At 53.6% G+C, this 538,550-nt stretch overlaps 170 protein-coding genes across 170 annotated transcripts in view; 76 read left to right on the top strand and 94 right to left on the bottom strand.

Annotated features, from left to right (window-relative positions):
* The window catches only part of JN550_004982 (uncharacterized protein), a gene marked incomplete at both ends in the record, with an annotated part of 3,068 nt that extends 2,814 nt beyond the window's left edge, over positions 1-254 (bottom strand). The window contains 2 exons of the mRNA XM_049316559.1: positions 1-65; positions 179-254. The exon at positions 1-65 is cut by the window's left edge and continues 246 nt beyond it. Coding sequence (XP_049173180.1) covers positions 1-65; positions 179-254 — 141 coding nt within the window. The remainder of the gene's footprint in view (positions 66-178) is intronic.
* An 897-nt stretch (positions 255-1,151) lies between these two features.
* JN550_004981 (uncharacterized protein) lies at positions 1,152-2,630 on the bottom strand (the record flags this gene model as incomplete). Its single annotated transcript, XM_049316558.1, has 1 exon — positions 1,152-2,630. The coding sequence occupies one exon, from the start codon at positions 2,628-2,630 to the stop codon at positions 1,152-1,154; it is 1,479 nt and encodes a 492-aa protein (XP_049173179.1).
* Positions 2,631-3,971: 1,341 nt separating this feature from the next.
* On the top strand, positions 3,972-4,833 carry JN550_004980 (uncharacterized protein; the record flags this gene model as incomplete). Its single annotated transcript, XM_049316557.1, has 4 exons — positions 3,972-3,999; positions 4,257-4,331; positions 4,514-4,606; positions 4,685-4,833. 4 exons carry the CDS (start codon positions 3,972-3,974, stop codon positions 4,831-4,833), a joined length of 345 nt encoding a protein of 114 aa, XP_049173178.1.
* A 2,650-nt stretch (positions 4,834-7,483) lies between these two features.
* Positions 7,484-8,407, top strand: JN550_004979 (uncharacterized protein; the record flags this gene model as incomplete). Its single annotated transcript, XM_049316556.1, has 1 exon — positions 7,484-8,407. The coding sequence occupies one exon, from the start codon at positions 7,484-7,486 to the stop codon at positions 8,405-8,407; it is 924 nt and encodes a 307-aa protein (XP_049173177.1).
* Positions 8,408-9,272: 865 nt separating this feature from the next.
* Positions 9,273-10,750, bottom strand: JN550_004978 (uncharacterized protein; the record flags this gene model as incomplete). Its single annotated transcript, XM_049316555.1, has 2 exons — positions 9,273-10,348; positions 10,408-10,750. 2 exons carry the CDS (start codon positions 10,748-10,750, stop codon positions 9,273-9,275), a joined length of 1,419 nt encoding a protein of 472 aa, XP_049173176.1.
* Positions 10,751-11,216: 466 nt separating this feature from the next.
* Positions 11,217-11,610, bottom strand: JN550_004977 (uncharacterized protein; the record flags this gene model as incomplete). The annotated part of the gene is made up of 3 exons (XM_049316554.1): positions 11,217-11,281; positions 11,403-11,482; positions 11,549-11,610. 3 exons carry the CDS (start codon positions 11,608-11,610, stop codon positions 11,217-11,219), a joined length of 207 nt encoding a protein of 68 aa, XP_049173175.1.
* Positions 11,611-12,873: 1,263 nt separating this feature from the next.
* JN550_004976 (uncharacterized protein) lies at positions 12,874-13,877 on the top strand (the record flags this gene model as incomplete). Its single annotated transcript, XM_049316553.1, has 3 exons — positions 12,874-13,362; positions 13,418-13,517; positions 13,576-13,877. The coding sequence occupies 3 exons, from the start codon at positions 12,874-12,876 to the stop codon at positions 13,875-13,877; spliced, it is 891 nt and encodes a 296-aa protein (XP_049173174.1).
* Positions 13,878-14,960: 1,083 nt separating this feature from the next.
* Positions 14,961-16,558, bottom strand: JN550_004975 (uncharacterized protein; the record flags this gene model as incomplete). The annotated part of the gene is made up of 2 exons (XM_049316552.1): positions 14,961-16,029; positions 16,116-16,558. The coding sequence occupies 2 exons, from the start codon at positions 16,556-16,558 to the stop codon at positions 14,961-14,963; spliced, it is 1,512 nt and encodes a 503-aa protein (XP_049173173.1).
* Positions 16,559-19,744: 3,186 nt separating this feature from the next.
* JN550_004974 (uncharacterized protein) lies at positions 19,745-21,821 on the bottom strand (the record flags this gene model as incomplete). The annotated part of the gene is made up of 2 exons (XM_049316548.1): positions 19,745-20,960; positions 21,013-21,821. The coding sequence occupies 2 exons, from the start codon at positions 21,819-21,821 to the stop codon at positions 19,745-19,747; spliced, it is 2,025 nt and encodes a 674-aa protein (XP_049173172.1).
* A 4,198-nt stretch (positions 21,822-26,019) lies between these two features.
* Positions 26,020-28,212, top strand: JN550_004973 (uncharacterized protein; the record flags this gene model as incomplete). Its single annotated transcript, XM_049316547.1, has 3 exons — positions 26,020-26,209; positions 26,276-27,689; positions 27,744-28,212. The coding sequence occupies 3 exons, from the start codon at positions 26,020-26,022 to the stop codon at positions 28,210-28,212; spliced, it is 2,073 nt and encodes a 690-aa protein (XP_049173171.1).
* A 1,881-nt stretch (positions 28,213-30,093) lies between these two features.
* JN550_004972 (uncharacterized protein) lies at positions 30,094-30,525 on the top strand (the record flags this gene model as incomplete). The annotated part of the gene is made up of 1 exon (XM_049316546.1): positions 30,094-30,525. One exon carries the CDS (start codon positions 30,094-30,096, stop codon positions 30,523-30,525), a length of 432 nt encoding a protein of 143 aa, XP_049173170.1.
* Positions 30,526-31,098: 573 nt separating this feature from the next.
* JN550_004971 (uncharacterized protein) lies at positions 31,099-31,770 on the bottom strand (the record flags this gene model as incomplete). The annotated part of the gene is made up of 3 exons (XM_049316545.1): positions 31,099-31,477; positions 31,560-31,627; positions 31,735-31,770. The coding sequence occupies 3 exons, from the start codon at positions 31,768-31,770 to the stop codon at positions 31,099-31,101; spliced, it is 483 nt and encodes a 160-aa protein (XP_049173169.1).
* A 564-nt stretch (positions 31,771-32,334) lies between these two features.
* JN550_004970 (uncharacterized protein) lies at positions 32,335-33,080 on the top strand (the record flags this gene model as incomplete). Its single annotated transcript, XM_049316544.1, has 3 exons — positions 32,335-32,399; positions 32,488-32,586; positions 32,672-33,080. 3 exons carry the CDS (start codon positions 32,335-32,337, stop codon positions 33,078-33,080), a joined length of 573 nt encoding a protein of 190 aa, XP_049173168.1.
* A 306-nt stretch (positions 33,081-33,386) lies between these two features.
* On the bottom strand, positions 33,387-34,814 carry JN550_004969 (uncharacterized protein; the record flags this gene model as incomplete). Its single annotated transcript, XM_049316543.1, has 1 exon — positions 33,387-34,814. One exon carries the CDS (start codon positions 34,812-34,814, stop codon positions 33,387-33,389), a length of 1,428 nt encoding a protein of 475 aa, XP_049173167.1.
* A 492-nt stretch (positions 34,815-35,306) lies between these two features.
* JN550_004968 (uncharacterized protein) lies at positions 35,307-40,495 on the top strand (the record flags this gene model as incomplete). Its single annotated transcript, XM_049316542.1, has 2 exons — positions 35,307-35,541; positions 35,598-40,495. 2 exons carry the CDS (start codon positions 35,307-35,309, stop codon positions 40,493-40,495), a joined length of 5,133 nt encoding a protein of 1,710 aa, XP_049173166.1.
* A 923-nt stretch (positions 40,496-41,418) lies between these two features.
* Positions 41,419-44,386, top strand: JN550_004967 (uncharacterized protein; the record flags this gene model as incomplete). The annotated part of the gene is made up of 2 exons (XM_049316541.1): positions 41,419-41,888; positions 41,950-44,386. 2 exons carry the CDS (start codon positions 41,419-41,421, stop codon positions 44,384-44,386), a joined length of 2,907 nt encoding a protein of 968 aa, XP_049173165.1.
* Positions 44,387-45,004: 618 nt separating this feature from the next.
* Positions 45,005-45,679, bottom strand: JN550_004966 (uncharacterized protein; the record flags this gene model as incomplete). Its single annotated transcript, XM_049316540.1, has 3 exons — positions 45,005-45,218; positions 45,433-45,457; positions 45,532-45,679. 3 exons carry the CDS (start codon positions 45,677-45,679, stop codon positions 45,005-45,007), a joined length of 387 nt encoding a protein of 128 aa, XP_049173164.1.
* Positions 45,680-46,435: 756 nt separating this feature from the next.
* Positions 46,436-48,388, top strand: JN550_004965 (uncharacterized protein; the record flags this gene model as incomplete). The annotated part of the gene is made up of 2 exons (XM_049316539.1): positions 46,436-48,176; positions 48,261-48,388. The coding sequence occupies 2 exons, from the start codon at positions 46,436-46,438 to the stop codon at positions 48,386-48,388; spliced, it is 1,869 nt and encodes a 622-aa protein (XP_049173163.1).
* A 341-nt stretch (positions 48,389-48,729) lies between these two features.
* On the bottom strand, positions 48,730-49,727 carry JN550_004964 (uncharacterized protein; the record flags this gene model as incomplete). The annotated part of the gene is made up of 2 exons (XM_049316537.1): positions 48,730-49,186; positions 49,315-49,727. The coding sequence occupies 2 exons, from the start codon at positions 49,725-49,727 to the stop codon at positions 48,730-48,732; spliced, it is 870 nt and encodes a 289-aa protein (XP_049173162.1).
* A 746-nt stretch (positions 49,728-50,473) lies between these two features.
* On the bottom strand, positions 50,474-50,943 carry JN550_004963 (uncharacterized protein; the record flags this gene model as incomplete). The annotated part of the gene is made up of 2 exons (XM_049316536.1): positions 50,474-50,595; positions 50,697-50,943. 2 exons carry the CDS (start codon positions 50,941-50,943, stop codon positions 50,474-50,476), a joined length of 369 nt encoding a protein of 122 aa, XP_049173161.1.
* A 1,335-nt stretch (positions 50,944-52,278) lies between these two features.
* On the bottom strand, positions 52,279-55,132 carry JN550_004962 (uncharacterized protein; the record flags this gene model as incomplete). The annotated part of the gene is made up of 4 exons (XM_049316535.1): positions 52,279-53,164; positions 53,229-54,309; positions 54,374-54,638; positions 55,130-55,132. 4 exons carry the CDS (start codon positions 55,130-55,132, stop codon positions 52,279-52,281), a joined length of 2,235 nt encoding a protein of 744 aa, XP_049173160.1.
* Positions 55,133-56,367: 1,235 nt separating this feature from the next.
* JN550_004961 (uncharacterized protein) lies at positions 56,368-57,980 on the top strand (the record flags this gene model as incomplete). Its single annotated transcript, XM_049316534.1, has 2 exons — positions 56,368-57,856; positions 57,910-57,980. 2 exons carry the CDS (start codon positions 56,368-56,370, stop codon positions 57,978-57,980), a joined length of 1,560 nt encoding a protein of 519 aa, XP_049173159.1.
* A 1,528-nt stretch (positions 57,981-59,508) lies between these two features.
* JN550_004960 (uncharacterized protein) lies at positions 59,509-60,120 on the top strand (the record flags this gene model as incomplete). The annotated part of the gene is made up of 3 exons (XM_049316533.1): positions 59,509-59,734; positions 59,838-59,980; positions 60,037-60,120. 3 exons carry the CDS (start codon positions 59,509-59,511, stop codon positions 60,118-60,120), a joined length of 453 nt encoding a protein of 150 aa, XP_049173158.1.
* Positions 60,121-60,241: 121 nt separating this feature from the next.
* JN550_004959 (uncharacterized protein) lies at positions 60,242-60,879 on the bottom strand (the record flags this gene model as incomplete). The annotated part of the gene is made up of 2 exons (XM_049316532.1): positions 60,242-60,671; positions 60,758-60,879. 2 exons carry the CDS (start codon positions 60,877-60,879, stop codon positions 60,242-60,244), a joined length of 552 nt encoding a protein of 183 aa, XP_049173157.1.
* Positions 60,880-61,477: 598 nt separating this feature from the next.
* Positions 61,478-64,018, bottom strand: JN550_004958 (uncharacterized protein; the record flags this gene model as incomplete). The annotated part of the gene is made up of 5 exons (XM_049316531.1): positions 61,478-61,515; positions 61,593-62,992; positions 63,054-63,441; positions 63,494-63,796; positions 63,856-64,018. The coding sequence occupies 5 exons, from the start codon at positions 64,016-64,018 to the stop codon at positions 61,478-61,480; spliced, it is 2,292 nt and encodes a 763-aa protein (XP_049173156.1).
* Positions 64,019-65,864: 1,846 nt separating this feature from the next.
* JN550_004957 (uncharacterized protein) lies at positions 65,865-66,796 on the top strand (the record flags this gene model as incomplete). Its single annotated transcript, XM_049316530.1, has 2 exons — positions 65,865-66,422; positions 66,512-66,796. 2 exons carry the CDS (start codon positions 65,865-65,867, stop codon positions 66,794-66,796), a joined length of 843 nt encoding a protein of 280 aa, XP_049173155.1.
* Positions 66,797-67,173: 377 nt separating this feature from the next.
* Positions 67,174-67,749, bottom strand: JN550_004956 (uncharacterized protein; the record flags this gene model as incomplete). Its single annotated transcript, XM_049316529.1, has 4 exons — positions 67,174-67,319; positions 67,434-67,505; positions 67,585-67,647; positions 67,746-67,749. The coding sequence occupies 4 exons, from the start codon at positions 67,747-67,749 to the stop codon at positions 67,174-67,176; spliced, it is 285 nt and encodes a 94-aa protein (XP_049173154.1).
* Positions 67,750-69,079: 1,330 nt separating this feature from the next.
* Positions 69,080-70,241, top strand: JN550_004955 (uncharacterized protein; the record flags this gene model as incomplete). The annotated part of the gene is made up of 3 exons (XM_049316528.1): positions 69,080-69,600; positions 69,661-70,126; positions 70,188-70,241. The coding sequence occupies 3 exons, from the start codon at positions 69,080-69,082 to the stop codon at positions 70,239-70,241; spliced, it is 1,041 nt and encodes a 346-aa protein (XP_049173153.1).
* Positions 70,242-70,870: 629 nt separating this feature from the next.
* Positions 70,871-72,782, bottom strand: JN550_004954 (uncharacterized protein; the record flags this gene model as incomplete). Its single annotated transcript, XM_049316526.1, has 3 exons — positions 70,871-72,290; positions 72,345-72,613; positions 72,699-72,782. 3 exons carry the CDS (start codon positions 72,780-72,782, stop codon positions 70,871-70,873), a joined length of 1,773 nt encoding a protein of 590 aa, XP_049173152.1.
* A 3,021-nt stretch (positions 72,783-75,803) lies between these two features.
* JN550_004953 (uncharacterized protein) lies at positions 75,804-77,787 on the top strand (the record flags this gene model as incomplete). Its single annotated transcript, XM_049316525.1, has 6 exons — positions 75,804-75,895; positions 75,953-76,080; positions 76,135-76,418; positions 76,592-76,640; positions 76,720-77,462; positions 77,563-77,787. 6 exons carry the CDS (start codon positions 75,804-75,806, stop codon positions 77,785-77,787), a joined length of 1,521 nt encoding a protein of 506 aa, XP_049173151.1.
* Positions 77,788-77,990: 203 nt separating this feature from the next.
* On the bottom strand, positions 77,991-78,419 carry JN550_004952 (uncharacterized protein; the record flags this gene model as incomplete). The annotated part of the gene is made up of 3 exons (XM_049316524.1): positions 77,991-78,130; positions 78,191-78,354; positions 78,406-78,419. The coding sequence occupies 3 exons, from the start codon at positions 78,417-78,419 to the stop codon at positions 77,991-77,993; spliced, it is 318 nt and encodes a 105-aa protein (XP_049173150.1).
* Positions 78,420-79,148: 729 nt separating this feature from the next.
* On the top strand, positions 79,149-80,005 carry JN550_004951 (uncharacterized protein; the record flags this gene model as incomplete). Its single annotated transcript, XM_049316523.1, has 2 exons — positions 79,149-79,346; positions 79,436-80,005. 2 exons carry the CDS (start codon positions 79,149-79,151, stop codon positions 80,003-80,005), a joined length of 768 nt encoding a protein of 255 aa, XP_049173149.1.
* Positions 80,006-82,691: 2,686 nt separating this feature from the next.
* On the bottom strand, positions 82,692-83,311 carry JN550_004950 (uncharacterized protein; the record flags this gene model as incomplete). Its single annotated transcript, XM_049316522.1, has 2 exons — positions 82,692-82,703; positions 82,754-83,311. The coding sequence occupies 2 exons, from the start codon at positions 83,309-83,311 to the stop codon at positions 82,692-82,694; spliced, it is 570 nt and encodes a 189-aa protein (XP_049173148.1).
* Positions 83,312-84,276: 965 nt separating this feature from the next.
* JN550_004949 (uncharacterized protein) lies at positions 84,277-85,117 on the top strand (the record flags this gene model as incomplete). Its single annotated transcript, XM_049316521.1, has 2 exons — positions 84,277-84,466; positions 84,639-85,117. 2 exons carry the CDS (start codon positions 84,277-84,279, stop codon positions 85,115-85,117), a joined length of 669 nt encoding a protein of 222 aa, XP_049173147.1.
* A 610-nt stretch (positions 85,118-85,727) lies between these two features.
* Positions 85,728-87,497, bottom strand: JN550_004948 (uncharacterized protein; the record flags this gene model as incomplete). The annotated part of the gene is made up of 3 exons (XM_049316520.1): positions 85,728-86,633; positions 86,695-86,890; positions 86,935-87,497. The coding sequence occupies 3 exons, from the start codon at positions 87,495-87,497 to the stop codon at positions 85,728-85,730; spliced, it is 1,665 nt and encodes a 554-aa protein (XP_049173146.1).
* Positions 87,498-95,256: 7,759 nt separating this feature from the next.
* Positions 95,257-97,157, bottom strand: JN550_004947 (uncharacterized protein; the record flags this gene model as incomplete). Its single annotated transcript, XM_049316519.1, has 6 exons — positions 95,257-96,104; positions 96,183-96,344; positions 96,419-96,515; positions 96,576-96,689; positions 96,766-96,857; positions 96,932-97,157. 6 exons carry the CDS (start codon positions 97,155-97,157, stop codon positions 95,257-95,259), a joined length of 1,539 nt encoding a protein of 512 aa, XP_049173145.1.
* An 832-nt stretch (positions 97,158-97,989) lies between these two features.
* Positions 97,990-99,476, top strand: JN550_004946 (uncharacterized protein; the record flags this gene model as incomplete). Its single annotated transcript, XM_049316518.1, has 4 exons — positions 97,990-98,430; positions 98,494-98,809; positions 98,871-99,096; positions 99,164-99,476. The coding sequence occupies 4 exons, from the start codon at positions 97,990-97,992 to the stop codon at positions 99,474-99,476; spliced, it is 1,296 nt and encodes a 431-aa protein (XP_049173144.1).
* Positions 99,477-101,111: 1,635 nt separating this feature from the next.
* Positions 101,112-102,384, bottom strand: JN550_004945 (uncharacterized protein; the record flags this gene model as incomplete). Its single annotated transcript, XM_049316517.1, has 3 exons — positions 101,112-101,324; positions 101,387-102,131; positions 102,212-102,384. 3 exons carry the CDS (start codon positions 102,382-102,384, stop codon positions 101,112-101,114), a joined length of 1,131 nt encoding a protein of 376 aa, XP_049173143.1.
* A 1,145-nt stretch (positions 102,385-103,529) lies between these two features.
* Positions 103,530-104,148, bottom strand: JN550_004944 (uncharacterized protein; the record flags this gene model as incomplete). The annotated part of the gene is made up of 3 exons (XM_049316515.1): positions 103,530-103,558; positions 103,664-103,985; positions 104,071-104,148. 3 exons carry the CDS (start codon positions 104,146-104,148, stop codon positions 103,530-103,532), a joined length of 429 nt encoding a protein of 142 aa, XP_049173142.1.
* Positions 104,149-104,161: 13 nt separating this feature from the next.
* On the top strand, positions 104,162-104,467 carry JN550_004943 (uncharacterized protein; the record flags this gene model as incomplete). The annotated part of the gene is made up of 1 exon (XM_049316514.1): positions 104,162-104,467. One exon carries the CDS (start codon positions 104,162-104,164, stop codon positions 104,465-104,467), a length of 306 nt encoding a protein of 101 aa, XP_049173141.1.
* A 1,160-nt stretch (positions 104,468-105,627) lies between these two features.
* Positions 105,628-109,116, bottom strand: JN550_004942 (uncharacterized protein; the record flags this gene model as incomplete). The annotated part of the gene is made up of 5 exons (XM_049316513.1): positions 105,628-105,960; positions 106,031-106,432; positions 106,681-107,094; positions 107,409-108,539; positions 108,625-109,116. The coding sequence occupies 5 exons, from the start codon at positions 109,114-109,116 to the stop codon at positions 105,628-105,630; spliced, it is 2,772 nt and encodes a 923-aa protein (XP_049173140.1).
* Positions 109,117-112,060: 2,944 nt separating this feature from the next.
* JN550_004941 (uncharacterized protein) lies at positions 112,061-112,738 on the bottom strand (the record flags this gene model as incomplete). Its single annotated transcript, XM_049316512.1, has 1 exon — positions 112,061-112,738. One exon carries the CDS (start codon positions 112,736-112,738, stop codon positions 112,061-112,063), a length of 678 nt encoding a protein of 225 aa, XP_049173139.1.
* Positions 112,739-115,204: 2,466 nt separating this feature from the next.
* On the top strand, positions 115,205-116,276 carry JN550_004940 (uncharacterized protein; the record flags this gene model as incomplete). Its single annotated transcript, XM_049316511.1, has 3 exons — positions 115,205-115,567; positions 115,650-116,003; positions 116,103-116,276. The coding sequence occupies 3 exons, from the start codon at positions 115,205-115,207 to the stop codon at positions 116,274-116,276; spliced, it is 891 nt and encodes a 296-aa protein (XP_049173138.1).
* Positions 116,277-117,178: 902 nt separating this feature from the next.
* JN550_004939 (uncharacterized protein) lies at positions 117,179-117,921 on the bottom strand (the record flags this gene model as incomplete). Its single annotated transcript, XM_049316510.1, has 5 exons — positions 117,179-117,187; positions 117,242-117,286; positions 117,352-117,477; positions 117,602-117,856; positions 117,919-117,921. The coding sequence occupies 5 exons, from the start codon at positions 117,919-117,921 to the stop codon at positions 117,179-117,181; spliced, it is 438 nt and encodes a 145-aa protein (XP_049173137.1).
* A 676-nt stretch (positions 117,922-118,597) lies between these two features.
* JN550_004938 (uncharacterized protein) lies at positions 118,598-120,389 on the top strand (the record flags this gene model as incomplete). The annotated part of the gene is made up of 2 exons (XM_049316509.1): positions 118,598-118,613; positions 118,717-120,389. The coding sequence occupies 2 exons, from the start codon at positions 118,598-118,600 to the stop codon at positions 120,387-120,389; spliced, it is 1,689 nt and encodes a 562-aa protein (XP_049173136.1).
* Positions 120,390-121,337: 948 nt separating this feature from the next.
* JN550_004937 (uncharacterized protein) lies at positions 121,338-121,805 on the bottom strand (the record flags this gene model as incomplete). Its single annotated transcript, XM_049316508.1, has 2 exons — positions 121,338-121,526; positions 121,599-121,805. The coding sequence occupies 2 exons, from the start codon at positions 121,803-121,805 to the stop codon at positions 121,338-121,340; spliced, it is 396 nt and encodes a 131-aa protein (XP_049173135.1).
* Positions 121,806-121,833: 28 nt separating this feature from the next.
* Positions 121,834-122,313, bottom strand: JN550_004936 (uncharacterized protein; the record flags this gene model as incomplete). The annotated part of the gene is made up of 1 exon (XM_049316507.1): positions 121,834-122,313. One exon carries the CDS (start codon positions 122,311-122,313, stop codon positions 121,834-121,836), a length of 480 nt encoding a protein of 159 aa, XP_049173134.1.
* Positions 122,314-122,909: 596 nt separating this feature from the next.
* JN550_004935 (uncharacterized protein) lies at positions 122,910-124,292 on the top strand (the record flags this gene model as incomplete). The annotated part of the gene is made up of 5 exons (XM_049316506.1): positions 122,910-123,088; positions 123,406-123,569; positions 123,761-123,866; positions 123,946-124,170; positions 124,229-124,292. The coding sequence occupies 5 exons, from the start codon at positions 122,910-122,912 to the stop codon at positions 124,290-124,292; spliced, it is 738 nt and encodes a 245-aa protein (XP_049173133.1).
* A 1,768-nt stretch (positions 124,293-126,060) lies between these two features.
* On the bottom strand, positions 126,061-127,182 carry JN550_004934 (uncharacterized protein; the record flags this gene model as incomplete). The annotated part of the gene is made up of 5 exons (XM_049316504.1): positions 126,061-126,215; positions 126,287-126,590; positions 126,682-126,768; positions 126,826-127,015; positions 127,148-127,182. 5 exons carry the CDS (start codon positions 127,180-127,182, stop codon positions 126,061-126,063), a joined length of 771 nt encoding a protein of 256 aa, XP_049173132.1.
* A 7,953-nt stretch (positions 127,183-135,135) lies between these two features.
* JN550_004933 (uncharacterized protein) lies at positions 135,136-135,977 on the bottom strand (the record flags this gene model as incomplete). Its single annotated transcript, XM_049316503.1, has 2 exons — positions 135,136-135,778; positions 135,835-135,977. 2 exons carry the CDS (start codon positions 135,975-135,977, stop codon positions 135,136-135,138), a joined length of 786 nt encoding a protein of 261 aa, XP_049173131.1.
* A 4,326-nt stretch (positions 135,978-140,303) lies between these two features.
* JN550_004932 (uncharacterized protein) lies at positions 140,304-141,605 on the top strand (the record flags this gene model as incomplete). Its single annotated transcript, XM_049316502.1, has 2 exons — positions 140,304-140,915; positions 140,976-141,605. 2 exons carry the CDS (start codon positions 140,304-140,306, stop codon positions 141,603-141,605), a joined length of 1,242 nt encoding a protein of 413 aa, XP_049173130.1.
* Positions 141,606-146,143: 4,538 nt separating this feature from the next.
* Positions 146,144-147,854, bottom strand: JN550_004931 (uncharacterized protein; the record flags this gene model as incomplete). The annotated part of the gene is made up of 3 exons (XM_049316501.1): positions 146,144-147,299; positions 147,353-147,606; positions 147,675-147,854. 3 exons carry the CDS (start codon positions 147,852-147,854, stop codon positions 146,144-146,146), a joined length of 1,590 nt encoding a protein of 529 aa, XP_049173129.1.
* A 1,617-nt stretch (positions 147,855-149,471) lies between these two features.
* JN550_004930 (uncharacterized protein) lies at positions 149,472-149,981 on the top strand (the record flags this gene model as incomplete). Its single annotated transcript, XM_049316500.1, has 1 exon — positions 149,472-149,981. One exon carries the CDS (start codon positions 149,472-149,474, stop codon positions 149,979-149,981), a length of 510 nt encoding a protein of 169 aa, XP_049173128.1.
* A 1,589-nt stretch (positions 149,982-151,570) lies between these two features.
* JN550_004929 (uncharacterized protein) lies at positions 151,571-153,236 on the bottom strand (the record flags this gene model as incomplete). The annotated part of the gene is made up of 4 exons (XM_049316499.1): positions 151,571-152,506; positions 152,565-152,969; positions 153,069-153,124; positions 153,194-153,236. The coding sequence occupies 4 exons, from the start codon at positions 153,234-153,236 to the stop codon at positions 151,571-151,573; spliced, it is 1,440 nt and encodes a 479-aa protein (XP_049173127.1).
* A 3,224-nt stretch (positions 153,237-156,460) lies between these two features.
* Positions 156,461-156,835, top strand: JN550_004928 (uncharacterized protein; the record flags this gene model as incomplete). The annotated part of the gene is made up of 1 exon (XM_049316498.1): positions 156,461-156,835. One exon carries the CDS (start codon positions 156,461-156,463, stop codon positions 156,833-156,835), a length of 375 nt encoding a protein of 124 aa, XP_049173126.1.
* A 2,666-nt stretch (positions 156,836-159,501) lies between these two features.
* Positions 159,502-162,103, top strand: JN550_004927 (uncharacterized protein; the record flags this gene model as incomplete). Its single annotated transcript, XM_049316497.1, has 3 exons — positions 159,502-160,669; positions 160,722-161,104; positions 161,162-162,103. The coding sequence occupies 3 exons, from the start codon at positions 159,502-159,504 to the stop codon at positions 162,101-162,103; spliced, it is 2,493 nt and encodes an 830-aa protein (XP_049173125.1).
* A 469-nt stretch (positions 162,104-162,572) lies between these two features.
* On the bottom strand, positions 162,573-163,181 carry JN550_004926 (uncharacterized protein; the record flags this gene model as incomplete). Its single annotated transcript, XM_049316496.1, has 3 exons — positions 162,573-162,692; positions 162,777-162,869; positions 163,017-163,181. 3 exons carry the CDS (start codon positions 163,179-163,181, stop codon positions 162,573-162,575), a joined length of 378 nt encoding a protein of 125 aa, XP_049173124.1.
* A 1,509-nt stretch (positions 163,182-164,690) lies between these two features.
* Positions 164,691-166,756, bottom strand: JN550_004925 (uncharacterized protein; the record flags this gene model as incomplete). Its single annotated transcript, XM_049316495.1, has 3 exons — positions 164,691-164,878; positions 164,938-165,592; positions 165,707-166,756. The coding sequence occupies 3 exons, from the start codon at positions 166,754-166,756 to the stop codon at positions 164,691-164,693; spliced, it is 1,893 nt and encodes a 630-aa protein (XP_049173123.1).
* A 1,306-nt stretch (positions 166,757-168,062) lies between these two features.
* JN550_004924 (uncharacterized protein) lies at positions 168,063-170,789 on the bottom strand (the record flags this gene model as incomplete). The annotated part of the gene is made up of 2 exons (XM_049316493.1): positions 168,063-169,028; positions 169,080-170,789. The coding sequence occupies 2 exons, from the start codon at positions 170,787-170,789 to the stop codon at positions 168,063-168,065; spliced, it is 2,676 nt and encodes an 891-aa protein (XP_049173122.1).
* A 1,901-nt stretch (positions 170,790-172,690) lies between these two features.
* Positions 172,691-174,218, bottom strand: JN550_004923 (uncharacterized protein; the record flags this gene model as incomplete). Its single annotated transcript, XM_049316492.1, has 3 exons — positions 172,691-172,821; positions 173,028-174,012; positions 174,156-174,218. 3 exons carry the CDS (start codon positions 174,216-174,218, stop codon positions 172,691-172,693), a joined length of 1,179 nt encoding a protein of 392 aa, XP_049173121.1.
* A 1,299-nt stretch (positions 174,219-175,517) lies between these two features.
* JN550_004922 (uncharacterized protein) lies at positions 175,518-178,670 on the bottom strand (the record flags this gene model as incomplete). The annotated part of the gene is made up of 1 exon (XM_049316491.1): positions 175,518-178,670. One exon carries the CDS (start codon positions 178,668-178,670, stop codon positions 175,518-175,520), a length of 3,153 nt encoding a protein of 1,050 aa, XP_049173120.1.
* A 1,921-nt stretch (positions 178,671-180,591) lies between these two features.
* On the top strand, positions 180,592-182,154 carry JN550_004921 (uncharacterized protein; the record flags this gene model as incomplete). Its single annotated transcript, XM_049316490.1, has 3 exons — positions 180,592-180,705; positions 180,770-181,201; positions 181,258-182,154. 3 exons carry the CDS (start codon positions 180,592-180,594, stop codon positions 182,152-182,154), a joined length of 1,443 nt encoding a protein of 480 aa, XP_049173119.1.
* Positions 182,155-183,281: 1,127 nt separating this feature from the next.
* JN550_004920 (uncharacterized protein) lies at positions 183,282-184,419 on the bottom strand (the record flags this gene model as incomplete). Its single annotated transcript, XM_049316489.1, has 2 exons — positions 183,282-184,110; positions 184,241-184,419. 2 exons carry the CDS (start codon positions 184,417-184,419, stop codon positions 183,282-183,284), a joined length of 1,008 nt encoding a protein of 335 aa, XP_049173118.1.
* Positions 184,420-185,372: 953 nt separating this feature from the next.
* Positions 185,373-185,689, top strand: JN550_004919 (uncharacterized protein; the record flags this gene model as incomplete). Its single annotated transcript, XM_049316488.1, has 2 exons — positions 185,373-185,543; positions 185,615-185,689. The coding sequence occupies 2 exons, from the start codon at positions 185,373-185,375 to the stop codon at positions 185,687-185,689; spliced, it is 246 nt and encodes an 81-aa protein (XP_049173117.1).
* A 2,978-nt stretch (positions 185,690-188,667) lies between these two features.
* Positions 188,668-189,289, bottom strand: JN550_004918 (uncharacterized protein; the record flags this gene model as incomplete). Its single annotated transcript, XM_049316487.1, has 2 exons — positions 188,668-189,024; positions 189,143-189,289. 2 exons carry the CDS (start codon positions 189,287-189,289, stop codon positions 188,668-188,670), a joined length of 504 nt encoding a protein of 167 aa, XP_049173116.1.
* Positions 189,290-190,215: 926 nt separating this feature from the next.
* Positions 190,216-191,034, bottom strand: JN550_004917 (uncharacterized protein; the record flags this gene model as incomplete). The annotated part of the gene is made up of 1 exon (XM_049316486.1): positions 190,216-191,034. The coding sequence occupies one exon, from the start codon at positions 191,032-191,034 to the stop codon at positions 190,216-190,218; it is 819 nt and encodes a 272-aa protein (XP_049173115.1).
* An 881-nt stretch (positions 191,035-191,915) lies between these two features.
* JN550_004916 (uncharacterized protein) lies at positions 191,916-194,608 on the bottom strand (the record flags this gene model as incomplete). Its single annotated transcript, XM_049316485.1, has 2 exons — positions 191,916-192,116; positions 192,176-194,608. The coding sequence occupies 2 exons, from the start codon at positions 194,606-194,608 to the stop codon at positions 191,916-191,918; spliced, it is 2,634 nt and encodes an 877-aa protein (XP_049173114.1).
* A 1,529-nt stretch (positions 194,609-196,137) lies between these two features.
* Positions 196,138-197,384, top strand: JN550_004915 (uncharacterized protein; the record flags this gene model as incomplete). Its single annotated transcript, XM_049316484.1, has 2 exons — positions 196,138-196,623; positions 196,842-197,384. 2 exons carry the CDS (start codon positions 196,138-196,140, stop codon positions 197,382-197,384), a joined length of 1,029 nt encoding a protein of 342 aa, XP_049173113.1.
* Positions 197,385-197,869: 485 nt separating this feature from the next.
* JN550_004914 (uncharacterized protein) lies at positions 197,870-199,120 on the bottom strand (the record flags this gene model as incomplete). Its single annotated transcript, XM_049316482.1, has 2 exons — positions 197,870-198,457; positions 198,749-199,120. The coding sequence occupies 2 exons, from the start codon at positions 199,118-199,120 to the stop codon at positions 197,870-197,872; spliced, it is 960 nt and encodes a 319-aa protein (XP_049173112.1).
* A 6,089-nt stretch (positions 199,121-205,209) lies between these two features.
* On the bottom strand, positions 205,210-205,723 carry JN550_004913 (uncharacterized protein; the record flags this gene model as incomplete). The annotated part of the gene is made up of 2 exons (XM_049316481.1): positions 205,210-205,340; positions 205,432-205,723. 2 exons carry the CDS (start codon positions 205,721-205,723, stop codon positions 205,210-205,212), a joined length of 423 nt encoding a protein of 140 aa, XP_049173111.1.
* Positions 205,724-209,097: 3,374 nt separating this feature from the next.
* JN550_004912 (uncharacterized protein) lies at positions 209,098-211,029 on the top strand (the record flags this gene model as incomplete). Its single annotated transcript, XM_049316480.1, has 3 exons — positions 209,098-209,206; positions 209,466-209,579; positions 209,633-211,029. 3 exons carry the CDS (start codon positions 209,098-209,100, stop codon positions 211,027-211,029), a joined length of 1,620 nt encoding a protein of 539 aa, XP_049173110.1.
* A 960-nt stretch (positions 211,030-211,989) lies between these two features.
* On the bottom strand, positions 211,990-214,883 carry JN550_004911 (uncharacterized protein; the record flags this gene model as incomplete). The annotated part of the gene is made up of 2 exons (XM_049316479.1): positions 211,990-213,635; positions 213,704-214,883. The coding sequence occupies 2 exons, from the start codon at positions 214,881-214,883 to the stop codon at positions 211,990-211,992; spliced, it is 2,826 nt and encodes a 941-aa protein (XP_049173109.1).
* Positions 214,884-216,914: 2,031 nt separating this feature from the next.
* JN550_004910 (uncharacterized protein) lies at positions 216,915-218,543 on the top strand (the record flags this gene model as incomplete). Its single annotated transcript, XM_049316478.1, has 2 exons — positions 216,915-217,052; positions 217,116-218,543. The coding sequence occupies 2 exons, from the start codon at positions 216,915-216,917 to the stop codon at positions 218,541-218,543; spliced, it is 1,566 nt and encodes a 521-aa protein (XP_049173108.1).
* Positions 218,544-219,196: 653 nt separating this feature from the next.
* JN550_004909 (uncharacterized protein) lies at positions 219,197-220,837 on the bottom strand (the record flags this gene model as incomplete). The annotated part of the gene is made up of 1 exon (XM_049316477.1): positions 219,197-220,837. The coding sequence occupies one exon, from the start codon at positions 220,835-220,837 to the stop codon at positions 219,197-219,199; it is 1,641 nt and encodes a 546-aa protein (XP_049173107.1).
* Positions 220,838-222,367: 1,530 nt separating this feature from the next.
* On the top strand, positions 222,368-225,539 carry JN550_004908 (uncharacterized protein; the record flags this gene model as incomplete). Its single annotated transcript, XM_049316476.1, has 3 exons — positions 222,368-222,609; positions 222,682-224,728; positions 224,982-225,539. The coding sequence occupies 3 exons, from the start codon at positions 222,368-222,370 to the stop codon at positions 225,537-225,539; spliced, it is 2,847 nt and encodes a 948-aa protein (XP_049173106.1).
* Positions 225,540-227,561: 2,022 nt separating this feature from the next.
* Positions 227,562-228,864, top strand: JN550_004907 (uncharacterized protein; the record flags this gene model as incomplete). Its single annotated transcript, XM_049316475.1, has 4 exons — positions 227,562-228,042; positions 228,118-228,148; positions 228,206-228,398; positions 228,454-228,864. The coding sequence occupies 4 exons, from the start codon at positions 227,562-227,564 to the stop codon at positions 228,862-228,864; spliced, it is 1,116 nt and encodes a 371-aa protein (XP_049173105.1).
* Positions 228,865-232,034: 3,170 nt separating this feature from the next.
* Positions 232,035-234,458, bottom strand: JN550_004906 (uncharacterized protein; the record flags this gene model as incomplete). Its single annotated transcript, XM_049316474.1, has 1 exon — positions 232,035-234,458. The coding sequence occupies one exon, from the start codon at positions 234,456-234,458 to the stop codon at positions 232,035-232,037; it is 2,424 nt and encodes an 807-aa protein (XP_049173104.1).
* A 7,139-nt stretch (positions 234,459-241,597) lies between these two features.
* On the top strand, positions 241,598-244,280 carry JN550_004905 (uncharacterized protein; the record flags this gene model as incomplete). The annotated part of the gene is made up of 3 exons (XM_049316473.1): positions 241,598-243,426; positions 243,480-243,745; positions 243,802-244,280. The coding sequence occupies 3 exons, from the start codon at positions 241,598-241,600 to the stop codon at positions 244,278-244,280; spliced, it is 2,574 nt and encodes an 857-aa protein (XP_049173103.1).
* A 1,073-nt stretch (positions 244,281-245,353) lies between these two features.
* Positions 245,354-246,979, bottom strand: JN550_004904 (uncharacterized protein; the record flags this gene model as incomplete). The annotated part of the gene is made up of 1 exon (XM_049316471.1): positions 245,354-246,979. The coding sequence occupies one exon, from the start codon at positions 246,977-246,979 to the stop codon at positions 245,354-245,356; it is 1,626 nt and encodes a 541-aa protein (XP_049173102.1).
* A 4,870-nt stretch (positions 246,980-251,849) lies between these two features.
* JN550_004903 (uncharacterized protein) lies at positions 251,850-253,475 on the bottom strand (the record flags this gene model as incomplete). Its single annotated transcript, XM_049316470.1, has 3 exons — positions 251,850-253,072; positions 253,354-253,389; positions 253,451-253,475. 3 exons carry the CDS (start codon positions 253,473-253,475, stop codon positions 251,850-251,852), a joined length of 1,284 nt encoding a protein of 427 aa, XP_049173101.1.
* Positions 253,476-256,207: 2,732 nt separating this feature from the next.
* Positions 256,208-256,568, bottom strand: JN550_004902 (uncharacterized protein; the record flags this gene model as incomplete). The annotated part of the gene is made up of 2 exons (XM_049316469.1): positions 256,208-256,254; positions 256,340-256,568. 2 exons carry the CDS (start codon positions 256,566-256,568, stop codon positions 256,208-256,210), a joined length of 276 nt encoding a protein of 91 aa, XP_049173100.1.
* A 446-nt stretch (positions 256,569-257,014) lies between these two features.
* JN550_004901 (uncharacterized protein) lies at positions 257,015-257,272 on the bottom strand (the record flags this gene model as incomplete). Its single annotated transcript, XM_049316468.1, has 1 exon — positions 257,015-257,272. One exon carries the CDS (start codon positions 257,270-257,272, stop codon positions 257,015-257,017), a length of 258 nt encoding a protein of 85 aa, XP_049173099.1.
* A 2,070-nt stretch (positions 257,273-259,342) lies between these two features.
* JN550_004900 (uncharacterized protein) lies at positions 259,343-260,696 on the bottom strand (the record flags this gene model as incomplete). Its single annotated transcript, XM_049316467.1, has 5 exons — positions 259,343-259,411; positions 259,467-259,696; positions 260,041-260,102; positions 260,225-260,239; positions 260,323-260,696. 5 exons carry the CDS (start codon positions 260,694-260,696, stop codon positions 259,343-259,345), a joined length of 750 nt encoding a protein of 249 aa, XP_049173098.1.
* Positions 260,697-261,535: 839 nt separating this feature from the next.
* Positions 261,536-263,515, top strand: JN550_004899 (uncharacterized protein; the record flags this gene model as incomplete). The annotated part of the gene is made up of 4 exons (XM_049316466.1): positions 261,536-261,578; positions 261,695-262,147; positions 262,262-262,397; positions 262,741-263,515. The coding sequence occupies 4 exons, from the start codon at positions 261,536-261,538 to the stop codon at positions 263,513-263,515; spliced, it is 1,407 nt and encodes a 468-aa protein (XP_049173097.1).
* A 750-nt stretch (positions 263,516-264,265) lies between these two features.
* On the top strand, positions 264,266-265,796 carry JN550_004898 (uncharacterized protein; the record flags this gene model as incomplete). Its single annotated transcript, XM_049316465.1, has 2 exons — positions 264,266-265,150; positions 265,209-265,796. 2 exons carry the CDS (start codon positions 264,266-264,268, stop codon positions 265,794-265,796), a joined length of 1,473 nt encoding a protein of 490 aa, XP_049173096.1.
* Positions 265,797-266,232: 436 nt separating this feature from the next.
* Positions 266,233-267,886, bottom strand: JN550_004897 (uncharacterized protein; the record flags this gene model as incomplete). Its single annotated transcript, XM_049316464.1, has 3 exons — positions 266,233-267,101; positions 267,164-267,446; positions 267,533-267,886. The coding sequence occupies 3 exons, from the start codon at positions 267,884-267,886 to the stop codon at positions 266,233-266,235; spliced, it is 1,506 nt and encodes a 501-aa protein (XP_049173095.1).
* A 1,085-nt stretch (positions 267,887-268,971) lies between these two features.
* On the bottom strand, positions 268,972-270,407 carry JN550_004896 (uncharacterized protein; the record flags this gene model as incomplete). The annotated part of the gene is made up of 3 exons (XM_049316463.1): positions 268,972-269,687; positions 269,747-270,161; positions 270,219-270,407. 3 exons carry the CDS (start codon positions 270,405-270,407, stop codon positions 268,972-268,974), a joined length of 1,320 nt encoding a protein of 439 aa, XP_049173094.1.
* A 2,130-nt stretch (positions 270,408-272,537) lies between these two features.
* On the bottom strand, positions 272,538-273,146 carry JN550_004895 (uncharacterized protein; the record flags this gene model as incomplete). Its single annotated transcript, XM_049316462.1, has 2 exons — positions 272,538-272,742; positions 272,884-273,146. 2 exons carry the CDS (start codon positions 273,144-273,146, stop codon positions 272,538-272,540), a joined length of 468 nt encoding a protein of 155 aa, XP_049173093.1.
* Positions 273,147-274,022: 876 nt separating this feature from the next.
* Positions 274,023-274,636, bottom strand: JN550_004894 (uncharacterized protein; the record flags this gene model as incomplete). The annotated part of the gene is made up of 2 exons (XM_049316460.1): positions 274,023-274,202; positions 274,310-274,636. 2 exons carry the CDS (start codon positions 274,634-274,636, stop codon positions 274,023-274,025), a joined length of 507 nt encoding a protein of 168 aa, XP_049173092.1.
* Positions 274,637-276,086: 1,450 nt separating this feature from the next.
* Positions 276,087-276,950, bottom strand: JN550_004893 (uncharacterized protein; the record flags this gene model as incomplete). Its single annotated transcript, XM_049316459.1, has 3 exons — positions 276,087-276,374; positions 276,501-276,644; positions 276,900-276,950. The coding sequence occupies 3 exons, from the start codon at positions 276,948-276,950 to the stop codon at positions 276,087-276,089; spliced, it is 483 nt and encodes a 160-aa protein (XP_049173091.1).
* Positions 276,951-277,499: 549 nt separating this feature from the next.
* Positions 277,500-278,914, top strand: JN550_004892 (uncharacterized protein; the record flags this gene model as incomplete). Its single annotated transcript, XM_049316458.1, has 2 exons — positions 277,500-277,632; positions 277,707-278,914. The coding sequence occupies 2 exons, from the start codon at positions 277,500-277,502 to the stop codon at positions 278,912-278,914; spliced, it is 1,341 nt and encodes a 446-aa protein (XP_049173090.1).
* A 476-nt stretch (positions 278,915-279,390) lies between these two features.
* Positions 279,391-280,128, bottom strand: JN550_004891 (uncharacterized protein; the record flags this gene model as incomplete). The annotated part of the gene is made up of 3 exons (XM_049316457.1): positions 279,391-279,626; positions 279,793-279,966; positions 280,068-280,128. The coding sequence occupies 3 exons, from the start codon at positions 280,126-280,128 to the stop codon at positions 279,391-279,393; spliced, it is 471 nt and encodes a 156-aa protein (XP_049173089.1).
* A 1,270-nt stretch (positions 280,129-281,398) lies between these two features.
* Positions 281,399-285,712, bottom strand: JN550_004890 (uncharacterized protein; the record flags this gene model as incomplete). Its single annotated transcript, XM_049316456.1, has 1 exon — positions 281,399-285,712. One exon carries the CDS (start codon positions 285,710-285,712, stop codon positions 281,399-281,401), a length of 4,314 nt encoding a protein of 1,437 aa, XP_049173088.1.
* Positions 285,713-286,958: 1,246 nt separating this feature from the next.
* JN550_004889 (uncharacterized protein) lies at positions 286,959-288,744 on the bottom strand (the record flags this gene model as incomplete). Its single annotated transcript, XM_049316455.1, has 5 exons — positions 286,959-287,332; positions 287,384-287,782; positions 287,942-288,055; positions 288,147-288,552; positions 288,604-288,744. 5 exons carry the CDS (start codon positions 288,742-288,744, stop codon positions 286,959-286,961), a joined length of 1,434 nt encoding a protein of 477 aa, XP_049173087.1.
* A 3,592-nt stretch (positions 288,745-292,336) lies between these two features.
* On the bottom strand, positions 292,337-293,425 carry JN550_004888 (uncharacterized protein; the record flags this gene model as incomplete). The annotated part of the gene is made up of 3 exons (XM_049316454.1): positions 292,337-292,688; positions 292,857-293,279; positions 293,412-293,425. The coding sequence occupies 3 exons, from the start codon at positions 293,423-293,425 to the stop codon at positions 292,337-292,339; spliced, it is 789 nt and encodes a 262-aa protein (XP_049173086.1).
* Positions 293,426-294,432: 1,007 nt separating this feature from the next.
* On the bottom strand, positions 294,433-296,966 carry JN550_004887 (uncharacterized protein; the record flags this gene model as incomplete). The annotated part of the gene is made up of 3 exons (XM_049316453.1): positions 294,433-296,187; positions 296,290-296,432; positions 296,642-296,966. The coding sequence occupies 3 exons, from the start codon at positions 296,964-296,966 to the stop codon at positions 294,433-294,435; spliced, it is 2,223 nt and encodes a 740-aa protein (XP_049173085.1).
* A 199-nt stretch (positions 296,967-297,165) lies between these two features.
* JN550_004886 (uncharacterized protein) lies at positions 297,166-297,989 on the top strand (the record flags this gene model as incomplete). The annotated part of the gene is made up of 4 exons (XM_049316452.1): positions 297,166-297,174; positions 297,355-297,456; positions 297,519-297,848; positions 297,900-297,989. The coding sequence occupies 4 exons, from the start codon at positions 297,166-297,168 to the stop codon at positions 297,987-297,989; spliced, it is 531 nt and encodes a 176-aa protein (XP_049173084.1).
* A 2,345-nt stretch (positions 297,990-300,334) lies between these two features.
* On the top strand, positions 300,335-301,322 carry JN550_004885 (uncharacterized protein; the record flags this gene model as incomplete). The annotated part of the gene is made up of 2 exons (XM_049316451.1): positions 300,335-300,581; positions 300,805-301,322. 2 exons carry the CDS (start codon positions 300,335-300,337, stop codon positions 301,320-301,322), a joined length of 765 nt encoding a protein of 254 aa, XP_049173083.1.
* Positions 301,323-301,990: 668 nt separating this feature from the next.
* Positions 301,991-302,966, bottom strand: JN550_004884 (uncharacterized protein; the record flags this gene model as incomplete). Its single annotated transcript, XM_049316449.1, has 2 exons — positions 301,991-302,746; positions 302,802-302,966. The coding sequence occupies 2 exons, from the start codon at positions 302,964-302,966 to the stop codon at positions 301,991-301,993; spliced, it is 921 nt and encodes a 306-aa protein (XP_049173082.1).
* Positions 302,967-304,174: 1,208 nt separating this feature from the next.
* Positions 304,175-305,073, bottom strand: JN550_004883 (uncharacterized protein; the record flags this gene model as incomplete). Its single annotated transcript, XM_049316448.1, has 2 exons — positions 304,175-304,827; positions 304,962-305,073. The coding sequence occupies 2 exons, from the start codon at positions 305,071-305,073 to the stop codon at positions 304,175-304,177; spliced, it is 765 nt and encodes a 254-aa protein (XP_049173081.1).
* A 654-nt stretch (positions 305,074-305,727) lies between these two features.
* On the bottom strand, positions 305,728-307,035 carry JN550_004882 (uncharacterized protein; the record flags this gene model as incomplete). Its single annotated transcript, XM_049316447.1, has 1 exon — positions 305,728-307,035. The coding sequence occupies one exon, from the start codon at positions 307,033-307,035 to the stop codon at positions 305,728-305,730; it is 1,308 nt and encodes a 435-aa protein (XP_049173080.1).
* Positions 307,036-308,304: 1,269 nt separating this feature from the next.
* Positions 308,305-309,792, top strand: JN550_004881 (uncharacterized protein; the record flags this gene model as incomplete). Its single annotated transcript, XM_049316446.1, has 3 exons — positions 308,305-309,049; positions 309,118-309,244; positions 309,384-309,792. The coding sequence occupies 3 exons, from the start codon at positions 308,305-308,307 to the stop codon at positions 309,790-309,792; spliced, it is 1,281 nt and encodes a 426-aa protein (XP_049173079.1).
* A 381-nt stretch (positions 309,793-310,173) lies between these two features.
* On the bottom strand, positions 310,174-311,078 carry JN550_004880 (uncharacterized protein; the record flags this gene model as incomplete). Its single annotated transcript, XM_049316445.1, has 2 exons — positions 310,174-310,718; positions 311,036-311,078. 2 exons carry the CDS (start codon positions 311,076-311,078, stop codon positions 310,174-310,176), a joined length of 588 nt encoding a protein of 195 aa, XP_049173078.1.
* A 778-nt stretch (positions 311,079-311,856) lies between these two features.
* On the bottom strand, positions 311,857-313,611 carry JN550_004879 (uncharacterized protein; the record flags this gene model as incomplete). Its single annotated transcript, XM_049316444.1, has 4 exons — positions 311,857-312,281; positions 312,339-313,016; positions 313,065-313,255; positions 313,400-313,611. The coding sequence occupies 4 exons, from the start codon at positions 313,609-313,611 to the stop codon at positions 311,857-311,859; spliced, it is 1,506 nt and encodes a 501-aa protein (XP_049173077.1).
* A 2,080-nt stretch (positions 313,612-315,691) lies between these two features.
* JN550_004878 (uncharacterized protein) lies at positions 315,692-316,216 on the top strand (the record flags this gene model as incomplete). Its single annotated transcript, XM_049316443.1, has 3 exons — positions 315,692-315,752; positions 315,810-315,979; positions 316,031-316,216. The coding sequence occupies 3 exons, from the start codon at positions 315,692-315,694 to the stop codon at positions 316,214-316,216; spliced, it is 417 nt and encodes a 138-aa protein (XP_049173076.1).
* Positions 316,217-316,837: 621 nt separating this feature from the next.
* JN550_004877 (uncharacterized protein) lies at positions 316,838-317,672 on the bottom strand (the record flags this gene model as incomplete). The annotated part of the gene is made up of 2 exons (XM_049316442.1): positions 316,838-317,515; positions 317,583-317,672. 2 exons carry the CDS (start codon positions 317,670-317,672, stop codon positions 316,838-316,840), a joined length of 768 nt encoding a protein of 255 aa, XP_049173075.1.
* Positions 317,673-318,569: 897 nt separating this feature from the next.
* Positions 318,570-319,959, bottom strand: JN550_004876 (uncharacterized protein; the record flags this gene model as incomplete). Its single annotated transcript, XM_049316441.1, has 2 exons — positions 318,570-319,829; positions 319,888-319,959. 2 exons carry the CDS (start codon positions 319,957-319,959, stop codon positions 318,570-318,572), a joined length of 1,332 nt encoding a protein of 443 aa, XP_049173074.1.
* Positions 319,960-321,260: 1,301 nt separating this feature from the next.
* On the top strand, positions 321,261-322,010 carry JN550_004875 (uncharacterized protein; the record flags this gene model as incomplete). Its single annotated transcript, XM_049316440.1, has 2 exons — positions 321,261-321,499; positions 321,569-322,010. The coding sequence occupies 2 exons, from the start codon at positions 321,261-321,263 to the stop codon at positions 322,008-322,010; spliced, it is 681 nt and encodes a 226-aa protein (XP_049173073.1).
* Positions 322,011-322,896: 886 nt separating this feature from the next.
* JN550_004874 (uncharacterized protein) lies at positions 322,897-325,306 on the top strand (the record flags this gene model as incomplete). Its single annotated transcript, XM_049316437.1, has 11 exons — positions 322,897-323,355; positions 323,407-323,566; positions 323,620-323,678; positions 323,730-323,837; positions 323,891-323,960; positions 324,012-324,153; positions 324,213-324,295; positions 324,382-324,575; positions 324,632-324,727; positions 324,782-325,031; positions 325,089-325,306. 11 exons carry the CDS (start codon positions 322,897-322,899, stop codon positions 325,304-325,306), a joined length of 1,839 nt encoding a protein of 612 aa, XP_049173072.1.
* Positions 325,307-325,859: 553 nt separating this feature from the next.
* JN550_004873 (uncharacterized protein) lies at positions 325,860-327,356 on the top strand (the record flags this gene model as incomplete). The annotated part of the gene is made up of 1 exon (XM_049316436.1): positions 325,860-327,356. The coding sequence occupies one exon, from the start codon at positions 325,860-325,862 to the stop codon at positions 327,354-327,356; it is 1,497 nt and encodes a 498-aa protein (XP_049173071.1).
* Positions 327,357-328,500: 1,144 nt separating this feature from the next.
* On the bottom strand, positions 328,501-330,026 carry JN550_004872 (uncharacterized protein; the record flags this gene model as incomplete). The annotated part of the gene is made up of 6 exons (XM_049316435.1): positions 328,501-328,990; positions 329,055-329,274; positions 329,429-329,511; positions 329,577-329,604; positions 329,655-329,843; positions 329,900-330,026. 6 exons carry the CDS (start codon positions 330,024-330,026, stop codon positions 328,501-328,503), a joined length of 1,137 nt encoding a protein of 378 aa, XP_049173070.1.
* Positions 330,027-333,218: 3,192 nt separating this feature from the next.
* On the top strand, positions 333,219-333,745 carry JN550_004871 (uncharacterized protein; the record flags this gene model as incomplete). Its single annotated transcript, XM_049316434.1, has 2 exons — positions 333,219-333,400; positions 333,496-333,745. 2 exons carry the CDS (start codon positions 333,219-333,221, stop codon positions 333,743-333,745), a joined length of 432 nt encoding a protein of 143 aa, XP_049173069.1.
* Positions 333,746-334,424: 679 nt separating this feature from the next.
* JN550_004870 (uncharacterized protein) lies at positions 334,425-336,775 on the top strand (the record flags this gene model as incomplete). Its single annotated transcript, XM_049316433.1, has 5 exons — positions 334,425-334,620; positions 334,694-336,009; positions 336,062-336,187; positions 336,244-336,592; positions 336,648-336,775. The coding sequence occupies 5 exons, from the start codon at positions 334,425-334,427 to the stop codon at positions 336,773-336,775; spliced, it is 2,115 nt and encodes a 704-aa protein (XP_049173068.1).
* Positions 336,776-336,970: 195 nt separating this feature from the next.
* On the bottom strand, positions 336,971-338,639 carry JN550_004869 (uncharacterized protein; the record flags this gene model as incomplete). Its single annotated transcript, XM_049316432.1, has 2 exons — positions 336,971-337,598; positions 337,651-338,639. 2 exons carry the CDS (start codon positions 338,637-338,639, stop codon positions 336,971-336,973), a joined length of 1,617 nt encoding a protein of 538 aa, XP_049173067.1.
* A 1,457-nt stretch (positions 338,640-340,096) lies between these two features.
* On the top strand, positions 340,097-341,386 carry JN550_004868 (uncharacterized protein; the record flags this gene model as incomplete). The annotated part of the gene is made up of 1 exon (XM_049316431.1): positions 340,097-341,386. The coding sequence occupies one exon, from the start codon at positions 340,097-340,099 to the stop codon at positions 341,384-341,386; it is 1,290 nt and encodes a 429-aa protein (XP_049173066.1).
* Positions 341,387-342,341: 955 nt separating this feature from the next.
* Positions 342,342-343,169, bottom strand: JN550_004867 (uncharacterized protein; the record flags this gene model as incomplete). The annotated part of the gene is made up of 1 exon (XM_049316430.1): positions 342,342-343,169. One exon carries the CDS (start codon positions 343,167-343,169, stop codon positions 342,342-342,344), a length of 828 nt encoding a protein of 275 aa, XP_049173065.1.
* A 2,978-nt stretch (positions 343,170-346,147) lies between these two features.
* JN550_004866 (uncharacterized protein) lies at positions 346,148-347,950 on the bottom strand (the record flags this gene model as incomplete). The annotated part of the gene is made up of 2 exons (XM_049316429.1): positions 346,148-347,537; positions 347,625-347,950. 2 exons carry the CDS (start codon positions 347,948-347,950, stop codon positions 346,148-346,150), a joined length of 1,716 nt encoding a protein of 571 aa, XP_049173064.1.
* A 7,418-nt stretch (positions 347,951-355,368) lies between these two features.
* On the top strand, positions 355,369-358,441 carry JN550_004865 (uncharacterized protein; the record flags this gene model as incomplete). The annotated part of the gene is made up of 3 exons (XM_049316428.1): positions 355,369-355,838; positions 355,890-356,262; positions 356,384-358,441. The coding sequence occupies 3 exons, from the start codon at positions 355,369-355,371 to the stop codon at positions 358,439-358,441; spliced, it is 2,901 nt and encodes a 966-aa protein (XP_049173063.1).
* Positions 358,442-361,706: 3,265 nt separating this feature from the next.
* On the top strand, positions 361,707-363,092 carry JN550_004864 (uncharacterized protein; the record flags this gene model as incomplete). The annotated part of the gene is made up of 7 exons (XM_049316426.1): positions 361,707-362,055; positions 362,130-362,153; positions 362,200-362,301; positions 362,365-362,490; positions 362,551-362,656; positions 362,707-362,758; positions 362,814-363,092. The coding sequence occupies 7 exons, from the start codon at positions 361,707-361,709 to the stop codon at positions 363,090-363,092; spliced, it is 1,038 nt and encodes a 345-aa protein (XP_049173062.1).
* Positions 363,093-364,160: 1,068 nt separating this feature from the next.
* Positions 364,161-368,243, top strand: JN550_004863 (uncharacterized protein; the record flags this gene model as incomplete). The annotated part of the gene is made up of 1 exon (XM_049316425.1): positions 364,161-368,243. The coding sequence occupies one exon, from the start codon at positions 364,161-364,163 to the stop codon at positions 368,241-368,243; it is 4,083 nt and encodes a 1,360-aa protein (XP_049173061.1).
* Positions 368,244-368,936: 693 nt separating this feature from the next.
* Positions 368,937-370,316, top strand: JN550_004862 (uncharacterized protein; the record flags this gene model as incomplete). Its single annotated transcript, XM_049316424.1, has 1 exon — positions 368,937-370,316. The coding sequence occupies one exon, from the start codon at positions 368,937-368,939 to the stop codon at positions 370,314-370,316; it is 1,380 nt and encodes a 459-aa protein (XP_049173060.1).
* Positions 370,317-370,922: 606 nt separating this feature from the next.
* On the top strand, positions 370,923-371,407 carry JN550_004861 (uncharacterized protein; the record flags this gene model as incomplete). Its single annotated transcript, XM_049316423.1, has 2 exons — positions 370,923-371,027; positions 371,174-371,407. 2 exons carry the CDS (start codon positions 370,923-370,925, stop codon positions 371,405-371,407), a joined length of 339 nt encoding a protein of 112 aa, XP_049173059.1.
* A 728-nt stretch (positions 371,408-372,135) lies between these two features.
* On the top strand, positions 372,136-374,635 carry JN550_004860 (uncharacterized protein; the record flags this gene model as incomplete). Its single annotated transcript, XM_049316422.1, has 3 exons — positions 372,136-372,885; positions 372,947-373,247; positions 373,416-374,635. The coding sequence occupies 3 exons, from the start codon at positions 372,136-372,138 to the stop codon at positions 374,633-374,635; spliced, it is 2,271 nt and encodes a 756-aa protein (XP_049173058.1).
* Positions 374,636-374,809: 174 nt separating this feature from the next.
* Positions 374,810-375,602, bottom strand: JN550_004859 (uncharacterized protein; the record flags this gene model as incomplete). The annotated part of the gene is made up of 3 exons (XM_049316421.1): positions 374,810-375,259; positions 375,313-375,487; positions 375,550-375,602. The coding sequence occupies 3 exons, from the start codon at positions 375,600-375,602 to the stop codon at positions 374,810-374,812; spliced, it is 678 nt and encodes a 225-aa protein (XP_049173057.1).
* Positions 375,603-376,377: 775 nt separating this feature from the next.
* Positions 376,378-377,997, bottom strand: JN550_004858 (uncharacterized protein; the record flags this gene model as incomplete). The annotated part of the gene is made up of 5 exons (XM_049316420.1): positions 376,378-376,840; positions 376,962-377,348; positions 377,399-377,765; positions 377,819-377,915; positions 377,971-377,997. The coding sequence occupies 5 exons, from the start codon at positions 377,995-377,997 to the stop codon at positions 376,378-376,380; spliced, it is 1,341 nt and encodes a 446-aa protein (XP_049173056.1).
* Positions 377,998-379,476: 1,479 nt separating this feature from the next.
* JN550_004857 (uncharacterized protein) lies at positions 379,477-380,106 on the bottom strand (the record flags this gene model as incomplete). Its single annotated transcript, XM_049316419.1, has 1 exon — positions 379,477-380,106. One exon carries the CDS (start codon positions 380,104-380,106, stop codon positions 379,477-379,479), a length of 630 nt encoding a protein of 209 aa, XP_049173055.1.
* Positions 380,107-380,365: 259 nt separating this feature from the next.
* Positions 380,366-381,328, bottom strand: JN550_004856 (uncharacterized protein; the record flags this gene model as incomplete). Its single annotated transcript, XM_049316418.1, has 1 exon — positions 380,366-381,328. One exon carries the CDS (start codon positions 381,326-381,328, stop codon positions 380,366-380,368), a length of 963 nt encoding a protein of 320 aa, XP_049173054.1.
* A 478-nt stretch (positions 381,329-381,806) lies between these two features.
* JN550_004855 (uncharacterized protein) lies at positions 381,807-383,555 on the bottom strand (the record flags this gene model as incomplete). The annotated part of the gene is made up of 4 exons (XM_049316417.1): positions 381,807-382,446; positions 382,793-383,018; positions 383,067-383,405; positions 383,462-383,555. 4 exons carry the CDS (start codon positions 383,553-383,555, stop codon positions 381,807-381,809), a joined length of 1,299 nt encoding a protein of 432 aa, XP_049173053.1.
* A 2,303-nt stretch (positions 383,556-385,858) lies between these two features.
* JN550_004854 (uncharacterized protein) lies at positions 385,859-387,235 on the top strand (the record flags this gene model as incomplete). The annotated part of the gene is made up of 7 exons (XM_049316415.1): positions 385,859-385,984; positions 386,040-386,098; positions 386,179-386,276; positions 386,330-386,431; positions 386,486-386,506; positions 386,562-386,622; positions 386,674-387,235. The coding sequence occupies 7 exons, from the start codon at positions 385,859-385,861 to the stop codon at positions 387,233-387,235; spliced, it is 1,029 nt and encodes a 342-aa protein (XP_049173052.1).
* Positions 387,236-387,861: 626 nt separating this feature from the next.
* JN550_004853 (uncharacterized protein) lies at positions 387,862-390,120 on the bottom strand (the record flags this gene model as incomplete). Its single annotated transcript, XM_049316414.1, has 8 exons — positions 387,862-388,244; positions 388,306-388,736; positions 388,792-389,133; positions 389,188-389,273; positions 389,341-389,461; positions 389,515-389,638; positions 389,692-389,825; positions 389,960-390,120. The coding sequence occupies 8 exons, from the start codon at positions 390,118-390,120 to the stop codon at positions 387,862-387,864; spliced, it is 1,782 nt and encodes a 593-aa protein (XP_049173051.1).
* A 4,259-nt stretch (positions 390,121-394,379) lies between these two features.
* JN550_004852 (uncharacterized protein) lies at positions 394,380-401,773 on the top strand (the record flags this gene model as incomplete). The annotated part of the gene is made up of 10 exons (XM_049316413.1): positions 394,380-394,493; positions 394,625-394,681; positions 394,743-394,830; positions 394,885-394,950; positions 395,005-395,207; positions 395,268-395,512; positions 395,574-395,754; positions 395,808-395,960; positions 396,017-400,241; positions 400,296-401,773. The coding sequence occupies 10 exons, from the start codon at positions 394,380-394,382 to the stop codon at positions 401,771-401,773; spliced, it is 6,810 nt and encodes a 2,269-aa protein (XP_049173050.1).
* Positions 401,774-403,338: 1,565 nt separating this feature from the next.
* On the top strand, positions 403,339-405,067 carry JN550_004851 (uncharacterized protein; the record flags this gene model as incomplete). Its single annotated transcript, XM_049316412.1, has 3 exons — positions 403,339-403,654; positions 403,747-404,033; positions 404,123-405,067. 3 exons carry the CDS (start codon positions 403,339-403,341, stop codon positions 405,065-405,067), a joined length of 1,548 nt encoding a protein of 515 aa, XP_049173049.1.
* A 324-nt stretch (positions 405,068-405,391) lies between these two features.
* On the bottom strand, positions 405,392-407,856 carry JN550_004850 (uncharacterized protein; the record flags this gene model as incomplete). Its single annotated transcript, XM_049316411.1, has 6 exons — positions 405,392-406,794; positions 406,850-406,910; positions 406,965-407,146; positions 407,196-407,268; positions 407,341-407,687; positions 407,763-407,856. The coding sequence occupies 6 exons, from the start codon at positions 407,854-407,856 to the stop codon at positions 405,392-405,394; spliced, it is 2,160 nt and encodes a 719-aa protein (XP_049173048.1).
* A 502-nt stretch (positions 407,857-408,358) lies between these two features.
* On the top strand, positions 408,359-408,934 carry JN550_004849 (uncharacterized protein; the record flags this gene model as incomplete). The annotated part of the gene is made up of 2 exons (XM_049316410.1): positions 408,359-408,488; positions 408,546-408,934. The coding sequence occupies 2 exons, from the start codon at positions 408,359-408,361 to the stop codon at positions 408,932-408,934; spliced, it is 519 nt and encodes a 172-aa protein (XP_049173047.1).
* A 1,374-nt stretch (positions 408,935-410,308) lies between these two features.
* Positions 410,309-413,115, top strand: JN550_004848 (uncharacterized protein; the record flags this gene model as incomplete). Its single annotated transcript, XM_049316409.1, has 3 exons — positions 410,309-410,648; positions 410,932-411,998; positions 412,132-413,115. The coding sequence occupies 3 exons, from the start codon at positions 410,309-410,311 to the stop codon at positions 413,113-413,115; spliced, it is 2,391 nt and encodes a 796-aa protein (XP_049173046.1).
* A 702-nt stretch (positions 413,116-413,817) lies between these two features.
* On the bottom strand, positions 413,818-415,490 carry JN550_004847 (uncharacterized protein; the record flags this gene model as incomplete). The annotated part of the gene is made up of 4 exons (XM_049316408.1): positions 413,818-414,240; positions 414,301-415,013; positions 415,144-415,254; positions 415,349-415,490. The coding sequence occupies 4 exons, from the start codon at positions 415,488-415,490 to the stop codon at positions 413,818-413,820; spliced, it is 1,389 nt and encodes a 462-aa protein (XP_049173045.1).
* An 863-nt stretch (positions 415,491-416,353) lies between these two features.
* JN550_004846 (uncharacterized protein) lies at positions 416,354-416,854 on the top strand (the record flags this gene model as incomplete). The annotated part of the gene is made up of 2 exons (XM_049316407.1): positions 416,354-416,543; positions 416,811-416,854. 2 exons carry the CDS (start codon positions 416,354-416,356, stop codon positions 416,852-416,854), a joined length of 234 nt encoding a protein of 77 aa, XP_049173044.1.
* A 554-nt stretch (positions 416,855-417,408) lies between these two features.
* Positions 417,409-425,425, bottom strand: JN550_004845 (uncharacterized protein; the record flags this gene model as incomplete). Its single annotated transcript, XM_049316406.1, has 5 exons — positions 417,409-417,441; positions 417,500-421,794; positions 421,847-422,324; positions 422,376-422,764; positions 422,818-425,425. The coding sequence occupies 5 exons, from the start codon at positions 425,423-425,425 to the stop codon at positions 417,409-417,411; spliced, it is 7,803 nt and encodes a 2,600-aa protein (XP_049173043.1).
* Positions 425,426-428,882: 3,457 nt separating this feature from the next.
* On the top strand, positions 428,883-430,333 carry JN550_004844 (uncharacterized protein; the record flags this gene model as incomplete). Its single annotated transcript, XM_049316404.1, has 2 exons — positions 428,883-429,254; positions 429,326-430,333. The coding sequence occupies 2 exons, from the start codon at positions 428,883-428,885 to the stop codon at positions 430,331-430,333; spliced, it is 1,380 nt and encodes a 459-aa protein (XP_049173042.1).
* Positions 430,334-431,098: 765 nt separating this feature from the next.
* On the top strand, positions 431,099-434,296 carry JN550_004843 (uncharacterized protein; the record flags this gene model as incomplete). The annotated part of the gene is made up of 1 exon (XM_049316403.1): positions 431,099-434,296. The coding sequence occupies one exon, from the start codon at positions 431,099-431,101 to the stop codon at positions 434,294-434,296; it is 3,198 nt and encodes a 1,065-aa protein (XP_049173041.1).
* A 452-nt stretch (positions 434,297-434,748) lies between these two features.
* JN550_004842 (uncharacterized protein) lies at positions 434,749-437,192 on the bottom strand (the record flags this gene model as incomplete). The annotated part of the gene is made up of 3 exons (XM_049316402.1): positions 434,749-435,253; positions 435,306-437,044; positions 437,106-437,192. 3 exons carry the CDS (start codon positions 437,190-437,192, stop codon positions 434,749-434,751), a joined length of 2,331 nt encoding a protein of 776 aa, XP_049173040.1.
* Positions 437,193-437,640: 448 nt separating this feature from the next.
* Positions 437,641-439,413, bottom strand: JN550_004841 (uncharacterized protein; the record flags this gene model as incomplete). The annotated part of the gene is made up of 1 exon (XM_049316401.1): positions 437,641-439,413. The coding sequence occupies one exon, from the start codon at positions 439,411-439,413 to the stop codon at positions 437,641-437,643; it is 1,773 nt and encodes a 590-aa protein (XP_049173039.1).
* A 686-nt stretch (positions 439,414-440,099) lies between these two features.
* On the top strand, positions 440,100-441,260 carry JN550_004840 (uncharacterized protein; the record flags this gene model as incomplete). The annotated part of the gene is made up of 2 exons (XM_049316400.1): positions 440,100-440,353; positions 440,426-441,260. 2 exons carry the CDS (start codon positions 440,100-440,102, stop codon positions 441,258-441,260), a joined length of 1,089 nt encoding a protein of 362 aa, XP_049173038.1.
* A 386-nt stretch (positions 441,261-441,646) lies between these two features.
* JN550_004839 (uncharacterized protein) lies at positions 441,647-444,124 on the bottom strand (the record flags this gene model as incomplete). The annotated part of the gene is made up of 4 exons (XM_049316399.1): positions 441,647-442,093; positions 442,152-442,434; positions 442,492-442,566; positions 442,614-444,124. The coding sequence occupies 4 exons, from the start codon at positions 444,122-444,124 to the stop codon at positions 441,647-441,649; spliced, it is 2,316 nt and encodes a 771-aa protein (XP_049173037.1).
* Positions 444,125-444,772: 648 nt separating this feature from the next.
* JN550_004838 (uncharacterized protein) lies at positions 444,773-446,546 on the top strand (the record flags this gene model as incomplete). The annotated part of the gene is made up of 3 exons (XM_049316398.1): positions 444,773-444,944; positions 445,008-445,604; positions 445,669-446,546. 3 exons carry the CDS (start codon positions 444,773-444,775, stop codon positions 446,544-446,546), a joined length of 1,647 nt encoding a protein of 548 aa, XP_049173036.1.
* A 4,053-nt stretch (positions 446,547-450,599) lies between these two features.
* On the top strand, positions 450,600-450,942 carry JN550_004837 (uncharacterized protein; the record flags this gene model as incomplete). The annotated part of the gene is made up of 2 exons (XM_049316397.1): positions 450,600-450,643; positions 450,696-450,942. The coding sequence occupies 2 exons, from the start codon at positions 450,600-450,602 to the stop codon at positions 450,940-450,942; spliced, it is 291 nt and encodes a 96-aa protein (XP_049173035.1).
* A 3,813-nt stretch (positions 450,943-454,755) lies between these two features.
* JN550_004836 (uncharacterized protein) lies at positions 454,756-456,012 on the top strand (the record flags this gene model as incomplete). Its single annotated transcript, XM_049316396.1, has 3 exons — positions 454,756-455,005; positions 455,079-455,690; positions 455,753-456,012. The coding sequence occupies 3 exons, from the start codon at positions 454,756-454,758 to the stop codon at positions 456,010-456,012; spliced, it is 1,122 nt and encodes a 373-aa protein (XP_049173034.1).
* An 819-nt stretch (positions 456,013-456,831) lies between these two features.
* Positions 456,832-457,462, bottom strand: JN550_004835 (uncharacterized protein; the record flags this gene model as incomplete). Its single annotated transcript, XM_049316395.1, has 2 exons — positions 456,832-457,175; positions 457,306-457,462. The coding sequence occupies 2 exons, from the start codon at positions 457,460-457,462 to the stop codon at positions 456,832-456,834; spliced, it is 501 nt and encodes a 166-aa protein (XP_049173033.1).
* Positions 457,463-458,107: 645 nt separating this feature from the next.
* On the bottom strand, positions 458,108-461,753 carry JN550_004834 (uncharacterized protein; the record flags this gene model as incomplete). The annotated part of the gene is made up of 3 exons (XM_049316393.1): positions 458,108-461,130; positions 461,193-461,386; positions 461,479-461,753. The coding sequence occupies 3 exons, from the start codon at positions 461,751-461,753 to the stop codon at positions 458,108-458,110; spliced, it is 3,492 nt and encodes a 1,163-aa protein (XP_049173032.1).
* A 3,488-nt stretch (positions 461,754-465,241) lies between these two features.
* JN550_004833 (uncharacterized protein) lies at positions 465,242-467,635 on the top strand (the record flags this gene model as incomplete). Its single annotated transcript, XM_049316392.1, has 1 exon — positions 465,242-467,635. One exon carries the CDS (start codon positions 465,242-465,244, stop codon positions 467,633-467,635), a length of 2,394 nt encoding a protein of 797 aa, XP_049173031.1.
* A 590-nt stretch (positions 467,636-468,225) lies between these two features.
* Positions 468,226-469,053, bottom strand: JN550_004832 (uncharacterized protein; the record flags this gene model as incomplete). The annotated part of the gene is made up of 1 exon (XM_049316391.1): positions 468,226-469,053. The coding sequence occupies one exon, from the start codon at positions 469,051-469,053 to the stop codon at positions 468,226-468,228; it is 828 nt and encodes a 275-aa protein (XP_049173030.1).
* Positions 469,054-469,370: 317 nt separating this feature from the next.
* Positions 469,371-472,682, top strand: JN550_004831 (uncharacterized protein; the record flags this gene model as incomplete). The annotated part of the gene is made up of 3 exons (XM_049316390.1): positions 469,371-469,574; positions 469,935-472,395; positions 472,492-472,682. The coding sequence occupies 3 exons, from the start codon at positions 469,371-469,373 to the stop codon at positions 472,680-472,682; spliced, it is 2,856 nt and encodes a 951-aa protein (XP_049173029.1).
* Positions 472,683-473,240: 558 nt separating this feature from the next.
* Positions 473,241-474,894, bottom strand: JN550_004830 (uncharacterized protein; the record flags this gene model as incomplete). The annotated part of the gene is made up of 2 exons (XM_049316389.1): positions 473,241-474,781; positions 474,840-474,894. 2 exons carry the CDS (start codon positions 474,892-474,894, stop codon positions 473,241-473,243), a joined length of 1,596 nt encoding a protein of 531 aa, XP_049173028.1.
* Positions 474,895-476,063: 1,169 nt separating this feature from the next.
* On the top strand, positions 476,064-479,781 carry JN550_004829 (uncharacterized protein; the record flags this gene model as incomplete). The annotated part of the gene is made up of 3 exons (XM_049316388.1): positions 476,064-476,552; positions 476,617-478,773; positions 478,828-479,781. 3 exons carry the CDS (start codon positions 476,064-476,066, stop codon positions 479,779-479,781), a joined length of 3,600 nt encoding a protein of 1,199 aa, XP_049173027.1.
* A 1,066-nt stretch (positions 479,782-480,847) lies between these two features.
* JN550_004828 (uncharacterized protein) lies at positions 480,848-481,751 on the top strand (the record flags this gene model as incomplete). Its single annotated transcript, XM_049316387.1, has 2 exons — positions 480,848-481,295; positions 481,378-481,751. 2 exons carry the CDS (start codon positions 480,848-480,850, stop codon positions 481,749-481,751), a joined length of 822 nt encoding a protein of 273 aa, XP_049173026.1.
* An 883-nt stretch (positions 481,752-482,634) lies between these two features.
* JN550_004827 (uncharacterized protein) lies at positions 482,635-484,881 on the bottom strand (the record flags this gene model as incomplete). Its single annotated transcript, XM_049316386.1, has 1 exon — positions 482,635-484,881. One exon carries the CDS (start codon positions 484,879-484,881, stop codon positions 482,635-482,637), a length of 2,247 nt encoding a protein of 748 aa, XP_049173025.1.
* A 5,300-nt stretch (positions 484,882-490,181) lies between these two features.
* JN550_004826 (uncharacterized protein) lies at positions 490,182-491,216 on the top strand (the record flags this gene model as incomplete). Its single annotated transcript, XM_049316385.1, has 2 exons — positions 490,182-490,292; positions 490,461-491,216. 2 exons carry the CDS (start codon positions 490,182-490,184, stop codon positions 491,214-491,216), a joined length of 867 nt encoding a protein of 288 aa, XP_049173024.1.
* Positions 491,217-491,821: 605 nt separating this feature from the next.
* JN550_004825 (uncharacterized protein) lies at positions 491,822-493,954 on the bottom strand (the record flags this gene model as incomplete). The annotated part of the gene is made up of 5 exons (XM_049316384.1): positions 491,822-491,928; positions 492,001-492,862; positions 492,920-493,498; positions 493,564-493,631; positions 493,696-493,954. 5 exons carry the CDS (start codon positions 493,952-493,954, stop codon positions 491,822-491,824), a joined length of 1,875 nt encoding a protein of 624 aa, XP_049173023.1.
* Positions 493,955-495,300: 1,346 nt separating this feature from the next.
* Positions 495,301-496,949, top strand: JN550_004824 (uncharacterized protein; the record flags this gene model as incomplete). The annotated part of the gene is made up of 2 exons (XM_049316382.1): positions 495,301-495,489; positions 495,573-496,949. 2 exons carry the CDS (start codon positions 495,301-495,303, stop codon positions 496,947-496,949), a joined length of 1,566 nt encoding a protein of 521 aa, XP_049173022.1.
* A 162-nt stretch (positions 496,950-497,111) lies between these two features.
* Positions 497,112-498,188, bottom strand: JN550_004823 (uncharacterized protein; the record flags this gene model as incomplete). The annotated part of the gene is made up of 2 exons (XM_049316381.1): positions 497,112-498,006; positions 498,076-498,188. The coding sequence occupies 2 exons, from the start codon at positions 498,186-498,188 to the stop codon at positions 497,112-497,114; spliced, it is 1,008 nt and encodes a 335-aa protein (XP_049173021.1).
* Positions 498,189-499,708: 1,520 nt separating this feature from the next.
* Positions 499,709-503,443, top strand: JN550_004822 (uncharacterized protein; the record flags this gene model as incomplete). The annotated part of the gene is made up of 1 exon (XM_049316380.1): positions 499,709-503,443. The coding sequence occupies one exon, from the start codon at positions 499,709-499,711 to the stop codon at positions 503,441-503,443; it is 3,735 nt and encodes a 1,244-aa protein (XP_049173020.1).
* An 864-nt stretch (positions 503,444-504,307) lies between these two features.
* On the bottom strand, positions 504,308-506,473 carry JN550_004821 (uncharacterized protein; the record flags this gene model as incomplete). The annotated part of the gene is made up of 2 exons (XM_049316379.1): positions 504,308-504,478; positions 504,539-506,473. The coding sequence occupies 2 exons, from the start codon at positions 506,471-506,473 to the stop codon at positions 504,308-504,310; spliced, it is 2,106 nt and encodes a 701-aa protein (XP_049173019.1).
* Positions 506,474-508,084: 1,611 nt separating this feature from the next.
* Positions 508,085-509,023, top strand: JN550_004820 (uncharacterized protein; the record flags this gene model as incomplete). Its single annotated transcript, XM_049316378.1, has 3 exons — positions 508,085-508,236; positions 508,296-508,587; positions 508,673-509,023. 3 exons carry the CDS (start codon positions 508,085-508,087, stop codon positions 509,021-509,023), a joined length of 795 nt encoding a protein of 264 aa, XP_049173018.1.
* A 995-nt stretch (positions 509,024-510,018) lies between these two features.
* On the top strand, positions 510,019-512,232 carry JN550_004819 (uncharacterized protein; the record flags this gene model as incomplete). Its single annotated transcript, XM_049316377.1, has 3 exons — positions 510,019-510,135; positions 510,250-512,109; positions 512,185-512,232. 3 exons carry the CDS (start codon positions 510,019-510,021, stop codon positions 512,230-512,232), a joined length of 2,025 nt encoding a protein of 674 aa, XP_049173017.1.
* A 349-nt stretch (positions 512,233-512,581) lies between these two features.
* JN550_004818 (uncharacterized protein) lies at positions 512,582-513,388 on the bottom strand (the record flags this gene model as incomplete). The annotated part of the gene is made up of 1 exon (XM_049316376.1): positions 512,582-513,388. The coding sequence occupies one exon, from the start codon at positions 513,386-513,388 to the stop codon at positions 512,582-512,584; it is 807 nt and encodes a 268-aa protein (XP_049173016.1).
* Positions 513,389-514,129: 741 nt separating this feature from the next.
* JN550_004817 (uncharacterized protein) lies at positions 514,130-515,642 on the top strand (the record flags this gene model as incomplete). The annotated part of the gene is made up of 2 exons (XM_049316375.1): positions 514,130-514,184; positions 514,255-515,642. 2 exons carry the CDS (start codon positions 514,130-514,132, stop codon positions 515,640-515,642), a joined length of 1,443 nt encoding a protein of 480 aa, XP_049173015.1.
* Positions 515,643-520,525: 4,883 nt separating this feature from the next.
* JN550_004816 (uncharacterized protein) lies at positions 520,526-523,890 on the top strand (the record flags this gene model as incomplete). The annotated part of the gene is made up of 5 exons (XM_049316374.1): positions 520,526-520,724; positions 520,822-520,967; positions 521,021-521,343; positions 521,403-523,735; positions 523,784-523,890. 5 exons carry the CDS (start codon positions 520,526-520,528, stop codon positions 523,888-523,890), a joined length of 3,108 nt encoding a protein of 1,035 aa, XP_049173014.1.
* Positions 523,891-525,318: 1,428 nt separating this feature from the next.
* JN550_004815 (uncharacterized protein) lies at positions 525,319-527,417 on the bottom strand (the record flags this gene model as incomplete). The annotated part of the gene is made up of 6 exons (XM_049316373.1): positions 525,319-525,747; positions 525,821-526,204; positions 526,265-526,468; positions 526,528-526,703; positions 526,757-527,112; positions 527,173-527,417. 6 exons carry the CDS (start codon positions 527,415-527,417, stop codon positions 525,319-525,321), a joined length of 1,794 nt encoding a protein of 597 aa, XP_049173013.1.
* A 768-nt stretch (positions 527,418-528,185) lies between these two features.
* On the top strand, positions 528,186-530,206 carry JN550_004814 (uncharacterized protein; the record flags this gene model as incomplete). The annotated part of the gene is made up of 2 exons (XM_049316371.1): positions 528,186-528,383; positions 528,440-530,206. The coding sequence occupies 2 exons, from the start codon at positions 528,186-528,188 to the stop codon at positions 530,204-530,206; spliced, it is 1,965 nt and encodes a 654-aa protein (XP_049173012.1).
* Positions 530,207-532,280: 2,074 nt separating this feature from the next.
* JN550_004813 (uncharacterized protein) lies at positions 532,281-534,299 on the bottom strand (the record flags this gene model as incomplete). The annotated part of the gene is made up of 3 exons (XM_049316370.1): positions 532,281-533,912; positions 533,987-534,143; positions 534,244-534,299. 3 exons carry the CDS (start codon positions 534,297-534,299, stop codon positions 532,281-532,283), a joined length of 1,845 nt encoding a protein of 614 aa, XP_049173011.1.
* Positions 534,300-538,550: the final 4,251 nt, after the last annotated feature.

The raw sequence follows: 538,550 nt of genomic DNA, 5'->3' as shown, positions 1-538,550 counted from the left end.
GGCAATCTTGGTCAGGAGGATGCGACATCTCCGGGGCTGGATGGGGGAGCTGTTGAATAGGCGAGCTGCATCGCTCATCAGCCATCGTGACCTCGACTCGAGTTGCGGTGGGGGGAGGGTCTGCCCACGGGGCGAGGACGGGGAGATGGGGAGGGAGAGCAGCGCTGCGGCCACGCACCTTCTTGGAATACCTGCACTCGGTCGACCTTGACCAAGCCGAGGTCGGCATCTTCGTCTTTCTTGCCGTAACTCATGGTGGGCGGATCGCTGGTTACGGTCGTGGTGGCGGACGAGGATGCTGGTGACCGTGGTGAGCTTTGGCTCTTACAGGCAGCTTTGGGGGGGATTTCGTTGTCGCGACGTTGTCCAAATGTCGATTCCAGCCTGGCACTTCCAGACCGTGGGTCCTGGCGCCCCACTTAATCCGCCCAATCGCATGCCAAGGTCAACCCCCTATTCCGCCCACTTGCATGTTACAACTGGCAGGACTGGGCTGAGCCGCTTCTTCGTCACCTTTTCTCACCGTACTGCGATGTACCTGTGTATTTTATTCATACGCGACCGGGCGATTGATGATGAATGCAGCTCACTACCATATGGCACCAGCCCTGTTTTCTAGAATCACGGTAGACACCGTTCTGGGCGAAGAAAATCATGTGAGAGTTTGGCAACCCTTGTACGATGATTTGGGACTTTTCGCAATATCGCCCTGTGCCTTCTATAGACGAATCCGTCACGAAGAGGCGGCAGCAGCGCACTCGATTATAAAATGGAAAGGGCGAGCCCTAATGTTGAGATGGGATATTGTCATTCCATCACTCTCTCAGCCCCAAAAGCGTGAAATTCATGTCAAGCAAGACAGGACCCGTGAGAAGAATATCTATCGGTATTTGACCGGTAGTACTTTGACTTTCCCATACAAAGACGGAGTATGGAATGAGTAGTTGAAAAGGCTCGCTACAGTGATTTCCTATAAACCCCCTGGCGCCGTATGATAGCAAACCGATTATATGAGCATTGTCTCAGCTCAGTAGGGGCGGTAGCTAGCAATGAGACCTGCTCTCTCTGCTAGGTTCATATTCAATGCTGATCTCGCAGTTCAAAGGTGCAAGCCGAGCAGGTCCATGATCTATTTGATTCATCTTCCGTGCTCAGTGGCCTCGCGGAGTCTGCTTCACTAACTTCATGACGTTCTCCGCATACCCTGCTGTCCCTCCATACCTGGCCATGATGTCCTCTAGGTTGATCGAAGAGAAATCCTTTGTCCTCCGTCTTCCCAGCAAGCCCGTGTTCCTCGTACTGGGTATCCGAAGCATCTCCGTCTCCACCTCCCATCCGCAGTCTGCAGCGATTTGTGATACCCACGAGACCAGGGACGAGTATGCTGAGACGGACTTATCTTGCTTCTTTGGTGCGGGTGCCCGGAACTTGGCCCCGGAGAGCGCATGACTGCAACAGGGGATCATGATGAACGGACAAACTGACGCGGTGGCGAGCAAGGGTGTCCACGGGGTAAGCTCATCCGCGTGGTTGGAGATGATGAAGGTGCCCTGGGGAAACACTCCGTCGTGAATGAGACCCTCAGTACCTTCACCGCCAGCTTGCGGCTCCTCTCCAGATGTGGCGACGGACGGCAAGAGGACATGCTGCCGCAGGCTCGGGTGGCCTGCGAGGCTCGATGTTGCATCTGCATCAGAGTTATAGTTCTCCCACGACTTGCGCGTCCTCGCGTCGAATCCCCAGCCGGCGTAGCCCTCCTGCCGAAGCAGATGGACCAGAAGCCCGTTGCCACAACCGATATCGACGAAACCCGGAAACGGCTTCTCATGGTACATCTCGCGCCATAGTTCGATGAGGAAGGCAGCAATGCCGAGATCTTCAAAGACGTGCTTCGAAGGATCCGTCTGTTCAGCCCAGCTGTGGATGATTTTCCGGGCATACTTCTGCTTCAGTCTGGCAAACGTGTTCTGCACCGTCGCCTGAGGTATGATGGTGTCGTGGTTTACGCGCTTGACGTAGCCAGCGTCCGAGCCCTGGCCGTGCTTGTGAAGAACCATCAACAAGTTGATGGCGGTCCTGATCAACTTCTGCTCGCGGACCTTTTCATCAAAGAAGCAATAGTGAATAGAGACAACGCCTGAGCCTGCATTGGCGTCCCACTCGTGCAGAAAGATGAGGCCTCGAACCCTGGGGTGGTAGAAGGGCACCTCGGATTCTGAGGAGTAATGCGGGTTGTAGACAACCATGGTCTTCTCGGCTACACCTGGCTGGCCGCCATGGTAGACCAGGCACGTCTGATCCAAGGGATTATCTCGTAGAGCATTACGGGGAATAAGCTTCCTGACCAGGCACTTGTCTAGGTGAAAATCCTGGAAATGCACGTATCTTGGCTGCACTCCCCCGGCTTTGGGGGCGCCGATTGCCTCGCCGTCTTCTTCCAACAGTATGTCTGCACGAAAAAGCCAGGACGAGTTGAGGTTGGGGTTGCGAATCATATTCAGCATGACCTGCACAAAGATGGCCGGGCTGAAGCTGCAGTCATGGTGGAACAAGGGTACCCATTCGGCCCCCGAGAGGTCCTCAACGATGTGGGGAGAGCCAGGGGCATACTCAGTCGGTGTGAAGCCCATGGTGAAGTTTTGGGGCGACTTGACAATACCGACGGGCCTGGAAACTTGGATAACACGGACCTCACGCCAGGGTTCAGGCGTCCTACAGTGGTACTGGTAGTGGTACCTAGGTAGGAGGCACAGGCAGGCAGGTACCACGGCAAAAGTGACGGCTGTGGGCGAGGAAGAGAGAGGAGAATTCAAGTCATGGTGCTCTGTATAAGGTTGTATAGGCAAACAAGATGGAAATTGAAGAGGGCGTTGGATCGCCGTAGGAACGGCCTATCAGACGACACAGAGAGAGTATAGAATTTGTGTGGTGGATCCAGAATCTCGTTTTCTGCGGAAGGTCTCGTTAGATGCATAGCGGATGTGCAACACGACCTTCGCCTCCAGGTAGGTACTTAGTTGGGCCTACGAAGCGTAGGTACCTTGGGAAGCAGGAGGCCTGACTCTGAACCGCGTGGGCAGCTGTGTGGCAGGGGCCTGGTGTGCGTTACAGTGCCCAGGTGTGTGTGACAGGCCAGGCCCAGGGCCCGAGATCTGGGGGCCAGACCAGCCGGGCAGACAGCCAGGCGACTGGTCAAGTGCCAGCGCCGGGTGTCGATGGTGCACTTGCACGACAAAGAGACAGGGTCCATGTTACCTAGTTATGCATCAAGGTATCGACGGGGGAAGGAGCTGGCTGCTTCCTTTCTGTCTGTCAGTGACGGGGGCTGTCCAGAGAGTCATAACCCAAGGTTTTCCGTTGCCCTTTAGCTCAGCACGGCCCCGCCTGAAGACAGTCGGGACTCGGGACCTCAGGCGCATGTGCCTGCCAGGCCTGCCTACCCTGCCCTGCCAGCCTGCCTGCCTAGCCTGATCAAGATAACCTGGAGGAAACCGAAGAGAACGTCCAGGACGCGGCTGGCGTGTGGGCAGTTGCGTGGGGAGTCACACCTGCGCGTCACCTGGCAAAAAGCTTTTGGGGCCTTGCCTCTTTCGCCCTTTGCCTTTGGCCTCTGGACCTTTGCCCCCCCTCCACCCGCCCAACCGCTGGAAATCCCGAGCCCATGCCACCCATCCAGCAAACCCACCCCCCTTGGCCCCAATCCCATTCACCCACACCACACCCAAAAGGCCACCCCGTCATCCCACCAACACCGCCTGAGCCAAAGTCTACTTAAGTCCATCACAGCAACTTTCCATCGTCCTCGTTGCACTTCACACACCGCACGCTTCTCAGCCTCACCCCCTCACCCGACCGCAAACCCGCCCATCGTCAATCCAGAGAACCACTGCGAGACCCAGCCGTCCGTCGCACCCATCCGAGCCACATTCCATAAACCCTTTTCCCCCGGTTACCCAGGAAAACTCGAGTTTATGTCCATCGAAAACCTCAAGACCTACGGTACGTTGTGTCGCCCACCGCCATCGTCACGCCCGCCTGGCCATTTGCATTCCCCCTCTCCTCTCTGCCCGCGCCGGCTTCGAGGTCGATGCCTTTGTGCTGCCAAACATTTCTCGTGCCAGCCCTGCTCTGCTGTTGAATTCGACTCACCACACACCTGACCTACCCCTCCACCGCCCCCGCCCCTCCCCCCTGGCTCGCACCCCGACGCCGGCTGTAGTGAGGCTGAATAAGAAGCTGACTTTGCCATGACGCAGACCCCTTCGCCGAAGCCGACGAGGATACAGGCGAATCCAAGCAGGCTCAGAATTACATCCATATTCGTATCCAGCGTATGTATCCCCACTCTCCTCGCACGACGCGACCGACCTCGACTCGACGCGAGCTCTGTTTGTGGCCTCACGTGCTCCTTTCCTCGTGGGCCACGCCGCGGTTCGCGCACCGTCGATCGGGTCCCCGTCACGTCTAGACGTCCTTCTGAACTTGACCCCGCTGACCGTGTTGATGACGACAGAGCGAAATGGACGTAAGACCCTAACTACCGTTCAGGGACTTCCCAAGAAATTCGACCAGAAGAAGATCTTGAAGGTCATCAAGAAGAAGTTCGGTAAGTTGATGCTCGCCCCTTGCTCTGCGCGCGCGCGCGACATACCAGAGTGAACACGGCTGACCCTGCTCCGGCTAGCCTGCAATGGCACCATTGTCAACGACACCGAGATGGGTGAGGTGATCCAGCTCCAGGGAGACCAGCGCAAGGATGTGCAGGAATTCCTCGTCGACAAGAAGGAAGGCCTAGAGCTTGACCCCAAGACCATCAAGGTCCACGGTTTCTAAGCTGGCAGGGAGCGCCTCGTCGCCTTGGCCACACGTAGCCTCATCCCGATCACGACCCGGCCCTCCTCGATGCTTGCCAGGCAGTCGCATCCCGCTCTAGCCCGACGGCGGCGGATGCCTCTGGCTGGCTGAGCATGCAGCAAGGTCTTTTTGGGTCACGGTTTGAGGCGTTTACGGACAGGCACGATCATAGGCAGATACCCCTTCATTGGCACTCGGCGACTTTGGCATGGATTTTATGGGGCTGTCGGCACCTACTGCTGCTGCCCCGGAATGTTACTTTCTTGCCCACCATTGGCAACTCACAGGTTTTTGTGATTTGATACTGGGCCGTTGTCTTGCAAGACTCTCGTTCCAGGTTCTGCAGGCATGGCTCTAGGTAGACAATGGAGAAGAATGAATCAAGAAACTGACGGATCCCATAATGTCGTAGCTACAAATATTCGGTGACTACACAAACTAACATGGGCGCTGAAGAAGACAAGGAAGGAAGATCAAGGTAAATGCTGCTTGTATGTAACGGAACGCAAGAATGCTACTTGTCATCATGCTGGGGTATACTCGACCAGATCCCACACAGATACACGCACAAACGCCGGACTCCCCTGACCCCAGGACTGAAAGTGCTCCAACGCCAAAAGAAAACAACTTCCGCGACAACAAAGAGTAGTAGCGGACATCCACGACCAGAGGACAAGCATGCCCCACCAAAATCGAAGCCCCTGACTCTGAACGTTTTCAGAGACCATCCCTCTCGCGGTTCACCCCCAGCACCGTGACCACGATCTTGCCGCCAATCTCGGCGGCTCTGCGCAGGATGGCGGCGAGCGGTATGTCGGGGTACTCGCGGCGGACGCCGAGGGTGCCGAAGTGCAGGTTGGCGAGCAGGGCGACCATGCTGATGAAGCTGGCGATGGAGAAGACGGAGATGCTGGCGCTGGTCTCCTTGCGGATGTTGATCTGGCGCTGCGAGACGTGGTAGCAGGCCGTCAGGGTGGTGGCGATGCCGATCCAGGCGGGCAGCAGCAGCGAGGGCGAGCGGTCGCCGCCCAGCAGGTGGATCAGCTGCGACGACACGGTGCCGAAGATGCAGCACAGCGTCAGCAGCCGCACCATGGTCGCCTGCGGCGTGTAGTTGAGCAGCCAGCGCGACATCAGGCTGTCGGTGAAGATGAAGGACAGGTTGGCCGCGGCGCCGCACTATAAGATGGGAGGACACCAAGAGTCAGCAGCTCATCTGGGTTATATGTGTTTACGTCCATGGATGTGTGTCGTGTCTGTCATGTCATGTCACGCAAGGGTTCACTGAGGTCGGAGCGGTCGAATGCAACAGCAACACTACCGTCCTCCGGATCGAGACATACCCAGACAATGGAGAGCGCCGTCTCGGTCAGCCGTAGCATCCACTCCCCTCTATCGACCACGAGCTTGCTGGCGGCGGCGGCCTCCTCGGGGCGCAACCCGCCCACGCGGCTGTAGCTGTACCCATAGGCCTTGAGCAGGTCGGTGATGACGAAGCGCAGGGCGCAGCGCACCCCCCACCAGATGGCGGGGGCGATGGAGAGCAGGCGGCAGGCGAACAGGAAGGGGTGCCAGAACTTGGGGACGCCGAGCAGGACGGCGACACGGGGCTGCAGCAGCGACGAGGTCACGACGGGCGGCTTCCTCCTCGGGGCCCTGTGCTGGTGGTGGTACTGGTGCTCCTTCTCGTCGGCGGCGTCATCGTCGCTGGTAGTGGAGGGGCCGCCCATCAATCAGAAGCTCGGCTGCGGTATAGGGGGGTGTTGCAAGGCCCCTGTCGCTGTCGCTGTCGCTGTCGCTGTCGAGTGTCCAGAGAGCACACGACGATGCATCAACCGTGGCAGTTCGGCGGGGGAGGAGAAGTTGCGTGCACTCGTGGGTCGCCTGTCGGTCGTGGGGGAGGCGTGCGGCACAGCACGGCGCGAGGAGGACGAGCAGAGAGAGGGGGCAAGGCGAGAAGGGCAGGCAATCGATTGACTCTTCCCGGAGTATCTATCATCAGGTGGAAGAGAAGGTTCCGTTGCTGTCAAAAGTGGGATGCCACCGTCCAGTACTGCCCAGCTGCAGGTGGTTTCTGGGTTCGTCCGATCAGTGCAGCGTGTTCAGTCCCAGTGACAGGCTGTCCTACAGTACAGTGAGGTCATTGGGCGACCCCTGCATGGTCCAATAGGGGGGGCTACAGGCCACGAGGGGCCTACAACGGGGGCCTGCCGGGGCCCAGCCCAAGGCCGTTCCAGAGCTTAGCGCAACGCTGTGCACGCGAGCACCGCTAATTGGCCCCTGTCATTGGCCAGCCTTGCCCCAGATCCCCGGCTGCCGGGCTGCTGGCCTTGTCGTCCCGTCCGCGGCTCTGGAAATTTTTCTGGGAGCGTGGGAGCTCTCGGATGAGGCTGCGACTGGCCGCGATAGTTCGATCCCTGATATCAGGCCGGGAAACCCAACGACCATAGCTCCGAGTCGAGCCGCCGAGTACCTACTTCGACCGCCCGGCCCACCCCGCAGTGGACGGCCTCGTATCGGCACCCGTCTCACGCTGCTAGCCAGAGCCGTCGTGCTTTCGGACTGAGCCTCCTGAAAGCTCATCCCGGACGACCAGCCGGCAGACGTACAGCAGCACTCCGTATCCATCATGGCCGAGAGGCAAGCTGCCCGGCTCCTGCGCCCGTGGCTTCTGTCGTCGACGGCCTCCCTGCGACCACTCATGACGCCTGCGCGCATTCTCTCACAGAAGACCCAGCCGGCCGCCTCGGTCTGCCGCCACTTCAGCGTCCAGACCCCTGCCAGGAGGAAATACGACACGACGGTCAAGCGCCGCGGTGCCGGCGGCGGCGACAAGCCACTACCCATCGACCTGGACAACGTGTCGATCCTGATCCCCATGACCTTCGTCGCCCCGCCGCTGCGCCGCTGGCCGCGCGACTCGCCCGTCAAGTTCGCCCAGATGGCCTACGCCGTCGCCAAGAACAAGCTCATGAACTGGCTCTACATGAAGCTGCACAAGATCTACAGCAAGCCCTCGTGGCGGACGCGCGCCCTGTTCAAGCCCAAGAAGGCCGCCATCGTGCCCACCGCCCGCGACCTGCACGCCCGCATGAACGCCGCCATCGCTCGCGGAGACAAGGACGAGCTACGCCGCGTCTGCACCCAGGAGCTGTACCAGAAGCTGGCCGGCGTCGTCGACGCCCGCCCCCGCGGCCAGAGCATGCGCTGGGAGCTGGTCAGCCCGCCCCGCGCCCGCCTGACCGACGACAAGATCGCCATGATGCCCCTGACCCAGGCCGAGAGCCGCACCATCCGCCAGGCCATCGTCACCATCTCCAGCACCCAGCGCGTCTCCAAGGTCGACAACGCCCACGGCGGCCTCGAGGTCCCCGGCTCCGTCAAGACCAAGGACATGGTTGAACACCTGGTCCTGACCGCCTTCCTGGATGACAAGACCTGGCAGTCGGCCCCCTGGAAGATCTGGGGTACCCTGCCCGAGACCACGCTGGAGGGCTACCAAGAGGAGGTGCAGGCCTATGAAGCCATGTCGACCGAGCAAAATTCGAAATAGAGATGAGGAGGGGAGAGATGCGCGACAGCCCAAGGAATGAGATGGGCAGTGAGGCTGTCCAGTTGTAAACATAGTGTACTTCATGTGTATATTCGAACATGTAGAGTTCACCGTCTCCGGATAAAGACGTGGCCATATTGTTAATACACTCGGCTCTAGGAAGTCTCGGCAGGCTACAAATCGAATCAGTGATTATGCGACTCTGTAATGAAGGTATGTTAGCTGGCAGAGGCACAGGTGGCAGCAGAACCCGATCTTAAATTGTGACTGGAACCATATTGATGCTCATTAATGGAGCTCATTAATGGAAGTGGCGTGCACAGGGAAGCTACCTATTGCCGGTTTTCTGGACGGGCTGTCCTTATGTACCCGGACATACTACATGCTCTGTGATATGGTACCACTTATAAGCAAAATCAGAGCAGTGCAGCTCCTGTCATATACTTGATTAATAGACTTAATCAAATTCCTGACATGAGCCGGAACGGTCTCAGTAGCAAGCATCATACTCTATAGTTGACAACAGGCGCAGTACAGTGAAACAAACAGGTTGAATTGTTGCTTGATCTTGAAGAAAGTCTCTGGTGCCTCCCACGCTCATGTAGTGGTGCGCCCATAGACGTTGAAGTATGGAGGCGCTGGAACTAGGTTGGCTTTGTTCTGTTACTGAGCTATACAAGCCTCGGAGTATAGAACACGCCGCAAGGTCGGGTTGGAAATCTCTCTTCCCCTCCTCGTATCACCCACAGCCCACTCTCCCATCTCCTAACTGAACTCCTACGTGTCAGGGGTGCAAAGTCCTGAGACACACGCGTGGTATCCTTCGGATTGCAACCCCCCTTCCCCTCCGTCTTTACTTAGTCGACTAGAAGAACTTGCCGGATATCTTCGAGTTGATGCCGACATCTCCTCGCCCGGCGCCAACCGGTACGGTGTCCTCTTCGTACTCCTCCTCGCGGGCAGTGGCAGTGGGCCAGGGGCGATCCAATGCGTCAAAGCGCTGGCCCGTCATCTTGGCCCGCGCAAACTGGAACCCGAGTCGCAGGGTCAGGGCCCCGAAGCCCCAGAGGATACCGCCGACGGGGGCAGCAACAAACGCACCAAACGCACCCCAGTCGCCGCTGTACAGGCCCTGCTCAAGCAGGATCAGGTTGCCACCCTGCTGGGCGTCGCCGTAGTAGATGGTGCCGAAGATGAAGACGGTCAGGATGCCACCGAGGCCGCCGACCAGGACCTCGAAGCCGCGCCACCAGTAGATGCGGTCACTGAGGCCGAGGACGAGGACGGGGAGGGTGGCAGCCGAGAGCAGGTCCGAGATGAGGTAGATCTGCAGGATGCTGGGGGCCTTGAGCGCGAGCACGACGACGGGCACGATGATGAGCACGACGCCGGCGCGGATCCACCAGACGTTGAGCCGGTTGCGGAACAGGTCGTTGCTGGCGCTCGACACCATGGCGCTCTGCAGCGAGTCGAACGACGCCGTGCTGAGCGAGATGGCCATGACCAGCACGATGCCCACGACCCAGTTGGGCAGCTGCTCCAGCAGCAGGAAGAAGGCGACCGACCCGTCCTGCGCCGGGTCGCCGGGCCAGACGCCCGACCATGCGGCGATCAGCCCCGTACATCCCACCAGCGTCAGCGTGATCAGGATGACCACCATGGCGGTCGAAACCCCAATCCAGAGGTCCTTGTCCGTCTTGGAGGCGAAGGTGCGCAGCCAGAAGTTGGACAAGAAGAAATCGTTGGTCAATATGGCCACCGGCAGGATATAGATCAGCTGCCATCCGATGAGGTTGGGTTCGAGGAGCCCCGACTCGGCGATCAGCTCGGGTTTGATCTCGGTCTTGGCACCGATCGTGATGGTGGCAATAATGATGAGACCGACGATCATGGCTCCTTGGACATTGTCCGTGAGGAAGGAGATCTGGAAGCCTCCGAGTGCTGGATCAGGCACCTGTCAGTATTTGAGAGCTTCGATGGCCGCTTCGCAATCAACTCACAGGTATATACGGTTGTGATCACACATTCCACAATCACCACGGGCAGGCCGTCCAGGCCAGTAAGGGCCGTCACGACCTGGCCGATGGCCGACAGCTCAGCCACCATGTACAAGAAGAGCGTCAGGAGCGTCAAGGCACTCAGGTACAGAGAAGTGACCGCCCCGTATCGCTGTCTGGTCCACTCAGTAAGGACAAAGCCCTCGGGACACTTCTTGCGGATGATGGGGCCGAGGGCGGCGAAAATCAGCAACGGCAGAGCCGAGGAGAGCGCATAGACAAGCACTCCCTGGAGACCAGCAAGTGTGGCCAGTTGGGGGTATGAGAACAGGATACCCGATCCCATGGCTGGAAAGTTTGAATATTCATGTCAGTATGACTGCACACAAGGGGGGAAGGGGTTTGATCGGAGCGGCAGCACGTTTCCCACGCAAGCATTAACTTGATCGAGTAATTACGGTACAATCTCAGCTTCATTTCCACAAGCCCTTGCCCGATCTCCCCGTAGACGGGGTGGGATCGTAGGACAAGGCTGCTTCAAATCGGCGCCCGTAGTGAGCCGCAGTCCCGCCCCTCCCCCGAGTTTGGCACAAAATGTAGTGAGCTACATCGGGGGAGAGACGACACTTCGTTGATCTTGGGTACGAACCTAGGTGTCAGTTGCGAACTCATACTCTAATCTCATACCACGCTGCTCACTGTCCTGAGCTCGTATCCGGAGGACAAGACAGGCAGACGCTTTCCTCGTCGAAAGTTGAATCGTTTCTCGCAAGATAGTGCTACCGCTCGGGATCTCGAAAAGAGACATGCTTTCAGGTAAGCACAATGGCCGTCGGAAACTCACCAGCGGCGATGAAGTTCAGGGCCAGCGGGAAAGCTATATCAACAAATCAGTAAATATCCCGCCAGTGGAGGTTGTGGAACCATGATTGGATGTATGGTAGCTCGGGCAAGAAAGATTGCCCGAGCTTCCCTGGTTCCGCTGTGTGCTTTCTGACCCGACTGTGTTCTGTTTCCAGCAAGGAAGTCGGCCTTGGGCTGATTCCTCATTCTCCAAGCGAGCGCTGTTCCCAGGATTCTGTAAAGCGTTAGATGAGCGGCTAGAGACTATATCTCGGCAAGCCCAGTGTCAGAGGGGACGTACAGGAACGCGCCATAAGTGACGTAGATGATGGCATTAGATGCCTCAAAGGATGGTTGGCCCATGTTTGCGGTGTTCCCCAGCTGCAAGGCAGGGTTTGCGGCGTTATGATTGTATCCTTGGACTAAATATGTTTGTCGCTGCGGGCTTTTGGCGTGGAAAGGAAGTTTTTGAGAAACATAAAATTTTCCTACAACTATTTGGCGACTAGATGGCGCGTTTATATTGGAACTAGCTAACTACGCCGATAGCGCGGGGAACTGGTGATACCCATGTCCTCGGGGCGCTACTCCGTTCGTGCAAGTAAGTGTGGGGACCTCCATCTCTCAGTCCAGACTTCGTAGAAACTTCGGAGACGAGATGCGCTGGGCGCACCAGAATACCTTATCTGCCATTCGTGTCAGTCTTCCAAATAGTAAATACTAATAATGGGAATGGGCTTGAGGCTAGTAAAAATTTCTACCCCCCATACAAATGACAAGGAGCGGGAAGGGCTGGTTAGGTGAAGTGTAGAATAACCTGGCGTGGGTGGTTTCGATATAATCTTGAGGATAGGAATGCTTTTCAGACACGAACCAACAAGCAACATGCTCGTTTCGATTCAATGGACTTTGAAAGATAATTTTCAAGAAGCTATCGATACTGGAGTGTTGCTATGCTTTGCTGTGATACATCTAAAGACGTTCTCAGAGGGGTATCTCCTAGGGAAGTAATTGGATTCGTGAGATCAGGTCGCTATGGTCGACCAATGAATAATCATAAGACTTGCTTCGACCCTTGCAAAAACCTTATTGTAGTTAGTAATTGTTGAAAAACTCACATCGTTTGATTTGAGGAGAATGTATCAGGTTGTGCAAAGTCTGGCAAGCGTCAACCGCTGCGGAAGCAGCATCTGGCTACTGGAGTAGTGTTCCGCCCATTATGTTATCTCAAGGAGTACACAGTCTTGCATTCAGCTCCATGCCGACTGACATTGCGTCCTCGACGTGCCATTCCGACGACCTCCTCAAGAACAGCCTTCAAGTTCAGTATTACGTACGCTGCAAGGACCTGGCCGCGGACCTGCATGGTTATTGCAAACCGGGCCACTGCAGTCGATATGCTTGACCCAGCCTCACCTGCAGTCAAGTGTAAATTCTCATTACTTTTTCCTTGTTACACAAACAGCACCCCGTCACCCCGCTTCGAACATGATATCTATGCAGCTACGTTCCCGACGCCAATCCAAAAGCCTCCTCATCTCGTAAGACTGGCGCAGAGCGTGGCTATCCAAGCTGCGGGGATCCACGGTAGCAACATTTCGCGGCCTGGATGGTACTTGACTCAAAATGCGCAATGGAAGACGAGTATATATACGCTCGAGGATCATAGCTGGCTTGAAAAAGCTGGTCCTTATGATTCCACGCAGAAACCGAAAACGCGGAAGGGACAGCGTCTCGACCGCGGCCTCGACCACCCCCCCGAGAGAGAATGACATAGAAACCAAACAAATAGGACGAGAAGACTCGCCGCCAACGGCACCATCCTCCTACACAAATACAATCTCCCAGGATTTCAACCACATCTTGACCCAAACCCCTCAGCGTTTCGAGCCGACCATACTGGCACGCAGAAACCGAAAACACGGAAGGGACAGCGTCTCGACCGCGGCCTCAACCACCGCCCCGAGAGAGAATAATATGGAAGCCAAACAAATAGGACGAAAAGACTCGCCGCCAACGGCACCATCCTCCTACACAAATACAATCTCCCAGGATTTCAACCACAATTTAACCCAAACCCCTCAGCGTTTCGAGCCGACCATACTAGAGCACCCGGTGTGTAACTCTTCACCGTGGCTTTACAAGCAATCAAACTGATACAACACTGTAGACAAACTCCTACTCTGACTCCGACAATACAGACGACCTTTTCTTTGAAAGCAAATTGTGGGATCGGCCAGATATGTGCAAATTGGAAGATCTTGATCACGGTTTGTAGCCTACTCTCATGACCAGTTACCATAATTTACTAATAACCATAATGATAAGGCGAGTTGGTAGTGGACGAAGATGAATTCCATTCTATCTCATATACTACCGCCAGGCATCCAGGACTCGATGTCTTGCGACTGACTGAGCGACTAGCTGGTGGTGGTTCTCGTGACCCTAGCATGCCTTTCGTGCAGGTGAGGTCATGGCGAGACAGCCTACCTCCTGAGATGCGTCTACCCATTGCGCAACGCAAAGCAGCGTCGCACACCGCAGATTCTGAACCGGTACTGCGTTATCCACAACCACCAACAGTGTCATCGAAGACACCGACTGCTCCGCCCATACTTGAATTTGACTAAAAGATCAAGTCGTAAACGAGGCACTTCACTTGGTCCAGGGCGGTTACGAGACACATAGCAGCTACGGACGCAACATAACACCTATGAGTCAGGGGATGGGCTATCCGGCCGTGCTCCCTGTTTATTTGTAGATATCCAAGCAGGATTCATCTTTCTATGATCTGTATAGCCGGAAGCAACGGCCAGAATGACGTTTTTCATCGTTGTCTTATAAGCTGTTCACGACAAGCGTTATTCTGGTACTCGTCTAGATGGTTTATTCAACCAGACAACAAGGTCGTTACATTAACATGGGCTGAAAGCACTTCCTACACCTCACAATATTGTAACATGCATCAAGCGAAATGGGAATAAGATTCCGAAAATGGAAAGAAAAGTCTCTCTGATGTTACATACAAGGTGGTGGATATTCATTGCTCATAGCAAGACTTAGTTTAGTCATCTGCCACTGGCTCATTCCTGGTTTTTCACACCGACCGACTCTTAAAAAAAGACAGTGATCCAGTCTGTCCAAAGATACACCCCAAGAATGGCAATTTCCATCTACCTATGACTGCGCTTCTGTCGAAATAGGGGGTTGAGTATGCTGGCAGCCTGGGAGCCACTACCGGGTCCAGTGGCCTATGGAATATTCGACAGAATCCTGGCATCCATGTTGAATGCAAAGGTGACAGTGTCCTTTTGAACGAACTGGGGCAAGCCTTGGTCAATTGAGTTCCTGCCCCTGGAGACTTTGTGGCTCCTTTGCGTCGTCCATAGCGATGGCAAGATGAAACTATTAAAATGCCGTAGGGCCACATACCGATGTGATCACCCTGGCCGAATTTTGAGAATGAAAATGGATCTGAAATCCGAAGGAAAATCGTCATGCCTGCGTCCATTGACGTTGAGCCTCCAATTTTGACTGCCGGGGAGAATACATGGAACATGGGGAAAAAAAAACAATCGGGGTATGCTGCGTAGACTAGAAACAACGACCAAGAAAATCGCTAGGCATGCGGTGTGGTGGTGTACGTCCAGCCGGGGAGCGGCTGAAACGGTATGTTGCAATCACAGGAACAGTCAGAACTCCTCCAGGCGTCTCTAACGGCGTCGACCTGTCGGCTCCCGGTGCTTGAGACGGCTGGTTCTCCAGCCTTCGTACCACTGTTCTCTGCTTGCTTCGCGGAGGTCACCGCGCCACTCGCTGAAGACCGCGTCCTTAAGCCTAGTAAAGTCGCAGTGCGTTTCGTCGAGAGGGTTGGCGAAGCCCCAAGGGAACTGGCGGCCGATGATTTCGGGCTCATACAGGTCAGGGCTGATGATCGACATGGGAAGCAAGGGAAGCTCGTCACCGTCCTCCTCCCCTGGCTGCTTGACTCGTCGGGCCGAGTTGGTCGAACGTCTCTTGGACTGAGGTGAACTCTGTCCCTGGATTGGCAAGTTGTCACCATCGGCACTATCTTCAGCCGCATCCTCATCGCCCTGATCCGAGGCATCCTCATCGTCCTCGTCGATTCTGGAATCGTCGTCTTCGTCTAGGCCAAGCGGCTCAAGAGGATCAAAATTGGCCTTCTTCAACGTAGCCCATACGGTCTTCTTCAACGCAGTCATGTGCTTGGTGGTAATAGTGTCTGCTTTGGAGATGACAGGGATCACGGTGGTTTTCCCCTGGAGCGTACGCATGACCTGTAAGTCGAGGTCATCATCCAGACCCCCAATGAAGTGTGGCGTGCTTTGGTGCTTCCCGTTGTAGCTAGTCGTAGCGGCTCGCTTTGCAGCAGCGATGTTGCGGTCCAGACGCGCTGGATCAAGAATGAGGAGTACTGCATGGATGTGCGTGTCCTGAACACCCGGTGATCTTATCACTTTCATCTCTTCGGCAAATGTCTCCTCAAACTTGCTCTCCAGGAAAGCCGACATCTCCCTCAGCTGGAGATCAACGACGTTCTTCTCAAGACCTTCGGAGTCCCACAGAGTCAGGCCGACGCGCTCGCCGTCGATCTCGCTTTCTAGGTAGTGAGGAATGAAGTTTCCAGAAGGCTTCATGGTAACCTCCTCGCCGATCTCGTTTGCCCGCTGGGAGCGCTTTTTCTCGGGGAGTGCCAGAGCCTTTTTCAGAAACTCGAGGAAAGATGTCTTTCCAGAGCCGCTGGTGCCCATGATCAAGATGCTAATTGATAACTTGTCAGTACCCGAACCAACCACGATACAAAGCCCGACGCAAATCTACGAAACGAGAGGAATACGGGAACGTACTTGAAGGGGGTGGGGTCCTTGCGTCTGCGGACTCTCCTGGGACTGTTGATGGTGCTGATTGCACTGCTGGCATAACTGTATCGGCCACGATGGGTCATGCTCTCGGTGCGGGCGTAGGGGTCGGCCCACGCACCGTTGGGAATGGGCGGCATCGGAGGATTGGAGGAGACCGAGGGATGGCCCGGGTCCATAGACTGTCTGGAAGCAGATGGAGGGTTCGGGGGTTGGTATTGCTGGTGGTGTGCCTGGCCGGATACTATTGCGAGAGAATCTGGGCGGACGTCTCCTCCGAAAGACTGGAGCTCGGGAGGCTGCGCACCATTGTAGAGGGCGGGCAGGCGTGGAGGAGATTTGGGAACTGCTTCCCGCTGGCGTTGGAGTTCTTGTTCTCTCTGCTTCCTTCCCCCCTTGCCAAGATCGCCGGATTTGCGTCGAAGTAACATCCCGAAGCTGGAGCGACGCGTGGGTTCTTGACTCATATTATAATAGTCGATTAGGCGTAAATTGATTGTTTCAGCCAGCAGTTACGCACGGTACTGTCTGACTGGCGCTTGCGACTGCTGCAACCCAAATTTTGGAGAACAGAGACACGGCTCGAAAGAGGTGGTGGTGGGGGGTAAAGGTCCTTCGGTGGCCGATGACGACAGAGGACTGACTTGGTCGCAGACGGGGCTTGACTCTTGCCCTGAATCCTGATGATCCGGCCGACAATGCGCAAGCTTTAGAACAGGTGCGGGAGCAGCAGGTGCGAACGGATCGTCCGATGCGCTTCTGGGGATCCTCGTTTGCCGAGACCCTGGAAAGGGGAGCCAAGGGTGAGAATTCGCGGAAGGTCTGATATGCGGTCCCAACTGCGAGCATGCGCAACTGTCGATTGCCGATGCGTAGCTCAAGGTCGGTCCTTGCGCTTTCGAAGTAAACTACGTCTGGGTGACGGAGAAGGGTAGCAAGCTATCCGGTCTTGCTTTCAACGTGTGGGGAGAACAAAGGGTCGCAGACAACCGAGAAGTGACTGTCTGTCGAAGAGCGCGAATCTAGATGACACAAAGACACTCAGAGTCAGCCTCCTGCAACGTGCAAGCGTTCACTTCCGCAACAGCAACAGCAACAGAATGTCTAAGCGGCGGCCATCCGCACCGACAGATCAGTGCTGGCGGCCTCAATGGTGATGAAGGCTGGAGTTGTAGTCTCCTGGGCCTCGTTACAAGAACGAGAGTTTCCTGCGCGCACAGGAGGGAAGGGACTTCTGCAAGAAGACTCCAACGGGAACAGTGGCTGCAGCAGACGCAGTGCCGGCACAGCGCCAAGGGGACTCTCAGGGACTCTCAGGGACTCTCCTCTCCAACCGGTGCGCTCTTGAACCGCTCCTGGTTGGGGGCTTCCTCCAGACCCGGAGCACGTAGCGAAAGCTGGAGGCGCCGGCTGCCACTGGACCAATGGGCTTCTCTAGCAGGCTGCGGCTAACGCGATCGTTGCGCGTAGCTCCCTCCTTTCTTTCTGTCAAGTTGGCCCTGGAAGGCCGCTACCCGAGATGCAGAATTCCCCTAGACGACTAGATCTATCGCTAGATGTGACTGAGCACCCGGGTATATGCCAGTTGTGCTAGCTTCACAGAACCGACACGAAGACCGGCGCCAGGTAGGAGGCTAGGGTCCAGATAGTGAAATGCAGAGTACGTACCGGAACTTCAGCGAAAGGATCGACTCTAATATAACCCGGCCTCGGGGTCGGTCTGGGTCTGGCGTCGCGGATTGAGCGGCTCGTTTATTCGTTTGCGACTGCGCAGTGTGTCTCAGAGAGATCTCTCTTGGGGGAAGAATGGGAGACGGGTGAGAGCTGCTGCAGGCGATATGCAGATTTCAGTCGCCTGAGAGACGCGGCGTGTTGCCCAATGAGACGTAAGCCCGGGGGGTCGGTTTGATTGCGAAGGAGATGGAGTCGAAGGCTCGACTGGAGGGAAAACACGAATAGAGAAGGATCAAAGGATTGGGATATGCCTTATGCCTCCAGTGCGGGCAACTTGGACATTCCTTCAAAGTAGAAAAAGGCACCACAGGTGGTTGTGAGGGTGAACCAAGAGAGGGACGACAGACTGGCGGCTTGACGTGCCCTCCAAGTTTCTTCTGATGGGCAATCGGCATTCGCAACACACAACCAACCAACCAGGCCCGAAAAGGGGACGCACTCCCAACCTGGTCTGGTCACTTGGCGCTCATCCGAGCTGAGAGTGGGAAGGTCGCATGCATTCAATTGGTGCAGAAGACTGAAATCTCCCGACGAACCACGGCCAGGGTCTCACGCAGGTACAGAGTCCCAGAGGAAAATGTGTGCCGCAGACCAGCATCGCCTGGAGATATGCTAACCTTACCAGTTGACTCGCCCGCTGACTGGCGTTCGGTCTCTCCATGATGCAATTCCTAGCCTGCGCAATGTACTCTTCCAGCGCCGGCCTCACAGATCATCTTCCAACGGTGCCGCCTCAGCTGCAGAGCCTGGACGTTCCAACAGGCTACAAACTGGTATGCATGTAGAGTGTACGGAAGCGCATGCAGCCGATCCCCACGCAGAGCTGATCAGTCCCACGTGTGAAAAGCGGCCTTGATGTGGGACAGAAACGATAAAGTGGCTGCCATGCCCCATGCTAACGTCGACCCGCGCAAGCTGCGATACTCCGATCAGATCAAATAGTATACTCGCCATAATCTAGTCACTATCGCAGCCTCTTGTCCAGTCTCACACACCGCTGCAAGTGGTCCCCTATTTGTACTGCTTCATGCCATGCATTTTTGGGACGTCCTGCATCCTGCTGCAGCTGCAAGAGACAACCATCATCCCCTTTTTAATTGCAGTCAAGGTGGAATCCACCCGGACCCTGGATAGCCACATCCGAACGCGGCCAATCAACGTCAGGGTCACCCAACGCGCTGCAGACACAGGGGCTCCAGTCCCGGGACCGTTGCCAGACCTTGCTTCCATGCCATGTAACAGCAAACCCTAAGTTTCGCGCTTCGTCCGTACTCATGGGCAGATCTTGGTGACACAAAGACCATCCAATCTTGGAAGTTTCCGACGAGCTGGTGGGCTGCCAACCAGAAATAGATGAGCCTGCTCCCTTGCTCCCCTTCTGCTCGCGGTTATTGAGAGCCCTGGAGGCAGATCACGCTGCCCTCGCATCCCTCAAAGAATCCTTACGGAGATGCTAGGCTTGAATTAGTCTTCAAAACAAAATGCTTCCTTGAATGCTTGAAACATATATCAGATCAAGGCTTGTTAATAAGCAAGACGTGGACCGGCTGTCCGCGACAGGGAATGGCCCACGGGGAACCCAGAGCCGCACTGTTTCAAGTGAGATTGCTCGCATATGCGCCCAGCATTCTTCTCCAGGGCATGTGCAGCATTCAGCCTTGCTTATACAGCCCGGTAACTGAACGGTGAACTCCCGCTCTGGATGTAGGGCGTTGTTCGAAATCTTTCAGTAACTGACGCAAATGGTAATTTTTGAGATTATGCTGAGTGGTATCTCTCTAATGGTGGGGATATCTCCAGGTGTCGTCTACACGACCACCGCACAAACACTGCGCTCTATGCGGGATCATTACCTATTCTGACTGAATCGTGATCCGTCTACTCTAACCCTCAAAGATCTCATGTTGAAGCTCTACGCCAAAGTCTTTCGCCATAGCTCGCATCCTCGCTTCGACCTCGTCTTCCATGCCTCCTCCCAGACCGAGCCACTGTCTGAGCTTGAATGTGTAGAATGCAACATCCGACGCCAGCAGTACCGTCTTGAACAGGAGGTGCCGCCAGAGGTATGCTACACGCTCCGTCAATGGTAGGTTCGGGTCCTGGAACAGGCTGCGACTCGCCCAATTGCCCATTATCTTGATACGGTTGACCGGCGAGCCCATGAACTGGTTGTTGCCTTGAACAATGCGCATGTTGCGTCCTATAAAGACGAGTTCCTTCGGCCATTTGTCCTCGTCGGCAAGGACATCGCGAATTCCCTGCTTCATGCGCTGCTGCGCCTCGAAGCTGCGCTCAGCCTGCGTCTTGCCCTCCATCTCCCGGAGAATTTCGCTCTTGGTGCGGCCGTCGCCTCCCTCATAGGGGCGCATCAGTGTTGCGCTGGCAAAGATATCAGGCGCCTTGATGCCCCACTCCTCCGAGATCTCACCGATCGTCTTATTATCGAATGTCATGAGCGACTTCCAGAACAGACTGTACTGATGTCGGAACTTGGGCGTCATATAGACATAGAGACCGTGGTCGATGAGGACAACTTCTGCTTTGCCCGAGGGCAAACGGCGAATGAAGATGTTGCCAGGGTGGGGATCGCAGTGTACAATGCCCCATTTGAAGATCTGAGCCGAGAAGAGGTCGACGATGGTTGTCATGACCTCCTTACTCGACAAGCCTAGGCCACCTTTCCCGTTGCGGCCCTTCCAAGTTTCGCGGTTAGGCTTCAACCTCTCCATCCTAGGATTCTCTCGCAGCTGTCTCCTGACCTCGCTCATGTCGGGCTGACTGAGTTTCGCGCCATGTACACCAGGTGAGCCGGCGCCATATCCTCCTATCCAGCGCCCTGTCGTTGCGGACTTGTCCCACAGCCGCACGCCTTCGATCCACTCTGTGACCAAGATCCGCTTCGTTGTGAATTCAGGGTATATAGTCGGAATGTACACTCGTCCCTTTAAGCTCGGCTCGGAGTTGACTAGCTTCCTCATCGTCTCCGAGTTATGCGCTTCAGACTCAAAGTCTGTTTCAAGAAACAAACGCTCTGTGATGAAAGGCACTATAGAATACAACGGCAGATCAAACCAGTACGTGTAGACCTTCATGACCACCCTGAAGCGTACGTTAGCGCAAAATTTTGGCCCATTACAGTGCTTTAACTCACTTGAAAGCCCACAGATCCCACCCGACCTGCTTGGCAATCTCGGGCTTTTGGATCTTGATGGCCACCTCTCTGCCGTCCGGCAGCCTCGCCCAGTGAACCTGAGCCACGCTTGCGCTCGCCCTTGCCGTCCGTTCCATGAGCCCTTTGCCCTCCTCGCCAGAAAAACTGACACCGAAGACCTCCTCGGGGCTCTTGCCGCCGAAATCCTGCCTTATGACCTTCTCGATGTCCTTCCACTCATCCTGTGGCGCATCGTCGAACATTCTTGCAAACATCTTCTGGAACTCGGGCGGCAAGACAGCGCTCTGCATAGCGATGGCTTGGCCGATCTTGAGATACAGACCGCCGTTCGAACGGAGGATATCGAAGAGACGCTCGGCGCTGCGTCGGTGGAGATCGCCCACGGTGCCACCTAGTAGCGGCTTTTCTCGGAAGTTCAACTTGTAGTCCACCGCGACGTAGAGGCCGTTACCGAAGGTGCGCAGAGAGCGCCCGACCCCGGACGCGAAGACCTGCCGGTCGACCAGGTAAAGCGTGCCGCCCACGACCGAGAGGACAAGAATGCGCCGAATCCATTTGCGGCTGCGCTTGAAGTCGCGGGCCGCCTTGGGCTGGCCCAGGGAGTCTGGAGACGGTGGTCGGAGTGGTTGAAACTGGCTTGATGTCTGGACGAGACGGCGCTGGGTCCGTGACGGCGGTGACGGTGTCGCGTGCGAGGGGATCGGCGCATCACGAGACAGTTTGCGCCATGCTGACGATGGGCGCTGTAGCGAGCTCCTGCAGAGGCCGGCTACGCGAGGACGAAACATGGCCACCCGCTTGGCGTGAGAACAAGCGAAAATCAATCGCGAGGAGAAGACAAAAACTCTACCCTCATTATGGCTCGTAGAAGGGAGCAGAATGAACTGAGGCTGCGGAAAGAAAAAAAGCCTGGTCGATGACGATGTCATGTACGTGTGGATAAGAGACGCTAGCTATCGCCGACAGACACCGGGGCCCCCGGACTCGGCGTGGCTTTGGGCCGATCTCATTCTTCTATGAATTGCCGATGTCTCCGAGTCCGAACGGGATATATCCATCAGCCGCTACTCAATGCTACTGGCTTGCTGTTGAGCTCATTGTCCATTGTATAAGTGCCCTTGCTCCTGGTTTTGATTGGCCATTCAAGAGTGCTTGGGTGCAATATCAGTCTTGACGTTATGGCAATGGTTTCTGCTGGGCTACTGGTGTAGGTAGACTTGAAAGCAATACATGGAGTCCACCGGTACCTATGCGATGCACGTGACCATCTTGGTTCTCGCATTTTGTTTTGGGACTTGAAGTTGTTTCTTGGTAGGAGAGAGAAGTTCTCTTCTGCGTTACATCCTTGTAGCTTTGGCCAGTTGCTGGTCCGTAGCACTGGGTACTGTTAATGACCAGGCTCCAAAGACCGAGAAGGCCCAGTCGTCTGATACTCAATAGGCCAGGTTCTGGAACTCGCAGTCGCAGATCATGCTTAATATATCATTGCCCCTCTGGTTGCTGGCAAAACTTGAGACAAACCGCTATATTATTACTGACAATGTAATAGTACTCGAGATTAAATACTTGATACATCGGGGTCATGTTAGCTGTTACTTACTGGCTTCTACGATTGCCAGACCAATACAGCGTGCCAGCTGGTGAAGGCGCTTCGAAGACCTCATGAGACGACATGACATCAGAATTAATTGCTTCTTCTGTCGCGGTCTTGTGATGGTCTGATGCAGATATGAGTTCTGCCCGGGCATCGAATGCTCATTCGTCATAAAACCGAGGCGCAGAGTTTCAGTTTTACTCATGATCGCCGGGCGGCGCTAATCACAGATCGTATGCCGCTCCCGCTTTCGACTACTTGATGACGACGATACCTTCTTGAACGCCTAGTCCGTCGAACCATCAGACGAGGGGATACGGTTGTGTGCTTTGGACAAGTTGAGGTCAAGTTCAAAACGACCTAGCATCAGTCCAAGTGGATTGGTCGATTATTAGCTCCACAATACTCACTTCTGGAGGACTGCAACGGATCTCAAAAAGGGACGGTGTTGACCCAGCTCCCAAACCATGTAGTCCGTGACGAGTTTGTCATATTGTTCGAAACCTACGGGCCGAGTCAATGCGGGATAAGTTAATGAACACGTTGTGACTGCTGTGATACATAGATGCTGGCTAGCCAAGGCTTGTCACCAAACTTCCACAGAGCGCTCTGGCGCAGCATCCTGAAATCATCACCCAGGCTTGAGACAAAAGCACAAAACAAGCAGCCAGTAGTGAACGCGATGCAATTCTTTTTTAATGTGAGATGGATGTAAAACCAAACTGCATGTGGAAGCGCCTCAACTTTCGGCCACTCTGGGAAATAATCCAGGTGCGCAATACTGGGCACCCTTGTCTGCCGTGTGCAATGATAAGCAGCGGACTGGTCCACCTTAGTCTCAATCTCAAACGCACTCTGATTTGGCTTGTTATAAAACATGTGAGGTCACAGGACATTTGCACAGCCATACTCTCCAAGACGTTGTCAGTCAGCAAAACAGCATCGAAGTTCAAATGTCACATCAGTTGGGCAGGGAATTGACAAACACACGTCTGACCTGGCACTGGTAAGCGGCCCCCTTTGCTTGTATGTAGGTATATGGCGCAGAGGGGCCAGTGACTCCAGCCAATGCAGGCGTGAGATTGGATAGATGGAAGACGCATGAAATCAGTTAGTGAGCCGAGGGGAGCCAGCATCTTGATTGGCGGGTTCGTGGATCTTTGATGAACTACACCACATCCGACTTGCGTCCCGTTCTCGATTCTGCAGCCGCACTTGGACCTACTGTATTGAGTGTGTGGAGGATTACTAGCCCACCGCCTTTGAAGACAGCTTCTTGTGCCACAATTGCAGTCCGCCGGACAGGAGGGTTGCATATTGCCAGAGCCCTAACAAGAACAAGCCGAGCTGGGGGAGGCGGAGGGATAGGGGACTCGGGCATCTGATAGAGGGATGTCGGTGCTTTAAATTACCTCCGCATGTTTGTCACGGACGGATGACCCCGACGGTCGTAATGGTGGCTTGCGCTATAGGAAATGTTGGAGTTGAGTGAAGGCAATGGGCCACTTACAGCACGATAGGTATCCGACCTGCCGTGACGCAATACAAAAAAGGTTGGGGGCTCTTGTCTGTATTACGCGACGACGAGCAGACTATAAGACGACCGTGAGCGCACTAGGCGTGTCCGGAGACGGTAGTCCGGGTGGATGCGAAGAGTTGGGTGAGTACTAGGAATGCCCGATCTTGTGCTCAACTGCATAGGTAGAGGCTGTACTGAACAGCTAAGCACTGTTTGAAGTCTGATTGAGGGTTGCTTTGCTCAAGACACGAGCTCAGCGATAAAGGGAAATGTTACTTTCATCTTTATCAAGACCGTTGGTGCACTGGCGCAAGGTTGGGTGACGGAGAGTGGCTGCCGTGTAACTGGGTGTGATGCAGCAGCCGGTCGTCTGTCAGCCACATGACTTAGGTAGACGAAAACCAGTTTAAAGGAGAGCGCCTGCAGCATCCTTGACGCCGCAACTTGGGAGCCAGCCAATCTCGTCGGGTGTGCCTATGTAGGAAGCATGTACAAGTTACAGTAGTAACAGTAGTCTGCACTTAACAGCGCACAACAAGCTCCTCCTAGGTTGAGCGAGTCACGATGATTCTCAGCATGCGCGATCCCCAAGTGCAGTCAGGACTCGCTAGCACAGCGGGCAGACGAACCTGTAGCAGCGGTACAAATTAGCTGTGTTCCAAGGTTCTTAGTCGGTGGTTGCGCTGTCGTAGGCTGGTGGGCTGTGCAATGCTGGGACGCGTAGCGCCTGTCGAAGCTCAGGTCGCGGTGCATGGTGGTGCGAGTTACGAAGGTTACGATGGTACCATAGTACAAGCTGGCTGGCTGAGGTCCTGTCCTGGACGGCGGCTTCTCGCAGGCAAAGCAGGGCTCCTTGGGAACCCCTTCCCCCAATCCCTATCAGTGGGCCCCGTTGGAATTGGCAATGCTTGAAACCCACCCCGACGGCAGGGAAGGCCGCAACGCTTGCAACGCATTTGCATCCGCTGGGATTAGAAACTGTGGGGCTCTGGCCAGGCCCTGCGCTGCGGGCTCCACCACCCAGACGGTCGCCCGTCTCCCAAGGTCCGCCGTCGCCCAAGGTCCCCCAGGCCCCAGGTCCTCGAGCTGGTGCTGCTGCAGGTCATGGGCAGGTCGACGCTTCGACGCTTCGACACTCAGGTGTCCGTCTGTCTGGCTGTCTGTCTCCAGGTCTATCTGGCTGGCCCTCGCTATCCACCCGCTTGCCCGCTTACGTTCTATTCCAACCATCCAACCATCCACCATCCGTCCTCTGCTTGGGGTGTGACTGCGCATCCGGCGATTTCTCCTCCCTTCTCCTTCTTCTCACCTTGGAGTAGTCGCCGCCGCCCTTGGACAAGTTCTGGCACTGCCACCAGCCAAACGTCACGAGCGCGCCACCCCATACACCATCGATCGATTGATTTCGCATCGCACCTCGCTCGTTACCTACTCTCGACACACATACACACAGACACAGGCCCTCACCACCACCAACCCGCTCCATTCCAAGATACGCGAGCCGCGACTGTTCTGGACGTGCAGGATCACACCAACTTTTCTCTCCCGCAGAGCGTAGCCGGCCGGTTGCATCTGATATCCGCTCCGATTATTTGGCCCTGAAGGCGAAGGAGCAGAAGGCATTGACGAAATCAACACTTGGCTTTGGAAGGCGGTTCGACATCAATTTGACCGACGATCCAACTGGTTATCATATTGCCTCATATGCCGCGACTGCCAGAAGACGATCGCCTCGCTCACTTTCTTTGTCTCAAAACTCATTATTGAGACAAAACTGGCCCCCGAACGCTTTATTCTTCGACTTCTAAAGTGCTGTCTCATCCGCCCCGCGACGCGACTCTATTGAGTCGGCGCGCACTTGATTGTCGCCATCATGTTGCGCCCGGCGACCCCCCTGGCGATATTGCTGTTCGCAGCCTTCGCCTTGCTTCTGCTCTCCGTGCTATCTACGCCCATCATCAAGGCCATACCCCTGGGCTCTTTCGAGGGTGTCACCTTTGGTGTTTTTGGTCTATGCCGACGTAACGGAGAATGCTCTCCGATAGAGATAGGCTACGATACGAGTAGGTTCATTAACTGCCATTGGCACCCGTTCTACCGTGCACTATCTGCTCACATTTCGATTATAGGCGATGTCTTGTCCAGCTCATTTGACCTGCCCGCCGCGGCACGGACTACTCTGTCAGCCATCTTGGTTATCCACCCGGTAGCATGTCTGTTCACCTTGATTATGCTGGTCATGGCGATTGCTGCCCATTTCCATGGACCTTCGCATTCCTCACGGTATCTGCTGGTTCTTTTCATTTTCGGCATACTCACCTTCATAGTCTGCCTCCTCTCCTTCTTGATTGATGTTCTACTCTTCGTACCTCACATGGCCTGGGGATCGTACATTGTCTGTGCCGCCACCATCCTCGTTGCCTTGAGTGGTCTGGTCTCGTGCGCAATGCGACGTACCGTCGTCAGCAGGAAGGCGAGGAAGAAGCGGATCGCCGAGAACGCCGAGATGAGCGGTGAAAACTACTTCAACCGCAACGCTGTTCAAGATGTCAACGTTGCTTCCTCCACTACCATGCAGCCTACGGTGCCTATCGTTAGCGGAGGCAGTGGGCCCGCTGACAACAAACTCCCCAGCTTTGCCACCTATGAGAAACAGGAAGACCGCAGCAGCGATGAGCGGGTGCCCCTAACTGCCGTGAGCCCTTCGCAGAGGTCCGCCAACGCCGACATGAGTTCTGCCGAGGCCACATATGTCAACCGGAACAACTCAGCCCACTCGTTGCCGAGGGACCAGTATGGAAACCCTATCCAGCCACCACAAGACGCGTACGGCGTCCGCCGGGGGCCTTCGACAGAGCGCATGAACTCTCGAGGGAGGGGAGGTCTACCGCCCGGTGGTTACCGCGGACGCGGAGGATACGGGCGAGGAGGTTACGGTTCGGATTACGGCCCCCCTGTCAATGGGAGAGGTGGGTACGGCGCCCCGGGCCGAGGCGGATATGGTCCTCCTCCAAATAGAGGAAGAGGAGGCTACGGCCCTCCGAGGGGTGCGTATGGCCAAGCTGGAATGAGAGGTGGTCGGCCACCGCCCCCCGGCTATGGCAACAATGGCTATGACCGCCGGCCCCCGCCGCCGGACATGCAAGGAAACTACGGCCCCCCCAGAAATGGGTCTCCCGCTCCAGCGGTGCCGTATGGCGCGAACCCCTCGATGCCTGGCATGGCAACTGGAGCAGCGGCCACTGGTGGTTATGAGGCGTACAACCCTGACCGTGTCAGTGACCTACCGAGAGCTGAATCTCCTCCACCGTTATCCGCCACTGATGTTATACAACCAGCAGCAGTGGGACAGGCTGTAGAGATGAATGCCGCAACTGGCAGCCCGGCTCACCCGCCTCAAGGCTTCGGCCAATTCCCCAATCAGCAGCTGAGGGACAGTGATGCTGATGTGGCAGGAATGCTCGCCCTGCAACAAGCCAGAGTGGGCTCACCTCGACGCCATGATACTTATATGAGCGAGGCGAGCAAGTATAGTCAGGACGAGTAAGTGTGTTCCTGGAGGAGAGCAGAGGAGCAATCAAGCTAATCAAATATCAGAAGCTCGTATGTTCCACCCCGGCAAGCATGGAATCAAGGACCTGGCCGCAACTCGCCAAGGATGCCATCACCGTTACAGCTTCCGTCTCGCGGCGCTGAAGCCTCATCAAGCACACCGTCGCCACAACCAGCTCCTGCCCCCACCGGCAACTACTACGAAGATGTCGATCCCCGATTCACCGAGTCAGCCACGCGGCTTCCACTACCAGGTGTAGATCCTGCAAATTTTGAGGAACCCCATCAAGCAGGAGCTAGGAGCCCTGCCGTCTCAGAGAAATCAACTTTCACCTCGGTGTCACAGAGGCCCGTAAATCCTCGATGGAACCCGCCGGGGGGCCCGGTCCCTCGGAGGCCAGTTAACCGGAATGAAGTGAATGTTCTTAATAGCAACCCCGACTTTCAGTTACCGACCGGCCGCAACGGAAACAGTCCACCAGGCAGAGGCCCAGGGCCCTATCCCGGCGTGTAGAGAGTCTTTGCTTTTTCTTTGGCGCATTTGACACTTCTCCATCTCTGTGGTCCATACCAGTTCCATTGCGACCTTATTATTCTCTATTCTTGATATAGACAGAGGGAGGTAGGACATCTCCGGGCTCTGACCACTGTCATTGCACACGACGAAATCTTCCAGCATCCTTTCATTCTCCACACCAAATCTGTTCTCGACACTTTCCTTCACCTTTGACAACGACAAACCATTTCACCATTGATTTCGATACCCCCGTCACACGACTTCCTCATACCTTGACATATCCTGTCACCACACAACTATTCCCGATCATTCGATCTTCCTCGGGAACAGCATTTGTTTCTTAACGACTTTGAATATATTCTCAGGTACATCACGCCTGTGCAACCAGGGCTCGCTTGGCTTACTGGATGGCTTTTGCATAATGCATTGGCCAAGGAAGTGGTAAAGGGCCCGGCGTCTACTTGCTTCCTCTATTTTTGGACTTAATGAGTGGAAAAATTCGGCCCTCCCTTCGAGATGGGTAGAGGCGAAGGGACCTGGCTAGTCCACAGCCACTCGGCGTGCTGTACGTGTATATATGAATGGGGACTGGTACATATTTCCAGCAGCGGTGAGCCGGCGTGTGGATGGTAGCCTAGATGGACACAGGACAATGTCCTCAACACACAAAAAGAGTTCATCAAGTATTTTTCTGTCCGTCTGTTGGTTCCAATTCAATACATGCACACCGTGATCTTGGCGATGAAAGGCTTCCGGGCAGAGCGAAACCAACCGATCCATCACCTCTCAGAACGCAGCTCTCTACATTCTTTGGCCCCGATGAAACTTGCGCAAGCATGAGACACAAGGACTGACTCACCTCATCGACGTTCCGAAGCCGCCTAGCTTGCTGATCGCAAGATGGTTGTGTTTATACATACACAATCTTGGCTCCGACTTTTAGCCCTCTATTGCTCAAAAATCCCAAGACTGAGAACTGGGGATCTGTCTTCAGCACTTTCGCCCATAAAGGCAAGACCGGGGTAGTTGACGCGGCAATTTCTATCGAAAAGGCCGCCATCTGCCATATGACATTTCGAAGGCGCGCGTGGTTGCTCCCACCTCGCACCGTAACTTCTTTCACCCTTTCCTTGGCCATACATAGAAGGTAACCCCAAGTATGAGATGCCTCCAAGTATCACGGAAACGAAAAAGCCAGCATAGAGCAACAAAGAGATAGCCGCTGGAGCTGTGTACAGCTTGCCTACATGTGATCGAAAACGCTGACACAGGTGGCAGACCTGCGGCATACAACTGCGCAAGCAGCTGCTCAAGAGCCATGCTCAGCCATGCTTCTCGAACAGATGCGGCACAGAGTTGCCAACAGTGAAAAGCGATTGCGAATAAAACAAATGCGAGCCCAGCAGCTTAGTTAGCTGGACGCCATGTCCCCAGATGTCATTGGCCGATCCGTCTGTGGCGGCGTGTATGTGCGCTAGCTAGACGAATGCGAGCCGGAAGCTGGCACATATCTCTGGAAGAGAGATCTGCACGAACCGCTGGCCGGCCAGACTTCATGCCGCGCCCATTCCAATCCGAGGAAACTCTCACTGCGCATTCGCATTTCGGGTTTTTGCTGTGTTAGGTGTGTACGTATGACGACAATGATGCAAATGATGATCGCGCCGTCTGTGTATATAAATATATATGTAAATGAATGAAGATGAGTACACTGAGGCGTTGAGAAACTGTAAGAGTTCATTCTCATCACCCGCATAGTCAAGCAATAATCACTTTGCAGACGTTCAACATACAGCACCCAGAGCCTCCCAACGACTCTTGAATCCAAGTACCCTGAATCTGTTGGCGATTGCCCCCAGACCAGACAACAACAATAAAATGTGCTGCCGCAAGAAGCGCAACGCCGCTTATTACACCGCCCCGGCAGCGACTTATTCACCCACAGCGCTCCCGGGTCCGTATGGAACCGTCTGCGGTCAGTCTCCCCCCTCGCATCGCCGGGGCTGCCGCCGGGGCTGCAGACGTCGCCGGGGCGGTCCTATCACAATGCTATTCCGAGCAATCAAGGAACACCTCGAAGCCAGACAGAGCCAAGTGATTGCGAGCGGCCCGGCGGCCAACGTAGACCCGAGATCCCCGTTTCAATACGTGAGAAATGACCATGGATCTGATTTTGATGAGAACAAGGAGAAGTTTGTGGAAGAAGATGCGCGCAGGGGATCATTGAATGGCGCTGAGGAGGATGGGCTCCCGATCAGTGAGCCTCCGCCCAGTTATGATATGGTTCAACAGAGCGAGAAGGGACAGTAGATAGGGATCTGGCCCAGATTGTTTGGTTGGACAGTCGAGGGGAGTCGGAGTGGTAACGGACGGGGAGAGACATGGATGCCCAGTGCTTAGATGCTTCTGGTTAGGGGGATTGAGACGCTCGCTCTGGGATGTGTGTACACGCATCCGCAGAACTATTGCAAATTATCATTTTACACTTATGGATATCGAATGGGTTCTGAATCTGCAGCAATGTTTCTCAGCGCCTGGGTCTAACACGGTATGGACATGCCTGGCTTCGCTCAGCTTCGGATCTGGACTCCTGGTTCCTGCAACGGCCGCCACTCGGATGTAGCATTCCATTTTCAAATCACCTTTGGGGACCTCACGATAACCCATGCTCATCACCGGAAAAGAGGAAGTGCGTTTTTGTTTGGCATCACAATCATTTTTCCTTAATGATCCTACTGGCATCGGCTATGTCCATCGCCCTGCCGTGCTCAAAGAGGATTTTCAAGTCCTGACCAGACCACACATGAACCCCATGCAATGATGAAAAACAACCGAGACCCAGGGAAAGACGCACGCAACACCACCTGCCGGGACCGCTCTCGTTTAGATGGTAGTCTCGTAGGCAATCGGAACCACCGTCTCGGGCTTGTTGTCCTTCATGGAGACGACGTGTGCCTCGCGGGGCTGGGTGGCTAATCTCTTGACCTGGACGGTGGTGCCGTCGGCCTTGGCCTGCTTCTTGAGCTCGGCGTTCTTCTTGACGCGCTTGATGAAGTCCTCGCGGGATCTCGACAGGCGGACGTGCTCGAGGCGGAGGTTGATGCGCTTCTCGATGTACCGGTGCTTGACCTTCTTGTAGATGATGACACCGACGGCGCTCTTGGTGACGTTGTAGATGACACCGGTCTTGCCGTGGTAGACCTTGTGAGGCATACCCTTCTGGACGGCACCGTTGGCCTTGATGTCCACAATGTCGCCGACCCTGTTAGAAATCGTCAGAACCGCCCGTCTCTCGCTCTGGCGCGCCTCGGTTCTCGAGCCGGTTGACTGCGCAACAAACGTACTTGTACTGTCTAAGGTAGGTGGACAGGGCGATCATGCCCTTCTTGCGGAAATCCCGAGAGAAGGCATACTACAACACGCAGAAATCTCGTTAGCCCTCCCATTCGCATCGATGCAGCAGCAGCAGCCTCAGGTCCCGGGTGGGATTGAGGATCTGGGATCTGGAGGTTGACGTACTCTCGTTCCGGCGCGGAGACCTGCAGCGTGACCCATCTTGACGGTGTTGTGGTGTCGTGACTGAAGGGGGAGTTGGGTGTTGTCGGTGGTGCTGGGTTCAAGATCGTAACTTTTTCGCTTCCCTCACCAGAGGACGGAATTTTGCCTAGGGATGGTGGGAATTTTGTGTGGCAGCCAGCAAACCCGGGCAGCCCGCCAAGTCCCGCTTGCCCAGCACGGGCCAACCAACCAGAAAGAGCTGGGTCTCTTCTGCGGGTACAGCGTCCAGCAGCAGCACGGCAGCAGCGCGGCAGCAGCCCACAGCGCGCTGCAGCAGGCGGCCAGCGGGCAACTGGCAGCCCGGCAGCCCCCCCAAAGACGCAGCCAATCAAAAATTCGGCTGGCCTGCTTTGCCCTAGCCCCCCACTTTTCCCGAACTTCACGCAGCCCACCAGAACCAGAACCCCAGCGCCCAAGCCCCAGCCAGGCCACTCATGCCCATTTTTGCGGGCTGGCATTCGAACGTTGGTGATCTTTTTTTCCCGAACTTCCTCTCCTCAGCCAATTCCCCATCACCACCCACCAACCCAACGAGCAGGACCGAGTTCTTGAGTCGCGATCATGGCTCCTCTGTCTTACTCCAAGACCGCCAAGGTCCCCCGTCGCCCCTTCGAGGCTGCCCGACTGTCAGTATTCACCGGCCACTGAGCACGAGCTTGTTCTCTGCTCACGTCGTATGTGATCCCCGAAAACTGACAATGCTGGATTCTGTAGTGACTCCGAGTTGAAGCTCGTCGGAGAGTACGGTCTGCGCAACAAGCGTGAGGTCTGGCGTGTCCAGCTCACCCTGTCCAAGATCCGTCGTGCTGCCCGGTAAATTCTCACCCGCCCGCTCCCACCGTCTGGTCTTTCGGATATCATGAACCCGAGTACTGACAAGCCTCCCCCCCGAATACAGTCAGCTTCTTACCCTCGACGAGAAGGACCCCAAGCGTCTCTTCGAAGGCAATGCCCTCATTCGCCGTCTCGTGCGTGTCGGTGTCCTCGACGAGTCCCGCATGAAGCTCGATTACGTCCTGGCCCTCAAGGTCGAGGATTTCTTGGAGCGCCGCCTGCAGACCTGTGTCTACAAGCTCGGTCTCGCCAAGTCCATCCACCACGCCCGTGTCCTGATCCGCCAGCGCCACATCCGCGTCGGCAAGCAGATCGTCAACGTCCCCTCCTTCATCGTCCGTCTCGACTCCCAGAAGCACATCGACTTCGCCCTGACCTCGCCCTTCGGTGGTGGCCGCCCCGGCCGTGTCCGAAGAAAGAAGGCCAAGGCCGCCGAGAAGGGTGACGGCGACGAGGAGGAAGAGGAGGAGTAAATTCTTCGCTCTATGTGATATCATCATGTGGTGGACCACGATCCGCCGGTTGAGGGATCTGATTACACTATGGGCATATGGAGTCAAAATCATTTCATAGCTCACGGCGTTAGGCCAAGGGAAATCAGGAATGCATGAAAAAGAATTTACGTCACCAATCATGATCATCAATATGCCTCGTTCTTATGCACAGTTTCAATGCTCCATCGTGCCACGCCAGACAGGCGTGAGGGACCGCTTGCCACCCATTTGTAGTCCAACATAAGATACGATCATTTCGCTGGTTATTATTAAAGTGAACTCGCGCTACGTAACAAGATCGTCCTTCCCTAGGAACTTGGCCATGGGATCGTCTGCTGCTGTCCGTTTCCTCCTGTACTCTTCAAGCTCTTCCTCCATCATCTCCTCTGCCGTCCGCTTTTTGGCGGCCGGTTTCGGCGGCTCAGCGTTTTCTACAGGGACTTGTCTGGGCTCTTCCTCATGTGCTCCTTCTGTTATCAAATTCGCGCCAGTCCTCTGCTTCTCAGCCTCTTCCCATGCTTGTTTGCCTTCATCACCGGTACAGTAGCTGTTCTTGATAGAAGAATGACAGCACGCGTATCCCCACTTGAAGTTGGACCACCAACTGCCCCAGACCGAGGTATGGTTGTTGATGAAGACGTCTTCGGCGTATTTCGACTTGGCCACGGCCCGCGGAGCCCCCTTGATCAGCCCGGCCTCGTCGTACTCGACGAAGGACTCGGATTCCGTGACAGCCATGTCCCTCAGGCCGGCGGGCAGCGCATGCTCGCCGCCGCCGTACTTGTCCTGCAGGGCCTTCAGACGCTCTGCCCGCTTCTTCTCGCTCTCCTCCTGCTCCTTCTTGCGGTAGAACTCTCCGGCCGTCGGGTTGGCCTGTAGATGCTGCCGCGTATCGCCCGTCTTCTCCTGTGCCTCCCATGCATATTTCGTGGCCTTCTCGAACTCGGCGGCGTCTCCCGAGCCCCTCAGGAACCCTTCCTCTGCGTAGAGCTGTGCGGCCTTGTCTGCCGTCGCGCCGGCGTCCACCATCGTTCGGGTCTTGGGATCGTATTTGGCCGACTCGAGGTCCAGGTTGAGGAGGTACTTGGCTGTGTCCTCTCGTATCCTGAGTTGCCTCGTCGCCGTGCTTTGATGCTTGCCCATGTCGATCTCCTCGGCATACCGCTCGCCGTCGTCCTTGCCCGCGCCGTCCTCGCCCTCGCCGTCCTTGTCCTGGTCGCCCGCCTGCAGCTGGCTGCGCAGCTCCTCCATCTGGTTGTAGCGCTCCATGACGTGCTTGTACTCGCGCGGGTCGTAGCCGTTCCAGCGGTCGCGCTTGGCGTCCCAGCCCATCTGCACGTCCTGGATGACCTCGTCGGCCTGGATGTCCTTGCCGGTCCAGCGGGCGCCCTTGGCCCGCGGCCGCGACAGGCAGTCCTTGGCCTTGTGGGTCATGGCGCCGCAGTTCTCGCAGGCGCCCTTGCGGTACTTGGTGGCGGCGGGGCCCAGCTTCTTGCCGCGGTCGTACCATTTGGACTGCGCGAGGTCGTCCTTGGCCTTTTGTGACAGGCGCTGATGCTCGAGGTAGTCCTGCGACGAGTCGTCACCCTCGCCGGCGTAGAAGGGCCGCTTGCTGATGAAGGATGGGATGTAGACGTTCTCTTCCTTGGAGGCGGCCGAGACCTTGCCCGACGCATCATGCCTCCGCGAGGGGGGTGGAGGCGGCGGAGGCATTTTGGGTGTTGTGCTGAGGGGTCCGAGAAGGGGCCTATGGGTGTTCTCGAGATCGGAAACTGCCTGGATGCTGGGTATCAGGTAAGGTCGTCTGTTCAGATGTCGGCGTCGCGAAAAGTTACCGTCGATAGGCGCAGTGGCTGGTGCTATCGGAGGTTTACTTAAGCTTGAAAGGTGTGGCGGCGCCCAATCCCTGCCCCAGGCGGGTTCCAGCACCTGATAGCGCGCGATCACGCCAATCGGCAGGGGTCGACCACCAGCTCTAACATGCCCCAGATCGCGTCTCTGCCTAATAGCACAAGGCACACGAGACGCGGTGCGTGTGTGCATGATATGTAAACCGTCTCTCGCCCCCTGCACCATCGTCGAGTTTTGCTTTTGACGACTTCTCTTTTCTCTCATTTGCCAGCTCCTTGATTCCCCCCTCGACTCAATGTTGCCTCTATTCCCCATTCGCACATGACATATCCATGTCATGATGCATAGCACGTCATGGATGTCTTCCGGGTGCGGTTGAATTGTATCGACCACTATCAGGCTGCCCAGACGAGATATGACCCCCAACTTCGCAACGATGTCCGTCCTTCGCAGCTCCGAAAGGAGCCTAGAGTCCCGGTCGTGCGCGTCTTTGGGTCGACCGAGACTGGCCAGAAGGTCTGCGCTCACATACATGGCGCTTTCCCGTACCTGTACATCGAGTACAAGGGCAGCTTGGAGCCCGATGATGGTAATTAATGCTGAGTCGAACGTCCCCAATTCCACCTGGCTAATGCCATCGATTAGTTGGTGCCTACATATACCGGCTGCATCTGTCCATTGATCACGCCCTCGCAGTGAGCTACCGCCGCAACGCCTACACAGAGAATCCCAAATTCGTGGCGCGCATCACACTCTGCAAGGGTGTTCCGTTCTATGGATATTATGTCGGATACCGTTTCTATCTCAAGATCTACATGCTCAACCCCCTGGTCATGACCCGCTTGGCCGAGCTTCTGCAACAAGGGGTTATCATGAAGCGGGCATTTCAGCCCTACGAAGCCCATTTGCAATATCTACTGCAGTTCATGACCGACTACAACCTCTACGGGTGCGATTACATCTCCGTCCGCCACGCTCATTTCCGAGCTCCCGTTCCTCGTCATGGTGATGGGGAGGTGAGCTCTCACCATTGGCATAGCCAGTCAGTTCCGCATGATTTGATCACCGATGACGCCGAACTCCCCCGTGTTAGCCATTGCTCTATTGAGGTAGACATTTGTGTTCAAGACATCCTCAATAGGCACGAGATCAGAGAACGCCCGCTGCACCAAGACTTTACCGACATGCACGACCCGCTTCCTGCGGATATGAAGCTTGTTGCCAGTATGGCCGGGTTGTGGAAAGATGAGACCAAACGTCGGAAAAGACGCATGGTCAACCCGGCCTCAGGGAGCAGCCCTTTCCCGCCAGAGGTCCTGGTATCGATGTCTGCAGACCCACGCAACTCCTCCATGCCGGGCTGGATCCATGAAGACGAACACCGTGAACAGATTGATGAGCTCGTTCAGGAAGAGAATCGGCAAAGCGATGGGAAGGAGTTGAGCTTCGATAATTTTGTCACGCCGATCTCTCTGGAATCCGGGGTGAACACCATGTTACAGGCTGTAGAAGACCTCTACCCCGAGAATTTGGGTCTTGTATTAGATCCAGCGGACAGTTTATCTGAAGAAGAGGTACACCCAACAAGCAGCATCGAGGTCGACGAACAACGAATTCTTGATATCAATGCGGACAACGATGGGATGTTCCCTGACGACTCGGATGAGGAGGGCCTTAGGCAACCAGAACCAGGTAAATCTACTTCGACGCGAGTCGATCTGTCGCCAAACAAGGTCGGCCAAAAGGGATCTGACAATCAGATTGCGAGCAAAGAAGCCATGCCTGTGGGTGAGCCTTCTAAGGGATCAACCGAGTCGACGGAGTCAAGCACGAAAACGGGGGACAACAGTTTGTCGGCCTCATCGGCAGACGGCCTTTACGCCAGCTCCTTGCGCAGTGGGAAGATTCCGCACATCCCTATCGCTGATGAGCTGAGATCTGCAGCGCTGACACGCGGCCTGGTGACCAAGGTTGCTCGGGACTCCAATGTCCACGAATATGAGGAGTCCATCGCGAAGCGTCCTGGAACACCTACTGACGAGGACCATGAGATCAAGCGACGACGAGTTGAATTTGCCTTCGATGTCTTCGACGCCAACCACAGCAATTCCAGTCCCACAACCCCTGTGGCACCAGACAAAGTCGATGACAATATATCGACTGAGTCTCTACCCTCCTCTCAAGGAACAAAGACGAAGACGAAGGGCGATAATGTCAAAGGCTCCGGTAATCAGATGCTCAAGTTCCCGGTGGTCAAGAATCCAAATGATCCAAATACGCAATTACGGTTGAGTCAGCAGGGAAGCTCTCAGCCAAGCCAGGAGAGCACTGTCAAGAAGCATGTCTCTTTCGAGCCTGTAATTACGGAAACCGACAGCCCGGAGACTACGAGGTCTGGTTCTACTAAGAGAGACTCCGTCGGCTCCTCTTCTAGCTCCATCAAAGGCACAATAATCCGTAGACTTCTCGATGTAGGCTGCGCGCCAAGGCCAAATGCTCATTTTTTCGTATTCGCACAACCACCACCTGCGGCGACAGAGGTGTTCTCTACCATAGGTGTTGATGGCCGCCCAGAGGTCATTTACCAAGATGCATACTACAGCAACGACAAGGACGTACCACCCCGGCTACGGGAATATGCAGGCCAGGATTTCCGGCTCACAAGTAATACACTTCCATACCTGCCCGACTTTGACGGCACTGGATCATCGCCAGCATCCTTTGGTATAAAGCCCGATAACCCGACACCTAGGCCCTCTGATGAACAGCTCTATTCCAAAATGCGGCGCGAATGCACCTTCCAAAGCTGGGAATTTGCCGAGCCACCTCCCTCGTTGGAGGAAGTTGAGACGTGGTGGAATGAGACCCAGAGAAATAATGTTGATGAGACGGTGCCCGCAATGAATATTCAGGACCCAGAGATGAAGCCCTACCTTTCCCAAATTGAAGGTGCTACACCGAAGAAGTTCAAGTACTCACAGAAGAAGAAGTCAACCAGCGTGCAGTTTGAGGCCCAGTACATGAGCACAATGAGCCTGGAAATACACATCAACAGCAGAGGAAAACTAGTTCCAAATCCAGAGGAGGATGAAGTTCAATGCATCTTCTGGTGCTCCAAATCCGATGAGAACTTTACTACCGGCGACAACGCCTCCTTGGAAGTGCAATCTGGCATCATTGTCCTCTCAGAGGACGGACTGATGACGAAAAGACTGCAACGTCAAACTTCAGTCGAGGTGATCGAGGAGAACTCCGAGCTGGACCTCATGGTTAGGATGGTGGAGATTGTTCGTACACATGATCCAGATATACTTACAGGTTACGAAGTTCATGGGAGCTCCTGGGGCTATCTCATCGAACGAGCCAGATTCAAGTACGACTACAATTTGTGTGACGAGTTTTCGCGAATGAAGTCCCAGTCATTTGGACGATTTGGGAAAGAAGCTGATCGCTGGGGTTTCAACACAACGTCGACTATCCGTGTCACTGGTCGTCATATGATCAACATCTGGAGAGCGATGCGCAGCGAGCTCAACCTCCTTCAGTATACCATGGAAAATGTTACGTGGCATCTGTTACACCAGCGTGTCCCCCATTACTCATGGCAAACACTGAGCGACTGGTATTTGAGTGGGAAGTCGAGAGACTTGGGCAAGATTCTTCGCTACTATTTGAGGCGGACCAAGCTTGACATTGATATTCTTGAAGTCAATGAGCTAATACCTCGAACCAGCGAGCAAGCGCGATTGCTTGGTGTTGACTTCTTCTCGGTCTTCTCCCGAGGTTCTCAGTTCAAGGTCGAGTCGATCATGTTTCGGATCGCCAAGCCCGAGAATTTTGTCTTGGTCTCGCCGAATCGGAAGCAAGTTGGTGGTCAGAACGCCCTTGAGTGCCTGCCTCTGGTCATGGAGCCACAGAGCTCGTTCTACAGTAGTCCGGTACTAGTCCTGGACTTCCAAAGTCTGTATCCGAGTGTCATGATAGCGTACAATTACTGCTATTCGACGTTTCTGGGGCGGATTGTTAACTGGAGAGGTGCCAACAAGATGGGCTTCACGGATTACAAGAGACAGGAACGACTCTTGGAGCTTTTGAAGAACTATATCAACATCGCCCCCAACGGAATGATGTACTGCAAGACTGAGGTGCGAAAGTCATTGTTGGCAAAGATGCTCACAGAAATCTTGGAGACTCGAGTCATGGTCAAGAGTGGCATGAAACAAGACAGAGATGATAAAACGCTCCAGCAACTGCTGAACAACAGACAGCTGGCTCTGAAGCTACTTGCCAACGTAACCTACGGTTACACCTCGGCCTCTTTCTCTGGCCGTATGCCGTGCTCAGAGATAGCGGACAGCATTGTTCAGACGGGACGGGAGACACTTGAGAGGGCTATTGCACTCATCCATTCGGTTCAGAAATGGAAAGCGGAGGTCGTGTACGGAGACACGGACAGTTTGTTTGTCCACCTACCAGGCCGAACGAGAGATCAAGCATTCGACATTGGTAACGACATCGTTAAGACGATCACGGATATGAATCCCCGGCCAGTGAAGCTCAAGTTTGAGAAAGTATATCACCCCTGTGTCCTCCTCGCAAAGAAGCGCTACGTGGGTTACAAATACGAGTCTCGAGAGCAAGCCAAACCCGAATTCGAAGCCAAGGGCATTGAGACTGTCCGAAGGGATGGCACACCTGCCGAGCAGATGATCGAGGAGAAGGCCTTGAAGATCCTCTTCGAGACCGCCGACCTCAGCCAGGTCAAGTCGTACTTCCAGAAGCAATGCGAGAAGATCATGCGTGGGGCTATTTCGATCCAGGACTTCTGTTACGCGAGAGAGGTCAAACTAGGCACCTACAGCGACAAGGGCCCTCCTCCGCCAGGTGCCCTGATCAGTACCAAGAGAATGCTCGAAGACGCGCGGGCCGAGCCTCAATACGGCGAGCGTGTGCCTTACGTCGTGGTGACGGGCGCTCCTGGGGCTCGCCTCATCGACCGCTGCGTCGCCCCGGAGGACCTTCTGGCGAACCCGCACCTCCAGCTCGACGCCGAGTACTACATCTCCAAGAACCTGATCCCGCCGCTCGAACGCATCTTCAACCTGGTTGGCGCCAACGTCCGCCAGTGGTACGACGAGATGCCCAAAGTGCAACGCATTCACCGCGTCGAGCAAGGCGGTGTGCTCACGAAGAAAACGCTAGAGTCGTACATGAAGGCGGCGGCGTGTCTCGTCTGCAACGGCAAAACCGGCACCGAGGGCGGGGCCATCTGCGAGCGGTGTCTGACGAACGCGCCCGCCAGCCTGCTGAAGCTTCGCGCCCAGCTGGGCAGGGAGGAGAAGAAACTGCTGGATGTGAACAAGGTATGCCAGAGCTGCGCGGGGCTGGCACCCCTGGATGATGTACCATGTGATAGCAAGGACTGCCCTGTGTTCTACACGCGGATGAAGCAGTTGTCCAGGTATAGGACTGAGAAGGGGTTGGTGGAGCCAGCTGTCACGCAGCTGGTCGAAGAGGTTGATCGAAGGGACTTGGAATGGTGATCATGAGAGCATCGTTGGAGTTTCGGACTGTCTACAGAGGTATGCACGGCGAGTGCGGTACGTTTTGGAGTAGGGGTTTGACTGAGTGCAAAGAGAGCACACCAGGACGTGGTTGCATAGCATCAGCGAGGCGTTGTTTTGAACATCGAGAGGCCCCGCGTTGGATAAAACAGCACAACGGCCGGGGGAGGTTTGACTCATTTACATAGAAATTCAGCATCGAAATTCGCAAATGCTCCAGTACAGCACTCCCTTTTGGGTCATTTGGAGGTCCGGCAGTTCAGAACCCCAATTGTGGATATCTTCCATGGTGTGGAATAAGTGCCAGGGTCCCTGCAACGAACACACATCCCAGAGGCATGCGCAATGGTTCTGATGTGAACTTCGCCCAGTTGCACCAGCATACGTTATAGGCCGATCACAAGTTCGCAAAACCACCATTCCAGTCGTCGAATCCTACTATAACGGACGATTGACTGAGACAGGTAGCATGCGAACCTAGTAACCTAGCTGGCGAGATGCTGGCTGGGCTTTATACCCCACAATACAGACCACTAACCCTGGCACGTGGAGACGCCGGCAGCCGGCTTAGTGCTTGGTGCTTGGTGCTTGCTCTGACGTGGGACGTGGGACATGGGACGGGGGACACCACCAGCTGTAACTCTCAACTCGACTCGACACGACACGGCCGTTTTTCGCGAGGCCGACCTTCTCAGCAATTCAGCCGGGACACTTGTTCGAACCCGCCTTGCAGCGCCGCTCAGAGATGCTTCAAGCCGGATGCTGGAGAACAATGTAATATCTGTAATTCCTGCCTCACCGATAAGACCGAGACTTTGCTATCCGACATCGATGACCTCCCGAACTCTATCCATCTCCAGCTTAGCAGTCTCGCATCCTGCTAGCTGTCTCACGCCGCAGCTATGGGCAGCTGGACCGCTTTCCTCCTGACCTACCTGCTCGGTGGCGTCACCTTCATACCCATCGTCCTTGTCACCGCCTGGTTCGCCCTGCCCCAGGTCCGCGAGCTGCTCGCCGAGAAGGAGGTCGACGGCGGCAGCATCGTCCGCCCCGGCGATCTCACCAAGGACCTCGAGGCGGCGCAGAAGGCTGAGAAGGGCGAGTCAAAACCCCAGTATGTCCAGGCCGCCGACGTGGCCGCCGGCTACTTCGCCGTATGTCGAGACTACACCCCCATGGGGATCAACGCCAAGCCCATCGAACGATCGACCCCCGTCGGATCGGCCACCGTGGCCGCCCCGAGCCAGAGCGTATACCAGGCCATGTACCGGACCATATTCGACAGAAAACAAGGCCCAAATCCCCTGGAAAACACTAGCGGCAACAGTGTTCGACCCAAGAGGGCGGGTAACGTGTTCTACGTTGTGCTCCGGTTCGTGCCAGCGTCGCCCTGTTCTACCACAATAGGGTATAACTGACTGTTGGTGTTATAGACATGGGCATCTCATGCTCTTCGACGACGACGAACAACTCGAGGTGCGCCACGTCATCTCTTTGGCACACCATGATGTCAGCATATACTCGGGGGGAGACAGCACGCCAGAGGGTGAGCTGTTTATAAAAAGGAACGCTTTGTGTTTATCCAGAAAGCTGGACTCAAACGAGCTGGCACCGGATAGCCAGATATCGAGACCTTTTTACCTGTTCTGTGAAAACTGCTCGGCAAAGGAGGACTTCTATTTCGCCTTGATTCGGAATCAAGAGCAGGTGTTTGGGGCAACCAACCGGGCGCCGCAGCCCTTGCAATTCGAAGTCAAGAATATCATCTCGCTTGTCCAGAGACTTCATTCGAGCGAGGAGCACATGCAGACGAGGTGGCTCAACGCCATGATCGGGCGCATCTTCTTGGGTATCCATAGGACCAAGGATATAGAGAATCTCATACGGGAAAAGATCACCAAGAAGATATCGCGTGTCAAAAGACCGACGATTCTCTCGCGGATCGCAATACAGAACATCGACACCGGAGATTCTGCCCCCTACATCACGAACCCGCGGCTTAAGGATCTGACGGTGGAGGGTGAGTTCGGTATGGAGGCCGATGTTAAGTACACAGGAAACTTCAGATTGGAGGTCGCCGCAACGGCCAGGATCGACCTCGGTACTCGCTTCAAGGTGAGAGAGGTGAACCTTGTCCTTGCGGTGGTGCTCAAGAAGCTTGAGGGCCACGTCTTCTTCAAGATCAAGCCGCCTCCGAGCAATCGTATATGGTTCTCCTTTCAAACCATGCCCAAGATGGAAATGACAATAGAGCCAATTGTCAGCACAAGACAAATCACTTATACGGTCATCCTTCGCCAGATCGAGAATCGAATCAAGGAGGTGGTTGCGGAAACCCTGGTGCAGCCATTCTGGGACGATATGCCCTTCTTCAAAACGGAGCACAAGGAGTGGCGTGGAGGTATCTTTGAAGGGGATGATGCCGTGGAGCACTCTGAGGACCATGAGGAGATTGCGGCCATGCTTGGTGACGTGGATGAGGTCTCCCACATCGAGGAGACGGGCATTCCGACATCCCCTGGTTCGCCCGAACTGCGACCAATCGAGAAGAGCCACAGTGTCCCAGCCTTGGAGAACGCCAATCCATCGGGATTCTGGGCCCGCAAGATGAATGCAAAGAAGACAGCACTGCAAAACCAGACGAGTTCGAGCGCCTCAGCGTCCACAACCGCACTCGATACGAAGAACTCTCCATCGCCTATTCCCATCGAGACGCCCCGTCCGATTCGCAGTGGCTCGTATTCCGCCTCCAGCCCGACCATCAGTGCCGATGCGGCACACGCAGAATTGTTCAAGCCTTCGTCCTCTCCTCCTGACAAGGACGATGCAGCGAGCGTCATGGCCAGCGTGGCGGCTAGAAGCCGGAAAGGATCTAATGCCCCGACTCCCGTAGGCACACCCACACGTCCGACGTCAGTCAAGCAGGTTTCCAACGAGTCTTCTTCTTCTGAGTCCTTGGAACCTGTGATCCACGAGGACCAGACACCAACCGCTCCAGGACGTCGGGATACAACATCGTCTGTTGATAGCGGTGCAAGCGAGAGCGACCGAACTGACTCACCCGCACCATCAACTAGGGCATCAGTCAGAAGTGCGACAGGATCCATCGGAAGAGGCCTTTTTTCCAGGAAAGACACCTCGGGTTCGACGACGCCCAACGGTACGCCAGATCAGAAGCGAAACACCCTGGCGGCGGTATCGAATGCGGCAGCTACGGCAAAGCGCTGGGGTTGGAATGCCATGCAGCGCCGTTCTGAGCAGGGTCCGGATGGACGGAAGCTGTCCGACCCTCCGGCAGTTGATCTGAATCAACCAATGGGCCGAGGTCAACCGTTGCCGCCCCCAGGCATGCCGCTCCCGGGGCCAGATAGGAGGTCTAAGGTCACTCCCATACCGATGCCAAAACGGAAGCCGATTCCTCCACCAGAACTGGCGGGTCGGAACAGCACGACAAGCGTGAACGATCCAAAGCCTGAGCGGCGGGCGGTGCCGCCCCCTCCTTTGCCGAGAAGGAGACGTGTGTCTGAGGTGCATCAAGACGAGGGGGACGAGGAGAACTTGTTGGTGGTCGAGGCGCCAGCTGATTCGGAGCCCACGTCGCCCTTGTACGAGGACCACGAGCACGAAAACAGCCCCGCGTACGTCCAGCCGTCGGTAGAAGACCTAGCGGAAGGGGAGAGCGGCGGCCCCTCCACGCCGAGCGAAAGCATCACGGAGCAAATGGACACGCAAGACGTACCTCAGTCTACTGTGCAGCACGAGGACGGCAGCAACGATATGAAAGACGAGGACGAGGATGACTATGCGAACTGGCTAGATAACAACCCAGAGTTCGCAGGAGAGGAACACGAGCCCATAGCTGCTCGCTAGGTGGTTGAAGGGGTGGTTCGTAGAAGGGAATCAATGCATATACGGAGTTGGCAAGGGCAAGGGCATGGGTATACCAGCAAACACTACTCTAGCGCCTAGGGAATTTTTATAGGAGTCAGGGGTTGACACCAAGGTCAGGAAGAACCCATTATTGGGGGTTACTAGGGCCTTGCACATCCAGGCACAGCGGAGTACATTTGATAACAGCTGGCACAAGGTAGTCCAAGCCAGGATTTAGTGAGGAACATAATACAAAGTCACATACAAGCAGCAATTGTGCTTACGACACACTGGGTCGAACGTGCTGGACAAGCTTAACATAGGGTCAAGAGACCGACGCACAGCCATATTTGATGTTTTAAGGCTTGATTGATGTCTGAAACAAAGGGAAGGTATTTACAGCTCACGCAGAGACGTCGGGTCTCGTCCTCCGTCCCCCATGCCACGGGCATCCAACGCTCTATTGGTGTTTTCTCCCTGTACGTACGTCTTGACGCAATTCCCCTTTGCCAAGAACGCTGCTGGCACGTCGTCTACTACACACAAAGAACCTCTCTATTCCCGCCTATCGAAGTTGGAAGGGGGGGGAAGAAGAAGAAGCGAGGGGCAGGATAAGACTTAGGTGGTCTTGTCCTTGTTGTGGTAGTTGACCGACTCGTTCCAGAACAGGGTCTGGTCGCCGTTGCCCCAGGGGAAGTTCTTGGTGCGGATGTTCTGGTAGGGGTACTCGACGCGCTCCTCCAACGGGGGCATGTGCGACCAGTGCTCCCAGTGCTCGTTCCAGAGGTTGTAGGCGTTGACGCCGGCCAGGATGAGGAAGGGGGCGACGCCGCTGTTACGTGGGGCCGTCTCGTTAGCAAGAACAAAGAAGCACATATCTCCGTCACCCAACCAAAACAGCGAAGGAATTGATCCGGGCCAGCGGTCAGCGGCGAGTCTCGAGCAGGTGTGCGGGCGGGTGTGGTCGGGGGGTCGTGTCGTCGAAATCGCTCAAGCTCAGGGCCGCGGACCGGGGCGGAGGAAGAAGTCAAGAGGGGTGGGCTTACTAGATGGAGATCTTGCGCCAGAGCTCTGTCGACGGATAGATGAGTTAGCAACTCTTCCAATTGGGCACCCCTCTCCCACAAAGTAGGGTCATCTCTCACCAGTGGTGGCCTGGGCGTGCTCCTTGACGGCCTGGCGCTCCTTGATGAAGGCGTTCTCGGTCGAGGCGAAGCGGCGCTGGACGGCGGAGCGGACGGCCGGGTTGCGCAGCTGGGCGGCGGCGCGCAGCATCTGGCGCTGGGGGAACATGATGGGCGTTTCGGGGTCGCTGTCGCGGGCTTCAATTGAGTGGAGAGTGTGTCGGGTTGCTTGGAGGTTCGAGGAGGTCGAAGTGGTGCGATGTCGAATCGGATGAGGTCAGTTTGGGAGCTTCGGCTAGTGCGCTTTTTGCCCGTCTGGCGGCCTGAGGCATGAAAACTGCCGGGCCCACGGCTAGGACCTGGAGGTGCTGTGGGAGGTGCTGTGCTTGCCCACTGCTTGCCCACTGCTTGCCCCTGCTTGCTTCTTCTGGTCAGCTGGTTTCGTGGGGAAGCCGTGTCGTGAAAAGTGGGGCCCCATCGCTGGTTCGAGGACCTCAGACGCTCAGTGGCGTCAAAGACCAAGAGAAGGCGAGGAGCGAGAGCGTGACACCCGCGACCCGTTGACTTTTCTCATTTCAAGAATTACCCAGATTAGAAGTCTGCATCGGTTTGCAGTGTCTGGGCTGTCTGGGCTCTCTGGGCTGTCTGAGTTCCTGCCCATCGCTCGTAGAAGGGTGATCCCGTCCTGGTACCGGGCCATGATTCCGGAACATCGACAATTCGATTTTACGGACAGCCACACATCTCTTGCTGATGCAACCCGAACTCTCCACTCGCCATTGTCTCTAGAAGCCCTGAGTTGACGTCGGGGCACGTTGGGGGACACATTACATGAGCGGCACCTGCCTGTGATACCGATGACCCGTCAAAGCACCAACACTCAACCATAAAGCCACGCGCAGCCGGGTTCGAGAAATTCAGCAACATGGTTGTCCGTATTACTTCCTGGAACGTCAACGGGATCAGGAACCCCTTCAGCTACCAGCCGTGGAACGAAAACCGCACCTTCAAGGCCATGTTTGACATCCTCGAGGCAGACATAGTTGTGCTCCAAGAGGCCAAAATCCAGCGGAAGGACCTGAGGGACGATATGGTGCTTGTGCCCGGCTGGGACGTCTACTTCAGCTTGCCGAAACACAAGAAAGGCTATTCCGGCGTTGCCATATACACCCGCAACTCTGTCTGCGCACCTATCCGAGCTGAGGAGGGCATCACGGGGGCCCTGTGTCCTCCGAATACGACCACGCCGTTTTGCGAGCTGCCAGAGGACCAGCAGATTGGAGGCTACCCACAGCCGAGCCAGCTCTCGGGCGTCGTTGATGTCACCACACTTGACTCTGAGGGCCGCTGCGTCATCCTGGAGTTCCCTGCCTTCGTCCTCATCGGAACATACAGTCCGGCAACACGTGACGAGTCTCGAGACGATTTTCGACTCGGCTACCTAGAAGCCTTGGATATTCGTGTGCGAAACCTCGTCCGCATGGGTAAGCGCGTGATACTGACCGGCGATCTGAATGTCATACGCGCCGGCATCGACACAGCCAATCTTGCCGAGCGACTGAAGAAGGAGGCCATGACCACGGAAGATTTCTTTTCGGCTCCTTCTCGCCGGCTGTTCAATCAGCTGGTCTACGGCGGGAACGTCTATGGACAGCGAGATGACGGCCGAGAGGAGCCAGCACTATGGGACCTGGGAAGACTCTTCAATCCTGCCCGTGAGGGCATGTTCACCTGCTGGGAAACCAAGAAGAACGCCCGGCCTGGCAACTTTGGCAGCCGCATTGATTATGTTCTATGCAGCGACAACATGAAAGAATGGGTCATCGACTCTAATATACAGGAAGGCCTCATGGGTTCGGACCATTGCCCGGTCTTTGCTACTTTAAGTGACCAGGTCACCTTGGATGGGGCAGCTGTACACCTCCGTGACCTATTAAATCCAACAGGCGTCTTTCAGGACGGCGACCGAATAAGGGAGTGGACCGTGAAAGATCTGTTGCCCATGTCAGCAAAGTTGATACCGGAATTTGATCGACGCCAAAACATTAAGGACATGTTTTTCAAAAAACCGAGCACCACCCCAAAAGTACCTTCAACGCCAGCGAGTGAGCCGTGCTCAGAACCAGCAGCAGAAGCAATAGAAAATCTACAAACTGTAGAACCTCAGACTCTACAACAATTCGAAGCGATTAATCCTCTCCCCTCTCAGGAAAATGGCAGTCCCTCGATATCGGCTCCATCGCCTTCAAAGTCACCTCGGGCAGGTCTGAAGCGAACGCCATCTGCCTCGGCATCTACTAAGCCACAGAAAAAGCAGAAGGCCATGTCGAATAAGGAGTCTTCACTGGGAAAGGGACAGAGCAGTCTGATGGGCTTCTTCAAACCAAAGACCACAGCGACTCCGAAGAAGGTCCCCGAAGCAGAAGAAGGTTTAGGGCCCAAACTCGGCTTCGACGGAACTGCGGATCCTGATGACCTCAGAGGGACGACGCCAGCCCATATTACGCCGGAAAAGAGTGCGGTGCCTGCGACTTCCGAAAAGGTCTTTGATCCTATTGAAAACAAAGAATCATGGTCAAAGCTGTTAGGGAAGAGGATCCTTCCAAAGTGTGAGCATGGCGAGGAGTGCGTCAGCATGCTTACCAAGAAACCAGGCATCAACTGCGGTATGTATTGGCATGTGCGCTATGTCGTTATTTCAATCTTGAGAATACCCAGAGTTCCACCCAGACTGCTAATGCCATTCGCAGGAAGGTCGTTTTACATGTGCCGTCGGCCGCTTGGCCCGTCAGGAGACAAGGAAAGGAACACTGAGTGGCGTTGCAAGACGTTCATATGGAGTAGCGATTGGAATGGATCACAATCTCAGCCACCATGATTCAAATTTACTTGGACAAGCCGAGAGGCCCGTAAAGATATCGTTGCTCACCGCTCGAAGGTTTAGCGTACGAATTTGCTAGCCACATATACCCAATGCCATAAAGCCGTTTGTGTCTACATCACCGTACGATGCCGTCCACGATTTGAACATGTAACATTTGTGATACAGGAATTGCGTTTATTTTCAAACCGAAAGCTGCCCAGCCGACGCTGAATGAATTATTGTTCCAAACACGAACGGCTGTATCGCTCATGCTCCTTGAGTCAAGCCACGCCGACTGCATTAAAACAGAAAGACCATGGTCCGTAACAGGTACCATTTCAGGGTTTGGATATACGTCACAGATCATCGTGGTCGATATCTCCTGACCACTCTAAGATTTTGACCCCTATGTCAATGTCTCTTTCGTTTCTAGAACCCTCCCAGCCGGAACATCGCCAAGGTGTCAAATATTCTTCAAAGTCGACGCAGCCGAAGGAGGGCAAAAGTTCGTGCACGATATCGGCCATATCCAACAGCTCATTATGTTTTGCGCTTGACACCGGGAGTGCCTGCAGAAACTCTGATGGCACATCTGGGGTCGGCGTGCGGCCCTTGGTGAACAAACCTCCACCCCAGTTGAGGTAGCTGCAGCCTTCCACCCTCTGCGCTGACTCGCCGTAGATATGCTCCATCCGCATCCCATCCTCGTAAAGGTATAGCTCTCCAGACTGGTGCATTGAATCCGGGTTCAGCGTAGTGCGCCACCTGCCCAGTATGTAGGCCGCCGGACATTGCTGTACTAGCATGCGTCTCCTTCATTATTCACAAGTCAGTCAATCCTCTCTGTCAGGGCGTTTTGGTCTACCGCTCAGCCGTAAGATACAATTGCACCGCGTCCCATATGTGTCTGAATGCGTGAGGAATGTCCTGATCGTGCTTACCACGAAGCGTTGGGGCGCGTGAAGATATCAACCTTTGAGGCAGATGGCAAGTTCCCCGAGTCTTCGGGCGCTGGCGCTGTTATGCCATCCTCCTCCCGTAGAGACGGGAACAAGTCGACTAGGAAAGGGTTCCGGGTCGGCCGGCTGCCCAACCCCGGGCGGTCATCGCGCCGGAGGAACAGCGCCGTCTGCAGCGCCGGCGACCTGGTGATCAAATCATGCCACGAGCGGCTGACCCGCTGCGCAGAGGTGAGGATTGTCCGCAAGTCCACGAGGAGAAGGATGGACTCGAGCAGCTCCGAGATATGGAGCACTGCCCTCATCGAGTCGCACTTGGCGGCCGAGCGCCTTAGGTACCTCAGCTCCCGCTGTGAGAGGCCGCGTGCGGTCCTTGTCGACGCGACTGGCGCCATCGAGTCTTCCAAAACTAGGGTGGCCCGGCAACGCTAAGGGTGTCGCAGGATCCTGCAATTCGTCCGATTCTTTCGTGGAATCCCAGGAAGAAGATGTTTGTCGTACTTAGAATCGGATCTGGTAAGTTATTGCTTCAACGCAGTCGCATATAAGTATAGTGCGATTCCCTTGTTAATGGATCCTCGAACGCGACAGGCATCCGCAACTGCCCCAAGGGCAGCGTTCTGATTGGCCGAGAACAAATCCAAGTACTTGCCTGGGTCCCGCTCTAAGACGCTGATTGGTGGACGTGTAGCTAAGAAGAGTTGAGTGAGTATAAGCTTTGGTTTTGCCGTCCAGTAGCCATTAACTTATTCCCTTCGGTGTGTCACGAGGGCACTGTTTTGCCCCGATATCTTCACACCTATGGGAGCAGAACTGTACCGCCATTTAGAACGTTCAACACTGACCGGCTCAAGTATGTAACCATAGAGATTGTCCTGCACTGAGTACAACTGGTCACAATTTACACGTTTACTTCCTTACAGCCTAGATAATTTCCTAGTTTATCAGTGTAAGGGTGAAATCATTGAAAGCAAGGCTTGGGATTGTTCGGCTCAAAAGGTCGCCCGCTACAGCTTAATACTCAATGATTCGTATTATATACAGATAGAAATCTAATGACACGCTTAGGATCTGCACAAGCTAATGTTGGTTTTTCTCCCCGGGTAGCACTGGATCACGTCCTCTCATCCTATGACCTGGCTTAGAAGGTGGTAACCTTGGCCGAGAGCCAAGGCCCAATGGCATTGTTCTGGCAGGCTCCCGGCACGTTGGCAGTGGTGCCACGCTTGAGGTCGGCACAACCACTGTCGGTGTAGAACGAGACTATGAAGCGGACCATGTCGTCAGCATATGCGCAACTCATCCGCGTCCATTTGACACAATAGCCTCAAATATAGCAGAGGGAGAAGGCGGGATAAACTCACCCTGGTATGGGCCGTCCACGATGGCGCCCAGCTGAACCGTGGAGACGGCGTACGGGAACGTAATGCAGTGGTCCACGGTGCCGTTGCCGACGTTGAAGTCCAGGTCGCTCTGGGTGCTGCAGTCGGACGGCGCGGCCCAGCCCTTGATGTTGGCAAGGAACGGGGCCTGGCGGGGCTGGACCGCGGCAGCAGAGGCAACGGCTGCGCAGCCGGATGCAGCGATGGCGGCGAGGGTTGAGAAGCGCATCTTGTAAGTTTGTGCGGCAAAGTGCTAAGGGGCGTGGCCTAAACGAGTGGATGTGCCTTGTGTGTACTATTATACAAAACGAGAGACTGGAAAGGCGGCTGATGCAAGCTAGGTGAGGGATTGCGAATTATAGAAAACTGAGAGGACTTCTCTCTCTTATATGACGATGAGTCCTCCTAAGTCGGGACCGACGCTCATCTTGCAGGCACCAACGAGACCATGAAGATCTGCCGCAATGAGGTCTCCATGGTCATGCTATGGAAGGATACGAAGAGATCGGCCTCTGTAAAATAAAATGCAGCTCAGGTTTGAGGCGACGACTGATGTATTACGCACGCTATTTGGTGTGAGTGAGTACCTTCTTCTTTACCGTCCACCCAGCGCCCCTGACTTGGTGACCATCAGGGAACCCGATCCCTCGCGGCGCGGGAACCCCACAAACGGGAACTTCGGCGCTGCCGGTTTGCTTTGTCCAATATGAACGCCTCCTGCGGAGGTTTGGGAGACTAGCTCGGCGCGGATCATCACGGTAGAAGCGACGGGAAGGATCCGAGGCGGTGCTTCTTGGTGTTGAACAAGGTTCAAGCAGTGGGTTTTCTGACTGCATACTCGCCTGAAACTGGTCTTCTTGGATTACATCTTCAAGCCCTTGTTAGGCGGCTTGCTGGCATGTTTAGGGGTAAGCAAGGGTCGGAGGGATACAGTTACCTGATGCCTCGCAGTTCAGTATAGCTCAGCCACGGGCTAGCATTTGCTGGACCCACGTCGCGAAACAAGGATCGACAGAGGTGGAGAGTTGTCAACCACAGAAGAACTGCTTGGCGAACAGTGACGCGAGTAGGGTGTAGCAAAGTAGTATTGGTTATTTACTCATCTGGCATGGCTCACGCTGAACTTCAGTGTGCTGTGTTCCTGTGAGGGGAGTAGCGTAAATAGTAAATGATATAGGAGGCTCAATCACGCTGTACCGCAGAATCCGATTACCCAAGCACCAGGATCAGTATGAACCCGTCGTACAGGGCCCAATGCTTGCCACGACGCTTTGCCAGTCTGGCATTGTAAATTATAATATATGTGTAGTTCAATCGTAAGTGAAACCACAAAGATGTAGCGGACTGGCGGATTATCAACGCTCTCGATAGAAAGGACGTACATGACTCTAGAATGAACCTTTCCTCATGGCAATCAACCTGTTCAATAACGCTCTGGGTATCTGGGCAATCTAACCTTGTAACAACATGCAAAACCAACGTGCAAAACCGATAATAGACTTTGAATACCCCCCTAGACGCCTTTGTAGCAACAAACTCAGGCAAGGTGTTAGAAGTCTGACCACTAATCTTCATCTTCCTGGCGGTGCGCCTGGTTGTACTCCATCTCCGGAAACCATTGGTTGTTGACCACATTTCCGTCATCATCAATATCTTGCTCCATACGGTCAGGATTCTTTCCAGCCTTCTTGACGGCATCCCTTTCCTTTTTGCCCAGCGCCACTGCGTCAAACCCCGCCAAAAGCGGCACATCGGTTTTGAGAAGATCAACCTTCAGATTGCGTGCCTTGTCTCGGATAGCCTGTTGACTACGAAAGGTGGAGAAGAGAGCTTGTTCCTCGAGGAAACTCCACTGACAACCATATTTTCGAATGGCGTCTATGAGCGTTGCCGTGTCATCGTCGGACCAGAAAACTCGCCTTTGAGGCGCACTCGGCTGGCGCGCGTGACGAGCGGCTGCCCTGGCCTGGGTTGAGAGCAGACTAATATCACTCGCTCGTACATTTTCGGTCCTGTCGCGATCGAATTCCCTGGAAGAGTTGGCCAAGGAGGCAGAGCGTCGGCCATCGCCCGTAGCACGTGTATCAGAAATACGAACTCTTTTTGACGACGAGGGACCGGTAATTGGTCGCTCCTTCACTATTCTCCTACTTTCGTCCAAAGGTCTTGTGTTTGTCTCATACTCGTCTTCGTCGCCGTCTTCCTCTTCGTCGGCTTCCAACGGTCTCTTTCGCCCGTCTGGCAGACCACTGCCAGATTTCGCTGCAGCGGGACTGCGAAATGGATTCGAGGATGCCTGCTCTCGAGAGCTATTCACCACATCCTCGGCATTCAGGGCTGCCAATGGGTTTCGGACTTGCTGTTGATTAGAAGGCGGTGTGGCACGGGATCTTCGTCTCGCCACCCTATCGTCTCGTTCAATATTGGCACTGCCGTCCAGATAGCTACCACTGAATAGTGTCAGTCAATGATGCTTGCCTCTCCTTCTATAGAGAATGGAGCTTGTCCACTTACGTCCGCGCTCCAGTTCGAACTATAGGCTCATCTGGTTCAAAATCGGACTCATCATCGTGCTCGCTCATGCCAGCGTCATCATCTGCCACGAACAGGCTTTCTTCTTCGTCTACTGCAGATCTGTCTCGTCGTTGCTCTGCCGTGGATGTTTTACGGGCAGGTCCCTTGGTAGGCTCCAAAGGTGCCGGCTCTGGGGGATCTCTTGGGGGTTGAGCGTCCTGCGCGGAACGGGCAGGTGCTTTGCCCTTCTCAATCTTTGGCTGTTGTTTCAGAGCCTTGTAAGTCTTGAGGGCCCAAGTTCCTAGTTCGGTGAGAAGCTCTCCCATAGGATATGCTTCTTCCAGGATTTTCAGAATTTCGCCACGCTCCCTCTGAGATAACCGATCGCAGAGGTCCTGCATGCGGCGCGAATGCTCTTCTGAGACGTCATCATCTTGGTTGACGGGAACCGCACCTACAGGTTCGTAAGGACCATTCAAGAGCATATCCCTGGCTTGCTTGACAAGTCTCGGAGGTTCATCGCTGCAGAATGATTGCACTGCCAAGATCGCAGGGCTTTGGCTACTTTGAGGCTGCCTGATCTGCTCAGTCAACAAGCAACACCGGATACGGAAAGCCATGTCGTAGAGATCATTGTTTTCATAGGGAGCCTGAGGCATTGCGAACAACATTGGAAAGCTCTCGTTGAGTTCTTCCAAGACAGGTTCTGCTTGGGTCTTGCGGTCTCCAATCTGCGCCGCATACATGGCAAGAAGGATGAGATTGGTCGACAACATCGCCTGGCTCGCATTGTCGAACTCTTCCTCATGATCGATGCCCGGAAATGACCCTATGATATCTGATGGGTCGATGAACGGCTTGGCTGGGCCGAGCCTGTTATGCTGTTCCTTGAAGAGGTTTTCGAGGAACCGGAGTCTGTTCCACCAGCTCCTGTCTCTGGATGGTGCGGCCTCCTTCTGAAGATGATCATAGAGCCTGGCAGAATAGTTTTCTATGCTTGGAATTACTATTTCCAATATGTCTTGCCACGAAACAGCCTCGGCTTCATCCTCATCCTCAGGTTCAGGGACAGCCGACAGGCCTAGGAGAAAGTCAGCAAGGATGCCGGTTGATAGGATGAATAGCAGAGAGTTCGCGGGACAGACCTCGTTCCTGAGGAGAAGGAGGACTACTCCCGCCGTCGGGCACATTCTGGGAACTTTCGGGGAAATCAAAACTTTCTACACTCTGCCCGCGGGTTCGCTCGGGGGCAAAGCGGCGTGGAAAGGTCGACTGTTGTAGCTTGCCTTCAGGTTTCTCTTCTCCGTCGCCGTGAGGAGTCTCGCCCTCGACGGCTGCTGTGGAGCGCGTCTGTCTGGTCTCTCTTGTTGGCCGGGAAGCTGCTGAAGACGCCGGGTCCTTTGCTGAGGCCTGGCCTCGTTTTCGGGGCATCTTGGAATTACGCGCCAGGAACACAACGGGGACCTGCAGAAAAGTTGATGGGCTCGCGCCTGCTAGGCTCTTGTTCAAATGATGGGAGACAAACAGTACGGCCAGAGAATGCGCGTGATGTTTGCTGGCTGTCTCGTCAATGGGGACGATGGCGTTCTCACGGGTTTAGGGTTTGAGGGTAGGGTAAGTTGAAGTTTGTTTATTTGCTGCCGTTTGACCGCACACGATTGGCCAGGAGCGACGCGCACGGCCACTGCATCCTTCTGTGCCAGCGCTTCTGAAGAAGGCAACAGCACTCAAGTCATAAGAGAGCATAAAACCAGGCTTTCATTTCCCCGAGGGGGAAAAGGAAGATAAGAAAAAAAAGACATCACAAAAGAGATTCGAATGAACTTGTCGGCTAAGCTATTCGGACGGATACCAGTCATTGATACAGCCCGTCTGTTATATTCTGTGGTTAGTTTCGTTACCATGTGTAATCTTTTCTTTTCTCCCCTCTGAGGAAAACTCGAGCGGATGAAAGCTCTTGAAATTGTGCTTGAAATGAGCCTTTCTCCTCTGTAAAGTTGAAAGCTCTAGTTATCCGATGAATCATTTCATTTTCCACAAGTTGCAAAGATAGGCAAGGCATCTATTTAGGTATTTCGTGGCGGGGATCAGGTTCTAGAAGCAGTAGCCTTGGCCAACATCAGGCCTGGGAACCGCGGGACTGGGACGCTGTCCAGGGGTAGAGAGCGGGCGCTCTAGCGTCTAGTTCCCTGATGTGCCGCGTCTAAAGAGCCCGGGGCGCGGCCTCCACCAAGGGCACGACATGGGTACCGGCAGCCGGACCCGGCCAGGCTTCCAGCCAGAGCCACTTGCCACCGACTCGACATGCTGAAAAGAGCATAGCTGACTGCCAGTAGCCTGCTTGAGTGCATTGCTCCTCCTTTTCAGTGCATTAAAGGGCGAATCTTGCTTTCGGCCTGGTAAGCCATAGAGTCCAGTAGGTGCCTAGCTGTAGAAGGCCCAACACGCGCCTAGAAACAGCCCAGCGGAATCCGGACCAAGTTCTTCGGTCTGCACATATTCACGCCAAGCAGATTCCATTGGGTGCAGAGTGAGCAGATGAGCGAGGAAGGACTTTGCTGTCGATAATTGTACTGGGATGGCCATAAGCCAATGCAGGTGGGCCGTCACGCTTGCTACCTAGGTAGTACTGCAACTGGTTGCGTGTGCTATTCTAAGAACAGCTGGTAGGTGCACCACATTGATTAACCAAAGGCGTTCAGTACCTTTTACTTTCTGTTAGTCGTGTGACGACAGCGACACGTCCTCGCCTCGCCTGACTTTTCCTCTGAACCCCTTAACTGAACCACGCCCAAGCCCGGATCAGAGTGCAGCGCTCTGTCTTGTTTTCTATTACCTGCTGTACCTTTTTTTGTGTTCTAGCTACTTAGCGACGGCTTCACAGTTGTTGGTGTTTGCACACGCCCCTCGAGCTTCGCCTAGCACGTTTGAAAGTCCGTCTCGTTTTAGGGGGGGAGGCTCTACCGCATTTGTCTGCAGCATTGTCATCATTTCCTCTGCCATTCGTGACACGTTCTGAACCACAGCCGGGTTCGCAAATCTTTTCTTCTCGAGCAACGACCTCTTATCCAGCCGAACCGTACCGAATCCCTCTCTTTGCCAACCCCAGTCTTCGCCGCGAATCCGACAATTTTTCGCAATGAGGCTGCGACAGGGACATGCGCCGCTTCTCCTCCTGCTCCTTCCGGCGCTCGCCCTTGCCTCTTCCGCCCCTGACGTCGACACGAGGTCGCTGGACGATTCCATCTCTGGCTCGACAAAGGCAAAGTCAGATGTCGGCACGAAAGATGCCCCGGTAGATGGCAAAGATGGCAAACCGCATAGCGGGCCCTTCGTCGACACCAGCAAATCGTCCGACTCTACAGCCTCCAGGAAGGAAAAGTCCATCATCGAGGATATAGTGCCCGACAAGGCCGGCTTGACTTCGGCCCACGGCAAGAGCAAGGACAACCCCGATGCCGACAGTGTCATGGACGATCCTCACCACCAGCCTCCCAAGAAGGGCACCACCGGTACCGAGGGGGGTGTGAGCGAGAAGGACAAGGCACGCAAAGAACAGGAGGTCAAGACCGGTGAGAAGGCCGAAAAGGTACCAGACTCGCCCAAGGAGGCGCCGCCTCTGCCCCAGAGCGAGCAGCAGAAGATCGCCGGCGACAAGAGCAGCAACAAAGACAAAGTCAAGGGCACCAAGAACACCAAAGGTGACAAGCTCTCGGACGATTTTACCGGCCTCGAGAAACCAGAGGACCTGCCCGACAAGCTTCGAGACAGCCCCAACCCCCTCCCCAACTCGGCCGCCAAAGATCATCTCGAGGTCACCAAGCCCAAGCCCAAGAAGGACTGGAAGGAAGACGCCGACGATGGCGGTGATGGCATAGTTCAGCCCTTTCACTCGTTCGTCTTGTCTCTGACCATGATCTTGGTCTCCGAGATTGGTGACAAGACCTTCCTGGTCGCTGCTCTGATGGCTATGAAGCACGATCGGATGCTGGTCTTCTCGGCTGCATTTGGGGCTCTGCTCGTCATGACAGTCCTCTCCGCTGTTCTGGGCCACACGGTGCCTACGCTCATTCCCAAGAAGTTCACTGCGTTCCTAGCTGCCGGCCTCTTCCTGGTCTTCGGACTCAAGATGCTGCGCGAGGGCATGGCCATGGACCCGAACGAGGGCGTATCAGCCGAGATGCAGGAGGTTGAGATGGAGATTCAGGAGAAGGAGCATGAAGCCCGGAAGCTGGGTCGCCGCCGATCCTCGGTCACCCCCTACGCGATGGAGTCGGGCTTCGGACGCAGCCGTAAGTCGAGGTCGCAGTCCCGCTTCCCGACGCCTCCAAGAAGTCCCTCTACATCCCCGGCTCGGAGCCCGTCTCCTCGCGGCGGGTTTATTGGCGGTGTCAGCCAAGGCGTCTCGAACCTGGCTTCTCTGCTACTGAGCCCGGCGTGGGTGCAGACATTCGTCATGACGTTCTTGGGCGAATGGGGCGACCGCAGTCAGATTGCCACAATTGCGATGGCCGCCGGTCAGGACTACTGGTGGGTTACTCTGGGTGCCATGGTAGGCCATGCTTGCTGTACCAGTGTCGCCGTCCTTGGCGGTAAAGCCATTGCCGGAAAGGTCAGCTTGAAAGTTGGTAAGTATTCATGGTCCACCCCGTCGTGCTGCTTAAACTAACCATCCTTACAGTCACTGTTGGTGGCGCCGTGGCATTCTTGGTCTTTGCTTTTATCTACTTCATCGAGGCATTCTATGCATAATCAGTCACGACGACATTTGTATTCGATTTCGACACGACTAGCTGTTGCATCCAATCCTGGACGGCCATATCCTTTGTAGGTTTCATTTCAGTGGGTCTTGGGCAATAAGGGTCTCTATAATGCTCAAATGACAATGGGCTTTCCTATGTAATATACTACGCAAAAGGGGATCCGGAACCGGCAACAACAGGGAAGGAAAGCGGAAGCGTCCTATCGATTTGCATGGGAGGAGTTCGGAAATAAACAGGCTTAGAGCAAGAGGGCGTCACCATATGCTCACATTTTGTACGAGTAGCCAGCAAAAATAATCAGGCCCAGAGGGGTCCAGGGCATGTCCTAAATGTCGATAGAGAGAAGAAAGGGTCAATTCAGTCATACTACGACATCGCAGATAAAGCTGCAACGATCAGGGTCTAATCACACAATCGCCAAAGGCTCAGAGCAAGACTCAGTGTCTAGGTGCTAAGTCGTGGCTATGCTTACCTCCGGAGCGAATTGCCCGAAGTTATTCGGAGAACCATGAGGTGAACACGCAAAGACGGCCCGATAGATCTCAAAGCACCAAAACCTACCGTTTGCCTAGCACCACGCGCGGGCCGTGCCACCCGCAGTTGCAGTCTCAAGTCTGACGACCAGGCCAAAAGGAGAACTAGCACAACGTTGCGGTCTGGAAGACACGGCTTGGCTGCCCGTAATAAGAAGCAAAAAACCGGATGCGTTGGGGATGTGCGTGGTGTAAGGCGAAAGCAGCGACGCGTGCTGTTTTGCCGTCTTCCTGATATCGTGGGTGTGTCCATCTTCCACTTATTCTCCCTGCCAAGTGGACTCCGCTACTGAGCTAATGGGTACGTTTGCGGGCCGTGGGATGGCCTCGAGGTGCAGTTTCCCTATTGCATTCAGGCCCAGTAAGCACCAAGCCAGCAGAGATGCATGGCGGACCTCCTGTGCCCTGGACTCCTTTTCAATCGTCTGAGCTGATCTGATGTTCGGAGTCCGGACACGCTAACTTGGGAGGAGGCACCAAGGGACCTGGCGGACCATGCTGCCAGACCTGCATAAGCTTTTTTTGCTCAGCGTGGTATTGACCATGGACAGCCTCGAAGGTTTGGAAGTGCTGCATTAGATGTAGCATTCCCGTAAACGTCAAAACTACACACAGGCGGTCCTTCGTCCTTGTATCTGGTCTGTAGTCCTCGCATGTCCGTACGGACGTAAAACGTATATCAGCCGGTCTCAAGGACTTTCAAGCGGGGGCTAATAGTTGGATCGTCTATACATGTACTGTATGTATGTACCCCGCTCCTCCGTCCTCGCGTCCGACTATCCCGAGCAGGCCCACCAAACTGTTCTCGGGACCCTGACGTGTACATCATGTCTGACGGAGCTTCTCCATAGTTATTGAAAACCGGAGGAAGAAAAAGGCCAATATTCATAAATTGCTTCGTGGCATCGTCCTAGCTCCGTGCGACCTTGATACTCACCTCCGTTGTATCTATAAGTCCAGGATATTCACCACACAGTCGGCACCATGTCACAGCTCTGGACCAAACCAACATCCCCCATCACGGAGACTGGACCCCCGAGTCCACCGCGGGCAGAGTCCCCCAAGGACTCGGGGCGACAAAAGAACCCAGGCCGGCGTATCGCACAGATCGTCAAGTTAAAGCCGGAGCACGTCGCCGAGTACAAGAAGTGCCATGCGAAGGTATGGCCGGAGGTATTACAGCAAATCAAGGCCTGTAACATAGCCGATTGTACGTCTAAATGCTATCGCAACTGCCTTCCCTCCCCCTTGTTTCTCTGGGTCGCCCGGACAGCCAGGAGCTCGTGTCGCTAACCGGCTTCCGAGGAACATAGACAGTATCTTCTGGGACGATGCCAGCGGCATCCTCTTCGCAACTTTCAAGTATGTCGGATACGACTATGCGGGCGATATGGAGCGCATGAAAGAGAACCCCAAGGTGCGAGAATGGTGGGCCATGACGGACGCCTACCAGGAGGTAAGAATATCCATCAGACATTGTATGCCGACTAGCCAGGCTAATGGTGTTTCCAGAGCTTGGTGCCAGGCGCGAAAAGCAGCGAATCCGGGGAACCGAGCTGGTGGAAGGGCCTGGAAGAGGTGTTCTACTTGCCATGACGAACGTCACGTCGGACTGACGATGGAGCCGGCCGCAGCTTGCCCATAGCTAGACGAGCCACGAACAATATTTGGCCCCGCCCCTGTGTCCCTCCGTGATTTAATTCATTCGTTTTGTGTATCATTTGAAGCTTCCAAACAAGCCGCCGAAGAGACCTTTCCCGCCGCCACCGCCTCCGCGTCCGCCGTGTCTCTTTGCCTCGTTGCGCACCCACTCCTCCAGGAACCGGCGGTCGGCGAGCTTGCGTGCGTCCATGACCTTGGTCTCGACCTGTGCCTCCTGCGCGTCAAAGCTCAGCAGCGTCGGGATCGAGGTGATCATGTAGGTCATGCCGAGGCCGTCGGCCATGATGTCCGGGGAGTCGAACTCGACGGTGCAGTAGCCGACGCCGCCCTCGGCCTCGCCGGTGCCCGACTCGATGACATCCTTCAGCAGCGGGGCGACGACGCGGCAGGTCGAGCACCAGTTGGTCGTCCACAGCGTGATGAGCGGCGTGCGGCTCGAGGACGAGAGCAGGAGGTACGTGTGTAGGTCTTCGGGGCGGCGGACACTGGATCGCCAGGGTGCCATTAGCAATCGGTAATCCACAGTAACAGAATAGATTTCTCTGGACTTGGAGCCAGAGCTTGGACTCACGTGTTGTAGATCTGATTGCTGGCCTTCCAGGGTCGCGACGATGCAAAAGTCCTCCTGCTGGTAGCTACGCCTGCACCCTTCAGAAAGGGCCGCAGCGTTGTCTGGACCTGAATTGATCGCATGCTGGAATAAAAATTGAAAATGAATGGGGCGAGAAGAGTGTGTGCTGGGAGCGCTGGTTTCTTCAATCGCAACTTGTGATCCTTTGATTATCGATCGGATCACTCAGGTCGAGCTCTGAAGCTTGGAAGACCGGAATGACGTCTCTTCGAGCTTGCTTCCCGAGACCCGCTGTTTTGACAGGGGTGGCCCCTTATACCGATTACTCTGCCCGTGGCTAAGTTGAGCACCCCGCGGGTGATAACGCATACTTCACATACTGTTGCCTTTCCTCTACTTATAGTTCTAATTCGGTTCATTCTTGTCTTGATTTCCTATGAGATGGTCTGAATTTCACCATGCAAGACTATGTGGTTCGTCGTGAGTGTATCCTGTACTTTGCTAAGTATTCAACTAGACGTAATGCTGAAACCTGAGACAAAATGTATCGTTGTATGCAATTCGCTGTGTCCAAAGTCCAATGCCCGAACCCCAATGTTCGTATCTACTGCGTCTTCCCGAGAGAACATTGATAAACCTAAAGATCCTCCGACGCCAATCTAATGCAGCGATCCAATGCAGTGCTAGTTACAGCGCTCAAAGCCGGAAGAACCAGCCGTCTTAGAACTTCTCCATCAAATTCTTCCTCACCGTCCACACTAGATGATTCACAAGTCAGCAATCGAGACTCTACTGGGGGTCTAATGGATAAGCAGCAGGCTGCGGCGTTACTTACTGCGAGCTCGCTTCCCGTAAATGTACATGGGAATCGAGAAAAGACAGAGGATCAGCTGTATGATACCGATCCAGATGAAGACCGACTTCGATCCCTCGTGTGTCAGCCACTCCGTTACGAAGAGACTAAACACCAAACCGTGGAAGATATTCTTGCTGAAGTTCAGCGTCACCAGGGCCTCACCAGCGTACTGGCGGTAGCTGTCCACACAGAACGTGATCGACGTGGTGGATCCGAGTGAGCAGCCGAACGAGGTGACTCCGAAGAAGACGGTCGGGACTATCCAGTGGTCGTTCTCGTGCGCCGACCAGCCGAATCCCATGAGCCCTATCACCGTGGTGATCGCGACCGGGCCGGCCATGACGAGCCGGAATTCGGGCTCGTACAAGCCGCCGTTTCTGCGTGCCATCGCCTTCACAATGACGTCGCTGACTTTGCCTGCGACCGCCGTGCCGAGGACACCTCCGATAAAAGGGGAAAGATACACGAGACCTGTGGCCAGGGCGCCGAAATGATAGCTGCCCTCGCGGTAGATGATCGCCACCGACTCCGAAATGACAATGAGCCAGCCGATCGAGCAAGAGTAGATTGCAGCCGACCAGAGGACTGACGGATACGCAAACAAGATGAAGGGCCGGATCGCCGCCTTCCACCATTTATCATTGTTGAGTCGGCCATGGTAAATCTTAAGCTGTTGGCTGAACGACTTTGGAGGCGCCTCGCGCAGGGCATGAGTATACTGCTGACCCCTGGATGCGGCTTGAGAGATGGAAAATTTCTCGCTCTCAGTGTCGGGGCTGACGGGACCGGCAGCTGGCCGTATATCGTAAGCATGCTGTCCCTCGATGTCCCGCTGTTCTCGGAAATGGTCCTGGGTTGTAGCCAACGGGGAAGCGGGGGGCATAGAAGCATGCGGAGATACAGCGCTGCTAGCGGACTGTCTGGACATTAGAATGGGACGCCCAGGCGACCTGGGCGTGCTAGCACCCGAAGGAACACCTTCCGGTTTCACAACCTCGACAGCCGGGGCCGCGTTGTCACTGACAGCTCCCGAACCGCCGATAGCAGGCCCAGCCGCAACATCTGCGCTATGTTCGTGTTCAACACTGGGTGCGAATCCCACATGAGCGCCCCTATGGCGATGGTGATGCGTTGATGAAGTTGGGTCTTCAGGTGCAGCTTCCGGTCCATGGGCGAGCTCAGCTCCTTCGGTTGTTGGGTGGTGGCTGTCTGGATGCTTGATCATGGTGGGGATAACGTTCCTTGAAGATCTCCGGCTGAAGAAGCTAGGTCTCTTGGTAGGTTTCCGAGATTTTGGGAGGGGAGTCCTGTCCCAAAATGTCTCTGGAACAAGCAGGTACAGCAGGATACCCGAGAATCCAACGATGATGGCAACGATCCTATTTGCAAACTATATTAGAAATCGGAGGGAAAATTAGAGGTGACTCCATGCTTTCTTACCAAAAGACCCATCGCCACCCAAGACTGGAGATAACTACCGCACTGACGAGCGGAACAAGGTTCTTGCCGCCCAAAAGCAACAGTGTATATATTCCAATTCTGAAGGCCCTTTCGTGCAAAAAGAAAATCTCGGCTATGGTAGCGGACGGTAAACACTCAACAGGACTGACAGCGATGCCCTGGAAAACTCGAGCCACGAGCAGGGACGTAAAATTTGGTGATAGCGCACACCAAACATCCGTCAAGATCCATAGGATAGCACTGGCCAAGTACACTGGACGTTTACCGTAAAGGATGGCAGTGGGACTGAATATCACTGAGCCAATTCCCAATCCCATCATGTATAGGCCTGTTGTCAAGGACACCTGAGAGACTGGGATATCGTAGTCTGTGAACGGTCAGATATTGGTTTGAATTCCACATTGAAAGGCAAGACCGACCTTCGGCAACGTCTGTGAACCCTGCTGCGATCAAGGGCGTAATGCCACCTCCAATCATACAGTAGAGGCCAAGGGATAGCAATGCCATATCTCTACGCCATGCCGCCCAATTCAAAGGGTCGTTGTGCGAGTCATCAGGCTGGGGATCGAGAATGATTTGGCGATCCTTGGTCATCTTCTTCTCAAGGTCAGGAGGTGGCGGTTCTGGCATGCCTGTCGGCAGCGATGAATGGGAAGTCCTGGCCGGAGCATTCCGGAGTCCCAAAGGCTCATTGCGTCCCTGGGCGAGTAACAAGACAGAACCTGGTGCATCTTTTAGCATACAGAGTGACAAACCATAAGACCACAGTGACGGCGCATACCTGGAACTTCAATGGTCTCCTTATCGTTAAGCATCCCCATATTCCATGTTGCCCTGCTCTGCTTCTCGTTTACGTTCTCAGTCGAAGAATCCCCATGGTTAGTACTTTTCTTGGCGAAAAGTCCCTTCCACCCGCGCCGAGGCTGCGATGCTTCTTCCGCCATCTTGCCGTACAATTCCTCTGAGTCAGAAGACTGGGCTTTATGACGGGCGCACTGGACGATCGGACAACTTGATTGCAACCAATTTAATAACAAACCGCTCAGTGAAAGCAGAAGCTATAGGGGGAAGAATAGGCACATAGGGGTGAGGTACTGAAAGGGATCGTTAGATCGTAAATCGTCCTTTTGGATCTTTGTGTTGTCGTCAAATCCAAGGACTAAGTCAGTGGCCAATGGCGAGTCAGGCTAGTGCACGCTGCCAACCGGTATCTTGGGTTGCAGGTTCCCAGCAGATTCCAACGTCCAGAGCCTTCCCAGCCGTGCCTGCAGAACCGATGACTTTGAAACTGAGCGAGTCTCTTGACAGTCGTGTTGGCAAAACAAAAGATAGTGGCAGAGTCACCAAATTGTGGTGGAGTCGACGGGCACTAGAAGAAGCTCGGGCTCCAACAGCGAACGATGAACCTTGCGTGATCAATCTCGCTGTTGGCTCAGACGATAGTCTAGATCGTAGAAGTGTCCCGAATACTCGTCAGAATCAACAACAGCGCCAGGGAGGAATAAATGGCAGAAATAGGCGATAGGTGATCGAAAAGGTCTGCGTCTCAGTCGGCAACTGTTGGCACAGCAAGATAGAGAAAGTTGACCACACCAGCTTGGACTGTGCCTTGACTCCGCCTCAAGGGAAGCAGGATCGAAGAAGAGGGATGAACCTTAAGATATACAACGAAACAGAAAAGCCACCATGCCCCATGTTCGAGCTGACTACTCTACTGCACACTTGTATGTCTGATAAAGGGACCTGGGGAAGCCTAGTTGCCCAGCCAGATCGACGTGGAGAATGGGTTGGCCATCACCCTGATAGACCGCCGCGCTCCAGAAATTCTCCACATGGGATGGGTTCAACGCAAGATAATCAGCACGTCCATCGTATCCAGGCCAGGATTCCCGTTAGACTCAGGCCAATAGGCATGCATGATACATGGGGATGTGTGGGTGCCAACATGAACGACACAATGCAGTCGTGGTCAGGCGGCCCTGTTCACATGATGGATGACCTCCGCGTTGAAGTGATGGCGGCTGGGTTGCTTCTAGTCACCCGCCAGTGGGCATCGTGAAACGCGCAGGCCTGCCTATGCTGTGGCACTAAGAAGTGGCAGGAGGGAGAGAGCCCAGGTGCACACCTTGGAACTGCTCGCCTTGGCAGTAGAAACATGTCATGGCCGTACATGATGCGTGAAGGCCAACGGTCGGCTCATCACAGTATCCCGCCATCCAGCGCTGTCCAGGGGGGTCCCGAGGCCTAAGATCTGACTTGCGACAGCATGCCACCCTGACCCCGAGCGATGCACTATGACGCTGAGCTCCACCCGCCTTAGCAGTCGCACACACAGAATTAGGCGGCTGATTCGCTAAAGTAATGCGCCAGGGTCCCGCTGCTGGGCGAGCTGGCTGGGCGCTGCAACGTCCAAAATAACTATCACCCGAACAAAAGGCAGCGTGCATTAACGCTCCGCCACTGGACTCCATGCTATTGAGTATCGATCGATTGTGTGTTTCGCGCGCCAATCCCGCCATATACACATCGCGAACCGCTAATTAAAAAAAACCCCCAGGCCCTCGGGTGGAGACTTGAGCATACATGCGTCGGTGAGAAGGAAGAGCAGAGGGGACTCGCGGATACCTACCTAGGTAGATGGGCAAGCTAGTTGGGCACAAAAGGGCAATACCCTCGTCGTCGTGCAGGGAGGGACTTGACTAGCCGTTGGGTTGATCACCAACGCTCCGCAACGAGGGGGACTCTCGAGTCAAGCAACTTTGACCGCCGCATTAGCCAAGGAGAGCCACCATGGCCATGCGCATACCGCCCCTGTTGGAGCCTTACTTGCGCCTCCCTCCGGAATCGTCCCTCATTGTCCTCACACACGTGCTAGGGGCCAGCACGAACTGGCTCGTCCAGCGCTACCTATGCTCGCTACTAGGCAATCCTGGACGTGGTGTGGCTAATGAGAACGACCAACATGCCACCGCCGACAAGGAATGCAGCGTGGTCCTGGTGAGCTTCATGCGGGACTATGCCTTCTGGAAGGAGGGTGCCGGGCGGCTCGGGCTGGATCTGGATGCGCTGTCACAGAAGCGCAGATTCTCTTTCGTCGATGGGCTGAGCCAACTCTTTACTGGCGCCTCAGGCGATGGATCCAGGGCAAAGTCGAGAGACGCTTCAGGTCAAAGGGTTCTGCAAAGCAGTACATTACAGGACCTGCGCAGCGTTGTGAGTCAGGCCTTGGCAGAACGAACAACACGAGATGTTGTCTTGATCTTGGATAATCCAGACTTGCTTCTATCCGCCGCTGGGAGCGAGATGACTGCACAGGCTGTGAGAGAGACCCTTTTGGATCTAAGAGAGGTAAGGACCATAGTGGGCATTTCGTCCGGGGAGTTCATTCTGACAGTCTATTCAACGGGCTCGAAAAGGGCTAATGCATGACTTTATAGACCGTTTCTTCGACAATAGTAACATTAGCTGTTGATGAACCACTGGTTTCTGCGCAAACAACATCACTGGAAAAAGAGCAGGCGTCGTTGGTATTATCACTGGCCCACGAGGCTGAGCTGCTCCTCAGTTTGAGGCTACTGGACACTGGCACCGCAAGGGACGTGAGCGGCGTGCTGAGGGTGACGCACGGAGGGGCTTCTACTGGGCTTGCGTCAGAAGAACGCGAGTTACTGTACTTCGTAGGCGGCGATGGAGGGACTCGTGTATTCGAAAGAGGGCAATGAACTGCAGCAGATACAGCAGCCGCGAACCAACAGAACACAACGAATAGCCCCATCCAACACTCGTCCGCTCGACCGCGGGATAGGTCATCGATAGGGGCAACATGTGATGAAGATGAACGCCGCAGATCCAGTGTACCATATCGTGATTCATCACCCTGCATTCCATTGATTCGTAACGAGGTAGAAAACCGCGTGGTCTCGTCGTGTGAGAAAAGCAACCTTGATCGAATTGCTACAGTAACATTCCCGTAAACGGTCGAGATGCCATTTCATTCCCTGGACCAGTACCGAAAGATGCAATCCATTTTCACGCCGAACCGCCAATTTATTTGGCCATGCCTATCGTCTCGCAAAATGCCACGTCACGTTCCAACCCCTTATGCCTTCAGCGAGCCAGGGCCTCGCGAGTCCTTGGGCACACCAGTCTGGAATCCGTTCTTGAAGCGGCGGGAGACGTCCTTGAGGTATCGCATGCGGCCAGTACCGACGGTCTTTCTGCGCTTGGCCTTCTCGCCCCAGTTGTCTGTTAGGAAACAGCACCGTCAGCATCATGATCTGTGTGGGCGTATCCTGTTTCACTTTTCTCATGCCGCCAGTATCGGGAACCGGGCAGGTCGAGAGCATGGGGCGAACGTACACTTTCGGGTCTTAGCAGCGGGGTATCCGCAAGAAGCGCAGGTGTGCTTCTGGATGTGAAGAGAGCGGCGGCCTGTAGTTCAAGTCCAAGTCAGCCCACCATTGTCCTTGCCCCAACACGTCCTCGGCGAGGATCGGGTGTCGCTACTGACCACATCGTCGGCACAGGGTGTGCGTCTTGTTGTGGCGCTTGCCGAAGCTGGAAGTTCCCTTGGCTGTTCCTCGCGGTCAGTTGATTGTTCCTCAAGTCGGCCGACTCAGATCGAGCGTGTCGTGTATCGTCGTCTTCGTCGGCGGGTAGCAGGGTACGAACTCATCTTGAGACTGCGGGCACACGGTTAGGTCAGCTGGGAACAAGTGGTTTCGACAGAGGGCAAAAAATCGCGGGAGCAACAGTTGCGCAGGGTCGGGGGCGGATGAGGCGACTCACCTTCAATTGGGGACTCGGTACTGGGCGTTGGGCGTTGGGTGGTGATGTTGCGAAATTGGTCCGGGTCTGGCTTCACTTCAAAATCCGACGTCGAATAATTTTCCTCGCACACAGAAACTTTGGGGAGGTTGCGCTTTGGGGTTTGTGGATCAGCTGACGAGTGGGGCGTTGCGAAGTTTTGCCGTCTGCCACGCTCGGCTTAGTCCGCCTCGGCCGCCGAACTGCATAAGAGCTGGTAGCTGGGCGGGGGGATGCACCTCGGACGGGGCTATTTATCAAACCGGGGGCGGGCTGATCAATCGGACATAAGATAAGATAAGGCTCCAGGCTCCCCATCTCCCATCCATTCCTCTGGTTATCGGCTTCACTGTGCAGCGAGCGAGGCACGGTCTCGTTGTACTGTGCAGTCGGCTGGTAGGGGGAGTACTGTCCAGTACCTACAGCAGGTCGTTGATTGCCCCTCCTCTCTACCTATGTACTGTAGTTACACGCTTGCCATGGCGTCACGGCGACGAGAGCAATCGATTGATAGTGAGAAATGAGGGATCACATCGTATCTAATATATTCAAACATATCTCGCACACTCTGCAGGATTGGATGCAATGAGTTGTCATCATTCACTTTGAGCAGTCATCCGTTTTCTGGACTGGGCAAACATCCATCGAAACCCGTCCCACCACCCCCCTTGCCTCTCTCTCTGTCTCTCTCCCCAGGTCTTCCGAGAGCTACTAATGAGTTGAGCTAAGAAGCTCATGGGAGAGAGCTGCCCCGCTGACCTGCTGCCCCCCCCGTGCCGTCACCCGTCCATTGTCTGAGAGCTGCCTCGCCCATGTGACGAAACCGTTGACTGGGAGCCTTGGTCCAACGCATCAGCTTTAGTCAGGGCGAAGCTCGCAACGACTTACAGCTTGTCACTATTGCCAAGGCATCCGTCAGTAGGATAGCCTTTTATCCACCGTAGCCATATGATACAGCTTGCCTGAGTATCTTCCGTCCAACGCCGGCCTAGCCCATCTTCATCTTCATCTTCATCTTCATCTTCAGTGAACCACATCCTACTTATCTACGTGCGCTGCCTGTCTTGTTCTGCACGGCAACCAACAAGCAGCACCCTTTGATATTCCTTTGTGTATCGACACTCAGCGCACGGCTCGAGTCTCAAACACCTCCCCCGACACACGCATAACAACGCGCCCACCGTCAGCCGTCGCCCACGATGAACTACCTCTACTCGACCGTCAACACGATACGGGATAAGTACACGCCTGTAACCCACACGTCGACCTTTCGCAAGACGGGTCAGATCACGCCCGAGGAGTTTGTTGCTGCGGGTGACTACCTCGTCTTCAAGTTCCCGACGTGGCAATGGGCTGCTGCCGACAATGAATCCAAGCGCTACCCCCACCTCCCCGCCGACAAGCAGTATCTGGTTACACGGAACGTCCCGTGCCATCGCAGACTCGACGATGACTTTGCCGGCGATGCCGGCCACGAGGAAGCTGTCGTAGGGGATGGCGACGACTTCAAGCAGAAGGGTCAGGGTGACGACGATGACGGCTGGTTGCGCACCGGCGGCCTCAGCAGTTCGCAGCCGCTGAAGGCCAGGGAGGTTCGCACCGTCGACGATGCGGGAAACGTTGGCGACATAGAGGACGAGGACGAGATCCCAGACATGGAGGATGAGGATGACGACGACGAGGCTATCATCAGAGATACCGACGCGCACAAGAGGACCGGGTGAGTATTCCCTGCCAACAACATCGCATCGCAGCGCGCAGCTGATACTCATTCTCGCAGGGCTCGCCGGACGTACAACCTTTACATCATGTATTCGCCTTACTACCGCACTCCGCGACTCTATCTGTCAGGTTACTCGGAAGGTCTGCCACTGGCCCCGCAAGCTATGATGGAGGACATTGTTGGCGATTACAAGGACAAGACCGTCACTCTAGAGGACTTTCCCTTCTTCGCTCAGAACGTTAAGATGGCCAGTGTCCACCCTTGCAAGCACGCTTCCGTCATGAAGACGCTGCTGGATCGCGCTGATGCTGCGCTAAAGATCAGGAGGGACAAGCTCAAGGCGGGCAAGAACGTCGGGCATGATTCTGGTATGGAAGGTTTGGTCGACGAAATCAACAAGCTGGACGTGAAGAGCGCAGAAGCTGCGGCAGACTCCCAAAGCAACGACGAGTGGGAGGAGGTCGAGGCAGAGGACCAAGACGTCGCTATCCGGGTTGATCAATACCTGGTCGTCTTTCTCAAGGTTGGTGTCTCACAACACGTCTTGCTGCAGTCCAAGCGCCCATCCACTAACACATCTGCAGTTCATGGCCAGCGTCACCCCTGGCATCGAGCACGATTTCACAATGGGCGTATGAACAATTCTGTCTTTCTGCTCGACGGACTGCGTATAAAGGTATTGAGTGCCAGGAAGCGGATCGATCTTCTGCAAGCACGGTAGCGGCGTTTGGGGATTTGGATGCACGGAGTTCTTGTCAGGTATAGAGTAGTGATTACAGTCTTCTAGAGTGCACAATTGCAGAGTGTCCAGACAAAGCCCAGTAATACGTAACGCATATTGGCTTTTCATGTTTTCGCTACGCCTGCTTTAGATGGGAGAATCTTGAAGAGGCAAGAACGTGAGACAAGCGAAGACTCGCGGGCGCGCATCAGCTGAGACCTGTTGCCATTGGATAACCGGGCACAACTTCGTTCTTGACAGACTTAAAGACTGCCACGATGACGAAGTACAGCTTAGCTACTAATTGTGATCACTTGTGTCACCTTTGTTTTCGCGGGTGGTCAAAATAAGCTTAGATGGATAATGGTTGTTTGAACGAGGGTAAATTATTTTTTCCAAAAACGGCTATTCAAGAGTTCTTTTGGGTATCTCACAGACTTTCCCCCACGTTGTACAATATGCAACAAACAGATGTCTATAAATGCGAGTCTCGTATACAGACATGGACATCATCATATCAAACCGGAAAAAAATCCAACTGCTCTTCTACAACGACGATCCTTGGACCTTCTCAGGGTTGCCTTCCGATGAGTCGGCCTTCGTCTTCGGGGTCTCGGACACGTCGAGGGTCTTGGCGCCGTCCTCGCCGTCACGGCTGCGTCGCTCCGACACGGACTCGGCGACAGGCAGGTCGTCCTCGCGCCAGAAGTCCTTCTTGCCCTTCGACAGGCGCACGACCCAGCCCGGCAGGAATCCGCCAGGGATCCTCCAGGTCCAGGGGTCCTTCTCGGCCTTGTTGGCCGGCACGATGCGGCCGCCCGAGGCCTTCTCGATGATCCAGACGACCGTGTTGATCAGGATGTACGAGCACACACCGGCGATCAGGCCGTCGGCGATCGAGTATGAGAAGGGCATCAGAGCGATGGTGAGGAAGGCCGGAATGGCGTCGCCCATGTACGTCCAGTTGATTTCGGTGACGTGCTTCATCATCATCGAGCCCACCAGGATCAGGACGCAGCCGGTGGCCCAGGGAGGAATCGAGGCGAAGATCGGCGCGAAGAAGATGGAAATGAAGAAGCAGATACCGGTCACCATGGCGGTCAGACCAGTCTTGCCTCCTTCCGAGATACCGGCACCGGACTCGATGAAGGCAGTAATTGGGGGCGTGCCCAGGATGGCACCAATCGAGATACCGATGGCATCAACCATGTAAGCGACGGAGGAGCCCTCAAAGTCCTGGGTAACGGGGTCCATGAGGTCGGCAAAGCGGGCCATCGAGTACAGAGTACCAGTACAGTCGAGAATATCGACGTAGAGGAAGGTGATCAGAGCAAGACCAAACTGGCCGCCGTAGCCTGAGATATCCCACTGCTGGACGTTCAGTGTCCTGGAGATCTGGTGGAAATCCACAACCTTTCTGAAGAAATCGAACGAATCGTCACCCACGGTGGTGTACGGGAAGTAGGTGAACGAGGTGGTTCGGGGCCACGAGATGATGCTGACAAGAATGATACCAGCGATGATAGCACCCTTGACACGGTACATCATGAGCATGACGGTGAAGATACCACCACAGAAAATACCAATCCACATGGCAGGGTTACGCATCTTGCCGCCGTCGGGGCAAAGGCCAGTATCCGGGTCGCGCAGGGCTGATTCACAGCCTGCAAGCTCGAGGGGAGTCGAGGTAGCGCCAACGATCAGGCCGAGACCCTCGCTGTAGGTCAGACCAATAAGGGTCAAGAACAGACCGATACCGACACTGGTGGCCAGCTTGATCGACCTCGGGATAGCACGGGCGAGCCACTGACGCATGCCGAAGAGGGCCAGCGCGAAGAAAATCCATCCCTCAACGAAGATGGCAGTGAGTGCCACCGAGTAGGGGACAGTGCCAGTGCCGTGGAAACCGACGACGGTATAGGCGAAGTATGCGTTCAAGCCCATGCCGGGCGCTAGGGAAACGGGCCTATCCAGTATGAGTCGAGAATTGGAACCTCGGTCAGAGCGCATCGAGACTTACAGGTTGGCGAAGAGTCCCATGCAGAAAGAGGACAAAGCCGAGATAGCAGCAGTAGCCGTGACCAGGTCGCGCTTGATTTCAGCAGAGCAAAGGGCATATTCGACGTTGTTGTTGCAAATCGGGTCATCGGCGCCTCCATTGCAGACACATGTGCCACCGGTATCAGCGACGATCGAAGAGTTGACAGCGAGGATATAGGCCATGGCGAAGAAGGCAGCTATACCAGCACGGATTTCAGTAAAGAAATACGAGCCCTTGCGCTCTTTTTTCTATAAGTTGCATGCCATGGTCAGCCTCTTGATTCCCATTGGGCTTCTGTATAATAGGGGCGCTCCCTCCGCTTCGACAACTTACATGGCCTGAACCCTCCAGCCGGAACCATCGTCCGACTGGACTGGCCGCAACCTTGGCATTGGCCTTGTGCACCCACGCCGGCATGATGTGGATTCCTGGTGATGAGTATTCTGGGGTGTCGTGGGGATAGTAATACCCAGTCCAGACGAGGGCACAGGGTCTCGAAATCCAAAGGACTCAGTAAGGTTTTGATGGGCAAGTGGCGACAGCCACAGTCGGATTGAGTTTCGTTACCGAGGAGTAAAGGTCGAGTGTTCACGCGAGCACATGTTTTCACATAAAAGTTTCTCGAGGGTGTGCCAACTTTTAAGTACGTACAAGGGCATTCCGAGCTCAACCATGTCAAGCCCTGCAGTGACCAGCCCCAGGGTCCAGGCCAGTGTCTTGGCCGCAGCTATTCCCCATCCTGGTGAAGGGCGAGGCTACTGCGGCAGGCAAGGTTCGGAGGACTCGCTGGAAGGCCAGCAGATAACCATGTCGTAAATGGATTGGTGACAGACAAATCGGATGTGATAATAATAGATAGGGCACCTCCTTATCTGCCCGGGCCTTGGCAAAGACGCAAGTCAAGCAACCGTTCCCGCAAGCCGAGTCGCGCTTGAGGACACGCAGTGGGAACTTTTGGATTACACGGGAGAACGCCTCAATTCAGCCAAGCACCGAGATATCTGCAGCCTACCGTTCAAGCTGCTGTACGTCGCAGCCTGACCGCAGAAGTCATACATGACTGTTCTGAGCAGAAGTCTGCGGCATCCCAGTACCTAAGGACTGTGGCCGTTGAGCAGCTCTTGAGATCGTCGAAGAGGGAGAAATTTCTGCTCCGGTCTTGAGCCAGTGGCTTGGCAATGTGGGAGCGAAGTTGCCTCCGCCGCACCATTTCCCCCGACTAGCCGTGACTCTGAATCTGAAATTTCGCCGAATGGCCGTCTTGCGGCGAGATTGGTTCTAGCTGCCAGGCTGACGCACTCAGTGTGTGCTTCAAAGACTATGGGCTTGGCGAGTCGCTGCCGGCGACACACATACATGCGAGACGGTCCGCGCAGGCAGGCCTCGATCCCCCGAATTTCCAGAACTTTGGACTAAAACTCTTATTCGCGGGGGATTAACCAATCTACCCCACCCCCTGTACCGTTGTATGCGCCCCTTGACCCCCTTGTGAGCCAGGTCGCGCGATGACGGTTTTCTATGTGTCTCGTCCCATTGATCTTGAGCGTGTATCAAGCGCCTGAGATCAACACTACCGTGGTGTCCTATGACCTGTGCGGCACTGAGAAGCCACTAGAGCCGAAGAGGTATGTTCGCCTATCTCGCCAAGAGCTCACACCCTGCCTTGCCGACCCAATCCCACGAGGGCGCGGCGACTTCCTGGCTTACGACTGTCAGTTCAACCCGCCGATGACCGATGACTAGGCCGGCTGCTTGCGAGCATGAATTGGGGTGCTTTTCTGTCCATCACATCGGCCAAATGCTATCAGCTGAGGGAAGAAACGCCTCCAGGTATGCAAGGAGGGCAGTCCATCTTCAGCTGGATGATGATGTTGCTTTAAAGCCTCGGAGAGTGGAGCTGGACGGTACCACGGATGGTCGGACCAGCTTAGGGCTACTCCACCAGCCGGCCGCCATCCGTATCCGGTCAGAGACATCAGCAACTTTGTCCAACATCAGAAATTTGTAGGTAACACAAACTGAACCGATTGGACCGAGGACGACATGGGCAGAATTGCTTGTTTTCCTCAGCAGTATGGATATGGGGTTGACCCAAAACCATGGCACTTGCCTAATATGTGAGTATCGCATCCGGGGTATATACGGGGCTTGAAAGGGGCCACTAGGACAAGCCAGCAAAAGGCCAACGCTATATATAATAAGCTGGCAGGCCTGGTAGGAAAGAGGCAGGAAAATGTCACGGGTCTACAGACGGCTGTGCACAGAACGGACGAGTGCATTGTTAATGGCGGGGGATATTAAATTGAAACTGAAATTGAAAATGACTTACCCATCTAAGAGGAGAGAGTTTTAGAAGCCCGATACTCAGCTAGCAAATCCGCTCTTTGACGCTGAATTGGTAAGTAATAAGTACCGAAGCTCAAGGTTTCATGAAGCGATATATGCCCATGCCTCTGCGTTGTCTGTCCTGTGCTATTGGAGGTCTGCCGATAATGCCATATGGATTGCCGTTGTGTTGACTTGATTTGACTTCAGCTCTATATTGAAGCTTGGCAGTATTTCGCACCGCTGCTCCGCACTGACTTCCGGCGACTGGCAATAGCGGCCACCATGTCGGGCTTCTTCGTGTGTAGTGGTCTGGCAGTTGGTAGGCTGGTGAATACTTTTGCACTCGTGGTCGATGTATCTGATTTTCGAAATGATTTTGTAAACATGATGCGGCTCTTGTTGACCTAATCTACCAGGGATTGCCTGATCCTCCTGGCTCAGCATTGCATCCTATAAACAAATGCTCTTAACTTCAATTAACTACACTGACAGCGGCAGCAAATGCATACAGTTCTCCTTTGAGTGATGTTCCTGCAACTCATATGTTGTGCAATCCGACATTTTGCCATGTTTCCGTTGTCGTATTGCATGATGCAGCACGAGGAACCGTGTCATGTATCACCACATCTCTGGTGGACTTCAAACCAGCCTCAGCAAACCTGCCAGTCCAAGTCAGAGCCAAGAGATATGCACGTTACAGTCCCCTCATTTAGCTTGCACGCGCTTGCAGTGGAAAAGGGTTGATGCTGACGCCAGCAACTGCCGAAGGCAATGCTGACTTGGTGAAGAACTAGGCCAAGGACTGAGTCTATCTTGGCATGAAACCGTGGCATAACTGTATGCGCAGTCATCAGAGAATTAGGGCATAGTAAGTTTTTGAACGCGCTGTCGGTCAAGAGGCGGCCGCGCGCACCGCATGCTGTAGACTTGGGTAAAGAAAGTCGGAGTATCCCTTGCGGGACGTCACAACGCTTGCATGCTGGGTATGCGGTCGGAACTCCGCACCTAAATATCTCATTCTCGAGCCTACTATAATCTATATACCTCTGTCACACTCTTGTTTCTTCCACTTGCGTACTCTAACTCTTGCCTTCAGTCAAAATCGAGACTATGGAAGAAAAGACTAGGCCTCGCGAAGATGTCGAGACTTCGAGGTTAGATGCTATAAATGTGGCTCAAGATGGCTTGGCTGCTACGGACAAGTGGGTGACGAGCTCCTAAGCTACTACATATTTTTCTTTCTACTTACCTGATCTCAGATACGGCTCAGCGCTCGTGGAATTCGATTCTCATGCCGAAGCACGCCTCAGAACAAAGATCGACTTCGCAGTAGTGCCTCTAGCCGCGCTCATGTTCCTGTTCTGCTCCATTGATCGGGCTAACATAGGTTTGTCCGAATCATGACGTAGAAAACTGCACATTCAATGGCTGATCTTCCTAGGCAATGCCAGGCTAGCTGGGCTGGAGAAGGATCTGGGTATGAGGGGCAATGACTATAACGCTGTCAACAGTATCTTATTCGTGGCCTATCTTCTCTTTGAGTTTCCACATAATTTTCTGTGCAAGCTCATAGGACCCGGATGGTATCTACCTGGACTTACGATGGGTTTCGGATTAGCCTCTATTGGTACCGCGTATGTCCACAACTTCTCTGAGTTAGCCGGTGTACGGTTTGTGCTGGGCATGTTTGAGGCTGGCGTCATGCCTGGGACAGCATATTATGTGGTGAGTGTATGGCCATTTGCAACTGCCACCTAATCCTTGCCCCGAAATCTATTTCTCGTGTTAGCACAAATAAGACCCAGCTGACCTTCGTCTAGAGAACCCCCAAGTATTTACAACAATATGAAGTCTTTGGAAGTTGGCCACTAGATAGACATAGCTGCTGACCCTCATAGTTGTCTCGATGGTACCGGCGTTCAGAATTAACTTTCCGGCTTTCGCTATGTGAGTAATGATGTTGCTGCAGTGCACACTATAAGCTACGCAGTCTATATAAGGCGACTAACATTGATCGATAATGCAGATATTGTAATGGCACCCTTAGCTGGGGCTTTCGGCGGCCTGTTGGCGTCGGGCATCCTCAACGTAAAAGGCTTCGGGGGGTTTGCCGATGGGTCGTGGCGCATGATTTTTATTATCGAAGGCGTCCTCACAGTCTTTGTCGCTATACTGTCGTTCCTGTTCCTCACAGACCGACCGGAAACAGCGCGTTGGCTTTCAAATGAGGAGAAGGATCTTGCGATTGCTCGCGTAAAGTCCGAACGCGTGGCCGTCACATCTGTGTTGGACAGGCCTGATTGGAGAAAGCTTTGGAAAGGCCTGGCCAACCCTGTCACGATCGTGACTGGGCTTTGCTTCCTACTGGAAACAGTGACTGTTCAAGGACTATCTTTTTTTGCACCCACAATCGTCAGGTCGATCTACCCCCGGGCATCAGTTACTTCGCAACAACTGTATACAGTACCCCCTTATGTCGTCGGAGCAGTCTGTCTACTCGTGATGAGTCTCTTCAGCTGGAAGACAGACAGGAGATGCATATATATTGTTCTCTGCGCACCCACCGTGATGATCGGCTATATCATGTTCCTGTCGACCGTGGACTCGACAGCTCGATATGTGGCTTTATTCCTCATAGCCAGCACGGTGTTTACACCAGGAGCGTTGACCCACGCACAAGTAAGTGCCAACGTCGTAAGTGATTCGGCGCGCACTATGTCGATTGCCTCGAACATGTTCTTCGCCAATATTGGAAGCCTCATCTCAACGGTATGTAACATTTACGAAAGTAAATCACTCCGAGCATTTTGAGCCACCTTACACCGTGGAAACACGTTTAACCCTAGACACTTGCTAACCCAAGGTCTAGTGGTCATTCCTCAGTTGGGACGGCCCGGACTATCGTATCGGAAATGGTCTCAATCTTGCAACCTCTGGGGCGATGCTGATATTGGCAAGTGGATTACTTTATTGGATGAAAAAGGACAACGAGAGAAGAGCGCGCAAAGACATCGACGAGGAGCTTTCAGGTTTAGACCAGCATCATATTGAGGATCTCGACTGGAAGCACCCTGCATTCAGATGGAAACCATGAGCACGGCAATGGGAGAAGTGGGAGATGAATTGCGCGGGGTGAACATCTTGTATTGGGATTGATGCATTGGGTATAGATCTGCCAGCAGATGGGTAGACATCAGTTCCCTCTATCGCCTAAACAAGGCGGCGTTCCCGCTCATCAGATGGGATCCACCAAAGGACCACCGAGTCATCATCACACCAGATCGTCTCCTCTCGGGTCTAGTACAATCCGATACAGATATCTCCACGGACCCTTGCAGTCAAGTGTACCTCGGCCTCGAGATCCAGCTTGATTCCGACGAGCAAAGCCGCAGCCTTCTGCTTTCCTTCGTCATCTACAGCACCACGGAGCAATTGACCTAGCACAGTATCGTTAGATGCTGACACAATATCAATTACACCTAAGTGAAATAACTTACCAGCAGGCTGGGAAAGACCCGAGGATGTCGGAAGTTGAGGTAGAGGTAGAACTTGTTGGTTCTGCTGGTTAACCTGAGCCAGGGCTCGACGTCCGCCCCGGGCTTGTCCGTCTGAATCGGAGTCGCTGTTGAAAGCGGCATCGTTTCTCAAGGGATTGCTGGAGCTATGACGTTATGAGCTTCATGCGTTGCTACTCGCTGGGGACTTGACTTACACTGTGGTCGACATCTTGTCAAAAGGGTTTGGTTTTTGCTCAAGGAGTGTTGTTTTGTCGGTTATTGCTGCTTTCCTAGTCTGGAGTGGAAATGGCGAGTTGTGATGTTGATGATGAGTGTTCGTTTGTGAGGACTAGACAGTTGGATTGATCACTTCCTTTATACTAGATGATTGTCATCTTGAAGCCCATGGCGAGCCATCCACTGGTCCATGTCTCCATATCTCCGGAGTTTCAGACTGGAACCGCTCGTAGTATCATCAATTGTCCCTTCGCGAGAAAGTATCTGCCGATTTTCCGTGCCTCCAAGATATGGTACAGGATCCTTTGCCCATGGCAATGTTTCAACGTTGCAGTCTTTGGTATAAGCGCAGATGGAGAATTTGGGTTAGCGCATGAACGCTAGGACTTGTGACGGTGGTGCCACGGCCCGAGTTGAAACACCCACCAGTCTCGCGCCGCAATTCGCCCAGGGTCAGATCTGAAGTGTAAAGTCAACATGGTTCGATGGATCCTCGACTTATCGCATGACTGTGGCCCCATTCAAAATGCCCAGGCTCTAGACCCTACGTAGAACATTTGATCGACGCTCATAGGCCCATTCCCCAGTATACATTCTGACAACTAACCCTTGCAAATAGGGAACAACAGTATTGCTTCTAGAACTAACTGCAAAACCTTACGTTCCTGAAGCTTGCAGAGGTCCCCATCATCTGATAGTTGGGATCATCTAAGAGTCGAAGATGGCGCTGTCCCTGTTACTGGCGCTCAACACAGCTCCCGCACTCTTGGGAACGCAAGAAGGCATACGGCAGAGTCAATCCAAGAATCGTCGAGAAGAACATCGTGCTCGACGATGTAATCTGGTAGTCACATGCTCGGCTCTGTCAACTCGGAGCCTCGAACTCAATAATCGTCTGGTAATCCTCCGGAACTCCAAGGTAAGTTGTCTACCTATCTATGGACACAGACGCACATTTATTAGCCGCCCTATGAATGACAGAGAATAACCCGGGCCTTCTTTAAACAGTTATATATCGGAACTGGTACTGCACCACAAGATTTCCCTGATACGATACCATCCGTTATAGGGCATCCATTCTGTGGGTATTTCTTGCCTTATCCGGACTCCAATTATGAAGGAGTAGTCAGCACGATCACGGACGTCGCGCCAATATTGAACTGGATCTATGTCGATAAAAACACGTATGAAGTCAAGTATGGTGTCCGAGACTTCGCTCAGCCAAATCTCACCGGACCTTTCGACTGCACGCGGGAGGACAGGCGAATGACCTTCGAAGGCTGGGAAGGCTTCGTGGTTGTTGAAGAGGCCCCCTACGTATGGGCACTATACTTCGATCGAGACGACGATGGCTTGAAGAGCAAATTACCTCCAAGGACTAGGATCCTAGAGGTTGAGCTGTCGAGGAGAGAGCAGAGGGTTGGCAAGCCAGTTGGACACGAACCTCAAACATTAGACGAGAAGATGCAACAGCAAAAACAGCAGGACGAAGAGACTCCACAACAGCCTCCAGATGCAACACAAACTGCCGATAAGATGGAACAACAGAAGCAGGATGAAGAGGGAAAACCATCGTAACCGGGACCAGGACAGTTGCGTAACGATAACGCTAGCAACAAATAGCTTGTTACCCAATAACCGGGCTTATTGAAATCTCAGCATAGACTTAATGGGCAACCTTTACTGAAGCACATCCTGCAATAGTAACCCTTAGCATGTATTAGGTGTGATTGAAAATGATAGCGGATTTGTGAGGCATGAAGTACCTATCTTCAGTGCTGAAGTCTCAACGATGTTCTAACATTTGGATTACACGGAGCGACGAATTGAGGATTGCCAAGCTAACATCTGAGCCTAAAACCCTGTCTTTGAAGTAAGCTTTACCTTGGATACTTACTTACTGAACTGTTCTATTGCATGTGTTCCAATCGGTGTAGCCTCCGTGGAGCCAGGTGGAGCCAGAATCAGCCTCAGTGGGAGATGCTGAAACCATCCCACCTACCCCTGTCCGCGATGCATCAGTCAGTTCCGACACTGCCTACGCGTTTCGGTCTCGTACGAGAACAACTCAGATCAGATGAGAATATCCCGCCCTCGAACACAGGAGCTCCTGGGGCCAACGACACCTCAGCTCATTCATCCAACAGGGCTTATCCTCGTCCCACTTCTAGGAACTGCGTCTCAGCGCGGTGCGAGTACCGCCAGTCCTACTATTATGCAAGCTCAGACTTATTATCCATCCGGAGCCATCCCGGAAGGAGACGGATCTAGCAATAATCTTCCTCCTCTTTGCTCGTTCTAGAATGCTACACTTTTACAGAAGATAGTGTTTTATTTCGAAAGTCCCAAGAATTGGGCAGGCAGTGCTGGACTAGACATCGCAATGACGTTCTCATTCGACACTTAGAATGATTTTTAAACGGCTCGAGGAACTAAGCAAAGACCCAAACGATCCGAATGGCATCGCTGAGCTGGTCGTTACGGCGCTGGGTTCGCACGGTAGCTACTATATATGCTGGAAGACTCCTCTAGGGCGCTTTGCACAAGGTACGCCCGCTCGGGAGAACCCATTCGTTAATGACGAGCCCCTACTAATAAACACGATTTCAGATAGCCATGGAATTCCAACAGAATTACATCAATGGCTGTTCCCGGGTGATGGTTCAATGAGAGATTGTGCAACCCTGCAGGTCATCCTTGGGCCTGGCGACGGTGATTTCCTAGCTTCGGACTGCAATGGGCGAGTCGAACGAAAGCCAGTCGAAAGGCATGAGCCTGCTATACGGCCTCTTGAAAGAGCTCGAACTTTTAGGTCATATGATGGCTCGTCCAGCACAAGGCCATTGTCGATGATGGTGGATTCTGAAGAGGCACCCAATCGAATGAGATCACGCCGGTCAGCTACCATCAGCACCTTGGGTTGGTCTGCTAGGAGAGCAAGTTCCATTTCCGATCGTTCGTCTATCGCATCAGACTCCCAAGGGGAGCAGCCACGCCAAAGCGTACCATACATACCGATCGGCATCCGACCAAATAGACCTAGAAGGCGACCGATGAGCGTGTATCATGTAGATGTTTTCGAGGAAACCAAACCTACACCGCCGCAGGAGAACGATCAGAATCACGAACAGCGCTTGGATTCTCAGGAAGATAACCAGGGTAGTCTGCGTCGGGCTGGTTCATACCGAACGTCAGGGACTCTTCCCCTTCAAGTGTCTAGACGCAAGCTGCCCAGCGCCTACGTCGATGCATGTGTACAGACAGAGGCTCCGCCGACACCTCCGCCAGAGGAAATACCAGAATACCACTCCTTCCAACGAAGGCATACACGTGATTCTTCGGCTTCGACAGCCTCCTCTATATTCTCATCCTATTCGTCCGGCTTCTCTACCAGAAGGTCAAGCGTGGGAGAGGACACCAGCATGCAGCCAGAATGTTATCCATCATACAGCCAATTCTCCAATCCGATCCTAATGGGAAGGATGCAGGACTATTTCAGAGCCTCTGGGTATCGTCTAGGTGACGCATTGCAACCTGGAGCAATTGCGCTGTGAAGTACTAAACTATGAAGCCGCAATTGTATTGTAAATACTAAGGACATGGAGTCTGGAGTTCTAGATATTGGGTTTACGTGCTATCTTCAATTACGGGAAAGGGTGGGCCCAAGGCAAATGCGACCTCATATCGCGCTTCATTTGTATTTGTATAACTTTTTGAAGGGGAGTCTAGCATAGATGAGGCCATGGGTACCTAAGATCCGTTGGCCGAACTATGTAAGGCGTGATGGTGTCCTAATGGTCTACCATTCAATAAGATATCAACATATTGACACCAGAATTTGTCAACCATATCGGCGCCATTGGGTCTCCGAAGTGCTCGACGCCGGCTCGGGGGGCCCGGGCCATATTTCTCTCAGCAAGTCATTGATATCCATGCCCCGTGTCCTGGCCGATTCCCACTGCCTGGGATATCCGAGAGAGCATTCTTCGAATCGAACACCGTCTTTCCAGTCTGTGCGTGGAACATGCAGGTGCCCGCTAACAACCACTTTCGTATTCTCAAATTTCGTATGCCATAACTCTGTCTTTTTCGTGCCACACCATAGAATGAAGCGGGGAACCCGGGGAATATAAACGAGATCTTCCCGTAAAGGCCAGTGGTTTACCTATTGCGAAATCATGGTTAGGAACCGTATATATGTAATTTCCGGAGTGGCCCTTCTCCATGTGCGGTCAACGGAGATAGAGCCTTGAAGAAAAATCCGCTAGCCGCAAAGCTGTAACTTGTAGCCTAGCATCAACAACAACGAAGTGAATGAGAACTTACAATGATCATTGGCAGGTCCTTGTTGTTAGCTTCTCCTAGCTTCTGTTCTGCTTTGGCGACCAGGGCGTGACACCATTCCTCACGGGATGGGAAGGGATCTGGATGCAAGAGAAACTCATCTGTAGCAACGGTGTCGGCTTCCTGAGCCCACGCGAGGGCGCCCTCTTTGCTCACGTGAGGAGGACGGAAGCTGTAGTCATAGAGCGTGAAGATAGGGGCAACAATAACCGCTTCACCATCACCCTCCCACAAGGTAAACTCGTCTTCGGGCGTCGTTACACCGTACTTGCGTGCGATTCTGACACACTCGGCATACTTCGCCTCGCCCCTCAACTCGGTGTGTAATGTCATCGTGTACAACTCGTGGTTTCCCGGACACCACCAAACATCTTTGAAGTTCTTGGTAGCAGCGTCAAAAGCTAACTCAAGGTGCGCATTGGTCTCCCCAATGTCGCCGCATAAGATGAGCCCGTCATCAGGATGTGGTCTGAGTTGCTTCAGGGCCTCGGCATTGAACGAGTGGCCCACATGAAGGTCACCAATGGCGTAGAGTTTCATGGTGTCGCAAGGTATCGTATTTGCCAGCGGAAAGCGGTTCCGAGCGGATGTCCATGGAGCAGTTTTCCTGTAACCCAAAGCGTGCCTGCCCTTGACTGCGCGCACAGTTGTGATGCCAGTCTGAATCAACTTGAGTGAATGAGACTGCGAACTTCGAAAGACTGGAAGCCAGGTGCCCTGATAATCAAGCTGCGTCACCTTTCGGCTATTGACACAAGCTGTGACTCAAGCGATTCCCATGTAGGCACACCTATCCATATCAGAATAGACAACTCAATTGGGAAAGGCCCGTCCGGCGTGACGTGAGGTATATACCAGTTATAGTGTACAGTGAGGGGTCCTGGTTAGGTTTTGCGTATATGAGCATATAGGTAGGCTTTCTCAACGCTGCAAGAGGGAAGAACGGCCGGATTTTCTTCTCATAAAATACGGTCGTCAACGGCTGCTCTCGGGTGCTCGGTGCTGATTACACACGTAACGTTGAGAAGAGGCAATCCTGCACGAGATCCCATTGCTTGCTTATGCATGACGTGCAGGGAAGCCCGTACGCCAGCTGCCGCGTGGAGACCCAGCTGTCAGCCCAAAGCACCTTAACATTTCATGCCCAAAGTTCTTGCAGCTATCCCTTTCAGTTCATAATATGCACACCTGGATATGAAAGAGAGTCAAATACCGAACCGTCATCAGCCCAAAAATGGACTTCCTACTTCCCTTTCATAGTCAACCTACGTGGGGGCCTAGATCCAATCCCCCCACTTCACCGACTGACGTAGTAGGCGCCAGGAAAACAACTAATAAGCTCTAGATATTGCAGGGCTCTTCGATAGTTGTCTCGCTCCAGAGTGCGCGCCAACTGGTGCCAGGCGGCCGAGACGGGCAGCTGTCGACCTCTCTGACTTGCCCCACGGCCTCGGCTCAACCCCATGACAGCTACACGCCAACACATGCGGTCAACATCACGAAGAATGGAACCGTCTCAACTTGATCTCCGCTCGGCCTCTCCAATACCAAGTTCGATGGACGCTTTCTCAAAGCCAAGGCCTAGAGTACCCAGAGGCCCGGCTCAGGCTGCTCAAGTCCGAAAGCAGAATCGACGGCAGGCGTATTTGGAACGCCATCCCACGTACTTCAAATCCATGGAACACGAGCTTGCGGGTATGTGATCGCCAACTATCATTAATTGCACATATGATATAGGTTATGTGAGAGCCTTTGGCCGCGTTTTGGCAACGGGAAGCCTGCTGGGCGTGATTATTATCCGGCTCGTTTCCTTCAGCCACCACCTACGTTCATCATGCGCAGTAGTATCCTTTACTCATTCTTCCAGATCCGCTACTTTATGATAGTCTGGTCCGTCGCTTCCAAACACCGGAGGAACGAGAGAAGGAAGGGAGAAGGAAGGGATATTCGCGAGTCCTAGAAGTAGACCTACTTCGTGGTGAAGCTAAGCTCTCGCAGCTTGCCGAATCTTCTTCGACCGCAGACAGTGCTGTCAATATTCCAGCCCTAGAGAAGCCTACCAGTGTGCCTTTGCGAAGTTCAGGTCAAACACCCAATACGAAGGAAGAGGGACAGGAGATGTGGGATAACTTTCTCAAAGATAGGTTTATCCTCGGCCAGGACGAGGATTTCGACTACGGCCCTGTCGATGCTGATGACTCTCTGGACACACTGGAGTTACGAGACGAGGAGGAAGCTTGGTTCAACGACGAACAGCCTGGATGGGCCAGTGACACTGGCGCAAGCAATGTTGGCAACGGCAGTGGTACGCAACTCAAAGGGGAGACAGGCGTTCAAGATTTCTAATGTCTTCATGCTCTCGAAAACAAAAGCAACGGACACCGGTTGTGCACCCAAAGACCGGGATCAGACTGATCTGTATGGTCAAGGAAATCTAGGTGCAATTGCACTGTTCCGAAGCACATTTCGTATCCGAATGTCGCGCTCTCTGCGAATCCCCGACTTCCCCAGAACGACCCGCTTCTATGTTTTGAAATATTCCTAATTTTCTCGAGTGGTTAGGATATTTTCATTCAATACCATTCACAAGTTTAGCTGCGATATTGGGTCGAAAGAAATCGGCCAATATTTTGGAAGCGTCGTTCTTGGGATTACATCCCAAGTCAGTCGCTATGCCCAATGAGGGATGCTCCTCACTACTTTCCAGTCGTGGACATGTGGAAAATGGACCTGCTGCATGGGATTCGCGGGGCCATGGTAAGCAATGAACTTGTTATGAGTTCTGGCCTGCGCTTCTTGCTCACAGGGTCTCAAACCCAGCATGCATCTCTCATCGCAATCCCGTGATCGAGGGTGTACAAGCTGATTCGTCTGGTCCTTACGAAGCTGGACATCCAGACCGTCGTCCTCTCGAAGGTATCTAGACAATGGTTTAGCACGTAAGCGCCATCGCCCATCATGGCTGATGCCAATCCTTCGCTTCTTTGAAGGGCTGTGTCTGTGGAGACTGCTGGTACAGATCCAGCATAGCCTCTGCCAATTTAATACCCTTTTCGTCCGCGATATATCTGAGTGTTGATGCAAGGTAACTCCGCTCGCGCTCATTTGAAAAGGGTGATTCAAGAGCACTGAAGAGGGGAACGACGATATGTGGCCACATAAACTCCCTGGTATCTTCGATTTCTGCTTCGTGGCTGTCGAGAGCTCCCGCCGCTTCTCTGCCCCATCCGCACAGGTATGAAACACTTCCCACGATAGTTGACAATGCATTTCGGGCCTGCTCTTCCATTCCCTGATATTCAATCGTCTTCTTGAAATCGAAAAGTCCTTCCAACTTTGCCGCAAACTTTGCAGCGACGTTGCAGCCGTGCAGTTGCGAGGTGCACATCGACAAACTCAGACTTGCGTGTTCCATACTCTTCCATGTATACTGTGGAATGCCGTCACTCGGGATGGTGTAGAGAGAGGCTTCAGATTTGCACAGTCTCGGCTTGAAATCTTGCACCGAGTGACCGGGAATGTGGATGTTCGACGAGAAAGCATCTCTTGCTTCCCGCAGATATTCTTTAAATGGTTCAACCACATCGACACCCCTGGTGGTCATAGTATCCATGACTCCATCGGTTGTGAACGCACTCGGAAGTCCCAAGGGTGCCAATGGTCCGCCTTCGTACGGGTTGTCAGCCAGCAAGTTGTCGATACTGGAGTGGATGACTGCGTCGAGCCGACCACGTCTGCTAGGCTCAAGCATTCGATGTGCCATCGGGAGACATGGGTCATCCACCAATTTCATGATCGACATCACCCAGTCATACGGATACTTGTCTGGAGGTTCGACGAATCGCATGATTGCTGTTTTGAACTGTCGAAGCAGTGTTAGCTAAGCACGCATTGTACCACGGACGACAACACAGAGAACTCACCAACTCAAAGCGCAATAGCATGAACAGCTCTGCTCCGAGTTCATCATGGAATTTCTTCTTCCCTCTAGACTGTATTATTGCTACAGCCCCGGAAAGATGGTTGCGGAAGCCGGCAATATTGTTCGAGATGAGATTCTCGGATGAGTAAGCGCTCGTGCCCTTCCTTACCGGCGGGGTTTGCTTACCTCCACCATAGCTAGCACAAGTATGGATGACAGTAGCTCATCATCGAATACTGACCCAGAAGCTCCAATGGATTCATTCACTGCCTTTAACGCGGTGGAATACAATGCCTGTGCCTTCACCGTAGCTGCTCGAGAGTTGGGGCGCCGCGAGAAGGTTGCCATAGCCAGCGTCGCCATGCATGTTTCCAGGCAGCTCCCCATATCCTGCCGCCGGATAAGAAGTCGCAGAACATTGAGGTATCCCGGATCCAAGGATTGGGGCTGGATAGCAAGGTACTGATTGCGGAAGTACGCAAATGCGAGGGCTTCTGTCGACGTCGTTGGAGACACTCGTAGTCTTGGCGTTTGCATCGACCTTGTCACAGTGAAGCCATTCCAAGTCTTTTCCTGTTCCTCAACGGATCTTTCACGAATTGGGTGATTGGGTAGGTGGTGATTCGACTGCCAGTCGCCGCTATGAAAATATCTCTGATCCTCCAATGCTGGTCGAGCATCAAGAGTCAAAGGAATCGAAGTAGACTGTCCCTCGACGACCGGTATAAGACTATCATGGAAAATTCCGAGTGCTTCGGGCGACACTTTGTCTGTCTCAAAGCGGTTAATTGTTGTCGCTGTCATATCTCTGATTTTTATTTTCGATGGATCTCGATAGCCAGGGCAATCTCGACCGGCTTTCGTGCACCTGTGACATTTTGGCTTCCCTTCGTCACACTTCTCACTGCAGTGAGCAATCCACGTTCACGACTAGGCACTGGGGCGTACAGAGAACACACCTTGACGCGGCGCTTCAAACATGCGAGACACCCCTTGGAAGGACCGGTATAAACCATGTTGGGTATGGGGGGACCAAAAGAAGAAGAAAAGCGCGTCAGTGTTGCGAGGTCATGATCAAAGCGGTGCCTAGGCAAAGGCAAAGCTTAGAAGATACCGTCTGACAACCAAGTTGAGGGGATACGCAATGAAAAAGCCACGATTGTAATCGCGTCTTACTGGGTCTTCAGATGATAGGTGTCATTGTGGCCTCTCAATGCTGTGACTATACCGGGAATGCTGAGGCCAACCCGAACGGTGAAACGAAAGCCCACAATGAAACCATTATCTTGAAAAAGGTCCAAGGGGACGAACGACTCTTGCACGCCAGGAATCAGGATGGATTATCTTCAAGATCCAGTCATCATAGCTCCGGAGGAAGTGGCGCACAGCCGCCAGCCCGCGTGGCCAACCCCTAGAAGAGCATTTAGACTGCCGCTAGGCACCTCATAGGGCGCCAGTCTTTGGACAAGGGATTTACCACAATATGAGCCGGCTAAGGCCGACTTTCCAGACTAGCACTCGTGATTAAATCAGCTGCGAACCGAGGCATATTTAGCTGTGCTGTGGGCTCCCTATGTTCTGGCCCACTTGGACCCTTCATGCCCAGGGTCAGAGGCGTTGAAAGTGCAGGTGGCCCATGGGCAGTGGAGTTCAGGTATATACAACCTTGGTAGATCATCAGTGGGATCATCGAGGCCGCAAGGCCGGCGTAGCAGGGTCAGCCCTGGCGACGATCACTGCATGGGTTTCCGGCTATGCGAGATCGGTAGACATCACCGCATGCACGAGGTTGGGCTACGTTGGTTCGTCGGCCGAGTGTTTTGGCCCTATCTAGACTAACTTTAAAGTGAATCTGACTGGTTATGTGGAACAAGACCAAGCTAGTACGAGTCGTACTCTGCATGAATACGGCGCCTCATCAGGCCATGTTAGCGAGGCCGATGTTGGTACTATGGTGGTCCCCCCACGGGCCACGAACGATCGGATTGACAAGTTCAGTTGAACGTTGCCAATCCCACTTCGGCTTCTGGAATACTTCCTAATGCGGTCATCTAGTGGAGTGGATCAGTTCACATGACTCGTCACAGTCAACAGTGGGCAACTCGTTCGGCATCTGTGTAAAGCTGAGATCGGAGTAGCAGCCATCCTCGGGGTGTCTAGCTTCGGTTACTATCCGCAGCGCTGCTAGACAGGGAAAGCAATATCGATGACATCCCTAGCGCTCCAAATTACTGGTCTAGACCAAAAAGGAAAAAGATATACCCGCTAACATTTCAGCGTTATGTACTGATTTACTTGGGGTGCCTTAAATTGTACGCTCAAGACTTTTTGCAATCCTCGAGGATGAGTCCTTTCCTGGAAAATATCCTCGAGCTACTCGTAAGCAATTAGACTTCCATGTTTACGAAAATCTCTTAAGTTATTGTCAAGGAGTTGCGATTTCGTGCATCTCGGATTTACCATGATGGACCTTAAGTATGCTGGAGCGGCATCCACCTCCGCTCCGTTGAATCTAAATTGGACAGACCCCGTTGACAACTTTCGACGCCAATCTCGGGATATGTTACATAAAGGTTTACGACTTGTGTCTACAGGAGCTCTGGGTCCGGTCACGGATCTATTGGTGTCCTATGGCGCAAGGGTTTGTGTGTCCGCTCCATATCCTGGTCACGTTAGAACGTGGGCCTTCGGTAGCCCAACCGAACAAGGGTCTTTGGGACCAAGCACCATCTTAATTCAGAGAAAAGGCTTGACACTGGCGTTCAGGAAGAGCCACAATTTCGAGTGATTTGTGAACCATCTTCTACGATTTTAAAGGTGCTGCCACCTAAGTCCTGTGCTATTGATCTCCATCCTTCGGCCTACACAAGCTGAAGAGGGTCAAGGCAGAGTCGAGGCTGTCATAGCGCGGAAGCTGTCTATTGCTTGAAAAGGTTCAAGGGTTTGCAGTTCATGGTGTACACGACATCTGATAAATCTACAAATATATCCACCAGTGTCTATTGGGGGCCGCTCAGGCGTAGCTTCACCATATCGCCTAAAACCTAAGACCCAGTCTCGACTCTCCTTGTCCACACCGTATAGAGTCTCAAGCCGACGCCTGTTGAACTTCAAACTTGGACAATGATAGTATATTTCTCTGTATGAGATATACTCAGCCTCTTGGCTTGACGCTCTAAACGTGAATCATCCGAGCTCTAATTACCAATGACTCGTCGGCGACCAGGTCACGATTGAGACTATTTTGGCGTTGTGATCGTACTTCAGGGCAAATAATGATACCCCTGTTCTTTTGACGTATCAACGCCCTACGATAGGAGTCTCGGGCAATTTAGAACGAAGTATCACATGCATCTGCTGTGAAAGAAGTACCGAAACGCACTTGCAATGCCCCAAGCCTTACATGAATCTCCATCCACAGACCGGGGAAAGTCTTGTTTTCCCTCTACACACAGACCTTGAGGACCCTACTGCGTTTAAGACAGGTGGGGACCTGTCAATCTCGCATGGATGACTTCTACAGGTTTAACGCAAGCAGATGTACTGCCTACTGCCGCCAAAATGCCAGCCACCTGCGAAAGCCTTGCTGATCTTTGCGTTGTGCAGAATGACAAGCTTCCCGTAGTCACTACTGCAGGCCCGCCTTATTTCCTTTCCACATGAACGTGTCTAAGCTGAGCTCCATAGACTACAGAGCAGTCGCATACAAGATGGCGATGAACCAGTGGAGTTGCTTCCGGTCAGTGTATTAACGACCACCTACGAATCTGTATCTGGTGCTGGCTCGTGAGATCGAGAAGTCCGTATTAGGTGCTGCAACAAAAGCATGTCAGGAACGGTTCTCGGCAAGGGCCACCGGAAAAGCTCTGCGACATGCTCCTTCTTGGAGGCGCGATGAGGTCAGTCGGGTGAGACTAGTTAGACCCATCATGTCTTCAGAGCATCCGTCGTGATCCCGGTAGGTCCTGTGGTTATTGTTATTCAGCAACCGGACTCCGCCCCGCACCCAGCATGGCTCGTGAACCCTTGCTTCAGGCCAGGCGACGATCGTCCACGAAAGAGGCCCAAACGCAAATCTGCAGCGATCAAGCCGAGGCGACTGCCGGAGCAGGGCGGTAACCGGCCCCCACCAACATTCCATCACCAGTTGGTCCTCCGACACTGGTGGGCTATGCAGTCATGGGCCCAAACACATGCATCACTTCAATGTTAACGAAGGGATTGGCTGAGATAAGAGGCAGTATCAGACATGTTACGTGGAGAAAACAAGCGTAGAGATACCCTCTCGCGACTCTTACCGATAATGCCTACAGTAGCGATGATCTTTTTTTTCTTTATAATACGGTAGCCACTGGGATAGTTTTAGGTCTTGGTGCTGCCGGATCTAGTCCCTGGTCTGGAACACTGTTGACATTGCGGCCTTGGTACGCCTGAATTGGGGTGCTCCACACGGAAGATTTAGGTTGGACATAGATATATATATACGAAAACAGGGACATGTCAAGCACATGGATTTTCAGCCTTGAAATTCGACAGATCGCCAGTCAAACAGATCTCAGGATTGACTTGAATCTAGGCCCAGTGCAGACAGCAGTGGCATGTCACGTAGCCTGTGAAGCCTTCCAACCCCATTCCCTGGCAACTCAAATCCATGGGGTTTGGTGCTGGGTATTGGCTCATGCTGGTGTCAACGATATCATTGAGCTGTGCCATCGCGCTAGGGGCGAGCGGCCTGGCCTCATCTGCATTGCTTTAGTCCGTATATCTGACACAACGCGCGGCATATCCACGGGCTCGCTTTGTTGTGCTACTGAATGTTCGCGTGCTTGCCAGGTCTGCATGACGAATCGAGAGCAGATAATGACGAAAGCATCCGCTGATTATCGTGTCGTGAGGTGGGCCTTATAATTTTCGCTTAGAGCAGCCCACGCTGCCAGAGGCAAATCCCTTTCAGGGTTTTCTCGTAGATATAGACGAACATGATCTTATGCCAACATTGGGCTGTGCAACTGAATGAACTACAGATATCCTTTGTTGAGAGGAATTCCGGAACTTGATATCACACTCAAGCATGCTTAGTGCAGACGCAAAAGCGGCTTCGCGTTGCGCGTCTGTCTCCTGCATGTCCGAAGAAGCGTGTATCGAGTAGTGCTCCAACAGTCGGCTCCTGGCAAGAAATCCACGGGCGGACTGCAAAGTCATAAAGTGCAGCGGGTTCGCTGGATTGGAAGACATGAGATACTTGTCCTCCACTGTCCTCTCTGGAGCGACTAAGTCTCCATGATTTGGCTGGGCAATGAGGGTAAGACATGAATTAACAAAATTGAGGTGGAAGATGCTACGGCGAGGGCGTCGGCAGGTTCCTTACACAGAAGTATGTCGCGCAAATATATATGTCAATCGATCTATAACTGAGCACATACGACCACAGACGCTAGAAAACTCGGGATCCCGTCCGCTCTCCCATAGATAAACTGGCGATCGCTGGACTAGTAGCCAGGTGGGTGACCACTGGCGAATCCCCGGTGTTGTATGTTTTTGCATTTAGTTTTTGCTCATATTCACCGCCTCCTGGGTCAATCTTTTTGGTCTATTTTCCTTCTTACTCCTCTGGTTGTGCACCATACTGCCCCTGACTGCGACGCTGCCCTGGTAGGGGAGGTAGTCAAAGGTAGGCATGGAACAAAAGTCTTTAGTGGAAGCCCTGCATCTTGCCACAAAACGTAGTATTAGGTTGGAAAGATATCTCTAATACTGATGTGAAAGTTTCCGGGCATCTTTTCCAACTGATGATAATCCTTCAAGTTAGATCAAACAAGTACTGATCGTTTATAGTCGTGAACGAATCAAACCCTAAATTCCACAAGGCATTGGTCCCTTGGAGTTCGGGCATGCTCATCGTAGCGAAATTGCCAGTCAAGGATTCAATATCTGTTAGCATGTTATCAAAGTCTTTCGCAGCCGGGTTCCCAGAAGTTGCCATATCTAGTAAAATTGATCTTGCTTTGTTGTACATCTCAAGGTCGTGCTCATAATTGTTGTAATGTGGACATTCGGTCGCGGCAAAGTCACCTTGCCATTGCGCTATGATCTTTGCTAGGCAAAGCACAGCCAGGCTGGAAAACAGGTGAAGGGATTCCCAGAATCCATATTTCGCTTCACGGTTATTAGTGAACGTGTATTATAGTAAGAATTCGGACGAGTGGGTGGCAATGACGAACCTAATCTTCCACACCACGACAAGCCGATGAGGATCTTCGCGTTACAATTTGCCGTCTTAACACATTCGATCTTTATTTGCTCCATATCATTACAGACACCTGGTGGGCTGCCCACACCCGCATTTGTTGAGCAGTGTTGCGGCGTTTCTCGCTCTCGTATGACTTTCGACAGATCTCGCAGAAATATGGGCCTTATTAATATGATCAAGCGCTTCTGGTGTTAGCTCGATAGTGTAGTCATGCGATCGATTTACATTACCTGATGGTACCGGAGGTACATTGACGCAAGGCTCCTCAGTAAGGGTGACTCTGCCATCGCGACTGGAATCCCTTGTTCAAACGTATACGAGAGTTCTGGCGGCAGCGTGGACCTCCAGTACTGGATTTTCTCTAAACATGGTCCAAAAAGGTCGTACGGCCGTTCAAGTTCATTGCTCTGAAGCCGATGCGTTACCGTTTCAACTACGTAGTTGCGTATCAGACATAACTCGGCCTGTGCTTTCAGCAACCGAGCGTCAAAGAACTGGTCGCGCGCTGTTTGAACTGTTTGATCAGAGGGGTAATCCCGGCCGTTCATATCCGATTTAAGGCTCGGAGGAAGACCAATCTCTGTGCTAACCATAAGATCTATACAGTATGTGGTCCACAATACCCTTTTCTTGTGCTCATTGATGACTTGATCCTCGGCTGTGTTCCCGCGGGCACTCTGTGTAGACGAGATACCGAGTCGGAGTAGACTCAACAGTCTCAGGCTCTGCCCAACATAGATGTACGCTGTATTGCGACGGTTCAGACTAAAGCAGTAAAATGCCTGAAATACTATGTCAGAGTTCGCTCCAGGCCAGCACAAGTTAACAGGTAAGAAGATATCTCACAATCAAGTTGAGTGCCTCCACTTGCTCAATGCATGGTTCCTCGTACGAAACTTTCAGCAACTGGAGACCCTGTTCGAATAGTTCTGCACCTGGCGGAGAGCAGGATGACACGGTTTGAATTAGTCGTTGATTGACTCCCTGTGCACCGAATAAAACTTGACTTTCCGTAGAGTAATGGCCGTTCAGTTGTAAAGCATCTCCGTAGCTGCTACTGAGCGACTCTGCTAAGGCCAAGACTACCGAAAATTGGCAAAGCCAATTGCGGTCGTGAGTTACTGCCGTTGGGCAGTTGTACATCATCTCGATTCGATCGCGGAAAGATCGCCGCAGAAACCATTGGTATTCCTCGAAGCTAGAGCAGAAAGTCTCAAATAAGTGCATCGCACATGGCAACGGAGGGAAGCTGATCGTAACCGACGGCGCTAAGGCGAAGCTTTCAGTGATACGTCGTTGTAAATAGTGAACGGCAGCTTACAGGCGGAGTCAAGTTTGAGAGGGGTGTAAGTATGACTCGATTGCTTTGTGTCGTTGAGGTCTTGCGTGGTGTACGTATCGGCTCGAAATACAGGAGAGAGGGCATTGGTAGACCTGGCGCCAGATAGTGACTTTACTTTCGATACGAAATGCTCGGCTGTGCAGTCTTCTACGAGCTGTTCATATTTAGCAGTATGCCCATCCCTAGTTTGTTGCGGAGGCGTCGTGTCCCTGGGCTGCGACAATGCGGTCCTCAACAACACTATCTCATCATGGAGCCGCCGGAGATGACTCTCTGTTACTGTGACAAGTGGGTCTCGCACGGGATAAACACATGCTTGCCCTCGGGCTGAACATCTTCTGCATGGTGATTCTATGTATCATCAGCATCTGCCCAGCGAATGGACCGCCGATCCGTAGCGATCGTGAGGTTGACCCACCACCGGAGCATTTAACCTTGAGTGAGTGACAACGACTACAGGCCACGAATGGATGCCTTCTTTGTCCATCCATCGTTCGAAGGGTGGCTAAACTGTGTGGAAGGTTGAGGGGAAATTATTTCCGCCGATAACGCTGAACTTTGGGCCAGGAGTTACATGGTCGTGTGCCAAGCGCCTCTTGTCCTGGCTTTACGGGGCTAGCCCAATACAGGCCAACTTAGATGGAGCCACCAAAACCAACGGCATGAACTCTCCCATTCCTTGAGAAGCATTACTAGACTTGACCGTAAGGTAAAATGGAAGATACTGAAACACAAGGGTGCAGAAAAGTACTCCGCCTTCAAATTACAATGCTTGATGATTAACGAGGACCGCTGGATTGTAGGGTATTTGAAATGCATCATCAGAGGAGCTAGTTCGCCAACGCACATCATCGTACACAGCGGGGGGGCCATTTGGTTCGACGTATTACTATGAGGATCGTGGTCGTTAATTACTCTCTTCTGTTTGCCTATTACAACCATAAAAAGTGAGAATTTGTAGTTGTTGTGCCTCACACGAGGTACCTGAACCCGTTTCCTGAGCCACGGTGTTGACCGGCTGTTTCCAACTCCTGCTCTCTTAGTTCGAGCTTCCGATTCTCGCGCTTCAAGACAATCTTAAGTACTATGCTAGCACAGATAGCGAGAACAGCCATGGCGCCATTCACACAGAACGCAAGAATGAACCTTGGCGCTGAATTGTTGGGATAAAGGTAAGAGCCATAGATGCTGCATATTGTCCCAATGGAGTTGTTGAATGCAACTGCAGCAGCGCGCTTGGCAGCAGGTCGGTGGATTGTGTTAGCTGTCCATAACATGCTCATATTGAACCCAGTATAGATGCCTGGCAGCATGATCATGGCGCCGAAGTACCGGGGGCCAATGCCTTCGGCAGCACATGAGATAATAAAACCTGCCAGTGAACAGAGAAGGGGTCCTACAGTATGCCAGAAACGCTCGCCGGTCCTGTCCGCGTTCCAAGATACTGCCAAGCAGACAATGCATGCTAAAAGATAGGGAGGGGATGTTAGGAGGAGAGTTGTGTTCCTATCTTTGCCGAAGCTGGCGACAACAGTGGGGAAGAAACTGTTGATTGCGATGGCCGAGGCGGCGCCAAAGACGACGACGGTTAGAATCCAGTTCTTCGGGTCCCGGACCAACATTTTGAACCCTTCAAACATGGATTGATCAGAAGAAGAAGTCCAGTCATCTTCGCCAGCAGCATCAATTTGCAGACGCCATACAGCAAGTGCCCGCTCCTGGTCGCTCAGCCACTTGGTATTTGCTGGGAAGTCCGGTAGAATGAAGCAAGTGAACATAGCGACAACAACAGTTATGCTGCCTTCAATTATGAATAGCCCTACATCGAAGAAGTTCAATCAGAATTCATTTGACTGGCATCTTTACCAATAATAGGGACGCATGTCTTTAGACTTACATCTCCAGGAGAGTAACCCTCCCACACCATCCATGTTCTGTGTGATTCCAGCTGCTATCAGGCCGGAAAATGCGCCTGACAACATCGAGCCGCTATAGAACAAGCCAGTACGCACTCCGAGTTCCTTACGTGGATACCAAGCGCTTAACATTGCCAAGCAGCCTAACAATCATCAGCTCAAGAAGGATGACACTCGCAGCTAGACCGCCAAGGGACAGAGAGGACTAATAACGTACCTGGATAAAATGCTGCTTCCACAAATCCTAGGAGGAATCTCGTCGTCAAGAGGCCGCCGAAATTGTGAGTTGCACCGCTGCAAGCACATAAAACTCCCTGAACACGCCAGTATCTTAGTCAAGTCAACATTACACCATACAGGGACGTCAAACCTACCCAGACCATCATACAGACCGACAAGTAAATGCCGGGACGTCCGATTTTATTCAAAAGCATGTTTGAGGGTACCTGCATCAGGATGTATCCAACAAACAAGACTGACACGCAAGTCTAAATATGGTCAGTAATATTCGGGATCAGAACAAGAGACAGCCTCCGGATAACTGTCGGTCTGGAATTGATATACCTGGAATTCATTTGCCTTCAATTTCAGATCTGCTTCTAACCCACCCAGTCTGGCAGACCCTATTGCGTTCCTGTCAAGATAGTTCAGGATATCTATTCTCAACATTAATATTGGCTTCCGGAGGTTTTCTTCTCGGCCACATCTTGAGAACAAGTGGCAGACTTACAGACTAAGATGAGAGTTGGCAACATGCGTGCATCAACTTTTCGAACAAGCTTTTTCTCCATGAGCTTGAGCTCCTCTTCGGAAAGGCCGTTCAGGATTTCTGGACGGACAGCTCCGTTGCGCAGGGTCTCAGTGGCACACTCTCCTACCGAAGGAGTAAGAGTCACCATCTCATTGGACTTTTTCGCATCCAATGGCAGATGTGCCTCTTCCTTAGGAGAATGCATTTGGAAGACAAGTCAGAAGGGATGATCCAAATTCTTCACGGGCAATATGCAGGTGCGAGGAAGGGGGGCGGGCTGCTATGTCGACCGTGGGCTGTCGGTCATCGCAGCACCCTCTACTATAAATATACACAGGCAACAACCGAGTGGTTGCAAGACGATGCCCAGAGAAGGACTAAATTCGGCATCTTTTATCGATGGGTACTTGGTTAATCGGATGGTTCTCCGAGAAGGAAGCCTTATCTTGGTCTCGACCAAGTTTGACTCGTGGACATCCGCCCCCTCGGTAGAGCCCCAAGCATCGCGGTTGGTCTGGGGTAAAGGGGAACCGTGCGGTCATCGGCTTTGTCCACCCCTCCCATGGTTTCTAGCGTGGCTGGAGTCGAGCGACTAGTCAGTACAATCTAGTATGAAGAACGCAGTCAGGATGCACTATCTCTACTGTACAATGCTCACTTTGTTCTGGAATGTTGACAGGGGCCCAAGGAGAACCGCCGGCGACTAGTCTCTAGCGCCCGACCTCCTCCTGACAGAGGGGTGCGTTGCGCTAATGCAGCAACGGTCACTAGACGTTAGCGGCCGATGATGTGCAACTCATGGCTTGCTCACGGTTGTCGATAACCTCCTAGTACTTGCATGAAGGTATTATATCCGATGCCGACTTCGCTGAGCGTGCGTCGCTTCTGCAGCTTGCCTGGGTATTATAAAAAACCGCCAGGTCAACAGAGCAGAGTGCGCCGAAACAAACAAAAGACAAGGCATCTGTGCTTCATTTTGTGCTGTTCGGGCCTGTGCCAACTACACTATTTTCAACCCGCACTTACAGGCTTTCACAATGTCAAAACCTTCTGTTCTGATAGTTGGCGGTGGTGCTTTTGGTACATCCACTGCTTTCCATCTCTCTCATCGTGGGTATGCGTCAGTCACGGTTTTGGACCGCTTCAATGCACCATCAACAGACGCCGCTGCTACCGATCTCAACAAAGTCATCCGGTTTGACTATCCCAATCCCTTGTATACAAAACTGGGGCGAGAGGCAATGGAAGCGTGGGTTTCGCCAACTTCCATCTTCACTGGACTGTTCCGGAAGACAGGTTGGATCATGTCTGGGCATGAAATGACAACGGGTTGGCTGAGCAAAGCCTATGACTTGGCGAAGAAGGAGAAGCGGGAAGGCGTTCGTTACCTGACTGCAGCTGATATTAAGCAGCAGTGGCCAGCGTTCACTGGTGAGTTTCCGGGCTGGACCAACCTGTGGAGTCCGAACGCCGGATGGGTATGTTTTATCGAAACCCTGGTGCAAACCCTACGGGAATTCGAAACTAATTGTCATTACCAGGCTGCATCAGGCCAGGCCCTATTGCGCATGGCTAAAGCAGCGGAAAATAATGGCGTCAAGTACATTTGCGGTACAGCTGGGCAGGTCATTAAGCTCGTGTACGAAGAGGGTGGGAAATGCATCGGCGCGATAACAGCCGATGGCAGCTTGCACCGAGCTGATATTGTCATACTGTCTGCTGGCGCACAAACAGCTGCGCTGGTGGAAGCAAAGGACGAGGTAGAAGCATCGGCTTCGGCTGTGACAGTAATTGCACTTACCCCACAGGAGGCTGAGAAGTACAAAGACATTCCGATCATTGATGACTTCGAGCAAGGTGAGTTCCAATGGGTGGTTCGCTTTGATTGCCGTCAGAATGGCCTTCTAACGCCTGCTAGGAATTATTTTCCCACCAGATGAGAACGGACTGTTGAAGTTGTGCAGCTGTCGATTTGTTACCAACTATAAAAACAAGCGATCGCCGGGGGCATCAATTGGCCAGTCACACGCAGACTATCCCCATGATGGAATTCCAATGGAGATTGACCAGGAGTTACGGGTCTTCCTGCGTGAAATGATCCCAGAACTAGCAGACAAACCTTGGTTAACGACGCGGATGTGTTGGTAAGTGCTCTATTTCATAAACCTTTGATCCAGTCCTTCTCGCTAATAAATTGACTCTGAAATTCAGGGACGGAATGTCGAAAGACCTGAACTTCCGCATTTGCCCCTATCCACGCACGAAAAACCTGTACCTAGCTTCGGTCGGTGCGAACCATGGATTCAAATTTCTGCCAGTGATTGGCAAATACGTCGTTGATATGCTGGAGGGAAAGTTGTCTCCCGAGTACTCTGAGCTATGGAGCTGGAAGAATGGTGAAACGCCTGAGCAGGCCAACAACCCTCATCCATATCCGGTGAGGGAGCTATCAGATCTCCAAGGCTGGTCCCAGAGACATCTTGCAGGAAGTGGCAAACTGCCATGGACTTGGAGCAAGCTTTAGACAACTCTAACTGAGATAAGTTCTCATCTTACTTCATTACTTCTTTGAAGATAATCGATTCTTTTTCAGATGTATCCTAATCTGATATATGAAGTAAAATCAGCAAAAGCTTGGATTATACTGAAAATAGACTGTTTGAAATTCTCAAAGTAAAATCATGGTTAGATCACGACCTCAATACATACATCAGTACTTACACTGACAGCGCACCAGTGGCCAAGCTGATAAAGAAGAACGCTCTCGCAGCCCAGTATGACATCCCAGTAGTCTAGCGAAAGAGCTGACAGCGCAACTTGAGTGAGATAGCAGACTTCCAAAGCGTCAATATAAGCAAGTGTTTAGAGTAGCGTCTAGTAGCCTAGACCTACTACGATGGCCAGCATGTTACAGTCTTCGGTGAGAGCCCCTTTTCATCGCTACCACTTTATCGAATGTAGGAAGAAGTACATAGTCTTTGATTCCTTGAAGTACGGCCAGCTCACCGGGAACGAGAAAGGAAGGCAGTACTACGCGAATCAGCCCATAAACCACATAAAGTCCACAGAAACTGAATCTCCATTCGTAAAAGGTAATGACGTCAAATAAATTTCGCCAAGACTGAGATTTGAAGATAAGCCCCAACGGGTCGGAAACGAGAGGCGCTACTTCCAAAATGTTTGCCATTTTAAGTAGTATGCAGTACATCAGCGCGGCATGTGACCACTTTATAAAAACGTCGCGTCATTTGATTTTGGTAGGTTGTGAGACTGCTGCTCAGAAACTGAAGAATTTGACGGCCTAGTTTTTGAGGTTGGCAAAACAATTGCGGCATGCAAGCTGCCCCAGCAGCAGTAAGCCATTGAGAGAGGATGAGGAACCATCGAGGATGACCCTTCAGGCCTTCGCGGACTAATACGTCGGGCCAGGTCTCCGCTTTGGGAACACCATCTAAATGTTGAAGTACGCGTCATAGGAAGCTTCTTGTTCACTTTTGACTGCCATTCATCTCAAGGATAACGTCCTGGAACGCTGGATTAGTAATTGGATGAGTGAACGATGTCCCATGTTCTTACTCGACGGATTTATTGAGTTCCTTTTCATTATTCTGCCCACTCTAGTCACTGTGTGACTAAGAGCTGTCTTCCATCTCGGTGCGCATCGCTAGCTTGTTAGGCTGGATATGAATCTCGAGGAGAAACACGTAGATCCTGAGCGCTTCCATCGCTGTCACTTCAGGGGCAGGCGCGCAATGACTGGGTTGTATGGTTTCTCTTGATTCTCGGAGATGTATCGCCATCGTACAAAGTCTGGCTACCTCTGTGCCAGATGCCCAACGCATTCTGGCCGAACGCGATGTATTGAATGCTTTTCCCACCTGCTCCCCTGAACGCCGCCGACGTATGCCAGATCAATATAGGAGATCAGAACCATCGACCTCCGTCCCCAAGTCTATCCTAGATTCTATGCTACATTTTGTACATGAGATGGGTATGTATACGTCCAACGTCAAAACTGGAGAAATGGGACTTTCTGCCGCCGAGATTCTTGTCACCATGCTTCCTTGCCTTCGGATGGTCATTAGTAGTATTACAAGCGTTATGTTCGCTGATGCTGATTGTGGTGGGCCGCTGCTGCTGCTACTGCTGCTGCCATCATCTAACTCTTGCTGCCAAAGAGCTTGAGGATGCCTTCGTACATGCCAAACATGATGGCGGCCGAGGGAATAGTTCTCAGCAAATGCGGCGTCAGACCTCCGTAGAGGCCAATGAAGCCCTCTTCCTTCCAGACGAGTTTAAAGCAGTGCACGAGGCCGGTGTATTTCGGTCTGCCGTCTGCCATTGGCGCCTGTCGTAATCTTGTTCTCGCCACCTGGAAGCAATCTATGTTAGTATTGCGAAAACCTTGGGCTCGGATTCTCCGTCGTATCTTACCTCATGGGGATACGTCAAGACGGATGCCAGACCCTTTGCGGCACCAGCGCCCATGAAATTCCCGGTCCAGTCAACAGTGTGGTCCCACCAGGTTCTCGGCCGACCACTCTGCACAAGCTTCTCCTCCCTCACCCTGAGACGGCGCTTGATCTCCTCGTACATCATCCACTGCAAGGTGCTCTCCGAGACACCCAGGTAGCTGGCGCTTAGGCCCTTGAAGAAGCCAGCAGGACCTTCGTTCCGCATAACCTGTCGGATGCAGTCCCAGCTGTTCCGGTATCGTCTGGCGGCCACGTCACCCTTGCGCGCGGCGTTGTTCTTGTCCAACTGCAGCCTGGTCTTGATCAGCCAGATGGGGTTGGTGACGGTGCCGGTGGCAATTCCGGCGGTCACGGCACTGGCGAGGTGCACGAACGGGCTCGAGGCATCGAGGCCGGTCCAATTCGAGTAGACGCGCTTGCTGGTCGGGTAGACGTAGAAGTTGATACTCCGGGCGGGGACGACGCCGACGAGGTTAGGCCCGAGGCCCTTGAAAAGCGCGCGCGAGCCCTCGAGGCGGTGGACGTCGCGCAGGATCTGGACGGTCTCGGCGACGTGGTACGAGACGGATCGCAGGGGGCCCAATCTCGCCTGGCCGGCGGCCTCTCGGGCGGCGCGCAGCTGGGCTTGGTAGAAGTCGGACTGGAGGCGGGTTTTCAGGACGTCGAGGGGCGCCGTGAGGATGGCTGCTGTCATGCCTCCGATACTAGATGCGTCACACGTTAGGCCGGGGGCTCGGAGCAGGTCTGGGGATGCGCAACGGCGGCGCTGGGGATGGGCGCATACCCTCCGGCCACCAAATGATGCCATGACTTCGAGAATGGCGACGCCTTCTCTGTTTTCTCGGGCAGGACAACTCCTAGCTCCCGCGACTGCGACAAGGGCGACTGCTTGGGTATCGGCACACCCTCGCGGTGTTCTTTCGAAGAGGAGGCCATGCTCGAGTAGGGCTGGGCCATGGTAACCGGCTCGGCCGGTGGGAGCAGTCTCACAACGGGTGGCGCTTCTGGGTATATGCTACCTATGTTCCATGGGCTGCACTAGAGATTCGAGAGCCTCTGGGTGTTTGGGGCCGTGGAGGCAGGGTTTGCGAAGTGTCAGGCGCTGGTGAATATGTAGTAGGAAAAAGGGTGATGACATTGGTATGTTCCCTTCATAGAGACTAGGGGTCCCGATAAGAGCTTCCAGCTTTTTTTTTTCCTGCTGCGATTCGTAGGCGCGCTAATCCGCCTCGCGTCCACGCATGTGCTTTCCGCTCCCGCCCCTAGACCGTTTTGATCACGTTAAGTGGATGCCAGTGGGGCGGATTGCTGCATACCGCATCTGCTGCACGGAGTATGTCATATGTCATAGATGTGCATAGACAGTCGAGTTCACCGTGACGGTGCGCGGTAGGCCAGGCCAGCTGTTTCTTTTCTGTTGTGCTCAAGACTACATACATTGGTAGGCGGGCACTCAAGTACTCAAGCTGCAGTTGCTACGCACAGGGCAAGACGACCACCGATTCAATGCCAACGTTGTATGGTGTCTGTCTCGAAGGACCGGGTTTAACACCCTCATGCCTGATCACATGTCCGCTTCTGGAAATCCATCTACAGTCATTTTCAGTCACTCATCAACATGAAGGGACGACGGCCTACTTCGGGAGGTATAGCAGGGCCTTGTGGCACGCGCATTGACAGCATTGATGTGCAGTTCTGAGCACGCGCACAAATTGTTTGGGAAGATAGTTGCATGCATTGGGAACGCAAAAAGACGGAACCCCTGCCTAACGCCCCCAGGCCGTGAGTATACTGCCCTATGGGTCCGGAATCTCCAAGTCGGTGAAAAAAAATGAAAGACAAGAAACAAGTCTGGAAACATGGCGAGTGCCGATGTGACCGAATTATTGTGTCCGGGAATCAACCATTCGCTATAGCCCTAGAGCCTTTCCCGACAGACACGCGTATGCTTAGGCACTTGCTACGCTCTCCCAGTCTGCCTTGACCGCCGAGACCTTGCCCAACCGTGTTTCCGTAAGAAGTTGGGTTGGTGGTCGTTTCCGTAATTTCCTTGGCGTGCGTCCGGAGTCTGATACTCCGGCCCATGAGTCGAAAAGACGCAGTCACCAAGCATTGCGGTCCCAGTTCGGATCTGCGAAATTACATGTTAGCCCTCTGCTGCAAGTCTCTGGGTGCGCCCGAACCAGGCACGTCTTGCCGAGGCACGGCCTCCTACCGCTCCAGGACAGACACTCACCCTGCACAAAAGCTGCCAGCACCTTGCTGCCCGTCTGTAGAAGCGGGTGGCCCACCACGATCTTCATGAACTTCTCCAGGCCCTCGCGTCGCTTCTCGATAATCTCGTCGTTGAAGCGGTTCGTAAAGACCTTCCCTGGCAGGGGCGGGATGGTGACGCGGGCGCTCTCGCGCTCGAGAATGTCGCGGAAGTACTCAAAGTCGCTGTAGCGGCGGCGCACCGTCGACTGGCGCAGCTTGAAGGCCGGGATGTTGGTCTTGCAGATGATCTCGTAGTCCGTGTACATGCTGCGGCCCATGCCATGTGTGCGCGGGTGCTTGACCTGCGACGGGGTTCACCAACACGTTAGCGATCATGATGGAGCGCGCATGCCACTGGGGTGGGAACTCGTCACCAGGGAGACGCACCTCGATCTCCAGGAAGTTCTCGGGCGGGCCGTAGATCTCCTCGAACGACTGCTGCCGCGTGTCGGGCATCGACTGCATGATGGGGCGCGACATGCTGGCCATGCCACGGGGCGATGCCGGCGAGGTTGGCGAGGTCGAGGTGGGCTTCGCTGCCGGCTGCGGCGCCGCGCCGCTGGCGGGGTCGGGGCCGGAGGACGCCGTTTTGACGGATGTTGCTGAAGCTCCTGGGGGTGTTCGAGCGCTTCTTCTGCACGTCGGCCCGCTGCAGACCGGAACGTTGAATCGTCGCTCGCCGGGGGCTTTGGCACGGCTGTTTGCTCGTGAACGTGAGGGAGGTTTATGGGCCGTTGAGCACGGGGAGAGGCTGGTCGGGCCCAGACTCGCTGGCTTGGGGTGAGCGATAACCAGGCGGCGGTGGAGCTGAGGGGAAGTGGGTGGGTGGGACAGATGATGCAGGGCGGGATGCATTTATTCGCATGGCCAGCCTGCTACTCTTGTATCGGGGCCTCTTCCTCGTTTTCGAGATCCGCCAATCATACACGGTTCATTCATTTACCACAGTCATAGAGCGCCTTACGGGCACTTGACTTCGTCGTCAACTGGATCAAGTTCCTGCTGGCACTGATTTGGCCATCTGGTTGCCTTACAAGGGGTCTACCCTTATATCTTGTACGCCTCTCAGCTGCCTCTAGACGCAGACGGCAAAGCGTATGATCACGGACTGGCCGACCAGCACAGCTACTGCCAAGCCCCACCGGCTTTCCCCGTTAGATGTGACATCTGATGCATTCATCAAGGAGCACGTGCTATGCCTATAGCACGAACCATCACTGCACAATTATGACTAGGAAATCTATTAGTGCTATCTGTTTTCTGTCTGGCCTAAGTTGACGGAGGCTTCTGCCCGGCCTAAGTTGACGGAGGCTTCTGCCCGAAGGGTGGCCTGACGAAATGGTATCCGTGTCCGTCGTTGGCAGGTCTGCCAAAGCCCAAGTCAAAAACCACCTTGCACGATGAAAGACCTAAGACCTCCAGGATGTCAACACCGTCACGAGCTGCCATCTCTGCAGGGAAATAGCAGAGCCTCTGTCCTTGGTCAAATTCCCGGTGCAAACAAGCCCCAGGTTCTTCCTTGCCCATCAAGGAAGACCAGGGGAAACCATACCACGATGTACAAAGTTTCCGGATCAAGACACACCTCCGGTTCGTCAAACCGGCATCCCATTTTCCTACGCCAGTTTTGCCGAATTGCCGTCTTCATGTCCACAGAGACACCGATTTGGTGTCGTAATGTCCTCGTCAAGGACACATGTGCTTGTCTTTGTGCCCATAACAAGGGAAATCGCCCAGTTGGCCAACCGCAGGCGTGGCTTCCCGTGAACACAGGTTAACCGTGCAATACAGTCGATACATGAGCAACTGTCATGATCAACGAAGCCTGCGTGAGCCTCCTTTCCGTAGAGGCGAAAATAGGAAATAGCAAAGGAAATAAGTGTACAGCTGCCCATGTCCTTGATGTGGTGGACTAGGCAGAGCCGAGCAATCATGGGAGAGCTCTCAGTTAGCGAGCAAACCGGCGGGTATGCAGCCAGCGAGCTGGCGAGGCTGGTCCTCATAGCCATCCTCGTCGGTACCGTCGTCAGAGCTGTCGTTCGCGCCCTTGCGAAGGGCACGGCGGAGAATTCGATCCATGGTAGTCCACTCGATCTCAGCAGCTTGCGCAAGAGTGAGGTCGTCGAAGTCGTGTCCCTCAGGGTAGTTCAGCTCGTACCAGAAGTAGCCCCAGTAGCCATCAGTCTCACCGGCGAGGGCTGCGAGTCGAGCCTTCTGGTGGATCGGGAGCTCGGCCACGGTGCGGTTGGTCTCTTCACGAATGATGGCAATGTAGTACTGGAGGCACGTCAGGATTAGTCTTGTCTCTTCGCGTCGTTTGTCGCGGAAATTCAGAGCTATCGCTTACCTCAAGGAAATCAATTCGCACGCCTGGCTTGGGACCTAGTGTGAGCTGATGAACCCACGACTGGCTAAAGCGAGGCATGTTGAACTTGTTCATGTCGTCTGGGAGCATTCCCACAAGGTCAGCAATGCCGTCTTTCTGGCACACAGTGAAACCGGGGCAGAGCATCACAGCGTTGGTGAATCGGCGGAGGAGCTGCACCGTCAGTCGCTCCCTGCCAGCCCGGCTACTCTTGTCACCAAGAGCAAGCGCCTCGAGAAGAAGGTTGATCAACTTAACGCAGGCTTCATAGATGTAGTGGCGCTGCTTGATGGTGATGTACTGGGTCATGTACCACGGCAGCTTCTTGAGAGTGGAGATCATGCTCTCGAACGCTCGCTCGGGGCAGTCGCGGGAGAAAGGAGACTGTGAATAGACGTGGTCAGCTTCGTGAATACTCGAAGAAGGTCTTGATGGCGGTTTCATTTAGTACTTCTGGGCTATGAGAAACCGCGTCGCCGACATTTCTTAGCAGCAGCAAGTCAATTAAGACAAAGGGCCAATATGCTGTCGCCGACCAGGAAATAAACGACAGAAACCAGCTGAAGGAGTGTGAAAAGTCCTCTTGAAACACGTCGAGGAACGGGCGGCGGATGGGGATTTGGTTGACTTACGCGCATGGGGAACTCAACATGCTTGACCAGCATGGCCATTTCCTCCTCAGTGACGAAAGCCTTAAAGTTCTCAAAACTGTAAGGGCTGTCCGACTGGATCATAGGGTGTGTGCCATGCCAGACGACCCCAGTGGCAATTGGGAACAGTTGTTTCATCAGCTCCGTCTGGCTGGAAACCTCGACCTCGACGGGCCGATCGCCAAGGCGGGTCACACGACCCGCATCAGAGTGGCGCTTGAACCGCTCGTAAGCGTTGGCGGCGTCGTCGTAGCTGCGGAACTCGACAAATGCATCATGCGTCTTGGACGTGACCTTACACATGATGATGTGCACAGGCTCCTCGACGTCCCTAATGAGCTTGGCGTTGCTACCGAACAGGGCGAAGATGTGAGCTCGCGGGACACTGAACGGGATCTGTATACATGTAAACCATGTTAGTGAGAATACTTGACAGTGATTCAAAGGGGGGGAAGGGGGGAGACGAGAATATAGCACGCCACCAATTGCAACCCAGAATTGATGATAGTCGATCTGATGTAAGCGCGAGAACAATACAGGAGAACAAGGCGACGGGACAAGATTCACCTGGCTGGAAGTGCACAGGAGATGTACCATCACGGATCAATCATTGTGAGATAGGTACGAAAGAAAGGAGTCAGGCGGGTACACCCGGAAAGTCATACTGGAGCTTTGAGGGCCGGAAGACAAGGACCAAGTTGGGTACTTACGTTCTTGATGTGAAGAACACCGTTCTGCGGCAACGGGCCGTCGGAGGTCGCCATCTCAACGAAAGGGAAGACGTTAGGATGCATCATATGAGAGGCATCAGGGAGGCCATCGCCTACAAGCTGGTTCAATGCATCAGATCGGCGGGCGCGGATCAAACCAGTCGGAGGCTGGAACATTGCAGGCGGCTGAGCGATGCTCGTGAGACTGAGTGCCGGTGCTTCCTCGGTACGCAGATACTCAGGGTTCAACCGGACGACCGCATTCCCACCCGGGCCGCTGGCATTGGAGTTGCGGCCTTGGGCAGTGCCCTGGTGGTGGCCAGGGTTGCCGTAGGCCAGACCAGTCTGCATTGGAACATTGTGGGGTGTCGGGAAGACGATGGGAGTCTGACCTTGGAGCTGTGAAGGGTTGACGCCAGTGCAGTGCGAAGTGCTGTAGGCGGTGCGGCTCTTGCTATAAACAGGACGACCAGGGTTCGGGGTTGGAGCACCTGTGGTAGTGGTATAGGCAGCGCTGCCCGTCATGTAATTGGTGGGCTGGGCTGCGTAGTTTCCGGGGCCAACCTTGTGGTTGGTGGGGCCAGTCGCATAGTCCATTTGGCCAACCTGACGGCCAGCTCCAGTACTGTCGAGCGATGAGATCATGGCGTAGTATGCTTTGAGCACCTCCTCGGGACTCATGTCTGGGGTGATCTCCTGAGTAGCGACATCATTTCGATGATGATTCAATACGCCCGTGACTGTGTAACGGTTGCCAGCACTATTCTGCTCGTTGGCATGCTGGGCCGCGCGAGAATTGATTTGGGTCTGTTCAAGGGCAATTTTGGCTTTGTGATGAGCCTCCTCGACGTCGTCTGTACTGCGGCTGCCGGGAGCCACAGTCGAAGCCGTCCTGGCCTGTCGCGAGACGTTCCCCGTCTGGTTGCTGCCATTGACGCCAGAAGCACCAAGAGCGCTATACATAGTCTGGCTGCGAGGAATTCCGACACCCTTCATGCTGCTGCTGACTTCATTCTGTGTTGGAGTTGGGGTTGTCTTGGGGTAGCGCGCGTTGACAAGGTCCATGATGTTCACCTGGCCAGACGCAATGTCATTGTCGGGCTTGGGCATCATGTTGGAAGCAGTGAAATGCTACGACAGGCAAGAAGTTAGTGACTTGTGAATGGAATTCAGAATGGAAATATGGAAAGTTCAAGGCATGTGAAGATAGTATTACCTTGGGTGTACTCTGCTCGACGGACTGAGGGCTAAAAGGCGTGGTGCTGGGATCGAGCTGGCCGGTTGTGCTTGCGCGCGGAAGCGCAGCTCTGTGCTGAGCAGCAGCAATTGTCTTGAAATCACCAGTAATGCTAGCTGTGGTGTTCTGCTTTTGCTCAAGCCCGTCGTAAGCATCGCCGCGAATGCGAGCCTTATGGCCAGCGTCCTCAGCGACAGTGTTAGCGGTGAGTAGCACATCGCCGGCACTTTGGGCAGTGCCAGGATCAGGCAGCTTGTCGTCATTGCGACCAGCGGCCTTGGTATCACTTAAGGCAGGAGCGTCAACGTTCTTGCTGACGGGACTGTAGAGAGGCGCGCCGCCCTCGGGATTGTCGGACACAGGGCTGAGGGCTGGGGGAGGAACACGTCCCTTCAGGGAGGGGCCATTGGCACGTCCTCTGGTGCGCCAGTTAGGTTGACTGGTTCGCTTCGAAAAGCCGGAGAAAGCCATCATTGATGTACTACTTGACTCTGTCGGCGAGAGAAGACAGCGAGTACTCTGGTCGCGAGAAGGGTTAGCTCAGGAACGGAGGTGCGGGACAAATGAGGTGTGATCAAGCTGAATGAGGCGACGTGGGAGAGTGAAGATGGGATCGGCTGGCAGTAGCGTGAAGTGAACGGGATAGCATACCACAGTAATCAAGATGAGAGTGAAGATGGTGAGGAGGATGAGGAGGGGAGGAGGAGGACTGAGGATTAAATACCTGAATGTGATATCAATGTAGAATGCGTTCCGGCCGTCAAGTAATATCAATCACGGAAATGATGATATTGACAGGTAGCGTGGGTGGTCAGGATGTTTGCCAAAAACAAAGAACTGAGAAGGATTGTGAAGGACTTGTTGATACGCAACTCGTGTGTGCACCTGGAAGATTGGTAAGGTGACAAGAATAGAATGAAGCCCGTCCGTTGTCCGGGTGAAATTCAACGCAGAAACGCATCCACGGACATGCGAAAGTGAGAGGCGTTCTAGGGACTGGATTGTCAAATGTGCAATCTCGATGAAATGGATTTGATTTTTATGTCAAAGCAGGAATCGATTTGGGCAGCTTTCAAACAAAACGAACCTGACTGGTTGCTGCGGTGAATTTTCCTTAGATGACGAAGTGAATAAGTTGATGAGAAACAGGCAGTCGCTGAAGAATGACAATAAGAATAATCAAATGGATATCACCCAGCAACGGATAGGCGGCTTATCAATGACAAAACCATTTGGTCCCAGTATGTGCCAGCAAGGTCAAGGTAGTAATCGCCAAAATTACTTGGTAATACACACACATTGAAAAGGGGTAGATGGCTACAGTGAACGGTGGAAATAGGGGTCCAGAAGCTCCCGACGATTTGACAAACGCAACCCAGTCCGCTTCTATCTCTTCATAGTAGCAAACTTTTGACGTCTGCATAATATTTACGCTATCGCTAGGTATGTACTTGAAGCGGTTTACCTGGCCTCTTTGTTGGATTACTTGACGAAGGAAACAACTGGACAGCATAGGTGTGGGTATTCAGAAATGTAAATGAATCAAACAACCTGCAACGAGTGATACAGCGATCTCTATATTGAACTTGGGCATTTGGATCCTCCATGGACAAACTCGAAATGCAAAGCATAGCTCTAGAAGACTCGTCAGAGGCAGTGGATGTTCTTGACGTTGCCTAGTACAAACATGGCTGCGAAGAAATTACTGTTGCAACGGTTGAGATTTTCATCAATTCAAGACCAGCTCTAGATTAGATTAATAAGATAATTAGCGTGAGAAATGGGATAAACATAGGTCCAGAGCGAAGTTCGCGAGGACTGACGCAGCTACCAGTGATCCGACTCTCTGAGGCAGCTCAAGTCCACTGACTAGAGCGTGAATCAAGTGAATGGCCGACTCCATACGGAAGTGCGGATCCCCGAAACAATTAAGAACTGCTTGGTGCCCAGAGAGTTGAGGTCGAAATGATAGCCCATCCGAAGATTGTGGGTATGGAAGCCCAGTCTACCTTGAGAGGATACTACGTAGAATACGAAACATTAAGCTGTCCGGATTTGATCGTCCAGTTAGGTCGTCAGATTGACCAAGTTCAGGCGAACGTGCTCATCTAACAAAGCAGGCTTAGACGGCGTCCGTCGTCAACCCGAGTCAGAAATGAATCCGAATATGATATTTTCAAAGATTGATTCTCACACAGTCGGAAGGAGGAGTTAGTGTATGGTCGAACGGCGATAGGCGTGAAGACGTGCCTACATGGAGTTGTCACATCTGCCCGCATCAAGGTTTGGATCGCGGACTCGCAACAGCCAAACAACATGCAACTGCAGCAATTAAATGATGTTCTTGGGCGGTCGGGTACTTCGACAACCTAGTCATGGGTGTTGGGCTCCATATACGACTTACAGATATAAAGCGTGAGTGTTGCGTGATGGAACTTATTGCATGGAGGTCACTACGCAATACCAACCCAGAATTTTTCTCACATAGCTACCAGCGACTTCGATATAGAGGTTATGGATAATGAAGGTTTGCTACTTCGTAGGCGCGCAGCAATCAAGGGTAATTGCGGTGTATGATCCATTCATATCTGAAAGTGGTGTCTGTAGCCGCCTTGGAGCAATTACAATCTAGACGGGGAGATACCGGGTCATAATACGTCATTATCAAGAGCTATCTCTACGTGTGCGTGTCTTGAGAGTCTCCAGGATATGTAGAGATCAAGGCGTGCGCTTCCGGGTCATTAAGTGGTCATATTTATACACCACGCATCAAGGTGCAGGTAGGGATGAACGAGCCGTGTCATTCTGGCGTAATATTAATCCGTATCAGTACTCGTAAGACAGCAAAGGAATCCTAATGATTTTCATATTGCACACGAGAGAGGACATGTGGACTCGGTGGAGTCTGCTGGCCGGAGGGTTGTGCTACAAAGTTATCTATTCAATCGTCTCTTGGTACAAATCCCGAAGTGTGCAAGACTCACATTACCGAGTTGGAAAATTTCCTACCGAGTCATCGTTCACAGGCCTTCTGGTTTGAGGAGTAAGTGACCCCTTGAATCCTGCCAGCCTCGACTCCAGGGGTAAGTATGCAGGATTCACTCCTCGAGAACACCGGACCTGCAATGAATCAATCAAAGCCAACTGTTTATGTCACTGTGATGAAGGGCAAATTATGGCAAATATTGGAGGCCTTATTAGCAGAACGATCCAAAGGTCACATCGAGGTGGTTTCTGAAGACTTCAGGGTGTATGTGAAATAAACTGTATCCGACTTGATTCGGGCTCTATTATGTATGTACTATTTACATTTAATATTTACAGGTGTAATCTAACCAACTTAGCACCCCAATCTGACAATTCTTGTGGGATGCTAGACCGGATCGAAGGTGGCGATATTCTCCGCTTCCTCAACTTAGTTGGGGAGGTGGCCGGTGCAGGAGGAGTAGGTAGCAACGCAGGTAGAGAGATTGGCGCCAGGGGCAACGCGGCAGCTATCGTAAGCTGCCTGGCAGCTGCTGTCGCAAGTGGCCTGGTTGGAGACGCAGGTAGAGATGTTGGCGTCAGGGGCAGTGACACACTGGCCGTACTGCTTCTCGCAAGAGTCAGGGACGTTGCGCTTGGTGGGCATGTGGCCACTGCAGGTCGAGTAGTTGGAGACGCAGGTGGACAGGTTGGCGCCAGGAGCAGCACGGCAGCTGTCGTAGGAAGCCTGGCAAGCGCTGTCGCAAGTGTCCTGGCGGGAGACGCAAGTAGAGATGTTGGCGTCAGGGGCGGTGACACACTGGCCGTACTGGACCTCGCAAGAGTCGGGGACGTTGCGCTTGGTGGGGAGGTGGCCAGTGCAAGAAGCGAAGGTGGCAACGCAGGTAGACAGGTTGGCGTTGTCACCACCGCGGCAGCTATCGTAGCCAGCCTGGCAGGCGCTGTCGCAGGTAGCCTGGCGGGAGACGCAGGTGGAGATGTTGGCGTCAGGAGCAGTGACACATTGCTCGTACTGCTTCTCGCAAGAGTCCGAGACGTTGCGAGTCAGAGGGCTGGCAACAGCAGTGTAGGAGAGGATGGCGACAACGGCGGCGTAAGAGAGCTGCATTTTGACGGTATTGTTGATGTGAGTTAGGTATGAAAGTGAACGAGAGTGACTTAAGGTGAGATGAAGAAGAAAAGATGGAGTTGTTTGGTTGGTTAGATTGAATGATGTTGTGATAGTTGATTGATATTACGACAACCCAGAGGACAAAAGGAACTGTATATATAGTTGTTAAGACATATGGGATCGCTACGGAGTACGGAGTACGTAGGATTTAGTTGCACTTCGCAAGGATCTCGAGGCTTGGTGTGTCGTCATTGGACGAGCCGCGGGCGCCGCGACTTTCTCCACATTGTTGAATTCCCCTAGCCGTCTTTCGTGTTGTCGGGTCGGGCTGTCAGAGCTTTCTCGTATTGAAAGTGGGTATACGCAGATCACTACTAATTATAAGTTGTCGACCTGGCAGCCGTTGTGTGACGTATGCTGATCGCTAATAATACTATGGTGGTATGTTACGTGACATAACTCAACCAACGCCTTTAGTGGGCTCTTTCACACCCAGCGAGGCTGTGACAGGTCTGTCGCCCAAGTCAGTCGTATTATACTCAGCCCTGCCCGGGAAAGGTGCGAAAACCAGAGCGGGTAACTACGTCATGGTGCCGGCAGCGATGCAAGCACGGTGTGGCATTCGTATTCAATTACACCGGCCTGCTGAGACTGCGCTTTGTACTCAGGTTTGCGAATCTCTATCCAGGCGGCGGCACCAACGTGTTCACCATAGACGTTGGTGATAGCTACATGTCTCCATAAAGTTCAAAGGGTCTGCTCTCTGAGCTGCACCAACAGTGTTTGAGTGTGATCTGCGTCGGTCTGCTGGACACCCAGTGGATCCAAGGCTGTCGGGAGGCGTAAATAACGCCCTGCCCACCCGCAACCCCACGCACCCCAATCAGTTCTTCTCAATGCGAGCCAGCCCGGGGTCGACTTCAGATGAACGAACATGAAACAGTACCACAGTACAAAGCATACGGGGTTTGCATGATAGAAAAGGGACTGCAAGGACTGCACATGTGAGTTTCATTTGACATAGCCCCGGTCCACCTCTCAATCACCCACGTCCACATCTGAAAATTGCACTCCGAAATTGGACTTGCCCTCCAGGCCCTGGCATACTGAGTTCAATCATCCAAAAGTGCCAGATGAATTCTGTGGAGAAATGGATTTAGCAAGAGTTTTCGCCGTCCACTTTGCCAATGGCGATACTCCTGATACAAGTCTTCATGCACGGTTCGAGTTGTCAGCACACCGATCCGTTGCTTGTTAAGAAGGGCGGCCTCCACGTGTGGCCGAATCTAACTCGTAATGCTTCCCGACTTGGTGACCCGGTTTGCCAGGTGGGCCAGGGACCTCAAGTGCCGGACCAGATTACATGGCTACGCGGCACCGGAGCATCCCCTTCACCCTTGTGGATTTCTCCTTGCCCCGTAGCGGCCGGCCCTTCGGTGAACTGTGCACAACCCCATCACGGAAACTTACGTGGCTTTTATAGGTAGCTTGGGTTCGGAAGTATCGATCGCCAACAGCAGGTTGGCAGGGTTCATGAAAGAAGCGACATCTGGAAATGCCATTATGGAATCGCAATGGTTGACAAGCTTTTGGATAGTTATAATTAGAGTGTTTTGCAAACACCCTACCAACATGCATAAATTCAAGGGCCTATTCACAGCACGCGGCTGTGCAATCACCAGCCCGGACATGAACCTGGCAAAGTCAGGGTTCACCACAGGCAGGACAGGCTCAAAACATGGCGATATTGTTGGCCAGCGAAATCATTTCAACCTGGGGGTCGCTTCTTCTCTTGATACGGGCAGATATGTCGCTACAGCTGGTTTCAATGGTTGATAATGCAGATCCATCCCAAAGCCTTTCGCCTTAGGCAAGCAATCCGTCTTTTGAGTGTCGTATACTCTTCTTAGTAATCATGCATAGTCCGCCGTGCTTTCATTTGTACAGTCCATTCGAGCACGCCAAGACTGATAACCACTCATTATTCGCTGCGGAGCCAACTTGTACAGATCCCTGTCGGCCGACTCCCGCCAGGTCGCCTCCGCAAGTCCGCCATGCTGTTCTCTATACGTAATTGCCATTTGCCAGCAGAACACAGTAGAGGGAGGCCCACTAACTGCTTAACCCGCCTTGGTGGAGGGGCATACTGATGATTGGATACTATGCCTCTTGTCCCCACTAGCTGAGAGTGTTTGCGGAGAACATCGTTGACAGCTTCGTCCACGGGTTCAGCCCTGTTGCCCTGTTGCCCTGTTGCCCTGTTGCCCTGTTGCCCTGTTGCCCTGTTGCCCTGTTGCCCTGTTGCCCTGTTGCCCTGTTGCCCTGTTGCCCTGTTGCCCTGTTGTCCTGCTGTCTGACTGCGGCTCGAGCTTGTAGAGCTTGTTGAGACTTCGTCTTCGGGAACAGATTCGAGTATCCCCTGCTAAGAAGCCTTGGGCCACAGCAACGCTCCATCCACTGATTATGGCTAATACCAAGACCATCAAGGTCCCGCACCTTGGCACAACTGCCGGCTACGCGTTCGCCAACGACAGCTACGATGCATCCAAGCCAACGTGCGTGCTCATCAACTCGATGTGTATGACGGCAGCATTGTTCAAGCATCAGTTCGACGATGTTGAACTGTCCGATGCCGTAAATCTCCTCGCCATCGAGCCCCTTGGCCATGGCGCAACTATCTGTACTTCAGAGCACTTCACGTATTGGGATAGTGCCATCATGGCGGTTCAGGTCCTGGATGCTCTCAATATCGACAAGTTCTTTGCTCTCGGCACGAGCCAGGGAGGATGGGTTGTAGCTCGCCTAGGGTTGCTTGCTCCCTCTCGAGTGAGTCCTAATTACAAGAAGCTCCATCTACAACTGGGTCTTGGGGTACGCGGTATGGGGCATAGCTGACGATCTTCTTTAGGTTCAAGGGTTGATTCTGCTCGGTACTTCCATGGACTGCGAGTCGGCCGGCTCGCGCGGCCAGGGCAGCTGGGATCCCGTCCCCTTCTTCAAGCCCTTTCTGCAGAAGTGGACAAGCGAGGGGGCGACTCCCGACTTCGTTCCCGACGAAGACTGGCGGGGAGCGTGCACTGGCCTAGGATTCGGGGCTGCCGGTTCCGCTGAGAACACCGCCTTTTGGAACGGGGTTATCGGGGACGTGTACAAGGGAGATGAAGGGCGGAGAAAGCTGAAGATGGCTACAATATGCCTGTCCGAGAGGGACGGCCTACTGCTCAGGTTGGAGTACATCAAGTGTCCCGTCCACTGGCTGCAGGTAAGTCGTTTTTGCTACTCACGGGACTTGCCCCTGAGCGACATTACTTCTCCCGGTACGAAGATTACATCCGGCTCCCGTTACTAATACTCAAATCAGGGTACCGACGACGCCGTTTTCCCGGTCAAGCTTGCTGAGGAACAAATCAAGCTCTTCACCGCCTCAAAAGACGCCAAATTTGATGCTGTTGAAGGTGGTGCGCACTACTTGAGTGCGTCGAACCCAAAGCAAGTCAATACAGCCCTGTTGGCCATGGTCAAAACTTATGCTTGAGAATATTCTGAGAACGGTCGAAGGTGCATCTAGAAAGCGGAAGTACAGTACGTTCTGTGTTCGTAGGTTAAAGGCAAGTATCAACTCAGTATGCACTCGAGCAGCACAACCGATTTTCCCATGCATGATCAGAACAGCGACGTGGTCGGTGAGATCGTACTTCAGCCTGAGTAGCCAGAGTGCGTTAGATACGTGGTAATGAAGTAGATACAGAACTCACAGTCTGGCCCGACAAGTGACAACCGCGTCCTGAATGCAACAGGCGTAGCTGTGAGGAGGGTATGGTGCCCCTCTCTCGCAAAGACTGGCTCCCGAACACACCGTAGATGCCCTCAAACTATTTACGCTGCGGCTTGGCAGCGTCAGGCAACTTGTTCGCTAACAACGAAGTACTCAATGCACGTCTTGCAACCTGTCATGTGCTTCCATGAACCCAAGCGCAACTCAAGGGCACAATAAAACAGTGTAGAGCCCTTAAGTGAGGAAGAGAAACAGGCTAGCAAGTCCAGCTCGAGTAGATACGACTGACCTAGACCTGTTCTGCCATAAAAGTCATACAAGGCATCAAGCACTCGGCAGTTTTGGTCGCCGATTGCTGCAGGAAAGGAAGAAACAGACCGCTACATTGATCCGCCATATACACATGGGACAGCAAGCCTTGCACGAGTGGCACTTCTTGTATGATGAGCTTGTTAATTCTAGATTTTCCTTCATCCCACTCGCCTCTCGTCTGACACGTGCTTGAGTTCCGAGCCCCCGACTGTTGACCCGATCTTATGGCGACCGAGAATCTACGCCATAAGCGATGTTTTCTATCGCTCCCAACGCCGAAGGAATATAAGCCCCTTCCTGGTTCCATGACCAACGAAATGTTTCGACCCAGCTGAGCTCCAGCTGCGCCCTTAATCAAACTGGTACTGCTGTGAGCGACAGAACCGAGGTGGGTTATATCATAATTCACTTACCGGTGTGAGGAAGGACTCGGCCACGAAACGTGCTCTCGCATTCAACTAAAGACGGGGGAGAGTCAGGAGCTGTTGGCGCCCATTGGGGTAAACGTAACAGGGGAACCTACAAATAGCTTCATCTCGGAGATCTCCTTGTCGACCTCTTCCATAAACTGGATGATGAAGTCTACTAGCTTGTGCTTCAACATCTCCTCGGTGTGGAAGTTGGTGATGAGGAACGAAATGTCGTAGCCCTGGGAACAGTTAGCACCAATGACTGAGGGGTGGCGCTGGGGCAAGACGTGCCTTGATGGGCTTCCTCCTGAGGATGAAGAAGGCCTCGGCTCTCTGGGTCAGGAAACGGGTGAACTTGTGGACGAGGATGTTCTCGATCTCGTCTGCCTGCTTGATCTTGATGCTTATGCGCACGCTGTTGACGCTGGGCTCGATGAGGACACGCTCGTTCTCGTTTCGCGAGACGACCAGGGGGTTCAGCAGGACCTCCGGGGAGGTCTGGGCCTCGATCTCGGGGACATTGTGACGTTCGGAGGTCTGGGATGCGAAGTTGTTCAAGCAGAGGGCGGCCGTCAGACTACTCCGCACGCATTGCAGGTAGGGGCGGAGGGATTGGGACTGTAGGCAGGCGGCATTAGCAGATTGGCCGGGGCGGGTTGCCGGACAGAGAGAGGGCGCACCATGATGGAGGATCTTGGTCGTCAAGACCCGGGTCTATGCTACCATGTAGGTCGTCGTCGTCGTCGAGGTCGTCTGGCTGGCAGAGTAGATGTGGGGTGAAGCCGTCCCGCGATGTCGCCTGCGCCGCTGCATGCAATACAGTGGACAGCAGTACTGCGCCTACGACGTCGTTGGTGGGGCGGGTCGATGGCTCGTCCTTCGCTGCAGGTGCGCTTCCAGTGTGGCACAAGCTGAGCTACAGCTGTAGTTGGTGCCGACGGGGGGGCCGCCTCGGCTGCTGGTCTGGCTGGAACTCCTTTGATCGTGGCGCAAGATTAGGGAGCGCAGTGAGCAACCAGGGCACCCAGGGGCAATGACGGACAATGATGGGCGGGCACCCCGATAGCTGCATCGACCCAAGCTTCAGGCTGGTGGCTTCAGGCTCCAGGACCCCAAATTCCCCCACCACCGCCCGGCCAATCAGGTGCCCCGCCCCGCCACTACATCATGGCCGTGTGTCCATATGGATGGAATCTGGTAGATTTCGGACTTTGGAGTTGACGTACCCTTGAGTTTGCCTGGCCTCACGACCTCCTCTTGACCTGCAGTCTGCCATCACGGCTGTCTCTTCTGCCCACCTCTCCCCCTGTTCTTCTGATTACTGCTCGCGTTGCTGGAGGAGCATCATCAACAAGCAATATGGCGTCGATACCCGGTAAGCTACCACAACAGATCCACTCCATCCATCCATCCCTCCGGGCGGCTTGTCGCCTTCTCCAGCCATTCGTCATTGCCTTAGTTTCTGACCCCTCCCGCAGTTGTGGTGAAGCACCAGGGCAAGAAGTACGATGTCGAGGTTGATCCCGAGTCGACCGGCGAGACCTTCAAGTTTCAGCTCTACAGCTTGACCGGCGTCGAGCCAGAGCGCCAGAAGGTGCTCATGAAGGGCGGGCCCTTGAAGGACGATGCAGACATGGGCAAGTTTGGCCTGAAGCCCGGCCAGGCCATCATGATGATGGGCACACCTGGTGACAGCGGCGCTGTCCTGGAGCGTCCCAAGGATGCCGTCAAGTTTGTCGAAGATATGACCGAGGCCGAGGCCGCCCGGCTGGAGGGCGCCACCCCGGCCGGCCTTCAGAACCTGGGCAACACTTGCTACATGAACTCGACACTGCAGACCCTCAGGGCCATCCCCGAGCTGCAGAACGCCCTGACCAAGTACGAGCCGGCCCCCGCAAACTCCATCACCGGCACGCTGCCCCAGCTCGACCTGACCAGACAGCTGCGCGATCTCTGGAAATACATGTCCGAAACCCAAGAGCCCGTCGTCCCCCACGCCTTTCTGAGCGCCCTTCGCACCGCATACCCCCAGTTCGCCGAACGCTCACGAAGCGGTCCCGGCTTTGCTCAACAAGACGCCGAGGAGGCTTGGTCGCAGATCATCAGCCAGATTCGACAGAAGGTCAAGACGCAGGACTCTCCCGAGGCTGCCGAGGCTTCTTTCATCGACCGCTACATGGGGGGAGAGTTCTCGAGCGTCTTGGAGTGTGATGATCCCGCTGCCAAGGAGGCCGGAGAACAGCCAGTGAGCACCAAGGACGCTTTCCTGAAGCTGAACTGCCACATCGACACCTCTACAAACCACCTGACCGACGGCATTAAGAATGGCCTAGTTGAGAAGATTGAGAAGAAGTCAGATGCTCTTGGCAGAGAATCTACTTACACCAGAACCTCCCGCATCTCGCGGTTACCCAAGTATCTGACCGTCCACTTCGTTCGTTTCTTCTGGAAAAGGGACACCCAGAAGAAGGCCAAGATCATGCGCAAGGTTACCTTCCCTCACGAGTTGGACGTTGTCGAGTTTTGTGATGACAACCTGAAGAAGATGCTCGTTCCGGTTCGGGACAAGGTTCGCGAGATCCGCAAAGACGAGGAGGACATTGAGCGTGCCCGTAAGCGCCGCAAGCGCAACAACGAAGGAGGCGACTTGGGCGACATTCCCGGCGGCATGGGTGCCAAATTGGACAAGAAGGATGCCGAGCCGGACAAGAAGGACAAGAAGACGACTGCCGACGGCGATGTTGAGATGACTGAGACCTTCAAGACGGACGCCGAGATCGACGCCGAGAAGGATGCTGCGCTTCTCGCTGCAAAGAAGGAGCTCAACGGGCTCATCGACCCGGGCTTGGCGAAGGATGACGGTGCCAACCAGTCAGGTCTGTATGAGCTGCGCGGTGTTGTCACGCACCAGGGCGCCAGTGCAGACAGCGGTCACTACACTGCATACGTCAAGAAGCAGGCCCCCATAGACCCCAAGACCGGGAAGAAGAAGGATGAGGACGACAAGTGGTGGTGGTTCAACGATGACAAGGTCTCAGAGGTCACTGCCGACAAGATTGAGGCCCTGGCTGGCGGTGGTGAGTCCCATTCGGCTCTGATCCTGCTCTACAAGGCCATCCCGCTGCCGTCGGCCGAGGGCGTCGTTGAGTAAGGGAGCAGCAAAAGCTTGAGCTTCAGCATCGCAGGCGTTGTGTGCATGGAGAACCATGGCGTGCGTAAACGATAGACTCACTCATTGGGGTTTGGAGGACAAAGACAAGCAGAATAGATCGGATTGCATGCCACGGATGTTTTGTCTTCCCCAGGTGCTCGTCCACCCCTTCCTTGTTCAAGGGCTTGCCATGGAAAAATTTCTATCATCATGATAATGAACAAATAACTCTATTCTCAACCATTTTGAGTACATCTTAACTTGATACCGCGAATGATTAATTTTCGAAAAGCGCATGTGACATCTTCAAGCAAATGATCTCTGAAGCATTGACGACCTTTTGCCTCAAAGGCGCGACAGACTGGGTAGGCCACAGCTAGTACGAGCATAATCTTTACGTGGATGCTAATGGGGAATAGCGAAGACTTCGTTCTTGGGGGTTAGCGATTCCACAGAGGAAATTTGCGACCTGAGATAGGGCCGGTGAGTTTTGCAAATTCACACAAAATCCAGACCCAATGACACTAGACTTGCTGTAGAAGATGTGATGTACTTTTATTATATGTTTCAAGACGATCATGTTGGATGCCGGTACTACCGCGTTCATGCCATGTAGTGGTACACGCGAGATATCCTGGCAGGTCCTATCCTAGGTGCACATGGTATCCTCGGTCCGGGTAGAATATTTCTGGCGGTATAACCCCCGTCAAGTTGCGAACGCTGTTCGCCAACCCTCTGAAAGGGCCTGCGTCACCCATGTGCCAGTGCTCTGCGGGTCCCAATTGCAATCCCCTTGTCACTAAGAGCATTGTCTTTTTGGACAGAGGCGAATCTGAGCGGCCGAGTGATCGGGATTAGCAGCCAACGTGCCTCTCGCCTCTGAGGCTGCGACGGCGTCTGTGAGAGCGTGCTGAACGCGCATTGATCTCGTATGAACGTGAAAAGTATTCATTTGGGCTTGTTGTCAGAAGAAGCTGTGGCTTTCAGCTGTTCCTCGGCCTCCTTCGCTCTCATTCTAGCCTGCAGGTCATGCAGCTTCCTGTCCAGGGGGATCTTCTGCGCCATGAGCGCGCCCCGTCGCTTTTCCAAGTCCTTTATTCTCTGCTCCGGGGTAGCTTCCACAATCTGCTGCCTCTCCTGTGACACGAATAATCCTTGTTCAGCGATAGTTCTTCAGAGTGCACGCGGTTCAGGGGTTTTGGCACTTACGGCTTTGTACTCCTGCTGCGTCTTCAGGCCGGCACCGTACAAGGCACCTACAATGGTGACGGCGGCGAAAGCGCCGGTCCAGATGACGCGCTTCAGTGTTGATCCAGACTTGGGCGGCGTTGCCAGCGGCGCCCGAGCTGCCGCTGCGGCTGCCGGGGATCCCCTCGGTCTAGACCCTCTCGGGGGCCTTGGTGATTGTGATGCCATGGTGACGATGATATATATATTCACAGACTCAATCCCAGTAGTCTCTCCAGCAGGTTTCGCTCTGGCGCTGCAGACTAATGGACTCCTTCCTCGCTACCTCATCACATCGAACGCGTCTGTTGGCAAAACGGTTTCGGCTGCTACTCTGGCTGCGCGTGCTGGACACGCTGCTCTCCGTGGTAGTGCTGTCGAACGAATCGGTGCGCTTGACGGATCGCGTTCGGCGCTCGCGGGATCGAAAGAGGTCGCCCAAGTCCGTCAATTGGCCACCGTATCGAGTGCCAAAATCCGGCGCCGTCGTGATTGTCGGTGAGACTGGGCGTGAGGAGGCCGGGGTGGTGGCGGCGGTGGTGGTGATGGATGAAGCCGACGGCCAAGGTTGAAGCTCGAGGTCGACGGTAAATTCGGTGCCAAGGTCCCCGGAATTAGTTCCGGGGTTGGCGGGGCGGGCCATGGATAGCGTCCTTATTAAGCGAAGTGCAGTATGCACCGGCGGCATTACGACCATCGTGGAATCGCTGACGTAGGAATGCGGCGTGCGCCTTTTCTCTTGACGTGTTCAGATTTCTTGGTATTTCTAGTCGACGACAGGACACCGCCTACGTTGGCCGCCAACTTGTTCTTATTCCCAAAGATCTCGGGAGGATCTGCAGCAACTGGCTCCTTCTTTGCAGCGCCTTCTGAAACGGCCCTGTTTGCGACGGTTTCGTGTGAGGGGTTCTAGCTTCATCTTGCCAAGGTTGCGCATCTGCGTGTAAGTCAGATACTGGAATCACAACAACTCTTATTCGCAACCCAGCAGCTGATCATTATGCGCAGCCAAGGTCTACGCATCGAGCTGCTGTATCGCCTTCATTACGAAAAACTACCGTGGAGATCGAGAAGCACTTGCTGTGCGAAATTAGTTTCCGTACGTCCCGGCAAAAGGTGCCACCCTTGATTCTTGCGACTGGGGTGCTGAAGGTGTCAGCGCAGGGGCTGTTACACCCCACGCCGTCTCGCGTCTCACAACGAGCTTCCAACCTACCCTTTTTTTGGAACTGATCGTAGGAGAAGTCCAGGGCAAAATCAGTATCAGCGGAAACAGGACGCTGAAAGCCAGCCATGACTACGCCCAGGGTCTTTATCGTCCGCCACGGTGAGACGGAATGGTCCCTAGACGGCAGGCATACAGGTTCAACCGACATTCCGCTGACTTCCAATGGCGAGAAGAGAGTCAAAGCCACGGGCAAGGCACTTGTCGGCGACGACCGTTTAATTGTGCCTAAGCAACTCGCACATATGTGAGTAGGCCCATCTCCTCTAGCTGCTTCACTTTGTCGCCATATCCTTTCGCGTTCTCATGAGAGCACGACGGGATGAGATTCATACGCAGCTGCGCTCCGATGTATGAGCACGAGGGCTCAGTTGTCTGTTCTGTCCCAATCGGTGACCCCCAATGCGCAAGGTTGTCATCGGCTCGAGCTTCCCCTGATTATTCTTATGAGCTTAACCCTCCTCAGATCAGCGGAGCCTGATCATTGGATGGCATGAGTGAAACGACATGCGTTATCGATATCTATGGTGTTACGGCAACGGGAAGCTTACTATAACCGGACAGATACGTTTCACCGCGCAAACGCGCTCAGCGAACTTTCGAGTTGCTCAACCTTGGCATCAAAGACCCCTTGCCGTGGAAGGCACATGGGCTTCGACCTGAAGAACTATCACCAAATGATTGCACAGCTCGGGTTGAAGTCGCGGAAGATATTCGTGAATGGGACTGTAAGTCAATGTTGCAATCCACGCACCTCCCGATACCAGAGCCGAACACACTCCCGTTCCTCCATCACCGATCTTACGGCCCCCGACTCTTGCTCCTTGGCCTTTCTTGGCTTTCCTTAACTGTGCTTGGAATTAGATCAAGACTTACGTTACTACGTACATACTGGTTACTAATTAAGTTGGGTTTGTAGATGGCAACTATGAGGGTATCACCAGCGCTCAGATTAGAGACGAGCGGGAGAATCAGGGGCTGAACCGTGACTGGGATATCTGGCGCGACGGTTGCGTCGGCGGAGAGTGAGTAAAGCGGTGTCGCGTGGAGCATCGGGTCTGCTGGTTTCTTTGCAGAATGCCTAGCACTAACGGTATTCAACAGGAGTCCTGAAGATGTTACCGAAAGAGTTGATAGGCTGATCAAGGAGATTCGGGATCGCTGGCAGGCGCCTGTGATAGGAAAGCCAAAGGGCAACGCGCCCCAGGGCGATGTTCTAGTCGTTGCCCACGGGCACATCCTCCGGGCTTTTGCGATGAGATGGGTCGGTAAGGAGTTGCCGGATGGACCTGCATTCTTGCTGGAGGCTGGTGGCGTCGGTACCCTGAGGTAAGCTTCCTTCGAGTCCATGGCGCATTGGGGGAAGTGCTAACGTTCTTCATGGTAGCTACGAGCACCACAGCATTGACGAGCCGGCTATCTTACTGGGTGGCGCTTTCATCGTGTCCTAGTCATACGAAGTAATGCGTCTTGTAACTACTAGGCACTGGCTCTATTGGGTCAACATATATTCCGGTGACATGAACCATTTTGAACCTGGCCGCAGTACCGACACGTCTCAAACAACCAACACATATTGTTGGTGAATGGTTCTGCGGTCGACGGACAGATATAATTGCGATTGATACGTCATTTACCATTCAAGTCTCTTGTCAACCGGATCCGCCTGCTACTCAGTAGTATCATGTGAAGTTAATAGTTAAGGCTGTGGGTTTCAATTCAAAGAACCAAAGCTGCGCTATATCTGCTGTACTGTTTGCGAGATCTCAACTTCCTACACTTTACACCTTTGACCGATAATAATAACAATAATACATGTTGCATTGAATTCATCTAACGTTTTGGTACTCGCAAAGCCAACTCCGACTTCACTTAGGATTCGATCAGCAGTACATAGAATTCCAGGAATACGGTGTTGACGTCGCTCGTCTATCCAACACAATATTACCCGTTTCAGCAGGTGAACCGTCAAAAACGTTATGTAATAGTTGGAGGAAATTGGCGAATTCGTTTACAGCCGGGTGACTGTACATTGAGTCCGCCTTCAGGGAGGCGATAGATACACTGCCACTTGAGCTGGCAACGGCATATAATGCAAGGTACTTTGCCCGGTCATAAGACCTAACAAGTGGAAGACTGTTTGGCTTATAAAGGCTTCACCGCTCTCTCCGATAATCACATGGCTTTAGAAGGGGCTGACACTGTTCCTGCTTTGGCGATTGGCCAGCTAGCTTGCCGTTTCACCAGAGCACACAGAACCTGACGATTGTTTAGTGATCCACGCCACGGGCGGGTGTCGATACATGTATATCACTCTCCCCGGGTTTCGCGTCTCCATCCCGACATATTACCTATCATTACCTCTGGAGGCAGTTCCGGCGGTCCTTCGGGCGTACTTGAGGCCCGAGCCAGGTACCGTGTGTCTATGCCGGGGCACCTCCTGGGCCTTAAACGTAGGATTTGCCCTCGATGCCATGTCAGACCGATGCACATTCCGTAAGGTTTATTAGGATTTTCGGGTGCAAGCGCTGCTGTCTGTGGTCAGAAGTTGGGGCGAGCCAGTCTGCCGGGTCAGACCACAGCAGCTGAGGGTCTTCTTAGTTGTAATGGAGAGAAGTTTCAGGATTATTAAGGGTGGATTTGTTGATTCCAAGGCTTCACAAAGAACCAATGTGGATGGAATAGACCGCTTAGAGGCCGCATACCGAAATCCTGAATCACGGTATCGTCCCACGCAAGACCGCAGTAAGCAGAAAGCGTCTGATTGTCGGCAAGGTCATCAGACCGAACCACAGACGCACGTTATTATTCTACGATGCAGAGATAGTGCTGACCACATTGAACAGGCGACAGCAATTCCACTACAGCATCCCACTGTTGTCATTATTGCGTGTCGTATCACTACGTGCTTGACCTGATGAGTCCAACGAATTGCCCCGAGTATCAAAATTTCTTACAGCTCACTCCGAGTACAGATCCTCCGAGTAGCATTAGAGCTCATGTTAAGAACAAGAGATTCTCTTCCAGTACGCCTGCCTCATTTAACGTCTTGGGTAATACCGCGTCGCATGTAAAGTAGGATTGCGCTTTCCCATTACTTGCTCAGCAAATGTGAATATGAAAAATTCCTGTTCGGAAGATTACTTCAACTACCGATGCGGTATGTCGTTGACAATGAAGGCAAGTTGTGGCAACAGCAACAAGTACACCAGGTATATCTCAAAGTTTCTCCCCCCGAGCGAGGAACACCTGACGCTTCCTGGGCTGTGTTCCTTCGCCATGATGGCCGTGGCTGTGGCTATTCCCACCATGATGGTGACCCCCAACAATGATACCGCTACCGAGGTCTTCTAACGCAAAGTTCTTGCCGGCACCTATGAATATCACGGTCAGCGGAACCTGCACGTATGGATGGCATCCACCAGGAAGAATCTTGGCTTCTTACCAGCTGACTCAAACATTTCCCGAACCTGAGCTTCAGAAAACCCATGGTGCGTGACCGTGTGAGAGGCCTGGTGGTTGTCGGGCTCATGGGTGAGGAAATCCCAGATGAAGAGGACACCGCCAGGACGCAGGCGCTCAACCAAGCGTGTCGCTGTAAGCTTGGGGTTTTCAAAATGGTGAAAGCCGCCGCCCACTGCAGCCAAGTCAAAATTGAATAGCTCAGGGCTAGATAGCGACGTCGGCTCTGGGTCGTTGGGGTCGGCAATGTCGCCAACAACAGCAAACATATCCTCCTTCGCCAAGCCCTGATCCATCGTCAGTAAATCCCTTTTTCTACATATTGGGCAGAATCACGGAGAAAATGATGTCTGAATTACATAAGGGGGGAATGCTCACCTGATTTTCAGCTCGGGCGTTGTAAGTCGCTACCATATTCTCTGATATGTCGATCCCAACGCATTGTGTGGTATATGGTGCCAAGGCCTGCAGTTCAGTCAGCTCCTTAAGCTAGCAAAACACCATTGGCGAGGCTGAACGAACCCTGGAGACCATTCCGGTACCACAGGCATAGTCCAACAGTCTTAGTTGCCGTCCGTCGCCGCCTGCTGCGTCGTCGTCCTCATCGTCGTCTACCCAGTCTGCACCGATGAAATCTAGCCTTGCCTGAATGGCTTGCGTAAGCTGCTGAAGGCCCTTCTCATTCTTGCTGTCGTATTTTGCTGCTTCATCACTTGAATTCGGTTAGCCGTACTATCGCCGCGAAGGGGCATGTGGGAGTATCATAGCCGCGACTACGCATCAAGCGCGCTGTAGACCTTGCAAGGGTCACGCAGCAGCGAGGCTGGGCGAGCTGCCAACTTACTTGAAGTAGGATTTGTTTAGCTGCGCTGTAGCCATGCTGCTTAGTCCCTTTCCGGGGTAAGATGTGATTGACAGCAGGCTTGATCTCCTTGTGATGTCAAGACTGCACGGGTACCAGTGTGGTTACGGCGATCCGCTCGGACTATTTGAGCAAGGACCGTACACTTCTCGTACACTTTCCGTACACTTCACCTACAACCCCTCTACGCGGTGACTTCTCGGTGACTTGTTGGGGTTACCGCTACGCCTACCCCGGCGTGCGTATGTTGATCATGTGATTGTTGTTCATGGATTAAGTCAATTGTTCACCGCCTCGAACTTCGAAGATCCGGGATAGTAAGATTGATGGATGGATGTGTAAGGATGCGACCAGACTGCATCATTATCAACAAGCTGGCCGCTTGCAATAGGCTGATCTACTGTTGTAGTCGGGAGCGTCTTGCCGCAAGTGCATCTTCGGGTCTTGTTCTAGTGTTAACAACGGGGGCAGGGTACTATGGCAGAGCACTACTGGTAGATCGAGCCTGCAGACTCGCGTCGGACCGTAATCACAGGAGACAGCAGACCTGCAGCTGGGACGGGTAGGCAAGCCTGCCTAGACCCAGTGGCTAGAACTAGTCGATCCCTAGGGCTCATGCAAGAAGCCAAAAGCAATCATACAGATGCAATGGCCCTTTGGCAACGCCGGTGGGACCATGCGCGCGCATCGTCAGAGTTTGTAGGCGTCTGCAGGGCGAAGAAAGCGGAAGTCGACTCGTCATGATGGTGGAGAGGGAGAGCGACAGTCACAATGCGATGCGACGACACTTGTGCAAGCAGGGGAGACGGCAAGGCAAGATGCTGCAGACGGAAGCTGGTATGGCCCGTCATCGACGGCGATCACAGCCGGTGCGTTGGGCATCCAAGAACATTTGCCGGGCATTTACTATAACTCATGTATGCAGTATCCCCAAATGCACCCTTGCCAGGACCCGTCGCCCGGGCTTGGAAGGGGTCGAGGGACGGAAGGGCAATGCGAGTTTCGCGCCAAGTTACGCGGAGGAGCCAGTAGAAGGATTGCAATAGTGAGGTGATCTGATGTTTTGGACAAGTAACGGCTGGGCTATCGGGCCAAGACTCCCAGCGCTACTGCAAGAAGCCCTGTAAATAGCGAGGAAAACATGGCGGCAGGCAGCTTCGAAGGAGGACGACGAGGATGACAAAAATGACAGCTCACCGCTGGTCGGCGGCTGAGGGGCCAACCATCCATCTTGGTCGTCCTTGTCTCGTGTCGTCTCCAGAATCTCAGCCCGGAGGGTTGATCAGGTCTGAGCGCTTCCTATGCACATGGAGCCAGCCGATCGTTACGGAACGCCCAGGTACGCCCAGGCGTCTTCGAACGAGTCGCCCAAAATCGACATACGCCCGAGGGGTGCCAACTCACGCCCGCAAGCCCAGCGTATCCTTCTTATCATTCCTCCTCAACCGTACGACTTCTGCAGTCGTATCCATGACCCCAAGCCAGGCCCGGAGCAAGGGAAAGCGCCACAATATCGGTGCTGATTTGCAGCGGACTCGAAGAGCCGGCTTGCAGTCTGGAGAGCCGGATTTGGGAACGGGAAGCCCGTTGGAAAGTGGGGAAGTCAGCACCCGAGAAACCAGGAATTCGAGCCGAAGTTGGTGAAACCAGAAGCACCCTCGTGCAGGATTCTCTTGAAATGCGAAACGTGCCTTGGGGTCTGTTCTACGGGGCCGCAAGGAGGTGATTGGTGACGCAATGCCCAATAGCCCGGTCAAAATGGTCAGCTGTGTGTGATCTTGGGGAGTGAGACCACTTGTCGCTGGTGGATTGATGGACTGAACGCGGGCGGCGTCGTGCGCCACGTACCAACGGGCGCAAGTTGCGTTGCGCTTGTCACTGGGAGGACCAAGGGGGCCGAGGATCAGTGGGTGCTTCTTCTGAACAAGGTGCGCGACTCGTACACCACCGCCGCGACCGGGACCAGCTCCGAATCAACTCCACGAACGGGTGGATATGGCCAATGTCCAAAGGTACCTAACAGGAGGCGGGCGGGCGGGCAGGCGGGCAGGCAAGATTCGCTTGGACGAACAACCTGGCGCTATAGGAGATGACATGCATCGTTAGGCTGAACGGGCAACGGAACGGAGCGCGGTGGTCTGCACACAGTGGACAAAGCAGCCCACGGACCGTTTTTTGCAACCACTGGACGAAGGTTTGTGACCGCACCGCAGCGTTGCCTGATGCACGTTGATGAAAGCGGAATCCTGCTGTAGGGCTGTGGCCTGGACCGGCCTCACGAACTGGCTGGCCATGGCCTGGATGCATACGCTCAATATAACTCTTGCGCACGATTCGTCTGGTAGTAGATCGCAGAGAAAGCTGAGGGTGTCTTCGTCTTCGACTGGTCACAAGGATCTCACGATGCACACACACACACACACGCGCGCGCACACATGGGGGGAGGGGGGGGGAGATCCGAGTCACTTTTTCATTTCTTTTGGTTTTCGCGTGTCGCCGGCTTTCGAGCAACAGCCACTAGGGACGCCCATCCATCAGCTGCGTACTGCGTAGCGACCCCGCCAGCCCGTCTTGGAGACTCCGACTCCCCCGAACCCCAAATTCAACACATTGCAGGCTACAACACGTTTTCCTGCCACTTTGCCCTGTCCCATGGCGGTACTTCAGTGCGGAGGGCTGGCCCCCTAAATCAACATCCACGCCCCCTCGGGCCCCTCCCCTCCCCTGTGCCACCCTCGCTCCATTGGCCCTCGACGCCAGGAAAATCGCTGGAGAAGCAACTGGGGTCAATCGTGGGCGGGAGCGGCTACGGCCCTCCTGCATGCATATTCGGTCACGTGATTGAAGATCCACCGCTGCTCCCGGGTCTGATTGGCGTTCCAGAACTACAGATCTTGGGTCGCCCAATTATAGGGCCCGTCTTAGATAGTTGCCCGCGATGGTCGAGCCCCAAGAAGCCGGCTTCCTTCTCATCGTGGTCTGATATTCTCCACACACACACACTCTCTCTCTCCCCAAAGCAATAGTCGGTGTGCCCAAGACTGGCGAGACTGGGTGATGTTGGCCCAATACCGCTGCTGGCAGCTTCTCAGGAGCACACTCCTCACCCCTTTCGCAGTTCTTGGGGGTTCAGAGATGAATAGTGAGTGGCGCGCGCAGATCGCCGACTGCGTATGATTTAGGGAGGAGCGTCCTTGAAACACTGCTTGAAGATCTTGGGGTCCGGGAGGGATGTCGTAGGTCTACAGGGTTCTGCTTCCCGAAGCTGTCCCAAAGTCACGTCACCCTGTCCACCCCCAAGAGGCACTTCACAACCAACCCCATCAATGCCGGACACCATCACATCAGCGAGAGCCGGCCCCGAGCCATACCACACCAACTGTCCAAATGAGTCGCTAATGCTATCGTAAGACGGTATGCTGGGCCACGCTGGTTGGGAGGCTGCACATTCGATTGATGGTATGTCAACTCCCTTTCCTGGAAAGATGTCAGTTGAGAGTTTTGGCGCCGACATGACCTACGCTCGCCAAGCTTATGCCTGCTAACATCGCGACTGGGAGTCCATCACAGGCATCATAGGATTATCAACAAATCCAGACTCCTATGCCAGGACGCTACATTCGCATAAGTCACGCGCATCCTGCTGGCCCAATCGTGGCCTGCCTTCCCCCAATCATGCCCAATGTGCTGGCTATCATGATGCCTATGCTGCGCCGTGACAAGGTTGTTTGCTTATGGCGAGTTATGATTGATTGCCTAGGCGCGTTCATGAGGGTAAGTTATCAGAAATGGCGACATCGATTGGCTCCCGGCCTGCCAGCACAGAATACTGTTCCCTCTCATCAGGGTAGCTTATTGAAACCTGCTTGAGCGGATAGGGGAGCAGGCATGGCTAGATCTGTTTCTATGCCACGCATCTTTAGACCTTAGTAAAGAGCTGGTATAATGCAACCCATCATGCAACCCATCATGCAACGGGCTTCCAGCACTATCCAATCTTGCCAGTTCAGGCTTTATTTTGGCGTCTGACTAATCTCTAGTTGCGCGTGAGCTACGGTAGGTGCATATCTAGCGCCACTACCACAGTAGGTTCCAAGGGGGCGGGAGCTGGGGTACCAAGACCCTGAACCCAGAATGAAGACGGAATGGCCTCAAATTCTCCGTATAGATTCAGTAAAGAGGAAAGTCTACTTGGTCCATGATAAACAAAGTTTCGAATATAGCATCTTAGAATGTTCTTGTAAGCCGGTTACTTAAGAACGAGGACTATTCTGCTCAGATGGTACGGAAACTCTGTGATGTAATCTCAAGTTGATTGGTGATTTCTAGACCACACGATAAGTCCGGGGTTGGGGAAATAGATTGGCGGAAGACATCCCGGATGGAGCCCGGCGGGCCTCGCTACCAACCTCATATCCTGCCGATCATGAACCTCGATCGATAGTATTGCAATATGAAACCTTTGGATTGAATATCGTGAAATGTTGGTTGGTCATTGGATTATTGTCTCAGGTTCCCAACGAGCTGAATATGGTACTAGCAGTCAATAGCGGGGGTCACTACATAAGTCACTTGCTTCCCAGCGCAGCTGACTTTAGCGGGCAACACTAAAGTAGCGGGCGTGATCACGAATGTGGAAGGATACAATGATTGCCGCAACATCTCAACGGATCAGTGCGAAGCATGGCTTTTGCGAATAGAATGAGTTAGTGGGAGACGTGGTGCTGTTGAGCCGGGAAAACCAATCTTGAAATGACTGGACGATGTAACGTGAGGCAGTAAGACAGCTTTGTTAAAGTTTCACCCAGGTGATCTTGTTATATCAAAGCTACGTTGACAACGTATGGGGTTACATCAACAACAAACTTCACCTTATCCCAGGCCAAGGACTCTTAGCTGGATTCGTCACCGCAGTGAGCTCACTTCTCAAGTGATAAATGAACCTTTGTCATTGCATCATTGCAACGAAAGGCAAAATTGCAACCTGGAAATGCAAAGCTGCGGTGAATTTGGCACTTTGGGTGAGTTTGGATGGAAGGTGGGATCGTAGAAAATGGATCTGGTATAGTACCTGTTGAGTATTCGTGGTTTGGGGTCGGTTGCGATTTAAGAGCTACTTCTCAATGTGGACAATTGATATATACAAATATTCACTCGAGTGTTCCTTGCTATAAGTGCAGTCGACTTCGTTGATAGCAGCTGAAGGAGCTTGTTTTCGATATACTGGCTTAACGTGACTGCGTGTGTGAAAGTAGGTGGAGCGCTCTTGGCAAACACGAAAACTAGCTCACCACATTAGGTGTGGGGATTGAAACCTCTGAGGATTCACCCCCTGTATGTGCAGCAGCCACGTCAGTTATACCCTAGCCGAAAGGGCGGTACAAAGGGGCGGTATACAAGTTTGCTCGTAATAGAAGCGCGATTAACCTTCCTAAGCACTTGGCCCAGACAAGTATACGACTGACGCGAATGTGACTTGTCAGCACAATATACTGCGACATGGCCGAAAAGAGACAGAGCTGCAGATACGCGAGATACCCTAACCTACCCGAGGCAGGTGACCATTTGTTCTCCCAACCAATGAATCCCAGTACATAACTACACGTCTTTGTTTACGGTGCGATTGTAGAAGACGGCCGGGTTGTCTCCTCCAAAATGCATGTTGGACTGCAAATGCGCCGAAGGCTTGCACAGGAGCTCGACGGCGCAATCCTCAACCCGGACATCTTTGGGTGCCTGCCCTTACTATCGCACGGTTGGAGCTTCGTAGGCGTTGAGCCATCAGGCAGAAAAGCGGGCAAACATAGAGTTCTAATACCAGTCCAGGCGCAAAATTGTCTACTTGCCAAGGCGACGTGAGACGACGCATATTGGCTGGGGGATGGCCATATCAATCAAGGGCTTGCCGCAAGTTGCACCTCCTAGACTGGTTGGATGAGAACTCGATATCGCCGGTCTCGAGCAACTGCCCGTGAGCAAGTAAAAAGGAAGGTCTGCGCGACATCTGTTGTGTTGGAGGTCGTATGGCCCCAGGCCGACGAGTCCCAGAAATGCTTCGAGGTGTAGCATTGCATGAGCAATTCTCCGTCGCAGCTCCAATCATGTGGCCAGCATCCCGGCGTGGAAGGATCTGTCGCGCAGTAGCGGTGCGGATATGCAAGTTGCGCCGAGATGCTGTACCACGTCTCCGGCTCTATGGGCCAGGATGAGCAACAAAGGGTGGGTTTGAAAGAGGGGTGGATGGCCAACACCCAACGATAAGAGGTACACAGGCTGAAAACGCATCATGGCTATGACCAAGGTTTGTCTGCAAAGCTGACACTTTCCACGACAAAGCCCGGACGTTCATCATCCATTACCTACTGTAGCCTAGCGAGTTAATAACTAGTTCAAGGGGTGTACTAGGATCAACGTGCAAGGGGCTTTGGTGACTGCTATGTACACACTATGGTAGTACTGTAGTGACGTGCTGGCTGCATCGTCAGATAACGAATACATTGAGATACGAGCCAGAGACACGGCATCGCGTGAGCACCTTCTTCTACTTGTTCTTCTTCTTCCTCACCGTAGTCCCCATGATCTGAAGACCTCTCGGATCCCCGGTGATGGATGGAAATCCGGTGGCTGCTGAGAAGGGGTATTCCTGGCCTTGCGACTTGCAAATAGGCGGCAGCACCGCAGATCAAGTCGGCCCTGGATACCCATCCTGGCCATGCTGACACGCTGGGCTGGGGTTCCCAGACTTCCCACGCCTGCCACGCTTCCGCCCTTGCGCGCGTTGCCGTCAGTCCTCCTGACGCCCTAAACTAGATCCGAGGGGCTAGGGATTTTGATGGGACCAATGATATGACTCAATGCCCGTCAACCTCTCCAGGCGAAGTGGGCGGATGGAGAAGTTCATTGCCCCAGGCTGCTAGACTGGTAAGACTGGCAGCTTGGAACGAGAATTGGGGCGGAGTCCAAGGCAAGTAGCACGATGCATAGTACGATCTGTCCTCCGAGCCCACTTGTCGTTGAGACTAAGAGCCCCCTGATGACTCGGTTCGTGCCAAGGTCGGGCTTGAGCAAAGACGATGAAATTTCAGTAGGACGGGAATGGTCACGTCGGTCGGCTTGTCCCGACTCATACTATCTGTCTAGCATCCCCTGTCATCGCATGGCAATTGGAGTTTACCAGGGATACCACTACCTGATTCGCACGAAGGCAGGTGACACACTTTCAAGTTGCCGAACTCATGAGGTTAGAGTTCTAGACTCGAAGTCCGATGTAACCCAAAGGCCCTGCAATTACTTCCGTCATAGCACTCAATTACGGGTGGCTCAAAGCAAACGTGCAATCTCACGGATAGAGAGAGCCGATGTCAATTGCAGCAGATACATGCACTTGGATACAGACTGAAGGCCGGGCACCTCTGGCAAGGGGGGTGTGTGTATCCTCGCACATTGCTGCCCTAGACAGTTGAACCGTGTTGCGGGTACTAACGTGGTGTGCCGGGGCACAGCTGCATGAGCGCATCTCCTAACCCTGCAAACCCGCTCGAAACTCTTCGAGAAGGGTGGCTGTGGGTAAGATGGGCGATGAAATGAGAGGGGGGTAGCCGGGTGGTTTTTACCTTAATCCCACGTGAGAAATTGTAACACCGCCGGCCACACCGCGACCCGCTGTGCAACGGCGTGTGGGAAACAACAGATGAAAGTAGTGGGCGCTGTACCCGGACATAGGGCCTTGTACCACCTCTGCGGAGTATAGTCCGAACCCACACGACAGACGTTCGATGCTGTTTCCAACGACGCACGTTTGAGAATACGCATTCAGCCCAACTGCGCAGTAGAAGAACCGTGGGCAGGACCTTCCACTTCAGATAATGGGGAAATGGGGTGTCCGCCTGCCTGCACCGCATGTTGTAAAAGTGTGGCGCACTGCCAAATGACGGGAACTACGTTCACCACATGCCTGTATAGCAGCTGCGTTATACTCCTGTAGTCAGCCAGACTCGTCCGATAAAGGCAGCAGCGTCAACAGGGACCGACGGAAACTTTTTCGGCAATCCGAAAAGGCTCACAGAGCCAGGTTGCTGCATGGCTGCGTCACACGACTCCCACGCACGCTCTCGTTCCTTCTTCCCTGGCCGTTCTTCACTGCAATTGGACTTGGGGTGGGCGGCGGCGATAGTGCTCACGGCCGGCTTGCTGAATCGGGCCAACGCATCACCTTCGTCTTGGTGAGGAGGCCAAATCAACGGGCACACACGCCATCTGAGCAGAAAGCCAGGACCCGAACGCCCGTCGGGCCCTGCATAGCCCTGGCTAGCGTCTGCGGGCCATCCCTCGGAGGAGCCTAACGTCTTGAAAACCAGCCAATCCAAAGTCATACTTCCAGGGCCACAGCTATCGACACCCTCGCACTCCCTGGCGCCATCCAGGCCTGCACCCCACAGAAGGACCAGGCCGAGGCTGACGTGCGTCCTGGGTACCCTACCGTAGCGGTTGCGGCAGCAGCCTCCCTTCCCTTCGCTGGAACACAAGACGGGAGACAGTGTGCGACGGGTGGTGGGGTCTCCAGGGTTGCCATTTGTGCTACCCATGTTGTCGAACGGCACGTTGATGCGCGCACTATAGCAATCAGCACCAAGCGACAGGCCGAGTTACATCTATATTCCCCAGTTCACACGGAGCCAGCCCATCTCGCGACGTTCCGCCCGTAGTTGCAGTCATGCCCGGGGGCTCCCGTGCCCTTTTCTGCGACCACTGGCCCAATCTGAGAACGAGAGGCATTATCGTAGCCAGGAGATCCCGTCCGCCTGCCCGCCATGGATTCGAAGTCGTGCCCTCCGCTGTGCTCAGCTGACAGCTCTCGAATTGCTGTCGTATTGTCGGCGACCTCGGAGATCGATGGTTATGGATTAGTCACAAAAGTACCTCTACGCCAACGCTTCTCTCTGGGGCAGGGGTCTTATAGAGCCTGTAGCAGCCAGCCACTGCCCTGACTGCACCCGTCGAAATCCCTTGATCCCAGCAAGATGAAATCTTCAAGGTAACTTCGCCTTCCGAAACAAAGCTTCTGTTCGGCGAGGAGGCAGTGAGCCACCACCGAGATAAGATTCAGCACCGCAGTTGAGCTTCCCAAGTGGTCACCGCCATGATCCCCTTCCATGCTGCGTTGCGACTCTGATTGCCTTGGTCAGGCGCACAGTACATTGCCTGATTGCAAGTGACTGATTGTCACCGCGGCTGCGTCGGAAGCACCGAACTGGGGAACGCTCTTCGCCGTGGACACGGCCCATCGCCGAAGTGTCTTTTGTGATGAGATTGATCTTGGGCATAACTCGCGGGACCGCGATAGCATGCCCTCTACTCTTGCCGGCGGGATTCTGGATATAATCAGGCATTATTATGGTGGTGCATCCTGGTTACCTTTGCCCATCCGTTTCACGTAGTACCTAACCCCCCAACACAGTGGTTGGTTTTTCTTACTGGTAGGGGTCTGTTGCCCTGGTAGGCCGTATTTAGCCTCTTGCTGAACCGTGGACTGGACCCCATCCCATCCAACCTAACGGCCCCCTCATCAGCTGCCAAGGGGGACTGCAGCAGTTCATCACAGGTTGCAAGGCTCGGCCACGGGAACCCCCGTCCAGTGCGAGCCATCCCCCTGGGATTTGCGCCTTTGGTTGCCTAACCCAATCCGTCAGCTGCCGCTACGCGAGGTTGTTCGATCGAAGGGAATGTAGGTCGACGGCGTTTGAAGGTTGAAAATTGAATACGTATCCAGACAGATAGGGTTGGCATCCAAATAAAACAAAAGTACCGAGCTGCCAACAAGCCGCCCAACCAACACAGCCATTGGGTGACTCGAGGCGGGGAGACAGGCCAGACCAGCGGTGTGGGTGAGCGACGAATGCGCACGGGGTGTGGTGCGGCAAGGAAAAAGAAAGCTGGGTGCCAGAGCACTGGGACCGGCTCGAACAAGCCACCTGCACTCTCTAAACTGATCCGTCATCTGAGCCCGAAGTTGCACGCGCAGCCGAATGTGGGTTGCAGCCCCTGTGTTGCGTACTTGCTACCTCATCCGTCACCACCGCCCACAGCGGCCGTAGCCAGTCTAACCTAGGGAGGCGCGTACCTCGCGATACCCCTTCTACTGAGAGTACTACAGTACTGTGTCTGCAGGTGGGCTGCCCCTTGCACGGCAAGCAAGCACTCTGACACACTCACTCACTCACACACACATACACACACACACACCACACGGCCAAGATTCAGTTCGCGCGGTAGTTCGGGTCAAGCCTCCTCACAGTCGCACGCAGGTTGTCGATGGCGATCTTGTGGTGGAAAGCCGTGGCTTTCGTCATGCAATCGAATACGGCAGATAGCCTAGAATAGAGAGAAGCGAGGCACCATTCCAAAGCGCATGTTGGACGAGCATTTTCTTGATCCCTCTCGACGTAGCTAGCTACTTAATACTGTATGACAGCGAAGCAACGCAGCTGGCAGCAATAGAGCAGCTCGCCCCGCGCCAACGGGTCCCTTGTCAGACGTCGACCAAAAAGCACTACGTCTGCCACCCCATTCGAAACGCCGACTCTCACCAGCAAATTCTCACATTTACACGATCACATTCATGGGCAGAGCTGTCACGGTACACAGCCGACGACGACCTTGACCCGATATTCGTCCGACGTTGGTCAGCATAACGGCGACTAAAGCAAGGCATTCCTCCTGCGGTCACTCGTGCTCTAGCGCCCGTGGAAATAAGATATTAGCTACACCTTGATCGCTGCAACCCCGTGGGCGAATTGCCACTTTTAAGGCCTGGCAGCAAGAGGCACGCATCACCTAAATCAGCAGGGCCGTAACTACGCGCCCCATCACTCGGACGGACCTCTGGGAGATTACCACCCTCTTCCGGGGTAACTGACAGAACGGCAAGGTCTCAGTACGTCGAGTCTAGATCCGCCCTCTGCTCAGCCCTGCAGCCGAGGAACTGGATTTCCGACCTGGGCCGACTCAGTACGTACGTACGTCACGTCGGCATCCTGCCTGTGCAGAACACCAACACATCGAGACGCAGTGCATCCTGACCTGTGCCTCTTCGTTCAGTGGACGCACGTCTGGCGTGGCCTGAACCAGCGACAGGAAGAAGATCGGTGTGGCAGAAGGTGTCGAATCGACGAGCGCCCGACTGCCTGGCCAGGATTGATAGCTGCAAGGTTGCGGACGGAGCTGCTTTCTTGGATCAAATCATCTTGGGTCATTCAGCTGCGGCCCGTCCTGCGGCCTCAAAGGCCCGTTCTGACGGGTTCCGGGATTAGACGCGAGAGCCCAAAGCTAAAGCTTGACTTGATTGGAACAAGATCCGCCCAGCAGCCCGCCCTCGCGAAATTCCCTGGGCGTCCCGCATTTCTGGGGCCACATGCTGCAACTGCACCAACCCCTACAACCGCTTGTACGACACACCCCTTCTGACATCTCCCATCTTTCCCTTCTCGTTTCAACCGAGTTCTCGCATTGGCCCTCGTCGGCCTCGAGAGAGAGAGAGTGTGTGTGTGTGTGAGAAGTGAGAGACTGCTCACTGCACCGCTGGCTTGGGCGAATCACCCAGCCGCCCATTGCGGCCCTGTCCAGAACCTACCCAACTGCCTTAAGGTGGTCGTCTATTTCCACTCTTACCCGCACCGCCCGAGGTTCCAGTATCCAATCTCTCTGCTCCCCCTCTACCCTTCTGAAATCCCACGACTCCGGGACCAAAAGGGGAAAGACACGAGAAACGACTGCTCGAAGCATCTGCTAGTAACCTGAAGTCCAAAAGATTGGCGACTGGCTAGCCGATCTAGCGGTCCCAGACAGACGTCTTAGTCCATAGGCCTCCGCCGTCGGATCAGCCATCGGCCAGTCCATCGCGGCCCATAGACGCGAACCTGAGCGCCAACTCCACTCGGCAACGCTGCTGCTAGTCAGTTCCAAAGGTGCGTACTATTTGACTAACGAACACCATTAGCCCCCCGACTCATAGGTGCGGATTCAGGAACCTGAGAGGTCCGTTACATCCCCAGAAATCGGCCGTGGCAAGTGCCATTCTCGGGATACGGCCCACACAGCCTCAGTAGCCGTTCTCTTTTCCTGACCAACGTCCTCGCCCTCGTCCTTACAACGGACCAATCCTGCTCCCTCCTGTACCACCTCGTATCATTCCGCACCTGAAACCCATATTCCTCGTCTCTTTTTGCCTTCACTGTACGCCAAGCTTGGCGACGGCATAGTATCGCCGTTGCTGTTGTTCTGAGACGGTTCAGTATGTATACCCACTCTTCCGCCCCCTCAGGCTGGCTTGCTTGTGGTCCTTGGCTGGCGCCTTGACACTCGACCTGCGCGCGCAATAGTATCTCTCGTTTCCTTGTTTGCAGCAACAGCTGGTCTGGTTTCGGTCTACTGCTTTTATGCCCGGCACAAATCGCATCACGTCACATTTGCCTCTCCCCAAATCTGCTCGACCTAAATCCCACTCAGACGCAACGCACTAACTTTGGCTCTCTAGAGGCTCCTGCAGCAGGGCTCCCCCCAAGGGACCTCCCGCACATTATAGACTCAAGGCCCTCCCCGGCACTTCAGTCTCCGCCCGTGTGTCCTTGTACGGTTGGCCCCGCTAGTCCAACCAAAATTCTCGTTCCACAGCCGGGACCCTCTCCACCACTACTTGACACCCTCCTTTCCTTACTCTCTGGGCATTTAATTACTGCGCATCCCCCTTCCACCCCTTCCCCCGAGATCTTGGGCTTGCTCGACCGGACGTTGGGCGCGCCGTTCCATTGGTCTAAGATCGGCGGCCATCCCAAGACATTCCACGCTGCGTCCTCCTGACTATCTTGCTTGTTCATCTGGAGTTGCGACTTCTGGTTTGCGAAAAGTGCATATGTCTGGTATCAGACTTGACCAGCCCTGGGATTTCGTGGAAAATTAACTTTTGCTTGAGCCAAAGAGAGAGCTCTCGCAAGGCGCCTGGGACGGCCCGAAGCCATACGAGTCGTTCTAAATTCCGAGTTGTTCGTCTTTGGACAAATCTGGGACTACTATTACTTTTGATCTACCGTGGGTTGGAAAACCTGCATCAGTCATACTGGCGCCCCTCAGCGTTCATCGTATTATGGCAGAAGACCATCGGGATCGGGGACCGCCAAGACACGACCAATCCAGCGAGTCCCAGTACCCGCCGCCTCCAGGAGAAGAAGACGATCGTTCAAGAGGGATACCGTATCATCCTCGACCCCAGATGGCATCCGGTACAGTGACTTTGCCGTCCATCCAGGACCCGCAAGGTCCGTATGGGCCTCCCGCAGGCAGAGCGTGGGACCCGCGCGCCAGCAGTTATGGACATTCACCAAATTCTTCAAATGGGTATGCATCGCCTCCTGGCAATGCGCCAAGCCATCAGAGTAGCTACTCTCCTTCGAGTGGCGGGAGCGCCTATCCTCCTCCTGCGGGACATCCGTATCTACCCCCAGTCCAGCCTCATCCGAATGACGCTAGGGCACCTTATCCTCCTCCAGATCCTCGGGGTGCGCCTTACTATTCTTCCCAGAGGCAGCCGCCACCTTACAACCCAAACGGGTATGACTACGCTTACAGACCAGAGCGTGGCCCGCCGGGCAGCTATCCACCAGATTATGCAAGAGCTGGTCCTGGGCAGGCTGTGATGCAACAGACCGCTCCCAGACAGAGAACTTCGATAGCCTGCAGGTATTGCAGAAGACGGAAGGTAAGCTTGCCCGGAAATGAAGGATCTGTCGATTGCAAATCTTATACTAACGATCTACAGATAAGATGTAGCGGCTATCAAAATTCACCGGGAGGCAAATGCACGAACTGCATCAAGATGAACCAGGATTGCATTTTCCAGCCAGTCTCTTCTTCCGCATCTACAGCATTCGTCCCAGTATCTGCATTACAGAACGGCATTCCCCCTGGAACCCCCCTTTATGGAGCCTACGGACAGCCACTGAGTGGTCCTTCGAATGTTCCACCGGGAGGTCCGTATCAGGCGAGCCCGCCTCAGTATGATCAACCATTGCCGTCTCCTACTGGATCATTTGGTGGTTATCCGGACGAAAGGGCAGAAGCTGGCAGGAGAAGGCAAAGACCGCCTGAGGAGGATCATGCGATGCGTTTGCCGCCACCAAATTCTTTTCCTGAAGATGGTTCAAGGCGGCGTTCTCCTTCCTCGAGCAACAGTCCAAACCATCTTCCGCCGTATCAGACTCTTCCAAACCAACCTGGACAGCAGCAATCTGGACAACAACCTGGGTTTGACAACAGAACACCGCCGCCTCGAGGCAGTCCGTCGGGCCCTTCTAGTGGAGGCACCTCGGTTATGAGTTTGGGCAACATCATGGATTCTAACGACATCGATCGCGGCATGTTGGGGAGGTTAAATCGACAGAACAAGTAGGCGTACTGTCTTCTCGCTGACGGTATTAACAAACTTTTCCCTTTGGACAAGGATCGTCGAGAGGACAGAAAGATACTGCCGGACAGTCGCCTTCTGCAATCACGATGTGTAGCCGGCGAGGCTTTTCGACATCGCCTAATGATTTTCCTAATTTTGCGACTCGACCGGTCGGGGTCTGCAAACTGTTATCGCAAAGATTTTTCTGCCACGGATAGGGAGGAAAAAGAGACAGCCAAGGCGCACAATCGGTTTCTAGAAGACTGGTGCGAACGCTTTAGATCATTCTAGTTTGGCAACGAACAACAGTCAGCGCGATATCCCTTTTTGGTTTCTGGCAGTATGGGTTGGGTTTCTCCTTTCCGACAGTGCTTTTATGGAATGGAGAATAGGAAAGATGGGCTTGCCTCGCGGCACAATTCGAAAAACGTCATTTATTTTTGGTGTTCCCCAGCATGTTTGCTTGTTGGTAGGCTGGCTGGTTTGATTCCACATGCGTTGCATTGATCAAAAGTTCGATCGGCCATGTACAATGAGACTGCGGGAATTTGATTATTTCCGGAGCAAGGGACAAAAGGCACCCAAGCGCGATCGAAGAGCCATTTGATTTTGGTAATAAGGTACAAAACATGCTCAAATTGTTCAATTCAGTAGCAACGAAGCTCGTGGGGATTGTACCTGCCGCAAAATGCAGAAAGTGTACCGATTCCATGGACAACAAAAATCTAGGTTGGCTGTTTCGGTGTGCTACCCAGGGTAGCTGACCACCGCGCGCCTTCGGGTGTGTGTGGTAACGCGAATTGCATCAACAGTGGGCCCGGTAACTAGCGGGTGTCAATATTCGATAAGCTCGAGAAATTATGTTGATGATGTGCAGACTTTACGGTCCTGATCTCGGATGTTCTGTCATTAATCTGGCAATGACCACGGTATCCCGGTCGCCAGTGCGCTGTTGGGCCTCATGACGCGCAAAGTGAGCAGAACTCGTGGCGTCGTGACAATGTCCCTGTGCTCCCGCGACCCCCTTTCCAGGATAGCTTGCGTGGAGAAGGGGGTGTGGTTCTGACTGTGTCCCAAGTTCTGCGCGCCGATGAGCCACAGCCATCATCTCATTCCGCTGCCCACGGTCCTGTCAACCCACGCTGGAGGCAGGGCACCTGGGAACGGCCCCCCTCTTGACATCGGCTAATGCCCGCAACTTCGAATCTCACTCGATACAAGCGCAGCCAGTGGGAGCCGCGGGATTGCATATGAATTGGATGGGAAGACTTCGAGGACCCAGGCTACTGCTACTAGCCCTTCCTTCATAGTTGGTGAGCTGAATCACGGCCAGGCCCGAGGAACATTGAGGATCGTAAGGGATCCTGGGTGCACTATGTGATAGGCTCTGTTAGTATGGCACTGGTGGCAGCTGCCTCTGTCCAACCAGACACGCGTATCGATCTAGAGCAGTTCAGATCATTGCCACAAGCTGCACTTCCGATAGTTTACGTAGACCGGCCGGATCAATGCAAAGCATCCAGGGATATTGGAGCCAGCTTCCTTGGCCACCCGTGCGCCAGAAACCTCGATCGAAGCGAGGGAACCGTACACCTTGGTTCTAGGTTGGGTGGCTAAAACCTAGAGACACCGGCGCACACTGATGCTTACGGCCAATTCTGACACCTACCTGCGTAGCCCCTGTTTCGTTTGAGCATGCCTCTACTTGACACTCGCTGCGTAGTTTGACTACTGAAAGAATTATGGTGCAAAAACTTCTGTCCAATCCGTTTTACCAGCAGTCGGTATCTTTGAATGCCATGTCTTTCCGGCTTCTAATCGTGCACCGAACAAGGTCGGAGGTATTTTCTTTATCACGGAGCATGAGGGCCGCTTGGTTGGTGTTGTTTGTGCATTGAATTCTACCAGTGGGCCAAACCAATGGGCGGGAGCTGACCCATCGATCAGGTTGTGTGTACCTCGGCATGCTTGCTTACGGAGAGACTATCAAGTGCTTGGAAGCTTTTAAAAGCACAGCGTTCCATTTACTCCTTTGCTTCCGACGTGGACCTTCAGCTCTCGCTGTGCTGTTCTTTCGTCCACCTGTCAAGCGACGTTTCCATCATCGATATCAACTAACAGCTCAGACTCTATCGGCCTTCCTGTTCCTTACCACCGGGTCAATTGTGTTGACATCGGCTTCCGGCTCCGGACAATCTATAACTTGACAATCCAGGTGTTTCAAAACGTTTTGTCCAGAAGCCAGAATGCGACTTTCAATCCACGCGACGACCGCACCCTCCCAAGACAAAAGCAACCCCCGGCCGAGACGACGGTTCTCCCACGTCTGCACCGAATCTCGAGGCCGAACCGGTTCCGAATCTCCGTCATACTCTCTGGCAATGATGGCTAGCTGCGCGGACATAATGCCCAATTGTTCTATAGGACAGTTCGCTGCCGGTACCTGTCGGTAGTTTCAATTATCAATCACTTGACGCAATCCGGGATATCAAACGAAGTCATCGATTGACGGACCGAGCGATGTTCTTTGCGGGCAAGTCATGGTTTACTCACCCAAATCCTTCCAGGAATGTTGGCTTTTGAAGTCTTGGCCTACACTCGAGCAATATGAGGAAGGATTATTAAGAAGCAATACTTCTTTCAAAAATCGCACGAACCAATCGAACCCAGATCTACTAAATACCCTGCGTCAACTCTGCGGTGGATGGTGTCACCAGTATAGTTCCTCCAAGTTCTTCCGTGTTTCTGCCTCGGCGGATAAAGCCTCACAGTACTTTTGTCCACACATGATAAACCATGTTGGCCAGGTCTTGTACATAATCGAGGACCACACACAATTCATTTTCGTCAATACTTTGGCTGGACAGCCATTGGAGACAGCAGTTGACCACTGAGCAGAATTCTCGACAGATTGAATGGCACAGTCCATGTGTCGACGGCGATAGGTCTGTACGTTATTTTCATACGTCCCTACATGACTTCTCGTTTGTATGCGGGTTTGGATTTCTTTCCACTTGAAAGACGTTTTCCCTCCGTCCTTGTGAGGAATACTGAATTCTGGACAAGTTAGCATGGCCAACAGGGAGTGGTGACGTTCCAACAAGAGACCCCCGACGACAGCTGTTGACCTATTCGTCCCCCAAAGTTAGTGCTTTGTCTCCGTTGATTCTCTCGTTAAACCCATCTCTACAAGCCATATATCTAGCCTACTGAACACCGTGTGTGCGAACCCTGTCAAGCATACTGAAAGAGTGAATGGCACAGACCGTCTACATGGGAGAGACACGTCTCGTACGTCTCACTGCACACCGGTCATCTTTTTGTAACCTCCAACCCGACTTATCCACGTAACTTCACATTTAGCCTTCCACCTTCCATAGAAGAGCTGGGGCAATTATGTGGGAAGAGGGCAATTTCTAACCCCGAACCGGCGGGACGGATACCTTGAGTGGGGATGCGGGCGCTACTGACCCAGACCTACTACATATACGGAATATAGCCTCCAGAGAACAAATTTCCTGCCGCACTCGGTCACTTCAGCGCAGAGATATCAATGCTATAGTATTGTTGCGTTCGCGAGTATAGAATTTGGGGGCTCCACCAAGACAACCAATCAGAGCACCGAACGCAAGACACCGCCCCATCGATCAGCCCCAGCCCAATTGGGCCTATACTGCACTTGTACGCACGACAAGGCTGGAACACATCCTGCAACCAGCACACAACGCATCGTTGGCAACAGACTGGATGGGGCCTCCTTGTCCTCCGCTTCACCTGCACAGTATCGCACGCGGCGAAGTCGGTCCCTGCACGACTTCCAGCAAATTTGCCGTGTTTTGAAGAAGGATAAAAATACAAGTGTGTAGGTAGGGGTATAGCCCTGTGTTTCTGTGGCGGCCTTCAATTCGGTACGCAATCGCACGGTACTTACGAACAGCATTGACTGCCATATCGCGATATCTCTCCGGACGCTGCACCTGTCATGGAGATGTTGGGTTGACCGGATGTGCGCCGGACCATTCTGAACGTTACAGGGTCAGCTGGTTTCACGAGGAAGCGCTCTTGCGTCGAACAAACAAAGTTTGTAATACAAATACGTTATTATTTCATTCGATGCATCGCTCAAGCACGCCAGAGAACACAGGCTTTGACAGTGCTAGGGATTTACCAGGGCAAACAATTGTTTGGAACCCTGATGAGACATGTGGCTGTATCCTCCTGTTGACTGAGACCATACCTTCTAGCAGCAGTGGAGCTAGTGAATGGCTATTGGTGGTATCTGGCTATCAGGTACATCATCTCACTCATGGTTCTCGAGCAGTTTGTACAGTAGAGAGAGTCAAGGCGGTATGAGCCCATGAGCGACTGTTTTTCCTTCGAAAGAAGCCTCTGCGTCGCTGGCCTGATGGTGTCGTGGGTGTCGTTGCTCCTTTCTTTTAAGACTGTGAGGAATCTTTCTTCCATTTATATTCCTGAATTCCAGTATAACAACACCTGAAAATGCGAACTCTGCCAAATATGCGCCCTGTCGAATGCGTTTATTATCTTTCCCCTCCCATCTCTTCTCGGACCGTCATACCTCCGGTCGGATTCCGTTCCAACACGAAGCATCTCTCGGCGTAGACGCCTCGCTCGTTCTGCGCCCTCCAGGCCTCACCCAGTCTTCGTACCATGTGCCGTCTCCAGCCGCCGACGTTGATCGTTATGCACCGCCAGGGTGAGCCCGCCTTCCCCCGAACCAAGGTGCCAAATGTCCTCATCGCCGCCTCGTAATCACGATCTACCTCGGGATGCACGACCTCGAAGGCGCGCAGGACCGTCTGGACGTGGAGAGTCAAGGTGTGCAGCCGGGGGAACTGGCAGAGCGCGCGCAAGAAGAGGGACGGGTCACAGAGTGCCACGTCCATGTCCATCTCCAGCGTGTGCAGATTGACCAGACCCTGCGCGAGCGCAACGAGGTCGTCAATCCATATAGTTGGACAACGGCGGTCGTCTTCAGAGAACCCGACATAATCACAGAACTTGAGGACCTGGAGCGTCTTCGAGTGGCGAAGCAAGCCGTCCATCGGGAAGAGTTGTGTATGGCACGTGATTTTCAGGGTGGTGAGTGCCTTGATCTGCTTTATCAACGCATACAGGCCGTACGTGGCCTCCCGGCGTCGATCGGGCAGGTGGGCGCTGAAGTCTTCGCAATGGAGAGTGTGGAGGTCGACGAGGTCCCCGAACGGCACTGATGTGAGGAATTCAAAGATGGGCACATCTATGAGCTTCAGCGATGCAATAAGCGAGAAATCCCAGTGTGCCTCCACGTCGGCCGCTGTATGATTCCAGTCGTACGATCGTAAGGTTAGCTCTTTGAAGGCGGGTAGCTCTTCGCCTTCCGAGAAGGTGAACCGAGTACCTTGGCCCCTATCCTGGTAGTGGAACGTTTCCAGATGCCTGGACCTCAGAATAAGTTGCTTCAGTGATTCGAGTCTATTCGTCAGGGGAGGCGTCGGGCTGGCCAGTTTCAGTGAAGCAAGTAGGTCTGATGGAATGGTCCTGAGGTAGAGATCTTGCTGATCTGCAGTGAAGTCTCTGAGAGGTAGATCTTCGATATAAATCTTTGTGTTGTTCACGTTGGCTTGTTGGGGATTTAGAACATCTGACGGAATCCAAAACTCCCCCGAGCGGAAGTGTGCCCCTTTATATTTCCACCTGAATACAGTCAGTTAAATGGGCCGTTTGGGTTCCTGGTAGCCTATACTGACCTCACGGTCAACAGCCTCCGTATACGACTCAACAGTCGCTGAATGCCTTGGGGGTCTAGATCACTCCTGATCTCAACGTGTCGTGTTAAGGTATGTATCCTTCCCAAAGCTTCAGGAAAGTATGTCGCCGCCTCTGGGGCGATAATCTGCTCGGTGAGCGTCAAGTGTTCGTATCTGATAGGTGTGATAATAGCATTGAACCTCTTTGATAGAAGACGTGCAGAGGCTAGCGACCTAGTGTTGATTTCCCGTAGCTAGAGGGTTGATAAGCAAAGTTACGAGAGAAATGATCGCCATATTAGTTATCCTTTGGAAAGCTTACCTGTTCAAATATCAACGCGAGTAACTCTGAACTGAGGTCATTCAAGGACCAAGGAGATCTTGTCGGCTCGGAAGTTGCCACAAGTGCCATCCGTCCACCGCCCTCAACCTTGAGCTTGCCAATGGTGTGGGGAGGTGAAGAATATACAGGTGCTGGACGCACTACCTGGGTTGAGATCATGTCGACTTAACACCCAGTAGTGGCCATATGGAAAAGAAGATAAAGCCAGGAGTTTAGAACTTCTCGATGGAAAGGAGGACTTGGTCAGAACTTCAAGACTGTCATCAGAAGCACTTTGAAACATTCATCGGATGATGGGGGATGACAGCGGCAGTGTGAACAGGGTAGACGGGCAGGCGGCGCACCGCGGCGTCTAAGACAACCCGAGAAGTGTATGCCCTATTGAAAGATTGTCTGCAGCTAAGCCTCTTGGGGTTAAAGTCACGAAGGCCCATTCAAGAACGCTCTGCATATGTCGGTCAAGAAGTACAATCATAGGTGATTCGCAGCACAGGAGCTGCGGCCCTGTCGATGAGGGGTTTGGAATATCAGAAGAGTACGCGGCTTCGTGGAGAGGATGCAGCAGAGACGAGTGGGACGAACGTATGAGCAGATCGGGAAGCTAGGGCGCCACGAGCCTAAGTTAGAGCACATGCAAGAACTAGAAGCGGGTGAAGGGTATGGGAAAAAGAGAAAACCTTTCCGGTTTGCTGGATAGCTGTAACCTGGCGAGTAGGGACCTGCGCCGTGGTATTCTAGAAGCCAAGGCAACCCTGGGCCCAACGCACTAGGACACCGCTAGTATCCAGGTAACGGACCAGTCGCAACACTGCGACTTGCTATGTGAAAAAACTATCTATTCAGGGCTGGCGGCGGCCATGTGCACATTCTTTTTCCTGTTCATGCCAAGAGCGCAGTGGGTATGAAGGTGTGCGCCGTGGGTAGAACGCCCTTAGACACAATAGCGCAACTGAGGCTTTCTCGATGGAGGATGCCTTCTCGTCCTGCCGTGAGTCCCGTTGGGACGTTTTCGGGGGCGGACGACTCGTTCAAACTCACCGTGGCCTTGGCCCCCTCTCCATGTTTCGACACGGCGCAGAAGGGGGCCGAAGACGTTCTGGTGGCTTGTTTGAGGAAAAGTCCCGACGGGAGCAGAGCAGTTCGCAAAGTTCGCCCAAAAGGGTCTGAGGTTGCCCGCGCTGCCGAGCGGCCGGGTGCCCAGGGGACTAGCCCACCACCACACTACGCATTGCTGCAGAGGGGTCCCAGTCGATTGCAGGGGCATTCAGCAGCGATCGAACTATCACGGTCTGGACTGAACGACGCTAACACATCAAACCTGACAGGGAGGAATCGTTTGTTGGGACGAGTCCAGCGCTATTTTTGTCAACCACAGAAGATGGTAGTTTGGATCAGACCATACACAGTGACGACAATATACGCAGCCCTCATTGCAGGAACTGGTGGCCGTAGCGCGCCCAGCCGAACGCACACCAACGCGGGCAGTCGTCTCGCTGAGCCGCCAACGGTCCCCGCAAGGTTTACCGTAGACGGCAAGTGGACGCCGTCTGCAAGAGCGCTCATTGGTTAGGGCACAAATGCCAGCTCACGTAGTGCCGACGACTGTCAAACGTTAGTAAACAGCAGAGCAGAAATGTTTTCCTGCCCTTGGCTGGGCCTGTCGCAGAGAGTGAAAGAAGCAACCCCAAGATGAGTGTCATATGCAGGTTTTCTACTTCCAAGCATTCCGTCCATACCGCTGGATGGAGGCTGAAGTTACATCCGTCGCATGTCAAGATGCAGTCGGCCTTGACACGATGTGCAGGGTCTGGTCCGCCCAATCGCAACTTGCTGTTCGAGAGGCTCAGCAAGGATCCCGCAAACGTGGCTCTGGGGTCTGCTTTTGCAGACGACAACCTCAAGACGGCTGAAAATCCCATCCCAGCCTATCTGCTCCTACTTGGCGATATCGCTGGCGCAGATCCAGTGCGGATCTCGACCTCATACAGGACCCCTGTATCATGGGCTGCGGGCAGACCCATCAGACCATATCTTTTCGAGCCAAGGTCCCGGCTTGGTTTCTTTGGCATCGACACTTGCGTCCTGTCCGGATCTGAGCATCAAGAAGCCGGTTACACGCTTCTAGCATCCATACAAAAGCTTAATAGACCATCGTCCGATCGATACTACGTAGCTCACTTGGCCGTCATATATCGGGTTTCAGCTTCAGAAACAAGCGACCTAGCGACCTGCCATCCCATCGCAGTCCTAGGAGCTGGGATTCCAAGACGATGCGAACCGATCTAGAAAAGCCCCACCAATGCAGACATAAAGCCGTACGCCATATGTACGTACAAGACGCCCTTGAATGCGAGCAACCACTGTTTTCCTTAGTCGACATGTAGGCCCAGGCCGCCGCCAAGACGAGCAGCCCACTATACGAAACAACACGTCACCCATACATACATATACACACTTCAGTATCCGAGAACCCGAGATCTGCATCGAGTGGCGGCAATTTCGGCTCGATGTTGCGTTAAACAAATGAGACAATACTACTCCCGCCTCGGACTATCAGTAAAACATCACGCTCTAACAGTGTCATGAGTATACAGTTCTCAAGTCCGGCGCCTAACACCTAACTCTCAGCTTGGATCGGTATCCGTCGACGCTCCTTGTTATCACGCTGGTTTACGAACTGAAAGAAAGACGCTCTCGTTGCTTCGGCACATCTCCCTCTTCCTCTTATGCAGCAGGGTTCCCCAGTCACCATCGCAAGTTCGGCCTACACATTACTAAATTACTACTCGATGATAAGCGTGGATCCCTTTCAGCTTTTCTCCAGGATGATGAACACAGTTACATCCTTGCCTGCGTTAGCCCAAATAGCTTTTGCATGGTCCAATCGCAACGTTATTGTCGAAATACATATACGATATGAACAGACTAGCTGACCGCGCGAACCAATCGCATTGTACGCCCACAGGATTTGTTTTTTTTCTTTTCTTCTTCCTTTCGATCAACTATAGCGAGCTTGGTAGCCCAGATCCATCGCCTCGGGATACTTGACATGCACAGCAGTAATGGTCCTGCCAAGTCGCAATTGCTTTCCCCCAACTGATGTCAGATTTCCTGTAACAAGTGCTCCAGGCCACTTGTTGACCACCTTGTCCCAACGAGGCGAAATTCGACTCGGCCGATACAGCACCCTGAAGATAACAGCCACCGAGGGATTGCAACCCAACCTGCACGCAAGCAGAGATCAGATTTCTACCTGCAGCTCGCTTAGATCTCTCCCGCCCCCCTATTCTTGGCCGGGCGAGGGTCCCACCTGCGGGCCATCCCGGATGCTACCAGAGCTGTGCTGCAATGGCAATCTGGCTGCTCGTCTGATTCATGGAAGTGGACGTGGTGTAGACAAGAGGCAGCCGTTCGCATGAGAACTCTCGCTTATCTAGCTGACTGTTCCAGTGAAAATTGCTCTCGAGGCCAACTCGGCCTGGCCCTTGGTAATACTTGATACCACCCACGGAAGATCAATCTCGCTTCAGTTACCGAAGGTGTATATCCCTCATCATTCGATTCAGAAGGTAACGATCAATACCCCCACTTGATGTACCCATTACGAAGATCACCGTGTCCAAGAAGACTAACATCGCTAGGAGCTCGAGTACAATGTGATCGCAGGAACCAATGCGCAGGTATTATCATATTTGGGATATAAGGGTAATCTAGAAATCAAGAAAACGAATCCCAGCAGTTCCGACGATGAGTTTTCCAAAATTCCATCGAGTATCGGCAGAGTAATCCTGCCAGAGCTGACCCGCTATAGAGACGCTGAAAAGACGACGTAGAAACAGATGGGGCCAGGCCGAAGCGAGTAACGCACAGGGCGTCTAGTACCGATACATCGGTTCCTTGCTCTTCTGGGGGGTGGCGTCGTAGAGCTCGTTATCGTCGTCGTCCTTGGTGTGTGGCTGTTTCGACGCAGAAGCGGTGCCCGCGCCCCCGTGCATGGTCTCCTTGCCAAGAGAACTTTCCTGCCGCCCTAGATAACTCGGGGTGGCATTGAAGCCCGGGTGGAAGGGCTCATACGCAAGTCTCGGTGCCTCGCCCAGGTAATTTGTACCACTCGCGCCCGAGGAAGGACCCTGATGAGAACCGGAGCCCGACGGCTCAGGGACAGGGTCTCGGAATGGATCCTCTTCCGGTGTAATCGATCTCGAGGGGCCCGCCGTTGCGCCTTCGTACATCTTCTCCTTTCCTTTCCCATTGGTCTTACGTGGAGGCATTGGCGGGGGCTCATAGTCCTCATCGTCATCGTCACGCCTCGCGGGGCTGGGCGATGGCCGTCGGGAAGAACCAGCACCGTTTGATACCGGCGCCAAGCCTGCTTCGGGAGCGGTCTCACCAGGGGTATTGAGTCCCGCGTGTTTTCTTGCATTGAGCATGGCTCTCTGATGTAGGCTCAAGGCAGACTGCAGTTGCTCGTTGGTGTCGATCAAGTTCTCCATGGTGTCATTGTCGGGAGATGGATTCTCTGCCGTCATGTAACCCTGAATGCTCCGGCTTGCACTTGTGCATCGATCCGCGAACTCCCTCATGAACTCGTTGTCCAAGACCTCGCCAGGCGGTGTGTTGGTGACGGCCTCCTGGAGCAACTTTGCCGATGTTCGTGCTTCTTCCAGTCGGCTGGCCAGCTCAACCGGGTCTGGCAACCGCCGATTCGTGTGGTGACGCGAGAAGTAGTTCTGAGAGTGGTAGCTCTGCGAGTTGGGGAAGACGGGCGGCGAGTTCACCATTTGGGGTGGCGCGTACTGGGGGGCACGTCCCTTGGGGAGGTTAGTTAGCAGAGCAAAGAGATCACGCAGAGAGAGCAATGAGACTTACCCCTGCCTTCTGCGCCTTCTCTTTCTCCTTGGTCCACATGCTGATGAGCAGAGTTAAGCCCTCATCATCCGACTTGTTATGCTCGAACGCATTCATGGTCTCCATGATCATCTGCTGTACACTTGGGTCGCGACCGTTCCTGAGCAGTTCCTTGATGGTGTCCACGGCCTTCTGGTCCATATTCCGTGTAAAGGTGGGCCCGGGGTTGTCGGCAAGAATGCGCATTAGCATGATTGCGTTGTACTGGTAGGAGGGCCTCGTCCAGTAGTCTTTCTTCAGGTATTTGCGAATGAGGCGCGCGCACTCGGCAGCGGCCTGGGGTGAGGACTCGGCAGCCTCGACGATCGGGGGGAGGTAGAGCACCTCATCGCCAGAGTTGGTGCCGCTCGACTCGCAGAATGATTTCTATGCGCAGCTCTCGTTAGCAAGAGGAGCTCAAACTCTTGGCGGACTATATGGCTTGGGGGCCCAGGTCGCGTGCGACAGGAAAGGTCTTGCACCTACCACACTCTGAGCCACGACAGCCTCGGGGCTTTGGTTCTGGGGGTCGACATCGGCAGCTGGAGTAACAGGACGCAGTCAGTAGGCGTTCAGCCCTATAAGCAAGCCATGTGTCAAACACTTCTTACCGCTGGTATTCTTGCGCCGAATGTTGCCCAGCATCTTCCCCATCTTGAGCGACTTCATCGCGCCCGTGCCTTCGCTCGAGTCGACGTCACGGCCGACTCGCGAACGGATCTAGTGTTTTGCTGCGCTTCCGCTGGGGGAAGCAGGGTCCGTTGATACTTTGGGGACTTAGCGCCAACCAACTGCAGCTGCGCGACACGGCAAGGCCAAGATGGACTGAACTCAACGCAGGCTTATAAGGTTGGGTTTGGTGGAGGAAGAGGCTCGGCGGCTGTCTGGAGCGTCCACGAGCGACTTGCTGGGCGGTGTGGTCGAGGTGCCTGTCTCAGAGATTGGTCTGATGTTTGACAATGGGTTCGCGCGACGTTGAGTGAAGCTCTGGCGCGCTACCTGGTCCGTTTTATGAGGGGCCAGGGTCCTGTGATCGACGTTGGATGGGCTCTAGTGAGTCCCGGTGGCGGCTTGCGACCTCTTGTTGCTTGCCAAGGACGAGGACCGCGTGGCTCCCGACGGAGGACGATCTCGACAGCAGTTATCGGAAGAGAGGCTGAGCTCTCTGCCCTGGTGTGTAAGTCGCAGATGACGCTCAGAGCGGGTTGAGATATGCAGAATGGGACCGTCCACCAGGCACCTATATTTAACTAATCATTCAAGAGGGTGACAGGTCCAGAGGGCCAAGCGGCGTGGGCGGGTGCCTAGTAGAATGCTCATAGGGCAATCTGTTTGCTGCGCCGCAATCCGCAGAGTAGCACGCCTCGCTTCCCAAAATGAGTTCGTGGGTTTGTCATATCATTCACTGCATCGTCCGTCTTCTTCCACCGTTCTCTGAGTCCTTGGATCCTGGCAATTTCCAACTGCGAGCCGCCGCGGCACGGCTTCCAGATGTGGGCTGTTGGCGATCGTCGTGTCTATGTATACCTAGGTGCGCCAAGGCGTGGTTCCGCCAGCCAACCTGTACGAGCAAGCACCGCCATACTGGAGCAATGCAGCTTTTCTCCCGTCGAAAACTCTTTCAGGTAGACATGGACAAAGCCGTCATGAGTTGCGGCTTCAACGATTGCTGTAGAAAGCCCAAGGGTTGTTCCAGGTACGCGACATGCCTAACGTGAGCAACGAGCCACAACACGCACCCAAGCTTGCACAGCCTCGCAGCTCTACGCAAGCTCCCGCGCCCAGTGACTGATGGGTGTGACATGCATTGGAGGAAGCAACTTATTAGTCTAGTCTAATAAGGTATCCAGTTAGCAAGCCTAGCTACAGTGCTGGAATCCTCCATCGAACGCCAGGCTCATGGCACCAATCATTGTGGCGAGCAAGGCAGATCTAAAGCCCAGGCATAGGTCTAGCGGGACTCCTCCCCACCCTTAGCTTTGGCCACGACCCCACGACTGACGACGGTGAAATGCTCCACGAGCGCCCCTCTCATGTGAGTATGTAAGCGTACCTAGGTAGCCAATAAGTCGGTGTGTGGGAACTCTTCGCATGCCGCTCTCTCCTACAGCTGCGTAATTATGTGCTGAAATGCCAGGGATGCGATTGCGCGTCCGCTGCTGGCGGCTGCGGATGGCAGTCGTAAAGCTAGCCCGCGCAGCTTGTGACCGCTTCCTAACACTGTAGCGTGAGTCTTGCTAGACTGGTACGGCCCTCTTGAATTCGAGCCAACTTCAGAAAGCACAATTCCAGCTCGGTAAGTATATGTAGTAGGTATATCTGCTGTCCCGTATTGCCGATGTTTCTTTTCGCCTGGTACTGTGTATGCAATGGCTAATGAGTCGTTCATCTGCCCTCGTAGCCACCGATTGCTCACTTCCTGCGCAATAAGGTGCCTGAATATATCAGTTAGAATTAAGGTGAAATGTGGTCTAGCAGACTAAAACTGCATTCAGGGAGCTATATCAGTTTGGCATTGACTGTCTATCGCCCGTGACTCTTATGCCCTATCCAAGCACCACGCGTAGCAATGTATACTACATTGCCTCCGGGTCACACCAGAATACACAGTCCAGCAAAGATACTGTTTCACCCACGTTCCAGACAGGCAAAGTTTCACTTGTACATAGGAGCAGATATACTCCTTACTTCCACAACCGGGAATCACAGTGCAACTGGTCATATTATAACTCTCTAGAATATTTCACCAGTAGCCTCCGCACCGTTTCTCCCATTCAAGTCTGCGAAGGTGTTTGGCTTTTCTTCCCTCTTGGTTCTCTCTTGCAACATACCAAGGCGGCAGCCAAGCGATGTACTTAACAGTGTCTTTTCCAGAGGCAGTATCTATAACCATCTCGTCGTCTGTCCAGATTGCGACTCGGTGATGTGAGCATATAGGACGACGTGTGGCACATTTCAGAGCCCAAGCACGAGAAAGGCGATCGAGTGTATAGTCGATATAAGTCTATAACTGCAGCGATGGAGCGGATTCACTCGGATTCAACCGTTCGACTTCAGCGCCGTGCGGTTGGGACCTAGATGGCGTCCTAAAAGTGGTGATGTTGGCTTTTGATTCTTTCTGGCCTCCCTAGAGTAGTTCCGTTAGCCTTTAGGTCATAGTTAGATGTCTTCAAGTGGACCGATATTCTGGTGAGCTCTATGATCTGTGTAGCCTTTCATACTCGCGCCTTTCACGCGATGTGTGTGAGTATGTATACCCCACCAGGGAGTACTGCGCATACTCGGAAGTGTTATGGATAACGTACACAAGGACCTGGCGGGTTCCCATCATCACCATCATCCATCGGCGTGCTGAAGCCAACTCTCGGGGAGAGAGATAGCCGAGTCTCGGGAATTTTCGGGCTTGGAAACCTCATGGAGCACGTTTGGTCTGAATTATTCTAGAACCGGACCCTGTTTCCGAAGCACTGGCACTGGTACTGTACAGGTACCAAGAGAGTGCAGTCTAGTAGTGTATTAGAGTCAAATTTTGCGTATGGATACAGGATCAACTCTCTGATGAGCAGCGACCTCTTTCGAGCTTCTGTTGAATTCTTGTGTAGCGAGATCCCAAGCGTCCCAGGCCTCGTGAAACCACGCGGAGATGAGTATTGCTGTAAGATGCCCCTTGTATAAAGTTACTGACCAAGTTTAGCTCACAGCTTCTGCATGTGGGAGCAAGAGAAGACAATTCACGGAGGCGCGGAGATGGAACCAAGGGCCACATGTCGAGCGTGCAAAGGCACCAGCGAGGCGTGGCGTTGCAAGGGATTAGAGGGGCCAGGCGCTACATGGGAACCACAGGTGGTGGTGAACAACTACATCGGGGCTGACACAGTATGGCTCTCAAGCGCAGCAATTGGCAGCTTGAGGTCGCAAAAGGCCTCACGCCGACATTTGCCGCGCTTATGGACGCCTTCATCGTGTTTGCAAACCGCGTTCACCGCTGCCGTAGCATCGCTGCTGCCTCGTCCGAGATTCCGACCCTCACCTTCAGAATTCCACAACCCCCGAGTCCGTCGGGGTCCTCAATAGCAACGTCTCCGTCCTACGGCAATTGCACAACACCACCGTCACCGTATAGGATATCCAAAGCTAACAGTTCGTCTCTAGACAATTTTGAGTCCCTCCTCTGCGTGAATGGGAACAGTTGGGCTTGGGGCTTCATGATTGACCCATCCGCGACGCCTCTAGATTTACTTGTAACCCTCTAGGTCGCTGAGCGACAAAAAGAATTATACATGCTACGCACACCTGGCATTCACATAGATCATTGCACAGTGCTTTAGACCAAAGTTTCTCGGTGAAGGCATCTCTTGCGGGCTTGAGATCTCCGGCAGGTTCCGTCACTCACAGGCGAAAGTCGCATCATCTGACAGTTCACGTAGCCTCGACCACTCGGAATAGTCCAAAATGTATTGCCTCCCGATATTTCATGCTATCATCTGGTAAAATTTTGGGATGGACTTGCTTTTGTAAGCGAACACGCGCGCATGGGAGCTTCGGAAGGTCTCATGCCAATCAAGAAGCCTTCCAAGAGAAGCTCAGTACCACTATTGCTCCCCATAAGGAATGGATGGGAATTAAAAAGGTTAGATATAAATATAGTTGAAGAAACACCTAGTGCTCTGAAATTTGGTTATGCAGATGCTGGACAGGAAAAGGAGTCCAGCCTCAGACCTCCTGCTCACTGCTTTCTTCACTCATGAGAATCAATGGAGGACATATAATTGCACCGTCCTTGGTACTGGAATGCTATAATTTCATCAGAGCACCGAGTCAAGCTATATTTGTGTTTCAGGGTCGTACCGGGGAAGGCCCTGCTCGAAATGGTATATCGCATAACGAGTGCCCACCATGCTTGATCCTGGCCTTGCCCACTATCTCACTGGCGCGGCCATATTGTAGGCGCGAGTAACTGTCCATATTTTGGCCCCAAATCACTTCAGGAGACATCCGCTACTCGCCAAAATTTGCAATCGGTTCCGGTAAACTACTCCCATAACAGTTCTGAACTGGTGGCCTCGAGAGGCACGGGTTCGGCTGGTCGCACGCCGGTGAAGGCATGCTGTCTACTCGCTCTACGTGAAGGGCGCCCAAGATATTTGATATCCGAAGGCAGAGGAAATACATAACTCCAAAGTACATACAAATAAATACTAGACAGTTCTTGTCATCATGACATGGTTTTACGTGGGTTGAACAAGTAGTCGGGCAATTATCGCCGAGTGTCACGCTACCATGCTGATCGTGAGGTACGGCGCACACATCACTTCGGGCATCCGGTCCTGTATGGGTCGTTCTCAACCCCCGGGTTGGTTCGCTATCTTGACCAAAAGAAGTCGGTCATGTTTCGCAACAGAGCTGTCATTGTCGTTGAAAACAAACAAAAGGCCAAGGATTACTTGTAGTATCGTTCTCCGCTATTCGATCACATAGTTCTCGGGCTGTACGGAGTCGCCATCTTGTCCCCACGTCTACGCTCCACCGGAATCCTACACCGGTCGTGATGGCTGGGTCAGCCAGGAGGAGCCGGAAAAAGACTCAAGGGCATTGCCACAGTAGCAGCTGGCGACCGTGAAGACAAGTTCATGCGGAGTCTCCTAATACTCAAGGTCTCTTGAGGATCTCGTCTGACCCCGCGAGGTCAAGGGGCTTATCTGCCTGCCTGCCTCCGTTAGTCTCGAGGTGGGCGAGAAATGTTCGGGGTCGAGGATGCAACGAGGAGGCCAGGTGGGCAAGGAGGTGTTCTACGTTCACAGCACTTGGTGGCACGAAGCAGCTGTCTCAGTCAAGAGCAAGCCGGTTGAGCCGGAATCAAGGGCTGACATCGGCGTCTGGAGATCGCTCTCGGGGGCCAGGCGGCGAGGTTGAAGTCGGAGGACCTCAGCCCTGCCGGACTAACCTATCATTCATGGGCAAGAGTCGAGTGGATGGCGTTTGCTGGTAGGAAGGCAATACCCCAGCCGCGTGCTGATTGGCGCAACGCAAAGCGTGATTAGCCCCAAGGCATGACCACTTTGACTTTCAATTGAATCCCCTTCTCAACTCTCTCCTCACTCTCACCTGGACTTGACAATCCTCCAGCAGCCAGGACAAGAACAGGAGGCCGCACTGCCAACGCGTCCTCTCGATTGTCTGTCGCCAAAGGTCTTGTGCTGCTCCGCACTCACGTGTATACCATCAATTCTATTGTCTCTTTGATCGATTCTCTCTCTGCTTGCATCTCACCTGAAGTCCTGCAGTAGGAGCAGAGCCGGACAACTCCTACGTCTCAGCACTCGCCTAACGCGAGGCCAGGCCGTTCCACTCTGCCAAGACATTTTCGGACAGCTTTACTATCACGCACCCGTCTGCCGATTTTCACACTACCATCTGCCACCCTTTCTGCCTTCTTTTGCCCAGGTCTTTGGACTTACACCTCCGCCGCTCATTGCCGACTTATACCATAAGTTCTGATACAGTCTCTTGGTCCTGTCTACTGTAAGTATTTCTTTTTACTTTTCTCCCTTGCGGCCCAGGGTTCTCCAGCACGGTGACCAATGACGCTCTGGCACGTTGGGCGTTGAGTTGTGTACACATTATTTCTCACGGCCCCCCTAGCTGCACACACCACTCACCACACACGCTCACACACACACACCCCCCATCCCACTTATTGTCGGCTATTCGCTCCCCAGACCTTCCGTGCCGACCAGGGGCGGTCGCGTTTGTGTTAGCCAACCCTTTGCCCCCCCCTACATACCCACTCACGCCAACCAACGTCCAGGAAAACAACATCTTGCAGCGCGTCACTAGTTAACCACTTTATTTAGTCCTCATCAATTCAGTCATTCAAAGGCACCGCCGCCATTGATCGCGCTGCCGCTCTCTACTCACGATGGAGACCACAGCAGCCATGGGATCTCTATCACCGGCGCGTGCCATCTTCTCCGAGACCAGCACCGACGCTGCTGACACCTTCTCACACGTCGCGTCTCTCAGCTCCACGCCCCCTACCACACTGACAGACGGCCTAAGCACAACCTCCGAGTCGCCCAAGCAAGAGAATGCTATTGTGTCGGACTCGATTGATCTCGCCGTTCACGACCATGCCGAAAGCACCGCCACGCCTCCACTTGCACAGCTTATCGAGTCCATGGACGCGGAGCGTGTCGCCGAAGCCATCGAGGCTGTCATTGATGCGCCCGAGGCTCCGCTGGCTGAGCAGACGCCAGAGCCGGCCGCGACGCCGTCCGCGCGCGCGCGCCGGAGTCGGCAAAGCATGCCCGTGTACAACTTGTCCCAGCTTAGCGGCACTGCTGGCCACGGCAAGCGACGAGCGAATGGTGACGATGTCTCTGACAAGAAGCGCCGCACAATCTCAGGCGACACCCTCGTGGCAACTGGGGATTCCCCTAAAGCTACCAAAAACCAAGCGAAGAAGCTTGGCAAGTCACCCGAACCACCGAAGCGCGCAACGCGATCATCCGGCGCCGAGGTAGAAACCCTGGCGACCAAAATATCCTCGTTAGGGAAGCGAAGCAGGAAGACATTTGAGCAGGGGCTCAGCAAGATGTCTCGCGAGATTCGGCGCCTCCAGGACACCAATGAGTTTGCCAAAATTGATACCAAGCCCGTCCTCTACACGACATGGGCCAAGGGCAAATATGTCGACCCAAAGGCTAAGGAACAACGTGCGAGCAAGAAAGCAAAGCTTGCTGAGTCGCCCAAGAAAGGTGCCCCGGAGAAGGAAGCAGCTGCAGCGGCACCAGAGGCTCCGGCGCCAACGCAACGCAGGGTCAAGAAGTGGCTAAACCATGGCTTATACTCAGGCCAGAGTGCCCCGCTTGACATCATGAAGCAGCTCACGCCCAATGAGAAGAAGATTGCAGCCGAACACCCGGAACTTATGCCGAGCGCAACTGTCAACAAAGTGCTGCCTATGCCCGTGTTCAACGGCATTCGACTCCTAGTCCAAGGACGGGACTTCAAGCTGCCCTACGACATCTGCAATCCTCTGCCTTCCGGCCAGCCCAAGCCGGCGTCGTGGCGTTTGATGACTCGGAGTAAGCTATATAGCCCGCGGCCACCACGCTGGTAAATGCTGACCTTGTTTAGACCGTTTTGTGGGTGAAGCTGGTGCAAACTGGAAAAAGAACCCACATTTCAAGGATTACCAATCCAAGTGTGTCTGCACTCCTGAAGATGGCTGCGCTGAAAGCTGCCAGAACCGCATCATGCTTTACGAGTGCGATAACACCAACTGTAATGCCGGTGCGGCCTACTGCCAAAACCGCGCTTTTGCTAGGCTACAGGAGCGCGTCAAGGCTGGAGGCAAGTATCGCGTCGGTGTTGAAGTGCTCAAGACCCAGGACCGAGGGTTTGGCATCCGTACCAACCGATGCTTCAGGCCTAACCAGATCATCATGGAGTACACGGGTGAGATCATCACTGAAGAAGAATGTGAGCGACGCATGGAAGAAAAGTACAAGGATAACGAGGTATGTCCTGACAACAGCTCCCTTCCCTCGAGGTCACGTGGCTGACAACATCGACAGTGCTATTACTTGATGTCTTTTGACCAGAACATGATTATCGATGCCACGACTGGTAGCATCGCGCGTTTCGTCAATCACTCCTGCCAGCCCAATTGCCGTATGATTAAATGGATCGTATCAGGCCAACCCCGCATGGCGCTGTTCGCTGGTGACAGACCCATCATGACTGGCGAAGAACTGACTTACGACTACAACTTCGACCCCTTCTCCGCTAAAAACGTGCAGGCGTGTCTTTGTGGCGCTCCCAACTGTCGAGGCGTCCTTGGCCCCAAGCCTAAGGAGATCAAGCCGCCAAAGCCTTCCAAGGAAGAGCTAAAGAAGGCCGTCAAGAAGGGAGTCAACGCTGGAAAGCGGAAGCTTCAGGAACTCCTGGGTGGGAAGGAGGATGCAGAGGGCAATGATGCCAAGAAGCGCAAGATCAAAACTGCGACAGGCACTAAGGCCAAGGGTTTGAAGCGCACTCTGTCCAACGCGAGTTTGAAAGCGGCCCGAAGTGCTGCCAAGGTTGTAAAGAAGAGCGTGTCGTCAATTTCGGTCAAGACCCCTGCTTCTGGACGAAAGATTGCCACCATCAAGCGGACGTCCAGTGTAGTCAAGGCCTACAGCAAGACCAAAGCTAGCAGGCTCTCTGTCACGCCCAAGAAGTCTGCTTCGCGCAAGTCTAGCATGACCGTCGTCACTGCTGGTAACAAGAAAACTACACCGAGCACCCGCACTCCTGCCTCAGCTAAGAGCGCAAAGAGCACGAAGAGCGCGAAGAGCGCAAAAAGCGCAAAGAGTGCCAAGGCTCTTGCCTCTCAGTCTGCAGACACTCCGCGTCGAGGTCCAGGAAGACCCAGGAAGCACCCCATTGGTTCGGTGACCCCCCGCAAGGGCGTGGATTTGGCTCGCACGAATAACCAAATTCGTCTTGTTCAGTCACCTACTCTGGAGACAGCATGAGAGGACCTAAAGCGTCTTTGGCGCACTCACGGGCAACTACGAGCGGGCTGGTTTTGAGGCGGACGGCGGCGTCACGAGGGGTATCTGATTTGTGCAGGATCAAAATGGTCGGCAAACTTTCAACAGCTAACTTTCCTCGCTCAACGATGTGGAGGAGTTCTGTACGAAGTGAGGACCATTGAAATAGGGGCGACGGTTTAATTATCTCATAACTGTACACTAGCTTAAGTAAAGGACCACATGAGGAAGGCATTAGGAGGGGGCGGTCCAGGGCGTCCGGCGTATGACTGCCAGTTGCTATTATCACACAAGCAGACGGCAATGATTTTAGCATCAAAGGACCTGGAGTTTTGCGTTGCAGTCTGTGCTGCTACAGTAGCTGATGAATCAACACGGTGACTGATTCTTGTATTGCCAGGTTGCAGGAGCCTGTTGGGCTTGAGGTGTACGATCTGTGAAATTACTATAGCTACGGTAACTTCACTGCCGTATCCGGGTTATACTTCACCGCGTCAATGTTGGCGGCAGGAATAATTCTGGCATGCGTGCCTGAATGAATGCCCTTGCTAACACGCGCGGTCAACGAAGCCTAGAATTGCGCGAGCATCTAACGCTAGAAACACCTCAAGCGACACCCCCAGGCCCAGCCCCTGTCACTCTTCATTTAACACACCGCGTTGCAGTCTGCGTCATAATGGCACGTGTAATCGCCCTCGGGCGTTTGGCACATCTCGTTCCAGATCATGCTCTGGCCCTGGCATACAACCTATATTGGGAGGAAGAAAACGTTGAATTAGCCATCGCCGTGACAGACAGCTGATGCGCTTGGGAGGGGAGGAAGGGGCTTGTCGGCGGCATTTGGAGTTGGACTTGGAATGTACACGAGATGGTGGACACATCCCGCCCGACTTACCTTCATGCCGTCCGGCGTGCAGCCTGACGTGAAGCCCTCGCACGCGCTGTGGATCCCGGCGCCCGCCCAGCACTGCTGTCCTGACGACGGGCTGGCGGCGGCAGCCGCTGCTGCGGCGAGGGACGCGAGCATGGGTAGTACGACGAGGTAGCTTGTGAGTTGCATCGTAGTTGTGACTGTCGTGGGGACGCTTACGCCGTAGATAGGGCAAGACAGGGGAACAGAGAGCAGAGCACGTCCTGCAGCACGGGTTCTTGACTTGTAGTGGCTTGTCTCAGTGGGGAAGGCAAGTGGAAGGGGGTTTGTGAACAAAATGTTCCCACCACCGTACTTATAAATGTACCATATCTTATATTTATAGATTTATACATAAACACGCATGAGCCTGATGGACTCTCCTAGGTCCCAGTCCTGGTTCCGTGACTTCCACTCATTTTTGAGCTTTAAGCCCCTTACGGCCCTGGCCTCAAAGTCCTCGATCCCTTGTGGCTCATATGAACGCATCCTCGACATATCACAACTCTTTCGGAGCTAGTCAGTCGCCACAACTCAACCAGGAGTTACGACGAAGGAAAATTTGTCCTCTGGTTACACTTGAGAACTCAGCCGGGGGGCGGTCTAGTACGGGGAAAGCCCTCCACAAGTGCTACGGTGTCCCATGTCACCGTATGACGTTTCCGTTTCAACGCAGAACGCCGGAGGACTCGAGTGTCCGGCACGGGCGGGTCGCTTCGTGGCTGGTGCCATCCAAGTCAGCTTGACAGAATCGCCGTTGGAAAGATCGGGCGGAGATGGTGTGCCATGGATATCGCCCGTTCGCATTCTCGACCTGCGGTGCTCTTGGGGGCTCTAGGGCATCGATTCAGCGATACGTTCCTAGCCATTTCCAGCTCGCATAATGATAGGCTTACATCCTTCCCGTCTTGGACATATAAGACACATAGACCAGGAGATCCTGATTCCTGCATCCCGCAGCAAACAAGTGAAAGGAATTACGTCAGCCTTGAAGGATTTCATCCTGATCAAAGTCAACCCCTACAGCACTAGAGATTGAAGAAGATCGCCAATCTGTGGTTGATAGGAAATCCTCCATATGGTAATCTAACACTCGGATGATGCAAAGTGGATATATTTTGATTACGCTGATGCTTGCACATGGAACCAGGTTCGTACGAGCTCTTTATGGGCTTCACATGTTCTTATAGGTTTCATATGACTAGGCGTAGCCCTCTACAAGGACCCTCCACCTAATCAGTGGCCTAATTAGTGCTGCTTACAACGGACCAAGGCCGTCAGTAACCATTCGTGGGAAGCATCGACAAGATGCCCCGTTTTAGGCAACAGACACAGATACATCACCGCCCTTTGTCAGCGGAAGATTGCGGTGACAATAGCTCTGTTCATGAGCAAGCGTGAAATCTGAACTAATGTGAATACAAGTTCCTTCCCTCATTCATACAGATGAGCTATGAGCCAATCTGTGAAAGACTATGTAAGTCAAGCCGTAAAGTAGTATTTCAACCTGAACTCAGTAACGCCGATTGCTACCATTACTTCCTCGTCGCAATGGCTGCATGCAAGTCTAATGCTGAGTGTTGGTACACGAGAAAGGGAGAAAGAGTCATGAGAAGGCAGGCAAATAGCTGTCTTGAGTGTGCTGCTCAAACGTGCTGCTCAGGAGACGGGAGCGGCCTCTTTGGGCAGCTCAATGAACTTCCCGCTGCCGGCCGGGGGAGCTTCGGCATCCACTGGGGTATCTGGAAGAGCCGGTCCATCAGTGTCCGACAGATTCCCGCTATTTGCTGCGTTCTCCATTGCATAGAGGCGGGCAGCTCTTCCCTCCTTCTTGCGTGGTTGGGGAGCTGCGTAATTCGGTTAATAGCCAATTTCTACAGCTGAATAGAGACTTCTGGTTGCTTACCTCTGCCATTCTCTTGGACATAGAATCGTCTCAGCAGCGAAACGGCCTCGTCGCGCAAGAAACCACCGTCAGCAGGATAGCCAGGTTCAACGTTGCCTCCATCACCGTCGTCTTCGTCACGGAGTGAGGGGGTAACTCGTCCCTTTGAGATCTGGTCTGCATCTTGTGGGCCGTAGCCATTCTGATAAGGTCTGTCCGTGGTTGGCTTCGGGACTGCTCGTGAGTTGACATGAATACGGAAGACGCCGCCCGTGCCGCCAAACTTGTCATTGACAGCGCCAAAGTAGACTCTCTTGATACCAAGCTGTCGAAGAAGCGATGCGCACATGACGCATGGCTCCACGGTAACATAGAGTACACACTCCGAGATGATGGAGCGGTCGACTTTGGGCGAGGGGTGAAGCTTCTGTCCATAGGGAAAGATGTGGCCATCTGAGGGGTCTACATCACCCCAAAGAGACTCATCCATTGACGATTCGTCCTTGACGTCGGCGTCTGATTGGTGAGATAGCAAGGCTGATAGGGCCATGAACTCGGCGTGACGGGTACCATTGCGGGTTACATTGGTGGCGTTCATGCCTTTTGCAATGACTCGATTCTTGTAGACTAACACACAGCCAACTGGGGTCTCGTTGATTCCCAAGGCTGACTCTCCCTAGATGGTGTTAATGATTGCCCATAAAGAGTTCTAGGCGTTGTGTGGCCATGGCTCAGGCAGCGAAAGGAGGCAATTCGGGATTGTGACAGAGATGCAAGAAAAATTGCTCACCATGTTGAGAGCTTCTCTCATGAACTTGAGATGGATCTCTCGCTCCCTCTTGCCCTCTTCGGTATCTGGCTCGATCAGGCCAGGCAACACCTGACTAGGGGGCGTCACCAAAGGAGCAAGAGGCTTCAGTGCAAACGACTGCTGGGGCAGTCCAGTGGCTACAACCAGAGGGACGGCAGCCGCCTCCACGGCGGCAGTGTCCTTGTTGAGCTCCTTCACGGGCACCGCCTTGTCGGTAGGGTCAAATTGACTGATCGAACTGGACTCGTCAGCTTGACCATTCATCGGCCGAGTAGCCTCCTTGGCTGCCGGCTTGACGGCAGGGTCGGGCTTTTGTGCGCCGGCTTGGATGTGGCTACCCGTGTCTCGAACCGCAGGTTGATGCCCAGCTGGTACGACAGCTGGTAGGGGTGGCGTCTGAGAAACGGCGGCGCTCGCAGTCTCCCGATCAGCAGTAACGAGATCGTCCTTGGTGCCTTCGACGAGCTGCTTGGTAGGCGATACGCGGCCACGATTCTTTCCAGACGGTTTCGTGCCAGTGGGACTCTGGCCGTCCGTCTGTTTGCCACTGACCGTGACATGACTGTTACCGGCTTGGGCGGATGTGCCGAGGGGAGCGACCTTGTCGTGGGTAGGATCTGAAGGTGTGAGGGCAGTCTGGCTGGGCTGCTTTCCGGGGCCCAAGTTCTCCTTGTCAGGTCGCTGGGATGTAGACGCGGCAGGTTGAGCGGCGTGAGGCTTGAAGCCTGAGCGCCTCTGACCTCCGCGTTTCTTAGACGCAGCCATGCTTTCGTCCTCTGATGATGGCAGTCCCTTCTCGAGGTCCAGATCGGCAGGGTGCTGCGCTCGAGACGTGTCGGGCGTGGAGCTGGGGTTGGTTGCCGATGGCTCTGATGCAGCTTGCTCTCCGCCCGATGCTGGCGGTTGCTCTGGCGAGGTGGTGTTGCTGCTCGGGGCGAGGTGAAAGATGCGGTTGAACAGGTGAATGAATGAAGCAAACAGCGCCTGCCAAAGGCCTGAGATGTAACCTGAGAATTTGTGACCCGCCATTTTCCCGTTCTTTCCTTGGGCAGCAATTCGAAACGCTTTTGGGGATAATCGATTATACAGCGTCGGCAATGACGACAGCCACCAGTCACCTGGAATCACTCATCAACCGCACGCGATTCACTGCCAGTGCGAGTGCGACAGCCTCAGCTGCCGGCGCCTTTGTGACTGGACGCAACGCCGGCAAAGTCTGCCCCAGAGAGTGAGACTGCTCGCCCGCTGCTGGCCAGTTTGGATGAGCTGAGGTCTACTGCCCTCTGACTCAGATCAGAGCAGACTCGAAACGGGCGGTCTAATACAGCACAACGAAACAACGCAGGAGGAAAAGGACTGAAGGGGATGGGGCCTTCATCCAATCAACCCCTTGCAACTCGGCCAGCGGCTTATTTCGAAACTTTGATCTCGTAAATCAAGTCTCCAAGAGGGCCAGGCCACGCTCAATACCAGAGCAAAAACCGGCCGCTGGGGGTCCGAGTATCTGAGATATCTGGTATACGAGCGAGCGTATGTAGCATGGTGTTAGTCGCGGCTGAGAAATCTCTGCGGCTAGTGAACCACCTCGCTTAACCCCACAAATGCGCGAGACACCCCCTGTCGCCCACTAAGTTGAACAGCACCTAAGTTAACTTACCCAAAGCGATAAACTCGGTAGCTGCATCATAGTTATCTGACTTCAACCTGTCAGCAAGTACAACTACAAGTTATGTAACATGGTGGTAGCAATCCTAGCTTCAAGCTTCCCGTTCACACACAGGATCCTAATTAGGCGTTACTTCCGTCGACCCAGTAGGTATTTCAACGCTTGTGCGGTCCAATAAATCCTTCAATAGGTCATCATGTCGGTAAACTTCCCAGCGGAGCTTAGTCGAACAGGGTATTAACTTGGTAAGGGCCCGAAACTGGGGTACGCTATCGGTGCTACAAAGCACCATGCCTGCGAGGCAAGCTGGGTGTATAACGACGACGGGCCACACAATAGCAATCACTAGATAGCCAGCAAGTACAAACTACCATAGGTCGTGATTGCAGGGAGAGAGAACGTTTTTAAATTCAATGGCTGGAGTTGTATTGTTTCTACGTAGGTCGGTTTGGTATCAACCACTGTATAGACTTCAATGAGCTGGACCAACTTCAGACCATCTTGCTTTCCCCCATCCCCTGTATCTTCATTCCCTCTACCACCGAAAGTTATCAAGGGTATCTAACAGTAAATGCAACACGCTATTAACAGCACCGAGAGGGTGCGGATACACTGTCTATGGATAAGGTCTAAATATACATCCTTCTTCCGGCGAAGCCAGCCGAAGGCTTAGTTTCGCACGCGATGCCGCGCAGTGAAACCAAGTTTGACGTTGCCTTCTGCAGATAGATATCTGCTTTGAAGGGTAAAGGTTCCTTCCCGGAACCCAGAAATCTTCGACTTGACGCTAGTGGCAAAGTTGCCAGACAGCTGCTTCACGGAGTGAAGTGCTTGCGTGAACGGGCCCAGCTTGTTCTCGCAAAGGATGGGTTCTTGTCGCGAGGCAACAAGAGACAGGGCAACAAACGCTGCGCTGACGAATACTTGGTTGAGGTCCAACGCACGAGTAACGACAGTACATACTGTGATCACACCGACCGCAGAAATGAAGCCGAGCAAGCGAATTGTCGAGGAAGTCCTCGAGTTTCGTCCTTCGCTTCGTGACATGGACCACGACGAGTGAGGTGGTGAATCCTCTTGATGACTCTCGAAGATCGCCGAGTGAAATACGGCAACCGCTCGAGTGTTTGACCGCGAGAAAGCTGACGGTGCCGCCAAAGCCAACATGCCAACAACGCTCAGAATAGCCATGCCAAAGTGTGCAAGTACACCTGGCGCGGCAGCATCAACACCACTTGCGCTGACAGCCGTGAAAGGTTGACCCATGGCAACCCCAGCTGGTACTCCATCCTTGGGAAGGGCGGAACGAAATACAGTGCTTGCCGGTTCGGATAGGTCTTGGCCAGCGGGCACAGTGGTGCTGGGCGAGGGGTAATACCTTTCTCGCGATATAATGCTTCCATCTTGTACTAATCGTCCTGCTACCGTATTCTCCACTCTAGCGGAGGAGACAGGCAGGCCATCGCCGTCACCAGTGAAAGCCCCACTTCGGGGTAGTCGTTGGTGGTTGAAGCTCTCGTGGTCGACCAGTGAGAAGATACGTTCTCTGAGTGGCTCTTCTACCGTGGATACCATGGCAGTTCGGGTAGTTACCGCAGTTGCCGCGGCGCTGGACGGTACATATGTGGATAGCGTCTGCAATACAATTAGCCGGTGAATCAACACGTAAATCCAATGAAGCCATACCCTTGATAGCTCATCGGTAGTTACCGTAGATGTCTGTGCCGATCTCCTCGGTTTAACATTCTCCGTGACCACCGGTGCCAGGGCGGCCTCGTCGACCGCGCTTGACTGCGAAGGTCGAGACTGGAGTGGTCGTTGTGGAGCGAGAAGTTGACTACTGTCGCTGGGTGACACTATTGTCACCCTAGGAACTCGCGACTCGGTTGGGTCGGCTGGGCCCTCAATATATGAGCCCGCAGCTGCCTCGTGGAGGCTTACGCCATAGGATGAGCGCTGATCTCGTTCATTGTAGTAACCGTGGTCTGATCCATCGTTCGCTACTACTACCTCTGCCCGTGAGGAGCAGTTGTTCGCGCCGTCCAGTGCTGGGCACTGGTTGCTTGACGGGACACTCGGTAGGCCATGAGACTGTACATCAACCGACGAGACTACCTCGCGGAGTGCTGGCGCTAGTTCGCTGTCCGCTGAAGAGCGTGAAATTGGTCTCTGGCTCCTAGAGAGCTGCTGCTGGCGTGGAGATCCAGGAACAAGTGGAGCCGCCACCTCCTTGAGGAAGGCAGGGTCTTCATCTAGGCATGTAGAACCAGGCGAGTAAAGAGCGAAGTCGACGTAGTTGTTGCCAACCTCTGCACCACCCGGGTGTAGGTATGGGAGGATTGGCTGCTGGTCGTCGCCGAGGCCTGCCAGGGCATTGTCCGCATAGTGTACGGCATTGCCCAGTTCCAAGCCGCTCGTTGGGGTAATTGGTTGGCTCTGAGCAGGAGTCAGTACCTGGCTAGGCGATACCGACACCGAGTTGGAGTCGCTCGTGGTTGGCGAGAAGTAGCCGGCAGGGTCGAAGAAGAAGTCATAGTCGTTGGGAACGGCATTGCTAACCTCCTCATCGTACGTGATGAACTGGTCCCATTCGTCCACGGCAGGTGCTGCGGCCACGTCGAAGCTGTCGTCAAAAGAGAAAGATTCTGATACGGACGGTTCGAAAGCTGGAGCTATATGTGTTGTTGCTTGTGAGGCAGCCATTCTTCGTGTTGATTGAGAAGAGGCGGTCTTTTTAACCTTCTTGGCTGACTTTGGCTCGGGAGAGCTGGAAGCGGACGAAGTTCGCTTCTTATGGCTGGGGTCACAGCGAGTCTTCTTCTTTTTGCAAGCGTCGCAGGCCTTGATGATCCTCATGAGGTGGGCATGGTCTCGCTGCTCCTTGGTCTTGCAGCCTCGGGAGGCCGAGTTTGTCACGTCCCGTCCGTCCTTGGTCATGATCTTCATGCCAGGAATGTGAGAGAAATCGCCGGCCTTGGAAGACGAAGCTGCTGTCCTCTGAGTGACTACCTTCTGATTAGAGGCGCTGAAAGAGGAGTTGCTGGCCTGGGTCCACTGGCTCTCGGACATGACAGGCGAAGTGTTGAAGCTGGAGCCATACCCCGAGTCGACAATTCCGGAGCTGGCAGGAGAGGCGGTAGAAGAGCCCATGGCTGGGTAAACCAGGAAGAACTTGAAAAGCTCACCAGTCTGGATGGTGTGCCCGAAGAACTCCATAGATACAGCCGTCCGCTTGTCCAAAATGGAGGCGGATCCAGGGACGTAGGCGTCGATCATGTCGTCCAACTGCTTGGACCCCATGGCAGGGAAAAACTGCAGAGGGGCGCCGATAGCAGGCTGGTGCACCGAAAAGCCCATCAAGGACTGAGTAGAGCTGTTGCGAGACATGAAAGCCATTGGGATGTTATTTCCGGGGGGAGTGGTATACTTGGTGGAATACACTTTGTTGGAGTGTGCTGGACCGGGGCGGGAGTCAATGCACGGAAATTCCGGCAGAGGGGTCGGAGAGGGGAAGAAACCGGTTCCGCCAACTCGAAAGACCCAAATCTGGTGATTCAAGAGTATAGATGATACAATACTAATATCTACCACGGTGGTCTTGGGGAGCTGCACCAAATTTGGTTGGTAGGCAGACAAGAGCGGCAGGGGGGAAGTCAGTGTGAGAGATGCTGACAGTGCCGAGGAGGAAGACGGTGTCGAGGGCGAGGCAACGATTGCTGACGGTGCCTGGCTCGAGATGGGGAATGTCTTCCGAATCTCTAGGATACAAAGATGGAGAGTAAAGTGATAGAAAGAGGGAACGGAACTATTGTCCTTCGCCGGGAGGGAGTCACCAGGAGATATTTCACTTCGTCACGGCGGCCGGGCCTGCAAAGCCTCAATGTCCAGCAGGGCGGAGCGTGGGGAGCACGAGGAATGAGACATTCGGCGAACTGAAAAAGGCTTAGCCTTGGCTGGTAGTCGAGCCAATGAGCGACATGCTTTCCCGAGGTGGTCAGATCCAGAATCTGACAAAGTCTCCTTCCGTATTTGTTGCTAGTAGCTTGGGTGTAATTGGTGTTGCAGCACTAACAGAGCATATTCAAAGAAACCTGGGGCATGGGGCCGGCCGCCATTGACCTGCAGGAAGCAAAGGTGCCTCAGGCCATACTTCGGCGAGAGTCTCATTGGTCAATTCCCTAGGCTCTTGAGGATGAGTCAAAGGCCGGACCCACATCTCATCTACGAAGTGAGACGGTTCGATCGTCATTTGTTGGAAGCATCCACCTGCTGCGCACACATGCACGGCGGAGTCACCTAGCTCGTTCCATTGCCGTGGTGTGCTTTTGTAGGCATGTCATAGTCGAGTAGTTTTCGTTGTTTTCTAGTAGACGTCGTATTTACTGCATGACGGGGGCAGGGAGTCGTTACATTCATCGAGTCTTGGGCTCAGAACCTTCACCCGCCAAAGTCTAACTGACATCCGTGGTAAGGGAGCAGTGTTGCAGCAGGCTGGCTACCACCCAATCGAGCCAAACATGAAGACGGGATATCAAGATTGAAGACCAATTGATTATCTGGCGTGGCATACAAATTTGTCTATTCCTTGATAGTTTCTAGTATAACTCAGAAGCAGGGGGAAAACTTTCACCACAATACAGTATCACATACAAAGAGCTTGGCGTAATATAGTTCCTGAGTCCCTCGCAATTCTCTCTGCACAACCTCGTCCCCACCACCTTCTAGGGAGACTGGGGCATGTTCCCAGAGCGGGGGTTGTGGAGTTGGGTACAAGCTCCCAGGCTGTTACAGGATCGCCTCGGTGCCGATTGGCTATATATACATTTTGATCAAAGCCGCCTAAGACGCTTCCACTCCGGATGGACTATCTTCAACGCTATATAACAATCATGCTGCTTCACATCGTAACATTGAACAAGGCAGACACTGTCGCCTTCACCGACTCAGCCAGAAGGTAAAGAAAAAAGAAAGGCCAAGGAATCTAACTAGCTGAGAAGGTGCGTGCTGTCTACCGCAAATACTGTACTGAGAGGGGCGGATAAGGCTCCCAACACCACATAATCGAGAAATCATGATCAACGACGCCCGAGTCTCGTCATCGCCAAGCCATCTGCTGAGAACAACATGTGTTCGTCCACACTCGTCTTCACCCAACCATACACATCATCATCATGATATCAATCGTCATATCGTGAGCACCATGCTCCAGCGCCGAGTCGTCCTTGTGCCGAATACAAGGCGTATCTCCAAGGCAGCACTGAGGCAGATGAGCTTCGGTCAACGGGGGATGCCCTCTACTATTCGCGGGGATGATTCTGAGCGGATAGGCGGGCCTTCTCCCATGGTGAGGGCCGTGACCTTCTGAGGATACTAGGTATCTCAACAGCCGAGTAGCTAGAAACCCACACACCGCGGCCAATAACGACAGCTGTGGCATAGTCGTCTCACCTGTGCTATACTGAGGAGCCCCTGTCGACTCAGGTGTAAGGTCCGACCCGACAGTCAGCCCAGCAAGGACGAATAAGGCAAATATCCAAAATAATCGAAGCCTTCTCCAATGGTGACGGTGCAAGCCCAAGTCGTACTTTCCCATCGAGCAGAGTTTTGCGAGAGGCTGTCGACAAGGCGTTTTACCAAAGCTCAAGCCCAGACACCTAGCCTTATCAAGAAGCGAACGAGAGAGTATTGTTGGCGCCCTTTCGGTGTAGAGTTGCGACTCATCCACGCCATCTGTGCCATCGCTGGTTCCGCCCCGTTTGAACTGCTGACTGTGGAAGCCTGAGCTACTGCCTCCACCGCCGGGGTAGGAACCCCAGAACCCCATCGAATTGTTCCCCGCGAAGGGTGGCTGGTCTCCCGAGCCTCGTGCGTCATAGGAATATCCGCTTTCCGACTCGCCAGACTGTGTCAATGCTGGCGTAGACACAATGGTCGATTCGGCGATGTTTTCACCGTAGAACCATCTTCTCCATTGACCACCAAAACAATTTTCTTGAATACATTGGGGCGGCGGTTCCCACCCAGCAGTCAAAGTGGAGCACGGCATGCATTCGCACCAGTACATCTCATCCTGAAAGCCATGGTGTTGTGCTGTGAAGTGCACTTGGAGGTCTTGCAGCGGGCCCGTCCATGCACAACGGCTTGGTGGAAAGTCTGATCCTGGCTGCCTAGGAGCAGTATATTCACATCGCCATTGAGACCGGTCGCTGGGCACCTCGCTTCCGATTGGAAATGGTTCAGAGGGGGTTTGGAGAGGACCCGAAGACCCAAGGCCTGGATTATAGGACCGACCAAACGGTATTGGCATCGTGCCGAGACCAAGGGTCACTGAGGTCACATCAAAGCTGTCGACTAGGTTGCGCACATCTTGTCGCGCGCTGGGGTTCTGAGTCTGGCCAGCGAAGTCTCCAAAATCATCTTCGTCAACTGGTACTGGAGATGGGAAGCCGTTGTTGTTTCCGTTAATACCGACGAACAAATCTGTGCTAACGGCACTCAGACTATTATCGGACGCCTGTGGGTTGCTTGTAGGCAGATCAATGTCATCAGCATGAGCATGGGATGTCCGCCGCGTGGCTCGATATCCTAGTTCTAATTTGGACAGATCATAGTGTATGCACTAATATGTTGTGAGCTGACGTGTAACAGGAGCAACGACCCAGCTTTTAATTACCGTGACTTTCTTTGATTTGCATCTTTCGCAGACCAGTCCAAGCTTTCTCTTTATAGCAGTCATAAGCCTTATCTCCGGTTTTAACGGACCGCCCCTGCGGCCTCGCAGGCGTCTTCCTGATATGGAGGCGGCGTCTGGATCATGGGCGTCATTCTGTTCGGCAGGTTGATCTGTCGTCGAGGAAGGAGATGATATGCTTCTGGCGCAGCTCTCACTTTTGCTGCGCCGCCGCACCAGCGATTGGGTTCCAACCTCCGGTGGGCGTAGCAGATCTTGCGAGTTGGGGCTGCGGTATGAAGAGCATGGTCGAGTGCCTAGTTCCTGTTGTGTTGTGTCCTGGTGTGGGGACAGTCGTTGGAGACGTCGTGCCTCATCCTCTCGTATTCGATTATAGCTGTCTTGGGTTTCGGGTGTAGGTTCTACGACTTTGATTTCGATGTCCTGACGATTTGCCCTCGGCTTCCGGACCCTGCTGCCGGGAGGTTGAGGCATGGCCACAGGAGGGACACAATCAATCTGCGGCAGATGACTGCAGCCAAAAACAGACTTATCGGCGGCTCAGGAGAATTAAGGAAGGGTAGGTGGCAGCCCGGCAAGGATGCCCTAGAAATCTGGACGCAAGGGAAGAACTGCGGGTAACAGAGGTGGGCAAGAGGAAATTGTAACGGAGCGGTAGGACTCGAAGGAGACATTTTGACCCTTGGGTGAGGCTCAAGGCTGACAATAAGGCAGACTGTGTAAATACACACACACAATTGCCTTGTTCTTAGCCACCGAGGCCACCACAATGGTTCGCCAGCGGGCGGCCCCCACAACTTTTGGCAAGGTCATCAATGGAGAGGGAATGTGTCAGTCCACTGGCGCACGTAATGCGGTGACCGCGCAGGAGGCTGATTGCAGCCGCTTCACAGTGCCTTTTGCGAATATGCGCAGAACGGTGTTCATCACGACGGTGCTACGTCGAGTTCGTGGCATTTCGGTGAGTAGGTCCGTCAATAATGTCGGGCGGGAAGTAACTTGAGAAAATGAGGGGCGCTGCTGGGTAGGTGACTTTGGCATCCTGACCGCAACTTCTCTACTGCGAGGAACGCGGGCGAAGGCCAGCCCTGACGTTTCGCCTTTTACTTGGTATGCAAGCCTCACGGGGGTTCTTCTTTGCATCATTTGACATTTTAAAAACGTGATAACTCTTTTGTTCATTTTGGCGAATTATCGGTGCGTACCGGTCAGGCTCTCGACAAGGCAACCGGTCGATCGCCTCGGTGCACTTTGCCGAGATCAAGACGCCTCCGCCAAAGTAGCCAGAGACAGCCACCCCAACTGGCACCGCCTAGAGCAACACAATTGCGGTGTCCAAACAGTGCCTGGACACTTGTGTCCTTCCCCAAATCCATTCATGCAGAACTGACATCAGGTATACTAACAGTAGATTGATGCCCGATCGCGGGGTATCATCTTGGCCGCTTATACTCGAATAAATCAAACGCTTCCCTGCTCCATGGCCCCCCGTTTGCTCTCGAGAAACCTGGCAAGCTCGTTGTCGATTGCTTGGCAGCCTTGTCGGTCGGACATACCGATGATCTATTGGGTTGTCTTGCAGCGCCCACGCCTGCATCTACCGGTATTATACTTTCCAGCAGCTGACCAGCTGCGTCTGATGGTTTTGCAGCTTTCTTCCCTCTTGTGGCAGGATTTGCTAGTCTCGGTACTGGCCACTGACTTGTGTTTTGTTTGCCTACAACATCCTCATGCACGTCATTCTGCATGTGGCTGTGGTGCAATTGCTCAGAATTCAGTAGAGATACATTTGACTGAGCACGAGGCTTGCTGCCTGACTCCGTATCCCTTCCGGACGTAGAATTTCTGTTGGCTGAGTCAAATGTACTTCCGTTACTGATTGACTCGCTTGAGTCCTTGGCAACCGGCAATGAGGCTGTACGACGTAGCCCAGATTTCTCGAGGGTCGGTTCAGTTTGCCGGACAGAACCAGTTGGAGTCTGGACTTCAGGAGTACCTGAATCCGTGCCGATTCCTTGAGATTCTCTGGGATCAGCTTGAATAGAGTCATTCTCTCTTGTAGACGTGAATTTAGCAGTGCTCTTGAACTTGACTTGAGAGACACTGTGCCTTTTCGGAAACATTGTATCGAGCTGCGCAGCTTGTGCTGCAAAACTGTGTGCACTATTCAGGAGCTCTGGTTTGTTTCGCGGTTGGGACTCGGTATCCACATAACGTCCGGTCCCTGGTGTCTGGAGGCAGGCTTCGTCTCTTGGTGCTGATGCAACCGCAGGAAGGTCAGGTTGAGTGTGTGTTGAATGCGCAACTCTTCCGATTACGGGAGCCTTTCGAGACTCTGAGTCGTATACTTGTCCGAACTCCGGCCGCTGCATCCCCAACCGGCTTGATTCGGTAGTCAGCTCTTCGGCAAGCTGCACATTCGTCCCAGTGTCCTCTCTATTATCAATGGCTTTCTGTTTCTGCTGCTGCTGTCTTGATTCTTGGTGATCAAGAACTATCTCTTTTTGATGGCGATGGTGAAGAGCAGGCTGGTCGTCGTCATCGAAGAACAACCCAATGACCTCCTTGCTCCGTATACCCTTGCGAGAAAGCTGCGCAAGACGTGGAGGAGGTCTCTCGGATCTGTGGCCGATCATCTCACCTGCACCCTTTTGATGCTCTTTATTCCTCTCCGAAGAGTCATCTGAGATAAGTCCGTCGTGATGCCGGCCCGTATGCCGAGTAGACGATATTATCTCGCCCTCGACTTGTGACCTTGCCTGTGGCCCTTCAGCATCACCTTGAACGGGCCCGTGAATGGGCATATCAGGGAAACCATGCCGTTCCTCGCTATCCTCATTTGTCCTCCAAGCTTCTACCACTGCCTTGCGAGACTTGCTTGTTTCGCTCCTTGTTACTTGCATACAAGCTAATACAGAGTCTGTTGGTTCTTCTTCATTCGCCCCCACATCAGATTCACTATAGAATTCAGTGTTTCGCGAGGCATGCTTAGCCCCGTCCCGACGAGCCATAATGTCTGAGTCTAGCACTTGGCCTGCGCTGCGGGCGGCGATATCTTCTTCAAGAACCGTCATTTCGCTGCTCTCGCTGTGTGCTGTCTGATGAGTGACGGGAGATAGACTGTCATCAGTACGAGACCTCTTAGGCTTCCGTGCTTTCTTTACGTCTTGTTTCTCGGATAATACGAGCAGCCCCCTTTTCTTGCTAGGCTTCATACGCAACTCTATTCGGGGCTGCGGAGGCTTTACACTCAGTGCCGCCGTACGATGCACCGAAGTGGCCATCACCTCGTCTGAAAGACTAGATTCGATGGAGCCAGGACGAGCTGTAGCCTGATTCTTATTGTTTACTCTTCCTAAGTCCTCGGGGATTGGCTTGTGCTGATTTCTTTTAGACTTCTTCAGGGGCTTTTCGCTCGGCTGATGACTCGAAGCGGTTGGTGAAGCTCTTGTTACCACAGAATGTAGTGGGTCGGACTTTCTCCTACATTTGTCCCCTACAGAGGTACGTTGAAGCGGGAGTTGAGAATCCTTTCGTCGATGACTTGCTACATCGGGTTTGATACTACTCGTCTCGGGACTTTCATTGGGCGGGCCAGCTTCTCTGCGATTCGTGGCATTCCTTTGGAGCAACAATGATGGAACGTTTGCCTTCGATCGAGCATCCCTTCCTATCAAGACGTCGGACTGAGTTCGAGAAATGTTGACGGCCGTAGAACCCTTGTCAGACAACGGGCCCGTCTTCTTTGAACTCATGGTGTCTACCGGCTGCGCTATTTCAAGCACATCACGATCGCCTTCGTTCTGGTTGCTGATGCCTGACGAGGATGGCAGCTCACGATCACGCGGTTGAAGTTGTGAGGGGTTCAATCTATGCCGCACTGGGGCACTGCTCATAGGGCGTCCAGACAAAGTCAAGGTGGCACCGAAGAGGTTCTGCGCATACCCAGTCTTGCTTGGAGGAGATATATCCCTTTTGCGTCTTTTGGCCGGTTGGGGACTCTCCTCGGATTGGCCATGTGACTGCAATGGATTCGACCTTTGTCGCCCCTCGAACGGGGATTCCTTGGGCACCAAAGCGCGGCCGTGATGGCCACTTGGAGTGCCTAATAGGTTGTTCAGATGAGTGTGCCGAGTCTGAAACGTCGATGCTGCGGCTCGAGGTACACTGGGCGAGTTTCCTTGCGCCGAAAGGCCTGCGTGGCGAGCAATAGCTGCAGACTGCCTCTGCGCCTTCTCCTGCACTCGTTTGTCGATAAGCTCCGAGAGATCCTGGCTCCGGGTGCCGACGCACTCAGCGGCCTGGACCATGATGCCGCCGCGTTCCAGCGTGACCTCCTCGCCTTCGCCAAAATCGTAGTCCTCGCGCCAGTGCGTGTCTCCGATATAGTTGCCTCTCTCGTCGTGGACCATGATCCGCTTATTGAAAGCATGAAACTTGAGGCGGCCATCTTGCCAGCGTTTCTGCTTCCTGCGAAGGTCATGAGTATAAAGACACATGAACTCGAAGACCGTGGCGGTGCTAGATGGCCCATTGGGAGAGCTTGACGGCACAGAGCTCTGCATATTTCGGGAGACTGCTGCCATGACGGTGGCAGGTCATCGGCCAATCCTGCATCGAGGGGAGCAAGGCACGATATGACACGGACTTCACGAGTCTTCTTGCCCAGATTGCTTGCGCCTTTTCGTCGACGGCTGTATCTTTGCGTTGTGGCCTTGGCGGCAAAGACGCGCTTCCGAAAGAGGTGGTTTGGAGGCAGGCGCGCTTGAATCGCGGTGGCACGTGTTGGCAACACAATTAGTTAGCCACTGCCAATTAGAGTGTTGAGCTTAGCTTCAGGTACCTTAGATAGGTACCTAAGGCCCCTGCATTTTTGGGGGGCCTGGCCCGCTGTGAGGAAGGAAGATGCTGCTGCCGGTATCTTGGCGGGGGCTCCAGTCGCCCAAGTGCAGAACATTGTCGTCAATTTGAGAGTAGACTAGCGTACGAGATGTAATGAATATAGAAAGCTACTTCCCAAATACAGTTGAATACCTATGTCCTGTGTATTGGTGTTGACCATCGATACGTTATACCGTCTGGAAACGCGAGGTTGTAACCCCCTAAATCTTTGCACCAAATCAGTATACTCAAGCTCAACACGGCAAACTTCGACATGCAGTACATAAAAATGTTGGTTGAATCATAACCATAAGCATATATAGATGGAGAAGCGCAGTCAGCGCAGAGCAAAAAGGTACTGTTCCCGTGCTATGTGAGAGCTTGAGTGCTTGGTGTTGTCCTGGTCTAAGGATTATCGTTCTGGAAGTATTTTTTCGGAAGAAATCGTCAAATTGGGATAGCTGGACTATGCTAATATTTGAACCAAGTTGGACTCGGTTCAAGTTCTACAAGATGCCGTGGATCCTTACTCTTTGCTCGACCAGAGACTCCAGTAGGTCCCTACAGAAAGGGGTACTCAGAACTTCTTTTTACATTGACGAGAGACTAACGACAGCACCCGAAAGTCATGATAATTCACTTCGCGTGTACTTACATAGTACACTCACTACCTATGAGCGGGCCGACGTACCATGTCATTAACGCTGGCAGTGCACTGCCAGCCAACCAAAGGATTCTGGCTCAGCCATCCTTCAAACCTAATGTTGGGGAGGTCAGGCGAGGCCATCCACTTTAGTGGTCAACAGTGTTCTCAAGGCGTGATCCCCCGTCCAGGCCAATCTCTGTCCACACATGTCCCTATCATTGAATATATGGATGGGCAAAGTGTCCGAAGCACAGCAACTGACAGGGGGGAGAGCATTGAACAGGGCGATGAAGCACCGGGTTGTTTGTGCCGAAAATACCAATGAAGAGCTAACATAGGCCTACAACATTAGACCGGTTACAACGGCTACACCTGCCACAATCCTTGTGCTCCTGCACGTAATTAACACGATAGGGAACCCACCTTTTGCGCTGCTAGCCAAAACATCCCCCGAACAGGGCTGGAAATGATCTAACCTGGAACTTATGGGGGGGGCACCGTCAAGGTCCTGTCCACTTTTAGTACTCACCCAGGCCCAACCCATGTGGACTCGCCCCCGGCGGACGCGCCATAGTTACCTCTGTGTCTTAAAAATAAAAAAAAGAACATACGGGTTACCTAGCAGCCTCCTGTGCTAGTAAATCGTGCTGCGTGCTAGGATCCGTCGTCGCGGGGCTTGCTGTGACGCAGAGCAGCGGTGCCATTCGACTGCAGTCTGCTTCGCCGCAACCTCACCACCTTCTTTGCCTCCCCGTGCCGTCTATTCTGCTGACCAGATGCCCATCTGATCGGATAGCGATCGTTCACGGCTTGAAGCGCTCACGGAAAGCCTTCGTTCTCTCGTTAATTGCGCTGTCGACCTCGTCGTCGTTGTCCTAAGCTCCGGATAGGTAGCTTCACCTTTCTGTCCATATTCTCGGAACTCGCGCCTCTACCCCGCAAGACCAGGCCCGACCGACAGCTAGGCTGCTACCGCGAAGATGCAGTCGATGCAGAGGCAGTTCGGCAAGCTTATGCGCAAAGCTCCTGGAGACAATGCGAAAGTCTCTGTCGTGCTGAATGACTACGAGGACGCAGACAAGGTGCTTGCTAAGGTAGTGGCCCACCGTTCCGGCGCGCATCCAGACAGCTGTCGTACTGACCAGCGCCCCATTGCAGCTTATAGAGAATGCGAAGTCTTGGCACGAGTCCTGGGTGGCCCTCACCAACTCGCAGCTGGGCATCGTGACCGAGTACGAAGGCCTCTACGACCCGATCGAGGGCACCGGCCGGACCAATGCGAGAACGGCAGCCACGACCCCCGAGCTGCAGCTCAATCGAACATTCGCCTTGAAGGCGGCCTACACAGACTTCCGGACCGATCTTTTTGAGGAGATCGGCCAGATAGAATCCAACATTATCAAGCCCGCATCGGACGCCAGGGATTGTCTTGCGCCGCTGCGAAAGACTATCAAGAAAAGAGAGAACCGGAGGCTGGACTACGATAAGGCGCAGGAAAAGGCCGTGAAGCTACAAAGGAAACCCGGAAAATCGCCAAAGGAAGAAGCTGCACTAGCCAAGGCGGAAGAGGAAGTGGCCAGAGCTGCAGATGTTTGTCTTGACTCCCTTTACCGCTCCACCGACGAATCTGCTAATACGCGGCCCAGGAATTCCAAGTTGTGGACGACCATGTCAGGGAGACACTCCCCCCTATCGTCAATGCTGCCTTCAGCATGGTGCCTCCTCTGGTGGCCGCCATTGTACTAATACAGAATCGCCTGTTGGGCCTATATTATACTGTCTTGCACGGCTACTGTGAGGCGCACAATTTCCAGTCACCGCCACCTCCGATGGAGGATGTCATTGCAGCATGGCAAGCGAACTTTGGCCCCGCCAGGAGGGACGTGGAATCTATCAGCTGCGTGGCCCATGGAAGGGCCGCGCGTCAGCCGATGCACGTCAACGTAGAGGCACAGATCAACGAGGCAAACGCCAGGAAGCCCTCCAACAGCTCCATGAGCAGCTTCCGTCGCACCTCGTCAATGGGTGTTACCAACGGGGAGGAGCAGCCCCCCGGTCCCATGCCTCCGCGCCCGAACAGAATCCCATCGGCTCCTATCGGGACCCCGGGCCCGCGCCCGACATTCAACAACACGAACCTCGGTGTGCCTACCGAGTTCACCACCGCCTCGGGTTATGGCCAGTCTCCTGGGACGTCACCAAGATCTCTGGCGCCTCGTTCCGATTACTTCGGGCCAGGGCCCAATCGCCCGCCAAGCGCTGCGTCGACCGCCGCATCGAGCGTGTCCACAGCCAGTGCCAACCCCGCGGCGTTCAAGAAGAAACCGCCGCCGCCGCCCCCGAAGCGCATCAACTCCGGCAAGCCAGACGAGTTCGTCGTGGCGTTGTATGCGTTCGCGGGCCAGAGCGCTGGCGACCTGTCATTCCAGGAGGGCGACCGCATCAAGGTGGTCAAGAAGACGGGCACAGATCAGGACTGGTGGGTTGGCGAGGTGAGAGGTGTCAAGGGGAACTTCCCGGCCAACTATTGCAGGGCCGCGTGATGAATTACGAATTTGGGATTGGGACCTAGGTATCGGCGTTGGTGATTGTGATCAATTCTACAAAAGGGGGAGGCGTCCGAGTTTCTGGGCACTTCCCCGTACACTAGTTTCTGGCTGTTTAGATCGGTTGACAACTAATACAGATGGGAATAAAGTGTCAGTAGCTTTCCCTGACTCGAAAAGCATTTCTCCACTGCGGACTAGTTCCATTCACCCGTATTTGTGGGCGTGAATTCCTAGCAAATTGTGTTGCGGAGAGTCGCGGAGAGTCGCGGCTCCGTCTCATCCGACTCAACTGGCGACCGAGAATCGCGATACATAGTCTTCATATCCGGCCCTACCGCAAGGTTCAGCGGCAGTCTACATCATATCACGACACAGTAGTGTGAACCACTCTACCGGGCTAGCCGACTAATTTACCCTACTAAGGCCAAGAAGCATAGTGCCTGGCGTACGGCGTCATTATCGATCTAGTCACTTGGTTGAATCAACCATGACGATGCAGAAGAACGGCGGTTTATCGTCTGCTCATCAGTGTGATGTATTTAGATCCAGGCTGACTATCTCGACCTGAATTCGTTACTGAGTCCATACTTCTCCGAGCCTGGTCCTCAGAGCATTTTTTTCTCGTCTCCATGTCTTCAACCATAAGAAATTCGTGCAAGCGATCGTAAAAGCGCCTGGGTGAGAACCTGGCGGTTGGCGCATGAACGCCGTCAACTCCGTCATCCAAGTCTATAGCAATAAAACGTGAATACTTGTCTAAATTCAGGGTCCGTCTCAAATCCTCCTCCAGAGATTGATACAGGATGAGAAAAGGATATTGGGTATCTTGAGGAGGAGATGCGTGGTACACGGCGGTCGTGTGTAGTGTGTATAGCGACCGCTGCTCCGAAGATGAGCAGTATCGAGTGTTACACAGTTCTTACAGTGGAAAACTGGGCTCCACACTGAACTCAAAATATGGTACAGAGCAGCAGCGCTTGGTAAGGTAGGTTCGTCTGACCGTACAATGATGACACAGGTGGTGATGTGAAGAGCAATCAGCTCGACGCTGGGGGATGCAGTCCCGGATTGAGTACCGTAGACTCGAGGGGAATTCCATGTGTGAGAAACGGTCCAAGCCCTCAAAATATCGGCCCAAGCTCGAGGGCTGGAGAACTCCCCCCTTCACGCCGCCGTCTCTCTTCGTCAGCGCGGATGGCACGGGCAACTTCCTCGACTTGGGAACTATCCTCCGAAGCTCGTACGCGGACTCCGAAGAAGTCATCGCCGCCGGCCTCCAGCTCCATGGGGGTGACGGGTCCGGGGCTACCGAGGGGTGCGAGCTTGGGTTTGCTCGGCTTGCTAGAGACGCTGGTGAAGCCCATGTTCCTGAGTGATATGGCGTTCAGAGCGGCCGCGCTCACATTGCCACCGTTGATTGCGAGAGTGGCCTGCGCGATCATATCTCTCTGGTACTGTTGCAGTCGGCGCTTGGCCTCGGACTCGTTCCGTACGTGTCCTCCGGAAGATTCTCCGCGGTAGGTAGGCACCTGAGAGTCGGACTTGATGGCTGTAGAGGGCGACCCAGACATAGACGGCCGGAGAGTCTGATGCTGCGCTGGCTGCCGGCTCTCGTAATTGGAAGGATAATACTTCCCCATAGGAAGCGGGTTTGCGTGAACTCCACTGGGAATGTAGGATGCGACGGGTGTGTTCGATCTGCCGGGGACATTTGCGCTGGTGACCGCAGACGGCGGTGCAGGTGCTGGAGACGGCATAGTTGGCATTTCTACCTTTCCAGGCGGCGTCGCTCGTCCTGTGATGGTCGGGGCGGAGACCGGAGGGAGCGAGTCTGGCGAGTTGGTGTCTGACGCCCTCTGAATCGACCTCTGGCGGGCTTTGGAGGCATCCAGGTGGAAAGGATGACTGCGGTAGACACGGGTCTGGTCTTCGTGCAAGGGGAAATAACCACTGTTGTAAGGGTTCGGGTGTTAGCTGACGGACGTACGGCCTCGAGTGCTGTGGGTAATTTGTTTGATTCTTTGTCGTATTTTTCTTCGGGGGGAACTTGGTTAAAATGGAAGGCCGTGAATAAACATACCCAGGTAGATCCCCACGTGCTGATAGTGGCGCCGGTGGAGTATAAACAGAAGCGCTGCTGGAGACCGACTTCTTGGTGGTCGGCGGTAGATCAATTGCGATTGGGCGGCTGCTAGAGGACGGGGATCCTCGTGGGGAGTCTGGTGGTGACGAGTCAGCGGACAGGCCGGACAGGGACATTGTGATTTGGATTGGCGGGCGCTTCGTGAGATTCGCATTGTGACGTGACTAGTTACAGAGCACCGGGCTGGGGATGACGGCGCCGGGGACGACGCCAGCGGTTTCGAGAGAGTCGTGTGCTGTGTGGAACTTGAAGAGGCAAGCCGCTCGCGCTGCGATGAGACCGGGAGCAGCAAGAATCCCATGGTGCTGCCCCACGGTACGAGATGGGAAAACCGGAGGGGGGAACAGGGCCCCATCCAAAAACCGAAAACCCACGCCACTTTTGCAGGGCAGACAGGGGGAGGAGACGCTTGGCTTCTGCTTATCCTGCCCGCCGGCTCCCACTAGGAACGGTGCACTGGGACAGGGGCCTGAGGGGTTCCAGGGACCCCAAATGGGACCCCAATTAGGGATTAGGGGACCGACCGCCGACGACAAGCGCTGCACCCCGCTTGCCCGCTTGCCCGCCAGCCCGCCAGCCCATTTCTCGCTTGGCTCTCAGCCCAACCACAATCCCAGCAGTAGCGTCGTAGTGGCGGGGGGGCATTAGCGGGCTTCCTTCAACCGACTAGTTCACAGGGCCACCCAATGAACTGTGGTCGCGACGGAGTCTCGGGCTCAGGCTGAGGCGACATATTTGCCCGTGTCATCTTGCGGCTTCGGCAAACCGGCAAGTGCGCCACCGCCGTCTGCGACGTCCGTCGGTTGGCATGTCAGATACGGCTCGGAAGCCTTCGCGGCCGCAACTCGAAGCGCGATGGGTGGTGTATGGTGAACCTCGCTCAGAGCATACAGAATACTCGGGGAGAGCAACTGAGAGACAGAGGGGGAAATGTAGACAATGTGGGAAAGGAGGGGTGGAGAAAATAAACTAAAGCTCACCAGGTATCTTCAGATGCATGTCCCCTGCCTTCCTCACAGGGCACGACCGCGGACTGGCTTGGGGCGTTGGTGAGGGTCGAGTCGAGAAGATGATGTCCGTAGGGTCGACATCGCCAGGAGAGGACGGCGCTGACGACACATCTGATGCGTTGGACATGTTGGACAGTGATCTGCCAGGCATGCCTGGGCGACGTGCGGCCATGGACGACAAGTACGACGACGGCTTCAACGTACGACCGAAGCTCGCCATTTCCCCTGGCGTACGTGGCACGTCGGTTGACTGGACTGACCGCGCGAATGATGGTGAATGTCCTGATGTTGGGCACTGCAGTTAGCACCTTGGAACGGAAAGACTGAAGCCGCGCGGTGTCTGCCAAGAGCCGCCAGATACGATCCAGGGGTGTAGATTCGCAGAGTGTGTATATCAACCACTCTCACTCAATCGCTGGTTCATGCGGTGTCTTTCAGCGAAAAATTCTCTCAAAACCAGCTCATCAGTCTGCTGGGGAGGGTTGGACGTGGCTTCCAGTCTTGACACGGTACGTGCGTCTTGGTGGCCTCCCGATAGTCGATCACAGTCCGCTCCTCATCTAGCTTAGGCAAAGCAATTATGAGAACGCAGATACGTTTGTTGATCGCTCTGAGCAGGGTGCAACCGGAGTAGAGAAATCAGAACATGGAAGTCTCACCTTATCGCGCAGGTTACGAGATATGCTGGAGACTAGAGGAGAAAGACCGGGCGCTAGTCGAGGAAAACACACCGCAACACGGACTCTGCCCTCTCTTTGGGGACGACTGAACCAGATCGTCGTCGTCGGGCGCGGTGATGACTCCACTGTCAATTTTGTCGAACGACACCGAGTTGAGCAGGACCCGCATGGAGAAGCAGTTGTTAGGTCGACCCGCTCAGGAGAACGCTCTCCGGATCGACTTGTCACGCCTCTACCCCGGAGAGAACAGGGTGGCGGGCATGTGGGTGGAAGTCGGACAACGTCGGTAGGAGCCGAAAAGTCGAGGAAGCCAAGCCGAAGAGCGTGGGAATAATTATGCCGCCGAGGGAAGAAAGTAATCAGCACTGAGAGTCCACGTTCTGAAACACCAGACCGCTGAAGATCGTCTTGGTCGACGCGGGTATCGAGGTCAGGTAACTAATTGCCAACAAAGTCCGAATGCTAAAGCTTCCAGTTCCTCGAGTTTGTTTCCTTTGGAGAGTCCACTGTCTCAGACAGCAATGGAAATTAATACCCAAAAGCCAAGTTCAAATGAACCTGGAATAACAAGTTTATCTACATCTTTTATTTATCTTCTCGGTGGCAGCGCCCGGCGGACCTATCACATAGAAGACCCTGAAGAAAGACCCTTAAGGAACGGGCTTAAGCTAAAGGATGTCGGTCGGCTGGGATCCATATTCCCAAAGATGTGCCATCCATGGATCTCTCTCCCGGGCCGGGCTGCGATGTTGCCTCTGTGCCACATCAGTTCGCAGTACTTGCGCTCGCGTATGGTTTCCCCGCCGTCTGCGGTAGCAGTACTACGGCCCATGTGGAGGTGTGGTCCACTATCTTCTGCAGTGTAGACATCTGATGGTGTTGTATTAGTCAAAGCTGCACAGCCTGAATGGATGGAAGCCTCGCACCTGCGATTTTCAGTGCGATCTTATGTCATTTGTTGTCTGGGGGCTATTCCCGGACCAAGTATATTCGCAGATGACGAGACCCCGGCGTGTGACCCGACATGCAGAAGATCTACGCCGTGCCCCGGCCCTCTTCGAATCAGGCCCATGCTGATGGAGCGGTGCCGCCCTCAAACACGCGGCTTTCAGTAGATGGTAGGCAACGCCTGCCAGTCCCACAGGATCTGCGCGGGTAGTGAATGAGTTTCAGATTTCGCTGGTAGGACCTGGGACCCATCTCCCTGTTGACGACCTGTCAGGAGGGTAAGCCAGATTTCTGCAGCGATCTGCCATCGGTTATCGCAACGACGACTCGCGCATGCATATAGTCAACCTGTCACGCCAGTATTGCGGTTCAGCAGGTGGCCGATCGCGTCTGATAGCGGTTTGGGCTTCATCTGGTTCCGTCCTGTCTTCCCGTGCGTACATAGCAAGTGCTGATAAGCCGAAAGACAAGACTCTTTCCACTCTGCCTTACAAGTTGCCACCAAACCATGCAGCCAAGGCACCGTCTCAACAGTGGATGCGTGGATGTGGCAACTACTGCAACTTTTCTGCATTGATGTTTAGAGTCTGCAATGCTGCATGGAGTGAGAGGTTGAGAGGGGCACAGGGCATCAACAGGCAGCTGCAGGCTCCAAAACAGCTTTGGGTTTTCTGCTGCCTCAGACATAAGAGCGTCGATCTGGTTGATCTATGCTGCAACGGGGGGCCCTGGGGGCCTGTTATGTGTGATATCCTTGGAACCTCAGCCATGCCTAGCTAGCAAACGTTGATCGTTTTATTTTACTTTTCTTCCTTCCTCCTCCTTCGCCAGATTCTCTAACTCGGGTCATCATTGCAGGTCATATCTATAGCAGTGGCAAAAATATCCTCGGGCTGCTCCCCGACCCCGAGACACTCTGTAGGTTTCATTAGAAGAGAGCGCGTGTCTGTCCCTAAAGCCTTCGAAGGTGGAAGTGCTTGCATGTGGACAAAAAATGAACTCAGACGCAGCCAATGGGCTACCAGAGACAGCACCCCATGCCTCCGAAAAGCAATGGCCAATAACCTCGGGGCCGCAATGACGTCGATCTACAGCGTCAACCCTGCCTCAGACTTGGCGAAACCCGGCCGACTCCCCAAATCAAGGTAGCGTTCCCGCTTCAACCGCCGGTGCTTGAGCTGGTGGGCCTCTAAATCGACTCTAATGCACTTAAGATTGTGTCGTTGAGTTGTAGTCAGGAGCCCAAAAACTCTCTCTGACTGAATACGGTCCTCCACTTGGGCCGGCTCATAAGCTATGGCTCCGTGTCTATACTTTTGCGCTTCGCGAAGTGGCACTAAGAAGCAACTCGGAACGTCACACGAGACAAGGCTCTTGCCACAATGCAGACCACGAATAATACGCCCCCCAGAAGTTCCTGCATTTCTTAGCGATATACATTTTGCTGCAAGTCCGAGCGAGTCAAAAGCAGAAGATTATTATATTACGGTGTAGATAGTGTTGTTGCCGAGACTCCTTGTACTCCTCGCCGTCGTGATTGTAATCAAGGGGTATCCCAAGAGGCCAGAAAGGAACTTTGCCGTGAGTTAGGAAAATTGCCCCAAATGGCAACATGTACTCCTTGCGGTCATAATCGTTTATGGGACACAAATCGAATGAACCCGACTACGGTTCCGTGTGTTTTCCCCCTGCCCATTCCTCAAGGCGGCAGATAGACCTAGAAGATCTATGCCCTCCAGCCGGAGGAACGAACCGAAGCATTTCTGCCAAGGTTGGCACGACCGGTGAAGCGGCTGTGTCTCTCGCGGTGAGCCCACCAGTAAGCAGCCCCAGCGACGGTGCCGATGAACCAAAGGATCAGGTTCGCCAGATCGACCCAAACAGCATTCTTCATCCGCTGGATGCCGGCGTTGCCTTCGGGGTTCTCGTGGATGTACATTTTACCAAACAGGCCGAAGACGGCGCACCAGAGCACGAAGATGATGAAGCTCCATGCTGGGACGGCGGCAAAGCGCAGGATGAAGGGGATGGAATAAAGCAGAGAGGTGAGAGCAGACAGCGCTCCGACCACGACCGCAAAGACCTGTGCGTTTTGAGTCAGCAACTGCACCCGGACTGATGGTATAGCGCATTTCTACAAATTCCAGATTCTCGGCATAGAGGTTCAAGGCATCGTTGTTCAACACCAGAGGATCACTTACCCATTTGCCGTCCGCATATTTGCCAGCCTTGCGCGCGGCGTCCAGGTCTGTCCCGTAAAGACCGATGACAACAAGTCCCATAATAAATTGGAAGAAGTGCAATATCGAGAAGAGCAGATAGCTCAGTGCCATGCCGAAGAACCCCATTGTTATTAGATTTCCTCGTTCGTGCGCGTCGTCGCGGATGTGTGGATGTGTTCGTTTGGATGAAGTCGTACTGATGTGAGGAGCCGATTACGAGGTGGTTCTGGCACTTGAGTCCACCGAAGAGTCTGTCACAGCGGTCGGAGGTCTCTCGCTTGGAATGCTGTAACTGGGTGAGGGGTGCAGAGGACGACGAGGAAATTGCGTCGAAAGAGTGAGGCCCTAAGGGGTGAAAAGCCGACGATATTAGCGCATTCATTTCCAAGGTTGTGATGCGCGAGCGCGCCCGCGCTTGGATGCCGTTATGACGCAATGCGACCCTTGCCAAGCCAGATTCGCTCACAATTGAGTCGGCGCTAGTCAGACCGCGAGATGAACCACTCGCCTGGAGAGTTCCCACAAACAGGGGCCTTGCGAACTCTGCCGTCCTATCACACGGGTGATGGACGATGCTAAAAGGGCCTCTGGTGTGAAATGTCGAGCCCAGAACGATCTTCCAAGGGGCAGAAAGATACCGGGCCATCCACGCACGTGGCACACCCGTTGTACTCCACGACTTCTGCCAAATAAGTTACAGGCCGGTCCTTCGTGAAGGAAATGCGGTTGTTAGACTGTATATGAGTTAGATAGTAGGGAGATAGACAGATATGACAAAAGGTGGACCATGACTATGTAAATCTATTAGCATCCCTTGATAATAGTAGACGCGATATCAAGAATCGGCCATTGTAGGAGACGGCACTTGAATCTCAATGCCATATCACTATACTCGAGTTGAAAAACTATACCCCACCAGGAGGGTCCATGTTCCACCCTTATAGTAACCAACTCCAACCACACTGCGAGCAATGGAATCTAGTGGCACAGAGAGATTGCCTCCCAGCACATATCACCGCCAATCATGGTTCTGTCTATAATACAAGTAATTCTCACAGTTTGGAAAACTTGTCGCCCCAGTCGTCCTTAAACACAGGGCCCATGGCTACCCTTCTCACGTGGTCCGGGTCGAGGAACCCAACCAGCAATACCTCGTCGCCCTTGTTCTTACGGAAGAGCCTGCGGTAGAACCTCGACGTCTCGCGGTCTCGGTGCCAGTAGGCCGGGTCGTCGACGTCCTTCATGAATGGCCGGCCCTCGGCAAAGTCGTTCGAGCCCCGAAAGACGAACGTCGCCTCGTCGAACTCGGCCGCGGGCGAGATGGCCATGGCGCCGCGGTGAACCCGGCTGATCTCCCGCGCAATTGCGACGTGTGTGCCGCGCGGGCGGTCCAGGCGGCCGTGCTCCGCCTCCCACCGCGGCGAGGGGAAGACGTCGACGGCATACTTGGATATGTGCACGAGGGAGCTGATGACCTCGGCCAGGGTGGTGAACCACACGCCGCGGGGGAACTCGCCCAGGACGGCGAGGAAGATGTTGCCGAACAGCAGCTGTGTCAGGCCGCTGGACCGCCGGTGGTCCGGGTGCACCACCGTCAGCCCGCTGTGGACGACCGGGTCCGCCCGGCCTGTGATCGGGAGCACGACGGCCGCGGCGAAGGCCACGACCTCGTCGCCCTGCCGCGCGATTGCTAGGACCTTGTCGTCAAAGGCCGAGGAGAGGTCGGTGCTGAAGACCTGGTAGTTCGGCACGGGATTCAGGCATCGCGCCCCGAGGTCGCGGAGGCTCGCCTGCAGGGCTTGAAGATCTGTGGTAGGGAGATGCAAACCGGGACGATTTAGCATCTGGATTCCATAATCTTCCGAGGGCATCCTGCTTGCAACTAAAGATAGTAAAGTAGTGCAATACTGGCTAAAGGGCTCGCTCTGCATTCGGTTTCTCTGACACAGATATAGTAGTAATATATGCTGCACCTAGCTTCCACACGGGACCCGCGGTTTGGCTTACCAATTTCTGCTGCGCTGACATGTGGTTTGCCTGTTTCGGTATCGCCATAAGCAGCAGCCATAGCAGCCGCATGCTGTCGTCGCCGAATTCGCCCATTATTGTTGTCTGTCGGATACACTCACTGTCCTCTAGCTTGGTGATATCCTTCCTAGCTGTTTCGGAAACCCCACAGCTCTAGGAAACACATGAATTTGCAACGGCCACATCAGATTACTGCAAACCGTTGAGTCTAGCTCCGGTATTCTTTCTTCCCACGCCCAAGGTGTGCTTTGGCCGAAGTGATATTGATTTCTAGTTCCTGGCAGTAGCAAGTGCTTGGACAAACGACAAGGCGACATAGGTCTTTCACGAACACGGTGGTCTTCAGCATGAAATTGGAAATGTGGTATCATTCGACTTTGAATGTGTTGTCGTATTTTATCGTCTCGCCAATTATAAATCAACCCATCCCGTCGCTATGATTACAATTTTATGCCAACAAATCCCTGTCTCTCAGGGACCAGAACCTGCATTATACTCTGTCTGCCTGACAAAGTGTCATCGTACGCCGTGTCGTAATACATAGTGAAAGTAGGGTCATCCTTCTGCTTCTTCTCTCGGATTTAATAGGATCCGGATCCATTAAATATCGCCTGTCGCGACGCTCTTGATACACTTGATCCTCTCGGGGTATTCGAACGAGACCGCCTGTAGCAGCAGAGAGACAGCGTGTTCAGCTCTGCTGGCTGGCTCCTCATCGTCCTCGCTACGCAGCAGCGGCGGCTGTGGTCATTGACAGTCGGTTTTTCTTGGCCTTGGCCTTAGCTGCAGCTGCCTTCTTGGCTGCGTCCTCTTCCCCTGCCTTCTGTGAGTAGTCCTTCCATTTCCTCCAGCCATCAAAGTCGATGAGGGCTTGCATACAACCCCATTCCATGACCTTCCTTTCGAGCCATACGAAGTTCACCGGCTGCACAGTAGACGATCAGTATACCTAGAATGTGAGAAATGTTACAGAGGACTGCCTACCTTGGTAAGGAAATCATTACAACCAGCGGCCAAAGCCTCGTGCCTGTCGCTTTGGAGCGAGCTAGCCGTCAGAGCAACGATGATGACAGGGCTCTTGAACATTTCTGTATTTGGAAGCTTATCCTGTTCGTCTGGTTCGCCCTGAACCTCATCGGGAGCACTGTTGGCGGACGAGGAGAAGACGCCGATGGAGTTGACCTTTTCTATCCTTCGAATTTCCCTAGTCGCTTCGAGACCGTTCATGATTGGAAGTTGAATGTCCATCAGTACCAAGTGAAAGCCGCCAGTTCTCCATTTATTGACGGCATCCCTGCCGTTCATGGCTGTCTGCCACCTTACCTTGAGTCTCTTCACAAATGCTTCAAGCAGCTTCAAATTGATGATGTTGTCTTCCACGATAAGCACATTGATGGGTGGGACACTGCCGTTGAGCATTCCAGGCGGCAGAGTAGGGGTCTCGACGGTCCTCTTCTTCTTGGGCCGGGCAGTCGGGCGGGGTGAAGCCACACGGGGTGGAGGAGTGGCGACACGCTCTGGGGCTGGCGGCGTAGGGATGGGGGGAGCCGATGGGGGCGGGTGCGAATGCTGAGAAAGCTGAGAAAGTTGAGAGTGCTGAGTATGTTGAGGGTGGTTGGATTGATCTGAAGATGCAGCTGAATGAGTCCTTGAGCGTTGTGGCCTTGTAGAGTAGACATGCGTACCGATGCTGATTGGAGCGGGCACTGGCGCATGCTGCGCGTGTGTGGTGACGGTAGACGCTGGGGAAGCCGTGTGCATCCGCCCGATCTTGGGCCGCGATGGCCCTAGACGCCTCGTGCTGCCGGGAGACGGCAAGGGAGGCAGTTGGCCGTTGCCCAGAATCGCCATGGATGGGGGGAATTGGAGGCTAGCTGGTGCCGCTGCGACGAGGTTGCCATGGTGTGTGTGAGGAGCCGGTGGATACGGAGGGAAGTAATCAGTTCCAGACTCATGAGGCCTGTGGTCATCATAGAACCTAGGGTTTGGGGACGCCTTGGGGGTGGTTCGGCGATTGGGGACGTCGATCAAGAGGGCATCGTCTACAGTCTGGCCGCCGGGAAAGTAGGCATCCAGCGTCCTGCCCATGGGTTCGTCGGGCTGCAGCTGGCGTGAGTTCTGGTCCTTGGGAACGATGCGCAAGGTGAGATCCGGAGCATCGAACTGTCGTCCGAGAGAGTTTGTGTATTTGCGCAGAATCATGTCCCGCACATCGTCGACCAGGTCCTCCTCGTTGATGGTGATCATGGTGGCAGAAGCGCCGGGTCGTTTGACCCATATCTTCCGGGTTACCATGTTGCCGCTGATGGGTACGAACTGCTCTGGATCGTTCAGCTCATGGGGATGCGCCGAATTGAGCAGCGTCGTGATCAGCGTTCTCTGCTGGTTCGGGAGGATGCTCTGCCGCCGTGAGATGCTCGGTCGCAGGGCGTTCGGGGAGGAGCGCAGATGGGCGGGGACAAGAGTCGGCGAGATGGGTGTCGCCAAAAGACTGGCAGAGTCGCCGAGGGCCTCGTCGTGGGTGGTATGGCTCGGTCGAAGGACCAGAGATGCCGACGACGGTGCAGGAGGAGCAGGGGCGGCAGCGTCGAGCGGAGTGGCTGGGGCCGTGCAAGATTGGGCCGGTGCAAGATCAGGCGCGGCGGGCTCTGCAGACGACAAGTCTGGCGATGCAATGGGGTTGCTGGTCGTGGGGTTCTCGTTGATGCTGGGGAGGGCAGCGTTGATCGCGGGAACCGTTGATGGATTGGCATTTGCTAGGCCGGAAGGGTGCAGATCGTTGCCCGAAGCTAGGCTAGCCCCGGCTGCGCTGCTGGTGGTGCTGGTGGTGCTGCTGCTGTTGCGGTGCTGGCTGTCGCTGTTGGAGCCCGCTAGCGTCTCGTCACCTGCGACGCCGTCGCTGCCGCCGCCGCCGCCGCCGACCTCTGCTGCTGCAGGTGGACCGTCAGGCGCGCCGTCGACTGCGACTGCGACTCCGGCACCGCTGGCCGCCGGGTCGTCAGCAGGACTGGCCTGGCTGAACCTCGTGGGCGAGCGGGAGATGGAGGCGAGCCGTTCTGTGTCTGCGTCTGTGTATGGGTCGTCTTTGCCCCTCAGGCCTGCACTTGCAGCTGCGCGGGAGCCCGAGGACGCGCTCGCCGACTCGGCCGACGCTCTTGTAGATGGCCTGATCTTGACTGCATGGTTTGCCGTGGCCTGACGGGGGCTTTTGCGACCGTGGCCCTCGTCCGGCCGGACGTTTTCCTTGTTGTTGTCGGCCTCGTCCCCGGCCTCGTTTATCGAGGATGCGGCATAGCGAGAGGTGCTGCGCGAGCGCGGGCGACCGGACTTGAGGCTGTTCTTGCTCGAGGCCACCGACGGCGCTGCGCTGTTGCGCCTCAGCAGCTTCGCCTTGATAAGGGCCTTGAGGTCGCCCATCGAAGGTAATGTCGAGACATGGGCTTCGAGTATTTTGGACATTCAAGCACAGGTCAAGCAAAGTCGCAGGGTGCGGATATACCAACGAGGCCTGGGGAAGAAATATTTCCGGCGGATTCCAGTGCCGGAGCTGCAGGCTTGTATGTAATGTATTTCCAATCGGCCTTGCCCTCATGCGTAACCTGGAGCGGGCAATGTCGTTTGTTCTACTTGCCAGGGGAGGTCCAGTAGGTACAGGACAGGACAGAAGCGCACCAGAGGGAAGTAAATAGCACCCGGCAACAGCCACGTCCGCAATGTTTCGCTTGTTTCCCGTTCCAGTCAAGGGAAAATCCAGTCAAGGGAAAGTATGGCAGCATCAATGGTCCGGGCCTGCTCTTGGGGAGTCGCTAAATTACTGGCCCAAATTGGAGTGCGATCGTGCTGGAAGGCGTGCACGACAAACATCAGCAAGGATTGGCATGGCATCGTGATCGTGCCGACGCGTTCTGGCGCTCTGGTCCGCTTCTCCACCCAGGTGACGGGTCGACTCACAAGCGGCCACGGCACCCATGCAAGCAGGCATTGAATGGGAAAAAAATTCAAGAGAAAATCAGGATCCGGCTGGCTGGGACCAGGCTCTGTTCTTCCGCCAACGTCCATCTGCATAGCACGTTACATACAATACCTGCCGAGGTGCGTAGCTAGATTGTTAGGTTCTTACTTAGTTGCAGCACGAGCAGAGACAGGACTCTGGACCATAGGCGGGCCAAGAGCTGCAGAAATCAGGCCATCTTGATGATCGAACTGGCCTAACTGCATCATGGTCAGTAGGAAGTCACAGAGCCTCGTCACGGCATTGGTTGTCTCATTAACTAGTTGCCCAAGCTAACTTAGATGACCAACATAGTACATACTGTAGGTCCCTTAGGCCACAAAGCGACCCTGCAGGCAAAGGGGCAACGGGACAACTCACAATAGCCAACGGCGCAGAGATATGTTCTTGGCTTCGCAAGCTCCCATCCTCTGCAGCCCCAGGGGCCATGCTGGATTCGCGCATGTGCAAGCATGAGGCTTTGGCTGTGTTAGAGACCTACCCCATGGAAGTCTGTTATTGCTCACCAAGGTGTTTTGAGATGAGATGCCGTTAATACACATAGGTACCTACTCAGGGAATCACTACTGACTCCCTACTGTAGATACGCAGTGCCTGGTAGATAACTCGGCTGGCTCCACTGAAGGTAGAACCATCCATGCACCTGACCAGGCAAGAACAGGCTGTGACAAGTGATCGGGCTGATGACTGACAGCGCCCGCGGGCCATAGCTCGAGCTCTAGCTGACCTGCATCGGATACTATCCAATGCTGTGCTGGAACTTTACCTAGAGCTCCCAGATCCACTGCGGACATCGGCCAACGATAATCCGCCCCTAACACGAACAATTTTCTCCTAACCCAAGGCCCCAATCCCACACGAACCCTTCACTTCGGATGCTCGAACGTCCCGAGTCCTGCATTGCAGCTGCTCTGGAAATCCAACAGACGGCGCAATGCCGCCACGAATAGCAAGTGCGTCGGTCGCCCCGTCGACTTCGGCTCTGCTTCAGATCAGCGCAGGCGCACGTGTTATGAGAGCACCAGCCCAGCAACAGGCATGTGCCGGCTTCTCGACCACAGCGTCTCGCGCCTACAACCCAAAGGCGCGGCGAGCCTTCTGGAAATGGCTGTCAGGTCCAGGCAATGCCTACAGAAAGGCGCCGGCGGAGAGTAAAACCCTCTACCTGGGCAAGAATCGCAACCCATTCCGTCCCGAAGGCAAGGACGAGGGCGCAATCGGCAGCAAAGTTCCTTTCCCCTTGAACCCCAACTTCCGCAGCACACCCATCCTGAGCAATCAATCTCGCGAGTTGATCTGGAACAAGGTCATGCGCAAGGGGGAGACCATCAAGGCTGTTTCCGCCGAGCTTGGTGTCGACATCACAAGGGTGGCCGCCGTTGTGCGGTTAAAGGAAGTCGAAAAAGACTGGATAGCCAAGGTAAAGCTTCCTCCCTCCCATCTCCAGACCCGTCCGCCCTCTACAGCCACTCTTTCTATGATGATTATCAACATACCAAATTCGATTAGTCTTGAAGACATCTACATGGTTACAAACTTTGTTGCGAGCCTCTCTGAGCCCATTCCTGGCACACATCCGTTTCATCTGCACTTGCCATCTCTGACCACCGGTACTGACGAACTGTGCCTCACATATAGGGCATCAAACTTGCATGGCCGTATGCCAGGGCTATCCGCCATATGCTGCCTGTAAAGTCTTACAATCCGGAAGTGCTGAACAAGCCTCTCGAAGATATCAACGAACTTCATGTCCACCCCCACACCATGAAGCAGCTGTACTGGCCCACTTCCGAGTCCCGACAGTTTACTAGAGAGGATGCGGCAAAGGCTTTCCATCGAAACATGCTGTCAGCAGACAAACGAGTTCCCCACCCTGAACTGATCCGGATGGAGAGAGACTTGTTCAAGGGGGTAAACCCTTCAAAAGCGAAGAAAAATTTCCTCAGAGCAGTTGAGCTTTCGGAGAGCAAGGCGGCCCAGGCCAAGATTCGGATAGCCCAAGCCGAGGAACAAGACACCACCAGAATCAACACAAAACGATTCGAGTTCAGGTTCAAAGAGATCAACTCGGAGGATGTTGGTCCAGATGGTCGTAAGATCACGGCGGTTGGTGCTAGATACGGCCGGCCCTCGTATGACAGAGTCAAGGGTGCTGTCAAGATCCCGACCAGTGTTCCTTAAAGAAGGACACGCTGCACCATTCTCCCTGTGTATACCATGTATCATAAGTAAGCTCAGACTGTGGGCCTACAGCTCTAACAGCGTTCTTACATAAAGCTTCATCAGGGAAGGCATCAACTTGCCTGATGAAGCATTTCAGCTGCGGGCCAAGGCATTTGAAGGCTATGTACGCCACCTGTGCCATGTACAACAAGCGCCATGTATGATTAGATCATTGAGTAGCGGGTGTTGGTCATTTGAGATACCACCGCAAGGTCTTGGCTTAGGATGATGGACACCTAAGTCGGTTGATCACAAAGAGTGGTCATTATAAATAGGAACAAACGAACCTGTTCCCATATCAATACAACATTATAAAGTCTATGAAGCGTCTTGGCTGTATGTTTCAGGTGACTCTGGTAGCTGTATTATACGGATCGTTGGGGGCCTCGAGCGAACCCTTCGAACATGGCAGTACGGACGGAACAAAACTCCAAAGGGGCCGATTACATCTGGGATGAGGCTGCGATTCTCTCGGCCTCGGCATCTGCTTCCACCTGCGCCTTTACCACAAGCTTGGCATGGCTTTGCCAATCGTTGGTGCCGCGGGCTTCGGCCTCTTCTATAATTAGGTTTCGCCGCAACTGCTCGATGCCAGCCTCGTCGAGGAGATTCAAGTCTATAACGCACTGCTCTACCGAGCCCCAGATCTCCCGGATCTTGTTGAGCGTGCCGGTCATATTCTCCTTCCTCGACCCGACCATGCGCCTCGCGCCGGCCGGGTTGCCCTTCAGGGCCGGCTCCTTGATGAGATGCCTCGTGAACTCGGCATGGCGAGACTTGAGCCCGAGTTCCGTGAGGCTGTACTCATGGGCGACTACATCATCGTCCACCCCACACAGCGAGAGAATGAGGGCACAGATCACACCCGTTCTGTCCTTGCCCGCGGTGCAGTGAAGAAGTATCGGGGCGGGTGCACTGCCGCTGCCGCTGCTAGGGGTGGCGAGGTGCTTCAGAATAGACCGGTAGGGTTGTGCCTCGTTCTCTTGAGAGGAGGCAGATTTGAGGATGTCCTGATACGCTTGCACGAAGCCCTGTCACATGCTACGTTAGTATGCCTGTCTCTTTGGGAACATTCTATTTCTTTGGAACATTGGGGGTCACACGATTGCCAAGCCCAAGGCAAATACAAGCACAAGAAACAGTAGAACGTAGAACCACAGCCACTCTCGGGTCAGCTCGTAGGCTTTTTTCACCCAGCATGGTTCAAGACAGGAGAGTAGGCCGAACGGCAGTGGCCAGCCCCCCAAAGCCTCTGCTTCGTAGGGCGTACCGGTATACCGCCCGCAGTAGCGTAAAGCCCCCAAGTCACATGTTCTGCTTACCTTTGAGCTCTCATCGGCGTAATTCTTGAACCTCAGGGCGATAGCCTCGGGCGAGTAATCCTCGTCCAGGAAGACGGGTGCAAAGATGCGCCGGGCCCCTGCCCACTCTTTGGCCTGGCGCCCGTGGCCCTGGGCCGCATCGCGCTCGATCTCCTGCCGCGACCGCAGGTCGTACACGTCAGCGATGCTGAGCGCCTGCAGCTGGGCCACCCCGTCGTCCGTCACCTTGGACGGCTCCGAGGAACGGAAGACCACGCCGTGGCGCACGATCTTGCCCGGTTGCGAGGCGACTGGGTAGCCGCCTATATCCCGGAAGTTGGGCAGCCCCTGGACGTAGACAAAGGGTGGAGAGGGGAGATTGGGGTCCGCCATTTCCTGAGACAATCCAAAAAGATAAGTACTCGGTGTAATAATGTATATTGTGTAAAGTTTGTATGGCGGCGTTTAGGGGCTAAGAATCAGGCTCTGGGGGTTGGTCGGCTGTGGGAGTATATCGACCCGAGGTAACAGCGGAAATGACGATCACTTGCCGAATTGGTTGCAAGTTGGGGGCTGCAACAACGTACGTCGATCCGGCCAGGAATAGCAAAAGCCAATGCAGTCCAGACACCGTTGTTAGAAGGGCAGATCTTCGCTATTCCAAGAACCAGCGAGTAAAGGTTGTAAGTGTGATTTTGTGCCGTAGGTGATTTCTGCCCCCGGTGGAGTGGAACAGGTTCCCGGTTCTGGAGTTGCGGCAGGCCGGATGCGCTACCCCGTAACAAGCGTGGACATGAGAAGAATGGGACACAAGTTCTGAGTATGCGAGGGTCTACGGCTTGCAGAGGTATCATTGGATGGCCATAGAGCTTACGAATGACTGATCGTAAGAGGTAGTTGAGGGGTATTCCTGAACGAAAGAGATTGGACAATGGGTTGCTACAAACCCCCGCGCAGAGCCTCGTTGAAATGGCACCATCCCACTCTTCGCACCCGTCTCGCACCCAACGATCGTCATCTTCATTCTTATCCTCTCCGTCTCGCGCGAAGCGAACTTGCTTGCCAGTTTACCGCCGAACTTTAGTTGTTCGAGTTACTGAACAGCCTTTGAGTCGCAGATGTTGCTAGAGAGAGTTGATCTCTCGCGTCACGTCACACGAGGCTCGGCAGCGTCTGTGAGGGCGAGGCACAGCTCCCCTGTCCGGCAGGATCAATTGACGTCGCCTTGTGCTGCGTGATCGTCAAAGACGGAAATACACTCCAGCCCCAACCCACAGTCTGCCGCGTTCAAGCCAGCCAACAAAGTCGAATATCTCAAGGCAAGATCCCTCATCAGTGTAGTGGAGTTGATGCCTGATCTCGTGCTAGACGCCTCGTCGGTCGCCTTGCATAAGCTGAGACTATGCCGGCCCGCAAAAGCTGCATGGTATCTTTGACACCTGCACAACAGAATGCTTAGCTCGGCTAGTTTTGATCTAGCCTGCTGCTCAGTTGTGCTGGGGGCAGTTGGGACTCGTGCCAGCTCTCTTTACTGGCCCTGGGTGGGCTGGGGAGAACTGGAATAAGTCCAACTGCAGAAGAAGCCCAGTTCGCGGACTACCGTAGCCCAAAGACTGGGCGGCTGAGATTCACCCGCAAGGCTTTCGAAGCTCTCTTGTTGTGCCATGGCTTTTCTCCCCTTTCCCCTTCTGTACGAGTACAGCTCCCTGTCCCCGGCGTTGGGGCTATCAAGTGAGGCTTGGCGACCTTCAAGTGAAGCAGGCTGTCTATGCTTAATCATCCTCGTCCACCAAAAGGACCAAAGCACCGCAACCGCCCCCTACCTTTTGGCTCGTATCTTCTGCCGAGCACATTTTCCACTTCGCTGAGAGTTGTACTGCAGACGGGCACAACATAGCGGGCACAAGCACCCTGCAGTTGGTGGTGGTTCGTCACGTTCGGTCAAGACAAGGTCTTTCGTTCCTCAAACGATGAAATACGAGAAGTCTATAAGTATTCGTCTGGTTGCCCTAAACCTCTATCTTGGTCACGTTCCTAGCTTTTGGAGCTCCTGCCTCTAAATTCCCATGCTTCGCCACGCTGACATGAATTCAATCCCTATGTCCCCTGCCCCTACCTCTGATCCCCCAGAGCCCGTGGTAAGTGGAATTGTCTCCTCGGTCGGCCCCAAGAAAGATTACAGCGACATGACTAGTGTCAGATGAGCTGGGACTGCTAATCAGGGAGGCCCGAGACTTTGGACTAGACTGTCGCTTGTCGCTTGTTGGCGCTGCTCACTGCCAGCTCAAGATTGCTGGAAGTATGTCACCCAGCTCGGGCGTTTTCGATAGCAAAGCGGGCAGTACTCGTCGTACCTCCATGAGTTATTCGAGCCAGGGCAGTCGGGCTTTGGCTATGTTAGACCGACTTCTCACTACATCATTACTTCTCAAACAACTTACGCAAACCCATCGATAATCACCGCCCCTCAGCCCCTGTCGGGCAGTCGCAGCACGACTTGACACCTGAGATGTAAAATCCCCGTGGTCGAGGTGCCTGCTGGATCCATTGGTGTCTTTCTTGCTTCGATGTTCCTGGCGACTTTTTCTAGTTTGGTGGTCTCCCAAGGTTGACCCTCGAGAAGAGTATTCTCCGGATGGGGAGACCGCGTAAGAGGAGGACCCAGAAGAGCGTTCTGCCGAGCGGTGGGCACTTGAATATTGTCGTTCGGAATGGTGCCCTTCGGTTGGGTACTTGCCAGTGTGGTGCCCTGTGGAGTGTTGCCCTCCTGAATGGTGTTCTCCAGAGTAGGACCTGGTTGAGTACTCGCCACTGGAACTGGTTCCATAACCACGTGCGTCGTAAGGGTGGTGGCCGTGGCGACTCATTGTTGACAGGTGTACGTTCACCTTGTTTGTCAATAAGTGATGTTGAATACTCTGTGAAAAAGGTTGGTTGAAAACTGACGGGGTTCTGGATTTACCCTTTGAGCACGCAATAGGGCATATTTATACCGAAATGCAAGAAATCGATGGAAATGGCGTCCCTGACCGAATATCAGAAGCTGCCCACGAGAACGGCTGCGCCCATAAGGCAGCTTGAAACTACAGGCCAGGAGAGAGTTGGATTCAGGTAGGCATTCTCATTCTGCCCCTTGGCAGTGTAAGCCCCTTGTACGCTACTGTCCATCCCAGGGCACTGCCATGGTGTCAAAATCCAATTAAGTAGACTTGAGCTTGGCCGAGGTCATTTTCCAGCCCCCAATTGGCTGAGTATTCCTCGTAGCATGTCTCGGTAAGTCCTAATTTGGCGGTTCAAAGACAGGAACTGGCCCATAAATCATATGGCACAGTTGTGCCATCATGGATCCGTCTCTTTTCTTAGGTTAGAGCTCCAGTGGGATCTCAGCCCTATGGCAAAATGCAACGGCACGACATCTGCACAATCGGTAACATGACAAGGCAGGGCCTGTACCAAATCCAGGGAAAACGAGGCCAGATCTGGTACCAGCAGCGTGGGTGAAGGCTTCGATCTTGGTACCGGACGTATCCTGATTTGCCTAGATTCGAAACCGCCTGAAGATCGCCAGTGTGCCTGCCATGGCTGAGTAAACCTTTCATTACTTTTCTCCATCAGCTTCGCCGTGCTGTGGGTCGCCTTGCTTGACTTGAATATGGCCTCGCAGTGTGCCCTGACTGCGCTGCCCCATGGGCTTTCCCCAAGGCGAAGAGCACCGCCCGCCGGAAAGCTAAAACACAATCTCCTTGGCTTGTACCAATAACCATGGGACCCGGCGGTTTCTTTGCTAGTGGCTCACGATGCCTCATAATCTCGAGTGATCGAGGATTGTATACGCGTCCAGCACGATACAATCAGGTTTCCCTTCCAGCACATTGCTTCATCTCCCCGAGAAGCCCAACGGGCCTCAAGTCAAGGCTGCTGTCGGTGGTTATCCTGGCCGTCATTTGGGGTCGTCTCAGGCAGCAGGCCGCCAGTCACCTTCCCACTCGTCAGCATGGCTGCTGGTTGGTCTCCTCAAAGTAAGGCAAACACACCTCGGTCAAGAGTTCGGGCGTTCTCTGACAAATGCCATGGTCGTTTCCAGCTCCTAGGGTCCTGTCCAAGGTGACGGCTCTTACCAACCCAGAGAGTACTCCTCGTTTCCTCCGATTCGCTTTCTCTTCATCGTTCACTTTTCCAAGGTACCTAAGGAACAGAGTGAAGTCACAGTGTGACATGCGTGGAGAAAATATCAGGCGACCAGACCCCACCTTCACTGCAATACAAGCCTGTTTTGAGGATTTCGAGGGCACCGGCGAAACGCATGATACATCAGTAGCCAGATCATGGACTCGTGGATGAATATATATATTTACGACTTCACTTCATGCGGCTGAAAGATCTTCGAGCGACGACCTCGGCCCGCTGACTCGTCTCAGCTTATGTGAGGCTCTTTCAGCCCGAGTATACAATAGAAGGCCGCGTTGAAGATCTAGGTTATTACCCTTGCGGCTGCGGCTGGATCCCAGTGATAGGCTAGCGTATCACTCAAGGAGGGAACACGCCAGTCACGCCCAACGTCAGTCAGATGGTAAGGCCGTCTTATCTATCTTATGATAAGTTGACGTATATCAAAACTAGTCGGAGCAATGCCATCGAGTAAGCAGGAGGGGAGGCTCTTACCTGGGCTTGGAACCACTTCTCGCCATGCCCAGCGCGTGAGCTTACATGGGATCAAATTCGTTTCACCTCATGAGGCAGCCGCCGTCACCGACGAGAGACAGCCCTGTGCCCCTGGCAAAGGCAGGCTTCCTCCCTGTCATTTCTAGATGAACGAACCGGCTACAATTGCTTACGACCTTGTCTCAGCATGGTTGAGTTGTAGAAGTGCAAATGAGCTCGACGCAATGGACAGTTGGTGCAAGGCTTGCGTCTCGGAGAGTGAACGCATGGAGGATCAGCATACTGCAAACTGCAAACCGGCAGGCAATCTGAACTTTCTCGCCGTCCCGAGCATAAAATGTGCCGAGCCGTCCCGGAGAAATATCACCTACTGTGAACTATCATGTGTACCCGCTGGACGAGTGCGGAGGCTTTGCGGGTGCCGGTGAGGATACGACAGTAGGTATCGGTAGCAGCTAAGAATGGATGGCAGGTATACACCGTCCCGTGAACACTTGACGTCCCATTGTGATGGATCGGCCCACTCCGCTTCACAAACAGCGACCGAGTGGTATCCACGGTATAAAGACATGTCATTCTAAATAGGAAGTCAGCTCGTACATCACTAGTTCCAGGCCTTCCAAGCCTTCCAAGCTGCATATGTATCTCGCCAACGGTACGCTATACTCCCGCGGAACTCCGCGGTGCCCAACGAATGTACCATAGACCGCCATGGTCTATGTCTCGGGTTCGTGGGGTGGGAAAGGTCGAGGGAAGTAGCCGAATACCCACATACGCCCACATACCCTTGCCATGCACGGCTCTGACGTGCGTCCGGAACCGAAACCCGGGCCGCTCTCCCTCGCAGTCGTAACACGAGTGACGATGGGGCGCGGGGAATTATCCGCCAAATCAAGGGCCGGCAGGGTAAAAGCTCATCCTCGCGATGTTTCTGTTGTTTGTTTTTTTGAAACCTACTTCCGCATGGCCTGAGAGAAAACGGGTGCCCGGCTACGCAAGCGGGATGCATGATTGCTCACTTCCGGGGACCTCAGCTTTCAGCTGCCGCCGGCCACGTACGTCTACTAATCGTGGCAAAAGTGCGGTATGTTTTTCCGCGCATGCGTGAAGAATGGGAAGGGCCAAGCCTCCGTGTTGCCGATCCTACGGGATCGTTGTGTATAGGGGACCGCGTGACAGAATAGGGTTCAGGCCGGGCTAGCGTTGTTTTCTTTTTCTCTGTGGAATATAATGCACCTGTCTGAATTGGTTGGGCTGAGTGAAAAGACTCATTTCTGCAGCGTCACTTCATTTCTGCAAAGTCTAGCAGTAGATCTTAAACTGTCTGCCGGCAGTTGAAGGTACGCAGTTCCAATGAGTCTCAATTGTTGCGGGAGGCTTCCTAGTGGATGAAAGGGGGGTTGACTAGAGACCTGGGGAGAGATGCGCGGATAGATCCGGGCCTGGTGAACAGACAGCAAAAAATACAGGGTTACGCAACAGATATTGCATTGTCGCTTGAGACTGAAGTTCCTCGACTGGCAGAGCTGCCTGAGAGCTAGCTGAGAGCTTCCCTCTTTGACCAACTGCAACTGACGGCAATCTCTCGGCCTCGGAAGACTACCGGAGAGGGACTGTAATCTCCCATGGGGCAATACTTTGTAGTGCGCCTCGCCTTGATGTCTTTTATCAGGGAGCACCATACTCCCCTGCAGCCAATTCCCACCCATGGGTATAATGCCAATACCTGGCTTCCTTTTTTGTTTCTCCTGCCTTGCCCACGACCTTGTCTGTGCATATGTCCCCCTGGATATTGTGCTGCCAGCTTCCAACTGGGCACCTCAGTCGTCCTCTGTCTGGGCGAAGGGGTTTTCAATAACCTCGCTGCCATCTACCGGGCTGATCACAACTAGCAGGGTGCCGCGTACCACAACGAGCCCGAGGGGTCGGGTCGTCTCGTTGCCCTCGTCATCTGTCGCGCAACGATGTCTCGTTAGTAAGTCGGCTTCTCGAGGCCGGTAAAGCCATGTGGCCTGCCGGAACATCGGGGAGTGGAAGCATACCTCGGACAGCCTCCTGCACGTCATCCAGCACCAGGTTCATCAGGGCGTCGTAGCCCTTGAGTGTGCCGGTGCACTCGCGGCCGCCGTTGAACTTGACAGTGATCTGCTTGTCCATGTACTTGGCTAGGTCGAGGATGTTCTCCTTCTTGGGGCGCTCGCGCTCGTGGCCGTCGCCGCCGGGGCCAGCGTTGGCGCCGCCTCGACCGCCGCCGCGCCCCCCTCCGCCACGGCCTCCGCGGTAATGCCCGCTGCCGCCCCCGCGGCCGCCGCGCTGGTGGGGTCTGTCGGCCATGATATTTTGTGGTTGGTGTGCGTGTGAGGTGGTGGTGTGGGCAGGGCTGGGGGAAGAGATTCGCAGAGAGGTATGGACGGTATCGGTCCCCAGGTAGCGTAGCGTTGCGTTGGAGTAGGTTGCAGGGCCTGTCCGTGCTGGGCTGGGCTGGGCGTGGGTGGGCTAGGCTGAGCTGGGCGTGGGGTTGGCGGCCGGGAGGCTGCTTATCGCGGACCGATAGACGAGAAACAGACCTGACGCGGTGAGTTCACAAAGCTTCAAACCCAGCAGCCGAAAATGCGCCTCAGGTGCTGGTTACAGCACGCAGAGCTGTACTTGGCCCAACCAATGCAATATGAGCTTGGTCAAGTCGTCCTGCAGCTCTGTGATTGCTACATACAAACTAGCTTCCATATGATCGATCTGCAGAGTTGGGTGTTATCCGGGTCACGCGGCGGACGACTTCGTATATTGGTGTGAGTTTGGTTGAAGCGGGAATAACACAGCGGGGACTGCCGCTGTACACCGCAGGCCACTGGAGCTTCAGCAATCCTACCTAAGCGACAGCAACTGAACGTGGTTGGCGCGTTTACAGAACAAGTAGTGACCCCCTTACCTACACAGGTACCTACTGAAGGTGATAGCCCTGATATTGGATGTAGGCCCGCTGTGAAACCCCCCCAGAGGCCTTGGCACTCCTCACCATTTGCTGCTGTGACGCAATGGCATTGGCCGAGCTGCCTCCGTCACAATCACTTGCTGTGGTAGACAAAAAGCAAACCCGGCCTGCAGCGGCATCCTCGTCACAGAATGCCGTGTTGGAACCCGTGGTCCTCAGGATGGGATTCTTGAAATCTCGCGTCCCGGAGTGTGGCTTTTCCGTGTTCGCGTTGGCTGCCCAGGCAGAGGAAAAAATGGATGAACCATCGTTTCGGTGGACGCAGGCTGTGGACGGGTTGGTTCCCAAACGGTATTCTGCCGTGCGACATCACACCTGGATAAATGGCCCAAACATCTTGCCTCCTACTGCATCTCTGAGAGACTACCTAGGTAGGGCCTAATCTCGCTATGTTGCTTGATTCTCGCCATGATGACGCCCCCTTCCGATCCCTAGGTCTGATCCGCTGTGGTGACCATCTGATTTCCAGATGCGAGATTCTATCTTCGGCGACCCCCTGCCCCCAAGTCAGTGCAGGTTGCAGCTTCGATTGCTTTTTGATGAGAGATCTGATCTCCCTGTCGTCCCTACCAAGTCTACTATAGTGGGACAGTGGGGATCGGCACAAGGCTACCAAGCCTGCCGCCACGATGGATGTATGGCTGCATACCAGGACGTTCTGGAACGCTTTCTAGACTCGCACGCGCATACATATGTTTACGCTAACATCAAGCCTGGTGGTCATGATTCCCGAGCAGGCAAGCAGGGTTCAGACAGTGCTACGCCCGCACGCTCCGCGCTGGGACAACGATACATCTTACCCTGGCGCCGCGCACTTCAATGTTGGTCTTCTAGCGTGGACCGCGGGTAGGTATAGCTTGCCGAGCATGGCTGGCTTGTCGGATTTGTTGGCTTGTCAACCTGCAAGAACTGCTTTCTATTACCAGGAAAAGAACCCCCTCGCTTCGTGCTGAAGGCTCTCGACCACTCAGGTGCAAGCATCACAGCGGGCAGCGCTCCGGGTCCGCTCACTCCGCTCCATTGGACGGGCACACGGCAGGCAGCGCGGGCGGAGTCTCCCCCGACATTGCACAGGGCGAGGGTACTGGTAGACGACATGATAGTAGAACCCCCAGACAGGTTGACCGCAGGAGCTTGGAGTGACAAAGAAGAAAGGAACTCAGTCGGTTAACCGCCGTCTCTGGCCTACAGTCATCCGCAAGATAGCCGTAGCGAATTCATGTAGGTATGTCAGGTACGGTCTAAGGTCCATAGGGTGGAGGATAGATGTACCCTCGATGTGCCTATCCGGGTACTCATGACTGCTATGCATGGTATGGCTGCAGGACTGAGCTCCGCGATCGATGGCCTCTCTGCTCTTCTCTCCGCCCATCGAGCGTAACTTGACCTCGTAGCAGGCAGGCATTCGCTCGGTTCCACTGTCCGCATTTGTCTTATCACTTTGCACCAAATACGTAGTTATTCCCCCCGCCTTGCCCGCCGCCGTCGCGCCGCACAGGAACTGGGCAGGTCAGGGGCCGCATCCGCGATCGTGATGGTGATCTTGATGCGCCGTCAAGCCGCCCTACTTGGCGCCCCGGTAGATACACGTTGCAGAGGATGACCCCAATCCATGGACATCGAAGTTGAGGTGTCGATCTTCAAATCCCGACATGCTTGTCGCATTGGATCCTGGGGTTCGTAAATGCGCCCCCAATGCAGGAGAATTGGCTGCCAAGATGATTAAGCCGTCGATCGTTCCCCTGTTGACGACCTGCTCCCCAAGCTTCCCAGTCACAGCGAATGGGGCGATTGCGGCAACGATGCCAGCGGTCCTGCGGTACTTTGGGAATTGACTTACTTCACTGAGAGCCCTGCCCTGGCGGAAAGGTGGAGGAGGATTTGCCTGCCGACTCTCAGACCGGTTAATGAGCAGCTGGAGGAACAATTGGGAATCACGAGCTACACACATTGGCATGTACTGTACCTTAGTCCCAGGTGGCAGGCACACGAAGCGAACCTCAGTTCGAATACTCACATTTCCGCGTTGGCTCGTGCTTACACCCTTTTTTACTCCGCAACCCTCTTGGGCCTCTTCGTGTTCGTCTATCTGCTTCGTCAACGACCCTCAGCGTTCACTATTTATTGTTATTCGCTGCCCCCTCCACGCCAACCCTCGACCCGGAGTAGTTGTTCTCTGGTGCTGATATGCCGCCTTCCCTTCCTGACCTCTCGGCTCTGGTTCCATCTTGCAATAGTCTCCGCTCCGTGCCTGTCGATGCGATCTCTCTCGGTTTGAGTGTTTTTTTACTTCGCCCGTCTCTTGGTTTTGTCTTGGCAACGAGTGGTGCTGGCCCTGTAACACCACGGAGCGTCTTTGCGCCCCCCCGGCGCCTCCAGTAGCTCGGTCCCCAAGCTCCCGTAGTCGGTTCTCCATCTCTCGGCACTCGCACAGGCACCGCACACCTCCTCTGCAAACAATATTCGCCATACTACTGTCTCTTCCTCTCGCTGCCAGGAGCGGCCGCGCGCACAGTACCCGTCATCGCCTTGTCCGAGCCCTGCTCCCGCCCCAGTTATCCGCATGCCATCTCTTGTCCGAACGTCTGGGTGCCAACTGGGCCGGATCATTGGGACCTGGTCGGAGCCGTGCGTGCCGGAAGATCGGCGAGCCTGACATCGTGGCACCACCACACCAAGTCGCAACATTTCTCCTCCGGCATCCAGGATTTGTAGAATGGCACACAACCCGGAGCCCGATTACCACAAGCGAAAACGCCACGACGAAGACAGCCTCGGTAGCTTGCAATCCGATCGCATCCCGCACCCACCCGCATCTCAATTAGGTATGTCGTGCTGTTGTAGCCGAAACCCTTTGGCTGCATAGTTTTAAGGTGACCTATATACCAAACCATCCATTGTTTATATAATTGGCTCATCTCAATATACAATCCATGAAGAGAAAACCATCCTTACCATAATGCCCACAACATAACTTGCGCGCCCTGGGCTGCACAGCTGGACACCCCACAGTCTGCCCTCGACCAAGCTGTCTTGTTCTGCTAGAGCCCATGAAATTTCACGCCTTGCTAACCACCATCAAAGTTGAACAGACGCCCATCAAGTATCTAGCAAAGCACCCCCTTGGGAAGCTCAAGATTCTACACGGCGACAGGGAAACATTCGCGGAAGCCTTGCATTTCCTGAGCGAGTATGATGGTAAACACGGCTGCCAACCGCACTTCACCCTCAATCACTGACATCGCCCTCAGATGTCCTCAACCGACATGAGAGTCTGGCCTCCGGTCTGGGAGCAAAGCTCATGGGGCCGCGTTTGTTGAAAGGAATGGAGAGCGTTTTCATAGGCCCCATCATTACGACGCCTGCTCAAAATGCCTCCTCCAACGACCCGGTCACCTGGCTTGATATTATCGAATTCGCGAGAGCGAAGCCCGGCGAACTGACAGTAACTCAGTCACCCCACGGGATCCGATGCTGCCAGTTTATGCTCAAGGGTGTCCAGGTCGAGATCACCGAGGATGACTGGCGCTTGATAGTCTCTGGCGCACTGGATCGAACCAGCTTCATCCGCAGTCAACCTGTGGAGGAAGACGAGATAGCTGAGCTAGCAACCATCACCCTACTAGAGCCGCACTTTAATGCGCTGATCAAGAAGGTAGATGAAATTGCTTACAAGGCTCGGCAGGTCAATTATAGCATGGGCAAACGGAAAGTCGCCATCATGAGTCGGTATCCACATAAACAGAAAATGTTCGGAAGCTCTGGCTTCCGAGCAGTGAACCAGCCTGGCCAGGGGCCGGGGCCGCAGCATGGGTATGACATATTTGCCGACTTGAACCAACAGATCGCCGCGGCAGAGGTAGCAGCAGCGTCAGCGGCTGCAGCGAATAATCCCCCTCGGCTGCCATCAATCAGTTCCGTACCTCCTACACCCGGCACTCTTGCTACTGCGGCATCTACTCCTAAGAACCCACCGCCACAGCAAGTCTACACATCGCAGAGCGGTCACCCATCTCCAAATCAACACTCTGAATCTGGTTCGAAAGAAGCCGACGAGGAACACAGGAGTTTAGTTACGGCCAGGATAGATAAAGTTTTACGAGGACACGAGATCAAACCGCCGTGCGACAGATGCCGGAGGCTCAAGACCACGTGCGTAAAGCATCTGACCGCCTGCCAAGGGTGCACAAAGAAGCATGCAAGATGCGCATGGAAGAATCTCACAGACGAAGATATCAGGTGGCTGATCAGGGAAAGCGGTGGTGGTGAAGATGATATTGATGAGCAGCGGGAGCGTCGGCCTGGCAGTCACTCGGCGCCGGGTTCGCAGCACGAGTCCGCGGAACCCCGGCGAGACTCGGAGCAGAGCGAAGATGCAATGCCCAGCAGACCCGGGTCGAGGATAGCCATTGGCAGACACTCGGGTGATATATGGAGGAAAGGCACGAGCGCGAGTGTCCGGCACGATACCATGGAGATCGAGGTCGATCCGAGAGACCCGCGAAACATTCGGCACCTCACGGAACATCCCAACGCCCACGACTTTAGGACGAGGGATCCCAATCCCATGTTGCTGAGCAGGGTCGCCACGGCAGCATCCGCGGCAGCCGATGCTGCTGCGGCTTCAAGGAACGGCCGGCTTTCCTAGCTCGGGACGCGCTCGATCTCTTCTCCAAGACACAACACGGGCATTGGCCCATCTGAACGCGCAGAGAGCAAGGTGGTTGATGTACCAGGCTGGACCAGAAAGGGAGAAGGAGGACCCGGGGAACAATCTTTACGCCTAGTGTCGGTGTATGTCTAGAAAACTCGATAGCTCGTATAAGCGAGCACGGATGTACATTATCTAGACAGTGTAGTAGAGCGCTAATTATCGAGGAGTACCTGCCATGCGAAAAACGATTCCTGCAGTTACACGCCAGTCGTTTTCCAAGTCCTCTGTTTCTTTTGAGGGAAACTGGCAGCCATGGGGAGGCTGCATTAGAAAACCTAAACGAGGTGAACACAAGGCCCCTAGACAGGTGAGACTAAAATGAAGAGGGGATTGTGGCTGATCACGACTACAAATATGCAAAGTGAGCTCAGGTGGACCACAAAAAACAATGTAACTCAAAGCAAAGGTGTAAGAAGTATGTACGTTCGTAGCATATGAGAGGCTTCCATCTATCCTACCGACGCATGCAGAAGGCTTTTACCCCCTTTATAAGCGGTAGGCCTTGCCCAAAGCACTTACTGCGTCGTCACGGAATAGCTGAGGTGGTATAGAGTTATTCCAACAAGGCCGCCAGAAAGACGAGGTGGTGTAAGGGGCACGAGTTCCCCCAGCACTGGGATTCTTCCGCGGGCTATGTCACAATGCACGCCGGCAGAGAGCTTCAAAACATGTGACCTGGACATTTTACTAAGAGAGAGATTTTGTAGCGCGCGTGACTTGTGCATCAGTGGCTATCTTCTGGATTTGCTGCTCTGCTTTATACTATCAACTTCGCACTCGCCCGCGATCCGAACAAACTGTTCCTTCGTCCTACTACCATATGCAGCATCTGCCAGCCTGCAAGTCGAGTCATATCCAATAGAGGCGGTACCCGCTCGCGTGGGAGCGAGCGCTTCAATATCCGGCGCGCGAGGTGGCAGACTTTGTCTGGCCTGCCTTCTGCAATTCATTGAAGGCGTTGTTTACTTGTTTCTTGAGCTCCTTGTAGGAGATGATGAAGGATGTCTGATGATCACGGCTCGTCAAGTAGACCTTTTCGTCAATGCCAGCATCGAGCTTGTTCAGGCATGAGAGCATATGGCCCAGATCCAACACAGGGTTTCCGTTACTGTCAACTTGGTGGAAGACGTAGTCTCGGAAAAGCTTGAGCGAATAGCGCTCACCGGTTTCGGACCAGTTAAGCTCATTGTCAAAGTCAGGGCGTTCATTGATGACGCCAAGCTTGAGCATGAGCCGAGCAATCCTGCCGTTTTCGAGTTCCTGATGGAGGTTTGAGTTGATTCCGTCATATGCTTGGAGCGATGAATCGAACGAATCGAGTATGTGATGTGTAATACGAGGCGTCAGCTCGGTGATTGTCTTCTGGATAGGTTGTTCTGGATACGGAGGGGTAACCAGCCAGAAGACCAGCTCCTTGAGCTCTGGGGAGTACATCGTCCTCTGAAATTGCTCTAGGGCACTTTGTACGGGGCTTATCGTCATTGTGCCCAGGCCAAGAATCAAGATGAGCTTGCCGAGGTCAACGAGGTCTTCTTGCTGGAGCTCCGCAATCGGTCGCGAAGTCTCGTACTCCAGCACGTCCAGTATCATGCAGGCGCTCAATCGAATCCTGTTCTTCTCTGTCATGATCACCTTCGTCGGGTGAATGCAGCGGGCTGCCAACCCCTCGCCGTGGACGGTCCTCAATGCATTGCATAGCTGAGAGATGTAGCTCCACAGAACGTTCTCTTGAATAGGCGGCTGCTGCTGTCCGAACCGCCTCTGGCTTATGTGATGCTCTGCCAGTGTCTTCGAGTTGGGGTGGTAGTTATGGATAAAGATCAGAGATGTATCGTTGAAATCCCTTGATGTGAACACCTCATGAACCGTTACGATATTGCCGTTACTGATCCGTTTCCATTTAGCGAGGGGTTCATTGGTGCTATTTTTACTGGCAACTCGGGCGCCCTGAAGTCTTCTCAGGCAGTACACATTCCCATTCTTCTTGGAAGTTGCCTTGTACACCCAGCAGACCGAGCTGCCAAAGATACTAGTATGGCTACTTTTGGCAGTGTCTAGGGGTACCAAGGAATGGTACTGAGAAACGTCGGGTAATTGCGAGTTTGGTAGGACCTGTCGAGTTGCTGCAGACTTTTTCTGAAGGTCCTCCCTGATGTCATTTGGGAGGAAGAAGTCATAGGCTTGTTTCTGATAGGGGTGGTGCATGTCCGCCTTGTGCGGACCCACTGGAGCGTAGAGGTGATATTGCAATGGTTGTATGGCGGCTGCATATGCGCCCTGCGCCTGATAGAACGGTGTCGCCACCCCAGCCATGGAGGTGTGGTCTTCTGCATACGGATTGTATTGTGTTGTAGGGAGCGCCTGGCCCATGGTTGCCATGGTGAAAGCATCATAGATACCCGCACTGGAATCTGAAGCCACGCCATTTGTGGCAGATGTCGTGTTCAGGTCATAGTTCTGGGCCTGCGGAGTGAAATCCCGTACACCAGCGGCAGTGACGAAAGAGCTCTCGGAGTCTTGAGCAAGTGCGGGAGTGGCAGCTACTCGACGATTAGTGATTTGGGTCTCGTGCAGTGCAAGGTAGAGTAAGAGACTGGATCCCACTCACAGTTTGTACTCCCCTTCGGAGTGAACACTGCTGCATTGGCCGTCTGTGAAGAGAAAGTGTGCTTCTTCGAGCCTGATTGAAGCTGCGCTGGGGTGAACGACGGGGAGTCGACATTGAATGATTTCTTGGTACTGCTCGAGCGGTTAGCGGATTCACATTCGCCTCTGCTTGTCGTCCAAGCACTGGGTGTAGGATTTTCAGGCGTTCTGGTTGCTCTAGCTCGCTCCACGGTCGATCCACATGTGCCGGCCGAAGTACGAAGCTCTCTAGACACGCGCTCTAACAACTGTAGACTAGCCGGTGTTGTGATTGGTAAGGCTACTCGTCGGTCCAGCACTGGGTTTCTCGAGAGTCTGAAGGGGACTGGGCTCATTTTTGGAACTGGGCGACCACGAATGGGCAGAGGCGCAGTTGATTCCACTGGTATGGTGAGGAGTTGCTCGCCAACGTTCTCCCCACAGGGTGGTGCTGAAGATGTAGTTCTGTCGTAAGATTCCACAGACGAGCTAGGGAGATGCTGCTGCTGCCCTGGCCAAGTTGGTGTTGGGGAAGTAATCTCACTGCGGCTTAACGCCCTATAGCCCGCAGCGGCCTTCTTGAAGCTCCGTGGCAGTGTATCGGCTTTTGTGAGGGCAGTCAGGGACGGGAATTCTTCTGAGCTGGTCAAGTCTAGGCGTGGGCTGCCTGAGGCAGCACGGGGACATTCATCTTGACTGATCCGATCCGTAATCTGCTCCTGGTCTTCTGACTTGGTAACAGTGCCGAGAACTCGTGTCATCTGAAGACGCTGAGCCCAACTCCCAACGGGACGTGCTGGATCCCCGTTCGTGTCAAGGCCCTGGTGTGGAGGAATGCCACTTCGACCAAGCTCCAAGTGTTGCCGCGAGTCCATCCCATTTGCCGGCGACGAAGTGGGAGGGTCCCAAACCATGGCCTCAAGGCGCCTGGCGTCTCCTGATTCGATTTCGTTTCCAAGGAAAACAAGCAGTCGTAGATTTACGACCAGAGATGCCAATTCACAGCAAGCCAGCGCGCTTTGAGGTGGTCCAGTGTGCTGGCGTTCCCCAAAGTCCTTTAATTGACGTGCATTGAGCGAGCGTTGAAAGTCGAATACCGCCAGAGATTTCGTCGGGCGCACAGAGGACTTGTTCTTCGCAGAAGGGAGACGGTGCGATCCCATAGCTGTAGATTCCACAATGAAGTATCCTCTCGGTGCCCAGGGGTGGAGTAGGAGCCAGACCAGAGCAGGAGCCAGAGTAGGAGCAGGGCAGCGCGGCAGCATGCAACAACCAGCCATGGTAGGAGGGCAATGAAGGGAAAGTGCACTTACGAATCTATAGAGCTAGAAGCGCCCTTGTTCTGGTCATGATTGAAAGCGCACCCCTGATCCTCGTAGCGGCAGTGGCCATATATAAGGACGTTCCGACAGAGAGTATTATTAGTATCTGCCGAGAGAGAGAGACGGGTTAGCCAAGGTGGTCCACGTCCACGGGATGTGTTCACGAGGCATCTTCGGACACGAATGCTATCGCTAGTCGGTCGCGTCCATGACCGGCGGGGCATGCGCTCACCTCGCGTCTTGGGTCTGGGGGAGGCCATCTGCCTCCCTCGGTCGGCGGTGGTGTAGCGGGAGGTCGCCATTTGTGTATCTATACCGAGGAGGAGCGGGTTTTGCGGTCGTCGGGGTTGGGATGGGTCGCAAAGACTCCAATGAGTCGTGAGGCAGGGCTACCGGAGCGGCGCGTCGGCGTCGGCGTCGTCGCTGCTCCTCTCGAATCTGCAACCCCTGCAACATGAACACCGGATCAGCCTAGTATGAGCAGAATGCAGAACGGACGAGCAAGAGGCATGAACATGGGAATGGAATGGAATGGGCATGGGCCGAAGGAAGTGGCCGCTGAGAGCTTTTCCCTCTGCTTGGGTGCCAATCTACAATTCACTCGCGAGGCGGTGCCGATGGAGGGGCTGCAGGGCTGCATGAGAGCCGCGCCGCCAAAAAAAAAGACAAAGGACTCGGGGCAAGAAGGGCCCATTGCACGGGCGGAGGGCACGTACTCAAACCACTTAAATTGCTTCCATCTTCTCACATCTAAGAGGCGCCTCCTCGCCCATGCACGGCGACGGTCAATGGTGTGTGGGCCGGCAGCTACGCGGCGGCGACGCGGTGGGCGATGGGCGACGGGCACGAAGCGTGTTCGGGGTGGATGAGGTTGACGATAAGGGCGCAGGACTGCAGTCCAGCACAGGCACAGGATACCTTGGGATACGAACGGCAACCCAGTTTCCAACCAAGGCCTAAAGGTGGGATGTGAAGCGCCGGACGACTTGCCAAGACTTTTGGGGAGTTGCGCAGTTAGCCTCTCAGCCTCGACCAGGGTTCCGGCTCGAGAAAGGCTCTCAATGGGCCTCCTCCTCCTCCTCCTCCTCCTCCTCCTCCTCCTCCTCCATCATAGTGGACAGGATTCCCAGTTGGCCTCGAGGATTGGGGTGCTGCCGTCTTTGGTAGCGAGGGGCTAGTCCTCTTGTAGTAGTTTATGACACTTGATGAGATCTCCAGGGCTATTGTATTTTGGTGGTCTAAATTAGCACATAGTAGGCATTGGACAAGAGCCTCTCGTTGACGGGATAAGAACGACGACTCCCAACGAAACAGACATCCTCCCTTCCCCAGTGACCCCAGTGACCCCAGGGACCCCAGGGCACCCAGGACATTTTGAGAACTTATCAGAAGAACATGAAGATGAAGCCGGAAGTGAACTGAGAGGAGACCCTGTGAGGAAGGAAGAGCCCGTCCACTGTGTAGAGGGTGCCATACCTCGGTGCTTAGCCCCTGTGCCGTCTATGCCCCTTGGGGTAATATCTATACCGTCATTCGCTAATGCCACGCAGCTCTCCCCGGATCCTCCCACTTCGGCGCGCAACGCTACGTGTGAGCTGGCATCAAGGGTCACTCTGTTCCGGTCCCTTGTATTCTGTGCTGTCGCAATCCCACGGCGTCGTTTCTCAGCTCTGCCAGAGTCAATCTGTAGAGTCTCGACCAACCTGGTGACCCTACCACAGAAGCCTTGCATAGCTCCAGCCGCCTCGGAGGCTGCGCCGCCAACCATCAACCGTCCACGTTCCTCGTCCGAGAACCCTCTCCCTCGCCCGTTGTTACATGGATCGCATCTCTCTCCTTCGGTAATCCAGGCCGGGAGGCGTCGCTCTCAACATGTCAGACGATACGGGCGTTGATGTCGGCCAGCTGTCTGCGGACCAGCAGGCAGCGCTCGAGCAGTATACAGCAGTTACAGCACAAGACATCAAGGACGCAGTGCCGTTGCTGCAGAGGTCACAATGGAATGTTCAAGTAAGTATCCTGCTGTTATGCCTCCCGGTCTACCTACTGGCGTCAAGTCTGACTGTTTTCTAGATCGCCATAGCCAAGTTCTTCGACGGCGAAGGGCCCGACCCCGTCGCCGAGGCCATGGCCGCGCAAGACGCCATACCGGCCCCTACGGCAGCACGACACGAGAACCTCCAAGAGTCACTTCTCGCCGACTCCTCGCCCTTCGGCCAGCCTATCCGTCGCGACCGGCCTAATCCTGCACCCCGAGTCGTGCCCTCGCCCATTACGACCCATCGCCCGCCCTTCCTTCTCTCCATAATCTTCACCCCACTCAACTTCGGCTACCGCGCCGTGTCCACCCTCTTCCGCACCTTTCTCTACATACTCTCGTTTCTGCCTGCGCCGATCCGCCCGCGGGCCATCACCACCAGCGTGACCTCGGGATGGAGGGGCACCTCGGGCCGCCGCATGCTGCTGCCACGCGACACGGCCGCCCGCTTCAAGCGAGAGTTCGAGGAGGAGTACGGCCCCGAGACGGGACTCCCTTTCGCTGAGAGCGGCTTTGCGCAGGCTCTCGACGCCGCCAAGAAGGATCTCAAGTTCCTGCTCATCGTGCTGATGTCACCGGAGCACGACGACACCGAGTCCTTTACGCGGGAGACCTTGCTCTCCCCCGAAGTTAAGGCCTTCATTGCAGACCCGGCCAACAACATCATCCTGTGGGGCGGTAATGTGCTCGACTCGGAGGCGTACCAGGTGGCCGCCGAGTACAACGCGACGAAGTTCCCCATGTCGTGCCTCGTGTGCTTGACGCCCAAGGAAGGGTCCACCCGCATGAGCATCGTCAAGCGCCTCGTGGGGCCCGTCTCCAGCTCGACCTACCTGGCCGAGATCCAGACGGCTATCAACAAGTACAGCCCCGACCTCGCGGCCGTGCGCGCCGAGCGGACGGTGCAGGAGGCCTCGCGGAACATGCGCGCCGAGCAGGACGACGCCTACGAGCGGAGCCTGGCCCGCGACCGGGAGCGGGCCCGGCAGCGGCGCGAGGCCGAGGCCGCCGCCCAGGCGGCCGAGAAGCGCGCGGCGGAGGAGGCGGCCGCTGCGGAGCGCCGCGCCGAGCTGAGGCAGCAGTGGCGGAGGTGGCGCGCAACCACGATCGCGACCGAGCCCGAGGCCAGCGTCAAGGACGCCGTGCGCCTCGCGCTCAAGATGCCCGAGGGGTCCGGGGCCGGGCGCGTCGTGCGGCGGTTCGCCGGCTCAACCACCCTCGAGGACCTGTACGCCTTCGTGGAGTGCTACGACCTGGCCGGGCTCGTGGACGAGAAGGCGCTCGAGCCCGAGGGCTACGAGCACGAGTACGCCTTCCGCATCGCGGGCCTGATGCCCCGGGTCGTGTACGAGCCGGACGGCGGTGTCACGTTGGGGGAGAAGATTGGCCGGGGCGGCAATCTGATTGTGGAAGAGATGGCGCTGGACGAGGAAGAGGCCGAAGAGGCGGACGAGGAGGCATGAGTGGACGTGCATACTGGAAGCATGATATACTCCTTAGACAGCTCACAACCAAATATTATTGAAACATTCAAGTCACTGCTGACGGCTTCATTGTCCCGACGTGTGATATTATATTGCTATTATTATCCCTCACTCGGCGGCACAAAGCGCCTACGTGCCATGGCTGAGAGGTGTCCCCCCAACATGCCATTGAGCTAGTCTGTCTTTACAGCTTCGAGGCTACACTGAGGCCTTGGTACTTTTACATGATAATCCTTACATGGACTGTTTTCATATCTCCAATCATTGGGTATACAGTCACTAATACAAGGTTATGGCATATTGCTACAAGTATACATCTGGTCGAAGTGCAATACTTTCACGGCGGGAGATTTGGCCACGATATGGGCTGTGTGTGGTGGATTGGCAACATAAGCTATTTTGAGTATGAGCATAGGAACAATGATTCTAATCTTGCGGGTGAGGTTACCTGTTGCCCCAATGCACCTTTTGACGGTGAACTCCTGAACGCCATTTGGAAGCTCCATCCAATGCTATGCGCTTCCCTAGAGCCGCCTTTTCATGCGTCCTTTAGAATTGGCCCTGAAGACCCTTTGGACCCTTACAGCCTTCGAGCTGATTCAAGCCCGTAGTCAACCGTCTACGACACCACATCAACCTTGTTGGTTTTGCTGCGCGAACTTTTGGTGGATAGCGCGAATCTGTTCGTCTACGTTGACGTTCTGGACATGGGCGGCTTGGTTTGGATTCCGGTTGTCCAAGTTGCCATCAAAGCTGTTCAAGGCAGCCCTCTTCCGCCGGGCCTGCTCTTCTTCCGAGATGATGGGTTGGCCTGTTACGCCATCGAAGAGATCGCTCCGCTGGCTGGCGAAGCGCTTCAGGTTGTTCGCCGCATCTGCCTGTACCAAGTTGCTGGTCGCGAACCTCGACTCGGCCTTGGCCTTCTGCTCCTTCCACCGGGGATCCAACATCTCGATGCGCATATGGTCCTCCAGCTCGTTCATGGGGATCTGCTGTTTGCAGTTGGGACACAGGGCCATCTGGCCGGACTGCTTGCTCGCCGTGCGTGCCAATGCCCTGGGAACATAGTTCTCTCGGATCTTCATTGGCGCAGCACCGCCCTTGGCTTCGGCTTGGGCTTGTTGTACCCGAGCACGCGCCTCCTCCCTCTCGCGTATCCGTTGGGACTCCTCGTCTTCCTGCATACCGTTCGGTCGCGGGGGCGGCGCCATTCCATAGCCAGCCTGAGGAGGGGTGGGTATCTGTTGTGGCTGGTAGGGCTGTACACCTGGCATAGCTTGAGCGGGATACGCCGGGTGGTGAGGGATGTTATAGCTTGGTTGGGCAGGCGCGGCGTAGCCGTTGTATGCGCTGTCTTCCTCCGAAGGGAAACCCTCCTCGATGCGGAAATTGGCGTTGACGGAGACCTTGGCCTTCTGCTCCAGAGAAGCATATTGCAGATCGTTGAGCGACGTTGGTGGCGGTAGGTTGGCTTGGTCGTCGGTCTCGGTGAAAACAACCGTCTCGACGACAACGAAATCGTGCCAGTCGATCTGCGCATACGATTGCCGCTCCTTCTCTTCCTCTTCCTCTTTCTGCTGCTTGGACTCTTCTTGGTACGCAAGCCACTCTGCCCTCTGGCGGGCCCGCGCCAGAATGTGGAACCTGTCGTCGACGTTTCTTTGCAGCTCGGCGACACGCTCTTGCTGTTGGCGGCCGCCCTCTCCGTCAATGCCGCCGGCCCGCAAGAGCATCGAGTACTGATCTATCAGGTGTTGAAAGAAGTTGTGCAAGCTGTGGTTGGGGCGGAGGAAGTCGAACTGGTAGTTGCCGGTCTCGCGCTGGGTGAGGGCCATCATGAACTGGCGGCCGTTCTTGGCGACGAACAGCGCCGTCAAGCGTACGACCTCGAGGTCGGAGGCGCTGATGTTGGGCATGCGTGCGGAGAACTTGAAGGCCGGGGGCTCGGGAGGGCCGGTGGGCTTCTCCTCAACGGGTGCAGCAGCCTCGCCGACGCGGCCAGCGGCGACAGCTGTGCCACGGCCCTCCTTGATCTCGCTGAGGCGCCATAGGTAAAAAGGGTTGTAGGGATCGGCGTTGCTCAGGAAGCTGAACTTTGGGTTGTTCTTCTCCTTCTCCCGGATACGCTCCTCGAAGACGTTGCCGTTCCTAGCGACGAAGCCGGCCGTCTTCTCGAGGATGGTGCGGAACTCCCTGGGGGGCAGGACGACGCCCTGGGGAGGCTTGATGTCGTCGAGCACGGCAGCTGCATCACCGTTAGTCGTGGCGGCCATCGTGATGCTGGTGTTGAAGCCCTGCCTCGAGTGACGGTTCAATCAGTGCTGCGATCGGTCGAGGCTGAGGCTGGATGGAGTGCAAGCTGGAGGTGTGGACCGCGACAGGGCGCCTTTGCTTGTCGCACCTCGCTACGAGTTAACTGCAATTCCAGACCAGCGACCAGAGAGCCCTGCGCAGGTAAATTTTCCGGCCTAAGCTGCCAACGGTACGTACCACAGTCATCAAAGTCAACGAGCAAACTGGATCCATACTGACCTCCAAGCCAACCTTGGAAGTTATCCCTGGTACGGCGTATCGATAATCCGAGCGGAGCGGGAGATCGCCGCGTGTCCAGTCCAGGTGTCAATGCTCGTGTAGGCGGGTGGGTCGGGGGTGTCCAGAAAAAGAGAGCAGCAAGCAACCTGTGCAGAGTGTTCGAGGGACGTTCAAGGTTGCCAAATTATCTGTTCGTATCGAATCCTGTTCCCATGGGCCCAGACTACCGTGGACTTTGCTCCTCTCAAGGGACGCATTGCATGTGAATGAACACGGTATCGGACGTGTCTTTGTCGTCGAGGTATTTCGAGACACCTATACTGCACGGCTAATTGAAGCAAGACATATCCTGCAGCCAGAATAACATCGAGGCGACAGCTGTCATGTCTCATCTGATATAGACCCGAGTTGGTGTATAATGCCTGCTGGTGACTTCATACTGTAAGTGTGTGTGCATCGCAATCAAGACTCCAAAAGCACCTACATGCGATAGGACATGGTACACAGTAGAGGCCTGTGGGAGAGCGGAGGAATTGACAACCTACATACAGTATAGACATGTATCACGGTTATCTACAGTCTTTCCTGTTCAATTGTATTCTCCTCACAAAGTAGAATGCAGCAATCCAGTGACGCCGACACCAACCCCAAAGTCACCTAGGCGCACTGGCGAGATGCGAGAGCTATCCTGGACCGTGTACAACAGAGCCAACTGTAGCCGGAGCTGATGGATCCCTGCTTGTCTTGGACGCGCCCTGAACCCCCCCCCCTGCAGACCCTTGTGTCCCGAACGCTCCTGAGCAAATGGGGGGCGCTTTTTTGGGATGAGGCCACTTGTTGCAAGCTGCTGGCGCTGCGCTAACTCGGAAGACGTGAAGCTGAGATGCTGACCCCCTGAGCCGCCGTCGTCCCTTCTCGACTTTACCAGTCAACCACGACCAAACGGGACTTTCTTCTCTCTTGGTCCCTCGAGGCATTCTTTCGGGGGTTCTTCTTCGCCTTATGATCTTCTTGTAATGCACCGCTCTTCTTCTTGACCTTCGTTTGCATCCTTGACCTTTTCCCCCCTTCAACCCTCCAGATCGCCCACCCAATTACGCGTGGTCCCGAGGTAGCGCAAGCTCCTTCCCTAGCTTGCACCACCACGACCAGACCCGAGCCGTGGTGAAGAGAGGCCACGCAAACATCTGCAGCCCTCTTTTCTCTCCATCCCCTTCGAAAATCCCAGACTGCCATCGTCGCCCCCGGTCTGAGGGAAAAGACTACGCACCATGGCGAAAGCCACCGCAGTGAAGCCCAAGGGCGCCACCTTCATCACGCCCTCCGCCCCGGCTACCCAGAAGGCGGTAGTCCGAAAGAACGATGACTACACGAGCGATGGCGTCGAGGATAACGATGTCTTCCTGCTCCCCGTCTCCGATTACAATGTCATGGCCGTAGTGACCATTGTGGGAGCTATCGTGCGGCTCTACCGTATCTACCAGCCCACCAGCGTCGTCTTCGATGAGGTGCAGTAAGTGCTCCCCCGCCCGCAATCCCAACAAGTTACCACGATTCGGGCGTCGCTGACACGATCTTTCTGCAGCTTTGGTGGATTCGCCTCCAAGTACATCAAGGGTCGCTTTTTCATGGACGTACACCCCCCGCTTGCCAAGATGCTGATTGCTCTGGTCGGCTGGCTCGCTGGTTTCAACGGAGACTTCGACTTCAAGGACATTGGCAAGGACTACCTGGAGCCAGGTGTCCCTTACGTTGCCATGAGACTGTTCCCTGCCGTCTGTGGTATCCTGCTGGTCCCGATCATGTTCTTGACCCTCAAGGCTGCCGGTTGCCGCACCGCTACCGCTGCTCTTGGGTCTTCGCTGATCATCTTCGAGAACGGCCTCCTCACCCAGGCCCGCTTGATTCTGCTCGACTCGCCCCTTGTCCTCGCCACCGCCTTCACTGCCCTTGCCTTTACGTCCTTCACGAACCAGCACGAGCAGGGACCTACAAAGGCATTCCAGGCAAGCTGGTGGTTCTGGCTGGTCATGACTGGCTTGGGTTTGGGTACCACCTTCAGCATCAAGTGGGTTGGTTTGTTCACCATCGCCTGGGTTGGGTCCTTGACACTGGTCCAGCTTTGGGTGCTGCTGGGTGACACCAGAACGGTGACGATGCGCATCTTCGCCAAGCACTTTCTTGCTCGTATTTTCTGCCTCATCATCATCCCCGCCACCTTTTACATGGCCATGTTTGGCATCCACTTCCTCTGCCTCTCGAACCCCGGCGAGGGCGATGGTTTCATGAGCTCCGAATTCCAGGCCACCTTGAACAACAAGGGCATGCAGGACGTCCCGGCGGATGTTGCCTTTGGAAGCCGTGTTAGCATCCGACATGTGAACACTCAGGGTGGTTACCTTCACTCTCACCCCCTCATGTATCCCGGCGGCAGTCAGCAACAGCAGATCACCCTCTATCCCCACAAGGACGAGAACAACCTCTGGCTCCTCGAAAACCAGACCCAGCCCCTGGACATCAATGGTGAACCAATCAACGGAACCAACGCCTGGGATACTGTATCCAACATCACCGAGAACTACATCAAGGATGGTGATGTGTTGCGCTTGTACCACCAGCCTACCCACCGCCGCCTTCATTCCCACGACGTCCGGCCCCCAGTCACTGAGGCTGAGTGGCAAAACGAGGTCTCTGCATATGGCTACGAGGGATTTGCTGGCGATGCCAATGACTTGTTCCGTGTTGAGATTATCAAGAAGCAGTCGATTGGCTCCCTTGCCAAGGAGAGGCTTCGGACCATCGAGACCAAGTTCAGGCTGGTTCACATCATGACTGGTTGCGTCCTCTTCTCACACAAGGTCAAGCTTCCCGACTGGGCTTCTGAGCAGCAGGAGGTCACGTGTGCCAAGGGTGGCACCCTTCCCAACAGCGTGTGGTATGTCGAGTTCAACGAGCACCCGCAGTTTGGTCCCGATGCCGAGAAGGTCAACTATGTTCGTCCCGGCTTCTTCGCCAAGTTCTGGGAGTTGCAACAGGTCATGTGGCGGACCAACGCTGGTCTGGTCGAGTCTCATGCCTGGGACTCGAGACCTGACTCGTGGCCTATTCTTCGACGAGGCATCAACTTCTGGGGCAAGGAGAACCGCCAGATCTACCTGATCGGTAACCCCGTCGTTTGGTGGTCTTCCACCTTGGCAGTTGTCCTCTACGTACTCTTCAAGGGCGTTGCGGTGCTCCGATGGCAACGCAGCTGCAAAGACTACGACAACGCCAACTTCAAGCGATTCGACTACGAGATCGGAACGTCTGTTCTTGGATGGGCCCTCCACTACTTCCCATTCTACCTGATGCAGCGTCAGCTATTCTTGCATCACTATTTCCCAGCTCTGTACTTTGCTGTCATCGCCTTCTGTCAGATCTATGACTTTGTCACTGCCAGGTTCCCTATCCCCGGCATTCGTGGCAACCCTATCATCAACAAAGCCGGAGCAGTTGCCTTGTTGGCGGTGTCTGCTGCTGTGTTTGCGCTGCTGTCTCCCCTTGCCTACGGCAATGCGTGGACCAAGACGGAGTGCAGTCGCGTGAAGCTGTTCAACACTTGGGACTGGGACTGCAACACCTTCCTCGATAGCGTGAGTGGTCCTTCCATCGGAATTTCTTCCCAGAGCATCCCGAGCGTTCCTTCCTAGAGCGCCCCTTCCCGCAGTGTTCTTTCTCGCAGCGTTCCTTCCCACAGTACTCCTTTCCGCAGTGTTCCTTCCTATAGTCCTTTTCCCTCCATCGTCCCTTCTTATAATCCTTTTCCCTCCATCGTCCCTTCCCACAGCATACTATACGAGGAGGCACTATAGGAACCCGATTAGCTAATTCCTACGTGTTCATTAGTACGAGGCATATGACCAGCAGACTTCAATCAACGCCAAGATCGCGCAGACTTCACAGCCTGTTATCGACAACAAAGCAGCGCCCCCTCCCCCTGTCCAGGAACCACCCCAGCAAGCTCAAAACCCTCAAGTTCCCCCAAACGGGGCCGAGGGCGCCGCGGGAATCTCCGGGGCGCCCCAGCTCCAGCAGGATGGCCAAAAAGTAATCGGCAGAGAAGAGCGGGTGGAATATCGGGACCAGGATGGCAACCTGCTCAACGAAGAGCAGGTGCGGGCGCTCGAAGGCAAGGTCGAGTTCAAAACTCGATACGAGACGAGGACGCGCGTAGTCGACGCCGCTGGGAACGAAGTCCCAGGCGCCGAGGTGCCCGTCGCCCCGCCGCACCCTGATGTCGAAGGAGTCGACTCCAGCACCAAGCAAATTCCTAAGGTTGATGATCCTATTGCAGACGCCGAGAAGCAGAACGTCATCAAGTCGAAGGACGGAGAAAAGGAAAAGGAGCAGGAGAAGCCCAAGCCGGCAAGCGAAGGCAATGAGGCCACAGCTCAAAATGCTTAATATGGCTCTTGCCACGACTTAAGGCTGGTTGCGTGTTTTCTAAGCAATGCAAACATACCCAGGGAGGGAAGACGAGGTGTCTGTGTACCATCATATCTCACTAAAACGTAACGAGGACAAGGGGAAAAAATTTCATGGTTTGGAGGAGAGACCAAAGACAGTACAGGAGGTTACGGGACATGTCTCTTGTAACTATCCCCAGCTGCAGTTGCTGAACAGCCACACGCTTCACTTTCCTATAATCTATCACGTTTCACGTTTTCGAAGAAAACAAAAACGCGTCGCAAATCCCTACTAACATGAGTGAAACGCAATTTCTAAACGCGAGCTCGGCGGGTGCATTATCAAAATTTTGCAATTGTAATTGGCTAATATAATATCTGACGATATAGGCAACTATATTGCTGGTATTGGTATGTTGACTTTCAAAAATGCCTTTCATAAACCATGATTAAATGCCGTCAAGAAAAGCACCTAGTTGAAATCAACTCCGAGGGGTCCTTCACCCAATTGCTTGCTAAGTTTCCTGTATATCGATTCCTACATATACAAGACACAACTCATTTGTATGTATGGCAGTTTGCACTTGTCCTCGTGTGACCGTTGTGTGTTAGTTATGGGTGGTAACATATTGGCTAAGCTCATATGCCAGCTGATCCTTGTCAACCAATTTCTTCCATACTGTATCATCGTGGTGCCATGGATCGAGTATGTGAGGGTTCGCAGTCCGCTCAGACGTCGTTGCCGGGGCCCTTAGATACATACTGAGAGTATACGATGGGTCTCGTGTGACGCAGCACCTTTTGGCATCGGCAAACAGCACACAGCTTCATGGCTTACGAGCCCTTGACTTACGATACAGTCTCAGCCTTCGAGGGGTGCTGCTGCCCAGCGATGGGGCCTCTGCCTCCGATAGGGCCTTGGCGGGTACGAAGAGAAGACATCGGAGATAAGACGTACTTTCGATGATGCGCCAGCTCGGTTTGAGAGGTTAAGGATGAAAGGACGTCAGAATTTCATGATGTCTGGATGGATGCGGTATATTCAATGAGAGAAATTTCAAGAGACTAGAATGTGCGCACACGTGTGTTTTCACAGGGAAAGATAAGTTCACCGGTTGACCTCATCTAACCAATCGTGCCGTTATGGTATTGGCAATTCACATTCTCATTCCCCTTCACTGCAAGAACTGGGTTCTTGACCGCCGCTCCGCGTGCACCGCGCTATCGAATTGGCGAAGTTGCTTTTCTTTCCCCAAGAGGACATCCGCTTGATCAGATCGCGCAACCAACACGGTTGCTGGCTTTGTGGCATTCGCTTCCGGAAAGCGCAACAGTAAACTGTAGCCGCTGGCTTGCCAGCGCCAAATGCAAGAAACTTAATAATTTCGTCTTGAAGTATTGTCAATTGGCAGGCGAACACAGACGAGCTTTGCTGACTGCGTTGCCCAAGCCATAGGCGTGATCGCTGGTCAAACACCTGATTGGAGCGCATACTCAACTCCAACCCTAGGCCAACAAACCGGCTTTGGCACCCCTGAACTCGGCTTAGTTATACTCCAAGGATTCCCCGCATCCCCAGAGCTCGCCGAACCCCACACAGACATCCCCCTAGTCTATAGAAGAAGACCCATCATCGTGGAGAGCTGACCGGGACCTGCTTGATTCCGCGAATCTGGCACGATGCCGTCCCTGCGCTTGACTAGGATTGCTCTCCATGACGTGTCTGTTCCCACTATGGTGCCCTCGTTCTCCGAATCCCCTCATCCCCAAGCCGGAGAAACTGCTTGATGAATAGAGTGAATTGCGCGTAATGTAACATTGCTTAGGCCATTGGCCAATGAGCAAGGAACGACTCTTCGAATATGGGAGGAATTTGGCCGAAAGGGAGCACGTGTTTGGGGAAACGGGTAGTATACTTGCCTACGGCTTGGCGTGATATTAATATTACTTGGGGGTACTCCTCTGGCTCATGATCACGTCCTAGCTGAAGATTGTTGCAGATCAACTCGATCCTTAGACAATGCGCTCAGTCTACTCCTTTGCTTTGGCGGCTCTGACCGGCCTCTCGGCCGCTCTAAGCACATTCGAGCACAACTTGCTCTTCCAGCCGCCAGAGAACTACACAGACCCGCGAACATTATATGCCCGCACTGTTCAACTGAGCGATGGTAGTCTCCTGGCGACGTGGGAGAACTACTCTCCCGAACCACCGCCGGTCTGGTTCCCTATTTATCAGTCTCTCGACGATGGTGTCACTTGGGCCGAGATCTCCAGAGTAGAGGACCAAGTCTATGGCTTCGGTCTCCGTTACCAGCCGTTCTTGTACGAGCTCCCACAGGCGTTTGGTGATTACGAGGCGGGAACTATCCTCGCGTCTGGAAGTGCCATCCCCACCGACCTGAACCAGACCAACATCGAGGTCTATGCCTCGCGGGACAAGGGAGTCACTTGGGAGTTTGTATCGCACATCGCCCATGGAGGTGTTGCACTACCGAACAACGGTAAGTCATTACGAGACCTCCGGGGTTTCAGACTTCTTCATCCTGTGGACTTGACTGACGAGCAATCATGAACAGGCGAAACTCCAGTTTGGGAACCTTTCATCCTGTGAGTATACTGCTTCAGAGCGCGGGATAGAACTTTCAAGGCTCACCTCTGCTCTAGCACTTACGACAACACTCTCATCGTATACTATTCAGATCAGAGAGACGAAAGATATGGGCAGAAGCTGGTGCACCAGACAACAACTGACCTCGTGAACTGGTCTGACGTCGTTGACGACGTGGCATACCCGACCTACACCGACCGTCCTGGTATGCCGATCCTCACACTACTTCCCAATGGGTCGTACTTCTATGTAGGTGGAACTTCTTTCCAATGATGAGCGAGCAATCCTTAACATTGCAACCCAGGTCTTCGAGTACGGTGGTGGCCCGGCCATTGCCGACTATACCTTCCCCATCTACTACCGCATTGTCGACGACCCCCGCGAGATCGCCGGCGCGGCCGATCACTACATCAGCGTCGGTGGCAACATCCCTGTCAGCAGCCCGTACGTCGTTTGGTCGTCAGTCGGCGGTGATGACGGCAGCATCATCGTAAGCTCCGGCCGACAGCCCCTGTACATCAACCGAGCCCTCGGCGACCCAAATGCTTGGGAGGAGTACCAGATTTCACAACCGGCCGCTTACACCCGGCACTTGAGAGTCTTTGAGCAGGACGACGATTACCTGTTGGTCATGGGTGCGGGTGTATTACCGCCAAGCACCACAAACAATGTCACAGCCAGTGTCTACCGGGTTTCGGAGATTCTGGGGCTATAAGGTTCGACGCCGGAAATTGTAGTCCACAGTATATAAGGTTTAGACGTTGTAGACTATGACTATCACAAATAAAGTGTATCAAAACTTACAAGTTCATCGCTGTGGTGGAAGTGGTATTGTCCACAGAAGTTCAATGGGAATTTCGTCAAAACTAGTCAAGAACCAAAGACGAGTACACAATGCTGCTTGGTTGACTTACAAATATCACCCGAGTAGGTTGGGTTGAATGACGGGGCCAGCTTCTTGGAAGTCTGATAGACTACTAATATACTGGAGACATCATGCTCCACCGAGGCCTTGTGGCTCCAGCATGAAGAAGAGTGAGCTATAGGACTGAATTACGAGAAAACCCTTCCATACATCCTTCGCATAGTATAAATAACTACAGCACCCACAGGAGGATTAGAAGGTGGTCTGGCGACTTGCATTGTGTCCTCCTCTAGAACACCTCTGCATTGAAATTTTTATCTATATGAGCTCGGGCGCAAGACGGAAGCCACGGATGCTGCACAGAGGTGAAATCCGCGAAGCCTTGTGAACCGTGACATATGCTAGATATCTACAATACACATGGTGAGCCGTCCCATGAGTCTCACTGAAGTACCCTTGACTTGAAGCGGTTGACTCCATGACCGGTGAAGACTGCCACGTTGCTTTGCTTCAATGGAGCGCCACGATGGTAGTGACTGCACTTCGCTCACCGAGACTCCAGGGCATGGCGCTATCCTCGCTCTCAAACACACGATTACCAATACTGAATGAAGATATGGCCGCTCACCTCAACCCATAAAGACGCATGCTCGAATAACGATCACAGAACGCACTCATCACTTTGATTTAAAACAGAAAAGAAAAGATCTCTCCTCGATATACCTAGCACATACAGATCTCGGAACCCGGGAGCGCAAGTGCGAGCTGGCGAATAGTGTCGTGTGGACCTGGAAGTCACGAAGCCAAAATATAGGGAAGTCTGGCACAGCTGCAAGCCACAGAGGCTTGCTGGGCAACCAAGGGAAACCAAAGCTCAATTCCAATCAAGGGCACTTATTGCAACTCTTGGTCCGATCCCGGATGCAGTCATCATGCCCTCTACGAGCCATTGATTATTTCCTTCAGACTACCTCTGAGAAAAGCCAGCTTGGCGACTTAACGGCGACACTGACTTTGTCTAGCAAGGTGAGCCACTTGAGTGGTCATGTGAGTACATGTTGCGCTTGTGTTGTGGCTCTGAAGCCCCATGTGTCTCACTCATATTTCAACATTTCATCGTCTGCAGGAGCGGAGTCCAAGTCGGCGTCTGCAGTAGCAGCCATAGAAGGCAATTGATAGGCCATCCTTTCAAACGTAGCCGTAGACCGCGCATTCACCCCCACGGCAACAACCCCCCTGTGGTGCAGGTGACGGTATTTCCCAGCTCGACGGGTCTGTGCCGTTTATGCAACTCTGAGAGCGATGACCGTACGATTGCCGGTCTAGGGAAGGATCTTCGAACATATTCTCCCATTCTGACCACTGCTTACCTTGTACGCCGCACAACGGGCGAAGGGATGGCAAAGTGCCGGCTTAACACTGAGTCTGAGAAGTCCGAAGGGCGACCCGACGTTTCAGCATAATGGCCGGGAAGCATGCGCCAGCCGCAAGTGTGGGCACGAATCAGCGGGCTCGGCTTCCGTGTCTCCTTGGTACATGCCATAAACTGCATATCCCGGGCCATCGTAGCGAGGGCGTGAGTGCTGCCCTCCGCCCAAAAATACCGGTCCGCATATGAAACTGTGCCGATATGCAGGCTGGGTAGGCTGCGGAGCGGGGAAACCGCCCCGGTCTCGTTCCCAACCTCCGTTGGCGTATCAAAGCCGTGATTCAGGCTGCCGATGCAGAACCATGGGGACAAGCCCTCGATGAATGCTGTGTAAAGCGGCCCATCCTGCAGTCGAGGCACACGACACCTTGCCTATGGGAAAAGACGGTGAGTGATGGGGAGCAAAGCCTCCCTCCCCCGCAGCCGCCTGAGAGGGGGACGCCACCACGGCTTTGCTGGTTCTCAAAACTGCCCCCACGGAAAGGATGCGATCAGTGAGAAATATAGCGAGGAAGTGCTAGTAAGCTGCGCGTCCAATGCAGCCGTCTCACCATGCAAGTCGTTCTGGGCAAAGGCTTATTTTCCTGGCCGGGCCACTGGCTGGGCGATCGTTCAAGGGCAGGGTGGTTGTCGATCGGGACTAAAGCAAGCGCAGCTACACTAAGGATGTAGGCGAGAGAAGGAAATGCTTACCGGTTTTGTCGATCCGGCTGCTTGGGGTGAAAGCGACGTCCTGAAGGATCATGTCTTTGGAAGTCAGCACCCGATAGAACATGCGAGTCGGCGGGAGATATTCAAACCAGGACCAATGTATCCTAGTTTCTCGTCTACAATGCGCGCTCGACCAACGCAAACTGTCTTTTCAGTCTTGGATATCTAGACAGGTTGCACGTGCTTTGATCCTCCCACATGTGGCTGCATTACCTGGGCCAGCGACTGTACGAGGAGGCATGACCTGCTGATGCTTACACGTGAGCTTGATTCTGAGTATAGCTACAGGGAGGAGAATAGCGTTGAATGCAACAGTCACTGGTGGGCTTCCCGGGTTGGTTGATCAAATTCTGTATTGGTGGTGGCGACTGTACTGGCAAGCGTTTGAGCTCCTTTGCGACCCAAAAAAGCTACCATCGGTACGTCGTGTAGACGTTTGTATGTCTAATCCATCCTAACCGGTGTTTTCACCATAGTTAATGACAGTATCCATCACTATACAACCCCTCATTAATAGCTCGTCTTCTCCATTCTTGATCCGCTAGAATGCGATCCAGGTATATATATGTACGAGTCTTGCTCATCGTACAACTCGAAAGGGGCAAAATGCATTAGACGTAGGGAATCGTGCAAATAGGAAAGAAGCGGATTGGGTATGTACGGTATTGACTTGAGCCTTTTGTACGACTTCCAACCATCTATCTCCCGTGGCAACGAGAAAAACAAAACGGGGAACACAAAATTGCCGTCCGTATGCAGTGTATAGCTCCTGAACGCCGCTTATGACCGCAGTCACAAGTCTGATGAGACCTTGAACAAAGGAAACATTCGTACTTTCATAGCCGTGGGTTGGTCTCAAGACTCTTTCGGGTCTAGTATTCTAATAACCGGCTTTACCAGGCATCGGCGGTAAACCGTGACCAGTGCTTTGTAACGGAAGATGGTTGTGGCAATAGATCTTTCCAGCCATGGTCTTCAAACAGTCCTTCTTGGACACGTCGATGAATTTGACGGGATCATCGTAGCTCTCCAGTTGGCAGCATTCGACGTTTCTCATCCAACGGCTGTTAATCACCTCGGAGATAGTGATGCGCTTGGCGGGGTCGGGATGGAGCATATTGAATATGAGGCGCCGAAGGGCTGCCGTTTTGAATCCGAACTCGAAAGCATCCAGACGAGGCATAGCTTCCTTGGGCAGATCCGGGCGGCTGGCCTTCTTGGCTTCGAATTTCTCCCAGGCCTTGACCAGCTTGAGGTAGTTGTCGTTGCCTTTGCGTGACGGGTCTTCGCTAGCTCTCTCCCACAGGTTGGCGCTGAATACCAGGTAGATCATGACAACAGCAGAGCTCCACACGTCCAAGGCACGGGGGTCGTATTCTCCTTGCTTGCGAAGCACTTCGGGTGCGATATAGGGTTCACTCCCACAAATGCCAGGTTTGCAGAGCCGAATCTCCCCGTTCATTCGCTGGCCACATTGACCACCAGCCTCTCTGAGGCCAGGGTGTATGCCTGAAAACACCTCCGAGACACCGAAGTCGGTGATCTTGAGCTTGCTATCCTTGGTAATGAGGAGATTTTCCAGTTTGATATCTCGATGAGCAATGCCGTTGGAGTGCAGGTAGTTGATCCCCTGCAGCAGTTGTTTGAACAGGCATAGTCGATCCGTCTCTCGATCAGATTCTCGAAGGTACTTCTTGGAGACCAGGCTGAACAAGTCGCCCTCGGAACAGTACTCCATGACATGGTTCCAGCGGCCATGATCGGAACAGAGCCTGATGGTTTCGACAATGTTGGGGTGGTGCAGGCTCTTGGCAATGCTGTACTCGGATTTGATCTTCTGTTCGTAGTCGTCCTTGGATTCATCTGATTTCTTGCCACGGAATTCTTTGACGGCATAGAGCTCGGTGGGGACACCTTTTCGGGCCATCAAGGTGACCTTGGAGGTTGCACCCTTGCCCAAATGCTTACCGTGACGGCCAAAGAGCTTGTGCTGATACTCAAACTCTTTTGTGAGCTCTGCCACGTCAACAGTGAAATCATCCGGAAGACTGAGACTAAGGCGGCGCGCCTTCATACCAGTACCGTAGTCTGGTGCCATGGCGAATGGGTGGGACACGAGCTCCTCATGGTGCTTCTTCTTGCGCTCGACGCTCTTGACACGTCGAACGGTCTTGTGGTTATTGTTGCTAAAGTTCACTCGATCACGAAATGAGAAACCAGTGCTGACTCTGCTCTTCTTCGTGTTGTCGAGAAAATCCGTCGACGATGGCAGCATTGGCCTAGCTGCGTTGTCTTTCGAGGCTGGCGCCATCTCGAGCGGCGAACTGGGCGAGGGCGGCGTGTGCGAGATCGAGGTCGCCGCCGATCGCCGCCAGGAAAAGCGGCTTTGGCTGCCATTGGGGGTTATTTTGATTGGCGTCGAGGCGTTGGTGTCGTTGTTGGCGCCGCTCTGGTAGGTGGGGTTTCTAAACTCGACCGTGGAGCTCTCCGTGACATTGGAGTTGGTACGCCGAAAGAAGTTGGCCATTTTGAGGCTGAGTGCGGAGGACCGTCTTCGGAGGATCGAAGGGGCAGCGGAGCCACGCGTGGAGGGCCGCCTGAGGGTCGGGGTGCTCTCTGACGGCGGTGCTGGTGATGCCACAGAGTCGGGCGTGAGGGATTTAGCAGCAGCCGGGTCCTGGGGCGTCCTGGGAGGGGTAGCGGCAGTCTCGACGAGCAGCGGCGTCTTTGAGAAGCCGTGAGACGCAAATTGGTGTTCAGGAGGCACCTCGGTGGACGAAGCGAGCGAATTTGTGTAGTGGCGGTGGTGGGCGTCGTGCTGGTCTACCGTGTGAAAGTCGCGCGACTGACGGCCGCTTACTGGGGTGACGGGCTCATTGGGGGACTCGCTGGCCGTCTCGTCGCATTCTTCGGGTATGGGAAGCGTGAGGTCTGTAGGGTAGCGACGGGGTGAGGAGGAAAGAGGCTGGGCCTGGCTTTGTTCTCGCGCGTTCGGGTACGCAGTCGAGTTCGGGGGTGTATAGGTGAACTGAGACTGCGAAGGCGAGGACGTCGGCGAGACTTCTGTCTGAGGTATTACTAAACCAGACGCGGAAGCAGGCGGCGGACAATGCAAAGGGGTGGAAATACCTGTGTCTGCTGGGCCCAGGGCCGACGATGCTGCAGTCTGGATTACTAAAGGTGACGACTGACCGTACGAGACAGACGGCGGCGGCGGCGGGGGATGCGAGGGCGGCGGCAGGAATATGGAGGATGATGATGTAGTGGCACCACCAGGCGCTGGCCGGGTCTGAGGGGCAGCCATTATTGCCGCGTAAAGCCCCTGCTGGGTGCCCTGGGTGCTGCTGCGGCGGCGGTGCCGGGGGGTCCCAAGGGTGGTGGTGGTGGTGGTAGCGACCGCGGCCGTAGTGGTGGGCACCGTGGGTGTGCTGCTTGTGGGAATCGCACGCCAGAGCCTGCAATCGGTAGCGCGGCCCAGCTGCTGACCATGTCCCAGTCCCAGTCTAGACTTGCTGTGCAGAGTGCCAGAGAAGGTTGGCACGCGGAATTCCTCGTCGGAAAATCAGGATTTCATGCGCAATCCGGCACGTCCGATCGTCCGCCCTGGCCTGGCTCCGATTATGTTATAGCTTTTAGGTTCAGAAACGCCCGCTCGCTGGGGAGAAGCCTGAGGACGACGTCCAATCCCAATGAGCACGCCTATCAGCTCTCTTCTCTCTTTCGTCCTGCGGGAGAGGAGGATCGGTCGCGCGTATCGCAGACCTGGAGACCTCGGGACCTGGGGGGGAAAACCAGTGGGTAGCGTAAGGTGTTTTGGGTGGGTGGGCGTGTGGGTGGCGGATGATGGATGTTATAAGAACCAGGTAGCACAGGGTGGCCAAGGTTGACGTTCAGCAAGCCCCTTTCTTGGCCCCTTCTTTCGAATGTTCGGTGCAGCGACGATACTGGACGGATGGGGTTGGATGGGTGCAGTGTCTTCAGCAAGTACCCAGGTGGTGCGTTGGTCGTGACGACGCCTTGCTCTTACATACAGCGCCCAGAAGAGTGGACAGCCTTACGATCTTCACGCCAAGGCAGAAGAAAAGGCGATGTAGGGAGGGGGACTCCAGGGGGCGAGGGTCGAAGCAAGTTATAAGAAAAGAACAAGCATGCTTCCAGCAAGTAAGAGTAGTTTGCCAAACACCTGTAGATCTTTCTGCCGCGTGTGTGTTCAGTAGAGCGAGTCCCGGCTGCAGGAATATGTGCCTTCAGGACGGACTCTCGAGATGGAGGGTGAGGATACTACTAGTGACTGATATGTGGAATTGGGGGAAGGGCAAATACGTGGGATGCAACGGGAATAAAGGCATCCGACTCCAGAGGGCCGCCCGTAGAGGATTAGCGAGAAGAGGGAATATAGTAGTAATATTGAGCGAGTCCCAAAGACCTCCTACATACCCAGGTCGGTACGTACAGCAAGGGGTTTCTCCAGAGCGTCTTCTCGTGGTGGGTAGTGTAATGTGAGAAGGAGAGCGAATTTACGGTTGACCGTGGTGGTCGTGGCTGGCTGTGGAGTGTGTGTCTCGCGAGGTATCGAATACTTCTCAGTTTCAACATGGTCAAGGAGAGTGTGGAGGTCGCTTATGTACGGGCGTAACCAATCATCCGTGGCCGCACAGTCTGGAGTCCCCAGTGCTCGGTGCCCCGACGTGGGCAGGAATATTGCAATTGGTATTACCTGTATGGATTACACATGGAGCAGCGGAGCGTAATGCGCGGGAACATGGACAAGATGCGGACAGTACATGCAGCCTTGGCAGGCTGGCTCGCCGTCTGATTATTTCCCGCATATGTTGAGCGGCCTCGGTGCTAAATTGATGGCCCAGAAGGCCCCAACCAAATAGCACGAACATCCAATTACAGTACAAAGTACCACAAGGAGAGCAGCGCACCTCCAGTCATCGAGTCAGGACTCCGGGGGGGTTCTTGGGATAGACTGGCTTAGCCGCGTTTGGCAGTTACAACCCCAGAGTCCGCTTGGAAGTCAACTCTCGCATCGTTTCCAAAATTGTGTGTTTAGTGGGGCTCTGTGCTGGCTCTGTCTAACTTGTGTACAGTAAGTATGAACGCGAGTAAAGATTACCCCATTTTGACCAATTAAAGAGAGTCCAATGCGCGAGGTAGGGCGCTGGTCAAGGCGGCCAGCGACAGGTCTTTGAACGGCTACAGACCGCACAACACAGTGCTCGTTTGATCCATGATAGATCCTATCGGAATCGATTGCTTCGGGAGCTGGACTCACATCGAAAGGGCGGCATTCCTCGGGTGTGTCACGAGAATTGCGAGCCCTTCGTCCGTTCAATATACGGATGGTGAGCGCTTATTGCAATCGTCAGTCCAAGAGACGCCATGAATGAAACATGGGTAATACCAAGCATTGGCACATATGTGACGGAAGACGAGATGGGCGCTTGGCAAGCGCTTTGGCGACAATCCTTCGATAGTGTACGGCGACAGTCGTCTCTCACCTGTAACGATATCAATTTCACTCTATGGCACGTTGCGGCAGGCAGTCTCTGGGGGTATTTTCAACTCGAGATTCTACACAACCCCTACAGTCGCCCTGGCTTGGTGATCTGTTTAACCTAGTTACTGCCCCAGGGCACAGGGGCCTACGGTTTCGCTCCACGGCGTACCGAGTACATCAGACGAATGCGGAAGGAATCTGCTGCTAACCTTACCCAGTAAGCTTCAAGTTACCGACTCCAGCAAATGCAACACCCTGCGTCATATGCTGGGTCTGTGGTGGGGTATCACCGGCCATTCGGCCAATTTTCCCCATCGCGAGACGCTCATGTGCAAAGCACAAACGTGAGCCATCGCCAACGAATTCCAACTGCGTGGGGAGCCTGTGAGGTCTGCTGAGCTGCCACGAAGTCAGGGCTCTATTCATAGCCAAGGCATTACATCATTGCCCCAGGCCGAGGTGAGAGACGAACCAGTATCGTCAACGCACGCAGATGGTTCTAGGTTTGAACCTGAAAGGGCCCCAGAGAATTGCCGCTATTATCGCAGTTATTGGGGCGGTTGGAGAGATAACCGAAACTCTACTGAAGTAGTTAGCTTTGGGCCTGCAACCGTTCAACACGCTATCGGGGGGATTCGGTGCCTGGAGGTCAGATGCTATCCTATTGTTTGTGCACACAGCAATTGGTTCGCACGCGGATGCCAATGAAGGCGCCGCCTCAGCATCAGAACTCGTCATCCTGCGAATACGGCTGTGGGATCGCGGAGCGTGAGCGTGAGCACGCCGAGCAGCGAGGCACGCGAGGGCATGAGCAGTCATGGTGGGGTAGGCTGCAAGCTAGGAGACCCTGAAGGAATTGCAGATGCAAGACATAGGCCGGGGTACCACAGACCGTCTACTCACTTGGCAGGACAATGAAAACTAACCCACGAGTCGCTTGTGTGAGTATAGTTGTTTGCTGTCTCGGTTGTGCTATCGCGACTACCACCTCTCGCATGTCTACGTGTGTCTATACTTAGGTGTCTAATCGCGGTGCGCCTAGCCAAGCATCGTACATAATGTGCCAAAAGGGAAACCAATCTGATTAAACTGACAGCAGACGGGTAATCGTTGATCGAGATCCACAAACCGCGTCACGGCGACTTGGAGAGTTACAAATCCGCGCGCTATGCACGACTGACCAACTACAGGGTTCATCGTTCTGTCACACCATAGTTCGCATTCTGCAGTAGTTTCGATATGGCGGACGGCTCCAATTCGAGAACACTATTCGTGGTCCTGTGCAAAGATCAGGAGCTGTCGCAAGGATGTCACCTCAGCGACGCAACTTGGGAGGGTTCCCCAAGCAGAGCTGGCGATGCTTGAAAGGGTAATCCGACGATCGAGTCCCTCCAATCAACAGGGCTCTTAGGACTTCACGTTTCACAGGCTTTGGACCTAGCCACGATAACCCCACGATGGATTGGCACACCGAGACTGGTTCGCTTCGTTCCTGCAGGTGGACGAAACGATTCAAGTCATGCAGTCATTCAAGCAGAATCGCCAAGTCTCTCACCTTGTGATCTCCGACCACTGACACCGCCCGCTCCTGCAGTAGCTCTCTCGATGTGTGTTGGAAGTTACCTTTGTCCCAGGCCCATCGATGCGCGTCAACCCGTCTTGGCTACCTAGATGTGAATATTCGCCTTTTTTGCCAGAACTCAGGTATAAACGAGGCAGATGCCACGCATGCTACGGCATATCACCAGAGTCGAACAGACGGTGGAAGTAACAGCTTGGCGGAGCAATCAGCCTTTTGCGGCTCTTGGCTGAGCACGAAATCGGCAAGTGTCTCACTGCATTTCCCGTACCGAGTACACAGACACGGTCCTGAAGTCCTCTGCAAGTCTCAATGACACGGTGAAGCGGTTGCAGCCTACTGTCCATCGGCAGTACGTACTTCGGCGGATGGGAACCAATCTCGGTGCCACTGCTCCCAAACGCCAGCAACCAGGAGAACATTTCGCTCAGAACATGTACCGTTGCGCATTGGGGCACACGATCGATACAGGGGTATTGGTGCCTTTCATTCTCTGACACTGTTGCATTTCAGCATGCCTTACACCCACCAGCGCTGAGCAGTCGGTAAAGTGGCGGTGAACATGGATTTGCTATGCTCATACTGTCTGCTCGAAGAGGACCCAGTTACTACCTGAAAAAATGGCGCAGTGAATATCGTAGCATTCGTGTCAGCGTCCGAAAGGAAGAAGCTGTGTTGGCGGGCCTTGAATGTAATAAACTACATAGGTACTTACAACGAATCTCGACGTGGCTCTCCTGGATGTGATCGTTGTGCGGGTTCACACCCAGGGTTTCCCCACTGTAGCACCGACCCTCGAGGGACCTCTAAGAGTCTACTTCAGTCTTCGATCAACCCCGTCATGTGCCTTTCTACTACCTGAAGGTCCCACGTCACTCAGTCTGCCGTCGCACAAACCGGAACCTGAGACTTGTCAGGATTGCCAAGGCTGAGATGCAATTACTGTGCAGCCGTGCCAGCCGCCTAAGTTCTGGCGAATCCCGGTGCCAAGGAAGATCGTCACTTGGATATTGATCGAGCTCGCCTCATTCGAGCTGTGAGGCTCGTGTGTGTTGAGACTAATTGACAAGGGTCATCTTCCGGTGATTCAATAGTGACCGTGTGTTGGTATTGCCCAGAAGCAGAACGAAGCTTATTCTGATGGCGACTTCAAGAGAGCCCCTTTACATCTCCTTCTCGAAGCGGTACGCATCGTTTGGCTTCCTCGTGCGAATGAAGTTGGAGGTCCAGTGGTCTTCTCTTTCTGAGTAACTCTTGGAAGGGCCGTTTCACACTTCCAACCGCTTCCTCTCTGCGCAGATATCTTGATCGACTTGCCGCTGTTGCCAAGGAAGACGCGCGCGTGAAGATCGGATCTCCCTTGGTATCTTGGTATTGCCAAGATGCGTGTGTTTAATCCTGGTCGGTCCGACGGCGCTTGGCATACTCAGTTCAGAGACATGCAGATGAACACTTATCGTCTGGCGTGGGGGATTCCATCATGGGCTGTGTCACAGTCTATGATGGCTGTCGCGTTGAAGTGACATAGGCCTCGCGGAGCGTCGTTCTCCTGAGAATTTGATACCAATGCATGGTCATGTTACTTCATGAGACGGGCTTGGAACTGCCGTGATCAGCATCTACATAGTAGATCTCTCGATGCCAAGTGTGCACGAACACTTTGACGTGGCAAGTACGATGTAAGAGAATTTTTCACAGCTCTAAGACGTTTGCAGATGTTGTAGAGTCTACTTCGGTTCGCATAGCTGATGACCCAACAGACGGTCTAGTCTGCTGCATGTTTGAGATTGCGCACTCAAGGACTGGCAATCTGCACTCTAGCATTACGACTTGGCCCTGAATTACCCAGACGATGTTGTTACTGCGGAACCTCAAACACGACCTCGTGGTCAGATGGATCTCTGTCCCACAGGATCTCCTCGTCAGCGTTGCTATCATTGCAACGTCCCACGGTTTCAAGCATGAGTGATTTATATGCTCTCAGGCCCGACGTATGTCAGAACACTGCTAGCCTGTAGTATGGACATCAGTAAGACTGCAAACAGATGGAGGTGCTGATCTTCTATCGTCTTCTTCGTTGCTGTTCTTCTTAGTTACATGCTGACATGAGACTTGCCTGTGCGCTGAGTTAAGGGTAATTCTACAAAAGGGCCAGACTTAGAGCGGTAGCAAAGCTCGAGCCATGCCAAGACTCAACAGTATGCGATTGTCGACTATTGAGTTGGATCGGCAGTGCTCGAGCTTATCTGGTTGTAATAGAACTGCAATCCTTTAAAGTCTGTGTGATCGTTGAAGTCTAGACCGCAAGGAGGGTAGGAACGTTACATCAACAAATTGAGGCACGAGCTTGATTCACGAGGTCTTTGCGTAAAAAAGAAATTGGCTCATCATATCGCTTTCGTTATCATACCTGCAATCGATCCTATCGTAACTCAAGCTAGGCTTCATGCCGGTGGCCTCATCAAACACCAAACCTCCTGGAGCTGTAGAGACTGATCTTTTAGCCATAAATTCCCTCTTCCGGGGCACGAATAATTTTGTTCACCATGATTGTGGCAGTCATTCAAGCTGCTTAAACAGATAATTCCGACAGTGTAGTGAACCGATTCGGGATTTCTAGAGTTGGAGACAAAGGTATCGAGATACCACTGGAGGAAGGGAACACGGAGTCTTACCGCTGAGCAACGACATATATACTTCAAGAAGACCGTCGTCGAGAGTGTTTGTGCCTCAACGCCCTCTGGTGATACTATGAAGATATGAAAGAAACGATTGATAAGAAACGGAGATCCGTTGCAGTAGTATTGTATTTCTGATGTCACCCGCTTATGAACACTCCAATTCTTTGGTCTAAACGGCGAGAATTCTTTGAAAGTTAGTTGATTGGATATATGCTTACTGTAGACCAGCGGGCTGACAGAAATGAAATAAGCATCGTCATAGTGCATCAGTCGGAGAACTAGGTATAGCGTTTTCTTATCCAACAGAAATCCTCAGCGACTACAATACTGGAGGATGTCTCAGATCAATTCGGTCCTCTAAAGACAACGACAACTGTTGCAACTGTTTAGTGTCAATGTCTGGCGGATGTGAACAGTCAGCATCTCGTAACCAGGACCCAGAATCTCTTTCATTGGACAAAACGCTTTCGATGGTTTAAATTGGTGCCCCCCGCTTGTCGATAAGACGCAAATGCGCAGAAACCACAAGGTATAGGAAAGACTCGGCTGCCTGACGAGGCGTGTTGTTTGCATGAAAACATCTTCCCCCAAACCATGTAAACCGTTTTATTTCACAGATATTTTCGGTCATAGTAGTCATTGGCAGAGCTAATTTCTCGATAAGCACATCGCCAATCATGGATCACTCGAAGGACTCCAATAGACTAGACTCTGGAGACCAGGCTGAGGTACCCCGCGCCGCCTTACAGGAGCTCACTAGAGACCATATTCTCCCAACTTGGGAGCAGCATCGCAAAGCTGGCTTGCCAAACACTTGGGAGGTGAAAATCATCCTTCTCCCATCGGCATTGTGGACGACGCGGCCGGAGAAGGGGTCAGACCAGTATCTGCGACTCAAGTCAAGGAAACTAATCGTCACCAAAATCATCGGCGGGCGTGACGCTGCAACCATCGAGCATGCAATCTCGACCCAGTTTGCCGAGGTTCTCCGTAGTGAACAATGGATGCCTCTGCAAACGTTATGGGATCCTATCAACTGTGAGGTCCGCTTGTCATCATCAGCGGCCCTGAGCGGCTCCCATAACATCGACTTCGACTTCCTTGCAGACCATTGTCTCATGCGGACCGAGAAGGAGAAACTGTACCTATTCATAGCCCCCAAAACTAGTAAGCTCTCTTGGCAGTTCATCCGGCGCCTACCAAGAGCGCGCTTGCCTATCTCCAGCTCGGTAAAAGAGGATTTCTGGAACTCAGACTTGGATGAAGCTGGAAGTTCCGAAGACGATGGCGATGACTATATTCGTTCTCAATCAGAATCTCCAAAGTCCCGCTCGAATAATGGCCTTGGAATTCAGCTCAGAGTCATACCACAAGAGGTTCGGACAAGCCTGGCAACTCTACTGACAGCCCCTGAGAGTACCTCCTTGGAGCGTTCTACAACCTCCGCCGAAGGGGAGAATCCTCAAGAACGTAAAGCAACCTCTCAGGATAGAACAATTCGCAGCCCCAAAGGAAAGTATCCTTGTCCGTACTCGGATTGCGCTCGCTCAAGGATACCATTTTCGTACGAGGAATACGTTATCGAACATGTCAGAGGTCGGCATAAGGACCCGAATTACGGCATTCGTGCTGTGAGTGGTCTTTCTTCAGTGGAGAGCGCTGGTTCTGAGGCAACACAGGTTGGAAAATTTACAGATTCAGACTTGGGACGTGATACAGAGCATATCGTGTCGGAAGAATCAGTGGCAACAATTACCAGGACGGAGTCTACAGGATGCACCTATCCAGAGCCGACGTCTACAAGAGACCGAACACGGGAGTTCTCAACTTATGACCGTTGTGAGAATAGTACGCCACGATCAACAGGGGCTGACGAGATCGCGCAGGCTATCGGCGCGATATACTCTACTTATCCCAAACCCGCTTCATTAGCTAATGTACATAGTAAAATGGATGACAGCTCACGAGCGAGTCAACCGGAACACGACCCTCCTGTACATACAGCATCAAAAGATGCGACGATCTCCCTCGAAGACACTAGCGTAGAGCCGCTTCAAAGCTCGCCTTCAAGGAATGGTTATCCTGAATCTTTGTCAGACAAGATCGATGATACATCCGTGGATGCAATTACCGGCAAAGGCACAGATGGAACATCAACCGAATCGCAACAAACAAATCAAATACTCCATGGCAATCTCGCGATTCGTACCCGGACCAGTACGCATGCTGCGTCAGGATGCCAAGCGAATCGTCCGTCTAACGGCAACGCGGCGACTTCAAATAAGAAGCACCCTGCCAACAAGCGACGCCGTACTGAATCAGGAAGAGACCACCCCAATGACAACGGCGATGAGGAGAGCGAGAGCGACCCTCCCAAAGAGCCGAAGGGCCTGGACAGTTCTGATGCGAATGAACCCAGAATTTTTGCCTGCCCATTCTACAAGCGTGACCCGAGGACATATCGGTTATGTGTCAGTAAAGCCTGGACAAAAGTGCACCGGGTAAAGTAAGTTGTCCGCAGCACAAGACTCGCCAGTCTGTATACTAAACAGCCTGCAGAGAGCATCTTAAACGAAAGCATATGCTGCCTCCGCATCAGTGCCGGAGATGCTTCCAAAGATTCGAGCAGCAGTCGCAACTTGATGAGCACGTTCAGGGAACGCCATGCGCGAGAGCAGTCGAGCCAGACGCCTCTGTAGGCGTTACAGTGGAGCAAATGACGGAGCTCCTCAAAAAGAAGAAGAACTTGAAAGAGGTTGACAGGTGGAATGAGATGTACCAAATCTTGTTCCCGGCGGACAGCGCTGACGAAATTCCATCCCCGTGTAAGTCGCGGTGCATTCCCTTGCTCAACTGAGACTAAGATCTCCGCCGACCAAAGGGCAGTCAACCAGCCACCTTCTTGATGTTGAGGAATACCGCACGTACCTCAGACAAGCCTCGCCAATGAGCCATCAAGAATGTATGCGGCGGAGTTTTTCGGATATCATCGCCACTTGCCGCGACAACGCAGCCATCAGTCAGGAAGAGCTTGTAGCCAAGCTTGTGGATAGTGCCCGGCAGCAGCAACTGCAGTCGTTGGAACGGTTCCTGGAACTGAAGTTGGCTAAGAGAAAGTCAGTGGACCTTGAACAAGGTTCCTGCGGCCAAGCTGAGAGCTCAGCTGTACAGACGGACTCCTGCCTCAGTCCCGATCCTCCGGCGCAGTGGTGGTCGCAGTTATTCGGCTCTGAGCTGGATCTTGGTTATGAGGAAGATCCTTTTGATTTTCATCAGTACACCTACTCGGAAACCCCCGTGGATCATTCAGGTGTCCCCGCTGGCTCCACTCTGACGGATCATCTCTTGCCACCTTTCTGAGGATGGTCCCAAGTTGGGTATACGACGGTTGGGCCCTGCTGCTGTCACAATGTTGCAGTTACCAAATGGTATCTTTGGTGTATAAGAAGAGGATAAGATCTCGAAGGAATGTAGTGAACGTCAAGAGCTGTCTAACGGTCTGGTAGAGAGGACAGGCAGGCATACTTCGAATCGACTTAGACAGTGGGGTGATTATGTTGTATTGGCAATACTGGGGCATAGCAATCTCTTGTAACTAACATCCTCGCACCTGGGGTCCTTGCGTCTCCATGGAAAACCCCCGTTCACTTGAGGCATCCATCTTTATGATATGCTCTCTTACTAGCCCGCTGCCCAACATATGCTGCTTGTCACATGACCTTGAGTTTGTATCCCAAGATGTTCCTCTGCGCCGTGCGCATTTCCACCCCCTCCAATGTGTACCTGATATGAGAAGTCGACGTGTGCCGGTGAGTGTATGTCTGTGCTTAACACAAACAGTCTATAGGCCACCCAGCAATTTTCCCATAGCCTTTTTCGCAAGTGTCCTCGTCTTTCTGTCTAAACAGAGTGCGCCATCCATGTCGTTTAATCTCCATAATCCAAAAACAAAAAAGTAGAGGCCAGACATTGCCATGCCCTGAAATATATCGGGGTAGCCTCGGAGCAAAAGGTATCAAAAGGGGTATGGGGTATTCAAAGTGGTGCTGTACTGAACGAAAGCAATGCAATCCGCCGCATATGGTTTTCTCCCCTGAAACCAACCGTCGTGCAAGAACGACGGCCCATCCAGGGGGTAAATAGAAGGGACAAAGGAAAAATATTGTTGTGTAGACAGATTCCATCTGAATCTTACGTCAAGAGGATGTAGTCGGCGGAAACGATGTCGCGAACCCCACTGCTTCTTCAGATGGGGACCCAAATGGCAGACCGAAATTGTCGGTTCTTCTGATTTTCATCGGCTGCTCGGCTGGATCATTAAAGGCGCCCGGCATATCATCAGTGGTTCCATCAAGGCTGATAACTTGAGTTCCTCCCGATGGTGATGTGGTGACAGGAACTCCTTCGCTTGCTTCAACGAAACCAGGCTTGCCCTAGAAGCCATTCAGAGTTCCCAATGGAGCGCCAAAGTTGCTGTTGTTCTTGAATTTGAGCGGGATCTCGCCAGCCTCGTCTGGTTGACTCGGCTGGTCATTTTCCGCCGAATCGTCATCGCCCACCACGGCTTTCGGTTGTGGAAAGTACGAAGAGCCATCCTCAGGCTCAGAGAGGCCAGTCTTGAGAACAGTTGGGGTCGCATTATCACTCTGAATCGAGTCCTGCAGTTTATCTGCAACCTTGCCCAGAAAGATCTCATCAAATGCCTGCTGGTTTCTCAGTGACAAGGGCCCGCTAAGTTCGCGATCGTCGTCACTAGGTCTCAACAATGCATCGGGGTGCCCTTCAACCGTATCCTGCTGCCCATCTTTGCCCGTAATTCCCGCCTCGGCAATAGACTTGCCTTTGATGTCCGTGTCTCTCTGACTGTGCGTAGGCGTCGAGGCGCCCGAACTACCGGCAGTGTTCGACGCGTCTGTGGCAACAGCGGATTGGAATGTGGATAGCGAATGGTTGGGCGTGTGCCCGGCGTGCATTGTGAGTCGAGAGGCTTCGGGTGCTTGTAGCGCTTCCATGACGAGTTCCGCTGGAGAGGTCTTGGAACGGCTGCTTGGTGATCCTTGGTTCGAGTTTGGGCCGGTGGCATTGGAGCCAGATAGAGGGGGCGACGGCGGCTTTCCGTCCATGAAGGTCGACTTCTTGACTGCCGTGGTCTTCAGAGGAATGCCCTCGAGGTCAGGGTGCACCTCCTGCACGTCAATCGAGGGGATCTTTTCCTGGCTGCTGCTCGGTGCCTCGTTGGGGGAGTTCTGCGGAGAAGTGCCCTGCATTCGAGGGTCCAAAGGCTCAAAAGGATGGGACTCGGGCATTGTGTGGCCCAACCCAGGAATCGGTGTGGTGCCCGGCGACACGCTATCGGATGTGAGCCGGAATTTGACGGCAGACACATCTGACATGTCTGAACTCCCGGCTCCCATGCCGGCGACAGCGGAGTCGCGGCTGCCACGGTTTGTGTGTCGGGCCAGGGACTCGCGCAGCTCGGCGTTCTCGCGCTCCAATTCACTGATGGTTGTGAGGTATTGTGCCTCCTTCTCGGCCCAAATCAGGCGATCCTCGTCCATGATGGCGCGCTCTTCCTTGTAGATCTCTTCGGCGCGGGAGCGGTTGGCCTCGAGGTGAGCTCGCTCAGCCTCCCAGTTCTCGAGCAGTCGGCGGTTCTGGAGGAGGACGCGCTGGAGGTGGTGGCTGGCCTGCTCGGGCGACTCATTTAAGGGTGCCAACGTCGGCGAGATGACTCGGCTGTGGTATTGGTTCTGCTGGCTGTGGCGCGTGGGCGACAGGCTGGTGGACCGCTGGACTCGGCCCGTTGGCGCACTGCGGCCCTGTGGCGACAGGTACCGGCGTTGCTGTGACTGAGGGAGCGCGGCGCTAGCGGACGAGTGTCGGGAGAGCTGGCGTTCGTCAAAGTACGAGAGCTGGTTTGCATTTCTGGGCAGGGCTAGCGGTGAGATAACCGAGCTGGAGCTGGGCTGGCTGGACACAAGCCCGGACAGGGAGAGCGGATACTCGTTCGGGTCCTGAAAGGCGCCCGACGGCAGAAAAGAATCCGGCAACCTCGACATGGTGAGCGTCATCTGAGGCAGCTGCGATGAGATCTGGGTACCGCGGGGAGCAGGGAAGTTCCGGGTCGCTGCGCCGGGGGTCTTCAGCCCGCAGCCCAGGGAAAAAGTTGCACCCGGCGAAAGTTACGGTTTGGCGGATGCACCTTAGGCTCAGGTACCAGGGCAGGGTTTGTCGACGACTTGGTTGACGCAATGGTGACAAGCCAAGGCAGAACTTGTCTTTCACGTGTTCCGAGAGCCAACCCGCTCAGGCCCGACGTTGAATTGAATTGGTCTTGTGATTGTTGAGGTGGTGGTACAGTATGCCGTACTATACCTATCAGTATCGGGGCGGACGAGGAGCATAGTTGTGCAGTCTAAGTGGACTGCGCGGAGGATATGCTCACGTTATAAGAACGACGACGATGCTCCAGTGTAGGAAGCCCGTTTCAGCGGGGTTCCGTCCAGGATTGTCTGCTCCAACGGTTGCTGGATGAGAAAAAAACAAGAGTGATGACGGTCGTCGGCCAATCTCTCGGCAGTGAACGGGCAAGTTCGCTATATCGCGGTCGGGTCAGCCTGTGACGCGCGACCACCTGGCCAGCTGTAATGCGATCTCACTCCCCACCTGCAGGAAGCTTGGGCAGCACTTTTCGGACTCGTTCGTCTCAAGTCGTGATCTGGTTTCAAGTGCGAAAGGCAAACGACACCGCTGTGCGCGTCTTGCCGTGACAAGATAGCAGCCGAGGGCGAATCGTGGGCGGTCAAGCCCGTGAAGGGGCCGGATGGAGTATGTATGCGCTGTCTGCGCTATTGTACGCTACGCTGCGTGTAATTGCCAGGAGGCCCACATGTCAAGCACAGAGTCGCCCAAGGGTAGTAGTGGCAGAAAGAGTCGTCTTCTGGTTTGCTTGGAGCACATGCGAGTGAATCCCGTTCTGGTCACTGCGGACGGCAGTAGGTATATCACAGTCGGGGAGCAAAGTTGACGAAAGGATGGTAAGCCAGTGGACAGCCGGCCAGCAGAGGGAAACGGGATGCACGGGGGGCACCACGATTTGATGGCAACGATGGACCAATATGAGTTTGACGTGCGCAATAAGAAAAAGGGCACATCCAGCTCCCGGTAGGGCCAGCAGCAGCAGCATCATCATTTGCCATCCTCATCCTGCCTGCGGAACTACCTCGCGGGTACTCGTCTCGCGGGCGGGATTCTGCGCCGGCCCAAAGTACTACTGCTGGTCTCACTTGTCGCTCTATTTTAACCGGTACCTAATAAGAAAAAACGCGTCGGCCATGGATCATCTCCTTCTTGGGCCCTGCGAGATCCCCGACGGACTGGCCCCTGCAAGGATGGCAAGGCCCTGGACCATCCCAGCTGACTGCCTGATCCGCGGTGGAGGGCCGCCTCGCTCTTGGAGTCGTCGCCCAACTTCAGTCCCACACATCAATAGCTCTGCTACTACCGAATACTATCCTCGCCAACCGGCGGGAGCATGCAGACCTGCACAGTCTGTTGTCTCTGACATGCCCCCTTTCGGCGCCTTCAGCTCTGTCGCAGCATGGCCAGATCACCTGTGGCGGTCTGCAGAAGGCAGAACTCGGACCAAGACGGCGCCCCTGGCTGTGCTCACCGTCGTAGCCAAGTGAGGTACCTACCCATCCACTGAGCTCTGCCAACGTGGCCCGTCTTGCATCTTCGACTTCCTGGGAAGGAAATGCTGGGGGACGCAGGGGACGGCCCGCGGGGCGAGTGAGCAGACCTCCGGGCCACGCGAAGCTGGTTTGAAGCAGCACCTGGGCCACCAATCAGACGCAGCCCAAGTGGCTTATGGAACGCCTGTCTTACCCCCTTTCCTTTTCTCCACAGGTTGTCTTTGGATCCAGACTGCAGCGCAGCCCAATGCACTCTTGACCAGCCGGCCCTAAATGCCGGCAAGAGCAGGACCCTTGATGCTACGAATTTCCTATTCTGTCACGAGCAAAGTCACGTTGGCTGCAATGAGCCAACCAACCCTTTCCCGAAAGGAAAGAAATCATGATTCTTCTGGCGGAAACTGAGGTAGAGAGATCTGACTCACGGAATAGTGAGCTTGTTCGCTTATCAAGACCTGAGGCATGAGACCTGAGCGTCCTTCGCTCGTGTCGGCCTTGCAAACCCCAGAGTGGCCTGGCTCTCACGATAACGTCCTAATAAGTATGCCACGACCCAAGGAAACCATAACTGGGAACTGCATGCACTACCAACCACGTTGCCCTCATGACCACCGGAACAAAATTATACGTAGCGCCAATTCACCCCTCCCCACTTGATCATGTGAACTGCGTGGAGCGCCAACCAAGGGCCCTATGTTCTGAAGAGGTCTGGGCTGTCACACATCTGGCCTGGGGATCTACAGGGTCCTTCTCCGAGTGCAGTCTGTCAAGGCGGGACTGGGAACACAGTGCAGCCATTCCGGAAGAATTGTTTTTTGCTTTCTAGTTACTTCGCAACCTAGGAAATATACACCGTATCCAGCCGCCCTGATGCTTTGGCTGCCCTGGGTTGCCAAAATGTATTATGTATGGGCCCCGACCAGAACCTTATATGACCTTCTACTGGAATCTGCCTAGCCAGGGTAGTTCATGATAGTGTGATCTCTGGTGAAGACAAGGCTCGGTCTTTCCAGACTCAGGCAGTCACATCGCGGTCCTTGTGTCGACCGACGGAAATACGGCACGATCTAGCTTTCAAGATGTGAGTGAAAGTGTAGACGTACAGTACTCTCACCCCATTCGAGCCAAGAGTCGGCGCTTCCTCGCCTTCACTCTCTTCAAACACAACGCTTGGCTGACTCGTGCATGCGATGCCGCTAGGTCGTGAGTTGTCGCTGGAGTTGCCAGGAAAGCTCCGCACAGCGTATCTATTTCTGCTCCTGTAACACCAGTAATGCCAAAACTTGCTAAGTTAGAATGTTGAGGTGATCCGCTTGCTGCCCTACAACGGGTAGCTACATCCACTACAGCTACAGTAGGCTTTCGTCGCACTCGAGCCACATGGCATTGCATTCCAGTGGCCATGGAGATGTAGATTGCCACTGTGTTGGCGGCATTGGATGGACCCTGCATAAACACCCCTGTAGAAGATGCTTGCTGGCAACCATTCCTCAGGAACGAACCGAATGCTCAAGGCTCGCTTCCCTGGCCCTCGGCTTATTCGTTGAGAGAGCAATGAACGTGTATAGCTTCAACAGCGTAGGGCTGGCAGATCTCTAGTCGGTTATCCTATATTAAACTAAAAGGCCCTTAGATCTGAAGGCTTCAATTTGAAATTTTTTCACGAGTCATCCCGGTAGCATTAAGTCCAGGCTATGCACTGGATTTTTCTAGAAGCCCAACCGGACCAACTGGTCCCTGTGCGGACTGTGCCGTTGACAGGTCCAGGGCTACACCGCTTCACCTAGCCTCCTGGTCATCCCATGAAGCGAACGATCATAGGCGGAAATCTGCATGTTATTGAAGCTCGCCACTGTATTGCCGAGTTCACCGAGCGCCTTGTGGGGTTCCCTAGGATATTCGTTCTTGACGTCCTGCCTTACGCGAGGTCGCTTGTAGTGTCAGCATTACTTACTAGATGGCCGACGCTATTGCGCGGTTCGAGGTCACGATGGCTTGAACTCCCAGGACTTGATCAGACTCAACCCCAGAGCTTCGTTCCAACATGCAAGTGGTTAGATGGATTATAGCGAAAAAATGATACACAACCAAGTCTAAACTCTTTGCGAAGTACGAGGAAGTCAATGCCAAAGAATGCCCAGGCCGGAGCCGCTCCAGCCTTGCAGCGTAGTGGTCGCGTGACATGTCAAGCCCTGAATTGACCTTCCGTCTCAGGCGAAGTGCATGTCAACCAGGCAAGCCGGGGAAGCAAAGGGCTAGACGTGGGCGCTTAACAGCCAATATACGCAGTACTCACTGCATTTCCTCGATTACCTTGGAGCCGCGCATGCTCGAAACGAGTTGCCCGCAGCAGTACGATTTCGCGGGGCCCCGCATCGTGGTATACGGAACCCCGGGACGGAGATGTTATATTTCTGGGGTGCCAAGAGTCATGGATTACGAGTCAACGGTGGCCAAGAAACAAGTTCAACCCCAACGGAACCATGCCCGGCTGCCGAAATCTAATATGTCAAGGCGTCTGTACTAGGCGGCTTCTTGGTATGATACCCAAGAGGAGTTGATTGTACGAGACTGTGATCTCTGAGTGGAACGCGAATCGCGGCTCTCAGTATCGATTCTCCAGTCAGCGACCGCTTTCGATGGTGCAAGACCCTCCCGGTGACAAGGGTGAAGTTCTCTACGTCCACTTTGGATATACATTGCTCTAAAGTCTTCGCCGTGGACTTCCCGGAACTAGGCACGGTCTTGCAAGCCTCATCATATTTTTGCAGAATTATACCTTGGGCCACGTGACCCGTTCTTTCTTCCATGCTGTCTTCATACATGTGGTGGGCTTGCAAGAATAATATGCTGAGCGACTAGGCTCAGACTTTTGATGGTAAACTCAGCCAATGAGCAAGTATACATATGTATATGGTATATTTAGAAAGTCCCCCCCCCCTGGTAGGTCGTCCATCCAAGTGTTGCGTCGTATTGGGGAAATAAGTATCGCGATAAAAGCAGAGCATTGATGTATGAGGAACACAACACAACCGCGCGGAAAGGGTCAAGTTGACTGGTTGGTATACCCTCATTCATAACATTGCAAATACTAGCCCTTCGCCTGCTCTTCTTGGTATTCGCGCGACGTGTCAAAAACGCGCCAAATAAAGTATGAAACGAAGGCTAGATGCTTGCTATAAACTCATCTACAAATCCAAGATCGATACGAGCAATGGGTAACTCCTGTAGTTTCCTAGCTCAATTTCTTCTCCATCAAGTCGGCCAACTCATCCAGTAGTTCCACGGTTTCTGCCGGACTGGCGATCCATGCCGTAGTTCCCACACTTCTTGCCTTGAAGTCATTTGACCCAGCACTTAGGAACTGATCACCCACATGGAGTGTGTTCTCGCCTTTGATTGGAACGCCATTACTGCCAAACCAGTTTTGACAGACATTGACGCCCCAGCTCTTGTCACCAATGTCAACAAACACATCGCGGCCGCCATTGAAGGCACAGAATGGCACGATCCTGTTATCAACGTCCCGGCCACCAACGCTCAGCTCGAGGATCTTCTGAACAACAAGCACAGTTTCCTCGAGGGACTCGCGAGGGATGCGGATAGACGGTGACGTTGGGATGATACCCACGGCGCGGTCCTTTCGCATCAGCGTTGCAGGCAGGTTCATGGTCTTTATACAGTCGCGCAGAGCTGCTTCAGCCACATCTAGAAGACGCTCAATGCTCGTATCGGACCAGGCTGCCATTTCGGGAGTGAGCCACCGCTCTCTTGGAACTGGAGCCAGAAGGTACTCTGATGTGGCGTCAAATTCAAAAAGATAGTTTGCCTCTCCGCCCATAATGACTATATTCTGTCTTTGCTGCGGCGTCAAGACTGTCGACTGGGAAATTGCGTCGAGCAGGCCGTGCAAGCGGCCGTAGTACTTATCGACAGTCGTGTATCCTGCAGCTGTGACGATGCCAATTTTGACATTCTTACGCATGAGATCGATCATCCTCGGTATCACGGGGCTCGTGGGAACCAAGCTCTCTCCATCATCGTAGAGCGTGACATCACCATCAAATGTAGCTAGCTGAAGCGTCCCGTATGTTGTCACTGCCATGATCTGTGCCGAGTTGAGGATAAGGCGCACATCGTTGAAAGACGGCGACACAAAGCGCCTTGAAGATATGAACCTCTTCCGATCCTGATATTTGAAGGCGGCCTCGATTGGCAGCCGCGTGAAGAATAGACCAATAGTTGGTACAAGCAGCTTCAGCTTTGAAGGGAGAAGATTTCCATCCCGTTGATGTTCAATGTGATCATCGAGCATGTTTTCGACATCCCTCATGATCTCTGCATATCGTCTGTGTGCCTCTTCTGACATCTGCGTGAAGCTCACGCTGTTTGTTTCGAATACGCCTGTCGGCTGGGAGTAGAGCACAAACGGAACTGCGAGAAGCCCCTTGATCCATTCTGGTCTCGGTCAGTATCTGATTGTCTGTCGGGAAAGTCACAGTCTCGTGATCTGGCCGGGCTTGACATCAGGGCCTCCGGTGCGCTTGCTGCACGTATATTGATAGTTCTAGTAAACGCGGATTGGTTGGGAACGACCATCTACCTGGGCTAGCGCTGGCTTGCGAGTGCGCGCCCCCTGCCAACGACGTCCTGGTGCGCATCAAGGGCAGCCCACAAGCTCCCGTGCCACGAGCTGGAGATGCCCCATCAAGACGATTTGCATATCAATGTCTCCTTACCTATGAATTGATCTCTTCTGTGAGTCTTGAGTGCATCTGAAGGATGTCCAAGGGTTAGTCATGCTTGCTGCTGGCGTATCCTACTGTGGAGACTCACACTCAACGCGGTAGCGGGACGTCATCTTCTGGAATTTGTCAAGGCTTTGTGGCTGTTTTCAATTGGGTGCAGAATTCTGCGTTTCAGTTTTCGTGGGAGGATTGAGATGAGAAGAAGTGCAGTTCCTACGATGTTGATGCGAGGTTTGTGTTCTGAAGTTGAGACAGGAGCAAGCTGTCGCCTGAAGGCCATCAGCGACAACGGCAGCCGCCGACCGCCACCTTGCTAGCTTCCAGGTTAGGGTGTTTTGTGTCTGGCCAGCCCCCTGTCGGTACCAGATCACCTGCACCAAGGAGGCACGGGGACAGCTTCATAACTCTGCTGTCCTGGGATAGCCACCGTTTGATGCCTCACGAGTGCTACTGGTTGATTTACTCAGCGGATAGGGACAGCACGGTTGATTTAGGCTCTTAACAACGTGGATGCACTTCTTCAACCAGACATGCTGAAGTTTGTGCGGGACGCCAAGTGTCATTTACATAAGTCGAGACCAGGCATAAGATAAGGGGCAGAAGATGAGAAGATTCAACCTCCAATGAATATCCCACACCTCTGAATCTGCTAATTACATACCGCCCCTCTGTGGCGCACCACCCATCATCAACAACGTTTTCTGCTCGCGCGAAACTATGCCGTCGGACATACTTGACTGACGGTGTTTGTTCTTGTGATGCAACCCGTCGGACAAGCGGTCGGGCAGCCCTGCACATAGAGGAGCGTCTTTGGCGCTGCACAACCACAAGGGATCACCAAGTTCTCCTGCTGCGAGCAACCGGGGATGGGACACCGGATAGGGTCACAATCGGCCGGTTGAGTCGTCTTGGTCACTGTTGGGCAAGGCGGCGAAGGAGGTGTTGGCCTCGGAGGCAAAGTGATGATGGTAGTGATCACCTCAGTCTGACTGCTGGTACTGCTCGTGCTCGTTGTTCGAGTACGTGTCCGAGTTCGCCGCGTCGTGGTGGTTGGGCAGGCCTCACTGCTTGATCGGAATGTCACCCGGCACCCGCCATAGGGGCATTCACCACCGCAAGGTGCGAGCAGTGTCGCTGTCGGGATGGCCGACGGGCAACCGCACGGATTTGCCACCGTCGTCACATATCGACAGTCGCTGTCGCATGTCTGGGAACAGACAGGATTGATGACTGATCGAGTGATGGTCGGGCAAGTTACGTCATTAGGTGCATCAGCTGCTACGGGAACCTCGTCAGCAGCTACAGTGCTTCAACAGCGTTAACGATAGCTTCGGTCCGCGATGGAAGTATGACATACCATGCGAGCACAGCGAACAATCCAGCGAAGAGGAACTGCATTGTGCAAGGAGTATGGCGGTCCCGGAAACAAGAAATCAGCCTCTGTTATCCTATTAGCGGTGCTGTCTGAATATTCGAGACACATCCATTCATCTTCATATCAAAAAATTAGGTTCCAAGGCAAGGCTTTTATACTGATTCCACTACCATCTTTGGATCTCGGAGAGCGGAACCAAGACATTTTTGGTGACATTCTGCCTCAACAGAGACGTTGAAGGGCGTACATCAACCCTCGAACCCCATGAGACTCTGGGCTCGGGCTTGCCGTCAGTGACTGTCCACAATCCGCCAGCCCGAATCAACGTCACTTGATCAGTATATTGTGACACCCTAAGAACTCTAGCTTCTCCCGCATACTGCAAGGTATTTTTAGAAGACATTAACCTTAAATCACTATTCGGTTCGTTAGGAACCCATATCCATATAAATTAATACGATTCCTGTTATCACAGGCGGGTTCTCTATCCATGCACGGGCAATCTCCGCCCAAGGAGACGATGCTACCGTCGTCTTTGATCGTCCATTCATCTCCGACACTGAGTAGTCCCTTCCAAGCCGACTGCTGCTACTTTGGCAGGCAGAAGACACTGAGAACTGCGTACGTAAGAGCTCTCCCATACGCTAGCCCTGCTCCTTGATGTGATGAACCAAAGCATGCTTTGGTTCCTGCTGTTGTGTTTGGGATAAGTGTCTTTTATCGAAATGGGAATAATCGTTACGAAGTCTGTCTAAGATGAAGCACGTGCGAAAAGTAGAGCAGCTCAAGAAGCAGTCACCCCAGATTGATTCCGCTCTGACCAGAACACCGCTAAGTGTTACGAGACGTCGCATATCCTGAGCGACCAATAATGGCTCTGCTAATGTACGAAACGGGGATAAATTCATGTTTAGGCCTGTGGATAACCCAGGTCACGCGGTATTGCAACAGGGTCCATTCAGCCTCGCTTTAGCCTGAGCCCGAAGCCACTCGACTCAAAGAGTTTCATATAACTTCATATCGATCGGTTCACACAACTAGGAAGAATTCCTGGCGAGCGAGCGAGCCGAAGTGTAAGAGTTGTGACAATTCTCTTCGGACACTTTATGAGAGCGGCCTTCCAAGCAATTCACGCAGGGGATGAAACCCAGGAACATGTGGTACTCCCGCTCACACACCTGACGGCATAGCATATGCAGGGGATCCAGAAGTCATGGAAGGGGTAAACTGCTCATCGTGGGTTTACTGCCAATAATTAGACTCCAGAAAGGACAAGACGTAAAAATAGCTACGCTTGCATGCTACGGAGGATGCAGTCATTATCCAAGGTGCCGGATTCCGATGCCTCATCCGTTCCATAACCAGTCTCTCACTCCATAGCCCTGCACTCGTCCGTGTGGTCTTGCTGGTAATATGTAGACAGAGGGAAATGCCGCAAGCACCACCCATTCTGGCTCACCGATAGCCGAATCAGATTTTCCAGGGACCCGGGTCGCCGCCGTGGCAATACTCGTCACCTTGGCGTTGGAAAGGAGTTAGTCGTGGATATGCAAGGCAACTATCTTTAAGAAGCTACACAAAATCGTAGGTACTAGCACTTACGGCAGCCAGCATCGCACTTCTTGACGCACTCCGAATTCTTGATACAGAACTTATACAGACAGTCCGAGATGCAAATCCAGTAGTCTGTCTCGTGATCATCGGTGCCATTACACCACTGGTTGCGCTGCAAAAGGTCGACCTTGGGAGCGCGCAGGGACAGCCACGCTGGCCACGCAGATGCCATGCCAACCAGGGAGAAGGTCAATATCGCGCGGGTGAAAAGGCGCATGTTTGGAATATTTCGTGTACGACTTGGTGCTACAATCAAAACTTGGAGGTGGAATGGAAATCAGAAGTAAGAGATTAGCTATGGAAGCAAGACAGAGAATAAAAGCCCTTGAGGTGCTCCCGAGTAGCGCAAACTCTCATGTAAATTGAATGAGACAGGAAATACCACGAATGGAAATCATGAAGCTGATCATTCCGACTTGTCAGTCAACGCAGCCTGAGACCTGTTTCGTCCAGTTCTATCATCGAGTCTACCTAGACTTGAGACATACTGGCCAATTGGAAGTCACGTAAACCCACTATTTTCTCTAATCACATAGGTACGAGCAGCTGGTATGGTGGGCAGTGTTCATTGCTTCCCTTTTATTTCACTATGATGAAAGTTGCATCCTCGAATCGCTTGCCTTGCCCATCCTACGCCGGCTAGATTCTAACAATGAAAGCGAGTTAGTGTTTGCTCTTATGCTTGCTTGAAGAGCCCTTGGTGGAGCTTTCTTTGTGCTTCTTGTCTTTGCTTGAGGAGCTTTTGCTCGAGCTCCCATGGCTGGCTTCTGGAGCGTAAGACCATTGCTTGACATCGGCGTATTTGTATGGTTCAGGCTTGGCGTAGGATGACTTGTGCTCCTCCGTCTCCTTCGATGATGCGTACATCTTGACCTTGGTAGGGTTACCGTTCTTGTCGTACTTCGTGGGGTAGGCTGACATTGTTGATGTGGTGTTTCCAGGAACCTAAGGGATATTGGTAAGGATTTTGTTGTTTACTGTCCAGGGCAGGTCACAAAAGCTGGTCTGGTTAGATGGTCCTCTATCTTTCTTTGGAGAAGATGGCTATTTATATACATTCATGGTTTACAGTCACTTAGACCAGCGTGATTCGAGTTGTTACAGTAGTATTGTGCCTCAGATGCTGTCCATTGTAGTGAGGTCATAGGTTGGGAAGATTCATTGCCAGAGGTCCACCAGGTCATTGACCTAAGATACAATCAGACGATGAGTTCGGTGCAATCCCAAGAATCGCAATTTCTTTGTAGTAACTCGAATAGAACAGGGTGAAATACTTGTTTGATGCGAGTGGTCTCTGCACATGTTATTGTGGTTAAAGCAGTTCTCTAGAAAGGAATCACTGCAAATCCAGATTGACTGCCAAATGGCAATGCTCATTGTGTAATTCAAAGTCATATCACCAACCAGGCTACTATCCATTCCAAGTGGTTTACCGATTTTGAAGTGAATATTGTGTGGAGTTTATACTCCTCCAGAGTCTTGATGGGTGAAGCAGATAGGAGCAACGCGGTAAGTAAAGAAACACCAGCCGATTAAATATATAATCAGTTGGCATCGTGATCTCTTGGGCGTTTACCACTTTAGTGATTGTAGCTCATGGGTTTCGGCTGCCAAAAGCTGTCCAAATAGCGTACGACTTCAATTATCTAGAAGTTATACAGTATATCATCTTGTAAATAAATTATTGGCTGTTTGGCTCTTCGTCAAGATTACTTGTGCGAGACTAATGTTCAAGCAGGCATAAAAAGGTGCATAGCATAGTCCGGAGTGCCAGCACCCATATGAAGATGTGTCTGGGGCCATACGAGGGCAACCATGGTTGTTTTTGGCTGCAAGTCAGCGATTGCGTTTTGAAAATCACAATATGCCTTAGGAAAAACAACTCAAAATTCCTCTGGGCGGGTGGAGGGCGCATAACTATGGCAGCGGGTTGTGAAGCAATCACATAGCAAAAGCCCTGACGAGGCAACGTTGCCCGAGTTCAGTTGCAGTAGATATCTCCAGCAGCAAACTCCCGACAATGGGGAAATATATTAGCCCTTTGATTACCAAGTCATTCAAAAGTGACCGCAAAGAGTGTCATTGGGAAATTGATTGTCCGACCCCACTGGGCCGTCCTGAGATGGCGCCATTGAATTCCCTCTGGTTTTGATCATTTGGGTGGTAAGCTTGCAGGCATCCTGGTCCCATTTGCGTGGACGAGGCTCCGATTGGACGTACATATCTGGAGAATGTCCGCCAGGAGAATCTAGGTGAAAAATCGACACTTCGTCACTTATCCGACTATTTGTACGGGCTGGAGTACTGGTTCGTAGTGAAGCTCCCATCGAGAGCTCGAGTGATTTCGGCTGAAGTGTACTCCTGTATATGTCTATCTATTGCGTATGACATACATTCTGGATATATCTTGAGTACTCAATGCCAGTGGCAGCCGACAATTAGACTTGGTTGGCTTTGGCAATTGCCCGAATGAGAGCCATATGCAGCATCCCATCATAAGAACTCAGATCGTAGCTTTGAGGCATCTTAGTCTGCTTAGTCCCATAAATTACTAAAATGTATGCGGCATGCCAAGAAATCTTGAATGGGAATTTCCATTGGTTCAATAGACATGTGTGTGTGTAGGTCTGTGAAGGTTGACATATGTACAACATGTGAGGTCTGTCTTCTACATTACTGCGCTGCTGGACTTGGAGGTCGGAATCTCGGTTTCCCCATTTCGCTGCTCCGAGCCGCCAAGCGTACGGAGGCGAGTTCCGAAACATCTCTGCCGCCGACTCTTGGGCGGAATATAGCAGGGGTATTGCTTTTTACTTGACAACCCTACTGCAGTCCAAATATGCGTGCTTGCGCCGTCCACACTGAGCCCACCAAGGGGTGAATTGGTGCTCCAGGTCGGACCAGTCAACGAACCATACAGTGACTTCTGCCCCATAAATGGTATATAGCCAAGAAAGGGTATGCAGCACTGAATAGTGCATAATCTTGCAGCTACCGTCTCACACATAGATCAGTTCGCAAGATCCATTTGTGGCCACCAAAGACCTCACGGCCTTCGTGCTATACGTATCATGATCAGCATGATGCATGACCCCCATATGTTGGTGCCACTTACTAATAGACAGTCATCGCCGTGCTTGTGAAGAAGGAGCATCCCCGTTTCTGGGGCTACCGAGATTTCTTCCTTTGTGACTTTGCGATCATGAGGATAAAAGACTGTTTCGCCGCCCTTACAGCCATCCGTAGCTGACGTGAGGTAAAGCAAGAGCGTCCATGTGGTTTTGGTCACAATGCTCCCTGAGGGCTCAGTCGAAGAAGGGAGTATCACCTGGTTTAAATCGTCATCTGGAAGTATGTTAGCTCCGAATCACAAGACTTCCAGAGTTCCTATGGTTGAGAAGGCGGGGGCACCGCAGAATTGTCTAATCGAAGAGGAGCACATGACAGGGGCAGATGAGGGCCAATCTCAAGTCTCTGATAAGACGGGCTACGAAATCGGCCTCATTGGCAGGTGGTCCTTGCCAACCTGTTGCGAAAATGGACTACATGAGGAGATACCAGCGCATTGTCAAGGAGACACAGTCCGATTTTGTCTGACTCTCAAGAGCTATCAGGCGGTGACCGCCGGTTTGGCCCCAGAATTCTGAATATTCAAAAGCAAAGCAAATTTGACAAAAAACTTGGCTTACAATGTGCGTCAAAGAACTGCCCTGCAGAGTACCTATACACACGGATATTTGGATTGAGACCCCTGCAAACATGGTTGAAGTCAGTAACTTCGGGATCAGTACCCATACGAGCCCCTATACGGGGCGTGTAGGTTTTGGAACTCGGTTCTTTCTTGAGAGTTCCTGCTGGTCAGATGTTACTCACACTACTTTGCCACCCCTGAATTTGATCAGTAAACATTTCACCCTAGCAGTAAGCCTCGCTCGGAAACGCAGGACACAAGTAGTTTGAGATGGACCTACCAGAGATGCTCCGCCGAATCTTGAAGAATGAGGTCTTTTAAACCAGTCTCCAGCCACAGTCGCTGTGCAAACTGAAAGTCATCAACCTGGAACCGGTCATTCACTCTGACCGCTTCTCCGCGTTTGGGTTGGCCAGGCGTCGTCGTCAACGGCAGACCCTGCAAGAAAGTGACATAGTCACGACAGAGCGACCTGGGAAAGAATGCTCGCACGACCTGTATCTTGTCCTCGAAAGCTGAGACGGGTGGTTCGAGACTCAGATTGGTCACGGGCAAGGGCGGCTTGAAGGGCGGCCAATCTGGCCGTTGTGTGGCAGCAATTGGCGGTGCATTTGCTTTGCTTGATTTCGACTTGGACGCTTTTGGCTTTGGCATGATGCCGAGTGTCTCTATTTCTTAGAAATACGTCCGGGGTCGCGTGGACTTCGGTCAGTTCTCAAGGGTTCTGAATGGAAATAAAAGTCGGATTGGACCATCCCCTGTCACTGAATGTCTCGGCAAAGTGGACCCGATTTTAGACCCCTCCCCGCCCGTCCGCCCAGGGATTATCTCCGCCCAAGCCCGCTGGGTCTATACCTTTTGATTTGGAGTGGCATAGGTATAACGGTCTAATTTGTGACGTCCTCGCCAATGCCGCGTGACAATCAGCTCGCACATAGGTTTTCATGTGGGTGTCAGAAACCGTTGGGTGAGCCACGTGCTTAACGATGATCAAGGCACCTCCAACATAGTATCGTTCCACGTGTATGCTCTTCTGGTGGCCAGCCTCGACTGCCTTCATGACAGGTTTGGACTCGCCCTGAGGATAGTTACATGAGTGACACCGTGCTTTCTTGCTCAACATGGCTTAGAGATTACTTCATTCACAGGTGCCCAAGTAACCAGAGGGTCGGGACGGACTTCTCGGTTCGGGAAGAGTACCCCTTAGTAAAATATTTCAAGTCTGCCTGTCAAACCAAGCCCACTCAACGGCTAGCTCGATCGTAAAAGCGTCAGTTATCGTTTCTTTTGCACACCATCCAGAGTGGACCATAGGGGTAATCTACGCGGATAAGAAATGCTTGATTCTTGACGATGCCTAGTCAGATGTGTAGGAGAAAGCGTCATGGTACTTTCTGTGAGAATACTTAAGTCAGTCAAAAGCCTACGAAGTATATTGCAAGTTACCGTACCAATTCTCATTCCACCCCCAGTGATCGCTATCGTCGTTCAAGATGAGCACTCTGAAATCCTGGATCGATATTAGCGAACAAGCCTGTAAGTACAATTATAATCTTAGTCCTGCTTTCACAACACGTACGCTGCATGGGCTAGCAGAGTGTCTGAGGACTAGCCCGAGAAGCCTTCTGATCAGCCAAACCTAACTCGAGCAGTAAGAGAGGTACGCGATCCTGGGAACCAGGGTCGATTGTCGTTTCCTTTGGCAGGTGCGCCACCACTGAAAGATGTGGATGGCCATCATCGGCGTTGGCGCTACATGCTGCAGGATGTAGCCCCTGAACGCCAGAACTTTCGCCGCAATTTCAGTAAGAATGTGGTTCAGGCTTCTCGTGCTGTAGGTGAACGACGGGGCAATGGCACAATTTCAGACCTTCAACCTCCTTTGAAGCACCTTCGAGCTGCCCTAGACGAATTGGCTATGGTTAAAGATTACGATGACCAGCACCCGGTCTCCCGGTCAGAGTTTCCCCAGGAAGTGCTTCGAGGCAACGAGCCTGGTAGTGTCTGGTTGAATCTGAAGCTGGAGTTTACGAATGCTTGTCTCTCCCTGATGTTAGGGATATTGCGCCATGTTATGCCCGATCATACTGATCTGTGGGAAGAAAGTGAGTAGCATCAAGCATGGTTTCACCCCTCCTGGCACCAGGTGGAAGTATGTCACTCGCCAAATCTCACACAACCGGCCTTGTCCAGAATATGGTTGACTTACACCTTTGCAGTGGAAGAAGCGCTGAAGTCCAGAGAATGGCGCTCTCTGTTCGTGTTTGATACAGGCCTGACTCAGGAAGCATCGACAGTCTGGAACCAACCAAGGCCAGAACGTGTATTGGGGCCACAGATCGGACTTCGGGAGCAGTATGTGCATCGAAGATTTACCGAGGAGTGCCAGGCCGGTGAAGTTAGCCCTATCGACCAGGGAGGCTGGGCTGGGTGTCACGGCCATAGATAGCATTAGAATGCGCAACGCTGGGCTAGCAGCTGATGGTTCTGTGGTGCAGAGAGGCCAGATGAGGTGGCTTCTGCAGTGGTTCTATGAGGGTCCAAGGCCCAGATCACTGAATTGAATGACGGCTTGACAGTGCTTGAGTAGAGTAGGTCAATATATGATTACTGGTTTCGGGGTTATGCAAGTATTGGTTTCGCTTGGCGGAGCGACGTGCTAACTTGACTTACCCCGGATTTCTCGGGCGCGGGACAGTTCCACTCGAGACGGCGTCATTTCTAGCCCAGTTCCTGATTTTCTAAGCCCCGTCCACCGTGCCAGACACTTCCAGCAGGAGAGACTTCAGCACCCGTCTATTGCTTTGGGGTACCTCACACCCACGAAAGCATTCCGGCAACCGCCAGCCCTCGCAGCCGACGCCATGTGGTCCTTTGGCACGACGATGACCATCGCTAGCGACGAAAAGGATGGTGTGCAGCAGTCTCAGGCGCCCGCTGCCCCATCAGCAACAGCAGTGTCGCCCCAGAGCACCTCTCAGCCCACAGCGCTGCTGCCCGTGAGCAGTCGCCCCGACACAAGATCACCTATCCTATCAGACCGCTCCCTGAGGCAAATGGGCTTCTTTTTCGCTGGCGCCGGCTTCCTCGGATTGTCGACCCTCATCACGCGACGCGCCGTAGCAAGGAAGATCGTCGCCACAATCCCCCGATTCTACGAGCCAAGTAACAGGCCAGTCGGCAAGATCGATGGGGATGGCGGCTTTGTCGCTGTCGAAGCGCTTGGCCTGGCCACCCTCAACGTATTTGGCTTTGCCATCATGTCGACTGGCGGCCTGTCGTGGGCTTTCGACATCTCCAGCGTCGACGAATTGCGGTCCTTGGCTAGGAGACACACCAGAGGAGGAGTTGGCGAGACCGACGAGGCGGCGGAACAACAGATTGCTGAGTGGGCTATGGACATACTCCAGAAAACCGGACATGCACCGAAAGGGTTGGAGGATGCCAAAGCATCGGACCAGAAAGACCAATGACGAGATGTAGCCACGACATATCTTCTGAACGTTCCTACGATCAGCTTCTTGCAACATACTGCGACACAAGTGCTGCATTGCCTGGTACAACTGTAAGGCTTGCCAAATCTACATTTCGATCTCGTATGTTGACTTGTACAGCATCCAGCCGGCATGTAGGCGGGTTTGTGATGAACGGCCAGACTTCCTTCCGTTGGAATGCCTTGACTTATCCTACAAAGTCTAGAGTTGTAATTTTTTCACTATGGCTTTTCTTTCAGAGGCAGATATTTGTAACTTGCAGACGATACCCCACTCTTCTCGGCGGTTCTTGCCTAATACTGCACGACTTCTACACACGAGGAATTCCCGCTTTGCGGCCTTGTTTTTCTGAGAATTTGCTTCGGCAGGGGTCATTCCATGGCCTGCTACCTTTCGCCGCCTGGATCAGACGTGGGTTTGTGGCCACTTGGTGCCAAGCTTGGAGGGGTGAAATAGGATAGAAAAGCAAAGAGAACTCCGAGTTCTTGGGTCTATGGTGGCGTTCAGTATCATACAGGAATCGAATGATTCGCAGAAATAATTCAGGCCTGCTGGAAACATCCATCCGATGGGCTATCCGGACCGAGTCCGTAATGTTTCTGTCAAACCCTTCAAGAGTGTTTCTTTTTCGTTACATCATCGGCGAAATAGAGGTATGAATTACAGGATATTCACCATGGCGGACTTCAAAATCGGAGAAGCCAGATATCCTCGAAACTTGCCGACGCCATGCCTGAGTTCCATGTTGTCGTTCGAGACTACCAAATTACCTGCGGCTCCTCTAGGAATGATGATATAAGTCCAATTCGAATTCAATCTCCACACCTTGATCTTACAGGCGTGAAGCCTCCATTCCTTGCCCGCGACAGTTCGTCAAAGGTCATATCTATCCAAGACGTTTCGACCGTCCACGACACTATTTGGGAACTGCCGTATCGCATCGAGGCCCATGGCGTCATAGTCAGGCCAGGAGAAGACATTGTCCGACCTATATGGGCTTACTTGGACGAACTTGAGCTGGGACCATCGCGTATAGAGGTGGCTGACCTGATCACTTTTGAGAAGTCGAAACCTTCGTGCACTGACGTGTGCTGGGTTCCACAGCTAGAGTCTGCTGACGGCCTCTTACTCACCCTTTTAGAAAGCGATCTCGGTGGCGAAGATGGAACTCTTCATGCGGGTTCTCGAGAGCTCCGACAACATGCCTCGGGAAAGTCGCGAATAGGGGTCGTCATCCAAGTCCGAGGGGATCCTCAGCAAACCAGAATATCGCATCGTTCTTCAGCAGAGATACTTTCTCTTAGAAGGATTGATAAGACACAAAAGCTGACGCTTTTCGAAGACCAACTACAAGCTCTGAAGGGTTCAAAACGCGAGTCGCCTGCATTCACGCCCTCGCCACCGCGATACGCTCTCTCAGACCTAGCAAGATTAGCTCACGGCAATGTGGACCGAATAAGGAACTTCGATATGCGTCCCAAGTTGGATTGGTCGTTCCTAGATGTCCCCGACAGTGACCTGGAGTCTTTAACGGACACGGGTGGCGATGACGAGGCTACCTTACCTGGAGATGACGACCAGCACGATGTCAGTTTGACTTTAGAAAGGCCGTGTGTAAGTTCTTGGTGATTTCAGGCCCCATCCTCTAAACCTCTACTGACCGCATCGAAAGTGCACTTACGCAGCTCTCGCACCGACTCGGTTCAACTTGAGACCGCTGCACCGGCACAATAGGGACGACGATTGCCCCCTAGGGTTCAACCACCCCAGCCATTGTATCTTTGCCGACGAATTCCCACAGGACTGCATTATACCCCAGGAAGGACATGAGCACTGTTCAAACTTTAAGCCTGGCTCCAGCATTCTGACCCCTGAGACCGGCGGTTCCGATAGGCGACATCTCGCGGATTGCGCGGAGGTCACTGAAAAATTGACTCTAGACCCCTGCAATACCGACCAAGGCAGTGATGCCGACAATAATCTCGAAGTGTTGGAGTGGGAGGATAGCGGTTTTGGGCTGGAGGAATGGAAGCTGATCATGGCGGGCTCATCAGATTATCCCATGCTCTCCCCTCCGCCACCACCTTTATCTGAGGCCGATGACACCCCCGAGGCCGCGTTCTTCACAGCGAACTCGACGGTAATAGACAGCGTGGAGACACAAGAGCATGGGATGGCTGGCACCGATGACCTCTGTGAGCCGGTCGTGCATCTGGACGCCTTCCGATCCACCCCTGCACTTCAAGACATGGTTTTCTAAACATTGTTCGGTTTATAGGCCTCTAATTGCTCTCTGATGCCCGGTGTATCAAGATAGTCTCGGTATGTCCCGCTGGGTGTACTCTAATAGGGATGACGTGGTAAGGTCTTATGGCGCTGGAGGGTAATGCTAGGGGAGGGATGAGTCTCAAAGCGATCATATTCGACAGGGAGAAGACAAATCTTTGCCGGCTTTGACGTCCATCATTGTCTCTTCATAATGACAACGTGGTGACAATCCCACGGGCAAGAATTGACCAGCCGTATATAGAAAAACGAATGCACCTAGGGCCACAGCCATGAACGGGATGTTAAATTCTTTGTTTCTTACATCGTAGGCTGTAGCTCACAATCAGGTCATAAGCCTAATTGGATGGCCATATTTGAAGCTAGCCAAAGCAACGCCTGGTGCCCTTCACCCGAGCCGGCAAGTTGTTCTATAACACAGCCTCATCTACTGTTTCCTGGGAAGCGCTTTCGGCGCGCACACGTTCTCTCATCCTGGTCTCGAGACCCTCCTCTTCAAAGCTCCCTCTGCGGCCCCAATTCCGCGGTTGTCTCTTCAAAAACGCGCCGACGCTGCCCAAGTAGCCCTCATGCCGCAGGAAGTAGGCCTGCTTCTCCCCTTTACTCCAGAATTTTATGGCGTAGCTCAATGTGTTCATGGTTTGCGGGTGGCCGCGGATGAAGGACCCGCCGAAGTAGATGTGCGAAAGGCCGTGTATCTGGGACTGCAGATATGCGATCTGGCCTATGTTATTACTGACCGCGTACAGCAGCGAGCGCGATACGTCCGAGGCCGAAAAGCGCGACTTGATGGCCTCAGTGACAGCAGATTCGCCGCTTTTGGAGGACAAGTGGTGGTGGTCGCTGTCCCCATTTGACAGCCCGCCGCTGTCCTCGGCCTCCCTCTCGGCCTCCCGCTTCATGCGGAAGACCTTGCCGAAGGAACTAGCGATGGCAGTGCCCTTGAGCCCGATCTTCCCGTAATCCATACCGTAGATGTCACCAACGAGCATATCAACCTTGGCGTTGTCACCCTGGGCAGCCATGTCGAGCATCTCGTCGAAGGATTCGGCAGGCGTCAGTAGGGAGAGCAAACCCCAGAGCGTGCCGCCCCCAAGGGATGTGCCACCTACGCGCTCATAAGTCCTGGGACCTGAGACCTTGAGCATGCTCACGCCGGAGCCAATGTTGACAAGCATGTACGGGTAGATGTTCTCCTCGGGTTCAACAAAGTGCATCGGATCCGTCTCGCTGTAGGTAAAAACTTCTCGGGGTATCTCGGTGATGAAGAAGTCAAGGCCTGTCAAAGTACTTGGTTAGGACTGGGCATCGCAGAAGGGGTGCTGGCGGTATGGGACCCACCAATGATGAGACACTCCATCTCATCCTCCCTCATGACATCTACACCTAGTCTCTCTCGTATCCTGTCGTAGAACTTGTATGCACCGCCTCCTGTGGCCATGACGGACAGTTCACTAGACCTGGACCCGTTGAGAGCCAACTGCTTGTCCTTGAGATGCTTCATGAACTCGAAACAATCCTCTATCCGATCCGTCTCGAAGCTGAGGAAGTTAAGCCGGCCGCCTGGTTCGGTAGAATGCGCTTCTCGGGAGAAATACACAAGCTTGGCTAATGAGCCTCCGATCTGTGAGTCGGCGCACTTGCAATCAGCTTCCATTTCCTGCAGGGACCCAAGACCGGCCCACGGTTTTCTTTGCGGCGGTTACTTACATCAACGGCGATGTGGCTAACCACGGCCGTGTGATTCGGTAGCCTGATGTCCTTGGTCTCGTAATAGCTGCTCCCCTGCGGCGACGGCGACATGCCATTCGGCGTCCCGGACTCGGGGGTGTCGACAATGAAGGCGCCCTTGACGTTGATGCGCACCGAGCCGGGGTGGATGATGGTGCTGTCTATCTCGGCCGTGTTGGTCGCGGTCCGTGGCCTGCGCGGCACCTTGGTCTGTTCCAGAGTCGAGTCGTCATGTTGTGCGCCGGTTGCAATCGACAATGGAGTGGCCGTGGTCGGTGTCGCCGCTGTCGAGGTGACCTCGGGGTGGTCTGCTTGGTAGGTCTCGTCTGGCATCGCGGGGTCCTTGATCTCGGCCGTTTTTTCTTGGAGGGGTATCTTGGGATGCGAATGCGACAGGGAGGTGGCCGAGTGAGGCACGTGCAAACCCGATAGAGCTTCTGGCTGTCGAAGCCAGGTTCTCTCGTGCTTAAGCCCACATGAATGGAGTTGATGCGACTTGACTTGAGAGCAGCCTGTTGAATGAATCCGACGGGGGTTCTTGCTACAGGAGGACTCGCGAGAAGCGCACGCCGGTCGCAATCCGATCGGACAAGGTCCAGTCGAGTCGAGTTGAGTCGCGGTGGATAACTCGCCAAAGTGCCGCCCTGAAGGGTTTATCGATAACGGTGGTTCCCCCCAGTCTCAGGGTTCTCTCCGTCTGACCGAGGCTTTTCCCAGTGGAGTGGTGAGACTTTGGCGCCGGCTTGTCTGTGTCTTCCCGGCTGTTGAGTTGCTGGGTTGCTGGGTTGCTGGGTGCGCGAGCCCACTAATAAGTCCGAGTCGGGTGGTCAGATCCGCCCACCATCCACCAGACAAGCTGGGTAACGTTAACATGAACTTCCTCCGGCGTAATGGGGTCCCCGAGGTGTGCTGCCCCGATACCACTGCGGCTTGCTTAATTGCAGACGAGGTGGGCTGAGCATCCACGTCTGAATTGACGATAGCTGCAAGTCGGCAACACGTGCCGAAAGCAAAGTTTCCCCATTTTGCATTACCTACTAACCACCAGTTTGCTCGCAGGCTTCACTTCTGAATCAGGGGTAAGGGACCGGACTTGAGATCTCACATGAAATCAGACAACTTCATTTCAGTTCCTTCTATTAATCTCAGAAGAAAAGCAGCGTCTCAGCCGCAGACATGGATTATTGTACAACAGAATAAGTCCTCGTAACTAAACCCTTGCCTTGGGAGCGAATAACTCCGCCATACCTCCGATCGCACGCACCATGTAGCCGTGCAGGTATCATAATCACAATGGGAGACGTCCCACTAATTTACAGAGAATCGTCATGACAAAAGAGAAGTCTTTCCAGACGCATCAGATGATGCTTGTCCCAGTCGCGCGAGCTCCTTTTTCTTCAAAGATGGCTCGGTCTGGTCTAGAAGAAATGTCCACCAGGGACAGCAACGAAAACAGCTGTCAGAACCCCTGATAGGAGAAGCGCAGAGAGCATGGACTGCACGAAGATCGTGTCCTGGATCTGCCGGAGGGCGGGCTCCTGGATCCAGACCTCGCGGTCGAACACCTTGCGCACGACGTTGCGCTTCTTGTACTTGACCACCCACGGCTCCTCCTCGTAGCTGTTGCCCGAGCCGAAGGTGTCAAAGCTGCGCTTGTCTTCGGACTCGCCGTCGTCCTCGGCAAACAGCTCCCACGGCCGGATGTGCCGGTGGTGCAGGCCATGCAGCACCACACACATACCCTTGTACGCCGCGATCAGCGTCGCAATGCCGATGACCCAGCCGATGGCGAACAGGGCGCGGTAGCCGCGCCCGGCCCGGCTGAGGGTCAGGATGATGGCCCCAACCGTGGCGAGTAGGATGGTGCCCACGCCGAGGCCGCGGGCGAAGAACACACGGGCCGGGTTTCCGTTGCAGATTGACCAGCGCACGAAGTTGGGGTGGGCCTGCTTCCTGAGTGTGTTCTCGATGCTTTTAGCAATCAAGCGGAATGCAGTCGGGTGTGTGGTGTAGGCAAGCGCCTGAAGGGTGACCTTGTGCTCGCGGTCAGACAGGTTCAGCTGGCGAGGAGCGTCGGCTGCGAGATATGTTGCGACCACCCGGTCAATCTCGTCCCGGAAGGGCTGAATTGTGACTGAGGAAGGTCAGTAGGCCCGAAGAAACCAATGAGCGCCATTCTCGAAATCTACTTACAAGGCTGCTTCGCACCAGCAGTACTGAAAGCGTCTTGGGCTTGTGACCGGTAGGTCGTTGCCTGTGAGAAGTTGACCGTCGATGCGTCGTCGTTACTCCCAGGGGTCCGCGGTGGTGTTGAGAACGGATCTCTGTTCTCGATGGGGTTTTCCAAGGCCCCCTTTTCGAAGTCAGTGCCCTTGAAGATTTCTGCGCCCTTTGGTTCCCGCTTGAGCTTATCGGCGCCCTCCTTCTGGATTTTGGCGATGGTGTCATCCTCCATGGCCTGGGTCCATTCTGGTGCCAGGCCCATGTCGGAGGTCTTGGCCTCTCGAAACCGCTTGACATAGTCGCGGTGCCACAAGAAGAATTGCAGATTCTCAGCAGAATGCTCAATGTATATGAGGTAATTCATGAAATCTCGGACTGACATGGGCTACAGCAGTGTTCAGCTTCGAGGCACTATTCCAGGTCCACTCCCAGAAAGACTTACCGGACAAGTACCGCCGTTGATAATCTTGTCAAACGTCAGAGCATCTGGCACACCTGCTGATGCACCCGATCGCCCCGATCTTAGGGATGCATCCTCCTTCTCAGAGAAGGAGTCGCTGGTCATGCTTTGTCTGAACGCATCCTTGTCCACGTGTGGCGGGCGTCGGTACCCGAGCGAGAGGAAACCCATGTTGACGATGGCAGTGTAGTTTGACTGGACCAAGATGAGACACACAGCCTGATGTTCATCAGAGCAAGATGAGACTTGGTGTGTAAAAATATTCTCGCCAAAAGTTTGATCCGCAAAGAGGCTTATGTGTGAAGGAGGAATCAGAGCGGCGGAACGGTATATAAAGTTTAGTGTTGGGCCTTGGCCGACCAACGTGGAGAAAAAGGCTCTTGATGAGGGAGACTAGTATCTAGGGCTTCGAAAAAAGAATGTCTCTCATGGGACTGAAAATGCATGGGGGAGTGTTGCCCTGAAATACGAAGGCGGCTGCTCATCCACACTCCCGGCTACACAGCTTTGGCGTATCCTCGCGGATGTTGAGACGAACTCAATAGAACGGGCTATAATTACATTACAAGGATACCATGGTTGAAGGCTGATAGAAAGCGTATTGCAGTGTACACAACTTCATCATGGTTCCTGGCTAGACCATCTGGTGCCTTGACGCACACCTCGATGTGGCATACGCCAAATCGGCACCGGCACAAGAATCTGAAGCGTTCGTCAGTCTGGTATTGGCTCGCAGGGTGTTCGTGCGTCCACAACACTACGGCTGTCTTGTGAAAGAAACTAGCTGTGCTAGAACAAATATTGGAGCTGAATGCAGCCATTCGTTGCTAAAGAGCAGCCACCAAGGGCACTCGCCGAGTCACCGCAGGGCTAGATTCAACATGAAAGTATCTGATTGGCTGAGGCTAACTGACGTCCGCGCAATCACAGTTGGCTACTAAAGTAGACTAGACTTTTGAATTTATTTAGACAGATCCAGCAGAGCGGATATCGAGGGGTCTAGGTTGGGGTTGCATACTCGGCAGCTCGGGAAGAAAGATTGTGCTGTACGGCACATGGATGAATGCTTTTCTCGTACCGTGAGAGGCTTATTGGGCTTATTTGAAAAAGCGTCTGAAATGACCAAGTTGCTTTTCTCGTGCAAGAGGCCTAATCAGTAAACAGGTGGCTTTGACAACACATGCAAGACCGAAAAGAAATGATGAGATCATAGTGCGTAGCAAGTTCGCGGTGCCTGATTCGTCCTATGCAGTGTGTGGCCGTGCTCTGCACATGCAGCTGTAGCCTCGTTTCGACCTGCTTGGAAAGATCTGACGCTCTGACGAACTACTGAGATAGTTCAACGTTCTTCAATCGTCAGTTTCGGTTGACAAGCATCTCTGCCCTAGGGAGCCTGCAAATCCATCTCTGCACCCCAACAGTTTGCGCGATCCCCCAGTTCCTCGCAGCTGGTATCGAGTTTTGCTTCCCCGACACTCTGTCTCGTGATACCTAATTTGCCGATTGCTCTGGACGGCATCTATTGATTTTCCTTCTTCTGCGGCCTCCGCCAGCCGTCCAGATTAGTGAACGGCGGCGGACGCTAAGGGGCCAGCCACGCCAGCCCGTGCCCTCGTCGAAAATGATCGCCAACCAGAGTTCAGTCTAAGGAAAACGCCGACGAAATCGTCTCGGCCCCATGGCCGAATGCAGATCTCACCCTGGCCTCTCGATGCGCCATCGCTGGAGTGCCGGGCGGGAGGAGCAAGTGACACTCTCCGCACAGCATCACCGCACTGGGAGAGTGGTCTTGAGCCAAGCTCAACGCCGTCGCAGGCTCTTGACCTTTTGACACCTCTTGGACTCTCATACTATTGACGGGCGGTCCGAGGGGCTGGATGACTTTATCATTATTAGGCTTTTGACGTCGGATACCTTAAATTGAGTGACATGGCTTCTCGCGGTCTGGACCCTGTGCCTCGGAGAATTATTCAGGTGAAGCTTCTATGGGTCTTCTCACTTAAGCCATCGTGAGAAAGAAACAAAAGAAGTCGCTGTAGTACGATATTAGAATTTCATAGCTTGTGCGACCTGTCAGGCCTCCGATGTGACACGGATCACGGACAGACAAATGACCGCAAGCAATAGTGCCTCTCATGGCGCGGCCCACGTGTACATGTTTCCTTTCATGTGAGACTCTGTAGTGTTGCCCAAAGCTGGCTCAAGACGGTGTTTCGATAAAACTTCTGGAACCCGCCTTGAAGGACGATTATGACGGATCATGATGTTAGTGCGTTTTGTGATTTATTCTGTGACCGTAAGTTACCAGTGCTTCTCCTCGATGGGAACCGTGTTCACATCAACTCCATCCTTGAACCATCTCTCGTCGTCACTGATCTTAACATCGTTACCGCTCATTTGCCTCTTCCTCATCAGGCCGTTGTCTGCGAACGTCCAGTCCTCGAGGCCATACGTCCTCCACCATTGTCCAGCTTCGTCATACCACTCGTACCAGAATTGGACGGCACTACACAAGAAATTGTCAGCCATCGTGCCAAGTGTGGTTCTTTGCCACATCCAAAGAGAGTTTCCAAGATGGCATCCATCAAATCCTTGAACCAAACATGGTGACTTGTCATAACCGCGCCAATGGTTCTAGACTGCTTACATCTTGTTGTCCTTGAATGCAAAAAGCTCCTTCCTTAGCCTATACCCATTCTCCTTCGCCCACTTCTTGGTCAAGAAGTCTGCGATGGCGTCGTGGCCCGTGAAGAACTGGTCCCGGTTCCGCCAGATGCTGTCCTCCGTGTAGGCAAGCTTGACTTTGTGCGGAGTTCTGGTATTCCATGCATCCTGTGCGGCCTTTACCTTGATCTTGGCCGTCTCCTCTGTGAACGGCGGATAAGGAGGCCTGTCCGGAACCTGGGACATGATTTCGGTCGGTTATAGCGTGTGATATGAGGCCTATCTAGAGGTCTTCAGTTGAGGGAATTATGCTTGAATGATTGTGTGCTCTGCAATGTGTTGACTGTCTGGGGATGATGCAATTGGTGTGCTTATATCACCAGGAGGTTGCCAAATAATAACTTTGTGTTGCTGTCAGTCACCAATCGGCCCCGGTCTCGGTGTCTGCTGAAGTCCCCCGGGTAGAGTGGAGCTGCGGGGCTAACTCGGAAGGCTCAGTCAGCACCGTACATACTTGGACGTGAGGCAGCGGAAGCGGACAAAGACTTTCCTCGAAGGGTGCGCTCAGATGCCATGTTCTTGACGACGTAGGGTTGCCTGGAAAATTCTCGGTAGTGGTGAGAAGCCGGGCCTAGATCGGTATGTGACTTCCTCAGTAGAAGCCGAAACGCCGGGGTTCTCGGCGGCACCGTCGTTAGGGCGCGGAAGACATTTGTACAGACATCGTACTTGGCATTCCGGGATCGACCGGAATCTCCAAGAGTAACTGTTGTGCTTTGATTTAACTCCCGCCAGAGGCTTCACAGTTCCAAGGTGTTCAGGCACGAGGAGGAATGTGTAGGATGATATTGCGAACGATGCTTGTAATCTAGATTTTAAGTCTGTCTACTTAGTTTCTATGCACGCAAAGGACCGAGTAGCAAGCAAGAACTGAAACTTCTACGAGAAAAGCTCCAGACTTGGCCTTTTCCAGGCTTTATGGACACCTCGCTGCAAACTGCCAAAGCTTGCGTCCCCCGGCTGAGCCGGAATCAAAATAATACCTACGGCCGAGTGACGCTGGAATCCAGGTCTCTCGATTGCCGGTCGGGGCAGGGCGGAGAATGACTGTCACCGGACCCTTTAGAGCTTGGCCAGGACGGCATCGACGCCAGACACATCGACACCCTTGGCAGCTTCCTTCTCGGCGTAGGTGACGGTGCCCTTGTCGATGACAAGGGCGTAGCGGGCAGTACGGCCGGTGCCCTCCATGGTCCAGCCGATGCTGCTGGAGAAGGCGATGTTGTCATCGGAAGCAAAGATCTAGATTGGGTCCCGTATTAGCATGATATTCTATGTATGTCCATCAAAAGCGGCAGAGTGTCTATGTTCAAAGTGTCCACGATGCGGGAGCTTAGGGAGCTACTTACGATCTTGTCGTCGACGATGCCGTTGGCCTTGCCCCAGGCGGCCATGACGAAGGGGTCGTTGTAGGCGATGAAGATGATCAGGTCGACGCCGGCGGCCTTGAGCTTGTCAAGCTTCTCGATGTAGGCCGACAGGTGGTTGGCCTGGCAAGTGGGGGTGAAAGCGCCAGGGACGGCGACCAGCACGACCTTCTTGTTCTTGAACTCCTTGCTGGCGTCGAGCTTCTGGGGGATGCCGCAGGCCGTCACGGAGCTCGTCTCCGGCGTGGGAGCGATGTAGGAGAAGGAAACGCCTTCGGGGAAGGGCGAGCCGGCTTTGAGGGCAGACATGTTGGTTTGTTATGGATGTGGGTTGGGTTGGATGGTATTGGGTGGTTGGCTCAGTGTAGACCTGAAGGAAGAAACGGAGCAATGCGCAGGTCGACTCGGTGTCAGTTTTAATGGGCAGCAGCAGCAGCAATTCGGAGAATACTGTTTAGAAAACCCTGAAAATACAATGGAGAACGTTGTGCAAATGTAGTTCAGGGCATCAGGGGACACGAACTCTATTTATCGGCAAGTTAGATGCCTCCAAGGTCCCCTATATTCCACGGAAGGCGGGGTGAATGGTGGGGTTGGCGACTCAATGGGAAGCAGCCCGCATCTCGTCGGCTCGGCTCATGGAGCTCGCAAATATCGTCATCCCCCCCCCCTTGTTCGGGGCGACCCGCGCCAGCCGTATCAACCTCTAAAGTTATTCTTTTGTTGTGTAGAACCACCAACGACGGGCTTAAATGAAGAACAGGATGGTCAGACGTGGGTCAAGATTTCGGCAGTCGGCGCATTTACAGTTGGAAACGGCACGTCCTCTCTCGTAAATACAGAATGGATGCCCATAGACTTGGATATCTCATACGAAAGCTGTTGCAGATCCAAACTTTCAGCCACTTGATCTATGCTGAGCAGCTACCTTGGGGCCCAAGGTTGGATTTTCCTCATGTCGCTGCTCCTGTCATCCCGGGTTCAGCTGGCTTCTACATTTCACATCTAGCCAGGTACGGAAATGGTCGAGTTCTCAACCGCATTGCTCCGGAATCTTCGGCAGAGATGCTGAAGGCGGTCAATTTTAAGTCAAAGAAGTCGTGATGATCCACCTACTGTATTAATCTTGCGGCCTCCCTATTCCATCGTGGACTTGTTTGCGCAAGAGCATGATGAAAAACATGTATACGAACGAAGCCATATCGACGTTTGCGTCCAACGTGGACGCACACCACGCAACCCACTACAAGGACTCGCAACGTCATCTGCCCAACATCTATTGCATATGGGTCCGGGGACTGAGGCTTTCGGATATATACAGGGCGATAGATGACTTATGAACTTCGTGAAGTGTTGCAAAAGCATTCCCGCAAACCAGTTGTAGGGCGTGAGGTATACTACAATCACGACGTCGTAGTTGCGGTTTATCAGCATTGCCCAGACAAAAAGACTGGCATCCCTCGTACATCTGTCGAGTCACTTCACGGAGACGTGCCACATCCACATGGCATTGGAGCACCGCAAGGGCCGTAAGCAAAGGTTCGGCATTATGAGCAGCTACCTATGCGAAATTCTCATAACCCATGAGAGAGATCCATGCATTTCCGCAACCCTGAGAGATGTAGTAGTGGTTTTGTCAGAAAGACACTCGTGATCCCCCACCTTAGACGCCGCCATGTACATGTCTTTCTTTTGATCGTCCGCATGCAATGAAGAAACGCAACCCCAGCAGTACCAAAGCTCCTCCCCCATCACCACCTTAGCGGGTGGTGGGCTTGACCTTGGGCTGAGCACCCTTGGCACCCTGCTTGCCGACGATGCGCGAGGTCTGACCCTTGGATGCGGTGGTCGCACGCTTGGCCTTCTCCTCCTTCTTGGCGGAGGCGGCAGCGGCCTTCTTGTCCTTGGCGTCCTTGATGGCTTGCGATCGCTGAGCCGAGCGAGCCTCGGGTCTCATGGATCGGCGCTCCTTGATGACATCGAGAGAAGCACCAACGATGGCACGCTGGGCCTTGACGGTACGGCGGGTACGCTTCTTGGCGGCTTCCTGTAGGGGTCGTCAGCGGTCGTGCTCCCACTAGGTACCGACACATGTCTGCCTGTGTCTGCATATGATTGATAACATATGTTCGGAGTGCAGACAGGATCATGTGTATGAAATGAAAGTTCGTACCTCAGTGATACCCTTGCGGTGCTGTCTGCGGAAGAGGACGGTCCAGGCAATGCGACGGGGGTTCTTGCGCTGGAGGAACAGCGACTCGGACTTGCCGTTCTGGAATCGGAAGATCTTGCTGTCGCCACGGACGTAGAGCTTACCCTGTGCACGTCGAACCCATCAGCAAAAAAAAAGTTCCAGTAGGATGTGGTAAAAGCCCGTCCAGGGTTGATCAGAATGCGCAGTCGCGAGCCGGGCCATCGTTGTCCATTCGTCCACACAAGTGTTCATCTGTCCGTTCGTCCATAAATCCTTCTATGCCCTCCCACCATGACTCTTTATCCCTCCTCTTGCTGGACCCGGCCCGAAACGACGCAATCGATACATCCGGACGTGCAGGAGTGAGGCTTATCGTACCTTGCCAGGGTAGATTCTCTGGCCCGAGAAGGTGTCGTCGTAGGTTCTCATTTTGGCGGTGGTCTATGAGAACTGCTGTCGGGGGGGTTAGTTGGTCGGTCGGGGAGTTGAGGTTGTCGTTGATTTGAGGCGGCGGCCAAATCTCGAAAATTGATGGAAAGGTTCTGTGGGCTGCGCAAAAATCGGCTAAGGGTCGGGAGAATTTGTGGGGCTGCTGTGGTGACTGGCTGGGGCTTTTACCATGGACTGGAGGTCCGCAAGTTAGCGGGTTCCATGAACTGGGCGTGGCGTGTAGTGCTGCAATCGGAGATATGCGTCTACAGTACAGTCCAGTATATACAATAAAACCTTAGTCGTTCTCAGGGAACTTGAGAAAAGTCACTGGTTTCGCTTTATTAGAATAAGTGTTTTCCTTGGTGTATTAATTTGCCATGGTCTGGTGCTCATTGCTGTGCACGCGCTGTACATTGAATACTGTTCATAGCTCGCGCAGACATTGATTGAACACTAGCGATTCCACCCAGGCCTGGACGAAAGCCAAGAACTGCTATACGAATTCGCTGGTATCTATTGCTTGCTTGCTAGCAACACCATGCATCCATGACCGTGACGCCAGACACCATCGCCTCTCTGGTAATCCAGCACTTTGACGGGCTGCCCCCTAAGAGGAAGCCGCTTGTCCGTGACAATGGAGTCCACGAATGGGTGCCCCTGAGCGGCATCGTGGCTCAAGGTACGCGCGAAAATCCGAGTCCTCAACCACTTCTGTACCTACAAAACGAAGCAGAAGACTAACGCACAATACAGGGAAGGACGACAAGTTGACTTGTCTCTCCCTGGCCACCGGGATGAAGTGTCTGCCGCACGCCAAGTTACCCCAGGCTCGGGGCAACGTGCTGCACGACTGGCACGCCGAGGTCCTTGCTATCCGGTCGTTCAACCGGTTCGTGCTGGACGAGGTCAGAGCCCTGAGCTCGGGTGCTGTGTCCTCGTCGCCCTTCCTGCGACGCAGGCGCGAGTCTGAGCTGCTGGCGACCCGTCCCACCGGCCATGGGGTCGAGGAAGGGGGCCAGGGACTGGAGGCGCAAGGGAAGGGTGAGCAGCGCCAATTGTGGCATGCGCAGCCCTTCGCCTGGCGCGAGGACGTCAAGTTGCACATGTACTGCTCGGAAGCCCCCTGCGGCGATGCCAGCATGGAGCTCACCATGGCGGCACAGGAAGACGCTTCGCCGTGGGAGGTTCCCGAATCGGTAGTTACAGCCGCAACCGCGGATGCTTCCCAGGCGTTTCAGACCCTCCCAGGCCGCTCGTACTTCTCGCACCTGGGTCTGGTCCGGCGCAAGCCAGCTCGTGGCGACGCGCCCGCCACGCTGTCCAAGTCATGCTCCGACAAGCTCTCGCTGAAGCAGTGCACGTCACTGCTGTCCTCGCTGACCTCCCTCTTTGTGTGCCCATCTAACGCGTATATCCATAGTCTGATACTCCCCGCCTCGCAATACTCCGCCACCGGCTGCTCCCGAGCATTCTCCTCGCAGGGACGGATGAGTCCCTTGGCTGGAGCCCACAGGCGTGAGAGCGGCGGAGGCTACAGGTTTGCCGAGTTCGCGGTGCGAACTACCGACCAGGAGTTCCACTGGTCGAAGCGGAGCGTCGTCAATAGAGCAGGCGTCGGAAAGGGAGGAGCCAATATGGCAGCGAGTAATCTCGCCGTTGCGTGGACAGGACATGGCTTGGTGGAGACGACACTGGGTGGCACATTGCAGGGACGCAAGGCGTTTGATGCCAAGGGCGCCAGCTTCGCTTCAAAGAGAAAGATGTGGACGCTTGCTATCGAAGCTGCGGGTTTACTGGGTTCAGGTATGGTTCAAGTGCAGAAAGCCCTCGCGGCAAGTAGCTACCAGGAAGTCAAGGACTCTGGACTTCTCGAGGCCAGGAGACGGGTCAAGGATGACGCCAAGGCCCATGCATTAAAGGGCTGGGTGAAGAACCAGGGGGACGATGACTTCGGTCTCTAAGCACAGCCCAGCACACCGTCCTCAATCACCAAGAAACAAGAAGAAAGACCACGATGCTGCCCTCCTGGGATTTGTGTGTTCATGAAATGTTCATTTTGTTACAAGCAGTGGCATTCAAAGTGCCTGCCACGCCTGAATACCAGAGGAGGAGGGTGATGCCAGCTACGACCATCTAAGGTGAGCTGGAAACAAGCTCCCCCGCTGCCGGAAGCCAGTCAAGAACATCCAACAGCGACGACGATTGTCCGCTTAATGAGACCAAGCAACAAATGTGTTTAAACTCCATCCGCCATTGCACCACAAGACGAAATCGAAATCCACCTTGCCATGCAATTACACATACCCTACCCATCCTCAGATCGTCCATGCTAGTCCCTGCATTTTTTAATTGTGCCACCTTCCAATGTCCGGATCAAGGGTATTTTTTTTCGGGGAGGGGGGGTCGAGGTAGGTCGAGGGAGAAGGGGGGGACCCGTCTATTCGACCTTGCTCTCGAAGTTCTCGCCGGCGACCAGGTCGGGGATGTCATCATCGTCATCGGCGCCCTCCTTGTTCTCCTTGGACATGTTCTGGTAGCTCTCGGCGAGCTTGCGGAGCGAGGCCAGGGAGTCGGGGCCGAGCTGGTTCAGGATGCCGGGGACGAGCTCGGTCAGCTCCTTGTCCTCGCCGTTGCCGTAGATGGCGAAAGTGTTGGCAGGAACAGCGGCGTGGACTGTAATGGGTAGGGCACAAGTCAGTAAGCAGCTCTGCCGAATCAAGCAGCCGGCCACCGTCGCTGCACCGTCGCTGCACCGTCGCAGTAGAGGGCAACAGCAGGTGCAAACACGGAGCTCGGCGGCGGCGGCGGCGGGGGAAATGGACATGGCGTAGCAGCTTACCCTTGGGGGCAGAGAAGTGGATGACGTTGCCGTCGGACTTGAACATGTTGACCTCCTCAATTGCCTGGATGGGCTGGACGTTCAGCTTCTTCAGGGTGGTCTGGAGCTTCTTGTCATCGTTGGCGCTGCGGGCGACGTTGCGCTTCTGCTTGTGTCTGGGGGTACCCTTGCCACCTGTTTTCCCGTCGGTGTCAATATCACGTTCTCATTCTCGGGCAGCGCAGGAGCAGGAGCAGGAGCAGGAGCCGGTCGTCGGCCGCTCAGGGGAGACGTACCAGTGCGCGCAGGGGCGGCGCCGCCGAACTTCTTCTTCAAGATCTCCTGCACGTCAGCCATCTTGCTTGTTGTCTGGAAGATCCGAGCTGGTTTTCGAATCGAGTCGGCGAAAGTGTGGGGAGGGGTCGTCGGGGAAGGAGCTTCGAAAGAAGGTGCTGGGTGAAAAATTGCAGTCAGTCTCGGCCGTCAGAGGAGGCGGCAAACGGAAGAAGGGCCCAGGACGAGCGCAGTCCGGGTACTCACCTCGATTGATTCGCAGTTATGCCGTCGTCGGGGAATTGCTCACAAATCGCGGCGTGAGGCTTCAAACTCGGCTGCCAGGGTCGAAAATGTGCGTGCCAAGACTTTTTCGCTTGTGGATTTACCCTGTTCCGCTTGGGGCATGGCCAGTGCCCCCCAAGCCCCCGGCCTTTGGCCTTCCCTGACGTTAGACGGCCGGAGGGCTCCCCCCCAACAGCCAACCTTGGGAAAGGAGCTCAGCTCAGCTCGTAAGCTCCGCCGCTCGGCTCAGCATAAGAGAGACGATTGAAGCTAAAACCCTCCGGGCCACAAGCTGGAAGGGAAGCCTAGGTATGCCCGCTGATTTGATGCATAACTTAAAGCAAGGTATGGGGTCTATCCACGCACCCGCACCCTTCACGTCTTGGCCATGTCACCCAATGGCATCCATCATGCTCAACACAGACAAACAACTATGCTATTATTCGCTCGTCTGGATGTCCGGCACACTCCTGGCCTGTGATGCTGCCTACTATGCTCATTCACACATGTCATCCGCCGCGCCATAGTTGTCTCTAGCCATGCCTTCGGAACACCATTCTCGCACAGATACGAAATTCCTTATGGTGCTTTCGGGGCGCGTGCAATCAAGCAGATGTTTGCATGTTCGACAAGGAATGTTGTAGTTGTCACGTACTTACTGGATATGAACAATAGACGGACAATTATGGTCTAGGTAGCGTTCTCACAATATCCACGTTCAAGCTTACCTGCTCTATATGCCGCTGTCACTGGAGCCTGGAACTTTTAAATGGTGGAAAATATGTCCATTATAGGAACAAACTATCAGATCTCAGGGCAAGAGCAATCTGGCCAGAGCACGAATACTTACTGCCTACTGCTCCCCCCTACCGCACAGACGAAACCCTTTTTCTAGACCTCCAATCCTCCTCCGATCGCACCACCCATACCAGACACACATGTGCAGTGTCCGGCTGATCTTCTGATGTAAAATCAACCCATTAGACTAGGCAATGAATGCCGATCTCCTTTGGCCAGTCTGTCGGTAGGGCCGGTAGGGTTGTACGTACGTGGCCGCGGTGCTCGTGATTTACTCGTCCTCGGAGTCAGACATCGTAAGGCTCTGCAACGCGTCAAACCTCGACGGTTCCTGCATCGTCGATTCTTCTACCACGACTTCTTCCGGTTCCTCTTCAACGCTTTCGTCTTCCCTGCCATCCGGATCCTCGGCCTCCTGGTCGTTGACGGATGCGGAGTCGGAACCTGATTCCTCGTTGGAGGTGCCATCGCCCAATGACTCTCGGGCCAAATATATCTCCTCTCCACGAAGGAAGAGGCGGCCGTCCTCCATACACGCTGCCACATAAGATGTGGCTTGCTCGGTATTCGCAATCTGGTGCAGCCTTGGTACGTCGGGTAGCTGCTTTAGTTCGAGATCCTGGTCTGTCGCCCTGGTAGCAATTCTTCCGAGTTCTGTCTCAAAGATCCAGGGGAAGCTGATGAACGGCATTTGATCCTTGCTTCGCCTCGATACCTCACGGCCACCGATGAATCGAGTCCGGCGACAGTCCTCGAGGCATATCTGAACCTCCTCCCAGGTGACTCGATACATAGCCGCAATGAAAGGATACAACTTGTTCATGTCCTTGCTCTGTGTCTCACCGTCCTCGGCCTCGCACTTATTGACGCACGCTTGCACGAAACGGTCTCGCAAGCTTGCCATGACGATGCCCAGGTCCTCCTGCATTTTGTAGCCGCTGCCAACGCGGGGCTTGGTCATGACAAAGGCTGACCACACCTCGAACTCCGTACGAATCTCTCGTTGATTCATAATCCGTCTCATGGCGATGTCATACTGCACCTTTATTCCTCGGGCCTTCTCGAGAATATCATTAGGTATGTCGTATCTTTTCAGAATCCTCTCGTCGAATGGCCTCTCAAAATCCGGGCTGAAGTCAACCTTCGTGACAAGGTTATACAGCTGGCCCAGCACCTTTTGAGAAGGATAAGATATCCGCGGATGTCTCTCCATAAAGTGAGGCCATCGAGTAGGTCGCAGTTCCTCGGGAATATGAGCCGGCTGACCGGTCTTCACGTAATCTACAGCGTTGGAGTGCAGTTTGGCCAATTCGATACAACTCTCGTCCCTGGGGCCATCAGCCATTCTGTCGCTCAACGCGACATGGGCCAAGGCAATGGTACTGAGCGAGTCATTTTTCATGTACTCCACGAAAAACCGGGTAATGTCACTAATGGTAACATCTTTATCCTGGCGTTTTGGGTCAACTGTATCGTGGAGCATAGGTGGGAAATTCCACTCCTGAGGTATCAGTTTGGGATCCCAGAACACGAAGTAGTCGTCTCCATCTAAATCTCCTCCTGAACACATTGAAGGGATATCCCGGTCGCCGTCAGCCGGAAAGACGATGACATCGCGCAGAGCTTTGAGCTCAGGGACGTCCACATCAACTGCCTCTACGACGCGGAGATCGCCGGGGTGCAGCGAAGGATTTCGCCCAACGACACAGATCCCCTTGATTACTTGATATTTGTCTGGCTGTTCTGGTCGGGGGACCTGCAGGAATACTTGGGGAAGTATGTTCTCATAGCGCGAAGTGTCGGCCGCTGGAGCATTTTTGTGGCCTCGGAGGGTTCTGGTTTCGTCTACACACCCGAACAAGAATGCGCCTTGTTCTACCACGATCCTCGCCTTTTCCCTTAGAAGCTTCATTGACCATGCTCTCCAAAGTTGCAGGATAGCACTCACGAAAGGCTCACGAGACATCATGAACCCATCCACAACCATCTGGGCGATCGTTGTAGTGATCCCATTCTCATCGATAAAGCGGCCAAGCAATGTTTGCGCCACGTCGGCATTGGTCATTGCTGTCGAGTACTCTGACAGTTGCTTCTCAGTCATATCAATGAACACCTCATCGGGTACACCGAGGCAGCTGAGTATCACAATGGTCTGGCGATTCAGGGTCGCTGTCGAGAAGCGAGAGGCCCTGATGATCTCTAGGTTCCGTGCGCGGGCAGTGAACTTGTTCTGCGAAGGTCGGATATACACCTCATTGAACTTGACCTGCGGCCAGGTGACAAGAATGCCTTTGCTTCCTCCCAATCGAAACTGAAAAGCCGATGGCACTCTTCCATTTCGCCACAATCTCAGCCTGTTTGTGATTTCTCCAGCCATCCACTCGGATATCATACCAACACCATCACTGAATGTCCACCCATTGCTCTCGATGTCAGGGATGTCTCTGACGGTCAGGCCCAAAGCGAGGCCCTTAGGGTCCCTTGTAGTTGAGAAGCACTGGCCCAGTCTGGACGCGTACTTGGCAACGACGTTGATGTGTCTGAAATCGCCCATCCAAGCACGAATATCATCACAAGATTGATGTTCTGTGGGACAAAAGAAGTAGGCACCATTCTCTCTGATTTGGGAGTTGCCAAAAGCCAGGAATTTGAAATGCCGATCACCAATGACAATACCATGACGGAGTGTGCGGTATACTCTGTTGAATAATGCATCGTTGGTATCGCTGTTGGGAGTTGCATGTATCCGTCCTTCTGTGCGCTCGTCGGTAAACTGAACGCGAATGAAGCGGTCAACATTGTTGGCATATTGACGCAAAACCCTGTTTGTGGTTTCCGGTGTTGGTGAACTCAAGTATATTGTGGTCGGTGTGACGATGACTTTTCTGACCCAGGTACAATGCTCAGGCAAGACAATCGTTGTATGATGCATGAGCGCGGACCTGTCTTGGAGGATAGTCAATGGGTTGTAGACTCGCTTCTTGGCATCCGTGACATATTCTAGCACGTTCTTGGCCTTGTTGACAAACCGACCACGTTCACCGTTTAGCTTGGCCAACTGCTGGAGGAACTGAGGAGAGACACTCTGCTCAGAGAAAGCACCTTGTGAAATTGCGGCTTCTAGTTGGTATCTCACATCGAAAGGGAGGTGAAGATGACCCGCATCGTGTAGAAGGGCTAGACTGGCGTTCGAATGACGGGCTTCGGGGCCGTCGATCAATGTTCGAAAGATCGACTGCTTGCCTTGCTTCCAAGTGAACGTCTGCGCATCTGTAGAGATAACTCGAATGTTGAAATCTCGGAGAGCATTGTTGAAGTAGTCCCATGCCTTGGAGTCAGATGCTTGGAATAACAGTCTATAGGTTGTCCATCTTCCAGCTTCGATGAACTGAAATGGTTCTTGAAGTGAGACTGGATAGTTTTTCGACCAGTCCGCGTAGCTGACCTCACAGGCTCGTACCCAGACGTCCTGGTCACCCCATTTGGTGGGAGCGGCCCTCAGAGACTTGGCAATATCTCTTCGTCGTCTCCAGAATTTAGGCGGTGTCTCCAAAGGTATAATCAGACACCATTGTCCGTTATCAAGACTGATGTGGAAGATGTGCTTCAAATGACTGAACTGAATCTCGACTTTGAACTCTGAAGGTTCTGCGGCGTTTTCTCTCTTGCCGATGCGCTCTTTGTCCACAAGGATGCTAGGATCTTTTCTGCGAGGGTCATCAATGAAGCAGTAAAATCTCATCTCAAGCCTTCTGAATTTCAGATTGATGGTGAGTGTAGGGTAGAAAATATCATCCCGAATGGTCTTCATGATAGCCATAGCTCGATCTTGAGATAGGAAGCCGAAGTCTAGAGTAGTGAGACGAAACAGCTTGCTCTCAGGATATGTCACGCCAGCCTTGACCGGGCTCTTGATGCGTTGAGACACACGAGGAAGCCGAAGACCAACTCGGACTCTGAACTGTCTATCACGGACTGAAATCGTCACAACACCGGAGTTCCAAAATGAGTGCTGAGGTACAGGCGAAAAATTGATATATGCATGACCATTGGTGCCGTCGATGTTACTCCGGGGTATGTTGATCGAATCAATACGGCCGTAGCTCGAAAATGAGCTGTAGAGGTCCAGGGTGGTCACACCCTGAGGAAGGTGTTCGATCAACACGGAGACCTCCAGCCAGGTCCTCCAAGCTGGACGGAAACCCATGGGAGCCGGTTGATGGTGTGTGAGGTTCCGGCTTCCTGGCATCTGTCTAGATCGGCCAAGTTGCTGCATTGGTTGTGACATGGTATCTATAAGCAGGGGAGAGGAGTTATGAACGGGGGGAAAAGCCGCTGGCTGTCCTGAATGGGCTTGAGGAGCAGACACGGAAGGCTCGTTCTGTCGGTCTGCCATTACTTGTCCGAACTCCAGCGGAGATCCTGTGCTTTCTGAGCGAGAACTACCTGTCTGGTGACTACTTTGGTGTGCAGATATGTGGTTGTCTGTTGGAGTGCGAATCAACATGGGTGCTTCAGGTAGGATCGTGCTGTTCACGTCCGGAACCGACTTTGGCTTTGACAGCGCTCCATCTGAAGACGACATAGTGCCGGCACTTCTGTTCACAGGACGGAACAGATGAGGGTGTGTGGAAAGTTTGACTGTGATCAGAAGTGAAAGACGATGGGGGGTTCTGGTAGAGTTGTTGGGACGAGGGGTATTCGGCTGGTCTGGATCGCCAAATCAACGAAAACTGGAAGTTACCTTCTCCGTTTGAGATTTGCCACTAGATGTGACTTCCTTTTCCGAAACGCGTCGACCACGCTGCTCAAACTTGGAGCCGACTCTGGGATCCGTGTGTTTGATATCCTGGCGAGCCTGGGAATTTCAGCACGACAGTAACGTAGTTTCGTGAGACAAGACCGATCCAGCCGCGACAGTTCTTTGTACATGTTCAGATGCTGCTTCTGAATGAACCAAGAATGGGCAAACCACAAAAGGCTGGGTGAGGTCTGAGAGGGAGGCAGTTCCTGCCTAAAATGGCCTCGATCTCCGGAACTGGGTCTAGAACCAGAGAGTGATATCAACTTACCTGCGTGTAGGTAGGAGGCCACAATGGCTTCGACCAACTCAAGGGTCAGGTCTTGATGAGGTAAGATCAGGACTTTGTGAACAGTGGAAGACAGCCTCGCTCTGAGAGATCGCTTATGCAGGCAGCCGAAGCTCAAGAAAAAGATGGCACAAACAGAATATTCTTGCGCCCGACTCGCTGATTGTGAGACCTGGGAAAGTGATGTTCTGTGAATATTGCAAATCCCAATTTCAAAAGCATGCATTTCTTGCTATTCTCATAAATAGTCAGTGTCGGCGAGTAACAGAGAGTGTAGTGCAGTGGTCGTGGTGTTACCGACAAGTCCAACCAAGTGTTTTGTTTAAAGTTCTCCTAGAGAGCCCTCTTGTTGTATTGATCATCCGGGCAACCACAGCACAGTCCCTCACGAAACACTGGGGTTCCAGATCAGCTAGGTCTTGCCTAGATGACTCTCGGATTGCCCGCTCGTACTTCCTCAGTACGCGATTATAGTACTGATTGTTAGAAAGTTGTAAGTTAGAATGATTGACTGAGAGAATGGAATGAATGCAAATGTTGACCTAAACTATGCCGAGGCGGACTGCTCCAGCCTAGTCACCTGATCTATCCCATGAACCGTACCCAATGCTTGGATGCAGATACACGACTCTCCCTTTTCTCCGAAAGAAAAAATGTTATGCTCCCTATGTCAATCAACTCACAAGTTCATCGCATGGCTCAATAAGCAGCAGAAGACATCTCCCATAACCCCAAACGTGTTCATGGCAGATCCATGATCTTGCCCGGATTCATGATCCAACGTGGATCCAGCGCCTGCTTGATCGCGCTCATGACGGCCAGGGTCTCGGGCCCGACCTCCCAAAGGAGGGACTCCTTTTTGCCCCAGCCGATCGAGTGTTCTCCCGTGCAAGTGCCCTCCATCTCCAGGGCTCGTTTGACCATGTTCTTTACGCAAACCTCAACCTTCTCGCGCTCGTCCTTCTTCTTTCGGTTGTAGATGATGCTCTCGTGGAAGTTGCCGTCGCCGATATGACCGAGAATACTGGCGAAGAGCCCGAGATCGTCCATCTCCTTCTTGCTAACCTCGATGATGTCCGCCAGACGGCTGAACGGGACAGCAACGTCCGTACTCCCTGTTATACGAAGTGAGTCTAGAGCTGGAACACAGGAATACGAATACTAACAAACTTCCTCGCCATCTTTCCTCAAGGCCAACATAGACCACAACGACTCCTTTCGGGCCGACCACAGTAGCTTCTGTTCTCGCTGGTCCTTGGCGAACTCAAAATTGCTCCCCTTGTGTCCTTTTGTTATCCGCTGCACTAGACTGATATGTTCTTGAACGCTAGCCTTCGTGCCCGAGAACTTGAAGAATAAGGTGGGAACCTCCTTCCACACCCGCGGAGCAGTGGCGCCTCCAAGGTTCACAACTTTCATCTGCACCTCGTCCATGATCTCCATTGCAGCAACTGGTACGCCAGTCTGCATAACCTCAGCAGCAGCGGAAGCAGCATCACGGATGCTTGGGAAAGTGACCACAGCGACGGAAAGATCCTCGGGTACAACGGCCAGCTTGAGGGTTGCTATGAGATGGGTCAGCTACGTTGTTATTGGCAAAACGTGGCAGAGTGACCTGCCTTCTGTAACCAAGCCCAATGTTCCCTCAGAGCCAACAAACAGCGAGTTGAGATTGTAGCCAGCAGAGGACTTTCTCGGCCTCCTGCGCGTCTTGATTACAGTACCATCGGCAAGGACGACAGTTAAGTTGATAACCCAGTCCTTCATGGTACCATATTTGACAGCATTTGTCCCCGAGCAATTAGTTCCAACCATACCACCAATCTTTGCACTCGGGCCTGTCAATTCATCGTGAGCATTTCGATCGAAGGGAATATCTCAACAACTGCTGCATTGAAAGCTACTGAGGCTCTGCAAGACATTTCTCACCTGGATCGATTGGAAAGAAGAGCCCGCTTTCCATCTTGGCCAATTGCTCATTGAGGTCTTGCCATCCGATGCTAGGCTGAACAACAATATCCATATCATCCTTGTTGAACTGGACGATCTGGTCCATGTAGGCGAAGTCGACGCTGATGCCGCCATAAGGAGCAGAGAAGTTCCCTTCAAGGCTCGAACCGCCTGAATAAGGGATTATGGGTATCCGGTACTTATGGCATATCCTGGCAATGGTGGAGACTTGGTCTGTAGACCGAGGATATGCCACGGCGACGGGCAGACCATCGGGGTTGGTAGACGACCATTCAGAGTACCCATGAGCATGCAGATCTTCTGGATCTATGGATATGATATCTTCACCATCTGTACCGATGTCGCGGCGGATCTCCTCCAATGCCTACCGTGAAGGTTAGTGAAGTAATCTCCCGCCACGTAAGTATTATCTTACGGCTTCCATCTGGCCCATTGATGCATATTGTGGGCTCGGGACTTTGCTATCAAAAAGCTTGTAAGTGGCCTTTTGTGGCGGTTGCTGTAGCCCGGCCCCAGCAAGGCCAAACCCAAATATCCCGGCGGTTGCCGTGAGCATGACCACGGAACGGCCCGACCACGCCGGAGGTTTCTTCCCCGTCGCCGAACTGGAGCACCGGGAAGATCTCCCGTTCCCGGGGGCTCTCTTCAAGGGTGAAGAGAGGCATGGGCGCCTGAGGCCCCTTATGCCCCTAAACAGGGACCTGGAAGACATGGGGAAGGGGGTTTGGAATAGTCGGGCTATCAGTAGAGGATTTGGTCCCAGGAACAAGTTCTGAGCTCAGTTATATGTCAGGCAGACTTGATAGTATATCGAATAGGTGGGCCAGGGTGGGCAGCAATGCGGCTCCCTATCGAATGTACGGTCTTGCGTTGACGGCCTTGTCCGGAAGCTACCCGTGAGGAGCAGACCAGAGATTCTCTATCTGTGGCCACCAATTGCAGCAGCCTTGGAAATGGAGCAAATAAGCGAATGGCTCGAACCACTAATAACCCGCCCCTTTTTTATGCCGCGATTGAATCCAGAGAAAGGCGAGGACGACTTGAGAGCTAGCTCATGAGTGTGTGTTATCTCGTTATGTAAGTGGCAATGCCAGATGAAGTTGAATAGATGAGACCAAAGGCCCAGAACAAGAAAGAGAGGGGATTATGGATGTGAGGGAAAAAAGTGGACAGCAAAAGCCGATCTAATGACAAGGTGCGTAAGAGCTCACGAGAGCAAGTCTCTTGTAATAGCAAAAAAGCTCGGGTAAGAGGCCGTGTGACCCTCTTTGATGACTAGACTTGTCCGAAATTGGCGAGCCAATGCGGGTAGAGAGGGTCTCCTCTGCCGACTACGTATTACAAAGATGCGGTGATTCGGGAATTGCAAACCGATTTTTCCACAACTTACGCCAAGTTCAAGGTGAAATTGCTTGGGATAATGAACTTTGTGAGCGTGGTTGGTCCGGAGACCCAAAATCGACCATCTAAATCAAACTTGAGACATATATAGTCACCATCACTCGGAATCTACCGACGAGAATTAACTCCGACCATGACACCATACGTAACTACATTCGAAAAAGAGTGGCTATACGTTCAGCCAGCGAATAAAAAGAAGGCAGTAGTCACGAAAAGAAAAGGGCTCGAAGGTCATTAAATGATGAGGATTGAGTACTTGGCTCGGCAAAGGCTGGGACGTGGGATAACCCCAGAAACGGCCATCTTCCATGCCCCTTTCTAGAAGCCTGAGTCTATGAATGGAAGCTTGGATGGTAGGATGAGATGTAACCAACCGTGGGATTGAGTGTGTCATAAGGACTGCGTTGGCTTGCCTGCCTGCATTAGAAGTCTTCTCCGTCGGCTACCTACCTTGGCCATGTAAGTGCCACTGGCGAGAATCCGCAACCGGCGCGAAAGATCCTGATGGCGAATCAAAGACTCTATCAGGCATTGCGGAAATATCAAGGCCACTGAGCGAAGGATCGGGTACATCATGCCGGTTCTCGGTGTCAGGATTGAGGAAAAGCTAGCTCAAGGACATGCTTGCTTCTCCCAAAAGGGCTGACTTCTGGCCGAAGAAACTTTCTCCAATATCTGACGCCCTCGTGGCTGCAGAGAATGTGGGCCTTGCTTGGAGAAGAGGGGTCAATGGGCCGCCAACGGCTTGAGGGGTAACATCGGGCTTCTCAGTTGCATGCAGATGCGCGATCTTGGGATCTGAGACCGAGCCAGCGCACGGCGTACGTTAAGGCTTGTCACCCGCAACCTCTGCCGGTTGGAAATCTTTGAGACACGGGTTACTTGGGCACTAATGGATCGTCCGTAGTCTGCAGCTGAGATAGTCCACGTGATTCCCGGTTCAGTTGGAAGAGGCTGCTCGGTTTGGTTCTAATATCTCTCTCCCTAATCAATAATTCGGCCCATCTGCCAATACTAACCATTGCTCGCTTTGGAAGGTCCGCAAGTCGTCACCCACGGTTTGTGGATATAAGATACGTGGAAGTCTGTTGGGGGTCAAGGGGTCAAGGATCCCTGTTCGTGCTTGTGAGGTGTACCGCCTAGCGGGCGGATATAGGATTTCAACTACGCATCCATCTATAGATAGCTGTCGGGTGTAAGGCTGCGTCTTGAGGTCACTCGTCAGCCTAGGCACTGCGTGTCAGAGCAACACGGCACCTTTCTAGACAAAGAGCAACGTCTTGGCCCCGGAACGAAGGGAAGATCACGTAAGAGAAATGTCACGTGTAAGGTGACAACAGACGCCCAGCTTGGAAATGTGACTCGTGAGGCTACTAAAGCCTGCTGTGCAACAGCAGTCTAACAAGGAGCACTGTGTATTTCAGGTCAGGAACGCGGGGAACCATATCCCAGAACTAATCCCACACCGACGTTGTGCTACCTGACCTCGCTGCGGACGCCACGGCATATTTGGTGTAATATGCAAGCCCCAGGACAGATTCCAAAGACTAGTTGGCAATCATGGTGTTTAGGAGTTTCCAGTGACACATCGATTCCCACGGAAGTGAGTTTACAGCTAGGGTGATCGCTAACCGGGGCCTTCTCATGAGTTTACAGGGGGCATCGCCGTGGGGGGAATAGTGGAGACAGCGGTGTAAGTCCCTACTACGAAGTACTTACGCAACTTAGTGATTCCAAAGTTCCAGGTTATAGTAAATCCTCTCTTCACTGATCATGTTATGTGCTAGAATCAAGCAAGCTGGACGCCGTGAGGTTGAGGCAATCCTAAGGAACATTAGATAGACCTGACCTGAACCAGAACCCGGCCACCTTAGCATTGCTGGCGCCCAGTGTCCTCATTACAACTCCTTTGCCCGCACCGGAAGTGGTGTGTAAGCCTGTTCTGTTCTGGTGCAGGGACCTGCATGGAAACCTTGACCACGTGCAGCGCGGGAAAAGACAGAAGGCACCTGGGGAGTGAACACAAGTCAAGAAGTCAAGAGCAGCCGCCGCGGGCAGTACTTGCTCTTTCCGACGACTTGCATCGGTCTGCTTCAGGGGTCGACTCAGCAGGGGCAGACCAGAGGGTACATGCAGAGTCGATCCTCTCAATACGATGGACTTGACCGCTGCCGCGGCAAAATATTCTATCCAAGGACCGGCAGTGACTGAAGTTGACGACAAGTAAGGAAGTCCGAATCCGACGTCAGTAAGCAGTGTAACGACCGAGAAGCTAGGCTACCACATCGGGTCGAGTCATCAGATACATATTATAGAGAAGTTTCGCGTACGGTGATCCGGCAATTGAAAATTTGGCTTCGAGACGTGGCCCCCTCGCTCATCAACGATTGGGTTCAGGCGGTCACAAGGCAAAACACACCCGGCAAAGAGAAGACTAAGTGACGATAGTGTTCATTGGGTAGAACATGCGTCACGACCGGTACCTAGTAGTGTCAAAATCACCATTCACACTCTGAACGCAAAGTTGGCACAACAATAGCAAGCCCATGGGGAGAGTAATCACTGGCACCGAGTAGGTCTAGGGCTGAATGGGGGTCTCAATTGTCAATTGCTTTCTCATTGAGCTTCATTTACCTAAGAAGCTTCTCTCATGTGGTAAGCACAAACCAATAGCCTTAGACTCCAGCCCATGCGTGTCAAAGTCAACCGTTGCCATACAATCCCTTTTTGTTTACCATACCAAGCATTTAGTGGCCAGTCAGAGCGTGGGCGCGGCGGCGGTCTCTCTCCTCAGCAATGGTAAGCTTGACACCCTTACCCTTGGGGAGGGAGATCCAGGGCTTCTCGGAACCGATGACGAAGACGTTGCTCTCACGGGTGGCGAAGGTGTTGTCAATGGCGTCCTTGATGTGGACGATGTTGAAACCACCATCGTGTCTCTCACGGTGGGTGATGACACCGACACGGCCCATGTTACGACCACCGGTGGCCATGACAATGGCGCCGGTGTCGAACTTGACAAAGTCAGAGATCTTGCCGGTGTTCAGGTCGATCTTGACGGTGTCGTTGACCTTGATCAAGGGGTCAGGGTAGCGGATGCTGTTTGACATGACACGTTAGCAACATGCCGGGGAAGGGGTAACATACAGCCATTGTCTCAGAGCTCTTTTCGAGTGTTCCCATGTACGCATACGCAAACACATAGCATAGTAAGGTGGTTCGACCAAAGCTTGATCCAACGGCTGAATGATGTCTGACAGAACTTACGTTCTCGCATCGTGCGTGACCAAGAATGGGATGCCGCCCTTGCCAAGTTGCACTCTCTTGACCTTGCCCAGCTTGTACTCGGCCTCCTCGGCCTGGATGCGGTGGACGGTGAAGCGGCCCTTGGTGTCGTAGATGAGGCGGAAGTGCTCGCCAGTCTTCTCGATGGTGATGACGTCCATGAAGCCGGCGGGGTAGGTCGAGTCGGTGCGAACCTTGCCGTCAACCTTGATCAGGCGCTGCATGAGGATCGACTTGGTCTCACGGTAGTTGAGCGCGTACTTGAGGCGGTTGCGCAGGAAGATGATGAGGGGAAGACATTCTCGCTGCTTGTGGGGACCGGCCGACGGCTTGGGGGCGTAGACACCCGAGAGCTTGTCGAGAAGCCAGTGGGAGGGAGCGCTCAGGCGCTTCTGGTGCTTCTTACTGCAGGAAGACGAATATCAGCATGAGGGTCGCGGCAACCACGAGTGCGGCAGGATTCTTCTCGGCGGCCACGACGGCCACCGATAATAAATCCGCCTTGCAGCTGAGGCTTCTAGAATGGCTGTTACTTACGGTCCTCTACCCATTTTGACGGTTAGTTGTTGTCGGCTTGGTCGTGAGGTCGGGGCTGGGTGATGCGGGTTTGACACTGGGGAAAAAGTTCCTGACCCAAAAGTGAAGGATTGAATTGAAGGGTTGTTGTGCCCTAGCGAAATTTCACACGTGATTTATTGGCCCCAAGCTGGGGCCCTTTACTGTAGGCTGCCGCAAAAAAAAAAAATGGGCTGCGCACAGACCCCAAGCACCCCTGCCAGACCTGCTGCCAAGAATGAACTCTGGCACTTGGCCAGCCGGAAGTGCCAGCTGGGCTCTCGCTGGGAGAGATGCTCCTAAGCCAAGCCGCTGACTGGCGGTCGTCTGAATCACGTAGCTGTGGTTTGAGAGAGAGGCAAGTAGTATAGTGTACAATCTGCAGTGGCTAGTCACACGCTGATCTCGAAGCCAAACGTTGGGAATAGGCGGTAGCCAGAGGCTGATGCCACACATGATCCGGGCAGGAGCTTTATGGTTTACCTTGACATACGCACATGGCCAACGGATGGTACAGGATTGTGACTGAGCAACCCCTATCATGTATTCATTCATCATATGATCCTCCATCTACACACACTAAGTACCTCGCAGAGTGATGATAGCTCTCTTGTAGACAATCCTCAACATCTGGGTGGCATTCTAGCCTGACACACATCATACACATTACCCTGCCCCGGAGCTGGAGGAGAGCTTTGCTCTGGGCAGTTTGTCGTCGCCTACGGCCTGGGCGTTCTTTCAAATCCATTACATCCCATCCTCGACACTCATGGGGCCAAGAAATTATACTAACAAGGTGCCAGCATCGTAACCGGTGTGTGGCCTGCTCTCATTCTCGTGTACGCACCGCAGTCAAGTTCAGCGACGGCGCCGCTCGATTAGCAGTTGCTTTGGCTGGCGCAGCGCTGTCTTGTGCAGCCTGCCGGTCTTGTGCGCGCTGTCATTGGAACTCTCCAAAACTCAAACTCACTTTTGTTCTTACCATACCTCTCGGCCTTGTGGTTCACCCCAAACCTCGTTTTTCCGACAAGGACGGCTCTTGGGCAATCTGCGTGTCGTCAAGGAGCAGGCGCGAAATATCCATCTCTCCGATGCTACCGGACGGGAATGCCGTCCCAGCTGCTTCATTCCAGAAGACATGCGAAGGAGCTTGTGAAGACTCAGCCGTTTCCATCAGGCTCGCAGAGATCGGCCACTTGGGCATGTCCTCTTTCGAGCTATTCTGTATCAGTTGCGGTTCCAGCAAGGCTGATTTGTTCTTATCCAAGGAATGGCCAATCGTCATGTCAACGCTGGGCTCCAGGAGGCTGTTGCCTCGGCTCGCTTCCTTGATCTGCATTGCCGTCTTTTCGGTGCTGGCAAACTTCTCCGGGTACTTGTTTCTCAGTCTGTCTCTCAAGTCCGTGGGCTGCCTGTTGGCAAGGTGAAATCTTGAATCACGCTGGATTCTCGTCCACTGAGGGCCGTATATCTCGAATCCCTCCAGGATCTCTCGGTCGTCTTGTTCTGAGAATGGCCGACGATTGCGACGCTGTGATGTCTTGAACGGCCCCTTGATCCCTAGTTCAGCCAAGTCTTCCAGCTTCTTGCGGTGAGCACGGCTCTTCCGTTGCCTGGGCGCCGAATCCGAGTCGTTCTGGGTCGAGGAAGCTTGTTCGGGCTCCACAGGCTCAACCGGCTCGGCGGGCTCCTTGGGTTCGTTCAGGATGTTCTCCGACATGAGACCTTTCTTCGGCTTGACGCCAGGTGCCGCTGCCGTCAGCCTGGCCTGTTGGACTCCCTGTTTGGCCTTCGCTGTGGCTCTGAGCTCTTCCGGACAGCAGGTTCGGAACCGATCCTTCAGGTCACCAGCAGTCCTCTCGTTAAACTTGAACTGCCTATCTTCAAGGATGTCGGTCCACCTGCCAACGCCGTATTTACTAACACCTAACAACAGGTGGTTCGTCTCTTCCTCCGTCCACTTTCTTCGCGGTTTGGCCGCCCGTCTCTTGATCCTGCCTGTTGGGGTCTTCTCGGCATCAGGCGGCTGGGTCGTTGCAGCTTTGTCGTCCGTAGTCGGTAAGGTCTCAGGAGGCTTGCTGATGCCCATAGACTTTGGCGGCTCAGAGCGTGGGCGGTGATCAAATGATGCAGACGAGATGGGTGGGAACAGAGCGGCGTCCGTGGGCGGTTGGACCAACCCCACGATCATGGGGGGAAATCTAACCTCCGACGTTGCCTTCTGCTTCTTCAGCGGTTGGGGCAGCTGTACGAAGTCTTCCTTGACGGGCCTTTTCTTGGCCGTTGGGTCTTCTGATGCCTCGGTAGTGTCATCCAAGATCTTACGCAGGTCTTGTGAGGAGATGTGGTGTAACAGGTTTCTCTCGGTGCCATAGTTCGTGTCCTTCCACGTCGCCGTATTTGCAAGACTATCGTCTGTCATGGAGAACAATGGAGGGATAGACTGCGAGGCCAATTGGCCTGCCGCACTGATGTCTGGCCCTCCGTTCCGGTGGCCGGCATCTGGTTCGATCGGAGGAGGATGTTGGCGGCCCGAGGGCTTTGGCAGGCTTAGACCTTTGATCGGCGGAAGTTCATTGTGATGTGGTTTGGGCGTGGCCGTCGACTCATTCAGCAAGTGAATGAGCCGTGGCTCGATGGTAGCCATCGTAGGTCGCGGGGCTCCAGCCGGGGGGAGGGCATTGGGATAGGGCGGCGAGGTATACGACGGGTCAAAGACGTCCAAGTTGTGTTGTTGCAACGGGGCGAGGCCGGCCGTCTAGAGTTTCAGAGGCAAAGCACCGGTGGCGGGAACGGCAGGTAAGGTAACTTTCTTTCGGGAGAGGTACACATTGCTCATCTACCTACAGTGTAGACGAACGGCCAGGTAAGGCGGGTGATTCCACTTTCCCATCTGCAATAGCTCCACGGGTGCCCAGAAGGGTGCGAGTTGGATCAGATAGGGGACCGGCAGACCGGCGCTCTTCTCGCCTCCACGCGCTGCGGCAGGAGCCGTGGAGAGAGCTTGGAGTCAGGAGCGGAGACGGGAATGTCAACTGGGATATCGATCTCTTCAACACATACCGTACCGATACTGTGCTGCTGCTAACGTCCGAGCCGGCATTGGCCGAGCTGCTCAACCCATCACCCGGAAGCAGGCAAGCGGGGTGCACGTCTATGCTCTCTCACAGTGCTTGCTGATCGTGGACCAGCTTGGCTGTTGGGAGGCGTACTTGATTGCTTTGGGCCCTGTCGCCGTCGTCGTGCGAAGATCAAGCCACTGGCCCTATCGACGGCGATAGGTTTGACATTTGTCAATGGTGAAAGGTTGCCGGTAGTTGAGATTGGGGGACAGAAAATGCGACCCCGGTCCTCGCCCCCGACCGAGATGCACCTGGAATGAAAGCCGCGTTCTAGGCTCGCCTGGTTCGGTGTCCCCTCACTTCCTAGGCCGCCGATCCGAGACGAGATCGGCGTCAGGTCTGCATTTGCTACAACGAACAAGTTGCTACAGGCCACTGCTGCAGGCTGTTTGCTCCTATCACCGAAGAGCAGCATGATTTGGAGAGGCCCGGCCCCAGGCGGCCCTGGTGGGGCAAAGGCGTCCCAAAGTTGGGGGTTGCATTTCGATGCCAAGAGTGCATTTGGAGCCTCGCATCAATCCACACAGTGCTCAGGAAGACAGCCCATTAACATTCGACAGAAGAAAGCAGTCAGGGCAGTGTCCATAGCTAGCTCTAGATCGACTTGCGCGAGGATGCAGGTTGTGTGTAGTCGGGCTTCCTCCCAATAACGTGCAAATCGGGTGGTTTTGCCATCAGGCAGGGGTCAATCTTATGATGAAAGCACTGGACGGTACCTGAGTCTAGGGGCTATCTATTTGATTGGTTGAAACAACTTACCCAGTGACGGACTGCACTGGTAAACTTCTCACGATACATTGCAGTTTGAGTGGCTACCACTGTCTCTGAACACAAGCTCGCTCAGTGGCCTCTCAATTGCCCCCTTTCCCAAGGGTCGTGTTCACGGTTCTGGAACCAATCTCACTGTAAGTCTCGCATCACAGCTGTTGCAACATCTCCTGCGAGGATAGGAACACTGTCAGCTAAGGGACTGCAAAGGATTTCGGGTGCTGTTGCTCCGCTCATATCGCCAGACTGGTTCATTACAGAGCAGATCGTGTCGCCTGAAACCCTCCATCACACTGACAATGCTCGCCTTGTCGCCCTACAGCTCGGTAATGCTTACGGGCTCCTCTTCATGGTCGGCGTGGCTGTACTTTACACAACCTCTGAGCTGAAGGTAGTTCGAAGTTATCTCTGGGCCCTATGGATTGCCGATTTAGGGCACATCGGCCTTACGGCCTATCTGCTGGGTTACGATAGGTTCATGGCAGTGGCTGAGTGGAATGCTATGACATGGGGTAACGTTGGTGCCACGGTACGTTATTGCCTGCACGCTATCTTGCAGAAATCGCTGACAGGTACACAGGCGTTTCTATGTTTAACAAGGACAGCTTACCTACTTGGATTATTCGGAGGGGTGAGCTCCCCTGCCTCGGGTCCAAAGAAGATTCAGTGATGGAATGCAATCCATGCAACGATCTAGCGATTGCCTGGAACTGCGACTTGTACTTTGCATAGCCAAGTATTCTGGTGTAGTCTGGCACCAATGCTAGCGGTCACCTTTCTTTTGTTGTCTATAGGGTATGGGTCGAGATTCATACCCGACTAGAGGCTGAACGATCTCTTGTTGGGACTGCAGATGATCTCTGCAGATGATGCAAACCGGAAACAATCGTTTGTAGGATTTCAAGCTAGCCCTATCCGCATTTCACTGGTAATCAGCATGTGTCTCATTCATCTACTGCTTGCCTTGTATATAAAACCAGAAGGTCGTACTAGCAGTACAGGCTGCTAGTCTCCCGAGGGTATCGTAGCCTTCTGCATTGCGTCTGCCTTCCAGTCTACTATAGACATAATCAGTCCTCAAGACGTCCGGTGAACATCCTTCGAACCGTGTAGTGGCACCGTCACATGATTGTCGTGCTTTGATTGGTTTTAGCTACTGTTCACAATTCTGGTTGATAGGGGGGCAGGCCAAACTCTAAAAGCTGACCGCCCGCCCTCGCATTGCGTGAACTTTGCTTGGAGATGGATTTATTAGAGTGAAATTGAGTCTGTGTATTTAGCTTTCAGTGTGTCAAATCCATCAGGAAGCGGCCTATTGTTTTTGTGTGGCGGAAACAGCAAAGAGTTCCGGCGGACCAAGGAATATGCGTGCTTCAAATGGACAGCCACCCGCTCTTCCTCTTCGGTTTGCAGCCTTTATTTTGGTGAAATAAACCTCAGTTACTTTATTTGGCTCTATTACTACGCATGCGGTGGTTTATTGTCCTGTCTCTCGCAGCTGCAGCTGTGGGAGCCCCAAGCCTACGCGATAGCGTCCTTGGGGGAACAAGCACCCGCAACAAACCGGAGACAGGATGTCAGGCAGGGAGTTACCAATGCAATGCCAACTTATCGGCCTGGGTTGTTTGCGACCGTACTCACAAATGGGTCCATGGAGGGAGTTGTGACCGTGGTGCTGAGTGCCACTTTGTTTACTATAATCAGCCGCCTGATTGTATAACTAAGAGTCGTCAACAGGGTTTTGCGTGGGACAGCGACTAGTTGAGCGAGCACACACACCTTAAATGTAAGTTCTAAACAACTGTATCGAGCTGCGGATTCAATATCACGATTGGAATTTTGAGGTTTGACGAAGGCTTACGGGAACGACAGTGACGGAAATGCGTTAACCAGTCAAGGAGTTTGGAGTATACGCAAAGGAGCAACTTGTGAATGACTTTCTCGCGGAAGGGAGAATTGATTTAACATGAGCTAATCATGGCACGGAGGTCCTGGTTTGTGTTTTGTCTGATGGTCACCGATATTCTCGCCTGTTCTGATACGTTCAGGTTGCCTGGTCTCATCATACAGCCTGCAACAGAAGCGCGCCATCTTACGCCGCACAGGTTATCTTTTGGTGTTTAGACTCGTGCGTCACAAATTTATAATGAAGAAGCACTCTATTACATGTCAAAGGTGGAAGTTTTGATAATGAACGTACGCCGTCGTGTCACAAGATACAAGAGTCATTCTTCGCTGGGGAAAAATAATCGAGCAGGTCTTGACATCGACGACAAAGAGATGTTCTAACCGACTATTGTTCCCTTGCGATATCTCTCTAAAAATTCGTTGTAACTTTTCCGTCATGAAACACAATGGATCTTGGCAGAGATGTGTGATTAATCCATGAAGTCCAAAGGCGGGTCATAATTTCACTTCCGCGCATTGCCAGATTGGTGGCATCTTACGATGCTGAATTTACTTGTAATTTGTCACTTGCAGTACCAAATTAAACTCACTTGCAGTCGATACGTCTCTTCGATATGTATATTAGCCCAACCATTTGCCATTCATTTCTGTGTTTGTCGCCGACTTTTTCCCACATCCACCATTGCATGCGACACCATGGGTGATCAAGCACCCCACGGTTCGAGAGGCTCGTCACCTCTGAGCCCCTATCGAAAGACTGCCTACAGAAATTCATGCGAAAATAATGGAGCGAATTCCTGACTTGACGACGCTTCAGTCAGCAGTTCTTGCTTAACTGATTTCTGTCGCATCTATTCAGAACATCAGCGCAGCAAGCTGAACGCCCGAGTCCTGCAGAACGAGGTGCTGACAGACTGTCTTTCGGAAGCTGTCATGCTACGCCATGTGCTGTAAAAGCAATGGACACTACCTGGCGAACGCTCGGAGTACCTGCAGAATCTGATTACCCAAGCCCTGGATACCCGACCAAGTCCCCCGACCTCCGTTTGCTGGAAAAAGGGTACCGATATTGCTGAACGCCACAAACTTGTGCTTCACTTGGGCAACATGTTTCTCGCATGGTGCAAGGAGAACGATGCAGAGAAGCTTGGTTCCAGCCTCGATAACCGATCTGCAACTGCAGCTGAGATGGGACGTATTCAACGCACCAGAGTCTTCATTTACGACAACATTCACGTTACTAGCCATCCTCCACAAGGTCACTCTTTCGCACCATTCTTTTCCAAATGTTCCCCTTGGGAAAATGCCCAGTTAGGCTCCATCGTTCACTTCCTTGGCGCCCGTATTGCAACTGGTAAGCCCTTTAGAAATTACTGTGCCTCTTGTTTATGGAGGCAACCAGACAAGTATTGACTAACAAGAAACAGCCATAAACTCGATGAGTACTCATGATGTTGAGTGGGGGGCGTATAGAACAAGAACTCCCAACTGCAGTCCATATGACGAACAAGTTTCACAAATATTGTAATGGGGGATTGAAACTGTCCACTCCTTGCTTGCCGACGAAACGTTCGAAGAGCGAGCAGAGATCATCAATGAGGTACTGCAGCTACGCGACGGAGTACGGGACATTAATATTCTCAATTATCTACCGTCGGAACTGGATCATGTGATGTCTTGGATAAGGGTCCATGGTACGCCGGTCGATGTACTTCCTTACAGTGAGAAGCCATACTACGACGAAAATGATACAGGCCCTGAGGATATATACCGGTGGTCGAACGGTTTGGAAAGTGCTACAGGGGGCGGAGACTACTGCCTAGCGGACACACTGTTATATTCTCAAGATCGTGGCTTGCACTCGTTCATGAATTTTGACGACTGGCCTTTAAGGCGCACAGGTTATGCCATGTGGGACAGATCTCGCCTGGATTCCATAGGCATCTTCAATGAGCCTTGGCTAGGAGAGGAGCAAGAGGTCCCGCCGGAGGTCATTGATTACGACCACAAATCCTTCGATGCCTCCTGCGCTGAACGAAAACGACTGTGGTTGGCTGGAGCAAGCGGTTGGTGGGCTGCTGGGAATACAAGTTAGCTCGTTTGGGAGCCGCGACGAAGGAACCAATGCATTCGTGACCGTGCGAAGGCCTTCCGCCTCTCAGGTATGATCTCTCCCAAGGCAGGAGTTTCTCCTCTGACTCATAAGCAGGCTGGAAGTGTCCAACCTTCCCGCATCCGAAACATACGCGTTTCCCCGTAATGGATTCCGATCCATTCATAAATGGGTTCTTCGACTGGCTCCTTAGAGGTAGCTACACTCTGCTGTTACTGTTTCCAATTTGTGCAGTATACGCGCCTCCATACCCGCCTCGGAGACCTCCTCGGAAGCCGCCTCGTCCGGGCATCCCGTTGGATCTAGTAGGAGGGGTGTTCTGGAAAGGGGTGATGTTTGGGGCGTGTCGGGCGTCCTGATTGGATAGTTGGTTCGCTCCCTGAGAGACAGTCACATTCGTCGGAGGCTGACCAGTCTCCCGGACTCTGGCCGTGCTCTGCGGAGGGGGAAGGACCGAATTGAAATCGCAGAGGGTGGGCAAGCATAGTTGAATTTCATCGATTGATCTGGTAAGGCGGTGTAAAGACTGAGAGTAGTTCTAACTACAGCTAACAGCACATTGGTTTGGCTGCCCGCGGGACCAAGATATGAAAGCGAGTCTCTGTAAAGCATACGATACATGGTGTTACAAAAAACACGATTGGTCCAATTCACAGCCTCCCCTCCCTTTTCAACCCTTCCCAGAGGGCAAGAGCAGCTAAGCATTTCGAATCACGAGCCCCTTCTTTCCACAGATCCTTCAGCTTAACAAGCTTCAGTGTAATCTTCTCTCCATGGTCCCTTAGACCTGTAAGTTTGTGGTTGTATTTCTCGATCTCGTTCCGCGGCAAGCGCCGCTCTGCAGTATAAAATCTGATGTACTCGTCACAGCCGCCGGCAGACGGGTACATGGCCACAGGCAACGCCTCACCAGAACTGCCTTCGCGGGATTCTTGAGCAGGAGCACTCAACTCCTTCAGCTCAGATGCCTTGATGGTCATTCCCAGTTCTTCCTTGATCTCTTCAGCTACGGCGCCCTTGAACTCCTTATCATCCACCATGCCAGCCGGCAGCTCCACAAACTCGAGACTTCCAGCAGGAATGCGTGGCTGAATAGTAAGGATGATCTGGCGATCCTCTTCCTCTTGCTTACTACCTTTCTCCACATCATCAGGCGTGAGAACGATCAGCATGGCGACGGCCGGGCCCCGCAAGAACACGATTCCAGGCAGGGGATGATTCTTGTCTGCAGGATCGTGGGGATTTTCTTTCTTGATTTCTGCCTTCAACTTCAAAAAACCTAAACGGCTGCCAAACTGATCGAAGGATTGCACATCAATCTTGAAAAGCTTGTAGGGCTCATCGTGGAATTGGTGAGACTGTTCTGACTGAAGCCTCAGCGACTTTTCAAGCTGCGTAAGCCATTTCTGTTGCGGAGTCAGTTAGTTAGCGGGTCTTGGAATCCAAGCTGAGTGGACAGACTATGAATGGTGGAAAGCCCTCTATAGCTTCCCTACCGCCCGGCAAATCCTCCGGCCAGGTGGCGTCATGGCCTTTGAGCTGCCCGCGGACGACAACAATGTGCTGGCCCGAGACTGGATTTGCACGGGGCGACTCGTCGTGGCCGTGAGCATTTTGTTGCGTCATCTTTGAGGTTGTGGAGGTGATTGTAGTGACAGAAAAGGGTCTGTTTGGGAGCTGGTTGTTGCAAGAACCAAAGCGAGCTAAGCCTCGGCTTTTTAGTAAACGCAGAGCTGGCAGCATGTCTTGTGTCCCGCCTACAGATAGGGAGTGCTTGCAAGCGTCGCAGGACTGATTCAATACAAGCCAACACCTTTAAAAGCAACACAAACGAGCAGAAAGGCAGGGTCCAACATTTGGCGAGAGGAAGAGCGCTGACGAAGTGCTTAGGGCATGTATACGTAGGTAGTTCCACGATAGGTCAACGTTATTCTTAAACTTGAACCGCAAGTAAGAACTCGGTAGCTGATCCAAATCAGCTCTCATAACATAGTGGAAATATGATGGCCGAGCGGCCCACGTAGATGCCTTGATAGTGATGATTATGATGACGATGCGCACGTAACAAGTCCGTAACCTAATGGGTTATTCGCAGCTCTTACCTGGGCAGCAGTCAGGTTCCATCAGCGCTTCGATGGCCGGGGTTTCTCCGTAAGGCGTACCCAGTGTACCTAATCACCCATGAGTCGAGTGGCACCTCGGTAAGACTAGTCAAGCAAGCGAATACACTCCCTATGTATGCACCACGTATACGAGAGCACCATAAGCGGAAGTTCATGAAAAAGGAAAGGCGAAAATTTACAGTACATTTTACTTTATTGTAACTTAATGTGCTCACTCCGAATCGGGGAATCGAACCCCGAGCTCCTCGGATTATCATGATGAAAGCGAGGTATGTTAACCGTTACACTAATTCGGATGGTGTTCGATGACGCAATACACCGTTATTGAGGACTACCAAAGTTCTGAACAATTGCGTCTAGAGGTCTCCACTGTCGAGAAACGCGCAACGTGTCTGTGTGTCTATGATGTTCTGTTGATGTTCTTAGGAATGCGAGTTGAACGAGCAGGGTCAATATCCAGCTGGTCACTTGCGCACTAAGGCGCAACTTTGAACAGAACAAGATTGGTTGGAGCGAGACACGTTGTCTGAGCAATCCCGACCGGTGTAGTGGTCTGCATGTGGGGCTAATGCGCGGAGATGGCTAGATAACGACCCCATGCTTTAGAGATACAGTATACTGTTAATGGCAACGTATGGAAACCGCCGTCAACTCGTCCTGTTTCGTCCTGCACATGGATCTCCCAGCCCCCCGGCTGGGACGAGAGTCTCGTTAGACCAAGTGGTCACCGCCTCGTGTCTTGATTATTTCACCACTGCAGTTCTTGTCCTTCATGGCGTAGACATAAGCCTCGGCGACATCCTCAACCTGAGCAGCTTTCCCCACTGGTACTTTTTTTGCTAGATCCTCCATTATTCCTGCCTTCTGCTCAGGCGTGAGAGTGGCGTCCCACAGTCCCGTGTCGACAAATCCAGGCTCGACAGCATTGACGCGAAGTGGCTTGAGGTCGAGCGCCAGGTTTCGCGTCAACCCGGTCAGGCCACTTGCGAAGTATGCGATCAGGGCCCAGCCAGGCATTGCTTTATCAGCGATACCGCCGGTCGTAAGAGTCAAACTCGATTCCCGACTCTTTGGTAGGTGACGGGCAGCCATCTTGCCGACCAGGACCGGTACGACTAGGCGCATGTGGCTTGCCTTGTGGATCATTTCAACGGTAAAGTCGTTGAGGCTACCCAACGTCAAAGAGTCTGCGGCCGTATATACCAGATGGTTGACCTCACCAACTTTTCGGAAAAGATCGTCGAGGTCACTCTCGACGGTACCTTGTGACAAATCGCATCCAAATCCCTGGATTAGTGCCGAGGGATAGCTAATCTTTACTTCAGATACAGTAGCATCAGCGCTTCGCTGGGATGATCCGACCACTGTAACATTCGGGGTCAGTAGTTTCCTTATGACGTCCATTTGTTGGGATATCTAGGTCCTGAGACACTGGTCTTGGACTTGGAACCTCAGACTTGCCAGAAAGTGGCAGTCAATTCTTCCAGACTGTACATACATGTAACCCGTGCTCCAGCCTCTAGCGACGCATCGACTACACCTCGCCCGATGCCCTTCGTTCCCCCAATGACGAGCACGTGCGTCCCAGCCAGCTTGTTGTACTTGGTCATGTTGAAGGCAACCTGGTAGATTAACGCTTAGGGTGGGCCTGTAGGTCAATTGCTTTCACCTCTGAGTCGTCTCCGAGCCGTCGTTTACTACCTTAATTGTGAAATACCGGTTCGTTATTAATACATAAATCATGGTACTTCCTGTCAGGCAACATCATGTTTTCTGTCATAAAAATGCCAGGAAACGCTCGGAGTTAATACTAGGTCCTTTCGTGTTCCGTGTTCACCACGGTGCGATTTGTTTTAAGGCCGAAAGTTTATGTCGGGCAAGCTCGGATGGCTCCTGCAAGTAATGATGCATTCCGACATAAGGTCCCGAGGTCGTACTGTTGCTCGCTGATCGAGGTCCCGCCCTGGGTTCCAGCAGGCCGTTGGCGGACTTTATTTATTCCCTAGTTGGGAGCTGTCCCGACAAAATCCGAGTCTACTCCCTTTTGGTTGAAATGATTGGAGATGCACAGCACCGCCGGGTTTAGGGATTAATTACAATGCCGTCACAACTTGGAGAGGAGATCGTCCGGTCGAGGTATGACTCTCCTTTTTGATTGGGACTTTATTGTCTTTACCATATTGTTCCCTACTGATACTATCCTCAAATGGCTGGCAGTGACAACCAATTCCTGGCCAAGGTAGACATGACATCTCAGAAGATACCTAGATATTTTGTGCTGCAGCCAGAAGCAGCTCCATAAATCCAGCACCTGTCTCCTGCAAGTTCTGGCGGTATGTCTGCGCAGTTGGGTAGAACGAACACGAGGCTTGATTATTTGCAAAGCCGAACTCAACCGTAAAGGCGTGAACCAGCCCAAGGCTCGAATCTGCGAAATGTCTCGAGTAAGAGTAATCGTCGCTTGCTCCAGAAGTCGGATACAGTTCGGAAGCTTGCTCAACTCCGTAGCTGCGCCCAGCTGCTGCACTCATTGCCGTCTGAATGCTAGTCGCAGTCTTGAGGTTGATAGACCAGTCGTCCGCAGGTGTGTACTCGGAGTAGACGAATCCACTGCGGTCTGGCGAGACACCTCGGACCTTGTCATATGTCGAGTTCAAGAAGCTCATTCCCGGAGTCTTAGATTGGTTGTCATCGCTTCCCCAACTGTAAAGGACAACTCCAGCGTTAGAATGGAGGTCAAGGAACCAGCCAACGTTCTTGTGCGAATCCAGAATCCACTTGATGCTCTTCGTCTCGGGTTCTGAGAACGCACTTTTACCGTGGTAATCCTCAGCCCTTGGGCTCTGAGAGGCTGTGCCCGATGCGACGCTAGAGGCGAACTTGTTTGGGAAGTCCCAGAGGAAATCAAAATTCCTGTTCAAATCGACCCCAATCGTTGCGGGCTGCCCTGAGGTGGCAGATGCCGGGTTTCGGTTCTTGCGCCAGCAGCTGTTACTTGATTGATCGTAGGCGACACCATCGGGATTACTCAGGGGTACGAAAACGATGCCAGTAGCCAGCGCCTTCGTGACATCCTGGGCGGTGTACTTCTTGCTACCATAGGTAAGGCCCAATTTGTTCTTGTTGGCGTAGAGGAGGTCGGAGATGAAATAAAGCAGGTTGTCGGGGCCACCGCGCTCTCTTGCGTGAATACCGGCATTGATGTAGACGTTGATTGCATCGCTACTGTTTCCTTGTCCCCCGGCTTTACCACCGTAGATGCTCCTCTTCTCGTACGTGGTATAAGGGGTCGTGAAAGTATCAATGTCGTACTCCTGAGCAAGGCCAAGGATGCCGCTCTGGATTTCCTGGACGTTGAGAATCAAGCCCAAATCTGTGCCCGCGGCTTGAGTGCCAACACCTCGAGGAAATTTGGCACCACCATTAAATCGATCGCCTGTCCCCACCCCAAGCCCAGTGTTCGCCCGTGGGTTCACATTTCTTCGGGCAGGCAATCCTCTTTCCTCAGGTAAAAGGCAGGCCCAGGAAAGGGACGCCAAACCAATGACGCTGTATGTTTGAGAGAGCTTCATCGTTTCGCACCTCACTGTCAATGATCAATAGATGCGGAATCGGTGGTAACGATACTCGACGATCGATTATAGTGGATGGATTGGGCGACTGAACGTCTCGTTCAATCCTGCGGGAGTCAGAATCATCCAGATTTCGCCTCAATCTACAAAGGAACGATCGTTATTTCCATGTCTTGGGGCGCACTGGCGCCCTCTATATAATTTAAATTGACCTTGAGGCAAGTACCATCGCCAAGTTCCTTAGTGTCTTTCCAACCAAGCTCGAATACTCGAGCACCGGAATGCGACGGACATGTTGCACACTGTCTCTAGTTTCCACCGCCAGCCAATCGTCTGTCAAAGCAAAAACGCACGAACGTGTCGTCATTGCCTTGATTGGGATGGTGTCTCTCAAACCAGTTCTAGATGGTTGTCGACTTGACCAACGCTTTTCTCATTTCTCTTTGCGACCCGACCTATGAACACAGGAAATCCAAAACCCTTGTCAGCTCCGGGAGCTGGACGATAATCCAGGAAGGTAGAACATCATAACATATCGCTCATATGCAGGGATCGGTGGAGCAGCCCATTTGGGAAAATGCGTCTTGGCGAAGTAGTGCACAGTCAAAGCTGGTACTCCACTATCATCGCCTAAAGAATAATGAGCTTTGAATTTTTATTCTTGAAGTCACTCCATGGTGGATGTCACAGTGAGCCCCTCATCCCCAAATGCCAAGGGACGGTGGGTACATTCTGGTTCGTTGAAGTTTTCGAGAAGTTGCTTATCAAGGCATTGAATCGCTTCCCAAAAAGGCAAGTACATAAGCAACTTTCGCCAATGTGCCGGGTGGGCAGACCAATGCACGTGTCGATACAGATTGATCAGAGTATTGCCCGCGGCATATGGACAGTACACAGCTGCTGTAAACTGACTCCTGAACTCCTATCCAATTGCAAACGTTGGCGGCCGGAGCACTTCCACGTTGTGCATGAACTATAACGCGTTCCCGATACAGCGTCTTGCCATGTAGCAAATGTAGTCTTCTCTCCATCTTGAGGTATTGGGATCCGGTTATCCCTGTAGAGGCTGCAGAGTCACAAGGTTCTGAAGGTCTTTGATATGAACAGATCAATATGGCCGCGTAGGTGCTTGGGAACTCTACCTGAGCTTCCGAGATGGTTCTAGCTTAAGCTTTTGCAGAAAGACGCATTATATACGGCCTGTTGACCAGCCTTGCCAAGTCAAGTAGTGCCTACTACCGTTCCACTCTGCGGCAATAATACGTCGAAATGAGAGGGGTCGACCTTCTTCATTTCTGTGCTGCGGTTGTCGTGGCGAAGCACTCTATAGCAGCTGTCGTTGACCAGGGCTGGTGCACGTGGCAGAGTCTACTTTATGGCGTGGAGGACGCTCAGTGTTCAGAGGGGCGCTTGGAGTTCAACGAACCTGCCGATGAGAACCATTTGTCCGTCGCATCGTCGTGGCCAGTGGCGACATCTTGTGTTTCTGGCGGAAATGGAACACGGACTTACTGCATTTATACTGACCGCGACGTTGCTAGGGAGAGAGGTATCACGATCATCACGACTCCATCCGAGGCACTCAAACTTGCCAAGACTACAGCGTTCAAAGACTTAAAGGGATATGATCATGTCAAGGACCTCAACGCTGCAGAGAGTCCGAGATGGCGTGTGGAGGAAGTCCCTGGTAAGGGCATGGGGTTGATCGCCAATCGGAACCTCCACGCCGGCGACCACATCATGAGCGTTTCAGCGTCCATTATGATCGATTATGGCTTGTTCATGGACATTGGCGAAGATGTGCGCACGCAAATGCAGGCCAGAGCCATCAGGTCGCTCCCTCTCAACCACCAACCAGCGTTCTTGAACCTATCAACCCATGATGCTGTCCAAAGTTTTGAAGAACAAGTAGATAGGATCATTTTGACGAATGCTTTTGACATATCCGATCGTGAAATTGTCGAGAACCCGGAAGGCGTGGAAGACCAGCACTTTTTTACGGTATTTCCTGAAGGTGAGCGGTCCTGTTACCATTATCACCTCGAACTGTCAGGGAAATCTTGCTGAGGCTGTTAACAATAGTTTCGAGAATGAACCACGACTGCCGACCCAACGCGCACTATTTCTGGGATCCGAACACGTTCACGCAAAATGTCTATGCGATTAAGCCAGTGACAGCTGGCGAAGAGATTACTATATCATATGTAGAGTAAGCCTACCCCACGTCCTTTAATACAATGGCTCCTCACGTTGGTCTTTTTCACTCTAAACTTCTGAAGTCTTTTCCTCCCTCGAGAGCAACGAGTTGAGAAACTCGAGCAAACATGGCATTTCCCCTGCTCCTGCAGCCAATGCACCCAGCATGAGCGCCTGGTCGCCGAGTCGGACGAGCGAATTGTTCAGATCCTAGAGTTGCAGCACTACCTGCGCGACTACAGCAAGACATCGCCAGCAACGCCAGATATGGCAGAGCTCCTCATCTCACTATACGAACAGGAACGCATTCACTCAAGGATCTTTGAGGCTTACACCTATGCTGCTATCGAGTACAACGCAATAGGTCAGCCGTGGATGGCAACAAAGTATGCTAGACTTGGCATTCAACATGGTTTTGTTGCCAACCAACCCACAGGCGAAGATCACTTTGATATCAAGCAACTTGTCGATGATCCGTGGGAGCATTGGTCGTATATGATGAGGCGCAGCAACGGGGAAGCAGGTGCTTCCACTGCACACCCTGAAAAGATGTCAATATAGGCTGATGTTTGAGACATTGGCTTTCAGATTTTATGCCGCGGCAAAGAAAGAGGTTTATGTTTCCCCAAGAATTGCATGCTTGATGATGTTCACACATGCTTCATGGCAAATGCATAATGGCCGCCATTTATCAACGACTTTCTTGTAGGAGGTTTCAGTGTCTGAATCATCATTCGTATTCCGGCTCATGACTACAACCCGGTAGTATTCAACACACATGTATATATCAAACTCGCTCAAGCCGCCGCCGTCATTATCATGGCACATGATACAAGCTACCCTAACAGAAACCCAAGCCGAGACTCCATAGCATATCCAAGATCCGAATAAAGAAAAAGCTCGCACGCAAAATGGGGAGGACCGCTGCCATTACAAGGCCTTTCAAACCGTTTCTCCCGTGGCCCTTGGATGGGAGGGAGGAGGCTTGAAAATATCACTCCCATTCCCAGCTCTACCGACATACGGTGGAGGAGCCGTCATCGTACTCACCATACTGGGAGCTGGGCTGGGGCTTGGCGAAGGTAACGGTATTGCGTTTGTCTGCTCAATAGGGCCGATGATGACAGGTTGTGCGTAGACTGAGCTCAAGTAGTTTCCTTCGGCATCGGACCTAGCAGTTGAGGCTCCGCCAGCGTAGCCCATGGGCTCATATTTAGCACCAGCGGTTCCGGCAGGTTGCACATAGCCCGTGCCGCCCTCGGTATATGGTGCGTTTACAGGTCCTGGAGGAGCACCGTACCATGAGGTGTTGTTCGAAGAGTGACCTTCATCAATCTTGGCGTAGGAACCGGTTGATTTCTCCTGTTTCTTGCCCTTGACTAGTTTGAAGAGCCATATCGGAAACCATAGACCACTAGCCACACAAAAGGCTTTCCATACAGGGTGATATGGGCGGAAGCGCTTGCCTCGGATTGGTCGCTTGTGTTCTGATCTCGAGTTAGTCAAAATCTTAACACGCAAGTAGGAGGGGAATACAAACCTTTCAGGCAGTAATATATGAGCGCGGAAACGAACAAGACTATGAATATAGTCGCCAGTACAATGATAAGTATAGCCCACCACGGAAGAGTCGACCCCGACCCTGAGCCGCCTGAGTGGCCACTAGTTACTACGACTGCCGTGCCGCCTTTGCTGCCACTCTTGTTACCGCTGCTGCTGCTGCCGCTGCCGCTGCCGCTACCGCCGCCTTTGCTACTCGATGAGCTTCCTCCATGAGACGATGAGCTGCTACCATGCGACCCACCACCGCCCTTCGGCGCCCGCTTCAGCATCCCAGCGGGTCCCATGTCAGGAATGTCAGGAATGCTGCGAGATTGACTTCTGACTGAAATTCGGCTACTGGCGTCACGCAAATATCCAGACGCGCTTCACGCGTAGAACAGTCGAGAGCGGGCGTCTCCCACAGTACCCTGGATATTTGTGTTTTCGACAGAATGATCATGTCAGCCGCGTCCGACATGGGGGCCTCCGTCGGTTCTAAGAAGAGGACTGAAGACCACGCCACAAATCGGCCGCCGTCCGCACCCCAGTCATTGTGCGTTAGCATACATGCCGGAAACAGGCCAATCAGCCGCTGTGCCAATGGTGGCTAGGCCTTCGTTGTACAAAATAGCAGGCTTGCGGGGCCTTGCGGGTTACACTTTTCAGTGCCAAGTCTGCACAGCCCGTCCGTGTAGGTTTTTTGAGATGGTGATGGTTATTACAGAAGTCTACAATAATTGGTTATTTTAGGCACTTAGGACTCCTGCGGGATCAGTTTCAAAGATAGCGATCGGTTTTGGGCGCAACCTGTATAGGCCATCTTGGGATGCGATGAAACTTCACACCCTGCACTTGAGTTCCCCCAGGTAGTTGATGGGGCCCTCGCAAAACGTTTTCGGAGGCATCGTGTTACCACTTATCCGATCGCTCACGGGCGGGCGAGCTATCTACTGGCTGAGCCGTCGTAGGCAAGCTGACCTCACAATTTTCACCAAACTAAGTATGGCACCAAATGGAGATATGTTGTGTTTTAACGGTATTCAGGGCTGCCTAAGCATTGTGAGCAGCTCAACCTTGGGGCGGCTAGGTTTCAACCAAGGCACCCCTGTCGAGATAGAGCATGTCAATGGCTTTTTGTTCTCCCACCTCGAAATCGATATCAGCGGTCTTCTCCATGACCTGCTTCCGGCTTTCAAGAACCTTCTTGACAATATCTTTCCACTGCAGCCTTGTGTTAGGCTTGAGGACGCTCATAGACGCATCAGGTGCTGGTACCACTTCGACATCGAGCAGTTTTCCGCCACCCTTTTTCACGACACCATCGATTATAACCATGTCGATATCACCCGGGTTGCTGTGCAGAACAATGGCTGCAACAGGGTCTTCCACGGCTGCAGCTAGCATTCCGGGACTTTCACCATCGAAAACCACAAGATCGGCCTTCATACCTTGCTTCACGCAACCTATCTCATCCTGCATACCGCATGCCTTGGCGCCGCCCAGCGTAGCTGTTATTTCCAGTTAGAGTCTGGTGTCATTTTCTCTCCTACGATGCTCAAACATACCCAAATTGAAGACTTGTTCTGCTGAGATGCCACCCGGCTTTCGTGACCAGAATCCTTCCTCATTAAGTTTCTGCCCTTCATAAGCACGGCCAGACTGTAATGCAAGCCGCATCTGACCCGGAATTCCAGTCACCCCCCAGCTGTGACAGTCGACGCCGAGGCTGGCATTGTCGTAGTGGTCACCTCGAAGGCAAACAGGGAATCCACCCATTTGCAATTCTGTATTGGGTGTGCTCGAGACTGAAGCCCCGGTAGACTGGTACAGCGCACCATCGCCTTCGTGAGGGCGGTTACCGTGCGATAAGAGGATGTCAGGGCCAAGTAGTCCATGAGAATGCAGAATCTCAATGGCCGTAGGCGTCTTTTTCCCTTGCATAGCGCCGCCAATGGTATGGGTCGTGATGAGCTTCGCGCGCCCCTTGCCGGGGTCTCTAAGTGTGGCGTAGAATTGCTTGATGTCCTCAGCCGGCGTATAGATATTATCATTTGCATACCCTATATGGACTGTACCGTTGCCATATGGGCCGCCACGGGCCAAGGTCTGGTATCTTGCGATGGTCTCCTCGGAAGCATCATCTTCAACAGTAAACGGGCTTCGTGATTTCAACCTGCGAGGTGGCGTGAAACAGTAGATAGCTCGCAGCCCTGTGGAAAGTAGGGCTTGTAACGCAGCTTGGCCTGGATATAGAATTAGTTCCTGCCTTCACCGAGGTGCGTGTTACTGACTGTGCTCTGCTGTAAGGTTACAGCTCGAATGATCAACCAGTGTCGTCGTGCCAGCTTCGATAGACTCAAGAGCTCCAGATAATTGACCCCAGAAGAGATCTTCCGGCGACCAGAAAGCCCCAGTAAAGTTACCCTTCACCATATATTCCATAAGCGTTTGGTTTGCGTGAGCTCCTTTATATTGGGTTTGCCTGCGGTAGTTGGTTTTAGTTCTTATTGCTCGACTACGTGCATGGGGTGATTTCCACGCCTGAATCACGACACGTCTAACTCTGCGGCCCATCCATTTCCGGCTGTGATGTTGGTTGTGAAAGCAAGGATGAGCAGTGACATACCACAGATGACGATGCGTATCAATGAAACCAGGACTGATGATCTTGCCTTTGCAGTCAATGACTTGTGCGCCTGGTCCTGGAGTGATTGCTTTTTCAATCTTCGCGATGACTGAGTTCTCGATCAACAAATCAGCTTCGGTTGGAACGACATGGCTATCGGCATCGTGCACCAGGATGATGCCATCCCGGAGTAGAATCTGAGACTTTGACATGGTCGTTGGTAAGTTCCAGAGTACTATGATGAGTTCAGCAGGTATTTGTCCCAGTTTAAATAGCCAGCCTTAGAAACAATCTTCGCGCTTGACCACAGACAACTTTATAGAAAGTCAACTCCGATCCTTCGGCCGAGCTCGCGGGATTGATGCTCAGGTCGGCCGGCGTTAGCGGGCGCTTGCTCGCGCTCGCGGTGATAGATCGGGAAGCCGAGCTCGCGATTGACGCCTTTTCTGAGGCCCAACACTAATATGTAAACTAGGCAGTTTTGGGACCATTGCTCACGACGGAGACATAACGTACGAGTATGAGCTATTGTATTATGTGGCCCTATCTGTTGCTGACAAGTTGTCAAGGTCAGAAAGGCTCCCTATCACCTACAACACGCTATACCTGCGCGTGCTACGTACGGGGCAGCTGCTCACAACAGCACACAGTACCTACAAAGGCACGTCGTTTGTTTGCGAGTCCATATAGACGTACCTCATGTGTTTTCATCATTATAAAATTACTCAAGAGTCTTTGATGATCACTCTATAGCGGAGACAACGGAGGTATAGGAGGGCCGTAGCAGCACGGGCAACCAGCCCCACAGGTATGGTTTGGTTTTTAGGATCAGGCCGCTGTGCCCATTCTCCCGCCAAAAAGGGTTCACCGCTCTCTTTCGAACAAGAGCCTCCTTTGCAGCTAGATCCCAGATTCTATCCATTGTATGATCGCATGTGACATCTTCAAGTGCGCGGGCCAGACATACCTTTATTTGTTATAAAGACGGTCGCCTTTTTACAGGTGTTTTAAACCATCGGTAGAAACACTTGTGACGTTGTCAACTCACGAGGTCACCCTTCATTCAGCATGCTGCGACGCGTCATACACTCCAGATGTAGTGATACCGAATGTAGAAATTAAGTAATTTGTGCAATAAAGCACAAGTGGCATTTAACATTGGCTCCAGCCAAGATCTTTGACAACAACCCGCTCAGCAAACTGAAGCTGTTTCCTAGCACATGAGCTTGGCATCTGACGTCAGGGCTTGAGCTTGCGACATCACAGTTTCCGTCATTGGTGGCTGGTTTTTCTTTCCTCCAGAAGGAGAACTGGGTGACTTATGGGTCGCGGGTTCGGCCGTTGGTCTACCTAAAGCGGGTCACGAAGACCTCGGCGACAAGCTCAGTCACCTGAGGACGGCATCAAGCCTTGGTGATACGAGGTTTGCATGCGAAAGGTGGTATTGGATACGTGAGTGCCGCACTAGTCTTACTGCGTACAGCGATTCAGTTTGTTTTCTTACCCTTGGGATCCAGTTAACTGCTTCCAACATCGGATTTACAACTCCCTCCAGTGTGCAGTGGAGAGACAGACTTTAGCGAGTGAGACGGTACGTTGCAGCAGGTTACTACTGGATCTGGCACATTTTTACCAAGCTCTCATGTCGCGCTCACAACTGTTCACGTTCGGCAACCCTGCGTGTTTCCGCATCTTAGTGCCCTATCAGCCAGTAGTTTAACGCCTAAATATAGTCTTAGCAAGGAAATCTGCTATATTCAAGAGTTGGCGATAAGTCACGTACTGACCCGTTGCTGGTAGTTAAGGTTAGTTGCCCGTTCATAGGTAAAGCGAGCTCGCCCTGTCCGGTGAGACCTTTGCCTTAGCGCATGGAAGCCGCCGTAGCAACCGGCCGCAGGGCTCCCTAGTGATCTGGGGCCAGGCATTAGCGCCCCGAGCCTGGCCTAAACCCTGCTATATTTGGGAAGTATTCCGGCAAATACGAAGAGATCGGCACAGCGACAACAGCCCTGGCCCCGCTACTTCAACGACAAACACGAGATGCAGTGGAATCACCCTAGAAAGCCGATGCTCCATCACGGGACTCCAAGGATGGGTATACGATGGCCACGATGTGACGTGGGAGAGACCCAATTTGCTCAGAATGTTACGGCCAGAAGAAGACGTATATATAGAGGTATGGCTTGCCTCATCGACCACCTCTTTCTCATCATCCAACGTCAATCATCACCAGCAACTCAACTCAGCAATCCAATCCTCGTTCTCCAGTCAAACCAACACTTATAATTCAACATGTACTTCGCAAAGATCGCTGGTCTCTTCGCCCTGGTTGCCACTGCTGCAGCCGACAGTGGTAAGCCCACTTGTGAACGGCAAATCTGCAAGAGGTTACTAACATGACTATTCTCAGTCGCATATGACACCGGCTACGACGATGGCAGCCGCTCCATGACCGCAGTCTCTTGCTCGGATGGTGCCAATGGCCTGATCACCAGATACGGCTGGCAGACTCAGGGTGCAGTCCCTCGCTTCCCGTATATCGGTGCTGCTCAGGCGGTTGCGGGATGGAACTCCCCTCAGGTACGCCTAGAATGTTGAAAATGCAGGAAAATGACTAATCCAGGTCTCTAGTGCGGTACTTGCTGGCAACTCACCTACAACGGCAAGTCTATCAACGTTCTCGCCATCGACCACGCCGCCTCCGGCTTCAACATTGCCCTCGATGCCATGAACGACTTGACCAACGGTCAGGCCGTTGCCCTGGGCCGCATTGATGCCACGGCGACCCAGGTTGCTGCCAGCGCCTGCGGACTGTAAATGATGAGATGAGCATATGATGATGGCGTTACGGGCATTGGGACAAGCATAGCATGTAAAGGTTAATTTCAATATCATCAATCCGTATTGGCACTGATACAATTCGGCTGTGGAGCCTGACAAACTGCTTGTGAACCTGCTCCAGTGTCTATGAGTCTCGAGTAATGGCAGTGTCGAGTGCATACGCGTTTGTGTGGGTATCCCCTTCTTAACGCGAAGTCTTACATGAAGTTCGTTCGTATACAACCACCAATCTACCACCGCGAAGCGAGATGATACTGAAGTAGGGTATCACAAGTTGAGGAGCGGTTGTTTTCCTCAGTGGTGTTACTCAACAGAGTTTCACTCCTTCGTAATCCCATAGCTCTGTGTATACAACAGTACCGTTGCTTAAGTAAGAGTCTGGGCTGTATCCATGCTTCATATGACCATGAGAGGATAGCCCCCTGGTGAACGTCGACATGGTGGAGTATGTTCATGCGAGCCAATCTATCTGGGGTCCTGCCACCAATTGCGGCGTGTAACTTCTTGAATCGCAAAGCCTCTCTAGGATCTGCTAGCTACCGTGAAGCATTTTGCTCCTTGCTGTTCTTTCCCTGCGCCATATACCAAAATCGTCCCTTAGATCACATCCGTGTAAGCACAGGGGTCCGGCCCGAATGCAGCCCTATCGATACCTAAAGGTTTCTCCTGCTGAATAGCTGCCATCGCAACCGCTGCCTGCTGATGGAATTGCACAAATCGAACCTCGATCTTGTTCCGAGTCTCTGTGACTCGTCTCCATCGGACTTCGTCGACCTGGAAGTTTGTTTTCGTGGCAAAGTACTCGAGCAGCGACGTTTCGTTGCACTCAGCTGGGCGACCTTCGACTATGACACATCGCGTGCCTGTGATATACTCATGGCCCTTGATTTTGCGACGATTCATCTTCACCACAATACGACGCCCACCCACAAAGAACCCTGTAGTCTGGGCGTCGCTGTAAAAACGCTTTGTGGCGCTTAGCTCAAAAAAAGATATTGACGCTGCAACATTTTCCTCGCCTTTTTTACCGGTAGGCTTGAGCAGGTGGAAGGCCCATACACGTCCATAGCCTCGGATCTGTGCTAGGATGTCTTTGGCCTCCGTTCCAACGGGGATGTTCACTAGCCACAGATTGGTGCTATGCTCCTCAGGGATGAAATCACCAGTATTCGTTGGGTCATACGGTGGAGGGACTCCTCCTGTAGCCTGGGGGGTGGGAGCGAATGATTTATCGGTTCTGATTGCGACATAATCGGACGGGATGTTTTGATATCGCTATGTCCGGAACATTCTAGTAAGATGTTGTCTACTGGAGATGTGCTCGATCATGGACGACACTTACATGAGTCACTCTGGGGTCTTCAAGTACGGCCTGACCTTGACCCTGCGCGCCAGAGTCATAGCCGGGGGTTGTTGATGGCTCGTTGCACATTTTACCGCCTGCTAATGGGTGCATACACTGGCAAGATAGCACTTCGAAGAGTCGACTTATAATATGAAAATATTATGGACGGGTGCTGAGTGAAATAAACAAATAAATAATCGAAGAATGATGGCTAATTATCTAAGCAAATAATTCACCTCACATAACGAATGACAAACAATCGAAATATTCACCACGGTAGATAACAGGGTAAATTCTCAATATGGACAATCCGTTACAGCTATGACCGACACCACGGTGGCCGTTTCAACCTGATCTAAGCTTAATATACAAACGTCTGCATATTTTGAGCATGAACCTGAGGAATACATAACAATTAATCAGTCACCTCTTTAAGGGCACTAGGCCAACTTTACCTGAACCAACTGCGGGTAGCAAGCATCACAAGACGGTTTGCAACCAGGGATGTTTGTCCCTACCTGCCCACCAACATTACCCATACTCCAGTAGCCACAGAACATAGAAGAACTCTGTAGTTCTAACTTAACCTCCATTTACTTGGGAAGTAGCAAAATGAGGATGGCCGCATGCTGTCAGTTTAAAGATAGGGATACGACGTGGGAATATACAGATGTGGCGTGTTTAATACACTTACTTATGAGCAAAGTCAACAGTACCCAGTGGCCTCTGCAATTCATTCTTCTACGACAGTAATATGACATGATACGATGCAAAGCGGATTAGACTTTAGTCCGGTGAGGAGCTGTAATGGGAGTCTGACTGTACGTATGCCATATGCGTCGTACTAACATGCCGGAATTTGCCCGACGTTGAGCTTTATTTGCATTCAACCTATCATACACCATGGAACCCCCCTGACACCGAAGCTCTATCAACCGTAGCCTCTATTACTCTGGCATGACACACAGATCAGTATACGATGCTTTACAGCTCCTTCTTATGAGACACTGCAGCAATTTCCTCTGGCTCCGGGGGCGACTCCAAACCCAGGAACACCATGCCGGTTACCGCAGCCATTCCCAGAGCACCAAATGAGTAGGCAGCATTTCTGCCTGCCCACCAGTAGATGCTCGTGAAAAGTAGGGGCCCCAAACCTCTTCCAAGTTGGCCATAGCTCCTCAAAATACCAAGCTTGCCACCACGCTCGTCTGAGCTTGCCTCCAGGCTGCTCAATGTGTTGAGCCCGCTCACGACGGTAGCTGACGTCGTAGCCAAGAAGGTGGCAGCCAAATAGAGATGGCTGACTGAACCGACGGTGCAGAGCAAGCTGAATGCGAGCAGGCAGGATACAACGCCAACTCGCACAGACAGAAGCGGCGGCAAGTGGCGAGTCACGCCGCCTTGCAAGATAGAAGCGATGAGACCAACATATCCGAGCAGTCTTCCATTTGCCGCGGAAGTGAACTGAAACATGTCGTACGTCATGAACGGGAGAGAAAACTCCATGCCCGAGAAGAACAACAGGAAAACGAAATGCGATGCGTTCAGCATCAAATGGGAATTGGTGCGCTGTAGAGGTTGGGCCTTGACCGCGGCTTTCGCTGCGTTCCCCTTGGCAGTCTTACTTGGCAGCGTCTCGGGGAGGGCCACATAGAGGTAAACCGTTTCCGTCACAATGAGGAACAGAGAGACGCCGGCAGCAGTCGCGAAAGGGTTAGCGGCCACGGTAGCAATAGAGCTCAGGAACGCGCCCAACGCAGGCCCGAAAGTGAAGGCGATCGAGAAACAGGCGCCGATCAAGGCCATGGTAGAACCACGGCTACCCTCGTCGGAGATGTCGGATGCAATCGCAGTCGCAAGCTGTACGTTGCCTTCGGATAAGCCGCCTACAATGCGCGAGGCAAGGAAAGTCCGGAAATCCACGGCCACGACCCATAGAAGTACGGAGAGGATGTTACCCGCCATGCTGGTCAAGAGCGCCCTTCGCCTCCCATACTTGTCCGATAGGTGTCCGATGACAGGCGATGCGACCGCCTGGAGCAGAGAAAACAGACTGCCGAGCGCCCCTCCTAGCAAAACGATGTCATATCTCGAATCGATCGGTTTCGCGAAGGCCTGCTTGTAGGCGTTGAGATAGCCGAGTATGCGCGCCAAGATTGTCGATTGCGCTGGGGAGCTGGCTTCGCTGTTGCGGTAGAATTCGAGGAGCTTGGGAAAGAGGGGGAGGATAAAGGTAAAGGATATCTGGCCGTTGCTGTCAGTACACCGAGTGCTTGACGTGATCCAGAGAGATCATGCATACCAGATCAAGTAGCAAGGACAGGAAGATGACCTTCAACACCTTCTTCCGGGTGCCAGGGTCTACGGCTGCCATGGCGTGACGTGGCTATAGAACGCAGCCTGTGTCGAGCAACGTGTGAGGTGTACCTGTCGCAGGGTGGAAGGCGGGAAACAAAAGAAACAGAATAGAATAAATGTTCGTAAATAGAAATCAAGATGCTACAGGACACATGTCAAGAGATGCACGGTGTTCAGCTGAAAGTTGCCGGCTTCTCATAGGTTCAGGTGCTGGTTCAACACGAGGTGTAGGTGCAGGTCCAGGTCCAGGTTCAGGAGCTCGCAGCTGATGAGCTGTCGTCCGTTTTAGCACCCCAGTTGCCGAAGAATGCGGCCGGGAAGCTTGTGGCGGCTTACCTAGCGCCAAGGCCAAGGCCCACAGAAGGTAAATTATGTAGGTGGCCTGCAGAATCACCCCACCAAACTGCTACAGAACAAGCCTCTTGGAACATCTGATCTTTCGCGTACTGCATGTGGCCTTGGGACCCATGCTCTCCCAATCGTCAACCATCAGACGGTGGGCTTGCGCACTCGAGGTGACAATGTGCCAAAACACGTTACGGAGACCAAAGTGATCGATGTCACTAGTAAACATGGTTCCAGCCTGCTGCAGAAGCAGGCAACTTCCTGAATGAGTTCGCCCATGACTAGCCCCTCTTCAGAGTTGGCTTAACTAGTGGCTAACAAGTGAACATTCTGCTGGCTAGAGGTAGCAGGCTGCGCAGTCGAAGAACTATTCGTTATGCCAGATATATCTTACATCTGCCAGGGCTTTTGTATCAACTGAAACGCGGTCGAGCATCTTGGCCAGCGCCGCGTCCATTTGCCATATAGATATCAAGATGTGTTAGGCCACACCAAGTCGAAGAGCTATTTTGTGGAGGACGAACCAACCTGCGTCGCGAATACACGGTGAATTTGGGGTCTATCTGTCTTGTCTATCAGGATCGCTGTGAAAGGTATGACTTGGCCTCCGCCTAGTTGTAGGAGACGGAGGCTGTCTCCAACCTTCCAAGCTACCGTTATCTGATCCTTTCATTCACCCAGTGCCACTTCCAATGGCCGGAACTCTTTCAAATGTTCACTGCAACTGAAACCATCCACTGATCCATTCACCCGTTGGCTGATACCTCAGTGTACCTAGATTGAAATAGAGAAACGGTGAATTGTGGCAGGTAGCTGCTTGGCTGTCGGTGAGAGGCTTTCACTACTTAAGCGGATGTGCTATTTAGCAACATCCTTTAGATGATTTCCAGAAGTGCCATCCTGGATCACTTGCAGATCTATCAGACCAGGACGCCAACGACAACTGCGTCCCTCAACTCAAAGTTCTCCACCATGTTGCCTCACCTCTTGATCATGTTAATTGCCCTTCTGGGCCAGGCCATGGCTTGGTCAAACCTGCCCTTCACGAAGCGTCAAGTCACAGGCACTGGCCCAGTCTTGACGGATATCATTGACAAAGAGACCCGTCAGGAGCACATGATGCGTGCTGACTGCGCGTGGGCCCAAGTCCACACGCCCATGAGCCACGCCGAATGCATCTCGGAGTACCACACAGATGGCGACAAGGTGTCGTACAGAATGCAAGTCATCCCCTCTTTCGCTCATGATTCATACCTGCGGGACTAATTCTGGACCTGTAGTGCGTTATCGGGGACCGGCCAAAACCCCAGTCAATGGGCTGATGAGATCATTCTCAAAATCAAGACTCAGTGCGATGGCAAAGTTGCTGGAGCATGCGTCCAGGAGACTTCTCGCAATTTGACCGATCTGGGGCGCAGGACATACGCCGTCGACCAGTTTACAGGAAAGGCGCAAGCCAACGAAGGTGTGGTATTGGAATTTGATAAAACCGCGGGTCCTTGGTGGTTCTCCCCTTGCGAAAAAAGGCCGGACGACGCATGGCACAGGTGCGTGACCGAGGGTATTCGACTTGCAACCTGCTACCAAGTCAGCTTCGCAAACGGACTTGCCTGTCGGAAGAAGGGCTACTACGGGGACAATTCTCTGCCAGCGAACTCCCAGTCCTATGGGCACCCGGTTCTCGAGGCTTATGATGACAACCTCGCCGGGCCTGGAATTTAGATTTTGTTGTTGATATAGACTTGTCATGGAGACAATTCTGATGCATTCACAAAAGTGACAACGGTCGAGTGAGCGAATGGTCGCACGCAGACACCGTGATTGAGGATCTCGAGGTCACACTCATGACGAGTATGCCAATGGCGTGGGAGTTGTTGGAGCACTCAAAACAGTCAATCGATAAGAACACCATGAATGGTTCATTATGTCGCAGTGAATGATGCTTCGCAGTAGTAAAAATACTTGTTTCTATACCGATGTCGGCAGCTAGTGGGAGTACCTATGAGGTGGGTCGACAATAATTCCAGTTTCGATTAACCCCCTAATAATATGGAAGTGTCCGCCTATTTCGACGGACACACTTCAAAATACTAAACTGCTTTTACTGGGTGTCGTATCACTGACCCCACCGCAGATCATCCTATAGACGACTCAAGTACCGACCCGCATCTTTGGACACCACAATTGCCCAATCAAGCGGCGACTCCATCACACGTTGCCCGAATGGCATGGCATACTCTCCATTTATGTTTCGACGACTAGGAGAGCGCGTGCAGGTAAGCACACAAGGCAATTGGCTGCTGTTGAGCGTTAGTGGATTCTTCTTGCTCCCCGAATGTACCCAAGCTGTTAAGAGCGAGCTGCGGGATGCCTGCATGCAATCTGGAAGCGAGCCTGATCTTCCCCAATTTCCAGGCGCCGTCGACGACACCGGTATGCAAGGTTGTTTAGGTGCTTACAGAACCGGGCAAAAGAACCCCGCCCATTGTGAAAGTGTAGAAATGCAGGCAACAAGGCATATAAAGAGGACTTGCGCTGCGCAGCTCATGTTATATATGCTGGCTTCCAAGACTTGAACCGCAGGGTCTTATAATTAGCCAACATTACAATGCGCGGGTCACTGGAATTCGGTATCGCGGGGAGCACCCTCGCTTCCCTTGCAGCCGCATTGTTTGATGGCAACCTGAATTACAACTCACCGTCGTCTCGCCATGTTAACCTGGGGATCAATGTGCCAAAAGTGTCTCGGCGCAGTTTGAAGCGTGGTTCTGTGGCGTTCAAGCCAGAAGAGCTGAACTTCACACATGGCGTGGCTTCAGGCGATCCTTGGCCAGAAAGCGTGATTTTGTGGACTCGAGCAGCGCCTTCTCTGGCTTCTGACCAGAGCAATGTCACAGTTGAGGGAACAGCACAGTTGTTTAATCATGATACGGAGCAGTACGTAGTGGCCGATCCTAATCCGATTTGTGTCGAGTGGAAGGTCTTTCAAGCAGGCTATTCGACTGGAAGCAAAGCCGTGTCAACGGGGCAAGCGTACACAACAAGCGATATTGACTACACGGTTAAGGTAAGCTTTTCGAGAACGTGTCGAAGGCATTAGCTAATGTCTCTCCCATAGGTCGAAGCTACTGGTTTACAGCCGTTCACCACCTACAACTATCAGTTCAATATCTGCGGAACGAATATCACCAGCCCACTCGGGCGCACGAAAACAGCCCCTCCCGCTGATGGCGATGTTTCTGGAATCAAATTTGTAGTGTTCTCATGCTCCAACTATCGTATGTTCAAGTATGCACCGTTATTTCCACTCGCCACTCGGCTGACTTTTCAGCGAATGGGTACTTTAACGTCTATGGCAATGCAGCAAGAAAGGACGAGCATGACTTTGTGGTAAGTTCTAATGGCCCTACAAATGAAAATGAAATCTAAACTGGATGTCAGATTCACCTTGGTGACTTCATCTACGAAGGTGCTGCGAAGGGTGAAAGAGCTCATAACCCTCCGAGAGTGTTGTTTAGCTTGGGCGACTACCGGACACGAATTGGACAGGTATGCCTGCTCGGACGGCCAAGGAATTATTCGGAACATTGACAAGTCAATAGTACCGCACCGATCCGGATCTCCAGCTGCTGTCTCAAAATTATGCCTGGATTCCGACATGGGACGACCATGGTCAGTACAATATCTACTTACGAGTAGCCGGAAATCGCTAACAGGATTTAGAGGTTGCAAACAATGTCTATAGAGATGGCTCCAGCGCCCTGAACAATACAGAAGAATCGTTTCGCAATGATGGGCCGGGCATCAGCGTAGATCAGCGCAAGATGAATGCCGTTCGGGCGTACTTCGAATGGGTTCCTATTCGGTTGGTGTTGGCTGTTGACTCGAGCTTGCCTTCCTCTCCCCGCTGACTTGAACGAACAGACAAATCGATATGGACGACAATCTAAGAGTTTGGAGGTCGTTCTCTATGGGCAACCTGGTCGACTTGGTCATTCTTGACACCCGTAATTATGACCGAAGCATTACTTCGCTCGGTTCGCAAACTCGTTCCTTCAATCCAATGCTGCTCTTGACTGACTCATATTTTAAGGCTGGAATGACGAGTACCTTGAGGCCATCTATGACGATGCCTCTCGGTCCCTGATGGGTTCCCACCAGGAGCGCTGGTTTTACAACCAGTTAACGAAATCCTCCCAAAGGGGGGCGAAATGGAGAATCATTGGACAGCAGATTATCTTCTCCCGAATTCGCGAATCGTTTGGCTGGAATCGCGATAATTGGAATGTAAGAACTCGTTTGCCGTATATCGCGGCTGCCTCAGACTAATAGCAGATACAAAGGGATATGCTGCAAACAGAAACCGGACCTACAAGCATCTATACGACAACAATATTGGCAACAACATCTTTTTGGCCGGAGATAGCCACCAGAACTGGGTGAGATTTGAATACTTGGCATATGCGAGACAAGTGCTAATTACTTGACTGCAGGTTTCTGACATTGCTTGGGTTGGCACCAAGCCATATGACCAAAAAACTGGCGTTGGCGCAATCGGTGTGGAGTTTGCTGGCACAGCAGTGAGCTCTACCGGAGCTAGTGGTGATATTCTGACGGCACGCGCTGCCGCCGAGGCGCGGATCAACGATGAAATGAACACCGAGCTTCAGTGGCAAGATGGATATTATAGAGGATACTATCTGCTGAGCGTTTCCCCTGAGAAAGTGACAGCGCAATTCTACGGTAAGCTCTCGAACTGCCCCAGTAGCAGCCACAGAACAGTTAATTGATCATGTTTAGGTTCTCCGAGTGTCGCGTCGCGGAATGCTTGGAGCTTGCCTCTCGCTAACTTCACGGTCGTTTCCGGAGACAATCACTTGTCCCGCCCGGTTGCTGGTGGAACTGTTGAGTCCGGCTCACTTCGCGGCGGCCGGACGGTGGACACGAACTTGACGCTCAACACGGAGACGGGAGAATGGGATGTAATCGGGTTCCCCACAATGTATCTGAGGACCTGAGGAGAGCAGGTAATATGCATTCTTACACAGTAGCGTAATGCAGGCCCTTATCAGCTTACTGAGATGCCCTGAGATGCACCTCTTTTCGCTTGAAATGCTCTGGAACGCTACAGCTGCAACCCCGGGAATAGCCGCGTTTTAGTGAGACATATTGCGTACATGCGCTGCAGAATTGACTCAGATGCCGATGCGGGAAAAGCAACGGTGAACATCACGCTGAACACTTCATTGAATCAGTTATCAAAGAGAGTAAATATCGCCAACGACGAGTTGTCAGGACGGGGTTTAATCCATTCGTTGTGGATTATGGGGGGTTCGTCATCGGGCCGTCTACATGAACAAGGTCACGTGATGCGAAGCTTGGCCTGGACCTCGGTTACGGACCTCCTGGAATGGACCGTCGCTTCGCGGGTGATTCGTCCGGCAACTCTAAAGAGCCCGGTAAAGCTCAGAGTGAGATTTGGAGCTTGTGACCTCCTTTGACATCTGCAAACTGTTTTCTGCTCATCTTCCGAATATACCGGCCTTTAAGTACAGTCGTGCAGCTTCCAGGATGGTCGCGATACCAAGCAAAACGCCGCGCCAGTCGCTTACCGTGGTGGACAATAGGACTGGCAAGGCATATGAGCTGCCCATCAAGCACAACTCGGTCCTTGCCACCGATATCAAGAAGATCAAGGCAGAAGGCGGTCGCAAGGAGGATGAAACCGAGCAGGGGCTTCGTGTGTTCGACCCTGCCTACATGAACACCGCCGTCATTGAGAGCCGCATCACCTACATCAACGGCCTCGAAGGCGTTCTCAGATATCGGGGTTACCCAATTCAGCAGTTGGTTGACAAGAGCAACTTTCTTGAAAGTGCGTACTTGTTGATCTATGGCGAGCTGCCCACAAAACCTCGCTACGACAGCTGGAACGAAGAGATCATGAATCATACGTATATCCACAGTGATATCGAAAACATCTTCAAGTCATTCCGCTACGACTCGCACCCGATGGCTATGCTTACATCGGCTTTTGCTACTCTGGGTGCTTTTGCCCCCGAGGCAAACCCTTCGCTGGCCGGTCAGAAGCTGTTTACAAATGCTGCCTCTGGGGACTTGGAGGCTCTGAAGGTTTTGGATAAGCAGATACTGCGAATCATTGGGAAAGCCCCGACGCTTGCTGCAGCATCCTACAGAATGCGGCAAGGTCGGCCTTTCAACCGACCTGCAAAGGGTCTGTCGTACACCGGCAACTTCCTGTATTTGCTTGATCACCTTTCGGGACACGAGTACCAGCCTCATCCCGTGCTTGAAAGGGCGCTGGATGCCCTGTTCATCATCCACGCCGATCATGAGGTGAACTGCTCCACCGCCACCGTACTTCAGGTCGGAAGCTCTCTTGTCGACCCTTATAGCGTCGTGTCGGCAGGCTGTGCTGCATTGTACGGCCCGTCTCACGGAGGAGCCTCAGAAAGTGCTATTCGAATGCTGATCGAGATCGGGTCACCCGAAAATGTTCCGGCTTTCATGGAAAAGGTCGAAAAGCGGGAGCGTGTTCTCGTTGGGTTTGGCCACAGAGTATACAAGAATGTCGACCCACGCTCAACTGCAATTCGTACATTGGCTGAGGAAGTTTTCAAGGTCACTGGTAGGAATCAATTGCTCGACACTGCTCTGACACTGGCAGAGTACGCCAGGAAGAGCGAGTTCATGCGCAGCCGAAACCTGTACCCGAACGTTGATTTCTACTCAGGTTTGATTTACCAGGCAATGGGCTTCCCGCTGGACTTCTACCCAGTTCTGTTCGCTGTGCCTCGATGCGTGGGGTGGCTCGCTCACTGGAGACAGATGATCCTAAACCCGGCAGGCGTGAAGATCTGGAGACCCAGACAGCTGTACCTGGGCGAGGGCGAACGAAGCTATGTCAACAGCGACGACAGGAAGGATTTAGACACTTCTGTCTTCGGCGCTCCTGTACAGGTAAACCATGGAGGAGACAGCAAGAGGCACACCTTGGCTACATACAAGGACGAGACTGGCCGCGTTTGGGGGAAGAGTAAGCTGTGAGGACATCAAGTTGAAACGTTCGAGATTTCGGTGTTGTGTACCACCTAAGAATCTTGTAGTTTGGGATAGCCACGGGGGAAAATTGTACAGTTACGGGATAATAAGATTAATTCATAGATTACAACACCACAATGACCATGCATGTTAAACAAGCTGTCAAGTGCAGCACGTGCGGCGGACATCGTCCGTAACGCCTGCATTGATTTCGCGACTAAGAAGCGCAAGGACTTCAGTGACTAATTCAGAGTCATCCTGATACACTTTGCTGTGAACATTGATTCGGTGTAGCCTTTGAGTACGAGGACCCAACAGTGTTGAAAGATTCTCTTCTCAACCAAAGACGGACAACTTGCTGGATGTTCTGGTAAGCCAAAGTGACAGCTTTGCCCATGTGTATTAAACAGTATACTGATGGTAGAGTGTGGGTTGGAGAACGGCATAATAGAGTACTCGTACCGCCAGCCTATTTCGGTGCTTCCTTTGAGTAAGGACCACTATCGGAGCACCATGCGGTCAACTGATTGAATGAGGTCAATAATCTGAGGCGCTACGCTCTCCACAAAGGCCCCAGGAAAACATTACAGGTCATAACAGAATCAGGAAGTTGGGAAGGAAGGACGTGGCGGAAAACATCTCGCTCCGATTTCCACACTATGGTGGACGCTACAAAAGAGGACGTCAAGACAAGAACAAGGCTGCCACTACTTTCAAGTGAGCATGGAGACGAACCTTTTCTTGGCCGATTATACTCAGTTCAGTAACGCCTTCGGAAAGTCAAACATTGCAGCCGTTACCACTGCTACCAGAATAACGCTAATGGAGCAACGATGCAGGCGAGAGCACCATTTGATATGCAGCAGAGGACTTAAGATCGTCTCTTATAAACGACCACAATTCCGAAGACCTAATAGATCGTCGCAGTGGATTTATTCATGACGGTTGTAATTTATGATCGGCTTTTATTTACGTAAATATAAGCTCCGTATGTGTGGACTCTAAGAAGTTCGATCTTCATCGGAGTTCGTTGGATGCATGTGGAAGAGTGTCTCTATATAGAACATGAGGCAACTCAAGCATCAATCACAGGCCGCCATCACATCAGTTCCGCATCATAATTATCATACATATCTCTCGGTTCTTGAACCTACTCTGAACCGTCAGGTCTCCTCATCCTACTGATATGTACGCGGTAGTATGCCGGTTCTGGTTCTGCGAGCGAGTCTTGGATGTCATCCGAACCATTGGGGAGTCTGTTGGTTCCTTTCTCTAGGTCTGTCATATGTATGTCGGCTGTGTGGTGAGGCCTCGATGGGCTCGATATTGCGATGCTATGTATACGGCCTGTGGAACCCTTCGTGCATTTGGAAGGCATAGCAGACTCTTCGTTCTCTTCAACAACATCCGATATTTTCTGCCACTTGGTGGGGACGAACGTGGCGTACATATATCTGCGGAACGGTGTCGTGGTCCCAAACACGATGAACAGAAGGAAGCTCGGGGCCGGACCGGGGAGAAAGAGTATTGTTGTTTCTTTCCCGCGCTCGGCACTCAAGTCTGGTGAGCCCCTCGTGGCATCCTTGTTGCTGTTGTTCATACCGGTAAACTGGAAAAGCATGTTGGTGAGCTCGAATATGCTGATATAGGTTAGAAGTCCGGTTTTATCTTGTTTTGGCTGATGATGTTGATGATGCTGCTAACCTAAGTACAACAAACGCGATCGTGAAGCGTGTCATGAGCCAGCGATCGTAGATCCCGTTGAATCTCTGTCGCGGAGCTCCTGACTGCTGAGCCAAGGATGAACCGCGTGAAACTGAATTTCCGTATTTCATGCTCCACGCAACTAGTTGTCTGCGACTCTGGATGTACCGTATAAGTATGGCCAGCATTAGGAGACACCCGCCTGCGAGGCTGATCATCACTGAAACCTGTTAGAGCCTGTCACTTTCATTGAGCTTTCTCGTACATACAGACAACGTTGGCCAAAAACATAAATACTCCTAAGGATCTCTGTATCGGTTTGGCTTGCAGTATACAGATCGTTAGGATTGGCAGTGTGATCGATATTCCCTTACCAATGGCATTAATTCTTTTCAGTAATGTCTTCAGTTGGGGCCTCGCAGCCCAACCGTACACTGACTGTACAAGAGAAAAGGCCCTGATGATAGATCAGTATTTATACAGGAGTGTTGAAAACGCGGTTCGCACCAGAACAGGACCAACATTGCTGCTGCTGAAAAAGCATACTGCCCTATCAGCCTATTAGCTTCGTTATTCTTCGTAAACCTAGTGGCGACATACTAAAGTACCACAGACCAAGATCTATTCCCACTGCCCCGTTCGATATTATCGTCTCCGGATTGTTGGGGTTCACAATTGCCGCCTTCCACTGCGCCGCCATCACGTCTTCGAAACTGACATAGTAGTGTAATTGTGAAGCAATGCATGTCGCAGTGCTCAATAGAAGTAGGTAGCTGATAAGCGCAATATCTGGGTATCCGCTTCGTTAGCTGGCAGCTTCGTGTCGTCTTGCAGGCAATACTGACAGCTTGTACGTTCTTGATGCGTCCAGGTCAACCAGACTACCAAAGCGCTACATATCAAAGCAATAAACGAATAGACCAGCACTCCGGCGGCGGTGCCTTGCACCTCTGAAGGTAGTTGAATTGCCATTTTACGCCATTGCTGTTGTAACTTTCAGTCGAATATCATGTCAAACAAATCGGTGAGTGCAAACATAAACAACAGGAGATCCACCCGGCTTCGCTTCAGGGACAGAACGGCAGCACTTCCCTATTATATCCCAGGAATTCAGCTGGAAGTAGAGCTTGTCTCATCTCGGCAAGATCGCTTCTGGTAGACACAAAAGGGCTCGCGCGGCTGACCGAACCGAGTCTAGTCACAGGTCTAACCGTTCCATGCAGCCACAAGCCGAAGAAGCTGAACCAATTCATCTAGGTAGCGGCGACCCCCAAACCCACCTAGCGGGCTACTCTTCTCCTCTAGATCTTGGTTACATCGTGTCCAGGGAAAGCTTCGCTGAACACAGCAGTAATGCGCAAAGCGCGGGTGACACCATCATATCCTCCGCGCGCCAAGAAACGCTTCATCTTGATCCCGCTTCCCCGTTATAGGCCTCAGATCAATGTTGGGCCCCCACCCAACGAACGGGATGAAATGTGATCAACGTGCATCTAGTTCTGCCCGTGCACACGGCGATAAAGAACACCGTTTTGCAATGCCTTCCCTGAATACGTATTTCTTACCAATAAGGACGCACCAAGTTACTCAGGCTGGTGTGCCAATGCTGGGGGATGTTCTACAGGGATTTTAAGCTTACAGCAGGGATATATCAGACGAAGCGTCCGAGCGCCTACCCTTTTCGACCATACTTCCAGATAGTTCGCAGGCGAGGTCGGTAAACCGCAGCCGGTCAACCAATCCCATAATATGATGGTGTCTCCTTCTCCCGAAACCAGCCGCGGAGCCTTCAGACTATCCATTTAGAATCGTCCCAGGAATACAATCAACCGTAGGCCAAGCCCTGGTGACCAGCATGCATGTAACTTAAAAGTCAGTGCGCACCCTTACTGAAGGGTGTACAGTATATCCTCTGAACTCTAGACCTGTTGTCTGAACGTGAGTGCTTGGCGACCGCGGTGCTTCCTATTAGAGCCTTTGCTATGATGTAAAAAGTGCTTGTTCAACCAGCCTCGTGAAGAGTCCACAGATCCGACACGGCATCTGCTGCAGCGTTGCTAGGTCTGGGACACCAAGGCCATGAACACCCTTGGGTAACAGATGAGTTTCGTTGCTGGTCATCGCATCTATAGCTTGATTACAGGCGCTTAAAAGTCAACCTTTATCTGAAACGCGATCGGAGCGAGACCGATCTTGACAGTACATCCAATGAAGAGGCTGGGCCATCGGCTCCAGATCCATGTATTAGAACCGCATACTATGGTGATGCGCCCCCTGGATTCCCAGCCTTTCGGGTCAGCCTAAGTGAAACTGGAATGCTGCTGATTGGTAGAATCGCCTGCCCCGAGAACCGACACACTCCCACACAAATGCCCCCGAGACCGCCTTCGGATGCGCAGATTGTTACCTACTCTGATTTCTCTGCTCTAGGATGGGACACAGCTGAAACAGCCGTGGTTGACGAAGCTGATTGATACAACCCTCCCATCAAGGAAACCTCCCCAGGCCTGGAGAATCACAGCACCTAATGCATGAGGTATCACTAATAGAGGTAGTCACGGGACACCCGCTCCCTGTGGTCTTCAAATTGAAGGTGAGGTGGCTGGTACCTTCGACTGGAAATCAAAACTCTACTGTCAGGAAGAGGAAAAGCTCGTTGCCTTCGGGTGAGATTGATGTGAAGTTACTGCTAGTACAAACAGCCATAGTCGTTGTCGTGGGTATCACTCGGTTGCTTAGGATCTCTATGGTTATGCGTTGACTGGCATTTCCATTTGAAGTCATAGTAGCGAAGGAACGGCAGCCTTATGCGCTTCAAGTCTTAAGTGTCTGTCTCAATTGACTAGGCAACATGAAAGATCGCTTTTATGAAACACTGAGGTTTAAGGTTTTGCATTCAAATCGTTTTCGCTCCCTCCGTTCCAAAATTTCATCATGATCAAACATGGCAACCCTTGCTCCTTTTTCCTCGAAGCTTTCGCCGACATGCATATTTATCAGGCTCGTAGCTGACATACGAACAAGTCCCTGCATCACCACGCGGGGGCCCTTGAGAAGGTGTCAACCAAGGAGAAAAGTAGCAGTATACGGAGCAACTGTGCGATGCTCTTTCATGCTCTAGTCGGCAGTGGTTCTTTTGAATTTGCTGAGACAAAGATGTTGTGTTGTATGCGCTAGAGAATCGATCAAGTTGCAACGGCGATTAGGGTTTCATGCTCAAGAAAAGTACCAAACCATCCCTTGCGTAGCTGTATCTCAAGGAGAACATTGCTATCTGAATGGCAGTATTAAGGGTACCCTTTTGCCCTTCGCAGCTTTCAGATACTACGATGCTTGCACACAAAAATTTCGATGCTATACTGCTTGCCGACTCTCGGTCATCGATGTGTAGTAGACCATTAACAAAATTTACTTACACCAAAGATCCCAAGTTGTTGTGGTTTCTGTAATGCCACAAGGACTTAGCTGAGAGACCCATGGGGACAGACAGGATATTAGCCGGTATCAGTTAAACATGACAGGCGCGCTTAGAGTGAGCAATTCGACATTTGAGTGTATTCAACTCTTGATTCTCGACGAAATGCCTATAACGCCGAAGATCGACTCTCTCTTAGAATCTCAGTCTGCCACCGGGTTTCCTTATCCCCCAAGACATTCGCACCTATGTCACCGAACACATCCCGATATGGCTCTTCTCGCTCCAAATATAGCGCAGCACACATTCATGGACCCTTCGGCTCCGAAGATGGCATTCTCAAACGATTTACTGTGCCATATATGTGCCTATGGCTTCCTCAGGACCTCATTCTGGTCCTCTTCGGACAAGAACTGGAGTGAGAAGCTGGCTCGAAACAAAAAGGGGGGGGGGGGGGGGGTTCGCTCGCAACTGGCTATCATTCCAATGGGCTATCGCGAGATCGTGGAGTCCATGGGTTCGTCAAGTTAATGCTCATTTGTGAACCACCATTGACTTCGGGCAGAAACCTCTGGCATCCGTGGCTGGTCTGACAAAATCTCTGCAACATGATGGTTGACGAAGCTTGCTGCTCTGGGACCGCAACAGCAGACGCACGTACGACGATTGACTGGATCAAGTGGAAGTACACGCCCCTACCCCATGAATGATTGGGTATTGTACGGCGTGAGTGTTCGGACTTTATCAGGATGCCGAACCCCAACATTGTGCGTGAAGGAAACAGCGACAAGGAGAGCATCGAAGGCAACACCTTTATTGTTTCTGTCAACCAGAAGACATCCAGAGCGTTCATATGTGTGGACCCAACAACAGGCTACGAGATGGATGCAAGGACAGCGTCGACGGACCACATTGTCATGCGACTGACAAAGTCTAACTTCGAGAAAATTTTGGGCCTTCTTACAGACTTCTTGTTGCCAAAAAAATCCAGGATGAAGTCGGGACCTGATGCACGGGATGAACTAGCTGCCATTGGAGAGCACAATACTTGATTCGCAAGTGGTGGAGCTGTCCCAACAAGGGAGCGAAGACGTATAAAGTATGGGGGAGGGGAAGGAGGATCAGGATATTGACGGTGATCTGTGCACTACAATGGGCACCGCATTTTGTCGGCGAACCAAAACAGGCAGTTTATGCGGAAGTGTTCCGCGACATCGGCGCTCTCTGGGCTGAGGTTTTGGACGACGCGACAGTCAGAGCCAACTCAGAGGGCTAGCATTTGGCAGGGAGGATCATTCTGCACGAAGGCGTTGGCCAATTTCTCTGGATACACGTCAAACGGAATTGAGAGAATGCAGTCAGACCGACAATGCACTTTTGTCGAATCTCCCAGGACGGGCGATCTCATGCCATGTGAACGCACGCTGTCATGGAACTGCGGGTGCCTGCTGTAGAGGAGCGGGGCCCCACCCGGACGACTTCAGTCACAATCTGCACCAGCACACGCGAAGCGGGCGTTCAGAAATGATTCATATCTTGGTAAATACTGCCTGGGTCCGAAGATTCCAAGATTCCCGAACCTGCTTGGCGATTTTTGTCTGCAGACTCATGGCATATATTTACGCGATAATTGGGGAAATGATGAGCACCCAAGAGTGCCCAGGAGTATAATGACGTTTACCGGCAGAGAGGGGAGCCAATCGGGAAGGTGTGCTTACAGAATTCCCTCAGTGTGACCATGACAGCATACTGGAGTTCTCACAACAATCTCCAAGAAATTTGTGGACAATCTTTGCAGCTCTACCTGCATGTATAGGTAAGAAGTTCGCCGATTTGAACCCATAATATGCCGTGCGGGGTGGCCTTGGCCCTTAGATAAATGGGCATGCGTTCCTGAGCTACTTACACTCTGTGACTGGCATGCTACCGCGAGGTTTCTTGTGATCGCAGAGACAATGCATAACCTGAGGCTACTTGGTGTTGTGGCGCTTCTTCTAGCAGGTGCCAGTCCGTGTCAACATGAGCGCCGTGAGCGTCGGCCACACATCAAAAGACAAGCGGTCCCGCAAACCCCTCTGACGGTCGAAGAGAATACCTTGGTTGGCTCAGTAAGCACAACAACTCTTGATCAGTGGTCATACTATTATACCCGTGAGTGAAATCGAGAATCAATCAATGTCACTTTCGATGCTTTACAAGGAAATTCTGACTGATTTTCACATAGATGGAGCTCACCTTGCGGGAAAGAATCTGAGCATGGCTCAGTGGACTGCTGATCGATGGACAGAGAGTGGATGGAATTCAAGCATCGTATCCTATGATGTCTTTATCAACTATCCTGTCAGCAAGTCATTGACGTTGACCTACTCCAACGGCAGTGTCTTTCAGCCTGCTCTCGAGGAGGCAGTCCTGGAAGCAGATGAGACCACCAGCTATCCAGACAGAATACCCACATTCAATGGCTATTCCGCAAGCGGAAACGTCGAGGCCGAGTACGTCTATGTTGGAAGAGGTCAACAGGTGGATTTTGAGAGGTTGAAAGCACTGGGTGTGCCCCTCGAAGGAAAGATTGCCATCGCTCGTTACGGAGGGCCCTTTCGAGGACTGAAAGTGAAGAACGCCCAAGAAAACGGAATGATTGGAGTTATTCTCTTCACTGACACCGCGGATGACGGAAAGATTACTGAGGCAAATGGTTACGCTGCGTATCCCGATGGCCCTGCGCGAAACCCGACGACTGTACAACGGGGAAGTGTTCAGTTTCTCTCCACATACCCTGGGGACCCAACGACTCCAGGGTACCCTTCGAAAGAAGGATCCCCAAGAACAGACGGGTCTGCTGCACTGCCGCACATCCCCTCGATTCCAATTTCTTGGTTAGATGCAAAGCCTATCCTGGCCGCACTCGACGGACATGGGACCGCCGGGGATCTTGTAAACCGCTCAGGCTGGGTCGGAGCTCTAAATGTGTCCTACTCCACCGGTCCTGCCCCAGGTGCGCAACTCAGCTTGAGCAACGTAATGGAGGAAACCATAACACCCATCTGGGATGCCATTGCCGTCATCAATGGAACTAATGCAGACGAGACTATTGTGATAGGCAATCATCGGGATGCTTGGATTGTGGGCGGCGCAGCTGACCCGAACTCTGGAACTGCTGTTATCGTGGAGCTCGCAAAGGCATTCGGGAAGCTCCTGGAGCAAGGCTGGAAACCGAAGCGAAACATTGTGCTTGGCTCTTGGGACGGCGAGGAGTATGGTCTCCTAGGATCCACCGAGTTTGTCGAAGAATACATCCCATGGCTGACTGACACAGCTGTGTCTTATTTAAACGTTGATATCGCAGCCTCCGGACCACACCCGTCGGTGGATGCAACCCCTGAGCTTCATCAAGTCGCAATTGAAACGATGAAGAAGATTTCATGGATGGACACTAACAGAACGATGTACGATGTTTGGTACGAAGATACGGATGGTGAAGTCGGCGTACTCGGTAGCGGGAGCGACTACACTGCATTTGTCCATAATGGCATTGGATCCGTAAGTTTTCTAACTTTCGATGCTATGGGAAGCGACTCTGAAATTTCTGCAGCTTGATATTGGCTCGAATCCAGGTGCCGAGTCTCCCGTTTATCCGTATCACAGCAACTTTGATTCATATCACTGGATGACAAACTTTGGGGATCCAGGCTTCTTGGCACACAAGTCAATTGCACAGGTAAACACCCTGAAATTATGGCGAAACATAGCAAGAACTGACTAGGGTTATATCAGTACCTTACTCTTCTGGCTTATAGCTTAGCTGATACCGATGTTATTCCCTTTAACGTATCCAATTTTGGAGTTCAGATGAATAGCTACTACGACGACTTGTTGTCAACTGTCAAATCGACATCCTCTTCGGTGGAAACAGGTCCACTTCGCTTGGCGATCGACGATTTCACTCAAAGCGCTTTGCAAGTTCAGCAACAAGAAGAGCAGGCAGTGGCGTCAGGCGACGCTGCTACGCTCAGCTTGGTGAACTCCAAGTATCGTGACTTCCAAAGAGGCTTCATTTCCCAGGGCGGCTTGCCAGGGAGGGAATTCTTCCGCCATCTCATCTTTGCTCCAGGGTCTGACACAGGTAAGAGTAATCACACGAATTGTTAAAACATGACAAATGACAATTTTGCACCTAGGATACGCTCCAGTCACTTTCCCTGGTATAACCGAAGCCCTGCAGGCTGGCAATGTCTCAACCGCTACTGAGTTCATCACAAAGACTGCGGCGGCTATCAAAGTTGCTTCAGATATCCTCAAGATATAAAGTTTTTGAGACTTGACCAACTTCGCGACTCAACAACATACCTGGTCAGGTAAGGTAGGAGATTCTTAAGGGTGAAGAGACTCTTGTCCGCAGTTTGGGTGCCAACCGAGCTAGTATTACGAAAATATAAAGCATAATGTCTATTGACAAGTAGGGAACTTTATCATTCTGTTACTGGGTATAAACGTCATCGAATCATTCCTGCCGTAGTTGACCCTGAGTCTGTGCTTGGGCCCGGGCTTGTTCTCTCAGGGCCTTCTCATCCGCTGTCTCATCGGCAGATGCTTCACCAAGATTGATGGTGGAGTTCAGTAATAGTGATAGCCCCGAGAGACCAACTCCGAGCCAGAAGCCTATTTGATACTGCTGGCGTAGACTCAAACTATCCTCGCCACCTCTGTAGTCCACTGTTGTGGATACAGCAAGTTCGCCGATGCCTAGCCAGAATGCCATGCCAAGATATAAGAGACTATTGATCAAAGCACCAGCTGTTGCTTGCAGGCGGGCGGGCATTGCTGTTGTGATGAATATGTTTGTTACGTTGAATGTTATATCCACGCCGATCGTGCCACAGAGCATCGACGGGAACACGTACGCCCAGTATACGAAAGAGGTCGAATCGCCTGTGGCTGACTGGTCGGGTATTAAGGCGAATAGAAGACTCGAAGCCAAGAATCCGAGTGATGAGATGATCAGCAGGATACGGCCAGACAGAAGGTGCAATGCCAGGCCACCACCTATTGCAAGGAACATCCCACCAACGGCTAAGGGCGTGAACCAAGCAGCTGTTTGCAGTGGCGTAGTGTGAATAACGTTTTGCAGACTAGAAATCATTAGTATACGGCCTCATAAGAGATTGGGGAGCGTCGACCTACTGATAACTGGAGTAGAACAGAAACAGACTAAATACACCGTAGCAACAGAACATAGAGATTGAAAGCCTCCTCATATACTTGGCTTTGAACAACTCGAACGGAAGCAGCGGCTGCTCTGCCACCCAGCCTTCGATGTACACAGCGGCACAGAGCAAAAGAACGCCAACCACGAATGTTACGATAATATATGGCGTTGCCCAGCCATTCGGTGCATGGCTGCCATCGGTCAGGGCATACACCACGAGTACTATGCCCGGAACGATGGTGGCAAAGCCCCACCAGTCCATGCGAACGCCAGGGTCTCCGTCACCCAAGTGCCTCGGAATGGTCAGGAACCCTGTCACCGAGTTCATGAGGACGAGGATCGTGCCGATCCAGAAGTACCACCTCCAGTCCAGCAGTTGGCCAGCTATAGCTCCCATGAAGATGCCAAAGTAGAAACCGATGCATGCCATGGCACCGTAAAAGCTGAAAACTAAGTTTTTTCGAGGGCCAGGTCTGTAAGTCTGGCCCAGGAGAGCTATACCAGCGGGCAGGAAAGCTCCAGAACCTATGCCTTGTAACGCCCTGCAAACAATGAGCATCGTTGGGTTCTGACTAAAGCCTGCGATGAGAGACCATGTCATGAGCCACGCGTGGCCGAGCAGGAAGATGATGCGCCCGCCGTATTGGTCACAAAGACGGGCGGATGGGAGGAGCAGTGCTGCTGTGGTGAGGTTGATAACCTCGGACGGCCAAGTCCGCTGGGAGTCCGGCATGCGCAATTCGTCGGCAACAGTTGGGAGAATGATGTTGAAGCCACTGATGAAGTACTCGCTCATCATCATGGAGACAATAATTGTGAACACGAAACCGACTTCTGATGCCTTGGTGAGCATGGATGGCCGCTCTCGTCCAAGGCGTTCAATATCGGTCTTTGTAAGGATGTCTGGCCCGTCGCTGATGAAGTCTCCATTTTCTGGAGACCATACACCCTCTCGGGCATCCATTGTGTTTCCGAAGTGAGAACTCCAAGCCTTGAGCAATGCGCAGTGGATTCGAAGATGCGGGTCTTCTCGATGGAATGCTGCTGGGATTTTTGGAAATCTACACCTAAATCTTTATAGTGTCTTGCTCCATGGTAATCTGATACACAGAGTCTTATATATCACGATGGACGGCAACAAAAGAGGAGAGGATTATGAATCAATGGTGGTTTGATGAAACTGTCGCTGAGTCAATATGTACCAGTTGCAATTTTACTTCCATTTTGAGGAAAACGTCGGGTCTACCAGGCCGTTGGGAGGCGCTCCAGACCGCGGGAGAAAAATACGTCAGAGCCACTTTCACCCGCTTCACAGTCATGATCTGTGGCAAGGACACCCGGCGCGGAGAACTCAATTGTCAAGGGTCCCGGAATCGTAGTGGAGGCGGTTTAGAGACCCAGATTTATATGCACCAGTTGTGTCTTGGCTTCCGCATAGGGTAAGCGCATCCTAAAGTCGGGGCGCATATTACCTAACCCATGAACGCTAGAGGAATCATATCGAGGCAGAGCTTCGGGTCTTCGACTCATGCTTTCAAAGCACTGAAAGCCAAGTTCCGCGGACCACATCTCATCAGATCCAGGGAACGATATACCAAGGCTGTTCCCAAAGAAGTGATCAAGAACCACATGCTGCATAAGCACTGCTGCCGGGCCTTTGAGACCCGAGAACTCTCGTGCCGGAACCCGATTACGTCCCACTCCCATTTGTGGTCCACCCTGCCGGATGTACGGATTGTGGCCAATGCTCGTCACGACCGCAGTCTTGCTAGAGGATGAGCAGTCCTTGGCTGAGATAACTCCGTGTGTGGTATTGTAGCCGGCATCACAAAATCAAATCCCTGTCTCTTGGCGTCGAGTTTATGTAGAGCGAGGACCTCTACTATGGCTGCTTCCAAGGCTTGCCACAATTGTCGCAGGCGACGTTGGAGATGCGATCGTTCAGTTCCCGGTTGTAACAAATGCTCAGCTTCAGGCCAGGATTGCCTGGGGTATGGTAAGGCTTTTCATTGGACCAACGCCGTGGCATCTCGAGGTCGCATGGCCGGCAAACAGACATTTGCTTTAGAGGATTCAAAGAACCAAAAGTCGCACAACCCAGCCAGAGACGTTGTGCTTGTGAAGCGAGAAAGGCATTCTGAGGAAATAATGGTGGATTGTGCCATGTCAGCTGCTCTGGTAGATCCTCTCTTCCGCCATATGGACGATTCTGCAAGATTCTACCTGAATTATTGTAAGTACTCTCTCCAAGACCCCCGGCTCTGAAGGAGGGAATACCAACGCTGTGCAGTTTCGAATCGTATTGCCATGGAGCTGGTTGTCCACGATTCGACACAACTGGTTGGAAACCCCTTTCGCCAGCTTATTTCTATGTCTACGTCCTACCCATTTCTCCAACATATACTAGTGGCCTCCTCCGCAATGCACTTCTCGAATTTGATGCGTCGGACTACCTCCATTCATGATCACTCGAAAGTAGCTACTGATGCAATCGTGGATGCGTTACGTTCGAGGCATAAGGCTATCAAAGCGCTGCAGCAAGTGTTGGAGAGACACCAGGCTTCGAACCTCTCCGCCGAGAACCCGGACGAGAAAGATGCATTGCTCGCAACAGTCTTATTTTTCATTAACTTCGACTTAATCGACTCTGGAAAGGGGGGTTGGAGGACACACATGAAAGCTGCAAGGGCGCTGCTTGCCGCTCAGGCTTCAAATTTTGCACCATTGTCTCGAATGGTAGAAGAGGAGGTTGCGCCAACAGATATATCCCCTCCAACAGCAGATCCGTGCTCTGATGTTTTAACAACAATATCTGGACGAAATACAAGGCCCGTACTGAACACATCCCACGAGATTGGCATACGCGACTACATTGCTTCCGATTCTGTGGCCTACTACATATGGGGCACTACCCTCGATTGCTTGTCCAAGTCAGCGTCTCGCTCCGGGGGCGACCCTGTAGATACAGCCGACTTGCAACACATCCTCGATCGGACCGAAGCCAACAGCTATCACAGCTGTCCTGCAAATATACTGTTACTCATTCTGCGAACTTCCCGTCTGGCGAAAGACATATACGGCAATGGCGCCTTGACACCACGCCCAGAGCAGATGGATTCCTTCATGGATCTCCTGCGAGAAGCGCAAACCTTTGACCCTGAGGCGTGGGCTCGCGCGATATCCATGGCAAATTCCCATGTAATCGAGGCCGACGAGGCCGAAATACGAGTTCGAACTTGCGCGGCAGCAACCTATCGTGCTACTGCCTGTCTGTACGTGTTGCTGCTGGCTCCCGGTTTGCAGGAGCATATTCGCAAGAAAACCCAATATTCAGCTGGTGGCAGTGATTTGCCATTCCTGCCAACGGCAGCGGATCTTACATCAACAATTCTCCAGTATCTATCCCGGATCCCAAAGAGTAGTCCACTCTTCAGATACAGCAGCTGGCCGGTATTCATGACCGGTGTGGAGGCCAACACGCCTGAAAGCAGGGCCTGGATACTCGATCGGTTGGGGGCCATGTGGGAAATATGTCCCTGGGGCATGATGAAGTCCGCAATGGAGACATTGACGAGGGTCTGGAAAGTCAGGGATGGCATGTTGGAGGACGCGTCAGACAACGAGCAGCAGAACGACCAAACGGGCCTGGCAGTTGACGGAAACAGCCTCGTCCAGCTCAGGAGTATGGGCATCGAGTTTTTGATTGTGTGAGACAGCAATGGACAATGAAGTCATATTTGCTTAGCTGCCACGGCTGATGACGACGAAGCCCAGGAGGCAGACTCCTTCGAGCCCAATCTTGGCTTAAGCCGATGCGCGGCACGGACAGTCAATGCTACGAAAGTATGGCCAAAAAGACGAAGAGCAAAAAGAAACCACTCCGACTGGGACTTGAACCCAGAATCTCCCGCTTTGTGAGATCCAGAGAATATCTAGGAGGCGGGCGAGTTAACCATTTCTCCACCGGAGCCAGGATGCCTGTTTGTTGAGAATGTCATTGCTAATTGATAAACTTCAAGCACAAACGAAACTGAGGCAGCAAGAAGCACCCTGACGTACCTGCCCGTTTGCTGCTCTGCAGAGACTTATGCACGGCTACAAGAGACGAAACACTGGCTAATGACTTCCATCGTTTCCAGCCCCTGGTCGCTGCAACTTCCCGTCCACCGGACAGGGCCCTGCGCCGAAGGCCAAATATCCACGTGCTCATTATGGCCTGGCTGATTCTTTAGGTTCGCTCAAGAACCATTTATTGTCTGATATGGCCGGATCGTGAAGCCGAGCGCCTTGTTCGCTATCAGACACTATGGAGAACTAGCCGCTCATCTTCGCCCCAGATATTTTTATCAAGGGGCTCTACATTGGCGCAAGATATTTTGAGGTATACCCAGTGTGATGAAATGCGCCTGAAACCTCATAATGTCGTCACCAGTCTGAGTCCCCAAGACAGTCTTTGAAGAAGAGGTCTCGAAGGTGTGGTGTTTCTGTATATTGCATGTACCATATATAAATCATTTTGGGCTAAAAACTCCACTAATAACCTGAATACATGTAAGAGACCGTTCTATGGCATGATCCTGATGGGCACGGTAGCCTCAATGCGCATCGCACCATGTCCAGGTTCTGTTGGGTTGACTTCCAAGTGTCTTCACATATTGGCGCTGCTTTACAAGTCTTTCCAGTCCTCTGCAGCAATGCTCCACTCTTTCCAGCCTTTCTTCTCTCCAGGAAGCTTAACATTCTCCCAATCTTCTCTCGTGATGTTCTTCCAGTCCGCCGGATCAAGCCAACCGATGTAAGCTCGGTCGCCGAAGCCACCAATCCAGTAAATCTGCTGCACCACCAGCCGGACAAACTCGGACTCGTGGATTCGGTTTCCTGGCAGCCAATATTTGGCATCTGGGTGCGCCTTCACAAAGCAGCCGGACAGGAACGGGGTTGTCGGAACCTTTTCCAGATAACCAATCAGTGAGAAGCGTGGGAGGTTGGCGGCGGAGTAGGGAACCGGATCCTGTCGCTCGCTCTCTTCCTTCTTGCCGAGAAAACTTAGCAGGAACGATGTGATCGATTTGATGCGCTTCTCTGGTGGGTGCGGGGGCGTCCACTGCAGAGCCAGGCTGATATTGGAGCCCGCAGCAACATTCTTGAAAGATGTAGCTATGTTAATGGCGAGGATGGTTGGGTCGCCGGAGTCTTCACAGTCTGCGACATAATCCATCAAACCAACCGGCACACCTCCTAGGCCAGCCGGACGGTTCTCGTTGCTCGATTCCTCGTCCTTGGAGGCAGATGGGAAGACAGTAGACAAGACCCCCAGAGGAGTGAGAGCCAGGATACGCCGGCCGAGGACTGCCGATTCATAGCGTGTGGGTATTTCGAATCGAGTGGACGATTCAAGCTCCTGAGAACTGCTAAAGTGCTGGGGCGGGACCGGCCCGGCCGCGTATACGCTGGTGCATGCCGTGAGTGATAGCAGGCCTCGTGAGAGCTTCATGGCGACTTCGGCACGGAGCTGAAGGTGGCAATCTAGATGGGGTAGCCCTACGGCAGTCGGGTGTGGCTTAATGTCCCAGCTCAAGAGACGCGGAAAAAGCAGGCAATGAAATAGATTTATATACGCAGGCTGCCGAGAACCTGTGCAAGGAAAATGCTACTGGAATATGTGTAAGAACTGCTGTCTTGAAGCACTTATCTCTGAGCTCAAGCTTGAGCTCGGCGAAGTCATTGCGTCCTCGGCTACTAGGTAGCCATCCATGGTGGAGGCCGCATCATGCGACGATTCGTGGCCGAAAATGGCTTAGCGCACGCGGGGGTTCCCGTGAGCATCGATGTCTCTATGACTGCGAGACTGGTCTGATAACGACGATGGCGGTCTAGAGAGCGCGTTGTATAGAGATCAGACTGTACGACTACCTAGGTAGCTGCCGCTTCCGTGGTGGCAGCTTTGTAGTTGGTACCGGTTTGATGCTGTGCTTAACGACTGCAGGTGGTTACTAGGCAATGCAGCCAAACGGTGAAGGCACCCATCCAATGGCTGATGGATAACGGTTTCGGCTACGGATAGGTCAATAATAGGCTCGAGTCGCATGGGCCCCGCGAATGGCAATCCCTCTTCGGGGTCTGGGGGGGCGTATGCAGAAAGCACATCTAATCGCCTAACCATGTCAAGGCAGCGAGCGCTAAGCGCTAGGATGGCCCAAACTCTGACTCCACTCCCACAATCCCACATTTCTCGCCTGCGGTCAAAAATCACTCCAGCACCCTCGAGAAGCGCCAGCTCCCGACCAATCTCACCCGCTACAACCTCAGCATCACCACGCCCAATTTGATCAACACATTTCCATCTATCGACAAGTCATCAACAATCCGACAAGATGGGTAAGGTTCACGGATCTCTCGCCCGTGCTGGGTAAGTCGCTCGATACAGAACCCTTCCTCCGCCCGCCGCAGCCGCTGACAAAAACCCTACAGCAAGGTCAAGTCGCAGACCCCCAAGGTACGATCACCACCTACGAGCCCCCGGAAGCCATGAGGATTTTGTGTGTCTGGCGATGGGAGACTGCCTCCAAAACCTGTCAGGATGAATCCATCGACCCGACCAACGACGCGCAGAATGGCCACATCTCCGGCTGCCTTTTGTTTCAAAACTCGCCACCGATCATGACGGCCACGGATTTTTTTTACTTTCTTGACGGCAACCAGTGGATCGATCATCACGGCGCAGTCCTCTCATCGGCAGCACACAAGAAGAACTCGGGCGATGGGCTTGATATTCTGTCCGGACTAGATGGCTGACCCGCACGCAAACAGGTTGAGAAGCAAGAGAAGACCAAGACCCCCAAGGGCCGTGCCAAGAAGAGACTCACATACACCCGTCGTTTCGTGAACGTCACTCTGACCGGTGGCAAGAGAAAGGTTGGCAAACCCTGATGCGCGACCGTGCACTGGACGGCATATTGACTGTGGACAGATGAACCCCAACCCCGGCTCATAAGCGCCTCGCTCTGATCGGTTCGAGAGGGTAGCCAAGGCCATGTGTGTGAGGACTGGAAGGCGATGGACGAGTGTCGTCACTCTGAGCGTCCGCCTCATAGGCGCGTGGTTGACCCGACCTCTACCCTGGTTACGTTTGGGAATGAAGGGTTAATGAAACGGAAAGGGATGAATACGTCTGGAGTGGTTTCTAAGCCGTCATTCATGGAGTCATTCGACATCGTTTAGGCTTTGGTCATTACATCTTTCCGGCTTCTCGTCTGTACATCGCAGATACCGCCTGGCATGGCGGAGGGGAAAATCTAGGGAATAGAAATGTTTCTCTGGGACTGCACCCAATCAGATTCCGTGATTGCACTTGACCCTTTGCCTCTCGACACATGTAGCCAGACCAGCGCCTTGAACTTGGAAACAAACACGTCGCTGACGGGTCTCGTTTCGCGGGCCACCGCAATCGCGGCCCCATCGAGCCCTCGCCGTAAGAGTCATTCAGGCTCCACTGTTCACCCCCATACCCATTGTGGCGTACAATCCAGTGTTAACGAGGATACTGGCGATTGCAGCCACGCATTCCGGTCTGACTGGCAGCTCCGAGGGGAGCCATGTTCCTCATGCTAGCGGCGCCAGCTGCTAGACAGGTAATTTGTCTTCGAACACTGCCTTGGAGCTGCAAGTACGGACCGATGCCCTTATATTGCAATGATAAACTGCTTTTACGGCCACTACGGATGTGCTTGCTGTCATTGCCAGAACACGAGCTCTTGGGCGAGCAGTTAATGGCTACTCGGTCGAAGGCTTTCCCCCATGATTGCACCTCGCAGGCTTGCATCCTTGCGAGCAAAGTCATCGTCGGGTCTTCCTGAGGCTTTGGCTTGCCAACTTTGGCGGTGCAGGATAAACCCTTGTAGACTGCCCGCAAGACTTGTCATACTCGCGATAATTAGGGTGTATCTTTATGTTCTATTAGTGAGCATTATACTCCTGGCGTGTTTTAAGCTGTTTGGTTGCCGCTCTAGGTTATAGGTGATGTTAGTATGCTACATTCCGTCAGGCTTGCGGAGAAGAGCACGGGTATTCGTCGCCCATATATGCTTCCAGGAACTGACACTCGACGCCCTTTGGCAAGGTCAATTTGTCGATCAACCTACGCGCTCTCGGATAGTTTGGAGATTCATGAATAGATCGGTGAGCTTTGGATTTTTGGTGGCACTGGGCAGCTGGTAGGTTGTTTTACTTAGTACATAGAGTAGCTGACACGTCACTTACGATATGTTGCGATGGTTGATAGAAAGCTATGCGTGCAGGTCGCGGTTATATTACACAGTATCAAAGATATAGCGATCTCGAGCTCTCACTTGCCGCTCCTCCGCTTCAAGTACTTGAACTTCAATATTATATCCAACGGGTTGACAATTATCTACATGTTCTCCACTTGTCTACTAGAAACACAGTTCTACTCAATTCTTTCGATATATAGTATCACCGTGCTGCCCAATCCATTATTGTTGGGCTGTCCAGGATGCTTGTACCGATGGACGTGGCTGACGCCGGGCTGAATCCATCATCGTTGACCTGCGGCTTACTGCCGGACGTGCTGTGCTCGAGTTTGGTCTCCTGCGCTACACGCGTGCTCTTTTCTTCAGGAGTTGGCGAGCTGCTCTTCCACGCCCTGGAATCGAAGTTGAACCGCTCACCCGGCTCGAGTGGAGGCAACACAGGCGAATCAAAGTTCATCGTTCCGGCTCTCGCCAACGTGGGCAAAACCGGGATCGTCGGTTGCCTCTCTGCCATGGGGCCTTGAGTCTGGTCATCGGTTAGGCTCCTGCCACCAGTCACGCGACGGATTCCTGTCTCGAGAACTAAGCCGCCTTCTACGCCTGGCCTCCAAATCTTGAGCGGTACAACAGGCTTTACTCTTTCGGTGCTCGAACTATTGCAACTCGTGGTCGAGTGCGAATACGCTGGCTCAGCAACTTCAAATGTGGCTACACTGGCACGTACTGGTCTCATCGGCGCTCGACCCCTGGCCGGCGGGTTGGGGGGCAGAGGTGCGCTCGGAGGAGGCGCATAAGGGGTCGATAGCCGTCTTCGATGCCAGGCACGATCCCCGAGCCCCAATATACCTGCAGATGGCGGCGGGCTTGCAATTCGTGGGCTAGCAGGCGTTGTGCCGTTGTCCATCGTACGCCACTGAACCGCAGAGCTGCTACCCTCAGAAGAAACTGCATGTTGCAAATTATCCTGAGCTGGGCCGCGGACATCGTGCATGAGGTGGGAGTAGAGACTGTCTCTGTCTTCAACATGTCTTGCTTTACCAGATAAGCCATGAATCACTCTCTTCGAGCCCCTCTCCAGAACAGGTGTCGTAGGGACCAGGTCGCCTTCCACCGTTAGCCGAATATCGTCGTGAACACTTGCGTTTGTGGCTTGGATATCTGATGGATGCTTGCGGTATGTTGTATTATCGTGGTGTTTGGACAGCATAGAGGCGACGTGCGCGTCTTGTTCGTTATTCCTCTTCTTGTGGGATCTATAGTACAAGTAGGCAATGATGCCAATAACAATGGCTCCAGATAGCGAGCCAGCAACAACGGCAACAGCTGCGGAATTTGATGCACGAATATCGGAGGATATCTGCCCAGGAGATTGCGAATTCGCGACCGGTTGATCTTTACTCTCAGTTGAAGGAGGCAAGACGTTGGCGTTGTAGATAACTGGCTTCTTCTGGAATGCCGGGGTATAATTATAAATCGCGATACTATCCTCTCCCCCGCAAGACACCCTCAGGTCTCCTGAACATGGTGTGGTGCAATCATCTGTGTCGAGCTTCGCAGCACCCAACGCGATTTCAAGACCACAGTAGCATTCGCTGAAGGGACATTAGTGAATTCCAATGTTTCAGTGGCCTTGTCCAAATGCCAGGTCTATGTCTGATTTGAAAGCCTGGGGACCATACCTTCCGTTTTTTAATCCAACATATGTAAAGTGATCTTTCCCACCTGTTGGCGGTTTCAGTGACTGGCAGCCAGCCAGACAAGAGTCTACTGTAAGCCTTTTCGTGTCGATCGATGCCGGAGATGCGTAATCTTTTTCCTTTCCGAAAGGGTGCACTCCCTGTCCGTCTAAGCCAGTCTGCCCATAACACCCCATTAGGTTATAGTTCGTCTTTCCTGCCGCTAGCGTTGGCTTATAGGCGATAGATACCGTGACAGTTCGAGTCGCAACGTCGTCATTGCGTTTCACCGGGGCCCCGACGACGGCTGCAGTCCTACGGGTATACATGGCGACTACCAGATACGCCCATAGTGTAGCTCGAAGATAGGACCTTCGTTTGTATAATTTTGGTTGTATTGGCATCTTCGGGATATCGGCACGAGGTAACTGTCGGAAGCCTCCATCGTGATTTGTTCCACGGCTGGCTACCGGTATACTCTTGTCCAGCTCTTGTAGATTTTGAATCAGTCCTGGACAAAGAAATGGTCTTCGCCAATGGTAGAACAAAGGCAAAGCCCTCGAAGCCGGCTTTGAAGCCGCATTCGACTAGTTGAGCGAGCCATATTGTAGATGACGAAGACAATTGGCTTCAGAATTCCATCTGTACCCGGTACCCCTATGTGCAGAACAGCCACGAGCAATGACGCCACTTTGCAAACTGCGTTGTGCAAAACAGAGGTATCTTATCTAGAAAATAAAAGGGAACGCCTTGACGTATTTAAAGCGATCCATGAAAACAAAAAGAAATACCAGCGGGATTACGCGAGATAAGCTATCGATGGCATAAGAGATAAGCATATCCAGCCCACAGTCATAGCTTCAAACCAAGATAGAGCAGTTTCAGAGACAACCTACCCTTTCAAGAGTTCTGGGACTAGCCCTGACAATCGCGTGCTCATTGATAACAATGCGGCCCGTGGCTTCAGAAATAGAGAATATCTGGACCCTTCATGCAGACGGAACCCGATAGATTGGATCCGTTGAGATAAGCCTACTTGGAGTGTTTGGCGAGACTCATCGGCATTCGATTGCTTGCCCAGCCGAAGGCACTGCCTTAGCCAAGCCATCTTAATTGAAGCAACCGATCACCGACTTTCTTGTGGCAATCCACTGTATTGAGAAAATTCGCATGTAATATCTTGCCCTCTCATGTAGAGTCTATAGAGTTGAAACCGCAAAGCCACCAAAACAAACCGTTCTGTTATCTCGATCTTGGTATCGCGTGCCAGGCTTTGACGTGTCACCTGCCGCATTCTGCATGCAAGTTGGGATAAGATTGCCCAAGCTGAAGATAACAGAAGCGTGGACCAGCCTCGATTGTATTCTTAAGTTGTCCAACAGTCCCTTCGAATCTAACCTCGTAGCTCACAGCCCTCCTGGTGTCACGAGTATACTATTCACGTGAGCTAGTAGGTGTCGCATGCGTGCTGCCAGGACCTCATCAACCACACGTGACAGTCATCGAAAGTATTCCGATGGCCTCTGCCGAAGTGTCAGTCCACGATGGAACTAGATACGATTAGCCCGAGGATCGAACGACTGGTCCAGCTGTCAAACGACCCAGCCAGGCAACTTCCACCCATCCCATCCTCGATCAGCCCTTTCGGCACAGTGTTCACCCGCGCGAAGGAAGATCTACCTGGGGACAAGAAACCAGAACGCCCATCACTTTGCGGCGACCCTGGCGACCGCCCGAATCCCCGACCAACCGACGACTTGGCCGGACCCGCCTGACTCTGCTGACGACCCACCACTTTGGCTGGTGGACCCCCACACACGAAGGTTTCATCTCATCTACAACGCTGGGAGAGGCGTGCATAGCTAGACCTAAATTCGGAAATCGACTCCGCGACCATCAAATGCTCCCTGGACACGACGCGCTGTAGGCCTTGGCCGCCCTCACCCTGCGTTTCTTAATGCCGCACAAATTGCAGTTTTCTGGGATCAGCGCATCCTCCCTGGATGAGATCTCCGTTGCCCGTGCCCAAGATGTCCTGAGAAGTCCGCACAACGCGGAGATGATGACGACTCGACGGTATTTGCCGGCGTCGCGCTCCATCGTCAAAGCTGGCGCCTTTTCTCCGGGCTTGACGTCGTAACGGGGAATAATGACTAGGGGTCATAGTGCGACTAGTGTGCCTGTATCCCACGACATGCCACGGGCCCACGAGGCGTGCGTGGAGCGTCTCTTCGCAACTAGTAGAGTGTTCAGCAGCCCATCGAAGCCACCACAGTTCATGGGCCGAGTCTAGATGGGCTTCAGGTAAGTTGGCACTTGGCTAGTCCGAGAACCCGAAGGATTGCCAGTGTTTCTACATCGCTTCATTGGCCTCTTCGGGCGTTTCGCGGTGGATGCCGCTAGTTACCGCAAAAATACAGTTGGTGCTGGTAAGGCCGACCGGCTTATTGGGACTGCCTCAATCGCAAGCCTCTGGCTGTCAAGTCATCAACCCGCATGACTCGATTCTGTCGAGATCTCAGCTTACGGCGCAACGCGGATCGAAGCATAGATGCGCCAGTATGCTCAGAAGGCAAACCCGCAAACCTGTGAGCTTGCCGGAATTTGCATCACACGAAGAGCATTGCTCTAGTACGTGCCGTTGAGAGAAAACCCCATTCTTGGCGTTCCACAGCAATGACCATTTCGCGATCTCTGCAGACAAGTCCATGGAGAAGTCGGCAGGCAGGTAGGTATTCAAGGCTCATCTGGTGACTGACAAGGTAAAGCTGCTGCAATGCTCTGTGGCCGGCGTCTCCCGCACCAGCTGGCTGAGCGCCCAGTGGAGATGCGGACGGCAATCCTGATCTTCAGGGTCTTCTTAGCTTTCGCCTCTTCGCATGGAGTCTCTTGTCCCCATAGCCCACCTGTATTGCTACACTGGTCCAGCAGAACACTTCTACTTCACAATCAGGGAATACGTTCTTGTGTCAATACGAACAGAACTCAGAAGGCAGTGACCATGGTACCCAAAAGAGTATACTCCGCTAGAATTTCGCCCCTGTCCCAAATCCCTTCCTTCTACTCTAGTGTCAAAGACTCGACGAATGAGGGGGAGCCTTCACATGTGAAGGATCGCGTGTACTTCCATCGTTCATGGTCTAGGTACAGTAGTTGGTGCTTTCTCTTTAACTTAGTACGTGTAAGTGTAATAAAGCTACTATGATTGGGTCGTATGACGCGGGCGCAGCTGGGAGTTCTACCTGCCATGGTACTGCGCAGATAATACTGTAGTTCATAATCCTAACACCACGGCCTGTGTTGCTGTTTAAACATTATCTTTTAATGTTCATCGTGAAATTATCCACGCCCTCGAACATAAAAATGACGTCGACAATCGTTTCTAGATGCCCTAAAGCTAACGACACTGTGTCGAACAAGAAAAGCAGCAGGGTGGCCACGAGGGGCGGGGCCGTATGGCACTAGGGCAGTGGCCGCGGTTCAACTAACGTGTTTTCCGGCAAGGGATTGAAAGTAGAGCGCAATGCTCGCTGGCTTTAAAATGTCAACAATCGCTTCGGGTGGATCTACGGTCATCACCCCGCTGGGCGCTGAGCAGCTGTTTACACTGAAATACAGGAGTAGGTTGAGCTCGCAGATCAATGTATCAGAGGCTGTCACCGGGTATGAAACATAGCGGCAGCGTGGGATCTGGGGAGTGCACGGGCAATCCATCGAGCCAAGCAATGCCCAATTGGCTCATTATTCGGTAACCAGGCGACCCCGGCAGATGAAGTTTAATCCGCAACTGGGCTAACCTAGGTGACCGGTGCACCGAGCAGGGGAACTTGCCGGCAGGCTGTTGAAGATGGCTCGTGACCGGCACGTCTGTTGACTCGAGAGCAGGTTGCTACCGGTCAAGATAATCCGTCACAAGAGTGCCACATTGCGATACATCGCCTTGCGAGAAGCATGGACTGATGCGTGCGAATGCTCACTGGAAGGTTCCCTAGTTAGAGTGCTTCAGTCTCACCTGCACATGAAGTAGGATTCACTCTCGAATGTGTGCGCCTGAGCTTGCGCTCTGGTTGCTGTCGGGAGAGTGGGGGTCCAGTCCAATCACAGGCCCTTGGAGAGCTTCCATGACTTGCAGATGTACCGGTACTTAGTGCTCCGTTCAAGGCGTGGGAGGTGGGCTCAGTTGAACCCTTGGACTGGATCCCCTGCAACGAGATCTGCCAGACAAGCAAGTGGAATCCCCTTGCTTGACTTGCTCCTCACGAAGTTCGGAGCCGTTCACCGGCGCTGCATCTTCGACCCCTCAACCGGCAAGGCCTTGTGCTGCATGGTAATATACATGCTTGGGAACAGCGGAGAGCCAGTGATTGACCATGCTTTGCGTGCCAACTTGCGGGCCGGCCAGCGGAAGCCTCAGCCTGTAAGTGGAGGACTTATTGTTTTTAGTGGTCTCTGGTATACAGTAGATCCGTACAGAGGACCCGTAAAGGGTCCTCTTTGCTCGACATTGGCAGCGACGGGAAGACCATGTTGGGTTAGTCACATCATGTCGACAGCCAGCCTGCTCTTCATACAATGTAGAGACCCTCAAGGACTGTCTTCGGCAGTCCACTGCTCTGAATTCCCTCTGTCCACACTATTGCCACTTTGACAGACTCAATTTTCCGGTAATATCCCGGTTCAGCGAGCTTACCTGACCTTGCCAGGTCAAGCTTGGAGTATGTACCTGTGTTGATCGAATGTTATCCACGGAGAGATAATGAGAAACGTGGGTGGCTTCTATGTATACATAGCTGCGGGCATTCAGGACCGGGTTTGTGCGAGTCTGCTTTATTGGGATTAACGGAGTAAAGTGCTGCGCTTGAAGCTCGAAGTCTCGTATTGGTTGCAATGCAAGTGAACTGAACCCGTTTAAGGCGAGAGCCTCGGGAGGGTTGCAGTTCGTTGTTCTGGCCCTTTCGAAGCGGCAGAGCCTTCGTCAATGATGGTAGTCCTCAGGAACATTGCGATCCTTGTTGGTTCCATACAATGCTATACCATAGTACTGTAATGAATCCAATCTCCAGTTTGCTGCGTATGGTACCCGATTTTGCGGGCCAGCAGGCCCACCAGACCCGAGACCCTCCTCACTTCCCAGCTTTACCAGCCGCTGTGCCACGGCTAACAAGCACAGATGTGGGGGCAGCCGACGTAAGCATGGCACGCCACGGCCGCCAATATACTCGGCCAGATCTAAGTGAGCCCTCTTCACCTGCCTGTGCACTTCACAGCCATACACTGAGCGCACCATCACTGGCCTGCAAAGCAACCATGAAAGCACACCCGATCCCAGAAAGCATCAGTTGCCCCATGCGCAATGCAGCTGGCTGAGCCAGATGATACATATTTGCCGTCGAACATCTGAATTGCCATATTATACGCCTTATTACGGGCGTGGGATGTCCACGGCCCACGACCAGGGGCATACATAGCTCTCTGGCCGCGACTGTGAGAAGGGCCTTCATCGGCCCCGTGTCCCCACCATTGATGCAGCGTCGCATCGTCTGCCTTGAAGCTGATCCAAAACCGATCCGAACACGTTGAGTCTGCGGGCTCTTCTGATTTCAGAAGACACGACCGGTGGATGAGTGCTCTTCCGTATGAGAAGCGAATATACGTATCCCGCTCGCCTTACAACGTCGACAGTTGTGCAAACATGACTAAGGCGGAGCCGACCGTTACTAAGATTAGATGAACCGTTACATAGGACTTGGGGGGCTGCATCGACCTGCTCTTTACGAATCAATTCAGACTGTCGGCCTTCATTGCAGGCAAAGACAACTGGACAGACATGTGCTGGATCCGAACTTCCGAGATCCAGACTCGCTTCCGAATTGTCCTTTATGATGGTTGAACATGGTATGTAGCTATTGTTCTAATCGACGCAGATCGAACGTTCAGGGTTTGCATTGAGCAATGAGGTCCATGTCAGTTGATGACCAAGGCCAGTCTCCAGTGAAACTGTCAATCCCCAATGTATTTTATTATAGCAGTCTTATTTGGACTTGCAATTACTGGCTAGAACCAATACGTCGAGGTATCAAGGAAGACCCCAAGAGCAAGCCTCAATGCTCCCCAGATTCCTGGTGTCTGTTGTCTTGCTTGTATCAAGGACGTTACTTGATTTTGTGGCGCTAAAACGGTTCTTTGCTCCGGTATTGGGCAACGGCCAAATGAGTATTCACTGCTTCGCGTCCATTGCTTGGATATCCTCACGACTATCCTCTGGCGACAGGGACCTCGGGAGAGACCATGCCATCGGCGTGAAACCGGCGGTGGTAGCTGCTGAAGGCTGAAGGCTGGCCCGCGTTCCCGCCGATACTGCAGAAGTGGAGCGCTCCGGCCATATGGCTTACCCACTGCAACAGGCTCTGCCCGCTAATTTCCAACACCTAGTCCAGTCAGAGCGGCCGAACGGCTTCCAGTATGCCAGCCTCTCGGCCGCGATAGTTGCTGCTAGCCTAGCTCATTGCGTTTTCTGGCGTCCTCTGCAGTGTTATTTCCGGGATTCAAGACGCACTGGGGAGGGTCGAGATCGGATACATTCGGAACGTGGTCGATAGCTCAGTTCCCTGGTATGGTGTTCGCTCGTAGCAGGTCACCGCTCCAACCTCACGCGCCGTGCGGTGCGACTGGGTGCATGGGTCTAGATGCTCTCACCTCCCGCTCGTGCTTCTATCCTAATTCTGCCTGTATGATCCGCCGCCACGTTCCTCGCGAGCCATTACTCATGCCGGCGGCACGCTCTCGTATTGTAGAGTACACAGGCGAGTCATCGGCCGATGCAAGAGAGCTTCCTCTTCAAGCCTACGAAGGACAGGAACGCGACTTACTACGGTACGCCAGTTGCCACGAGGTTTGGGGCTCGGTTCGGGAATTTGGTCGCATGGGTTCCATAGCATATGCCCATCCTTGATTGATCAGTCTCCCGTCTCATGGGGGAGTATGCAACTCCAAGCCCAACCGTCCTACTCCGGCAGCAGGGAGAGGAGAGCGACACCGTTCACCCCCACCAGTTAATGACAATAATTTCGCTGCAGATCCACCCTCGCTTCGGTGCAGTTGAGCTTTAAGGACTTTGTGCGAAGAGCGCAGTGCCAGGGCCCTCTGGAGACTCGCCGCAGGATTGGCCGACCGCCCACTTCGACGTCAGGGACAGGGTCTAGAGGTCCCCAACCCACAGACCGTTCGCTCGGCGGCGGTACCGGTACGAGACGGCGACGTCGTCTTTCATGTGGCACCAGAGCGTAGCGCAGAACATTACCAGCATTAACCTGCTCCACCACGTTGCCCAGCCCGAATTGCCCAGCCAGCCATTGGAAGAGGCGCCCGCTTGGAGGTGACGAGTGCTGCTCTGCCCTCCACCTCTGACCATCACCCACCCCTTCCGGTTCACGCGCGACACCTAGGTCGAAAAGCAATCGTCGTGCCTCGAGCTCCGGACGGATACCTGCAAACACCATTCTCCCGTCGATGCCTTGGCCGGGCTGCCCACTCACCATCGCTCCCGGTATCTGACATGAGCCTCGTGCGCTTTCCGGCTGCGAGAGAATAGAGCGAATTGAGTTTGACAGCCGCTGCGAACGAGCAGCTGTCGACCAAACCCTGGCGGCGTGGGGAACTGAACCTAACTGCCCTGCAATACCTACGCAAACTCTCCAGTCGCACAGAGACCGGCCGGCCTCAGTCTCCCAAGTCCCAAGTGTACGACATGGCGGGCCAGGAAGCTTCTCCTCTCACAACTGCGAGTCCCTCGGCCGCCATGAACTCGACCACGACAGAGCACGACTACCGCTTCCCGCGCAGGCCCCAAGACTCTGCCGCCGGCGGAGAGGCCGATCGCCCGTACACCCGCAGCGGCAACACGAGCAGCACCAACGAGACAAGCCCGGGAGACCTGCGACTGCAAGAGCTCAACCTGGACCTGTCGGGCGCCCCCAGCAAGGCCGCGCATCATGACCTGCTAAACTCTTCGATTTTCCCCGCTTGGCAGGACGACCTGGCAGCGAAAGGCGAGAGCATCGAGGAGATGCAGCAGAACGACCCGCTCGCTACCCAAGTCTGGCGCTTCTTCAGCAAAACCAAGAAGAGCCTCCCTAGCAAAGAGCGCATGGAGAACCTCACCTGGCGCATGATGCACACAAGGTTGCGAAAACAACAAGCGGAAGACGAAATGGCTCGGTATGTCACAGGCTTGAGTGAGTCTCCGGGATTTTCTAATCTTTCCTATAGCCTGGGACGTGCACCTGCAAATGCTACTGGTAACGCACCAAGCGGTATTGCTCAACTGCGCAAGACGTCCGACCAAAATGTGAACGCTGCGCAGTCTGATCCTATGAACCTCGACGATTTTATATTTTCTGAGAACGTAGCCACCCCGGCCGGCCTGCCGACAACGCCCTCTTCCCCGGAGGCCGTCAGACAATCAGAAGATAAGGCGGCTCATGCAATGGCCGCCGCCGCCATCCCCATCAAATCCCGCAAGTCAGTGCAGCAGCAGCATTTCGTCCCGCAATCCGTTCCTGTGCCTCCACATCACGGGAACCAGGACGAATTTGGCTATGTTACTCGCCATCACCGGAAGACTAGCATTGACGAAAGACGCGTAAGTACCTAAACCATGTAACCTGCATGTGCATGCGGCGCCGATACGCTGCATGCTGGTCTTTACAGATAGAGATCGCCACCTTTATCATGGCCGAGCTGATAACTGACACCCTGCCCAGACCCGGAACCTCAAGCGCCCTGCCGAATTTTCCCCTCAGGTTCCAGCTGCAAACAGCAACTCGGCCTCTAATGAAAACGATGCCGACGCCGATGTCCATGAGTATTCATTAGATCAGTCGCATACTGGCATCGGCCAAGTGCCTCATCATTCAGGTGTCCCATTCCCCTTGGACACCTTCCAGATGGAGCATGATCCCATTATCACCTCCGCAGGACCCTTTCAGCAGAACTTCTCCTTCTCGCCGTCGACATCGCCGATGGTTACGCATGGTTCATTCCCTAACATGTATCATCAGTCTGGCTTGGGCCAAGGTTCATTGAACGCCCACGATTTCTACTCCCCACCCGCGTCTGCTTATCAGTCAACGGCCACAACACCCCATCCCATTCCTGATAACGACAACATGTTCTTTGGGTCGATGGACATGCGACACCAAGGACAGCAGCCATTCCGTCAGGACCAACCTCATGCCGGCAATCACATGGTACAGCAGTTCATGTACCATGGGGGCAACAACTCGATGTTCCCTCAAAGCACCAATGCGCCCGATTCCCAATCCTCGTTCGCACCTGCGAGTACCTTTGGACATGTCGACCCGACTCAGGTTTTCCAGCCAGAACACCCTGTTCGATCTCCCGGCGTGGGTGTAATCCAGGAGAACATGTTCACATTCGGCGCAGATTCGGACAACGAGGACGATGACGGAGGCGCTTTCCCAGATCGCAATCTTGGGATGCACCACAGTTTCTCTCCTTCAATGGATGATTCTGCTATGGAGATGAACAACCCCAACTCTCTTGGATGGGACGCTTCATTGCCCGGGCAATTCAGCACTCAGGCTGCAAGATATCCTGGTGGACCACCTCGCAAACAAGTCACGATTGGCGGCACAACCACCGACTATGTTGACACGAATGGCGAATGGGACAATCAGGGCAGCCTGCCTCGATCCCAATCGTTCATATCCGGCGACAGACGTCAAAAGATACCGCGAAACACTTCCACGCCAGGGGCAGGCATGGGAAGCCGAGGCAACCCATTTGATAGGATGGCTCAATCCAACCCCAACTCGCCCCCAGCCGATGCCATTGGAAGTGCTTCCGGGTTCTCTTCAGTTGCACCCAGTCGGCCTACTTCGCCATTGGGATCGAAGCAAGGTTCCACGAGCAACTTGCAGGGCGCTGGGGGGAACCAAGGGGATGGCAGTGCCCCTACTACTTGCACAAATTGTTTCACGCAGACCACACCTCTCTGGCGGCGAAATCCTGAAGGGCAACCTCTGTGTAATGCATGTGGTCTATTCTTGAAGCTACATGGCGTGGTTCGGCCCCTCAGCTTGAAGACAGATGTAATCAAGAAAAGAAATCGGGGCTCAGGTGCCAATCTTCCTGTTGGGGGAACCAGTACGAGATCAAAGAAGAACAGCGGCAATGTGTCGGGTTCAGCTTCCGGGCCAGCCTCGCGTAAGAACTCCACTCTGGGAATTTCTGCAACAGCCGCTGCACCTCAGGTTAGCACACCTCCATCAACAAATCGAGCAGGTAGCGCAAACGAAGGGGAGAGTCCTGCGAGCGGTGGTGCGAATGCCTCCGGCGGTAATACGGCAGGCAGTACACCTAGCTATGCAGGCTCTGCCAGTGGTGCCGTTGGTGGAAAAGGCGTCATACCAATCGCAGCAGCTCCTCCCAAAAATACACCTGGTCCTGGTGCTGCGTCGCTCCCACGTAACATCGGTTCGACGAGTTCTTCCAAACGTCAACGGCGCAGCAGTAAGAGTGCTGCATCCAGCGACCTAGCCGGTGGTATGGATATTGACAGCCCTGAAAACTCCACTGGCTCCAATGAAGCAGCTCGATCTGTCAGTTCAGCAAGTGGGTTTATGGCTGGGATGCCCAACCCGGGTAACCTCGCCTTGACCAATGGATTTGGTATGACGCAACGGCCTATGATGCCACCTGGCATGATGGTGATGCCCGGTGGTCCTCCAAACGGGATGATGACACCTGGTGCTGGTGCCGGTCCCCAGGAATGGGAATGGCTGACCATGAGTCTCTAAGCATATGTAACGTTTTGGGGGTTGTCAAACGCACAGGCATGCGATTCTCTGGTGTCGTTTATATGACTATATTACCTATCAACGCACGAGCTTGCAGCTTGTACGTACACGAGGCTCGAGGACCTTATTGGTCACTCTCTCGGCCCAGGAGGTCGACCAAAAGAGTTCTCAACCGCATGCATCAATTGCGTGCACTCATCAGCGCGGACTAGATGTCTGTCCACAACACTGGTGGATGCCCGATTTTGGATACCATACCAGCATAATCGGCCTTCGCACATGGCTCTCGCGACTGGTTCTTAATCGTTATCTTTACCAGATTCTTGACTGGGCATTCCTTCGCATGGGGAACATCATGTCATGTTACCCCAAGCTTCAACGCGATACACCTCATACCCAGAGCCTACAGTCGAATCTCTCTTTAATACGGGCATCGAATTAGATCGAGCAGGTGGATTGGTGCAGTTTAATCGCTCTGCTGTTACACCCCGGATACAACGCCGTTAGCGACAGCTGCAACCGTATAGAATTTGGACGAATTGTACGAAATGATCATGTCTATCTACGACAGCGTACAGTGGTCTGGGGTTACGGGGGCGGTCATTTGATTTCGAAACCGGTTCAAGGTGTTCACAATTGGGACGTCGTAGATTAGGATTTTTGATACCACATTGTTTGTTGTAGACGTTGCGATATAACGCGGGGATGGGATGATACTTGGCGTTCAGTCCGTTATGTTGCTATTGATGAGTGTTGGAGGCATCATTTAGTTGGACGAGGAGCGGGACGCGTTATTGGACGAGGTTGGAGTCACTCGTAGTAACACTACATAGTTGAGAGGACGGTCAATAACATGTTTTTACGAAATGAAGATGCGCATTTGTCCAATTTAATACGAACGGTGATGCAGGCGAAGTCAAAACGAGCGGTATTCGCCTTTCGTTCCAATATCAATATTGAAAGCTGACCTAATAAGTAGAACTAGGATAGAGAATCTTCATACAAGACTGGGACAACCAGCACTGGGCGAACTCTGCGGAGTCTTGATTTGAGGCAAGACAAAAGATAGTATTGCCTTCTGGTCCCTTCTCATGCCTATCTGCCACCAATTGAATGGGAAATAGTTTCCGAGTTGCGCTGATGGAAGAGCAACCGGGAAGTTTTTACCTGAGCGCCTTGAGGCCTGGTCTGGTACTCAGCGGCCAAGCCACCGACCCGTGTAGTTCTTCGTGTTACGTACGTGCGGGGAGTGAATTCCCCGTGAATATAGAATCATTCAATGGAATGCGGCGGGCAGAAGCGTGGGGGTACGTGGAAAAAAGAAGGCGGAATGTCTCAAAAAATGTTTCTGCATGCATATTCACTATCGGAAGTGTAAGGAGTATGTGTGCCAGTTCAAATACGTAGCAACAGTTTCTGGTAAAGCTAATCTCTCGTACCAGGACCCCTTCAGGTTTGCTGGCGGTCAGAGTTGACAGCAGGGCGGCCGCTGGAGAACGGATGTTGGTGTTGCAGGATTCTTACGGATTGTCAAATTTCAAATATGCTTTCTTGTACAGATACGTGCGTCATTTCCACTTCGAAGGCGACCGACGGTACATTAACTGGACCAAATTTGGGTCTGAACTCGTAGAATTAGGTCCAACTTATTGACTTCGCCCATAAGTGATTTCATAGACCTTGCTTCCTTGCTCTCTTGACGGCGCTGCCTCACATGTAGATGGAAGGTGCTAGCTGCCGGCGGATTTTATTACTGTAACTTGTTTTCTTAGATCTGCACGAGGCGATACACCAGAAACTGGCATCAAAAGTAACATGTAGACCCACCAAAGAACGTTGCTGTGGCATTTCAGTCTTATGTAACTGTCTGATGACGCGGCACACGCTCTCCTTCCCGATATGGATCCTTGACTGGACACCGAGGACCAAAACGCTTCGCGTAGCCCACGGTAAAGAAGCATAAACCCCGAGTATTCTATGAGAAACTAGGCTTTAAGGGGGCATGAACTTTTTGCGCGGTTACAGAAAAAGCTATACACGGCGCAAACCACCGCACGTACGACATACTAGCGCCGGCGTGACTTACCTGGAGTTAGATTTCGAACAAAAGGGCAACAAATAGTAGTCAATAGCAATAAATCTAAGGCAACACCATTGCAGAAGGATGTTGGAGATGAGCAAAAAGATAATTGCTGGGCTTGGCCGGGGATCGACTATTTGCCTGTTAGAATCTTAGGTTGAAACTTGAGCGATGATGACTTACACCCGGGACCTCGCGCAATCTTGCTATAGGGTGAGCCCTAAGCGCGAATCACTTTTGACATGTTAGTCATGAGGAACTTGTCAATTCAAGAGATGGGAACTCCTTACTACCACTAGACCACCAAGCCCATGATTTCCTGAACGGTTGAAATGTTGCCGTCAAACAGGGTCCATGTTCTCGTGCTGTGGGGTGGTTAGGGTTTGGTCAACAATAGGGTGGGCCACGACGATTTGAACTGATATAGAACAAGTACTAGTTGGGACAAGATTGTATCATCGTGGGATTCGAATGTCCAGTAGGCTGCCTGCGGCGTTTTCGGCGCCTGTGAATGCCAGCAGCTGGTCTGCTTCATTATGACAGCGCGATGACTGGGAACACAGAGACCCGTATCAGATAACAACGCAACGCAAGACTCCCACCACAGAATGCTCAACTAAAGCTTTTGAACTCCTCGAAAGACTCGCTTTGTTGTTACTCAATGATGTTTACTTGTTGCTCTGACAACTCGGGCAAGTGGCCAACTCCAGTCTGGGTAGTGATGCACCATTCGTCATATCCACCGAGGACGCAATATTCAGCGCCCTCAGGAAGTTTAATGCAAGAGGTCAGATTAAGCAATAGATGACTGTCCGCTCATATGCCATTACAGGAGCGTACAGCATGAAAAGAACAGGGAGAGATGGCCAGCAAATCAAAGGGCGTTACTATAAGCTGGCGCTGAATTAGGTTCATCCTCACTTTCGGTAGATAGAACATACCAGACCATGTTGTCCAATAGAACAGTTCTTTGTCTTCTCTCGATTCAATTCATATCGTTCCCGAAACGGACCACTAGCAGAAACACGCAAACAAAGCCGACATCCATTCTTGACCAAACAAGACGACCTTGCCTAACATAAAGGAAAACAATATTGCTCGTGCTATCGTCTATTACAATGCTAACTAGGCTCGGATTTCATGTAAGCACAAAAATGTTACTAGTGCATAGGACGGTCTGCGAGAATGAACGACCGTGAGACAAACCTGGCGTGGAATTTAAAAAGATATTTCGATCATGACGGCAGGTACTTTCTGGAGAGTTATATCGGGTCCGGCGCTCAAGCTACGGTTTTCAAACTGAGAACACGGGACTCCGATAATCAAGGGACCGATCGCTTCGTTATTAAGATTCCTTGGACTGCAGAACTACAATGGGACAGTTTTCATACCATAAGCGAGGTGGAAGCTATGAAGACTTTCCGCGGCGCTGCACACGTTGTTCAGTTATTAGAGACTACGGCAGACCAAGATCCTTTGAAGAAGGAGAATGTACCAGACGCGACGAAACTCCCAGCGAACCGCTGGATATATAGTGAGTAGTTGTGGCAGCCTTTTGCTGTACTTCACGGCATCAACTAAGGCTCAAATGAACATTGCTTCCTTTAGCTATGGCCTCGCCAGGCGGTCCGAGTAAGAGCCATCGCATGTAGACAAGTGCTGACTGGAAATACTGCAGTGGAGTGGTTGGAAAATGGGACGCTTGCTGGTTTCATGGAGCGGGCACAGAAGAAGGGGCATCCGCTGCCAAACCGAATTCTTTGGAGGCTTTTCATGTGTCGTGAGTCATTTTTCTCGGCATGATGGGTACTTGATGGAGTTTTCACGTCTGATCAGGATTTAGTTGTCCGGATGTGCATAGCATTTGCTTGGCCAGATGCACACGATGAATCCAAAGTTGAACTTGAAGATCCCCGCGACGAGGTACCCAGAAGTATCTGCTATAACCCTGACATAGGCAGTGGCAATCGTGAGTAGAGAAGCTATAGAAGTATAGCGACCCCGATAGGATGAATGCTGAGAAACGCAGTTGTATTTGGACCCTTCGTACCAGACGACATCAATCTAGAACATCGCCTGACTCCTGTTCTAAAGATGATTGACCTGGGTCTGGTGGAGCGACGAGATACTCCACAGTAAGTGAGCAGAACGTGGTGCTGGTGGGACACACAGCTGACTTCAACAGCAAGAAAGCATGGAGCAAGCTAGTAAGCATGTCTATACGGTTGATAGGTGAGGTTAGTACAGCTCGACAGGTACGGAGGAGCAGTGATATAGCTGACGTGCAAAAAGCAAATGTTCATGATCAATGGAGTCGGTCGTGGCGCTGATCCAGACCCAACCTTGGATTCGGACCTCGAAAAAATAGTCAGCTGGTGCATGTCATCAAGCGAGGATGACCGTCCCCAGCTTTTAGAGTTGGCGATTTGGGTCTCCAACGCAGTTAAGGGGCGGGATGCTGCTTGGTACAGGGAGCAGATGCCAGGCCCTGCGAATGACGGGGAAGAAGACGAATCCATACTCAATCTCGTTCATGAGCTCATCATCAATGCCAACACGGCACCTGAGTAAGCACAGGCCGTTTTTCTGTTAGTCACTGACGCTGGAGAAAAAAGTATACTTGAAAACGTCGATTAGCTCCACTGCGGCTCTGTGTTTCCATAAGTTTATTGCAATCAATCAAATGTGACAGCAAAAGTTGCCCACCAAACCTGGCGAGTTCAGCCTGCGGAACGCGACAGACAATAGTTAGAACATAGTTATACCCCCTTCTACGCAGGATACATAGTATCCCCTTCTCGAGATGCCTCACGGGTTCGAAGTTCCTTGGCTCGACTTGACAGGGGTAGGCCCCTGAGTAATCACGAGGGGCAGAAATACGGTTCAAGTACGAGTTAGCCGTCCAATACTCAGCACGCCTTCGCTTAGTCAATAGTGCAGAGTTCCGCACTATATATAGCCGGGAACACACTGGGGTCGCTGGCTCGGTGCCCACGATGCGAACGCGGTGCAACACGATCCCATTTCTTAGCCCACGCCTTGGTAGAGATTGGGGCTCGTTCTCAGCGGTAAGCCTGCAGTTGTTAGTACCCATCGGCTGGTCCCCCGTGCCCCGAGTTTGGTCCGCCAGGCTCTTCATCGGGCCATCGGGCAGGGTCAGGGGCGCCCAACGCCCAGCCGGCGCCAACTACGTCAGAGCTAAGAGATTTGGCGCGGGGCCAATAATACCGAACGGGCTTAGCGGTGCTGGTGAGCCAGACCCCTGGGACCCATAGAAGACGCCATCGAAGACCCGGAGGCGCTGGCCACGAGCTGTCATCCTCCTCCCTTCCCAGGTTCCTCTCCCTCTCCTGGACGTCCTGGCTGCTTGTCCCTAGCCTAGCGCGGCTGAGGCACACACCACGGCACACAGAGACTGTTCTTGCGGGCACCGTAACCACCTAGTCGCCAGCTCCACCGACACTTGAACACCGCGTGCGACATTTCCTCCGCCGTGCCCTGTTGAGACCAGCTTCCAGCTTCGGACTGGCCCCTTGGACCTTGACCTCGAACTTGGATTGACCTTGGACCAGCCGTCACTCAACACCACTGGACACACATCCCAAGGTACGCACCATGGTGCTGTGTCGGTAACACCGCATGAGTCTCCCGGCCCGCATCATCAACGCGATTCTGTGGCGTGCAAAGAATGCCTTCCTCTCCACTGCAGGCCCGCTGCCCTTCGACGCACACGACACACTGGAGATGGACGACGCGCGAGCGCCACTGGACGGCGTGCTCGTCGAGCTCCTCGAGTGCGACCCCCGGGCCTCTTTCGTGATCGAGCTGCCGCCAGATCTGTCCCCGGAGTCGTCCCCGTCCACCAGCGTCGCGTTCGCCAACCTCGCCCTGACGGCGGACACGGGGCTCTACGACGCTATTGTCGACACCATCACCACTCGCGATGGCCGCTTTTGGCAGTGGATAGTGGGACAAGGGGCTGAGGCTTCTACAACCGCCGCCAACCCCGTGAACACCTTCTCTTACATGGACTGCTTCTGGACGCGCTCTGTCTTTCGAAAGACCTTTGTCATTGTCGGATGCAATGAGCAGCGACGGCCAAGCACTCTCCAACGGCCTGCCATACGAGACCGTGAGAAAAGTCACACGCTGCTGCTCCCAGAACCCGAGCCCACGGTGGATACTCTAACAGTTCCAGACGACGACTTCACCGTGCCGAGTTTGACGCCCGAGAGTGAAGAGCCGTTCGGTGTCACAGTCAACAACTTTGACTGGGCTTCTACACCTCTTGGGTCCATGCTCCAGTGGCCAGCCAGTCTTCAGCAGACATTCAACCAGATTCTTGCCGATTCCAGGCCCATTGCCCTCTATTGGGGCCCCAAGCTGACAATCCTCTATAATGAGGCTTTCGGAAAGCTTTGTGGCGTCAAACACCCCGGCTTACTCGGAAAATCAGTGGAAGATGCTTGGCCAGACTTCTGCGACAAGATCAAACAGACCATGCAGAAGAGCACTGCCAAACTCAGGGCAAGCGTTGACGAGGAGTGGAGATTTTTCATTGAGAAAGCCGACGGCAGCCTCGAAGAGACGTACTTGAAGTGGTCCATAGTGCCCATCATGCCGGAGCACGATAACAATGTTGGCTTCTTGCAGCCTGTTTTGGACACTACGTCGATGCGATTGTGGGAGCGCCGGATGCAGATGCTTATCGATTTAGGCGATGCCCTCGTAGCAGCCAGAGATGCCAAGTCGTATTGGAGAAAGACCATCGAGGCCTTGGAGGCTTGTGATCCCAGTTATGACGTCCCACTGGTTGTGCTCTACTCCGTCGAGCATAGTACAGAGGCATCAGAGGAGCCCAGCACGACCTGCAATTTGGAGGGATCGCTAGGTGTACCCAAGGGCCACCCTCTCATCCCTCAGTCACTCGCGCTGGACAAGAGTGACACCGGCTTGTCTACCGTGTTTCGAGAAGCGATCCGGGCCAAGGTGCCGACTATACTGTCTCTCAAGGACGGCACGCTGCCAGAGCACCTTCTCCAAGATATTCACTGGCGCGGATTCGAGGATCCTTGCCATGAAGCCATAATCGTCCCGATACGGCCAACGAAGGACGAGCGAGTTATGGGTTTGCTGGTGTTAGGACTGAACCCACGTCGACCATACGACAATGATTATCAGCAATATATACTACTACTAAGCCAGAAGCTCACAACCACACTTGCGTGCACAATCCTCCTTGAGGAGGAGGCACGCAGAGGTCGGAACATCGCAGAGCAAGCAGCATACGACAGAGCCAAGCTGAAAGAGAAACTGGCAGTCCAGACCAAGGAGGCGAACGAATGGGTTTCCAAATTTCAGGCTATCGCTGAGCTGATTCCAGTCGGCATGTGCTTCGGCAACATCCAGGGCGAAATCACCTTTGCCAACGATGCCTGGCATCTGATCACTGGTGTACCCAAGACCGACCGTATCACCCACGACACGTTCATGTCCCGCGTCGTGGAAGATGATCGACAGAACGTGTCTCGTGCTTATAGCGAGATGCGCGAGACCGGTTCGGTTACACTCGAGTTCCGAGTACGTAAAGACGACGAAGAGCCGCCGATGCAACTCCCGATCGGCAGCTCACCATCTTTTGAGAAGGCCAGTTTAGATTTGGTGAGCGAGGCGCCAAGGGTCAGGCACATATCCGCAGCTTTGAAGGCAGAAACTGCTCCCGACGGGACCATACTGCGAGTGCTGGCCTGTATGACGGACGTGACTCTGCATAAGAGGGCCGCCGACGAGGCTATTCGCCGGGCACAGCTAGCGGAAAACATGAAGAAGATGGCCGATTCGGCATCCGTGGGCATGTATGAAATGCAGGCCGATGGGCGATTGATCTGGGCCAATAATGTCTTCTTGGAGATGTGTGGTCTGGAGAAAAAACTCGACCTCACCCACAAGGAGATCAAGCCGTTCCAGACTTGTGTTGTAGACGAGGATCTGCCGCTCATTCACCAGGCGCTGGAGAAGCTTACGACTAACAAGGGCAAGAAGAGCTCAACCGAGATCCGCCTGAATACTGCTTGGTCGGAGGAAGACGGTACCGGCAACACTATTGTTGCACCGCGATGCATGTTGGCAATGTTCAGGCCAGTCAAAACCACGTACGGCAGGATCGAGACCTTCACTGGTTGTTTGGTGGATATGACCCTACAACGGCACAATCTGGAAACGGAGAGGAAACGGAAGGATGAGGCCATCGAGTCAAAACGACAACAAGAAAACTTCATCGACATGACCTCGCATGAGATGAGGAACCCACTCAGCGCAATCGTGCAATGCGCTGACTCTGTGGTTGCCTCGTGCTCAAAGGTACAAGACCTCCTAAGCTCACCAGGTGATGCAGCAGAAGGGAACATATCGGATGTGCTACAACTAATGCAGAACTGCATCGATAATGCTGAGACCATTGATATCTGTGCACAGCATCAGAGGCACATCGTCGATGATATCCTTACCATGTCAAAGATGGACTCGGATCTTTTGGCTGTTAGTCCGACTACAGTCGACCCCAAGCTGGTCGCCAAGGAATCGCTCAAGATGTTCGAAGTTGAAGCGCGCCGAGTTGACATAAATCTCAGTATGACCGTGGATCCAAACTACCACAACCTGAGGACCGAGTTTCTGGACCTCGATCCGTCCCGACTGCGACAGGTCCTCATCAACTTGCTCACAAATGCATTGAAATTCACCAAGACTCAGGCAACGAGAAACGTTTCGATAACCCTGAGTGCTTCGGAGCATCGTCCAACAGATGCGACATCATCTGTGCAGTACATCCCACAGACATTGGAAGGACACGCCGCAGTAGCTGCGGTTTCCCACACTTCATCGGATGCCGAGGTTGTATACTTAATATTCGAGGTGAAGGATACCGGACAAGGCCTCACGGAGGAAGAAAAGTCATCTCTCTTTCAACGTTTTGTACAGGCATCGCCCAAGACTCATGTCAAGTATGGAGGCTCGGGACTGGGCCTTTTCATCTCCAAGCGTTTGACTGAGATGTTGGGAGGTCAGATTGGAGTTGCTTCTCGTCCCGGCCACGGCTCAACGTTCGCATTTTATGTTGCAGCCGCTGTACCTGGAGAGGAAGCTCTGCAAGAAGCTCGCGCGACAGCCAAGACGGCCGAGCCGGCCGTTTCCACGCCGACTAGCGCCTCGCTTGAGAGGCTACCCTTCGGCGAAGTGTCAAGCGCTCTGGCTGCTGCGCCTTCGGACAACCTGGTGAAAGGCGTGCTGATCGTGGAAGACAACCTGATCAACCAGCAGATCACACGGCGCGGGCTGTTGGACAAGGGTTACAAGATCGAGGTCGCCAACCACGGAGTAGAAGCCCTCGAGAAATTAAAGCAAACGAACCGCATGGATGGGGAATTTCCGCTAGGTGTGGTCATGATGGACATGGAAATGCCAACGATGGACGGTTTGACGTGCACCCGTAACATCCGCGAGATGGAGAACGATGGCCAGATCAAGGGACCCAGAATCCCCATCATTGCAGTGTCTGCGAACGCGAGAAGCGAACAGATCCAGGAAGCCAAGGCCGCAGGTTGCGACGATGTCCTGGTCAAGCCATACAAGATCCCGGAACTCATCAAGGTGATGCAGAAGGTTGCGAAACGACTAAGCGTGGAGGAGCAAACCAAGACAGAGGAGGATAAACCTGAACCGTGAAGGTAACGTTTGTGCTTTGAACCAAGGATGGCCCTTGGATGGAGTTATGCAACTCCTGACCTGCGCCATGTGAAGCGATGATGTTTGCAAGGATTACAATACTTGTATGGAATATGATACCCCCCACCGCACCTGCCAGGAACCCACGTATGGCCCAAAGGTGTGGAAACATTTCAAGGAGACTTCCTTGATAGTACGACATTGTACATAGCGCTCATGAGCTAGACGTATAGATGCTATGAAGCGCACCCCTATATAGTACGCGTCCCAGGAAGTTTCTTGGATAAAGACCATTTGGTAGTCCCGGCTCCTTGACCATCCTTGATTGATTGCCGTAATTTATCGTACATATCAAGTATGTACATAACCCAACTCCCTGGTTCGGCTGGCGATCACATTGGCAACCTGGGTACTAAGCGCGACCCAACGGCTTGGTGCCAACTCGGAAAAGTGGGACTGATTCACATCAATGACGTGACTAGCGCCTAACTGCTACTCTTCCAACCTGCAAATGGTATGTATACATGACATGACTTCAGGGCCAGTTTAACGTGGACACTCTCCATGCCTTCTCGACAGAACAGGGGTCCAAGATAAATATCTGTTCATTCTCCTAAGATGTTACTTCCAAGAAGATTTCTACCTCGTTTCACCTTCCGGTACCTCTTTTGCTGCCTTTTACTTTCCTTCGCGATGTACCGCTATTTCTCTGGCAAGCCGGTGCTGAGCGACGCACTGCCATCGTATTCGGGCGAGTATGCCGTCGGGACCGTCGACATCGAGGTGCCGGCCGAGCACCCGCGCCGATTCAGCGATGCCGTACTGAAAGAAACCGGCCGGCCGGCTTTTGAGATGGAGACGGTCATGTTCTCACTATTCTACCCGTCGGTTCGGGGCGCGAAGTCGGCCAAGCCGAAGCACATGTGGATCCCCGAGTCCAACAAGCTCTTCGGCGAGGGCTACGCGCGCTTCGCGGGCTTCAGCAACTCCTTTACGAACAAACTCTTCGAGAGCGGCCTGTGGACACTCGTAGGATCGACCACGATTCCGGCGGAGGTGGATGTTCCCCTGGAGGGAGCAACGGGTACCGGTGCCCATAGCGAGATCAAAGAGCAAGCAGTCATGGACACACATCAGGAGCATCAGTTCCCGGTGATAGTGTTCTCGCATGGCATGGCGTCAGGACGAACGAGCTACACACACTACCTTGCCGAGCTGGCTTCGCGGGGATATATTGTAGCAGCTGTGGAGCACAGAGATGGCAGTGGCCCAGGGTCGATCGTCATGAGAGCAGACGGGTCCTCGAAACAGGTCTTCCACGCACCCCGCGAGTCTCTTGAGCCGATGCTCGAGGTAGAGGAGCTGAAGACAGTTCAGCTGGCCCTGCGGCAGGCCGAGGTGGAGGAAACCGTCACCGTTCTTCGTGCACTGCAGAACGGCCGTGGACAGGGAATTTACCAAGCCAATACCCGCAAGGAGGGCATTGGACTAGGCGACTGGCACGGCCGGCTCGACATTGAGCGATTCATCATGGCAGGTCATTCCTACGGTGCCACGCTGGCGATGCAAGCATTGAAAGATGCTCCTAACGACGCCCGGCCTTTCGTCGCCGGAATTGCGCTGGATCCTGGGAAGTCGTCTGGGCGGCTGAACGATGATATAGACGTTCCTCTCCTTGTGATCCACTCGCAGTCCTGGTCGGCCAAGCACTCCATCTTCTACGATCGGACGCATTTTGACACGGTCAAGAGTGCGGTACAGGATATCATCACCAAGCGGAAGAAGGCCGCCTGGTTCATAACCGCGAAGGGCACGACACACCCAACCGTAACGGACGCGCCGCTTATCGAGCCCACACTGCTGTCCTGGACTACGGGCGCGACCGTGGGTGCCAAGGAGGGCATCATGCACTACGTCGATGCGTCAAGGGACTTCCTGTCGTACATGATGGACGGGCAGAAGAGGGGTATCCTGGAGGAGCCTGTCAGCCATCCCGAGTATAATAATCAGATCCGCCCGCTGCCGAAGGAGTTCAGCAAGATCTGGCAGGTGCATGTTTCACCAGCATCCTAAAATGCTATACCCACCCACACAAGATAGAGTTAGATATGTAACATGTAATCAGTACAAGTGCACAGACGGAGACCAAAATCTCGTGGAGTAAGAGTTCAAGCCTGATCCCTGGCACCCACACCCCCAACGGACACCCGTAAGGTGCAGCTCCCGTCACCCCCCAGTTCTCGGGTCGGGTCGCTTGCAGTAGAGCGTGTCAGGCACGAGATTGAGTAAGCTCATAGCAGTAAATCCAGGGGTAATCCATCAAGCGGACGAAGAGTAATTGGGTGGTTCATTATTGCAGTATACGCACCCGGACATGGCTGTGATTTGGCCTGGCCACCTGTGTGTAGCGGGCACAAGGGGCTATCTACCTGTAGGAGAGACACTGGGCGGCTGTTGCTGGGTGGGGACTCCGCTAGCTCCTCCGGGTGTACCCGCGCTGCCTATCACCATAACTTAGGTATAAGTAGAGTCGATTCTCCTACTTGTGGTCATAGAGGCGCTTTGCAACGTGTGAGAAGACGAAACGGTTTCTGAACTCAACGCCGACATTCGCCGCTGGCCAAAACCAAGGCGTCACAAGTAGCACTCAGCCGAACCGACCAGACCCTTGCTGGCACCATGGCTGGCCGTATCCATCGCGTTACCATGTTCAAACTGCCGGACGCCGCAGACCAGCAGAAGCTGATTGAGTTGTACAAGACGCTCGCGAAGAATCAAACGAAGGTGTGCCTGTCTGTCTCATTGTCTTCACGTATCCAGATTATTGCCTGATACAGGACCAATAGCCCCGCATTACCCCGCTACGCCGACTACATACCTGCTCATGACAATCGGCGGCGTTTGCTAACTTGCTCGTCCAACACCTGAAGGACGGTAAACCGTACATTCTATCTCTGAACGCTGGGGTTGCCAAAGACGACCCTCGCTCAAAGGGCTTCACGGTGGTCTGTAAGACTGATTTCGCCAGCCTGGATGACATGAAGTACTACGATGACAAGTGCGAGGCTCATGCTGCACTGAAGGCCTCCGCAAGGAGCCTGGGCATCCAGGGAGGCCCGGAGGGTATTATGACAGTTTATTTCGAGGCTGGTGTCTCTGCTTGATGAGTCAGGAGCACGTGTTTCCTTTCATGATAGACGTATCTTGCAAACCCGCATTTGACCCTCTGTGTCAAAGTTGGATGCCTGGTGACTAATTGCTTCAATGCGCTGTCCATGAAGTGACATCCTGTCTGACCAACTGGCCCGTCGTAGCGATTTGGGACTGATCTGAAAACCGCCTCGTCACACGTGGAGGTGCTTAAAGGCGATTGTGAGCAGGCCAGCCCCCAAAACACCGTAAGCTTCTATTGTCCACGACTTCGACGTCATCGCCGCCCGATTGTGAAGTCCTCAGAGCCGCTCAGCTCACAGTTGGTCGGCTACTGCATGTTCACTGTCGACAGCAGGTGGCGTGCCGCGACTGTGTTTCTTTCCCGTCTGTACTGAGCTGCAGCAGTCATACTTCGTCGGCGTGCGACCTCCAGTAATTCCATTGGTTAGTCGGCTGGCTCAGCCTTACTTACTGCCGGTTGCTGCCTTGACGCCTCTACGCCGCCTCGGCAGCCTTTTCACCTGGTTATATCGGTTTGAACAGCTCTCCCGGTCGGCTCTCGTCCTCTTTCACTTGACAAAGCGCACGGCGGCCGACGCGCGCGAGGGAGAGAAAGAGAGACGTATTTATTCCCGTTTGTAGGTCACTGTCCTTCACAAGCTCACCTCACCTCACCTCACCACCACATTCACTTCCTCGACCAGCGCGCCGGCGCAAATCCCCAGTCATGGCTCCGAATATGGAGATCGTACAGCAGTTCTGCGAGGACAAAGCCCTCAGCGAACTCCAGTTCTCGCATATATTCTTCCGCGAGGGCGACACACTTGTTATAATCGACTTCCCAGCCGTTACTAGTTTCCGCAACCCTGTCTCGTGCTGCGCAGCTCGATGGGGCAAGATGGACTTCAGAATTGATTCGAAGAAATTGATCCGTAGTGGATCAAGCGTTCTGGCCAATCTGCTGTCTGATTCCATGCAGCGCCGCTTTCTTCGTCGACACGGCCTCACGCGGGAAACCCTTCCAGAGAACGTTCGGTATGTCGTCGATCTAACGCCGCCTTCGGAGGGTGAAGAATCCGCTTTTCTGGTGGCAGACCTTTACTTGCCCTCTGCCGTTGTTGACTGGTGGATGGCCAAGGATAGACTTGGAGTTTCCTGGTACCTGGTCTGCGGCCACGACGACAAGTGCAACGACCATGGTAAGGTTGTCAATGACTGTGCCAAAGTCGCCGGTTGGGTCTCTGCTGCTCGCCCTGAAGCGGAAGACACCGAATCGGGAGATCCCAATATCTATCGCATTCCTCTGGAGCTTCCGGAAATTGAGCCCTCGCCCACCCGCCAGATCGAGCATTACTGCCCTATCCGACACCGAGTTGCGATTATCCGCCTACTGCTGCACGTGAAGGGTGAACACCTTGTTCTGAACTCTGCGCCACGGGTATATACTGCCGTCGGGGTTGCCAAAGCATTGGACCTGACTAGGACTATAGTGAGTTGATCTTGTTGCTCCATCATGATACAGCACAGACGGGCTAACGTTGCGACCGCAGAGTTCCTCGGTTCGTGCCTGGCTAGAAGATGGACGCAACAGCAGTTTCGTCGACATCAACCCTGAGATTGCAATGAAGATGGCTTGGGATCTACAGCTCTCAGACGTGGTCCGAACTGCAATGCGAATTATTGTGGTCGAGAGAGCCTTGGAAGGTGGCACAAAGGTCGGACGAACTACCCTCTTTGGTCGTCCTCGCGGTGACCTTCCGGATGACATAAACAATGTCATCGAGCACGCAACTGATAACCTCCGAACTCGTGTCAAGGAAGCTGCTAACGCGCTATGTCACACTGGAGCTTGTAAGTCCTCTATCCCTTCCCGAGCACTGGATTGCGTGACTGTTGTTGAACTTATAATATGGCACGCATTGGTCCACTTCCAGTTTTGAACTAGCCATAAATGCGTTTCATCGTGTTTTGTGACTAGCTTCTACTATGATATAAAAACTAATGCACGTTGTTAATTAGACGACTGGCTTAAAGTGCCCGCCTGGCAGATCCTCAAGCAGATCGGCGACTCCCTGCCTACGATTTTTTCCTTTCCAGCGCTGCAGCAGACGGCGTACCAACTACAGAGCCTTCGCCGACATTATAAGAAGATTGTGGCGTGTTTGTTGGAGTACATCAACAAAGCTGTCCTGGGGTCACTCAAAGCCGTGCCCCATCCTGAGAGGGTGAAAATCATCGACAACAATAGACTTGCGTTCCTGCAGCGGGGCTACGCTTCACTGGCTGGTGCAACGATTACCGACATTATTGGCTCAATGTCCAATGAGCAACGCCTCTTGACCCGCGCTTTCTGGGCGAGGTTGAAAGAGGAGACGGGAGACTTCAAATCTTTTCGCAACTATTGTACCGAGCCATACTTTTCTTTACGTCAGGATGGCGCTGATTTGGACCAATTCATTGATGAGGTTAACAGCGCCCTGGCCAACGGACTCCTTCCTCACCTGAATGCCCAATTCCCGACAGGCATCTCCATCAATGCTGCAAAGTTCCATAACCAACTCGCCAAGTCTGTTCAGAAGTCATTCGATGCTTGGGCACCCTGGGACAACCAGCTAGAGTTCCGCATCATGCGGACGGAACACCTTGCTCTCGGTTTAAGCGAGGACGAGATGAAGTTCCTACCGCTTTGGGCCGGTGGTCTAGACGACGGCTCTGGTGGCGTATTTGATGAAACCACCATTCCTGACACAGATATGGGGGCTATAGGACCGGGCCCCTCATATGTTACCGGTAAAACCGTCGCTCCTTCGACCACCGCCGCTTCCGCCATGACTATAGTTGGAGGTGCTTCACTTCAAGCTGTGCAGTCAGGGACTTCGATGAGCAATACCGAGAGCTATGTTCAGGTCTCCAAGGCGAGCAGCGCTGGCTGGTACAAGAGCAGCGACTTCAGCTTGAGGAACAAGATTGATGCTTGGACATTGGCCGAAGAAGATAGTCTCGACAACAGTGACGGCAACAATACTCCTACCGAAGGAGCGAGCGACTATGAAATGGAGGCCACTACCAACGATCCTGTGGGAAGCTTTTCCGACCAAGAGTTGAATCTTCAAGACGACTCTGATACTATGGATGGCCTTGACATCGAGGAAAATGGCAGCAGCGATAACGCTACTTCCAACCGTACTTCCCCCGATGCCGAGTCGGAGTTTGATGATTGGGAGGACATATACAACTGAACGAAGCTCAGACAGGTCTCTGTAATATGTATACACATAAGGAAGTACAGGGCCATAAGTACGTGGAAAGAGAGTGGAAAGTCGAGTGTAACATAGCCCTTGCTTGACGGCAGTGAGCCGTCCGATATACCCCCAGGATCACAAAACCATGTCCTAATATCGTTGCCCACAGACCTATGATCGGAACTTCTTGCTTGCTTCAGTGAAACCCATGCCCTTCTTGATCTCCGCTGCCATCTTCTCGTCCGCTGCTACCTGCTTCTGCATTAGGGGTATCGCCTGCTCTGCCAACTCCTTGGGCAATACCACAACTCCGTTCAGATCCCCTATAATGTAATCACCGGGTCTGATCTCCATGTCCTGCTCATCAGTCTGCAGCTTCACGGGGACGTCGACCGCGACGACCTTGAGCAATTCGGCGGGGGGCGCAGTGCCTGTGTCCCGGGCAAAGACGGGATAGCCCAGCTCGCGCTGCTCTTGCACGTCCCGGAAACGCCCGTCAATCACAGACCCGACAGCACCCAGATACTGCGCTCTCGCCGACATGAGGCCGCCGTAGACGGCGTTGGGCGTCTTTGGAGGGCAGGAGACGAATACCACAGCACCGGGTGGCACCGAGTCGATCTATGTGAAGGGGTCACAAGACGATAATCTTGTATGAAAGCAGTTTAACTCACGTAATGGGTAGCTAACTTCGGCGCCGGATCGGACAGAGCCACGTATTTGACTGTGTAAGCCGGGCCCACGATTTTTGTCTCGCCATCCTGCCGCTGTGGTGACCACATAGTCAGGCCGGAGAGGAAGCCGCCGTTGCGGTATTTGAGCTTGATCAGAGCATCTGAGACGTCACATCTGTGGCAGACCGTTAAATTGACTGTGATAGTGCTAAGTGGATTGTTAGTTGAGGAACGCACGTCGTGTAATCTTGTAGCGCCTGAACTATGGGATCTTGGGCTGTCGTGGACATGTTTGCTGAGCCGCGGGGCTATTGGGGAAAGAAGCGGCAACTGAAGGTTCTACGTGTACCGCGTGACTTGACGGTATGGGATTGATAGGTCTCCAAGCTCTTTGCGAGGATCGGAAATCTGGTCAGTATGGGAAGAAACAAAAACGAGACACAGGCACATGATCGGGTTGAGCCGGCTGAGCTCACATGCCTCGGCCTTGGGCCGCCATCCGGCCCCGCAGTGATCGACGTTCCTTAGCTCCGGGAATGCCGGCGCACCGGAGCCTCGCCGAAGCTCATCGCTCCGAGGACTACATGTACCACAGACCAGTTATTGTAGCGACAATGTCAGGCCGTGTCTCACGAACAAGCAGTAATAGTAGCAGGATAGCATAACCATACACTATGACGATAGAATATTTGGTTAAGAACTTAGGTATGGCGCCCCAGTCTTCTCAGACGTTAATTTCAAGGAAATTGGTCCACCGACTTATCCATATCTTCGGAGGTTGACAATCTATCATCACAGTGCGATATTAGTGACCTACACCCTGCGCGGCGAATCTTGGCTTTAGTAGGACCTTAATCAGAGAAAGTTTCCAATATTTTCGACAGCTCCTAGGCGGAGCTTATTGACTGTTTGGGCTTGCACAATGAAGAAGCAAGTGAGATCCCTGATGGATGATAAGCAACAACGGCGAAAATCTACCACCAATATGTCGTTGCTATTAATGACGCCAGATCTGCCTTGTCGGTTCAGCTATGATATCATATCTATTACCCAGAGGGCTCGTACTCAAGATGGCATATACCAATCGCCAGTGGAACTTGCCATGTGTTGCTCTGGGAAACAGTCTAACATCGACGGGCCGTTAATATCCACACCATCGACTGTGGCACTAGGATTGATGTTCATGTGAGTATCCCGGTATGGAAAAGCAGGCAGATAGTGCCTGTTCAAGAGATTCTCCGTCGCCGGATGTGGTTTCGCTGGAGTGATACTTGGAGTTTCCGCGTTGAGGCTGTCCATTATGATGTCCAGACTGCGCTGGATCAGTTGACAAGTTTTCGCCGCCGTGTTCAAAGCTCGTAGGAAGGTGTCCTTTTTCCGACTTGCGAGAGAATCCCCAGCCTTTGCATCTTGCACCATGACTGAAGCTGAAGTATATATACAGTACGCCATGAGGTAGGATACTTTGGAAAAGCCATAAGCCTGCTCCAGAGAGAGCAATATCTTCTCCGCACTATCTGACGCCTGTCTGCAGACAGCACGGTGAGCAGGAGCTGAGCTGAATGGACGATGCAGGAGGATGATGGTGGTGAAAAACAAAAGGCTTCACCCGTCAGCCCTTGCTCGATAAACATGTATACAGAACTTACTTTTGACTAATAATATGAGGCGGCGGGCAGATGTTGGGAAAGTTATCTGGCTGTAATTTGAGATGATCTGGCGAAAGTGCTCTCCATTCGTCTAATCGATCTCTTATTCCTCTGAGGGTGCTGTCTGCATCGTCGCCAGGGGTTCTTGAATAGAGAAGTACGATAATGTCGCTGATTATTACAGCTAGTTTGCACGAATTCACAAAGCAAGAAATGGTGTAGGCTTTCAGCGGGTGATAGGACGCGCTTGGAGCTTCTTCTGCATTCGGGCCAGGGTCCTCTGGCGACCATAGGGCATATTCGGCGTAGTCGTCCAAGAGTTCAGGGGCATGTACTGATGGAAGCTCGATGAGAGCTGGGGTCCTGCCCAAGTATAGACTCATCGCTCTGATGATCGCAATTAGTTAGAGAATTCGCATGGAAAACCGCTGACGCACTTGTCCCAAAAGTAGGAGCTCCAGAAAAGTCTCCGCCGGATTTCAAGGTCTTCCGCATTGAGATGACCCAGACTCAGGATGGAGCCACTGCTGTGACGTAGGCCAAGGTCACTGACCATTCTGAAAGCCATGCCAGAATACGTCCATGCTTGGGACACATGGCCGTAAGCAAGGTCTCGAGCACTCAGCTGTAGTAGTGCTTGTACGGTAGTTATTGAGCTTGGGCGGTGTATTTCGGTCCCCAATAGGAGCCGTGCTCGGGCAATCAGCATTTCCCCCAATTTGCCCTCATGAAAACGGGCAGCGTGTCCACACATCACCGTCAAGAGCAACGGAGAATAATATTGGCCACCGGTCATCATGTCTCCTAGATATGAAGTCAGAAAAGGATTGCCACCTATCAGGTTTATCCAAACTCACGCACGAACGCTGGCCGATACACCCACATGAACATGGGGGCGATCCAGACCCAATGAATTTTCAGGAGCCTAGACATGACTTCTCGAGGAATGTCATTCTGTGAGTATTGATTTAGTTGGACTGTTCTGGTCACCCAACCAGGACTCAATGACTTCCATCATCACTTCGGCTTGCAGCATTGTGTCTGTAGACTGGGCATCAATACTCACCTGCACCGCGGCATTCCCTATAGCAAAATGTTCCCAACTTAGAGACTCAATAGCAATTGACGTCAAAAGAGTACGGACATCAACCCTGGAGTCCTGATCATCAAGGCTTTGGAAATTTGGGGAACGGCCGCGCTGACCGCTTGGATCATAGACCGCTGATGTAGGGCCATAGTAAGAAATCTACCAAGATCAATAAGTTTCACGTGAGGATCAGCAACTCGAGGGGGTCAGAACCTTTCCGCTGTCGTCAAGGGTCAAGTCAGAGAGCTCTGAGGTTGACTCTTTTAATAGATTACGGCCTAAAATAGGCGACGAATATGATGCCCTCTGCAGTGCATCATGCTGGGCCGGCGCAACGTGGGGTGGTACGATAGGCGCTTGTTTTATAGAATTCGAGGTTACGGGCTTTTTCTGAACCGAACTATTCTTCTCTTCTAGTTCCTTTCTGAGCTCGGCTATTGTTGCTTCTGCCTCTTGAAGCCTCTTCGCCATCCCAATAATCTGGGACATGGGTGGAGGTTTCTCATAACGGCATTCATCTTGGTATACTTCACAGGTCTTACAGCAAGGCTGTGTACCGTCACATCGAGTCTTTCTCACACCTACATCGACAACGGTCAGCGTCTTTGGTTGATGCGGAGCCTCGCGTCAGAAAGAGTGAGTTGAGTTTCCTCTCATTGTCCCTTTCATTGGACAACTCACTCTCAAGCGAAGCCCAATGTGACATAGATAGGCCAGGGATTAGGATAACGCTTTCGCTTTACATACGACAATTCTGACAAGTTAGACCTCTATGCGTCCGAGTTCCCGTCCTAGCCCTCGGACCAGACCCAGCGGGTGTGCTCGGCTTCTCCCAGGCCCTAGAAGGCGGTTGGGACATTCTGCCTGGCGAATCTGCAGCTTCCTAGGGCTGTTGTGAATTCAGGGACTGCGGCAAAGGTAAGGCCACTCATGTCAATCCGGGGTCTTCGAAGCTGAACAACGTAAGATCATGATGGCAGCACCCTAATCCCATATCAAGTTGAATTCAAGAGAAAGATAAAATGCAGGACCTCGACGCTATGTAAACGTTATTTAGAGCCCCACAGCTGCTACTAGCGGGAGACACCGCCAAAGTCTCGCCGGCAGCAGGCATCTCATGGTAAGTGGGGGGAGAACCGGGGGCCGCCCGTAGCCTGCCCAGGTCTCATGCCGAAATCGTCAGGTGCACGCGTTGAATCCCTGTTTGAGACCTTAGGACTCGTCATTGCAAGATATCGGCATGCTCGATCGGCCGGGATGGCAAGTATGTTCGCGTCTACGGAGTACTCGTGCGAGAAAGCCGTTGAGTACGGAACCGTGCGGGTTGGTAGCTCATCAGTATACTTGCATCATTTGCCTGATAGCTAGCTGAGCTTATAGTTACAAAACTCCATAGCAATGTTCGACGAACCACAGCCATTCACTTGGCTACAGCTTTGTTGCGCTTTGTGTCCTGGCTTCAGCTTCCGCCTTCAATCCATCTTTCCACAAAGTAAGACCTCCTTGCAGCTGCTTGCCGACGAGTAACTTCACCAACCAGGTCACCGGCCCAAAGAAGGTCTCGTAGCTAGTATATTCGCAACCTCCGTCAGCGCTTTCGAGGAATTCTTGGACCCGCTCAGCTCGTAGATACCACGGACTGCCTGGCGTCTTCCACACGACCCGCAGACCCTTCCGTCCGTCACGGTCGAACTGCTCCAGAACGGTCACCTCGAGCTCAGTCTTGTTGAAGGAAGCACTCTCTGGACTCATATGAACCCCAAAATGAAACCTGGTGCCGGGAAGGAGCTGATCCTGCTTCGCTGCGATGTGCGAGAGCGGTGGGGGCAGCACGCCGGAGACCGGAGTTGAAGCCGCACGGTCGATCGTAACGCGCGGGACCCATTTATTCCACACCGGGTATGTCGTCGGGTCTAGCATGATCTCCAAGCATGCCACGGGCGATGCAGCGATTGTAGTTGAGAAGACGATGCTCGCCCAACCACCATCCCCGTACGCAGGTGTCGAAATGGGCGCTACAAAGCTGGGAGGCTGATTTGGTTGGACGTGGGCTGCCATGTTGAGAGCAGTACGCGCTCAGGTCTGGCTTTAGAGAGGTGAGGTAAAGGTGGTGGTCGTAGCACATGGGTGGTGGACAGTGAGCTATGGGCGGCACGGGATGGCCCCACTTTACATACATCTGTATCTAGGTAGGCCCCGTGTACAGGAAAGGAAGCATTCCGCCTCGGCCGTGTACCAAATTCAGGAGTGTATGGACAAATTCCATGATGTGCTCTGTGCCACCCAGAGCGTCCCAACGAAGGGACATCACCTATGCTCAGTATTTGGAGATAAATTGCTCCACAGCTCGCGCAAAGCCCGCCGGGTTCTCCTCAGCTAGATAGTGACTGGCACTGTCCACAACGCCGATCTGGGCAGCCTCCCTTGTGACTTCGAGAGCCATATGCTTGGCTTCTTCCCGATGGCGGCTGTACTGACCACTCAGAATCATGGTTGGCACCGGGCATTTGCCATGTGTTGCAATCCAAGATTCATTCTCTGCCTCATCTTCTTCGAAGGCACGGTAGGCAGCAAATGCGGCTGATAGTGCCCCAGGCTGGCTGTAAGCCGAAACATACTCCCCAACAGCTGCCGATGGGAACGCGGCCAAGTTATGAGTGAGCTTCGCGAAGAAGTGAGAAATGTATAACCTCTCTTTTCCTGCAACGAGGGCTTCTGCCAAGCCGTCAGGCGCGCAGTGAAAGATGAAATGAAATTGCTGCTTGGCCCTGCCAGGCTCTGACATGTCATCTCTGTATGCCTTGGTGCCTGGCAGGGGGCATTCACCCCAACAGACGCTCCGTACTCGCTCCGGCCAACGTGATGCCAGCGCGAATGCGACCATCCCGCCGATGTCGTGGCCGACTACGTGTACAGGTTCTGTGATTCCAATGGCGTCGAGCAGGGTAATCATATCTGCAGCCATGGTAGACTTGCGAAAATCACCCGATGATGCCCCAAAACCGGGCTTCGAAGAACCTCCCGCGCCCCGGTAATCCGGAGCAATGCATCGATAGCCATGATTGGCGACAAGCGGTAATACATACCGAAACTGGAACGAAGTCTGGGGGAAACCATGTAAGAAGAGTATGACCCCCTTCGTTTCATCATCCCTGGGAGCTGTATGGTCGTAATAAGCAATTCTTAGTCTAGTGGCATCCCGCAGAGTTATATTGGCAGATAAATGCTGCAATGACATGGCGTCTGTAGTTATGACTGGGTTTGGGGATTTGCCAACCATAGTGAAGACTGTGACAAAAGGGTCACTTCTTATGAAGATCTATATATGCAGCTCATTCCCCTCAATCTTAGCGTTTTTATTGATGGCAACAGGATTCAGCGTCATACGCAGCAGAATGACGCTGCATCCGTATGAAAAAGCTATATCGAGTTACATATGCTTGGTAATCCTCAGCGTCATATTATGCTTTGTGACGCTGGAGCGGGGATGGTTCGCACTAACAAAAGGGTGAACTCCACATACGCCCGATCTGCAACTTTATGGGAAGCTATACTCCTTATCATGCTCTTACAGTCGTGACTAGCGAGATTGGTCTTTAGCGGGAGCCTCGGTTGCTGCGCACAAGTTGAAGACATCGCGCGTGTTCTTGTGCCAATGGAGGCGTCTACTGAACTGTACTTGTGTGCTGGCTAACCTTAACGACATTGACATTATCTGGGCATATCAAAACCAGTGCCTATCCCAACGAAGGAGCTATTTACAATTCCCGTTTCATAGTGGCTTCCGTCGGTATAGCGCGGAGCCTCAGCATCGCGACGCCATGTCTGTCCACGTCTGCAGTGACGGTGCCAGATGGCTGGACTGTCGTGGTGGCATTGCCCAGAAGCAGGGGGTCAGCGTCAGCTAAACCTTGGGCGTAAGACTTTGCGGTCGCATTATATCGACCCTCGCCCACTGTGGTTGCATTGTATCCGCTCGTCAAATTGCCAGTGGCCGAGGATGCGTCGATGATGGCCTGCGCTTCTTCATTGGACATCCGGCTGCCCCATAAGTCTCTAACCTCCCACGAGATTGCCGCGTAAGCTGCTAAACGGGCAGTCCCCAGATCAGTGAATATGTCCACCAAAGTAGCGTTCATCGTTGTTGGTGAGTTGTTCCCGTTGAGAAACACTACGAGTATATCGTTGTAGTCCCCACCCGTTGTAGAGTATAAGGACCCTGACCATAACTGAATGCTTCCTTTGCCATACTCGTCAATGTCCTCAGTCTCGTAATGCCACCTTCTAGAAGCCGAGCTACCAAGAGGATCTTGGTTTACTGCGATGACTGCCTGATTCGAGATAATGGCAAGATCCTGTGCCTTGACAATTCGCAGGTCATTGCCTAGGATTAGCGGACTATGGAAAGGGGGTTAACCGATTGTTTCGCAAGTGGCTCTCGATGTGACTTGCCTCTTTACTGCGGACCAAAGGGAAAATTGAGTAAGGTACTCAGTATCTGACATGCCCCCGTTACCAACCTCCAGCATGTCAAGGTCATTCCAGGCTCCGGGTACGCCTTTGGATGTTATAAACGACGCCTGGCGGCATTAGCTTTTCCTGAGCGGCGTAGATTATGTATGTCTTACTTTGTTGATAATATTCAGTAAGGAGCAGTGCCAGCCAGGAAGTCCACAGTCCCATGCATCCGGTCCATCGCTTGATACGTTAGCTGAAAGCAAACACCATCTCTATGTAGACCTACCATGGGCAACGATCATCTGGCCTATCATAGAAGTCTGTAACATCGCCAGATATTCTCCAAGAGTTGGCAATTGTAGATCCCCAATTCCACGGATAGTCCTCACCCCAGTTGCAGAGCGAGTATAGTATGGGCCTCCCTGTGGCATTCAAAGCTTTGGCCATGACATTATAGCGGTCGTGGGAGATCAACTGAGTTCCAGCCTGACCCGAGTTGTAGCAGTTGTCATCTAGTGTGGTTAGCTTCACTTTGAAGGCTTTAAGTGGCCAGCTCTCACATTTGAGATAGTCAACCCCCCAGTCTGCCCAGTTTTGTGCATCGATCTCCTCGTACCCTAAGCTTCCAGCGTATCCTCCGCAGGTGTATACACCAGCGCTCGAGTAGATTCCAAACTTCAGTCCGAGGCTATGCATATCTTCGGCCACAGCAGCCATTCCGTTGGGGAACTTCTTGCTGTTTGGAACCAGGGAGCCGTTGCCATCTCTACCGTTTGACCAGCAGTCATCAAGGATCACATATTGGTATTCAAGATCTTTCAATCCGTAATCAACAATCAGGCGCGCGGTGCCTTGGAGAAGTTCCTCTGAAACATCGCAGCCGAAAGAGTTCCAGTTATCTGCTCTGTGTTAGTTACGTTCTTCTTCGTAGTGTAACTTAAGCCCCAGAACTTACCCCACCCCATCTGAGGAGTTCTAGCGAGCCCATTGTTAACAGCAACGCTAAGCTGCGCAAGCAATGCCAGAGTCGTGAGATATGACGGCAACATTATACTCGAGGAAGGATGGTCCGCAATAAATCGACCAACAGTGGCTCTGATTCAGGCTTGTCGTTCTCAGTGGGATATGACATCTTTAAGTATCTGCCTCGTTCATTCCTCCATAGCGTACCGCCGCCGACGAACACCAGTTGGTGATGCTGGTGAAGTAATGCTTTCGGGGATGGTACCCCGAAACAGTATGCAGAGCAGCATCACAGTGAACTAGTGTCGGCAGGACGGATTCATTGGCCAATGACTGCACCAATCCTAACAGAATCGAGGTGCTCTGCAAACCGGTTACATTGCCATGTCCAGTGCAGGGATACAGCTGCAGTTCATTTCATATTTCTAGTCATCTGACCTCCTCATAACCTCAATCGAGCCTTTGGGAGCGATAGAAATGAACGCAGAGCACAACACACCCCTGAGCCCGACACAGACTGCTGATGACTCTTCCCCAATCCCCGCACTTACATGGGGAATTGGTGTCCAATGTTACACCTGCAACTCTGCGGGGTCAAGGGATATCTACACCGAGAACAATCAGTGTTTAACTTGTTTCCCTCCATCAGGACGGCTTGGACAGCAAAGAACTATGCGATGCCCTATGGAGATGATTTATGTCATAGCAAAGTACGGTGGTTATTGGCAAACCAAGGGCTTTAGAACTATATGTGACAAACTTAATATATGAAGATGACCTACACCCTAAATCATTATAAGCCTCAGTAGACAGCAAGGTTACTATGTAAATCCAGTCCTTCGAAGTGAATTGAAACGGCATACGCTTGATCTAGTGATGTAAAGGGTATCACAGAGCACGTATTCCACCTTTAGAGCACTTCCTAATGTGTCCTAAGCACGAGGACGTAATCGTTCAAGGAAGCTGGTGGGAGAGGAATTCAGGTCCCTTTTCGAGAAAGAAAGAAGGTATCATTCGAATACGCTACAGTCGAGATTTAGCAGCTACTTATCACTGCTACGCCTATGGGAGGTCAGTTCCTTTAAATCAAAGGGGCGGAACTTCCCATGACTCTCATTTGAGGGCTCCTATACATGAGCAGTGGCCCTTTTGATTATCTAGTAAGGTATCGCAATAAAAAAATTAGTCTCGATGACCAGAGGCGCTCAGTTATAATATTGAAACTACACAGAAGATGTACCTTATCGGGATTCAGCAGATTTCTCGACTTGTCAATCTGGGAATGCGCCTTTCCGGAAGCGGGGGAAACAAATTCAAAAGGGTTGAAGAGATCCGAAGAGTAAGGAAGCGTGCTCTCATTATGTCACGTCATTTCCGCGATCATTTTCTGTGTGATGCGAGAGCATCTATTCGACTGCAAGAACACTAGTATGAACCTCTGAACGGCTTATCAGTATTCGACGGGTAGACATGAAAGAGAGTCTAGCTGTACGTGAGGTGCTCCAGTAGACCGTTGATATGTGTCCGACGAAACGACCAGCCAATCACCTATCTCCTTAAAGTGACCCTCGCGCACTTGGGACACGACGATGAGGGGGCCTGGATGTTGGCACCGGTTTTTGGAGCTTCTGTTCTGCCCTGGTGGGTATCCTTTACAGGGGTACGAAGCTATGGTCGATAGTTTGCACTACTATGGTAGGGTTGGAAATGGATGGTAACTAATCCCCACGTGGTGGAAGAAAACTGCACCATTCCGAAACCCGCAGCCCTGGTACTGGGCCCAAGTTTTCTGTACCCGATTTGCAACCCTGAACCGATCTCTGATCTTGAGTCAGCTTACGTGCACTAGCGAAGCGCCTGACCAGTTGATTGACCATCCACACACGGTAGGAGCTCGTGTTGTACAGCGTCAGCCATCATCATCCTTCAGTCGCAGACAGGGTCTGAATCCTTCGTTAGCGCGCTCTCTGACCTGAATAGCACGCCAGGTTTTGTAGCATGGTTCCAGGGCCCCTGGCCGGCATCCGAACATACATTCAGCCAGCAGCCCAACAGGCACGACCATTCTGTCTCATGAGCCCAATCATTGTGGTCACAGCTAGACGCAAGCCGCAGCCTGGAGGATGGTAGGTGCAACTGTAGGCGTGGTAGAGTATGATCCCGCTCATAGGAGGATGCGCTTGGCATGAAGAAGTTCAGCTCCAGTTCGTCAACGCGGCCCATTACACCTTCCCCGGCGTTAGGGGACTACGTAGCGAGCGTATGAGTAGCGTCTCAATCTTTTATTCTTCTACACATCCTCTATGGCCGCTGAAACCCCAAAGATTTGAATTCTAGTGATCATGATTTTCCGCTGTTACTCTGACTTGATTATCTATGATTCGTAATCATGTCGCAACAGCCGACCGACGAGCCTACGAACCAACGGGATATCTTAGCGTCCGACTCTAGATTGTTTGCGTCGGCTTCACCCGGAATTCCGGCTGAGGTCGTGGAAGGAGTGTTACTCGAAGATGTGAGCCTATCACGTAATCTGGCAGATTGGGTCAGTAGAACTAAAACTGCTCCAGAGAAGTGATGATGCTTCTATGCACGATGGCGACTCGGCAATCGAAATTGAAAGCTATAGGTATTAATATACCTCATCGCAGTGCTCGCCATGTAGGGCTGATTCCATATCAGGAGTTCCACATTTTCGGTAACTTCTAGTGTTGCCGAACGTCTCGAGGAGAATGGGCGAACATACCACTCCTTTAAAGGGGGGAAATATATGCTCCCCAACGATGATACTGAACTGAACAGATTAGGTCTGTCCGTGGTGTCGTATCTTATAGAGGCTGTATGTCTGACAGAACCGTAGACCTCCAGCATCGCATGTGGGAGATCACACTGGACGACGAGCTTCATTTGGCCCCGATTGGCCCGTCTCCGCACAGAGTCCTTGACATCGCGACAGGGAGCGGTAAGCTAGAATATGGCCAAAATCAGGAATGTACTAACAAGGATAAATTGCCAGGCATATGGGCTATAGACTTTGGTGATAAGCCCGACCTGGTGATATACACGTTGGGCATCTGCACTAACAGGCCCAGCAAACCGGTATCCGTCTGCTATTGTTACAGGCACTGACCTCTCTGCTGTCCAGCCCGAATAGTAAGCTTATTTTGCTCTCCCATCACATGCACATGTTCTGATAGCAAGAAGCATTCCGCAGAACTGCGAATTTCAGATAGATGATGCCGAGGATGAATGGCTGTTTACCCAAGCCTTCGACTATATACATGGCCGTGCTTGTGCAACCTGTTTCAAGGAGCCCAAAGAGATTTTTCGTAAGGCGTTCGAAAACCTGACGCCCGGCGGATACCTCGAGATGCAGGATCTAGACCTTCAGACATCTGAAGATGGAAGTATAGAAGGTACTACGCTTACAGTGATCCAAGAGAATGTTCACAATGCTCTGGCATCGGTAGGCATGAGATGGGACAACGCTCGTCAATATAAAAGATGGATGGAAGAGGTTGGATTCGAGGAAGTCCGTGAGGTTACTTTCAGATGGCCATCGAACCCCTACTGGCCATCTGATCCCAAGGAGAAGACTGTGGGGGCCTGGTTCCTAGCTCAGATCTCGTGTGGCTTGCTCGAGAGCGTCTGCACGCGGATTTTCATGACAAAGTTGGGTTGGTCAAGACAACGACTGGATGAATTTCTTGCGAAAGCCGAAAATGACTTGAGGAACAGGAGGATTAAGGCCTATTCGCCTGTGTGAGCACTGTTATTCCTTGATCTAGCTACTGGTGCCCACCTGCTGATATCCCTGTTTAGGTACATTGTTTACGGCCGCAAGCCTTTCAAGCAGAGCTTTTCTGGGTGAAGATATATCAATGATTTAAACCCGGCTGTGCCTGAGACCTAGATCGTGTACACATGACCGCAAGCTGGTTGGCTCGTGCGGACACTCATGCAATAATTTCTGCAAATAATGAAATGGATTTTGTATAAATATTTCACTGTTTTGAGATTGTTGCGCCTGCTCTTCATGTGATTGGCTATCTTTCATTTCTGTGGTTCCGCGGGCTCTCCGATACTACAATATGTCTAGAAAGCGACTGAAGCAAAGGCGATTACAAACTCCACTTAGGGCCAGCCAAGGTACGATAGCAAAGAAGTTGACGAAATATAGTCTTTCCTTTTAACATAAGTCAAGAGCAAGACCGCTCACACTAAAGGTAACAAGCCTGCACATCTTCGGTCGTACCATGTTCTGCTAAACCAAACAACAGTGATGTGAAACAATGCCACGGTTGGACATAGCTATGCTCCAGAGATATCCTTGATCAGAAAGTGATTGATTTCCACTTCACACTGGTAACACCGGCACACCGGCAATGTTCATCAATGACCATTGTCGTAAGTCGTCCGTCCCGTATTCCCGGTAGATACTTTCAATCGATGGGTGCTAGCTATCTCATCGAGTTCGGTTTCGCTCTGTTCGAACCCAGGCCCTAGCACTAGTAGTTCCTTCGATTCCCCACCAGAGCGCATTGGGGGCGGATGGAGTTCAAATGCAAATAGGCTGGCAACCAGTCCGAGTGACGATGCACCGATGAGAAGTCTAACATCACTCGTGAAGGCTCTTGCGTAGGTTTCACGAATGAGTAATTGAGTGTCCACTGGAAAGTATGTTGATACCACCGGGTTGTGGCGGAGAGCACTTAGATCTTCTGGACCCAATCTCGCGCCAAGATCGTTCTGAACTTGGTTGTTGAATATAATCACTGCTCAACCGTGTCAGACGTTGTATCTTCATATCAACCAAAGATCGCAGATGATACGCACTGCAAATTGCGATCCCGACCGCGCCGCCGAATATTCGAGATTGAGCAACAGCACCCTGTGCCACGGCAAGATCTTCAGCTTCCGAACGCACTGAAGTAAGAATTGTTGTAGCAGCAAACGACAACCCAACTCCAAGCCCGATTATCGCCTGATATCCATACTGGGCGTCTATGGCGGTGAAGGCATCAGATAACGTAGATAGAAGACCGATCCCTAGCAACTGAAGGCAAGACGCGGTAATAAGTGTCAAGGAGGTGTTATTTCGTTTTGATGAAAGCGCTCCAGCAAGGAACGATCCAAACGCACATGCGCCTAGCATTGGCAGTAGATGCAACCCACCCATCAATGAATTGTTGCCATTGACAATTTGAAACCGCTCGGGAAGAATAATGATGATCGACAGATAGGTGAAACCGGCGAAGAAAGTGCATCTATTTGAGTCAGCGCTGGATACTCATGACGTTCCCCATAGTTGTGAATACTTACACGAGGGATGCCATATAAGCCCGTTGCTTGATGAGCCGAATTGGGAACACTGGGTAGACGAGCGGGTGGCGCCTCCGTCCTAGCCATATTTCCCACGCGACGAACCCGGCCCAACTGGTGGCAGCTACTGACAGGGTTGCAATGATAGCTGGATTCCTCCATGACAAATTATAAGATCCAGCTTGTTGAAGCGAGAAGACCAGAAGGCTCGAACCCAACATTATGAGAAGGTTGCCCAACAGATCAACTTTCCTGAAAATTTCACTTGGACCGAGTTGTTGTGTTCTCGTCTGGGGCCAGGCAGAAAAGAGGCCAATAAGGGCTATGATCCCGCAAGGGGCACTGTAACAGTTCTATCAGCCGAAGAACCATTCTAGAGCGCATAATGAGGCTTACTTTATAAGGAAAATCCATCTCCAGGATGCAAGGTGGGAGATGGTTCCGCCAAGAACCGGCCCTAAAACAAAAGACACTGCCAGCGTCTATGACAAACAAGTAAGCATTGGTACTTTCGGAGGCGAATTGGTGTACAGCACATCCAACACTTACCATGCCGATAAGAGCTCCCAAAAGGCTCGGTTTGTCCGAAGGGCCAACCTCATACAGCACAATCTGGGCTAGACTGTACAGTCCAGATCCACCAATGCCCTGGAACGCCCGGAACACAATCCTATTCGACGTATTGGTGCTTAGAAAATCGTCATGTTCTAAGTTGTAACTCACAGTGAGTGCATATCTCCTGCCAGACCACAACCAACAGAAAACCCGGCAAAGAGGATCCAGGCAGCAATGAGAAGATTTCGTCGACCGTAGATATCGCTCGCTTTGGCAAAGCAAACCGCAAACCCTACGTCATGTCAGACCGCGAGTCTTGCCTCTATCTCTAGTGTCAATACCTACCCAGATACGCGAGCAGGTAGGATAGCGCTACCCAGGGGGAGTTCAGGAAATCGTTCATATCCAAGGAAATCGAAACGAGTGAGGTGCTGACGATTGAGGCATCCAAACTTGAGAACAGTAGACCGAGAAGCAATCTGTGTATGTTAGTAACTTAAAGAGTGAATCAACCGATCAACAATTGCCTACATAGTGACCAGTACAATCCGGCGGGATCGAGCCAGTGGACCATGTTCAAAACATGCAACATCATGTACCTTGGGTCGCAAACTTCTCTCCATCGAGTCTGGGTCGCGACGCCTGTTGCGAGTTCGAGTACCAGAACGCTTCGCCATCACCGGTGAGCGAAGTCAAAGGTGACTTTGCGCGGTTGAGGCGGAAAGTGAGAATGTGGTACTTGAGAGTGCAGACTTTCGGTAGAAGTGCGACCATGCTATGTTGTTGTGGTGGGGATTTCAAGGAGAGCAAGCTGTATTCACCTTCACTCCCAAGGTTACCTGCCACAAAATCCCAGGTGTCAATTTTGTACCAAAGCGGGCGATGGCGAGGATCCAGAAGCTACGCTCCTTACGTGGGTGGGCTGGCAGGATTCAAGCTGCAGCCGCGACGGTCTCGGGAAACCGTCAAAGTACTGCCGGCAGGAGAGAAGGGAGGGGCTTGGGGACCCTACAGAGTTTGTAAGAGCAACCCCTGATAATTCGTTGCTAATTGAAGCAGCTCCAACCTTGCGGACCATTCTCAATAGTAAGAAAGGGCTGCACTATCATCGGGAAGCGCACAAGAGGTTCAAGCTTCTAAGCTGCGCGCGAACTCTCATGCTGCTTAAGTACACGGCTCTGTTTCTTGGTGGCCTGTTCACACAACCTAACCTAGATAACAGGGGCTGAAAGTCCTCGATATTGGTGACTTGAGTTGATACAAGACATCTTCAAGTGGTACGACTGCCAAGCCAAATAGATGAAAGCAGTGGATACGGAGGATGTAAACACTTGCAAGGCCTTTGCGATCACCACGCGCTTGATTATCTGGATTTTCCATCTTCCCACATCTTTAGGCCTGCGCACGACTCAGGAATGAAGTTTGTGACGGATCCTGTATCACGTATTACAAGATACCTCGCCAGACCGAGCTACCGCCCAAAACCTATCCTTAACTTGTCTCACAGAACACATGAGACAAAAGGCCATCCGCTGTCATGTCTCGGCTGAAGATACGGGTAAATGGTCAAGAACACTGCGACGCTGTGGTTGTATGGCAGGACTCTAAATGTTAGATTCCCCATCCCGCCGCGTTTCAAGCAGTCTTTGGGGTCGACCATTTGGGGCATTTCTGCAATCCGGTCGCCTGCAACATACGCACCGTTTCAGGCTACATATCTACCTGGGAAGACACGCTGAAGCTGGTGTTGTTCAGCTTGGAATCGTCCCGAACTACGAGGATGTCCTTTGTAAGGTTATGTTGGATCGCGGCGTGCGACGTTGACCGATCATCGATCGATGATGGCCTATCCGATGACTGGTAGCTGTTTGTTGCTGTTACTTTGTGACTCTCTCAGCTCGTTGGAAAGAAGCTAAACAGCAGGTTAACTTTGATGATCATGAGAGAAAATAAAAAGCAGCCGATGCAGTGGGCTTTGTTATAGCGCCAAGGGAGGATGAAACCGAAACGCTCTGGCACGAGGACCAGTTATGGATTATCTGGCGCTGAGCGGATATGCTTTCATAAAACCCACACCCACTCTATTTTGTTATTCGACACGAGACATCAATTGGTGAAATGAACGCTTGCTGCAGGTTGCCTTGAGCCAGCAAGATGAAGGCAAGTCCCATCAAAGTGGGCCATGCCAGTTCACTTGCTAGCCTCGGCCGGCCGACCACTGTCCGAGCAGTACTTGATTATAGGGGTTATTGGCCATCATCTCAAAGAAGAATCGTGCGCCTGTAGGTTGTAGATAATTGGGAGTGGCCATTTGAGGTTACTATGTCCTGACTCGGAACGGTACTACAGTAACATATACATGTGACGAGTTGCACAACATTGGGCCTGAGTGTCTGGTATCACGCAACATAGTTGGTGCGGACGCCATCTGATTGCATACTTTATGGAGCCTTTCCCTGTGCGTATGTTTGGGAACAGTACCACAACGGACTTTCTTTCGAAGCATCATCTCCTTTGGCCACTGCCAGTGACCCACGGCCTAATCGGACATGGTAGCCGTTAGAGCGCTTCCAAGTACGTTTGCCCTTACCCAATGAGATCTTTAACCGCGGTGTGACAACATTTGCGCCTGATGCGTTAGCGCCTGCCGAGGAGCCTAGTGTGCCCCAGCGAGGACGAGGGATATCCGGAGTCACCTGAATTAACATTTCGAAATAGCAGACACTCAACGGTTCTGTCTGATATGCCGAGACTCAAATTTCCATTTGCTACAATCAGCAAGAAACCGAATATGGTCATTAATGTTTCCCCAAGGCTGCTTCAGTGGCCTCCTCCTCCCGAGCCTGCTGCCTGCCGTCAATAATTGGCGTGCCCGTTTAGACATATCATTGGTCCTAAGCATAGACCTCGTGGCTGAACATCTTCACGGAAAGAGATTCCTGTTGGCTTGTTCGGGTATTGTATCTGAGTCCACACCGTTGGCGCTACCGATGCAGTGGATAAGCGACCTGCTTCTCAGCTGAGTCTGCTCGCGTGCACCATTCCAATGGCCCCCAATGTCATCATTTAGTGACTCCAATAAATAGGGCGCCATGGCACTCGGGTGGATGACCTATGGCAGCGCCGCCAATGTGGAAATGCTAAGACTGCTAGGATGATATCAGTCTAGGCGAGTGAAGTTCTGCTGACAGACGACGCGAATGCAGGCCAGCAACCCAGCGGACCGGTACGCCTCCACTGGTCCGACTGCACTTCCTTAGTCGTTGTTGTTACTCCCTTACATGATAGGACCTCGACTCTGAAATAGTTATCTGACTGATAAAAGTTCATGCTCAACCCAACACTGGGCCTAAGCTGTACGTATGATCAACCGGCTACTGACATGTGCCAATCGAGAGACTACTCGAATTCTGGGGCTAAATACACTCTTGTCATATTTAGTTTACGCAGAAGTTTTCAAATACCTTGACATGTATGGAGACCAGTCAATGATCCATTCATGTGCAATATGGGTCGCTGGCAAGATCGGTCCCAAAACAGCATATGCATCTGATCTGGATCCAATATCTAGCACAGGATCGTATGCACATGCATACGTTGGGATCCACCTTCAGCCGCAAAGAGGAATGTCGTTGGCCCGCGAGATGCAACGAGTGACTATCCAATGAATCGACATCGTACTCGCTCCAGTTATCTGCCTTCATAGGTTACGGATAAATTTGCCCCTAAGTAGTCAGCCAGCGAATTGATTAGAAATGGGACTGATGCTGGATGGAATGTATGGACCATGGTTTCGGCTCGGCATGTTGGGGTTAGCCAATATAAGCAATAAGTTCGTCTGGACCCCCCGCCCGACAGACTACAGCATAGGAATAGCGTAAGATGATCTGATAATCGATACAATGGACGCCCATGATTTGTTGTCTTTCGGCCCGGCCAAGAACCGTTCTGGACCCTCGCTCCATGGTACAAACATCGCCCGGTCCGGTAAGCTTGCAACTAGCCAGATTCTATGCGCCGAGATCTTGGCATTTGCTTTCAATGTATTCAATAGTGCTCCGTGTTGGTGGTAAGCTGATTTTCAGGATCTGGCTTGCAGCAGGTCTGCTTTGCACCATGGGTGACCTCACGATTGAAGCGTTTCGTTGTGTTGCCTATCTTGGAATCCAACGCTTTTCGATCTGGCTTGTATCTTCTACTTAGACGGGCATGTTGCCCTCTGAATCGTCATATCACCGTGCAAAAATCGCATCACTGCTTAATAGTTCTTTGCTCATTTCTGCTTCATTCCATTGTGTGTTTTCGTGATATTTCGTTTGTCTTGCTTTGGCCAGAACCAAAGGACACACTTACGCACACAACCACTCGTCACATGCACATATGGAGACGACCTGGCCATGCTTGCTGTTGGTCAGATATGAGTACTTGGGAGAGACCCTTGAAAAAGGATTCTTACAGGCTGACATGGATTAGGGTACTCGGTCAGAGATCCTATGCTGCATGTATTTGAGGCGCTTTTCGACCGATTGGGTCAAGCGATATCGTGTACGCATGCTCATGGTTGTCAGTACACCATCACATTGTAGACGGTGCTAAACCTGCGCCTTCACAAGGGTTCGAAGCCTCGACTGCGGCCCACCAGAACTCAATAAAGAAGAAACAAGATATGAAAGGAACGTGGGCAGAACTCAATAAAGGAGAAAGAAATTATGAAAGGACCGTGGGGGCTAAGTCGCCAGCTGCAGCTCGATCGCTGCTATTATTCACCACGCCGGACGACCACCCGATATCTCGACATGGACCGTGGACTATGAATTTGCAAGAAGTACCCCTCCCTGTTGACCAGTTGACTTCACTTTCAATTCACACAAAATACTTTATGAGGCAAAGTCCCCTTCAGCATTGTGACTAATCCCATTTTCCCAAGCCGCTCGATCTTGATTTCAGTTGTGCCCCTCCACCTGGCAACATCACTTCGCAAGACTTCCTTCACCACCCTTGGGCAGCATAATTGCAATTAAATCATTGCAAATATGGACAGCCAAATTCCAGACGGGATGGAGCCCATTGCCATCGTTGGCCTTGGCTGCCGGTTTCCTGGCGACGCGATCACCCCTCAAGCCTACTGGGACATGATGACCCGTGGCGTGAGTGCCTGGTCTGAATTTCCTAAGGATCGTGTGAACATCTCAAGTTATTATCACCCCAGCGGGAACCGTCAAGGCACCGTAAGGTCTATGTTCACTTGTGCGTTGGTGCTTTTACTGACTGTGAACAGATCTGCATTCGCGGTGCCCACTTCCTCAAGCAGGACGTGGCAGCGTTTGACAACTCAGTTGGTTACATGAAATGACTATAGCTCGATTGGGAAACAGACGCTAACGGCCAGTCTGCAGTTCTTTTCCATACAGGCTGAAGAGGCCAAGGCCGTGGATCCACAACAGCGTATGCTCCTAGAGGTCACAGTGGAAGCGTTGGACAGTTGTACGTACAAAATACGGGATATCATCCAGCGACATTAGCTGAACACTTTCCCAGCTGGAATCGATCGTGCTGCGCTTCGCAAATCTGAGACCGGCGTTTGGATAGGATCGTTCGTCAAAGGTCAGTCATCCCTTCCTCGAGCTCAAGGTCAAGAGGCTAACTAGTCGCACTCAGATTACGAACAAATTGCTCTACGAGATCCTGACAACGCGCCTTTATATGGCGCAACTGGAAATGGAATCGCAATCATGTCAAACCGCATTTCATACTTCCTGGATATCAATGGACCCAGTATGACGATCGACACAGGATGCAGTGCTAGCCTCGTGTGTGTGCACAATGCTTGCCAGAGTCTTCGCACTGGCGAAGTAGATGTGGTGAGTGCGAGATATCAATCGAATGACTGAGTGTAGGACTTGCAATTTTAACAGCACTAGGGTTTGGCTGGAGGTGCAGGGCTCATTCTTACACCAAACACCATGATGCCAATGACAGCATTGAACTTTCTCAGTCCTGATGGGAAGAGTTACACATTTGATGCGCGTGCCAACGGCTACGGCAGAGGTGAAGGCGTGGGAATCGTTGTGCTGAAGCGACTTAGCGATGCCATACGTGACAATGACAACATCCGGGGTGTCATTCGCGGCTCACGCGTCAACCAAGATGGGCGCACCCCAGGCAAGTATACTTCATTGAATGAATATCACTTCTCTAACCACAATTATAGGGATCACTCTTCCTAGTGCAGAAGCCCAGATAAGCAACATCAATTCGCTGTATCAGCGTGCGGGGCTCGGCGTCGACAAGACTGCATTCGTCGAATGCCATGGTACCGGAACACAAGCAGGCGATTGGCGAGAGCTGAAAGCAGTTACTACTAGTTTGTGTCGGCAGCGAAGTGTCGACAAACCTATATACGTGGGGGTAAGGAGCATGTGCTGCTACATACAGTCGTTGTAGGGCTAACGTCGAGGTAGAGCGTCAAACCCAACATTGGCCATCTTGAAGGATGTGCTGGTGTCGCAGGTCTCATCAAGGGAGTTCTCTCCATTGAGAAGGGTATTATCCCGAAACAGATTAATTTCGAGTCCGCGAACCCTGATATTGATTTTGTCGCATGTAAAGTCAAGGTGAGAACCACAAGATCAAGACTATCTTTGTATACGCTGACCTCTATGCTATCAAGGTCCCAATCGAGAACACTCCATGGCCAGTGCGCGGTCTCAGGCGCGCCAGCGTCAATTGCTTCGGATTTGGTGGGACAAATGCCCATGTTATCCTTGATGACACCGCTCATTACCTCGCCGAAAGAGGTCTCTCTGCACATCATAACTCTGCTATCTTGGATGACATAAGGGACCCGTCTATCCCGTATGGTCAAATTCCAGAGGCCATTATGTCCATAAAAGCCAGCGTGAAAGAGATCACGCACTTGGCTAGAGGCTCTGAGGTGCCACAACGGGATCACAACGCTCAAGTCTTCGTCTTCTCGGCCCACGATCAACGCGCCCTCTCGTGTATGCTACAGGACCTAGCAGACTACTTGGTCAAACGCACTGATGATGGCTCTATTTCGAGTGTCTTCCTAGAGGATCTGGCCTACACACTAGGTTGCCGCAGGACGAAGATGCAATGGAGAACATCAATAGCTGCAAGCTCTGTCAAGGAGCTCATCTCCAAGTTGAAAGGAGCAGACCAGTCGCAATACGTTCGACCATCGGGCGAGAAGTCAGCAAACATAGCTTTTGTTTTCGGTGGCCAAGGTGCGCAGTGGCATGCCATGGGTCGCGAGTTGCTGGGGTGCGATATTTACAGAGAGTCCATCGTGGCAGCGTCAAAATACATGAGCGAAAAACTCGGTAGTAACTTCAGTCTGGTTGCTGAGTTGCTGAAGGATGAGAAGGACTCACAGATCGACCGCCACGAGATCTCACAGCCAGCAACAACGGCGATACAGGTTGCTCTGGTGGATTTCCTTGTTCACCACTGCGGCGTCATTCCCAGCTCCGTCGTTGGGCATTCTTCTGGCGAAATCGCAGCCGCATACGCCAAAGGTGCGATTACTAGAGAAGCCGCCTGGGCGCTAGCATATCAGCGAGGATCACGAGCAAAACCTATTCCGTCAGAAGGCTATGGTGCAACAACCGAAGGACGGATGCTTGCTGTCGGCTTACCCCAAAGTGAAGTGAGCCAGTATCTGGCGATCGTTGGTGAGCGCAGAGTTGTGGTTGCTTGCATCAACAGCCCACAATCCGTCACACTTTCCGGAGATGCCAATGCGATTTTTGAGGTTCAAAAGCTTCTAGAAGCCGATGGAGTCTTCAATCGAATTCTCAAAGTTGATATTGCGTACCATTCTCACCACATGTTTCGTGGTGCTGCCCACTATCATAATGCAATTTCTCACTTCATGCCCCGACAACCAACGCGCAAACCCAAGGGGCATCCTCACAAACTCGGCAAGCTCTTGGTAAGGACAGACATTGGACCCAGTACAGAGCAATCAGGCGACACGAGCCAGAAAGTCCACCACGAAGACTACTGCGTTATGTACTCCTCTGTTACGGGACAGCCAGTTGACTGGGAGCATCTCACTCCTGAGTACTGGATGATCAATATGGTGTCCCCTGTCTACTTTTCTGACGCAGTCCTTCAAATGATGTCTCGAGAAGACGGAAAGAAACCAGATGTTATCCTTGAATTGGGTCCTCACGCGTCTCTACAGAGCCCGATCAAACAGATTCTGGATGCTCATACCCGAGGTCGGTCGCAGCCTCCGTACTTCTCTATGTTCCGAAGGAAAGATGATGCAGCTATATCCGCATTGCAGACTATTGGACACCTGTGGAGTTATGGTTGTGAAATATCCATGCTTTGGGCAGTCATGCGCAACGTTCAGCTTCGTCGGCCTAAACTATTGGTTGATCTTCCCAAGTACCCTTGGAACCATGGCAATTTGCATTGGCACGAGTCGCATTTATCCCGAGCAAATCGTCTGCAGGTCCATGGGAGGTATGATCTCGTCGGACGTCCCAGGGAGGACTCGACGCCCTTTCAGCCGCGTTGGCGAGGCTTCTTGCGTATCCATGAAAATCCTTGGATAGAACACCACCAGGTCCAGAAGGCAATCATCTATCCAGCTGCAGGAATGGTCGCCATGGTCATAGAAGGAGCAAAACAAATAGCCTCAGAGCCTTCTTCAGGGATCGAAATATCTCGATTCAAGATCGAGAAGGCAATGCTCGTTCCGGCAACTGAGCATGGCTTGGAGTACACTCTCAGCATGAGCAAACAGGACGCTTTTCAAAGACCAAGAGCAAGAACTCCAAGCTGCTCCGGTGATATATCCAAAAGTCCCGCAATTTACCAGTTCTTTATCCACTCCAAACCACTTGACGGTCCTTGGCAGCAACATGGCCAAGGGTTTGTCATTATCCACTCTAGGCTTGTAAGTTCTGAAGCGGTAATGGATGAACAAGTCAAGAAGCAAAGAACTGTTACATCGCAGCGATACCACAAAACATATCTGGAAGCAGCAAGCATGTGCGATGATTTGATCCTGCCACAGCAGCTATATGAGAACCTCGATGTTGTCGGAATGAATTATGGGCCATTGTTCCAAAACATCACTTCGCTCAGCAAGCGAGACAATATCTGCAGTTATGCGATTCGTATTCCAGATACCCAATCCATCATGCCAGCTCGATTCGAATACCCTCATACTGTTCATCCGGCCACGTTGGACAGCGTTTTCCAAACCGCTTTCGCTTTTGGTGGCGATTATTCCATGGTTCCATCATACATCGGCAGCCTGTATGTCTCTCTAGACCCTCAGCTGCCAATTGGTGCCGGTAAGGAGCTAGTTGGATACGCCAGAGCTGATCGTCGAGGGTCCCGCGAGGCGAATGTGACATTTGTTATGGGGGATCAGTCGTGGAAGAGTGCGAACCGGGATTCTATGCAGGATCCGATCGTTATAGTCAAGGACATGACCTTCACTGCTTTAACATCGAGCCCAGAAAACAAGGGCGACTTCTTACCCAATCACCACAATCTTTGCTCAGAGTTTGTCTGGGAAGATATTTCTTCACCTTCTAGAGACAAACTTGAGAGCGGAAACAAAGTCCATCTTCCAGGCGGTACTTTACTCCTCATGCCCCCGATTACGAGCCCATCACTTGCGCAGCTCTGCAGACAGATCTCCGAGAGAATAGACTGCACATCCCATACGCTGGAAAGCATGAAATATGTCCAAGAGCTTCCGGCTTACTGTATTTCGCTGCTCGAAATACTTCAAGACTATCAGTTTATCTGGAACTTGTCGATGGAAGATTTCTCCACCTTTCGCAGGTTGGTAAACACAACTCGAGGTGTGTTCTGGATCACTCGGGGCGCACAAGTTGAGTCAACGAACACAAGGGCTAGCCTTTTTCAAGCCCTTGCACGAACAATTCGTTCCGAGAGCCCCAAAAAGAATATTGTCACTATTGACATTGATGCTGATATGGATATCGCTACCGCGGAAACTTGCGAGTCGATCGTTTCTCTATTCCTAACCTCCTCAGATAGCAAACGGACTAGTGGCAAAGAAACAGAATACGCACTCAGAGGACACAGACTCCTGGTGTCCCGCCTCGTCCCTATGGTTTCATTAAACAGACTGGTCGAACGCGGCAATACCCCTTCCGCACCTGTGGTTCAGCGTATGGCACAGAGCGGTGAACGATCACTCAGATTGAAAGGTAGAGATTTGGGAAAACTAGAAAGCCTCTATTGGGATGATGGCTTTGACTTTGAAGTTCCAATTGCTCCGGATTCCATCAAGATCAAAGTGCTATCGACTGGCTTGAGTGCTCTTGATACAGATATCATCCTGGGCCAAGGCTATGGCCACTCACTGGGCACTGATGCATATGGCATCATCGAAGAGATTGGTCGTGATGTCCAAGGATTTGACATTGGGCATCGCGTGATCGCCATTTCTCGTGGCACTCTTCGGCAACGCATCGTGTGCCCAAAGACCTTGGTCCAGAAGTTACCCGACGAAGTCACTGGTCCATCTGTTGTGCTCCTGCCAACGAGCCTTGCCATCGCAGATTACGCATTGCATACTCTTGTGTCTCTACAACATCAGCACACGGTCTTGATCCACTCAGGCGCCGGACCTGTTGGACAAGCTGCAGTCAGAATGGCCAAGCAAATCGGTGCCAAGGTTCTTGCAACAGTAACGAATGATCAGCAGCGGCATATCCTCAGGCATTGCCACCAGCTTCCAGACGAGTGGATTCTTGATGGAAACAGCCTTTTTCTAATTGAGTCTATCAATCAATTGACGAATAATCAAGGTGTCGATGTCATCTTCGATTTGACAACGGAGCACTATGAGTCGAATCGGCAGTGTATTGCCAGTCGTAAGTTTGGAGATATCCTCGGATCGTGAAGCCTGGTGTGCTAACATCTTTCAGTGGGCCACATCATCACACTCGCCAATCAAGAAACAAGGAGTCTTCAGGCAGTTGATTCCAATGGCAAAGTGTTTTCCTACAGCGTCCTTGACCTCCCATACCTGGCCAAGAAGGAACCGTGGCGCCTTGATGAATCAGTACGGTCTCGCTGTTCGACTGACATCCGGAAATGGACAACCCCGTGCTGTTGTTTTCTCGATAAATACGACTATTCGCAGCTACCAGAGGCGTTTGAGTCTATGGCGCAAGATAGCCAGTGCGACATGGCCTATTGTGTACCGTCGAAGGCCAAGCAAGTTCCTATCGTACCGCGCCGTGTCCATCCGGTAGCCCACCACCTACGAGATGATGGCACGTATGTCTTGGCTGGGCAAGGAGGCCTTGGGATGCAGATCGCCAGGCTGCTTGAACGCAACGGAACAAAGAATGTTGCTCTAATTTCTCGCTCGGGTGCTTCCAGTAAGGAATCACAAGCCACACTTTCTTTCCTCCAGAACAGAGGGGTGAACGTCAAGGTTGTGAAGGTCGACATCTGCGATAAGGAGGCACTGCGTTCTGTCGTGGATGATATCAAGCGTACTATGCCGCGCATTCGTGGATTGTTCCAGTGTGCTGCTACAATCCGCGATGCGGTTTTCGACAACATGACGTACGAAGACTGGCAAGCCGCAGTCCGGCCCAAAACCACTGGCTCCTTGAATCTGTACGACTTGTTTCCACAAGACATGGACTTCTTCATATTCCTTTCCAGTTCTGCCGGAGTCATCGGCACTCGTGGCCAGGCCAATTACGCTGCGGGAAACGCCTTTCAAGACGCGTTGGCTCGGCACATCAGCTCCCGGGGGATCATGCGATCCGTCTCTATTGACTTGGGCCCTGTACTCGGCGCTGGTATGCTAGCAGAAGACCCAACTATGTTGGAGAAGCTCAAAACAAGCGGCTTCATGCCAATTCGGCTTCAAGATTTTGATTGCATTATTGAACGCGCCATCACTGGTTTCGTGGACGGCGACGACCGCATTCCGGCTCAAATTGTTGTAGGAGTCGGCACGGGTGGACTTATCAGACAAAACAAACCAGCAGACCCGTATTGGGCCCGTACGGCTCTTTTCACACACCTCAACAAGGTAGATCTGCCGCCTGACACCGCTGAGTCCTCAACCAACATAGAAGGATCAGAGCAGAGCGTCAAAGCTCTGCTCTCACAAGCAGCAGATGAAGAAGGGGCACAGGCAATTGTCACCGCCGGATTGTCTCAAGTCCTTGCTAGAAGCATGAACATGAAAGCTGTCGATATAGACGATGCAAAGTCCCCCAACGCTTACGGAGTAGACTCCTTGGTCGCTATCGGTGTGAGAAACTGGGTGTACAGAGAGTGCGATGTGGATGTGTCGGTTTTTGAGATCCTGAGCGATACAAGCATCGCAGAGCTCAGCGCTACGATTGTGGACAGAAGCGCCCTACATGACGCACGTTGAGGGCGGTATAATGCCATTGCCATTATCATTATCATTGTCATTGTCATTGTCATTGTCATTGTCATTGTCATTGTCATTGTCATTGTCATTGTCATTGTCATTGTCATTGTCATTGTCATTGTCATTGTCATTGTCATTGTCATTGTCATTGTCATTGTCATTTCCATGGCCAGCCAGTGGCACAGCGTCATGTTATGGCATTGCGACGCGGGTGACTAGAAACTGCCATGCGTGATATGGTTGATTGCTATTTTGCTTTTCTTGACAGGATATAAAGTAGGTGGTCGCCCGAGTGGTAAAGGATTCGGATTGCTACCTAGTTAGCATCTGTACGAATCTGCTTACGCTTGCGGGACTCCATGGGATGTACAGGGTAGTATAGGTATGATAGATCCCGTTTCGGGTTGAGAGGAGTTCAACATGTCGTGATCTTACTTGGCTACATATATTTGCGCGACGTCAACTGCGGGTGGTGATTGGTACTCGCGAACCAGGATGGGAGTCCAGCTCTGGGGCTCTTGGCTGATGTAGTCGGACGCAAAGGGTAAACTCGCAAAGTACCTGGTACCCAGATCTGGTTAGCTGTTGTGTAGAAACCCAGACAGCGCACGAGGCTGCATGGCAGCATACACCCATTACAGGTGTGATGAGCTGTTGGGTGAGCTAAATAACTATGACGACATGCTCCTGTATCACAGTAGCCACAGCTGCAAAGAGCTCCCTTCGATGGTCTGGAGCCGCGCAATCCAGCACTTGTCCAGCCAACAGGCCACTAACGATCTGCAGCTCCAGCAGGGATGTTCGCCGATCACCCCCCAAACGGTTGCCAAGCTTCCAAGTTCCCGTCTGGAAGCTTGGCAGTCCTGACATGGAGCGGGGCGCTCCCAGGGCTTCTTCTTTTATACTCCTGGAGGCTGAAAGGATCCCTCTGGGTCAACCCTTAAAGTGTCTTTTGCCAAACGATTGACAGCTCAGGCAATTGGCAAGTCGAATAGAGGCGTTTGGTCGCTTGAGTTTTGTAATTCCTGACACCTGTGGCGACTGCCAAGACCTCAAGCCCCGTCGAGCTGATCTCCCCCGAAGGATCTCACGCCTGGCTGCCTCTCGAGGATCACTTGTGGCGAAACCCTACCAACAGTACCAGCACCGCCTCTCAGTACTGCTGTGGCTTTCGTGGGTCATATCATGACGAGGATCAGATGACCAGTCTAGTCGTAAGCCAATCGAATATATCTCATCTTCTCCCTGCGAATCCTGCATGATCCGTTTCTGCGGTTGTGGCAGGCGGAGCACTACGTTAGCTGCACGACCCGGTAAGTCAGACCACCTGGGCTTCAGCCCAACGTACACAATGTTCACTTTCGGATGGGTATTTGAACATTGGCTTTGACAACGCTCTTGACTCATAATGTTCGCCGCAGTCCTCTTTCCCGCCTACACCTTGTAATTCCCGGATCAATTGGCGACTTTTTGACGAAAGGAAGCGCCACCTTAGTTATCGAATTGTGGTGGCTGCTTTCAGCTCGCTTGCTGACCACCAATCCTGTTCCGCCTCAGCGCTGACCATGAAGTTCAACTCAGCATTGTTGGCAGGATTCACTGCGGGCTCAACCGTGGCGGCGCAAAAGGTTGTGCCCCTTGGCGTTCGCCGGTCTAACGACCAGCCGCTGTCAGTGCACAAACGGGCAACCTTTGCTCAGAACCTAAACAACAATATAACCGGTGCGGCCTATTATGCCAACGTCGCCATTGGAACGCCGCCTCAAAACGTCAGTCTGATCCTCGACACCGGAAGCAGCGACGTTTGGGTAGTGTCAAGGGACGCCGACCTGTGCCAGGATGCAAGCGACCAGCAATATTATGGATTTTGTCTTGCTACATGTCAGTTTCCACAGTACCACTCTGATTCTTGTGCAATCCTCAACCGCGACTTTTTGAAACTTAAATCCTGACTAACACATGCCTTGTCTCAGATGAGCCCTCTGACAGTTCCAGCTATAAGATGGTAGACCAGTCATTCTCAATCAGATACGCGGACAGGACCCGTGCCGTGGGTGACTATTTCAAGGATGACTTTCATGTCGCGGGGACTACTATCAAACAGCTCCAGATGGGCTTGGGTATCAATACTACGATACCCTCTGGAATTATGGGGATTGGCTTTGCTTCCAATGTCGCATCCGAAACGCCTTATCCAAATATCATGGATGTCTTCCTATCTGACGGCCTGATCGGATCGAAGGCCTATAGCTTGTATCTTGTAGGTGGTGCTGCTCTTCTGATACCCGACAAGTTTGACATGTTGAAGCCACGATTTCTTTTACTTACCTTGCTAACCATGTTACCCAGAATGACTACGACTCAAGCACGGGAACAATTTTGTTTGGTGGTATTGACACCGAGAAGTATATTGGAAAACTCGGTGCTCTCAATATCCAAGAGGATGCCACCAGCGGCTCGATAACTTCATTTACCGTTGCCTTGTCGTCCTTCAAAATGAATGTCAATGGCTCGACGGTCTACCAGGAAAGCGATCCACTACCGGTCATCCTAGACTCAGGCACGACCCTTAGTTACCTGCCCTCAGAACTGGTCAGCCGCATATACCAGACGCTTGACGCTTACGATGACACCATGGGCGTCATGGCGTCCGGTTCGGTCTATGTAGACTGCAAGTACCTAGGCCAGAACATCTCTTTGGATTTCCAGTTCGGCGGCAGCGACGGGCCGGTCATCAACGTACCTGTGGATGAGGTGATATTCAACAACGTGGCGAGGCTTCAGGACCTTGGCCTAGCACTGCCCGCAGACCTGCCCTTCGACAATGTGTGTACTCTCGGCGTCATGGCGAGCGAGGGTATCTATCTTCTGGGTGACACATTCCTGCGAAGCGCCTACGTGGTCTACGATCTGTCGAACCAGCAGATCGCGCTGGCGCAGGCCAACCTCAACAGCACCAAGAGCAACATCATCGAGATCACAAACAGCTCGACCACCATCCCCGATGCCACTGGCGTCGCGAGCCAGGTTACAGTTACGCAGACGGCAACGGGGTTGCCTGGTGTAGGTGGTGGGAGCGGCACAACGTCAGGAGGGCCTAGTGGCACAGCGAGCGGCTCTAACGTTCCGACCACTACCACCACGGGGAGTAGTACTGGTACAGAGTCTGGAGCGACTAGCAGCACCGCGAATGCGGGACCGAGAAATGTCCCGGCACCGAAGTGGGAGGCCCTCGCTGTGGCGGGATTGGCAGGACTCGGGGTTCTGACGGGAGGTATGATCTTAGCGATCTAAACAGTCCCAGTGACGAGAACCGACAGATGTTCTGGCATTCAAGACTAGTATAAATTCTAGAGTGAAAGGTGTATACACGTTGAAAACTTTCATAGGGATTGCCAATTGACAACAATGACATGGTATTGAGCAGAACAGGCAACTGGTATCACCACGACCAGGGAGTTAGGTCGAACCCTTTGTGACAGTCTGCTTTGTTCCAATGCAGTTGTTTCAGCTGCCACACCTCACGCACAGAGATCAACAATGCGCTTCATGCTGGCCCTGGGCTGGCACCAAATATATTATTACATGCTGTATCCTTGGGGAAATATACACAGAAAGCTAGCCCATCTGTTCATAGCGTTGTCTAGCTTTATCCTTCGCCTTGGCCACGAAGTCTGAGTAGTCGTTCTTCGTATTGCGTGCGGCTTCTTCAGCGGCGTCACCAATCTTGCCGCCTTCAGCTCCCAGGCCAACCCCTGGCGTATACGCCATTGTCTCGATAATTTTGGTTCGCCCTTCACCCTCAGCACCGAGCCCCGAGCCTGAGTTCCAGCCCATCTTTGCCAGCAAACCCGCGCCTTTCGATATCGCAGGTTTGGACGGCGCTGTGTGATCATTCTCCTTGGATGGCTGTTTCGGCTTCCGAGGAACATGAGGCTTTGGTTTGTTCGGCTGTTGGTATGCAGTGCGGCGCTCCTTGGCTCTGTCTCTATAATTGGACACAGGCTCTTTGCCGAGGGCTTTGAGGTCTCTGGTCGCCTTTTCAATCAAGGCATCGTCCTCCAGATTCTTCTTGTGTAAATCGCTGAGATGTTCGTGTCGTCTCAGAGATGGCTCGCTGATAAACTTGCGTCTACATAGAAGACAGCACAGCTTGTCCAAATCCGCGTAAGATGTGGTAACTGTTTGTGGTGCAGAAGATACCGAGAGATCAGAGACTGCACCCAAGCTGTTCGGACCTGTGACCGGGGGCTTCTTCTCGTCGACACTACTCTGGTTCGAGTTCTTATGTCCTCCACGGAGCTCTGCATGCTTGTTCGCCCACATCGCCAGCTGTGGTGCCATGGCAATGGTCTTCTTTCCGCCGGGAGCTGCGAGTTCTCTATCGGCCTTCCTCTTTTTCGAGTCCTTAGCGGCGGATGAGCTTTGGTCCGTTGCTGCCTTTTCCACCGTAGCTTCCTCATACAGCCCCTCGTTGAAGACCGTTAACTCGCTAGCATATACAGTTGGGTTCCAGTAGCTCAGCCTCAAGGATGGGTTATGAGTTGCTACGAACGTGAATCTGCTATCTTGTTCGCTGGCAGGCTTGAGGTAAGGAATGAAAACCCCAGAATGAATGTAAGCTATCGAGACTGGTTTAGAACCAATGGTGAACTGAGGACTAGCATTGAACTTGGCCATGGCAGCACGGGCATCATCCAAGCTGGAGAACTCGGCAAAGCCATATCGGCAGGTGACATCTGATTGTCGGTCGCGTATCACGAAGACCCTGGCGAGGGAGCCAGCCTTGGCCCCCAGGCCACTTGTGTTGCCCACAGGGACTGTGCTCTTGAGTTTAGTAGGAGCTCCGGCCGGCTGCTTGGGCTCGTCTTCCTTCGCCACATAAAGTTTCTTGATACCGGTTGCCAAAGTGGTTTCACTGACGGATGGCGGCAGATTGCGAACTACCAAGAACTGTGACGGAGCTTGTTGGGGGCACTCATCGCTGATGCCATCCAGCTGCATCTCGGCGACATTTTCAGCTAATTTCAATACGTTAGCACCGACAGCTGCGAACCGTGCCTGAGAGGTTCCTACATGATCTTGGTGCTTTGCACTGTTTGCATGTTGCCCGGCGAGAAAAGTTCTCAAAGTGACACTAGATGTGTTAGATGCTTGGTCCTCACGCGGTTGAAATGTTTCCAGCGCTTACCATTGTGCATTGCCAGTCATCAGACTTGGGAGGCGGGCGGCGGTCCCGGCTGTACGCGATGGGGACACGAGCGCGGCTACCATCAGTAGCAGTGAGCTGAAGGGTAGGATAGTACCTTTCTAGGAAATCGATAGCATCTTCGTCTGTCCTGAACTCGGCGAACGCATAGCACCGACGATCACCTAATAACATGAGCTCCTGATCTCACGATATGGCGCAGCTGCGACCTACCCGATCGGTCATCCGATTTGAGTCGTAACTCAACCAGATCTTTGGCGCCCAGATCCCACAGTGCATCTTCGACCTACACCCATTGTATAAGCCAACGGTCTGGTGGGCAGGCGCGTGTCGCTGCCTTTGCTTCCAAGACCCTTACCTCTTGCGCGCTCATGCTGCCCGGAACATCATCCAGCTTCAAGGTATGATGGGGCCGGCCTGGGCCGGAACGATAGCCGCCTTCTCGGTAGTATCCGTCATCGTCGGGCGAGGCGTAGGGCGAATGGTCTCTTGGACTGCGCTGGCCACGGTCTCCTCTGTAGTCTCGACCCCGGTGGTGGTCAGGCGAGCGTGCGTCCCGGCCATATCCTGGCGATTCCCTTCGACGGTAGGCATCCGATCGATCTCGGTCGTATCTCCCTCCATGATTCTGGTCCGAGTAAGCATGATGACGGTCTGGGCGACGTGGATCATCTGCTCGGTTCCTCCCCGGGGACCTAGAAGAGTCTTTCCTCGCAGGAAAGTCAGCTCAAACTCATGACCGATCTGTAAAAATGATCCTCCAGGCGATGCAAGTTTTACCATGCCGTGGGCGATGTGGTTGGTCCCTCGAGCTTGGGGATCTTCGCCGGTATTGATCGCGATCGCGCGACGGGTAGTCGGGGTCGTCGTACATCTTGTTGGTGCGATTCCCACAAAAGCAAGGCGGGCGCGTTGTAGAGGATTTGATATGAGGAACCGAAGGCCGTCGCAAGAGGACTAAGCACCATGACGCCCGCGGGTCAAGGTTGTGAATGTGTACACCGCAGGATAGCAGTCAATGAGAGGTTCATTGATAGCTTCGTGGCTTAAGGTGGCGCCCGTAGTCAGCGATGGCCGCCCCCCAACGAGTCGCCCATAGCTCCTACCTAGCAAGTCACAGCGGTCTGGCTTAGTCATCAGTGCCCGTCCCGCACCAAGATAGCGCGCATACCAACAGCGAACTTGGGAATGACTTGGTATATACGGAACCTTGGCTGGGGTCACAGTGTCACTCATGGTCAAGCTATCAACGGCAATATAGGTGTACATTCATCGTGCCTCAGGGACTAGCCAACATTTCCCAGCTCATCCGGCTCTGAGGTGGCCCCCAAGGCTGCTAGCCCAAAGCACCGTTCACAGAGGTTCTAGAGGTCATCATGGGTTCCGAAGTGACGGAGCTCCACGAAGATGCGTGCTACGTGGCTCTCACACATGATCATCTCAACCCTCAAACCATCATGGACCGTGTGCGAAGCCCACAAGCTGGAGCCATCGTCATGTTCGCTGGTGAGTGTGTATCCGAACGTGCTGACGAACCCTAAGCTTTCCTGACACAATTTCCAGGCACCACTCGGGACAACTTTGCAGGCAAACCTGTGAAGGAGCTTCAGTATTCCGCATACAATGCGCTGGCACTGCGCACCATGCTCTCTATTTGCAAGGGCATACACCAAAAACATGGACTGAAGGGCATCGCCATGGTCCACCGGCTTGGGACCGTTCCTATCGGCGAAGAAAGTATCCTGATTGCCGTGTCTTCACCACACCGGCAGGCTGCATGGAAAGCTGGCGAGGAAGCTCTTGAGGAGTGCAAGTCTCGTGTTGAAGTTTGGAAACGTGAGGAGTTCGAGGGCGAAGATGGCATCTGGAGGGCCAATAGAGACGGCGTCCAAGGTGAAAAGATTGCGCCTTCAGACCCAACCATCCCCGCACACCATGATTCCTCAGCCTGATGGTGCTGGCGAGGATACGTTTGAACCGGCTACACGGCCGCGGCCACTGACGGGAAGAGGGCTTGGGGCAGTCTCCAGCCCCAACCTACAGCAATCTGGCTGGGAATACTGCAGATGACGCATTGCGCCCGGGCTTACCCACCGCCATGCCATGTCGAACTGTCAACTCGATTGATAATACTGTGCATAGCGCAGCACTACAGCACGCTGTTGGTGTCTAAACCTCAAGCCAGGTTCAGGTAGACCCTAGGGAGGACGGGACGTTGCTACCCCAATATCATGACCTGCTCATCACGAAAGCAACGTCTTCACCAATAGACAATGCCCTTCAAGGGAACAGCCCATATGCAAGCTCATCACCAAGGCTTGTTACGGGTGGAAAACCTGTATCGTGGTGCTCAAGAGGTACGGTGGCGTCTGCAAACTACCTACACAGCCGGCCTTTAAGTACCGGCTAAACAGGAGCAATCAATCAGGTCGCATCCGACCGCGACACAGACCCGAGAGTTCGGATATAAGTTGAGAGACGGCGAGCAGTGCCTAGACACCAATTCTATTTTTGCCATCCGCTACCGAAAAAGCCTTGTTGATCATCTCGGGATATGTTAGCCTGCCAAGATTAACAAATACCACCACTACGAGTGAGAGGATGAAGCAAATAGGTGTTGCCGTCCCACCCAGTCAAGAGCCGCTTAATAGGTTCAATGCAAGCTTGTTTGTGTTGCAGAAAGCCCACGCTTATGCCCAGGCACGGCGAACTGTCAAACTCAGCTTTTAGTGACCCTCGATTCCCAAGTCGAGCTTCTTGAGACTACAGATAAGCAGCCTCACTCTCGTCTGGCTGGAAACCTTTGATGATAAGTGCGCCTAAAACCATACGAGACTGTCTATATCACAAGACAACCGCCAAAAACTTCCCCCACCAGCTGTTCAGCTATCATGCCGTGATCTGCGGGACCCCGGCAACTTGCCATTGCATCAACCCGTTGCGCCCCACCTAGCGAGGGTGACCACTATCCTGGCAGGCCTGGGGTATCCAATTTAGGCAGGTCGCTCACAAGCTCCGAGATAGTATTGGGCAATATGGAAGTCGACGCACCAGTGTGCGCCTCCCCGGCAAGCACCTCTGCTTGGGGCAAATCCCCCCCATGGCCGCCGGTCTGGATTGTCGCTGACAGCACCCCCGGCCGCTGTGTTGCGCTACGACCGGTTTTGGCGACATCGTGGTACTTTGCTGATAACTGAGAGTGCGGCCCAATCCTCCGTGGCGCCCTTTCTCTTACCCTTACGAAAGGCTGGTAAGGGCGTGGAGAATGTCTTGATGTGTCTTTCTTGTCTCCCCTCGCTCTACCGCGGCAGTGGACAAGAGACAACATGGTCTTCAATCGTAAGCGCGGGGTCCAGGAGGAGATCACGCCGTACGTAGTCGGATACGATGCGGAGACGACTGGAGTCGAGTCCCTCAATACCCTGAAATACTGGGAGCAACAGCACAAGCTCGACCCGAATTTGCCGCTGGAAGACCTGGATGAGATCGATGGCGTCCTGGCCGAGGGGAACTGCGAGAAAGGCGCCGAGGTGGAGGCTGCGCTGCTCGAGGATAACAGTCCCTATCCCGAAGTCCGCGCAACAGTAAGAAACTATGATGTCGACCTACCAGCAAACACCATCCGCGCTTGGGTCATTGGTCTGGTATTATGTACTCTTGGATCAGGTTCGTCTTCCTTTTCTCAAAATCTCGATTACTTTGCTGGAACTGCGTTGGCTAGTGTAGGATAGACTGGCTTTTCAGAGCAGATGATAAGGACAATTCAACCTGGAAGGGGGATGCTTAGCCCGAGGTTTCTCTCTCTCGAACTTCACTCTCGATATCCTGGGGGGTTTCACCATTGCGTATCTATACGAATCAGCTTTGTGTCTAGGTTGGCGATGGAGGTTTCTGCTATATCACCGACTAAGTTGATTAGCATAGCATGTACTGACATTGCGTTTCACAGCCGTCAATATGTTGTTTAGCTTGAGGAATCCGAGCGTCGTTATCACCACGTGGATCATACAACTGATCGCCTATCCCATAGGCCGCGGGTGGGATTTGATCTTCCCCGACAAGCAATTCGAGGTGTTCGGACTCAAATTCAACTTCAGACCGGGCAGGTTCAACTTCAAAGAGCATGTGGTGATCGTCTGCATGTCAAACGCAGCATACGGCGGTGGAGTCTTGTATGCGACCGACGTCTTACTGGCTCAGCAGATCTACTATGGCCAACATTTCGGCTGGGCTTTCCAGCTTTTGTTGGGCATCACGACGCTTTGCACCGGATATGGCTTGGCAGGACTTGCGCGCCGCTTCCTTGTATGGCCGGCCGCCATGATCTGGCCTTCGGACCTTGTGAATGCTTCACTCTTCTATACGCTCCATGATCATTCGCCCTCGGATCCTGAAAGGACCAACGGTTGGAGCATCGGGCGCTACAAATACTTCCTCATCGTCTTTTGTGGAGCCTTTGTACTGTACTGGTTCCCCGGCTGGATCTTCCAGGGCCTTTCCTACTTCACCTTCGTCTGTTGGGCAGCGCCGGACAACATCGTCATCAACAAAATCTTCGGGGGCTTACATGGATACGGCATCATCCCGACGACCCTCGACTGGAGCATCGTCTCTGGCTACTTTGGGTCTCCTCTCATCCCGCCTTTTTATGCCCTCGCCAACACGGTGGCCGGGGTCATCGTATTCTTCATCTTCATATCCATGGGGATACATTTCTCGGGGTACTGGTACTCGGACTACTTCGTCGTGCAATCCTCGAACGCGTTCGATAACACAGGAGAGGTGTACGACGTCACACGCATTTTGAACGAGAACCTCATGTTCGATGAAGAAAAGTACAAGGCCTACTCGCCTCTGTTCCTAAGCACTCAGTTTGCTCTAGCATATGGGCTGGCTTTTGCTGCTGTTGCAGCTGTCATCGTGCATGTGATCCTCTACCATGGCAGGGAAATCAAGGAGCAATTCAAGATGGCGAGACATCAAGAGGACGATGTTCACATGAGGCTTATGAAAAAGGTAATTCTCATCCAGACGGGGTTGATGCCTTTTATTATGTTCAGAGACGATCTGTGTCTACGGACTTGAGATCTCACCTCCGTCCCATGCCATGAACTTGTCTAGACCGAACCATTTCGCTAACTGTCCTTAGTATCGTGACGCGGAGGACTGGTGGTACGCCGCATTGTTCGTCATCATGCTTGGCCTCTCCTTTGCCGTGTGCTGTGCATGGCCCACCGGGTTCCCATGGTGGGCCTACATTGTGTGCATCCTGATCCCGATGATCTGGACAATCCCCATCGGTATCATCCAGGCAGTGACAAACATACAGCTGGGCCTCAACGTCCTGACCGAATACATCGTGGGCTACATGCTCCCCGGCCGGCCGATCGCGATGATGATGTTCAAGAACTACGGATACCTCGCCATGTCCCAGGCTCTCTACTTCGCGCAGGATCTGAAACTAGGCCACTACATGAAGGTTCCGCCCCGGGTCATGTTCTGGTCGCAGCTGGTAGCCTCCATCTGGTCCGCCGTCGTCCAGATCGCCGTGATGAACTGGGCGCTGGGGACGATCCCGCAGATCTGCACCGACGACCAGCCGAACAGCTTCACGTGCCCGGGCGGCAAGGTCTACTTCACGGCGTCGATCATCTGGGGCGCCATCGGGCCGGCGCGCATGTTCAGCGGCGAGGCCCTCTACTCGAGCCTGCAGTGGTTCTGGATCGTGGGCGCGGTGGCGCCCGTCGTGACCTGGTTCCTGGCGCGGCGCAGCCCGCGGTCCGTCTTCCGCTACTTCAACATGCCGCTGTTCTTCGGCGGCTCGGGCTTCATCCCGCCGGCCACGACGTACGGCTACCTGTGCTGGGGCCTCTACGGCATGATCTTCAACTACTTCATCAAGCGCCGGTGGACGGGCTGGTGGATGCACTACAACTACATCACGTCGGCGGCGCTGGACTGCGGCCTGATCGTGGCCACCGTCATCATCTTCTTCACGCTGTACCTCACCAAGGTCACGCCGCCGCAGTGGTTCGGCAACTACGATGTCTTCGACACCTGGGACCAGAGGGGTCTGGCGATCAAGACGTTCGTGGCGCAGGGGGAGACCTTTGGGCCCAAGACGTGGCCTTGAAGTCGGATGAGTGTATGTTTCCACAAGCTAGGTCAGCGTGTTCAATGGGAGATCGGGCATATAGCACAGGGAGTAAAGGGGCTGAGGTTTGGGTAATATATGGGTCGATATCGAAATTGGCGTTATCATATTCAGTGCAACGATACCTCATTATTCAGTATGCCCCCATCACTGTAGTTGTGATCGCCGCCTTACCAGAGGTTGAAAAATGATGTACTCGTGCACCGCCAAAGATTCCGCTCTAGGAGAAAGCCGATTGTGAATATATTGGCAGTTTGCGCAGGTGGTCGGAGCGTGTTCCACTTAGAGTCGGCGCGATTACTGCAGTTCCTACATGTCGCTATTCAACGATCAGCAACATCTAAGTTGAACTTTTGCTTTCAGGCGACAAGTCACGTAAGACAGCTAGTAACACTTATCAAACAAATACACAGACGCTGCATCGTGACGACACAGTGATCGGGTTCTGAAACAGTTTGATGAGCCTTCATTGCAATTTTAGACCTCACAAGAGGCACGGGGAGCACGCCTGCCCTTCACAACAGTGCACCCTCGTAAGCTTCATGAACTTTTCTGTATTCCAGATCCTTTCCTCATGCCAGGGAAGATGTACATAACTACACAGGGTCACGTCGCTGCGTGACCCGGGATATCTATCTCTGAACCCCTTGGGTTCTCATAAACTCTATCGAACCAGGTCGTTTATCTGGTCTTCTTGGTCTCTCCGCCAGCCACGGGTTTGCTGTACAGCCAAATGGCAACAAATGCGAGCCACCCAACAACGGTGGCGCCGATGCCGGTGATCCAGGGCCAAGCTCCGCTGATGACCCAGCTGCGAGGCCACTCATCGTGGGCAAAGTGGCGGACGGAGACGGTGTTCTTCTCTTCAACGTTGGTGTAGAAGGGGCGCTTGTGGTTGATCTTGAAGTTGAAGATGCCGTGCTGGTCGGGCAGCTTGAAAGAGGCCGAGAAGGTGGTGCTATCGGGCGAGCTGAGGACGGGCTTGAGAGGCAGCCGGTGGAAGGGGGACAGCATGCTAAACTCGAGCTGCAAGACATCGTTTGCGGGAACAGTGAAGGCGGTCCAGCTGTCCCAAGCGTACTCGGAAAGAGAGATGGAGTAGGTCTATAGGAAGTTAGCGAGCGAATTGCGGGTCCCGTAGGACAAGGCAGAATGCCGACATACCACGTCGTTCTTAATGCGGTAGATCTTGGGATTGCTCTGGTTGCTCTGCCCCTCCTCGTTCAGGTGGTGCTCAATCCAGTTGACACGCAGAACACCGATCTCGTGGAAAGTCCAAGCAGAGACGCGCTTGGCGAACTCGCGGTTGAGAGTGGCCACGGACGACTTGTCACCACTCTTCTTGACCTTGGCATCGAACCACTTGTCGCTCAGCATGTCGGCGCTGCCGACCACGGTGAGACGAGCCGAGTTGCGGGCCTGCACGGAGGTGACCAGAGACAGCTGCTTGCCGCTCGCGAACAGGTCGTCGACGGACTCGGCCTGCTCCTTGGGGTCGTAGCTGTAGGCGGTGTTGGGGGCGCGCAGGATAGGGGTCAGGAGGGCGCCGGAGCCCAGGGTCTGGCCCAGGCCGGAGGGGAAAGCGAGGAGCTCGCCATTGGGGGCGTCGGGAGAGAAAAAGTCCTTGACATCGGACCGCAGGGCACCAGGCGCGGGTAGAAGGACGACATCGTGCTTTTCGGCGGCCGAGGAGACATCGTAGTTGAAGTGGTCGACGACGAGGCCGCTCCTGTCCGGGGGCAGGTGGACGTCGAGCTCGAGGAGGGTCGAGACGATGGAGGTGGGCGCCGGGTTCTTGGAGGACAGGGCGACGAGAATGTTGCCCTCGGCATTGATAAACTGGAGGAGGATGGCGGGAGTCAGGCTGGGGCCGAGACCTGTGGTATCGGGTGTCGTGTCAGTATGTGAAGTTGCTTGTTCCCTCGACCAGGCCAGTACGGCATAGCTGCGTGCCGTTCTACACCACACCACACTGCACCACACCATTGTGAATAGATTGCAACGTACCCTTGGCCTTGGTGGGCAAGAAGACGATGTGGTCGTACTCGCGCTCGCCCAGCTTGAAGAGGCTCAAGCTCTCGCTCTTGGGGGTCTCGTATGTGATCTTGTATCCTCTGCCTGTAGCTGTGCGTTAGCTTGCCGCGTCGGTGCATCAGGGGGAGGGCCAGGCGGGCGGCGGGCGGCGGGCGGCGGGTGTTGTTTCTTGACGTACCGTCCAGATCGCCGAAGAACTTGGAGTAGGCGGCCTTCTCGGCGACGTCGTCCAGCACGACCAGTAGCCTCTCGCCGGTGACGCTGATGGCGCTGGCCACGGCAGCGAGCAGCAGCAGCACGAAGGAGATGAGGGACCTCATCGTGGGCTGTCGGGTCAGAGGGACTTCTGGGGGATTGCTTCTGGGGGGGGGGAGAGTCAATTGAGGACAAGGAGCGACGAAGGATGCACAACTACGGCCTCATGGATGTGGCTTGTGGTGCGCAGTTGCTGCTGGTTGCCGCGTGTCCTGCAAGCTGTCCGTCTCTTGTCTCGGGTCCAGGGTCGTCGCGGCGTGCTGTTCTTTTAGGTCCTAGTTGCCTCTAGGAGAGCTCTCTGGCTTTCTGGCATACGTAGCCCGTAAGTGCCAAGAGTTGCCGTCTGCTCTACCGCTCTACCGCTCTACCGCTCTGCGTTAGTGGGCCCCCTCCACTCCTCCACTGGACCTTCGATGGACCGGGGGCGCCAGGCGGCTTGCACTCAGGCACTTCAGCCAGCTGGAGATTTTCCGGCATATTGCCGGGGTGCTGTGGCAGCTCTCGCCCAGCGCTGAGCCGCTGAGCCAGCCGGCGGTCGAGCACGGGGCACGGGGCACGGACCCGCGGGCCTCTTTCGACCTTTCGACGACGCCGCCGTCCGTGGCATGGCATTGCATTGGCCCTGATTTCATTGGATTGAGAGCTCAACCACCGCAACAGCACCGCAACAGCTCCCAGTTGCCTCTATCCGCAGCTGCTTCCAGCGCGACGTCTCCCCGTCGACACGGCCAATTGGGTACGTACAATACACCACCTCTGCCTTCTGCCTCGAAGTCCTGCTGCGCACTTGGCTGGCTCAGACCCTCAACGTCTCCCCGAGCTGCCGTTCCTCTCGCCGACGGAGCAGACACAGACTGACCTTGCATCCCCGGACAGCAGACCTCCCCGAACCAGCCGATAGAAGAAGGAAAAAATCACAGCAGCGAAAATGTCGAACCCGACCCCGGCCTTCTGGAGCGGCCCCCTGCGCTACATCCGCTGGTCAGCCCGCGAGCGCCCCGCCTACCTCTGGTCCGTCTTCATCGGCGGCGCCGGGCTCGCTATGCTGGCCACCGTGCCCCCGATCCAGAAGCGCCTCGGCTACGAGAGGGCCAAGCCCATCCCCATGACCTACCCTAGTACGTGACCTGCCCCCTGTGTTACTCCCTGCGTGTGCTGGACTGCGGCTTGGATTTGGTGGGAGACGGGAAGAGATGGCAGTTCGGGTGGTCAAGGGGGAATCCGTCACCATGAGCCCTTGCCATGTGATCTAGGGGTGTGCAGAAGTTTGGAGACCATGGGAATGGATCAGGATCGGGCGGCTTCTGTCTTGAAAGATCAACATAACCTGGACACCCAAAGTTTGCCGCGCCAGTTGACGATGCCAATTGCTAACATCTCCGCAGTTCCCGCAGGCCCGAGGAAACAGCTGAGTGGATACGATGACTGAGAAACGGGTGAGCCAGGAAAGATACACTCAAGAGAGGAAGGACGATACCATGCGGGACAAGCAGCCGTCGCAAAGGGTGGGGGGACCATAAATAAACTGTACACAGGCGACCGGATGGGGTTGGTGACCCACGATTCTTCACTACGTGCTCCTCGCTGAGCATCTCATCTGTAGGCGCAGGGAAATGTAACATCAAATTTGCTCAGGGCAAGACGGCTACCATCAAATTCCATTTCATCATTGCCTGGCCTGCTGTCTCCCTTATGCACCGGATATGCGATCAAACAAGAGCAATGCACCGTCCCACGCTCTCAGAATGCCGCCCAGCCAACGTACCGTCTATGCCACAATGAATCAGGATCCAGCCCCGTCTATCAGTCTCCGCACACCATTTCTTGTGTATACATGCATGTATTCTCTTCTCAGATCTCAGCACCTGCACCTGTCCTTACCCTTGCGACCGGGTCGGCATGCCCATCCCCGTCTCCATCCCCATCCGCGCGGCCACATAGCCAGGACGCGACACCAGAACCGTTGCTGCCGTGGGAGAAGCTCTATCTCTCCCTCTGGATCAGGTTCCATTCGTACTGCCAACAAGTTAGAATATAGTCCGGCAGACAAGCCCGAGTCTGCAGTGTGACTTACCACCCTCCCGTCATCATCTCCGGTGTATACCGTCTGCGGCATAGGAGCGATGCACGTGATGGCCGCCTCCGTGTTCGTGCCCACCTCGCTCCGTGCATCGATGTGGTCCAGTCTCCTGACAAATTCCAGGACCCACTTCCCGTTCCTGACGGCCCTCTTCCAGATGTTGACCCGTCCCCTCCTGTGCCCCGTGAAGACGAGGAAGTTCTCCAGCCATTCGTTTCCAGATCCCTCGTAGAACGCGCACGAGTGCACATAATCGTCGTGCTCGCCGCAGACGTTCTGGTCCAGGATCAGCTCCCCGTTCAGCGAGTAGAGCATCACGTTGGGCCCCGAGCAGAGCATGATCTCGCCCGAGCTATCGTTGATGCGCGCACACTCGATCACGCGGGAGTTGGGCAGTTTCCGGATAAACTCGAGGCGGTTGAGGTCCCATAGGAAGGCATGGCCATCGGCCGAGACCGTGACAAAGGTGCTGAATGCCTTGGAAACGGCTACCGTCGTCACCGGGGTCTTGTGTCCAAACAGAGAGGAACGTATCGTGAGCTCGACCGGCTTACCGGATGCTGTATGAATGTTGTATACGGAGACCACACAGTCTTCTCCCGCCGTGATGAGCGTTTTGGAATCCGCGACGCCCACGCACGATATTTGCCCGATATGGAGGTTCTCGTTGATCCCTGCACTCTTTCTGTTTTCCGTAAAGTAGAAGCGGATGCTGTTGTCGGCAAAGCCCCATTCCAGATACTTGTCATAGAAAGGAGGGAGGTTGATGCGGAAGGGAGATGAGCAGAGCAGACGGTCCAGCTTGGAGGAATAGAGCAATGAGGCCACCCGCTCGTGGCTCTCCAGTAGAGGGTGCGGTATTCTGGCGAGAGCAGAACAAGACGTGTCGAGTCTTTTCGTCGGAAACCCGACATTGTCTCTTTGTGGATGAGGCCTCGTAAATACCTGGTGAGGAGTCTGTCCAAAGTTATGGATGATGCTCGTCGTTGAGTCCCTTTCATGAGCATCAGTGATGCTATCCAGGTTTTTGGCCCCGTGGTAGGAAAGCCAGTGGAAGACGTTCATGTTCTCCACTGCGGCTTCCCCTCGCTGCTTGTGACCAAAAATAAGGTCAATCCAGAGATGCAGGTGTTGGCTCACGTAAGGGCTTTCCAAAGCCTCGCGGTGCTTGGCTATGAAGATTTTGGGGTCGCCCTTCGCCCAAGGCGGCAACTGTACGTGATTGACCTTGCCGCCGCCTCCCTGGCGCTCGCCGAAATCGTACCCATTGGAATTGACCAAAAACTCGGGTAGATAGAAGAACTCAGGGATCAGCTCACGCACATCGGCGCCATTATCACGCGAAGCTGATTTCCATGAGCCTTCGATCGAGTAGAACAGTCTGTCGGCATGATCGAATGTCCCACCTTGCATAAGGATATAGGATTGGACAAACGGGGGCAACCGAATCAGGTAGGACGCAACAACCATAGACGACGAATAGTGTGTCCCATAATGGAATGGCTGCTCGCCAATTTCAGCCAGGCTCTGGTATCGAAGCGTATAATCGGCCTGTCGACTCAAAGTCTGGGCCCCCATTGGTTTGGAAAGATCGCGAAAGGTGGCTGGATCATTCAAGTCAAGCTCCTCGCTTGTGTAATCGGCAAGAATCCAGGGGAAGACAGGGTATTGTGTCAGATCATTGAAAGTCCTGCCAGCCATCGTGTTGATAAGCATCAGGTAATGAAAGTTTGAGATTTCTCCTCGCTGCCATCGTCGCATGACCGGATTCCACGGCGAGGCATTGAAGAGGCTCCCAAATTTGGATCCCAGCCCTTGCGTAGTCTCTTCAAATACCTTAAGCGACTCAAGGCGCCAAGCATCTTCTGGATTGGGCAGAGAGTTCGGCCCAGCAGTATGCGGGATCTTGCTCATGAGCCTTGCGTAGACTTCGTCCCGAACGGTTGAACTGATGGCTGTGAGCAGATAGCTACGTCCATCAGTAAAGAAGATTTCGATAGCAACATCGCGAAACAGGAACCGACGTTTGGAGATGCTGATAACATCTTGCCAACGCCAGTTGCGAGAGTCTTGTGTCCGTCGATTGGCTTGGGATCGCTTTTCGCTAGTTTCGCCAGCCTTCTTGCCCATAACAATCTGCGAAAAGGGGTCGCGTTCTTCTTCTGGCGCCTCCCAAACATTCACAATTTCTCCATCTGCACAATGGAAGAAGTTGTCCATGAGGTAGAGATGGTCCTTGCCGATCAGAAGAATACCTTCACAGGTTTCTAAACCGATAATGCGTGAGACGTTGTAAACTTGCTGAACCGTATCATTAGACTCCAGGCGCCGCATGACCCTTCGATTCTTATCCTCGAAACCATCGCCTTCTGGGTCATTGGGGTCGTCCACCATCTCAAAGTCGTCCTCCGGAACTACAGGCTGTTCGCCCTCGGCTCCGGAGGGTCCCTGCTCGCCTTGGTCCAGCCCACCGTCAATGTCATCTTGAGCTCCGTCGGTGTCAGTCGGTGGAGTAGGCGCTGAGGAAGGGGTGACGCTAACGGACGATGCCACCGCTGGAGGGACAGCATTGCTCAGCCTCAAGCTTGATGCAGACTGCAGATCGGTGGTCTTTCTTTTAGGCTGGTATGCCTCATTCTGCCCCGATGAGTCTGGTAGGAGGCGTACTCTCATTCTATTGCGGCCCTCTGTTCGATCCAGCTTCCACTTGATTGGGCCAGGTTCGTGAAACACGGAACCAGGTCGACAAAGATCTCGCTGCATCTTGGAAAACGACGCCGAATAGTACATGACATCGTCTTGTTGGTCTTGCATACCCCTCTGATACTTGTAGTGTTCAGAGCCATATATTGACTTCATCCAGGCCATATTTGACATGTCGTGATGCAGAATTACCTTTTCTCTTTCGAGTCTTTCGACCTGCCATCGTTTCAGCGTGTCCCTTCGCTTGGAAAGGCGGGACTTCGCGGTTTCCGAGGTTTTGTGATTTTCGAATGCCACGAAGTCCTCCCAGGTCCGAGAGAGCCCACTAAGAAACATGCCGTCAAGAGATGGACGATGCTCATCAACCCATGCTACAAAGGCATCGTTGTCAAGTTCGGTTAGTTTCTTGAACTCATCGGTCAGATCCGCTTGATCTGGCATCATGAACTGTCGGAACATGATGGAGCACTCCTCAGGCTTTTGAACCAGCATGATACGCCATATGTTCACTGCGGCAAGTCTGACAGCCTCCCGACTGTCAACCAACTTAACGTAAAGCTGGTACCATAGCAGCTTCATGTAATCGTCTTCAACCGACAGCGAGTCTAGAATGACCATTTGCCAATATAGGACCTTGTTCATGGAGAAGTTTGCATCCATGTCGGCGGTTTCAGGGTCGTCCATCTCTGATAACCGGAGCAATATTAGCTTGAGGAACGAACCGCGGATGGTGGAGACTGCTTGACTACAAAGTCGCACAGTTTTGAGTCTTGCAACTTCCGGCTTTTGGAGGTACTCAAGAAGCAGGCCTGCAAAGTCGAGTAAGGACTCTGTGCCATTCATGAACCAGCCTTCGAAGATGGCTTCCACCATGTGGAGGCTGAAACGTGCCATGTTTGTCAGTACCCTTGGTTCAGACAGAAGCTTCCAGTCGAGCTTGATGGAAGTAGACAGGTGGTTGATCGTTCTCTGAAGAACGTATGACTCGAAGTATGCTTGGTGCTCCTGGAAACCGGGCGGCACTTTCAAGAAGAGGCCAAAACCCGGAAACTCTTTCCGCACCAACAGTTGATCCATGAATACATTGATGATCAGCTCGAGCATTCCTTCCAATACCGCGTTCCCAATACCCTGGGACGCTACTTTCTTCTTCGGAGACATAACATGCGTCAGGCGCGCTGGGTTTGGGGGAGGTGATTTTTGCGAGGTAAGAAGAATGAAAGAAGAAGCTTTGCGCAGCGGTGTTCCTCGTACACTGTTCGTTGGTCTCTGTAGCGTTGTGTCTGGGACGTGAGAAGTCCTTACGATGGGGGTGGACGAGCTCCCAGGTAGTGGCCGAATCATAACGTCGCCTCCGTCGAAAGTCAGAGCAGAATCTCGGGAGTTCAATTCTGTCTCCGGCGTCACTGCATCTGTGCTCACAATAGCTGGGTACAATGCTGACAAAAGCAGCTTCACGTAATCTGATGAGAGTGCAAAATCCCTGAAATCTGCAGATCTCCCATGAAGATCAGCTAGGAATCGGAGTACGGTCTGCAAAGCGGCAGCGTTGCCAGCGACCTTTTCCTGGCCTGACTGTGGTGTTTCTGGTGATATTGTTAACCCGGTGCTAATTGCGACGAAAATCGTCGAACTTACGTCGTGTTTCGAGCTCCTGCAGAAGAGACATGGACCTGGCCCGAGGTCTCGTTGTCGTCTTGTCGTCAGCATCTTTCGGCGGGGGCGGAGAGCGATCTCCAGACGGCGAGTCTGGATCTTCTTGATTTCTAAGGACATCTTTCAGTCCATGTTGCAGCAGGGCTGTAATGATTGGTAAGGCTTCTGGATGGACGACTTTGCACTTTCCAAACGTCTCAATCAAACTAAAGAAGTCGAAAGACCTATCGAAGTCAATGTCTGCGACATCGTGTCCGAAAAGTATGCTAAGGCAAATGGGCCAGATAGTGGGAATGTCCCACCACCGTTTCAGGCGATGAGCCATGACGGAGAAGCCTCCTGTCTTGCCAGAGAATTTGCTGGTGTACATCGTCCCATGTGTCACCAGCAGCCTTGCCAAAATCTTGCAGCCATGAATTACGATCTCCGGACTGTCTTCGGTTAACAGGTAAAGTAGCCACTGGGCCATTGTTAGTCTAGAGTTATACATTGGGAGCCGTTCATCAAGTACCTTGTTTGTCACTGTTTTGGCAAACTTGCGTATATTGACAAGATTCCCCTTCTCGCACAGCAGTTGACTGTACATATCGAGTATCTTGACGCCAACTTGCCGTTTGGTCAGAAGCGAGTTTTTACTGCCAGAACCGTGGGCTTCAACAGCAGGTCTCCGCGGAAGTATGCGGGTGCTGGGCTTTGATAAGGCCGAGCCAGGCTTTGGAGTTCTAGGCAGTGACGTTGAGGGTGAATGAAACGCGTATGTGATGAACAGTGCAAGGACTCGATGAACTTCCGCAGTATGGCTGCATTTGACCAGACTCTCGAGGGTCGTCATGAAGAAAGGTAGCACATCCTCAGGCAATGGCTCCGCCTTCAGGGCGTCCAGCAATCTCTTGACTATGCCTATTTCATGGGCACATTAGTCCAGCTCTTCAAAACATATACTCCCTACTTACGCATTCGAAGCAACCGACGATTATTGTACTGATGATGCTTGCTCATCACCGCAAAAGTGACGAACTGTTTGTAGTACAGCTCCTGGACAATTGGCGCGGACTTCCTCCATACGTCGAAGTCAATCAGCAGGATCCGATAGGCAAGGGGGTTGGCAATGACCGAGTCAAGGGGCTGTCTATGTCTATAGCCCACGAACTCGAGAACGAGGCTCAGTAGTTGGAAGCAGAGCTTCTCTCGTTCGATACTCTCGAGGTTGAGCCTTTCTGCAATCCTATCACCCCCTGAAGCAACTGCACCAAGCCCTAATTTGGCTTTCAGCAGCAAGGCAACAATAGAGTAGGCGCCATCCCTTTCTAGAGCTTCGCTATTTCTCCAGCTCGAGTTGGCACAGCGGAATACCACTTCCGTAGCGTAGAGGAGCTCTTCGGGGGTTGATGACCGTTCGATCAACTTCAGAGCTAGTGGTGTGAACCCAGCCAATCTCCACATCGCGTCATCAATATATTGTGGTACGGCAATAATAGGTTCTCCGGACAATACTGCAACGCCATTAGAGCGGATCAAGGCTTCGTTGACTGAAGGCTGGGCAGTGTTGATTGCAACCCCTATGCCATTTTTGAGAGTCATCTGCACCAACGTCTGCGCCGGCCCTCTCGAAAGTGATCGAAATAACTGTGAATCACCAAGAGGATCCTTTTCTCTGAAGATGGAAGATGGCATCATGCTAAGAAGAATCCGCTGTTCCGGCAAGATGTATCCCGCCTTGTCTCTTATCGCCTTGAGGATGTCAGAGCTTCCATCTTTTCCAACGGTGACGGTGTCATTCCGAAGTCCTAAAGCTGCGGAGGCTTCGTATGTTTGGAAGCCGCCCAGGCAGTCTTGGAAATTCCCCTGGTAGCGAGGCCCTAGTCGGCTGGCAACAGCTAGGAGCTCCTCGCTAAGTATATCTTCAAACAGGTGTGCGGTAGCAAATGACAATTTTGCAGAAACCAAGCCATGACCCAAATACGTAGCAAGTTCCCTGGGGGTGCCTAGGAAAGCCTGCACCGGCTTGGCTTTGTTATTGTTTGAAGCGAAGGAGGCAAAGCTCTCTGTGCTCGCGTTGGTGAGGGGTGGGGAGGCAGGATATTGAGCTCGAACTTGTTCGACAAACTCTCCATCCACGTACAGCGAGGCCTTGCTTGGCGTCATGGTCTTTGGTCGCCGATGAACAAGAGCAATGTGATACCATTTTCCTTCCTCAAACGTGAAGGACTTGAAGCGAACACTAGGTCGCTGTGAGGTCACTGATGTCTGCAGGATAAAGTTTCGGGTATCCCTCTCGAGGTATATCAAAACGAAGCAGGTCTGGGTGACATCGAAAACTCCGAAGATAGTCGTGTGTGACTTTGTATCGAACTTGTCCACACGAATCCACGCACTGAACGTGTATCCTGCGGATGATTGAGGCGGAAACGGCCGTCCTAGGCTTGGTAGATCAATGGATGCGTGCCCATGCAGTGACAGATCGAACTGTATGAAAGGTGGACTCTGGTGCTTTTGAATCATCTCAAGGCAAAAATTGGCCGAATCCGAAGAGTTATTGGTAAGTAGGGCTTGGGCATCAGATAACCGCCTCACGCCCAGGAACATAAGTTTCCTGCATATGTATAACACAATATCGCGTTCTACTTCATTGAGAAACGACTCTTCGTCGAATGCCAGCTCCAGCAGGCGCGACAGTATACCCGTTTCATGGACAAGAGCCAGGTTGTAATCGGAGGCGGCTGTGACTGCCGCTATGACCTTGAGCACCAGCACAGAAATCAGGACATTCTTTGAGTCTTTCTCCCGGGGTATGGACACCCAGAAATCAACGATTGTTCGAACAACTTCTGGGTTCTGCAGTGTAGAGTTGGGTCCGATCAAATCATGTACGGCTTTCCCAATGTGAGCGATAGGATCCGCTGGCTTCTCTCCATCCTCGCTATTTGCGTCGTGCGGCACAATCTCATAGCTGCTTGAAACATCCTCTATATGGATCTCGGCATTTCTCGAGACCGTAGTAGAGCATAGTTGATCCAGGGCCGGGTTGTTCAAAGAGAAGGCTAGCAATTTCCCGAACAGCTGGCCACTCGTCCAGAAGTCCAAATCACTGCCGCCAAGGCCGATGCTGGCTATTGTCTGTTCCAAGGCTTCCCATCCGCCACTCTCCACTCTCGTGCGAAAGTAACGCCTGTTTCCGGGGTGTGCTCTGAATGCCGCGGCCAGGACTCCGAAAATAGCATCCAGAAATGCAAACAAGCTCTTTTTCTCTTCCTCGCTCCGCTTCTGTGGGTTGTAGAAGCCCGAGTACGACCGTAGTGAGTCGAAAATGAGATGGAAGCCACGAAGATGGCGAAAGTCGTCTTGGACCGGGCTAGGTGGTGCCGGCGCGGCTAGGTGTTGTTTAACGAGGACAGTCTGCTTGACAAGCTCGTCTGTGTTGGGATAGCCATGGTGGGACCTTGCGCTCAAGGTTGCAGTAAGGCTTTCAAGGAGCTTCCGGAGCACTTCGACGGCTTTCGAACTCTGAGGTGGGCTGGATGCTGAGGTTGACGATCGGTACCGACTGGGACGAGACGCCATGATGTCACGGAAGGGTAGCTCGTGGGAGGATGACCGGGGAGATCTGCTGCTTCATTGCTTTTCTTATCCCCTCCAGGTGCCCTCGATTGGGTATAGATAGTTGTCGGCACACGCCAGCATCGAATGCGCGCCGGCAGTATAAGTATTCAGGCAGGTCGGGGGCTTCGTCGCTGAAGCTGTCTCGTGTGTTAGGGGCAACGGGCTGGGCCTCGTGCTTCGCCGCAAGTCTACAAACAACCACAGCAGGCGGAAAATCCGGTTTCCAGCACCGAAGCAAGAATACACAGCTCACAAAGCTTGGATAGCAAGATACTGAGAGGAAATCGAAGCAAACAAGCAGCGTCTATGCTGTAGGCAGGCACGGCAAGGGAACATTTGCAGCGCGGAAACGTCAGCCTTGAGGGCGCGCCGCGTGTGGCTTGACTGCATCCCATACCCATCCCACTTTACTGGGGCCTGGTCTGGCCAGGGCGCTGGCTCGCCGCTTCACAGCCGCACTTGATCAGGCTAGATGCGGTAAGGATCGTTTGGCTTGGGAGGTGCACGCAAGGGCACATGGACATCCTCATGCATGCAATGTTCCATTGGGAGTCAGAGATGCAGCCAGCAATAGAGAATTGACGACGGTTTTCAATGCTCTTAGAGTGCATACTGATAGCGACATTTGTTTTCTGTGCGCTTTGACTTGAGACAGCCCAGAAGCACCGCTATACTGACCTAGGTATCTACGTAATCATGCATTGCAGGCGGCCGTTAGTTTGATAGCTGCGCTTGTGTTAAGGGCCAGTCTCCTCCCACCTGGTAGTCAGTCACAGTGAAACACGCGCAAAGAACAAGTCATTTTGTTAGCATGCTCCCGTAAATACTGCACCTGCCCGGCTTCATTACCGGGCACGTAAGATTTGTTGTACTATGCTCAGCATGCGACCAACAGCAAACACTTCATACTTGTTCTATTGTTGCGGACCGTCACGCCGGTAGTATGGATAAAGCACTGGCAAATGTCCTTCGGCGTCAGCCTAGTTGGACACTCTCCTCATTCATGCTTCGCGATAGAAGTTTATATACAGTATTGCTCTCCTCGGGCAAGAGCCAGTGACTCTAGTTTGTGATATTAGCTGAATTTTAAGACTTTCGTTTGTCTCTTTGATCCACGACTTCGGAGTACTCGGTTATACCGACCACTAACTACCCCGGATAGGTACATACGCAGTTACGTGAATACGTTGACTACAAGTGCGCCATGGTTATTACTTGAACGAATGACAGGCTGGACGGTTTCCAGTCCCGAGGCACTGCGATAAGATAAGAGGGATGGTGTGAGCCTGAGGCATGACTCGAAAGAGATGTGGCACGAGGTGGGTGTCTGCAACCAGCACTTGGCGCTTTCATGCGGTCGCGGATGGCCACTACCCTATGAGCTGTCGGCAGCACCGTCGCAGCACCGTCACGCATCCCTATCGCTGGCCCATCACTTCCTTCCCTAGGCTGGACCCTGAAACCCAGAGCTTGAGCTGGTGCATACCCAGTACTTTAGGTAGAGAAGCTCAATTGTTGAGCTACTCTTTCGCCCGGTTCATCTTGCTGCGCTCTCGGCTTCCCGGGCTGGACTCCCGTGCAGGCAGGCTACCTAAGTAGGTAGATACCCGAGCAAGCGCTGAGCGAGAGCTTGGAATGCAAATGATGACACAATCGACGCGGGAACTGAATTAACGCCTCCCCAGGCCACGTCCCTTGCTGGTCGTCCGCCTCGCCTGCTCGCCCGCCTTGCCAGACCCGCTACGTTAGGAACGCCAGGATAAGCATCTGGCTCCAACCATGCCGAAGTCGGCCTAGCTTTGCAAATCGGTCAGTCGGCCCTGGCACGTGTGCACCTGGACGTTGGCTCATTGCCGCCTCCGCTGCTTGTCTTACATCGGCAACCACGACAGTAAGGCCGTTGTGTCGAAGAACACACCTTAGACTTTCCTCCGACACCATCTTTGTCGGTGGCGGGTTCCCGCCGCGTACGCACACCATTCAACCTACCTTAGGGGAGGCAATGTCTTGTACATTGGATATCACTGCTGGCGATGATGGCGTTCTTATCAGCAGCCGATAACCAAGTGGAAGCTCCAACGCGGGGTGAGCATTGGGGCGGCTCCACTTGAGTCAGGCAAGCTTCGCGCTATCTGTTTTAGAGCTCCGGCCTGAGATACGCATTGCAGATTCCGGTATCCCTCCAGGTGCCTGGCTTGCCTGGCTGAGCCGCGGAGACGGCACACAACCTCAACAGTAGGCGAGAACCAACGTATAACCTCGTGGTTTCGTTTCCTTTGCAGGCGTGGACTCTCTGGAGGTCGGACTTGGATGTGTGATACTGTAGCAGCAGAAGCGAGGACCTCGGGCAGACGCCATCGTCCGTAACCGCTGACATCAGCCGTATAGCGCGTAGCATGCTGACCGACATCTAAACAGGCTGCACAGCTCAAAGCTCAAAGACGAGGACGTTGGTTCCCCAGACTTGGGATCTTGCACTCCGTCTGTACCTAGGTAGAGAAGACATTGCGTGGTTGCTCGCGATTTCTGGGGTGTCCGCGTGAGTCCCGTGGTTGGCTGAAGTATCAGCCAGAGAGCCACACGGATACCGAGTACCTTATGTCGACATCGGCAAGGCGGATTGAGTCAGTTTCAAGCGCGCTGGGCACCGTACCAGGCCTCAGGCACGCCGTGGCGATCAGCACAAGCAGACATGGAAATGACAAGTGCGGTGCGAGAATATGGGCGCACAAGTAACTAGTTATCGGGCGGTAGAGTATCTTGGGGTCTCCGTTCGAAATGCAGCTGGCCAAAGACTGACGGGACTGACGGTGACGAATGCTGCGTTCCGGCCGCGTTTCCGTCAGAGTGCCTGAGTGCTTCATTCCGGGGGAGGTCCAATGCTCCCAGAGACACTCTAACCTCTTCGGGGGCTTGCCTGCCTCGCACCTCACCAGGCACTGGACCGCTTGCGCTTCTTGGCGGGCGACCGGGGGGGCAGGGGAGGCTGTGTGTGGACCACCCCCAGTCTGTTATCTTGCGCTGTCGTCACGGGTTCCCAAGACGAGTGGACACCCACCCAGTCCACCCACCACTCCAGCTCTGTCCTCCAGTCCTGGGCTCACTGGGGCCCTGGCGTGACTGGCTGGCTGGCTGGCGGCCCCGGCGGCCCCAGCCCAGGCAGGAGCTGTGCTCGGCAACCGACGTCGTCTACCTGCTCAACCGTACTTATCTGACAGCTCGCTCTCCGCTCGAAGCTCTCTCTTCCTCTCTTCATCCTCCCCATCCCCATCCCATCTGCCTCTCCAGTCAACATCGTCATCCATCCATTTCTGTCATCGTCTACGTTTGAGTCGCTGGTAGACTTATCTCTCGGCCTTCCATTCATTTGGTTCTGCGGTCCGGCCCCATCCGCTTCTCCCGTCCACCTATCGTCACCATGAAGGGCTTCATTGCTCTCTCATTGGCGTGCGCTGCCGCTGCAGCCCCGTCCTTCAGCCTTGAGACCATCCACGATGGCGCTGCACCCATCATTTCCTCCTCGGATGCCGAGCATGTCCCCAACTCGTACATCATCAAGTTCAAGAAGCACGTCACCTCGTCCGGCGCCTCGGACCACCACTCCTGGATCCAGCAGATCCATGGCTCCAGTCAGAAGCAGCGCCTCGAGCTTCGCAAGCGCGGCCAGTTCCCCCTGGTCAACGACGTGTTTGACGGCATGAAGCACGCCTTTAACATCGGCTCCGATTTCCTGGGCTACTCTGGCCACTTTGACGACTCGGTCATCGAGGAGATCCGGAGGCATCCCGACGTAAGCCAACCCTACGTTCCCCTTCCCGTCTGTCAAGATAAATCCGTCCATTCTAACGATACTCCGAACAGGTCGAGTACGTCGAGCGAGACCAGATCGTCTCCACTCTGAAGGAAGAGGACCCCGTCACAGAGAAGAACGCTCCTTGGGGCCTTGCCCGTATCTCCCACCGTGACTCTCTGTCTTTCGGCACGTTCAATAAGTACATCTACGCCGCAGAGGGTGGCGAGGGTGTCGACGCCTACGTGATTGACACCGGTACCAACATTGAGCACGTTGACTTTGAGGGTCGTGCCCACTGGGGCAAGACCATCCCCACTGGCGATGACGATATTGATGGTAACGGACACGGCACTCACTGCTCTGGTACCGTCGCCGGTGCCAAGTATGGTGTTGCCAAGAAGGCGAATGTGTACGCCGTCAAGGTCCTCCGCAGTAACGGCAGCGGATCCATGAGCGACGTCCTGAAGGGTGTCGAGTGGGCCGCTTCGGCTCACCTGGACCAGGTCAAGGCTGCCAAGGACGGCAAGCGCAAGGGCTTCAAGGGCTCTGTCGCCAACATGTCTCTCGGTGGTGGCAAGTCGCCCTCGCTCGACCAGGCCGTCAACGCTGCCGTCGATGCTGGTATCCACTTCGCTGTCGCTGCCGGCAACGACAACGCCGACGCCTGCAACTACTCTCCTGCTTCTGCCACCAAGGCCGTCACTGTTGGCGCCTCTGCTCTGGATGACAGCCGTGCCTACTTCTCCAACTGGGGCAAGTGCGTCGACATCTTCGGCCCTGGCCTGAGCATCCAGTCCACCTGGATTGGCAGCAAGACCGCCATCAACACCATCAGCGGCACCTCGATGGCCTCCCCCCATCTTGCCGGTCTCCTTGCCTACTACGTCTCGCTCCAGCCCAGCAAGGAGTCCGAGTACGGCATGGCGGCAATCACCCCCGAGAAGCTCAAGGCCAACCTCATCAAGGTTGCCACCAAGGGCAAGCTGTCCGACATCCCCAAGGACACCCCCAACTTGCTCGCCTGGAACGGCGGCGGTTCTTCCAACTACTCCGACATCTTGGCCGCGTCTATCTAGGTGTGTTGGGCCAGTATTGGGTTAGCATACATCATGAGCCATTAGGGCACCACGGGTTTTCTCTTGTATCGTATTTCCTAGGTTCAATGCATCAATGGTAGTTTCATAGTCCAATCAATCGAAACGATGTTCGATCTTCAGCCTTATTCATCTACTCGTGCGCAACGGCGATGCTGTGTCGTGATGTATGTTAGCTGTTTCATACCTGAACAGGAACAGTATTGCCCGTCGGTAAGTACGCCGGACTTGTCATCATGATTGTCCTGGCTCGAGTTTACAGATATCGCACACCAGCTTCATGGTCGCGATGGCTTCTAGCCGCGACCCGACAGCTCCTTCTTCTCCCTAGAGTCTGGTGCAGTCAACCTTCCCAAGCTCGTAGGTTGAGTCAAACGGCAAGCCGCCAGACTTGAACGCACCTGCCAAACGCCCCGGGGACTAGTTTCAACCAACGATGAGCCGCGCAACAGGAAGCGCGTGCTCAGAGGACTGGAGCACGGTTTGGGCTGCATCGTCAACATCACCGGCGTTTGTTCGTCTTACCGCATGCATCTCTCGAATTTTCAGCCATATCACCCGCCCTCTGCACCTACCGAAGGTCCAGACGGTCATTTTGGTTAGCTTACAGTCCACACGAACCGTTGTCCAAGATTATTCCAGCAACCTACGCAATCGCTGTCTCTCAGGTATCGCTTAGGTATTGATTTGACCTTGCTGCCGACCCGGTATTCGCTACGCGCGATACCAGGAAACTCATCAACAATCATGCAACGACGCAACAGCACGAGATCTGGTGTCCTGTCGCGCCAGAAGTCGACTTCATCCGTGAAGAGCGTCCAGCTCATTCACATTCACCCAGAAGCAGCTGAACGTGATGCTCAGAGCGCAGCTGCCCAGGCCTTCGCAAGGGCACAAGAACGATCCTCTACAGATACAACCCCGTGGCCACCCTCTCGGGCTGACAAGAAGCAATCCCATCTCCGGCGGCAGAATTCTACTCCTGAGAGTCGTCCAACTGGTCCTGGCCTTCGAAAGCAACAGAGCGTTCGCTTTGTCCAGCCTCAACCTTCGAGAAGCTATTTGAGATCGGAGCTGACACAATCTACGCCCTCGCAATCAGCTGATACCGAGTCTTGCATAACAAAAAGCCGAGTGAACTCCAGACCTACAGGTAATGCCTCAGCGACCGGGATGGTTTTTGCCGCCAAGGGCGCTGCAGGCGACTACATAAACGCCCTCATTACGGGAGAGGAATACTACACGCCTGAGGATGGTATAGCTTCAGCTCCATCTTCATATCGCCGCCTTCGCAAGTCCAGATCCATGTTCGCTAGCTCTGAGCCGGGCTGCCAGGGAGGGCTTCGTCAGTCCCCGAGATCAGCAACAGCTCGGCCATTCCAGCGTCACGTCCCAAATTCTCGGCACAACAACGAAAACAGGAGTCCTTTGGCTCTGAGGGCTCCGAGATCGATGAGCTTCCTGGGAGACAGACCAGAACCTTTCAGTATGGCCATGAGAACCGATGTGTGGGCATCTGGTATTCCCGATGATGAGTCGCTTTACGCAGGGATTCCGAGCACTCTCGCAGCTCAACCACCTACATGCCACAAAACGCGAGACAGGCCACAAAAAGTGTTCAGGAAAACGTTGCGGGATCTGAGCAATAGTGCGACTACAGCGCAGTCCGCTTCAGGGAAAGACGGAAGCTTGAGGAAGAAAGCTCGGAAGGTTTCTCAAAACTTCAAGCACAAAATCAAGTCGTTCTTCAGTGTCGCCCGTGTCGACAACGATGATGCAGTACTTCCTCCTCAGCAAATCAAATCTCAGAAGACACATGTGACGGAGGTTGAAGATCATGATCACCATCCGAGCGGCTTTTACTATGAGCATCTCGACTCAGAAAACACCACTGTATCTCGCGTTACCTCTGGCATTCCTTCCCTTCACTCTGTACCTGTCGAACAGCAACTTCGCTCACGTCAAGGCAGCCTCGAAAGCCTACACAGTGAGAAGAGTGCATCTGATGAGAAATCCAGGGTTACAAGTTGGACAGATTCTGAGACCAATACCTTTTGCACAATGAATAGCTCAAAAGGGGAGTGGGAGAAGCAACGGCTGTCAGTCATCAAGGAAAATGGTGCTCACATTTCTTCACCCTCTGTCCAGATTGATACTGCAGATTCGCTCCCAGGTCACTATTTACAAGCGCGAGAGTCCCAGGAAGCTGTCCCAGCCGGGCAGCAGACTGATGGCCAAAGGCTGTATTCAGCTTTGAAGAAGAGACGTGATGCCCCTCAACAACAACGAAGGCACAGAGCTGAGATCAGTCGCCAGCAGAGCATCGAAGACTTTGTAGTGCACGGCATCCCTCCTCCTCGAAGCAGTTCTAGGGATCGAGTTGTTGGCGGAGACAGTAAGCCTGCAGCCACGGGACAAATCACTCCCAGAGCTCGTACAAGCCCAACCTTGTCCCGACCATCATCGGCTTCAACCGTGGTACATGGTCAGGAAGGGTCCACTACTCGAGCTACGTCAGAAATGGTCAATGAAGACCATTGTCGATCTAGATTTTACCTATCCACTAATATTCTAGTGTCACCAGCAGATAGGGCTGTCAACTCTCATCAAACACTGGCATTGCCGGCCCGGGCCATGACGAGCCCACAAGTAGGAGCCAAGCCAAAGCAGATCCGGACCTTGTCTGAAAGGAGCTCGGCATTTTTTGGAAGCCCAGCGTGTCACTTATTCCGAACAAAAAGCCCATACCGCCGTGCAATACAGGGATCCATGCAGGCTGCCGCTGACACAAATACCGCCTCGTCCCCCGAGTTCAATCCCTGGATGAAGACATTGAACAGTCTTCCAATTCGCCATCTAAGCAGGTGCGAGTCCGAAATCGACAGGAAGATGATATACGCAGAGAGCATCTATTCTTGTGAAGAAGAACCCATGAATCACTCGATCCATACGCCCTCAATAGTTGCTCAATTCCCTGATCCACCGGGAAGAAATCTTGGCGATGCCACCATCTTTCTTGACCCACCGATCTATAGACCGAAACAACGCCTCGAATCGAATCATCGGGTAACCTCATCGGCAAGTTCGGTTGAATGGAAGAAGTGGCTTTCTGCAAACGTTTCCAAACTAGAACAATCAACCTTATCGCTTGAGCAGTGCAATACCAGCGGAGACGAATGTGAAGCTCCCAGAGTGCCTCGGGTATCGGGTCATCTTCGTGAGAGTGCACAAATCAGCGATGATGACGATGGTGACAAAATACTTGAAGATGGATTCGACTTAGCTCATATGAGCGGAATTTTGCAGCAAACGGCTCCCTCGCATGATATTCCGAATAGCGGACAGATGGACCTGGGCTCACAGGACGAGTACCCGGCCCCTTTATCCACGAGGCCGGCAGGCCTTGACAGTCCACCACCAGTTCCTACTAAGAGTAACTTGCGACCAACTCCCTCTAAAGAGCGCTCATGGCCATGCAATCAAAATTCACATCCCATTGACACAAGTCAAAAGAAGGGTGCCTCCAGATCTATTCGATTGAGACGTCTTGCTCACGCGCGGTCCTTTAGCCCTCTTGGAGCTCGAGATGTAAGCACAATTACACCAACCAAGAGAACAATCCAAGGTAGGGCCAGACCAAATAGCTACGTCAATTCATTGTACAACCCAGGACTCGACACGGTGCATGCAGAACAACTTGGGAAGGTTGGGCGTTCGATAGAGTCCAAACACTATCCCGTTGCGATCACACCTGTCAAAACGGAGAACATGAACCCCCGAGGCTCAGACGAGGATGACCCTTTTCAGTCTCAAGGACCGGATCTGATGGTCCCTGGATTGAGCTCGAACGGCCGCTCTATTAGCAGTAGGCGTATGGTCGACATATTCCTCGACAGCAGACGACGAAGGATTGCTGGAAGTGATGATAGCGATGCTTTTATATAAGCTCGTGACAGGCGAGTGGTTCTAAAAGATGTCAACTATGCCTGCCGGTCATGCTAGGATAGCTTCATGAGCGCATGAAGTACAGAAGCGAGGAGCTCTGATAGAGGTTGTCTTGAGGAGGATTGATGCGAAACTGCAGCTTGCAGTGTTGGATTAGCTTGATCACGAGCGGGAAATCTCTGATCATTCACAGATTAGACAAAAAAAGGCAGGTTTAATTCTAGTGTATCACTGTTGGTAGGATGCGCAGTCGTAATTAAATCCGCATTGCATTGTTACATTAACTTGAAGCCTCTCGCGCGATGACAAGGAGCCTTGAAGTCCCAAGCGACGATTATGAGAAAGCAATCCAAGGTGTTGAAGTGCGAGTTGCGCCGTTGAAGTGCCAGTATTATTTCCCAGCCCTCTCCATTTGTTCTGCTGACAGGGGCTACGCAGACGGAAACAATCGGCTAATTCTTAGATGCGAGTCTTTCCAAGACCACCTGGGCACCAGTGATCTCAAAATCCCACCGGTCTCGCTCATCGATATCGAGCACGATAGAGTACTTCCCTGGCCAAAGCACCAGGTTTCCATCCTTGTCGCTCCGCGCGATGCTGCCCAGGCTGATGTCGAGCGAGGCGCCAGTGGCGTCCCCGGCCTTGACGTCGTGCAGCCGGGCGAAGGCGGCGAGGCTCTTGTTTGGATAGGGGCTCGGCCCGTATTGCCCCTGAACAAAAGCAAGAACCACGTAGTCTGACGTGGTGCTTCCTGTGTTCTTCACGCTGACAGGTAAAGAGAAGAAAAGTCCCTGGTCGAGGTATTTGGAAGAAGAGATATTGCTAGTGAGCGCAGACGCAGAGAAGGTTGCTGGAAGTAAGGATGCTCCTCCCGATATAGATACGTTAAAGGTTGTGTAGTGCAGGCCATGACCGAAGGGGAGTACGGCAGGTTTGTTGTACCACTTGTACGTTCGACTGGTGCGCAATTAGCTTGGTCTATCATGCCTCGTGCTATAAGTGATCCTACCCTGGGTTTCCACTTCCGGGTTGGAGATTCATGTCCGTCATCCTCACTTGGTCTACGTAAGCTGCCGGGTACTGCGTGATGGGCAGCCTAGCCGCTGGTGCATTCTGGCCAAGGACGATGCTCACGATGGCCTTGCCGCCATCTTGCCCCGGGTATCCGGCCCATAGTAGCGAGTCCACCCCCTCTTCTGACATTAGCGATGACGAGTCAAGCATGGTGCCCATCTGGACAACCACAAACGGCTTATTATTCGTGGTGGCCGCCAGCTGTTTGATCAATGGGAGCTGTTGTCCCGGCCATGTGATTTGCTCTCGGTCCTTCTCCTCCGTCTCGACTGAAGTATCGAGTCCACCAACGAAGACAACGGCATCAGCTTCTTTGGCGGCTGAAAGCGCGGCTGAGAACCCAGAGGTGCTTGAACCAGTTATTGCAGCCCCCTGGGAGGTACTAACCGTATATCCCGCGTCACGAAACGCTGAGGCCACACTGGAAATCTTCTGCGCAATTCCGAAGTAGTTTCCCTGCATTTGTGTTGTTGCTGAACCCAGGGGGCCAATGACCGCTACTTTCTTTGCAGAGGAGCCAAGTTTCAGGGGCAGTGCTCCGTTGTCATTTTTCAATAATACGATGCCCTCCACCGCTGCCCGCAGGGCGAGAGCCTTCGCCTCAGGGGTCGCAACTGAATCCCATACTATCTGACGGTAGGGCTGCTTGGCTGGTGGATCGAACCACCCCAACTTGACCATAGAGGCGTATCTCCTGATAAGGCTACGGTCTAACACCGAATCATTGATCAACTTATTACTGTATGCCGACTGGAGATTCTTGGGCCAAAAGTCACCGCAGTCCAAGTCAGTACCAGCATTCAAGCTCTGTGCTGCAGCATCCGCCGCACTCTTGCCATAGTGGTGGTCCGTCCAGACGTTTGCGAGGGCATCGCAGTCTGCCGTGACCCATCTGGCCCCCTGACCCTCTTCGTCCTCAAAATCCCACTGATCCCTGAGAACTCGCTGCAGTAGCCAAGGGTCAGCACAAGTAGGCACACTATTGACTGCATTATAACTGCACATGACGCTCTGCGCCTTCGCGTCCCGCACGCACGCTCGGAAGGGCGCGAGATAGTAGTCCTGCAAGTCGGTCCGGGAGATCACAGCATCAAATCCGTAACGCCGATTTCCCTTCCAGTTCTCAATGTCGTATCCCGCAAAGTGCTTGCACGTCGCCACGAGCTTCCAATAGCCTCCCTGCTGCTCCTCTTGAGTCAGACCTCCCTGCAGCCCCGGGATCAAGCGCCGCACATATTCCGAGACCACGAGCGGGTCTTCAGACGGAACCTCCTGGCCCCGGCCCCATCGCGGATCGCGCAGCGGGTTGATGTTGGGGGTCCAGTAGTTCAGACCGGCGCGGCCGGCGTTGCTGAAGGCACGCGCCTCGGTGCTGGTGACGGCGGCGACGGCGGCGACGAGTGGCATGTCGAATGAGGCGCCCAGCACGATGGGCTGCGGGAATGAGGTCGCGTAGCTAAAGTTGCCCGACGCGGCGAATGAGACGCCGCGCGACCGGGCCACGCCGTGAAGCGCCTCATTCCACCACTCGTACGACGGCAGGCCCAAACGGCTCGACCCGGGCGAGTTGTCGCCCGAGTTGGCGATCTTCTCGGAGAGCGTAAGAGCCGAGACTAAGGCGCTTGCGCGCTGCCAGGCCGAGAGGCTCGTGTTGCATACTTGGTTCGAGGCGAGCTGGGTATTGGGGGCTGCATTAGTGATATATTCTACTTCGGGGAGGTATACATTGGCTTACTGGACCAGACTGACAGTTCGGGAAGTCCCGCGCTGAAGCCGCGATGGCCAGGAGACTTATGATCGAAACACGAGGGTATAAATGCATGATGTTGATCTTTGAAAGTCAGCCACAAAAGCTTAGAGGAATAGCGCCCCTTCAGTCCAGTCTCTGACTGTACCCATTGCGATTGCTCCGAGTTATGTATCTCGTTGGCTTCATTTCGGTATCTTGGCGGGTCATCGCCGTAGGTAGTATTAAACGGCCGATCTCTCGCGATCCTGCATCTTCTACCGGCACTCACGGTATGCTGAATAGTTGGCTGGTATAAGACAGGGGTAGAGAGAGCCAAGGACCAATGAGACGGCAGCCTAGGTTTCCCAAAGTGGAAAGGCGGACGTTGGCTTTATCATTCAGCCTGAAGCGTGGCTGAACGGAAGGACTGACCTTATAGCTTTCACTGTTACATTGGGAGTAGGTAGTTGGTGGATTTGAGTTCTCAACAGAGAAGTATATGCGCAGGCCTGGACAGTGTTAAGTTTATCTTTCTCTATCTCTATACAAAGGGCAAGATAACATGACTGGGGTACTCGCCACCAAGGTGCACATTGTGCGTGCCCTTGTTTTGTAGGTGGTCGAAAGTGCCAAAGTTGCTGACGGCATGACTTCTCCCACTGATGCTCACCCTTAAGCCTTCACCTGCCTCGTACTGGATACCCATTGCCCAGATACCGATGTCCAACCTGACAACTGTGCCTGGTTCAATCTTCTCTTCCTTCTCATGTGGATGATATGGCCAGTTGGGATGTATCGATTTGCTCTCATCGATAGCACGATGAGAAGCACGGAGAATGCCCACAGGGCCCTTGTATGTCACGACTTCAGTACTCTGCTGAGGTGTGAACTCGTCGAACGATTTGACAGGTATCCCTTTCCAAGGAACGTTCAGGTTGGTCATAGGTCGGCCGGAGCTATCCAATTTCTCAATGAAGACGTAGATATCCATATCATCGAGATCATTGCAGGACATATAGACCACTGCCTTTGGCATACCGATGAGACGTGTTGTTCCCTTGAAGGTGTGCGTAAACACAACTGATTCAGAGCTTTCCGAGTTGTAGCTTAGGATTTCCGACTTCTCTGAAGGCTGAAGACTAAGCTTTCCATCTGAAGCGAGGTATAGCTTGTTGTATTGCGTTCTCTCCAACGGGAAACTGTTCTCAATGATGCCTTCAATTGGATCGTTGGAGCCAAACCTGAGGGCTGACAACCGGATCTTAGGAGTTTTCTCCCAGCCATTGTCTTCGTTCTTCAAGTACCGGTCGAAGAATTGTATCAGTTCTTCGGTGCCCTGCTTGTTGGCATACATATCGTACCACTCCTGTGTCCCATGCCAACGTAGCCATTTATCAGGAGTGTCAACCTCCATCCACCCTCGAATCACGCCCATTCCGTGCATGGTATTCGTCCAGGTCCCAGTCATGTATGTCGGTATGTTGATCTTCTTCATGTCAGGTCGTTTGTCGTTCCACCAGGCATCCGCTAGTGGCTGCTGAGCGAATTTCTCCTTGAAGCTCTCCATGCCGTGGCGACCTTTGAGCATATACTTGACGATGAGGTGGTCAAACAGATCGCCTGCGTAAATACCTCCACGAGCGAATTGTTCGCGGAACAAATCACCGCACCCTTCCCAAGGCGCAATGGCCTTCAGACTCGGTGGCCGGAGCGCAGCAATGAACCACTGCACAATGGCCAGGTGGGAGTTGCCCGCGAGGCCGACGGCGCCATTAGACCAAGGGAGCTTAGCCAATGCCTCAATAGTGTCGTATCCGTCCTCCGCCTCCTGGGTTCCCATGACGACCATTGTACCATCGCTATCGCCTACACCACGGTTGTCGATGTTGACGACTGCATATCCGCGGGGAACCCAATCTGCTGGGTCGATGCTCTCAAACTTCTCGAGACCAGAGAGCGTCCCGGCAGGGATACCCAGGTCCCATGGCGTCATCAGAGACAGAGACATCAGCCCGTTGAACTTCTTGCCAAAAGGTGACCAGCAGAGTATCACAGGGACTTTGCCACCCGATTTCCCGTCAACTGGGGGCGGAGGACGGTAGATATCAGCCCGTAGAACAGCGCCGTCTCGCATTGTGATTGGGACATCGTGTTCGACGAGGATTGCCGAACCTATGGGTCGTGCGTTGGGGTGAGGATATTTCCAGCCTGCCGGTAGTACTTCGCTGCGTTCGTTCAGGGCTTGGTATCCGCCCTGACCGACTTCAGGCAGACCGATGTCCACGATGGGGGCTCTTTGAATTGATGCAGACATGACGGTTGGTCTGTTTCTACTTGCCCAGAACAAAGAAACGAAAGTCCACAGAGGACTTTGTCGGTGTTATCACACATTGCGACGAGGCTTTCCACTCTCAAGATTACCTTCGGCATCTTTCGTAACATGTGGACCCGGGATCTGGAAGCACATCGAGCTCAGGGACTGACATGGCCCAGATTATAGAAGGCCCACGAGTTGCCGACGACACTACCTAGGTAGACACTACAGGGTAGCTGCTTGGCATTGTCCCAAGGTGCCTTTTGAACGCCAAGCACGCTTCCCCAGAGATTGTCCAGAATTCGTCTAGCCAGGCCAGCCAAATTTAGTGGTACCGGTCTGTACGGTGCAGGGGCACGATGCGGGGAAGCGGAGACGACCAAGACGGCGCTGTATAGGCCGAACCGAGCCGGACCGGTCGATTCAATGTGTTGCGTCTCGGTGCGGGCTCCCGAACCGAGCTTCCCCTCCACTACCCGACTGAGATCACTCTCAACACATGACACCCAGGTGCAAATGCAACACCAGGTATCCTGCATGTCGCTTCTATATAAGTAAACTGGGGAAAGTTAATTGGAGACATAATTCTTACACTCTTCAGCCCTTGAAGCATACCTACTGGGAGAGGTTTTGCACTATACCACAACAATAATTAAAACAGCCATATACAAGCAGTGTCAGAAATAATGGTTGCCAACAGCGATTCAAAGACCGCCTTGGTCGTGGACTCGCCAAGCTACGAGGTCAAGAAAATAGACACTACCAACCACCGAGTCCCCAAGCCCTCTGGACCCAACAAGGTGTTCACGAAGGAGGGCGTTACTTATGGTGACTGGAGAGATGACCTTGTTCGCGATGGGTACGCGGTGGTCAAAGGCGCAGTTCCCAAGGAACGTATCGAGAAATATGGCGACGACATGATGACTTACCTTGAGACCTTGTAAGTTGTTCTGTGCCTGCTTCCAGCAAGCGGCTTTCGCGTGTATAGTCTAGCAACTAACAACAATTGAAGTGCCGGTGGCCTTGGTTTCAAGCGTGACGACCCTTCTACCGTCAAGGAATCGAACCTTCCCATCATCACTGAGAAGGGCATGATCCTCGGTTACGGTGTTACCCACGAATCCTTCACTTGGGACATTCGCCAGGAGCCCGGCGTCGTTGAGGCCTTCGAGAGAGTTTACGACACCCAGGATCTTATTGTTTCCTTCGACGCCGTAAATGTTGCGTTCCCCAACCGCACCGATATTAAGCCCAACAAGCCCTGGCCTCACCAGGACCAAGACCCCACTAAGCCCGGCTTCCGGTGCCTCCAGGGTCTCGTCAACGTCTTCCCCAACGGTGACAAGGACGGCGGCTTGATCGTCTGCAAGGGCGGCCACATGCTCAGCGAGGAGTTCCACAAGGCGTTTGCCAACGAGCCCAACAGGATTCCAGCGTGGACTCCAGAGTGGTACGGCTTCACGGATGAGGGTATGGCTTGGTTGAAGGAGAAGGGTTGCGAATGGGTAAAGATCAACGCCGAGCCCGGCGACCTCCTGTTGTGGGACAGCCGCACGCCGCACTACAACCTCAGCCCTACAGGCACTTCGCCTCGTTTTGCCACTTACACTTGCTACATGCCGGCCGCCGACGCCTCTCAGTCGGACTTGGTGAGGAAGAAGGGCGCTTTTGATAACTTGATGGGCACCACCCACTGGCCCAATGCCTTGAACGTCGCGAACCTGCCCGTCAAGCGAAATGGAAAGGACTGCCCTTACCACACTGGCAAGCCGAGAGCACCACCGAAGTTGACCGAGAGGGGGTACCTGCTGACCGGTATCCCATACATTCAGCCCACCGCTGCATAAATGGCCAAATTGTATTGTCTCTAGCACAGTAATCAAAAATGTAAAAGTTCAAGTACCATCTTGATGCCTGTATCACAAAATTGGCATCGAAATAATTGCCAAATGTGAAGGCTTTTGAACCATCGTAAGATCATGCAACCTAGTGTCGGTGGTCCCGGTATCAGTCTTGCTGCCTTGGCTGTCATAAGATATAAGTCATTAAAGGTCCTCCAACCTGATTTTATTGCCCTGAAATTACGATCAGTCATCAATACTTTCAGTGTACAATTAGCCGCTGGCTTTGGTGTTTCAGTCATCCAACTTTATGCCGGTGCCACATTAGAGTATAGAAAGCCAACGAATAGTCAAGCAGATTAAGATATAATATAACGGGCAGATGTCATCTATCAAACAGGATCCGTTGTCTCCGGAAAGAGCTGCGTAAAGTCGGCCCAGTCCCATCCTATGTCATGTGTCACCTCAGGCGAAAACGCTGTGTCCTGCGACAGGGCTGGGGACTCTCCAAACACAGCACTAAAGTCCACGCTCATCAAATCGACCTGTCCTTGGTTCTCTTGTATTCCGAAGGCCTGTGGTATATTTCCTAGGCCATCTCCTGTGGTCTCGGGGTATTGAGAAGGCCGTCTTTCCATCGGAGTTGGCGCGGCGCTCGTTGTGTTGGAAGACACCATGGTGGATTCCTTTCGTATTGCTATCATCTGAGGCGTAGGTGCCGCCGATTCCAATACTCTACCTACTATGGAATCAAGCTTGTCCAACACCACGCCCAATTTGGTGTCACTGTTCAATAAACTATACTGATGTCTGGCGAAGTCTGCAGCGTCATGAATGAGCTGTATTTAAAACTCATAATTAGCTTTGAATGGAACAATTGGAGTGCATCCAGCTTACGTTCAGGTCGGACCTGGCCATCCGGGACTTTGGATGCCTGATAATGTTTATCGAGAGAACATATAGTGAGTGCAATGGCACTAGTAGCGAGGGAAAGAGGGGTTTCATATTAGTATCAGCAGCTTCGATGAGAAGTTGAATCATCCTCCGGGCTGCATTGGTAGTGATTGTTGGTCCGTTCCGAACAAGGTGTTCCCAGGGCATTCCCTTTGCGACATTATCTATGGCTACTTGGATAGTTTTAGGGCTCAAAAGTAGGCTGTTTTGCGTCAACATGAGCAAACTGGACTCTAACGTTAGTGGACTGACACAGGCTTCGCAGAACGAAAGTGATACTGACGCATGATGGTACTGGATTGAAATGAATGAGGCGTACGGGAAGCTTCCCGTGTCATAGATAAAGTCGGATCGCGGCCTGGGGACAGTCAGTCATTGAACATGTTACTTGCATTTGCCGCGCACCTGTATTCCTCAGGGAGGGCATCAGCCCATTTCGTCAGCATTGCACAAGATTCGGCAATTGTTCTAATCTTTTCTCTGATAGCCCCATCAATGCCACTCGTACCGGCTGTTTCTTCGGTATCTCGAGCCCGGATTGCACGCCGTTCAATCTCGCCCAGCGTATCTGCCAGGCCACCGACTATGTTGAGGAATGCAGGTCGGGGATGTCTTCTCCCGTCAGTGGAAAAAGACCAAGTCCCGAGCTCACACCCGTAGCAACTCTCATCGTGGATAAGAGGGGGCTTCCTAATCTCGAAAGCAAATAACCTCTCAAAGACATAGATACACCACCATGTGCGCCGCCTATCAACTTCACCATCCGGTTTGCTAGATGGCTGTGGGTTTTTGCTTGGCGAGCCAGGCCGATTCAAGGCGAGCGTCGTTCCCACAGTGACGCAGAGACTCAAAGCCGACCATGAAGCTGATATCCGGTCATGGCCTTTTAGGCATAAAGACATCAAGAAGAAGACCTGTACGGACTGGAGCGTGTTCCACCCAATCATGTGTCCCACAAAGCTCCTGCAAAAGTTCAAATTTGTCTCCGAGAAGTCTCGCCATTCCCGGCGTTCGTGGCTGAGAGAGCCAAGACTCAGGACGAGATAGACAAGCAGAAGGGGCAAGAAACCGTGGTCGTGAGCGAATTGGGACGGACCAAGTTGGAGCACGAGGTCGAGCATTTGGCTTGTCCGAACGGCATCCAAAAGAGGAAATACGGAGTTGACTTCCTCCAGATACAGGAACAACAGTTCTTGACACGTTGCAGGGTCTGGCAGTGGGGGGGCATCCAGCCTCAAGGCGGGCTGTTGGAATTGCGCATGCGAATCGTCCAAGGTCAACAAGGGCCCAAGGCGTTTCCTGATTCCCAACCGACGAAAGGCCAAATCCAGCCAATCGGTCAGGAGTTCAGTGGTGCTGCTTCCCGAATTGGGACGCAACATGGGCAACCGGCCCGAGAACTTGGTCGTCTGTTCGGCATCATCTGTTTCGGCATGCACATCAGTGGCCAGACCTGGTCCGCCATCAGGGGCCCGCACCAGAGGCTTCCAGGTGGAGAGTGGCTTAGGCTGTTGTTGAACATCCTCATGTGTTTCCGAGGTTGAGCGTGGTGTCAAGGGGACCGCCGCACTGAGTCTTCTTGGCTCTTGTGGTAAGATACGGGATTCCGAGCCCGTTGTCGAAGAGCCGGTAGGTGACGGCCGCGGACCCTGTGCTGCGGCATGATTATTCGCAGATGCCGCCCCTGCCTCGTGGCGTGTGATGGAAACCCCCGGGCGTCGTCGATCAACGGTGACACAAGGGATTCCAGCGTTGAGACACGCGCGGCAGGAAGGCTTCTGCTCATCGCAGCGAGACTTTCGACTCCTGCAGTAGTTGCAAGCAAAGTTTAGGCGTCTTCGCTTAGGAGGAGCCCCTGAAGAAGCTAAGCTCGAGTCGGCGATGTCAGCCATGGCCATACGGCTGGGAGTGGACATGATTGGGCAGAGAGCGCCGTCCCCAGCCTGTCGGAAGTCTGCTCTGCACGTCGAAGAAAATCTGGGGTAGGCGTACGGCAACGTACGATGTATATGCCAGATTCCGGCCAGTGCACTGAAGATGCCGTACCGAGATTGGGGTCTCTTCTGTTGTTATACCTCGTGAGTTCCGGGGTTGGTCTAGAACCCCCTGTGCGCCCAGCGCTACCCAGGCCTCCCCACAGCACGGCGCGCGGGGGGCGTGGGGTAAAGGGGGCCGGGGTACACCGGGGTTGCCCTTCTGCTTCGGGTTAAAGAGCACCGCAAGGCTTAGTTAGGGGCAAAAGGGGGGCCAATTTGCCTGGGGCCAGCCGATTCCGACTCAAATGGAATCTCTCTGATTGGGTAGCAGATTGCGCCCGCGACCGGAATCTCCCATCGGCATCTTGTATCCACAAGGGATACCAGCTTCAGGAAGGTATCACTTGCCAGAAAATTGGAGTGTAGATAATAGACACTCAGTTCCCACAACGACGTGTGTCAAGATGATGCATACAACGCAGAGGAAGGGGCAGGTGTGTCTGTTGAGCAGTTTCTTCATATAGGCACAGAGTATTCTCTTGTTTTCCGGCGCGACGGAGCCACGGTTTAACGGTATAAATCTTCGCCATGGGAGCCCAAGACCCGACGCTCGCAGCACCCGAGGCTGAGACTATCGAGTCTGTTGAGATGGGTCGAGCAGCCCATCGCGCTGGTGCCGGCCACACTGGAACAGTTCAACTTCTGGACGACACCAACGGGTCCGTTGTTTTGATCCCGACCCCGAGCCCGGATCCCAAGGGTGCGTGCGGCGAGAACCTTGACCTGACTATGGGCATGCGCGGCTAACAAGAGCGACCCCCAGATCCGCTCAACCTTCCATCATGGCGGAAGTTTATGATCATCCTCATTATCGGCATTTACTCCGCCTTCGCCGTCGCAACTACGTCTGGACTTGGCGCCGTTTACCCGACAGTCATGGCTACATATCCAGGCCAAGAGACGCAAGCCACTGATCTTTTGACGTATCCCACATTGTTCATGGGTATAGGCAACCTGTTCTCCATGCCTCTCTGCGTCGCAGTTGGGAGACGACCCGTGTTCCTCGCCTCGATGATTCTCCTCGTTGTGTCGGGGATCTGGTGTGCCTGCTCCACGTCGCTCTCTAGTCACATCGCCGGCCGCGACGTTTTCAGCATGGCCGCCGGGCAATCTGAGGCCCTTGCCCCCATGATAGTCCAGGAGATCCATTTCCTTCACGAGCGAGGCAGCAAAGTGGCATGGTTCGTCGGAGTCCAGACTGTCGGCACTGCTGCCTTCTTCGTCGCGACTGTATATATTGTGCCTTCCCTTGGACTGGGCTGGTGGTACGGAATTATCACCATCGTGAATGGAATCGTCTTGATCCTGGCTTTCTTTTTTGTGGTTGAGACCAAGTTTGATCGACCGCAAGATGCTACTGGTATGCCCCCTAGCCCTCTCCGACCCTCGCTTATATTTCCCACTTGGTATTAATCATTCTCCAGAGGGGCGAGTTCATCTTCATCTCGACGAAAACGGTAACCCGAGTAACAAAGGCGAGGAACTGATTTTCCGCGTTACCACCCGCCAGAATCATGTATTGCAGCCCGAGAAATTCGGGCCCAGGACGTGGCGCGACGACTGGAAGATCTTCCACTGCAAGCCAGACTGGTGGGCTTGTGCCTCTTTCTACAAGGATGCAGCCCTCGGGCTTACCCTGCCGACGATGCTCTGGATGGTATTACTGAACGGTGCCTTCCTTGGTGTTTACGTCTACCAGGCATCGACCTTCGCCCAAATTCTGATGTCGCCTCCCTTCCTCTTCAAGTCGGATTGGCTGGGGTTTGTTCAACTCGTACAAATCCTGGACTGCGTGATAATGGTACCGCTGCTGGGCTACGGCTCTGACAAGGTTGTCAAGCTTATGAGCAGATGGCACAAGGGCGTCTATGAGCCAGAGTACCGACTCATCGTCCTCGCTATCCCCGCGGTTGCCGTCGTGATCTCATGCGTTCTCTATGGACAGGGCGCACAGTTTCCCAACCTGTGGAACTGGATGACTATCGTTGCACCGTATCACATGGGGTATTTTGCTTTCTTGGGCGCCAACCTGGTTGGCATTACGTACGCTGTGGATAGCTTCCCGGACAGGGCTGGGCCGCTGCTCTTGCTAATATGTGCAGGGCGAGGTTTCATCTCGTTTGGTCTGAGCTATTCCACCGTCCCCCTCATCAGTCTGACTGGATACAATGGTGCTATGAATGTCTTTGCCGTCATCTGTGGAATTCTGTGCATTCTAGGGGTTCCAGCATACTTCTTTGGAGGAGCCGTCAGGAGATGGGCTACGAGACGGTTCTGGAAGCCTGTAGAGGACGGAATATAAACCTAGGCCTAGCTCAGTCTGGCGGGATCCGTGGCAGGGATCGACGAAGGGAATTACTGTTTATGTTTCATTTTACGATTTTACGTCCTATGCACTTAGAATGTGAACGGCCAAGCACTGCCATCTCCAAGATTTAGGTGCGCATCTCTCAACTTTCACATGGGATGTCATCGGCCAATCAGATATGTACCATGGAATGATAGGCTCATAGCTACCACGTACTGCAAATCTGAACAAAGTCCAACCCAGCAATCTCAGGGGCCGGTCGTTGCCATCTATCAGCCGGTTTGAGTACTGAGGCCTTTATTCTTGCTTGAACCACCAGAGAGAAATCCGACTACACTTACTGGGCTTGCAGAATCCTTCGCCAAGTATGTCACTCAAAGCGTAAATTGCGTCCGTTGGAACATGATAATTTCCCTCGACGTGTAGGGATGCTGCTTCGCACCTCATTGAATGACTGAACCAATCACCGTTGGCATTAGCTGCTCAGTGTCTTTCGCTCTTGATTCTTAATTTCCACTGTGGTGGACTATTGGGTGATTGTCCCGCATTCAGCATGAGTGCTACGATCAGGAGGGTAATGCGGCATCTAGTTCCGGCGCAGATCGAGGCCACTACGACACCAAGATGAAGCTCATCGGACATGATCCACAACCCATCGTAAATGACCCAATAGAATTGTTTGAGTGTACTGAATAATGTAGGTAGACACTTCAATGGCCTATTAGCGGACGGTTCCAAGGAAATGCCTCACATACACATTCACATGCCAGAGGTCTCTCAAACCACTCATGTCAGCTCGCTCGCAAAGCAGTATGCAGGAACTCAAGCTGGGCGTAAGATTGTCCTTCTCAGAACCTTTCTAGAATAATCGGCCCCTTCTAGAAGGTCGAACACCGCCTCAGGATGAGAGGCGAGGAGTCTAGTCTCGCACCATGGGCAAACCCCTTTTCAGGACCCCAACTCCATCCACAATTATGGTCTCGCTGAAACAGAAGGAGAAATATGAAACCTCAGCTCGTTCTGCCTCCATTGAGGTCAAGACACACCTTTTTTTCGACAAGTGTAAGTGTGGCCGTGCTCGCAGCATCGAGCTCGGGGCCAACGATATACTCGACGAGGAATGCGGATCCGAGATCGTTATTCGATTCGTCGCTCCAGCCACATTGTATAGCTGCAGCTGGCTGAATTAGGAAACGACCTTGCCACCATCTGTGGCGCATGCCAGTGTATGATGCGAATTGGCATCGAATTTTCTCACGTTACATGTCGCCAATGCATGGAGCATTCGGCGTATGAGACAACCTGCATTGTGAGTGGTTGCCATGGCGTAGGGTCTGGCCGACCCAGAGTCTTGAGACCGCAATGTCGGTGTCCGAGTGTTCGGATTATTACCCATATCACCTTCGAAACTCGGTGAGGCTGTATACATATCATGTGTACTGGGCCTTGAAATGGAGTGCGGACACTGCACATGCGTTCGCCATTAGCCACTGTCTGGCAGGCTAGCCAACCAATACCCTGTATTCGCAACAGCAACGCAAGTCTGCGGAGATGATGACGGGCTTCTAAGCTGGTGGAAACACGGTAGGGAGCCTGTAGGGTCTACTCCAGACGTGCCGAGGTTTAGATGCCCGCTGAAACAAGCAGGGAATTGGAAGCTTACGAGATGAGCTCGAAATATTTACATCAACACGAAAAGCCTTTCACGCTTCAGATCCCCGCGAACCAGTCATCCCCTGTAGTCAAGGATGGTTACATCCTGACAAGATCCCGGAAAGCCCGATTGATTCGTTCAACCCCAGAGGTTTTTCATATGGTTTATCGGTCAAGCACATCAGTGTCGGGCTCGAGTGCACAACGGAGAGAGCTTTGTCAGCCTGTTCCGTTGACTTTACAGTTTACAACTGACAATAAATGAATGATGTTAGTCTCTATATATTTTGAATTTCTGGCTCCTACCTATGTGGCTCGACTCTGCAGATGCAATAGGAAAGGGCTTACACACTCCACGAGATACTCTACATCTTTGGGGTATCCGGTGGTTTCAGCCATGTCCACGTCGACCTCGAAGAGACAGCCCTTACGATCTTGTGTTTCGGTTTTGGTGATCCCGTTATTGAGAATACTAGACAGTATGACTTCAGCAAATCAGTCAACTAGGGGCGTGAACTCTCGGCGGTATAGTTGAAGGAGATCAAATCTTGTCGAGCACTGAACCAGTACTAATTCTTGAACCTAGGAGCAGTACTGTTCGAAATTCATCGAGCTTGTCAGACCGCCAATCAGGCGAATCGGCTACAGGACAGAACGAGCTACTGGGACGACAACTACAGTCCTTCATTGACGAGGCATACGGGAGTGGTAACCGGAACATTATCCTGCCTGATCAGCCCACTGATGTTGCTTCGACCATAGCAAGAGCACAGAAGCATATGGCAGATAGAATCAGACGCATAATATCTCAGCTCTGATAGAGTAGGGCAGTGCATACCGAAGTAAGATGGCGCCACAATACCTTGTTAACAATGAGACTAACTGTGCTACTAGTGAGTTAGCGTACATTAGAAATAGAATGCCCGTACCTCACTGTACGGTTTTCCGCAAAGCGTATAATCTGGACGAGATCCGCTGCTTGTTGTATCGAACGTTGAAGCCATCTGCTTGCTTATCTGATGGTACCCAAGACAACCAAGCAAAGTCATCTGTGTATTCGAGGATTATTACTGGATGTGGGATACCTAGTAGTAGAAGTCTATCGCAACCAGAACTAAAGCTCTAATTGATTTCCGAACCACTAAAGCATTCAAGATCTTTGTTTTTCCTAAAGTCGTGCTCAATGGCTCCGACTACTGAACATGGTCACACAGAAATGACAACAGGCAGGGATCTTCAGTAACGGCCCTCGGTGAAAGTGAGACCTATAAAATACCAATTCTCCGCTACCTCAACGCTGAGTAGCCCCGTGGTTCATGTCGGTTTGGGCCACAGGGTAGCTGTGAGTCCGCATCGGCCGTTAGCAAAGATGCCCCTGGAGAAATGAAACCTAACGTCGCCGACTGTGTAGCATATGGCTGAGGCGGAATATGTTGTAACATGCCGACCACCTCAGCCGCCAGCAGCCTGTCTTCGCGATTTCAAATTGGCCTCCACCAGATGATGGCATAGCCTCGAACTTACGGCTGACAAGAACTTGAACCAACGCTCAGAATCTACCAGATTTACCAACAATCGGAAATTGGTATTTCAGCAGACACGTCTAGAGCAACGTCGCCATTATGTCTCCAGACCGGTTTGCCGTGCATGTTGACACACAGCCATCGGTAGGCCAGGTGGCAATGATGGCATTAATCAGACAGCCTTGCCCAAGCGCCAACCGTGAGACACGCAGCACAATAAGGGCTTGCCGATGCGGGTAGTGAAGCGCCTCATCCTACGGTACAAATCAAGGCCCGGGACCGCCGTTTTATCCCAAAAAGGTAATCCGGGAAAGACCCATGTCCGTCGCCCAACACTGCAGGTATCTGCGTCTTATGGCATCTTCGCAGGTCGTTCAATATTCTAAGCTGCATGCCGTGGGATCTCAGCCGCAATCTGAATCGTCCAAATCCTACGGCATTATGATCATCGTTGCATTGGCCGACGCAGCTGGGGAAGGACACGCCACAGCCGTGAACCTGGATCAAGGGTAGAGATGTAGAATGATGCCTACGCTAGCAAGTGCTGTTAGAGATTCTAGGCAAGATCTCCTCTACAGGTATCTGTTGAGATACTTCCGGAGTATTCAGGTACTCTCCAACCTGTATACCCTGCAGCCTTTGTTGCAACCATTTCAGCTTGGTGAAGCCACCAGCATATGAAAACGTGGAACAATCAAAGACAGGGCGACTAGCACAATGGCAAGGTAATACAGGTAGGATGTATAAAGAATGAAAGCTGGTGAGCCTCGACTCCTCTGACTTAGATGGTTCTGCCTTGAGTCCACTTTCGTGGCGAGTTGAGCGTATCGTACGTATCTCTTGCAAGTAAATGCAGGTCATAATTCCTGAAATGGCAAAGTCGCAGATAACTGACGTCAATAAACCCAATTACTGGTAAGTGATCTTACAAGATGTGTATACATGTGGTCTGATTGCGATCGATCAGTGCATCTGCATGCGGAAGTATGCTGCCGGCTATCCGCAAATCTTGCAAGGCCGAGAAGACAGAGCTTCGAGCTGCTCGACTGCAGGAGTTCGAAAGCACAACAGAAGGCAATAGAAATGCTCTGCTACATGACCAGAGCGCTCTTGCCGAGGCTACCATCAGAGACGCTGAAGCTCGGATGTCTGAGCGTCTACAAGATATCATGTCCTCCATGCGAGGATCATACAGTTTAAGCAATCATCGCTAGTGGAGTGAGGATCGCGAGGTTAAGTGCTTAAGCCTTTGATGAAGCTGGATCTCTTTGATGGCTAATCTTATGATGGAAAGACATCAGCACGTAGACACAGCGGCAGATACTGGGGTGTAGTAAAGTTCTCAAGGAATAATTAAACAAGTTCGATTTACCTCGCAGCATGAATGAGTATACGTATGTAATATACTAACGTGACATTTTAACTCTCTAGTCCTGATCGCGAATTTTCCCTTGCTTAATTTCGTCGTCATTTGGAGAGTTATGTGAATGTTACCTCATCCTTAAAGATGCTCCTGTCGTCTACGTATCGAGATGCTGTAAGCGCATGGTGGACCAAATTCGACTTTGAGTGCCACACGCTCTGTAGTTTCTGTCGTGGGCATTCTCTCTTTGGAGCGTTGGACATGGGCAGTGTGAATTCGGATCAGAGTGAGCCCGAGTGACTTGCAGTAAGAAAAAGCGAAAAGATCGGAGACTGAACAAGGGTCCAACTAAAACGGAGTCCTTCTTAGTACCCATGACTATTCCCCTCTATTGTTGTTCGCCTTCTTTAGTCAGCGTAATTATGAAAGAGTGAATATAAGTTAAGTCAAGTAACTACTCAAGAGCATGACACTCTAAAATATACTGCTGCAGGTCGAATGACTGACCGAAGGCCCAACGTAGATTGACAAAGCTTATCGTCACTTAAAGTTCAAATCAAAGAACCGCGGAATGAGTATGGGCAGGAGAGCTTCATGATTGCCATATCGACAATGACTTACTCGCTCGTGAGGGGTCGAAGGCAACCGCCTCTATCCAGCACAAGCTGAGGTTCTGCCTTTTAGCTCAGACTCAAGGTATCATGAACACTCCGCTAATTGGACACAGTCGTCGCGTCGCTATATCAATCAATGAAAGGCGGTGTCTAGAAGGAACAATATCCGTATCTTTGTGGTTGACAACTCGATTCACGCGCTCAATGATGTACTGAGATCCACATGCAACAAAACCGAACTATTTGGCAGTGCTTGTCAGGGACTCAAGACAAAACTGAAAGGTGCCAGGAATGGCATGGAGTAACGTATCTCCAGAAGCCAGCAAGATATCTGGAGCGCGCCGAAACCACATGATCGGCCCTCATATGCTGACGGAAGTAATGTGCGTTCATATTCAAATTCGTGAAGGCGCACGATCAGTTCCTGTTCTTGGCCAAAGTTGGACATGACAAGGCCGGTGCATGGGTGCGACGTACATGGCTGCTGTGGGCCGCACTTCTCTAAAACGTATTGTTTTCCTCCCATTCGATGGCGCTGGCCACCCTACCCGGAACTCTGCACGGCTCTGGTCTTGCGTGTCGTCTTCAATTGGTTAACCCACCATATCCCGCCAGCTTCCTTCTGGTCTTAAGTTAGGCAACCAAGCAGGGCTGAGGATTGACCGAGAAGCCAAGAACTTCCGACTGAACCCAAATTAGCCAGCTGGAAATCGGCAGGCGAGAACCGCAGGGCTGGCGAACCATCCGAACCGCGTTGCGGCTCTCGGTTGCCTTGCTCAATACTTCCTTAATCCTGCAAGGATTACTCAACTGCAGCCGGAGGATTGAATCTCGCGACATGGATGCGAGCGTGTCTACCACTTACAGGGACTCAATCTTGGTGATAGATTCATGCACTACTTGAAAGTACGACGGAGCTGGCGAGCCCCCATGTCACCTACTCATGTCGCAGCGCATATAGAGAGTATTGGCGCTGTCTTCAACATTCAACAAAACCTGGTCACCTGGTAGAATGATCCACTTTGCAATATATCACTACGTTTCTTCCAATCATTCAATGTCATCAACAAAATCTGTCCGTCTCATTGGGTCAAATTGTGCCTCGATAGATAAAACCGGCTATCATGCTGCTGGGATTCAGACAATACCATTCGAGGAATCACACAGGCAAGGTCTTGAATGTACCTTGATGTACCTGGAAGCAAACCGGAAATGGCCAGAGCACTTGTCCTGCCTCCTGTCACGTATTCAACCAGCTCATCATAAGCAGGCGGTTTCAGTAGAGCCTGCAGCACTGTGGTGTATTCGATGATTGTGTATAAAGGCAAGGCATCTAGAACCTAACTTCGGCCTTAAAAGAAGTAAGTCTCTAAACACCTTTGATGTCTGCTGATCTCGACCAGTCGTTTTAGCTTCTCTTGTTATTTGCTCATTATCTTTGACTCTTCTTTCCATACCAAGGAATCTTGACAATGTCATCATCACTGCAAGAAACTGGCGCTACCCAGGCGTACCAACCGTGAGTAATATGCTACCGAGACTTTAGAAGCTTGGATTGACAGTTTCTTTTCGAGCAGCGTGGGACGTAACCACTTGTATCCTCCTTGCGGTAACAAAATCCCCAAGGCCCAGAAGAAATCGTTATGAGATGGACGTCTAGATGAGTTCAAGTGCCAACCACTCTCATCTGGGAACCGCGCCGTGATGTTGCCCGATCAATCCTCGAGCATAGCGGCAACGGCCAAAATGAACGAGCTGTCTATGTCCAAGCATATCCAAGACACAATGTCCCCGTTCAAGAAGTAAAGAAGGCTATCAGAAGTGAGTGATATCGCAACGCATCCAGAAAAGGCATCAACCATTGCTGATGACTTAGTCCGGCAGCTTTGAGGAGATGAGAAGTGTACGCTGTGAACGGCCTTCTTCCTGTCAAGGTGGCGAGGGGGAGAAAAAAAATCATAATAACCCCAGCACAATCGCTATACTGACAGTCTTCCACACTGGAAGGAACAAACCAAGTCTTTGTGAAGTAGCATTGGAAATTATCTGCTTGTGGCCACCATATATGATACTTTCCACGTCTGAGAGTTACCTAAGATATATTTATTTCCTCGTCTCTCGTGTTCCAAGATTCGAAGCCGCGCCCAACCGAATTTGTTACCCAGGAGTCTTGAAGTGGTGTAAAGCAGGGGTAATAAGATCCACTCGTGCCTATATCTTTCGATGAAGTAGAAATCGTAGAGGCCATCGTGGCGCAGCCGCACGTTCCCGAGCGACATGTACTCATGATCAGGTTTCTACAGAGCGTTGATACGGAAGTGAGTAAGGTCGACTCTGCAAAGGCACTGTAAACTACCTATGTACGGTAGAAAGCACGGGAAATGATTCAAGAGAATAATTCGTCTTTAGCGACAGGGCACATGCGTTGCGTGTTGAATAGTATCAAGTTGGCGACGAAGGGCCGTGTCAGCCCCCAACGACGGTATCATTCGATGCTGTTCCGATTTTGCCAGCAGGCTTTTAACTTAGATTGGACTCTACAGGCGTCTCAATATAGCGACGAATTATAGAGTTGGTCAGGCAAGAGCGGAAGCCAAGGAATGCGCACGTTTGAAACCTAGTGTATGCATTCAAAAGGCTTTATCCAATATACTACCTCTCCTTGAGTGTGTAAGTCAAGGTTGGAGTAACTTAAGCTACTGGGTCCGCCGGTCAGTGGAGATGCACACGAGTCCAAGGACTGGATGGTTGGCGTCCACCGAGTCCACTGAGAGTTGACCCCTGCATATGTCACGACTCAGGCTAGGAACGGGCTGCGTTATCGGCGGGAATTTCATCATTTTTTGTGAATCATCGCCTTCCGCCCCACGTTGAGTGCCTCGTCCGATTGACACCAAGCAGCCCGCCGCCAAACACCCTGGATTTGCGCATTTACACACCATATACCGCCGACCAACCAACACCAATTGGATCGCCTCGACCTCGATACAGCCCAATTCGACCGCTTTCTCGAGATACTGGAGGCTAAGACAACTCCTCACTCCCTCACCATGGCACACACCATCCTGCACCTTCGTTCGGAGGACAAACCCCAAGAACACCGCAGTGCTCTCACCCCCACCACAGCCAAGGCTCTCATCGATGCCGGCTACACCGTCAACGTCGAGAAGAGCCCCGTCCGCATCTTTGACGACGCCGAGTTCGAGAAGATTGGCGCCACTCTGGTGCCCACCGGCAGCTGGCGCGACGTCCCTGCCGACCACATCATCGTCGGTCTGAAGGAGCTGCCCGAAGAAGCTTGTAAGAAAGCTCCTGACCGCCAGAGTCTTCTGCATCTCCCGCGACTCGTCGTATACTGATAAATCCCTCTTAGTCCCCCTCAAGCATGTGCATGTGTCCTTTGCCCATTGCTTCAAGAACCAGGGCGGTTGGGAAACCGTCCTGGCCCGCTTCCCCCGTGGCGGCGGCACCCTCCTCGACCTCGAGTTCCTGAACGACCCCGTCAGCGGCCGCCGCGTGGCCGCCTTTGGCTACTCGGCCGGCTTCAGCGGCAGCGCCCTGGCGCTCAAGAACTGGGCCTGGCAGCTCACCCACCCCGGCGAGCCTCTGCCCTCGGTCGAGAGCTACCCGAACGAGGACACGCTAGTCGACGACATCAAGAAGGAGCTGGCCGAGGGCCAGAAGAAGGCCGGCCGCCTGCCGCGCGTCATCGTCATTGGCGCCCTGGGACGATGCGGCCGCGGTGCCGTGGACATGGCCCTCAAGGCCGGCGTGCCCGAGAACCAGATCCTCAAGTGGGACATGGCCGAGACGGCCGCCGGCGGCCCGTTCAAGGAGATCGTCGAGAGCGACATCTTCATCAATTGCATTTACCTGACTTCCAAGATCCAGCCCTTCGTGGACGTGGACTCGCTCAAGACTCCTGGTCGCCAATTGAGCGTTGTATGCGATGTCTCGGCTGACACCACCAACCCCAATAACCCTGGTAAGTCGAGCCCAAAACCTGTGCGCGGATGGCCAGCTGGCGCATACTGACTCACTACACAGTCCCCATCTACACCATTGCCACGACCTTCAAGAAGCCCACCGTGCCCGTTGACGGTCTGGAGGGCGCTCCCCTCAGCGTGATCAGCATCGACCACCTGCCCAGCCTGCTGCCGAGAGAATCGTCAGAGGCCTTCAGCGGCGACCTCCTGCCGTATCTCCTCAAGCTCAACGACTGGCAAAACGACCCGGTCTGGGCTGGCGCCAAGAAGCTGTTTGACGAGAAGGTTGCCACCCTGCCCAAGGAGGCGCTGAACCCGTAGAGCGAAAGAACTCACTTTATGATGCGACATGAGGAATGCGATAAGGTATTGGTAAACGGCTTGCGTATAAGAAGATAAAAAAACGTTTGGCGTGGCATAGAATGTGCCACTCAACAGTTTAGACGCTATGTGTGCTGCAACGCAACGAAACACTAAGAGAGGAGCTGGTTTGTTGCTAAAAAACGGCGCAGAGATAGAGACCTAGGTCTAAAGAGTGCAGTAGAGACAGTGAGCTGGGTGCATCAGCACAAAAATAAGCGGGTTGCTCAGAAGGCCCCTAAAGTTTGACGATACTTGAGTTCCTTATGACCTGTGTGACTGAACCCGAATGCTTCAATTTTCAGGTGAACCTTCAGATTACCGCTGCACTGATAGGACGTATGCGCAATGTTCTTTTCCAACTGGGCAAGCAGATGGATCTAGCGACATATTCGTCGGCCAAAATCTTTCATCTCCTATAACACGTCTGAACCGTGGCATTGGATGATACAAAAGCACCATTGCTCTGCAGAAACTGTACAGATATAGCTTTGAATAGTTCAGCCAATGCCTTTTTCATATTGGTATACTGTACAGCGACCCATTGGATCGGTTTGTTTATACACAAGGCCAAGAGCAGCGTGACCCGACAAAAGACATGGTTCCCTAGAAACGCCGATATATGCACAGGTTCAACTCGCCGTTCCCTTCTCCGCTCCTCTTCCGCCCTCCAGCGACGAGTATAATATATTACACCCACCCGGGTCCACGTTTGCTCCGTCCGATCATCTTTTCTCTTTCTCCCCTTTCTATCGTTCTTTCGGTCTTCTTCCCTCCCGATCACCTGGGGGGCGCCGCGGGGCCGTCCGCGGCAGCGGGCCTCGGCTGGCCGCTGCGGTAGCCGCCGATGCGCTCCTTGCGGGCGAGCTTCTCCTCCTCGCGGCGGACGGCGTCGGGGTCCTTCTCGGGCAGGCCCCACCACTCGCGGTGGAACTTCTCCTGCTCGAGCTTGCGGCGCTCCTTGCGCTCGCGGTCGCGGGCGCGCTCGACGCGGCCCGCGAACCACTCCTCGCGCGCCCGGTCGTGCTCGGCCTGCGTCGCGTGCGCCATCATGCAGCCGTTCATGGCCAGCGTCAGCGACCGGCACGCGAACGACACGGTGAAGGTGTGGGCTTTGGCGCACTCTGCGAAGGCTGCATGGGTGGGAGGAGGCCCCCCCGGGTCAGCATTGGGAGACGGAAGAGGGAGAATTGGGCGGCTTATCCAGGCACAGAGAGAGACAGGAGGCAGGGCAAGAAGAAGAGCTGAACAAACCTTTGATCTCGTCGGCGCACGCCCTCCGCACCCGCGCGTTGAACACCTCCCTGACCTGTGCCTCCTGGCTCGCGGACAGCGGCAGCGGGTTGCGCGACGGCATGGGCATGGCCTCGGTGCCGGCGCCGGGCCTCGAGTCCTTGGGGGAAGATGCCATGATGGGGCAGCGGCCCAGTCGGGGGACGTCTCTGTTGCGGCGTCGGCGTGTGGTGCGGGATTCTGGTAAGTTGAGGGGCCCTAGGCCTGGAGCGGGGGTCGCGCAAAGGGAAAGGCAGTCGGGACTTATGCTATCGTCATGTCCGTGGGTGGTCCAGGAAAGCCGCAACCTTGGGAGCGGATGTGGCAGAGTTTCGCTGGGTGGACGCCGTACGATTGGCACCGGTGGACGTCGGAAGCTTTGGGGGAGCTTGATCGGACCAGACGAGCCTTAGCGCCGCCGGTAGGGGCAGGCTCTTCCAAAATCCGCGACTCGCTAATGGGATACCGCCGCGCTTAGTGCATAGTCGGGATTTATATCGCCCTCGACGCAACTCTACACTACCAAACTGATAGTATCAAATCCAACGTGTCTCGGGTCATTCAAAGGGGAACGTAGCAAACTTGCACATGCATCACGTCATACAGCAGAGACAACGCAGCCACCACATAGCACGATTGGTCTTATTTATGATTTATGAATCCTGAACTCAACGCTTTTCATTCAACTACTGTTATGGGGAGCGAATGACGCAGTCATGGCCAGAGGGCCTTCACTGCTCTTTGGTGTCGTTGGCCTAAGGGGCTTCCAAACCGCCAACCAGGTCTACGCCTTGCCATCTTCGCCAGTGGTGGAGGGGGTTGGGGGGACCGAGTCGTCGTGGTCAACTTCGATGCTCTCCCGCTCCCTGCCGGGCTTCTTCTTCATCGAAAACCGACCCCAGCCGACGCGGCCCTCCTTGTCTCTGCCCGGTCTCCCGGAACCGGCAGGGCCGAGGCTGGGGCTGCTGTTCACGCTGTCGTAGCTTCTCCCGAACGCATGGCCCGCGGCGTTGCTGCCACTGTCCTCAGCGTGTTCGTCAATGTCGAAGCTGGTACGGTCAATGGACAAGTTTTTGTCCGAGTTGGCAACGCTTCCCGGGCCCTTCTTGCCGCCAACGCCGCGGATCGAGGAAAGACTGAACTTAGAAGAGCTTCCCTTGCGCAACAACCTTTTGAGGCCGCTCTCTGGTTCCTTGAGTCCGAGGCCAATGGACGGTTCTGAAGGGGTGTTCGAAAAGGACTGGTCCAGCGAAAGCGATTCTCGCGACTCCGAGATGGAGGGCGTATCCACAGAGAACGCATCTCTCGACTTGCGGGATTCGGATGGTGACTCGTCCATAGACGGGGTATCCGTCGCCTCTGATGCAGATGTCAAGGACTCCCTGGGCCTCTTGTCCTTTGTAGGTACTTTCTCTCTGACCTTCCCTTTCGCCTTCTCTTTCCCGTCCCTAGACTCTCTGTCCTTATTGCGGAAGGAGAACATGAAGCTTGGAGCGGCCGGGTTGAGACGCTGGGTCAGTGTCTTGGACATCGGCTTGGATCCAATGACTCCCACGGTGGATGGGCGTCGAAGATCTATATCCTCCTGGTCGAGAATCTCGTCGTCCGCATCGGCCAAGGTGGTCTTGAGGGCCGAGGGAGACCCATGGATGGATGGCCTCCTAGACACGTTTCTTGAAGACCAAGGATCAGCACCCTCCGGCGACCAGAGCCTGCTGGGCTGCGTGTGCTTGCCCCAGATGGACCCGCTGTCTGTCGACGGTCGTGGCAAGTCTGAGGACGCAATCGACACTGGTCGGGGACTGCTGGGATCTCTCTCGGGAAAACCGTTGTTGACAGAATTCGTGAACAGTCCGAACCGCCGGGACATGGGCCCGCGAGATCCATGATGCCCGCTTTCGAGCGTTTCAGGGCCTGCAGAGTTGCGATTGAACATGTTCCATCCTCCTCCGCCTGAGAGGCTGATTCTGCGCCGACCCGGAAAGCCATCCATTTCATCCGTGTGTCGTGGCAATGATTGGCTCTCGCTAGGTTTAAGGGAGCCCAAGGTAGGGGGTTCGTCGCTCGACTTGGCGCCACGATGAAGCCACGGCAGTAGATTGAACCGATTGTTAACTTGAGCGCGTGCGGCACTAGGCGAAGCTGAGCTCAACTCTCCCCTCAGAGACATGCGTTCGCTGTTTTCCCCAGTGTACTGGGAGAACGGCAGGTGCTGAGTGGAACTATGAGGACTAGAGATACTAAGGGACCGGCCCGAAGACACAGGGGATTGTGGATCATGTTCTGGGGAGACGGTCGAGCCGAAGGTGCCTTGCCTTGCAGGTCGTGATGCCGGGCTGGGGGGTTCGTCGTCATCCACCATGTCCAGCATACCGGCAGGCAGCAATGCCGTCGCTGTCGGGCTGAGAGGCGCACCTCCCGTCAAAGCTCTCATGCTGTCCTCATCAAGCGCCTCTGTGAAGTCTGCAAAATCGGGCGCATCCGGCATCGGTACGACAGAAAAGCCCGGAGGCATAGTAGATGACCGGGACACTCCATATGCACCGGGGGGAGCGTATGAACGGTCGGGCATGGCAAAGGAAGAGACCGGTGAGGGCACTGCAACGTTGGACAGGGAATTGCTGTTGCGACTGCGCCGTTTCAGCTGAGTCTGTGTGGGAATCTCAAAGTCCACCCCGGAAGAGTTGGCCTGGTTGTATGAGAAAGCCAGCCCGGATTGCTGTGCCGTGAGTAGATGATTCTTCAAGAGATTTTCGTAGTCGAGCTGGGCCCGCTCTCGAGTTCTCAAATAAGCAATTCTCCTGCTTAGGTTCATGGCCTTGAGATCGTGCTCCCTCTTGAGCTGACGCTGTTTTTCGTGCCATTCGTCGCTCTCCTCGCCGCCAGGTAGTTTCTTGCGCTGCTCTTCGGCCTCCTTGAGCTCTCGCCCCTTTTCTTTCAGCTCGCGCTCCTCGTGAGTCAGGCTGACCTGAAGAGCCTCGATGTCGACCCGAAGCTCCTTGATGCGATCGTCGCCCTCCTCTTGTATGGTGTGCTCGTCCATTTCGAACCCACCCTGCCTCTTACGCATCTGACCCATGTCCTTGTCCCATTTGGCGATTTCGTCGTGGAGTTTGTTGCGCTCGTTTTGCTTGTCCTTGAGACGCTTCTCAAGCTGTGTCTTTTTCTGCTGAGCGCTCCGCATGGCACGATCCGTTGAACCCATCTCCCTCTTCAGCTTCTCCGTCATGTCATCCTTCTCCTTCAGAATGCGCCGCTTTGACTTCTTTTCCTCCGCAAGTTGACCCATTAGCTCCTTGTTCTCTTTCTCATCCTTGCCGATCTGCGCTTGAATCTCTTCCATCTCTTTACGTATGTTCTCGAATTTTTCTCCCAACTTCTGCAGTGACTCCTCGGGGTCTTTACTGAGCACATCCCTGACCGACTGATCTATGCTTGTTGTAGAAGGCGAATGCTTCCTCGTAAGGGTATTCCGTCGTGCTATATTGGACGAACTTGCCGAGGGTGGAAGAAGCGAGTCCTTCGAGACGGATGCCGTCTCAATGCCGGCGGCAGGGCTCCTCGGAGTTCCGTCATCGTCATGTGCATCTGCTACGTGCATCTGTTGCTCGTTGGGGTCGAAATTGGATGGAAGTCGCCCATTGCCAAGCTGAGGTCGACCATCCCTGGAAAAGGTGTGAAGGCGGATAACGCGACTACCTGCCTGGAAATTGTTGTGGCCCACAGCAATGATAACCACATTGTAGAAGTGATCAGGCTTGAGCCCGGTCACTGTGATGGCAGTCTCGGTCGGCGCCGATTCTCCCACTGCACGCGGACGAGTTAATACGTTGCTGCCGTGCAACTCCTGCCTTCCCACGAGAACTCACCGAAGATCCCGTTGACCTGGATCAAGAACTTGGAGACGGGCCGGTTGGCACGTGGTCGCGTCCAGTGCAGCGTGGCGGCATCGGGGCGAATGCCGGCGAGCGAGACGTCTGGGGCATCGGGCACGTCAACACCGAGGATGCTGATGAGTTCGGGAACGGGTTTTCGCAGCGTCTGCCATGTTCGTTGCGCCAGCCTGTGAAATCAAGATCGCGTTAGGATGACAACTAGGCACGTTGGACGTTGCGGGCGTGGGAATGCGCGCCGGGAAGAGTGCCGCGGACTGACCATAGGAGAGCAGCGCCTGTGACAAGCATGTTGGTGTGGTAGGCGACCAGGTAGTCGAGGCGGAGGAAGGTCGCGAGGTCGAGGCAGGAGTCCAGGAGCCAGGCGGGCGACTGCTGGGCCAGCTCCGGTGCGACAGCCCAGAAAAACAGCAGGCAGCCGATGGTGACGATCAAGTTGAGGTGCACCGTCTTAGGCTCGGTGAACCACCAGGCGAGGACAGCACAGACGACCAGGACAGTGGGAACAGACGCCGTCCATGGAGGTGCCCATGACATATCGCCGTGAATCGAGAACTGACCAAGAACCAGATGCAGAATCCCCCGGGCCAAGAATGCGATGCGGAGGAGGTGGGGAGGGGGTATGCAATGATTGAGAAGGGGAGAATGGGAGAGTTGCAGGCAGGATGGAAAATGTTTCCTCCTCTGACGGAAGCCTTGGCCAGAATAGTGGATATGGGCAAGATGGAACACGGCGGCCAGGGCGGCGGCGGTGCGGCGCCGTCCCAACTAGTTTAGTAGCGGCGGCACTGACAGCCAAAGTTCTGCTGTCCAAGGAGGGAGGCTCCCGTCTCTCTGTGCGTTTCTCCTGGCGCTCTCGGGCTCTCTCTCCCTCAATACTAACTGCCACTACGTATATGCATGCAGACTCGCCGTCGGCATCACCTGGGCAAGGGCCACACGACACTTGATGCCGACCGGCTAGGGGTCCACGAGTTTGGGGTCCGTGTTCTTGGTCAGATCGATCCTCAGTCTGGCAAAGAAGAGAGTCGGCGCAGATGGGGGCGAAAAACCAGGGCGCCCTGATGAGCTGGCATGGGAGAGGGCCGCGCTGCAGAGATGCAATGCTACCGCTCCCGCAGAGATTTTCATCTCTTCGCTTGTCTTGTGATATAGTTCTATGCACACACGCACAAGCGTGCAGAAGTCACTGCTACACCGTCTGGGCCCAGGGCCGATCTCCACGACAAGAGGCCCGAGGGTCGCACTGTCGGGATACTCTTACACGATGATTATCGCTGGGCTAACAGACTTTGGTAGTGCTCAAGCTACCAACGTTCGATGACGGGTGCAAGGGCAGGGGAGATTAATAAGGTCGCATCTGCACTACTGCAGTGCTGAAGAGGCTTGTCTGCAGTACTATGGTCCATAATATGCTACATAACATCCGCTGGCTCTCCCCTTCTCGGTGCGGCTCCTTTTTGCTACAAGTGACTACTCCAACTGACTTGCAGACGTTCTCGACTTGGTATATACATAGGTATCGTCACATACCTACAACTTACCAAAGAACGGAGCTAACAAGCACCGAGAGAAGCATGCAGTCTTCGGCATCAGTGTGTTATGAAAGCCAGCCAGGTATTTGCATTCGGGTTGCCCGGATATAGGCATGCAAGGCAGTGGTGATTCTGGGGAAGGGTTGGCAACAAAGGTTGTGTGTGCATGATCACTGTTAACATGGCGTGGTAATACTGTAAGTTCGCTACCTGGCTTGCCTGGCTAGGTACTAGTTAGCACATATCACAACGTGCATGACGGATCGGCAGAAACATCCATCAGAATATGGGTACGAGCCCTTGCCAGGTATATCTGGCGTTGCGAGTTGCTGGCTGCTCCGGGTGCTGAGACGTGTATTAGACCAGAGTCGCGCAGAGCAAGCCCTTTGGCCCGGTCTAGAAGTCGTAAAGAGACGGCATAGCAGTCTGATCAGACATCAGAGCTGCATGCTGTACATATGCATATGGCTCGGTACCCACCCCCCTCGTTATCGTGAACAGTCGGGTACGGTGCTTTTGATTTGTCTAAAACCGCCGCCAATCAAACTGTTTGAAAGACCCTCTTTTCGTAAGCAAGCAATGGATGTATCACATGCACTTTCGACAGCTTGCCCTCCTCCTCAAGCTCCTCATCACCTTCATGCTAAATTTACTAGTCTCCGAGTACTAATAACAGTTGGACGCCTCTTGGTCCAAGGACTCGGGAAACGTTTTTCTGGTTTGATGGACCAACGGGGATGACAATCGAAGCTTGAGGCTCTAGGGCTACTGCCACTTGGTTGTTTGGTTGTTGTTGGGCTGCTAGCTATCTATGTAACTTTGAATGCGTGCATGTGCATGAAGGATAAGTTAGACGAAGGTGGGAGCATCCACTGGTTGGCAGGCCGAAAGGAGATTGAGACGTGTGTTGCTTGCACTCTCCCCAGGAAGACCCATCCAATTGCGTCCAAGCCCCAAGTTGCCCACGCAGCAGAATGTCAGCCATCACCTGCACCTATAGGTACCCGTGGACCCTGGTACGGCCACTCTGGGCGTACCATCCCACAGCATGGTAAGGTCGGCACTGCTAAAATAGGCATTTTGGAACGCCTCACTTTGCTAGCCCAAGCTGTTGTCTTCACAATAACTACCTAGGTACCTAGATACCTACATAGGCCCACAAGGAGCTGCTGGAAGGGGCCGCACCAAGGCTCCATAGCAGCCGAAATGACAGCTGGATGGCTTCAGAAAATTTCCATCCAAGATCGATCCCGGAGATCCACGCCTTGGTCACGACCTCGGGACATCTGACATCTGATTGTGGGCCTCCTAGATATAGAACGTCCCGCGATTGCAGCGTAAACCCCGTGAAGAAGCCGAAAAGCCCGATCCATTGGCTTGGGCCAACTCGACTTCTGAGGGGTTTGGTTTTGTGCCGACGGTACGCTCGTCGAGTCGACTCGCGGGATTGTGAGATACGGGCAACACTGCAGACGGGAAACTCCTGGTTCGTCCCCCCGCGACCGCAGCTTCAACGATTTGGCACGAGGCCGGTGGGTGTCGGCTTGATGCGGAATCGCGAATGTACGTAGCGAGGGTCAGCTGTGCCCTGGGGGGTGGTCCCCTGGAGGAAACGCCGACTGCAGAGCGCAAGGGTCGATCCGAGTTAGCGCAGGATGGGGTATGCAACACCGGCTGCTGGTGGCTCGACTGGGCTCGGCGTGCTGCGCTAGCTGGGGGATTTGGTCCGGCCTACGAGGGGGAGCGCAACATTTGAGGAAACCGTTTTTGTTCCCCAACTCTTTGACCTTGACCTTGGGCACATAGACATCGTCATAAAACAGGCGCCCTGCCGTCGCCTCCGCAGCTTGCAGTCTGCAACACCCCCAAGCTCCTTGACATTCCGTGCACGCTCGTTAGCCCATCGCTGCCACTTCTTCTGACACTCCCCAAGTTCATCGGTGCCCGGCTGTTCGGCTTGACGAGCCCAGATCCCCAGATCCCAGATCCCAGATCCCAGTGCCGTACTGGACACCACTGCCTAGATACGTCACCCCCAGCACATCCCAGCAAAAAACCTCCCGACCACACGATTCAGCCAGTCAGCCAGTCAGCATTGGTCCTCTTCGTCAGAGCGCTCCCGCCAGAATTGATCCTTCACCTCGCCATCCGCTCGCTCGCGCTCTCTTTCTCTCTCTCTCGCTCGCTCGCTCGTTGCCTTCTGTGAATCATACAAAGTCTTCCGTACCTCCTCCAACCAAATCTTGACCTTGCCCAAGTTTGCGACGGCCACCTTGAGACCCGCTTGCTGTGAAAGCCGTCCCGCGTACGACGACCAAGTTCCTCAGCATAAACCCCGTGGATCTTGCGACCGATCTTGATCCCGTCTGCCTGGTCTGGCTCGCGCATCAACAGCGTCTGCGATCGCCGGGGCCGAGCCCGCTCTTTCATGCGTGGGAAGGAGCGCATACACGTAGCGACCTCAGATATAGCCCACCCGCTTCGTTCACCATGCAGTACGTCAGAAACATCAGCGATTCCGTCTCGACAGCATGGAATTCTATCAACCCGTCGACCCTCAGTGGCGCCATCGACGTGATAGTCGTGGAGCATGGAGACGGCACGCTGGCCTGTTCGCCCTTCCACGTCCGCTTCGGCAAGTTCTCATTGCTGCGCCCGTACGAGAAGAAGGTCATCTTCACCGTCAACGGTGTCAAGCAGGATTATGCCATGAAACTTGGGGAGGGTGGTGAGGCCTTCTTCGTCTTCGAGACCACCGACAACATCCCCCAGAGCCTACAGACCTCCCCACTTGTGTCGCCGGCATCGAGCCCTCCGCTGCCACCGGACCGATCGTCGACAGGCGTCTTGCAGGAGCCAGACATCCTCCAGCTGGATGAGGGAGTCAGCAAGCCGCGGTCGGCCACAGTTAGCCGACCGGGTCCCGTACCGATGCTAGGCCCCAGCCTCATGTCACCCCATGCCACCTCACCAGAACTGAGCCACGGACGTCCAAGCTTCCACGATTTCCCTGGTTCGCGCCGAGTCCCATCGCACAGCGAGGACATACTGCCGTCCAGTGCCCGTACCTACACCGATCGCGATGAGTCCCCAAACAGATCTCACCGTGAGGGCAGCCCGGAGGAATCAGCGAGGTCGGTCAGCCCGCCGCCGTTGGCTCCACGGGACGCTCTTCAGCGGGCTATGAAGGTGTCCAATGAACTGTCGGCTGCCAACATACCGAGCCACATCACCGATACTGGTGATTTGATGCTGGACATGACGGGTTACAAGAGCAGCGAAGAGGATGCGATCAAGGCTGAAATCATTGCCCGCGAGATCCTAGCCAAGGAACTACAAGGCGACTACGACATTGGCGCTCTGTTCGGCATGGATGAGCACGGAAATCTTTGGATCTACAGCAGCGAAGACGCCAAGGAGGCGGCGATGAAGAAGACGGTAGCATCCCTCCGGCCCTCTCCGTCTTTGAACATCGATGCTGCCTCGGACCCGGGTTATGCCAGCGATGATTCTGCCTCCTCTGCTCCGGAGCCTTCTCATCGTAGGAGCGACTCCGACGCCGGCCAGATGAGCATTGGCACACCTCCTACAACACCAGGATCCTCTACCCATGCAGGGGACCCCAACCGAAACTATGCCAAAACCCTGCGACTGACTAGTGATCAGTTGAAGGAGCTGAACCTCAGACCTGGCGAGAACACGATGGCCTTCACCGTCAACCGGGCAACATGCCAAGCTAACATGTACCTCTGGAAGCACGATACCCCAGTCGTGATCTCGGATATTGATGGAACCATCACCAAGTCTGACGCCTTGGGCCATGTGCTGAACATGATCGGCCGAGATTGGACACACGCTGGAGTCGCAAAGTTGTATACTGATATTGTAGCCAATGGTTACAACATCATGTATCTCACAAGCAGATCAGTTGGCCAGGCTGACACCACAAGAGCCTATCTGAATGGTATCCTTCAAGACGGTTACCGCATCCCTCGGGGGCCGACTATTCTCTCCCCTGACCGGACAATGGCGGCCTTGCGCCGCGAAATCTACCTCCGGAAACCGCATGTCTTCAAGATGGCCACCTTACGGGATATTCGCAACCTCTATGGCCCGGACAGCCACTGCTTCTACGCTGGCTTCGGCAATCGGCTCACAGATCAGATCTCATACCGCACGGTTGATGTGCCGCGGAACCGCATCTTCACCATCAACTCCAACGCTGAGGTGTCGCTCGACCTTCTCTCGCTTAACAAGCTCAAGTTGAGTTATGTAAACATGACAGAAGTCGTTGACCACTACTTCCCTCCGGTCTCGACCCTTGTCAAGGGTGGTGGTGAACAGTACACAGACTTTACCTACTGGCGGGATACCCCCCTGGACATGGATCAATTCAGTGCCAGCGAGGATGAGGAAGATGAAGACGACGTGTACGAGGAAGAAGGCGAAGAGGAAGAGGACGTGGGCATTATGGGCGACAGCTATCTTTCCCGTGGCGACGATGACGATATTGCCGAAAGCATTCTCAGCGGAAGCGGGATCTACGAAGATGGGCAGCAAATGTTGGACTCAATGATTATAGAAGAAGATGCAGATGACGAGGAAGAAGGAGAGGATCAGGATGAAGAAGAGTTGGTAGAGGACGACGAGGAGGAGGAGGAGGACGACGACGACGACGATGACGAGGATGAGGAAGTCAACGAGGCGGACGAAGAACTGACGCAGTCCACTAGCAAAAGCGCACCGCACGGTACGGAGCCCAAGGCGAAGCCTAGCACCCCGAATCTCACCGAGCAAGATATCAACGCCGAGATAATCACGGGGCTGCAGAACCTAGGCGTCGAGAAGGGGGCCAAACCACCCAAACCCAAGAACACGGCGTAAGAGTGCATTTGATGCTATTCAACATACCCCGAGCAGCGTGCCATGTTTCATCACATCGCCTGCCAGCACCATAGAGAGCGGGAGTCCCAGTTTTCTTGGCATGGTGGGTTTCCTGTAAGATTCGTGGGACCTCGACTTGCTGCATAACATTTTTCTGCATAGCGAGGCGTTTTGAGAAGGCGGGACCAGGCCTTTTGAAATCAAATAGAAGTGTACAACATAATTGATGCATCTTTCATCCCCTGCTTCCCACGATTTCATGCGCAAGTTGAATGTTTTGCGTGGAGGTGATTCGTGGCTCAACCCACGGAACAGGTGTCCTGTGAGAGTATCTTTCTTTGGTCGTGGGAGATGGAAGTGTGGTAGGTGGGCCATTATGGCAACGACTTGCATCGAACAGTGACTTTTTCCCCCTTCACTTCCCTGGTGCCCCAATGGACAGTTACTTAAGTATGTAAGTACAGAAAACGCGAAGACCTCGTTCATTTCCGAGCCGGCTCCCACAACGCCACAACGCCAAACCATATGTACAGTTTTGTTTGCACCTATAAATGCCAAAAAGAGAGAAAAGTTCCGGGTATCAAATCCCTTTATTCCATGCCCTCCATGTCCTCGTCGCCTTCTCCCTCCAGGTCGTCGCCCAGCAGGTCGTCCAGGCCGCCTTCGCCCGCGTCCTTGGACTCCTCCTTCTTGACCGTCTCGACGCCCTCCATAGCGTCCTCCATGCGCTCCTCCTCGTCCTCGTCATCATCGTCGTCGTCGTCGTCGTCGCTGCCGGCGGCCCACGCGTCGCGCAGTCCCCAGCCCATGCCGCTGAGGACAAAGCGCTCGTTAGGCAGTCGCACCCCCCACTCGTGCGCCATGACGCGGGGCAGGGCGATCTTGTTGCGCTCCTTGGCCAGCTCGAGCAGCCAGTCCTTGCTCGCGCCGCCGCCGGGGGCGCCGCCCGCGCCCGAGCCCCCGCGGAACTGGTACGCCTGCCGGCTGGCGATGGCGATGTTGATGGCGTTGGCGCTGACCTGGGCGTCGGCGACGGCGGGGGCCGAGGGCGCCACGCCCGAGGCTCCGGACGGCTTGGAGCCGGCTTGTGATGTGTAGGGGTCCGCGGCGAGGTGCAGGGCGTCGGAGAGGATGGACGAGGTGTGGCGGTAGGCAAAGTCGAGCAGCAGCAGCGGGACGCGGCTGTCGAAGGACGTGACCCCCTGGCTGGTGAGCAGGAGCTCGATGGTCCTCGAGTCCCGCGGGCGCGGCGCCTGGCTTGAGGGCGACAGGGGGCCGTTGGCGGGCGCGGCGACTGTGGCTTGCGATGAGGCGAGCGCCGTCGACGATTGTGTCTGTTGCGTCTGGGACTGGGAGGGGCCGGCGGAGGAGGACGACGGCACGCCGTTGGGCTGGGACTGCGAGGCTGAGGTTGCCATCGTCGCAGTGCGCTTCGCGCGAGGGAGCTGGAAGCAAGGGCCGACGGTCTGTGCAGCAGACGCTACTTTTCCCCCCAACTATGGGAGATGCGCGCTGTCACAAGGCGAAGTTGACGGGGGGCACAGCTCAGGACCAGTGCCGCACGGGTTCTCGCGATGGGATGGATGATGGACGATGCGGAGCCGTAGAGAAAGGATTCAATCGGGCTGCAATGGGAGCGTCGATGTAAGATCCCAAAAGCGCCACTTGGTGCGTATCTCGTCCAGTGCGAGGATTCGGAGGGGGAGGTGAGTAGCGATTGACGGATTGGGTCGAGATGAGCGCGCGTGGTGGTGACGGGATGGATGATGATGAGGATGTTGAGCTCCGCGAGCTTCCAGAGGCCAGGGTCGGCTTCGGGTTCGGCGCGTGGACGGCGGTGGTTCCACTGGAACTTTGGCTGGAACTTTGGCGGGCGCAAGGGCGGAACGCGGCGGGCAATAATCCGCGGGCACAGGCAGATTCAGATTCAACAGGTTCGGTACGTACCTAACTTACGGTCGGTACTGGAAATCTTCTGGCTGGCTGGTTATCAATTCAGTGCTAATTCGGCACTCGAGGCTTAGCGCGCATAAAAGCGGGATCCGCTGCCATAATGCTGGTAATGTTCATTGCTGGCTGGTACCCGGCGGCGGAATGGGCGGCGGATGGGCGGCATATGGAGGGGCAGTTTGGCAGTCTGGGAGTCAGTCAGATTTTTGGGTTCAATTGCTCGTTGCCCCACCATTTGCGAAAACTGCCCGATCTAGGAACCAGTTTCGTCACGCCCCCCAGCGATCCGTCGCCTCAAGAACGTCGCTGTAAGCCAGTCGAGCTCCTGCCAGACTTCTTCTCTTGATAGCCCCAAGAATCGACTGTGAAGATGGAGACGACGTTACCGCTTCCCTTTCTGGTGGGCGTGTCCGTCCCCCCCGGTCTTGCCTCCAGCGAGGGGCTGACCCGGGACGAGGTCTCATGCTTGGGATGCGTCTTCTTTGAGGTGACTCAGCAAAACCTCGAGAAACTCCTGAGCTTCCTGCACCAGCACAACTCGGAGTTCCAGAGCTTCCTCGACGTGACCGAACTGGCCTCCAAGGACGACATTGTCTCGCTTCTCGACCACGGCGCAAGGAAAGTCTTCGTGCAGCCCGAGAGGCTGGCCGAGTTTGCAGACTTCAAGGGCCGTGTTGCCCCAGCAGTGACCGACGCCACGCACCTCAGTGCCGCCACCGAGCATGGCCTGCTGTTGAAGAACTTTGACCAGACGAGGTGCGACGTCGCCCAGTTCTTGGAGAAGACCAAGGCTGAGAAGCTCCCGCCGCTCTACATCACGCCCTCGGCCGAGAGGGTCGTCTATGAGCACTTCATCGACATCTGCGGCCAGATCTCCGCCATTCCCATTCTTCCCTCGACTGCTCTGACTACTGACAAGAAAGATGAGAAGAAGATCTTTGTCTCAAAGCTGCTTTCGGGATCGTGGACTTCAGACCGTGCCGACAAGCTGATGCCCACTGTGGTTTGTGACGAGAGGGGGGTCGCCCTCGGCTTGGTCTACAGCAGCGAGGAGAGCGTGGCCGAATCGCTCAGAACTCAGACCGGTGTCTACCAAAGCCGGAAGCGTGGCCTCTGGTACAAGGGCGCCACGTCGGGTGATACACAGGAGCTGGTCAGGATCTCCCTGGACTGCGACAACGACGCGCTGAAGTTCATCATCAGGCAGACGGGCAAGTTCTGCCACTTGGATCAGTTCGGGTGCTTTGGCGATCTGAAGGGTCTCTCGAAGCTGGAGAAGACCCTGGTCTCGAGGAAGCAGTCAGCCCCCGAGGGCTCTTACACTGCACGCCTCTTTTCAGATGAAAAGCTACTCCGTGCCAAGATCATGGAGGAGGCCGAGGAGCTCTGCGATGCGAAGACGCCCGAGGACGTCGCCTTTGAGGCTGCAGACCTTATTTACTTTGCTCTCACCAAGGCGGTGAGCGCTGGTGTTAACCTGGCCGATATCGAAAGAAATCTGGACGCAAAGAGCCTCAAGGTCAAGAGGCGAACAGGCAACGCCAAGGGCAAGTGGGCCGAGAAGGAGGGCATCACGAATGGCGCGGTTGAGAAGGCGAAAGAAACAGCAAAGGAGTCCACTACGCCGCTGACTTCTGCGCCGGCAACCAGGGCACAGACAGCCCCCGAACTCTCGGACAGGATAACCATGAAGCGCATCGACGTCAGCCAGGTCGGCGCTCAGCAGGTGTCGGAGGCTCTGAAGCGTCCCTCGCAGAAGTCGGCCGAGGCCATCCTTGGCATAGTCACCCCTATTATCAGCGATGTTCGCCAGAACGGCGATAAGGCGCTTCTGTCTTATACTCACAAGTTCGAAAAGGCCACATCATTGACCTCACCTGTCCTTAAGGCTCCATTCCCCGAGTCACTGATGCAATTGCCCGAAGAGACCATCAAAGCCATTGACATCTCGTTCGAGAACATCAGGAAATTCCACGCCGCTCAGAAAGAAGATAAGCCCCTGAAGGTGGAGACTATGCCTGGCGTGGTATGCAGCCGGTTCGTACGGCCAATCGAGCGAGTTGGTCTGTATGTTCCTGGTGGAACAGCAGTCCTGCCCAGCACCGCCCTCATGCTTGGAGTTCCAGCAATGGTTGCCGGCTGCCAGAAGATCGTGCTCGCCTCGCCTCCCCGATCGGACGGTAGCATTACCCCTGAAATTGTGTATGCAGCTCACAAGGTCGGTGCTGAAAGCATCGTCCTGGCTGGCGGTGCGCAAGCAGTGGCCGCCATGGCTTACGGCACGGAAAGCGTGACCAAGGTCGACAAGATCCTTGGCCCTGGCAACCAGTTTGTCACCGCGGCCAAGATGTACGTCAGCAACGATACCAACGCTGGTGTAAGCATCGACATGCCCGCTGGCCCCTCTGAGGTCCTGGTCATCGCGGACAAGGACGCCAACCCTGCCTTTGTCGCCTCGGATCTGCTCTCCCAGGCCGAGCACGGCGTCGACAGTCAGGTTATTCTGATTGCCGTCGACCTCGATGCCAAGCAGCTCCAGGCGATCGAAGACGAGCTGCACGACCAAGCCATGGCCCTCCCTCGCGTCGACATTGTTCGTGGGGCCATTTCCCACTCTGTCACAATCCAGGCCAGGGACATTGACGAGGCTATGCGGATTAGCAACGATTATGCTCCGGAGCACTTGATCCTGCAACTCAAGGATGCAGAGGCGGTCGTCGACAAGGTCATGAACGCCGGCAGTGTCTTCATCGGCCAGTGGACTCCTGAGAGCGTGGGCGACTACTCGGCGGGTGTCAACCACTCCTTGCGTAAGTAACATTCTTGACTTTCCCATCACCTCACATACCGCGTAGCCGGAAAATTGGATCGAAAATTTAATTGCCCCGTACTAACTAATATCACAGCAACATACGGCTACGCCAAGCAGTACTCAGGCGTCAACCTCGGATCCTTCGTAAAGCACATCACGAGCTCGAACCTGACACCCGAAGGCCTGAAGAACGTCGGCCCGGCTGTCGAGCAGCTTGCCAAGGTCGAGGAGCTGATTGCCCACCAACGCGCCGTTAGCATACGGCTTGCTAGCTTACAGAAGTAAGGGAATCTTTCCACCTTGTCACGGTCCACAGGGAGGTTTGCTCGGTGTCGCGTGGGACTTTTACTCGCTTGGCGGAAAGGGTGTCGATATATTGGTTGGGTAGCTGGTAAAAACTGGGCTGGTGTATGGGCTACTTGGATAAGTTTACATGCAAATAAGTAAAGAAAATAGAAACCATGTCGAGAAGAGGTTGATGTGTCGGTTCCTTTTGGGCACAGAGTAAATGAACCGTAAGGGGGGTTTGTTACAGGACGATCCCACGACTTCACTCACGGTGTAGATTCCAACATCGACTGCCCGCTCAAACATTCACAATGACACCGTTAAACCAAGAATAATGCATACGAATAAATAGTCTAGCAAGTCCCAGCCCATACTTGTACCCCGAACCAAACTCCTGATCTGGATCCAGATGCATCCACTCGATGCACATGCTATTATCAAGTACGCCAAAGGACACGGGTTTCCCACGCCCACATTCGAAAATCAACCAAAAGAAGAAAAAAAAAAGTCTGGCTTCGTCCTCGCGTGTATAAGTATGTACGCGGGTGTGCGGTCTCAGAAGACGGTCACGGCGCTCACGAAGCCGTTCTTCAGCACCTCGAAGACCAGGCCGGGGAAGCCGTACAGCGTGGTGGTCGACTCGTCGCCGCCGTCGAACTTCTTGGCGGCCATGCCGCCGCTGCTGTCCTCCCAGCCGCCCAGCAGCTCGCAGCTGGAGCCGGGGCTGTCGCCCCAGCCGCGGTTCAGCACCATGCCGCGCTGGCGCTTGTTGGCGTCGAAGTCGGCCGGGAAGGTGCTCTTCCACGCCTCGCGCAGGCGCTCCTCGAGGTCGTTGAACTGCGTTTCCGAGCTGGCGACGGGCTGCTGGTCCGGCGGCGACGGGGACGAGAGGTAGCCGATCTCCCAGCGGCAGCGGCGGTGCCGGTTGAAGGGGTACGAGCCGGGTACGTTGGCGTGGAGGACGACCTTGCTGGCCACAAGGCGATCCGGGTTGTCTGCTCTGATGTTCTTATCCCCTGGTATAGCGTATCCGTTCGTTGCGGCCTGCTGTGATGGGGGTGGCGGCGAAGGGGCCACCGGGGGCGAGATGAGTATGTCAAAGCCCAGGTAGAAGTAGTTGTAGAAACACTCCCGAGACACGTTCCCCACGAATTCGTCCTCTATAGCTTCGTCGTCGGAGTTCTCGGACTCGGTGTGAGCGGACGACTGGTCCGTGTCCGTGAGGTCGTCGGGCCGCTTGTAGTCTGGCCCGTTGGACCTCGACCTGCTGTTGCTCGCTGTTCTCGTCTTGTGGATATACATCCTCTGGTCGTTCTTCCGGTATATGGCATCGGGGGGCCCTAGCTCTGCGACAAGCTCCTGGGGCGTGGTCTCGCCGAGCGTGATCCATACGCTTGCACTCGTCCACTTCTTGAACAGCTGCAGTCTGCCGCCGCCATGTATCTTGACCAGGGATATCTCATCCGGCACAACATCTTTGCTCTTGTTGAAGAGAAACGTGGACTTGACGCTAGGTAGGATATCCGTCCAGAGCGTCTCCCTGGCCTCGGCCCATGATTTGCCGTTAAAGACAGCCATCGAAGTAGCCGTCTGGCTCGCAGAGGACGAGAGCAGGGACACCACGTCCTTATCGGGCGAATATGCGGACTCGGGCAGGGGGAAGCTGAAGGCGACACCGGGATATGAAAGCACGTATGTCCCCACGGCGTTCTTGCTGTCGTCAGACGGCGGTATGTACTCGCCGGCATACGTAGGGCCCATCAGGCGGTGGTAGATTGTCCGGAAGCCAGGGCCCGCGGTCGACTCGCCGCCCAGCTTGGGGGAAGCGACGCCCTGGCCCGGGCCGGCGGGCGGTTTCACGATGTCCTTCTCCGGATGGCCGTAGGTGATGCGGTTCTTGGTGAAGTCGACGACCTCGATGAGGCGGAGGCGCTGCTCGGAGCCATCGAAGCGCAGCCTGATGCCGTTGGCCGGCAGGGTGAGGACGACGGGTTCCGTGACAGGCTGGGTCGGCGAGTAGACCAGGTCGAGCTTCGGGAAGCGCTGGGGCTCGGCCTTGAGACGGGTGAGGATGTCGTGGAGCGATGCGCCAAGAACTGCGGATGTTGTAAGTCAAGTGTGGCGAGACGGCCGGGGAGACGGCGCAGGACTCACCCAGGAAGCCCAAAGCGACGCCAGGGTGGAGCGTGGCCGTGAATACGGACGACATGACGACGGGAGGGGAGAGCGTGTAGCCCGAGCTGGGATATTAACTTGGGACGAGGTCGCTGGCTACCTATACCATGGGAGCGGCCAAGCACAGGGGGAGCTAGGCGTCGTCGGGCCCATGAAGGGGTATCATACGGCGGCAGCACTTGGATGGGGCGGCGGGAGGAGGGGCACAGAAGCGGCGGTACAGAAGTCAAGTCGTTGCTCTCAAGTGAGCGGGGTTGTGATTATTTCAGAAGCTACCTCCTGGGAAGATACGGTAGACGACCGGCCGGCCGGGTTATGTCCATGTCTCACTGCACTGCTCCGAAGCTCAGGGTGTCCAGACCAGGTGATCCGGCGATACGCGCGGGGCTGATTCGATGCTCCCGTCAGTCCAAGTCAGCTGGAGTCATTCGGGCGGCGCTCGGGGCTGGCCAGGGACGTCATTTGACGCGGGCTGCCACTCCCACTAGAGCCACAGGGAGCCATTGGTCGCCTGTGATAAGCCAAGGTACAGTACGTACAGTAGCCCCCCATCCATACTATAGTAGTACAGGACCCCTCCTGGTCTCCCACGCTGCAAGGGGCGGCGTCGGACCCCGCCAAACCACATGGATGCCGCTATGGAAACCGCCCAGGCCCCCAGGAGCCCCTGTCAACCGAGCCCCGGAGCGCTGTGGCACGCCGTGTGGCTAGTAGTGGCCGCGATTGTTGCCAGGGCAACCTGCTGCGGCCCATCTCAGCGTTGTTGATACGGGAGAGCCGCCCGCTCGTCGTCTCCACACGTCCACACACGTCCACACACGGTCGCGGCTCCCCAAAGTCCAACGCTCGACCCGATCCCGAGCCCTGTCGCGACTTCTCAGCCGCTGCCACCACCGTACTGTGCACCCGTGACGACTCGATAGGGCCATTTCGAAGCCGAAGCACCCACCACCTGGGCACCATCTATCTATACATCGCCACACGCCGCACCTTGCACTTCAATACATTCATAGCTCCCAGCATCATTGGAGCCGTTGCACCTATCCCCTACCGCCAGCTCGTTGTTTATGTGTGTTTGGGCAAGGTCCATCTCGCGGATGTACTGTGTCGCGAAAGGTCATCCTGGCTGCCCGTCGCCCCGACAGTAATACCTGCTTCACGCCGTCGACACGCACAGCTGCCGTCTCATAGACAACTCCCACAATGCAGAAAGGCTCCACGCGGAGCGCGAGGCCGTCCATGGCCTCGTCGTCGACAAGCGCCAGGACCGGCATACCCGCCCGCCCCGGTGTCAGGCAGGCCACCACGCGCATGTCGTCGCTGAGGTATCCCAACCACCACGCCGCCATTGCGGCCAGGATCGACCGCACCGCTGCTCCCTCTCCTGCCGACTCGCTCGCTTCCACAGCCACGGCCGGGACTAAGCGCAAGGACCGTGACTTCGACATGGGTCCGCCCGGCGTAGAGACCAACATCAACGTCGTTGTGCGGTGCAGAGGCCGCAATGAGCGGGAGGTCAAGGAGAACAGCGCCGTCGTCGTCGAGACCGAGGGCGCCAAGGGGAAGCTCGTCGAGCTCTCCATGGGTCCCAACGCCCTGAGCAACAAGACGTACAACTTTGATCGCGTCTTCTCGCCTGCTGCCGACCAGCGAATGGTCTACGATGAGGTTGTGAAGCCAGTTCTCGAGGAGGTTCGTTGATATTCCTTCCCACGATATACAGGGCTATGTTTGTGACTGACCGTTGCTTGTGTAGATGTTGGGCGGTTACAACTGCACCATCTTTGCCTATGGCCAGACGGGAACTGGTAAAACCTACACCATGTCGGGAGACATGACTGATACTTTAGGCTTGCTTTCGGATAATGCTGGAATCATCCCCCGTGTTCTCCACGCCCTCTTCAAGAAGCTCGAAGCCGACGAGACCGATAGCCTCGTCAAGTGCTCCTTCATCGAGCTCTACAACGAGGAGCTCCGCGATCTCATATCCCCGGAGGAGAACGCAAAGCTCAAGATCTTTGACGACACGTCGCGGAAAGGACACGCCACCACCGTCGTTCAGGGCATGGAGGAGACCCACATCATGAATGCTGCGCAGGGCATCAAGCTTTTGCAAGGTGGCAGTCTGAAACGACAGGTTGCTGCCACAAAATGCAACGACCTCAGCAGCCGAAGTCATACCGTCTTCACCATCACAGTCTGCGTCAAGCAATCGGCAGAGGACGGCGAGGACTATGTCAGCGCCGGCAAACTCAACCTGGTCGATCTTGCCGGTAGCGAGAACATCCAGAGGTCCGGCGCAGAAAACAAGAGGGCCGCCGAGGCTGGCTTGATCAACAAGAGTTTGCTGACCCTCGGTCGTGTCATCAACGCCTTGGTCGACCGTAGCTCTCACATCCCATACCGTGAGTCCAAGCTCACCCGCCTCCTCCAAGATTCGCTTGGTGGGCGCACCAAGACGTGCATCATTGCCACCATATCACCAGCGAGGAGCAACTTGGAGGAGACGATATCCACGCTCGATTACGCTTTCCGAGCAAAGAATATCAAAAACAAGCCGCAGATCAACGCCGCCATCAACAAGAAGACGCTGCTCAAGGAGTTCACCTATGAGATTGAGAGACTAAAGAGCGAGTTGATCGCAACGAGGACGAGGAATGGCGTCTATCTTTCCAACGAGAGTTACGAGGAGATGACTGTAGAAAGCGAGTCAAGGAGGATACAGACCGAGGAGCAGGCCGCCAAAATCGAGATGCTCGAGTCAAATTTAAGGAACAAGGTCCAGGAGCTCTTCTCGCTGACGTCGAGTTTCATGGGCTTGAAACAAGACCATGAGTCGACGCGGCTACAGTTGGATGACACGAAAGGCGTGCTCGACCAGACAGAATTAGTATTGGAAGCCACGCGGAAGACTCTCGCAGAAGAGACTCACATTCGAAAAGCCCACGAGAAGACTGAGGAAAGGATGCATGCTATCGGCGACGAGCTCATCTCCAAGTTGCAACAGACCGTTGGTCATGTCGGCGGCCTTCATGCCAAAAACAAGAGAAAGTCCGACCTCCAGTCCTTGAACCGAGGCACGTGGACCATGGCCCAGGACCAAGTCTCGGATGTAACGTCTTTGGTGGAGAGCCGCGTCGAGGAGTTCCGTAATGAGCAACAGCAACACATCTCCAGCATATCTCAGAAAATGCAGTCGTTTGTGCAAGGTGAGCTGCAAAAACTCTCGTCGACGCAGGCGTTCCTGGACTCCAATCTGGACCAATTCACTCAGTCAAGGGATGATATGATATTACAGACGGAAAAGTCCAAGCAGGACATGGATGAGGTCCTCGAGGAGATCAAGGAGGTTCGCGACAACATCAAGGAGAGAGTTGGCGAAAGTCTCCAGGCTATCGCAGCAGCTGCCGAGAAGATCGCACAGGATGTGCTCAGTGAGCTCGGCGTCTTTCATAATCAACTCCATACGTCTTATGCCTCCCTGGGCAAAGATTTCAGGTCGATTTTCGAGGAGCTTCTGAGCCATCTCACCAGCCAGAAGCAGGAGTCAGATAGTCTTAGGCATCAGCTCAAGAGCGCCAGCGAGACCATTTTGCAGTCCAATTCCGACATCTCTGCACGTATCCAACAAGTCATCGAAGCAGAGCGAAGGCAAGCTGCCGAGGAGCGAAAGAACCTTCTTCTGCAGATCTCAAGCCTTATCAACTCTCAAGCCGAGTTGCAAGACTCTCGACTGGCTGACAAGGCCGCCTCCCTGCAGCAGAGCGTGCAGGAGACGAATGCAACCTTTGAGGGAAGCGTGGCACAGTACTCCCAGGGTATGGATGTATGGGTTGAGAAAGAGGACCAGCTACTTGGTGATGTTTCCAAGTCGCGAGAGACGCTCAAAACAAAGTTGCAAGACGACTGGAATGTAAGTGCCTTCCCTCCGAGATCATCCAAGCCGGTTACTGACTCTTTCCCGAAGACGGCAAACCAGCACAGCACATCCATCCAGGCGACCACGAAATCGGTGCATGCTGAGACTGTGCGTGTAGTTGACGAGCAGATGAAGGATCTTGATGACCAAATGACATCACTCGATGATTTCGTGACTCGTGCAAGGTCGCAAAATGCCGAACATCACGACCAGCACTCAGAAGCGCTCGATAACCTGTCCGGGACCGTTGAGGATTCATATGGAAGCATCAACGCCCACTTCAAAGAAACCTTCTCACGTGTCGAGGGCCTCGGTGCCGAGATGGACACTCTCACCACCCGGACTACTGATGCTTTTGGTCCTCTGCCCGAGAACATTTGCCGGCCGTTGGCCGGTCTTCGAGAAGAGATATCCGCCACCACACTTCGTGAATATCAGCCCACGGGCAACACTCCACAGAAGATGGAGTACGAATACCCTACAGACCTACCGCATACCAAGGCTCACTCGGCGCTCATTGCTGAGCTGCATGGGACAGCGTCGCCAAGCAAAATCTCAAGCACTGGTGGTGTCTTTGCCGATGCTGATGCCTCACTCAGTGAGAACCGCTCGCCGTCGCGACCCACTTCATCAGACTCCCACTCCCTTTTGTCAGAGCGCAATCCGCTTACCATGAGCCTGCGAGAGGTTCACCCAAATGTCAACTCCAGTACTTCACTTATATTCGATCCCCTCGCCGGTTCGGCAAACACGATACATGGGTTCAGCGCGAGCGTCGGCCCGGGAACTTTCAGTGCTAGGGCCATGGAGGAAGACAATACTATGCCGCTGTTTAAGAAGAGCCGGACCACGCGGTCTAAGAACGGGACGAAAGCCGGCGCGGCGGCTGAGGGTCGCGAGAATATCCCACCCCCTATGAAGGTCCTTGGTGGCGGTATCGGCAAGGGCGGCGAGATCTTTGCTCAAAGCTCCTCTCGGAGAAAAAGTCCTAGGCTCAACTGAAATTCAACCAGGCCGATGAACCAGGGTCGCTGATCGGGGGTGGCTACGGCCAGGATTGCATTGATTAAGAGACTGTACATATAAAACAGAGCGTGGCTCGGGCTGGAGTTTTGGGTTGGCTGGTACAAATGGTCTTTGGCGTGTCGGAGTGCTGTGTGTAGGACGTCCTCCGTTGACAAGAGTTCGGACTGGCGTTTTTCTATTTCTTAGGCATAGGCAGTATGCTTGATACCCTGGATGTTGCGTCGTCGTTGGGGAAACTGATAATTGGAATATGATATACTTCCCGTCTCCTTATCATTTGATCCCTCTTGTCTTGCAATCGGCGAAATCGCGGAGGGCTGTACGCAGTATCTTCCCTCAACACAAGCTCTGCTAGAAAAGGAAGCAGGACTTGTTGGGGCATGGCTTCCCATGAGAACCATATGCTCGATTATAATCACTTTGGCCATGGATCGCCTCCCGGCGGAAAGACCAAGACAAACAAGTTCCTCACTATCTAGCCAGCCTTGTTCGTCCGTCGTACATGTATTTGGCGTGGTCTGAATATATCATACCAACGTCAGAATTCATTCACCTGTACAAGGCAGTGGTTCGTACCTAAGTCGCTACCTGCTCACGCACTTCGGCATTCCAAATTATCTGCGACGGGTGATGCCCATCGAGCTGGCAGTCTGTCATTGCTGCGGAAGGAGCAGACGTCAAATCGCCGTGTTTCCAGGAATCTGGAAGCTACGGCCACCTGTGCCGTGTAAGTGGTTACCCCGGTCCGTTATGACTGCATGTCTGCCTTGGCAACCTGCACTGGACTGGACACTTCGTCGTCGTCCATTGTCCAGCTGCTTGAACATCACAAAATGCCCACGGCACAGCCATGAATTCACCAGTGCCTCTTGGCTCCCCAACTTCGTGTTCCTCAATCTCCAGTCCGTCACCGAACCCGCGGTTCGATCCCCTCCCAACAACGCTACATCTGCAGGGCATCTGCAATGAGCTTGGGCACCTCGAACTGTCTCCAGTCTCAAATTCTAGCCGCCTTTCGTCCTCACGATTCTCTCGTGACAACATGGGAGACAGGAACTCGTTTGCCAGGATGAGAGAAGAGCACGTCAGCAACGTCAGAGCCGTCAGCGCCACCAGGCTCAAGATGAAAAAATATCAAGCTCTCCTCCAGCTGATCGAGGGCGTAGAACCCGAGCTGCGAGCACGCTTCGAGACCACCTGCCAGGCTCTGGAGGAGGAGGAAGCCGCCGCCCTCGAAGGAGAGATCGAGGCGGTCGGCCTCCACGGCGCAGATGGGGAGTGCTTACCGGGACTAAGAATCCAGGCCCTGGGAGAGAGTGAGGTCGGTCAGGCACTGCTCAAGTCCTTCACGCCCATGATAGACCGACACGCGCGGCAACAGGAACCATCTCCCTCGCTTGGTAACACGCCAACACGCAAGATGCCGAGCAGCGCGCCTTCCCTACCCGGTATCGTAGCTCGCGGCTCCCCTCCTAGGCCCAATATCATAAGTACGAGCAAGCCCATCCCGCATTGCTCTTATCTTCTCCTCGCCTTATTATATACGTCCACATGCGACTAACTGCTCCTCAGGCACGTATGTCTCCATACCTACAGACGTCTCCCGTCGGAATACGCGGCCCCCGCGCCCGCGACGCAAAATAGGATTGCAGAGCTTCGAGCGGGCGTCGGACCCCGAGTCGTCTGGAGATCCTGACGAGGAGATTCCGCACCGGCCTGTCAAGCGAACATGCACGTATACCGATCCCGCACTGGTGAGGAGCCTGTCTCCGGTACGTCCAGCCTCCGAGCCCGGTCTGTGGCCGCCATCCAGCAGCACCATGGCCGCCGAGGCCCCTTCCGAAGCGCCCAGCGGCTCGATTCGTTCCGGTCTGAGACGCGCGGCAAAGCCGGCGGGGAGCTACAACGAAGCGGCTACCTTTCGAGGTTTGGGACTGTTGCGGTGATCTCGGAACCAGGAAACGTGATCATAGAACACGAGAGCTGTTTTGTTGGCCGACTCATCGACGGGATGGTCAAAAGGACTATTCGAGCGTAATTGGCCCACTCGACCAGGTGGAGGAAAATAGGTATGTCGCTTGGAGCCGTTTTTGGACGACTAAGAGATGAAAGATCACAGCTCAGCTTTATACGGGTGAATTTGACCCAGGAGGGATTTTATATTGATGCCCAGTATTCGCATTTCTTGACACGACGTCGGAAGAATGGACTAGTTTTTGCGCCTTAAATGATGAACTGAGATTTGCTAAGCCAACAAGGCTCCGCCCAACTCCATGCTCTGGAATGTCAAAGAACCACAGTACACCTGCTGTACCCTCCTTATATCGGATAGCACGTATATACATTACACATTTCGCTGAATAGGTTCCCCGCCGCCGTTCCTCCTTCCGCATATTCCGCTTCCCGCCCGTTCGGCTGGCCCAACCTTGACGTGTCCCAATGTCTGCGGCCGTTCTGGTCACTCTTTCGGCCCTTCTATTCCGTCCCCTCCTCTCCCCTGTGCGTCTTTCTTGAAGCAATATGGTATCAAAGCGATTCTGTCGCGTGTGGGGTATCAAATTATTTACGCTAAAGCGTGATTATACCAACGGTTGTGTCAGTCTTCTCGGGCCGAGCCGCCTAAATGACTTCTTCGATGCATGGTCAAGTAGGACATTTGGACCCGAGGTATTGCAGGCGTGGCTAACAGCCTCGCCTGCAGCGTCTTGCGTGTTTCAACAACGGTCAGACCGTGCTATATCCTCGGAGTAGAACTCCGCTGCATTCTGTGTTTGGTGATCTGGGTGACGACGAAAAGTACCTTGGTAGCTCTCGCAAGGCCGGGGACGATCAGTAGCGTCTGAAATCTTCCCTGCGCTTGCCGTCGATGAATTTGGGGCTGCGCCCTTCGTAGTATGGATTCGCCGTTTGTTGTTGTAGCTTCCTGGCCTCGAATGCAGCACGCTCATCCTCGTCGAGCGCAAACGCCTTCTTCAGCCACCCGAACGCGCTCCTCTTTTTCTTGAGCGTCTTGTTCTCCGAGCGCATCGTCGTGACGTTGCTCAGCATACTCATGCCCATCGCTGAAGGGGCGTTGCGCTGATGGCCTGCATACTGCGTTGCCGAGGTATGGGGCCGGGGGATGGCCGCAGGCGCCGCTGTCCATGGCCGCTGGAGTGGCGAGTGAGGACTCGCTTGCACAGGCCGGAAATACTGCTGATCACTCCGCGGGGATGGGATCGTATGCGGGAACACGGGTGGTGACAAATCGGCTAGGTGATCAGCCACGGAGTGAAAGGGAGGCCGAACATCCACATCAGAGCCATATGCCGAATCCGGGACCTGCGCCTGTTCCGCGATTTGCACCCGAGGAGACTGGTGAACGGGGCGCTTGCTACTCCTCGGGGGCACCTGAATGAAATCGGGAGGATGGCTGCCTTTGAGTGATAATCTTTGGCGCAGAGATGTCCTTCTGGGAACCTCCGCTTGCTGCTGAGTGGGCGGCGGCGACAGTGGCTTCGGCTCGGGCGGGTCTCGAACCATTGGAGAGGGGAGCGGCGCTGGTGGTTGAGGCGTATAAGTACGCGGTTGCAGGATGTACAGTCCCTCCTCCTCAATGGGGCTAGGTCTTGAAGCCTCCGTTGGGTCATCTGTGACATCTGACCCCGTATCAATCTCAAGGACCGGCGCCCTCTTGGGAACAGAAGATCGCCGTTGCATGGGTTTGTACTGAAAATCTGGGAGCGTATCCCTCGCTGTGGGTGACGAAGGCGGCGAGTTTTGGGATGGGCTTCGAGTCCCAAGTGCACCCGATTCAGGCCGTGAGGAGAAGGACCCAGAATGGGCCCGGCTTGACGAAGACCTTTGAGAGGATTTCGTTGAGGCCTGAGGGCTGGTGACTGGAGCGCTGCGCATGGAAGCGCGCGAATGTTGAGGGCTGAGGACCGAAGTGCGCGAGGCCTGAGGACTGAGAACAGAAGTGCGCGAGGTTTGAGGGCTTATGACAGAAGTGCGTGAAGCGTCTGCGGTCAGGCCGGAGAAGGGCGCAACACTGAACTGCAGGGGCATCAATGCACTGGCTCTTATGCTGAGCTCGTAGGCGCTGCTCATGGGACTTACCCTCGTTCGCCTGCTCACTTCACCGGCTCTGCGGTCCATATCAGCCACCATCTGGCCGAGTTTGATGAGAAGGTTGTCGAGGGCTACAGCTCTTTCTCGGAGGTCGCTGAAGGCCTTATACCAGCCTTCTGCGTTCCTCTTCATGGCATCGAAGATGTCGACAACGTCTGGGCGCGTGGTCCTCCAAGGTCTGTGCTGCTGGTCGCCTAGGTACACAGCAAACTCCTTGGTCGACTTGAGACCTTCCTCGATATCCGTAACGTTCGCTTTCAGCGCTAGGGCCGTCCGATTGACGATATGTTCAATCTTCTCATTCCCCGTAACGATCTGCAGTCGGAAGGCACGGTCCTCCAGCATCTTCTCAAAAGTGGCCACGTTCTGCATGGGAAGTTTCAAGAAGTCGATACGCTCCTGAATGTCCTCCAGGGCGAGCTTGACGTCCTCCATGGTGACCTCGAGGAACTCGTCGACCTCATCAATGTGGCCCTGCAAGATATTGACGACCTGGATGTTGCTGTTGGCAATGCCATTGAGAAGCAGATACACGCCAAAGGCGATCTGAGCCATAAGCTTCCATATTTCGTGGTGAGACTGGCCGGGACGATACCGCCATATGTCAGCGTGGAGCTTCGCATCCTTGTCGGCATCTATCAGACGCGCGCGACGCTCTTTGGCATCGCCGAACCTTAACTTTGGCTTCTGCACCGTTGGAATGGCCGTTGCTTCAATCAGGGACTCAGCAAAGGCGGATTGCATAGCGGGGATTGGGTGGAGCGGGACGTTAGCAGCGGCATCCTTGGTCTTTTTGCGTGCGGCTTCTTCCTCGTGCTGTTCCATCGAGTCGGCCCTGGACGGCTCGCGGGCGTGAAGCGTGTCCCTTGGGGTAGTAGGCGCATCTTCGTCCTCGGAATCGGACAGGAGCAGGATCGACAGCTCATCTTGGTGCAGTGACAAGGGGAAACCAGCGGTGGAGGCCATGGCGCACAATAGCTGCCACCGAAGCAGACTCCTGATCCAGACAAGTCTCCGGGTGTGATTATGGCTCCGGAAAGCAACGATTGAAGGCAGAAGCAATTAACCACCCAGCCACCGAGACTGGGCGGCGGTAAAGTTCATCAATCTCTCCTGGGACGGGGACACCAACCGCCAAAGCTTTCCTGCCCGTGGCGGTATTCGTTGTCTGCGCCTCAGTATCGAACGTGCACGCCGTCTTTCTGGGCTGGTATCGCAAGGCACGGGGTTGCACCGTGTGACCCGGCTCAAACCAACAGAACGGTGGGTGTAAGATGTGACCTACAGAAGCTGCAAGTGGTCGGGAGAGAGAGGGAGCTCGTAGACTCGGAGGATCTGGTGGCTGCTGACCAGTCACAGCAACCGCAGCGTTCCAGGTGATCTACGTTGTTGGCACCGAGGAAATCCCCCAAGGCTTCTTCTTCTTCTTATGGGTACCGTAGATGTAGAGTAGAGTATTCAATGGTGGTCGGGTAAGAGAGACATGGCTGAGTTCTGTCCGTGTAAAGGATGTGTGGCTGGCGGTGTGCAGTACTGCCCACGCAAGAAACAGGAGGTTGTTGTAAGTCCAGGAGGGGTAGTCGTTTCCGAGAAATGCCGTGATTATTAGGTCGCGTGGGTTCAACAAGCTATCGAGAGAGGTTCGCAAAACGAGTGACTGGGGAGAAAGGGAAGAAAGGCAGCTGTTACGCAAGCGAGGATGCCGAGCGACTGCCAACGGATACGGCTACTGGCAAGTCACTGGGCTCAGGCGACGCGAGGCGACCGACCATGCGTCCCTCCACCGAGAGAGGATGGGATGAGGTGACGAGAAGAAGAGAACAGCGCCGACAAGAATGTCGGAATACAAAAAAGAGACGAGGGCAAAAAGTTGGTTGTCACTCGACAGCCAGACCGAAGGAGGCTGGATGGAGGAATTCCAACACCACGGCCTCTCACCTCGCAACAAGGGACGCTGAGGGTCTCGTCGCAGTGGAAGGGTCCCGCCGTTGAATTGGATCGAATTGCTCACGGTCAGGCCCCCCTGGGATGGAGGTCGACCCTATCATTTTCCGGGCTGGGTTCCTCGCATTTCATATTGAACATCGTCAAAACGAGCGCCGCAGGGGACCCAAAAACGAGACCATTCCCTTATTCGGGTGCGTCTAGCGCCGTGGAACCCCCCTGGGCGGGCCTCTAGTGGCTTGCCGATAACGTGCAACCCTGCTGAAGACACTAGAACCTGCACAAGCTTGCAGCTGGCCAGTTCATTCGTACCCACCAAACAAAATCATCCCGTGCCAGCTTATTTAAGCAGAGCAGAGACCTGGAGACAAAGTCCTGGGCAAGGCCCATTGGAACCTGCCTGGCCGGGGGGTCTTGGTGGGTGCAGGCGGTGGGGACGGTAACATGGGGGCCCTTCGTACCACAGCACCTAGGTCGTAGGTCGTAGGTCGTCCCAGGGCAGACGGAATTGGACGGTTTGGGTTTGTTGGTTGGCCTGGCATCAAGGGATTCCATGCAGCCTGCATGCTCCCCAGGGATGGTCTCGATCTTGCTCCCCCAAATGCATGCCTGATGATGCGTCCACCAACAGCGAACAAGCACACCTTTACCCAGGTGCTGCCAAGCACACCCGCAACGTGACCACGAGTTTGTGATGGCTCTCTGCAGTAAAGCGATAGTCGAGATCTGCGAGGCTCGAGGCCGAGTCTAGATCAATCCGTCGCTGCCGTTTAATTTGACAGCCCACCCCAAAGCTGAACCAGCCAAGCGAATGGCCCCAGTCGATCAACCGCAGCCCCTTCCCACCCCCCCTGGCCACGGGCAAACGGGCTTGACCAGAACGAGATACCCGCGAGATTGGAGACTTCCATTTTTACTCACAAGCAGGCGCACCGACCGGGTTCCTGGGCGACGAGCCAACGTGTTCGCACACCCGCTGCGTGTTGGTCATCCCAGCCAGTCTTGCAGTATTCCCGGTTGAAGAAATGCCAATCTGCCAATACCGCCCGGCAACCGAGATCAGCACCAATCGATACATTGACTGACATTCCTCACCCATTCCATGACCTCCCTCTCCGTGGACCGAGTTGATTGAAGACCCGACCGAGGGAGCAATGTCGATCATTGGCTTGATTGCCAAACCGCGAAGCGCCAACCGAACTCTGGCCGCATTTCCCCATCTTCTCATGTCTAGTTAGCACACCCGCGGCAGGTCGCAGCGCACATGGCTTTGACAGATTCTTAATTTCCTGCCCCCCTATCTCTTGCATCTTGTACGTACATACACCACCGACGGGCACGGCTTTGTGGCTTAACACGCTTGCCCGTTGTGCCTTCTAGTGTTTTCCGATGTATCTCTACTACTAGTGCATGGTAGCATTTCAGGACGGGAGGCCGTTCCCAATGACTATCGGATACTACTTCGCGACGAAGCCTTTTTCCTCATACGCTACTGTCACTCGGGCGGCTCGGTATGGGGGACGGGCCAGCGCCTTCCACAGCCATCAAAAACGCGTCTTCGAGTGGATCGCAGATGACGTTGCTCCTAACTAAAAGTCTGCTTCTTTTTCATGGGGGGTATTTGCCTCCAGGAATAGCCAGGTCGCCACGTGCTTATCATGAGAAGCAGTTAGCATTCTTCGCCTTGAATGAGGATTGTCTTTCGCTCTACATTTCGCATCAGACTCTCTTTGGCGTGCAACCCAACAAACTAGTTTCCATCCAAGTAGACGCAAGCATGCAACTCCAAGGAACAGTCCGGCGTCTGGGTGCTATAGCCTTATGGTAGTCTGTGGAAGGTCAAGACTATATTGCAAGGACCCGGCAATAGCCCCCCTACCACACCCAAAGCAGACATGGAGTATAGCATGATCGTCGTAAGATGGGAGGCGTCCCGGGCACGGCTCGAAGTCTGGCATAAGTTGCGTGCTGCTTGCCCTGCCGTAGGCCGTTTCAGTGTGATATCTGGTTGCTAGCTCCGGCAGTCTTGATCCTTTCAGCTTGTCGAACCAAGAACCCAGGACATCCGGCGGCACAGCCCGAGGGATGTCTCAGCATATTACATGTTGTTAAGTCGATTACCCATTCGGATTTCGTTCGCATTACTAGACTTCTCAGCATCCCAATCCGGTGATGATAAAGAGTGGGTGTCACTCATACCGCATGACACGGCGTAATCATAAGGACCACCCACGAGGTGGCCAAGAGATTCCGGTAAGGCGGAGGGCTTAAGATGATGCCAAGATGCCACCCGCTTCTACCCATCAGCTTCGCAAGTTGGCACTCCGAGATGTATCCAAGGAACTTAGGAGCCCGCAGGAAGTGGCAATAAGCAGTCCAGCCGTCGCAGTATCATCCTGAACTGTCAGCGTGATCATATGATCACTCTAGCCTGGCGAGCCTGCGCGTTGTGTAGAGCTGAGAAGCGCGGCGGCCTTGAGGGCTGGCTGAAGTGACTACTGTGTACTGCGAGTTTGTCTTGTCTGCTAACCGCATGTAGTGAGTAGCTACCTGTGACCAGTTCACCTAGGTAGTTAGTATACAGAACCCATTCTGGGCGGAATCCGCGCGTGGTTGGCGGGAAAAGTTACCAACAAAGATCGCTGCCAAACCCTGGATGGAATCTAGCGTCCTACGCGCGCTTGGGCCTCGAGTTCGAAACCACCCGAATGGACAAGATCGCCCAGGAATCGGGTCCGATCTGGCTAACGGCTGCAGTAACCCTTCACCACAGACCGTCGGTGATGGAGATCGCATTTTCCACATATGCTTCTTCTTGACTACATACGGACCCCTACCCAGAGTGAATTGTCTACTTCACACAAGGTGGAGAAGGCATGCACCAACTTGTGCAATGTGAAATGCGAATGAGAATGCTCTCAGACGCTTTATGTTGGAAGATCTCACCTTGGATCATTGCTGCATCTGCGCTGACGGGGCCTCTCCTCGTTCTGGCGATACACCGAATGATGAGGGCAAATTCTCGGAGAATGGACCAACTGAAGTCTGCATAGCAGTCTGCCTACTGGGAGGAATGCACTGGAAGACCAGGCCCGCGGTCCGACCCTGGCTGACACCCATCCCCAGACTTCGGCATTCGGTCGCTATCTCTTCTTTGCTGGGATGGGAGAGCTGAGGGCCAAAATTCGTCATCTTGGGGCTTAGAGGGGCATTGAATATACAGCTGTGCCGAGAGCCTGCCACGTGAGTCTCTAGTAACCAACCCCGAGAAGCGGTTTTCGTCCGAAGTCAGGGTGGACCACATCTGATGGTAGCACGACCTGAGACCGCGAGCTGGTGCGGGAGCCTCGTATAAGTCGTCCATAGCCACCGTTGGAGTGCGGTGCGGTTCCTCCCGCCTGAACCAGCTAAGTTACGTAGTGCCTATAAAGCATTGTCGTCGTTCTGTTCACTCCGTACATTCCGGGGACATTCCACACATGTACTGTAAGATCTGGCCAAAATTGCCGGAGTGCGCCCCAGCTGAGCAGTACGCCGGATGGATTGCGTCCCAGAATTCAGACAGCCGGCGGGTTGCCGGGGTCCAATCGTTCAGTTGCCAGGGGTCCTGAGGGGGTGGGGTTCTGGGAGTTACCGCAGTCCCTCTCAACCTCTCATGTTCTTTAGTGCGTCGCAATGGCCGCATGCGACCACCAGGGCGCAGCGGCGCAACCGAGAGAAGGGGTCCGCCCCCGATCTGACAGGGTTGGTGCTGTCGGGTGGTGTTGCACTTCTGCACGAGGGTACGAGCAAAGAATAATAAGAGTCTGTGTGGATGCGACTCTGCGTGCGCCGCGCGCGTGGCTGGCTGCCCGTTGTTGAACTGTAGGTGTCATACATTGCTTGTGATGTTGGCTTCTGTTGCAAAAACTCTCATGCCTCTCTACGTGGCCGTGTAAGTCAGTTGATACTCGCTACTCCCGCGCTTCCAATATCACGGGTCCAGTTTTCAATTGCAATCTCCGTTGCTAAGCTCCCAGCGGATCGGAGCCCGTACCCACCAGCGATGTGCTAGCCCGAAACGGGCGACCGTTGTGTTTTCTCTAGTTCCCCATCTATGCCGACCCGACTTCGTTCTTCCCAGACTTAACCAGACACCAAAGCCACTTGGCTCACCGGACTGGTCGTTTCAACCATACGATCCCGCCTAGGATTCTGGGGAACTGCGGCATCGAGGGTTGTCATTGCGGAGGAATTCGGCGTGTCAGGTGAACGAGTCTGCTTACACCACGGGAATCGGATTGGATCAGACTGGAGTGGATCGAGTCCACGAGCTAGACAACATGATGCCGAAAGCCTTCAGGTTCGGCGATGATCAGTGGGATCCAACACATCGTTTCGAGACGTCATGGCTGCTACCGCCATACCTTCTATTCGCCTGCAGAGCATTCATAGTACGTTATACCCGTACCCCGTTCCCGCGCCAGCCTCGTCTGTCCTACCCGTGAGACCGTGTCCGGTGAGCGAAGGGGGATGGGAGGAAGCGAGCCGTCCAGGCGCACAAGCCGCGGTGGGCGTAAACGTTGTTACTCGTGTTGCTAACCTTGTATACCGTCCGACAGTCTCTGTACGCCTTCGTCACACTCTTTTTCACGATAGGATACCAATGCGCCCACCCGTCTGAGGGCTCGGCGTACGCCTGCCAGGCCTCGGCGGCGTCCTTCTCCTACTTCACCGTGCTCACGTACTGGGGCATCGCCTTCTACTTCCTCTTCGCCTCCATCCACACCTTCTCGTACGCGCGCTGGGGCGTCGCGCTCCTCGACAGGTGGCCGCGCCCCCTGCAGGCCCTGCACGCCTTCTACTACACCACCATCACGACGTACCCCTTCCTCGTGACCATCGTCTACTGGGGCATCCTGTACACGTACGGCGCGGCCTGGTTCCCGACGCAGTACGCCGCCTGGAGCAACCTGTCGCAGCACGGCTTCAACTCGCTGTTCGCGCTGTTCGAGATCGTGCTCACGCGCACCAACCCGTCGCCCTGGATCCACATCCTGTGGGCCATCGTCGTGCTGGCCCTGTACCTGGCCCTGGCCTACGTGACGCGCGCCACCAAGGGCTTCTATGTCTACAGCTTCCTTGACCCCACCGTCACCCGCCACGGCCTGGTTGCCGCCTACGTCTTCGGCATCGCCATCGCCATCTGCATTATCTTCGCCATCGTCCACGGCGCCGTCTGGGCCCGCCGCTGGCTGACCGAGAGAAAGCTGGGCATGGAGGGCAAGATGGCCGCCGGCGCTCACAGCACGACGAGCAGCTGGAGGGACGAGCAGGAGCTTGAGATGGGCAACCACGCTTACGCCTCTCATAAATAAGGAGAAATCGGAAAAGCACAGAGGGGGGGGGGGATGAAAGAAACACGATAACAAGCGAGCCGAATCTGCTTCTGTTTCCGGAGAGCTTCTCGGATTATGCCGTGCCGTTCGGTTATATATGCGCCGGGCATTTCGGGGCTGTGGGAGGAGCATGCGCGGCGAAGCGGAATGAATCGACAGCGATTGGTACAACCGACGTCGAATCCTGTCTCTACTGGGCGGTATCCAAGATTTGGAAACCGGAAAACATTGGGACCTTGGGAGGCCATCTCTTATAAGTGAAAATTACATGTATTATCTGTTGCACAAGGATGGGGGTTCACGGCGGTGATTCTGGATATTAGACGCGGATACCCTTACGGACAAACAGTGTTTCTTAGTAATGAAAGATACCAGGTCACCACTTGAGCTATACTATACTCTGGAGAAAATTACTATGTCGTTCGATGCGATGTGCAAAGTCGAAACCCCCCAATTTTTATCCTATGTTTGTTTATACAAGGGGTTTCCCCCTCACTCCTGGTCATGTATAAGACATGCCAAGGCGATCTCTATGCAGCATCTAGTTTTATGCAGTATATATACAAATTACGTGCTCGGGGTTGTTAGCACTTGAGCGAAATGCCGCGACGCATTTCCGACTCCCGTATCTCAAACATGAACTGGGCGGCAACAAACATGGCACCCAAGGCACACACTAGGAAGGTGAAGCCTGTAGAAACATCAGTATCAGGAACTGGGCGATTCTTGTCGTCAGACGAATGGGGTTGCACGTAAGACTTACCGGAAACATCCCCAAATATGCCCTCGATGATGCTTTTCAGGCCGTCGAGGCCGACGGCGAACCCGACCAGGTTGGCCATGATCATCATCAGGTCGTTGGCCACGGCGCCGACGCAGCCGAGCATGCGGTATGCCGTAGGGTTTTTCTCCCATTTCCGCGCGGGGAACACGACACGCGCCAGCATCTCGGGGAGCATGAACAGAACGATCAGCCAGCCCCAGATCAGCAGTCGCAGCTGAATATCGTGCCACAAGGCCACAAAGGTGAAGACGAGAACGTAGTTTGCGATGGAGCGGAGGACGCTCCCCGGGGAGGCGAATGACGAGCCGCCCAGCGGGATGTAGAGGTACCGCGTGATCCAGCGGTTGAAACTGCGGTGCCAGGAGCGCCAGAAGGCCAGCGTGCTGTAGTTGTTGCTCACGCACCGCAACATATTCTCGGGAGGGTCGACACCGTCGACCAGACTCCACAGCCGGAACAGCCGCCAGGGGAGTAGTAGTTTAAGCCAAATCAGGTGGAGGTTGAGGAAACTGCAGATGCTGAGTTGGGCAGCCGTGTACTCTCCCCACGATGGGCTGGCTTTTGCAATGGCCTGAATATAGTCATAGTGAAGCATGACCTCCATGGTGAGGAGGGTCAGTGCAAAACGCACGCCATAGCGGATCGTGCGCGACAACTCGATGGTGGCGGGCTTGTATCGGAGCTGAGAGATGTAGTCGTTGAAGGTTATGATAGGACCGGTCAGGTATAGGGGTGCGTAGATAGTATAGGCGATGTAGTTCCGGAAGGTGAAGTCCTTCGATTGTGCTGGTATGGAGACACGGTCTCGTTCGCTAAGAGCGGAAGGATCGAGTTGTTTCTTCTTGGGGAGATTAGTATCTGCTTCCCATGTCAAGGGCAGAAATGAAAGATGACTCACCTCAAGCGGGCTGTAGCTGCGCCTGTCCAGGCTCCAGTAGTAGTCCATATTGAAGCTTATAAGTCTAAGCACCGTGATGTTGAACAGAATCTGCCACCGGCTCATGATGCCACCGTAGCTGTCCAGCCATCTGCCCCAGGATACCAGGGCCGTTTCTTCGCCAACAAGACCCCCTGCCGGGCTCGATACGAACGATGCTATATTTTCTAGACGATAGCCTTTGAATATGTCGTTTGCGAACAATATGCCGATATTGAAAGCCCATGTCGCAATCGGAATCGACTTTCGCGGAACGGTGGTCGCGATCTGGTAGTTGATATACAGAATGGCCAGAATCTTGAAGGCCGAAATGCCATGTAGGGCAAGAAGAAAGATGATTGCGAAGCCGAAATCGAAGGATGCGCGTTGTTTAAGTCTGGCGTCCCCCTCCTCCAGAGTCGGTCGTGAAGATGGAACTCGTGAAGTGATCGGATACACCACGGCATTGTATAGTCGGCGGAGTAGGGGGTGAAAGACCAGCAGAGCTAGCATGTAAGGTAGATTGTTGCGAAAGGTCCTGTATTGGGCATCAGAGGCGTCCTGGGACATGTTAATGGGCCGTCTTGATCATGCAGGCGGGTTGGTTGAATGGGTCCATGACTTACAATCTGGCGACCCGGTATCCAACCCGGGGACAAGTAGCGCTCGAACTTCTTATACTGCGGGTTTGAGGCTATCGGAATCATCAGCCTCAATTGCTACTCCAGCCAAGCATCTCGCAGTCTGGAGTCTCTTACGGGTTGACACCCCATATGCTACCCAGAGCATGTAGGGAATGCAGAAGAGGACGACAGGCCAGTAGAGAAGGAACTCTGGTGTTCTCCATCTCGACGGCTTGGGCTTTCCTCCGTTGAACCTCGCAGCACGCTCTTTGCTCGCCCCGGGGTCATTGCGGGAATCGATGATGGCCTTGTACGGGGTGGCAGACGAGTTGGTGAAGCGGGTGTCGAGGGTGTCGAGGTCGTAGACGCTCCGGAGGAAGGAGAATGCGCCCATGGCGGCGGGGACGTCTCGGGCAAGCGCTACGCAAACGAGTGTGGTCTCATGCCGTGTCGCGCACGAGAGAAAGCTGCTGGCACGGTTCTTGTACGTACGGGAACAGGAGGTGGTCGGACAAGGAGAGGACCAGAACAAGCCGACGGCATTTTGCGGCCTCGAAACACGACACGAGATTCTGAGGACACATGCGAAGGGCTGTGCTGCCGTCCCAGTGGTAGCCTATCGGCTTAGCGTCATGATCCTGGCGGAACCCCTGATTTTCAGCGCTGTGTGGGGATCCTTGCCCCTTGCTTTGCCTGGATGCCGCTACCTGAGTCTTGGGGATGGCGGATGGCGGATGGCGCTCTTCTGACAAGGAGAGCGGGATCCTCAAGCAACTTAAGCATTGGACGGATCCTTGGCGTGGCACCTGCAGCAGATCAGCGATGACCGTACATAGTAACCAAGTTGGCTAACTTATTAGTCAAAGTCAGCTGGGTGCTTTCTCCGAAAAGCCACACTTGAATCTCATAGGGTACATTTCGGTGTGTGTGCAGTGCATAGTAACTATGACTGCCCTATACGGATGAACGTGACTAGTTAGTTCCCTTGATTACTTAACCAATCATACAAAGTTGCACAACTCCATAACTACTTCTCAACAGTCCCGTACGTCTAATCCTGTCTGTGCCTAGACCAGCCAAGACGCAGCATCATGATTGCACCGAGGCAAGACTCGCAGATGGACACAGCCGATTGCGTTGTCAGCACCCGGGCGCTGACTGTAGGTCTCTCCGGCTTCCGATCCTAAACACGGACCTTGAACCTCGACCCCCGGCCTGCGCTTGGTATACTCGCGGTGGTCACCCGACCCTACCGTGTCTCGATGGCTCCACATCTCAGGCTACATCGCTGCACCACTAGCTGCACCTCCTCACTCAGTGCAGTATCACCCAACCCAGAGAAGTCTCTCAACCCCACAACTCCAGACATGCCGCCATCACGGTCGAAGTGAGGCCAGACCCATCCCCCAGCAGTTGCGATCTAAAACCCGCCGCAGCAACGCCGAGGAACCCCTGGCTTGCAGCCAATATATGTATGCCAGCGTGATGCACCCACATCCTGCCTAGCCTTGCTGTCGGTACTGCCTCGCGGCTTCACGATGGTCAGAATGCGGGGGGACGGCTGTAGTTCATCAGCCGATGAACCTAATGCAGAGCCTGAAGTCTACTCTGCCCACTTATACCGTGGCACAGGCTGGTCTATAAAGAGGTCAGCATGGCACCGACAAGGTTGCGGCTGGCGCGAGTCTATACGCGCCCCCTGCCTGTGTCTGCTTTCCAGCTGGTCCTATATAGCACATCATGTTGTTTTGCGTGCTCTTGTTTTTTGGCTTCGTCATAAATCCCGCTCTGGCTGTCTTGCCCACTGTGGACCTTGGCTGTAACCAATATGCTGGGGCTACGACCTCATATGGCATCACACAATGGTTGGGGATACGTTATGCCGCACCGCCCCTTGGCCCGTTGAGATTCAGTCCGCCAGCAGATCCGGTATGCACCGCAGGGGTTCAGGTAGCTGACACAGTAGGCGTTGCTCTCGACTTGACATGTCTTGGAAACTGACAGTGCTTTAGTTTGGAAAGTATTGTCTTGGTACAGGCGATAGCCCAACACTCGATGCAACATCGGAGGACTGTCTCTTTCTGGACGTCTACGCACCAAGTAACGCCACAGCGCAATCCAAACTTCCCGTATTCTTCTATATCCAGGGGGGCGGATTCAATGCAAATTCAAAGCCAAATGTCAACGGTCGAGGCTTAATTGCTGCCAGTAACTACACGATTGTCGTTGTGGTAATCAACTACCGTGTAGGACCCTATGGATTCCTCACCGATGGAACCGCGGTCAAGGCCAACAATGGCTTGCGAGACCAGCGCAAAGCCCTCGAATGGGTCCAGCAACACATAGTCCGGTTTGGCGGTGACCCCGAACATGTCGTTCTTGGTGGAGAGTCGGCAGGGGCCGCTAGTATCAGTCTGCAGATGATCGCATACGGCGGCGAGGACTACGGCCTATTCCATGCTGCTGCTGCCGAGTCAGTGTCATTCGCCACGGTTTTGACTGTGAACGAGTCCTACTACCAATACGAAAACTTCGCCATCCGGCTTGGGTGTGTAGGCTCTGGTTCGTTGGCATGCCTTCGGTCCAAAACTTCTGAGCAGCTGCAAACCGAGAACATCAATGTCCCTTACCCCGGAGCAAGTGGCCCGCCAATCTACATGTGGAACCCAGTTATCGACAACGACATTTTGTTAGACTATACATACAGAGCCTTCGCCCTAGGCAACTTCGTAAAAGTTCCGGTGATATTTGGCGACGATACCAATGGCGGAACTGTCTTCGCGCCTAGCAATACCTCAACACTGGCCCAGAGTAACATGTGGCTCCATAATCAATTCCCCCGTCTGACTCTGGATCATTTGGGGACCATTGACGAGTTGTACCCGAACCCCAACGAAACTTGCCCCAACGTCGGCTGTTACTGGAGACAACTAAGCAATGCCTACGGTGAGACCAGGTACATGTGCCCAAGTTTGTTCATCTCATCCGCATTCACACAACATGGCGTGCCGCAGTCCTGGGCCTATCGCTACAACGTGGAGGATCCGACCCAGATCGCACAAGGGTATGGTGTACCTCATACGGTCGAGTCGAACGCCATCTGGGGACCGGAGAACGTGCCAAACACGGCGCCGGCGAGCTATTACTCAAATGGAACCAATGCCGCCGTGATCCCAGTGATTCAGGGTTACTGGACCAGCTTCATCCGCTCGTTCGACCCCAACAAATATCGGTACCCCGGCTCGGCGCGCTGGGAGGAGTGGACGACTGGTGAGCAGCAACGCCTTGTTTTCCAAACGGGAGGGCAGACGGAGGTGGAAACAGTAGATGAAGCCTTGCTGAGGCGGTGTAAATTCTGGTCGGACATCGGAGTAGACATTGCACAGTGATATATGAACCAAGAACCCAACGATACCCTCTTGGTTCGGATTTGTTATGCATCACGAGGTTGCCGTATTTAAATTATATGTCGATTGTTTCTTCAATATGGTTAGCTTGACTACGAAAATGACTGGACAAGGCGTCGAACCTGCGGGCCCTGTATATCTTTTCTATGGCAGGGTCGGGACATATCCGACATCTTCGAGATCATGGGACCTGCGAAGAGCGTGCATACAGCTCAGCGCCGAGGAGCTGGCTTCTCGCAAAGTGGCCATGCCTTTCTGAACATCTCCCCACAGTGACTTGAGTTTTTCCAAACCCGCCGCGTCTTTCAATGTATAGATGGACCTTTCAAGTTCTTCGAAACACCGAGAGATCTTCCACTCGGAGTGATCAATCTTGGTCCATAGCTCCACTCCTGCCTTCTCTTCGTTGGTTGAAAAATTCCAGAGCTGGGTCCACGGATTTCTCACCAGTGCCATCAACAGTGGTTTGATATTGTCATGTACAAAGTTCAGATACACCCCATGTAGCACTTCGAAACTCTCAATCATCCGCGCTGAGTTCAAGTCAGAATGTTCGTTGCTGCTGAGTGAGGGTAGGAAGTACTTTGTACAGATACGTTCAAAGTCCTCAGCGGTCTCAGCTATACTCGCCATGTGGGCCGCCAGTCGCTTGAGGTACTCATGCTCCAGCCTTTGAGAGCTTGCAATTGCCATCATCTCGCATGCAATTAGTGATAGTCCTTCTCGTTCAGGCTCGGTGAAGGCAGGGGTCGTCAAAGAACTTGTCTTACCAAATTCGAGGATATTATCGGTCAGCCAAGCGCAGCACCGGCTGTCCAATAATCTGCAAGCGGCAAAGGCCAACCGTGTCCAAGCCGCAGCGTCTTGATCTTTCCGGGTACTTGAAGAAGCATCTTGAAAGAGATGTGCGAGCTGCCAAGCAAACTCGGCAAAGAAACGACTTGTGTGAGCATCGTCCTCCAGAGCGTCTTGGGGGAACGAGTCAATCCATAACATGAATGCCTCAGGATCGTCAATCGCGAGATCGCGTGCCCCAAGACTGAAACAACTTGGGCAAGAACTTGCGTGTCTGGTTCTTACCACTAGGCCCTGCTCCAACATATCACACCTTACCATTTCGGCCCACAGTCTGCAGGCACCCGACATCATGTCTTGCGTAACCAAGTGAGAACATTCATCGAAGATGAAGCGAATTGGCAGTGTGCATTCGGGATGAGCCATGTTGCTAAATGGCTTCTGGTAAGATATTTTGTCGTTGCTGGAGCTGGTCTATCGCCATTTTCTCGCTAGCTAACGTAGGTATCATGGCTGTCATATATATAAGCAATCAAACTGGACCCGGATGGAGCGCCATGATAGTCACAATAGTCTTGATGGACAAAGCCCCTAAAGCCATTGTTCAAAGCCTGTGCTTTGTCAATGTTATCCCTTCGACAAATGTATCAAAGCCAGTACTATTGAGCGTGAAGGTGACGGCTCAATGTCGTTGGGCGAAGAGATATCTTGCTTCACGTGTAGACCTGTGCTGCTAAGTACCTCAATGTCAAGTTGAGGAAGTACCAACCACAAGCAATCATCACCGTACCTAACTACCTACAGGCATTGCAATCCTGGAGCTGAGCGTAGCAGGGGCGGGGGGGGAGTAATTTAAACACCGGCGTGGAGAGGGCAATCAGAAGATTTCATATTTTTGGCGAAGTTATACACGCTGAACCAAACATAGCCTCAAGGTAGCCATGGCGCCCGGTAAGCAGCATCGAAGCGGTCAATCTAGGGCGGACTAGTCACAATAGCTTGCCAGTTCTGACCGCATCTTTGATGAAGGATATGTGGAGCAAGCACAGAGGCAAATTGCCGAGTGTCTAAGAAGACTGGAACAGTCGAGAAGGGCTGACTGTGCGCTGCACTACAAGTGTGGTCTCTTCAGAGTATCATGGCTTACAATAATGCTGGTTGTATACCTGAGTAAGCATTGTGGATAGAGGATGGCGGGGTGCAGACTGGTCTGATGTACTTCAAAAGTATGCTTGAGCCGGGGCGGGCGAGACTGCTGGAATGGATGCACTGGACATCTAGGTATCGCTAGCGTCATGGATGCCATGGAATGGGACGCCGACATCAGATGAGATGAGACGAGATGAGATGGAATGACGCACTGGCCCCAAGACTGGCCCTTACTGCATTGCATAACTGGAGCTCGGCAGTTTGCCACGCTAACACCCAACTGCTCCTCCACAGGTACGGTAGACCCCCCCTAAACAACAAGGCGCGGCATGGCATGGCATGACAGGGCGGGCGGCAGCTAAAGGTACCTGACCTGATCAAACCTTCCCATTCGCCTGGGAAATCCAAGACATTGCGCCGTTGACAAGAAACAAATCCTCCCGGGTGTTGTGATCCCCAGACAGCAAGGCAGCAAGCAAGGCAGCAAGCAAGGCAGCAAGCAAGGCAGCAAGCAAGGCAGCAAGCAAGGCTGCAACAACCCTTTGAGTTCCGGTGTTGCGGCGAGCTATGCTCGGCATCTGCGTTGCACTTATTCATCTTCACATGATAGAATTCTGACGGGGGTCTTCCCTCAGCATCCCTCATCGTCAGACAGAACACAGTGACCAGCTCAACAATGCCCGTCGTGGCCTCAGCATGAGGCTATACGAACACAGGCACATCTGCAGAACCACCCGACACGTTCTGAAGCTTGGCATGAGACGAAGCCGGCCCCCACGTTGAGGCCGGGCGCCGCGATGGCCAACGACACCGTGAACCCCCCGCAAACCTCCCATGGCGCACCACGACACTCAAGGGCATCGACCTCGACGTCGCACCGCAGCTATGGTAGCTACGAGACTGGAGAGTCGAGCACGGCTGCGCGCGGTGCATCTACGACAAGGGAATCGACCATGACCACTTCGCTGCCGCCGGAACCACACGCCGATGAGAGACCACGCAAGGCAAAAAGGGACGACGGAAGACGTCGATCGCATAAACCGCGCCCGACGGGAGGCTTTCTTCTCTCCAACCCGGTGCTGGACGAATCGCATTCGCGCACGCATGGGACCAAGCAGGATGATGAGCGCAGGCGGTCGAGGATACCAACGACCAGTCGACGGGCTAAAAGTCCGTTCGAGGCGACGCCGCCAACGTCAAGCTCCAAGAATGCTACTTTGCTTGGCCCGACGACAGAGGCCCTAGATGCTGGAGAGGTTGCAGACGAGAGAAGCCACGGCGACACTGGGCGGCCGAGTTCTGCGTCCATGATACCGTCGCCGCGGCCAGATTCAAGCGCAGATATCGACTCTACGCAGATTGTGAACATGGCCCTGAATCTCAGCGAGTCTCGGCGCATGGCACAGAGGCGGAACGTATCGAGCCCAATACCGCCACGTCTGGCTCAGCTTCCCGATGCTCATGCCGGCAGTGGTCTGAAGCAGCACCTGCAGCAGCAGAGGCGGACGTCCCGCAACCTATCTCCCAAGCCGGATAGAAGCAGCTTCGCACCGCGCAACGTGTCTGTCTCCCATCAGCGACTGACCAGTCCCCTTCAAACATCTTTCGACCCCGATAGCAGCTACACATATCATTTCTCCTCTTCCACCCTGAACCGGGCCCAGAAGGCGAAGGAGCACTTTGGACTCATGGCCCAGTACAGGCGGCTTTTGCATCTGATCCCACCCATGCAATACAAGGGCCAGGCGTTAAGCCGTCCTTCCACATCGAGCCCTCCCACGTCCCCCATCACAAGCTCATCATCCAGCAGACCCCTGAGCGGTGCCCAAGCAACCCTGGGCCGCCCTTACAATCCTCTCCAATACATCCGGAACCGTAAGGTCAGGGCGAGAGAAAGAAAAGCCATCGATGGCGAAGCGCAAGGGTTCGCTGATGTCAACAGAGTGACCGACTGGGTTGATCAAGCGGCTACTCTGACCGCTACATCACCACTCTCTCCAGAGTCGTCAGCCATACCCCCCTTCCCAGGAGCACATTCAGCCGCGGACCATGGCGCGTTGTCGAACAATCTCGTTCATGTTTCAAGTGGGGGAAAACCCAAGCGGCCAAGGATTGACTGGATCATCGAACCAGCAGATATGCTGGCAGATGTCTACTGGGTTGAACAGGAAGACAACAAGTCATTGATCGAAAACCGCCACTACTCGCGCCTATTTCCCCTCAAGGCCACTGTAACACCCAGACCAATGTCCCAAGAGAACTACGAGACACTGACAGCGCCGCTTGCGCTGACTCCAGGCTCCGGCAAGGACGCTGATAGTAGCGACGCATCTGCGGAAATGAGGCCATCAGACTCTAATGCAGTGTCGCGAACCGATACCCAGCTGTCCCACACGAGCGCACGAGATCGTGCTCGTCAGAAGCTCCATGAGCTTAGGGGCATGCACCATCGACACGATACTTCTACGCATAGCCATCACGATTTCTTACATTTGCGGAGGAACTCGCTGTCGGACACTTCAGACAGTGACATTGACCGTCAGAAACGGGAGCGCGGTGGTACAGTGAGTGCCAGCAGCAAAGCCATTCTTGAGAAGCAAATGAAGGAGATGCTGGCAAGGGAGGCTATCGAGGCACATAAGGAAACACAGAGTGACGCCAGCGTGGAGAAAGTCAGACCACAGCGTCCAACTTTGGTGACCCCAGAGAGATCCTCGGAACCCTCAATCCATGATCGTATTTTCAAGGGCTCGAGAGTAGAAATCGACGAGGTTGCTGATGTGACAAAACGTGGCCGTTTTAGGCAAGGCTCTCCAGTACGCTCTGGTCGCACTAGTCTTGAAGTCCCAGGCTGGACTACCAGAGCTTCCATGGATTTGGACACCTCATTACCGCCGTCACCGGATCTCAAGGCTTTGAGAAGCGGTGGGAACTATATGCCAACTATTGGTATGGATCTTTCTCCACCCGGGAGCCGCCCAGGATCTCCAGTGCGCAAGCCCTTTTCAAAGGTCAAAAATATATTCAGAGATCGAAGCCGAGAGCGTGGTAATGATAGGCCTTACACTGGAAGAGACGAAAGGCTGGATAGCCCTTCTGAGGATGTTGAAAAGGTCATGTTCTCACCTGTATTGGTCGAAGGGCCTGGCTTCCCAAGGAGACAGCGCTCGAAGAGTCCAATGCCTCAGATACCCAGAGTGGATACCCACAAGTCTCACAAGAGTATGGGTAGTGTGAAGCTGGGCAAGGAGGATCAAATCGGACTGCGCAGTATCCTTAAAGGAGGCGCCAAGATCGATGGCATTATCCGGGGCGGCGTTTCGAAGGTTTCCGACCTTCTTTGGAGAAAGGATCAGGACAGCGAGGCCACGTCGTCCACGACATCTAGCGACGATTCTGATAGTGAGCCGGCTAGAGGCCGGCGTTTGACTCCAGCTGCAACCTCGCGCTCTAACTCCGCGAGGGCGCAAGAGCGCCAGCAGGGTAAAACCTACCTCGACAGGATGCCTCCATTCAGACATATACCGGGGCCAGATCAGTCGTTGATACCAGAGGGCGAGTCTCTTATAGTCCCTCTCGAACGGCCTTCACAACCCCCCAGCCGCCGCTCATCACGGTTCGAGAAACTGAAGCCACCGCGCATTGACGTTCTCAACGCCTCGCCTACCTCCTCGCCTATCGATACGCAAAAGCTACGTCAGGCCGACGATGCCGAGATCTCAGACTTGGAATCGCGCTCTCGTGACTCGGGCGTATCGACTGACGGCGTGCGCCAGTCTTCTTCTCAGCTGAATGCCATCCTTTCCCTTCCTGTTCCCTCAAATCGTTCTCACCACGGCTCCCCGAGCAGGCCTAGGCATTGGTCCATATCTGACCGCTCGCCATCTCCGCAGCCCCCAGGCCAGCTCTCCAAGCGCGAGGTCGCTCGGCTGCGCGCCGTTGCCCTCTCCTCCGGTATCAAAGCTATGGAGATCGCGCGTCGTGCCGGTGAGCCGCACCGCCTATCAGGTCCCGAACATGCAAAGATCGGCCTGCCTTGGGTCGAGCTGAGCCCATACACGAGTCCGGACCACGCGCAGCTCGCGGTCCCACAGCTCGAGGTCTACCCGACCATGGCGAGACTCCTCGCCTCGAACGTCGAGGCCTCGGCGGCAGAACTCGACAAGTCGGCACATGCGTTTGCCGCCGAGGACATGCACGTGCTGCGGAGCCGCGTCGACGCGCTCCACGCCCGGGTCGCCACGGACCTGATCGACATGACGCGGCGGGCGGCCGACGAGGCCGACGAGTGCAGCCGCGATGTCGTCGACTCGCAGCGGCTCAAGGTCAAGCGCGTCGTCGACATCATCGACAAGATGCTGCGCCGCCGCCGCCGCCGCTTCCGGTGGGCCCGCCGTGGCGGCTGGCTCATGGTCGAGTGGGCCCTCGTCGGCTTCATGTGGTACGTCTGGTTCGTCGTCATGATCTTCCGCGTCTTCCTCGGCCTCGGCCGCGGTATCGTCGGCGGCGTGCGCTGGCTGCTGTGGCTGTGAGGGCGGCCCCAAAAAAATTATTACGACCGCTTCGTGGAGGTTGGGAGCGGTCCAAACATCCATGTACTGTATATATAAAATTTGTAATAACGGACCGGCGGCGGTAATGAGGTTTGCAAAGAGGGGAGAAGGACGACTGCGTACATGTGCGTACGCACGTCTGCGCGGCATGTTTGGTTTGCTTGGGTTGTGTCCGAGCTCGGCAATGACCTCGATATACCCCCCTGTTTTGCGCCTCTCCTCTTTTACCTTTCCCTTTTTCACCATTATACACATATTTTCCTTTGTTCTTCTGAATTGTCACGACTAGAGTCGCATAGCAAAGCAAGGTGTCTGGACAGGCGAGAATACGCGCGACACGACATGGATTATACCAGGGAGACATTCGGCCTTTACCACAAGAAACGGTGGAGGCCGTCTTTTGAAGAGTTGTTTAGTATAGTCTCTAATCGCTAAAATCGAACACAACGGAATCTCACTTCTATAGCAATACTTTACCAGTTAGTGAAGCAATGCTGTGTTGTCTATGATCAAGCCCTCCTGCCATCAGTCGGAAGGACACGGGCTGCGGATTCAATTTTAACGGGCTCTGGACAACTTGTCAGATGTGCTGGCTTCATGGGCGTAGGTGGATTTTCTACGGCCGTGTATTGAATATTAAAAGTCTACTACTTGGTGTCCCACAGGGACTCCTCACCCCTCCGGGTCACAGATCGCAAGTCTAGTGTACAAAAGAGACGGCCTAGCCGTCGAACACCAAGCCTGGCATATAGGCTTGTGCAGTCGGCCCAGCACGGTAAGGGATGGAACAGGTTTTATTGGAAGATGAGGCCGGCTCTTGTGTGTCCGGGAGCCGAAGAGCCACTATTCGATCCTCTTCTTGCCCTCTTCGGCGCTGAGGTACCTCGCAGTGCTAAGCCCGCGTTCGTGCTTGGCGACGAACGCACCCAGAAGCTTGTCTTTCCGGACCTTGCTGATGGTCTCCTGATAGCCCTCTACAGCCCATGGCCTAGGGTTGAGCTTTGGCCAGTTGACCTGCGTAGAATTGTCAGTGTTTCGACTCTTAACTTTGGGGTGATTTTCGTGGGAACCTACGTATAGCATTCCATTTTTCAGGATGAACTGGACACACCAAGCCGCTGCCGCCGCCCAAAACAAAATGAAAAGGCGCATGGGAAGGACCGCAGAATCGGGTACGCGGCGTGTGAAGAGTGCCACGAAAACGAGGAACACGCTGAACGCAAGCAAGTAAGGAACACTCTGGATGAGAATCGGTCGTCGGTCTGCAAAGACGAGAGAGGGGCCGATGTTAGCGGTGCTGGCATCGTAGGCTCCGAGGAACAGATCGAAAGCATCCTGCCGGGGTCCATCTCGGAAGTTGTTGAGATAGAAGCGCTTGATAGCAATGTTGAGATCCTGGAGCTTGCCGGCATTCGTTCGGTTGCCCATGCGAGTGATATCCGTCTTCATGGCGCCGGTGCCCGCATAGGCGCGGGAGACGGTATCCGCGTTGTCGGCCCAGACGTTGCGGAAGAGGAAGTAGAAGTCCCGGTCGACGGCAGCGAAGTTCTCGCCACGCTCCAGGATGCCAAGATCAATGAACATGCGATCCAATGTCCACCGGGCGAACATGCTCTGCACGACGTTGGTACGGTCTAGCGAGTCCATACAGTTCGTACGGACGACACTGGTCTGGAAGTTGCGGGTTTCGAGGCCGCCGTTGGCGGGCATGTCAACGCCACGGAAATACTGCTGAGCAACCAGGGCATCCTGAAGCCTGTCGATGAGCAGCATGGCACGATGCATCTGCATGCCCTTGGTCTCGTGATGATAGTCGAAGTAGACGTAGTGTAGGCGGTCGTAGGCCTGTTTCGACGAGCCTGGCTCGATGACGTGGAACTTCTCGTCTGTCCTGGAGTCGGCCTTAACGCCCTCCTGAGGCGATGACACCAAGGTTTCCACCAACTGCTCGTAGGTTTCCTTGACCCGCTTCTCACGCCCTTTTTGGTTCACCAGGTTCACGAGATAGTTGTCTCCGTATATGCGGATCTGTTCGTCAAAGTGTTTCCGAGCGGCAGGCAGGGCGGACTCGATACTTCGGACCTGAAGCTTGGGGGTATACTTCAACGCATTGATCTCGGCCCAGAAGGCTGGCACGCTGCCCCGAGTCTGCACGTAGGATAGGATCTGCATCTCCTTCCCATCGGAAGCGCCAAACTTGCCGCTCTGCATGTCGGCACTGCCAGCGAAGCCGCCCAAGCCGCTGCCGGGGTCGTTCAGGACGACAATCTGCTCCGTCTCGTTGTAGTTGGCGGCATGGCCTTCCTCGTCCAAGCCTCTCGTGAAGTAGCGCGTGCCAGCCCGGAAACGGGACTTCCTTGTGATGAGGCTCAAGGTGAGGGGGGTCCCTTTGACGGTAGTAGGACGAATCTCCAAGGTGCCCCAGATGACGGGGAGGATATAGGGGTCAGCAGCCGCCTGGGGGCCAGGTTGCGACCGGCTGCCCCTCTTGCGGAAGTCAATCAGATCGGACTGCACAGCCCTGTTCCAGAAGAAGCGGTCGTCGGCGCGCATCCACAGCGGGGTGGAGCTGTCCATGGAGGCCTGGCGCTGGAAGCTGTTGGTGAGGTCGAGAGAGTAGGAGAAGTACATGGGACCGGGCATGACAAAGGTCTTGAGCAGGGCCAGGAACGTGTCCTCGTCGGGGTCCCTGATCTGGCGCTCGCGCATGGGCAGGAAGTCGGTCGAGATGACCTTGTAGACCATGTGTCCCTTGAGGCGGCCCATGGGCTGGGCCTTGGTGACGACAATGACATACTTGTCCAGCCTCAGCTTGATCGTGCCCAGGATGCCGGCGATGCTGGAAACGCGGGAGATGCGCTTGTTCGGGTAGGCGGCGGCCTCGCTCAGGCGCAGGTCGCCGGTGGGGCGGTCGATGACGAGGGTGGGAGCATTCGGGGACGAGGGAGAAGTGAAGGTGTAGGCATCGGGTGCCACCTGGACGTTGATATCGCGAAAGGGGAGGGCCATGGCGGGCAGTCAAGCTGTGTGCGTATGTCGAGGGCTATTCAGTGCAGCGTTGGCAGCGGCGCATAGCAGGACCAGGAGATGACGATGGCCAGCAGGGGGGGGGAAGGACGAAGTAGGGGTTGGTTGATTATCGCAGGAGACCCGTCGGCATCGTGCGTCGTGCAGCAGAAACGGAGGTGGACTGGCTGTACAGGAAAGCGAAAAAAAAAAAAAAAAAGGAATGGAGAGCCCGAAGGATGTCGAGGCTGGCTAGCTGGTGGTGGTGTTGGCGGTGGTTTCCAGCCTGGGGCGTTGTCGTCACCCAAAAGCTGCTCTTGACACGAATTATTAGCATGCAGCGTAGCGTCCATGGCGTTCGTGCCAGGGGCCTATGCATCTTGGCTTAGCTAAGGTATGGATGTGGGTAAGTACTACTACACAGCACCACGGCCCATACGCTTGAGGTCAAGGGAACATTTCAACAAGCCGACCCCTGCAGACGGCGGAGGCACACTTATCGCGATGCTGCATAAAAAGCACGACCTGTGTATATACTATGCACTCTTGGCTGCCGTATGACATGGTGCACGCCGCCATCGATCTTGTCGTAGGCACAAGAGGTTCGGGGCGCTTAGGTAGGTAGTATTCTGACTGTTCCCATTGTACGGAGTACGTGGTCTCAATGGCAAAGCCGCATGTGATCTAGTGGCCTGGTCGTCTGGCCGAGACTTACATACTCCTACCTCCCTAGGGAGAAATGAATCGACACACTCGCTCATTACACGTTCGCAATACAGACGTCTGGCAAAAGCATATCAGTCCGTCTCGTCCTTGACCATTCTTCAGACCACCTGCAGGGTGCGATGATGCGGTGGATGGGGTCCGACTGTGGATGACGATGGATAGATACATGACCTCCAGCTAGTTAGGTATCCTATGGATCCCAGCGACCATCACGTGGGGGGGAAGGATAGATGGGCAAGATGGTGGCGTGGACCACGGTCGTTATCTGCGTCCCGATTGCCCGAGAGCCCAGTGCTGCCACCCTCGCCCTAAGCCCGTTCAGGCGGGCGCCCCCCCAAAAAGAGGTACCTAGCCACCGCCAAACTGCCAGCCCGTGCCAGCCCGGTTTTCGGTATCGGTAGGGGTGACGGGGCAAGACGCAGAGCCGGCACCACCACGCAGACGCAGACTGGGGGGGTCCTCCAGGCCTGACGTGTGCTGCTGAGCCATCCACTCAACGAGCTCCCAGGCAGTCACAATACCTTACCACCACTACCTACCATCTCAACCACCACCCACTACCACCACTACCACCACTACCACCACCACCACCTTTGCTACGCCAGAGCAGCATTTCAAGCCAGGACATCAACCCCCCGGCGCACCGCGAACCTTGCCACCTCCTCCGTAAACCTTTGAGCTCCCGTCTCCCTCCAACTGTCCGCGCCCGGCCGCTGCTTGCGATCGATCCCTTGCGGCCCATCCGCCATCCAGTCCCGTCGCGCCGCTTCCGCATCATCGTCCTCGTCCTCGTCGTCCATCTCCGCCCTCCTATCTTCACCTCCCTTGGTTCTCGTTCGCCTCGAGTCCCCGACATACAAACTATACCCACCACAGACTCCTGTCATAATGGCTTCCAGAGGAGGTCCCGCCGGCGCCCGCGGCATGAACACCCGTTTTGCGCAGTTCAAGCTCGTCTTATTAGGTATGCTCCTGCTCCTGCTCCTGCTCTTGCTCCTGCCCCTCCTTCTGCTGCCGCCCAAGGACTCGCATGTCGATATGTCATCGATCAACCGCTAATCCGTGTCCCTCGCCCACAGGAGAGTCGGCTGTCGGAAAGGTACTTGGCCCAGAGGCCATGCCAGCCACCTAGCCCGTCTACGCATTTTGCTGATCATCATCCATCCCACCAGAGCTCCATCGTCTTGCGGTTCGTTAAGGACCAGTTCGACTCGTACAGGGAGTCCACTATCGGTGCCGCCTTCCTTACCCAGACCATCTCTCTCGATGAAAACACCACAGTCAAGTTCGAAATCTGGGATACCGCCGGCCAGGAGCGCTACAAGTCGCTAGCCCCCATGTACTACCGCAACGCCAACTGCGCCGTTGTCGTCTACGATATTACGCAATCCGTACGTCCCCCGTCATTCCGTGAGCCCACGGCTCACGGCCCACCCGCTTGCATAGACACTTACTAATCGCACATCGTCACTGCAGGCTTCACTGGACAAGGCAAAGGCCTGGGTCAAGGAGCTCCAGCGACAGGCCAACGAGAACATCATCATCGCGCTCGCAGGCAATAAGCTGGACTTGGTGACGGAGCAACCGGACAAGAGGGCAGTGCCCACGGCCGACGCCGAGGCCTACGCCAGCGAGGCCGGTCTTCTTTTCTTTGAGACATCGGCCAAGACGGCCGAGAACGTTCGCGAGTTGTTCACGGCCATCGCCAAGAAGCTTCCCCTGGATCAGGCCGGCCCAAGGCACACCCGCCCAGGGCAGCGAACCGGCGGGGTCAGCCTGCAGTCAGAGGGCGCGAACACGGCGGCCGGAGGGCCATGCAGCTGCTAAAGAGGCTTCTGGCCCAGTTGGGAGGCGCATCCGTCTCCCTCGACCGTCCAGGCCACACCGCCCGCGATGGTATCGGTATCGGCAGCAGAGGGTTGCCACGTAGAGCAGGCCTGAGTGGAGGCTCGTGTTTCAACAAGACAACAAGTACGAAATTCACATTGGGGATGGACTTGGGGTCAGTCCAGATCTGGGCGGTTAGAGAGCCCTCATTGTACAGACTTTTTTTTTTATCGCAGGGATCAGGTCAGAGAGACGGTGAGAGACACAGAGGCCATATATTCCCTTGGACCACGGAGTTTGTAGGCTGGCTGGTACTAAGCTTTTTTTAATAATTTGCGTTGACTTGAGTTTTCCGGGGGGGCCAGTCAACTGATGTGTAGTAGAAATGCATTGTTACCGACGTTGATGGGATCCGTCTTCTTGAGGAACGTGGTTGTATCTGTTGTATGTTGCAGCGGACGGCAATGCGCCAGAATACTGAATTTCTAGAAGCTATGGACATGATGTGCAATGTCTTTGTTTGGCCGTCGATGGCTACTTAAGTACTGTCTATTGTCAAAAGGATCCAAGGGCAGACTCGCGTGGCGTTGAATTGGAGGCCCGTCACGGTGGTGTTGTCAACCATAGCCGGGGACCTAGGTCCGGTCCAGCATCCAACATTGGATGGGCCTTGCGTTGTACCTGAGCCACGGGCCGGGATTATCCATATCCAATGGCTGGCGAAAAAAAAGTGCACCCGCCTGGGACCTGGGCAGTGGGCAGTGGGCACCAGCGTCCAACGTCCAGCGTCCAGCGTCCAGCCTCCGGCCTCCCGAGCCAGCTAATCACGGTGCACCACGCCTTAAACTTGAACCTGACTTGGGCCAAGGCACGGGCAGCCGAGCTTTTTACCTCAAACCAAAACCACCCTTCAACACCCGCCCAACGCCCATCCCCAACTCCCCCCTCCCCCTTCAACTCGCAGCACCGCATTTTGACGGCCCCTCCATGCCCTCATGTTGCGGACATCGTTGCGATCCGTAAGGGCCGTGGGCAGCAAGCCCATTGCTGCCGCCGCCGGCCGCCAATGGCATCCTGCCGTCGCGCGGTCCGCCGCCCTTCTTCCTGCTAGGGTATGATGCAATCACCATCCTTCCGCTGCTCGTGTCGTGTCGTCCACCCACAACGGAACGGGATGGCATGGCACGGCACTCGAACACCACACGCGCTAACTTGCCCTCCCGCAGAGGTTCTACGCAGATGACAAGAAGCCCTCGATAAACGACCCGACGCCGCCCAAGCTCCCGGCCGCCGAGACCAACACGGCAGCCGCCAGCGAGGCCCCCGTCCTGAAGCTCGAGTCCGACATCAAGGCCTCGTCCGTCGATGCAAAGGACGTCCCTCTCACCCCGCCAGCTCCCGAGGCCCCCGTCGTCTCTGACCCCATCTCGCCAGCCACGCCTGTGCCGCCGCCGAGCGCACCCACACCCGTGAAGAAGAAGGGCTTCCTGCGCCGTCTCCGCAACTACATCCTCACCCTCGCCATCTTGGGCGGTCTCGCCTTCGGCGGTGGCGTCTGGTACTCGCGCATCAACGACAACTTCCACGACTTCTTTGCCGAGTACATCCCCTTCGGCGAGCAGGCTGTGCTCTTCTTCGAGGAGCGCGACCTCAAGAGGCGCTTCCCTCGCAGCATCGGCGCCGGCTCGCTCCACGCCAAGGAGGCCGGCACCCAGGTCAAGATCGGCCCCCAGAGTGGTGCATCATGGAGGGTGGCAGACAGCGGCGAGCCCGCTCCCCGCATGTCGAGTGCCATGCGCGACGTCGCCGCAGGCAAGAGCGATGGCCCCAAGAAGGAAGCCCCGGCGCCCAAGCCCCAGCCGCCTGCCGAGGAGCCAAAGCAGAGCATCACCCCGGCTGCCACCTCTGCTGTCGACGCCAACACCGAGGCCCCCAAGAAGAAGTCCTCCAAGCAGGACAAGCCCGCGTTCAAGGCCCCCGAGGTCGACGAGCCATCCCGCTTCCCCCCTGCTTCGCCGATTGACCCTCTGAAGGTCAAGGATGCCGAGGAGCCCGTGGTCCAGGACCTTGTCAAGATGTTGAACGACATCATCACCGTGGTCAACGCCGACAACGCCGACGACCGCTTCTCGGCCACCATTGGCAAAGCCAAGAACGAGCTCAACAAGGTCGGCTCCAAGGTCAAGGAACTGAAGGCCCAGGTCGAGAAGGATGCAGCTTCCAAGCTTGCCACCAAGGTCAACGAGTTCGAATCTGCCGCCAACGAGTTGGTCTCGCGCGTCGAGAAGGCCATGGCTGCTCAGGAGGCTAACTGGCAGGCTGATTTCGAGGCCGAGATGAAGCGCATCCACGACATCTACAACAAGCGCACCGCTACCGAGTTGGAGCGCGAGAAACTGGTCAATGAGCAGAAGCTCGAGAACAAGCTTCTCGAGCAGGCCATCGAGCTGAAGCGCCAGTTTGCGAAGCAGGTCAAGGACACGGTCGAGTCGGAACGTAGCGGACGCCTCGGCAAGCTTGAGCAGCTGAGCTCGGCGGTCAAGGATCTCGAGCAGCTGACCACGGGCTGGAACGATGTTGTCGACATGAACCTCCAGACCCAGCAGCTCCACGTCGCTGTGGAGGCAGTACGCGCAAGCCTCAGCGACGAGGAGCACCCTCGTCCCTTCGTTCGCGAGCTGGTGGCTCTCCGGGAGATCGCATCCAACGACCAGGTCGTCAACGCCGCCATCTCGTCGATCAACCCTGCCGCCTACCAGCGTGGCATCAGCACCCCCTCGCAACTGATTGACCGTTTCCGCCGCGTGGCGTCCGAGGTGCGCAAGGCGAGCCTGCTACCCGACGACGCCGGTGTGGCCAGCCACGCCAGCAGCTGGGTGTTGAGCAAGGTCATGTTCAAGAAGGAGGGGCTGGCTGCCGGTGACGACGTCGAGAGCATTCTTACGAGGACGCAGACCTATCTCGAGGAGGGTGACCTGGACCGAGCCACTCGCGAGTTGAACGGACTTAACGGATGGGCCAAGACTCTCAGCCGGGACTGGTTGGCTGAGGCGAGAAAGGTGTTGGAGGTGCAACAGGCGCTTGAGGTAAGCATCATATCCCGCCCCCCGGGTCGAACCCACAGACGAGCGCGGGACACAATAACTAACCTGGTTGAATAGGTCATCTCAACCGAAGCTAGACTACAGAGCCTAAAGGTGGAGCAATAAACATCTAGACAGCGTGCGCGAGATTTACTAGGAAGGTTTAATTTTCTTTGTTGCACTGTACAACCTATAAGCCATTGTGCGTCTCTAGAGAAAAAGGGGGCTGGGCAGCCAGAACGTGGTAGGGGCTGGCTCGCCCGTGTATTATGAGAGCTGGTGAATAGATCATGATCCCTTGAATCTGCTAGACCGTCTAGAGTCGATGCTCTCGCGGGTTGTATACGTGCATGAATGCCATATGGATGACAGCAGAGCATCTTGCCCCTTTTTACCAGCTCGGGCTCTCGAAAACTCGGAAGAGCAAAAATGCGTTGGGTATCATATGAATGTATCCCTTGACCTCACTATCATGTTACGAAGCATCCCCGTCCTCATCATCCCCATCCGCGTACCCGTACAGCACCTCGTTCACCCCGGCTAGCGGTATATCCATGACAGCGTCAGTGCCCCGATCCCATACCCGTCGCCAGTCCGTCTCCTCCCCGGGGCCGAAGACCCTACCGGAGCCCCAAGGCGCCGCCCCGGCGCGGGCCCTGGCGCCCTTGTCGTGGCCCCTCTCGCCATCACCCACGGCGGCGACCTTGGCGGCGTCATCAACGACGGTCTCGAGGTTGCCGAGGCCCAGGGTCAGATACTCGGTGTTGTAGGCGGCCAGGGCGACGTAGATGTAGACGATGAGCATGACGAGGAAGGCGGGCACGGCCAGGGCCCACCAGCGGTTCGGGTAGTAGTAGATGCCCATGGCGTGCAGGAAGGCCGACGGCAGGTAGGCCCACAGCAGGTACATGCCGAAGGCCAGCGTCGAGAACAGGTACAGCACGAAGCCGTAGTACTCGTACGTCGGGACGCGCGGCGACGCCCGCGCCACGGCCGGCTCCAGCGCCCCGTTGGCCTGGTTCTCGTCGTCCGACGCGTCCGGCGTCGTCGGCCGCGACGGCCGCAGCAGCGACGTCAGCGACGGCGACGGCGGCAGCGGCGTCGGCGGCCGCCCGTAGAACGGCGGCGCGAAGAAGTTCTGCGACGGCGGCGGCGGCTGCGGCGCCCGGTGTGCGCTGCTGTCGTTGCTGTCCCCGCCGCCGCCGTCCCCGTCCGAGGACGAGTGGTTGGAGGAGGACGAGGACATCAGGTCGGCGTCCTCGCCGTCAAAGTAGTCGGCCATGGTGGTAGGTGGTCCTCTGCTCGGCGCTCAGGTGGCCGACTCAGGCCACATACAGTAGGTATAAGTCCAACGGCGAGGTGGTGAGAGTGAAGCGGATCCTGATTCCCTGATTATTTCACTTGCAAGTTGACCCGAGTACAGATCAAGACTTCGTCCCTCCTGTCATTGCGGATGGGCAGGTGTGTATGTGTTCACCATTGCACGGATCGGATCGAGTGCAACCTTTCGTGCAATGGTATTGCGCACCATCAGATGGGATATGGATATTTTGGTAGCTTGACGTCGAGCACCGCGGCCCCAGAACGCGGCTAACTGCTGGCCAAGGGGGAAGACAGGGCCCGGGGGTCTCTAGTTGGTGCACGGGCCACAGAGAGTCCCCCCAATGTCCCCCAAGGCGCTGCAGTTCCGCGCCCAGCCGCGAGGGGCCAGTGGATGGAGCAGCGTCTGGAGCTTGAACTCACAGGTAAGTTACTGGACTCGTGGTGCCTGTACACAGTAATTGGCGGACAGGCTGACCACCACCACCCACCACCCACCAGCCACGCGGTTGAAGCTCCAACTGCAATTGCAACTGACTGCAGAAACGCGCGCCGCCTCGCCCAATATTCGACCAGCCTTGCGCCGACCACCATACACCACACAATCCTCCCGACAACCTTCGTACACAGGAGAGACCGGAGTACGCGTTCCCCAGGCCGCCAGCACGTCAATTGCCCGAGTCTGACCACCCCGATTTCCAGCATGGCGCAGCAGCCTCTGACCACGGCCAGCGTGCCCACCGACATCTACGGCGGAGGTATGCGACATTCTGCCTGCTTTGTCCAACTGTGACCCACGAGAACCCATAGCTGACCCTGACAACCCAGATGAGGTCTCTGCCCTCGTTCTCGATGCGGGCTACTGCCACACGCGCGCCGGCTTCGCGGGCGAGGATGTGCCCAAGTCGGTGCTGCCCTCCTTCTACGGCTCCGTCGCCGCCACCCGCAACGTCTTCGGCGACGAGTGCCTCGTGCCCCGCGCCGACCTGGAGATCAAGAACTACATGAGCCGCGCCGAGTCCGTCGTCGAGGACTGGGACGCTGCCACCAACATCTGGGAGCACATGCTCATCAAGAGCCTGCAGCCCGAGCGCGAGATCCACCCCTCCAAGAACGGCCTCAACGACCCGGACACAAAAGCCGCCGCGGACGGCGAGGGCGACGTCGCCATGGAGGATGCCGCCGCCGCCGCCGCCGTTGCTAGCGGCGAGGCCACCGAGGACCAGGAGAAGCCGCTGGCCGAGAGCCCCCTGCTGATGACCGAGGCGCCGTGGAATTCCGGCAAGGCGCGGGAGAAGGCCATCGAGATCGCCATGGAGAACTGGGGCACCCCGGCCTTCTGGCTGACGAGGACACCCGTCGCGGCTGCCTTCGCCGCCGGCAAGGCGAGCGCCCTGGTCATCGATGTGGGAGGCGCCAACACGAGCGTGACGGCCGTGCACGACGGCATGATCCTCAAACGATCCATCCAAAAGTCCCCGGCCGGCGGTCTCTGGTTGTCGTCACAGATCCGCAGCATGTGGGACAGCTGCGAACCCAAGGTCGACGTGGTGCCGACCTTTATGGTGGAGAGCAAGGTTCCCGTAGACGCCGGCGCCCCGGCCCAGGCCAAGCTGCGCAAGTTCCCCTTCGACGTCTCGCCCAGCTTCCGCGCGTACGAGGAGGAGCGCCTGCTCACCGAATTCAAGGAGTCGGTCGTCGAGGTGTGGAAAGGCCCCGGCAAGTACACGAACCCCGGCAACGAGGAGCTGGTCAAGAGTCAACCCGGCCGCATCTTCGAGATGCCCGACGGTGCCAACCAGATGTGGCGCGAGCAGAGGTTCCGCGTGTCCGAGGGCATGTGGGACGACGCCGCCGCGCTGCCGACCCCCGGCGCGGACCCCATCACCAAGGCCCAGACCATCCCGGAGCTGATCCGCGCCTGCCTCAACAACGTCGACGTGGACCTGCGACCCAACCTGCTCGGCAACATTGTCGTCACCGGAGGCTCGAGTCTCCTGACCGGCTTCAACGACCGGCTGAACAGCGAGCTGTCGGCCATGTACCCGGGCATGCGCATCAAGCTGCACGCCGCCGGCCTGACCACGGAGCGGCGGTTCGGTGCCTGGATCGGCGGCAGCATCCTGGCCAGCCTGGGCACGTTCCACCAGATGTGGATCTCCAAGAAGGAGTACGACGAGAACGGCGCGGGCATCATCGAGAAGAGGTGCAAGTAAGCCGAGCAGGCCGGGGTTGCTTTATCGACGCGGTGTATGCAGGACACTCAGAACATGGGTGAAGGGGAATATTTAGTCCAAAAGAGAGAGAGAGAAAAATTCAAGGGGCGAGGTCTGAGAACATTGTTTTAGTCCATGGAAGCTTGGAGAGAAAAGGAGGGGGCGAGCCTGCTCCTGGCGTACGGAGTTTTCAGCGGTAGACAGATTCAGGACCCTCTCGCGGGTTTTCGCGAGATCGACACCTTGGGATAGCTTATAGAAAGAGAGCTTTGGTGTTCACCAATGACCTAAGACTTCAGTGAGCCTCAAGGGGCTCCGAGACGGTTTCCACGTAATTGAGCATGTAGGCGTCGAGTACCAGGTATTGAGGAACTCGTCTGTGCTTCCTCGGCTTATCTATTCGTCTGTTGCTATGAAGCTGCTAGATCCCTCTCCGTGAATTGAAATGCGTCAAGACCTGATGCAACGACGATGGCAGACATTAACTCTACCATGTACACTGATGGACTGCACGCGGGGGGCATCGTAATCTTGCAAGACCCCAGCAGGCATGTTCAACAGTCTACATCGACGTACATTTGCGCCTCGAGTCCCTATCCTAGCACTTATTTGCAGACAGCCCATATAGTAAGAGGCCACGAGACTATCGACGGCTACGAATTCGGTCATCTGAAGGGCTCCCGCATTCGGGTGAGAATTCAGATCTTGCTCTTGTCATGCAGAAGAATAAAATGACCCTCCAAATCGACTCGGCGTGAAGCTGACATCTGTCAGATTGAGACCAAAAAGACTTACTTCCTACCACGTAAGGGCCCGTCTTGGGCATCGTCTTTGGTCAGTTGTCACTTTAACAGTCCTATTTCGGACACACAAATATCCAAAGCATATGGGCCCGTCTTGGGCATCATCTTTGGTCAGTTGTCACTTTAACAGTCCTATTTCGGACACACAAATATCCAAAGCATACGGCATACTCTCAGAACGTAGAGCAGAGTGAAATCCTTAGACCGGTTGGGTGGCCCCTGTGGACACTGATGAACGACAGGCAGTCTAAGTAGCAGAGGCTTTTTTCCACCGGAACATATTCTGGCTTAATAATTAGTCAGAACTAATCCCATCTACACCCATTTCCATGACGTTTGGTATCAAGATTCGCCGCTCAGGGCCGTAGAGTTAGCATGACCGCCGCTGACCGCTCCTTACTCGGTAGACGGGCGTTCGTTTCACTGATGGCTGAGCTGGTGGCCTTGCTATCACAAGAGTCCGCTCAGCGTCCATATACAGATTCGAGGTCGGCGTCCAACACTGCGTCCATGATGCTATTGCCGATAATATGGTTGTAAGTAAATCATAGGCAACCTCCTCTCCTCAAATAAATGCATTCAAATAGGTTACGTTGCGTCTTGCTGCAGGTTCCAACTTTGCTCCTCTTTCCCATGATATCGAGGCCTTCATATCTGTACCGTCCTTCGCAGAGTCGCTCCATCAACTCGAATTTTTAATAGATGGACCAGACGAACGAAGTAACAGATCTCGCGGGCTGTGCCAGAACGACAAAGGACTGCCGTCGGGGGGGTGAAGTCCCCGTGTAATGCTTCATTACACGACCACCAGAGCCGAGGGGGAAAAGATGAATAACGGGTTACAAGAGCAGGTGAAGAGAGATGTCAACAACTTTGACATCGGAGATTGAACAGCTGAAACGAGCATGTCGTGCAAAGAAAAGCTCTTGAAACAATCACACTTGCGCTCCGTCGCATTATGTAATGTCGAGACTGGGATCGGTTCACGATACACCCGACCTTGTCGAGTGGGCCGCATAAGCTCAGCTCCAGGTATCGGAACGCATGAATCAGACTTGTCGGAGTTTGCAGCTTTCCTGGTTGAGTTGCCTTGCCGCATACTGGGATGAGCGATGCGCTAGGTTGGCCTTTTTATTTTTATTTTTATTTTTATTTTCTTTTTACTTTTCCTTTCTTTCCCTCCCCTCCACAATGTGTCTAATACGGATTACGTCTCGGCATCGTGAACAGCTGTACGGTTACCTAAAAGTACGGAGCAGAGAGCGGCATGAAGACGAAAATCAGCTTCGCAGCCGCCAAATTCGAAGGATTTTTAATGCCGAAGAATGACTGCAGCCAGCGCCTTAATAGTGACGTTATTACAATCGGCATTGACTTACACAGCGTTGCATCCGATCTGATCAAGCATCCACGTTGGACCAATTGTGGAAGTGGGGGTCGTGGATCCCAACGGGACATCTGGGCCATCGGCCGTCAAGCCGTGGATGGCAAGCGATTTCGCTTTTCTGGGCCTCCTCCCCCGCTATGGAGTCTCGAGTTGGCTTCGGTGCCAAATGCCATCGAGTCTAGATTATGGGATGAGACAAGTTGATCGCGGAAGAGCGAAAAAGGCGTTGGACGCGCATGTAAGTACGGCAACGGCTGTGCACCCAAGGATGAGATGACTGTGCAAAGTGGGCGAACGTGTCTCGGGCGCTCATTTGTCTCATGCAGAGCTACGCAGCAGTTGAAATTGGCTGCGCCTAACGAGGTACCTACATACACTGACAGTCGGCTAGCCTGCATGTTGATAGCTGCATGTTGCGCAGGTGCAAGCCGCTACCGTCTGATACCCACTTTGCGATGCCACAGTCATGCATCGGGCAAATGGACCCGTGATACCCGGGCCTGCTATGCTTAATGAACAGCTCTTCAAGTCATCTGGTGGGCAGGGTTCACGATAGCAAAGTCCGACTGAATTATGTGTGCCTCGCTGAATTGCGGCCCTCTATGAGAGCCGGGCTCACGATTCCCTTTCGACTCGTCATGATTTGCAGACCTAGACAGGTATTCACCTGGTTTGCCAGCACACATGGAGTCTATTCCGAGTTGACTGGTCGCCAGCGAGCCAATAGCGACGCGACGTGCGAGGTGGGCTCCTCGTTTGATGAGTTGTTGCTTCATGCAGGGCTGCGTTGGCGAATAGGCTGAGAAAAGGGGTAAAAGGTACCCCCATACCATCCATGCCATAGCACGAGTGGGCCATGACAGCCCGTGGCGCTCAGGCCCTCTAACCTTCAGAAATGGATGCGTCTCTGCCACCAAGCGTCTTTTGATGGACTTATTACGGAGGTACAGGAACTAGTATCCGTGTCCAGTAGGCAGGCAACGTGACCGAGCTGCTTGTTGAATTATCTGTTCGTTCCCAGCCCTCGGGTGACGATCATCAATATTTGGCGGATATGGACAAGCAGTTACCTTGAGGGAACGGGGAGAGATAATGTCGGCACTAGCCGAGGCGAGATTGAAGTGTGCGTGTACGGAGTACTCTGTACAAGAAGCTCTCGAGGTGGCTACGGCAAACCATGTTGTGCTTGCATGCTCCACGGAACTGGCAGCTGAGCCTGCACGGAACGAGCCGTTGAGTCTACACGAAGCTTTTCAGCTTAGCTCGAATGGTGTCTCTGGCGTATCCTCTGAAGAGGGCAGCGGCAGAGGCAGAGCGTTGAGCTGCAGTGGTGTCGTAGACAAAGACAGGTGCTGGGAACAAATCATCGTCTAGGCGTGGGCGCCTGGTGCGTTTCACACATGAGGCGCTGCACACGAATGCGAGGGGGAAAAAGAAACAAAGTCGTCCGATGTGTCGACTGCGAAATTGGCGTTCTTGAAGAGAGTTTCTACCCCACGAGCGTTTTGGTCTCGTCTTTCAGTAGTACATACATCTACACATGCGTGCAGATAGAGAGTGACTCAGGGTAAGTACACATCCAGGCCAGCGTCATTGTGTAGGTAGCTTATTAGTTGTGCCGTGCTGGCTTTCCACTGGTCTGGGTGACCCGATGGGTTTAAGGTTGGACAGGCGCTCCTCCAATTTCGAGAGTCAATGCTCGCTGGTCCCTCCATACTCCCAGGTATCTGAGCGGCGGCAGCCCGCAGGCCAGTGACATAATGATAGGTAGCCGTCTGCCCCCAGCATCCTCTGTAGTCATCTAACACATCAACGGCGCCATCCCCATAAGGGCACTAATCAACCACCTAACGAACCAACGGGCACTGCAGAACTGCAGCACAGCAGGGCAGCAGAGCGCCCAGCGCGCCAGCGAGCAGCCCGACAAGCCGGAGCCAGGGGGGTCGAGGAGGGTGGATATTGGGCCATTGGGCCATTGGGCCTTTGGGCCTTTGAGACCCTCCCTCCCACACGCCCCCCCGGTCCCCCATCTCCACACCCTGCACCCTTGGAGCTGCAATTGGAACGGCCTTCCTCATGTTGTGCCCAGACGAAGGCACGGATGGAGACCGTCGCTGACCCCTGAGATTTCCCTTCGTCGCGCTGTGCTCGGCCTGGTGTCATGAGAATTTCCGACCCTGCGCTGCCTGTCTGTTCTGCACTGCACCGCACCATTCTCTGTCCTATCGCGATTCCGGCATACGACCTTGTTTTGTTCCTTCTCCTGGTTCTGCTGGTGTTTCTCGCGGCTTGCAGAGATACCCTCGTTGGACCTCACGTTGTGGATTCGTCGGTTTGCTTCGTTTACACTCGTTTAATACAGCTTCCAGTTGGGAAGCGACAGCCTGCACGCCTCGCCAGCGACGGCACCAATACGACGTACGCACGCCTTTCGAATATTTGATACCCAAAAAAAAGTCACCAGCCGACCCCCACCTCCTGATCGCAACCGCCAGGGTTTGATTGACCTCGCTGATATTTCCACCCGGACCCGGACCATCGAGCCCGACTCTCGCGACTTCGTCTGCTCTGCTCCCCCATATAGACTTGGGGTTCGGCCCGCAAACTCAATTGCCCGCCATAGACCCTACTTGCGGCTTGTACCTTGCATGTCGTCGGCCATAACCCTCCTCTAGGATATTCGCGACGTCACGATGCCGAGCCTGTTCTCCCGCATCAGGGGCAAGGACGGCCAGGGCAAGCTCAAGTCCAAGAAGGGTGCTGGCCTCGGCGGTCTGGCCGATCAGCTGCCCGCGAAGCCGCGCTGGGATGATGCGTACACGCGCACGACTGTGGAGGCCGAAGAGATCGTTGAGTTGGTGCAGCGATGTTCAGCCGAGCTCAAGGCGCGAGGTACGTTATGGAAACTGCCCTTCTGTCCCATGCTGCCCGTGTTCCAGGCGGGCGCCGGTCCATGTGACGAATCCGAGGCTGATTGCTATGACCTTAGCCCTTGACCACCCGTTTTTGCTGCTGCCGTTCCGTCCGACCTCTGATCCGAGTGCCGTGCGCATCTTCATACGCCACTTTTTCGATGAGAACCACAGCCTCCACGGGGAGGCTCTCGCGCAGGAACTGCGCATGACCGAGCCCATGGTATGCAAAACAGTTGTCAGGAATACATGCTCTCGAGGCTAATATGCAGATAGGTTATCTCGGGTGTGTTGAAATGGTGCTGGAGTCGGTTGCAGGGTGGTGTGGTCGGTTGGGACGCCTACGAGCTGTTCAAAGTGGGAGAGCAAGATTCCAGCTTCGCACGCAACGCATTCACTACCTTCATTCCTCTGAGCGTCGAGAATGACGCGCGTACCAAGATCATCTTTTATTACTTCGACCTTCTGTCTGCCATCGCCGCCCACGGCAAGACGAACGGCTTTGGAGGCCGCAAGCTCTCGCGCATGGCGTCCTGGTGGGCCTTTGAGCACAAGGACACGGGTAATGGGTTCGAGGGTGGTTACAAATTCTGGCTCAGGTACGTGTCGTCGCTCCGCACCAGCCTTGGTCATCATGTACTAATTTGGACCAAAATAGCGCTGCTGATGCCACGAGCCATCTGTTCTTCGCCTATCTGAGGTCCTTGGCTCCCCAACCATCCGTTGGTGGTATTTCCATGCTTCCAATGTCCCTTCAGAAACTACTACAGGAAACTGAATACCCACCCCAAAATCCTTCGTTGATGCAGTCGTCTACCTACAGGGTTGTCATGGTCGTCGACACCGTATCGCCAACGCCGTTTGCGCTGCTGCGCCGGGCTAATCACTTCCAGTACCGCGAGGACGACAGGGCTCTATACGAGTTCTCCGAGTACGAAGACCCCGTCAGAGCGCTGACTGAGGAATGCCGAAGAGTCCTCAAGGCCATCTCACTCGCCAACCAATCGCAGGTCTCTAGTTCTAAGCACTCTACGGGACTCCGTGATGCCTCGTGGTCGCGCTTTGAGGATATTGGATTTGCAGGCACGTTGGAGGAAGAAGACGACGACGACGACATGGCCAGGGCAGGCTCACAGAACCCCCGGGGCCTGAGAACGACGCCTGCTTCGGGGACGAACTTGGGCCGGCCCACCACCCCTTCTTGGGCAGACTTCCTGTCGTCCGGCTTTGTGGATGACTCGCCTAACAGCCCGACCAACGTCTTGCTCCCCCCGGACAAGGTACTACCGCCCATCGATGCCAATGTTCGTCAACGTAGCTCTCAATCTCACCGCCCGCGACTGGAGAGCGTTCAGCATCTAGAACCTGGTGAGCTCGCAAATATTAACCGATTTGATCTCGATGATGCCTTTTGGTGGGTTTGGATGAGCAGTCTTGCCCCCGAGGAGACTGCCGAGCGAAAGTCAGCCTTTGGTCGATGTGCCGTTATTGAGACGGCGATCCGCTCTGGTCGATGGCTAGTAATGGAGGAGATGCTCAAGGGCGCGGCCCCTGAGCCTGCAGCAGGTGCATACATCGCGGAAAAGAAGGGCTTCTTCAGCTGGACGCGGCGCAACAAGGGAGTTTCGCGTAGTAAGTCTACAGGAAAGGGGACCCTTGACAAGGGCGACCGTCTGAAACCAGGTACCACCTTTGGCGCTGGACTCAGCAAGACCAGCATCGGTCCAGACCAGCAAGCCAAGATACAAGCAGCAGCACAGCAACTTCAAGCAAGCGAAGCTCAGGAACGTCTGTTGGCATCACCATTGCCAGAACGCCGTGGCCGCACAGATGCCGACTTGATGAAGGAGAAAACTAATAGCGTGCTCACCTTGCAGCCGGTCATCGTGAAGGAGGCTTCGCCAGCCATGAAATGGGCCAACAAGTACGACAAGGATGCTATCCGTGAAGCTTACCTGTCCAACACGAATGCCGGCCGTGGTCTAGGCCAGGCCACCATTCAACCCAATGGCCACACCGAGACGAATGGCTCCATGACAAATGGCAATCATTTGCCCGAAATACCGGAGAAGTCGCCTTCCACTGCCGCTCTGCCTTCACCAGCTGCACCACCACCGCCAACCGTTGTGGAGCCTCAGCCCGTTGCGCCAGCTCAGGAGCCTGTGCGGGAGCCCGAGAAGGCCTTGGAGGATGTCCACCCTGCCGAGAGACCTGCGCCTACTGGTCGCAACTCCCCACTGCCGCCGCCGCCACAAGGAGAGACTTCCATGGAGTCAGCTCGGGCCAATATGCTCTCACCTGAGCCACCCAGTCCCGAGAGCAAGAAGCCGAAGAAACTTCACAAAGAGGTTCACAAAGAGGAGAAGAAGACTGGTGGCTTCCGTAAGCTGTTTGGCCGCAAAAACAGAGTCTCCAAAGTCCCCGACAATGCGGCGACTGATGTCAACGCCTTCCTGGCCCAGCAACCTCAGGCCGCCGCGCCTGAGGCCACTCCTGAGAGACCTGAGCCTGTTACCTCAGAGTCTGCAGTCATGTCGCCAGGCGAATCCGCCTTTGCAACCCCCGCAGAGCAACCTGAAGACATTACCCCTACGCAAACCCCAGCAGCACCGGAGCCAACTTATGACGCTTCGGTTGACGAAAACTTGTCCCGGGTTGACACAGCCGATGTGAACGAAGCCAACCAGGAGTTCTCGCGTTTCGACCAAGGTCCTCTCTCTGACCAGCCTGCATTCGTCCCAGAAGACGAAGACAGCGACGATGATGCTACACCACCCCCTATTGCTCGGCACACGACGCTTCCGGCTGCGGTCCCTGAAGACGAACATGAAGACGATGACGAGGGAGCACCCTCGCCTGCTGTCCCCATGCAAGATCGCTGGGCGCAGATTAGGAAGAATGCAGCCGACAGAGCTCGCCAAAGCGAGGAACAGAGTCGGGGTGCACAGAGCAAGACCACGGACGACGATGACAATACAAGTGGCGAAGAGAGTGAGTAAGACCTGAGCTATAATCGTAATCTATGCTAACAACTGATAGCCATTGAATCCCGTGTCGCCCGTATTAAAGCTCGTGTTGCTGAGTTGACGGGCAATATGGAGACTACGACTGGACCTGGTAGTCGGACTCCTCCTTCTAGACGCTAGGGACGGATTTGGGAAGACGACGAATTCTGAGGTACCTGGACATCGACCTTTTCTAGGATCTTTACCGACTCTCCAACCAGCTACTTCGTTTCTTCTTTACGACCAAGCTTTTTCTATCTTCCATATTCGGCGAAGGCAACCCCTCGATACCTAATATGCTTGGCCTAATTCTCTTCTCCTTTTCTTTTTTCGATGATACCACTAGAAGAGTTTTTCGTTTCGCGTTTCAGCATATGCAAGCTTGTTCTAATTCTGTTTCTCACACCGGGCTCAGTCATCTACTGTTGTCCATCTTGTTACCATAGGATGAGGGCCAGCCACCCGAAATGGCGTTTCCTACCGCTTTTCCTGCACAGAGTTCGCGAGTTTGGATGGGCATCTAACATAAGGGTCAGATGTACCTTAGCTTAAGCCACTTCTGCAAATGTCTCAACCATTTTCTATCCACTTGAAACGTATTAATGGGCGACGAAACGATGTGAAGTGCGAGTACGTCGTGGCAAGGGAGTCGCTGGGGGGGTATTAATCACTTAAGATACCCTGGGGAGTGCGGTGGACTTGTTGTTTCTTCCGTAGCCGGCGCCCATGAACTGGCTTTCTTCAACTCAAATCGCAAACAATATGTACCGTAACGAGATCTGGAGCCCCTTGATATAGAGCACCGTCAAATTTTCGTGACTGTTGACGGAGCTTTTGGACTGACCCGGCACATTCTGTGGATGCTAGAGACCGTTGTTTTCACTTAAACGTAGCCTTTGTAAGTCGCAAAGTCCCGTCTCACGTGCTTTACTGTGTACCGTTTCACTTGCCGAAACTACCTTGACCGCCCGTGGCAAAGGAGTCCGACGTTGGATGGTCCAAGCCTGTGCGTATCTTCACCTGTATCCCAGAATTATGTTACCGTGAACCTCTGATTTGAGTGTGATCCCGGAAATGCCTTCGGGATGTGATTAAAACCTATGACAGTTGGAGTTTTGAGTTTACACCAGAGCATCTCGCTCTTGCCAGGAGAGGTTGAAGTAGTGCTGGCTGGTCCGTCAAGTCGAACATGATTTTTCTGCTCTTGATGTCAATGGGGCCGGTATAGTGTTGAGTAATGACAGGCGGACTCGACTGCAGCAAACAATCGCGATAGTAGATGATACAAGGGAGTCAATTAAGACAGCCACAGATCCATTTTGCTGCTCAGCAAGTACCTTTCCGCAAAGTGGTCTCGACTTCGACTTGGTTCTTTGTGCTTTACGGGGGACTAGTAAGAACGCAATGATTTGTTACAGAAATAGCAGTCGTCACTCATTGTAGTATTTTCACTACTATCCTTCTCATGGGGCGATACACAGCATATTTAGACCGCATATGGCCAGATAGTTCTGTCATCACAAGAAACCACAACTGCATTAGTCCTCAGCCAAACTTTCACATTAAAGCTCACCGCTTGATGCTACCTGCCCGCTGCCTGCGCACGCCGAATCTTTGTTCGCTCCTCCTCCTCTCCAGGCCCCAGTCCTCCTCCCTGGACTGTTCTGGGAGGGTCGGGGCACCGCCGAGACTGGCAAGCACAGCTTTATTCGTACACGTCAGGTCATCCAGAACCTGTAGCTCGTGTAAAGAGAACCACTTGGGCATCAGATACGTGCGCAGGGGAATCAGAAGGATGATTAGCACAGGGAATCCAACTGCGGCAATGGTCTGCGAGATCGCCACTGTTGCGGCCACGCCCAGCGCTTGCAGTCCTATGTACGCCCAGATCTTGCGTCGGCGAACTGTGAGCAAGGGCTCATCTCTCTGCAGGAAGCGTTCCTCCGAATTGAGGAAGACCAGTTTTTGGACAATGCCATTGCTTTCAATTGACCCCCACTATAATACAAACGTTAGTGATCCATGCAAAGCATGGCGTAACGTATGGAGAAATGTTGCAGATATTACTCACGCCGACAACAAAAAAGACACCAGCAAATACGGCTGCCGGCATCGTGTGCAGGACCACCAAAAGGGGACCAGTCATAGTGCCAATCAAGGCCAAGCCCATGAGGAAGTGTGAAACTCGCTGCTCAACTACAGCAGTAGCTTCCACGACGGGACGGCGAATATCCGTACCCTCGCCCTCTGCCGTGGCGATCACTTTCAATTTGGTCTCGTAGTTGGTAAGGGAGTCCGTATGCACTGGTGCTTGAGGGACTAGGCCGTTTGGTAGCGGCAGTCCAAGGATCCCCGAGACGAATGTAGTGCAGCCCAGCAGGAAGAAGTCCCAGTGAAAGCCACCGGGCTTCTTGAGTGGAAACTGGCGCGCCTGCGCTGTGATACTGCTCACATTCTGGCATTGACGAGTTAGTTGCGACCTTGCCTATCAGCATGGGACGGGCTTTTCACTTACATGATCGTAGTAGAAGAGCAGCATAACCAAGAAACCGAAGGGCATGGCCACGAACACCCACTTGACCTCGAGATTCCAGAAGTCGAGGAGCCAGCTTCGGGGTTGGGTGGGGCGGAAGGCATCGCTTACGGGCACTTTTGAAATGTGCGCATCTTTGAGCTGTCCAGGGATGTGCGAAAAGCCGACCCAGAAGAGTGTAGTGAACTGTGGGCTCGGTCAGATTTCCTGCTTAGGCGACATGAACTTGGACAACGGCAACGAACAACATAGGCATAGTCTGCAAGGATCCCCCTGAACCATGCTTTCCACACGGTACTCTGACCTAGTTTCTCGAGCCCGTAGACGGACCCGAAGTATAGGATTGCGATGAGACAGCTCAGGTAGCCCGAGGTAGCCCCTTCAATGGAAAACTCGTTCACAAGCTCTTCGACGCCCTTGACTGGAAAGATTTAGTATTCGTGGTAAGCGAACCAACGTAGCTCTGATACTTACTCATATAGATGATGCCGACGTACATCCCAAAGCTCTCGCTGGAAAAATCCGTCACGTAACGCATATAGTCACAAGCGTTGAAGATGGCCATGAGCCAATGAAAGATGGCACCCCAGATGCCAGTCCACGCCATAAAGCGAGGGTAGATGGACACATCATAAATGGCAATGATATCGTAGATGGTGTAATTAAACAAAGAAATGAGACCCGTGATGCCGACGATAGTCAGGGGCTGAGCTCCGAGGATGCTGAAGACCATGGCGGCGAGCGCCGACGCGAAGAGCGACTCGTTGACGCCGTAGAAGAAGCCGGTGCGTCGGTTCATGTCCAGGGTGTACGCCAAAGCTGGCAGGAGGCTGATTCAAAAACAAATATTAATAAGTCGACTGTGGCATGTGCTGCGGGGAGCGACCTACTTTACGAAATACATCCGGATGGTGCTGGCGGCGGTGCGATAGGTGAAGGCATCGGTGATGTCGCTAGGGTAATAGGGGAGTCGCCGCCGAACATCATGATACATGCCGCGGCAAGGTCTGAGTATTCTGAGCCCCCGCCATCCTTTGAGGTTTTCATAAGTATAGGACTTGGTTGTCTTCTCTCGTGTCAATTGAGGCTCGTGGGAGCCATTGGACTCGAGATTGGCGTTGTCTCGGTCGGACATGGCGGCGCAGGATGATCTTCTATCGTGAAGTTGACGAGGAATATAGTCATGGGAGACAGGAGGTGTCAGAGCCCGGCCATGGGTAAACAAGTATGATGTCAACCTATCAGATGCTTAGGGTCACGTTTGTGACTCTTATATAGCCTTGTAGAGTAGAAAAGCCGGGATTCGCTCTCGCCGCAGGGACTACGTGCCAAGTGCAGTGCCCTCACTAAATTGGGATAGGTTGCATCATCTACACAACCTTATAACCTTATACACCGGAACGGGGCGATGCGCTACCTTGGGAGCGATTGCCACACGAATTATACATATGGACAGCAGATGACTGAGCGGGGGGGAAACAGAAGTGCTTGGTTCAATATGAACTTTGAACTATACAATTACTCCTTGGCAAAATGTTCGAGCGCTTTTTCGCCTTTCTTCGAGCACACTTTGGCTCTATGAAATAGATCTCTTAGACAGGAGCGGCACCCGCACCTTGGCCCTTGGTGATGAGTGACTAGTCTATGATCCTATTGGATGCGACGATGCTTCTTGGACGCCGTTGAAAGCGCTGATTCGCGGAGAGTGCCGGGGTGGCTCCAGTCGAAGAAGTCATTTGGCTGCCCACCTACGCAATAGCTCTGCCCGCTCCGCAACACCTCAGGCCATCCGTGTTTGTCGGTTCGTGGCCGTCGTCGCCACAAAAATGTCTGCCCGGGAATCACACTGCCCCATCCTGTTTCGTCCCGCTATCTCGTCTTTTGGCTTGCTAGAGTCCGGACGATGAGCCCCCCGAATGAAGATCCCACAGAGCATTTGCGCCGGCGCGTAGCCGAGACCCTGGCAGACCAGCTGAACCACGCATCGTTTGACTGGTCCGCGCTGGCACGGCTCGATAGGCCGGTTTTGCGCATAGAGGCCTGCCTCGAAGAAGGTTCGCATGCTGCCAGGGAATCAACCCCGAAAAGCGCCGTGATTACTGTAAGGGTGATCTCACTGGCTGCCATGTATCTGGTGCTCACACTTCACTCTTACAGCAGCTTATTGATCTGTCTGATGTCGCATCGACATGTTCTTCCCCTCGCAAGGCTACGGCAGAACTGACAGATACGCCTCATAAGGCCATCCCATCCGGCGATACGGCCAGAGTTCCCATCTCAGCTCCGGCGGCTGGGCATATCAGTTCTCTCGCACCTCGCAAGGAGCTAAAGCCCAAGGGGAATGCCACCGCGGAGCCGTCTGAGCCTTCGCCAGACGAGAACAGTGACAATTCCGATCTGGACTCGCCCACGGAGGATCGAAGAAAAGAGCTTGGTGGGCTGCGGCCTGCACGTCAAGACTCCACGACACTGGAGACTGCTGACAGCCAAAGGCAGATCCACAGCGGCGACAAGTTCCCCAAGAGGCGGAAGCTAAAGCCGGTTGGCCATTTCCTGCAGCCCTCGACCCTGGACAAGCTCATCGGTGGGATATGGGAGCAGATTCATGGCAGCCTCAGTCTCGATCCACAGAGCCTCCTGGGTCAGTCACAGCTGAGGTCGCTTGGCGCCGAGGATGGCGCCGTCAATGCCATCGCAGCGCCGATGGCTCTCGCGCGTACTGGAGCAAAGGATCCCAATGGACGGACTCCACAATCCGACGAGGCCTTCAGCCGCAGCAACGTATTTTGTCGCCAGGTGACCCAAGCGAGCCGTGCATGCCGTTCTCTTGAGGTTATTGTGCAGGCCCGCTGGGTCGAGTACTTCGATTCGTACGTCGACAGTTGGGCCAACGCCAACCCCTTGGTCCCGCGTAGCAGATACAACAAGGCCGCGCTGATGGGCGCCTGTGCGGATTTTGGCTGGACCGAAAAGGAGCTTCGGAACAAGATGTACGTTTGGCGGGGTTATAAAGAGATTAAAGACGCCGGTGGGTGGGCATCGCTAGTCTTTGCCGGCATGGGCATATACCGCTTCTGCAAGTATCGTATAGGCTTCGATAAGGAGAGCATGCAGCGCCTACGGAACCTGCAGCCGGCCATCGAAGTCGCCGCCGATACACTTCACCCGCAATGGAGGCAGTTGTTGACAGTGATCGGGGAACCTTCACAGCGAGCCTTTGATGGCCACGCTCACGATTGGGTAGTCTTCCTCGACGGCAGCGACCCGATCCCCTTGCGAAACACGTACCTCCAATGGGACGCAGATTTTAGCTATCGCCAACTTGACGAATGCGTCGTAGACGAGCGCGTATGGGGGTGTGATGACCCTCGCTGGCAGCCCCCTACAGACGAGATTGTGCGGGCCACGGCAATGCCACTGTGCGAGACGTGTGGAAAGGAGCAGTCGGATGACCCCAAAGTAAACAACTGTTACTGCTTCCCTACCATCTTCGGCGGTGGTAAACTGAGCTCCAGCCCTGTCCTTGTATTTAGGACGGCCGACGGCAAAAATAACGGGCTTCTGGCCCTGTGTGCATTCGAAAGAGGTGCGCCGATTGGGGAGTTCGTGGGCGTCATCACAAAGGGCCTACAGAACGTCGATGTCATGGAGAGCTCGACGGCATCGACCAATTACCAGATATGGCAGGGCAGGCAAGGCAACTTCACGCGCTTCGTCAACCACAGCTGCAATGCCAACGCGCAGTACCAACGGTTCACGTGGCTGAACACGCAGAGAATTGTCCTGGTCAGCAAAGGCATCGACGCGGGCACCGAGATCACAGTGGACTACTCGGACAAGTACTGGAAAGGCCTGGATAAGAAGTGTCTCTGCGGTGAGACCTGTTGTCGGTATAAGAGAGACGAGACCAATACAGACAGCTGAGGTAACCAAGCCTCACGCAGATCTGTAGAGTATCTAGACTACTCTAATTGGTGGCAATCTGTGGTAATCGAAGTGTATTCATTTGGCCAGATCGCTGCCATATCGTCTTGACGGACTTCTCGTCATTCATCGCTGTAGCATTACTATATCCGTACATGCCATGCCAATAAGACACACCATTTTGGTCACTAGACATCTGTCGGTACATGGCCGGCTCCGACCCCCGTTTCCCGCCCCTAATGCGAACGGCTCCATGACTTCCCAGGAAGTCGCCCGGCACCTACAGAAGGAAGAGATTAGAAGAAAACTCCGACGCAGGTCCGCGGCAACGACAGTGCAGGCTTGGCAGGCCATGTGGGACAGTAAAAGGTGCACTGGCGTTGTTCCAGTTAAGCTCGTGTCGCCGGCTTGGGGCTGGGCCGGCCCGAGATGGTGCTGGGCTGTGCCAGTGGCATGGCACAGCACTGCCATGATCTACGCGCCCGGCTACCCAAGCGATCGCCCGAGCTGCCTGCACCCGACGAAATAGACGCGCTAGGTATCTATACAACGCATTTCAGTGAAGCCCTCAAATCATCTCTGCGACGGACGAGATGACTTTCCTGTAAGAGGCACTGTATACTCTTTGTAAGTGGATACATGGGGGTGGGACTTCACTGGTATGCGCTAGCGGAGTCGACTATACATCACGCTTGCCGTATAGACACAGTGCATGAAAGCAACGACGGTGGAGGAGGTCTTGGTATCTCACCCTTCCCCCACACTGCTCTTTCTTTTCACTCTCGAATTCCGACGACGCATTGCCAATCGCGGGCCTTTGAAGAAGGGGCAGGCTATGCTGTGGCATCGGCCAAATACATAGTACAGCCGCGGAGAGGGGGGGCTGCGCGCTACCGGGTGCCAAATTCTCCGCTGCAGGCTCTCACCGCGCGCCTGTGGCTGCGCCTGTTCCCGTTCAGCTTCTCCCACTGGCTGTCTCACAGAGCCACAAGCCTCGACGGCTGCTGTGTGCAATGTGGACGGGCTGCGTATCATCCCACTGCCATCGCCCGAGTCGGACGTTTGTCAGGGTCCAGGGGAGTAGACTCGCACTCCATTTCTCTCGCCCGACTGGCTGTGCTTCTCGGTGGTGTGTTCATCCTTCCAGAGCATGGCCCATTCAAGTTGTTTGAGTGGCCCGTATGGACGGTGGGATAGCGATCCGCCGACGAGTCTAGAGCACGCCCAAAGGAGCTCTCTTACGTGCTTCGGCTATCGGATAACCTCGTAGGATTTGTGGTACTCAACCGTCCGATGTGGGATGCAATGGTCGCTTATCGTCCAGCACAGCCCCCATAAGGCTGGCGCTTCTTGAAGCAATCCGGCTACGGGCAGGGGTGGGATGGGACGATGGTGGTGATGACATACGCGTCATTGTGGTGATCCTTCGACGTTTCACGTTGGTTAATTCAATTGGTTGGCCGAAAGGCCGACCCATCCACATGCGAGTCACTGCAAGGCAAAATAGGGACTCAGATCAGTCATGAATTGAACTCTTAGATATGCGCAGGCTATGGGATGTGTCCCTAAAGCCTATCCTAATGAACAACGCCGTGAACGCCTTCCATAGACCTCAGGAGAGAACCGCCCCCCCGTCTTTTTCCCCTGTAAAATGCAGCATACAATGCCCTGCTATCAGATTGCGAACCCATTAACTCGTGCCTCATGTCCATCTCTAAAACGAAGCAGCACGTGCTGGTATATGTGAAAAAGAGCTCGGGGATAACAACGACGAAGTAGTAGATGCCAAACGCCGTACCATGCTCAACAAAGATCGAAAGGTATCTGGCTGCCGTAGAGGAGCGTATCCAGCAGCGAAGTGATAAGAACGATTGAATCAACAACTAGTGGGATATCCATTGGGCTGTGAATAGAATGCGGCCAGCAAATCAAAGTTCAAGGAATGATGAATGGCACTGCAAAATAGAAGAAGAAAATCAATGAGAATGTTGTACAATCGCAAATGTGAATGCGAACTTGATCCCGAGTTGGAACAAGCCGGTGACCTTGCGTGCGTCGATCATAGGTAGGGTGCTTAGGAGTCTACCTTGACTCTTTTGGCCTCCATGCCCTCGGGTCCGTCGGAAGATGGTCCCGCAGTACTGATCTCGGGGCTCTTTCGCTTGTTAGAGTTCTCCTCTCTCAGAAAAGAGGGACCGGTCCCATGCACCGGTGTAGCGAAGTTCAGCGGGCTTGGCAGCGTGTTGCTATCATTGCGAGAATAGTTCCACTCGGGGTAAAAGCTGCTTGGGCTTGGCAGAAACTCGTTGTTGAGGAAGCGGGAGGGCAAGGCCGACACTGGAGTATCGATATTCATGTTACCGCCCTGTTGCTGTTGAGACTGGATTGGTCGGGCAAAGGGGTTCGGTGGCCCGGTAGCTCCAGCAGAGAGTAAAGCAGACGCAGACGGCGATGGAGGTGGCAGAACGACACCGGGCGCTTGAGCTTCGGCAGCATTACGTCGTGTGGATTGGGATGTTGTGTCTGACGTATTGCGCGGCGAAGTCGTAGACTCGGCCGCGTTACTGCTGGTCTCAGACTGCTCATCTGGAATCTGCACCTTGAGTTTGGGTCGAGGGCCACCGGGGACGCGCAGGCTATTCGACCTCGAAGGTGGAGTGAAAGTGGTCTCCGGGATGGTAGGGACAGAGTTTCTAGCTTTGCCCAGGTTCGAGGTGTTTGACCTTTGAGGCATAGGCGGAGAAGAGCCGGCATTGTTGCGCGAGACAGCGCCGACGTCCACGGACTGCGAGCGATTGCCATTCACGCCAACCTCGTCTTTCAGGCTCTGAGGTTCCGAGACAAAGGACGCAAGATGTTGAGAGAGGATCGAGCGATTCTCGTCGATAGGCGTGAAGATGCTGTGCTGCTTGCGCTGCGGCAGCTTCTTGATTGCAGAGTTCACATCGAGAAGAGGCTGACGAGGTTTCTCTGGGGATGGCTCGGGCTTGGGTTCCATGGGTGCCGGCGGCTGTTGAGGCTCCTGAGATCCTCGGTGATGCGGCTGAGGCACCTCTAGGTGTTGGTGTTGGGGCTGAGGGGGGGACATCTGAGGCATGGGCTGTTGTTGGTGGGGTAGCTGCTGAGGATGCGGTTGCGGTGGCGACGGTCGCTGCTGATTCTGCGGAGGCCCCTGAGGCGGGTAGCTGGGAGGAGGCACAGAGGAGCGCCGCTGGTCTTCCATGTATGGTTGCATCTGGGGATGGGGTTGATGCTGGGGTGGTGGATACGGGTATTGAGGTGGTGGTTGCGGCATGGGATGTTGCATGTTTGGCGGCATATTCTGGGTTTGGGGCTGGTAGATGCTTGGTTGGGGCATGTATGCGTAGCCGTTGGCCTGAGGCGGGCCAGGAGGACCGACGGGCTGGGGTATGCCGGAGCCCCTCCGGAAGTCGTTGCGGGATGACGGTCGAGAGCCCATCTGCGGCTGCGGGGTGTGTCCGCGGGGGGCAAAGGGTACGCTGTTGATGGGAGGCGAAGCCGAGGGCGTGTGCCCCCTCAGGTGAGAGAAGGACGCGTGGTGGTTCTGGAAATGCGGTGGGATCATCTGAGGTTCAACGGAGCCCTCGTGGCCGTGAGGAGGGGTGCCTTCGCCATCGTCATCCTCGTCGTCGTCTCCGCCGCCGTTGAAGTCAGCGGGACCTTTGTGCTCGTTGGGACCGCCATGCTGCAGAAGCCGTCCAGTCAGTACAATGCTCTTGCGCAGGCAAGGCGCGCGGGCGCAGACACGGTGTTACGCACATATGTGTATCTCGTGATGAGCTCTCTCATGTCCCCGGAAGAGTACTCATACAGCTTCTTGTTGTTGCCGAAGATGAAGACGGCAACGTCCACGGAGCAGAGGACGGACAGCTCATGCGCCTTCTTGAAAAGACCGCCCTTGCGTTTCAGAAAGGTCCTGCAAGTAAGGCGGTTAGTATATCCAGCACGCAGGGGATGTGACGAAGAAAACGACCGTCGTGCCGGCGTCGCGGTGAAGGGGAGCTGTGGTTGCTTACACTGAGCGATTCCTGTCATCCTTGATGGCCTTGATCTCAATCTTTCGCCGACCCATTTTGAAATTAGACTGCAATTAAGATAGTATACAGAAGAGGAATATTAGAGGCGCGTAGAATGACGGATGATCTGTTATAGCCGCTGGCGGGCGTGTGCTTCGCCTCAAGGCTACCGAAGAGTCGTCCGAAGAAGCTCAAGCTCAATGCGACGGGGTGGCGATGTCTTGCCTGTCAGACTGGCGGGGGGACAGACGGACGAGAGATTAGACTGGATTATGTCAATCCAGCTCGACGACCAAGTAAACTTCAAGCTAGCAGCTGGAATGGCGACCCAGAATGAAGGCCGTTGCAATAGTCGAATAAAAAGAATGTATGAAAGGGAATAAAAAAAGCCCGAGGCCCAGTTGCGGCGACCGTCTGTTGTTGGCTTCAGGTCACGGCGCTCGAGAGGGGACGATGGGTCAAAAAACTGAAACTGCTTCTGACGAGGCGCGGTGATGCGACAAGACAACGGTATTTGTACGGGCCCAGGCCTGGGACGCTGGGACGGGGTGCAATTCACGACGAAGCTCTTTGTGCGAGCCGATGCTGGTGTCGGGTCTGCGATAGAGGATACAAGATACCAGTTGATGCTACACTTGCAGATGGGGCTGAATCTGGCGTGGTTGATGCCAAAAATAGATGCGATCGTGGGAGACTCGACCCTTTAGACTTCTGGGAGAGAAAAGGACGGAGAGGGCAAGCAGAGACAAGACAGCGGGCGGCGGGCGGGAGGGTTTGTGTGCGTGTGGGTGCGAGTGGGTGCGTGTGTGAGAGGACTGCAGGTGGACTGTGTGTGTCGGCCGGGAGTGCGCTTGTGCTTTTTGGGCGGCCCACGGGTCATCCATGCCCATCTGGGTCAAAGGTGCTGTGGTCATGGTCATGGGCGTGGCATGGGGCATGGGTATGGGCCGACAGGGTTACCCCCCCCCGCTGCCCCCTCCCGCATGGGAGAAGCCCAAAGGTACTGCTTCGACATCGCCGGGCTTGCTGCGATGTGGGCAGCGCAACCTGCAAGCTTTGCAGACCGTTGTTCCGCGAACACTTCTCCACCGCCTCCTTGGACAGGTCGCGTCGCTACACAGTAGATGGATGGGCTTGCCTGGCTTGGCTCATTGCGACGCGTGAATTGGCTGCTTCAGGAAAGCCCTCGAGTCGTACACGGTCTGGATGTTGGTAGGACTTTGGAGGAGGGCCTCCAGTTGTTACTGCCTAGGTATGGACTACAGTCCATAGAGACAGAGAGCGAAGTGGGCCGTTCATCACAGTAGTGCTGTAGTTCACCTATCCAACCTACAGCAGGTGTCCATGGACACGGTACCATGGTATAGGTCCTAGTTAGTCCCGGAAAGCTTTGGACCAGTGGAGTCTCGGCACCACGGCTGTCAAAAGTCTCGCAAGCCTGAAACGGCTGTGACAGCTACTGTGCAGCATGGGGCGCCGAACAGCAGCCCTGGGTGCAGAAGTCCTAGGGCTGTACAGTGCGTGTGCAGCATGCAACTGTATTCAGGTACCCGGCACGTGTTATCGTCGTGGAATTTACCCGCGGCGCCGTCGAGAGCTGATTGTCGTCGCTTGTCCTTACTAACCGTCTCCATCACTGGCTCACTCTCACATCACATGCAGCCTTACCGTCCCTGCTCGAGGGACCATCCAACCTTCCAGAAGTACCTGCTGGCCCGCAGCAAAACCCGTCCAGTGCGACTGGGACCCTGGCTTGCCTGGTGGTATCTTCCATCTTTAGGGGACTGCACCCTACGTACAGGTGTGACGGCGAGTGGTCCCCTTTCCCACCCTGACTGCCCTGTCCTAGAGCCGCATGTTGCAGGCTGTCTCCAGAATAGAACATTCTTCTCGACTCGCCGTCTTCGGTAGCACAATGGCGTAGTTGGATCTCGTGTGTGAGCATGTTCACAGACTGCTAAGCACCTAGGACCAGGTCTATCTTTCTGTCCTGGCGTTGATCAATGTCCACCCCTTGCTCCCGGCTGGCTGGATAGGCGCCTGCTACATGCTCGCTCATCTTGGTGTTTCTCGATATAGAGTTCGCGATGCGTCGTTCCCCTGACTGATTGCATCCGAGCAGAGCTCAAGCCAGTGATCATCTGGCAAAGCTCTCTGGGGATGCCGCATCTGGATTCTGACATGCCTTGGGTTGAGTGCTCGTCGTCACCAGAATCCAACTTTAGAACCCCCCCCCGCGCCTAACGAGCTACACCTACCCTGTCCGGGTTCCATTATTGACATTCTTATCACAGCTTGATATGAAGCCATACTGGTGTTGCCGAACCAGGAACATGCTGACCAAGGTGGAATCCACCATTCACCATCGCTGCCGGCGGTCGACCTCAGCGAAGCGAGTTCTTGATGAATCGCGGAAGCACGCCCCGGGTCGCAACGAACCAATCTGCACCGAGACCCGACTATAGTCACTCCAATGCTCGCCAAGGCACGATGTCCTCACCGAATCAATCACAGAACGGGGATCTTTTTCTCATGTGCGCCCATGGCGTAGTTGGGACCATCGTCATCTGCGGCCTTGGTCAGATATCCCGCTGCTCCTAAGCGCCGGGCGTTGGGTCGACTAGACCAAACAGCTGCTAGTTCCTGTCCCGGATCCCAGCCAGCCATCGGCTCCGGCGCCGCTGATTGGGCGACGGCAGCAGTTCTATGTCGAGCTTTCTGCAAGCAATCTGGCAAGGCTGGTGGTTCACGTCCTCCCAGTCGCGAAAAAAAAAGTGGGAGGATCCCTGCTGAAGAGCCAAGCCCGTCTCCCCATTGTGGACCAACCCGAGCCGAAGAGTGCGGGCGTTGCTAAAAATAGCTATTAATAGTAACCATCCACCTGCATCTGCATTTTACCCTGGAACGAAACCGTGTTAATTTACCCTTGCTTATCCTTGCACACCCGAGTGCCCCATGTCACCGCAAGACGACGTACAGTAGATCGGTTGCAAAATGTTGCTCAGTACGGATGCCTCCGTAGATTAAGGCCGAGAGGAGCCTACTGAATGATGGTGATGCAGCTGGGCAACAGCCCGGCAAGTGAGGGGGGCAGTGGATCATCTCGATGCACTCTGCCGGATAAAGGATGAACACGATAGCAATCTATCTATCTTCCACTACACGAGCCGACCGTCCCCTACGTCGCTGGCCGGATGCGTTCACATCGTAGAGGGAGGTCTCAAGATACGGGGTATGCCATCACTAAAGACCCCAGGCAAACACATCCAACGTTAGCGGCTGCACGCGGTTGCGCTTACGACTGTTCATTGGCCTTGGTAGGGCGAGCAAGGGGGACGTATGCATGCTGACAATCTTCTTCAGAGTATGCTTGCAAGTCCTTTTTTCTCTCGTTCCTTGGATCGATGCAGTCATCAATATCCTTGGATATGGTGAGCATCTTCTCGCCCGTCGTTGCACATCTTCTTCTAACCGAGCCGGTAAACCCGATCGCAACTTTGGCGTCATCGTGTGACAATAATGCCGACCAAGAGCTCCAACTTCATTTTCATGCTTCGTTCCACTCCTGGCGGTCTTTCTAAGCCAACCTGTCGGTGGAGGACAATGTGCAGGCAAGTCATCGCGAGGGCAAACTCAAGGGCAAGGCTTGAATTAGCCGCATTAGACCATGAACGCCTACCAACGTGCTCATAATCGAATCCGAGTTGATCCAACTAGTAGAGAAGCCGACCTAATCGAAACGTAACTTTGCTTGGGCTTTTGATTGCTCCAAGTATGGAGCAGGGAGGCTGGTAGTAGGTGATTGCGTCCCATGGGGCGGTCCGTAGAGTATGTCCTTGAAGCTTGATTACAGAGTCGAGGGCACGGCCAGAACAGATGAACGAATGCAGCCTCGTACAAGCCGGTGGCGGTGAAGCAATCAGTCACCAGGCGAGACGTACTAACCGCATCATTGACGATGTGACTGGTGATTGGGATGACCCAGGGGATAGGATCCCTTGGAAGTTTGCGAGCAAACTTCTTCAACTACAGGCATCTGTGACGGCAGAGCCGTTTCGACAACAAAGAAATGGCGAGTGATGTTGGTGGGTTCAGGTGACTGATAGCAAGGTGGCATACGAGTTACATGCAGTAGCTTGCGTTGGGCAAAGCACCTCCCTCCGACGGGAGATATTGGGAGCACTTGGGATGCTCAGGACTGACTGTGTCGAGAAGTGGTCTCTGATTGAGGAGGATAAGTCTGCTCCAAAAGGCCGAGAAGAGGTACTCAGTTTAATAATTTGAAGCCAGGTGGTGAAATTGAACCC

The sequence above is a fragment of the Neoarthrinium moseri genome (genome assembly GCF_022829205.1).
Source record: "Neoarthrinium moseri strain CBS 164.80 chromosome Unknown scaffold14_Wmoseri_CBS_16480, whole genome shotgun sequence".
Taxonomy (NCBI): domain Eukaryota; kingdom Fungi; phylum Ascomycota; class Sordariomycetes; order Amphisphaeriales; family Apiosporaceae; genus Neoarthrinium; species Neoarthrinium moseri.
Note: the sequence above shows the minus strand (reverse complement) of the source record. Positions and strands in the feature narration are given on the sequence as shown.